This window comes from Andrena cerasifolii, chromosome 5, assembly GCF_050908995.1.
Source record: "Andrena cerasifolii isolate SP2316 chromosome 5, iyAndCera1_principal, whole genome shotgun sequence".
Classification (NCBI taxonomy): Eukaryota; Metazoa; Arthropoda; class Insecta; order Hymenoptera; family Andrenidae; genus Andrena; species Andrena cerasifolii.
In genome coordinates, this window is record NC_135122.1 from 13,334,501 (window position 1) to 13,784,490 (window position 449,990).

The window sequence follows — 449,990 nt, forward strand, 5'->3', positions numbered from 1 at the left end:
TCTTCAGCCACTGATAGTATAGTGGAATGGCATAATAATCTGACTAGCCGTGGGTGTTTTGTGTCTCTCTGTTGTCGCATCAATGCCTGTTCATGGTGAATCAATAGCGTGGGGACTAGTCGAAGTAGATACGTGTAACGTGTATATAGTAATTGTTAGGGAGACGCATTGATAATACTGACACATTAGGCATGTCTGGCATAGAACTAGGTAGGGGAGACCGGAGTAGATGGTAACTAAAAAGTTTTCACAGTTTTTTCTCGAAACTGTTTTCCTCAATCAGGAAATAATTTGCGTGACTCACCACTTACGTATGTGGTGAACTCCGATATCATTATCATCGTGATGAACTAGAATTAGGTATAAACACACGTAGAAGCTTTACTCCAAAGTTCAATCTTTTGAATCGGCAATCCGTCTTTATACTACCCCAGCGAGCTGTAACTCATGGTTCCGTGTTTCGCGATCTTCGAATCTCACGTTGGATTAAGTGAAGCGCGTCCAATCAATTCAGTCGGGGAAGGTTCGTGGATGTTGGGTTTATCTCTCGACGCACGTGAGGGGCGTGCAAATGGAAGAGTTTTCGAAACGAGATATAAACCTACCTCTTATCGTCGCAAACCCTCACGGAGTACCTATTTAATGTAAACCGCTTGGAATGTAAGTAAAGATCAGGCAAAGCACACTTCACGAATGAGAAGTCTCGGGACGGTGTTTGATCGATCCTCACGCTGCCATTCCAGCTAAATCGTGCTTCACAGGTCGCCCTTAAAATCCGGATCCCTCATTTTATCAAGCCACGCGTAGATCTGATCCTTGAACTATATTTAATAAAATGACAGCCTTGTTGCTGCGCGTCACCCGCGTTTCGACCTTTCGAATAATGTCGCACGCGAGCCTGGGCCTACTATCTTTAATCAACTTCCGCGTGGATTGACAAAAATATAGCGCGCAAACTCTGTCTTGCTACTTTTCAGCAACACATTTTAATCGCGCCCGAGCGTATTTGCGCTTCGAGTTTCCGCGTGATAATAAGCGACGAGTGCCGATAAGAAAATGAATGGAGATGGGAAACAAGTTTCTTCTCTCCGAAGTGATCGCCACAATTCCCCGTTTAGTCTGGGAGTGGAAATAAACGAAATTGAAAGTGATTACCTCGTTCGAAGTAAATGAATACAATTAAGGGAGGAAATTGAAGGAGGATTGTGAATAAACGGGAATAGAATTTCAGCAATTTCTACTTGCATTAAGTGTTCCGAAAATATATATATATATATATATATCCTCTGCGTAAAATATTCCCTTCGTGCTCGCAGCGTTAGCCAGTGTTTGCGAGTTGTTTAATAAAATGAGGGTGAAATAAATTTGTAGCGCGTTTCGAGTTGCTCGTTAGTATGCTAAACGCGTCAACCCCTTGTCGACCCTTTTCAAATTAAAATCGAACGTTGGACGGTTTTCGCTGCCAGCGACGCAGCTTGCGCGCGTTGTTCATTAAAAAAGCTTCAGCGCGAAACTGTCGGACGATGTTCCATAACATTTACACGGCATTGCATAACGCGCGCTCCAGGAGATAAGCCAGCGAGCATTGCGTTACGATTTTGCGTCACTGCTGATTATAGTTCAATGATGCACTCCGCAGCACGATTGCTCCCGACTGTCTACATCCCGTCGCTGGTTTAATTATTTAGACGTCAATTAACGTTACTGCGGCCCGGAAGCAAGGTCCTACAGCGTGGCTGCGTTATCGCGACACAGGAGGACACGTTGTGTCCTCGCAATCAAGAAAATTAACTCATCTGCCTCCGCAGCGAACCGCGAGCAAGCGCAGCCTTGTTTTTTTATCAAATATGACGAGGCAAACCTTGTTACAGGAAGGTATTTCATGGAGAAAGTTATCCTATATTTAGCGAGGAAGGGGCCGATGGAAAAGGGGTCAAGTGTACCTTCTTTTAATCCAGTTTAACAGTGAACGAAGCTGTCGTGACGTTTCATTTTTTTATGCAAAGCAGTCCTTTTGTTGAAACTTTTGCGTTCTGAAGCGCAGAGGACATCTCTTTAATTAGTATTGTCGTAAGGCATGGCTTCAATGAGAATTCCTTCTCCCTGCAGCTTGAGACGCCCATTCTGTAACAGTGTTTGCAATTCCTGACTGTTCGAAACCCACGTGGAAGAACTTAACAAGCTAGTTCGACATACTCGATAATAAGTCTAAAGACATGTACAACAAATCAAAACAACAGCACTATCCAATATCAATTAGAATAAAAGAAATCAGTGAAGAGCTAAATTTTACGCTCCCCAAGATCAAAGAAAAGTCACCTCTGCTCCCACCTCACTTCATATACACCTTTCCCAAGATAATCTCTAAGAAAACAAGCGAAGTTTACATCATTTTAATTACAATAAAAAATTTAGAACTCAACCCCTTAACTGTGTACAAAATTTCTACAGCCAACTATACATTAATTAGAGCAATTCGCTAGCTAGTTCGAAAAATACTGTTAACAGCTGCTTTTACGGCCAGGAAAATATCGTCATCGTTAGTAGAGCAGAACCTTTAAACTTTGTGTGTCTCCATGGTCTTTCAGTTCAGACCTTATATCGAGATAATCAATAAACCTTCCTTTATCAACTCTGCCAACCGAAAACAGGGTTTGCTGTCACCAATGGTGTGGCTTAAAGTCCGCAGTGAAAGTCTTGGCAGTCAAGCTCGGCGAGCCCTTTTTGCGGCAAGGGAAGCGCTACGATTTTTAACGTTCGTAAAAACGTCGTTGTTTTTGTCAAGTTAAGCGCAGGCTGGAAAACCTCCTGTTAAACTCTGCCCGGTGAAATCCTTGAAACATACGTAGAACCCTCTAGCCTTGCGTTACTTGCGGCCTCGTTCGCTCTCGTTGTTCTGTACACGGAAAAAGGTGGCAGAAGCTCACTCGGGGTGGCAATGATACACTGTTTTTATTCAAAGAATTCCGCACCCCTCGGCTCAGCGGAACGAATAGAGTTAAAGCAACGCACGATTTTATGGCCATTAAGGCGACCTACATTATGGCAATGAATGGCGATAAATTTGCCCGAGAAATTCCACGTCTGATAGATTTTTCTGGAAGTTTGGCGGGCGAGCACGAACTCCAGTTTCCAGCAATAATTTATGGAAGAGCGTGTGTTAGAAAAGTACGCGGTATCCGCGGGAGTAGCTGACAATGGCGGGAAAAGTTGGAATCGATATCGGCTTCCATTCAAATGAGACACAGTCGATTGGCCGTGTTTGCTAAGGTATTAGGTTGAGTAACGATTTTGGATATTCTTTTTTAGCGTAACATCAATTTCACACCACTTTCGTGCAAACAGTATGAATGAAGTATGTACATACACCATGTTGTTCCGTGATTTTCTGCCAGCCTGTGTGTGTCGTCTATATTTTTAATTAATATCAGCAAGTTCAATCGATTTCTCGACTAAACGAACTCTCGCATCAACGAAACTCTATAATTGCTTCTGGCATGCTTCGTAGATTTTGTTTGAAAATTATTCTAGATTGTTTGAGCGTTTAGTATGCAACGGGATCTCGATTAATGAAAGACAAATGTTTTCCGAACGCTTGGCCCCGGTGGCGAGGGAAGTTGGAGCGTTCCCTAGCAGGCGAAACTTGAAACGACACTTGCACCACTTCTTCCAACAAGCATATCCCCGGTAATGATCTGTCAATTACCTTTGATGACGCAGCTTTGAGCTATCATTATCCGTTAAACGATCGCGCGAATATCGTTAATTCTTCCCCGAGACGTACCAGAGGGCGCAATTTGCCTTAATCGCGCCCTTCTTTTCGTTCAACGTCCTCTGTTATTCGCCACTTACGATCCCGCGCCACGGAGGGAAAGCGAATCATATTATTGCTGGCCCGTTTCTCTCAGACCTTACATACCCACGGCCAATTCACGTTTTACTTTAAAGCCAGGTACTTTGAAAAACTGAATCCCCATTTTTAGAGTAGAGAAGGGCAGAACGTGGCAGGCAATAACATTAAGTCACCGTGCTCCGCGTGTAAAATGATTAAATCACTTACATTCCCACCAGCCTCGAAATCCACTTTTCTACAAGGAGATTCAACTCGTTAATTCCAGGAGGGAAACGTTCTAAATTCAGAAGTTTAAGCGCAGAGGAATTTTCCCACTATGGAACTGCATCGTGAATCGAACGTAAAATTAACCCATCCGGCACTAACTCCCTGAATATCGCGAAGAGCTCCGCTCGATGTAGGTATATTCGTATTCCAGAAGCGTAATACGATGATGGATTACTCCCCCGTCCATGATTTCCAATAATGCGTCATAATTCCTCCGATGTTGCGGGAGGCCTCGATGCCAGATAATCACCCGTGAAACGCATTCGGCGAAAGTATCCGAATGCGTGTGCATACCTGGAACGCGGCTGAAGTGGATGGAGCCGGTGGAAGGGCTGAATGCTCATCGAATTTCGATCAACTCGGAGACCGAGTGGACCTGGGTATCAGGAATATCGGACGTCCCTAATGGCGGGCCGACGGAGGGCAATCGCGTAATGGAGCCACGGTATCATCGGCCATCCCTTTCGTTCGATTCGACCAATCTCGTAGGCCGTTGCCAGTATTGATAGCTTTTAATTAATATATCCATCCCTTTCCCCGGTCGTCTTTCGACGATCAACGGCGCTTCGAGCCAACAGCTCGAGGTGATTTATTCTTTCGTCCGATTCGATATCCGCGGGCCATTTCCATCCACGTTTCTCATCCAATTATTCTCTCTCCCCGGCAGAATTTTCGTTCACATTCCGTCCATCGGTTATAATTTATCGCAGCAAGAGGAGAGTCCATGAGGTACATCTGTTGCAGGCGAGGGGGAGGATCGATCTCGTTCCGTTTTGTCTCGATATTCTGAAACCTGGGTCCTCTATAAATCTAGCATCTTGTTAGTTTTTCTTCCCATCCTCGTAGCTTGTTTGCAAACGTCGATATCTCGATTCCGTTTCGAATGGTTACGAGGAAGGTGCTGTGTTTCCCTGTGACGTGTTTGTCTGGTCGTGTTTTGCTTTCGAAATAAAAGGGCACGGTATTTTGCACAGGTACGGTGATCGTACGGCATACAGATTTGCGAAAGAAGTGTTAACAGAATCGCTTTAGGATATCGACACGTTGAAGTTTGGATGTTCGAATCTATTAAGCTTAAAATTTTAACGATCGGGGGGTGAAATTCTCTACGGTTCCAGTCTTTACTTTAATGGATGAATGCAGCTTTATCTCGCAGTGGAATATCTCCTATTTCTCATTCGTTTTTGTGTTAGATTAGAGTTAATATACAGGGTCTAGTATATTCTGTCATGGGAGCAGCAGTAAACACGTTAAGAGCAAATTCTGAGAGGATACTGGTGCACCGGTGTTTGATTTATGGGGTTGAATTAATACATGTAGGTTCGGTGCTTCTGGAATACCGAGGCATTTCCGGATTAACTCGATCACAGATGCAAGGAATGGAGAACTGCACGTGGTATTTTCCATTAAGTATTTCTCGTTTTCCATTTTTCATTCCAGCCCCACCTCCAATATTACGTCCATTAGCATCTTGTATTTGCTGCAACTTTAACGCCATCGCGATAAATACAGCGTGAAAGTAGCACGAAAGAGTTATCATAAATTGGCAACCTGTCGCCTACTTTGCAGGGCTCTTTTCAAAGATCACTTTAAGAACACTGTTTGAGAAAGTAATTCTTTCAATCTCTTCACACTTGTCAGTCAACGATTTCCCATATAAACAGACTTTTCATATATTCAGAAGTCTTGAATATCATCGAACCGATAATTCGATAAGAACCAGCTTATATAAGAAAGAACAGAAGATTCAGAGAATTTAATTAATGATCCCCTCGCTTATTCAGCTCTGACTTGCCTTTCCCTTCATAATATTCTACCAATGAATGCAAATTGACGTCTCTCCGTGCATGCAGATAATAATGAGAACGATTGCCACAGAGGCTCAACAATAATTTATTCAGAAATGTAATTAACTCACAGGCAATCGCGTAAAAATGCTCTCCATTGCCCCAAGGGTCTGCTAGCAGGCACGTAGACACTCCTGTGAGACGTTAAAAGGATGAACTTCCATTTGCTTCCATTTCAAATGCTTTCCAGCGATTTCGCTAAGTAACATTTACTATTGATTCTCAATACATTCCATTTCGTCGGCTCCCGTAATTTTCCGGCTGCAAATTAATAATTGAATCCCACCGTACCGAGCTGCGCTCACCTACATACACCTGCTTCTTGGAATTCGGCGGGCATGCTCGTGTAAATTTTCGAGCATGTTTCGATAATTTAAGTTCCGTGAATCCTTCGATGGAATTTCGTGCGAAATGCGATAAGTTGGCTCGCCTACTAATTCTGCAATTAACGTTATAAGCTCATTTTCAACAGTCTCGGTCGAAGTCTACTTTTAATTCTTTTCCATGCAATTTTCAGTTGCTGAAAGCTTTCTCACCGACCAAAACTCGATTACCAACTTCCTGCTCTGCTCGTTTCGCTGAAAACTGAGGAGTTCAGTTAAATCGCGATATCATTTAAAACGTCTGGTCTCGCTCGCGTGCTTGTTCCAATCTTGCATCCCATTCCCATCCGTGTCATTACACAATTATTCCATTAATGGCCACCGCTCTTGTTGCCTTTATTTGCACGACGATCGCTTAGGCTACCGCTCGGAACGACCGCAATCGCAATTCGACGGCGGATCAACGACGTTGCTCCGTTGCTCCTTCGAATTGCCCGCTTAGCATAAGCTGGCGGAATCATAATCCGCCGATCCGATCGGCATTAATGAACCGTCAATATTAAAACCGAATTTGCCGGATTCGAGACGCGCGAGCTTTGATTGAATAATACAGAATCCCAGCGAATTTCTCCCAGTTGCATACGCATCACATGGCCCAGTTATACGATTCAATAAATTCCTTGGGATTTATGGAACTTTTCCGAGCGCGACTAGCCATCTCAGTGATCACGGAAACCGGAGGAGTAATACGATGGTAATACGATGCTTTATGGTACGTTATATTCAACGCTTCTAACGCAGGAGGCATGCTGGAAATAGTGTTCCTGATTTCTCCATATTTTTTGTTTCTCGAGAAATCAGAAATGAGATTATATTTCTTGAGAATTCTCGAGAAATTGAAAAAAATATTGCAAAAATTATATTTTTTGGAATAATGTTGATAATGTTTATCAAAAGCACAAGAAAACTTTAACTAAATGATTATTCCTGTCTACTTTATACAAAACTTCGCGATTAACTAGTAATACATTCATTTACGAAAATAAATGAGATTTATAATATTTTCCCTAGACTTAAGTTTCTCGAGAAATCATAGTATTTCTCGAGAAACAAGAAATAAGCAATTATAAAATTTCTCGAGAAGGAACACTAGCTGGAAATCCTGGAAGAACATGGACAGAATCGCTTTCTATGTAGAACCCCTTTACAACACAAAATTGCGACGCAAATTTCTCGTTATATGTCGTTTATTGAACCGCGCGCAAATACGTGTGGAGAAAGTAGTATGTCGCCGTGCAATTTGTCGGGGGAATGCGAGAACATGGTCCAGCGAAAAGTCCCCAGTCACGTCGGTCGGCGAGGTCACTTTAAATGCAAATCCAGCGTTCTATCATCCGGCGGCTTTGATTTTAACCGCGCCACAATTACCGAGCTCTTAAACACGTGCCCGAAACAGAGTGTTTTCCGAGGCAACTCTATTCGCCAGCTGGCCTTCCTGTTTCGCGTCCGTGCGTCCTCGCCGAGCGTTTAAATTCTCTGGAAACAGACGCCCGATGGAATTTCCACCGAATTTCCGAGGGGGCTGCGCAGGCATCGGAGCGATTCAATATGCGGACAGCAACGTCGCCGACGAGCTGGGCCGCGTGGCCAGGGTGCAATAAGTAACTGTTTCAGCGTGCGCGTGGCGCCGCAGCTAGAGAGGAGAGCTGAAGCACAGAGAAAACGGGAGAGAAAAAGGTGGAACTCGGCTCCCGAGGCTTGAGAGCAAGTGCTACGCGAAATAATGCAAAAGGCGGCTTTCTTTACATTTTACATGGGTGCACACGACCACCTGCAGGCGGTGCTCCCATGCAGCGGGCGCTCTTGCACCGGAGGAGGCTAAGAAATGAATGGCTGTGTGACAAGCAGGGGTCACAAAGCGCGGGAGCCCTCTTTTACGGCCGCGGATCGATAGAATTCGGAACGAGTTTAACCGGAGGGGCTGATAAGGAGGATGTAAAGGCGCGAATCGGGAGTACGTTTATTCTGCGAGCAAGGGTCCTATTGTGGCACGGGGCACATAATTTATCAGCTGTAGCGGGAACAATCCAACCTTATTCACGTGGAGAATTCGTGGCAATAGGGTAGATAATGCTCTTCCAATGCAAAATATATTGCGGCTCGATTTTCGTGGATTCTCATTGTCCCTGGGACGTGCGTGGCTTCTGTCATTGAAGTCGGAATTATTATTGGGGAAGTAATGCAGGCAGTTCATGTACACGACGCGAGCAAAGCGCAGATAACGTTAGTTGCACCGGTTTCAAACGTATTCTTTATGTTGCAAGGCATTGCTTGAACGGATGTGCTATACTGTTTTCGTGAAAGGAAGTATTTCAATGGAGAAATGTTAAGGATGACCTCGCGCAGGTCTTCAAGGGCTAGTGGTTGTTTAATAATTAAGAGGGTTCTTGATCACGCGGCTTAGTGCCCGACCTGGGCCATTTAATCGGCGTACTTTGTCCGCGATGCATTAGTTTTGGATCAAGGCGTACTACGGGAACAGCGGACAAAGATTCTCAAGGTATGCAGCTCGCTGTATTACTATCACCAGTCGAAAGCAGAAATGTTTTTCTTCCCTCCATCGTTCTGTGACACAGTGACACAGTTTCTTTTTTTTTTTTTAAATAAATTACGACGACGGTCGAAGTCAATTCCGTTCTGGATTTCTTACGCTCGACGTTAGAAGAGGAAGGGAGGAAGCATGCTACTAAATTCTGATTTGTGGCAACGAGGAGAGATCAGTTTAATCAGGAAAAGGTACTTCCTCACGGCTATAATAAAACACAATCAAGGGGGAGCACTTCTGACCCACTACAGCAGTGGCACTCAAATACAGTCGAATAGAGTTACAAATGCCAAGCAGACTTCTCGTAAATAAAGTTCAATTGCCCGACAAACATTTTACCCAATGAAATATACGAAATTTATTCGATTCGATATTTCAGCCATTTTCTGGAGCCTCTAATACCATTCACCCTCCGCGTACAAAATGCTCCCACTGTTCCTAGGAATGTCTAATCAGCAACGAAACATTTCTCCCAGACAACTATTCACCTGAATGTTGAACGTTAACTAGAAGCAAGAAGCCCCACCGCTGCCAATAAATGCCGAAGGAACTTGAGAAGCAGTATCGCTACCAACTCACATTAACCCTAAGACTTAACGCGCTATCTCTCGATCCCCCATCTTCCTAATTGCCTCTTGCTTCCGCTTTAACACAATGAGCTTGCACCGGGTCACCTTGAACTTTGCGTCTCCCACCTTTGCAGGTGCGCCACGAGTTTAGCAAGGGCCATTTGCGTGCTTGGCGCTAATTGCCGCGGCAAGGTGACGTATTTTAAGGAGCATAAACGTAAGGCGTACCTTGAAACGCGAAGCTCACCCAGCGGATGACTCGAGGGCCCTGTTCCTCGCGTTCTTCGCGTTCTTCTTCCTTCTATTCTTCGCATCCCATCCTCCCCCTCTCTCTCTCTCTCTCTCTTTCTCTCTCTGTCTCTCTCTCTTTCTATCTGTTCCAGCAACAAATCGTTGCTTCTGGCGTCCCTCGGCCTCCTTTCCTAGCCTCGTCCTTGCACCGTAGCTCCTGGGGTATCACCTTTCCCCGAGGCTCCATTATCGTTGCTCTCCGTTTCCACGTCGACGACGGGCCATCGTTTTTCGACCAACTCATCCCCGGGATTATTGGCGCTCGAAACACGAGACGCCCCTCCGCGAATTCTCGCTGACCATCCCCTCGTTTCCTCCGTGATACCCCCTCGTTTCCATTAGCGTGATTTCTTCCGTGATTCTCTAACGTCCCGATTTTCCTGGGTTTGCATCTAACCGAGGCTCTCCTTAAGCGAAATCGGGGTGTAATCCGGTGATCGATGCTCGGGGGTATCCGAATGAAATTAGAACCGGTCCCCTTGCTTCTTAGGCTCGTAGTATTCTACCCCGGCTCGTCATCTTATTCCGCGCAGGTCGGTTTTAATTAGACGTTTCCTGCGCGGAAGTTTCTTTCGGGGAGGATCTCCGCGGTGCGCGAGTTTCACGGGGAATTATCTCTCGTAGCTTCTGCCTGTTCATCGAAGCGTGTTTACGTTGCTTTCGATATACTTTCCCGCTTGAAATCGATTTTAGCGAACGAAGTATCTCGCAGTTGGGAACAATTTCCACTCTGCCGTGAACCCTCCCTCTTGGATTTTCTTCACCCGCGATGCTCCTGGTAGTGCTCGCTCCGCCAACGGCCCCCCCCCAACCCCGTCGAGCCCCTCTGTGCAAGTTTCAGCGAAGATAACGCGGCAGAAATTTGCGAAAGTTGTTTGCCAAGTGTCAGCGACAAGATCGACGAACGATTTTCAGTCTGCTTCGTGCCGGGGCATAAAGTAGGCTTGAAAATATGTGTCGTAAACACTCGAGGTTCTCCGCGGAGGGGTTGCGCCACGAGGGTTCTCGTTAGACAGGTGCTTTAGCCTCGCTGGAGGAGGGTTTAGAGACAAAATTGCCAATAAGGAGGCGTTTCTGGTAAATCTGGCGAATTCTGGCAGTGATTCTTTTACATTTAACTTATACAGTAGCGGAGAGATGAAATCATTTAGGTAGATAATCCTCCAATGGGATTTTGAACATGCGAGATGGTCTAATAAGGGAACATCCCGTACAGGGAAATTCAAAAAATTCTGACACTTTGTGAATATGTAGGGTATTTCCTCCTGATTATAACGCAATTTTTGTTTGCTGCCCAAATTCGCTCGATTTTCAATTGACCCCTGAAAATCCGGTTATTATCCGATTTTGTGTTATAACTCGTTAACTGTAAAATAATTTTGTTTACCAAATGATAGATCTAATTAAGAGAAGTAACTTTTGTCTTGAAACTTTTTTTCTATCCCCTACAGTTCGCGAGTTATAACACAAAATCGGAAAATAACTGAATTTTCAGGGGTTAAGTTCACCACCTTCGATTGAATTTGGGCTGCAAACAAAAATTGCGATGTAATCAGGTGGAAATCCCCAACGTATTCACAAAGTTTCAGAATTTTTTGAATTTCCCAGTTCGGAATCTCCCCTTGTAAGATACGAAAAGCAAGAAGTTTAAGTTACTTTCTTACTACACCCACGCTTTAAGCAGGTATCTATTTTTCCAAAGTCGAATTAAACAAACGAATTAGTTTCGAATCGATTTGAGTGACGAGACACCGATGACCTAAATTCCCGAGCATTATCTTTGCCAGTGTGTTACATAAAAATTATCAATTACCAACTAGACGTATCTCCTTGTAGCAGGCGTACGTACATACACAAAGCATACACGGTATCGGCATGTTTGTCAAATACACAAGAACGCGCAGCATTCCAGTCTCCTCCTGGGAGTAATTTTGCACAGTTACGAGTCTATCGGATAGCAACCTCAAAAGCATTGTCCAAAGGTGTACGGTGAAAGGTATCGAAGGATTGCGGCTTCAAATGCAAAAGCTGTCTCCGCGGTGGCATTTGAGAGATTCACTGGTCGATCGAACATTTTAAATATCGCATGTGCCTTCATCGACTGGAAAGTATCGTAACATTGTCTTCCTTCCACCTGTACGTGGCATGTGTGTAGTTTTACTTCAGCAGTACGAGCAGTTTCCTTCTTCTCTTCACGAAGACAAAGAATAGAATTTCTTTTAAAACGACCTTCCGTTCGGGGAGAAGGAATTCTATTTCAAAAGTACATAGAAGAATAAATTGTCTTGCGATATAACGTAGAGAACTCGATTTCCCTGGTACATAATGTGCAGATAAATTATATTATTTCGATGCCCCCGTCACAATACATCTGCTATGTAGAGGTGCGTGAAAAGAGCTTTGAACATTATTCAAAAGATTTCGAGGCTCCCTGTCTCTCCCCGTCGCCCATATTTAAGTTAGTTTCCCGTCAATAGTGCCGTATATTTCGAAGCAGAAATGCATCCCGTCGAGGAAAAGCGAACTGGAAAATAGTAGGCGGATCGATGGAAAGCGATCTCGAGAAGAAATAAGGTATTCCTGGCTCTATTACGAGCGTTTAATGAAATTCTCGGATATTCTGAAGCCGCATTTTTCCGCCGACGCGCTGCCGTTTTTCTCCCTGGAAAAACCCATCTCTCTCGAAATGCCAGACGAAAATGTATTGATCTCATCATGGACGGTAACGAGAACTTTTTGTCGGCCTTCTGTCATTAGCCGCGGCTATAGAGCCGACGGTTCTCGCGTGCCAAAAAGAAAGGATTCCACCGGGGACGTTGATGAGAAGCTTGAGCGTAGGAAGAAATGAGACGAAACTCGAAGAAAGCCGGGGAAAATGAAAATACTGGGAATGGCTTTGATTAATGCCTCTCCTTTGAGATCTCGTACACAATGGCTGTGCATTCTAATAGAGGGATCACGATCGCAAATTCGATTAAAGCGAAGTAAAGGATCAATGGGATCGCGAGCCTTTCAGAAACTCTGACAACCCTTGGCGATATATTTGCGGCAAGTAACAAACAAAATTGCTTCTCATATTATGAAGATGCGGCACTACAGAGTTGCTTGGAATTAGTGTCTCTGCTAGCCATCTCTAAAAAACTTTGCACGCACTTTCCTTCGCCAACTGTTTCTCTGACACTAATGCTGAGTTTACACCTGACGAGGATTCGGCCGAGTGAGCCCACTGAGGCGAGCACTCACCCAATCTGAACGTATATTCTAGTACTCGGCCGAGTAATCCGGCGAGGAAGATTTTCACTCGGCCGAGTAGCAGACGGATGGCTCGGCCGAGTCACTCGTCAGGTGTAAACCTACCCTTAAGATCGACTCCACTGTTTGTGAAATAATTGTCCTACTACACTTTGGTATGGTAAATCAAACAGTGTACCTAATGTGTACACGGTATACAGCCACGTATAAAGAAGGGATAGAGCGCTAGGAGAGTAGGTCTGTGTTTAGTCAGACATCCATCACTATGAAATAAAAACGCGACGATGGCTGGCTGTGTGGTCAGGCAGCCGCAAAATGCTCATTCATCGAAGGCGACACACAGGCTTACGCGATAACGCAAGCTCGTCAGCGTGACTTTAATTCCGCAAGATTTCCAGCATACCAGTGCATCATCGTTGCATGCATGCGCTGCGGCGGACACAAAGCACCTTGGGACGCGTGCATCGCTGGGGAGGCTGGGGACGGCCGCATTCCCCTTTTGCAAAGTATTCCTGACGGATGCCGCTGGACTATGCTCGTTATTTCATTCGTTTGTCCGTGTCACGGCCGTAACAATTGGCCCACGGGACAAAAATCACCGACCACTCGAAATTCAGATGGGTCAAAGGGATGCCGCGAGATTCGCGACTCCGCTGAATGAATTTCACCGCGCTGTAGCCTGCATCCCCGCGGGAACATCCGTTCTCGTCCTTGATTAAGAAGCCTCCAGGAAATAAGATCCTTTGCCATTTCGGGCCCCACTTCTGTCGACGCTGAGACTTCAGCTCAAAGGCTATGCCGATCTATGGCAAGCCCAGAACGGCTCTTCTGTTTATCCATAAACGTGACAAAGAGTGAAGGAACGAAGGGGGACTTGGATTCCAGCGCCACTCGTGTTTTCAGCACATCAGACGTCATGCATCGAGCATGCAAATTGCTCGCTGCGTCGTAGCGTCCTTGTTTTTACTTTTGAAAGTGTACTGGGGAGGATGAAAAATATTTGTGTGGTACTTGAAAAATTTCCAACTACTTTTCAAGCCTCTGAGAATCATCTCTTACATCCAGTTTTGCTGTTAAATCCAATCTCGACTGAAGGGGTGAACTTTTGCGGTATTTTACTGAAAAATTTTGCCACGATTGCTCGCTTAAGTGGGAATCGAATTGTACGTCAAAGTGTTCAGTCGAGTACCTTTCTCCGTTTAAATTTCCCTGGCTGATCGAGTCGAAAGGCCGCACGTGCGTTTCCCTCACATGAACTTCGCCCTTCGATTTCGAGTGACATGACGAGCAAATATATAAACGGGAAAACATCGTAAAGAGAGGAGAAATTACTGATGGTTGGTTTACTTTGGATTTTTAAAGAGTTCGCCTGGAGTGCGTCTTTCGACGATAACTCACTTAAAGCTGGAAAGATACGAGCGTTCCTTTGCTAAACTTCCTCTAAAAGCACGAATTCGTTGAGAACCGAGTTTCCTGTTCGGTAAACCCCGTTTTTCATGGACATATGCCTGTCCCGCCTGGGCTTTCAGTTTGCACAGGACCTCGCTGAAGCTACTCTCGCGATGCATAACGCGGAAATATCCCTCTGCTCGCTGGTACACGTGCTACAGTTTGCTGTCGATTGCGCGCATATTGCTCGCGCTACGAGCTCCTAGAGTGTCGCTAAAATTTCGCCGGTTCCCCGGGCAAAGAATTTCCCAGCTGAAAACGACGAATTACTCTCGCGAATGCTAATTCATTTGCCCCGGCCGCGGTGGAAAGAAGTTTGGTCGAGTACCATTTTTCTCAGAATTAAATAACAGTTTTCTGGTTGAAGTAAGTCCTTCTCTTTGACATCGTCATAAATGTAAAAGTTGCTTCGCCAGCTTATGAAATAGCAGTGATGTGAATTGTTACTATACACATAGTGGAACAGTTTTTATTTCTCGTCTGACTTTCTATTCTTTTTCGACGTAGACGATGCAGCGACTGCTCTGTTTGTCCATTTCAGTAATTAAGGTACAAAGTTCAATAGTCCCTTTGCTGGAACGCTTTTTACGAACTTAACGTCGCATTTAAACGCTCTGCAGGATATTAAATGAAATCGTTCTTTCTCGTGGGGTTGTATGGTTGGTTAAATACCATGGATTCTTGTGCTGCGAACGTGAAACTCAAGAACAACCGTTTCAGTTCCTCCTTGATGATTCTGATCAGTAAAAGTTCCGGCAGCATTGCTGTCGCTACGAATGATTTGAAATCTAAGTGAACTCTGGGAGATGAGCTTCTCTTGTTAAAAAGGGGCTGTGGTTGGTGTGCTGACTCTTTCGGCGGAAAGCAATACATTCTTTCCCATTTCCAAGCTACAGCCAGGAAAATTTGCATTTTAGTTCTATCTCGAGTCCATTTCCACGGGCATGTTTTGTAAATAACCGCACATGTACGCGCATACACACGCAGTACTTTAATGGTGGTACCGAAAGCTGTGTGCCACAATTCTCTTCTGATTATCCTCGAAAATTTACGGACTGTGAAGTACCAGGTCGTTGTTAATGTCCGAATACCGCCACGAAATAGAATAACGCTTCGCGTTATTCTAAGAAATCTTGTGAAACAGCGCAATGCTTCGCCAGAAGTGTAAGTAATAGTAGTTTACTATTGGTAACAGGAAACATCCTTCTTTACGCGGACATATAAAATTCGTTACTACGAAAGCTAAACGATCTCAAGCACGAAATTCTGCCACAATAATTGACGTACTATCCAGATTTACATTAAAGTGATTATCCAAGACAGGCGATTTCCTTAAAATTCATAGAATCTGAAAGTCCAAGAGTCTACTTGAATGGCATGAAAAGTTCTCCAACTAACAAATACACCATCTGGAGCGATAACTGTCAGCAGTCCCATCATTTCATTCGATCTTCAAATCCCGCCATCACAGTGCTCCTCACCCAGCACGGTGTCTTTTTTTTTTTTACCTCCCGACAGTTTCGAATGATTCTCGAATATCGAGAAGCGGGCTCGAGTAGCAGAAGGCACTTGAGCGCACTCACCCCCTCTGATTGCCTGGAGCGAGGCGTCAGCTCGCGTCGGAGAAGGCCCCCCCTGACTTGTCCGCGGTAGCTTCGATTTTATTTCCACTGGAGGCGTATTTCATCGTGCCTACACCGCAAATGCCATTTTTATGTCACCGCGCCGTGGTTCTCGTAAAAAGCGAGGCGGCCAGCTCCCCTAAACGATTGATATTCCTTGCGCGGCGGGCGAGACCTGGGAATATTATCTGGCTTGATACATCGGGCTGCAATAAATGTCCAGGACGGAGATGGCAATATCCCCGCGTTATGGACGGCCTGGCCAATATCCGCGCGCCAGATGAAGCGACGCGCTTCGAGAGCTTCGTAAACTGTTCGAGGACGTCGTAAAGCTCGACCCGCTCTCATCGTCGCTGTTCGGTTTTAACGTATTCCAAGTGTGTTCTGCTACTCCGAAGTGGACTTTGCGGGTCTTAATTGAAAATTCTAGAAGCTTACCTGCCCCTCATGAATACTTAAAACGTCTTCTTGGGCAAATCGAACGCGATCGGGTTGGCCGATGGACGTCGAACTTTTACCACCCCTGCACCCGCCCGTTTCTGACCCGAGTCCATGGGGTGTGATTAAGCTTCGGCATCAATTATGCTCTCGGCAAGAGGAAGTTGCGGAGCGAACCATCGATCGTTGGCGATATATTTAGGATATCCTTGTTCACGCTGTTCCGCTCACCAAGGATAGTTCGAGCCGGTCACTGTCAGGTGTTGGCTAAAATTAGCGATCTCGTGGATAAAAGGTCGGTCGGGGGGGGAGACCGTGATATTACAGGGGCCAGGGTCGACTTTGCTCTAGCCGATGGAAACGTGCGAGATGTGGAGTGGTTTTGGAAGTTAGTAGGTATTTCTATAGCGGCCCGACGACCTCCGCTGTCACACGCGATGAGCGTAAAGCATCGATCGATACAGCCCCCTCTCTTCTATCCTTGGATGAGAGCCGTGCGGTAACGCGAGCTTTCCCGATGATCTCGCGGTGGAAGGTTGTAAACCGAGGAGAGGTCCTCTGGTTTGCAAAGGGGCACGGGTTTACAGGATTGTCAATTAGGGGTCTTTGGGTACGTGAAACTGACGAAATCCTCAATGGCGAGATGTCCTACATCCACGAAACTTTCGAAACTTTTCCACGTACAGCTCACGTGCATGCCTACTTAATTTCTCACTTGGTAATTAATTGTAGCGGAAGTTCGCTATACTGAAATCATCTCCCCAGGTGTAAGGGTAATTCAGAGTAATCGTTTCGTTTAAAGAGCACACGATTGGACAAACGAGAGTTTTAATTCAGCCCGGAAATTTTTCCGTTCCAAGAGGACTCGATTACACCCCCGAGGGATCCTCGAGAGTTTAAGCTTAACGCCGCGCAGACGACGGGAATAAACTTTATCAAAATGAATTCGCCAGCTACGCCGGGAAGTTTCTTATTAGACCCTGATAATCTGCGCCCGAGCGAAATTAATTTTGCGCGGTTCTTTGGTCTGAAGTTGGACCTCTGCCGCGGCCGTAGCGGGGGACGGTGGAAGGCGGGGATGGAAACTCAAGGGTTTAAGTGACTCGTGTATACAGGCAGGCATGTACACGCAAGCATATCCAACGTTTTTAAGCGTTCACGTCAGCTCGCCCCGCTTTCCTTTATTTCACCTCCTGGCAACGTTACACCTTGAAAAAGAGGCTTACGTAGGTAGACATAAGTAGCGTTATAATCGTTAGTTTAAAGTTAATTAATTCGACAATAAGTACTGGGGCTCGCGTACTCGCGACACGCGACGAGTTTTAGGCACTTTTTGAACGTACGCGAGGCTAAACACCGTGGCGTACTTAGCCCGTACTTTGCACCACCGATAAGACTTATCTGCGATAATTCTTCTCGTTTATTATCGTGCACTGTCGTTTCTCTCGCTGCGTCATCGTGTCTGGCACATACCCGTCTAGCGATCCGTAAACACCTTTCGTGGAAGCTCGTTGAAAGTTCTGAATCTGCGTTGCCGTTAAACCGACGCTTCCCGTTTCCCGCCCGCTGTCCGCCTCGTCGCACCATTCAGCGTTTTCGTTCGACAGAAGTCTCTCCTCCGCGGTCACCGCGGATTCCTCAACGATCGTGTAACAACAGAACCGTATTTCTCTACAATTAACTCGTACTGGAAGTGTTCCGTGTAAAAACATAATCGTGGATCGTAAGCATAGCGTTTATCACAGACATCAGCTGCAGCTCCTGGACGTTTATGGTTGCAAATTATACGTTCGTAATCGGAAGTCTCTGAATTAGAACCGCCTTCCTTCTACCATGCCTTCCAAGACCACTCCCAGGTTCTCGTTTCACGCGAGCACGGATTCAACGAGGTGCCGTGCTCTTTCATCCCCATAATCAAGAGTTTGGGCACGAAACATTTATGGTTAATAGATGGGGCTTCCAGATAAAATTGCTGGTGACACGTTTAGTACCGACGATTATGCTTGGCAATTACACGTATCACGACGACGGATCTTGCTCGATAAAGTGGAACGTCGTTTCCTATGGTCTGACCCTATCGCTAAAAGTCTACGTGCAATCCGGCACGTGATCAATCCACGTCGCATGTTCGGATTCACGTGATACCGTAACGCTAGTCACAGTCAAGAGATCGAAATCCCTAGCACCGATAGTGATTAGTGACATTCGTCAGCTGATGGAAGAACCGATTCACACCTCGATCTGGTCTTGGAAGGAAGCGCGCAACAGTGTTGGGAAAGGTGTGCGACGAAAAATAAGTGTACATACTTAGTGCCGTCTAACGTTATCATTATTACGCGATATCTTCTGGACGCTACTGTGTTCCCACGAAGCGTTCTCTTATCGGACGAAAACCCTTCGTGGACAGCTTCATTGCAATAGGCCGTTTCTGTCGTAGCTGATAGACCTGAACGCGTCCTCGACCAGGTCTGTCAGGCATCTGACTGCTTGCAACAGAGCCGCTAGAAGAAGGGACAGTGATAGGGAGATCAGTTTGCTAGGCACAAGAGCGTTCTCCGAGGAACTTTGACCTCTGCTAGATATCTTTTTCCTTTTCCTTTTGTCGAAGCATTTACCGCCAGCGGTCTCCTTGTCCTGAGCCTTATCCGCGGAAGCTGCGCCGCGCCTCGGCCGGCTGGGCGACTTCTCTCGCGGACGTGTCGCGTTCTCCGGCAGCTCCTTCGAAAGCTTTCCTCTTCTGTGATCGTTCGTGCCTGATACGGTGGAACGTCTGTGGGAAGCAATCGATTCGATCCTCCTTCGGAAATCCTCTGTCTTCGCCTCCACTATGGTCCAGCGTTTCTCGTCAGATCCTCTTCTATTCACGGCTTTCGAAGTCTTTCCCCGGCGTGTCTGTAATATCTCCTCCGACCTCGCCTTCAGCGAGAGATCCAAGGAGTTGCCGTTCGCCGAGTTGAAGAACAGGTCCTGCAGAGAGCTCTTACCAGTCCCGTGCCTGTCAGTAGAGTCCAAGTTTGGGAACTTGGGATCATCGTTCAAAGAATTCGTTCTACTGTGATACTTGTCGCGGCAGAACAGCTTCTTCTCCGCGCAGGTGGTGTTCAGATTGTAGTCGATGATCGTTGGTTCCTCCGGTTCCGACGAATACAGTCGAATATTCTCCTTGGTCCCCTCGAGAACGATCCTTCTAGGCAATGTCTTGTTGAGACTGTTGGGGATGAAGTTCATCGCTTTCTCGGTGTAGTTTGTGTCGGCGGCTTCTTCCCTGAACACCGTCGAGCTGTTCATGCAATCGATGTTCGAACGATCCTCGACAGATCCCGATTGATTGGTTTCTTGCACGTTCGCGGTGTCGGAGGACTCCTCGTTCGAGGCATCGAACGGGGCAGCGCCAGCGTCACCGTCCTCGTCGTCGTTGTCTTTTATCGTCAGCTTATGGCCAACCCAGACCTCCTCCTCTTCCTCTTCTTCCTCCTCCTCCTCCTCTTCTTCGTTCTCATCGTCGGACTCCTGGGACAAGGACTCCTTCTTCTTGATTGCAGGAACAACACCGTCGGGGTAGAGATGGTCCTGCACTTCGAAAAGACTCTTCTCGACACTTGGGCTTTTGTACAAAAGGTTCCTCAATTCCGGTATATCGAGGTCCTGCACGTGAAGCAGATTCTGCTCGATGTTTAAGAGACTCTCCTCGATCTGCACCAAGCACTGCTCGATATCGCAGTTGGGTTCAGTGCTAGGTTCGCTCTCTGGCTTCGCCTGCGACTGATTGCTTTCCGCGGCTTCGTTCTCATCCGCATTGCTGGCGTTCCCTGACGCCTGCTGCCTATCCTCTGACACACGAGATCCAGCGAACTGCTCCTTCCAGGACTCTATCGGCCACCCAGTCGCCTGCAGCCATTCCCTGTGCTGCGTCTGGCTATCGTAATACACTCTGTAATTGCTGTGGCTGTTCGCCATCTCGTAGTTGGTGTTCTGTCTAGCGTCCCAGTTCAGCTGGTCGCTCTCCGCGTTCTCCCTGTAGCTTCTGTCCCTGTTCTCATACGAGACACTGTGATCACCGTGGCTGTTGGCCACGGAGTAGTTGCCCGTGTCGTCGCGATTCGCGTCCAGGTAGTTCTTCACGGCCAGCTCCGAGTACAATTCGCTGTACCTAGAGTGGCTGTTCGACTCTCGGTAAGCGTTACCGTGGCTGTTGGCTAGCGGATAGGTCGTGCTGAAGTCGAAGTCCTCGCGGGGTTTCCGGGAAGGTGCCCGCATCCCTCTGTCGTACATAGAGGCCTCGCCTCTACCGTGACTGTCAGCATCGTCCTCGTCGTCGTCCGCTTCCATGGCACCCTCGGGATAAGGAACTTCCTGCATCTCGTCCGGCGGCACGCCGGACTCTAGACACGCGTCGTCTATCAGTATGTAACCATCCAAGACGTTCTCGTCCAGATCGATCCACTTTCTCGATCGATCCTCGCCCCATTTCCGTATACGTTCAGCGTCGTCTTGTTCGCTGGCCTGTCGTCGTCGTTCGCGTAGCGTTGGGTCGTGCACGTGCACCTGCACCGGGCAGAGGACGTCGGTTCTCCCCTCGACGTCACAGGTTGCTGGGGGCGTGGTCGCCACCAGGGGGGCGACCTCGTCCAGCAGAGCTTCACGGGACTCGCGGTACCTGTAGCCGGGACACGGGGTGTTCACCGGGGAGTGTGAGAGGAGATTAACGTAGCCACCGGCGCCTCTGCCTATGAGCGATCAGGTGACCATCGGCGAGCCTGGTGCGTGACCCACCGCGGAGTCCTGACTCTCGTTTAGTGCCTCGTTGGAAAGTCTGGTGCGATTCGGGTTGCACACCACCTGAAAATAGTAGAGGGGTATTGAAGTTTGCTGTCGAAAAATTAAAGTGCTCTGCTAAGTAGTTAAGATCTAGAGTGAATAGATACTCGAAGATCACTGCCAGTGGTGCACCCCCTAAAGGAGGGGCATTGTAAAAGGAACAGAAAACTGGATTTTATTCTTTAAATAAATTTTTATAATCACTTAATGAATTTTATTGAATTTGCAGTAAATAAATTTTTTTTAAAATGTTTTTTAACCGACTTCAATTTTTTCACTAAAAATTAAAAAGTATTAAACTCTTTAAAAAAAAGTAAAAAACCTCAAAGGTGCGCTAAAAAGGATAAAATATTTTTTTTAACTCGGTGCCAAAATAGAAACAGAATTAAATCAATTTCTAAACCTTTGTCAATTATAGTCCATTAGCACACTAACGCCCGGGAATTAGAGCGCGCAAAAATTTAATGGGACGTCACGCGTCGAGCCGATTAAATTTTGTTTTTATTTTTGCACCGATTTCAAATAAAATTATTTTATCCTTTTTAGCGCACCTTTGAAGTCGGTTTTTTACATTTTTTTAAAAAAAAGTTTATTATATACGTCCAGTTTGGCTCCTCCCAAGATTAAATCGCGAGTGCGCCACTGATCACTGCAATCGGCAATAGTTTCTTTTAAAAACCCACGTACCTTCGGATGACTAATCTTGACGTCCCTAAATTCGTCAGTGAACGTCAAAATGTAAACGCAGAAGGCTGCAGCGCAGAGCCACTCGGTTACCGTGCTGGCCACGTGCAATTCCCAGCCACCGTCCTCTTTGTACCACTTTCGGGGGTTCGTTCCTGAAAGGAATAGAGTCAATGCACGCGTTAATACACGTGACAGAGGGGGAGGGGGGGGGTAAGCTGTGGTGGGAAACGCAACGAACCAACCCTTATAGGCCAAGTGTGACAGCACGCCGGTGACGACGGTGACGACGAAGCAAACGGTGGAGAAGATAGACAATGCCGTTCGAAGATGCGCGAGTCTCAACGAGCATCCGAGCGGATGTAGGTAAAACGAGCATACGGCCTGGAAATGAAACAGGTCAGAGTGTATCCTGCGAACGAATGAGCTTATATCTCGAATGACAATGCCGCATTACGGACAAATCAGCTTCTCCGGCAATTACGCAAGACACGGGGAACGAATCCTACTCCGTTTGGCGTAATCTAATTAGCCGACATTAGCGTTTCATTTGCGACTTTCCAACGAGTTGCAATCCTCGTCTCCGAGCTAAAATGAACGGCGCACGTAACACCTCCAATTCTCAATCATGCGTGGAGGTTAATTAAAAAATAATTGAAATTTCGCTTTCTTTCCATCAAGAGGAAAATTACAGTTTCAGAAACAAGTAACGCCACGAGGGTCTGACGTTTTATTTAGATACAGATTTTTACCTGTGTCCAAAAGTACGCAGTGCCACCGCCGAAACAGAGAAACGCGCCGATGAAGTGAACCACGATCACGGATGTTTCTTGAAAATTAGCGACCACGGAAAGGCCGAAGGTCGATATTAGACCAAAAATTAGGGCCCAACGATTCCATTTTGGCAGGGACGTTTGTAGACTAAAGGTGCTCGAGCACTCTTGCACTTGAGAGTACCTTATGTAAACCACGACTGACACTGAAATCATAAAGACAGATAAATGAATGACTGGTAAATTTACTTAATACTGTCTCTCTTTGCTCGCTGGAATAATTGCTTTTAATCTTGTTCTCGATTGCAAGCGCATTTGGCACGCAATAACGATTCGCATTGTTTTTCGAATGCTCGATAAGAACTCGACGTTGCTGAGGTCAGATTGCATCTTTTCTGCTCGCGCAAGGTGAGCGTGATATTATCTGTTCTCGAAATCCAAAGCTATTTTTGCTGCGCGAAAACTCTCGCTTATTCTCCGTGAACGAGAATCGGGGTCGCCGTACGACGTGCAAAGTGTCAATCGATTTTCTCGCCTCGGGAACATCGAATATTTAAATGTATTCGCCGATGAATACAGCGCACTCACTGAGCATCGCGATCATGTTGATGAACTGGGCGAATATGCAGCTCTCCGGTGCATAGGTTGCTGTGTCTGAGATGTATGGGAAGCCAGCTTCCACGTGGCCCAACAGAACCGCTATTACGTAACTGGAAAATGGAAAGACACATGTTTACAGTCAACTGAATTATGCACAGGGATTTCAAACGTTATGCCGCTCAGTTTGGGAAAGTTTGACAGAAGTGGACTTGTTAACTGCAGCTGAGATGCACATTGACGCGTTCCACTTGCCAGGGAACTTAATCCAAGTATTTAAAGAGGGAAGTATTTGAAAGGAACAACAAATAACGTACTTAAAGAGTTAGTAATGTAGGAATCACCCCATTCTTTATTTCCTGTTTACATATCTATCATAATACAGGAGATCAAAGAGAGAGCAATCGCTAGTGTTAAAGTATTACATGCTACATTTCATATTTATGCGGGAATTAATTAGTAACTGTCTGACAGTATACTAATTAAAAACGTTAGAGGTGCGTACACATTCAAAGGCATGCGAAGCGACGAAAGCAGATAGCGAGTATCAGTTAGCAGATACTAATTGAATACTTTATCTGCGTATGCGATATCCTGACATCATTGTGTATTAATTGCTTCCCGAAGCGATTAAACGAATTTCTTCTGCATCGGAGCTTGCGACATATTTCTAATAGAAGAACCGAATTATTGTACTCCAATTAACGCGTGTTTTCTATAAATCTACTCCATCCAAACATCGTATCGTAGTAGCTCGCAGCAGGTATGCATATTCAGCGTGCAATCTGCAAGCTAAATTTTCAATGGGGAATAATTCGAGCCGCACGCTGCATACAATTAGTGGTTGAAATTCATTTTGCTAGCGTTCGTCAGGACTGAACGCAAAGCAGGGATAGGAATGATTAATCGGCCGAAGAATATGCCGAGCAGCTAAGCAAAAACAGTTTAAGCAGTCAGGCAGGAAAGCAGCCAAGCTAAAGCGACATTGAAATATTTCTTATGAAAGTCGGACGTCGCTTTGATCTCTTGAACTATGCAACGATCGTTTAACTCGGAAGATCTGCTCACGTTAGAATGAAGACGGCAGGCAAAGAGACAAACAGAACGATCGGCAGGTAATGGAGATTGACAAGGAAGTCCTGCTTGTCCATGATTCCTTTGTGCGTGTTCCCGGTTGTCGTGGATCTTCCCGCCGGAACCAATGACGTCAGACGCCGACGCCCGCGGACGACGCCGCTATCGTTTATACACACGCGTCGAGCCACGCGTCCACGAGCCACGACCACTCATGCTCGTCTGCTCTCTCAACAGGCCCGACGTCTTATTCCACTTCGTCCCACAGGGGAATCAGCCTCTGGTGCACCCGGACCGACGCCCGCACTGCGGTTCCGCTGCCATGAACCTCCACTTCCACCTATCTTCGATCAGAAAACAGAGTGTCACGTGGCGATGCAGCGCGAAACGTGCTCGCGCTATTTTCGACGTGGCCGCCTTCTAGCTACGAGCTTCTTGCCAGCCTCAACACCTCGTCCAAACGAAACTGCACGTATGTGTATCCGAATTGCATCGAAACGTCGAACCTTCGCTCGAGCGACTGACAGAATTTTAGAGCTAGCCGTTACTATGCACCGAGACTGGTGCGCGTGGCAGAATTACAATCGAAGCTGCCGCCACACGTGTGCGACACGATCCTCGTAACAGACCCGCGCCAGGGATATCGTACGCGTCCCAGGTAAGCCGCAGCGAGCAGATAAACGCGCCGTCGCGACTGTTTGCCGACGATGCCAGGTGACACGCGACGGAACGTGTGCATCGCGTGCGAATATTCCCACGCGGGCGTTGCCTAGGGACAAAAAGGAAGGGAACCCTTGCTGGGAAACGTGGCTGGATCTGCGTAGACAGCGAGCGTCGGAAACAAAGAGGCAACTTTCTAACCGTTCCCGCTGGTAGAGGCGTGTAACGCTTCAAGATACCTTGGACACTCGGATGTATCGTTGCCACCGAAGGCTACCCCTTCACTGTCGGCTTTCGCTGAAACTGGACACTGTTTCCAGAGGGTTGCGCACGGCTGGAGGTCTTCCTGCAGCACGTACCGAGTACCCCGCGCGCGTTCCACTCCCGCAACGTTGACTCGCGATGATTTCTGGTGGAGATCGAACGGGGACAGGGCTGCTCCGGTTCCTCTTTGATTTCACGTGAATTCCGGGCTTTCGTCGGACGTGCCAGGGTGAAGAGCCAGCCGAACGGGCAGAGGTTATGGCCGACTGTGCGCGATCGATGTTGTGCCAGCGAAAACGGCGCTCTCGGCAGCTGCGCCACGAGACTGACGCCAACGTCGGTGCTGGTCGGTGCTCTCCAAGAAGCGTTTATCCTGCCGCGTTACCGAGAACGTATCCCGATATACGCACGCTTATCGACACCGGCACTCCTTCCGTCAGATAAGTGCGACAGCTTTTTCAGGCTCTGGAACGAGTTCGAAGAGAAGGTTCCCGGGGCTAGTTACGATCTTATTCTCCTCCTGCTTGGGCTCTACTGCTATTGCCCCGCAGGAATCGAGCACGTCGACTTGGAGGCCTCTTGAACACGTTTTTCGAGCGTGACTGGACAACGGGCTTCGTTTCTCGATAAAGTCGATTCGAGGCAGACCTCTTGGGAGCTTTGGCTAGGAGCAGAGTTACACGGGCGAGCTGTTCTTATTTGTGGGTTGAGTTTTCGGGGGACCTTTGAATTTGGTTAGACGCGACTGGCGTGGGCAACGTCAGCATCGTCCATCCAAATGTTGCTAAGGGCGAAACACGTGCAGGATTTCAAGGGGTACCGTTGCATCGTTGAGGGATAGATGATCGATTGGGATGGGATAAATCACAGGCGATGACAATGCGTATTGCTCGAGCACGCGGGTGCGCGATCAACTGTGGGAAAGCTTACTTCGTTTGTAGTTGGACGACGGTATTATCGCGATTTTCAAGGCTGCATGGCGCGGCGGTTTTGTAGAAATGCGCGACAGTCGCGCGACGGGTCGGTCAGCTTTATCAGCGAGTAATATTCCCCGTGCCTTTATCGATCGCCAGAACAGAGATATGTCGGCATCTGTTGGCAATGTAGTAGTAAATCGAGATCAAGAAGGTAACTGATGATTAGACTGCGGATGTTTATGCAAATGCATATATTGATATGCAAATATTATTTTGCATATTGCATATGCTTTGTTAAAAGGCATATGCACATATGTTACATATTTCTTGTGCATCTATCGTGTTTGATTGCGATTGTGATACTGTGTTTGATTGCGATCGTAGGTGAATTATCAAGCCGTTCCGTGACACTATAATGATAAACCGCAATACATACAACGCTTCGTATAGATGTTGATATCGTGCGATAGAATAAGTCATTAGTAGAGACTTGTTCTTTACAATCGCCCGATACACACGAACAATTTCGATAAAATTCGATAAAGAGGTTCGATCATTTTTTTTTAACACCCGATAATAATAAAATGATTAATTTTCACTCTCTATTATATATCTGCAAATGGGTAGTTGAAACATGTAATGGAAATAATGTCGTTGCAATTGCAACTGCTCAGAATGTTTTCCAAAAGACACTAGTTGCTAAAAATTTAAGATTTACAAATTCTTCCAGCCACAATAATGAAATTGAGAACTGTCGGTCTACCCTTAACTAATGATCTTTTTAATACAAAGTGAGCAAGGTAAAGTGAACTAAATAGAGCGTTTAATTGGTATAAATCATTTATACATGAATATCCAAAGAGGAACATAAATTAGAAATTGAATAGGTGTTGAATCTTCTAGGAGGTTTAAGACTCTGGTGTCTGTGGGTCGAACTTGCGCGATATATTGACGTCAGGATCCTTGTCTACGTATATCAGCTGAAAGCAGAGTATTTAAACGCTAGATAAATATTAATTCACTGCTACATTTACACTGCAACTTGAATGAACTCTCAACTGATAAACTGACGACAATTGTACACTCGTTAAAATTAAACGAAGGTGTTTACTTTTATCAGTACTTGATTTGGAATACAGCAAATGGAATGCAAAGTATTATCAGTAAACAGTAAATTCAATCCCTTTACTCTCCAGTGAGACTTCTACAGCGGATAAAGTGTAGACGGAGTACCGTGACCACAGGATCCTCGAAATTGATTAACCGAAATTCTGGCACAAATGTGAGGAGGAACGCACAATAGACAAGCGCAAGAACCCACTCAGAAATAGCGCTAGCAACGTGCCATTCCCAGCCACCGTCCGTCGGCAACCATTTCTTGTAATCGTCCCCTGCAAGATACAAGCTCTATATCATTTCAGGTGCTTACGTGCAATGATAACGAGGAAACGTTACCTTGGAACTCCGACATAGAAATATAGCCTGGTACGATCGTAACAACTGTTAAAATCAGTGTCAGTGCTGACAGGCTTGTACGAACGTAGACCACGACCTTGCCATTCACCGCTGGCACCATTTTGTAACTTAAATATGTCTGGAAAACATCAAGTACAGCTCAAGTAGCTGTTTAGCCATCTCATTCAGATACCTACTCAGTTACCCATTCGGCTGTCTATTCAATTCCCGACGCGGGTACCCAATTAAGTATCTAATTAGCAGTCTGTTTTTACCTGAAAACAAAAGTAGAGGGTCCCCGCGGTGAAGCAGGTCATAGCCCCGACCATGTGAGCCGCAACAACGCGGGCCTCTTGAAAATTCGCCAGTATATCCAGACCAAAGCAGGCCAGAGCGCCGCACCAAGCAGTCACGACAACGATCCTCCTGCTAACGAGGTCGCTGCCCCTTTCCACTTGCCACTGAGAGACTTGCCGATGTCTGATGTACACGCAACAGGCAACTAAAAATCACGGGACCGTATCAGTATCGTCGTTTAGCTCGACCAAACCCGCGGCCGATGCGTTTTAACGAAATGTTTGACGACATTTACGGAGCAACGCGGCTATGTTCAGGCACTGGGCAAATATACACGATTCCGGGGAGAGGGTGCCCGTTTCTGATATGTAAGGGAATCCTGGCATCACGTGGTCCCAATGTACGGATATTGTGTACCTGAAATACGATTGATTTGTAAGCTGACCTCTGCAGGCCGTAGTCTCGCGTGGAGGATCTTTTGAATCCACTCTCCGATCGATACTCCTTATCTTAGAAAGGTAGTTTCAACTCGTCGCTACTTATTGCCAGGTTTCCTCGCGTGTAACGAAGTATAAAATGCTCGAGTATTTATTTAAAAGCATTTGCTCGTGAGGAGCACACAGGGGTGCATAGTAGAGTGGCCCTTATTTTCAACCTGCGATTTCTTTTGCGCTCACCCCCTAATATGGTTCCATTTCATAAAAAATAGTCCCTGAAAAAGATTATTGCAATCGGATAACAGGAGGAGGGTGCCGACCTGGACTTACAGTTCTAGGGAGCGAGAGCAAAGAAATACAAACAAAAAATTCGGCACGTATAAATAAGCGCCACCCTAGTGCATAGTTACAGTTCGCGAATTTTATTCGCAGCCTTTTTTAATTGTGTCATAAAAAAAATCTACATCATTCAGTGCGTTTCTGATGCAAATCCGATAAAAAATGACCGATTTATCGCCAATAAATAAAAATATTAATATTAATATTTTTCGCCACAAGTAGAAATAAAAGCTCATCAACTCAATAACTACCACCTACTTATTACGTGAAAATATATATTTTTCAATTAGTGTTCTCTTTTTAATGTTAAGTCAAAGCAATAATTCTATAAACAGCTGCACTCCTCAATTGCACTTCCACGTTGAAAGCAGCGTTATTTACAGAACAATGTCTCCCCGCGAAGCGTACACGGCGGGGCACAATGAATCAAGCTAATCGTGATATCGGAACGTTACATCGCGGCATCGGAAACAGAACACGCGGCTGTCGTTGTTTCCGATACCGCGGCCTTGGGTGACGAGTAAACTCGTCGATGGACGCCGACGTTCACGGTGTTCCGATTACGGTTTCATTTTCACCGCGTGCCGGTGTCCATTGTTCGCCCGAATCTGTCCTCGGACGCAGGGCAAAGATTCGTGGCTCGTGACGGAAAGTCACGGGACATTTGGTCCAATTCAAAGTGTCTAACGAGGCTCGAGACGGCAGAGGAAGCTGCACGCGCTCGTCTCGACAGACTTACGTGATAAGGAATGTCACTGGAATCAAGATGAAGAGACTCAGCGGTAGGACGTGCAGCTTTCCATAAGGCATCCTGCACTGGTTCGCTCTGGCGAGCTGGAAGAGACGTTATCCTTATCGAGAGACACTATCGCGTTGCGGAGGATATGCGATTCGGCTTAACAATCGCGGCTGATTACAGTCCCGATGATCGGCGTACGCCTAGTTGAATGGGATGGGAATGCTGATGAAATGAGAAGTCTGTTGCTTGGTGGAGGGATTTAAAGGGCTGCATCGATACTTTGCGATTCCGTGTCAGATCTTAATGAAAGTATCGATTCGCCATAGTTTACATTGAATGCATTTTGCTTATAGGGAAATGAAGCAGGCAAGCTGAACTGGCGATCTTACTGATACTAAATACACTTAGCGAGATTGGAAAGGGTTAGAGTGGGATTTCGTGTTCAGTGATTTTAAATGCTTAATATGAGGACTAGAAGAATGAATCCTTTTGGGTGGAAGGGGAAATAATCAAGGAACTTTATTCGAGCAGACTCGAATATCAATTTAATAGATGTCGTTCTCCAATCGATTCTATCGAAAAAAGCACACTTTGCAATTACAAAGACAGTTCTGAGAAGCAGCGAAAGGCTAATAGAGTGTAACGTTGGAGGAATATAAGTAATCGTCGGTTTTACCCGTTTCAAAGTAGTCTGACACCTTACCTCGAGGATTCGATCAAGTCCCTGGAATCGTATTTGCGAAATAAAGTGTCCGGGGCTACGCCAGGGGGGCACTTCGTCATGGGGCGCCTTGGAGCAACTGCCCGTCAGCGCTGCTAACATACCTCTCGCTCTACGTAACCTGCCAATCACTGATTAACGCATACGATCGCATCCAACAGCAATTAACGGCACCACGTGTTTCCATTCTGGGCGAAGTTTATTCCATTCGATCAGGATCGCCTTACTGAAACGCTTCCCAGGGACTATTAAGATTCAGATTAACCGATCGCTACTTTCACTCAAAATCACGACATCGAAGTGGAGTTACGACGTGACTTTTTGGCCTGTAATTTGAATACTATGAACCGATCGTGCGGATCGTGCGCAGAATCGATGGAATCCGTGATCCGTGTACGTTGCGAAATCTCGATACAGAGAGTAGAGATGCATGTGTACTCGAAATATGCGAACGGATCAAAGGAAAACCATGAGGCTATTGGGCGGCCAGGTTTACATATCGGTGTTGCGGTCAGATCGTGACTGAAGTGAATTAGAATTTATCGATAAAGTGTTCCTGGTGCACGGCCGGCGTGGCGTTCGATAATTCTCGCATGCCAACGCGTGTAATAAATGTTCAACTACCGGCTACCAAGAATTCGTAATTAAAGTCGCATTATCGGCATTACGCATATTCGTGTCGTAATGGAATATTCGGCAGTGCTGTTTGTAATTCGAATTAACTTCGTTCCGCGGCCCCCACAATTATTGTCATAAATGCGAAATATGTTGCCTTGGTCGTTGAACGGAAGAGACTTTTATTTCAAGCATTCTTCTCTTGATTGTGATTTCTCCGGCGATGGGTATAGTCGAAGCTATAAATTTTATTCTTCAACCGTTTGATGCGGGGGCATTTTTCTGTCGCGGGATTCTTTGTTTTAACGCATCATTCCAAGCATAGTGCTTTGCAGAAATGGCACTCTGCAAAATGATCTGCTTTGAGGAATGTGTTTATTAAACCACGATCTCACATGTGGATGTTAATATTTTTCTGAGAGCTATCCAGCAGGGATATGAACGGAACTTTTGTTGAAAAGTGCCCCGCGAGAAGTAAACGTTTTACGTCTGCGGAGAGGTCGTAAACCGAATTTATGCACATTAAAATTGCTGCTGGTAAAAGTATGCTGGCGGCGGTATCTGAACTCCATCGCGGTAATTGCAAAAGAATGTACAGCCACGAAGTAGGTTAACGAAGGGAGCGTAATTGGATTTAAAGAATTTCATACACACGATACGTTGCATTTTCATTGATCAGTGAGCAATTCATTTTTACCCTTTGGTGTTACGGATATTACGCATTATTTTTTTTATTACCCGTGGAAAGAAGTATTGCCATTCTTTCCCCTTTATAGCGACAAATCTAATTCGCAGGCAGAAAAAAAGTGGAGGGGGTAAAACGAGGTAGTTGGCAAAATCACATTTTTTGTATTAACAACGTTACAATATTACAATGTAGGCAGTTTGTTCGGTGTTGCTTCATTTTACGGCGCTCCACGTGTAATAAACGGTTATTCGTAAATTATTGTTCCTTGTGTTGTTTACGCAACGCAGTCGACTAGTAGTCCCGTGTTATCTCTTCGATAACGATGATACGATGAATGTAACTTAAAGTATTATCCATTCGTCCTTTCCTGAACATTTAGCACCTTTAATTAAAAATAGTTCATGAGTGGATCTTGTTTTCAAAATATTCTTCAAGCTCTTCTTTTCCCAACACGTTTCACCGTTCAATAATCCGTCGAAAATATCGTTTCGATGCTATCGACATACGTTTCGATTAAATAAAATTAGGTCACTTTAAACTACCCAACAGAAAGTGTAATTCATCTCTAGTATTAGTGAGATTCCTCTATAAACCATTCGTCGAGTCTGTTACAAATTCTTTGCACTCAACTGACCCGCGTCATTTTTAATAATAATCTAGTTCACACTAGCACACGCATGTGTATACGTTTTTTTTTATCCCGTATGGAAGTGAGTCTGTGGTGTATGTACATGGCATGCGTATGTAAATTCTAATATATAAATAGTTTGATAAATAAATAATTATCGTTATCTCTTGGCATCTGTACCGTCCGCGACCCGCTCGATCGCCAAAGACTAAACGCTGCTCGCCGAAAAAGCTCTCGAAACGTCTCCGACGACGGTACAAAGATAAATTCTTGCATCTGGCTACATATACGTGTATCGTTATACTATACCATTTATCGCTGCATACGAGTTTCGATTGGACTAGTTTCAATACCATTAGCTAGCTTCGCCTACTTGTAAGCATCGACCTCTTCGATGAAGACTCTAGATTACAATTTTCCCATCGACATGAATTAAACGATCCCTATCTCGTGCTGCGATTTATGCCAATAAATTGTTAGATACTTCAAATTCCCAAGCCCACTTCATAATCGCTGGATTCCAAGTAGTTACACTTGCGTGATCTTCCTTCTCCAAATATCAATTGGTTTTGTTCTCACTTTGAGTGACGTTGAATTTGGATTGGAATCTCAATTGAATTTCTATTAAAGTGAAAGATAATCGTGGAGTTTTAAGCCACGACTGTTAGTAATTTTGAGCTTTTCATTCATTACGCCTGTCTATCGATCACGGATCGTTCAACTCGTGCATCTACGCGTGGCAGTGAACCGACACGAAGCTTAAAACAAGTACGTCGACGCGAGTCGAGGTCATCTCCCTGTGGACGGAACGTTTCCGTGGTTCCTCTCGTCGAAAGCCGACGTTATTGTCCTTAATTGCATCGCGAATTAAGTGACCCTTACTGGAATCTCGCGCCCCCCCTCATCGAGCGCTGAACGCTGTCCAGATTCGCGTGCCACTGTTCGCAGACTATCGCTAATACGATCCCTATACGGTACCTTAAATGAAGGAGGAACGAACGAGAGAAATGATTGAAGGCAGCACGACAACGAGAGGAGATCAGCCTCCCCGCTGCATCTTCTCTTCTAAATTAAATCGTGCGCTCAGATCCGCGACAAGCTACTCAACGTTTCAGTCAGACTTCAATTTGTATACAGTGTATCAGCTGCACAATAATACCCACCCATTTTGTACTATTGCACTTAATTATTTCGAGATTCGATCTGTAGAGAATTTACAAAGCGTTCACCTCCCCCCCAAAACGCGCGGGGATATCGGCAAGCATGACCTCGTTCGCAAAATTCGAGCGGAGCAAGATCACTGTCTGTATGTACAAGGAATCAGAGCACGAGCTCGAGGAGAGTAGTCCTGAATATCCATCTAGAAACACCTTCCAGCAGTCCTTTGGGTCCGTCAGTTCATCGTGATCCTCGGATCGTGTTACGTGCTTGCCTCGTCGATCACCGTGATCACTCTATTATTAGGAGGCACATTCGTGACGTGCCATTTCGGCTTCGAATTGCTGTCATCGTTGGTCGATGAAAGCCCTGCAGGCCGCTCGATGTTTGGCTGGCCACCCTTCGAGCGGGCCAGGGAGAATCTTCGACCTCGACGATCCATGATGATCGGCATCTCGGCGATCAGATTGTTCTCGAACTCCGAGAGCATCAGATAGTTCTCGACCTTGTTGCACGAGGTGATGCAGTCGCCGATATAATCGAGATCCTCCAGCATGTTGTCAGGAAGATCCATGTCGGCGATTCCCTCCTCGGAGATGCAGGTCAGCTCGGGCTTCTCCGGAGCCAGAGCGTCGATTATCTCACCTACGACGAGATTGAATCGCATTCACCGTCTCATTTCCATCATACTTCATATTTAGAGAATCTCTTATTTCAGATTCCGAATTCAATAGAGGGAATTTTAGGTGTGCTCTTTAATCGAAGCATTTGCTTTACAGCCCAGAGACTTGCCTCAGAGGTTTCTGATCTACTCGACAGAAATATTGGATGTTCGATTTATGTTCGTACGTGACGTACCTGGGGTGGGTGCAAGCTCAGCGCCAAGCACCAGCGCAGCCGCGGCGGCTCCAGCAGCGGCCACATGCGGGCCATCGTTTTCCGGTTCCTGGCTGAAGGACAATTTCCGCCGTTGCGGGCAACTGTCGGAAATACAGAGGTGCTTGGTCCCGTTCGACCTGGTGTGCTTGTGCCTCGACAGGTTCCTTCTGTGAAGGTCGATGAAGAAGAGGGTGAAGCTGCCTACCAGAACGCAGGTCGAGCTGAAGTAGTAGCCGGCTTTTCCACCGCAGCCAACGTTCATATATCCTGCAAAAAGTTAATGGTTCCTCGATATTAAAATAATTCCATTATTCCCCTTTCCGTTTCCTGGCGCGAGTGATATTCGGTTACCTGAAATTGGAACTCCGATGGCTATTGGTATGGCTTGAGAGCACTGCACGAAACCCCAGGTCCTTGCAAAGTTCCGCGCTCTCACCCTTTCATAGGTGTACATCTTGAGGCTGTAGTGATAACCACCGCAGAAAATACCTGCGGAAAATCAAGACTCTTCTGTGTGCACAGAGGACTCAAATTTCAGAAAGTAAGTTCGAAGTAACGTACCATAAATCCAGGCGAACATTACGTATCCGTGATAATTCCCTTGGACGGCTGTCAGTGCCAGGATGCAGACCCCGCAGACGAATACCGCTGCTTGCGTAAGATACTGACGCGCGATCCTGCACTCGACGCTACGATGAACAACCAAAAGACCAAAGGCCACGCAGCCGAGGGTCCAGGCCAGGCCCAGATAAGCCTGGAGCAAGACCACTGTATCACCTAAACCTTCTTCCTCAGCCTGATGCGCCTGCATTTAAATAAGAGACTTAAAAGGATGAAGCTCATCTAGAGAATTACATTCAGGCGATAGTTCTTTCTCCTCGGAGCAGTTCTTTGAAGGTGGATTTTGAGCGTACTTCTCTGGTTTCTACTAAATGAACTGCTTAGAAGAAGAAAGTTTTTAGTGAAGTTATCGGATTGTTCTTCCATTGGAAACAGAAGTAGGAATATTAAAATCTGGTATTTTACCAAATAAAATATCGGAGTGTTGATCCCGAAGGCGGATATCCCAGTGGACACCAGCAGTATTCTCACGGTTTTGCTCTTCAGCGTGCTGAAGTCGAAGAAGGGTGGCCTGTCGTCGGTCTTGTTCTTATCTTTGATCTTGCGCTTCTGATTCTTCAAGTGCAGGATCGCCCTGCGCTGTGGATGGTACAGAGACGCGCTTCGATAGAACGTGCCCAGGATAAAAGTGAGAAAAACCACGCCGGTCACTGCCTGGAGACCTAAACGCCAACCAATCTTACTGAAAGAATGAATTCAGAGGAATTTACGTTGTATTACTAATTTTCCAGTCATCGTTTAATCGAACAACTCTTAGCGACTCAATTGGGTGCAAGTTAAATAAAATCGAGCTTCACAATGTAACTACACAGTTTAATAGTTTGAAATGTTCAGCGTATACCTAATCGCTCCTTTTATAAAAGCTGACATGACAGCGATACCAAGGCCACTTCCAGACACGATGAAAATCTCCACCAGCTCCCTTCTTCTCTTGAAATACTGCGCAACCATCAGCGTACTGCAGTCTCTTGTCATGCCCACCCCGATGCCTGCGCAGAATAATTGAAGCTGTCCTATGAACTCGTCACTATCTCAATTCCACAATGTCTGTTCGCGTGAAGTGATCTATCCTTCAAGAAGTTATCCGGAAGTTTCGCTTTTTTCGAAGCTCTTAGGGGTGGAAATAACATCAGTCATGCTCCCTCACTTGTAGATGGAACGCAAAATAGGGGGTAATAGCCGAAAGTTACTGACTCATGCCATCGTATGAATTCTGATCGATTATTGCAAATGCTGTACTACCTCGAAGCTTCTAATGGTAATTTGTATCAAGATCTCAAGGGGACTTACTGAGACTTCCGAGGATCATTTCATATTAGATTTGAGGGTTTATAATCAATTTTGAACCGTGATATGTAGCTAATCATCTGAAAGTACCTAATTGTACGTGCTGAGGTAAAATTAACTCTTGTATCTATTTCTAATCCAATATCTAATATCGCATAAATTATTCCAATATTGCCAAAAGTTTCTTTTTTACCTCTTTCAGTATAAGTAATGTGCGAAATTATACCAACTCCTGGTAAAATTAGAATATATACTTCAGGGTGGCCAAACAATTTAATTCTTATTTAACATTTCACATTTCATTTTTATTTAATACTTCCTTCCTCCTTTCTGCGTAAATGTGCGAATGGAGACTAACTTTTGTGTGCTATTATCATTGCACTCCTGGCTCGACTCACCAACAACGGTGCCGTAGCTGAAGAACAGCTGATGGAACTGCGAGGCGAACGAAGTGAAGAGACAACCGAGCGCAGTAACGAGGCCACCCAACACTGCTGTCAACCTGGTGCTCTTCCTTCGACAGAATGCTATCGTCACAGGCGAAACCAGCAGAGCAACTCCCGTCGACATTGCGCCCAACCATCCTGCAAAAAGGTAGGATTCTTTTAATGGTAAGAACATAGAAAAGTAGACGCAGTTTGTCGTTATCGACTTTCGCGACAGCGGATGGTAATTACAAGTCGCTAGCCTAGTCAGTTGTTCTCGTTTTTCAAAGATTGTTCCCTAAAAGACATGCTCGGTAAAAAAAGCACGAGACCATGCGAAAAAGTTTGCAAAAAATTTCGACCTCCCGTATGGCTCGAGCCATACTGTATTCCATTACATTGCCGTCGCTCATCTCTAAGTTCAATTGTTTCTACAATTTGTCAAGTACCCATGACCAAGAAAAGAATTCCCACGAATCTTCTGTCAGAAAAACGAAACATCGATTTCCGCTTATCCTTGGAAATTGATCGGCAGTGTAATTCTCGCAGCTCTCAGCTCCTTTCCCTTTTCATCCTGATTGACAGATTGCTTCGCAGAACAGCTTATTCCTGATTGATGAGAGTGGCAAGCGATTTAGATAGCGATTCCCTTAATCGGATGTTTTGCTTGAAGACACTGGCTGGAGTGGGCTGCAGTCGCTTCCACAACATCCCATTTTAATTAAAACCTACCAGCGGCCGTAGCCGTGATGGAAAACACCGGTTCTCGTTAGATCACCGAAGTTAAGCATCACGGGGCGGTGTACTGGGGAAAGATGGGAGACCACCTTTCTCCCGGTGCGCTGCTGGGACCCGAAGGAGAGAGGAGGGATAAAAAAATGGGACTACAGTTCGTTGGGCAATATAAGCAAAAATAAGCTTGAAACGTCATCCTGCTTAAAACACAGGAAAACAATAAAAACAAACAAACAATTAAAACCTCAGTAATCAGCTCTCTTCGTTACAGATAATGTGCACTCAGCAAAGTACATTGATATTGACACAAGTGCGAATATTTAGCGACAAAGCACACTTCACAAGTCACCATTCGCATCCGAACTCGCGCGAACTTCACGCGCACCGTTCAAACTACGATTTATGAGTCTCGTGTCCCACTACAGCACCCACTTCAAATGCACCACGTTCAATCTCAAGCACCCATATTTCACGTTCGTAGTTTGCAATCGTAATAAACGTTTCACGCTCGACTGTCCATCAGTTAAAACCAAATCGCGGTGTGATCGATATTCCTCGTTCACTGTTTCATGCTCGCGGTTACGTCTACCACGATTTCCAGTCCATTTCAACGGCGATCAATCCGATCGTCGTTCCTTAACCCAGATGATGAATCGATTCTGGCCGCTGCGTCGTCGCTGTTGCTTTTAGTCACTGCAACCGATCGTTCGAGTCATCGTGCTCTCCCTTGGCGCGTGTTTTCCACGACCGATCGGTCTTCTCGAGACGCCTATTAATATCGGCAAACCATACTAAATAGAAGCTGACTCTCGATCGAGGTTAAGACCGCTTTAATTAGCAGCCGCGACGGGCAGACCGGACCGATTGGCCGATCTAAGTACAGTCGAGTAATTTAATTAATTTTCACCGTTCCTGCGATCGGAGCCGCGATCCGTTGAGTGGGCACATCGATCAACCGGCTGGGGGATACCTTCTCTCGCAGGGATTACAGTTTGTTTCCGGAGACAAAGGGGAACGCTGGAACGAATGCAGCTTGAGCGGCAAATGGTTCAATGATTTCGTCGTTTCCTTGGGCCATAAAGCTTGAACGAAGTGCTTGCTTTAAATGTTTCAACTGGCGCGGGGAAATAAACGGGAGTCAGAAGTTGAACAGAGTCGATGCGTTATTTGCAGCATCCCCGATTAGAGGAAGGTCAGCTTGGGAATATGAAAGAGAATGTCGGGGATCGATTAGAGTTAATCGGTTCTAGATGTGTAATGTAATTCAGTTTTATTCGATGCCCACTGTGGACATTATGGCAGACATACAGTCGGAGACATTTGTTAAGGAACAACCAGTGGTTACGAATTTATCCGTCACCTGCCTGAGCAATTCTTTTCATGGGTCGGTTACAAAGACACTGGGTAATTCAGAAGACAAAAACGGCTAGTTATTAATCTCACTGGAACAGTTAGCGCTATAGTCCCGCCTTAAACGTCCCACGTTCGCAGGGAACCGAGTTATTCGTAGATTCAGTCTCCTCTTTCTTCCTTAATTTTGTCGTTTTTCTACGCGGCATCCACACCTCGACGTTTCCCCTGGGATTTTGGCACCGCGAAAGCAGATATATTTGTCGCGAGATACGCAAGGTGTTTCAATTTTTATCATTTAGAGCGCCAGCTAAAAACAGTTTAGCGACGACGCTTTTAATTTTATTAGTGGGAGCAAAGGTTAGGCCTGCTACAGCAGAAAAGAGGAATGGGATCTTCTCGTTAATTTTATACTGGAACTTCATCCTTCTTATCTAAATGCAAATACACGCACACCATAATACCACTATTACTATCATCATTTTGCGCTATACAGAGAGAGATATACGTATACTCTACTTTTCAAAAGCTAGTTACTTCCACGAAGTCGAAGCAAGCTAATTAAAATCACAGTTTCTAATGCCTGTAACCATTAAACTGTCCTCACACTGGTACCGAAACAATCGTCACGACAGTGGAACTCTAACAACACTTCGCTAGAGTTTCAGCGAGCATGCTTTCCGCAACAAATCAGCCGGAAATTGAGATTCGAACGTTCATCGTGGGAGGGTGAATTTCAAGGGAAACGTCCAACGCACGACGCTGCAGCTATTATGTATCGTTTCGCATTCCATAGCTCTTCCTTACCCTTGTCAACGGTCAGGATCAGGATCTCCTATAGAGGATCTTAAGGGTGGCTGGCTATCGCTTGTGTGCTTAGATCCCATGCTCCTTTGAAGCCGGAAGACGAATGAGAGGGAGAGTGAATTGGCGAAAGGGAAGGTCAACGACCCCCAGGAGTCGTAAACCCGTCTTCACGGCGACTCTATTCGAGCAAGAAGCTCGAGTGTCTCAGAGGACCTTCAGCCAAGTATACTCCAAGATCTATGTATAATCGAAAGCTCGCACGCTGGCTATTTGTTCGCTGGAATAGCCACGAGACTCACAGAGCTTCTCCCACACACTTCACACTTAGGTAGCTCCAGTGGCGTCTCGGCCAGACGAGACGGACTTTGTTGGTTTTCGAAACAGAATGGACCCGCTGGGGGGAGAAGAATTCGATTGAACTTTGGAACGTTTCATCTTCCGGCCGTAACGGCCCTACCCGGGCGATCCTGTTCCTGCTGATCACTTTTCTCTTAGAGTTCAGCAACTCCCATGGCTTCGCATTCAGGAATTGAATCAGCGAGGCCTTCATTAGTGGCCTCCCTTAATTTCACTTTAGTTTAGAGATTAGTTCGACCTTCACATAATTTTAATCTTTTAAACCTCCCAAACTGCGGGGTTTTATGCGAATTCTACTGCTTCTAAACAATGCTTTGCGTAATGGCAAGAACGGGGAGAGAAAGCGGGGCTCATTAGCGACTCCAAGTAGCAAACTACGTCGAACGACAAAAGGAGCGCCGTGACAAAGGGCGAGCTGAGCCGGCGCGCGGGCGAAAAGAATAAATCGGACCCAGGAGGAGTCGCTTTTATGGGGACGACAATAACAGGATGAAGCAGTGGTACCAGTTTTCGGCGTTCTCTGTGAATAACAATAATGAGTCGGCTGGAACTTTTAACCCAGGCCAGTATTACTTCCGCCAAACGTTTCGGGAATGGTTACAGTTATCGTTCGGCAGTTGGAGAACAAGTGCTCTAGATTGTTTTTTTTTTCTCTCTTTCCTGTGTAAAATATTCCAACAGCATAGTCCAGGCTTTCCCCTAGTTGCCAAGGTCTGTCGCGAAGGGAACTTCGTGGGTTACTTTCTTTGAATTGCTGGCGACAAATTCAGGAGTCACGTACAAAAATATACAGACAATAGAGGAATATTGTTTACATTTATTTGTGGAATTTTGGTGCGCTTTACGAGTGAAAACGTGGCGGGTGGTATCACGCAAAGTATATTCTGCACAGTTGTCAGGAAGGCTAATATATTAGGGCAGATAATTTCCAAAGCTGCAAGAGAAAAGTTAAACATCATAGGGTAAACTGCACTAATGCTGGCACTGCACTGATCATTGGCACTCCTAATTAAAACGGCAAATATTAAGAAGTACAAGCGTAGAAAGTACTTTTTTACAGTTTCTTTTTTCTTTTTACTACAACACCGCAAAGCCTAGTAGCTGAACAACACATTTTACATGTGGCAACACCACATATTGGGACAAAGGGCTGAGTTTTAGGCGTTTCCTTAAAATTTTGATAAGGGGTAGGTAAGTATATTTTGTCGCTTTATAACTAACAAGGGGTGGACACCATGTGATAGGCATCGATTTTGATGAGCCTTGGCACGATGGATCTATGTCGAAAATAAGTAAATAGGTGTCCGAGCCTTATAAACAGGCCTTAATAATAGAGATATTTACATGTAAATTATTAAAAATTTCATAGTGGCCGTGGGGTTTTAGTGGGTAAAAGTCAACTATCTTCAACTTCTAAAGTTTCCTCTGTAAAGTGTCTTCTGGCGAATACAGCAGGCTTCTATTAAGCGATTTCGTCGTATAGTAGTCGGTGCAGTCAAATATTGAAATTATAAAATTGGATCGTTGATCCCTCGTATATCGTACCTACGTTGAAAAGGGGTTGTCGGTATCGTTTCGTTCCTTCCAGTAGCAGCCAGGCTCCGACAGCCCCTTGAATTCCCGAGGCAAGAATTTGCACCATAACGCCGGTTACTACGATCACCCACCCCCAACCACTCTCGGGGTAGTAATGCTGTCTTATGGTACATCGCGCGACGTATCTACAGCACGTAAAAAAAAGCACCAATGCGGAATCCATTGGCAACGTTATCTATGATCGTGCAATACTCTGTATCTTCTGTATCGTTTAACTCAGTGGCTAATAAATAATCTCTAATTATGAATTCTGGAGGTGGAATTTACGAGTGTTGGCATAGTTTTTGGACACATAAGTTCTTATCATTCTACTTCAATTTTTAATAGACTTCAATATTGAATGAGGGATTCAAAAATATCAGTGGCATTAGTCCTTATTTCTGTAAATGAAATCTTGTTCGGTAATTTTAACTAATTTGCAACAATACAGTGGATATAAATTAGAAAAGTTTCCATTGTGGAGTATGTCTCCACTGATGTAATTGACCGATAGCTTTTAATTATGCAAAACGTTATACGAGCTCATGCAATCAGACCTAGGATCTTGACACTCGTCTTCATCGTTTCCTCTTGGGCCTTCTTGTCCTTGCAGACAAACGATTCCCTCACACTCCCCCGAGAACGAGTGTTCACCAAGTTCACCAGAAATTGCAACCCCGCTGTCCTCGAATACGGGACTTTGAATGCCATCCTTTCTGTTTCGTTCACTTGTCTTCATCCCTTGATAACGCAGCTATTGCCACCGTAATGCACTGTTTATGGTTGTCGAGTCTCTTATAGTTTTCATTGTGAACGTTCTTTGAACCGCTTAGTCACCGGTCCCTCCACTTTTCTAGCGTCCCGCACGCGGGGCAAAGTTGTTGGTGGCTAAGAACGTAATGGTATTCCTCTAAACCCCTAAAGGGACTCTCCTAAAATATGTTAAAGTTCCATCGAAATATTTCTCAGTATGCTCGTCTTTCCCTCTTTTTATACTCGGGAGTTCCAGAGACGCAAGTTTCGTAATAAATCGGGGTCTTTCGATGCCGGAGCAACACACGAGGACAAAGATAAAAGAGGAAATATCGAAGATCCTTCGTTCCAAATCTACCTCATAAATAAATTTATTTCAAAAATTTCACCAGTGAGGTTCGCGGATTCGAAACTATGCCACAAATAGATTTAGGTCGAATACCCATGCCCCTACTTCCGCGTGGATGGATGTCAGATCTAGAGCCGAACTTGGACTGTGAGCATTTGAGGGGCAGAGATGTTATCAACGAAATTTATCTAAAAATCCGTGGCTCTATTAGCGCGAAAATATGTTAGGAACTTTATTCCGGTCACGCTGGAGATTAATTTCCGCAGATTCTGGAAGGTGGCCACGCAGATAAAGTTTGAGAACTGAGTCTGTTTCTGTTCTTTTACTACTTCCAAACTTGCGCGGTGCGGTTTTCTTTGAACCGAGCTGGTCGATCCATCTCAAGATAAAACGGAATTTCAGACTAATTCTTGACTGGCGGTGGTGCTGTCTTCTTTTCATGCTATCTCTCAACGCGTCAGGTGACGGGGGTGGAGGAAGAATAATACTGTCTGTTGCCATATGTTCAGTTTCCTTATTTCTGGCCACTAGAACGAAAATAAAAAAAGAAGCTCTCCTTTCATTCGTGATATTCAACTCATTGTATAGTAAGTACATTCGGTATACTTTTCGTACAAAAGCTTCTAGAGAACGATGATGCCAACGGTGCCTAATCCACAAAATACATTATCTGAATTGTATTAATTAGAAGACCTGTGCTGGTCGAGGGAATTATCTGATTCAATCATAGTGAAAAGGGTAGACAGCGGAATCAGTAAGGGATATAAATGTAACAACAGCGAAATAGAGTGAGAATCCTTGTAACTTATGACTCTAGCTTTAAGATACGCGTATCGGGGCCGTAAGAAACTCGATATCAGTATTCTGCCACGAATTACAGTAAAAGCTCGGCAAACAAGAGTAAAAGAACAAGGGGCTGCGTTAAGTGAGCAACCCGATGTGTAAACATATTCGTCGTCCACTGTAACTGAGTCGAAGGAAGCTTCGCTGGAGCGAGGGAAAGTAAAAGTTTGCGACTTTATGAAGAGGAACTTCCAACGCGGAGCTTGCAATTCCGCAGAGTAAACGACCCGCGACAATGGAATGATTTAGGGGATAAAGCGTTTCGCGCTTCCGCTATCTATTATACTTTATATTTAATTCCGGGCTATTTTTAAGGGACTTTAACCTAACGACGGCCCTATTCTGGCTCCATTAGACGGAAGGGTTACAAAAGCGCGTTTGATTGAAATTTAGGACTGTGGAGGGACAGAAAGTTCATCTTTGAGAATATTGAATACATTGTAGTAGGTTTTTGACAGAATTTTTATTACGGAATTTTTATTAACGAGTATAAGAAGAATCTAGGAGAAGGATCGACGTATCTATGTTTTATACAGGAAGTAGAATAAAAATGTTTTCACCGTTGTGTCCCACCGGTGGGGCAAAAATATACTAAAATAGTCAATTTCACGCTGAAAGGGGTCAACGACGCTACGTGCCGTTCGACCAGAATAAGAATACTTGAAATGGTACTGCTTTAACAAAACCTGTCATGCTGTTCTCTTTCACCACCGTTTCTTTCATTTTCTCTACTATTTTGCCATACTTCAACCACTGGCTTTTGGATCTACTCGCTTCTAAAACAATCTTTTCCGGTAGCGAAAGTCTTTTTCTTCATCAACCCCCTGGACTTTCATATATTTCCAACACCCCCTGCGATCAATTCCCTAATTTCCACAGAGAAATAAAGAAAAGGAAATAAAGAGGTGATTACACAATCTTTCAGACAAACAAAGTACAAACAGTATCTTCCACCACCTCGGTTCAACCCACGTGCACAATTTCTCCCTCAATGCTAGATAGTTTCCCTAGTAAAACTTTGCACAACTTTGTGACAAATTCAACGAGAACTTCATCCCAATCAATTCAACCCAGCCATTCGATTCATTACACTATCTTACGATTAGTTCCTGGTCCCCACTGCTAAGTAATGAAAAGAATTTTACGAAACAAAGTTAACAAAAGTCAAGCCTGCCAGTGTTTTTCACTGCTCAGTGTTCTATATCTTGCACCATTCCCTTCTCGGAATCTCAGAGCTAGCCAAAATCCCGGCGGAACTATTTTTTCCTCGTGTGTGACGAGCACGATTGACGTTTCGTGACAGGAATCGCGAAGTCCCGAGCGAAAGGGTCGCGACACGCTGGACGTGGGGCGCGTTGTCGAGCGCGAACTGGATCCAGTTAGGCGGTTCACAGAAGAGAGCAGCGTCGAGCTTGCGTAGGGGAAAGCAGCGGGCCAATCCCCTCGTGCTTCAACCTCGCCACGTGCTTTCATGGCCATGTACGTTTCGCGATGGAACTTTTGGCCCGCTGTGAGGTAAATCGAGTCGATTACGGAGACACCGCGCACCTGCAGCGTTATCAGTTTCGTGCATGTGGTTGGGCCTTCGATTTTTTTTTTCGCCAGGGGAGAAGCACCGGTTTGGATATTACCGTTGGAATCCCGATGCCCCGAAGCTCTAGAGCTTTCGTGGGATCAGAGTTCGATAAAGCTGAATGGAAGCTATCGCTATCGGTGATTTTCGGTGAACTTATCGATTAATAAATTACTCGATTCAATTAGAGCTTCTCTTTTCCGCTGCGACGAGAGTTTCCATCCCTCCGGTGAAGTGCCAGTAAGTTCATTTACCAGTACTATCAACCGCCAATGTGCAAGAAACTTTCCCAAGAATTTTATACCGAAACGTCCGAAGCAAAGCTTCTTCTTAATCGATGTACCGTAAAACTGTAACTCTCAATGAAGAATAGAATTAATCTTGGTAGCTCGCCGTTCCGCCCTGCTGAACGAATCGATAAAGCAATTTAACTGATTTCCCGAGTAATAATAAATCAGTGTCAACCGCGGAACCGTTTTCGCGGTACGAAAGCTGATCAGTGGCTTCTGAAAAAAGGGAGTCGAGCTTAAAAAAAGAAATGAGAACTGTGCAGCAGTATATAATTAAGGATTGCTCGATTACGTGCGCGAGAGTTATCATTTCGTTTATCTGTATTTCATATATCAATGTCGAGTTAACGAGTGCCTGCTAATTTCGCCCCATATCTAATTATGTATTCTATAATAATTTGCATATCGCGGCACGAACGATACGTTATCACCGTATCTTTGTACGATCAGACGGTTCCAATAAATTAACTACGGAGGAAGGAATCGATCATAAAAGTAAAAGAAGATTGTAGCAACAGAAGTCGTAATTAGATTTTGATTTTTCGACAAGCGCGCCAGCTGGACGACGATAAGAGATGAAAGAAACGAGGGAGAAGCCAGCGATTAACTCGCAATTCAGCAGGGGAACCTGTCCCGCGATCCTGATAAAATCTTAAAGTCACCCGCGAACGATCGACGACGTGTGTAAGCGACCCTGAATATCTAGTATCCAAAGTACCCCATTCAGAAATTTAATATCTCTGAACACTTCAGTGATTACACGTTTACGGGAGAAGCCACAATGGTTCAACAGACTTCTTCTTGGAGACAGTAATCCTTCATAAACATTGTTAGAAGTCGGTAACACCAGCCCCCTAATGCGTGCTCACGGCTGTATAGAGACGCGAATGAAGGCCAGTGCGATCTTACAAACAAAATTCAAATCTAAATGCACGTGAGATGAATTCGAATTCGTTAACTGGCGTATGCTCCTGGTCCCGAGTAGTGATCGCGAATTCGGGACAAAATACGAGTTAAAGGTTCGCTTCCGCGAATTATGCAAAGTAGGGGGGCTGAGAGACATTCTAAAGGTGCTCAGGGGCACGACGTGCGAACTGCTTTCGAATCGTCCACTGAATGCGCAAGTAGACGGTTGAAATAAATCTGACAAACAACGCTGGCTCACTGAGCGTTGCGAAAGGGACTTCTTTATTTCGCGCAGCATCTGGGTGTAGCCTAACTTTACTCTTTCATCCAAGAGACTCGGTGTTTTCTAAGAATTCTACATTCTCTTCAAGTTCTTCTATTGATGTTCGCACTCGCCATCTCGTACGATTAAAACAGAATACCGTTCTAAACAGAAGCTTTTTAGTTAGAAGAGCCCAGAATTCAAACTCCATTACGCAATCCTACGATTCCATCTTGGAGCCCATGGGATTAAGTTAGCCGGAAGAAGTGTAGAAATATCGCGAGGAATCTCGCAGAACTCACGGCGTCGTACAGCTATAATCCAGGTTCGCTGTCGGGTCCTATTTTTGTCGTGGTTTCCAGTTCGCAGCTGTCGAATCGTCGTATGATATAAATCCCGCTCGCGTCCTCGACATCCGCCACCCCCCGTGCCCTCCGTGACGTCGTTTCTTTAAATTCCCCATGGCTGTTGGGCGATTAATCACTACATCGCCACGCGAAACGCGTCACTGTTTTGTCGCCCTGTTCCCGTTTCCTCGGGCACGTCCCTCGTGATCGAGGAACTCGGGTCCACGATCTCGTCCATCGACGAGAAACAGTACGGCCCTCCTCCCATGTAGTAGACACCGACAGTGACTCCAATATCGAAATACATGACAATGGAGGCATTGGCACTCAAATTGCCCCAAGTCGTCGTTCCTTCCGCCAAACGACTCTGGCTAATGGCTGTTCTTCTACTTCGTCTGACCAATCTCGTCGGATTTCTCGGACGGTCAGCATCAGCGGTGATCTACGGCTACTGGAACACGAGTCCAACGGCAATCGGCGTGACAGAGAGACGGGAGAGCCGCAATGTCAAGGTTCAAAGTAGTAAACCGCGGTGAAGTGATCTGTCTGGGCCGTTCTGAGCCGGCGATGATGAACGGAAACCACGTGGTAATCTTGTACTACCGTTTCTGATGCAGGGAAGGCTTCGAGCAACACTTGAGTCTCGTAGTGCGCGTTTCTGTTGGATTTAGGGATGTTTGGAAGACGGTCTTGGATTTTGAATGTAAGGTTTCTTTCGTCGAAATTATTTAATTGATTCTGCAGGCTTCGATACTTTCCCGAGAGATAAATGCAGTTCGAACAAATTGGATAGTATTCGCATTGTTCGTGGCTCTGATCCATCGCTTTCTCGAACAATCGAATCCGAAAGTCGGTAGCCGTCAGAAAGCAAGAAAGAAGAAGAGCAGTAAGATTGCTGGGATAGTCTTTATCCACTTGGAAGAAGGACAGTGGACTCCCTTTTGTTAGTATCAGGATTCTGCTTGATTTTTAAATGATTTTACTTAGCCTCGATCCTCTGTATTTTTGGTGTATGTTTGTTTGGTGTATGGTTCAAATCTAGCAACTCAATTTTCTTTGCATGCGTGCGTAGGTTGGATGACAAAACAATCTTTAAAAAAAAAATAAAAAAAAAAATATATGAAAATAAATGTGTAATAAATCCACAAACCCTAAAAACTAGAAAATAAAAAATATATAACAAAATTATGTCAAACGATTTTACTAAAAATGCACTAAAAACTAAAAAAATATTATTTTCTTGTACTGCAATTTCGGTGGTGATACGTGACTTTAAATAAAATCATACAAACTCTGTGGTTAATCTGTAGAATTGTTCAAATCAATTGTAAAGAAAAAGGGTAATCACAGTTTGTATGATTTTATTTAAACTCACATATCACCATCGAAATTGCAGTACAATAAAATAATTATTTTTTAGTGCATTTTTAGTAAAATTGTTTAACATAATTTTTGTTATATATTTTTTTTTATGAAAAACGTTTCTCACGAGATTTCTGATTTCTATTTTTTGACGAACATTAGTAACAAAAGGGGGATATCAAATTGATTTACAAGCTTTCTGTGAATTCGAATGTTTCTTTATGAATTAATATTATTCATTCTTTCCAGTATTAACGCGCGCAGTTGTTTCACGTGAAGGGTCAGAGAATGACGCGTCCAATTCTTAGAAGGGTAGACCAAATTGCCCGAGCTTTTTATTCTTCAATTTCGTATGTCGAAGGGAGTCGATATTTATACACTTATTCGCTTAGCCTGTCGACGTTCCTTGTTTCTAAAGTATCAATTTGGCTGCAACGCCAGTTGCTGCAATGGGGGATGAGTTTCCTGCCACTGAGAACTGAAATTGCGAGCAATCTCCCGCGAAATTCTCTTTGAAGGGTGACACAATTGATCGTTTACGCTTCATTCCGTAATTACCTGTCGCAGAAATGAGAAATTGAAATGAGAACGTGGTCAATTGCTGCATTTTGTTCCACGATATTTTCAATTATGTAATCAGAGAAGTACTGTAACAGCCAGTGTACCAAAGGGTTTGGAAATTAAATGCACCGCTTCTGTATGTTTGCAAATGTACAGTTTGTTTCTGCCACCTGAGCTTTTCAAATAGCAAGCTGTGTGACTCAATTTCCTGCCCCGTGTATTATCGTTTACTCAACACTGAAGCATTTACAGTGATTCAGGGATTGAAAGATATTAAGATAGATTAAGTTATGTTATAGTGATTCTTTTGCAATATTTCAAGCTCATCCTTTTGCTTTTCTCTCTTGTAAATCCAAATAGGAAATCCGATAATTGAATATTGGAGGACTAATAAAAAGCTCATCTAGTTAAAAGACTACTTCAAGTGGATACAATACCACGCGTAGGTACTTAGCAGAGCTTGCAAGCTTCCAGAGCCGATAACAGAGATCCCTTTCGGGTCTTCGACTTATCTGGACCAGATAAGCTCAGGGGACAGGATTTTTACCAGAAGCTGGCACTTTTCGCCGGAGGAAACCGATGCTTTTCAATCCATTAGAACAGAATTTCATTGCAACATAAATAAATAAAGTTATAAATTTCCCTAAGATTCTGTCACGTGTATTATTAACACAGAATCGATCGTTTCATCTGGTTTGATCAAGGCATCCCACTGTATTTGGAGCAGAAACTCACATTTCCGAAGAGGAACCTTGGCTGACACAAGTCACGATTTCCACGAGGCGACAGGTTTTCACAGAAGGAGACTTCTAGCACCATGGAGCTCGTCTCTTCCATGGAAGGCGAGCCGTGAATCTTTCGTGAAAGTAACGTCACGAAAACAGCATCCACGCAGGATGGACACGACGTGTCTGATCGAGCGTTCGCAGAGATAAAAACGTTTATGATCTCTGCCGTTGACAGCCACGAAAATGATCCCTGCCCCTTTTTACGTCGAATATCTTTCCGAGCAGTAGGTTACACCCAGGATTTTTTGCTCCGGCTTTCTCTGGCTCACGCGAGGGGAGGATGCCGTGCTTTTGGCAGAAGGCGTTGGTTATGTACATTCTATGACGAAGTGGTGAAAGGGAGACACCAGAAGATAGCAACACCCCCTCGATCCCGGTGTACAAAAACGGTTGGCTCCGTGATATATCGACGATAATGCTGGCAGCGAAGAAGCTTTGTGAAGATTTTAATGTCAGCTTCTTTATAATAGACGACAATGTCTCCTGCTTTCTGAAATTATCTGTTGGCATTTTAGATTAAGAAATCCTAACTTTCGCCCTTACAACTTCATTCTAGCTGAGGAGACCACTTTGCATCTCTTAGAGTTTCCAGTCCTTTAGAAACTAAATTAAGAATATCTTATCATTTCAGTGATAGTAAATTTCATCGGCACTTGGCACTCCAGCCATCCGATACCAAATTAGTATAATACCGTTCTCTTTCGATTTAATATCCTCTAGTGCCAGCTTGCTGTGCGATCAATTTTGAAAATGCGCGGCAGGCTCAGCAGAAATTTCCATGCTCCATGCGTACTATTGAAAAATTCTATAAGGAATGAAATTGATCCTTGTGCCATCTCATTCTGACAGAGACTAGCAGCCGATGATTGAGAGCAGCGGTCGCTGTCATTGACGGATTGATCGAACCCTCTGTTTTCACGCGATCTATGACAGATAACAGTGGCCGTCGCAGGAAACGAGAAGATCCTCTACCACTGTCCTCGCTTCTGGCCCCTTTGTCGACCACTTTCCTTGGCGAACGATCGAAACTCACGTTCACTTTAGTTCGTGGGGCCCAACCAGGCGGCGAAACACCGCTGCAGGGTCGATAGTCGTGCCGTCTGGACTCGAGAGATCTGGATCAGCTGTACGGGCTGGCTATTAACTTGTAACAGTATCATCCGACATGGGGTTGGTCCTTAACGGTGCTCTTAAATCTTACGTTTTAAGAGAGCACTTGTTACTTGGAATTACGCCGCTCGTAAGAACGGATTTCTATTCCGAACTTCGAGTTCGCGCGGTTCAACGGAACTTTGATGAAGCGAATCAGGGGTCTGTGATTCTTCGTACCTTCTACCTAGAATCGTGACGTTGCTGGTATGCTTTTTAGCTCCCGAGGAAAAGCACCTTGACAAATTAAAGTCCGAAGGGTTAATACGTTCGGAGAATTGCACCGTTAACGCTCCCCTGAGGAATATCAACAATGGACTGTTTCAAGCTGGGGAAGCCAGGCGTGCAGTAGAAAGTAACGAAGACAACTGGAAATAATAGACGGAGGCCGCGTAATCTACGTAATGCGTTTCAATTTATTTAAAGCTACGAGCGCCTAGGTGCATCGAGAGGGAAATTCCAGTATTTCACCGAAATGAACTCAACTACGCCCGCGAGGACGTGCTTAATAAATATCAAGGAGGACTGTATTAAAAATTATTTATGGCCGACGCAGGGCAGTATACTCGGGGATAGCAAATTGAGCACGACCATGTGAAAAAGCATAACTGTCAAAGAAAATAAGAATTCCGTTCATCGTGGTGCCCGGCGTTCGTTTTTATAGCGTTTAAAAACAGATATAAGTCGCACCGTGATGTACGAGTTTCGAACAGGGCTTGATTCTTTTGAACGTCGTCCCGTTTTTTGCTTCGCGCGAGCTTTCCTTAGGCCAGTCTTATTTTCGTTTCATGTAAATCAAAGCGATACCACTGTTACTGGGAGAAATAAATGTTGCGGTACCTCCTGCTCCATCGATACTAAATATCTATTTCAAATACTTTTTCGTAGCTCTGGAAATACTCATTTCCACGTTAGGGATTTAAAACGTAAAGCTGGAGTACAGTTATTAGCTGCATAATGTGATAAAAAGTCGGAGTGAGATTGCCTTGCAATTATCTTAAAATCAATTGGTCGCAGCTGCACTCGCCATTGCATTAGACTCGAGTGCAATTAAACCTTCCCGCTATTAAGCATACTCACGATGGCGAGAGCAATTCTCGAGGCAAGGGTGTGAAAACAATAAAAGAAAACCAAACCGGTTTACATTCCTCGAAATTCCAAAGATATGAGAGAATATTAAATAATAAAAAGATAACGACGACTATAATACAAACAGCTGGGAACGCTTCCCCTCCTGTCTTTATTAGTCCACCAGGTAAATAAACAATGCTTCGGGGATCTCAAAATCTCTTTATCGCTCTCTCGTTTTTCCTATCAACGGTCTACTTAATCGGCTATTCCCGCTTTCGCACTTAATTTCTTGAATTATTTCCACGTTGCGGTACATTTTCTCGTTTCGAAACAAATTCGAATCACCGCATCGCGCTTCGCACTCTTCCTACTCGCGTTCCTTCGCGCGAAGATAGCAACATACATTGGCGTCTTTATGCTCGTTGCCCCGATAAATCAGGTCGCCTCTCTTTTTTTTCCCTCAGGGTTGCAAGTTTCTTCACCCGTGCAACAGTTTCGTCCCGGTATTTTTGCACCGTCCTCTCTCGTATCTCTCATTACTTTACGGCGGGCAATTTGCGGCGCGAAAAGCCCGCCGCGCGCAATTTTATAGCTCGCGCGCAGCGGCTGCTCTCCGCGATTATTCCTAACGAATTCGAGGGGTGCTTCGTTAACCCATTTACACCCTGCCGATTACGCGGGATTTTGTATGGAATTGGGGGATAGTCGTTCAATTAGAAATGTAACTGTGCAGAATCTGGGGTCTGCAAGTAGAAACCTGAATAATGCTCTTTACGAAAAAAGTAGTAAGAACAGAAGTTACTGATTGCAAGCTTGGAATATGAAATATAATCATATTTCCCAGGGTCCCTGCTCTCGGTGTACGGAAGTGTAAATTGGATAGAAGTTATGTAAAAACGGATTCAACGAATTGAACGCACTTTAAAATTAAAATTACACGCTAGAATATTTACAGTTGCCAGTGACGATACTTATACACCGTACATGGAACGTCGCCTTCCGTTCCGACGTAGAGTAAGGGGGATAAAATGGGACAATCATTTCGACCGTGAAAGTAGCTGCCGAACCGAAAATAAGTTCAACCGGTTGTGAACTTGAAGGCTGGGCTTGATGTTTCGCCTGACGGTGTGGTCGTTGATTCTTCTTCTTCCTTAAGTAACTCATGAGATGTGAACGAAAGGTTTCAATCAATAATTCATTCATGAACCGCATGTCCCCACGACGGCATTTTTGTCTACCAGCATTTTGGAGATTCGAATGCCACCAGATAGTCCAAGAAATGTCGTATTACGTGCAACATGATATTCTAATATTCGTCAAAGTGTGTCGCATAAAAGCAATAAAAGCCGAATATTTCACGTGCATTTGGAAAGGTCCCATCGAGTAGCCCCATTCACAATTTTTGTGAAGTGAAATATGCTTCCCGCTAAAAGGACGTAACTGGGGGGGTAAAAAGCGAGAAGAGGAAACATTCGCAACCAATGCAGGGGGATGGATTTCACGGAAATCCTTGGTATTCCCGTCCGATTGTTAACATCTGCGAAACGAGCGCGGTCCCATCGTCGCTGATACCGGAATCCTCTTACCCGGGATTCTCTTTTCTCCCGCGAAGGCCACCTTTCTTTATCTGCGCTGTTACAATAATCCTCGCCCCGAACGGAAACTTCCCCAGGAGGCGTCTGAACGAAAGCCCAAAGAGCCCGCGTCCTTAACAAGCGGGAATTTCGACGCGAAAAAGGGAGGAGAAAGAGGTGGAATCAGACGTACGGAAAAAGAAACGGCGAACGCCAGTTTCGCAAGGGAATGGCAGTTTCAGAAAATTTTTATCACCCTCTTTTCGCCTTCGTGCGTTTCCTCTGGCACTTTCGTTTCTCGCGTTCCGCGCTTCACGCTCGTTTTCATCGCGCGCCACGAATTCCACGATGACAGCCCCCGTATTTCGCATCTTATCGCTAAAAGACTCCTGACCAGATGGCAGGCAACGAGAAAAAAAAAGCAGTGGCAGAAATTAACACGTTGCGTGGCTCGCGGATCACTGCAGACCCATGTTTCTGATTTGAGATTCGTATAGGATAGAGAAAAGGAAGGTGGTGCTGCGAATAATTAGATGTAACCATTCCTTTTATATAATTGAATATTGTACTTCGAGTTTTTCATGACTTTTCCAAATCGTACCGAAAACCTGATATTCTGCGGCAGCATTGAACGCTTTAAGAGTGAATCTGTAAATGAAGGGATTATTGGGCGTGTCAGATTTAAGGTGAATATACTGTGCTGGGGACATAGGTGTAGTAAACGTATGATTGTACGTACCTCGAGTTATTCTGAATCCTATACGGTTCTTTTTGAAAAAATAACAAGTGGTATATGTTCAATATTAGGTCACCCAGTTCCTTCGAATATAATTCACGAATACCAAATTTCCCAGGATAGTATCGATATCCTTTTGTGACTTGAATGGTACACGTTTCCAAACTCCCAATACCATCGAAATCAAAATCTAGTGGGTTCAGCTGCTTTGCATAAGTGCCTGCAATTTATCAAGCACTCGGCGATCATTTCCGCAACGGGGTCACGAAACCAGCCCAAAATCGAGAGCACCGGCCAAACGATAGTTTCATAATTCCTGTAATCCATCTTCCCAAGCTTAATTTTCCCTCCAGCCACGAGATTGACGTCTCGTTCGTTCGTGAAGGAGCGCGCAGCTACAAATTGTTGGGCCGATCGTCGACTTCTGCTCTCGATCACGCGATTTGGAGTACTAATCAAAAGAGAGGCCGGCCCACCTGAGGAGAGAATGGACCTGCGTTCTTCACAAGCCCACCTGCTACCACGTGTGTACACACTCGTTGAGTGTGAAGAGCACTTTCTCGAACGGGAACAGGATCAACGCTTCAATCTTAAGGTCTGTTTGACTGACGTCAGTGCTAGACACGTATTCTCGCGGCTCGGATCGTTCCACTGGCATCCCAAATCCAACGGGTAGATCCTGTCTGAGGATGACGTAAAACAGAGAGAGAGAGAAAGAGAGACAGAGAGAGCAATTCGTCTTTATCTGACCGTTCGAAGATCCTGGCTGCACCTTGGTGGTTGAACAATTTTGATTCTTGAACCTGTCCGACGTTTTTATGAGTCGCTTGTCTGAATTCAGAGGTTTTCACGGAAATAGAGATTGATTCGTGTATCGATCGAGGGATATTCAAACGTTTCCTTCGGTCTTGCAAGTGCATTTTATGGTAATTGAATAGTCTGCTTTGCTGCTCGATTCAGCTGCGCGTGCTTCGATAAGAGACTGCGCGCCTCCGTTCTGGGAGATAACTGGGCCACGTGTGAGAAACACCAGGAGACCACGCGCCATCTCCTTAGTATTGCGAATATTTCTTGGGGATTATTAGACCAGGCACCATCGTGAGCCTGTATACATTTTCCCAGTGGTTTCGTTCAGGTGTTGGTCATGTCCCGTAAACTGTCCCCAGGAAGTCCAGTTTATCGCTGGACTGTATACATGGAAAACTTAATCTTTTATATATATATATATATAAAAGAAGAAATCCTGACTGATTGACTCATCAACGCCCACCTCAAACCGTTTAATCTAGGAACGTGGAAATTGGAAGGTACATTGTTTTCGTGACGTAGGCATCCACTAAGGAAGGATTTTAGGAAGTTCCGTCCCCAAGGAGGGGCAAAAGGGTGAAATGTATTTTCTCGGACTCCTTAATGTATCTTAGGCCAGATTAGATATCAACTTGATTCTTACTCACAAATATTGTCCACACGAATACCTAAAAACCAATTTCAGGAGTTTGCCCTAACCAATCCCAAAGGGCGTGAAGAGGGGTGAAATGTGTTTTAACGGACTCTTCAAAAGCTCTTAGGCCCGATTAGATATCGACTTGATTCTTACTCACAAAGATTACCCACACAAAACCATAAAACTGAATTTCAGGATTTTGTCCTAATAAACCCCTAAGGGGGTGAAAAGCGGTAAGCTGTGTTTTCATGGAGTCCTTAATATCTCTTAGGCTCGAATGGTGGACACGAATCTTAACCACTCTGGTGAAAACTAGAAAACTATAATGAACAATTCAATATTATTCCACAGTGTATCCCTTCTGCCACTCAATTTCCAATTTCATATTAAATATAGTATATGTTTATCGTCATTCATTATCCATCGTGCCTTCTCCATAAGACAAAAGTGCACTTCTTGTCCAGTGACTTTCTGCCACACGTTGCCGCAAAGGAGAATTAAACGAGTAGTGAGAACGTGTCGCGTATAATTAGCGCGATTCACATCCCCCTTTATTAGCGGCCGATTTAAGAATACATCGACGACACTCGCGACGTTTGGCCAGCGGCCAAAGCGCGATATACGGCTCACCTACGCTCCGCGCGGGAAACGAGAAACTGTCGCGCGAACAAAGCGGTCGTAGACGGGCAACGAGGTGAAAGATGCATCACGATTTCACCCTCGTTTCGCGCGCACCGACAACGACGGGCAGAGAGACACGCTGCTGGGCAGCTGACGCGTTTTAATTTCACCGACAGTTCCCACGGCCGTGGAACTTTCTGTTTCCCAGCTGGAAACGCTTTCCACGTTTGCGACCACATTTCATCGACGACGATAAAAAGGAATTACTCTTTTCCGCGGTCTTAAAGGAGGAATCATTTCTCAAGTGCGAGTGCAACTCGATTTCCATTCCAGCTGGATCATCGCAGAGTCGTGCCCCTTAACGATGATTAGGTCACGTATCGTGCACGCCGAATGCAGATTAAAATTCGAAAAAAAAAAGTCTACTACGCTCGCCGCGCTCCATCGATCCGCTCGTTACGCAAACGCGTGGCTGATTAAATTCGACGAGCATTGGTCGACAGTACGTGCACACAAATGGATACACGAAACGGTAGATTGGTGCATGCAGGTATATTAGTCTGCTCCAGAACGAACCACATCGTTGTGTATCGTTTCGTGCTTGTATTGTACCGGGCCGTCCCACTTCTACCGGGGCTCGTCGTTGCAGGCGTTCGATTAGTGAAGAGATCTGTTTTCACCTTGTAACATAGACATTTATTCATCCGACTCTTGGAGCATCACCTTACAACACACACCCCCATTACAGACCTCAGTGACACCGAGCAATAAACCACAATATCAACCCTTCTAATCCCCCCTAATCTACCTCAGAAAGCATTACGCAAACATGGCCCAACTAACCTGACTCCAGATACGCATGGGCGCCGAACACTCCACCAATCTGCTGCAGAAGAACCCCGTTGGCGCCGTGTATCCCGTGGGACAGCACCTGCACCAGCACGCCGACGACCACCACCACCCACCCCCAACCACCCTCCGGGTAGTAATGCTGTCTGAGCGTGTGCAGCTGCTTGAAATCGGCCACCAATTGCTTGGTGCTATGCGCCTGGCCCACTGCTGGTGTCTGTTCATTCCCGCTGCACGCGACGCCGCTGTCGTGCACCGACAATCGCGGCAGGGACGCGCTGTGATAGAGCAGCGTGTTAACGGGGATCTCCTGTTTCGATTCCGTCCCCTCTGGACCGCACGTGTCCCTCTGCCCGCCGGCGACATCGTCGCAATCCACGTCGCCGGGGCATTTTTGGGGATAGGGGTGCCTTTCCTGCGAGTGGTGCGCCTCCCCGCAATTCTCGCACTTTGCCTGCTTCATCTGCGTCCTCGCTCTGCGAATGGGCGCCGCGTCGTTGGAGGATCCCGGTCCCCCGAAAAGGCCCGTCTCCTGATTCGTCGACGACCGCGGTACACTCTTCTCGGCGACGTCCTCGCGTCGCTTTACGGCCGACCTGGCCGCAGAGTCTTTAAGGGAATCGACGAGTTTACGAGGCACTTCTGTCTGAGAGGTTCCGAAGCCCCCGGCCGAGCCGTCAACCGTATCCAGGATCAGATTGACATGATTCCTCGGCTGTTGTGCGTGGACACAGAGTCGCGGCGAATCCTCGCGCTGATCCTTCTTCACGTACGTGTCCCCCGTTCCGCGGCACTTACTCGAGCCGACTAATTTATAGATAACTCTGGCTGGGATCGGGGCCTCGCTGTTCCCCTGATTCCTCCTCGGCTCCCTGGACTCCGATGTCTTGTTTTGTATCGCGTTATCTGGACTAAAGACCACGCACCGGCGCTGTCGATCTTGGGATCGGAACTCGCACGCGTCATCCACCGAGATGGTCAGATCGTCGGTGTTCGTATCGAAAGTTTTCGGCTTGTCAGCAGGTTCGATCGCCCCTCTGTTCTTGTCCGCCTTATCTTGGCCGACCAGTGACTTTATTTCGTTGAACAGATCTTGGGGTACTCTTTTGGCTCCGTGATCGAGCCAGCTTGTATCGCTGCTGGATGTTTCATGATTCTCGATGATACCGAGGCTTCCCATTCCGTCATCCTCGTTCTTCCCACTTCGTTGACCGCATAGGTCCTTCTTACCAGACTTTCGTGGATCACCTATAGCCATCTTGTTGCCACTTAGATCCTTTGAGAAGCAGATCGATGATTCTGTGACTGTCGCCTGGTCACCGCCAATTTCCGAATCGACACGACACCCAGCCATTATCCAGGTCTCTCAGGCCTCGAAGCGTTCTTCAACTTCGCCTCCTCTTCTTCGTCTTCGCCGTCTACGTTTCTCCGCTTCCTCTGATTCTTCTGCCTCTTCCATTTCCTCTCCACCGGTGTAGTCCCTGTTTCCTTGCTGGCTGTTTCTTCAATGGCAAGTGGACACGACGGACCCGATCGCGTAGATTTGCTTACATGCTCGGCAATAGTTGGCAAATCATTGTATCGACAATCCTCCTGTACAGTCTCTTCAAGACACCGATGACTGATTCCTCAAAGGCTACTCATTTCAAAGTCCTCGAACAATCGAAACAATCCGTTGCAACAATTGCTTCTGCACTCCACTATTTACTAATTACTCCCTGGTACCTTCTACATTCCTAATAAAATCGTTCCACTCGATCATGATCAGACTGCTCTGACAAGTTACTCTAACCCTTCGACTACTATCGAAACAACATTAAAAATGGCTTTGAACTATGTTCCTAAGTATCCGGACATTCGTGCATCACATGTGTAGCACTGTTGCGGCTCGATGAAAGGCAGTATCGAATTGAGAAGTTGATCGAGGGAAGGTGCAATTATTCTGACCGCTTCGCGATTTCGGTAGCAAGCGTCGTACAGGCAATGGTGTGATTCAGGTACAGGTATCTTGGTCTCGATCTAGGCCTGTCGAGGACACGAGTCGCAGAAGGAAGCGACCGAGCGCGGCACGCTCACCACGCAAACTGGCAGAGGGAACCGCGCTGGCCAAGAATCGTGCGGCTGTCTGCGACAGCTGCGCTTCTGGAGTCGGCCGGTTCAACCGATGCTGGAGGAATCCCTCTCTCTTTTTCTGAGCCCCCTCCTGCATGTTGTGTCAGACACTTTTGCCTCTTCACGGGGTGTTCAGACATTCGATGTTGCAGATGTTTGTTGTTACAACTAATGCGATCGCTTTCAAGAGACTAAGACGACTGCGCTTGAGACGAGGATTACGCAAACGGTGTACCAGTGGATACTACTTCTGCTTTTATCTCGATACGTTTCGTTCTTCCAGCGCTACCCTATAATGGCTTAAACTTGAAGAGAGGGTACGTTTTTCTTCAAGCCGGAGATGTTAAATGGCATCGTGATCCCCGGCCTCTTTTTCAGCAATTGGCACTTCTGTTGTTGAAGGAACAAGGTTGATACTTCTGTACCGAGTAATTTGGGTGAATGTATTATAATTTAGCTTCGTGTCTGCTTCCTCTAGATATATTATTAAACAGCTTGGAGGTAGAGTCTGTACAGGGTCGAGGCGTATGAGGGTTATCTCTGAATGCGTAGTGGAACCTAGAGCTGTAGTAGAGTCTAAGGTTTTGCTCTTTTCCTTAAGAAATTTTGTATGGAGGCATGATTGAGGCACCCCCCGTGGAAGAATAAGTTTCTTGGCCTGCTATGCTCACTGCACGTAATTTCTTTAATAATTTGCATAATTCCCTGCAGTCCTTGGGAGATCAGAATATTGTTCCCTCTTTGGAAATATATTTTGAGATAACCCAAAGAAGAAGAATTTAGTATCCTTCATTAAGGGTACTAGGCAGTCGTTTTTGTCTAAAACGAAGCACTTTTGTTTCAATTAATTACAAAGAAACAAATCGAAACTGGGACTTGTTCTTTGGCACGAAGTTTATTAACATCATAAGCTTTAAAAAACATGTTTGTTTAGTCAAAAATATGCATTATATATGTCGCTACGTTTATGTTTCTTTTGTTTTGCAGTGGTAACTCAAAAAACGGAGGTTACAATCGATTCAAATCAAATTCGAGCATCCTCACAAAATTTTGTAAATAAATGGAAGAGAAATGCTTCATTTTAGACTGGAACGACTGTCTAGTACCCTTAAGGGTCTTTGTATCCAAGTATTGGTAAAAGAATGGTTAAGATAGCTGACGTGAAAAGATTAGTTGTCAAACTTGGCAGATTCAACACAGCCCATTTTTATCAGATGAAACAAGATGAATTACATTTTATTCGACTAGTAATCCTCATAATTTGTATAATGTTCTACAGCCATTTGGGGATTTCGATAAGAAAGTGCGCAGACATATTTCACACACATTTTGCAAATGATTTTCTTCTCACTATTTCTCTTTTTTTCATCACGAAATATTTCCCATTATCAGTTGCAACTATTACCCACGAATAAATAAAAGCTAATCTGGAGTGGCAGAAAAATTAATTCTCCTGCCATAATTAAGACATTTCGCCTGGGGGAATTGGTCATCCAACTTGTTACTCGAGTCAACTGACAATTCCTCATTAATTCCGTAATTTCCTGCAATTCCTACGGCAACGCAATAAACTCTGGAAAGGAGCGTTACCCCCTTGACCGGAGCCGTTGCTGGAACTCCCGAAAGTATCCTCAATTTAATCCTCCCTTGTCGCGTCCCTTCTTCTACGCAGCCTCCTATCGCCGGCTTTATGGCATTATATAATTATACTCGGATTTCTTGGGGATCGCGTGCAATTTTATCAGCCTGAAGGTAAAAGGCTGAATCGCCGCGATGATCCTAACTTTTTCATTTGTGCCAGAAAGTCCCTTCGCTCGGCATCGCTTTTGACGCGACCCTTATCCCAAATCCCTGCCCATTGTAGCCCTTCTCCTTCTGACGACGTTATTTCCCCGTTCAGCCGAAATATATGGATTCGCGAACGTGCATTTACTCCACACCGGTCCGTCGTCAGCCGAGCATTAAACGTACGCCTTTGTAATGGCGGCATGGGCTATAAACACGGCGCAAATCCTGTATACGCCTTCGTGAATCTACATTTACGCGCCCGGGATAATTGACGGCCCGACACTGTAATTCGGACACTTTTATTCGAGCTGATTAATTTGAAAGTTGGTGTAGCTTTAAATTTTACTTTACCGAATGTACAGGGTGTGCTGTTTTAATCGATCTACGTGGATAACGTTGAAATTACTGAAATTAATGCAAGATGACGGCGATAAGGGGCGAGAAATTAGAAGGATACGAACGGGGACAATTTAGAAACGGAAAATAAATTTCTGCCAGTATTGCGAGGCTGAATTGAAGTGCTCCTGTTAAATTGGATTCGGTGTTACGAAAAATCGAATTGCTTGAGATAAATGTGTACTGTTCTTTCTCAGCTGTATACAGCTATAGGCATTGAACGTGATCGTCATTTCCACCGTGTGTTACATCGAACAGTGTCTACGATTAAATATCGATATAATATCAGGGTCAGGGAGGACCGAATCGTTCGATCACCGTTGACCGATACCCTCGTGGTACGTCGAGAAAATAACTGGCTGGCAGCTATTACACGTCAAAATGACATGCCACGGTTTGGAAGACCGATAATCACAGTTAGAAGTCAATGTAGATCTCTCCTGCTGGTTTTTAGATCATTATACTGGCGATGGAATGCGCCATTACTATTCTGGGTTATTAAATTTTCTGGGTTACTGTAACGACATTCATGTTGTAAATATATATATGTACACATCCTATAAATCTCTCTTAAGGAGTTATGCCTATCTATGAGGTCTGAAAAAACATGTATATTCGGGAATTTTTGGGGGGAAAACTTGAAGGCTTTTTTAATCAGACCTTTATGTATTCGAAAGTGTACTTGAAAAAAATATTTTAAATATGTTTAAAATATTTTTTTTTAAATATTAGAGTGGTCAACGCAAACTACTGAAACTACAAGACTACAAGAACTTTAAAATATGTATTATCTAAGATACAACCGTTTATTTAAAAAAGTCTTTAAGTTTTAAAAAAAATCCCGAAAATACTTGTGTTTTCGGACCTTAAAGATAGGCGTAACCCCTTAATCACGAGGAACTAATATTTGGCATTGATTAGTAGAAGTTACTTCTACTCTTCTGTACCTATCTGTTACTTCCGTAAATACGATTAATAATATTTCTTATACAGATCGTGGAGTATTCGATCAGAAGATCGATGTGTTGAAGAACTGTATCGAAAGCTGAAAAAAATAGAATTTCATTGCACCCCAAAAATCAAATACGAGGCGCCGAAACTTCGAAACTCTAAGTAAAGTCTGCGCTCCTATGTCTGACTAGCAATTGGCGAATCCCCTAATTTCCTATAGTGTTTGATCAATGGGTAAGAAGTTCCCAGATGGCAATTTGTCATACATCGACCGTTTCGTTTGGCACAACGTTTTGCTCGATTTAAACGTAGAGCGCGCTATGAGATTCGCTCAGCCGCGTGTTTAGTCGGTAATTCAGCTTGAAAAACCTAAAATTTCCCTAGATCTCCTATGATAATATGAAGTTGTAGTGTTGAATGACATAATCTATTTAAAAATAAATTAAATAATAAAACAACCTATGTAATCGTGGTTCTGGTACTCAAAACAGCGTGTTATTCCTTCTGACATGTATACTGATTGGTACCAGTATGGTGGTCCTAATAAGACCGATCGAGTTGGAGAACTGTGATAAATGCGGTTCATATCTGTCGCTTCAAGTTTTCCCCATAAAAACTCTCGTCTCACATGTCCGCTTTAAGAGCACCTCGAAAGAAAAACGCAAGAAAACGAAAGGAAGACAAATCGGTAAAGAAATATTGCGGGGAGATGTTAAGGGTTGGAAATGGAAGGAGCTAGCCAGGAATAGATCAGACATTTAGGTTCGATGGTTGTCAATCGAAATTGTCTTCGTTATTTAATTTAAACAGCGCCGAAAAGTTAAATTCATACGACGAAATCAAACTTCTGATAAAATTAATCCTCTGTTATAACTACCGGTAGGTAGCGTAACCACCAATTTTCTGTTTCGCTATTGCAGCAACTCGAGAATTGCAATTTTCGTAACTCTGCTGCAGACGTGTAGCGATCGTCTTACTTTGCCAATTAAAATGCAGTTCCGATCGGTAACAGGGTTCGAAACTTCGTCGAGCGTCGATACTCCGTAGCATAAGCAGCGGGACCATCTGCTTCTCGTAAATTTTCGATGAGACTATTAAACCGAGTGTGAACCACTACAAAGCAGCGGCGTTTCCTTTCATCTTTGGCCATCAAACGTTTCTCAGCAGTGAAACAGATCAGAGCGAATCTCTAATTAAACTTTTCATGCACGCGTTTACTATCGAGGGGAAACTAATATTCTTGTGAAAACAAATTTATTACAAGCCAGTGTCAGCTCGGTATTCCGAGAAACGCCATGATGAACACTGCACTTCAGATTTACTAGGATAAAAGTACCGAAGGCGAAGCATTTCTTGATCTACGTTTAGAGATACTATGCTTCACAGTGGGCTATATCATATCTTACAATAATTAGAAGCACATATTATTGATCAAAGCAAAAATTCCTCAAGCTGCACTTTCTGCATCCACGGAGGGAGGAACACATTTGCGACTTTACTCATGCTTCTATGTCAGTTCTCGTGAAACTACGTGTACAGGAGAATATATGTATAGTATCTAACGTCAGCCAACCAGAAACCTGTTAACACTGAATCCCCTTAACGTACATTGCGATAACGTTACGCCGTCACCGTATATCGCAATCTCAGCAACTGTCTCCACGGTGCTATATTCTATAAACTATACCCAACTAGGGCAATTTCCGGAAATTCATCAACTCTCAGGACCGCATTCAGATGCAACTGCAGGCGACACGTACGGAGTGCGTACTAATAACACGTGCGGAGTATAAGGCTAATAATAATTTCCAAATTTTTATTGTTCCCAATTACATAATTCTCGCGAATAGCAACATCGATGCAAGAATGATTGATTTATTATTAATTCCTCGCTCTAACTCAGTTGAACTCGACTCGTCTGAGTGAACTTAAACAACAATCCTACGATCGTAAAATCAAACCAACCCTATCTCTGAATAATTGCAAATGGTACCGCATTCAGAAACTCACCGGCTGTGTGCAGCGGATGATGATAAAACTTGACAGTGGCTGGCAGAGCGAGGGTGGCCGGAATCGACAGTTGCAAGCCGGGTCCTAGTAGATGCACCAACGTGCTGACGACCGTCACCACCCAGCCCCATCCACCCTCAGGGTAATAATGCCTGGATAAAAGTCGTCTAGCTTGCACCTGGGGGCTGCCGCTCTGTTGATGGCAATTCTTCTCGTCGTTCTCCACCGTACGTTCGCTCGCGTTCACCGCGAGCATGTCCTTCGTGGCACCGCAATTCCGTTTCGCCTGCGACTCCAGAAGCGGCCAGGATCGCGCTCGCGATATCGACATCACGCGCGCCTTTCTGTTCACCTTTGGGGAGACTACGTGCCCGTGTCGTCCACGGTCGGTCTTTTCGTCGCCGGCATCCTTGGCGCGAGTGTCCGAGGCTGGCGCAGCCACAATTCGCCCGTGCTCGTCAGAAGCATCCTGTCGATCGTCCGCAAGGCACCGTACGTCCTTGTCTCGCGTCTCTTTCCGTTAACGAGAGCTCCAGACCTTCCCAGCTTCTCCACGTCCAGTGGATATTGCCGCGATTCCGCGAACGTTCTTTCGCCGCGTGCCAGGGATTCCACTCCACCCGCCCCGTAGCAGCTCGCAGCCACCCCCGCGCCGGAAAAATCTAAAGAACTCGACTGATTTATCTGTGAAGATTTAGAGGCCTCTTAAACTGCTCTTCGCTGGGCTTTTCACGCGCTCTTCTGTCACGACGATCCTTGTGATTATTCTGAGCTTGATCGACGAACGGGATACTCGATTATTCATCTGATTATTTATTAGAGATTGAAGGGTACTATTGAAAAGGGACAACTAAATATTTCACTTTTAATGTGGCAAGTGGCCGGTCATCGAGGATCTTCTTGCTTTCTCAGGATTTATTAAAGCAAACTTCGCTTTAATGGCTTCGCGATTCGCGACGCCGAATTCATTATCGTAAATCATCGTACCCGATAGGTTCGCCTCACTGCGCCTTTCAATGCATCATCACCGGGATGAATAAAATGACCTAAAAGAGGTCGGTAATTTACGTAATAGCTAGGTGGGGAGTTTTCGAGGAAAGTTGTGCGGATGAATTAACGGTGTACTCGGGCCCTTACGAAATGAGCTGTTATAAATTACATCAAGCTGCGCCGAACCTTTTGTTATTACGACATCGATCCACCGTTGCGACCACGCAACGTTAATGCACGCGCCTCCGGGGGTGGAGCTGTGTGATGCTCGATTTTAATAAATATTCAGCTCATTGTGCACCCTGATGATTTATCACGACCGCGAGCGCGAACCTCGCTCCTCTGGTGTGCACACAAAATGCGGCTTATCGTCGATTGTATTAACAGACACTCCGCGAGGAGGCCGTGCATCGCGAGACGTATTTACGCGCGTGAAATTCAAGCGAGCAGTTTCTTTTTCCCCGTGAATCGATATCTGCGTGTGAATAATATAAAAATTAGGTCAATTGGCTTTGGCTTTTTCTGTTTTTCTTTCGTCTGTCCGTTACACGCGAGTGGAGGGCGCCACCGACTTTATGAGATCGACGTGTTTTTTACCGAATTTACGAAAAGGGATTTGAAGGGTAATTCTGGAAATTAGGTGGCAAAAGGTGGACTTTAAGAAGAAGTATGGGATGCATCGATTGGGAATACCTTGTCATTGGTGACCGATGATTTTTTAATTGACGTGCATCTGTGTAATTAAACATTTTGGTATCTGAATCTGGCAACAACTACGAGGATCACCGTGACTAGATTGAAATCTCGTTCACGATCGAATTGCAATTCCCAACCTGTTATAAGAGAGTCCTTAAATTATCAACTGGTAGCTGTCAGTCATCAGTCATCGGAATACCACTTCGATATCAAGTGGCAAGACAGGAAACTTCAAAACGACGATACTAGCACAATTACTTTCTGCCGAAGACCTGTTGCCGCAACCCTACAGTTCAAATACCATCTATACACGCTTCGATCTTCGATTCCTCGACGAAAACTGCAACGAACACGATATTACTCCAACATCAACTCCAAAATCACAAGCAATCGTAGATTGACAGCTTTCAAATTAGCAAATACGAGTGATTACTTCGCCTTTGGGATTCGATTCGTGTTCGATCGAGATGTCTTTGGATTTTAATTTCTCCAAGAAAACAGCACCCAGTACGATATTATTCTGACGTCAACTAAGGGATGCCACAAGTATTCGCGAGCTAGATTCCCGAGTACCGATTCTTCCGATGCAAAGTCACAGTTTGGTGAAACCAGAGCGGAACTGTCAGGTCTGCAAAGCGTAGGGTATCGCGCGGTGCCGGCGACTGATGCTGCAGCGACGACAGCTAGCCTCTCTCCCTCTCTGTTACCACTTTGCCCCCATCTCGTCCCGACTCTGCTCGGGAGCCACCACCACCACCCGCTTCCGCCTGCCACAGACTGTATCCTTGCGTGGACGCAGGTATCGCTTACCAAGTTTGCACCTGTGCTCATGCCTGAAGTTACCTAGCTATCAGCCCAATGCAGCTCATGCTGCCAGTTAATCGCTCGCGAGTGCTTCTGCAGCGCTCCTAGGTCGCGATTTTTGCGAGAGATAATGATTGTGGAGGTTCGCGGGCCATGTCGCCGTACACGCAAATAGACGACGTCTTTACGGTAGTTAGAAATTCTGCGACGAAAGTTGTTCGACTATATGAATATAAATTTAGGTAGGTCAAGCTTAAAGTAGGCGTCTAAACAGAAATTGGAAATAAGATTACGGTCCAGTAGCAAGGATTTAAGAGCCCGGCAGTGAAAGGGTTGCTTCAGGCTTTCGTAACATTCCAAAGTACCCCGATTTCTATTCCTTCCTCTTTTCCATACAGTCCCAGTTACCCAGGATTGCCAGTTATTCGAAATTCTGGGCGGCAGGATCGCGCAGGATTTTCAAAATTGCATTCCGGATGCCCCAGTTTCCGACGCTTCCACGTTTCCAACTCGCGAAAGGTTCGTTATTGCGGTTCTAGTATTGCGCCGGGTACGGAAGGCCCATTCATCGCGCGCGCGAATTCCAGAGAACCTCTTCGGTCGTAGAATTAATAGATGGCGGCGAGGTGAACGCACAAGCGGCCTGATTCCACTTTTTTAATCGTGCCAGCCGCGCGTAACGCGAAATCGAAAAATATCCTGGACGTAACACTATCGCGTCGACGAGAGAGCCGCGACCGACGCACCGTATACTACATCTTTGGCGCCTTGTCGCGCGGGCGCCCATGAGGAATCGCGACGAAAAAAAGACGGGCAGAACGAAGGGAAAGTATGCAACTCGCTCGTAACTCGTGGCTCGTACGTTGACGATTTTAGGGGGACAGGCTGATGTGCGCGTCCGGCGGTTCATGACGGTCTTAGACTACTATCTTTACGGCGCACCGCCATTGGAAAACGGCGGTGACGCGAGCATGCGAGACCTTTGACTCGACGCTTCGAGAGTTATAGGAAGGGTGAGAGGAAAAGCTTATCTAGCGAAGGAGACGCTTTGACATAGGGTGGCATAGGGTGAATCCGGGTGAGTCGGTTGGGCAGGAGAGTTCGTCGAATCTCTATATTTCAGACCGTATACGTAAGAGCGCGTTAAGGTACAGAACAATAGCTTCTCTAGGAGCCAAATAGTTGAATGAATAACGTCATTTCGCTTCCTTCTGTGTTTCGCTGGATTTATAGGCTATGGAAGGTAACTAGAGATTATCACATCATTTAACCTGTTTTAAATAATTGTAATGTACAGAATCGTGTTTAAAATATAATTCTACGTTAATTTTCGTTTAAGCTTTTGGATAATAAGATAGTAGAGGTATTAAGGGACAATGCAGCGAAAGTATTTGGCCGTATTAACCCTTCCTCTCGAAGCTAACGAGAGGACCAACGATGAAAACCATTTCTCCCGGCACATCGGGAGAGGTTGTCAGATGTCACGACTTCAGCTTTCAACCCAATTTTCAGCAAATATTGTCTTAAAGCGAATGTTGACCGGTATTTATAAATCAGCATAAAATTCTGAACATATTAGGTTTATTCTGATAAAATAAATAATATCAGTGTTAATTTTAATAGTCATTTTATGTTAGGTGTATCGGCAGTCCCGGATTTACACTGTATTCAAATCCTGACGATTTTTATGTACTGTCCTGCTCTAGGTCTCAATAAAATTCCTTTCGCTACTCTTTTAAGATCCTTTCGAAACTGCATTGCCAAAAAAAAAACATGAGAGCAGAACGCATTGACATTCCACGTAGCACAACTACAAAAAAACACCGGATTCTGGGGCACCCGTGTCGTTTCCAAAACACACCCCGTAATAAAAAGTGCTTGTTAATGTTTCCCGCCGCGCGTATCACTCGGGAATTAAACATAAATCGTTAACAGTAAAACTTAAATTAGCCACATTCCCGAAACGAGGTGTCTACGGAGCGCCATTTGTCAAGACTTTCTTGTCAGTCCCGAGGTCCGAAATGTGCCCATAAATTTCCTGACACTGTGTTAGGAGCATCCTGTATAAATTATACGGTTTCGTTATATATCTCATCCTGTTGACGATTGCGAGGCAACGTGGACAAGCTGTTTCCAGTGCGTCGCTCAATGGAAAAAAAATCTAAAAATCAACAACTGTAACATACGAACACTTGAAAGAAAACAAAATAAAAGCCCTCAACACTCAGGAAACACGTTAGTATTGAGAGAATCTATTTAACTCACTTCCTTCATGTGTTTAATTCTGTCTTATATCTGAACTCCATCTACACATTATCAAAGTTAAGCGTAAATAAAAATAACTTTCAATGGATCATTCAATTGAAGGTATTAGATACTCGTTATTTTGATTACGAAACCATTTTTGTACATACTTTAAATTCAGTTTCATTGCCTCGCAATTACACATCCATTAAATTGCTGAATTATACGCTTTTCCAACTTTAATCTAACTTTTCTCGAGAAAGGTAAAACACGTCTTGGGATTTATGTGGGGAACTATTTCTACAACAGTCCTCCAACATAAATATACAAAATTTGTCTGCACATGTCTGCTCCTTTTTTAGTTGTAATCATTTTCTTAGAAACACGTTTAACAAGGACGAACCAAGAAATTTTTGAAACGTGGTTTTGTCCTGCCTCAAGGGGCAAATAATTGAAGTTCTAAACATCCGATCTGCTTTTTCCAAATATTTATACGATATCTACCATGACGTTTCCATATTGGATGGTGTCTTCAGTTTTAAAATAGCAGTCAAACGCGATAAACGTGATACAAATAATTTGACAAAAAAATGTTTCGAGCAGGAGTTAGTCAGCATTCCGTTGGCAACAAATTGCAATAGTAAATATTGAAAAAAACTTTCTATTCAATAAAAAAAACAAGATCGCCTCAATGTTTTTGAATGGAACTGTGCATTTTTTATACACCAATCGATGCATCTTTATATTCTCAAAAAAAAACTGTTAGGGTACTTAGGTCGAAAATTGATTAGTTCAGATGTTATGAGTTTCGTCCTGAACGCCCATATAACTAAGCGACGCACTGTGCGTCACGGCAATCGTTACTCGGCAGAAACGTACTTCACGCCGGTGATTGCCTCTCATAAAGAATCGTGACCGCTCTTAAACTGCCACCGTTGCTCTGAATCATCGGTGACGAAATCGCACGTGCGACCGCTGATACTCTCGATTAGGGTGGATCGACGCCGACTTAAGTATAACCTGCCTTAGGTGAGAAACGAATTGGGATCTCTGTTCTAGCGACAGCTTAAGTGACATCCCGCTGAGTAAGGCAATTAAACGCAATGCCTAGGCGCACCGATAATATATTTATAATAACGCTTTTTGTAATATAGCATTTCAGAGAGAAAGAGTGTTCGCGGGTGTGCTTCGACGTGATAACAAGCTATTTCAACGTGCTCTGATACAGTCACTTATAAATAATTATTATACAAATGCCTAAAACCCAAATTAAGAATTTTGTCCTAATCAACCCCTAAGGGAGTGAAAAGAGGTGAAATGTGTTTCCACGGATTTTTTAAAATCTCTTTGGCCCAATTCGATATCAACTTGGTTTTTACTTCGAAAGGTTACCCACATAAATGCCTAAAAACTAATTTCATGACTTTGCCCTAATCAACCCCCAAGGGGGTGAAAAGGGGATAAAATGTGATTTCACGAACCCATTAATATCTCTTAGGCCCTAATAAATATCAACTTGGTTTTTACTTACAAAGTTTACCCTCACAAATGCCTAAAAATCAACATATACATATATAAATGCTCGTTAAGCAAAGGTTACCTTAGAAAAATTACTTAAAAAAACAGATATACATGCAATTCCTTTTAATTACTCTACCATAGCGAAGCACGGGTATTTTGCTAGTTAACCTTATAAACAGTGAGACTAATTCAGTTAATCGCATCCCACAGAAGCTTCGTAATCAAACACCCTTTTGATTACGAAGCTTCTACACCCCATTTCTACCCCAATTTCTATTCCTTTTCAAATGCTCCTGAAATCAGCAGATACCGTAACAGGCCGTTTTGTGTCGCAAGAAAGAGATCGATTCGATCGAGTTTCTGATCAGTAGTGGCACATGCGTAACGCAAACCCTGACACACGAAACTTTATTTTAAACTGGTCCGAAGTGACTTGGACGTAGACGCGTAGGCGAGCGAAAGGCAGCAGGTTGGAACGAAGTCTCTCTCCCCGAGGAATTCGTTGGACTTCATCTAAAATCAAACGGAGCCGAATTAAATGCGGCTCGACAGGACGGCAGTGTCGCGTGTACGCCTCGTTTCATGTTTCTTACGGCAATGTTTGCATTCCTCGTTCTCCAATCGCAATGCAAGCCTCAATTAGAGCGGACGAGAAGTTTTTGTCGTCTGGGAACGGGATTATCCTGTATTTCTCGGCATCCGTGATTGGAGCTTACTAGCCCTGCGATTGTATCCTGACTTGCTTGCGATTGCGAGTTCAGGGTTTTAATTAAGAGTTTCTGAGAGTGTCATCAGAATATATGTAAATTCATGTAGAAATCTCGTACATTCTAGAGTAGGTATCTCGAAGTAAGAATGTTAGGCAATGAAAATTTTAATTTGCATGATATGATCTACGAAAAAGAATTTTGAGTACCCTGCATTTTAAGAGTATTTAATTTGGAACGCAGGCTCGGTTAACTTTAAGTTGCAGCAGGGGGTCTGTTTGTTTGAATTGGAAAACAGATGGGATCTCTCCCGGGAAGATTGTATACTTGTCCAAAACGTCAATTGGGGATCTGTTGTGGGAGAGTAAGTTTATGAAGAGTCTAGTTAAACATATTGTGAGATTCCAAAATACTTCTCCAATTTTCTTCACACTATATGCTCATAGTATAACCTAAACAAGGCCAACGTGCCCCCATCGCGACCCAATCTTCCCTCGCCATTTCAACTCTCTACTTTAAAACACCTATATCTTACATCACCCCCATAAAGAATCCACGCGAGAAGGGCAACGCGGCATACTACTGTTGACTTTACGCCACGGTACGTCTCCTGTACTTGATAAACAATCCATTTGACTCGTAGCGAAAAAAGAAGCAATTGTACTCCGGTGCAGTCTGCCCCGTCGTGAACCAATAAGGAAAAGAGGAGGAACGAGACTCGTCTGGAGGCAAAGAGTTCCCCCAGAACGAAGTACCCCGGTGGAAACGACTGTCGGCCCTGGAAGGGGTCGAATAAGAATAAGAAAAACGGCGCGTGCCTGATAAGCTCGCAGCGGCCAGGGAGAACCGGGGCCGCCACTTTCACCCGAATGAAAGTAAAACTCGATTCAGCGTGCACACGACCACTCCTCGCGTACGGACGCGGTCGGGTCCATCGCGGCGAAAACTCGGGCCGAGCGCAACGCGTGCCCCCGGAATGTCATTAACCGACCTCTCCTCCGCTTCCATTTCGTCCCCCGACCCCTTTGTCCCGATCGAGCCGCGTGCAATAAAGCTTTGCCCGCTCCAGAAGAGGACAGCCTCTGCTCCTAATAAAGTTTTACGATCCACGGATCGGTAGCGAGAAACGTCTACGCGATTCCACTGCATATCTACAGCCTGCTCTCTTCGAATCTGCACAGGGGTGAGTCACGGGGATTCGACACTGCTGTCTATTATGATCCACGGTGGAGGGAAGTTGAACGGTTCGAGGATGCGTAGAATTTGGACAGAGGCGAGTGGCTCTTCTCTGCGCATACTTTTAATCGGGAGAGCAAGCGAATCTGCAAGTTGCTAGAACGCGATGAATATCGAAGGGGCGTAGGAGGATATTTGGAGGAGGGTAAGGATGTAGTAAGGGTGGATCTTCAGTGCCTTTTGGTAGACAATTTTCTCCAACGCAACGGCACGTGCACAGAGTAGGTACAAGTGCTTACAGTAGCGGACAAAAATGTTACCACTTTTTCGGTTTGTTTTATTCTTGTCAGTTTTTAGCATCAACTTGGAACTGTGGTATGCGCTGAATATTCACATTCTGGTGGAGAATTTAAAGGAGTGTAAAACCTAGTTAAAGTTGAATTTATTTAATTATCAAACAAAATATTAAATTTTGTATTACTTTTCGCAAGCGGTAACTTTTTTGCCCGCTACTGTATTGCAGTTCGAGGTGGATCTCGAAAGAACTGAACAAGTGGAATAAGCAAGCTGAACAGTGCATTTCCATATCTGAAGATAGTATCGAGTTTGTATGTTTAAATTGGGCGTACTGTACACTAACAGTGGATACGCATTCGTTTCTTAGAAATCTGAATTTACGAGGCCTAGTCGCTCGGAAGTGGCCTCTTTGGATGTGCCTCGATTGGCTCCCAGACTTACTGTTACCTCCTAATACCTCGCATAATAACGAGACTGAGCCGTAAGTCACTAAGTTCGAATTTTTCTGGACTCCACCGTGCCACTGCACTCGTTCCGAAGGAAGTTAGAAGTAGGTATAAGGGGTGAAGTTCTTTACGACGTTTCTATCGTCTCTCCTTTGTCGCTCACGATGCAGTTACTATTATTCCCGGTCATTCCGACGTGCATCCGTATAAACAAGGTTGTACGTTTTTATGAGCCCATAGTAAAGGTGGAGCGTACATTTTGAAAGCTTGAGCATGCGGTGCATTCGACTGTCAATGTGTTATCGCTCCTACGCGCGGTAAGGTACTACGCGTCGCGAACAAAACTCCCTTGCAAGGTCTAGTCTATTCGTACATCCGTATTTTTAAAGTAGCTTAACGCGGAGGTTAATTTATGGGGAACTACGCACATAAATGCAGAAAGTACAGAAGCATTACAATACACTTACAGCTTTAGCATAGCTTCCCACATTCATCCTCTCGATTAGCAGGTTGGAAATGTTCCGATGCTGGAGATTCCCAATACACGAATCCTCCCGCAGACAATGGTAAGCGTTTCCTTTCTACAGATTTCACGACGGGGTTAAACTGTGCCCTTGGGTGCCGTGAATGCACATTGCCGGTCGTGCAACAACGTTGTCCGTCTCTACCAACCACTTTCAGATTTTTCTCTCACTACCTGGCCGCTGGAGTAACGATAACGCGTCAAGTTGCAGCCGCCCGACTTGCCCCTACGAGGATGTCTTCCGATGTCTCGGATGTCCTCTGACGCACGGTCGCCCTAGGACCATAAACCCTATCTTTATGGTTTACGCCAAAGAGTAGGTCCCTCCCCTTTGGTTTACACCTCGGATGAAGCACGGAAATGCTGGCGCCTCTGCTTACGCGGTATCAGTTGGTAGTTTCTGTGGTCTAGTTTTCAGCAGCCTCGCACGCAGTTAGATATGCGGGTTTCTGCGTTTGATACAATGACGAGAAGCATAGAGGCGCTTCCACCGCTATAAACATTAGATTATTCAGCTTGGCTACTTTGCATTCGCCACAGCTAAAACGCATTTGTTACCCCCGTGATTCGGTACAGCCAAACGACTTATCGATCTGCTACACCGACAGACGTATCTCCTGCTGGGACATTAGTCACGTTTACAATAAGGTTCCATTGGATTCCCGGACGCTCCGTGTGCTATGCAAAGCTTGTCGTTAGACATGCATCGTTACACGTGTCCGATCTAAATCAGTTCTCTTCCTTTTTGCTACGTATTTCTTTAACAGTGTTTAATCTTCACCCCCGCCCTTTCTAAAATGTAGCGCTCCCCCTCTGCTCAATTTCTGATGCAGCGCAAAATGTTTGAGACTTTATTTGTACGATAAAGTCACTGCTGGTGATGATCTTCGACGCGTTGCGAAGCGCGGAACGATACCGAAAGTGCTAAGGTTGGAGAAACTACGAACTATTCGATCGACGTAAGTGGAGCACAGGATCCCGCGGTACAATTGATTTCAAGGAGATTCCCGTTCAGTGTCCCGCAGCCGAAGAGTCTGTTCAACGTTCGTGGAGGGCAGAGACGCGGCATCGCGAATTTGAATGCATGAAAGTCAGCGTGTGCCAGGGAATTGCAGTTCGCCCTGGGTATCAAACGAGCACTGGCTACGACGTAACGGCCCGAAAAAGATAGAACAGAAGCATCCGAGTGGCCGGAGGATTTCATTCCTACTTGGAATTATCCGTTCCTTTTGCCTGATAGCGGTCCCTTGCTCCTGCTCGCAATCACTTCTTACGGGGCTTCGCCGCGGCCGACGCTGGGACAATCTGTATTTTCCTATCGTTTCCCCCCGCGACGAGACCCGCGGCGACGACGCTCGCGAGATAAAAGCTTCCGTTTTAATAATTTTTTTCCCTCCCCCATCCTGGCTTTTTGAGGGACGACTTTATTTTCGTCGCGAAACTTTCGTCACCGCTGCGGTATGCTACTCGTCGCGTGAAATGGATTGGGAACTTTTGCGAAGGAATTAGGAGGAAGTGGTGTGTCTCCTTAGGGCTGATGTGGGTAAGGAGTTTTATAGCCAATATTAAGTGGAATATTCAGGAAATTCTGGAATACAAGGGGATTCGTATGGACGTATGCTGGACCTTCGTTACACTATGGATCGCTGTCAGTTCGTTAAAAGGATCCTGGAGGTTCGCGTGTGCAACTTCACCAAGTTACCTATGCGTGCGATCGATTCTGAGCGTTGCGCTACCTATACAAAACCTTCCGTATCTCTTAGAATTTTTCGAGATCCACTTTGACATTGTGCAGGTATATTCTTGAGATCCCAAGTATTACGAAAATACACAAAAAGAAAAATCGGAAAAAATGTTCACAGTTAAAGGATTAGTTCCAATAGTAGTAAGTTCATGAGAATTTTTTTCCTTTCTCTCTTTTGTCTTATCTAGGGAGTGCACTTTGGCAATTATTTCAGGCAACCGCAAAGCACCCTGCATAATTAAATAGGGGGAAGCGGAAGGAGAGGATCTTCTTCTAGTATTCACGTTATTAACTGCTTTATTCCTTGAAGGAGGATTTCCTAAATTCTTCAGGATCGGAGAGAAGTGGGTTAATACCAATGCAGTGAACGATTCAAGCATTCTCGAGGTGGTAAAAGTGGCAGTTTTAAAGTAGAAAGTGTAAGGAATGCGAGAGGGTTGCAGTTGACACGACTTTTGATGGAGCTATATCAACGTTTGGGAACTGAATTATGAGTCGTAATGCTACTTGACGAGTGTGTTTTACGACGTTCTGTTTTGGTCTACCCCACGTCGCTCGTAATTTTATTACAGAACGTAGTAATTTTTATTGGGGCAATCAATTTTATGAAGTTACTAGCTTTGTAGCTGTTGACGCGAAAGATTCTTTAATTAGTTTCATGTTCCTTTCTGTGGAAGCTTATAGTTTGCTGGCGAAATTTTTTTAATTAAAATGAAGTTTCCATTTACTGTTGCAAAATCCTTTAGCAAGTGTTCACTGTCTCCTAGAGACTTAAAGTATCACGGTTGCCTACTGGCACGGATAAGACATCGATGGTTGGTAAAGCAGAAGGTTACTAAGGGTCAGTAGAAATTCCAGAACATTATAAGTAAATTAACAGCGAATGTAACGTAACAAACGTTATAATTCAGCCAGATAGTGGAAATGAATGTTAGTGAACATTTCCTATATCAGACATGATTAGAATAATTTTTTCCTATCTTCTTTCCATGAACTACCTTTGAATACAAGTCCCACGCGCAATATTTTCAAATATTCGAACATGTCCAACATATAGGTCTCTAAGTTTAATAATCTGATGCACTAATATAAGAAATTTGCTTCCCTTTCATCGGATGTTCTCATTTGCAAGGTAGAGTGCGCCATGCTACCGCTTCAATATTATTCATGTCGGTATTTCAGTCTGAATAAGGCTAATTGCTTCAAAATTTATGGAAATTTTCGAGGGAACTGTTTCAAACAGCCGTAAAAAGTTCGATCCAAGAACCCTGCGTAACATTTCTCGGAAATAATCAGAGATAATGAAAGGGGAGACAAAAGGAGCATGGATGGATCCGAGAATTATTTATTTCGACTGACGTGTTTCTTAAAATCCTCCAAGGAGAATGTAAGAGGACCAAATCGTAAAGTTTCACTTTTTACAGCCGCACATACAGCCGTCGTAAAATGTGCTCAATTTTCTTCAAGTTTTACGACGCCTGCGGTAATCTGTTTCCCAGAGATCCACACCTCCGTGCGGGATGTTTCGAAAATTCCGAGACCGTTTATCCTGACTAACACGTAGGCTACTCCGCGAACGGCAAAGAGAACGCAGGAGAACCAATCAAATTATCAGCATCCACAGAACACCCCGAAATGGGTATCCTTTTCTTGGAACCAATCAGTCATAGAGACAGTCCAATTTTCCACCGAAATGCAGTAATATCCAGAGGCCATAAATCCTGAAACGATTCAAAGTTCAGTAATCTCGTGTAAGAGATTTCGAAAAATCCTTGAAACCTCTACCTCCACTGACTCGTCCTCGATTCTTCCCCAATCAGCGCAATAGAACGCAGAATATTCACAGGTGCGTTCGTGGAACTTAATCGTCAAGCGTTGCAATCAAATCCTGCCAGCACTTTCCACCAGCCCATCATCAACCAAGTGATATCTCCCTAATGATATCTCGCCTGAGAATTCCGGTGAGCGGGCGACACGGCGCGGCGACTCGTAAATAAGCGGGTGTGATGTAAGCGGTTCAGCGGATGCCTTGTAATCTTTAACGAGGCCCCGTTTTCGAATGGCAGAGGAGAGGGGTGGTTTTGTGTAGCAGCGTTTTCTTGTTGTGCGCGATCAGGGGGGAATCAATAGGACGATCCAGCCACGATTCGCTGCGCGATTGCACGTGTATCTTGCTGCAGACGCATGTAGGTTAAGAGTGCACGGTCGCGTGTAATATAGAACAGAACTCGTACGAGCCGCGAGTGCGAGTTACGGTAGGTAAGTACCGTTCGTTCGGACGACAGTTGCTGTGCAGGTGTATGGAATCGGTTGCACGTTGCGCGCGTATCTCGCCGCTAAGCTTTCTCGTTTCGCGAAAACTTGCCACCTCTTATCGGAGGCGGGTTGGACCATTCCCATCCAGTGGATATACGCATCGGTCGTCCGTTTCTTCTTGGACGATCCTCGCGTTTATACGTTCCCCCCCGGAGACCGACTTGGAAGAATTCCGCGGGGCGTACCTTTATTGGTGCCAGCCACTTTGGAGCTGGAGTGGAGATGAATAGATAGCAGAGATGTTCGTATAAAGATTGTTTAATCGCGCGAAGAAGAAGGAGTTAAAAAGATAGCGAAACCAGTATGAATCTGACGCGCGGCATTAAACATCGGGATTTAGCTGGTAATCCGAATATCGAGATCGTGCAAAGATCCCGGCGTAAAACATCTAAGCTCATTTGTAACGCTGCTTGGTACATCCCGAGTGATATCATCCAGTGCGATCCGAGGATCTCGACGATTAAAGAAGAAATTACCGACTACGGCGTGGAATATCGTGCACGCCTCGGAAACCGCAAGAACCTGCTTGCTGTAAGCTTATTAGACCCAAGTGATCACAACTCTGAGGACTAAAAAGGCATAATCCGATAGACCTATCCAGCAGATGCATCAACAGAGATCCTCACTCTTAATACCTGCAAACATCTTGCGCGCTCCGACCGTGGTGCGGAAAATATTCCTGTGACCACAGCTGGGAGGTTACCACTTACGTCACCGTTGCTCTTCCTCGTATTTATCTATAATAGTCGAGTGTAATTGATAGGGGAACCTTTAATTTTCAACTACCTTAAGCAGACACGTGTAATTATAGATGAAGCACGATAGCACTTCTATAATCGTAGACCCCCAGTTTAAAGAATCTCGCAGAGAGGAGGCGAGCGTTCAGCTTCTCAAAGTTAAATTTCCGAGCCCTACCTGCGTGACCAACGTCCTCGTGGAACTTTTCCAATGAAGGAGCGAGCAGAACTCCCCAGCCAAGCTGCAGTCCATTGCAGATCACTTGGACGAGAATCGCGATCAGCACGATCACGTGTCCCCAGCCACCCTCGGGATAGTAATGTCTCTTCAGTGTGATTCTCTTCCGAGCGTTTATCGCGGTGAGACTCTCCTCTTCCGCCCCTTCCTCCACCAGGTCCTCGTAATCCTGAACGCTTCCCAAGCCTCCTTCGAGAATCAGCTGCTCGGAGAATCGCCTCCTCATCATCTTGGGAGTGATAGTCGCACTGCTCCGTCGACGCTCGTTGGCACCGTCCACCTCCTTCCTCTCCCTTTTCTGCTGCTGCGAGGCGAAACGCTTGTCCACCAGGAGCTCCTTCGACGAATCTACCGCGCGGCACTCATTATGCAAAGTCTGCCAGGATTCCTTGGCTCTGGCCGCGGTGATCTTCTCCTGGAAGTATCGCGGACTGGTTCTTGCGATGATTGGTTTCGTGGCACTCGCGTCCGCGACGCCGCTGCTTCTTCTAGTACACTCGTTCGCGTCTCTGGCCAGCGTTTGTTCGGAGAATCTGCGATTATCTGCGCGGCTGATCTTGGGGCCGCGTGGCGACTGCGTTTGATCCGAGTGCCGACGCTGGATCACCTCGACGATCGCCCCGTCCGCATCCTCGCGATCCACCTTGATCTCGTGGAACAAACTGGCGACCGAGTTCCTGCCGGAAGAGGGCGGCAGGATGCTCTGACAGGTGGACACAGAGTAGCTAGAGTCCTTTCTCTTTAAACCACCTAGGAACGCGTGATCCTTGCTCGAGCAGCTGGAGATCTTCCGGCGATAGTACTGGCACTGACTGCAACGACACTGACAGCGACACTGGCACTGACAATCGGACGAGACGGAGTGTTTCGCTGCTAAAAAACAGCGACACTTGGCCAGCCTGGTCAGCAGCTCTGGATGGGACAGAAAGATCTCCGGTATCTCGATGCTCCCGTTCCAGGACCTGCTGGTGTCCGTCGACGAGGTCCTAGTCAGATCTCGCTTCTGAACAGAGCTCTCCATGGACCAGGTCTCCGACTCGAGGCTCGAATTGTCAGGCAGCTTTGGCTTCCTTCGGACGACCAGCTGCTGAGATTTTATTGGTGTCTCGGCGGGATTACAGCCCTCGGATGGCTCGCCCGCGATGGTGTCCGCGTTAATCATCGCCGCGCTGTAAGAGTCGCGACGTTTGCGATAGGCATCTCCGTTCGGAGGACTCGATAAACCAGCTCCGTCGTCCATTTCGCAGGCGTACTTTTAACGATCGTAATTATGATTAGATGGTGATCGATAAATCCCTGGGTACCGCATGCGGGTACTGCAAGTATTGCACCGTTGCGGGGGGAGCACTCGAGGCTCGAGATAACTCCCGGCCCTTTGTTAAACAGTTTTTCGTGCCTCTCAAAGTAGCGGTTGGATAGCTTAAGTCGATAACAGATGAGTGAACATCTGTTTGTTGGTAGACTCGTTGGATTACCGTGGGTGTTACGATGTCGACATCAACTGAAATATGAGACACCGATGGTGTAATAATTCGACGATTGAGACGAAGCTACTTTTTACAGGAAACTACGTAATGTTTCCTCCGAGTCACTTCTTAATATGCTTCATTTTGTAACTCGCAGATTCGTGGATCGTTTGAAAGTAATCAGTATCTGTGACGAATCAAGAAGAGCTGCTTATCACCGAGAGGAATCCAGGAGGAAATGAAGCTCAACAGTGTTCGTCACCTGTGCATGGTAAGTCACATCTATCGTCCAACCAAGTCACTTTAAACCTCATTTTCCCTTCATGCTTCATGGGCACCGTGCTCGAAGATCGTTTCACAATATTCAATGTTCTCGTAACAAACCTCACGTCTCCTTCGTCGACAAGAAGTGCACCAACGTGTATTCACAGCACAGAGCTCATCGATTTGACACTTACTATTCAGTAGCAATTTCAACCCCTGCTTTAGAAGCAAGACTAACGAAGTTTCCCACCGCGAGTAGAAACTCCGTTCCGCTATCGTTCGCGTGGGTGATTTCGTGGTGGCCCGCGCGCATACAGCAGAAGTCGCGTTCTAACTGTCGAGAAGCAAACAAATTGATGCTCGTCCCTCGGAAGAAGGTCCTTCGCGAGTGCATCAGGATGCCCTGCACGCGTCCAAGTCGTACGTGAGGGTCCCGCGACGCGTCCAGACTGCCGATACAATGTCCCGATTTTTCTTGCACACGTGCTTCTCGCCGCCACGGCATCGAACCGGTGTCGCCGCGCACTTTCGTGCACACGCCAAATGAAATAAACGCACGATCGCGGGAACGTGAAATGTTTACCGCGATCGTGGCAGCCGCGATTACGGCGACGGTTTTTTACGGCCGCGGGATCATTGAGCAACGATTACGTTTGCAGAAGCCACCGCGGGCTCTCCTTTTTCCCATCGGCTGCGCGCACGGCGAGAGCGGCGTAAATTGCACCATCTAAAATATTCCTGCCGCCGCTGTTAATGAAGTTAAACGTTTCATTTACCGTAGCATGTTTTCGCGAAACCTGTACTGCGAGCGTATTTTCTCGAAAGATACGAGGATCACCTTGAGCCTCTGCTTTGGGACTCTGCATCTTCGCTTTCGATGGAGCAACGCGAGAGATAAGGTGATCGCCGCTTGGAAATATTGACCATTTCAGGTAATGCATTGCGCGGCTTGACGTTGCAATGAGCAATCACGCTGCAACGCACAACCCGGTGACTCACAGGATTTATCGTTTTCGTGGTATTCGATATTTCGCAAGACTGCGGTGTAACGACAGCGTTGCGAATTTTGGTTCGCGCCTCGGTCTCAATTGAATTCTACTTGAGTTCACAGCGTGCAATTCCATTCCAGACCAAGCGGATCACTCGCCCCATTACGATCTTTATGTTCGTGAACGTAACACCCTTCAGCTCCCGCGAGCCACCCGCCCGTTCCAAACTGATCAATAATCTATCCATCAAAGCACGTCCCAGGCCGCTGGAGCCCCCATCATTAAACACAGTTACCTAGCCGCCAAATATTTGCACGACCCGCCGTCAACTGCCGCGGGCGGCTCGTCGAAGCGACAGGGGCCGAAAAGGAACCGCGAGGAGCGTTTGATTTATGAAACCTAGCCGCTGGCTGGTATCTCCCAGCGAAGCTTTTCACTTACCGCGATCAGCCGATTGGGGGCAGGCTTCGAAATTCGCGCGGATTGCTTAATAGCTTCCGATAAGACGAACGGCGTCTGGGTCAATTAATTGACGGCCAATTAGCCGGGGGACGCGTCGAAGCAAGGAGGGGAGCGTTCGGGATCGGTGATGGGCTTACCTGCACTGTGAAGTGGCGGCTGATGGAACTTGAGTTCGGCGGTTAGGTACCAGCTGCCCGGAGCCGCCAACTGCAAACCGATCCCGAGGAAATGGACCAGCGCCGAACAAGTCACAATCACGTATCCCCAGCCTCCCTCCGGATAGTAGTGCCTCCTCAAGGTGGTCTCTTTCCTCGCCTCGGTCGCTCCGCGACGAGCCGCCTCTCCGTTCCTCGCCAGCCCGCACCTTCCTCCGCCCTTATCCCTATTCCTGGCGCTTCCAATTAGACCTCTCCCTCCTATTCTCTGCCAGCTGTTCCTCATTTTCGCCTCCGCCGTGGAATATTTACGGAGCGCTTCCGGCTTCTCCGTGACCCGGCACCGACTATCCCTGACCACGTTACTCTTCTTGCTCGACAAGGCGGGACCGAACGGGTCCACGCGTTGCTGAAGCAGACCCTCCGAGGTGCAATTCGGACAGGCGTGCTGAACTTTCACCCACTCTGCTCGGGAAGACGTTAGGTAATCATAATCCGGGATGTGATTATGCGTAGCCGCGGTTTGTTTGCCGGGAGTCGACGCTCGGGAGCTGGCCGCATCCTCCGGCGTGGCTTCGTTATGCTTGGGTGTCTCGATCTGAACGATCGTTTCGACTAGGAGGGAATCCTCGTTTCCTGCTTCAATGCCTACTCTCGAATGTTCGTGTCCGTTCGTAGACGCTGTGTAGTCGTAAGTCAGGACTTGTATACGAGGGGTCGCGGCCTTCCTACGGGGGGTCGTGCCTTCAGAGCTTGCAGCGTCTTCCATCTTGTATCCAGGATGTTTGGATGCCTCCAGTTGCACTGTGCTTTCAGGTGGCAGAGAATATTCATTTTCCACTTTAACGTCCACCTTTGAATCTCCGTATTTATTCAAACACCTTTTGCCATCGTAATTTAATGCTTTAATCCTGGGGATCGTCTCTGGGAGTGTACCAGCCGCGAGTTCCAACGCGTCCCAACCACGTTCAGGCGTTTCTGTTCGCGCCACGTTCTCGACCGGCTGAGAGTCTTTATTTTCCACTTTAACCTCCGCTCTCGTGCCCTCGAGTACATTCAGCGTCTGTCTTATTAACAACTTCGAAAATTCTCCCGAACCGTCCAATTTAGCGTCACTAATCCTCTCCCCCAAGATTAATCGAGGTCCTTCATCAGCCACTAAGAATTCCGGTACACTCCCCTCGGGTGTATCCCCGTTCCCCCGTCGACAATCTATCGCAGCATCGCTGGACGAGACACCGCGGGCCAATCTGGTCTCGCCGATGTCCCTTCTGCGTCTCCTATTCATAACGTCAGGTACAAAAGTGCGCAGCTCGAAAGTTTCCCCTAATTTACCACGGTCGTTCGCTCGGACGATCCTGGCCTCGTCCACGAACCGCCGTTTCGTCTCCATGGACGTGCAGCCGCCGTGATCGAGGAGAACGATCTCGTCGATCCACGGGGCGGATTTGGTCGCGGCCAAAAACGGATGGAAGCCCTCGCGGATCGTCGGGATGATCGTAAAAGCGCGCGAGAGCGGATCGAGGCGCACTTTCACCGTCTGGGGTGACCGATCCGGCCACGAGCTGCTGTGTCTCATGCTCGTTCGCTCTTCCTTTCGCACTGTCATCTCTCAATCGTCTCATCGGGGCAATCTATAAACCGTTTGGGAGATCTCCTCGAGCCAGGCGCGCTGTCTTCGTGCACGGACCAGAAGATCCCGCTGCCTGAGCGGGGATAAATTCAGTTCCTCCTCGAGCGACGACGCGTGTAATCCAGGGGAAAGCGGACGAGGGGATCCCCTCGACGCGTGTAAATTTTCCCCGCGGGCCACTATTATCTCCAAGATTCCGGGCGAAAGAACACTGGTGATCGCCACGAAACGACTGCATTTTTCGCTACCCTTCTGTAACGTGTCGCTCACTGAAACTGTTGCAGCACTTTTACGTTAGCTCGTGGAACGGTTCGCGGTTGTTAAAGTTGCGGCACTTGGGATTTTGATTTTATAAACCAGTCGTCGACGCTGCGCCGCGATTGCAAAGAAGATGCCCGAGGGGACTGTTAAAGGGACGGTGAAAGTTCGATGCAAAAAGATTGAAAATGAAGAAACGGTCCTGGCGAGTGCGCCAGGATGACTGCTACGCACGTGCTGCTCACTTGCGAGCAACCCTCTCCTCTCTCTCCCTCTTTCTCCCCCTGTTCTCCCTCTCCTTCTCTCGCTGTCTTCCTCTTCCCAATAGCGGGCGCATGCCTGCGATATTCGACGAATCGCGGAGCCCCGTGTGCCAAGGGTTCTTTCCCATGCATCTCGGACAATCGCGTGCTAATGAGAATCGGCAAAAAGAATTCGCGACACCTTCTTAAAACGATAAGCACTGCCTCGTTTCGCCGAAATTCACCTGGAACGACGTGGTAAGCCAGAGGGAAGAGGCGGGATACCCGGTCTGCCGGGGAGCGTATGGAGGATGTTCCCCAAATCTGATTCGCGAAGTGGAATCGCGACGGGGATCGTAAAATGTCTGTCCATAAAATTCGTTTCTTCGCGAAGCTTGTTGCACGGCGGTGTTTGGCGGACATTCAGTGATCGTTATCTGGGATCTTTATGCTCCTCTTCGGGGATCATTGTACAAGGGTCTTTCCTGCTTTAACAAAGTTTGGGAACGCGCAAACGTGCTCAGGAAGGAACGAATAAAATCCTGCAGATTTATGGGCGCCCGAGGAGCAAAAGTTTGCTCTGAAACTGCTAACGCAGAGCATGAATATGGGAATAATCAATTTGTGCGACAGGATTCTTCTGCGGCACGGAAAGTATCTGCGATCGCAGTGGCAATTAGAAGTAGCAGCTAGATTTCTATTAAAACCAGAATCCCCCTGTGTATATAACACATGGACCAAAACGAATGCACGCAATGGATCGTAAAGCCAAATCGTAAAGCAGGAAACATAAAGCTAAAGCCCCTGGATCAATCGAATGAGCAATTGAAGTCAGATAGGAGCAGCGGGGATCGATCAGGCCGAGAGGATAAAACGCGATCAGAACAAACGCGAAATCCATCCCCCGAAATCAATCTAACAGGGGGCTGGACGATCAATCTTCTCAGCCGTGGTCCAGAGCACTGACCTACCCTGAGGACGCGCGGCTTGTTCGAGGTGCCTACACGCGGCACCCACCGGGGACAATGAGTTATGAGTAGTGGGACGTCCGTTGTTAAATGAGGCGAAAGAGGGCGAAGGCGTCGGGAAGACGTACCGCGCCCTCGAACATCGAGCGACCTGGATTTTAGGGAAGGAAAAGAGTAGTCGTAAAAATTCGCTCGCCCGAGGAGATTGCCCGTGATGATGTTGTCGGTGCTGGTGTCAGCTGCACGATCATTCGACTTCTCCCGACCTGATGCGTGTCCCCTTGCGTTTTAATCCCGATAAAACGTCGAATCCCCCGCGGTTATCGTCGGCTGCTGCGAGGACGTGCGTTACGATTATTGAGCCACGTGGAGTGGTCGTCTCGTAACTCGTAACTGTAAACTTTGGCGAATAGCTGTTTGGCGCAGGCCCTGGGCTATTTTCCGTGCGAAACGTGTGTCTGAATTCAGGCTTCCCTCTTTTTTTTTTTATCTCATACCTCCGCTACTATAATCCGATTGCTCCTTTATGCGCCGCAAAATTGCAGGACCTCTGATTCCAAAAGTGTCCTCATAGCAAAGTGTCCACCTGGTTCGGCGGCACTGCGTCGTACTCTTAACTCTCGTTGTAAATTGAACGTCCACTGAGGAACACGTCGCATCTAGCGACGAACGGTGGCCAGAGAGACATTTGCCAGGCATGATGCATACGAATTCCTCTCGCGACGGCGAGAAGGAACGAAGACGCGTCCGCGAGACGAAAGAACAGGCGCATCTGTCCCCGGCCGTCAGCCGTCATAAATTCGCGCGCCCCGCGCTGTCTAAATGCTCGTAACTAACCCGCCAGCGTATACTTTAACCGCTTCCTGCTTTACACGCGCGCGGTATGATTTATCAGCGTATTAATTCGAGGCGGGCAGGAGCGTGTTGTCGCGCACCGGCTGGTAAGTGAACGCGACGAAACGCGTATTTCAAAGGGATTCCTGTTTAAATTGAAAATGATTCATGAACGGGCAGCGGCTTGTTCGCCGGGCAGGTTGCACGGGCTCCCGTTTGATCCGGCGCGATTCAAATTGGCTTAAGTGGGACTCGAACGACCGGCCTCGCTGGGAATGCACGCTTATCCGGAGGCGAGGAAAAATTAAGAACAGGGTTTAAGAGAGCGGGCAGGAGGCGTCGGCAGCGCACGTAGGCACGGTCGCCGCGATACGTTAACGACACGTTATCCGCCCGATCCGTTCCACTTCCGCGACTTATTATTATCTGGAACTGGGTCGATCTAGATGCGCCCCGTTCGCGTAGACTCGGTTACTTCATTAACCCTTTCAGGCTCACTGATTACGTCGGCGACGGCCGGCTCCTCTCTGTGCGCGTCGCTCCGCAGCCGTGAAACTGGCGCGAGCTCGGCGCGGAAGCTGCAAGTAACTGGAATTTCACGCCGCTGATGAGTTTCTAGTTCTGTAGGAGTTCCTAGGAACAAGAAGTTTAACGTTATCAGCCTTCTAGCGGGTTAAGATGTTTCTGCCCGTTTCGATAAGTTCCACCTACTTGCAATAATAGCAGTACAGTGCAAATTGGGTCAGCAAGCACCGCCAGTTACTTTGACGCATAGGGTAGAATCGAAGAATTATAAGACACACGGCTACGTTGCTATTAATTTCTCTGAATCTTCAAATTCAATCCCGATCCGCTGAATCAACAACATCGATCGCGACCGTCTCGCCAGAGGGCAGTTGATTTTCTCGGAGACACTTAATCCCACCTGGAGAGCCTTAAACGCGGTTACAATCGCGATTCCAGCAAATATCGATCCTCCATCGGGGGGGTGGCGTCCTGGAGACCAAGTTTCCCTTCGCCCCGAAACTCGATATTCTTTTCGCGCGTCTCAGATACTTGTTCATACAAGTTCCATTGGATTTCACGCCGTGGGGATTCAGCCGGCCCCTAGATCCTGGATCGTGAATATCGACGTTAAAGGCGTCCGCCGGCAAGCGTGTAACACCGAGCCAAGCAAAGTTCTGGCTGCTCGGCGGAAGTTACGTATCTTCTTCTCTAAATAGCATTCCGTCTTATCTTGGCGTGCTCTAACCACCGGGGGACATGCTTTACTTATGAGCTATTAAACCCTGTTATGACCTTGGCGGCAGTTTCTACCCAATTTTATGCTGGTCGTAAAGTTTATCTAAGGGCGTCACTAACGTGGATTTCGAATTGCCCTCTATCCATCCCTTGTTTACTTCTGTAAATGCTATCTGAACGTCGTGAAAACCACCTCGTTCCGCGGCCCGGGAATCAGGTTCGTTATTTGCGCTGTTGCAAGTTGGAGAAACTTCGCCCGGACGTTGTTGAACAGCGGAATCGTAAAAGGGAAACGGTCGGAGAGTTTACGCGCTGTTTCGATGAGGGTGGCCGCTGATAAGCGCTTAGAATATTTCCGCGAAGCACACGGAGACGTTTCGCGATAGGGCATGCGTCCCGTATCTGTCCCTCAGTTTCGGTTTAGTAGTGTGGCCGTTTTCGAGCTTCTTATGATTCAGTATAAACCGAGAAATCAGGCATGTGCCATTAGCTAGAGTCGATACGGGCTTTAACTGCCTAGTTTTCATTGAACTGGGCCGTTGGCACTTCTCGTACTAATTCGCAAAGGCCATGGAAACTGTTTTGTAACTCTCAGTAAGCATAGGAGAATCGTTAACGGAAAGAGGTAGCAAGAAATAACTATACACACTGCAGCGCTTACACATTCCAACTCGCGTATCGAAATTCATTTATATACACGGGTATACGTCACGCAGCTGTCGCGCATGGGGAATCAGAATGTAATCAACACAAGGAACTAGTGGTCATAACAGAACGGATAATGTGTTTTGCGTGCAGTAAAGGAAAGGAAATTGGTAAATTACGGAATCGTAAATGGGGGGATACGATGCAATAAAGTGGGGCTAATGAAACAGTTCTGGTGAGTTACAGGCATCGTTGCCTACGTACAAGGTGTAGATCTTTGCGATTAAACCAGGGTTAGAGAAATTAAATAGTAAACTCGAAAGCAATTACAGTCTTCGTATACGATCTCTTTAGTCGTTTCATTAACAAATACACTCGCCGTTTATGTTGAAATATGCCGAGGACTAGTTCGATTCCTTTTGACGTTAATGAATTAAGACTAAACTATTTCCATCAGCGAGACTTCCCTTACGATACCAGAAACTGGAAACTATTTGTGCAGAATTCCTATCGGCTTCCGCCTTCCATCCCATAAAGCAACCAGGACACACCGCCAGCAACAAGTGCGCGAAACGACAATAAAACGCAGCGTAATCATTTACCACGACTTTATTATGTACAAATTCGTCATCCACGCTGCGCGAATGCTTTGAGATCGTCCAAGAAAACCCTCATTCTCGACCTGAGTTCGCCCGCGTACTTCAACGCGGACTCGTCGACCCTGACGGCCTCCATGAGCAGGTCACAGTCCAAATGTCTCCTGTCGCAAGCTCTGTGATGATGCTTGAGGACATCCTCAGGATCGAAATGGTGGGCCCGCCTGGTGGACGGGTTCAGTGTCGTCAGGGCGTAATGATTGTGCACGGTCAACGCGCGTCTCGTCGACACGAAGCTCTTCACCGAGTCACCCTCGGGCGAGATCGAGGCGGTCCTAAGAGTGTCCAGGTAATCGGGGTCACCGGGGGAATCGGTGGAGTCCGTGTCAGGTCTGGCACGTTCGCTCTGATTCCTGGCTTGTAGCTCGGGGAAGAAGTAAGCGTTCCTGACAGCGTACGAGGCGAAGTCCTTGAAGCTTCTGCCGAGTTTAATCCTTTCATCGAGCAGCAGCTCGTGCCAGTTCCTCCGTCTGACCGGCACGATCGCTTCGTCGATGTCGATGGGCAACACGAACTCTGACCGATGAAGATTGTCGTAGAAGCAGTGATTGTAGGGGATCAGCTCCATTCGTCTCTTGATCCAGATATCCTCGCTCAGTAAACGTCTCCTGGCGTTCTTCTCGTTGGGCAGATCGCCGGGCAACGTCAGATTGAACCATCTGATCACGTTCGAGCGCTCGTACAGCCTCAACACCTTCAGCACGTTCTCGTGCACGTTGAACACGTAAAAGTAGAAAAGCTCGGCGCCCAGGATGCGGTGCAGCTCGACGAACGCGACGATCTTCGAGGAGATGTCCTCGTCGAAGTCCAGCCCCTTGATGCACAGCGTGAACTGTCTGCGTCTGTGCTCCACCGCGTCCTTCCCGTACCCCGGGCTTATCGCTAAACTATGACTAGCATTCTTGTGGCAGGGTCGAGGGCCCACGTACACCCTGGACGGCTCGACCGCCGCGTCCGAGGATAATTGACAGCCGACGAGGATCCCCGCGTAGCTGTCCACCGTCTCGCCCCACTCGTCCAGCCAAATCGTCGAAACCAGCGCCTCCACGCTGACAGCCCTGCCCCTGTCTTCTTCCTCGTACCTGCAGCAACAGCGGAGAAGCAAAGATCGTTGGGTTAGTCTCCGAGGTGTCGTCGAACCGTGATGCAAGGGGGGTGGGCGAGGCTACCAGGGCGTTTCGACTAAATAAGCCTCGTTCTAGACTGGGATTTGCATAATCGTCCGAATTATGAACTAGCTGGCTCTGCGCGACTATGGGGAAAGTTCACGGAGTCTACGGAAGAAGTTAGATTAGAACGACGTTCCACGGGCACGGAGCACGAGGGTCTTTTAGTTTTATTCGCGGAAGGGTGTAATTAGGGAAATGAAAAGGGAAAGCGCCTTGGCGTTCTTTATGCTAGAAGTTAGTTTATACGTAGGTAGCATCTGAACGCGATACCATCTATACACGAAGGAACTTGATGCGAATAATCTATGTCATATCCATAAGTAACATATGCAGCCGTGTTAGGGACGGTCTCGCAGACACCGTTACTGATATCGTATCGCGAGCTGCATCCCATCGATGACTATATCCTCGGGACCATCGCTGTGACGACGTTACGTCAGCACGGCGCAGCGTTGCGCAAGCGGCAAAGGCTACGAAAGGGAGGGCAGGGATTTTGAAAGTATAATGGCGGGTCGGCGATGCGGACGTTAACGCGACGGGAACGCGTGAATCCCATCCGGGAAAATGTCTCACCAAACGGTGCAGAAAAGGCCAGAGGTCGGCAGAGGTCCACGTTTAACGCCAATCACCCTCAGGCTCGGATAGCCGGCCACTCTCAGGTCCAAGTGGGCGCTGTACAGGAAGAGCTGTCCAGGGATTGTCTCGAGCCACTTGGCGTCGGCTAACTTGAACGTATTTAACGTCGTTCCGTACGTTCCATTACCGTCGCACTCCTTGGAGGGTCTGTAATCGAGTGCCAATCTCCGCGCCCACGAGTAAGCCACGATGCTTCTTGTGCCCGGCGGTTCGCCACCTAGAAAATGTGTCATGGAAAAGGTAGTGAGCCTGCTGGGTGAGATTCAGATCGCGAATAATCGCGTGACGCGTGCTGTGTTTCACTCATTAACCCGGAAGCCGAGGCAACCGTTCTTGGAGGAATTGATACAGAACGCCCTCTTTGCGGTGTACTGTTACGCAGGAGGTCGGGGACCTTTTCAATATCTGCGAGGACTCTGAATGGCGGGAAATAGAAGGTATTTCTGTGTCCGTTTAGACGATACCCAAGATGAATACCAATTTACCCGATACCTCCAACCCTGTACACATTTTTCGATGACTTAACACACTCATTGCTATTCCACTTTCATTCCCCCTGCTCCAACCAACACCCACGCGAATCTAGTACCCGATCCTAATTCTTATGTGCCTGGACGTGTTATCGAGTGCTAGGAATAGAAAGGTTGCCTAGAAGACGCTGAAGCTCACCGACCGGACGGAAGCGTTGCGTCATCGAGCGAAGCCGGACGCGGTACACGTTGAATACGTTTGCGTGTCACTCCGCTATCGTGCCACGTGGAAATCATCCTTCCCCCATAGATCTTCAGCCGCAATTTCTTTAATTCTTGCGGCAAGCCACATCGACGCGCGTCACTGACCTCGGACGAGCCTCGATTAGTTACATATACAGAATTTCAATCGTTTCGTTCGTTAATTGGCCTCTAATAGCTAGAATGCGCTCGGCTCTGCGTACCGTAGGGAAAACTCGTTTCGCGCGCGCAGTCACGAACCCCCCGAGAGTCACGACCACGGTTGGCCTGGTCATATTTTAATTTCTTTTCCCGCCGATCGAATCGCTTTAATGAATTCGCCCGTGAATTACACGATTTGCGCACGCACACGCGCGTATGCTAATTCAGGGGTTGACGATTCCGTGGGACCAGGTTCCAAGTCCCACATTCCCGCCGATATCTGCTCCGCGCTGTATCTACCGATCCATGAAACAAGCCGAGGCTTCTTCTCGTGGCAACCGAAATTGATTCTCGCGCGTCGTGTTTCCTTGAGACATACCGCTTCGACCAGTGAGGATCCTTTAGCACGCGGTATGAGACCGCCTGTACACGCTGCGTACATATATTTCCAAGCCACAAACAAGCAATTCCTCCGATCAATTAAACCCCCGGTGCCCCCGAGGCTGCTCGCGAGAGGTTCCCGCGACCTAATCCCGCGTTCCCCCGTGGTAAAACAATTTGTTCCGTTCGAGCGAAACGCCGATCCCAGCCGGTTGCCGCGGTGCGCGTATACCATCGTTAAAAGTGGTGTCTACGCTTGACCCAACGACCGCGTATTACGTGATGCGCGGCTGCGTGGTATCCGAGCGTGGTGGCTTGGTGCCCTTTACACGCCGGCGCCGCTTCCTCCTTTCGCCTCCTCGACGCCACGGTCCGCCAGCTTTACGAGAAAGTAAACGCTGCTCTACGAGGCCCGGCCGGCAGCCGTGCGATAGAAATACGGGAATGAACGGGCACGACCAGAAAAACGACGACGTCGAAAAGCTTCGGGAGCATCCGCGTTTCCCGGCCGCGCACCTCTCGTAACTTCAGCGAAATCCTCTCCGCCCAAGCTGGGGAGCACGGGCGCGTTACGCGGGGGCCGACTTGCACGGCGATCACCCGACGGAATCGGCCTGTAAATTACCGCGCATCTAATGAAGTCGCTACCAAGGGACCGTGTAAAGATAGGCTCGCGTTTGAAAGCATCCCCCGCTGATCTACGACGTCGAGAGTCCTGCCTTTTGCAAGTGTACTGAAAGGATTCGGTGGGCGGCTTAAAATTGTGGCTGCTGGCGCTGACACGGTTCGGGACGAACGTAGGAACCACGCTGGTGGGTTAGAAAAATGTAGGGAATCCTCCTTTGTCGGCTAGACTGAATGCTGGGAAACTGTTCACGGGTAGGAAATAGTGCGAACGGTGCGGCACAAATATCTACCTGGCTTGAAACAAAAGTATCACGGCACGTGGGAATCACCTCGTGCGACTGGATCCTGGTGTCGTACATCAGCCAGCCTGTCAGCGAAAGGGTTTGACCTGCCTCGTCACTTTTACTTTTCATGTGTGCCTTCGGCAAGCTTCGCGATTGGGTAAATAGGAGATGGAATCACTTGGACGTATCTGAATCAGGAGGGTTAAGCAATGTGTCCATCAGTTTCAAAGAATTCCCTGAACAGTCCAGACTATTGACTCTCTTATCGGTCCCTCTGTCCAACTTCGTTTCCAGACTGTCATCCGTCTTGAATTTAAGAGTGTTTCTCTCTGCGAAACTACACGAAATAATGCCACTCGTACCGATCCTCGATGGACACATACATTTGATGGAACTTATAGTACCATAAATCTACAAATTTCTATCTAAAATTTGTAAGCTTCTCCATACAAGGAACCAAATTCGAATCGCTCAATTTCTCGCAAAGTCCTCATCACATTCAACCGATAACGCTCGATAAATAAATTTTACCACGGGTCAGCATTAACAGGGTTACAAGCCGAGATAGGTTCCTCCGTGGAACAGACGATACCTCGTTTGTGGCAGGCTACCCTCGAAACCCTTAGATGGTTGGAAAGGGGCAGCGAGCCAATCAGACTTGTCTAATCCTGACGTTGAACGCGCAGGAAAGAATCAGGCATTGTTAGGTGGCAATGGCGCGTTAGTGGGCTTGGAGTTGTGCGAAGCGTTCAGCGATAACAAAAGGGCAAGGGTCGCGCGCTGTTGGAGGCGATGGTGCTCGGCCACGAAGAAAACTGCTTACCAGGCGTGGGAGGAGGATCTGCCGGAGGATCCGGGAGTTGCGGCGGCGAATCCAATAGAGTCAGCACGCACAGCGCGGTGACCAACACGGCTGCTAGGCCAACTCTGCACAGCCTCCTGGTCCCGGCGACCGACATTTTCGTTCTCTCGTCCCTTCGCCTATACTACATTCACTCACGACGCCCGAGTTTCGTTCGACGCGCGACACGACGAACGCTCGCGGAGAAATCCACGTTCCCGCGCGATTTGCAATTCAAATACCGAGGATTCCGCAGCTAAGAATCCTCCACGCGATCGGAGCCGGCAGCGAGCGGCCGATTCATCCGAATAGAAGGTATCGCGCGATGATGGAGATCAACGAGCCGAGTCCTGCGAGCATCCAGCCCAGCTTTTCGCAGCGGATCCTCTCGCGGACGGGGGCGGGATTTATGCGGGCCCCGAATCCCCGTTTCGCAGAGGATCTAGCTTCGATCACCGGGGATTCAGATAAGCGGCGCCGCGCAGAATCGGAGCCGAATGGTTCCGCGGAACCGGTCAGCCGTTGGCGCGAATCCGCTCATCCGGCAAAGGAGCAGCGCACACGAATTCGTAGTGAACCAGCGGCAGTTCGATCAGCTCGATCAGGCTTTTCTGGTTCCCCCCGTCGCTCTGCTTTGCATAACACGCTCCGCTACACTTTCATCGCTCTTAACGTTCCTCCTCGCGGATCTAATGACCTCCTAGAGGAGCCGCGCGACATATATACGCCTTTGGCGGGGACTGGTTCACTGGAATCGCGGAAATCTGGATTTATAGGGTGCGGCTGCGCCGAGCAACGCGCGATCCTGGCGTGCGCGCCGCGCGTTCGGCGGCGAAATTGAAAGTTCGCACGCGATTCCGCCACCGGCTCGTGACTCTGCGACGTGCTTGACCGGGAGGCTTCGATAAACGTCGGCGATCATCGAGGCAGGCCTCCTGCTCTGTGAAATCTAGTTTCATGAACGCTTGGCTGACACTGCCGAACGGTAAAACCGATTCTTTCTCTTGCCAGGCCACCTAGCACCATCGAGCACCGTGAAAATTGCCTCGGTCGACGATCACGATGCCCGGTCTTCTTGGAATAGTCGTTCACGTGTATCGACAGACCGGTACGCGCAGCAGGGCTGTTTAATAGTCGTGCTCGGCGTGTGGGTTCCAAGGTGAGCACACGAATCTGTCTTCTCGGGGTGCGTAAAAAGCCGTGTGGAAGCAGCTCGACCTCCCACGCGTCGTTCCCGCTCCGTAGACCGCTGGACCATGTATGGTCGCCCTGCCAGGCATGCGAGCAACTCCCGAGACCGTCGATAATCTAATTAACCTGGTATCTCCGTCGCTTTAGACGTTTTTTGCCCGCCACCGTTTCTTCTGCATCCCGTCAATCCTGCTCGGTCGCCCCTCCTTGTTTGCTTTGCCTTTTTTTCCGTCCGGCCGGCTCGACCGATTCTACTCGATCGACAGGCCACGAATCCGGAGGCCCGTCGGGGGAGTCGTCACGATCGGTGTCGGTGGATCGTGACCGCGTCACGCTCGCCTGGCCATTTCGAATTCATTCGACACCTCGCCTGGTCGCCGCTCGCCGAAAGTGGAACGCTCCGGATCGCCTTTCTTTTGTCGCACGATCGGCAGATTTTTAATCCCGCCCGTGAGAACCCGCGGCCCCTCTGTTTACGACGGACGGATGAAATGGAGCGAGAAGAGCGCTCACGTCCCTGGTGCTGTAGCCTCCAGTTGCTCGTATTTGGAGCAGCTTGCAACCAGTTGGCGGGGCACTAGCGTTTAAAGGACTCGCAACGTTAGCGTTTCTTCTTCGTCACGGAACGAGACGTTCCCCTCCTCGTTCTTATTAATCGCCTTCCTACTTGATCGCTTTGATGCGCGAACACGGATGTCGAGACGAATAATATCATCTCTTCCGTTTCTCATAGCCCGACCGCCTGGAATAGCCGCGCGACGTGTATTTACATCCTCTTAGCGGTGGACTGGTGGATTATCTGGATTCATTCAGCTCCCTGGTCGGTTACATGCGATGCTGAGGAGAGATTACCTCTGCCTCTGTTCATGATCCAACGATGTTTCAGTGGACCCACCATACATGTATATGAACATTGCCACTGAATTCTATTTCCAGTGAAACGAGTTCAACAGAATCATGAAAACAGCACCTCGTACAGCTGCAAGTCCTCCGCTCGATTATTCCATCGTGCGAGCACAACGTGGAGTCTACATCCACCACCTCTGTCACTTATTAGAGCCTAATCCTCCTTGCAAAGTACATCTATTCCCTCCGAGTGGTACATCGGTTCACCAGAACTCCTTGAAACCTGAGATCGTAGATCTTCCCATCGTCCATATCGTTTCCCGCTACTTTTACCATTCTCCGTCACACCTGAACGTGGCAGTAGCTGGTCAGCTGGAAGGGTGTCATCTCCACCGACCTCTCGCCCCACTTTCACGCGATTCACTGTTCGACACCGTCCGTCTGGGTCGTCGGAAGTCACCGAAAACACGTGGTCGATCGCGTCATCAAAACACCGCCAGTTCCCTGTGGAAGGCGCACGTGGTCGCCGGATCGACCGAGCGCATTGGTGCAATCTCGCCTGCGCGAGAGTCCGGAGCGTACTGCGTACGAGCAGGAGGTGAACGCGCCACCAGAGCCTCGTCGAGTCTCGGCGACTTTGGACCCGTTGCCTCCACGGTGCCTGGCCAATGCGCCTTTCCTTGTCCCATCCCTACTCGGCCTCACCGTCGCCTCTTCACGACCTAGCTCTTCCCGGCCGTGCTACTACTCGCCTTTGCTTAGCTACTCTCCTCTGCTGCTCTCGCGGCTGGATAGTTAGTCGACTTTACCTTGTCGCAGCCTTGCGAGTCACGCCGCCGCCGCTACGCGTTTCCCTCGCTCCTGTTTCATTTTCATATTCGCTGCCGGACCGCCAGCCCTGCTCCCTGCGACGCTCATTCGCGTGACCGAGTCCTGCTCTTTGCCCCAGTCCACGCTGCTGCGTCGGACCGCTTCGAGGGTTCCAGGTGTGTCGCAGGATTGTAGAGTGCTGGGGATGGTTCAGTTGACAGTAGGTGATGATTTGGAGCTGTGAAGGCTTTGGAAGTTTTTTTTTAGAGAAGAGTTAGGTGGTAGGTCTACCGACGGGGGTGGGACTGGCGGTTGAGTTGGAGGTCGAGAGTGATAGCTTGGGTAAATGGAGGATTTTGTAGGGTATAGGTGGAACTGTATGTATTTAGATTTAGCGTTTAAGCTAATAAAGGTGTAACTATCTCCTCTGACAGCGCTACTAATTGTATTCTCACAGTCTACGGTACTTCTCGTCAATTCGTGGCGAGCCACTTAAAATTTTCAGGGCACCCCACTCAACGAGAAAATACACTTAATCGATCCAACTTTTTGCCATGATTTCCTCCCTTGCGCTCCATCCGATCAGGGATTCCCTTCAGCTCGAAACACGTTCTTCTTTCTTCCCGTCCGTCCGATACCCTGACGTCTCTTTTTTCCCCGCCATGGCGACCACCATGAAGCATTCGCCACTTGTTGTACTTGTCAAAGCGTATTGCACGTTGACCGATGGCGTCTGCGACGACGAACGACCGAGGGTGTTCATTTAAACCATCCTGACGCCATCCATCCAGGAGATAGCGGCTTGAAACTTTCCCCTTCCGGAAATTGCTTTTAACTCGAATCCGCTGAAACTACATCTCTCGGCGAGATAGGCGGACAGATAGAACGGTTCATTATAGCTGGATGGTGTGGGAGGGCGAGGACTGCGCTGGATAGGTCGGGAGTTGATGTAAACGTAAATGAAACTCGTGCTGTCTACACCGCGGGGACGACTAATCGCTGCAGGATCAATTTCAAATGCCGGCTTATTCCGTACAAATGCTACTACTAAAGGATATAAATTACCTTCGCGAAACATCGCAGCACCGTGGCAGTGAATTCTGGCCGGGGCGAGCATTGTACTAAATCAAACCCGATACAAACGAGAACAGCTGTTACAAATGTACAAGTTAACCAATCGACGTGGCATCGCTCCGTTTCCCAATAAAAGGTAGCACGGCAGCCCCGATTTCCTGGATACCCATCGATCTCCCGAACACTGGCCAGCGAACTCTCCAGTAGAATGTCGGCGGGTCGATCGCACCTTGGCGCAAGCCAGGAATTACGCTCAGGGAACTCGTATCGGGAAATGACTGGCCTCTCTGCTCAGTCACGATGCATATCTGGCGAAACGGGACCAAGTAAAATCAATCAGAACCGTAGAATCGATTTCCCTCTCTGTAATTACACGCTGGCTAGTAGATAACGCCCGCAAAGGTCAGACAACGTCCGCAACCGTCGCTATAGAATTACTGCTAAGGATAATATTCCCGATAGATAATAGATAGACATCGATACTCTCCGGTACACCACACCCAAGACCTACCCAAGACCCGCGATATCGATATTTATCGACAAGTTACAAGGAACTTGCAACGGTATTAATCAGTTTCAACACGGTGCTGCAACCTGTTTGCACTACTTAGCTCTTAAGTGTTTGGTTTTAATTAGCGTCAGAATAGCCACGGCACTGGTCATTTCCCTCGTGGATGGAGGCTCGTAACATCTCAAGCCTATCACGCTCGATGACGCTGATATCTCATCTACGATCCTTGGTGACGTTTCTCCATTGAATTTCGATCTATTCCAGCCCTCGTGCGATCTCGTTGCGCAATCACTCCGCCGTGAAACGACCACGAGGGAGAACGACGTGCGAAGAAGAATCGGCGACACTTCTTTCCCCCTGCATAATGCACCCTGGAAGGGACGCGTCGTGCATCATGGAGCGCGTCCATTCGCGGCGAGGAGTCGCGCTGCCAAAAAACAGGAGCCCCGCGCGCGCTCACGGAATACAAACGGCAATCATTCCAAACTTATTATCGCGCGTAAGAAACTCATAAATGCTTATGACTTTCCTGCCGCTTTTTACCCGCAACCTTCGGACGATCCAGTTAAAGGACCGTTTGCGCGGATTGACTGCGGCTGGAGGGGAGGCAAGAAGCTCCAGGAATGGGAAAGGGAGGGTGGCCGAGTTGCAGAGGGCGCGGTGGAAACGGGGGAACGAGCGAGTCGGAGAAAAATGTCGAACGGGAGATGGGACGGGACGAAAAGAGAAAATGGAACGGGCGGAGAAAGGGAGATCGCGAAGGCGACGGACCGAATAGGCGACTGGGGGGGAGATAGTGGTGGATAAGAGTGAAGGGAGCGAAGAAAAGGTAGAGAGGGAAGGAGATCAGGCTCCGCAGACTCTTGGACGTCATTTGTAATACCGAATGGCCTAATGATGCCGACTGGTCGTGACAGCACGAGGATAAAAGTGGAAGCGTGCGATTGCGGGGATTCGCCGTGGGTGCCTCCGTACGTGGAATGCCCATGGGGGCCATGGGAGTCGCGGCCGGCTCGCGCAACTTTGCCTACTTGCTACGGGCTTGCTCGATTGTTAAGGACCCAATCTCGAGGACTACTTTCCGGGCGCGTAATGGTGATTTGCTCGATCGCTGAAACGGAGCCACTCGCGCGACTTGGTCGAGCAATTTTTGCACTACAGCCGAGCGCCGGTTATTACGAGCTGCTGGAGTATCGCTCGAGGACGATCTCGCTGTAATGTCGCTCGTTCGCGGATCCTGCGGCGCTTCAGCTCCTGGGAACGTCATTTTGCTTTCGCGTTATTGCGGTCGCGTTCGTCCCAACGATTCTGTGACCATCTTTTTACCCAACTGATTTATTTGTTTCATTTATGAGCGGATTAACCATGTGATACAACACGTGTAATTCTGTGTTAGGATTCATGTATTCGAGGTTGATTAGTGCCGTGTCTTCTGCTGGGAAGGGCTCACCGGATTCGAGAAAAAGTGGAGGGTACAGCTTGGGCCATTTGCTAGTTTGTAAATCCCGTAAATGGGATATACACAAGATTTATAGCGCGTGGGGTGAAAAACTATCATAATTGGGGTGTAACTAGAGGCACGTGAAGGGTTTGCAAAACGTTCTATACCTTCGACAGTATTCAAACACAGTTCCCTCCGAAACAAAGGGTTGAATGAAAAATCACCTTACGAAACGACAAATAAGTTCGTCAGTTTAAAGCACATTCGTCTCGCCTTGCCCTCGGCCGCATCAGGCAATTACATGGAAAAAAAAGTAGCAGCGTAAACCAGCGTGTAAAGTCGTGGCTGTCCCCAAGCATCAAAACTCTCGTTACAGCTGCTTTGGAGGATGGCCATGAATCACGGTGGTGAGTACCGATTAAGAATTTCAATTCGCGCGACACCGCGGGAGATCTGTGTCGCGTAAATCTCGGGCGAACCACTACGGCAATGCAGAAAAAGGAAAAGACGGGAACGAGAGGGAGGACATTACTCACGTGTAACCTGGGCCCCGGCGCTCTAAAACGCACGATTTATACGTACAAGAGTCCGCGTGTCAAAGCCAAGAAAAGAACTTGCCCGCACAGGTAGTATCGAAGTATACAGGGGATTGCGTGGAGTATGTTTTACTGTGTCGCAGCGTGAAATTATGCGATCGCAGCGATGGTATCGTTACTTCCAATCACCGTAGGATCCTTTGCGGAAAAAGTTTACCATCCCCAATGTGGAACAAATAGGTTGAAAGTGTCCCTTTGGGATTGTGAGCACAGTTTCTTTTGGAATTCTGCTGCTTAAGGAACCCCTATAACAAACTACCTGGATTTTCCCTGGGTTTAGGTAAATATCTGAAGACTGTCCTCTAATTCGGAGCGCGAAATGCTTAACCACTGATTATGCTACGCCTGGTAATACTACAGTGCTGTTAGCACGTGTCGTAATCTTTAGACACCTAAAAAAAAAGGCTAAATCAGTTTATAACAGTTCTCACTATTTATAATCTAGACTTCCCATAAATCAGCAATAAACTATTCATTTATACTTGATCTGCCAAGCATGATTTACATTCATGCCCATCCTCATGGCTCATAAACATCCACGACCATCAATCTTCTGAGAACTAACCTAAAATCAGGAGATTGATTACGCGCCTAACAAGACTTAAGCTTCAGCAGCATTTACCTTCCCTTCTGTTACACCGCTAGGCGAAGCTAGTAATAACGAAGACACTTCAAATCGATTATTGATCGTACGTTTCCACGATCACTCCTCGCCAGTACAAGCTACTAAATTTCCTTTTTAATGAAGGGCCAGTTACGATATTCGCGGAAGTGAATACCGCACCCAATTCCCGTCGTCCCCCGCGCCTGCTCGACGCCAGCAAAAAGGAGACAGGGATCCAACGGCGCAGGTAATGACTAACGATGACACGGTAACGCTTGGGCGTTAAGTAGTTCCCGGGACGTGTCGTAAATAACGCTAGAAGAATGATTTAAATGCGACCGCGACCGTCTAAGGGGCGTTCCATTAAATCACGTGTCCGGGCGTGCAGGGTGTCCACCGTCGGATCATCCCCCCTGGCCACCCGTTGATTTACTATTTCGTCGACTCGTCGATACACACTGGCAAGATCGATGCAAGCGGCGCGCTGTAGCAAGCCGCCGGAGCATATTACCGTCGTTAGAATCGCGGCTGGCTGCGTGCTCGCGACGGTGAATAATGCGTTCCATCCATTCGGCCGACGAAGCAGATCCCCAGGAGAGGCCCCGTCGCGATTTTCCTTCTCGTCCGTGATCGCTCGCGTGAACGCCTACGTGTCGATCCATCGCGCGAGCGAGCCGGCGCGGCGCAGCGCGGCGCGGCGAGCCAGCGGACGGAGTCACGTTGATCAACGCGCGAACGATGAAATTGCACGGAGGAAGATCGATCGCGCATGGGACGCAGCCCTTCGTTTCTTCTCCCGAGCGAAATACGCCATGGTAATGGCCCTCGACACGATCCACGGACACCCGATGGTAATTTACATTGTGTCCGATAAGGAATTTCGCCGGCGTTTCGCGCGCCCTCCGCGCTAGTCCTGTACTGCTGGCGATTTATGCTCGCCGTTTTTCGCGAAACCTGCCCGCTTCCGCTCGAACGGATCGAAAAAAGGGATGTACAGTGGTCTATGGGGTGGAAAAGGAATGAAAGTGCAGCGAAAGGGGCGAGATGTTGCTCGGGAAGCTGCAGTGGCTGGGATGCGAGCTTTCAGACATGGTGCTTGAATTCGATTCCTTGGGGAAGGAGTGTTGCGAAACGCTAGCTAGACTGTAGACCACTCTAGAGTGAGATTGATTTGATTCTACTTAGTTAACGAAGTGCAGGGATTATACGGTTTATCTGATCGAATATGTAATTACACTAGTGTTAATGTTCGAATAACTTAGCTGCAGCTCTGTCGCTGCTTAAATTCTTACAGCCAGCTAACTATTATAGCTTCATTCGTCCTCCACCGCCCGTAATGAATACATCACCTTGCTCGTCTTATCGAGACACTCCGTGTCCATCCTTTTCGACTCCCTGACCGTTAATCCTCTCTGCTTCCCTTCTCGATACGTCAAGCACGATGTAAGTGCCTTATAAAGCATGTGCTCATTTTCGAGCCGGCCGATATCGCGGGTTTATGTTGCTAATTAAGTAATTGAGGGTTAAGGGGGATCGGCCGACGATAACTGGCCCGGACAGTTACATCGCGATAATCCCTGAGAAGCTTCCTGGTTCGCTGTCGGGCGCGGGAAAAGGACAGCGGGCAGAGAGACGAGGCAAGAACGATGAAGTGCACGGCGATGCAAAAGGCGAGACGTGACATCGGCTTACGGCTTTGGGAATTACGAGCAAAATCCTTGATGCGTGTTTCTTCGATACCTCGCCGAGGGGTTTCCACTCGGCAGATTTATGCATCGGTAATTACTTTCCTATCACGGCCAAGGCTAATAGGCGAACGCTGGGAAGAAGAACGGATCGTTTTCGTATCGAACTTATTGGGACGGCGGCAGCTGTTCAATGCCGATCCCCCTCGACCAAAGGTAGCCGCCTTCAGACCGCCCGTAGTGATAGCCCATCCGCGTGGCGAGTGATAAAACCACCGGCTCACCTGATAATCTTGGTCCACGATTAATCGACCGAGATATCTGAAATTCTTACTTCGAGCTTTATCGCGCAACTATTTTGACCGAGGGGATGCGGCGTTGATAAGAGCCGAGCAGCGATACCCTTGATGCGAGCTGACTCTCGTAACGACTATAGCGAGATATGTAAGACTGATGCTTCTGCTTGTCGGTATTAATTGAACAGACTATTTTCTGAATGTTGCAATTATTACGTGGGGCCCGTAACTGGTTTCAGGATTTAGCGTGCGCTGGGCAGAGGCTTATGAGCCAATTTTATTAGAGTGGAAAGTAATCTTCTGGTGGAGCAGTTTAAGCGATTAAACCTTTATCCAATCATCACTACACGTCCTCACCTATTCAACACTAGTTTTAATTAATAATTGTACTTAAAGTTACACCTAGTCAGCCGGCCGACGAGAGGCGAATGTTTGTGAATTTTTTTTGAAAAAGCGGACGCATATATTTTTACAGAACTTTTTGCACTTAAAAGAGCAACATTTAAGGAACATTTGGTAATTTTTTCCTAGAAAAATGTTTCACTTTATAATAAAGTAATAACCGACATCCAAGAAGCCTTTTTAAAAATTTGCTTTTGCGGCGAGCACTGCCATTCGGAATCAGATTATCTAAAATCAAAAAATAAAAAAGATTTCTTTAGTGCATTAATGTATTCTCTGATTAATGGACGGAATTTCCGAAATATTAATTTAAAACAAAATGGCGGCTATTTAAAGTTGAAATCCAGATCTTTTCGTGCAAAAATCACGCGGAAAAAATCAGAACTTTATGGATTTCTTCCTGCTACCATTAACGATTTCATAGCGTTTGTTCTGTATTAATGGAGGACCTCCATTGCAATTTACAATCCCCTGTGTATTGATCCCAAAAGTCAGGAGATGAATTATAAAAGTCTCTTTAGTACCTATGTTTCTCCGAACAACACATGGTCTCCGATAAAAAGATATACCGGCGTTAATATCGCGGTTGGATTTTTAACGCCATGCTCTGACACTGCAGCGCGCTGAAAAAGACAGCCGGGTAATTAAGAAAAGCACCGTTCAGACGCGGTTCGTTCTTGCACGGCTGTTTTCAATTAACCGGGCCCTCGTATGGCTCCAGTCCTCTATCAACAGTAGCGTGCGTACGCAAGAAACGACATGCATGCGGGATGAAAACGAGTAAAAAGGGTGGCGATCGGTCTGCACCTTCGAGGCGACGTAGATTTTCAAATGAAAAACCGAATGGAGTGTTGCGGTCACTTGACACAAATTTAACGCGATCAAAAGAAACGCTTTAACCGCGCCGTTGATCGACTCGAATCGCAAAGAAGCTGTTGCATTATCGTTTCATCCTGTGCTCGTTTCCTTCGGGGCAATTTGCATGTCTATTTAAGTCGCGTCGACGTTACATGGGGTTGAATGGTTCCACGGTACAGAAAATGGAAGCTTTGATACGTAAGCTGTCTGTAATTTATAGTAATTCACCACGCTTTGTATAATCGTAGTCCTTTGTTATTTTAAACAGTGAGGATTTGCATTAGAAATATAAGTTGTTGCTATTTGGCAGTTCAGTGTTACTAATAAGTGTATTTGCTAGTTGAGAGGATATCGATGGTAGTGATCGTTACTCGGCAGACGTCGAATGAAACTGTTAACTTTTATAGATAAAAGTTATTTATCGAATTTTTAATTTTTAAATCATTTCTCTTCCGTTTTAAGTTAACTTTGTACATTAACACTTTAACTCGGTTGTAAGAGTTTAGTTTTAACCTATTAATGACCTATTTTAGTTTAATGACCTATTCTCATTGGAAGTGTTACATTTATGTTAAAATATACAGTGCATGAAGCGACTCAGGGCATGCTTTCTGGATCTCTGATCCACACGTGCCCCTTGTACCACTTCACGCCCGATGAAATATGAATTTCCCTCGCGACACGCGTGGGAGAGGCCGCCACGCGGAAGAACAATACATGAAACACTTACGTGACGCGAAGATTGAACTGCGAGGACGAGTAACGGTGCAGTTTGTACTTTTTCAAGAAATTCAAGTCTTGACACTGTAACTGTACCTCTAGTCCTCACGTCTCTTCCGACAGTTTAACTGCTATAATAACTCTAACCCCCAGCGTAGGTGCATGAGCAAATTAGTCACGGTGGCTATCAAAACGTCAGAGTTTCACGCCGAGTTCAATAAAACTTCCACTAAGTTCAATCTCTCATCTACTAGTCTTTGGTATATAAAAGAAGTCTGCAAAAGTTTAGGCCAATGGATACAGTGGTTTCCGAAATATCTTGCTCAGCGATATCAACACAGCTTTCGCGAGAATGCCTGTTATTCGTTAATATTTTAATGTTTTTCTATAACAAAATTACTGAGAGTTGCTGCATAAATGTACTTCTAAAATAAGGGAATAGTTGTTATAAAATATGCAGTAAATATTCCACACAAAAATTCTTGAAAATCGCGTTGTTTTTCGAACGCTGACTAGGCATAACCCCTTAAACACAGAGTGATTTGAATGCATCTGTTTTTGATAACTGTAATGGCAAATCTAGCACTAGTAGTAAATTATAGGTTACAAAGAACAAAGAGTCTGAGAATAACGGAATCGAGATCCACTATGGCAGAGACCACAATCGGTAGCTCGAATCTCTCCAAGAAATACTTTCCGAAGCGATGTAATTGTAACACAGCCCCGTTACAGGTCCCCCCGGCATCAATGGCGACGCTAGATCGCCCGATATTGTGTATTTAAAGTACCATTATGTAGCTTTGATATCATGATCGTGCGACGAGCAGAACAAATTGAATGAACAGCGGAATGGAATAAAGTGCAAAGGGAACGACTCGAAACATCCACTTACCCCGTTCGAAATCTTTTAGTCTCTTTATAAACCTGCTGAACGAACGTTGAAATTAACTTCCGAGGACACTGTTCGCCTCTTCCCCCCCCCCCTTCCATTTCAATTTCATGCTACGCATCTCAGTACACAGAAGTGCAATTGTAAGCGCTGTACCGATAAGCCGTGTGTCGTTTAACTATCACTTAGCATTCACCGATAAGAGCTTCGATAGCACACGTCCGATCCAATAAAGAGGCTGCACGAAGGCTGTGTCGAAATTAAAAACTGCACCCGGGCTCCGTATCTTCTCGTTGAATTAGTGCGTTGAAGCCGGCTTTCATTACCTCGCGGTAGCGCGGCAATCGATTGCCGGCAGGCCAGAGGGTCGTTAGGAACGCGAAACGTCCGATTCGCGGCAATCTCGAGTTCCTAATCAACGACACCGGATGGAATATTCGCCGATCGGTCGATTCCGTTAAAGTTTAAAGCGTCGCTGATCGAGACGAGGAAGCGTGGATCGAGTCCCCCCCAGCCTCTCGTTATTCGCGGTAACGTGGTAATCCAACGGTCCGTCGACTATCTCATACGCGACGTCGCCGATAACGCGTCCGCGCGGTAATTAACGGAGAGCTGTGGAAATCAATTAGCGGGGCTCCTTAGGAATGGGCTGGCTCGGCCGCTCGAACTTTGCAAACAGAACGAGATTGAATTACGAGGGTCCAGAGGGTCGAGTGTTTACGACCGCGTTGGACGATGCGCTATTGCGCTCGTTAGCGTTGCTTTCGGCCCCGTTTTATGCGCGCTGCGTCCCTGGGGGTAAAGGATGGAAAAACGGCGAGACGGTAGAAAATGAAAGGGAGGGGGCGGAAGGGAGCTGGGAACAAAGGGTGAGCGAAATCGATTCGAGGATACCGCGATTGGCCACGGTCGACGCGCGTTTCTTCGAGGAACCGTCGAACGTTACGAGCGCGCTTCGGGATGATTACCAGCTGACAAGGCCACTGGCGGCTATAAATTTTCAACTACAAAGGTTACGGCCAGTCGGCACCGCGACCTTGGCCAATTTCAGCCCGCGGATAAAAAGGTGCATCTGTCCGGCGATGCAAATGCGACGCGGCATGCTGCAACAGGAACGTCGTGGTAAATCAAACGGACGGTGGTTTTTTGGCTGCGACGCTTGTCGCCGGGCACCGTAAATAATAGGATATTTAGAAGAACCAGCGGTCGCCGTGACGGCGAATATTACGCCGCTAGGGTATCCCGTGATTTATTACATTCAGATAGGGAAAACGCTGGTGCGCAATAATTTTATTCCGCCCGAGTGGGAAATGCAAATTTCCTCAGGTGCATCCTCGGCGGAGGGGGCAACGTAATGCTAAGATTGAACGGGGAAAGATGTAGAATAGATTAGTAGCTCCGATAAGAAAGTAAAACATATTCCTGAGGCAGGAACGAGGTAGCAACTCTCGCTCTCGACGGGAACTACATTAAACGAGCTAATCAGTTCAGTCTTCAGCAGGTGCATGCTAAAAACTGCACAGGTCTTGTTCGATTGCAGCATACGAATTTATGAAGGTGATACAACGTTTTTCCAGCGTTTAGATTAGGTCGAGTGTACATTTTATTGCCGCTGCTGGCGATGAACGTGAAAAGTATATTTCAAGGGGCAACAATTTCGATTTCATTCAGAAACATTCCTGTGGAAAGATCCACCGCCATTAAATTTGCTAACTCTCGGCAATCTGTTGGTATCTCTATGCACTCCGGTGCACTGTACACTCTGTGCAGACTCTTCTGGATTCTCAGTTTCTCAGGCAGTATGAAGCGTTTCCATCGCACGTTCCCGTACACGTTGTTTCGACCAGCATACTCGGCGATCTAAAATCTCGATAGCACGGCGCACCGTTTCGCGATTCACGATCCACGATTCACGGTCGCCCTCCTTTCTTTGACCGATCTCCCGATGCAACGGTATTCGCCTATGGCGCCCCATTCCCTGCCGACGATCCACCGATACTGAATTTCCGTTCCTCTTTTTCCGCCGTCAGTTGGCCTTTCGGATCTCCCTGGAAATCGGCGGGCTTTTGTTGCTTCATTTCGCTGTACGATGATTCACCGGCCACGATAGTGTCCACTCAAGTTATTTATGACAATTGTTCACGAGTTTGCATAGGATAATCGAAATCATGACTGCGCAAGGGCATCCTTTACGGCCAGAGACTTTTGACAACGTAGATTTTGCATCCAAAGAATAACTCTGTAGCATTGGCGTAACTAGCTGGGGCCCGGGTGGGCCTGGACCCTCCAAAAAACGCGGAATGGACCCTCCCCAGAAATCACCTAAGTAGGTAAGTAAAAAACATTCGTCAGTTCGTAAAATCTTATTTCATAAGAAACAGATGTTTGGGTCGAAATGCAACATGCAGCCGTTAGTCTTCCTCTAAGCTCGGCCAAATGTGAAAGGAGCTTTGCCACTATGCGTCGCGTTAAATCTTGATTAGGAACAACTGTGCTCCAGGAGAGGTTTTCCCAAACATCGGAAACTAAATGATTGAAGCGAATGTAGCAGCACAACAGGCGCTAAATATTTTTGTAGAAAAACACCTTCTCCTTTAAAAAAAAATTAAAATCCTTTTAATTTTCTTATTTCAGACGATCCTGTCACGAGTTCTGATGGTACCCGTCAAGGGCTCTAATCTTATAAACAATTTATAAAATTCGAACAATATTTTTTTATTCGTTCTTCAAATATGTAGTAATAAAGTCCAAAAAGCTTTTTTACTCTATGTTGTTCAGTTTATTTTTTTTTTAATTCATGGAAATCTTGTATTTTTCAAGCATTTTGCTCGGAGGATAGCCTTAAAGTAAAAACGCGGATCTACCAAATTAATTCACAGTTCCATTATCGACCTGTGCTAAGAGCTCCGATCAAGCGTCCAACAGTCGAATAAATCTCCTGGAACGATTAGAGACGCGGGGACCTCTTCAGAATATTCCCATAGAGTCCGTTATCTGTGCAGCAAGACCTCCCACGGTACCCGCGCAGCAGCCAACAAATTTTCCCCCGCGAGGCGAAAAAGTCCTCAAGATATACGGATGCAGTAGAGAAAGGGCTAACTAATAATTAACCCGATCGTGCCGCGGCGGAGCAGCACTCTTCTTGCCGCCCTTCTTCGCCCGAGTTCTTCCTCCGGGTCTACGGATCGATCCTCGCGCTACCGATCCTCGAGGAAGCCCTCGGTTGCATACACGATCGCGCGCCTCCCTGGACGGCCTGGAGAACGGGGAAGGAGCCCGTGCTTGTACAAAGAAACACGCCTCTGGCGCGCGCGTAATCGTCGTTCTTTCGGCCGGACTCGTAAATCCCCGTTCGTTGAATACCGTTCGCGGCGGGGAAACGGCGGAATAATAAGCGCAGGCCGAGGGAAGCGTAGAAATCGAAACTGCGCTTCGGCGAAACTGCTCCTCGTGCACAGCCACGGTGATTGTGCGGTGGCCGCGATCGCGGCGAAACAGGAATGGAATGATGGAAAACGAGAGGCTGGGACACGGAGGGAGGAAGATACTTGAGAGGGCCGGAGGGGCTCGGGGAGGGGGAGGCTGCGAGCACAGTGGCTTTGAGCATGTAAAACGAAACGATCGGTGAACGCAGCAGTAACCAAGAAGTAACAAAACCGCTAAATTATCGGCTTGTCCGGGTTACTTCAGCGTCCAAGCGGCTCGGCCGAGCGAGTTCGACGAGGGAGAGGAGGCTAGGTCGCTTAGAGAATCGGGATACAGGGTAAGACAAAGTCGCCCAGGCAGTGCCGAAGTTTCCACATATCCTGTAATTACGGGACGGGGCTGTCGGAGCCACCGGGATGCCGGGCTCGGGAGAGGAAGATCGGTTCAATTGCTTTAGGCGAGTTTCTGACCATTGTCCTTGCTACGAGCACCGTTTCTTTGCGCTAGAATTACAAGTTCCGGCGATATGGCGGATGGGTTGTGTTTTAAAGAGATCACGGGCAGCTGATTGCATTCGGTTCGTTGATCTGTTTGCTGAGGATCCAGCCTCGCGTTACCGTTGGTATTGTTTTTATATCGTAATTACTACTTAGTGGGGTTGTTCACTGGTTGCTCTTCGACGATGATGCGAGAATGCTCTCGATTGTAGAGCGATATAGACTTTTTTCTCAAACAAAATTCTCACTTCTTGTTCCTGTGGGGACTACTATGTAACTAACAGTGGATTAAATAATTTGTTGCAGGTGGCTGACCTAGAAAGTTTGCCTTTTGTCGCGGCGGAAAAGCAAGGATTACAGGCAGAGACCCAGTTTGCTGCACCACAGGGTGGTAAGCCCTTCGATTATGAGAGAAATTGCAGAATTTGTTTTGAAATCTGCACTTTTAAGGGTTTATGAAATCCTGTTATCGATTTAGCCCCCGCTTGGTATTTTGCGTTTTGTTTTTATCCACATCCGTATCGTACATTTATCTTCCCCCGATAACAATTTAAAATGATACAAGCTTGTCGTTTCCAGACTCGAAGCACAATCCCTTCGAAGGCTCTTGTTCCACGCAGCACGCAATCGAGACCTTCGTTTTATTACGTACGCCTTAACATCCACCATATTACCATCTATCTACCAAAGCATCGTCATTTATATCACGTGTAACTGCAACCTTTGATGTTTCCTCCTCCTCTGGCGCGAGTAATCGCGTCGTCGAACGTGTCTGACGATTTTCAGCCGCGGCTCCCTATTGCGCTTCGCCGTTGTCAGTACTGTGCGACCCTGTGATCCAAGTAATTCTCAAGGGAGAGTTTAAACAGATACATTACGTGTATGATGGGACTCGTGACGATCGGCGCGTGAGCTTCATCGGAGTCACGACATAATCGTTGCTTCGGACGTGACTTCTGAGTCAAAGAAATGTCGAATCGAAAAGAACATCGATTTGGCATTAGCTTCCTCTGGTAATTTGAATTATGATCTGCTTTTATCGCGGTCAAGAAGACGGGAACTTGAAGATTTGTCTTTTTCTGAATTTTTGAAGCACATTTCTACTAAGGAACACCTAGTTTTCAATTAGACTAGCAACAGAAGTATTTGGAAACAGCGAATCGAATTCTTGAAGAATACATAACGTTATTTGTCTGAGTTTGAAGGAAATATGAGTGGAAGCACACTTCATGCAATTTTATTTACCACCCAGATTGTAAAGAAACGTTTCTAACCTTACACGTATGCAAGTATTGTGATATACGATGGGGAGCATCCCTCCACTCTCAGTTATCGATGTCACTTTGCGGTACGAAATATGCATCTTCCAAGAGTAAAATCGTCGAGGCAAATAACGTTTTATGTTCGAATAAACTTTACGTCGTAGTATACCGAAGTAAAGCTGTAAAGTGGATAGCGCGCATGCTTATGCGAAATTGGGGATGCATGCCAACTAAGGTGTCCCTTCTTCTCCATGACGTCTTAATCAAATATTCTGCAAGAATATGCTGGCTTTTCCAGGACGTAACATGTAATATAACCAGGAAACCGAAATACCCACAAACCATTCATAAATCACAGAATTCCCCTCAACTTATCATTACACGTTACATTATAAACTAGATTTCAGACACATACTACTAAGAAATTACTAAACTACTTTAAAATCTCCTTCCATACGTCTTGCACATATCCCCTAGCAAGACAAACACCCTCGCCTTCCACATGAACCTCGCAAGCCTAAAGCAACCAAAACCTATAACAACGTTTTCACCCCGTAAATCCTTCAAAGCCGCGCAAAAAAAAAAACAAATTCTCATACAGGCACTGCCTGTCCCAGCTTTCCTTGCCGCTGAGAATACTTTTCGTGGATCCGCGGGGACAGCGTGCAGCGTTCGCCGCGCGCATCGTGTCTGTCCACGCGCGAGGCTTTTCCACTCGCAACAGACGGAGTCTGGCGCGCTACGGGCGAAACGGAGAAACGTATCAGCCCGCAGGAAGGGTCCCGCATATCAGCGCCCGCGATTCTTCCATCTACGAGGGCGATCGTTTGATCCCAAGGCTCCACGAAATGAATATAATTAGAGCAGGAAGGTCGACAGCGGCGCGCGCGTACACACGTTGCGCCGTATTCGCCGCTAATAACCGTGGACCGGGCTCTGGCCAGGGGGAATATCTCGCGCCTGGACGCGCATCGAAGGGCACAGACTGACGGGGTACACGGCGGCGCTCGATTAATTGGAGGATAACCTCCTTCCTTGGCGGTCAATGTCATTTGCATGAGAGCTGCGACTAGCAACGAGGCACTCTCGGGTCGGCGGGCTTCTGCCCTGTCCGTGCAACGAGAGACGACGGGCAAGGGGGTGGGCGTAGGGGCAGGTGGTCTGACATGGGCGTAGAAAGCACGCGAAAGAAAGGCCCCCGTGAAACCCAGGGGAGGAAAAGGGGAGCGTGGACGAGAGGATAGGCTCGGACAGAGGGAGCCCATTAAAGCACAGAGTTCATGTACGCCTGGAGCCAGCGGGACGTCGGAGCGTCACCGTTGGACGCGTTTATACCCACTTCCCCCGAAGGGCTAATAATATATGTAAGCTTGCTCGCGGACTTTATAGTCGGCACTAAGATCGCTCGAGTTCCCGGGTGGCTCTACTGTTACCTACGTGGTTGGTACCTCGATGCGTTGCTTGGTTTTAATGTTCCTTGGCTGACGTTTCTGTGGGGCTTTTGATTGAATTTAGGGGATGTTTTAGCGACAGGTTTTATTACAATTGATGACTGAGAAGGATCTCGTGGCATCTCATTTTTAAGCAGAACATGGGTTACAGTCAAAGGCATCTGGCGTGTGAATGTTGTTGACCCTGCTTTTATTATCTTTCGTAAGGATTCAGGTTTTAGTTCTATATGCTAGCAGATGAGAACGCTTTCAAGCATTTGTCTTCTTCCCGTAACACCAGGGTCCCGCGATCGGAGTTCACACCTCTTCATTCATCTTCCTCCGTCGTGTTTGTTTCTTCTAGCGACTTGTTGGTAGCGATAAGTGACACGAGAATTCACAGTGTTTAAGATCGACTTAGCTAGCGAATATATCACGTGTCTGTACATTATTTCTGCGCAGAACTCGATGTTGTCGCTTCTACTTCATTCGCCGATTCGCGCAGACTCCGTCATACATGATTAGCATAATATCAGGTTCCAGAGCCATGTCCCCTAGCAAAACATCTCCGACAACTGTCACTTTGCATCCTAATTCCCCGTGAATCGAACCCATTATACGTGGAAAAGCAACAAGAATGTTTTACGCGGCTGGGTACTAGGACATCCACGTCGTCCAACGACGTCGAGCTCGTCACTGGTGGCCATGGGGCATTTATGCAAAGACGAGCTTGTCATCTTTCAGCTGTTCATCGTCCAACACTGTTCACCGACCTTGCAACGCTTGACGGCCGGTACACGACGTTTCCACCTCGTCACCGTTCGACGTGAATTGAAATCCCTCGGAACGGCACAGACGCTGGGCCCATTGTGAACGATGTGATATTCACGTCTGTTATCAGGTCATCAACGATCGAGGACCTCGTTCTCGCCACGTTGTTCGGCTTTCCTCGGCCGAGCAGCTCTCGAATGGAGGGCCAATCGCCCCGGGGGCTACTTCTGTTTTTACTATTCCTCGAATGACGGCCTTCTCCCCGCGACAGCGCCCTGTTGCGATGAAAGGACGAGCAAGAAGCAAGACGATCGCGTCCGCCGCGGAGAGCACACACAATCGACGTGCAACGAGACGCATCGTGCCACGATCGATCGGCTCCATCGATCGACAGGCTTTCAGCGGAGCATAACGCGTCCCGATGCGTCGCGACGCGCCAAACCACGAGGCTCCACGGTGCACGCACCGGCCCGATGACATTGAATGACGTTGTACAATCGTTGGATCGAGCCTGTCGAGCGGTCGGTTTGCATACAAGGAGCGGCGTAATAACGACAAGATTAATTAAACTCGTTAGGGGAATATTGAGAGGGGTACTAGCGTGCAGATAGCATGATGGAGAGGGCACGCTCAACGGACGAGGGAAATAAAACTGGCTCGAGAGTCTGAAACCTTACAGGAATCGAGAAAGAAGCGAGTTTATGCGAGACTTGCGAGGCTGAGGATTTCTAGTGTCTTCCGTTTGATAAGAAACCATCGCTTGGGCCATTCTTTAAGGGGTTATGCCTAGTCAGCTTTAAAAAAAGAACACAATTTTCAGGAATTTCTTGTGGAATATCTACTGTATATTTTTTAAAATTATTCGCTTATTTTAAAAGTATATTTGTTATAGAAAAACATTAAAAATTGAACGAATTCTTTTGTGCACCATCCCTAAAGAGAGGCAAAAAATTGGCTTTCTAGACGAGAATACCCCCTTCCTCAGTGCCCAGTGTTTTTGCGAACGAACACTAACGCCACAATATTTCAGTTCACATAACCAGCTCCATCAAATGATCTTGAGTTACAGGTCGTTAAACTAATGAACTGGATGAAGTTAGAACCTGCTATGCATCTAATAGCTTGGTCAAATGTTTTTCCAATATCCTATTACTCCTCTACATTTCCTACCTCCCACACTTCCCTTCCCCATTCTTTCCACTCGATCGCTCCTGATCCCCATGCTGCTCCACCTACAACAGCAACTTTTCCCATCCCGAAACATCAGCGTCATGTTCCATTTATACGCAACTTTCCTCCTGAAGGAAGGTGGAAAAAAGAGGATCCGAAACTCCTTCCCGAAAGTTGCAGCGGCACAGCGAGCGAGACTTGGTACCTCGGAAAGCTGTCGCGCGCGCAGGAGCACCTCGGCCTCGAAAGACATACCTCTCAGATACATCTTCCACGGCATAACGCGGTCTGACGTTGAAATATCGATACGCGCGCGCACCGGGCCCCCCTTGGAACTTAAAATAACCTCGGGGACGAGACACAAAGGCGGCGCAAGAATTTCCACGGCGCCGCGCGGCCCAGCCCGCCACCTTGAAATTACTCGCTCGCCCCGGCAAATTGATTTATCAAAACGGCTAATAGGTATAAATCGCGGCCTGATTAATGCAACCGCGGGAGAGGAACGCCGGGCCCGCGTACGGTAACTGTGCAAACTCCCGGCGCACCGACGGGCCCCTTATGCCATTGCGCAGGCCAGAAGGGGGGCATTTATTTATTCCCGTGGAAGATACGAATCTAATAGTGGGTACGACAAGACTGATCCTCATAATTGACGAACGCGCTCGCCTAATAGCGAGCCAACCTGGAAAACTCACTGCCCGATCGTAACATAAATCCCGACGATAATGAGATGGGTAAATATCGGTTGCCACGCACGTTTAACCGGAATACCTTGGAACTATCCTCGGGAACGAGCTCAAGCTCTCCATGGGAGAGTTATTGAATCCGTCCAGTCGCGCTTAAATCGATCCACCGTGCCCATTTTTTCCCCATCCGCGGCCTACTCCTCTGCTCCGTTTTTCCTCCTCTTTGTTCCTTTCTGTTCCACTCGACTTCTGTCCCCTGTCTGGCGTTTTTCTTACTCGTCTTTCAATTTCCTCTGCCGCCTGATTTGATACCCTTCTGGTACACTCCGCGCCTTGTATCATTTGTTTCGCCTTGGATAACTATCCCCTAGCTCCATGCGTTATCACTTTATTCTGTTTCATCGTTCCTACAGCCTCTCCTTCCAATGGCACCTCGGTTAAATCTCGACGCGCCTGCATTCCACACCCCTGCATCGGTACCTGTGCCCCCACATCCGATTTTTCTTCCTCCCCGTGTACAGCTTGTCTCGACTTTTTATCCCCCAAGCAAATTCTACTTTCTGACGTCCAACTGGCCCGCGCTCAGTCGCCACGCCATATACGAAGGCGTTTCATTACTCAATTAACGACCCACGCGCGTTCCCAGTCGTGTAGTATGCGGCACGACGGCACTGGAACGAACGGCGTACCCTGGATGTCGTCCAGGCTGCTCAGGCAAATCGAACACGAGTGTCGGACACGGTACTTCGTAAATATGGACGATCCTGACCGGAGATCACAGCGTGCATAGCCAGCAATTGACGAGTTACACGTGCATCGGTCCGTGTACGCGTCGAGGTCCCGATGACGAGCCAGAAAAAGGCTCTGGCCTCTCCTTGATCGTGAAGGGGGGCCGTTTTGTTGCTATTTGTACTCTTATTGTTCCCATTACGGCAGGTGATCCTCGATTATCTCGATTCCACGCCACTTTCCCAGTGGCACGCAGACAGATCCTGCGTTTCGATACCGCGGATTTTTGACAGAACGCGTATTATCGATGTTTGAGGATAGCCGCGGGCGCTTGGTCACCGCTAGATGGTATCCTTGAGCGATTCTCAGCCAGATACTGTCAGTTTCTACAGGATAGAACTGCTTGGACGGGAGTGATCTCGAGGAGGCCATTGCGCGCATAAAAATTCCACTTAACCTGGTTCGTGTGTTCTTTCCTTTAACATAGCAAGCCTATTCTACGAGGCGCTGCGAGCCACCGTGGAAGGAATTCAGTCGGTCGAAACGGGGTTAAAGGCAGTTTTATATACCTGCGAGATACAATTACTTTTCAAACGAGCTCGCTTTTAAGACTGGCCTGGGAGGATCCTTGATGAGAATCGAAGGGAAGAGGAGTCTCGATAAATTGAACTTAAAGGGCGCGAGGACAGAGGGAAATGCCGAAGTGGGGCGTTATCTGGGTTGCAGCGTTTGCTTACGAGCGTTCGAAATATCTGGCTGCTCGGTGAATGAGATACGTAACCTCGGTGCGTGGCCATTCGAAGTAATGGATCCGATAATTACATTTCACTCGGGCGGAGTTAATTTTAGGACGTCCGACACGTCGTAATTCGGTTCAGTGAATATTCACCGCTCCTAAATTCTCGAGTATTTTTCCTTAAACCGCGCGCGCAGCCTATAATAAAGGGCTTGTCCCGAGGAACTCGTTCTCGCGACACGTCCACGTCCACAGTCCCCAGCCACTTGCCCCATTAGAACCGGATCGCATGTAAAATCACCGCCCATTACGTTCAATCACCTGTGTCGCGTCTGTGTCGAACATTCCGCGAGGACAAGCAGGACGACGGTAGGTGCACCCGTGTTTCCTCCTTCGTTCCGTTTAATAACACGGCTGTCCGAAATAAAATCGGCCGCCGCGGCCGATAGACGTCCGCGCGGGAAATAATAATCGTGATTTACATGGGCCGAGTTAACGAGCTACCTAACGAGCGCTGTGTCTATTTTGCAGAGTAATCGCCGCGAATTAAGTCGCCTGGGCCGCTCGCGACAGGGAACTGGCTTCGTCGCGAAATTAAACAGGTGTATCACGCCGTGGAACAGTTCGGTAAGCACTGGCATAGTTACGAGTCTCCTCTAGATACGTTAATTAAGGGGAAACAGGAAGCTGCCATGGTGGCGATTTCGCTGGGACGATGGTTGAAATTCATTTAGCCGTTCCGCTAGGATGACGCAGGCCGCTCGTGACACGATGGTCCCGCGGCTTATTCTCGTGAGCCAATCGATGCGTTAATTGCTGAAGATTCGCGATATTAGCTGCAGCTATAAATAAACGAGACAGGCCTTTGAAGTTTGTTACAAATAACTACTTAGCTTCCTCCAAATAGATCCCCCCTCGCCGTTTCTAATTACAGTGTAACACGATATCCCACTTTGCCAGGTCTTCTTCAGAAGTTCCTTCACAGCATTCTCCATCTTCTTCCCCCCAAATCATTGATCGAGTCGACGATCTAACATCCAAACGCTACAAGCTTTCCCGTGAAACCCGCTCAACTTTCAGAGAGACTCCTCGAGGTCCATTATTGGTCTGAGGACATCGCTAAGTGTTCCTACCATGCGCAATAAGGCGTCCAACAGATTCCCCTCGGAATAAAACGAGCAGACTCTGACGAGCACCGCCTCGATCCTTCCTGACGTCATAATTGCTTCGCATAATCCAGAAATAGCCGGTAATTTGCCCCAGCAGCCAAGCCACCGACGGGAATAATGATGACCGTTAACCCTGGCGGCGTGTCGCGGAGCGTCGTGGCGCGTCCTCGCTGAAGCTTCGCGCTGCAACTCCTCTCGCCCATAAAACTCGTCCCGTGACCGCGACGATTTACTCCCCCTGGGCCTGCCCCCTCCGTGACGGGAAAGGCTCCGCGCACGGCCGCAATCTAGCGACGTGACTGCTTCCGCTGCTTTCGAACGGAGGAACGGTTAATTGTCACTGGATCTTGCACGCCTAGACACCTCCGAGCGTCATCAGCGGTGGACGAGTAATACATAGCGGGGAACGATTGCCGCTCGTTGCCTGAAAGCTAAATTAGCCGCGCGGTGACGAGGGAAGGGAATAGGAGAGACGTCTTGATTACTGGGCGACTTCGCTCGCTACGCGCCACGTCCGCTCGGGACTCTAGGCGTTTTAGGTAAGAAGTCCGTCGCCTATCGTTCCGTTCGTGCCCTGTTGCGTGTCATGTAATTTCCAATTGGTTCTTCATCTTTTTGCGCGCCTGTGCTCTTCGACGAATTGATGGCGGAAAGCCTGTGCTCGCGGGGTGATCGATGACGGTGCGGATGTAGAGTCCTCTGGAGTTTGATGGGAACGCATTGTACCGCGGGATGTAGGAATGTCGATGAATGATCACTTTGTTGGGGAGTACAGGGACTGGTTCTGATGGTACAATTAACAGCGCAGTCCTCGTTTTTAATTTATCTTCAGGTATTTAGTTCTGTAGGAAACGGTCGAAGGCGTGATGGGAAGAAACAGTCAAACTCGTAAATGATAGAAGAAGAGTATAATAGCTGTATAACAGCGCGTCAAGAGATACAATTAGCTTGTGATTACGTCGAAGTCTTACGCCGAACTGCCCCACGGTCTCTGGCATTCCCCAATTACTCCTCGCGGTCGCTCTGACGTCACATGTGCCAGAGCGCCATATTCAAACAGGTACAAATTCGCTTTTTATTCCGTCACGGATCCTACGGTTTCAATTGTTCACCTGGAGTCCGCCAAATGGCGAAGAGCTTCCCTGTTAGCACGAACTGTTCAGGATATCCAGGCACACCGTGTACATACCTAGCGCATTCCGCGATCAGTTCTAACATCGCGGAACGGGGAGTAACACGGACAAAAAGGGAAAGACCCGTCACGGACAAGTTAAAGGTGCGGGGTTGACGCGGCGGCCTGGGGCGTCCAGGAAACACTGGATCCAAGTAACCGCCAATTTGCCTCGGGGACGGTTCAATTACCAGAGTCCTTCGACCAAGTCGCTTTCTTGCGCTGTTTAACGAATTTCGTGAGGCAGCGGAAACGCTGAACTAATATAAAAAAATACGGCCGCGGGTACGAGGGAGCTGGCACGGTTCGCTGGGCAGACGTTCGCCGACTGTCGTCGACGATTACGTCAGCCGGACCAAGACAGATCGTAATAGCTCGCAGCAAGAAGACAGTGACATGCCTAATGTCGTTTTCCATGCTCGGAAGACAACACGTAATGGCACCAACACAGCCGAACCGAACGCGCGGCACGTCCGTCTTGGCTGAAACAGCTTTCGTCGACGCCGCCGCGCGCGCCAGTCAGGCGGAGTTATATTCTTGCTTGTGCTTTTTCATCGCGACCCTGATTTTAAATCTCCCGAAGAAATATGGCTTCGTTAACGCCGCGGAACGCGCGGAACGCTCCACGGTAAATTAGAGCTGCCCGAGGCATGAAGTTGTGCGCCGTTTATAAATCGCGGGCGAAAGCTCTGAATGATTTGACGAATGTGTTTGACGATTGGACGGAGGTGATCGAGAGTGGACGTAGATTTCGATATTATACAGTGAAGGGAATGCAGAAGGGTTCGAAGCTGCGTGGTTTATAATTGTAACGGAGTAGCGAAGGTGCTCGGAGTGGTAGAGCGTTCGATAGGACACCCTGTATCCTTTCGCACCGCAGAAAAGACACCGAAATTTACAATGCTGCGGTTTCAAGGAACCCGCAGGAACACGCCGAAGGGGGAATACCGAAAGAGCCGTGGCCGATGGCCGACCCACGTTAATGCGTTTCCGATGTACATCCGTTTTCTAATCGACAAGCGAGACTTCCATTCGGCCGAGATTCGTGGCGCAAAACTGACCGCCGTGTGCTCGGGTAGCGGAATCCTCTCGTGAGAGGAGGGCTTGATCTCGCTGGGGCAGTTTAACTTATCCTAACGGCACGGTCTTGGAAATGGAAGCAGAGAAGGGAATGTGGCGTAAGCTTGTAGAAAAATCTGCGGCTATGTAACGAATCCTCATTCTTATCCACTTACGTATCCTGTTATCCCATCAAAAACTCTTCCGCCAAGAAGCTTGATTAGCCATCCCGCGTGGTACAGCGGAATAGAAGCGGAAACGGAATAATTAGATCGAGGAAACGGCATCTGGAGCAGCAACGTCGCTCCCAGAAGAGGCCAGTGGAAATGTAGGAGGCGTGAGAACGGAAGATAGAAGCGAACGAAAAGCTGCCACTGCCCAGGTGTATCGTGAAGCGTCGCGAAACGAGATGGTGAGAAAAATACGGAACACGGTATTCCACTTATTTGAGGCGTTATCGACTGCGGTTTCCTCGAGGAAATAATAAAGATAAGAGAAACCGACGCATGGGTTTCACTGATATTCGGGTAAACACTGCGACGGTAGGTATCGAGAATTCGAAGCAAAAGAAAAAAATGTAGAGGGGATCGAGTAGGAAGAAACGGATGGACGAAGGAAGGATTGAACGGGAGGAAGCAAGGACGACGAGAATTCGTGAGGTGCGATCCTCGCGGAGGAATGATATTGCGGTGGTGGACAGTCAGAAGTGCGGGCGAAAAATAAGGAACACGATATTCCACTTCGCAATGGCTATCTGTGGCGCGGCGAGCTAAGAAATTGGAATCGATTTAGTGGATCCTGATGCTGATCGGTTGCCGCGGATGCTGCGGCGATTTCCCACTAATTGAGATTAATGTCATCCGCGAATTCTCTGGGGTAAACGTAAAGTTTCGCGTAGACGGAATAATTACGCAGATAGGAATCTGGTACAACGGTCCACGGTGTAGCCAGGCCCCGTGTACTTATCTACTTGCCGGGGCGAGACGAGCGCTGATAACCGCCCTGAACTTGCCGTATTTGCCCGGCTCTGTACCTGCCTACTTGCATTTTCAACGCACCCGTTGCATTGTTGGAATCTTGTACCCCTGTTACCCCCTTGAGGTACGCTTCCCATTCGTCGTCCACCAGCCATCTCTCTGCTGCTATTTTCGTCTTCCTATTCCAGTTAACGTTGGGACATCCAGGTCACCCGGCCCTGAGAGATTTGACGGACTACTTTAAAAAGGGTAGCTTCCTGAGCTTAGGAAAGGAAACTCGGCAGCTTAACCTGAAACTCGGATGATTTCATTTTAGATAAGAAGCTGATTGTCCGTCGCTTGCCATTGGTTCGCAGATTTCAAAATGGGAATATCGAATTGAGATAAATGTCTCTGGTAGCAACGTCGTCTTCCTCTTAAGCCGGGAATCCACCGGGAAGCTAAGCTAAGCTAAGCTAAGTTATGCTATGCGATGCTATGTTTTAACGTAGCTTTTCATGGAAACGGTTCCATAAGAATGTGTTGAAGCTAATGTTTTTAAAACATAGCATCGCATAGCTTAGCTTCCCGGTGTATTCTCGGCTTTACTTACTAGCCACTTCATTTGAGAAAATTTACCAATGTTTGAGAATCTACCTAAAACTCCAGCCACCGTAAAACGTATCGAATCTTCCACCATTACACATGGCTTCTCCCATTAACCCTGTTCACAGATCTCCGGTCTCAGCACCTTAAGAGCACCTTCCACCCTCGGCTCGTAACTAACCACCGTACCCACCCTCGACTGAACATGACCGATTGTCCGCGAAGAGTTTACCGTTGCCCTGGAACATCGTGTACCTACGCGACCTCTCCGTTCGTACGTTTGCCCAGGAAGATGCCGAGCGTGCGCGATTTAATCGGTAATCGTAGCCCGCCTAGGAAAGCAGGCCGTGGGTCACGATTCTACAGCGAAGCGGTTCCAGAGCTCCTCCTTCTTCTGGCGGCGTCCCAGCCGCGGGCAACGTGCCCCGAGGGAAATAGTTTAATCGTCGTGATTAATAGTAATCGTCGCAACTTATCGTCCAGCTTTTTTGCCGGGCGACGACACGCTGCATCTCCAGGGTGAGCAAAGGGGAGACAGAGGAGGACGATTTAACCGTGGTCACCCCGACGGCGTCTAATTAGTCCAGGCTCTTTTGCCCGCAGTCGCACCGCCAGCGACGACCACGACGATGACGGCTCGGAACGTTTGCGCGCCGGTTGCTTCCCCTACGGTGATATGCAAAAGCAGCGCGACCGTCTCGACAAAAACTAGTTTATTAATATGGCTAGCACGTTCGCTGTAATCTTCGCGTCCTGCAGCAGCCGCCCGAGCTGCGATCGAGAGGCGCTGCGCGATTAGCTGGTAAGAGACGGAATCGGCGCTCAAAGAACCCACCCCTCGGACGCTGCGAATTTCTCGGCGGGGACCGATCGTCCCTCGATGAAGAATGATTTACCGCGCCGATCCACGCGTACTCGACCGCCCCTCGCATGCATTAAAACGTCGAATGCACGTCGGATTGCATTAACGAACCTGAACACGACCTGACTGCGCCGAGCGAATCCGTATTGAGGATAATTATTGGATAGCGTGGTGGGAAAACTGCTCCAATGGCTCGAGTTTATCGAGACACTCGCGCCTGCCTTCTTGGTGGATCTTTTCCTCGGTGGTTTCCGTTGATAGATAGGTTTGCCACCTCTTTGGCTCTCGGCTGGACATTCTGCTTTTATTTCTTCATCTTTGGTGTCTGCTTGAATTTAATCAAGTTTCTTAACTGATTGCGAGTGAATTGTTCCTCTACTTGCCGACTATTTCCTTCTGAAGTTATCATTGAAATATATTCCCCTACGGCTCGACAGAGATCAGAATCTACAATTTAGTTGATCGTTTACTGATATCTGAAAGAAGAACAAGAATCGAAGCGTACAGGTCGTTGAACTGCAATTGGAAGCAACCAAACGGTCACGTTCGTCCATGAAATCTGCCTCCGCGATCTCGATATCGATATAGCTGCCACCCACGCTGTATCGAATGGATTTGCTTGCGATATGGTAGCGATTCCTGCGGCATGCGAAATGGTCGCGCGGTGCGCTCTGATTCGCAGCAATGTTGCAGGACTAATCGAATACAGGATCGCAATAAAATTTGCACAACTCGTGCCACGAAAGGCAGTCGCCTAGTGGTTCGACAGGCGTGTAACCTGTGGCGCGTTGTAACTCACGTGCTTCAGCAATAAGTTTCTTGGGGCGCGTAAATCAGACGGAGATACTTCAGAGATTGTTATCCGATGTAGCTATTTTGTCAACGACGAGATCGTTCTGCGATGAGAAATGGCACTGGAATCCTGCTTGAAAGCAGAGGCCGTCGTATATCTATATCTTCCCCTGGGTACTCGGCTAATCAATTAGCGTATCATTTGATTAAAGACCCATTAAATCACTGGCATCTACATTTTTCTTGCGCAATTATTAATTGCAAATTCTTTCGCGTTAGATTTCCTTCTAACACTCGTTCCCAGCTTTCATATTTCTTTATGTGATTCATGTCGTGACGTCTTGCGCGTCCCTGCCTTGAACCGCGCCTCCTTTTTAGTCAACACCATCTGACTCACAATCAGACATGCAAACTGTTCCATCGTAACTTTCCCAATCGGTCGCGAGGCAATTTCTCCACACTCGAAAAAACACACGCCGTGAAAGAAAAAGTTGTCCCCTCCAACCAGTAAACATTCTGAATTCTCATCTTTGCTCCCAGGGTGGAAATTTCTGACTTTTTTCGAATATTGCCACCTGAAATTCAGCCATAACGATATCCCTGCAATTTCTTCAGGGAAATGTGTGTTAAGCCGAATCCCCGTCCAGAAGTTCTCCTCGAGTACAGTAATAAAGGTCGAGAACGGGCACGCGCGAGTCGAGCGTGTGCGTCGCGATGTCTTGGCTCTTCGAATGCATTTCAGTCGGTTGAACACGTATGAAATCGCTCGGCGCAGCTACCATCGTCGGCGTCCAATGCAACAAAGCTCGAAGGTAGGATGATATTGCTTCGACTGTTACGTAACTCATAAATCATTCCACGATGGTATTTTATCGGTCGCGATATTTATTAATCCGCGGCGGGCGGATTCAGCGCTCTGTATGGACAAGCTCGTAAGAATGATAAACAGCGCGGAGTAATCTGCCTGTTTTTTTTTTGCGTGGCCTGATAGTATTGCGATTTATGGGCGAAAGAGCGAAAACTACTGTGCAAATATCAGACAAAAAATTGTGTAATTAGTTTACGAGAATGCTGATGCATGCATGCGATTCCTTCAATTAGGTTTGTTTAACATCACTCCGAGATCAATCGTTCCTTGTCGCGAATTTAGCTAGTTAATTAAATCTCTAAATACCTCTACCTTTGAAATCCCCTGAATCCATAGTGACCCGAAACTTTAATTCGCTAAATACGTGACGATCACTGCGAGCTGTTGCTCGTTGAAAGTTTGACCAGGAAATAGCACCGACTGAGAATAACTCTGGAATGGAATGCATCCTGGCGAAGCGAGACCAAGAGTCCAAAGGACTGATCAGGATGGTGCGAGACGGACAGCTGCACTTACGATATTGAAAACAAAGTAATCCCTGCGCGAACAGAGCCGAGGATCGATCCGTCTGCTCGTTACAGCCTCTGTGGAAAGAAGTCCGTTTTTCATGTCAAGGAGAGCGTAGAACCGCTGCTCCCATGCCGACCAGGAGGAGAGACGAGTGTAAGTACGATAACCGGGCATATTTCATCTCTCCTCTCGACATTCATTGCACGTAACTACGCTCTTTATTCGAGGAGCACGGTGAGCGCAACGATATCCACTCGTTGATATTATTCAGACCTGGACGCGTAACGACCACGATTCCGCAACCATGCGTAAAATCGTGAAATTCCATTCGAACGCGTAACGCTGTTGGCTGTCTTTCAGGAAGGTGACGATCGATTTAGTGGGTTCGTGGTCACCGTAGCAAAACAAGAGGCACTGTTTTACTCAGGCATGGATCTCTAGGGAATCTTCATTGAAAAACAGCTACGGCTAAAAGAAGGTAAGGCTATCACGAAGAAAAGAAGAAACCTGTAGCTTTCACACTTCATAGCTCTTCCTATCTACGATCGTTGGAACCGCCTAATAAGATTTTCGTGATTGTGGCGCTTATTATTCTCCCCTCCCTTAAAAAACAAGGGAGAATCTCACCGTGTTAGAAATTGAGAATATTGAGGGAGAGGACGTGACTGGGGTGAAGCACAAGTCGCGCAGGGAGGAATGGATGGGCGACGCGGAAGAGGATGAAACGTAACACCGAGGAAGGGAATCGATTGCGCGGCGACGTTGATAACAACTTTGCACCGGACCTTCGACCCTTTCGCACGACGTTACGTCCCATGTAACACGTCTCGAACGTAGGCGATTTAAGTTAGGCGGTGGATAATGAGTTCCTGGACCGCGAGGATATTGTATGCGACTTATAAGGATGCGCCAATCAGCCACGAGGAGACTCGTACGTATACAAGATCGATGTATCTCCCGTGGATAGATGAACCCGTGCTCGGCTATTATTCGTGATTCGTGATCCTGGGTCAGCCGCGGCTATAGAAGGTTCTCTATTACTCGGATTCAATACGATAGAGAGATGGCAATAACGCATGGACGCTGGCTAGCCAGCATTCCCGGCGGCCCGTTGGCCCATTGGGCCATCCAATGATCCACCGTGTCATTTGCTCTAATAGCGTAACGATATCAGTTACCGTGCTGTTTCTGGAATTCACATTCCTCGCTTCCCTTTTGCCAGATATATTATTGAGGGTGAAATGGGACGGGGAAAATAGGGACCACGAGATCGTGTCTGCAAGGTATTCTACGTGGAACTCGAACCTCGCAGAAGACCTTTGATTCATCCTTCAGCGAAACTCTGAATTGCTCTACCATCGAATCTATGCATTGGTCAGCTTTTTCAATTTACAAATGTAGTTCTCGCGATTTACTTGTTTAGGTAGCCGCAAGATCTTCCAGAAAGTATATGCTAGTTTATACGATTCTCGGAATATAGAAAGCCTATTTCAGACCTACGCTGGTCGCTAGCCGTGGGACCTCCGAATCTTCGGTCAAGCATCTGAAACACGTTTCTCGATCGTTCCCGCGGTCGGGAATCTCCCGACGCGATTTCCGCGGGAGAATCTGGCCAAGTGTACGCGAGCGCAATTTACGCCGTTCGCAAAGCACGACGGACGGGAGCGTGTAAATCATCCGAGGAAACTGCGTCAAGTGTTTTACGCACAACTTTAGCCGCGAGCTCGAATTTACGATTCTTCCACGGCAAAAGATAACCGAAGATAGAGTGCAGCGGTGAAGAGGCGACCCAGAGACGTTCCAAGCACACTCGCGGCTAGTAACTTCTACGGGAGTGTTTCTCTAATGTACACTTACCTATGCGTGCGTAGGAAGGTAGCCAGGAAGCTTGTAGGTACATCGGACGTCGTAGGTGCTGTGTTTGTAGGCGTGCCTGTGTGGGTATGGATAACTAGCTGGGTCTCTAGGTAGGTGGGTTCAGGACCCTGGGATTACTTTGCGGTATCCTCTTGAATAGGAAGCTTGGCTGGCTCTTCTTCCGATGCTATTGAAAAACATTAATATCCGCTTGGTCTCAAGAGAGGCATCGCGTGATAGGGCAGACCGGGGGCGGTAGTAACACTTTGACTTTGGAATACGCTTACGCAAAAACTATTACAGTTACAACAACAGTTTTTTTTAACGAAAATGTTACTTACTTATCTGACATTATTTGAGCCACAACAGTTTCGCTGTATGTCAAGTAATATTCCGGTTATTAATAAAAAATGAGAAGCGGAGAAAGTGTTACAATCGCCCCCCTGTAAAGTTAAATATTTCCTATACGAATCTGTGTGAGTCATTTAAAGATTACTTCAAGTTTCAAACACTTACGTTTGTAGACCATTCCGGAACGAGTAAAATGATACATAGTGAAACTTAGAAGGAAACAAATTTCGGCCGCCTGCGTTGAGCGTTAGACGAAGCGGGTAAGTAGAAACGCCCCGTGCGCGATCAGACATATATCGATGGTTCATATCGCGGACGCGCCTAACGTCATGCTTCACCATTTCGGCTTCAGAGTCTGTTATTCAATATATTTTTTGTTTCCGTTTAGTGATCTAAAATTAGAAGTCGTTGGAGCCCAAGATCAAATTGACATTGTTTGATCGTCACGTAATAGACGTAGACTTCTAGTTTCTAAATATTTTTGTCCTTTTGAATTCAGATTAACCACATGGCTAAGGCAATGTCAACGCCACAGAAACGATTTTGCTGCAGCGTATACCGGAAACGGATTTCTGAATTTGGTTGTAAAAAATTTTCTATTATCCTCCAATATGTAGATATTAACTACACTAACCAATACATTGATTTACTTGCGTTGTTTTGTTGAAAAAAATTCCCCAAAACACCGTTACTTTTCAGACCATTACAGTGGTCTCCCCCCTTAAGGAAAACTTTTATATTTTTCCGATATTCCCTACCGAGATTCTACTTAGTCATTGCGATCATAATATTGCCGCGATTCGAAGCTTCCAAGCGCAAGAGTCACGTCCAAGCAGCCTTTCACCATCACCGGAATCAGTTTGATCGGAGCCAGAAAAAGCATCGACGTGGCACTAAAGCTATCGGTTTGTTGGAGCGCTGAACGATATTCCAGTTGAATATCTAAGGATTATAACGGCGACGGACCACCCGCAGCTTACCGGTTTCGCTCGTCACTCCTCCGATTTTTCGCCCCACGGAGATTACAGTGTGGCGATGTTATCAGGCGCGAGACGATCGCGAAACGCGTACGGCGTACATTTAATTTCCGGTTTGCTCGGCGGAACGATGACGCTACACGCGGGATCCCGGAGGAAAAGGTTGGAGAACACGTGGACGCGGGGCGGACGGGGAATTGTTAAGGAGCTGATCGCTTAATTCGCAAAATCATCGAAGAGAGGGGAAAGAAAGGAAGAGGGAAAGAGAAGTGGTTAATCAGCGCGCATTGGATTAAGATCGGGTGAAAAAGGGTAATTTAAAGCTAGCTTCCTGCGAAACAGTAATCACCCAGCTCATCGTGGTGGCAGTATAAAGAAAAATAATACAATTAAAGGGAGGCGATATTTCAAGTTCGAGTTAATCCTTTGCATTCCTGAACGAAGTACCATCGAGATGATTGTGACTGGTATCGCGCTGCGAGCTGTAATTTTCTGGCAAATTGGAATAACTGTTTCATTATGCAGTTGTTAAAAAGTAATATCGCGTGGGTCAATCGTATATTTCGAGAGCTAATACGGTAGGGGGTATAAGATAATCTCGGAATTCCAGGGGAACAATTAAAAGCGCCGTAAGGGTATAGGGTAACGATCGTATTACACTTCTATTACGAGATCTCTCCCTTTTCCTTCGTTCCGGCGATTATTAAAATAAACCACTCGCAAGGTACAGGTCTGCGCACACATATCCGTTCCGTGTCAGTTCCGTATCCGTCGTTCCAGAGGTAAGAAGAAGAGGGGCGTAGAGGGTCTCTTCTTCTTCTCTAAGAGATTCTTTAAGAAGAGGGTCTCTCTTCTCTAAGAGATTCTTTAAGAAGAGAAGAAGAGACCCTCTACGCCCCGATTCTTTTCTTAGAGAAGAAGAGACCCTCTACGCCCCTCTTCTTCTTACCACTGGAACGACGGATACGGAACTGACACGGAACGGATATGTGTGCGCAGACCTTAAGAAAGCCCGATGTGAATCAATTATTTTTTCTCTTCTGGTATCGAGTCGAGAGGAAGCAGATGAAGAGGATCGAAAGCAATCAATACCCGTCACCATTAATTAAAACGACGAACCACTTACGATTCCAGAGATAGTAGATTAAGATTTAAATGAAGCGATCCGATTTCTCAAGGCACGATCCGCCTAAGGAAACGATCAAGCATCAATCAACGATCGACGAGAGGAAATCCACGGATAAGAACCCTTCGATTCGCATGGCTCGAACGTGACCAGCAAACGCCGAACGAAAAACAGAGTCCAGGGGGGGCGCAGTTCGGTACGAGCATCGGCTTTGCAAATATCGCGCATTGGCCTGTTTCGCGTAAAATGCAGCTCGCATCGAGCTTTTTCCACCTCGGCTGTAGCTCCCTTTCCTCGAAGGAGGGGCCCGAGAATGCGATCGCGCCGTGACAGATTCGCGCTAGCACCGTTTCAGCCGGCAAAAACGGGGAGTTGTTTGGTTGCTGAAGAGCGCAGGAGCGCCGGTTTAAGTGCAGCTGTTAAAACATTTATTGGCGTGAGAGCAGTCGCAAGTTGGCGTCTGTTCGCACGGATTTCTGCGTTTCTGGCTGGGCCGTCGCTTATGAAATGCGACAGGGAGGTTTTGCTACTTTCTTCAGCACTTCCTCAACGTTCCGCGGACGGCCGTCGGTGAACAGCACGCGGATATCTCGTCACGCTGTCAGCCAGCTGATCGTCTCCTGCTTTTCCCTGCTTTAGTTTTCGGCGGTGATTAATTATTTCCTCCGCTGCACGCGGGGGGGAGCCGAGGACACGGTGTAATCGGTTCCGAGCTCGTTAATACGATGTAGAGGACGATTAGGGGAATAAGTTGTCCGTGGTAGGCCGCGAGCGAGTTTATTTGAAAAGAGTCCCGGTATCCGGCTGATAATATCTCTCCTTAAGCTGCTTAGGTCCGCAGGTGCGCTCGCTTTGCTCCCTTTTCCAGATGCTTATTAATATTTTATCGCGGACGGGTACACTTGTGCAATGGGAGGTCGAGAAAACTGAGGATTATATTACACAGAGCTGAAATGTGATCATTCTGTTTCATAATAACTTATGCAACACGCCAGGCATTATACGAGCAATTTCATCGACCACGACCAGTAGCCTCTTTGACGCTAAGACCAGCCTTATCGGGGCCGTTGCGTAGGACGTACGCGAGCCCCTCTAACTGGCTGTACCTGCGACGTGTGTTTGACAATGATCAAGACAACGTAACTAAGCTACAAAGGGAGAATCCTGCCTGTCGTAATTTGCAATCATCGATCAAGCATTTTGAAAGAAATCTCCGCACCAAAACGCAAACCTCCGACCTACACGCACCACCTTCCTGTTTCTCAGCGCCACACAGGCAATTAAGATTACAGAATTCTAAACTGGAAGCCTCTCCACAGCACGGAGCCAGCTCATCGTCCAAATAAGTTTACGACACTGCAAAAGTTCCGATGTCCCGTAACGATCGATCGCCTGTCGGTTCTCCTCGGCGGCGCATCGATTACATACGTCGCCATCATTAGTCCCGATTTCATCCGGTGGATCGATACACCGGCTCGATAATTTGGTCCGTTCGCGGAGGAAATTTGCATCGCTAATACGCCGGTCGGCGCGCGGTGTCAACGGTGATAACTAGTGGCGAAAGGCACGCCCGGCTGGCGCGTAATTCGAGCCTAATTATACGTGCTCGGGGCTCGAATTAAAACGCGGAATCACTCAATCCGCGCGATAGAGCGCGCGAGCATCGCGTAGGTGCTTGGTAACCGGTGTCCTTGGATCATCCCGGGGCCGTGGTATTGCCTTTAAATGGCTTAATCGTCCTCTTTACTGCGCCCACGGTTACGCTTAACCCGACTGTTTCGCCGCTGGATCCCCCGTATAATGGCTTCGCGATCTTTCCCCGACGGATCCGCGTCTTTAGCGGCCGCGGTTATTAACTCTCTCGGATAGTTGGGAGAAAAAGAGCGGAGAGAAGAGGAGAGATCTAGACGAATGGGCGCAAAAAATGTGCTAATGGTAAGCGTGAATCACCGGGGTACAGACTTGCAGGCTCGCGCACCTGTGTAACCAGTAGTTGGCTGGTCTAATAACGTATTCAGGCGTCGACGAAGAAACGCGACCTCGTCTTCGACTGAGTATCAGGGGATTTTTCGCCGCCTGAAAGGAGACGACAAATAGGTTGGCCAGCCTCCCGTAGGTGGCCACCAGTGGTACCAGTTCAGATGATTTAGAGAGCCACGGTGACACCGTCAACCTGTTCTCCTTGCGTTATCGTTGAATAGTGGCCCGACAAGCGGCTCCACGCAATATCGCTGCCTCAAGGACACCCTGTACCTACGCGGGGAGGCGATCGTGTGGGCTCGTCGGGGTGGAATATCGCGCGAACGCTCCATTGAATTGAACGCTGAGGGCCTGACACCAAGTTATGCGCCTCCGCGGCTCGTTGGGCCATTGTCGTCGCGGAGTTACAGCGTGTATCGCTCGGGAAAGTTGCGGCGGAGGGACTTTACACAGGTGATTGTTCACTTGGGGATTTTCCGCCTGCTGTCACGAGCCTCCACTTGTAGAATTAGGATTGACTGAAGGAACGTTCCACAGTTACGTTCCTAGGTAGCTTCATTCTGAGGGGCTTGAAAGAAGACATTGATTACAATTGTAGTACCTAAATTGGATTAGGGTGAATCCGGGGGTGTCGGTGCGACAGGGGAGTTTGTTCAGTTGTTATATTTCAGACTCTATACGTAAAAGTGCGGACCGATTGCTTCTCTAGAAGCCAAACTGTTGATTGAATAGCGGCATTTCGCTTCCTTCTGTGCTTTCTGGATTTACAGGCTATAAAATGTAAATTGAGGTTACATTTATGAAACAGTGGTGTACAGAATTGTATTTAAAATGCACTTCTAAGTTGATTTTCGTTTAATGTTTTGGATAATAAGGCAATAGAGGTATTGAGGGACAATGCAGCGAAAGTATTTGGCCATATTAGTCCTTCCTTTCAAAGCTAACGAGAGGTCCACCTGTAGAAAGGAGAGGTGGTACAGTTATGACTAAATAGGAAGGTAAATGGTTCACTTTCACATTGTGGGTAAGGGATGACTCACTTTCTAAACTTTTCTATCAGTTAAGTTTACAATAGTTTTACAGGGATTTTATTTTTTTAATTATTTTTATTATTTATAAGTAGTGTATATAGCTGGGCTCAAGTCATACCAAATCCACGTACACAACTGCAGTGCGCCTCACCGATTCTAACCTTAGCAACGGGACAGGCGGGTTGCTCGCAGCTAGGCGCTAAAAACGGCTCCCTGTGCACCCCTGATCTACCAGGTTGTCTGAATCAGCATAAAATCCTGATTCACTTTACCTTCATTCTGATAAAATAAATACTATCAGTGTTAATTTAAATAGCCATTTTATGCGAGCTCTATCGACAGTCTCGGATTTACCCTGTCATCTGTACGTGATACTCTTTAGAGCCTCCATCTTTTCTCAAACCTCCATTGCATAAACATCGTTACTCTACTTCCAGGCCAACTTTACGCAGTTCCTTTAACCCTAACAAAGCTGACGTTCCGACAAGTACGAATACACTCCGCGGACCTAATTATTTCCATTGAATCAATTCGCCTTAACAAACACAGTAGGAAGGGGCTCGGCCCGTAGATCTCGTACAGCGTCCCAACACCATGGGTATCTAACGCACAGCACCCAATAGCCCCATAAACCAGCGCGATACAATGGCGCTATCGTTTGGCGTGGATCCGCGCCTGGAGCACGTATGTAGTCGGAATAGGCGAGCGCATCGCCCGTAGCCCTCGTTGGTTTGCGCGATCGAAGAGGGATCGGCGTACTCGTTTGTACCATCCACATGTTGATACACCGTGCCACGATCCGCGTATCTCTCGCAACGGGGAAACAATAACGCAAATCCGTACATGGCGCATAGAGATCGTTCTCCGGTGTTTCTCCCCGTGCACCGAGACATTCGGGCGGTACGATACGCGCACTCGTCGAATACCATACCAATACCAACTGCATTCGTATTCCAGCCACGTTCTCGCGTCCTTCCATTCGAGGCCCCAGGTTGCGCTGATTGTTTCCGAAGCGTTCCCTTCTACACGCAAGCGAAATGGCCCGTATACGTGCGCCCGCGAGCCCCGCTCGAATCTTGCGAAACAGTTTGCAGCGTGCACGTGTACCATACGCTCGGGGTCGTGCTCATCTCTTTTTCACCTTCGTTACGAAACTTCTGCTGGAACTTTAGAGAGATTAATGGAGAGGACTCGCGGCACAAAGGGCGACGGATTCCGACCAACGAATGGAGCAGCGAAAATGGAACTTTAAACTCGGAGTGTCCCTGAATGGTTTTGTATATTAATTAATGACTCCCAGTTTTCAACCGCCCCGTTTAATTTTACTCTCCCGGAGAGTCGTACGTGTGTCCAGAATCGAATGGATGATAAATCGGCCGCGGTTGGGAGAGGCATAAAGCTTTGAGTCCTCCTTGAACGTCGTCGTCCTATCCAAAGATGAATGGCCGAAAGGTGCATCCATCAAGAAAAATTCATGCCTCATTTCAGCCTCCGGTGTATAATCGCAGTGCCCGCGGAAGAAGTACTATGAAAATCTTGGGTGAAAGGGAGCGCGGCTTCAGGACTCTATTCCCGATCTATAGACTTGAAAAATGCATCTGCTGGGTGGAATGAGATATAGGACGCCTAATCGGATTAATAGCTGCTCGGTGAAGGAATGAGCTCAACTATCCAGCAGATGAGCTGCAAATTACACGTTCCGCGGTGCTTGTAAATCAGCCTAGAATAAGACTTCACGCGCTATAGAAGCCGCGTGCACGCGTCCGCTCTTGGACGACACAGTGTAAACTAAACTTCCCTCTGGAGATATCGTGGTGTGCAATCGTTGGACGCGCGAAAATTGATAGTTGCGAGGCGATATCGCGGAACAAATCTCTGGAATCAGGATCGAGGGCTATTGGCGGTCTCATAAATCGCCGGCCTTTTCCTAGACGGCAATCGGAACAGCCTAGCGCGTGCACACGACGCACATTTGCCTCTACGAACCGTTCCGCCGCCTCTTTCGCAGGAATTACAAGACGAGCGTGCATTTCACGCCAGGCGGACCGGCGCTCACCGAATTATATGTATCCGTTTACGAGCCACATTACGCTGGATGCCTGGGGCCCCAGCGAGGCAGACTCTACCCTTCGCGCCGCGGATAGTGTGACGCATTCTGCCGATTATCTCGAACGTCAATTCTATCGAGCGTGGAAAACCACTGAGTTATCGACGATCCCAGCAAATGGTGTCTGTCAGCGATCTTCCGCGTTGAGGTCCTCGTCGTTGGCTTGCAGCCGCGCGAAAACGTTCGCTCCTTGGATTACAGCAACTCAGCGTAGCACGTGCATTTAGCATTTCGTGGTACTTGATAATAGTGGTGTGATTCGGAGCTGATTTATATTTGAATTCGATGGGGTTTGAAGCTAGGATGTAAGTGACCTGGTCTATAACATTTTTTTTTATTATTATTATTCGTCTATATTACTCGACACGTCCAGAGAAAAAAATAATACACAAAGACAAACGAAGTAAATGGCGAGGCTGCAGTACAATACTGTTAGAAGCCTAAGCATAACTAAATAACTAACTAAATTTTGTATTGGGTTCGAAAGGAATTTTCGAAGAAGGGTTCGCTAATTTGTAGTAGCAAGTGATCGACTGGTAGCAGCACGAAAGACTCGATAACACAGCTCCCTGGAACGCTTACAAAGCACCCTACGCTAAGAAGATCCTCTACAGGCATACGCGGCCGAAAATAGTTTTTCATAAGAAAATATTAGTGCCAGCACTGCTCTGAGAGATTATTTATGACGGTACAGCATCCCTGCCTGGTATTCAGTAACGGGCCACGTTTATTTCCACATCGTGCGTCTCGTATTTCTTACTTTATTCAGATTTCATACTTTTTCTTCTGCCTGCAGATAAAGGCAGGGGCATGAATATCGTGCCGTCCCGTCTAAATTATTACGCAAATTACAAGCGTGCACTATATTACATTATCTCCTTGGGTCAGTGACTAACGACACTGTGACCAACATGATTGCCAAAAGTGCCGCGATAACAATGAATAATCCTTGTGGCGTGCCCACGCTTATGTATGTACGTCACTTATGAATAGTAGCACCTCTAATCATCGTGAAGAATAAATATCCAAGATTCCCCTTGATAGCATTTTTACGATACACAGAGAGTCGATACGCCAGCGAAAGCGAAAGGCCTGGCCGCGGAACGTGCTACGAGCTTTTATTACTCTTGTCGCGGCCATTTTTCCCATCGCTCGCCACGCCGCGATACCATACAGACATTTATCTCCTCGCCTGGCGATATTATAATCCCCCCCCATAAATTTCTGCGATCCGTTAAACGCTTAAAAAGACGCGAACGGGGCGGCCGGCCCGCGGCTGAGTTCCCTTTTATTCGAAGCCGCGCTCCGCTCGCCGCCCAGTATATCCTTCGCGTTCCTTTAAACCGTGCCCAGCCTCGCAATTAACGCAATTAACGCGTGGACGCACGAGCGCGATTAACGTTATGACGTTATCTGTCGCGATACACGCACAGGTGCCGGCTACCATGTACGCATTAGTAACTCTTGCTCTCCCGTTTTCTGCGGCCCGCTGGAACCGCGTGGAACGGCTTCGGTCGGTCGCCGTGGGGCTCGCTCGGTGTTCCGTAGATCCTTATCCATCGCGCCGTGCAAAAGTTTTTCGCGAGCGGTGGACAAGCCGCGGCGCAAGTATTACTTACAATAGCGTGCGACGCTATAAATTTTCATTATAATGCCGAGCTGGCTGGCGCGGATGACGACGATCTCTCATGGCTGTCAGAGTGACGTCGCGGCACAGAAACGCGTCTAGTTTACATCTATTCCTCGCACAATGCCTCCCCCGCCCACTCGATCCTCCTCTTTTCTTATCATCGCTTCTTTTGTTATGGTTTTCTAATGGCCCCGCGACTTACCTTTCTCATCGCGGAGAGTGTTCCACGGCGGCCCGAATATGTCTCCGGGGCAAGCTTTAATCTTCTCTGCGACGAAAAAAAGTGCTGGAAAGAAGAGACGCTTCTTCTTTTCTTGCGTAGTCGCTACTGTTGCAGTTGCTTCTTTAATTTATAATCCTGTCGCGGGGACGTAAATCTTGTGTAAGGAAGTTTAGTTCGTTAGTCCGCGGGCTTTCTATGTATAGGCACTCCGTCAAGGATCCAGGTGATCTCTGTGGAGGGTGCTTTCAAACTTCTAGTACGCTGCGAATTTGTGACGAATGAAAGTGAACGTTCGAGGCCTTTTTGCTTCCTCTTTAGGCTCCATTGTGCAATTGAGTTCGCACCTCTTAGAGGGAATAGATGATGGAGAACTCGTTTAAGATTACCACACGGGTGGAGAATAGCTTCACTTGGAGTCCTAACACGACACCTCTCCAGTCACTTCTCATTCTCCGGCTATTAGCACACTCGTGTCCGTCAATGCGCTAATGAAACTATCGTTAGTACTCCATTATACTGAATAAATCCTCGGCACAGTGACTATTATCAAAGCAGCATGCTCTAAAAGCACGCGAGGAATCCGTCTGCACCCCCTCCGCGCCCTTCGAACGCCCTCGAGCGGCCCATGGTCGATGACAATGCTGGTTCGCGCATAATTACTCGCCATTGTGAAATCGTTGCGAAGCATGTAACGACTAGTCGCGCCGGGAACAGCAACGTCAGCGTACCTTCCTCGCGGGTAGACTGCTTAAAAAACACTTTTCAAGCATTTAATACGCTCCGCGTGGCAGCAGGACCAGCTGTGATTAGTTTGCATTGTGTGCGCAACAAAAGGAGAAACGTCAACGTACGCTCGTAGCGTGGATAACCATTAATGCGATAGTTGAACGATCTGGCACTGCGTTTGTGCCAGAGACACGCGACAAAATTGCGCCCGGCATGTCCTGTGTTACGCTTCGAGTCCTAACAGTTAGTATTCATTGTAACTGTAACATGCAGAACCTGAGGTAGATTCGAAAGGAGGATTAATCGTAGACACTCTGCCTGGTGTAGCCAAGGCTGGAAAATCTAATTTCATAACTCAGAGAATGTGATTCGTGTAGCCTCAGACTTTTGAAGAAGTGAAATGTTTGACGAATTGATAGGTGTTGCGTGGTATTTGCCTCGCGACGATATTTTTGAAAGACAGATAATTAAAGGTTCTTTAAAACTCTTCCAGGCCCGGTGTTTCGAAGCGACTCCTAGCGGGTATGATAATGATTATATTTTGATATACACAAGAATTTCTTCCAGACACTCCTCTACGTCACTCTTGCGGTTGAATTGCAAATTCGTCTGACCGGTAGAAACATGATCCTTCTGTTCGTCGTGCCACAATGATTTATGCAGGTAGCAAGACACATGATAATAAAAATCTGGCAGAGTGTAGGAGGATATAAGGTGTAATAACAAGGTACAGGATTTGTATACTGTTTCAAAGGTCCTTGGTTTTTCGCAAGAATGCTTACTGGTAATAATGCACGTTCTAAGTGCAACATTGAATTAGTAGCAAATCAAAAACTGTGCCTACAGCAACACTTATCGAAGTGGTTTAAGGGTACTAAGTAGGCAGTCGTTTCTGTCTAAATTAATGCATTTCTGTTTCAATTAATTGCAAAGGAACAAATTGAAACTGAGACTTATTCTTTGGCATGAAGTTTAGCTTTTAAAAACTTGGTTGTTTAGTCAAAAATATGCATTATATGTGACGCTACACATGAATCATTAAAATCCAAGTCATTCGCGCCAGAATCTTGAATAGCCAATGAAATCTCCACAATCAGCACGAGATTAAAAAACCAACACCACGATTCGTCACCGGCAACTCATGTCCCCCGTTTAACATCGAGCGTACAACGCGGAACGCTGTGTCTGGAACCTGTACTTTCATCGTCGCATGATCATTGACACCCACTTGGTTGCCTCGCGTCACGCTGGGCACCTACCGCAGATAATGACACTCATCCTCGTGGCGGTGTCGCGCAGTCCGATTCCTTTCGCGCGTACACGTCTGCATGCAGCGTAATCGTTAGAACGGTACCAGGACTTTTTTCACCCGGGTCTCGCGTTACTAATGCCCGATTTCATCAGCAACGGGCACGGCTGTGTAGGTGAAGCTGCTGCACAACTGTAAATTAATGAAGCTAACGGACACTGGCTATTCCTGTATCGGGAGACATTATTGGGTCGAGTGGTGAGCGTAGGCGACAACCCACGAGAGGAAACTCTTCGACAACATCGATGATGTGATTCGTCGGGGCTGCTCCTTCCCATATATGATTTCGCTTCGATGCGTGGCGTAACCAATCCGAGGAGCTTGAGGATTTGCTCCGTGGGTGTTTTAAATCCCAGGAGCATATCCTGAGGACAGGAATTAGTGATCTTGGGGGACCTGAGCTGGCTGCTCAGGGACGAGACCGTGCAAGAAACTGAGCTGAGAGCATTCTTATCGGGATTAGATAAGGGGTATTTCTTATTTGCTTGGTCCAAGGATTCTTAGACCGAGTAGAGGTTAAACCAGTTATCAGGTACTTATCAGTGACTTGATTATCCTAACGAATGCGTGAAAATTGATATTTACATATAAATTATTAAAAATTTCATAATGGCCGTTGGGTTCTAGTGGGTAAAAATCCCACACTACCCTGACGCCTCCGGGGGATTCCCCTCTGGAGGAGTCGGGGTGCCTGTTGAAGATTTCCCCAAGTTAAAAAAAAATAAAAAAAAATAAAATTTATAAAAAAAAAAAATTTTTTAACTTGGAGATATCATCAAAAGGCACCCGGATGCCTCCAGAAGGGAATTCTCCGCGGTCACCAGGATAGTTGTGGGATATTTACCCACTAAAACCCCACGGCCACTATGAAATTTTTAATAATTTACTTATAAATATCTCTATAATTAAGGCCTATTGGCTGAAACGCTCGGACACCTGTTCACTTATTTTCGACATAGATCCATCGTGCCAAGGCCCATCAAAATCGATGTATATCACATGGCGTCCTCCCCTTGTTAGCGAAAGCTTCAGTAGATTTCTGCACAATCACTGTTCCTGTTATGATTAGACGCTTACGGTTAATTATTATCGCATCAGCTTCCCACCCGGTTACCATAATCTTCCCCGAGGGGCAGGAAGTGGCAGGAATCAATAAGTGCAGCGTCGAATGCATCAAACACTATAGAGCACGAAGGATGAAACTGGTTGCCAAAGAACTTGGCATTAATAATAGAAGAACAAAAAAAAAACACTTCGCTGAACCGTTACGAAAACCACACGCTACCAGATAATTTATTTGCCCCCGTCGACGGGTCTGGTACGTGATTTACATTCATACCAATCGTAATACCCTCGCGAGGTTGTAATTAGTGGCGACTAGGCTGTTTTTGCTGCACAGCCCAATTAGGCTTCCGTTCGGGCTTTGAAACGTCGAATTCGACGATCGGCTGTCAGCGTGAGTCGTCTATAATTTACGATCTTCACGTTCGCAGTGATACAAAGAACATAATCATCCGCGGTGCCGCGAGTGTGCGGACGCTACGCGCGTAATACTGGTGGACGGCGGCTAGAGAGGGACAGGGATTAGAGGAGGTAGCGGTACATTTTAGATTGGCGACCGGGAGCGTTCCAAGTAGCGCGATTATTGGCTAATAAAATTCAAGAAAGTCGTTAATTGTCCGCTAGAAGTCAATTAAGCGCGGGGCCGTTAATTATGATAATAACTCTCGGGGTTAGCGATATCTTGATTGTATCGTTAGTACGCGAACACCATGGAACCACCGTGAAAGTCACCGTGTCAACCAGCCGAGAGCAAGCCGTGGAGCCGAGTTTCTTGCGCGCGTTGCACGGCCCTGGTATTCTCAGCCGCGTAAGAAAAACGAACCGTCGAAGAAGCGGTCGTGGCCCTCGCGTGTACTCAATCAACGCCTATGCGCCCTCCTCGCATTTTCCACGGGGTTCACCACGAAAAGATAGCGTACTTGGCATTGTCGTACGTAATCGCGTTTGGTAATCTTGGTGCTGCGCGTGGCTGCTTCCCCGCAGGGACACGCACGACTATTTAGCACGCCTGATGCATGGCTTTCTTCTTCCGGACGCACGCTGACTGCTTTTTGCAGTCGACTAGGGTTAGAGGGTACAGCGAGATGAGCTGGCCATTACCGTCCATAACTTTCAGATCTGTACGCTTCAACTTTGCTTCGTCAATTCTCCTGAACTGGCGGAAGAACGGTTTTATATTTATTCTGTATGAGTGTGTTTTATGAGCATGAGGCTCGTAGTAACGAGTTCGTATGTCTCTGGCTCGCAGATACTTATCCCAGTGGAATTAAGAAGGTGTTTGATCTCACAGTTGATGGATCATTCTAACGATTTCGTTTTCGAGATCACAGATCGTAAACACTATTAGCTGTGAAGCTCCTAAGTGTAACGGTCGAATGTTCGAGTCGGGGACGGAGCTAAGGATGTTGGAATTTTATGTCCACCGTTATGTGTCACCGTTAGGTGATTAGACTATTTCTCTCTCTGTTGATTCTCCGCGTTAACAGTATGATTCGGTTCGGTGGAATGCAACCGTGAGGCAACTTCCTCTTCCTATGCTACGTTTACCGGCGTCGAAACGTTACGAAATGCTGGAGGAGCCATCAGTCTCTCGTGGAAACTTAACGGGTCCAATTACTCGGCTGATCAATGAGAGCCTCGGCACTAATCGCTGTGAAATTTCTGCTGCTTCACCGTTTTTAATTGATCCCCGATTTTTACGTCCCCGACCATGACATTGGAATTAATGTTCTGAGAGGAAATGAAGCGTTGCCGAAGAAATTCCATTCCACGCCTTCGTAAAATATTATTCATTTTCCTCGCTCGAAAGATTTTCATCAAGAAAAATTGCCACCCTCGCAACGCACGCGGTACAAAATTCAAATTCAAATCTTCTATTATATCAAGGCTACTCTAAACCCAACTTGCACTATCGAATCTCTAACCACCCTCGATCAATCGCACCTAATTTCACTTTCAAAAATATATCATCTCCAGGCTTACAAGGATCCCTCAAGTGTCCCCATAAAATCCGGAGGCTGGAAATTTCTTAATTAATCCCCGACCCTCGTACCCACATCAACACCTCGTTCAACTACTCGTATCGGCGCATCTACCAAGGGTCTAGAAACGATCGATGCACGACCGCATCGCTGAAACAACGACGAGGACTCCGGCGCGGCGCGCGGCCGTTGAAAAATCCTCAGGAACAGCCGGGGCGGGAGATGTCCCCTCTCGTTCCGGAAGTCGTTACTATCGCTGTTCTTGCGAGTAGGTCGATGGATTGCCGTTCCCTATCGCGCCGCTCGACCGTCGACAAATGAACAGTTACCATCGTCCGAGATCCTGGATAAGAAGTCACGGTGCCTCGTGACTTCCGAGCGAGCGGTGGTTACGCGCGTGTATCCAGCATCAGCGAGGATTCTCCTCGGCCCCCGGTGACGTTTAACGGCACATAAGCACCTGTTTCTGCGATTCGCGGAGGCGCGAATCCTCGCCGTGTACGACTTACTGACCCGTGCAATGCTCGTCGTTCAACCACCAAGATGAGAGATACGAGGCTCGCCGAGAATTCCACGGAACGTTTGACGCTGTAAATCTCAAAGGGGCGTCTGTACCTCGGAGTGGGCATTTTTGAAGACGCGACGTCGCTCACGGGCAACGTCCGCCATCATTCCCGCGGTACGCGCTGCTCCTCGTCAAATACACCGCGCGCACAAAAGACCTCGCGGTACTAGTTCGTTCGATTTGCACGAGACTGTTGTTAATTAATTTCGCGCGCGCGCGGATGGTGTAAATACAGGTACTTGTTTCGAGACCGCTCGACATTCCCTTCTAGCTAATGTTCCCCGTTCATAGCTGGAAACTATAGTGTAATGTCTTCCATTTGCGAAATTGAGTAAGAAAGTACCGCAAAGCTTTTAAGGTAAAGTAACGAGGAGCGTGTCTGAAGTGAAGAATGAGGAATATGCAGGAGATCGCGAACAGAACCTTTTACATCAGAATCGAAGGAGCCTCTTCGACCTTAACGGTGAAGGAGTGTTGAGGTATGAGGGATATCCTTCACTGGATGAGAAAGTAATGTAATTCTTCGGCGTGTTGAGTAACGCGGAGAAAAGGGAAGAAGGTATCGTCACAGTGTTGAGTTTAGATTATTCAAACACTTTTATTCTCCTATCCGTAACGATTACTTTTATGACATAAAATAATTCCTGGCGTTCAGTATTCCTTGTCGATTGACTCTTTTTCACACCGATCAGTGGCAACGTCTAATACCCTTCATAGATTTCATTCTTAGAAGCAGCTAATTATCCGGTCAGCTGCTGCACACCAACGGCAACGTTCAACCTTCAGTCACACGAGTAAAATTAATAGAAAATTACGATGCTTGTGCTTCAAACGCGTTCGCCGTCTAATGAGACCCGAGTCGAATAGGCTCGTCACGAAGGTATCGCCATCACTGTGTCGTTTTAGCATTTTAAAGCGGAGCAACGCGGCTGACGCGGCCATCGACCAGCTACGGAATCGCAGGGTCGTAACGAGTAAGCCTCTCTCCCTTTATCTACGTAAACTTCGCATAATTAGTGGCCGCGGGCAATGCTTGGACGCGCAGAAAAACGCGTAATTTAATATGTCGACACAGGGCATCGTTGAGCACCGCTCGCGGCCGTAACCCGCGCCCTAATTGGTTATTAATCCTCTACGCCGCCCTGAATTGCCTTATTTTCCGATTGATTTACATTGTCGACCGCTAACGAGGATAAAACGAACGTCAATGGAGGCAACAGCCTCCCTTGGTGCCGCGCAAACACCGATCTCAATACTCTGCGCATCGGAATCGGCCATTCAGGGCCATTATCGTGAACGGCTTCCACGGGATGATGATACTCGCGATGCGCAGAAGTATCTATTTAAGGTTCAATCCTCGGTGGAAACGGTTAATCGCGACTACAATACGGGGAATCATCGGGATACCACTGTTCGCGTGCTTTAGTCGGTCTCGCTTTTGAGAATCCTGCGCGAGCATACACTTTGAGCATTTCGAAACCGCTTTCCCGCCGTGCAAAGCTGTTATAGGATGAAATATGTTAAACGGAGACGAATGCAGGTGAATTACATCGTTAGTGGTTTACGAATGATGATGGTTGTCCGTGCAGAGGCAGACGTGCAACTTGGGTTTAGCTTTTTGGTTTAGTAATATGTAAGTGTACAGGTTTTTTGAAACTGTCTTGGGTAAAGGTAGTTGAGGATAATAAACATTTCTTATTTGAGAATTGTAGTTGCTAGGGTAGAGTAAGTGCAGATAAAGTCGCGTGCAATACGAAGCGAAATTAATTATCGCAGAGCCATCTAAAGCTTTACTTTAAAGCAGAATTAGTCAGCAAGACTAGTAGCAACGTACCTGCATCATCTTTTACTGAAACTTCTGACGTTTCATGCTCCTTTTAAAATGACCCAAAGGTCGCAGCCTCCTCTCCCATATTCCAATTTACATTAGCCGGCCTCGAGCGAAGGTAATGAGCGCTACGAAACGCAAATACTGTTCTCTTTAAACACCGCGCGGTTTTCATAGAAGAAAAAGGCGCGGCAGGAAATGTTTCACCTTCAACAAAAGCCCATTCTTCTTCAAACACGCTTGGTCGACTTTACCACGAATCGTGACACACTTGAAGCTACAACTTAAATACTTACGACCATGAACCTCACAAGGGGAGTGACACCATGTGGTAGGCACCGATTTTGATGAGCCTTGGCACGATGGAGCTGTGTCGAAAATAAGTAAATAGGTGTCCGAGCAGCCAATAGGCCTTAATAATAGAGATATTTACGTGTAAATTATTAAAAGTTTAGCGTTTTAGTGGGTAAAAGTCCCACAGTACCCTGGTGCCCGCGGGAGATTACCTTCTGGAGACGTCGGGGTGCCATTTGAAGATGTCTCCACGTTAAAAAAAAACTTTATAAATTTTTTTTTATAAATAATTTTCTTATAAATTTTTTTTGAACTTAGGGAAATCTTCAAAAGACACCCCGACTCCTTCAGAGGGGAATCCCCCGGAGGCGCCAGGGTAGTGTGGGATTTTTAGCCATTAAAACCCCACGGCCACTATGAAATTTTTAATAATTTCCATGTAAATATCTCTATTATTAAGGCCCATTGGCAGAAACGCTCGGACACCTATTTGCTTATTTTCGACATAGATCCATCGTGCCAAGGCTCATCAAAATCGGTGTCTACCACATGGGTGTCCTCCCCTTATCAGTCTAACACCGGTGTCTCAGCACAGTTTCACCAGCAATTCAGTTCCACTCTCAATCGGGTCCAAACTCAAATCGCTGGCAAATCAGATCCTGCGTCACCGATCTGCCTACCCCAGCAAAAGAAAAACCAACCGCAAACCATCCGCAGCGCTAACATTCGTGGAACACCCATCGATGATCCCCTCGATCTCACCCCGTCGTCCGCAAACGCTCGGCGTGCACGACCTATTTAAAGCGCGCGCTCGCGACAGCGGCTCGTGAGAAAACGCGGCGGGAAGCCGCGGATTGAGCAAAACATCGCATTTAATTTTCTAGGAAGGATTGCTGCCGCCGGCCGTGTACGACCGGCCCGCAGCCTAATATTTTATTGCCGTCCCGCAAACGTGTTCTTTCACGCGCGAACCGGCACGCCGGTTTCGAGAACCGGAACGACGTTATCGCGTGGAATCGCTCGACGACACGCTCCGACCTTCTTGCCGCTCTTCTTCCCTTCGCCGTCCTCGAGGAGATTCTTTCTGGTGTCTCTCCTCCGTCCGGGAGAAAGGGCGGCAGGAGGGGACGGGCAAGAGCGCGGAGAGGCAAGGACACCTTTTAATCCTCCTACCTCGTTGGTCACCCCCGGGGGGTCGCAGGGGAGCGGTCCGCCGTCCACGAGGGGGGCAATCAAGGCGGGTGGAACCGGACGCGAGAAATGCAATCCGCCTGGATGACGTCCAGAAAACTGTTGCTCCGTCTTGCGTGCTCCACGGCCCAGCCTATTAAACCGCCCCATTTGCATCCCGATCTTTGGCTAATTTATTCGACCGAGCTGGATCGACACGCTTTCCAACGCTTCCGAACATCCTGCCTGAGGAACGTTGCTGCACCACTGTGCGCGTTGCTGACGGGTTGCGTGCTGATGTCTCAACTGCCCGTTAGTGGCTCAGGTGGTGCGAAGGAAGGTGAAGAATTTTGTTGGCGAGTTATTCGGGGATTGTGTACGGGGTGTGCCGAGTCGGTGTGTTGTAGCTCGATTGACTAACGCAAGTCAATTTGTAGAGTAACGAAATGGATCGGTTGTGTCGATTCACCCAGTGTGCTCGCGATTAATTGAGACATGGAAGACGCTTCGGAACTTAAGCAGAGCCGAGCAGCAAACTTCTTCCCCTCGGGGGAAGCCTCGGTCGAATTAGAAATTCGTGTGGCCAAAGATGCTGCCACGGTGTTCATCCACCCTTATTCTTTTCTAGCGGCGCCGGCAAATGAAAAGGCGCGTGATTATTGTAACGCGGTACCCAATTTCGGTTAATTGTATATTATTACTACGCAGAGGCTCCGCCATCTGCAGAAATTTGCGGCAGCCGAGATGGGGGCGAGTGATGCACCGCGGACGGAGCTTCATAAATACCATCTTGCTGTTTTGTTTCGCTGGATCGCGCGGCGATCGTTGCGCGCCGCGGTAATTGAAAAATAAACGCGGCACGCGGTATTAATGGTACCGATATTTATCGTGCGAATTAACATGAATCAGAACCACCTAATAAATCGGCCGCGGCCACGTTACAATATAATATTTCCCCCGTTTTCGTTCCGCACGAAAGGCTCGTTTGCCGCGCAAGCGCGTTACCTTACGCGCCGATCGTTTTTCATTAATCTCGCCAGATACGACGCACATGCGCGTCCGGGCGGTAACTAATAATTGCCCGGGGGTTCGCATTGTATTATGTTGTTACGTAATGAATGTTTCCTTTCCGATATGTCTCGATTCAACCGCGGTTCAAGCTTAAAAACTGCAATAACTTCTGTGTCACCTACTAACCGATACATCCCTAAAAATCTGCGCAACTTCTTTTCTCGTAAAACCTTGCCAACGTCAGATGACCGCTGGAACATTCTTTAAGCACCTCGACGCCCCTGAAATCCTCCATCCTTGCGCTACCAGAACGAAACGGATCATATCCCATCGACAGAATTGTGCCGATTCAACATGTTTCCCATCTCAATTAAAATTCCTCGCTACTATCTCGCGATCAAAGCTCACAGTGCGAACGTAACGTATGTTATGCAACGACCTAATAAAATCGATCCGTTCCGCGATAAGAAGCTGCTAGCCATGCGGATGATCGCATTTCTCGCTTCTGAGCCGCGGCCGCGAAGAAACGTAATTACAAGCGGTCCGTTCGAGGAAACCTGTCGAACCCGGTGCAGGCCACCGTCCTAGGAATCAATTTAACATTTTTCCAGCCTTCCCTTCCAGCTCTATCTGTCCGACGGCCGCGGAGACGACTTGATAATCCAGCCGCGATAAGATCGGCCGTCGGGACTCGCGGCGATTACGGGGCCGGCGGAATCGTTCGATCGAAGGTGAACGTTTCCCACGACCCCGCGAATTCAAAGGGTCCGCCGGATTCTACGGTACCGCGGAGAGACACACGGGGGAATCCAGAGAGCCACAGAGCCAGACGGAGCTGACAGCGCGGCGGACGCTCGCGCAGGCCGGCTCCGTCCGCTTCGCTTGGCTATGTAAATTCACTTTCCAGCAGGGGAGACGCGGCCGCGTTTCGCAATTAGCGTGGAATGCAATGAGCAAGGGACACAACGGGCGCCCAGACGACGCGAGGAGGATCCTTCGAGCGTTGTAAAACCGCGAGACGAGCAGAGCAGACATGTAGCTCGGGGACGTTGCCGCCTCGTCGACACTCCCACGCGCGTACGATTCCCAATTTGGCCTCCCGATACTCCCTCGCTAGCCCGTTAATCGCCCTCGCTATCGGCCGCTCGGCCATTAACCAGCACGATGCTGGAAGTTAATTGCTGCGCGGATGTACACCACGGTTCAAGTGGATGCCACGGAACCGTTGGTGGTTCGGGATTGCGTGGAGGTGGGCTTTCTGTTTAGACATCTTTCGGGACCTTGGTTCGACGTTTTAAGGGGAGGTTCCGGTCTAGAGCCCAAAAAATAGCTGATATTTAGGAATTAATTAAAGGAAAACTACTGTATATAATTTAATGGGACTTTTTGCATTGTATTAAGGATGTCTTAAATTATAGAAATATATTTTTTGTTTTATAATTAATCATTGCTGACGGCCCTGGGTAGCCGTTAAAGTCAAGGCGTCAAAAAATTGATCCAAATCGATGGGCGCTGTATCTCCAAAAGTTATTATCCGATTCGACTGAAACCTTTTTTATTTTGAAGATTATTCTTCTGTCTGGGGAGGGGGGGGGGGCTAGAAAAATTACAAAATGACATTTTTTTAGAAAATAACGACACTACAAGTTTGAAATCACTTTCCCCTGTATTTTTCGTCCTTTCATTTCATTTTCATATCAATTTTTTCTAATTTACTCGAATTTGGTAAAGATGGAGCTGCATGATCTTTAATGGGCGTGTCTTCAATCCTTTCCTTAAGTAGTCGTATACACAGTTTGGAGCCCGTATCTAGAGAACCACGCCAAGGAAAAGTGAACCCCTAGAGTCTAATAATCTTATTGTAATTCGAAGTTGCCTATCAAAGGAGCTAATGATGCATATTTTAATCCTCCTGTACAGGAGGACGTTAAATAATTTCCGTTCGCAAAGCCGCAGAGTTTGACTCGCCTTCAATTATCTTAATTGTGAATATAGATATCGAGGCAGAGAGGACTATAATCAATGGACAGAAATAATCAATTCACTGGACAGCTGTATTAGCTGGGCGTTACGCGTATTAGTCACTTCGTAATAACATGTATCACACAATCCTTTCAGGCTTGTCTGGTTCACTGGTCGAACGAACCTCCGTGTTCAATTTAGGTCTCTAAATTACAACCACTATTCTCTGATTTATGCTACATCACACATTATTTATCAATTTCTAAATTTACCTTGAGATCATTAAAGGAATTATTAAAACTCCTACCGAAGAAGGTGTTGAAAACGGGGGAAACCTCCTAGATCCCCAAACTAATTATTCTCTGCAAATGTGTTGATTTTGCTATTTTCATTGTGCAATATTAATAGATTCCTAATTATTCTATGAATCCTCAAATTTAAAACGCTTGACACTCCTCAGAGAAGAACTCGTCTTGCTTGACGAATGACTGGAGCCTATCCACCTCCCCATCGCTCCAAAAAATGAGCTTTTAAGCACCACACTTAATACCAGCCGCTGCATTTCGTCAACGGAACCGGTTATACTTCTCCCGCGATCGGCCCAACCGATAAATCAATCTCGCTATGCCCAAGAAGCCACTTTGGCAGGACCCAGTTCGGGACGCTCGGCCGGGCGAATGTTTCAATTTGTAATCGGAAACATCTACATTTATTATGCGATCCCGGGCCGGGCATTACATCCGCTGGACGCGAGCCGCGGACAGCGGCGTCCAGTGGTGAGATATTAATCATCCGCCGATTTAATTCAGGACAACTGGCGAACCAGTTCGGCGGGATCGTCGAAGGACGTGAGGGAAGATTAGTTCTCGCGAGTTTCACGAAGCTCGCCCATTATGGAGCCCCGTATCGCGACGTACTTGTCACGTATTAATCGATACCTCGCCGCGCCGCGCGATTTCGGGTCTGCAAAAACGAACACGCTAACGAGGGATGCGTGCTCTAAGTGCGCGATAAAGGCGGAGCGTGATTTATCGCGACATTAATTCCGTCCGATTTCACGCTCGAGCGTCTGACTTCATTGCTCGCGGGACGGGGTAATTATGCAAGCCGTCTGCTCGACATTTCCTCAACTCCGTACAGGAGCTTCCTTTAGGAATCAAGTATAAAAGTCGATGGACTATTTGCTTCGGTCCTAGCTCGAGTGAACACTAATTAATCGGATTAATTAGTAATCTGCGACGCAAAAGAAGTATACAGGAAACCGACATTCACTCGGCTACTTAAACAGAGGGATTAAGAATCACCTTCCAGGCGACGTGTCTCCAGCAAGACCTCGATTCAGTCGGAATGAGCGCCTTTCGTAGCAATAGCTGCATCAATCTATCCCCAGATACAAATCTCCAACACGGATCCCAGCGTCAACCGACATCGAAACAAGAATATCCCTCTCTCCCCAATCGCCCCTCATAATTAACTCGTAGCCATGCTCGCCGCTGCCCGACATGGAACTATTACCGCACCAATTCCCCCGTCGCCGTAAGTAACCATCCGTTCACGTTGAAAAAGAAAGAGAAACACCATAACTCTATCCACGAAAGTTGCCCTGGCGCACGATTCCGAGGCATTGTTCAGGGGCTGGATCCACGTTTGCTCGAAGGGAATCGTGATCGGTCGTGTACCGAGCGGTCGGCTGTTGAAGAGGTCCGTGGGACGTGAAGGAGAGATATCGCGAGCCGGAGAAGCGGATTCTGCAGCGACGTCGGCGCAACCGGGCCGAAGGTTAACTCGCCTAACGTTCAAGCCAAGACGGAATATAGATGTTCGGTACCGTTCGCCGCTTCATTTCCTTGAGTTATGGTCAATTACGGGTGCCTTATCTTGCTGGGCCCGGGTCCACGACTACCGTCTCTCGGCTGCCGCGGACAGGGATAATCTACTGGCGTGTATCTTCCAGGAAAACATTCCCCGCGGTCCCTTTTCCACCTTTCTCACGCATTCCAACTTTCCTCGTTACTCAAACAGCCTGTCCCACCGGCCAGTTGCCGAACTTCGAGCGCCCGTTCCGCTGGATTTTGCGCGACGGTGACTCTGAGCCAGCGCCAAAATTCCAGCGATTGCCTGGATTGTGTCGTACATTGTTCGACACCGTCGTTGGTATTTGTATAAAACTGTTTGCCACGGGCTGGGAAGATCGCGGTGTCCCGTTAAACGGGGGACTCGAGCGTGAACCATAGCACGGTTCAATTTCATTCGAGACGTTCCGAGGGCCCGTTTCCGCCAGCGCTTTCGTGTCTGCTAGTCATTCGAACGCGCCTGCTCGTGTCGTTCTAGTCTAATGAATGGTCGTTCGCCAAGTTTTCCCCACCGAGAAGCTTTGTTTATTGGGAACTAGCTGACCCGTTATCCGGTTTCATCCGGGAATTATTATTATTATGTATTATTTTAGATAGCATATTTATAAATAGCCTATAATCTAATCTAGGACGTATGCAATGTATATTCAAAATTCCGTTGAAATTCTTGCAGCCGTTTAGGCATAAAAGACGGACAAACAAACAGACAACGTTTCACTTTTATATATTAGAAAGGATTACATTACGGAAATGACGCGTTGCTGCTGTATTCGGGGGGAGATGTCGTTGGTCAACGAACTAGAAGATTGCTTCGCTTGCATTTAGACTCAGTGGTCGAGTGTTTGCAGTTAGACGGATTAGGCGGGGCGTGGAGTTCTCGACAGACAGATTTATGTATTCGAAGTGACACTTGCAGCTGCGACAATATCGTTTCTAGAATACAGCAGGATCTGCATACTATTAAACCCAAGGCGCGAATAGCTTAAGCCTGTTAGGATCTCCCTTGTAAAGTGCTCTGAAAACGTTAACCAGCGTTCATTGAATTAGCATCGGCGAGGGCTGAATGGTTCAGCGACAAGCTTCCCGCTTTTGAATCCCGTCCCGGTAACGGTTGCAGCGCCCACGCGCGATCAACGCTCGCGATTTAGCGCGAGAACTCGCGGCGATGCGTCAGACGTCGCCGCATGACGGATCGCGTAAGCTGGCGTACGTACGTTATTGCCAGCGAGGAACGCGAATGCAAATCCTGCCCGTCGGGGATCGAGCTGATCGCGGTCGATCCAACACCCTCGCTGGTAACAAGTCGTGAAAACTCGCGTTACTGCAGACACCGTTTCCGCTCGGCTAGCGGGCTGCGTGTCTTCGATACTCCTAGCCACGCAATGAGCTACAATATTGTTGCGCTTCGCTCAAATTCCCACAGGGCGCTGCAACCGTGTCAGGGAAGATGCATTCCACGCCCAGATCTTCTCGAGGATTAGGATCCTGAGGCATGGAGATGGGGAAACTTGCTTTCGCCGGGCGAACTTAGTAGTGGTAGGGCCACGAAGGTCTTAGAGTCAAGAAATTTAGTGTATTACTGGGAATATTGCACGTTGGGGTTCTTGGACGGTTTCTTGGGTCTGAAGCAGAGTTTCTTCATCCTTTAACCGAGGCGACTTGATTTTCAAAATTCTTCAGTCTTCCTTTTATGAGATCTAAGTTTTAGCTAGTAGCAATTAGTGTTAAGGATTCGCGAGCATTGGATGTATTAAGGGTTCTACTTACGCAGTCGTTCTTGTCGAAAATGAAGCAATTCTTTTTCATTTAATTACAAAGAAATAAATTGATACTGAGACTTGTTCTTTGACACAAAGATTATTAATATCGTAAGGTTAAAGAAAACATGTTTTGTTTAGTCAAAAATATGGATGAATCAGTAAAGAGGCTTTGTAAAAAGTTTCTTTTGTTTTGCAGTGATAACGGAGGTTTTGACTTAATAAAAAGTGTTATTCTTTATGAAAATAAATTAAAACCTCATCTTTGTCTAACGAAAAACGCACTCTTTTGAATAATCGACATTTTCATAATTGCGCTTCTTTTATAGGTTCAGTGCAGAACCAAAGGTATTCTGAAGTAGAATTTACAAAGAAAAGAATTTCATTCCGTTAATATCGCTGCAAAACAAAAGAAACTTGGTTAAAAAGCCTCTTCAATGATCCTTCTGTAGCGTCATCTGTACAGAAATTTTTAGCGGAACAACCTTTTTTTTTACAGCTTATGATGTTAATAAACATTGTGTTAAAGAACAAGTGTCAGCTTCAATTTATTAATTCTTCATTTTCGACAAAAACAACTGCCTAGTACCCTTAAGTTTGCGGGTGTCTGGACTGATTGTTCAAATGAATCTTGTAATTATTAACTCAGGGGGGAGGAATGACCAGTTAACAGCAACTCCGTTTCAAGTGAAACTGGAACATCCTCGGTGTATTATGTACTTTCAAGCTCATATATACACGTTATTTTACGTACTCGGAGCACACACGCGTATTCCCCGGGGCTCTATTCTTACCTCGACATTCAACGCTCCAGTCGCCCCTGCCTTGAAATACAACCTCCCCCAAGACGTGAATGAAACTTCCGTATGGCTTTACAGCACCCACGCACTGTACTCTAATTTTCAAATGAAAAACTGGGATACTCGCCTACATTCTTCGCAAGTCAGTCAGGAGGCAAAGAAATTAGAAATTCATCTATATTCAGTCCCGTGATTTTCTAAGAGATTCATTCATCAGGCGTTCCTCGATTCGTTCGAGCCTCCTTGAAAATCCACCGCCGGCTGTGCAGAATAAGAAATTGTCAACGGCTAAATAAGCATCATCGATGGTGACAAGTTCCATTTGCTGGTAAAAAGAGGGCCGGGGAGTGAATAATCGTTTTTCTATACGACCGATGCGTCACGCCCGGAATGTAGAGTACGGACGGAACCGTCACACGAGAATTATAGATGGATCCCAGTGCAGTGACAGTACAGGGAGAGACCCTTTCGAACTTATTTTTCGCACGATCGATTTATACAGTTCAAAAGCGAGACGCGACATCCGTGACAACGTGACAAGCTACGCTCTCGACTATGCGACGTACGTCGTATTGTCCAGATCGGCTGGCACTTAATCTTGTTTCACCCTCCCAGCTCCCTCTTGCCTCCCGGTCCTCTTTCTGTGCTCGGCGCATGCGTCCTGCTTGCTCGAATTTGTTGTCCGTCATACCGTTTAATTCCTTTTCCAGCTGGAAAACGAGAACTCGATGCGTGAACGGACAACGAGAGTTGTCAGTTGCCGTGAAGCTGGCCCCTTTTAATATTTTCCAGCATTTCAGTTGGTTATAATTGGGTTTATGCGCTAGCTTTATTGGCGCAAGTCAACAATACCGTGTTTCGTTGGTCTTCTAGAGTTCTAGCTACCTCGTTGTCTGGTCCTCTGGTCCTCTGTTGGTCCTCTAGCCCTTTAGTTAACCCCAGCTTTCTAACGTTTCTCTCCCCAGCGCTCTAATTTTCCAATTCTCCGGTCATCTGGTAATCTAACCCTAGTCTTCCACTCCTCTAGTTCTCCAATCCTCCTGAAGCAGCATTTTAAAAATTCCCCCACGTACAGAGCTCTCCTCTGACTGGAATATGAATATCACTTTACATGTAATGCATCACTTACGATTAGACCTCCTAACACTGTAGCACAGTGCAACCGTCTCATCGTTCGTAATCATGCCAGTGAAGAATTGAGCCCGCGCTAATAACGCAGCCAACAAAACATACATAAAAAGGGAAATTGCTCGCTGCTAAATGAAGAAGCCATACTTTGCTGTTCGCGTAAATGCGGCTCGCGTTTTAATTCTGTCGACGGTACGCGTCGCGTGCACTTGTACCTAATTACAGTCAAAACGAAGCAGGGCGTGGTCCCTGGGCCCTTCATTACTATCAACTAAATAAATACACGTCCACCGTTGTAATAGCTGGCATTATTTAAATTGCATCGCTCCGTTGTGCACTTCGAAATCGTTCGAATAAAGTAGCCCGCCGGAGATAATAATTACCGACGTCGTGTTTATAAAGGTGGACCATTAAAAGTGGGTTACGGAGGGGAACAAATTGTTGCCACATCCCGAGAGCAAACAAACACGTGACCTCGGGCAATCTTAAGAGCTAGCCTTTGTCGTACACGGCACCCATCCACGATTTAATAGGACGAACCGTCCCGAGAAAGCGGCCGCAATAATTTCTTAATCGGATCCGGGAGACTTCCTATGCAAAGCAGCGCTCGTTACGCGAAATATTGGCGAGACATCCTCCTCGGAGCCATCCGGCAGCCTCGGTCGATTCGTTCCTCTCGATTCCGACGCCAGAAACGCATCGAGCCGGGGAAAGGGAACGGGGCGATCACGTGGTGGCTTGCACGCAATCTTGTTAACTCGGTGAAATACAATGTGTATTAATTTTTATGTCGCGCGTGGACACGTTCGCGGACAGGAAAAGAAGAACTGGTTCTGCACGCGGGATTCCGCGCCGCGCCGATAAATTAAAGCTGCTGGATGGGAGATAAGGCTTGAGTTCATTAACGTCCGCTCCGCGCGAATGTTAATCAGTGGGCGAATTGGGCTTCTCGAGGGGTTCGAGCGTATCTCAGCTGTCTCTGGTACAAGAATCGCCGAACCTTCGTGACTTCGTTTTCTCGAGGGCCGGCAGGGTCCACCGGACCCGTTAAATTCGGGCGCTTAGCGCGGAGGGGTTTAGGGTAGCGATGATGCCCGGCTTCGAATCACCGCCATTACGCGGAAACACGGCGGAATGATCTAAAATAAGCGGACAATAAAGAACCGGATAATCTGGATATATCTGCGGCTCTGTCCTCGATGCAAACGAGAAGCCTGGTTACTAAAAGCAGACGCGCGCATTTCACGGATACCACAGCACGGGCACCGGATATTTGCACCTCGCGTGACGATTCCGTTTCGGCCTCGCTTTCGCGCTGTACGTGTGCGCGCGGACGCTCGGCGACGAAGCGGGGCACGTAAATCTTTCCTAAATTTCCCGCGGTCCGCCGACTATCTCGCTAATTTCACTTGCAGCAACCTTGCCTCTGACAAGGGTGATGGATGAGCAGCGACTGCCTCGCTTAGGAATCCGTCAGAATCTCCGCGCGAGAGGTGGATCTCGTTTAAATGCCGATACAGAGCGAAACGTGTTATTCGACAAGGTAGTCGTTGCGCCCGTAAAGTACTGTAACTCTCCGAGGATGGAGAGCTTTTCAATGCAATCAGGGGCTCGAGCGTAATGGTCTCGCTCGACTTATTTTGCAAATTATAACTTCATTCCATTTGGACGGACCGCGTGACGCGAACGGGAAAAGCGTAATTTCTATTGGGTTTATTGTGCGAATCGTACTCTGTAATTACGCGCAGTGCGGTGGATTGCCAGGCAATCGCGCGACGAGCATTAATCTTCCCGCTAATTGTGCAAAATAAAAAGCGGACGTGCTGCGGGGATCGAAAGGGCTCCAAACTGCTGGCTCAGTTATAGGGTATCGATTCATCAGTGCGCCCAGTGCTCGCTCCCTGAGCCATTAACCTGGCTGCTCAACAAGTGTCCTGCAACCCATCAACGACGCAGGAGACAGTGTCCCTTTTTTCCCCTCTTCGCTACGTGCTTCGAAGATACTGGAACCCGCAGATATCCAAACCGACACGAGGAAAGTACGACAGAAGTACAAAGGATTGCAAATCGATAAGTGTTCACAGTCTGATTAAAATTCATTCAGTTGCTATGAGTTCCTCCATCAGGCTCCCTTCAAACTCATCCCGTAGACTCGCAAATTCCATAAGAAACCCAAAGTAGACCTCTACTGGATTAAATATCTAAACGCAGTATCCAGTTTCTTTGTACCCGTTCCTTTCCCCAAGCTCTCGTATCCCGCGAATTCGCGAATTTCCTAGCGCAGCCTCTCGCGAATATCCAGCGAAGATATGCAGGTGGGCAGTACGGAGGCCTACCAGATGCTTCCTCGCCGGTTCCGTCTGGTTTTATTGGGGCGCGCAGCGGCAAGTAGTAGGCAGGCGGGCAGTTTGGTTCGCCGGCGTGCAGAATCGCCAAGGGTCGCGCGCATACGCACAAAGCCATATGTCATGTCGGGCCGTTTAATGGCCTTTTAATACTACCTCGCGAGCGGCACGTATCCCCCGCCGACGCAAGGTGGCTGGATGGTACCTTTGAATAGGCGCCTGGAAGGTGCGTCTATAAAGGTGGCCCGACGCGACGCGGCCGGGCATAGAGAGCCCGAGTCGCCGTGAGCCGACACGGGATTCCTGAGTGTCTGTGTCATCGGTTCGACTGCAACCTCGTAAACTCGGGGCATTAAATGCGGCTTTCGGCGGCCGGGGAACGGGACGAAGAATGTAGAATGTAGAATGTAGACCGATCGGGCTGCGAGCTGGCTACGCTCACCTTGGGGATCTGTCCCTTGCAAACTGGCCAATTTTTACCATCCGCGCGCATCGGCTCACCTTCTAATGCCTCTCGCGGGGAAAGGTCGCTGCAGTAGTTGCGCCAATTCCAATTAACTTTTTCGCATTCCGGGGTATGGGTGTCTATTGTACAGGGTGCGTCAAAGAGGTTGGTCGGAAATTTGGACATGGAGCTCTGTGTGTTAGTGGAGGGAAAAGAAATTTGTCCCACGAAAGGGCTTTGTAAGACGAAAAGAAAACTGGATTTTATTCCCTAAATAAATTTTTTAAATCACCTAATGAATTTTATTGAATTTGCATTAAACATATTTGTATCCCTTCGACTCGGCTCCCCCCAAGATTAAATGCTGAGTGCACCGCTGATTAGCCCTACTAGGGAAAATACTGTGAATTCGAATCGGGTAAATTAAATTTCTTGGATTACCTTTCGCTTGTCTTTTATTTAATTTTTTTTTGTTGTAGTTCCATACGTGGTGTATGTATCGCAAGTTTTTAATTATGTTAAGGAATGTACTCTTTGAGAGGGTTACTACAAAATGAGAGTTATCCTTAAGAGTTAGTGTTTATTATTTATTGTTAGTCGCGAAGGCGTTACTTCCATACAGAATTTTTAAGACAATATGCGACGGAGGGAAATTGCCACTTTCTTTTTAAGTTAAGGGAGTCGTGACCTATAGGTGGGCGAAGCGGATTACCTGGAGGTTTCATCGCCGATCCACTATGGAATTCGATGTGTTCGAGAAGTATTTTATATTCCCGTAAGGTGTATGGAGATGTGCATTTATACCGAACGTAAAACCTAACTTGTCACTTTACTGCTCCCACTTTTATGCGTATAAGATAGTTTCAGTCAGACACGTGCGTATCTGAAGGAGCTTCGTGCTGTTTTATGGATCACCGTCTAAACGAAGAATGTGATGCGACGCGTATAATCTTGGGATCTTATGACATAAAGCCGTAGCTGTCTTTTTTTTGGTTTAGCTCTGAAACTCTGCCCAGAGAACCCCGAATGCTTTCATATTTTCCGCGCGTCTGCTCTTTTTTGCTGGAATGCAAGTAAATGCTTCTCTCGTATTTTTAAGTGCCCATCTTTCCTCTCTCCTGGCCCTGTTTACCTTTATGTATATTCCTAGTACGCTAGGTGTTCGTCCATTTTGAAGAGCCACGTCATCCAGTTGGTGCGCAAAGCGACAAGTCCCTCGTGTACGTGCTGGCTACGATCAGACAAAAGAACTAGCAAGCGGCAGGCATTGTCCTCGTTGAAATGCCATTGAAAGCGAAATCTCGAGTGCTGGATATCTGTGTTGCGTGTCTCTAGCTGGTGAATTTACCTGTTGGCGAATCCGGTTGGCCACTTCAAAATGCCTTTAACAACGAGGAAGAGAGGGACTTTCACAGAAAACAGTGTCCAGAGGATTTTACCATGGATTCGTACCTGTACAACAAAATATAAATTTTCGTACACTTTTGAGTATTGCTTTTGTAACTCAGTTTATATGTAGGTAACCAAAGAATTTCTTGTACGTCTATTAATCACAGGAACTCACTTTCTCAGAAATAGAAGTCGATTTGAAAAAATCTTACACTTTCGACTACTTGCTTTACGAACAAGTCTACGATTCCACCACTTGTAGCATAACTTATAGTATCCTGTCTAGTAACTAAAGTTTCAATAATGTGGCAGAAGTTGCCATAAATTTAGTATGTCACAGGATATAACTTTTCCTTAGTAGTGTCTTGGAATGTTCGTGCTAAGGGACGCCTAGTGAAAGGCTACCCACTGAACTTTTTCAGCTATCGAGCGCCTAGCAGCAGATAGCCCGCACAACTAGTGTCGCTAATGTCGATACGGTCGGTAGCACCGTCGCTGTCGATAGTGTCGAGAACGCTAGTAGGTACCGTCGTTATAAATTAGATTCAAATACTATTTAAAGCCTACAGGAGGCATTGGAGAGAACTAACATCCAATATAAAGTTTTGTCACATACATCGGGGCCTCTAAAGACCACTTTGCAATTTCCTGTCGCATGCAACGTTATCGATGCAGAACAGAATACGATTGTAACGCTGCTGGCGGCTAGAACGAAACTTAAATATAGCGAGATTTTCAGTGATTCCTCGATATAAGCTCGATTTATGGTCTGGTTATAAGCTCGTCGATATCCCCGACCAATTTGAACATTTTATATTGTTTATTAGTTAATTTTCGATCATTTTTATTACAGTATTGCACTATTTCGTCAGTCCTACACTACTCTCACAATAATATCCATATTACTCCTCCACTACTCACATAATATCACACCCACATCACTCCTCCACTATTCTACCATCATTTCAACTGCACTCACTCTACTTACACTACTCGCATTACACCCACATCACTCCTACAATATTCTCATACCATTTCCACCCTCAAGTCACAACCACACTACACGCAAATCAGTTCTACACGTTTTACTACAACTTTCAACATCATTTTTAATTACCAAGAAGTCCCGGACAGAAAAATTAAATCGAAGAACTAGCATCTCTTGCAGGTGCAGCGCGAAATTCTGCCTTTCGTGCTACACATTCAGGAGATGTATTGTGTGTTGTTGTATTTTTAACGATATGGGAATAACAGGCATATGGGAAGACACTGAATAGGATGCAAATGAATTAAACTGGAGCGTTTGAGTTAATTGTAAACGTTTAGTTTTATTTGTACTTGTACATTCAATGTTTCAATAATATTTAATGCTCATGCTTCGATTTCCTTCATATTCTTTGGTACCGTCAGTTGGCGTCGGTGTTGGAGGTTCTAATTACAGGTATGAAGCCGTACGGAGGTGTGCAACCTCTAGTGCTCGCCTCCCCGCTTCTATTCGACGATCCCTTTCTCCTTCTGACTGGTTTAGGTGAACTGCTGCACTTTACAATGAACTTGAATTCGGCAGTCAGTTCTTCTCTGAATGAAACCTAGGAAACATTTACGTGTTTCAGTATACAGATCATACCAGAACATTTTATAATACTATCAACAACTTCGAGGATATTCCCGAGTATCTATTTAAATGGGGTACCCTGTATAAATAAATTAAAATAGAGATAGCTTATTCTACTTACATTTTCGCGTCTAGATGTAAAAACAGTTTCCCAAACTAGCTCCAACATGGTGTAGAAAAAGGAAATAGTAACGCCTACAGTTAATACTAAGAAAACACCCCCCACGTTATCAAGATCCAGTTCTTCCGCTGCACTTTGACCACCGTCCTCCTACGAATAATTCGTACATTCCCTTTGTTACTTCATTATTGAAATCACTTAACTATTTTCATGTCAATAGCAGCTCTATAGATAATTCATCGTATTGCTATATTTTAGTGTAATAAATTCTTTAACACAGATCGTTTATACTTTCCTAACATTACTACTCGGCTTCGTCCGATATTTAGATTTTAATTTTATAAAAAAAAAATTTTTTGTGGAAAATAGTCATATTCATCTGGATTAGCTAGACATAATGGGCTGGGATGCATGTCGTGGCACCAGAGTTTATCGTTTGAAAGTTTGTAGGCGACAGACAAACACACAAACACTTTCTGCCTTTATATATTAAGATTTCGTTAAATCCTCCATCTATACATACCCGACACTTTCCTCCTCCTCGCTTCTGCGTCCACCACTTTGTCTTGAGTTCGGTGATCAAGCCGCTTTGCTGCAGCTTCAGCACAGCAGTGTTCAACGCGTGACGATATGGCGAATCTAAAGCAATTATAATCGTTATCATTAAAAAACATAAAGAACCATTGATGCAAGAATATTCGCTGACTACTGTCATTGTAACCACTTTAGGAGTTACTATGATATGCGTGCATAGATATTTTTCTTAGACAAAAGTCCCAAAGGAATTCATTTCTAGATAATAGACATTTAAATTTAAGTTCAGGAAGAATAGATCTACGAACAACTTGTTCAGTAACTGAATGATATTGAATCCCACCGGAGCGAACATCGGGCTTCTGTACATTTACAACCACTCGACAGAATTACGCATCAATCGACGAACGCTTACATTTCTTCATGGCGATTCCATAACCCTTTGCGTCAAGGAGTCCACCGATCTGCGTCACGTTGCAATACCTCTCGGTGATGTACTCTATCGAGCTGGATTCCATCAGGAACGCGTAGTCCTCCCTGAGCACTTTCTTCAAGCCCGAGTCATTGTCAGGTGGCAGAACTTCCTCCGCGTTCGCCTGCATGTAGTCGAACATCTCCTTGTACGTCGAGTAGTTGGAATCCTTGGAATGGGCATAATTCTTTGAAAAAACTGAATTAGAACGAACGACTCCAAGTTTCATTTGCCTGGCACGCGACACTAATTGTCTACCGTTCTGGGCTACCATCCAGTTAGCACAGGGTTTTAAAAACAGATATCTTTCGTGTTACAACATCGATTAATGAACAATTGTATTAAATACTATTTATCTATCGGGGAATATGCGATGTACAATTGGGAAGGGGCATTCCAATCTAAACTATTCTCAAGTTAGCATTAAGGTTTGTATTATTGGATTTCTATTACGTACTCGAGCGTTGTTTCAAACACATTAAATTATTGACAATGAGATAACAGGGGTTCAAGGAATCGCATCTAATTCCTACGATTATCCACTAAACATTATTGGATTATGGTTACCTTGAACCAAGAACGTATTGTTTAAGAAACCTTTAGGAAGTTGTGTTTAAAAATATCGCTAGGTTGCATTGAATTTTTCTGAATTCTTTTCCTTCGTTACAATAATGAATTCTTAAACAACTCGTTCATAGTGACATCTCACAGGGCGGTTAATCATTGTGGATTAAATACAGCGTCTATATTAATGTTCTCTGGATTTACGCGAACTCAGATTGCAACGGTGAAACGGCAACTAATTAAAACTTATAAATATCTCTTACATTTGAAACAAGTACATCTGGCGCTGTAATGATCCTGTAGAATTCGTCGCTACTAACAGCTACGTTATTCATTCTGTACATTCGATATTCACTGGCATTCCTCTGACGAATATAACAAGTACATCCGTTGGGACACTTACTTTGAAAAACATCAGCGTAGATCCTCCAGTCTTGGCACCGTATTTGATTGTCTTCTTCTTTGCTAATTCCTCGACGTTGGAAAATGGTGACACTAATGTCTCGACGGTCAAAAACGCCGCCAAGTTAGCTGTGTAGGATGACACCATGATCAGACAGAAGAACCACCAGGAAGTAGCCACCATTCGCGTGGAAAGTCCACTGTTAATCATAGGAAATTAATCAGCATTGCAACGAACTGGTATCGGTTATGCATGTCGAGAAAATAGCACTTACATTGGCGCGATCTCAGACCCCTGCTGCATAATGCTTCCAATCGTGAACCAGAGGGAATTTTTGAAGGTGAATTGATTCTCCAGCTCTTCTGGCTCCTCTATACACGGATAGGGATTGTTCCATTCAGCTGGACACAATCGTCCAATTACGAATAGCAACAACGACACGGATATGTATGCTCCTATCAAGTACCACCAAACGCCAGCCGAAAATGGTGACAGGAAGGAGAACAAACTGGGCGGTGTTTTCGTTGGTTTTCGGTATAAAATGCTTATCCCTGCGGAAATAAACAACTGTCATAAGAACGTAAATCTGATGTGTCCAAGCCTCATTTTCTGATACCGTAAACTGGGAGAACATGGACAGTACTGGGTAACATTGGCAGCTAATTAACATATTTTAAAGAAGGAAAACGATAAAAATTGTATGCACTTTGACACTTGTAGAGCATTCACAAAATAGGATCAGCGACCTGGAACGAAATGTGTTTTTCGCTTCGTTTCGGTTCAGCTTCGATAATAATAATTTCGTTTCGGTTAATATCGTTCCTGCTGAAAAATATTTCGTTTCCATTGAAACGGGAACGACTTTTCTTCCGAACTGGTTATTTCATATTTATAAAAAAAACTCATATAAGCTTATTTTTAACAATTTCACTGCATGTGGTAGTTATATTTTAAAATATTATTTGAGTTTTGAGACTGGCACCCGAAAGCCTCGAACAATATAGACTGTATAAAAAAAAATAGATTGCGCAGTATTAAAATCCGAATTCACAAATTTCACTGTTTCTGTTCCGGAAAAATATTTCGTTCCTTTCGTTTATCGTTTTCGTTACTGTTCCGTTTCGGGTCACTGGGATAATACTTCAAGCAAATGTAATAATGTGAATTTTTATATCATACAGCAAAATGTTTCAAAAACATGTCAATGTTCCCCCAGTTTACGGCATTCTAAGATCGTTCAAGTTACAGTCCTTTAGAAACAGAGATATCTGTTCCGCGAAGAAACCTAGAGGGTGCTATTTAAACTGTTACTTCGTTGATGGCTAAAAGGCTTCTTTCCACAACGATGTATCTCAGTTCTACGAAATCATACCTAAGTTCATGAAAGGCATCGTAAAATCCACGCCAGCTTCCCGCTCCGACGTTATAGTTAGATCAGTAATAGCCAGATCAGCCGTCTGCAAAAGATTTCAAGCGGATGTTATACGTCAAGCCACTTTCTTCTATTAATTACAGCATGCCTCGATGTAGTTGTCAGCCTAACTAACACCAGCGATTATTTTCCCCAGCATCCCCGTATATTTTTTCGTCTTTTTCGAGTAGGATCCATAAACATTGTCAGCTTGCACCTCGAAGGTGTAATTGAAGCCCAGCATCTTGCTGAGCTCCTGAATGATGTCGATACCAAACCCCTCGTAACGATCGTTCCCTGTCATCATGTCTGCGGATTTCTTCAGCATGCCGTAAGGGTGGCTCTGCAAAAATTCAGAGAAATGAATCCACTCGAACTTCCCGGCTAAATATAAATTAGCAACCTTGAAAGATCGTTTCCCAACGTACGATGGCTATCAAAACGATGAACGTTTTGTTCTGCAAGCTGAACTCAATATCCGAATTAATGGGATGATTCTCTGGCAGCCATTCGATGGAGTTAGTGCTGTTCCATGTTCCTATCTTCTTCACACCACCCTCTGCCACGCGTACCACGTCCAATTGGAAATCGCTACGAAACCCAGCCGTGTCGAACTTAATCAAACCGGTCAAACCAACCGTCTCGCTCTGAAAACGATCAACGGGGATCTCAACGGAGGCTTCTCAACGCCCCGTCGAACGTAACTCGGTAGCCGAGAAATTTTTAATAATAGTGATTAAAGTAAACGGGAAATAACGTTTTAAGAACTTGGTATGTCACGAAATACGCGTGTATAATAAGCTTACCAGACGCATAAAATTACTCAGACTGTAGCCATGCTCCCAGCTTAAGCTGCCATTACAGGGCAACTGTCTCACGTCACCCTTAATAGCGTCTTTCAAACGTTTGAAGGCCCTCGCGAAAAGTTGCACAGCATCGTACACCAGGGCAGGTTCGACTCGTAATTGAGAAGGATCATTTAAACCCCATTCGTTCTTGTGCATCGCGACGATGCTCGTTACGACGGGATTCTCGGGATCGATTAAGCGTACTCCGGTGAAATTCACCCCCGAGAATTGATAGGGCTCTAGGTCCAGAGTTTGCAAGTCCTGGAAGGACGTGATCGTTGAGGGAAAGAAGAAATCTATCAAGCCGCCAAATGCCACGAAGTACGTAGCTAAGTAGCTTAACGTAGAATATTAATTAGGAAGGAGTTACCAGAGAAGTCACTATGATCTTGTTCTTGTCTGACATAATACCGACTTGCTGCGCCTGCTTCAGCACCTCAGCGAGCAGATCGATGGAGCAATCGATGATAATATTCTCGATTTCTTCGTCCTTCATCTCCCGCATCACCGCCCTGCGCAAGGTTCGATGCCGTACGATTAACTCCCTTCGCTTCCTTCGAAGAATGCAGATTAATCGAACTCTGGTGGATGCTAATTACGTGTACGGACCTGTAACTTGGACCGCTTCCTAAGTGGTACAAGAAAATCGTATGACCCCGGGCATCCCAACGTTCCAGCAAACGATGAGTACGGATAAGGCTGTCGATGCTTTCGTACAATACTCCGAAGGACTTCCACTCGAAGTCGGTGATCATTTGATCGAATACCTGACGACATAATGGAATATTCTTTTGATAAGATCGAAGCGCATAATCACTGTGCACTTTACGAAAGGTCTAGATTCTTCAGCACTGAAACTGTAGTACTTGATCAAACGATAAAGACCGCAGGTATAATATTAATACTAATTTTCACCATCAGTTTCTTACGCGAAATAAATTCGAAACTAAATTCACGGCGAACGCGGAAATCGTGTAAGCTCTCGGAACAGTCCCTCTCAGTGGCGCGCTCAGTATTTAATCTTGGGATAGCCGAGTTGAACGGATAAAAATATTTTTCATCATTAGGTGATTATACAAATTTATTTCAAGAATAACATCGAGCTTTCTTTGCATTTTACAGAGCTCTTGAATTACTTCAGTCGTGGTAATCTCCTTTTCTCTTTTTCTTTCAGGGGTTCCAGAGACCCCTGCAAAGGGCGCGCCACTGATGCCTCTGGTTCCAAGCAGATCCACGAATTTCTATTTAAACGTATCACAGAATTTACATTAACGCACGACTTCCGGGCGCGGTTAAATAATCGTAAGTGATGTAGCAGCACGCGCGCTTAAGCAACGGCTTCCGAGTCTGAATAAATTGTGAAATCTACCCCCGACGAGTTGAAAGCGCTAGTCGCGTTCTACGTACCGCCGAGAGGGTCTCCGCGTGCGGGTACAAGTTTATCCCTTTACCGCGAACTTGCATGGGCTCCCATCTTGCATAAATATGCGGCATTTCCATGGTGTCGCACATGCTCTGCACGTGTTCCGAGGTGACTTTATTCTGGGGCCCGAAAATCGCCGCCACCCCCGTATCCAGCAGCTCGCATACTGAACATTTCAAAGAAATCCATCGAATTGAAAACGCCAGGGTGAGAATGCACACCGGGACGCGAAAGCCTTTCGGGAGCTGGCTGCCGACAATACTACCCTGTACCTTTCACAGATACTTCATAGGGGTCCGTGTTAACCTCGTTGGAGTCTGCCACGAGAAACACGTTGGCGAATTCCATGTTTTCATGCCGCTCTTTGTTCACCGCCTTCACGGACGTTTCGAAGGTTCGCTGGATGTCCCCGCCATTATCGAACAACCCTCCTAAAACGATCACGCGTGCATATAAATTAATCTACAGGTTCGTGGCGGTTCTGTAAGTAGTAAAGGTCAAGCATTCGAGCACGCGTAAGAACGAACTCGATATTTCGTGGTACACTCGAAGAGTGTAGTAAAGATCGTTTAATGGAGCTCGGGGTAAAGTGAACTCTTCTGCTACGCGTACACCCCTTCTTCCGGGGTGTACGCGTAGCAGAAGAGTTGACCCTCGATAATGTCTGATTTAACCCAAACTTTCTCACCTATGTGGACCTTCTTGGGGAACCCCAGAGCGCAGGAAATGAAGATCAACGGAAGACACTTGGCCAGCATCTTATAGTCATTCTGCACGTAAAATCGAACGATAAGCGCGTATTACGGAAGGCGTGCAGGGTGCAGAAAGCAAGAGTGAACGGTGATTAAACGGCCCCCGCGACTCCGTTGGAGGAGAGGCAATATTTGCAACAGCCTCGGCGCAAACCTCGATGTCAAACATTCTCGAGGGAACAGCGGGGTTTAATTTGATCGGTCAAGATTTACAAATCGACTGGCCTCCGCATAATGCCTGCCACTGAGACGCGATTAGCTTCAAAGACAGCCGGCGAACCGGCCGGCGCAGATTTATTTGCAATAAGATCGCGTGTACGCGCGATTCGGCGCGAGAGCAGCTCAAACAGAGCTGCCGGGGAGTCGAACGAGCACTTAACCGTACGACGTTCTGTAAACCGACCGGAAAGCATTTACGCGCTCGGATTCACGGGCCGCGTAAATATTTAGACCCGTCTAAAATCAGTCCTCCAATATTCAGTCCGGCTATTTATTTGAAACTATCGAAGGGGGCTTCGCACTCGTCAAGATCGGCTTCTCCTGGCGCGTCCTCGTTTTCGGGAGGGAGAGATCTTACCGTCCCCGATTTTCAACTAAATATGCCCCCAGATAAGAAGATTCCTATTTCAAGCAGAATTATAAAATTATTATCAACAACTCGACGCAGGAGAAATAACTTTAAGCCGCCCCTGCCGAATCAGCGATTTGACACGCAAGCTAGGACAAGTGACAGGATAATTTTGGAAGCGTGGGGCTTTTGCCGTGGCACGGGGCAGGCACGCGCTATCGGAATCCCTCGGATATACGACTGTCACCTTGCCAAACGCGCGCAGTCTGGCGCGTTCTTTTTCGCTCATTCATCCGCCGCCCCCGCTCTCGACATTCGCGCGGGCATTTTCGCCGGGCTGCTGGCCGCGATAGAGCGACGCTCGAACGTCGACGACAAAATCACGGCCTCGGGACGGGCGTTCGGTGCCAACGTGCCATATTCAGACGGCCGGTGCCGTCGAAAAACCGACGAAAACCTTTGAGTGCGCGCTACGACGCCGTTATATTTAGACGCGGGGCGTCGTCGCCGACTGCCGCCTGTCCCTTAAGCTCTGTGACATAGTTTTCGTTGAATCACGATTAACGACGCCTCCTCGCCGAGAATTCCCACGTTTAATTCCGCGTTTCCACAGGCAGGCGCGTACTTCGAGCACTTCGCGTTCCTTAAATTCATTCGGCGCTCTATTAACATCCCCGACTGTCGTCTGACATCTGTCTTCGACGCATTAGAGTCTATTTAAAACGTTTCGATTTCAGAACACTCAGAGAGACGCTCGGCTATCTTCGAGCTAGCAAAATTTAGAATTGAAAAGCTGCAAAAGCTATTTCTTCCCTGTTCTCGAAGGAGAACGTGGAGGTAACGTGGGACTGGCGGTTTAAGTAGTCGCTGTTGAAGGCGAGTAGGTAAATGACACTGTTAGTGTTTTTTTTTTAAAAAAATTAAGCACAAACATTTGAATGGAAGACTCAAGTCGAATATGCTACTGTCGGGTGAAAAGAATCGTTCGTCGTTTCATGCTCGAACGAGACAGTTAAGGGCACAATTGGGATGGTTAGAAGGGGGGAGAGCGAAGCGGGAAACCGTGCAAGGTGGAGGGACTTACCTAAAATTACAATCGCGCACAGCCGGTTTACCTGGAACAGAAGTTCGATAAGCGTGCTTTTCAGAACGAACGTCGCGGCATGCACTCTAATTCCGAACGCCACATCTCGAGTGGCTTTTCACTGCGCACACGCGGCTCTCCCTTCCAGAAACTCTCGGATTCATTTGTACACCGTGGCATGGCGGGCTGTTCGGCTCGAACTTGATTTATTGTTAGACCCGACGACGCCACGTTTCTTTTTTTTCCAACGACACACCGTTTCCATAGAAATTTCGAGCGACCGCACGCGTAGAATTCCCAGCTGACATTTCGCGCGTGCATCCAGCAGGTCGTCGCTAATGTCAAATGGCTGCTATTTTAAAACCAGCGCCGAGGAGAAAAAGCACGGAGGTGAAAAATACGAAAAACATTTATACTTGGTGCGTGCAGCAACGAAAATAGGACGCGGAGGATATTTTTATTACGATGAATACAAATGCTTCGGAACATTTAGAGAACGCGTGTGCCGCGCAATTTTTTAATATAAAAACCTCTCTACTTCATCCATTTGGGATTCCCCATTTCGTGCTGTTCCGGGGGGGTAATTTTTTATCGCGTATCTGTAAAACACCGGCGTATAATTCAGAAGCTTTTTGTGCGAAATAATTTATGCTTTCGTACCCCTTCGATGTCTACGTTCTATTTTAAACGCGCTAACTCGACTGCAACTTCCCGCTGGGAGGCAAAGGCTCGAACGAAGGGGGAGGCTGGTGGGTAATTAAACGCGTAAAAGATCAAGATGCGTAGATTAGCGAGGATGGATAAGAAGGCGTAAGGGGGGAGGGCGACAGCGGAGCGCAGGAAGACCCCGGCGAAGTAAATTAAATGGCTACGTTAGCGTTCAGGGGGAGGCCAAAGAGAAGGCAAGAGCCACGGAACTTGGATGCATTAGTGAATTAGTTACGTTAGCGGTTTGGGATTTAGTTCTCTAATCAAGAGAACGAAGAGTGAAGGCTGCGGCAATTGATGTAAAAGTAGAACTTCCCGGGGAGCAATTACGACGCGGTCGCTTTAAAGGTAGAAGTTTCTCTGTCCGTAATCAACGAGGGGATTATGGCGGCCGCGTTAAGTATATTACGCGTGGAATAATTTGCCGTTTGAACCGAAGGAGCCGGCAGTCTGTGGTTAATCGCGCAGCGTGTACCAAGTGCACCCTCGACAACATGTTATTCTGGAATAATCATAACTGATGCCTATCTCGATATACTTTGATGCGCGGAGGAGACTTGCATAAATAAATGATGGATGATATTACAAGACTTGCGAATACCACGCATCAATAATTCATATTTGAATAGCTATGATCCTTATCCACTGAAATATGAAATTTTCAACCGTTATAGAATGACATAAGATTACCTTACACAGTCTCTATGCTATTACAACACAACTTACACATTTTGATTACACTATTTACGCCAGACTCTGTTATTACAGGACGACTTACCATATTTTCTGAGGTAGGAACATCAGGATGCCCCGAACGTTTCAGATGTTAAGTGTACCTGGAATCAGGGCTTGAAAACTGTTATAATATCGATTTCGGTTACGAAGAACCTTTCTTCTGAAAATAACTGTTATGAAGAACCGAGATTTCCAACTATTATCTGTTTCGGTTACGGTTCCCATTTCCCTCCTCATATCGGTTCCATACCCGTTATTATTTCGGTTCTATATCGGTTCCGAAACGGTTCTAGAATCAATTCTTGTATCGAATTTTCTCTAATTGATATCATTAATCATTGTAGCCGCAGATTACTGTATATTTGCATAGTTTTTACAAAATCCTTATAAAAACAGCAGAAACTTTTAACTTCCATTCCTGAATAATATAGTGTGTGCGAATGCAAAAGATATGTAGCTGATTTATTTATTTCAACGTTTTATTAGAAATCAATGATACGTATAAATGTTTCTCCTGCTTCTGCAGGGATTTTGTAAAAAATATGCACATAGGTATACAGTAATCTACAGCTACCAATAATTAATGATATTAATTAGGGAAAAGTCGATACAAGAATTGATTCTAGAACCGTTTCGGAACCGATATAGAAACGAAAAGATAACGATTATGGAACCGATATGAGTAGGGAAATAGGAACCGCAACCGAAGCATATAATGTTTGGAAATTTCGGTTCTTCATAACAGTTATCTTGAGAATAAAGGTTCTCCATAATCGTTTTAATCGGAACCTTTATATAACAGTTTTAAACAGTTATTTTCGGAATCGTTTCACGCCTTGTCTGGAATAAAGTGACTTATGAAAGAAATGATAAAAAATCTTTTATTGAACCTTCTCCTTTCTCACCTTCGAACACTTCGTATAATACGCTTCGTTGAATTAAAGAGAAACACACATCTAGTGAGAATTTACAGACGATGAGTTTATTCACGTTTAATACGATGCTCGGTAGTACACTTTACGTAAGAAGTATAATCAATAGGCTCGTTAACAAACTCGTTTACGACGCGAACGCAACGTAGGCGATACAGACAATATTTACAGAGTACTTACGTGTAATATGCGGTGTTTGTGTCGTTAACGTGGGTCTCCCGTGTTTGTACGTTCTGCTCGGTGTACAGACTTCGACGGATAGTAAGAAAACGTCCTGAAGCCGGTAAAATGGAGGGCCTCGACGTCGTCGTCGATTGTACGTACGTGTACTCGAAATCGGGCATACATCCACGAATCGCGAGCATTCGGGCCGCTAATTGCATCGCGCCGATCTACCCGCGCGCGGTGAATTGCTGGCACTTGGAACCAGGCGGGCACCCGTGCACGTACGGCATTCGCGTGTGTTTACGCCTTAAGAGGAGGAAGACGGAAATTAATACTGCTCAGTTCATGGCGTTCGTGAATGGCAACGTGCCGGCGGCAAGACAGGCTCATTCGTTCCTTCGTTAGCTGGCCTAATCCCTTGAACGTGCAACCCTTAACGCGGGAAAATTGAAAAGTTACAGCGGAGCGAACCAAGTGGCCCCTTATGTACAAGAAATTTGCATAATTTAATTGGAAAGTAGAGCCAGTTTAAACAGAATTCAAAGTTGATGTTCCATTAATATGGACTTATAACACAGAGTGGCACAGAGCCTGCGGATTCTTTGATAAGCAGGAACTCGGTATAAAAGTAATTTCTTGCCGGAGAGATTTCCAGTTACAAACCTCCCTCGTCAGGGGGGTGGGACTCGTGAAGCGCGCTTAATTGTATAGGCAGGGGTGGAATTTGTCGCGCCACTAAGAAGCGGGCGATAAATTAATATAAACTTCATTAAATAGAAACGTACAATATGCAATACTTTGGCGTTCAAAGGATTAATTCAGTATCACGTTCGAAGATTGAATCCATTGGATTCAAGAGTGGCGCGCAGGTAGATCAGTGGAATTCGATGGTACGCAACGGCGAGGTTGAAAGGTTCGAACTCTTGCGGAAAGAGCGAGACTTGCAACCTCGATTGCGAAAAGGAAAGTATAAAATCACTCGTCCTATCTACACCCGGTTAAGTGTCGACGTGAAACGTTCGAATGGACACACTCCCTCGACACTCGCGCGCGTTTATCGTTTTATCTTACAGCATCGGAGAAGACGCTCGAATTAAGACCTTCACCAATCGACCGAACGCGCCCTCGCGATCAGATGAATCTCTGATGAACGTTCTATAATACAATGCCGTAGCACAGACGTGACCGTATAATTCGTAGTGTTAACGATTAGTACGATTATTTACACTAAATGTGTGCACCCGAACGCCATCGAACAGACAGAGACACTCGTGCGGCACCTTTCCGTTCGTATATTTTTGTTAATCTAATTACTAGCGACGTGCTCCCTTGATGAATTTAATGAGGTGATCGATGTCGGAACGATTTCGATTCACTTTCTAGGTGGGCACTTGCGCTCGCTGTTCAGCGGCGTTTCACACGCGATTCGATTGAGTCCACTCTTTCTCCTCGATCGCTCTCAACATGCATACAATAGTCGCGTGCTCGCGAAATATCGCGCGGAAGATATCGACGCGCGAGCAATCCTTTGCGTTCGTTTATCAAACAGAAAATAGCACAGGTGCAAGTACTAAGAACTCAGGTAGGCGATGTAACTGCGTTTCGCAGGGGGATGGGAGATGAACGGAAGGGTTGCAGAAAGTTTGAACAGTGGATGCAGAACAACCGACCCTTGGTCTGATTCCCTGCAATTGCGATATACTTTCTAAAGGCGTGAGAAACAAAATCGAAAAGTTATACGGAAGATCGGGAACGGAAAGGTTCATTACAAGACTTCCAACGTTAAAGCGGTGTATCCCGAATTAATGTTAGAGCCCGCGATAATTGCCTGTCGCAGATAAATGATAAAATCGCAATTAATTATGAGGGGTAGCCGTGAGTAATGTCATTTCCGAATTAGTCAGTTAGAAATACACATATCTGAAATCTCACAAAGTTCAAAAAGTGCGAGAATTAGGAGCTTGTATTGTATGCTATATGAGATGCTTTTTATAAAAAAAAAAATGCATCCAATGCATACGAACAGAACACAAGAAGTGATCATCGAATATTTCCTCTGCGTTAAAACTTTCCCTCGCTTCTTCTCCTGTCATCGATAGGAAACATAAATTAATTCTACGTGCTTATAAAAAAAATGACACTACTCCTGGTATCACCTACCCAGCAGACACAATTGTATATACCGATGAACCGCGAAAGATCTTAATGCTTATAAATACTCTCACTGCTTCGGTTACCACTTTCACAATTTTCTACGAACATGCGGGAATTATTCTATTTAACCACTTCGGTTACCATTTTCACAACGGAAAAGAAAAGAACATCTATTTTTACCACGAGCACCACAACAAAAGGTGAAGCCTGCGGCCTGCTTCCTCCTGCCCGTCGATCCTTCCGCTCGAACGGCGCGCATCGTTGTCACCCCCCCCCCCCTCGCTACAATAAATTTCATCGAGCCTCGATCAACGACCGAACGGTTCGTTCCTACAAACTGCTAGCCGATGATCTACTGTACTCGACGTCCGCGTCACTCGTAGAAAAAGAACGAAGAATTATAGACAATATAAAACAGGGAACAGACGTATGCATGCACAGTTCGGTGGCGAGTCCCGTTCTAGCCTGGGAGCAGTCCTCTAGCTTGTGTCCCATTTGCTCCCCCTGAGGCGTCGTTTCGCGACCGATTGCGTCGCGGTGCAGCCGATCGCGAACCGAGATCAACCCCTGACCGTCGCCCCTCGCGTCTAACGACCCTCCAGAGTTCAAGTCAGAGGGGCTTTCCCGACGAAATCCCTGTACTTGTTGCACACCGGGTACCTGCCCTCCTCGGAGACGATCGAGACGTTCGATTGCTGTCTCTCGCGGCGAACCAGGGTCTTGGTCTTCTTCACCGGTTTTTTCGTGCCGTTGCCACAGTCCAGGGCGTAACGCAGCTCGCTCGCCATCTCGGAGCACACGGACTTCTGCAAGTTGGAGGAAACCACCGCTGCGGGCTCTTAGTCGTACGGCCCTCTCTCGCGGAGCCTTCGTCAGCCGAACGCGATGACGCGTGCACCCGCGACGCGGTCAAACTTCTGCGCCGGCATCCGCCCGGCAGTCTGCTCGAGCCGTCAAGCTTTATCGACGCGATAACTTTTTATGAGCGAATGAGCGTAACGCCGCTAGCTGCATCCCGGAACGACAGCGAAGACGTGGCAAATTTCCGGGGACCACGAGGTTGCGTGAAATTTCGTACGCTTTGTGCGCCGGTGGATTGCAACGCGGAAAGAATTTGCCGATGTTTGTTCTCTGACTGTAATGAAAGAATCGGGCAGAATGTTTTCGAGACGTCTGCTGGAATTTTGTAAACGTGTTGGGACGGAGAGATCAAGGAATGGATGGAGTTGTATTGCAGTGTGGAGATTGATAAGTTTCAATTCCGATAAATCAAATGTCTTGGCAATGTTTCTGAAGGCAACAGAGATATTCAAGTGCAGCACATTTAAACCAGTGTTTCCTAAACTTTTTTGAATCGCGATCCACTTTTGCAATATTCAAATAACCTGCGACCCTCCGCCCCATACAAGTTAAGGAAAATTTTATGAGGTAAAGAAAACATATTAAAAATAAGTATTTCAGAATGTATATCTATCTTAATTATATTAAAAAAATAAACCAAAAAAAATTTAGCGACCCCCCCCAGAAAACACTCTGCGACTCACAGGTTGGGAATCACTGATTTAGTTGCTCTATTTTATATGAGTCTAAGGTTCGGGGTAGAAATTCAGAGATGTGTGTTCGCACGAAGGCAGGGATATATTTCTCTTTTGTTTTCATACGACGCGTCATGGCATCGAGCTGACTCCCCGACGATTAGGCAATTTGTTATGCACGTGCAATTCAATTATACTTTGCGCTAACTATGGACATCTGCGAGGAACAGGATGGATTTGGCAGCGATGGAAGGCAAGCATTCTTGTAATATTTATTTATACAATTCTCAGTCGAAATCGTGGTAGTTTGTGAACTTTCTTTTCACTAATTGTTACAGGGGAAGCATCCAAGTTGGAGTAGCATTCTTCTAAATTGGCAGTAGAATATCCAGTTCGCATCACAGGCACTTGAACTACATTAAGAACAGCAGGCATAAAGTAGAAGAGAAAATCATAATTGTGTGACTCAATGTACCGAGAATTATTGCATCCCTTTCCTCGACAATTCTTAGCTTATAATAAAAGTGAACAATGGTGGGAATGGTGAATTATTTTTTCGTTTCGTCTCTTCCTTTCCCTCTTTTTTTTTACCATAGAGAATAGCATCCCCCCTTCTCTACAAACGGAGGAATTGTATGCAAACGGAATGCTGACTCCAGGATTACTTACTTTCATAAACACTCAGGCATCTGAGATTCCAAACAGTCGAATAAACTGAATACGTTTGCAAGATCTCGTATTTCTACAGCAATTCCCCAACGATTCCATTTCCAGCGTCGCACGAGGACAAGCACGAAAAAAGTCTCTCGAAAGCGAAAAAAGAAAAGAGAGGCTGGCGAAAAAAGGGAGCTCTATCTAAGATACACATGCTCTACGATTTATTGATCGGCCAGTGCTGCGACAGAACTTGTAGCGGGAACAGAGTACAAAAGTTTGCTCACCTCCTGTGTATCCGTGGCGAGAGAGAAAGAGAGGCAAGAAACATTGCGACACAACTAACAATGTCATACTAAACTGTCACACATCGTGCGCGTGTCCTTTCGAGAATCGTACGTGATTCACTTAACGCCTACGTATTCAATGCAACCGCATTTAACCATCGGCTGGCGGTGCCTGGGTCCTTTCTGGCCCAGTATCGATTTTAATCCTTCGGTTAGCTTGGACACTTGTCGGAAACGATAAGAAGACGATCGTGTATCGAAGGAACGCATTTTCTAGCAGTAGTCTGTGTGTCGCGGGGAATCAAGGGACGAGTTCGCCTTAATCTAAAATAATATAAAATTCGTATGATGTTATTATTCGGCTTATAGGAGGGTCTGTTGGAAATATTTTACGTCGTAATTTCTGTAAGCTCGGCACATGATCAAACAGCGGTAGAAGAAGGTGATACATAGCGAGCCAAGTATATACTAATACCAGAAATTTACTGCAAACAAACGTATACATGTATCTAAAGAATATTCCAGGAATATTGGACTGGACGAGACATGCGAATTCGTCGTAAGAAATGGAATCGGAAAGTTCTTTACTGTTTCGCTGTACGAAGCTTTGTTTTCGAGATAGAAGCGACCGAAGTTTCGGCACTCGACTTCCGATGCATCCGCGACAGCCTGGAATTCGAGCGGCGGACGTCGGAAGCCGGATCTCGAAACTTTGATCACCCATATCTTCGGAACCAAGCCTCAGATTGCGAAACGGTAAAGGACTTTCGGATCCCTTTTGTTATAAGGAGCTCGCATGCGGCGACTTGGTCCGCGATGCTCAGACAATCTATACGAACACATCCATTAACAAAAGCAGTACCTATAAAGTGAAATGCACGCATTTCATTTTATAAACGTGATCGGCAAAATTCGCTAAAAGGAGACATTAACAATGGGTTAGAATTGACCGAGGCACCGCCATTGGGTTAATTCGTATGGTACAAGTTTACAAGCCGAAACATACGGAATCGTCTATCGAATAACACAGAGTTGTTTCGTTTCTCGCTAGGGAATCCGTGGGCTTCTCTTCCTGGACCTGAAATTTTCTCTTAACTCCTTCTTTTTCCCTTGGCTTTCCGGAGAAACATACGGACTCCGCCGAGGGGGTGGTGAACCGCCCCTCGAACTACACAATATTTACATACACAATAAAACGTTTGCAACCTGACGCTATACATTAATTATCTATCCGGTATAAAATCGTGATTGTTCCGTAAATATCTCGTTTTACTCTGCAGCACGTTAAATTCAGTCGCGATCGCGGCGCGTCCGAGCCGCGCCGCGCTCGATTTTGTATAAACAATTGCCCCGGGAGACTGTTCACTTCTCGCCGCGAGGCTCGAAGCTGGTCGTCAATTAACCTAAGGTTTTGATATGAGCAAATGGCAAACGCGTTGACCTTTCCAATTTCGGTGGCTGTGCCATTCGGCAGGCCCATGAATAAGAGATCTTGGCGGGGTGATGATAAATTTGGAAAAGTACCGAACTAACTCAGCACGGTTCTTCTCTTTGCTCTGATTAAGGGAGACACGAAGGGTGCCGTATTTTACTCGATCACGATTAGCTTCATTAGCAGATTATCGAAGCGAACTGATGATTTCTGAGGGGAAGAAAAACTGGAAAGGTCGAGGATCGTTGCTCTTTTTTTTTTTTGATTATACGTTTCGTTTAAACTTTCTACAGTTCGTGTCTGTCAGTGTTTCACACAGTTCTCGACCGCTCGTGGTGGAGTTCCTCCTTAGGTCCATCGGGTCAGATACGCTTTTCTCGGGCTTAGGAATCTGTATTTTTTTTTTCATGCTTTTTCAAAGGAGATCGCTATACCGTCCGTTAGTGTAGATCGGTAAAAGCTTCGCAGATCGGTTTCCCCGAGGATTTCTGCTTCTAGAACAGAACAGCAAAATGCTCGGGTAAGATTGCGTTAGGTGGATCAGATCGATGAATCGAATCGGCGCGGGTACAAAGTACGCGGACGCGTATTACCACCCGATAAGAAACGAAATCTAAAAAACCGTCGCCATAACAATTTACCAAGCAGTTTACACGAAACGAGTGCTTCTAGATAGAGAGGAGAAGGCAAAGTGCAGCGAACGAAACGTGGGGAATACGACGTGCAATCTTCGCCGGGTCACAGAACAAGGCCAAATCCTGGAAGTCAGCTCAATAAACCAGTGGTAACAGAAAGTGTGGAGAACATTCCCTTTTCAATACACTCTTTCACGAAACCACAGTTTAACGGTGCGCGCAAGACGAGCTTAAACCCGTAGCGAACCAAAAACGAGAAGATTCCTTCTGTTCGAATGAACGAAAGAATCGGAACAAAGGACTTTTTTATTTTCAACCATTCTATCTCGCTCAGAGCATTAAAAGAGTTCCATTATCCTCGAATAAGCTCGCTCTACAAAATTACAGAACGCAGAATTGCTTCCTCATAAAAGCCTTGCTCTCCTGTCCTCGACGAGCACCAATTTAACATGTTTGACCAAAGTATATCATTTATCTACTATTTCCGCAGCGAGACTAGTTCCCCCGTGGCAAGTTGACCGTTCACCATCGAAAATGAATCGCGCGGCTGGAATCTTGAACCGTGAGTCGCAATTTCAGAAGAGAATCCCTCGATTCTCCCATTTCTACCCAATTGTTCCCGGAGGAGGTAGCTTGCTCTCGATTGTGGCGTGATTTTCGAGGGAAGCCAGTATAAAGCACGAACGATTAGCAGGTTCAGGTTCGGAGGGAGTATCGCGGCTACTGTGTTGCGGTCTGGAGTAAGCGTGGTCCAAAGAGGAACAGCAATACCGGCCGTTTGTTGGCTCGTGGGATTGTTTGCTCTCGAGCACGCGGGGTCAGCGGCGCAAAGCTGCATATCCGTATTTGTGGACGAGCCCTTCTCAAATACTTGCCTGTTTGCTTGCCGCTCGAATGTACGCAAACGGTAGCTCGAATACATATTGTAGACACGCGAGAGCCATCGCGCACGCGAGTTTCCGCCGCGTTGCGTTTCGCCACGTCGCTCCGCGCCTTAATTTCATCCCTGCCATGCGCCGCGGAATTTTCGCCCTCGAACGCTTCGAACGGCCCCCGTTTCCCTCCTTTCGCGACGCGACGGATTCAGTTCTGCCATCGCCTTCTTACAGCCCGGGAGGAATGAGAAGTCGATGCCCCACGACGGTTCCCGTTCATCCCTGGAGACACGCGATTTCCGAGCGCGTTCGAGCGCGAGGAATAGCCCCGAGAATTTTGCTCCGAACATGTTCGCGATCGATGTCGTATTAATATGAATTCTCATGGCGAAAGAAGATTTCAGTGCCAGAGAGGAGGGTACGATGCAAATTTTTTGTTAGAAGGGGATGGATGAAGCGTGTAACACTTGGCGTGGACATTTCCTTCGCTACGCAATCACTGATCCCCCCGCCCCCCATGGCTCTTTTCTTTCGTTTCTTTAAATTGCTTCGGAGAGAACGAATTGTTGCCCGGCGCGGAACTAATCAAGCGAACCGGATTCATTGCCCTTGGATTTTCATTCTGATGTAAATTACTCGCATAACCGAGGATCGGCTGCGCGATGTTGCAGCGACCCGTCAGTGAATTTTTCCTTCGCAATAATTAAATCCCACAGCTCCGCAATATCCTGCACACTACCCCCCGCACCAAGGCTCCTCGAACACAGCGAAGCCCGAAGAAGGATAATAGAGCGGAACCGGTTGAAAATTAGCAACGTGGCGTCTGTAAACGATATCCAGCGAAGAATAAAGACGCTCCACGCTTCGATGTCTCCTCGCTTGTCTCCCGCTTCAAACCCGTTCGACTCGAATGGAGATGGACGAGGGGAGACCAGACAAAGATAATCAGAAGCTTGGAAATTGGCATCGCGGTGGTGATCAACGATGCCTCGTCTGAAGTTGCCGATGACCACCGCGAGTGTCCTCCAGAAACAAAGAGATCAATCTACTATCCGGTGTGCTCCCTTTGTCGGGGGTACGCGCTTAGCGAGACGCGACTCATCGGCGGGGACGGTAGAACGATCAGACCCGAGTGGTTTTGTATTTGCGCCGTGACCATTAAAGAGTAACTCCACCATCGCGCGAACATCAACTGATGTATTCGCGCGGTATGTCGGGGTAAATCGCGTCGGGATCGAGGTGCGTGTTGGACAACGTTACTTCAGGCGCTATCACGCCTTCTTCGACGTGCTATCTGACCTCACTCACCCGTTCCTCTATGGCGACCTTCCTGCTCTTCCAGACGAACTCGCATACCGCTATCACGCAAGCGATCCCCATCCCGCCCATCAGAACCACGAACACGCCGCCGACGTTCGCCAGGCCCAGCTCGTTCGCCGTCGAGCTGCTCTTCGACGTTTCATCCTGGCAACAGACAAGCAATTCTCGCTCTAGAGTGCCTCCAAAGTCGCTCCAGACGCGGGTCTATGCGGTCTTGAAGCGTTTTTCCTGTTCATCGATTTCGAGACGCAGGGAAGAACGTAGAAGAAGTTTCGATAGAAGAATATTTCTGGCACGTTCGTGCCAGTGATTGATCAAAGTGGTGTGACAGAATATTAGTGTCCGGAAGTGAACAGAACAGTAAACTTATTAATACGAGCGCAATAAGCGAATGCACGAATTATATAATTATACTGATCGAGGCACGCGACAGCAGCGTTCTTGTTGCGTATACATCAACACAAGGGCTGACTGCTCTAACGAAAGGGGCGCCGAAAGTTCTGGGCACAACCCATAACACACACACACACATACAGTGACTCGCATTAATATTCGGACACTTTTTAAAATCGCATAACTTTTTTAGAATTGGTCCAAACAACTTGAGTTTTTTTGAGAAGCTAGAAGGATTAGTTTGCTAACTGACGCGTTTCGTCGTTTTGAAAAAAAATGTATTTGGTTGGAATAGCGAAAAGAATAGTAAAGGTCGATTTTTAAACTTTTTTTTGTGAGCTGTAATGAAAATTAATAAAAAACGTTTTTAGATTGCAGTAACTTGTATACGTGCCTAAAATTTCATCAAAATCGGTTAACGTTGCTCCGAGCTACAAACGTTTAAAGATCGCAGAATAAGGTCGAAAATCGCTGATTTCGGGAATTTTCGCGTAATATTGAATATAAATGAATATAACATAAACTAAGAGAAATCTAAATTTTTTTGTTTTTTTAAGTTACACCACTTTCATTATCACCGACACATTCGTGCACCCCGAGGAAAAGAGACATTCTACACGCACAATGCAATTCTGCTCCCACCCTCCATTTCCATAAGGCAAAAGAATGTCAAGATACAGACAGTGCAGTTTGTAGCACGTGCAGTTTGTAACTCTTCAGCTACGGATAAAAGAAACTTCCTCCACAGACAACACTCCCGAAAGGAAATTCTGTCGTCGCTTACTTCCCTCTATCCCTGACTCTATAAAAGGTATGCCACAAAAAAAAAGGAATCTTCAGGCAACCGCTGGTCGCTGGAATTGATCCTGCGAAAAGCAACACCGCCAGATACGTGCTACACGATAGTTGCGGCCATGATTTCACGAATTTATGAAACTGTCTTCTTGGCAGCAAGGTCCGCTCGCTCACCCTCCACCCACTATCGCGGCGGGCAGGGCGTGGTGGCCGCGAAAATGCAGCGAAGGGGGTAAGAATTTCGGTCGCGCGCTTATCGACTGCACCGTCGCCGCGGGAAACAAGGGGAACGCGTTTGCATGCTCACCCTGCAAGATCCTCCGCCGCGTTTCTCCTTCCACCAGCGTGTCTTCAGCAAGTGCAGCTTGCCCTCTTCCTGCAGCTTCAGGATGGCCCCGCTTATGGCCGTCCTGTACGGCGAATCTGAAGTTCCAAGGTCGTTTTAAGCGAGTCGCCCCCCTCGACGGGCGACTTTTATCGCGGCCGAAACTTTCCGAAAAGTCGTCGACGGGGGTTATCGTTTCTACGTGCCGTAGCTAGTTCCACCCTGTCCTCGCGAGACCGATCGACGATGCGACGTCGGTTACGCGCGATCGCTTACAGTTCGCCGCGATTCCGACGGAACGTGACGCGGGCAGGCACCGGCATAAAGGGAACGACGAGGACGACTCTTTCGCGGAACTTCGTCGATATTTGTCGGGGGAGGTTCGGAATGCTCCAGTTCCAGGCCCACGCCTCGACGCCGCGAGATTTATTGAAATTCAACTTTCGCGACGAAGGAAAGGGAAACTGGATGTGCTGTACATTTCTGAGAAACTTTACAGGGGATAGTGCAGACGGAGAGTTTTCCTTCAAGCTTCCACGACTTGCATTGTTCGAATTATTTGAAATTTGGGATTGCCACTTAATGGTAACGGACGAATTTCTCAAGGTTCGCGCTATGAAGAAATCCTTTCCTTTCGTGGAAGGGAATTTTAGCTGTGAAGATCTCGGAGCGTGGGAAAGTTGAAGTTGGCTGGTAAATCGGTGCCCTCCTAATTCCTCTATAAATCCGCGGGACGAACGTGAAAAATTATCTTTCCGATTCGACGGCGTCCGCTTAGGGGCCATAAATCAAGGATATACTCGTCGATCGGTCGAAATAGCGCCAGCGGCTCTATCGCTCGCGAGAGCCATTCAGGCAGGCGTAATCGGTTAACGGTGCATCTAGGTGACGAGTTTATATTCCGGCGGGTGTGTACATGCGCCTGCGGGGGTGGATTTCTGTCGGGGTGCACTTACTTGGCGGCATGGCTATGCCATATCCCTTCGAGTCCAAGAGGCCGCCGACTTGAGTGAGGTCGCAGTTCCTCTCGATTACGTATTCGATAGAAGTGGATTCCATTAGGAATGCGTAGCTACCTTTACCCTTGATCACTCGCTCTACACCCTCCACGTTGCTCGTCGTAAATACCGTCGGCTTTGCCGAATCCATGAAGGACCACATGCGCTGGTACGTCGAGAAATTGGAATCCTGGATCACGCCAGGAATTTCATGGTCGAGCATGCCATTAAACGATGGAACGTTGGTGGGAATTGGGTAATCTTCAAGGAGGCCTATTACCCAAAATCACGGAGCCCCCCCCCCCAGTCTCGATCGATAATCCCTGCTATCGATCGTCATCAATGGTTGCCAACGAAATTTTCACCTTTCCATTATCTTAACGAAAACGTAATCAACCCTTCGTGATATCAATCCTTGAAGATTAACCCTTTACACGCGGGACTTCCACTTGCCTTCTAAGCGTGTGGCATTAATAGCAAATTGTAAACATTTTGTAGAACACCGAGCATAAAATCGAAATCAGTGTTAAAACATAAAACGCGCTCTGTGTTTCGCGGGAAATTGCGTTCCGAATCGCTTGCAGAGTATTCTACCGTACGATATTTTACCTCCTCCATGATTGTATGTATATGTATATTGCATGAATTCGGGGATAGTGAACGAGGCTGGATAAAGCGATTACGCATGCGTTCGCGAAGAGTTCGTAAGATATTCATGCGATCTTACTCTGAAAAAGGCCGCGGTGCTGCCTCCTTTGAGAGCCCCGTATTTGATTTTCGTCTGCTTCGCGAGATCCTCGGCGCTCTCGATCGGGGAATCCATCCTCTCCACGGTGAGGAACGCGGCCAAGTTGGCAGTGTACGAAGAAATCATGATCAAAGTGAAGAACCACCACATCCCGGCCACGATGCGCGTTGACACCGCTCTGTGGGAGAAATCCAAAGGGTGCAGTGTGTGCTCTGCAACGCCCGCGAATAAATAGTGCATTCTCCGCAAGAGAATGTAGATTTTGCGTGCGTTGCACTTGTCGACAGACCGATTCGACTTCCTAGAAATGCACGCTGTACACCGTGGCCTATTTAAGTGTGCACAGGCAATTATCTTCCGCGAGTCTCTCGGCTCCTCTGAATCCTCCGTGAAACTTGCAGAGATTCTAAAGAGGTGTTACTATTGTTTCGAGCGAAACAACATTTATGGTTCGGCATGGTTCGAGGAATAATCGCCTGTACACACCGAAACAGTACGCACTGTAGAATTCGAAGCCTCGATTTGAAGGTGTCACGAAGCAGAAACAAAGATTGCAGGTTACATCTGTAATCGCCACCGAAACTTGCATTCCCGATACTCGCGAGAACTTCCATTTCTGCTTCACGCCACATAGTCTCCACGTAAGGTGAATTAAACATGAGAAATACGTCTAGATAAATGATGAACATCAACGTGTAAACTACATCGATACGTATCTACTTCAATCTAAATACATCAGAGAGAAATCGACAGCCGTTCCTCTAGCAATACTCCAAGCGTCTACGTTCCACTGTTCCATGCATTTCACACAGTCTACTGTAACACCAGATAAGAACAACTAAACGCCACTTCTAATAAAGGAGAAATGACGATAACGACTCGGGGATAGGGGCTGCTTCACGGAAAGTTTCGAAAGACAGAAGCTAGTTTCAGTCGTTTCAACTTCCATCCAACAAGTAGTGAAAGTAGTTGGTGTCTCGTTTCGACCCGAGGAACTTGCTGCTGTCTCGCCGAGGTATCTGCGTCGAACAAATTGCTTTCTACGTCGAGATAGCGTCTTAATTAGATCTCGCCAACACCCGGACGATCAAAATGTACAATTTCACATTCTCCTGCACACCCTGCGACACCCTCCCCTCGCGATCGCGCGATTCTATTCGACGAGCGTTCGCGCCGAAGTTCTCGTCGACGGCACGACAAGAGTTCCCTGCGACCCTGTTTTTCCCTGCTTCCGATTCGCACCCGGGGTCCCGTCAAATATCGTCGGCGACGAAAGTTATCAAAAGTTGCACGGTATCGTTCCCGTTACGTCGTCCCGTATTAGCTTCTTACAGCCCCCCTCCCCCCCCCCCCGTGAGAGCAGCAACAATTTCCATATAAACGAAACGTCGCCGCCGCGACTGGAGACGAGACATACAGATCGGCAGCGTTAGCAAAGCACGTTGGCAAACAAGTTCTCGGTACGCGGACGTGATCGGTTGCAGCAAGCCTACGATATAGCATATCCAGGCTATCGTTACATGACACAGTAGCACCTACGGCCCCCGAATCTCTCGTCTTCCCTCCGCGAACCCCGCCCCTAAAAGATCACTCTAGACTTCTCTATCGACCTGTGCACTCAGGCCAACGGTCCACGATCAAACGACTATGTTAATCTCGAGATCAGCTCATAGCTTCCCGCAACTTGGACATCGACACGGAAAACATCGTACACACGGCTGTACAGAGACATGGGTCGCTGTGTTCTCTTCGGTGACTTACTTCGGCGCTATATCAGAGCCTTGCTGCATGAGCGAGCCTATGGTGAACCAGAGCGAGTTCATCAGGGTGAACTCGTTCTCGAGGACCTCGGACTGTCCGTTGCACGGATGGGGATTCTCCCACTCGTAGGGGCTGAACCTGCAGACACGTGAAAGGAGAAGGGGGAGGATTAGAGCCTCAGAGTCGTAACGTGCGTGATACTCGTGTTCCATTGATCCTGCTGCGATCGATATTGTATCCTTGGTGCCTTTGCATTCGATACATTCTCCTGACTGGCGTTGCCCGGCGATTGTCTTGGATACCCTCGTTCTCTGATAGGGGTCCTCTGGTTTTAGAATTGTGCAAGATTTTTGAGAGGCAGTTGATGTCGGCGCAGGGAGTTTGTTAGTGATTTGTGCGAATTCGTTGATCAGTGTAATCGTGCAAAAAGTTTCAATAGCTTGAATTTCTATGGTTCATTCCTGTATTCCGAACAAATGTCGCTTGCAAAAGTTATCTCGTTCTATGGGAATTCAGGTGGAAGCGGCGAGCAGACATTAAGGCCATTCTTTTTAATGGAATGTTGTATCTTGGTTATCGATGCATGATGACGGCTCTTAAGGCTAGTTCAACGGCCTGAATGCAAGGTACACCGAGATAGGCATCTGAGCGAGCGAGATGACGTTTAATGTTCTGAAAATGCTGATCTGATAGATCTATAGGAAAGTAATCAGGTATGTAATCTCTAAATGGCCAGGTCTCGGTGCAGTTTTGGAAAATTTATGTGTTAATACTGGGTCTGTACAATGTTTTCAAAAATTGCGCAACTTTTACAGAAAACATTTCCTTTTAATTCTGAAAGCAGAGGAATGCTTCAGGGTATATTCAAGTGGAAACTCTATGTAGATTTCTTAGGGAAGGTCTCCAGGCTTCCTTGCAAATCATTGTTTGTCAAAATAATACTGCTCCGAAGTAGTTGGTTCGCAATAATACTAATATTGTGAGATAATATTGGCAGTGATTAGTCGAATGTGTTACTTCGGAAAACAGTCAGTTATTAATGGAATAATATTGTCGAAGGAAAAGACCAAGTATAAATATACTCTTGATATAGACCTCCATGTATATGCTTCTTCAAGTCTCGGAATATACGTAACATATATCTGGCTACGACTCTGAGAATCGTTGCCCGCTCGTTAATCGATATTCACTTAAGTTCTGTAAATAGTAGACACGTTAAGGAGAGACTGCCAGGTAACCCCAAACCCTCCTTTCTCTGAAACAGATTATCCTTCCTACATTCCTTTTCCATGAAGTACATTTGTATGATCTTCAGAAAATCTTCTCTGTAACTTGCAATTGCAGTACCTTTTCCTCCGATAGGATATTTCAAATTTCAACAAGAGATAATACGTCTCGAAGGTATCTATCCCCGGGCTGCTACCACTTCGAATAGCCCCGGTAAATCAATTTCATGTTTCATTACTCCCACCGCGAAACGCGGAGCTTTCCCAAAACCGAACACACAAGTTCCCCGAACTGGGCTTAAATTTGAAAGATGGCGAATGAATAATGGTAAGTGTCTTGACACGCCGAGCTGACTTGTCTCTCCTTAAGAGCACTGTTCCTCATTCCGCGAAGCGTATCACGACGAATTTCTGAATCCTCCTTACGAGTGGCCTTCGCTCGGGAGAGACAACGCACGGGGCACGGAATATTCGATGCCGATGGGTATCGCTGAAGGCGGTTTCGCGAATTCCTTTCGCTGAATAATTCATCCATTCCTCGTTTCAGGCTCGTACTAGGCGGGCACGGTTATAGGGCTGTGCTGCTCGCGGGACGTGTACAAGTAAATCGTAACGAGAGTGGATCGTTAGTTAACGTCCCCGGTTTTACATGCGTTCGATCGGCGGCGCGACGCTTTAAGGCGGGACAACGTGTGGCGCGTGGGTATCAGTAACACAACAACGAAACGAGCTAGATGGGGGGCAGAAGATTGAAAGAGAACGAAAGAGCAGAGTGAAATGAAACAGGTAGAAAACGATCAAGCGTCCGTGATGCCAATCTAACGGCTTACTTGGGCAGAATGTCACAGCCCTGCCGCATTAAGGATCCGATGGTGAACCACATGCAGTTGAGCAGCTTGAAGCGATTCTCCAGATGGTCCGGGTTTTTGTTGCACGGATGAGGATTGTACCACTCGTACGGGGTGAATCTAAACTGATCAACTCTAGACAACAGTCTGATCCTTCCTATCTGGACGCGTCTGCCTTTTCCACGAGATCGATCGCCATTTACGCACGGGGATTGAACCGCGCGGACGTGGAGAAAAAGAAGCCGAAGGGAGCGGAACAAGTGCGCTGCGCCCGTCAGCCCGTTCCACTCGCGAGCATCTTAAGTCGTTTTTATACGCGAAACTGGACACGTACGTCGCGACAGATCGTGAAATTAGACGTGGCACGGTTAACAGAGGTTCGAGGGGTGCTCGCGAGCCGCCGTGAATCGAATACCTATTAATTTGTAGGCTACTGAACAGTGAATACCATTCCGGCAAAGATATTGTTCCAAGAATAAGTCTGCGCCAAGCTTCAGCGTCTAGCCGAGTATATAACGTAGCTGGGTAGACAACTCGGTGGATAAAGTAATTCTATTGTGATAGAAAGTTAGCGCTGGATATCTGTCCAGTTTCTAGCGCGGCGTTGGACGCGTCGAGTGTTAAAACATATTAGCTGGCGCAGGGATGCATTCCCCGCGGATCGTTCGGATACGAAATTTCGCCGAGTGGTGTACGATACATCTTATCGCAAGCTTCGCAAAATGGATTCACTTGCCTGGCTAGTATGAAGAGCAGCACAGAGACGCCGAGATAAGCTGTCGCCATATAAATCCAAACGTCGAGGCTGAGGGGACTGAGGAACGAGAACAGATTCGGCGGCTGTTTTATAGGCTTACGGTACAGTATGCTGATCCCTGAAAATGAAAAAGTCCCGTTTTGTGGATTATTCGAATGTTGCGAAAAGCACTTACATTATTGTTCCTTTAACAACGAATTTTGATTAGGATAACAAGTTTTCCTATTTTACATGATTAGTACACCCTGTTGGAATAAATTATTGCTACTAACTCAATTTCCTAAAAATGTGGGATAGTCCGTTTTTGCTCTCAATGCCTCCATTGATATACGAATTTTTATTGGAACAGATTTTGTACAGACTTCTTTATATTCTGGACAAAAGGTTAACGCGAAAATACTCATGTGGGAAAATTCAGTAGAAACATGCGCCGTTGTCTGTCCTTTACATGCTTAATCTCCTTGCAAACTGATTGCGTCTGATCTCTTCTGACGTCTTCTTAAATATTTCACGTACGTCAGAAGAGAAACTCTCGTACGAATTTTCCTCGGATACCATTCACCAACGATAGTTTCAAAACCCGAAAGTCAAGCCAAGGAACCTCGTGTACCAAGCTCAATTAAATCAACCCCCAGGGCCGAATGGCGCAATGCAAACGAGCTCGTACGATTAAATACAATTAGAGTACGATCGCTCACCTAGATTCATGAACGGCATGGTGAAGTCGACCGCCTGTTCTCGGTCGTACGTGATCGTGAGATCAGCGATCGCCAAGTCCGCCTTCTGATCGAGCAGTTCTTTCATCATACCGTCCCACTCTTTCGTCTGCCTGTTGAACGACCCGTACCGTCCGTCCGGCACCAATCGGAACGTATAATTGAAGCCGAGGATCCTCGATATCTCGTAAATCAAGTCGACGCTGTAGCCCTCGAACTGTGCATTTCCGGTGAGCTTCTCGCTCGAGTCCTTCCTCATGCAGTACGGCGCGCTCTGTGGAGGTAATCAGGTGACATCACCAGTCGGATACGAGCGACTCTCTGCATGCCGTGCGAAGGAAATATGGGGTGAGATCGTAAAGGCAGTAGGGGATGAACGCGATGATCGACTGGGACTATGGAGACTTAGCAACTCAAGGGTGCATTCTGTACAGTTTTTCAACTCGAATATATTAGAACGAGTGGATAGAAACAGGTGACTTGGATTGTATCTTCAGGGTCTCACTTTGCGCACTACTTGAGTGTGTTCTAAGTACCATGGTAGATTCCTCCACCTACATGTTTATATAGTGCAGTGGCGCACTCAGGATTTAATATTGGGGGGAGCCGAGTTGGACGGATAAAAATATTTTTCAGAAAAATTTAATGCAATTTCGTTTAAAGCAAATTCAATAAAATTCATTAGGTAATTACAAAAATTTATTTAAAGAATAAAATCCAGTTTTCTTTTTCAAAGCCCCTACTTTGGGTGCACCACTGATATAGTGGTTCTGTGGAAACAGGTCATGATAAATGCTTGGTCCACAGTGACAGAAGCACTGTGAATTCCAAATCGTGCGACAGGAAACACTTTACTTTCTCAAATACTATATGGCCCAAAGATGAGAATAAATAGTAATAATCTGATTAGAAGAAATAGAGGCCCCTTCCCTGGCCTCTTGGAATCCATTTCTGCTGATACATTTTTCCCAGCACCAAGCCAAGGGCTGGCACCAAAGTGGCCCATTTCTATCGCACCACCCTATATCCAAGTACGCGTACGTATGTACATACGTAGCACGTATGAAGCCCGTATAGTGAGAGCGGGTCTGAATACATGCGCATGAATGTGAACAGCTAGGTCACCGGCTGAACCAATAGAACCGAGCGAAGGGCGCGCGGGCGCGCGCTTATGGAGCTGAGTATTCGCTGCAGGTACCGAGCCGTTTCGGCAAATATGAAAATTCAGGATTCGCGGCTCCTTTCGCGCTCCGAGGCTGCTTAATTAACGCAACCGTGATTTGCGTCGAGCACAAGGGAGGAATGGAATATGCATCGAGGTACGTGCAAGCGATCAAAAGGCTCGGCCCTAGTCTCGACGGACTTCCTTTCGCCGCCGCGGGGTGGGAAAACCGAGCGCGCTCATCGTGTGCGAATACGTAGCGTCGATGATATCCTTACCATCTCTGGAAAATAGGAAAAAAAGCCGCAGAGCGAAGAACGCACGCCTCGCGGCTTTGCAATTCCGCGGGTCGAGACGATGCCGTTCGCGCGATACGCGACGCTTCGGATGCCGGGATCGACGAGGAATTTCGCGTAGAATACGAGGAATGCTGTGCGACGGCCGTGGGAGATCAAGTTTTCGGGAAGCTTGCGCAGGAGTTAGCTGCATCGGAAGTTTCGTCGACGCGTAATCAGTTTCGAATGAGTAGGGAAATACTGTGTGTGCCAGGCGCGAGGGCTAATAGAGGTAATGGATCGCAGGGAAGTCGACTGGAACGAAGTAAGTGCGCTCGATGAAATCTCGCACGAGGCGTTTCAAGACGGTCTGTTATAACTTCTTATCAAGAGCCGGCCTATTCTATCTTGGACCAGGATTGTGCGATGATATTTGGGGGGGATACCATGGCTCGCATGGATCGTGAGATTTCGACGAGGCCATCTAATGCCAGGGTTAAGGGAGAAACTCTAGCAGGCACAAAGTTGGCGACTTCCTAAGCGGCGAATTAACGTGCCTGTTATTCGAGCAGGTGCAAGGCGAAATCCAATTAATATCGTCGTAAATACAGAACGCTTAGACGTTTGAAGTGCCGGCATTAGATTGTTTAAGTTCCCGGCGTCGTCTCCTTGGGCACGACGAGGACCCTTATCTCGTGGCTGTGCACCAGGGGAGGCTCGACGTTCCTCTCGCCGACACTTCTCTCTCCTCGTGAACTTTCGAGCCAGTTAATACATTCGCGAGTGCATTACTTGTCGCCGCAATTAGCGCGAGAATAAGTGACGCGCGCCGGGGCTCGCCGCGAAACCTTCAATTAAATCGCGTATCCCCGCGCCTTCCCGGAGCTTTCTTCGAGGAAAGGGAATGGGGAGAAAAGCTAACGAGCCGGCTGAGGGCGGCGAAAGAAAAAGGAAAAGAAAATCCCTCGCTCCCGCGACGGGGTGGTTCGTTCAACTCCGTTTCTGTTTCCTTTTCATTCCGGAAAAACAAACAGCCGGGGTATTAACGGTACGCGAATGATTTACGTACCCGACGGGGGAGAGAGCGAAAATTTCTGAAATTCAGACGAATCAGGAGAGACGACGGAGAGCTAGGTAAATGTTTCGTGCGGTCGAAGCCGCTTTGGTCGATCGGAGCGAGTAGGAAATGTGGATGGAGGTTTGGTGTTTTCGTGGCAGCCTGGAGTACAAAGTTGTGCTCGTGTATAAATGCTCGTATTTGTGTGTGGAATTTATGCAGCGTGTTTGGCAAACGTGCGTGTACAGAGGAGATTCTTAATACCTGCGCGATTTAATAATTATACGAATGCTGTGATACAGCGTGTTTCCTAAGAGCCACTCACCAAGATAGTTGTCACGACGAAGGTCTTGTTCTGAAGGTTCTCCACGATCTGAATGTACTCCTCTTTGTAGCTCCTCGTGAAATTTATACCCTTCGTGCTGTTCCAGGTGCCTATCTTCTTCAGTCCCTCTTTGTTATTCAGCTCGATGATATCCAGGATGAAATCCGAGCGGAATCCTTGGTGGTCGAACTTGATAATTCCCGTCAACCCTTTCATCTCCACCTGAGAACAAATACCCAGCCTTCTTATTTCGCGAAACCACACAATGACATCTACTAACACCTCTTAGGGAGTATTAGGTGTCAAGAAACATATTCTCAATAGCTGCGCGCCGTATTAAGGGGGGATTCTCGTGCAACAGCCCCCAAAAGTAACTAGTATTTATGAATTTTTAAAAAAAAAACTGTTGCCAATATTGGATCAAACTCTTTTGGGATGTAAGGAGGCATCTTTAAACTTGCAGATTAATAGAAACTCTTCGATAATGTAACTCCTGTTGGCGATACGTGTAGCACCTGTCACAGTCATCTGATTGCAAAAAATAAAAGTTTCTTAAGGGGTCTTTCCACTGTGACGCCTTGATAAAGTACCGCTGTTTGGAACTTTTTTTGTCACAAGCTGGATAGTTTACGCTGGGATTGGCCCTAATTGAAAGGGAAAAAATGAAAAATTGGAAAAGTTAAAGCGTTTGAAAAAAGTAACTTTTTCCTTCGATAAATTTACCTTATATCGGTGCAAAGAATATTATAAATAAAAACTGTTCAGACCGAGTGTAAACTATCTAACTATAAGAAATTTGTCTCCTTTTTGCAATCAGATGACTGTGACAGGTGCTACACGTACCGCCAACATCGACGAAGAGGTTAACAAGATTCTACAATAATCAATAAATAATAGGAAGCAACGACATAATAAAAATATTTTCTGCAAGTCTAATGATGCTTCCTTACACCCCAAAAGAGTTTAAACCAATATTAATACTAGTTTTTTCAACAAAAAAAATCGTAAATACCAGTTACTTTTGTGACTGTTACACGAGAATCCTCCCTTAAACAAGTATTTCCAAATATACGTTTAAAGCGACTCTGTTAAAAAATTGCTAATAGACATGCCCGCGCATTCAATGTACCGCAGTTCAGTCTCCTTTCCTATTGAATCCACCCTATGCGCGATTCAATATTCAAGAGCGGTGGCGGTCCAGAACGGTGAAGTATACTCGCCACTGGCTCCGTCCGAAACAACACGGGGAGACGCAATATGAACTGGATGTTTGCGTTCAGAACGGGTTGGCCCGAACGTAATTACACAGGTAATTCTCGGTGACTAGTTCTAATCGATGAGTCGCGAGTATCGGCGGCAAATTAAACGGCGAATTCAGCGGGCGGAACGATCACCGCCGCGCGCCGGCCAGCGGAAAAATACCTCCTCGGTGGCGTGTCGCTGGAAATTGTCATGTAACTGGTCGGCAATCGGGTCGTGGACCGAGACCGCGACAAATTCGGACCACGCGTCAAGCAGGCGTAGGAAAATTGGCCAGCTCGACCATTAACGGGGCATAATTACTGGGTCAGCTTTGATACATCGACCGAATTCGCGGAGGAGGGGGAGGGCAAATTACCACCCGCAGCCTCCACGCTCCTCGCTCAGAAACGCTTCTGCTCCCGGTTACGCGTCGTAATTAGCGAAATTGAAGGCAACGGATGGCGCACTGTCGCGGGTCGCGATTCGGTCAGCCACGTTCGACGATGTTTTTACGTCAGGGGCAAACATTATTACCCCGTGGCCACCGCGAGCGGCAGAATTGCGAGCGTGACGCGTCGCGAAATCCCGCAACCGCGCTCCGCACCCGTGTTTGATCAATAATAACGCCTGGGACATCGTTAGCGGGAACAAATATTTAAAAAAAAAAAAGAATGGAGAAAGTGGGGCGGTTTGGAAAAAGAGAGAAATAGTTATCGGAGCCATATCTCGTTATCGGGGCAGCTGATTTTTGACGTAACCGGATTTGCAGCCGTTCCTGCCGCGCTGCGACCGTTTACGCTGTTATTTGTCGCGATATTGCACGCTTCATTTGTATTCTACCGCCTGATACCTTTTGTTTTTTGAATATCGGATCCTGTAAAGCTGATTTGGATTAGTATTTTGATACAGATATTCGTACCGCCAATGGTTTTAACACCCCCTTTAAAGGATAATAGCGAGCCTTTGTTAAGAAATAAATAGATTAGTCTTAAGCCCTGTCTACTCTCTTCCTCCTTTAAAGCCATCAAATGGGCCTAAGATTCGAGAACGCTCGTGGCCCGCGTATTAATAGAAGTAGCTTCGATTCGCTCTAGTTCTGCGGAACCGCACGCTCGATTTCGGGCTCGTTCGGCTGCCCGGGGCCGCGGGTGTCAGCGGGGGATTCACGGTCGCAAAACCGCGAGCAATAATTTGTCAACGGGAGCGACGGGTTCGTTTAACCCGGGAGTAACTTTCCATTGTTTGGCAGAACAATCGAGGGGCATAGGAAGGACCTGTCCGCCTCCTGTTCCAGCATGAACGCCCAGTTTACTGCCAGTCGTACGTCTCGGTTTCTAGGGATGCGCGTTGCACATGGCAGCATTGGTGGCGTTTGTTAATAAGCACGAAACCAGAACGGGGCGAGGAAGGGACAGTGGGATTAAGCATATCGTTATAATGGCTTATTACGTTGCTCGGACGGCCGATCGATGCCCATAATTCCGCGAAATTAATTCCTCGCCCCTCCCCTTGCGCAATACGAATCCCCGCCGCGATACGTCCCCCTGATAAACTGTCGCGCTGGTTCCTGCCCGCGGTGATATGCGTGTGCACCGGCGCTGCAACCGAGCTGGAAGATGGCACCCGATAGCGGACCTGATTCAACATTGTCGCATCGGTTGCGCGACGGTTTTGCCATGGTACGCTAGCTTTCGCACCGAGGAGACGTCCAATTACCTTCCCATGCAATTAGGGTGGCCGCAAGACGCTTCAGCCGCGGCCTCTGCTTAGCCTGCTTTACATATTTCGCGTCGTAATCCGGGCATTTTTCCTCGCGTCCGACCATCCCGTGCTTCTCCAGCGTCGTGTTCGTTCGGCTATCCATTACTCCCTTTTTCCCTTTTCCCTCCTAAATGGCCCCGGCGACGTGGATGCCGGCTTCCCCGAGATCGGGCGGGTGATAGGATACCTCGAGGAAACATCACTTACTGTGCCACGGCACCGGCGAGCATTAAGGGCGAGCAGTAGAATAAAAGGTAAATGAGCGGGGAACACTTCAATGGTCGCGTTAGAGACGGACAAAACGGGAAAAACGAAGCACGTTTACCGGTCATACGGTGGCCGGGGTACCTGGCATTATCGTTCATAAAAATCACCGATAGTTTCAAAGAAACCGCGATGTGTATCGACGCAGGGTTGCATCGTTGGGCTCGATGGAGCGAATGCTGTAACTTGTAGCTGTATGTTTTACGAAGCTCAAGTGAAGAAGATTCGAATATCATCGAGAACTGACGCGGTTTAGTGTATAATAAAATAACGTTTCTTGGGAAGTTGCGCGCATGATTTCATTCGCCGTTTTCTTTTCTTTTTTTTTAATTTCCGAGTGTTGAAGATATAAAGGTTCTCTAACGCAAGGAGGCGGCAGGATGGTTCAGAGAGCGTTGGAGCAATGCCCTGGAGGAGCGAGTGGAAAAATTACCGCAGCTTCGAAAGCTCCGAGTTAACCTGTTAACTTAATTTCCACGTCCCCTTGCAGCGCCCCTTTCTTTTCCCCTGTCAATTACGGCATAGGCCGAACTCCTGTCATCGTGGCAAAAACATCGTTTCCTGATCGTCCGCCTCGTTTTCAATTGGAGCGTTTCCAACGACATCGCGATAGGATTAACGTTTCAATGGAATTATCCTCTTTTGTCGCGACAATGCAACCCTCGCGTCGTTACCTCGGTGCTTCCCTCGAAAAAGCCATTTTTTCACAATTTCCAGTGCGTGGGCGATTGGCACGGAGGCTGGGCCTGCGACACGCGACGCTGACTCCTTTGTTACGTTTCGCGTAGAGTGATTCTACAAGCATTTTCGGCAGCACCATTAATTTAATCGTTCACAGCTGGGAAGACTTATAAGCCACTAGAAGAACGGTAACATGGATTTCGATCGAGGAACACTTCTACTTGTACGACTACGATACTCACGATTTTCATGTAATTAATGAGGGAGTATCCATGGGGCCACGTGTCGGTGGACTCGCAGGAGAGCGGCTTGATGTCGATCTGCTGGGACGTGTCCAAATCGTGCAGCGCTTTGGCGAACAGGTGCACGGCGTCGTACATCAGGGACGTCTCGGTCTGAAAACGTTGAAAGCGAGGAAGCAAGCGGTTCCCCAGTTTCGTGCACTGTCACGCGGGGGGAGGCCAAAACGTGCCGAACAAATTCGCGACAAATTCGTGCAACGACCGTCGCCGACAGTGGCCGATGTAAATCGGACCGCGCGGGGGCGTTTAAGCGAATCGATTCCAACGGAATTCGCCTCTTGCCGCGCGAAATCGCCGTTTATGAGAATGGCCGAAACCGGGAGGCTGACGCTCGTAAAAGGGAATCGTATCGCGCTGGTTTGATCGAGCGGTTTCTTCTTGGAGTAAACGAACTTTGGGGGCCCTTCGGAAGAAGCTACGGAAAGGCTGCGCGCCCGTTCACCGTTTCATAGCGAATTGACACCTCTGTTCCCGGGGCATTTATATTTCGCAGCGCGAACGTCCCTCTATTCGGGACAAGCCAATATCCTTATAGGATTTTACGAGCCACCGTTTAGGAGCCGTTCACCGTGAGAGGAGTCGTGTTTCTGATTCACGTCTACTTAGCGTCAGGAGATTGCTTCAATCTTCGGCGCCGAATTAAAAGAGCTAGTTAACGTGGAGACTTTGTACAAGCCCCCTCCTTGAATCTGTTTGAACTGCGCGGAGTATAAGCATTCTCTCGAGAACACTTTTTAATTTGTTGGAGTTTGCAATGCTTCTGTTACGAAGTTAGAGAATTTCAAAGGACTATATTCATCGCGCGAACCTTGAGAGGCAATATAAAGTTTGAATTCTTCAGAATAAATGAGTGCTAATAGAGAATAACTTTGTCGCTGCTTTTCGGCCTTCTGTTTGAAATTCCTCTACAGGTTTGAATGGACAAAGAAATGGGGAAATTTTATATCACACTTCTGCTCGCGAATGTTCGTCTGTCGGTCTGTAATCATGCAGGTGTTCTCATGTTTTTGAAATTCAATATTTCACGGAGCTCGCTTAATCGCGGATTCGCCGCGGTGGAAGAAGTTTTGCCCGAATAAATTTCGAGGCATTCACTTTGGAAATATTGAAATCTCCCCTGGAGATGGGCGTCGGATTCACGGTAGATTTCACTTCAAGGGACTTTCGAGCCGCGTTGAAATGTTCGCAGTGATTTGGTGTCATCCGATTAACCGGATCCGCAATGGAAACGCAATTCGGAAACAGAACGCGGTCCTTGCACTGCCGCATTTCGTGCAAGCGTGACTTTTCGCGTTCGCGTGCATGTGTGCGAGTGATTTTCACAGATGAGCTGTTTGACGTGTTCCATTGAACCACAGTGAATAATAATCCGCCCGTAATATACTCGTGCAGAAAAGTCCCTCCGCGTTACACGCGCCCCGGCAATTAATCACGGGGCTGCCTTCGGCGCCTGAATCATGGGCAGACTTTTTTAACACGTTGTAAAATAATCAGGCACGCGTTGAATCCACGGTTCATCGAATGCATAAATAAACGATCGTTCTAATGGAACCGCCCCAATTTTAGTGCTAAAACTGCTTTCCAGGGAAACACTCTGCCTCCTGCAATTATCAACGGAAACTTGCAAGGAAGTCTTACCTTTATGCAAGTGAGATTGTTCTGCTCCACGTGTGCATGAAACAAACATTATTAATTATTTGAAGACAATGGCAGTGAAATATGTTAAGTGAAGGGAAAGGAGGGAAACAGGGAATGTTACAAACCAGCTTTGTCGAGAAAATTAAGTTTTAATACTGTAGCGCATCAGCAAATAAACAAGGTTCAATGAATTTAATTTTTTTATATAATTTTCTTCCTAAATAATTTCTGGTTTACCACAGCTTTAGCTTGACCACAGAAGCTTATGCTTTGGCAAAGAGTGGGTACATTCCGTATTTTGTTCCCGTGCAGAGTGAACACTTCCTGCTTTTAAAGTACCCCAATATATATTTAACGTTATCTTATGGGGGTATTTCGACTTTATAACACTTTGTGACTCGACAGTTCTGTTGCCACCAACAAACTACGCTTAAATCGCAAAATCACGAAAACTTAACATTCCCAGTTATTTCCCCCTTACCCTTCATGTATATCTTTGCAATTGTGTTGAAATTGCTGAATCTGGAATAGTAATATTCCGCATAATAATCTGTACATATATTATAATAATATAGAGATAGTAGAATTGATTAATTTTCGATTAACTCCCTTTGAAATGAGCACTTCAAAATTATGTATCGTACAACATTTCATTCCCTTATTACGAATACAGTTACAAACAGCTTGCCACTCCCATACGTGCCTACAGGGATGTTTTTATCATTTAACGTTTGCGTGCCATGTTGCAAAATGGCTATTAATCGATGCTTAAGCCAGCTTAATGCCCAACAGCATGCTATCGGCCTATACTTAGAGTTGCCAATAACAACGAACGTGCACCAATTTATCTGTAATTCAATGGATACATTGATCATTTGTCACGTGCATGCGATCAAGTTAATTAGCGCGATTTCGTTAGGTTCACCGCGGTGCTGTTGGCAGCCCGATAAATACGAAAACTGAAAGCTACGGGAGTGATATCTTTATCCTGGCTGTTTAATATTGATCGATGGGAACGACTCGCAGTAACGTTTCAACTTGTGACAGAAAAATGTTGCACTTCGTCAGAACGAATTGTATAAATAAGTTAGGTACTTCCGAAGCACGCACAATTGAAGAGTCCTTGTAGAAAACACTGTAAGTGCCAGAAATCAAATTTTTCAGGAGAGAGAAAACACTTCCTTGGCTTTAAATTATTTACGAAATTTGATTCGTTTTGATTGCTAAATGTGCTTAAGTATCCAATAACCTAAATGCGTCACAAAAATTTCAATTTGTTGCATTAATGTAATCCAAATCCACGAGAAAAAGAATTGCATTTGTAGAAAACACTGTACGTGCTACCTCTTAGTTGTAGAGAAAACATTTAAATTTGCAAGCACTGTAAGTGCCAATCCTGTTTGTCCCTAGCTAATTGGCTTTTACATTGTTTTCTACAGAAGTGGCGTTGGACGTACGAGCGGTACCATCTTTTAGCACTATTAGAAATTTATCCAGAAAGGGAAACTGCATTAAAATTCTATACCACAGTATTGCCGTTGGCCCAGACCTAACCCAGAACATTTCCCGTTAAAACAAAATTTTTAACTTTGGCACATACAGTATTTTCTACCAGGACTCTTCAGTTACATTTTACTTACACACTTTTATGTAATTACCTCCTAACAAACAGTACCTGATTCCTTTACCCCTGGCGTCAAAGTGAACAGTTCATTTGACAATATCTAATCCTGCAAACTTTCTAATCCAGGGGATTTCGACAGAAACTTGTATCGATACCTTCAGATGTCGAACCGAAAACTTGGATCGACTAAAGTAGAACGTAGGTATATAAAACTGTATAATCCCTACAAGCAGAATATACTTCACGAGCTCACTGCGACAATCCCATTCGATTTCTCCCTCTAACAACAGCACCGACACGGGCCAAGGGCCGCGTCGAAAAAGAAATTCACGCAACCCTTCGCCAGCGAATTCAATTTCACCAGGCAGAAACTGCCGAAAGCCCTACGCCGAATCGCTGCACGGTGCCCAAAATCCCCGAAACTTCTGCCCGGAATCGCCTCGTAAAAGGGCACGACGGAATTAACTTGCTCGAGTTTATCTGTCTTCCTCGTCCGTGGCCCGACGCGACGATAAATGCCGCGCCGTTATTATCAAATTCCATCGAAGCAAATTTCCCGAATTACGCGTGACCGCGTAACAACGGCAGCCCGCTGAAAACTCGGCTTTCATTTTGACTCTATCGGGGAAACGCCAGGAATTCGCTGCTCCACCTCCCCACCGGGAAGCTTCCCCCTGATAAATTTCCAATGAATACGACGCCTATCTCGCAAGCATGGCCCTCCATCGATTGCACGGTCTTAAAGGGATCCTTCTCCTTCCGAGACCTTCCTCTCGTCGGCGGGCGATCCGTTTGCGCGCGTAGGAAATAGCCTTCCTCTCCGTTCAACTGGCGCGGCTCCTTGCTCGGTTGCTAAGCAGGGCGTCTCTTCCACTCGCGGTGCAGCATCCCTCCTCTTCCGATCGTCTAAGATCGGTCACGTACCATCATTTACTCGCATCCGCTCAATTTTCCCCGCATCCATGTGTACACGTATTTACATACTCGTCGCCGCTCGCCTAGCCGACGACTCGCGCGGAATCGCTAATGCGAGCGGTAGCCTCTCCACGGGCTAGCCGCTTCCATCGCCGATACCTACTCTGGCTAACGACCCTCCGCTACGTGTAATTGCCCTGAGTTACGGGCCACAATAAACACGCTTTCGTATTTCGTTCAATTCGTCCGATTCTGTCCGCCGTTCTCTCTCGCGCGAGGGCTCCCCGCCCGCTCGAGCGCGCTCGACGGAATTAGGACGCTGCTTTGCATCGTCCAATACGTTTACCTGGTCGCGCCGCGGCAATCCAGCGCTGGCGTGCTCCGGGGGAGCGAAGAAGGCTAATCGGTGGAGAATACGAGTTTTCCATTGGCTTTCCTCGCGTGCGCAGCTCCCTCGAATGTCTTTGTTCCGCCTTTCAGCCCGGCGAAGTGCAGCCTGTCCTGGGGAATTTCTTTTCAGAACCAGTCACGAATGGGGGGAGCCTTTTGAAAAGCTCCGGGCGGTAACTCGCGCGGATTTCTGGTCGTTTTAACGTTAGATCTAATTGGACAGATTTTCCTTATAATTCACTCTGCAAACTGAACTTGATCCTGTGCAAAAAGATTCCTTTCACTCACCCCTGTCGTGTCTGCCTTATAACATCCCCTGAATAAGTGAATTCAGTTACCAAGGGGCAAGAGGTCCCCGCTTTGAATTTCCATTTCTCGCCAGACGATGCAAATTTATAAATCGCAATAACAGTTGAACTGCCGGCGCCGGCAGATCGATTCGTCTTCTTTTGTACGACGTATCGGTCGTTAATGTCCCAATTAATTTTCATTGTTCTCCCCCGTCGAACGAACTCGGGTGGGCGCCCCTTGCTCCCAGTTTCCAAGCACGGTGCAGAGCAAATTGCCTCGAACAAGGAAAGGACAAATTCACTCTTCGACTCTTCCTTTCCATTTTCGCCGGTGGCACCGAATGCTCGCTGAAAGCGTCAGGGAGTCACCGCGACGAGGAACTTTTTATCGTCGCTTCCTGTGCGTGCCTGGAATCGATTGTGCTCCGCCGGCAGCAGACAGCAGCGTCTGTCGCCGCGCGAGGAGAAGAGGAGTGAACGACGGCGAGCTGACACTGTTGATCCCCGCGAAATGACGATGCTAAAACCGAATTTAACGAAGCCCCGGCGAAGAGTGCATCTTCAAGCGCGAGGATCGCGCGGGGAGGAGGGCAGTTCTCGCGGGGTCGTTTCCTTCGCGTTATGAACGGGTCAGGGATCAAACAAGCGGGCCTCCTCCGGGGAAAGAAATGAATGGAAGGGTATAGGAAAGCCAGGAAGGCCGAAGGTAAAAAGATATAAAGCTCGGCAACCTTAGGATGCCCCGGGGTGCCTTCCCAGCAGGCATTATTTAACCCCTCACTGGCTGATCTCGTTCAATTGTTTGCGTTTCCACAGGTGAACCTGATCTTATTTTCTGCGTTTCTATCGGCCCCTCGCGGGGCCTGAGGTTATCTAAAGGCAGCCACCAGACGAGATACTTTCAGAGAATTCACAACGTAGCCTCGTGATGCGGACCAGCTATATCCCCTCGCTGTGTGTTTACTGTACCTACTGGGTGCACTCGTTCTTGCCACTTCTTCAGGCTTTTCGCGAATGTCGAACGGTGCACTAGGTGTTATTGGTAATTTTAAGGAAGACTACTATGTATTGGGAATTTTTTGATATTTGTAATTTAAACAGTACAGCTTTTGGTTTCTCCGCAACGCCCATGCGTGAGGTAATTTGTCTGTGTACGGGGACGAGGAAAAATTCATGGAAAGATTAAGCACGCTTTAACTCATAATGAACATCTGTCGCGGCATACAAGTTTCATGAGCGTGCGCCCTAATTTCTTCGCTGCAACTTGTCTCGCGTGTTCGAGCTCGCAGAATCATTGTTAGATCGTCTAACTAGCTAAGTTTACGACACATCCGCAAATCTCCTTCTATTTTCAAGTTTCGGAACCTTTAGTTTGCCGCTAGCATACCTACATACAGCAGAAATAGGGGGTGGCTTGTTGGGAGAACTGAAGTTTCCTGTTCAGAGTTTTATATTCGTTGCTTCCAACGTGAGAGAAGGGGTGGCTTCAGGGGTTCATTAATCAGTACGAGAATACGAAGTTCATTAAACCCTCCACCGAAATATCTCTGAAACCAAGGCAGTTTGGACTTATTAAAGGTAAATGGTGTTATGTACTGCGATGAGTTCAGACTTTAGCAGAGGCACTCCAGAATGAAACATGAAATATCAATTTTTCGCCGATAAACTTTATGAGAAACCTATCGAATTCGTCGGCAATGTAACGTAGCACGTTCACGCGAAGAATTGCGAGGAAGTTCGCGCGAGGCATCGGAACTGCCGAAGCGATTCAGGCTTTTTAAGGGCCGAAAGCTGCGGCAGATGCTGCTTCCCACGAGACGACCGAACGTCCAAATTCGCTGCTCAACTTTTCCGCGGTTGATGCTGTGCCAGATGTGCTCAATGATATAATTTGCTTTTGTGATGCCAGTTCACGAGGCGTTCGAAGAACTACCAATTAGACGACACGTTCTACTCGAGCGTAACTTCCGTTACAAACTTCTCCGAATTGCGGGGGTGTGTCGACGTTCGTCGAATAACCGAGGAAGGAAAATTTCATCCACAAAGATGAAATATATGGAAGACCCACAAAGTGAAAGAATAGGTAGATGATTAAATAGAAATTTTTGATCGAGGACAGTATTGCTTGCAACTCGTTTAGGAATTTATAATATAGTTTATTAAGTACCACAATTTCAATTACCAGAAAATGATATTTAGCCTTCCACCGCTAACATGGATTAAGAGTGATCCTGGTAGAACAGCGTTCCGTGATCTTATGTGATCTTCGCTGCTGCAGGGAGAGGAAGTTAAGACAGAAGAAATTTCTGTCTTAGTGTAATCTAATATCTGTTCCTTCCCCAGACACACGAATCTAATAAAACTAATTTCAGAAAGATAAATTACTTTCGCTATTACTTCTACTGGAAACTTGCTTGATGGATTTCATCCTCCCTTCACCACCCCCGCGATCTTCACGAAATTTAGGAAATATCTTTGCCTCTACAACGTAGACAAAATTTACCAACTGTCGAGTTCTTTATTCAGCGAATTGTTAATATTTGCATTATCCTAAATTAAGTATCCCGGCCACCATTTCTCCAGCCAAAATCGCTTTATGGGCCATTCCAGTAATTTCCATAGTCGCATTTCACAATTCAAAGCAAACAGAGAATGTACGGTTATCTAATGGAACTGTAAGTGCGTGTGCAACCACGCATACTGCAAACGCATGCACGTATACGCGTACGTATTGCATAACCCGATGTCATTTCGTTGGCGGGTTTAATGCTGCGAAATGAGGAACACGCAGAGGATGTAGGTAAATTGCACGGGGGAACTTGCGTGACGAAGTGCATGCCATCAATCGAAATTCGCTGGGAATTTTATAAGCCTGTGGGCGTAGCAAGAATAAGTGGAAATATGCCAGGTACTTCTAGGGAGAATTATGGAATACTGCGTGACTAAATTTCTACGTGAAAAATGATTTTCATCTGCAGGTATCAAAGCTACATTCTACCAAACTTAACATTAAATCAGCGAAATCGTTTATTCCTGTACACCATTAAGGGGGGATAGCGCCTTGTTTGGTCGAAAAATAGGTATGTAATTCTTTGTGAATTCTTTCTACAAAAGCGGTTCGACAAATTAATCTGAGGTTTGGCAGGCTGTTTTATTGTATCCTGAACTATTGTTCTGAATTTTTGTATTACAGTGAGAAAAAAAACATGGCAGATACTATTGTAATCAAAAAGCAACGATCCTAGGTGCTACTAATATATCATAAGTCTCCACTGCCTGTTTCCCACGCGAAGAGCACGCGCCTCAGCCATCGAAGCAGTCTCTCGCAACGAATTTGGAGGGATCGCCGACGTTTCAGCATTAAGTTTTCACAAACAGGGCGATCCTTTCCGGACCAGAGCTACCCCTGTCTCCTCCAATAGCGCAACCAGCCCGAACCTCGTCTCCGTTTCGTCTTCTCAGTATTTGCATTCTTATGAGACTCGGCGCGTGCTACGGTGGAAATTGAATTTCCCGCGGCACTGTTCAAGTTTTGAATAAGCAATACCCAATTATTACGTTCGTCGGCTTATTCTCGACGGGGTTCCGATCACCGTGCCGGTAGCTCCTGCCCTCGCGGAAATACGACGAGGAAGATCGATGTAGCTGTCAAGCGGGCTTGCGCGAAGAATGTAAAATTAGAATGTTATTACACCGAGGCGAGGCGCCTTAAACCGAGCGTATTTCGCCTTGTACGTCGCGGCACGGAACAATCTTCGCATTTGCATGCATACGGGCCGGCCTGATGAGCTCGTACTCGCTCGTTCACCAAGAAAATTACATCGACACACCGCGATCCTTTAACTGTTAAAATCCTACGTCGCTGCACCCTGCCCTCCTACGCCGCTAATTAAGTTCGCACGCGTGCACCGTGGAAATTCCCTTCGTTACTAGCGCGACGCTCCCCTTTCGCGGCGCTGGTGGAAAACAATCGTGGTTGGAAACAGGAAACGCGAGGGAGCAACGAGGTCTCGATGGTGCTTTAAATGGACTGGTAAATACCGGCTCGATAATGCAACGAGGAACCGTAGGAGAAGAAATTGAAGGAGGAGTAAATTTGCATTTTCTTAGATATATAAGATAGTGCGGCGCTGATTAAGTCTCTCCTACATATGTTAAATATCTTTCTCAAGCCGTGGCATTTATAATTTTCCACTGCATTAGGGTAATGTAGAGTTTGCTGTACCTTGTTCGTGCTCTGTCCCATATCCAGCTCCCGGTTATAACGCTTCTCGCCGTAGATCCAATCCTGCACGGCCTTCTGAATTTCTGGCTTCTCCGGGTCCACTAATCGGAAGGCTGTGATATTGGTCCCGCCGTGCTTGAATTCCTCCAGGTCGACGCTGTGCAGGTCCTGCAAGGAATTCGGATCACTTTATGAATCTCCCGCGAACGAATGGCGGCCGGCTTTTTGCATGCTGTCCGGCAGCGAATTTTATTGCTTCCTCGCTATGAACGTTTAATATCAGCCACCCTCGGCACTCGTACTGAATCGTGAGATTCGTGGAACGTACGACTTTGCGGCTAGGGGAAATTGTCACGCTCCTGGTACACCGGTACACCGAGCGGTTACGATGCAAAATAAAAGGCAGCGAGTTTCCAGAACTATTGCAAAGGGTAATTGAAAAGACATGTTATAAAAGGAAGGGTATTTCCATGTCCATTCTCAGTCTACATAGAGTGATGACCAGTACCTATTCTGAAACTGGAAGATATTTCTATACTAAAGTACTTACTTTACTATACTAAAGCACTCACTTTACTATACTAAAGCACTCACTTTACTATACTAAAGCACTCACTTTACTATACTAAAGCACTCACTTTACTATACTAAAGCACTCACTTTACTATACTAAAGCACTCACTTTACTATACTAAAGCACTCACTTTACTATACTAAAGCACTCACTTTACTATACTAAAGTACTCACTTTACTATACTAAAGTACTCACTTTACTATACGAAAGTACTTAGTAAAAGGTAAAGTACTTTCGTATAGTAAAGTGAGTACTTTAGTATAGTAAAGTGAGTACTTTAGTATAGTAAAGTGAGTGCTTTAGTATAGTAAAGTGAGTGCTTTAGTATAGTAAAGTGAGTGCTTTAGTATAGTAAAGTGAGTACTATACTTTACGTCGTATGAGTTACAAAGAATTTATTAAAGTTATGAGTCATTAAACAATATAACGTCTAGCATTACTCATTGTGGACCCACGTTCTTAGTACTCTCCCCAAGTTGCTAAAGGCTGAAGAACCTTTGAACAAGCATGATTCCAACAACATCGCAGCATCTTAACAACAAAACTCCGCAGTGCACGATTCCTGAAAGGGCGATCAGTACCTCGAGGCAGCCAAGGTGAATTCAATCGCCTTACTCGCATAGTTTAATCCGTAAAAGTCGATCACGTCTCTGTTCACGCTTCGTAGGACAGATATCACTTGGGCCCGTGGTAGCTATCAGCAGAAATAGAGATATCTGAGGGAGTAGAATGGAGTAGCCTCTCCGGCTGGCTATCTACATCGTCGTGGCAGCTGGCGTGATTTAAAGTTACCCCAGCCTCCAAGCACAGCTCCGTCCACCTTTTCGAATGCTCAAGCAGCCTGACAACACGGCCATTTATTATCCTTTGTCCTGCACCCCGGCCACGATAGATAAGTTTGCTATTCCCAAGATCTCGCTGTCCCCGAGAGTCGTCCGATCGACGGCCAGGGACGATACACACCGACACCACGATCGATTCGTCCGGTGATCGATCATTGCCTCGCCTCAGGTCGCCCCTTCATTCTTCACGGCACGTCGCGATATCGCATCGAAGGACTCTCGCATTCCCCCGCATCGAATCGATAATATTACGAATTTTGAATAATCCGTAAAAGTCGCGGGAAACCCAACCAACTGCAAGGCGAGAACATTTGTTACGCGCCACTTGTTTTCTAGCGAGGGTAGGTATTATATTTCTTGTAGGGGAAGAGGAGCAGTTCCCAGAAGTTCAGATTTGCCCGCAAGAAGTATATTTGAGAGGTAGATTAGAGATGTTGCAAAAATTTGTAAATTTCTATTCACGAGTGGAACAATTTTATAATGAGAACAGTGTTTCTCGATATACTCCAGAATTTTATTCCGAACAGTATCGGTTTCGTGAAGTTTTTAAAAGCATTTGTGAAAAATAACAAGTTGAACAGGCTGGTCACCATTGTTGATTTTCATCGAACAGATGACGATCGTGTTACCGTACACCCTGCACGCCCGAGCAGAGAAAGGATATTTTTGATTTAACACATGGCAATCGATGCCACGCTACCGCACGCCGCAATTGTCACGTTCGATGTCAATATTGTCGAGATACGTTCCCCTCCACAAATGTAACTGATCGTGTAAAAAGAACTGTCGGAGTTACAGTTTACCGAGCCGTAAGTGCAGGAAATTTTTCTGTTCATTTTGTCGATTGGCAGACCGCAATAAACACAGCGGCTCTGTCAGCAGGCTGCAATCTTTTGAGCGTTAAAGCTTTACAGTTCAATTTGCCCGCAATATCTTTCCAGTCAGCTGAACTGTGTATCGGGTGTTTCAGTGTTATCCTCTGAGGCGAACGAATTCTTTCTTTACAGAAAAGAAGCGAGGGAAGTTAAGAGAAGAAATGGAATAAATGTGGTGGTGAACCTAGTAAAGGTAAAGGAGTGAATGCAAATCTACATAGACACTTTCAAAATTAAAAATAACATCAAGCAGACAACTCGTGACTGCGTGCAAGCACACAATGGGTAGGGGAGAGGTGCTACAAAAGATACATATTTTTCTCTTTGAGGCAACACTACTTAGTGCCAGGCATTTGACGTAAACTTCACCGCGGCCTCACTGGCAACAGATCAGTAATCTGCGGTTGATGTTTTTCTGATATAAAAGGAAATGTTTCTTTAATTTTCTGGGGCGGTTTGTGAGATAAAGTTATATACAAACTGTGAAAGTCTTCAAAGTTTCAGAATTTTTTGAATCTTTCCTTGCTACTTAGTCGTGAATGGAACATTTTCGACTTATTTGAAAAATCGAAGATTTTGTTATTTTCTGTTCTTATTAATGAGTTTGCAAAATATTTTTATCGAAGGCCAATAAACATACTTCCTATTAATGGACTTGTGTTTTCAATACCTACCATTATATTATCAGAAATAGACGCTAAATAAAATTGTCCTTTTTATAGCCCTACTACATACATATACAACTGTGCGTACATTTTTTTGCACCCTCTGCTATCGCAAATATTATCAAAGAACTTTCCCCAAAACTTGGACAACCTAAGCCACAAAACAAATACCTTCTCCCCAAACCTACCCCCCATTCCAACCAACAGCCCCTACATTCCCAAAACTATACATCTACCCCAGTATCCCCATACGTCACCCGATGAACTTTCCACCCCCTATTATCCCAGAACCTCAAAACTCCGTGTCGAACGACTCGATCATAAAAATTAAAGCGTCGGGACCATCCAATACCTCGTCGCTCGTAATGCTCGCAGTACTTCGCCGAAGGATTCAATTTCGTCGGCAAGAGGGCAAGATCGAGTCTCTCGCAACCCTTTCGCGCCAAGTATCAACGGAAGTCGTGCTTGACCAACTTGGTGCCTTCGAGGAATTAGCTTTTATCGGATTAACCTCGCTCCATGAAGCACTGATTCAGGGACGCGGAATTATGGCCGTGGCCACGGACGCCGCCCCGCATTTCGATGCTACAAATTCCGCCGTGTCCCCCGAATTCAGCGACGCCGACGTATTATCGCGTCCCGCTGGTCATTACGGTTATTATGCCTGTTACGGTTATGATGATTGTTATCGTCGTTATAGCCCGCCGTTGCCATTAAGCTTCTTATTACGAGCGTTTAGTAGGCATAGCGCCGTGATACGACCGCCGTCTCCTTATTACGAGCGAGTTATTTACCCGGTTTGTTCGCCCCTCGCCGTCATTTCCCTTGGCCTTCACCGTTTCCCGAAGCCCGTGGATCGTGCCCGTTTTAATTATCCCGCGAGGCGCGTTTATCGTTATCGGTAATAAGATCGTTTTTCGGGCAGCCTGCCGTGTCGACGTAACTCAATAATCTCGAGACGCGAGCGCGCGATTATCCGCATCGATTATCCGTGTTTGTTTTAATCCGGCGCACGAAGGAATGCTGAATACAGTTCTTCCGCGGCGAAAATGGCATTTCGATGATCGTTATGTACGCGCAATTGATTCTCGTCGATGGTATCGGTAATAATATACGCGCGTTCAACGGGCGAGACATCAAAGCGCGATTACAGCTTGTTACACAGAAATTATTTACTGGCATGGACACGGACCTCTCTATTATTAATTCATTACACCTTTTATCGTATCATTTTACCGTTGCTGGGCACTCCTCGCCGGCCAGCCTGATGTTTTCCATATTTTTCAGCGCGGCTTTGATCGGCCTGCGAAAAGAACACGCCGTGTTTTCCAGGAAAAAGCTGGCAACTACCGTGTCAGTTACATGGAGAGAGGAGAGGAGAATACGGTGGATATCGTGCATGGAATTCTCCCTTGGGTTTATGTTGTATTTCCTCGGACGAGGAAATAAATTCTATTTCGTTCAATTTTCAATAACAATTCGGCGTACGGAGGTAGGTATACTTGCAGCGAGTATTCAGTTGGGAACTGTGTATACTTTGTTAGCAAATGTTACAGCCGGTTTTCAGCGAAAAATATTTATAGAGATACAAATGCATTCATGTTGGGGATAAGAATTAAGTAACATATTGCTGTTTACGAAGCCGCGCATTTATCGCAAACAAAGATTGTATTAAATAACCATGTTAGCTCGTTCGATTTCAGCAGTGGATTGTATAAACAAATACATTGGGATAATGTCTACTGTTGAAATTAATTTGAAAATGTAAATAGCATTCTGGTGATTAATAAATAAACTTCTATGGAAAGAGATTCTATGTACTTACAATATGTATATTCACACCTCCACTTTCCACCCCCAGGAGTATGCAGAATTAAGTGAAGACAATGATGATACACTACACACCACTATTAAAATAGTGACAAATCACAAAACTATCACATTTACTCCCGAACACGTTTTGAATTAAGAGGAACACATGTTTACTGTACGAAGGTCGTTCCATAACTGAAATGTCTTTGACTAGCAAAATACCCCCGCGCTTCGCTTCGGGCCCAAGAGATATTAAGGACTCCATGAAAACACATTTCAACCCATTTCACCCCCTTCGAGTTGGAATTTCAAAAAATCCCTTCTAAGCGAAATTCGGAAACCCAGGAACTGTAGAGGGGAAAAGGAACACTGGCCATAAGAAGTATGTTTAATACAACTCCCTCTGTTTCCTCACCTCCAAATGGCACGCGCTCATCATTTTCATCTAAATCATTTTCCCCTGTGAATATCTGTAAATTATTTTTCAAACCTCAACTATTAAAATAATTTATATTGAAATTTCATTGAAATTGGTTGTTTTGCGAAGGAGCTTTATCAAATTGTTTAAGTGACCAAAGTTACAAGAATGAGTATGACTTAATTTAAACAGGAATGGAAGAAATGCTCGAGGTTCGATAAATAATCGCCGAGCTCGATTAAAACTAACCCTGAGCGATGGCGTGTCACGAATAAAATTCTAAAACCTTGACAGACGAAACGGCGGGTCCCTTTGGGAGAATTTTCACGCGTCGCGTATGAAAAGTACCACCAACGAGATGTGACTGTCGAGTCAACCATCGATCGATAGCTATCATTCTCCGTGATTTACGTTCTCCGACGCGTTCCACATACGTAATCTCCACTTGTCTTACCGCAGAGGACATTCTCACGGATCTAATAAAAATGCCGCGTACACGGTCTGAATGCGAAACGCAAGTGTTTGCGTAACGCTCGTGAAAACTTCTGGAATATTCTCCCATGCCGTATTGTTGAAGTCTGGCTGGGTCGTTTAGAAAGGAGATATTGAAAGACTTTTGAATGGAACTACCTGAGTGGATTATGTATCTGATCAGGAATATCGCATTCCGATCGATAGTAACGATTCGAGAAACTCGTTAACCCTTCCGGAGTTGAATTTCACGTGCCACGTCCTTTACGGTTCAGCCTATTAATCAACGACCTTTCGCAGATATCATATCACGGCCAATTTTTGGCACACCTTGATGGCTCGAAGGAGTTCCGCACCATTAAGCATCTTTACGATGGCTTGCTCCAAGGGGATCGTGAGACCTGCAGCCAGGTGCTTGAGGATCAATCCATCTTCCAATATCTTGCAACACACGTAGCAAAGAGGATTCCTCATTGGCAGATTAAATTAAGTGAGAAAAGAATTCGAGGAATTTTATAAACATTATTCAGACACCTTTTCCCTTCTTCCGACCCGCCGTGAAAGAGCTAATGGCACTTAATTGCATCGTTCCTGGTAATTGCTCGGTGCCTCGTCACCGTGCAGTGTTTTGTCAATTAAATTTCCTTAATAATTACGATTCCATTAACTCCGCTTGTCGTTAAGCCGGCTACGCGTCGGTAGATCCGTTCAGATCGTTTCTTAACGCGATCAGCTTGATGGATGAAGCAGGATTCCCCGTAGCTGGAGGGCCGGTTAAGCGATATAAATGAATATAAATCTCGCCCAGACGCGTCGCCGTTCCAGCGCAGACAATATTCTATTCCTTCTCTGTTAAAACGCTCCAGAAATTACACAATATTCGTAGTAATTAACTTCTTTGACTGTCCGCTCTCCCGCGCGAGGCGATGGAATCCCGTGCCGCTTAACGTCGTCAGGATTTTTCATAAGCTCCAAATTACCTGTCTCGCTCTCGTCCGTCTCTTCCACCCTTCTCGCCTAGCGCAATACGCTCTCGTAGCAATTAGCAGATTATTCATTTGATGCCCCTCGTTCGAAACCATTCACCATAATCGCGCGAGCGTCGAGCGAATTGTTTGAATATCGCTCGTTGCGTACGACGTTGCACAATATTGTCAACATTACGAACGTTGAACAATATTGCCCGGCGAGCGACGCTAACCAACAAGCGGGCGCTCGTACGGGACAGCCGTTATTCGCGGACAAATGTTTGGCGATTTCGTTGTTTATTAAGGCGATCCAGTTTTAATGAAGCAGCGCCGTCAGCGTTCGCCGAAAAATCGCGCGGGAATATTGCTGGATGTGTTTACAGACGAGATTTAATCGAACGCGGCGTAACGATGGATTTTTCTTTGCGCGTACCCATCCGCCGTTTGCCGAGCATATGTATTTAAATAATAAAAACACTAACACGCGCTCGGTTACCCTCCAGAAGTCTTATTAGCGGCGTCCACTCTTCGGCAACGTTTCACGGAAAATGTACTATCAGCAGCTTCAGATCGACCCGCTTCGTTTCGACCGTGCGATAAACACCGTGACCACGTAGTAACCGGCTAACGAGCGACGCTGATAAACACGACGATTAAAAATCAATGGCCGGAAGGGTGGTTGCTCGTCGGTTCGCCGACGCGACAAATCTTCCTCCCCCGGTTCGGAAGGCAACCAGCCCCGAGGGTACAGTCGACAGAAGCAGCCAGGAAGAATGCACATCCTGGATCTCGCGTCTGAACAAATACCGCCTGTAATTTACATTTTAATGGATCTAAATTGAAATCTGGTGGACGCAGGCCGAGATAAATTGTACCGACCGCTGGGGCTAGCTTACACAGGCTATTTACTTTTTATCAGTTATTGCTGTCGCCGGGCGAAACTAGAGTTCGATGGACGATGCGCGTCATAGTTGGACCAACTATAAATTGCTAATTATCCTGGGACCGTTTCGAGCAGAGTCTACCGAAAGCTAGGTGCTACTGTTTGCTTTTGGTTAAACGTGTCTGGATATCTTCGAAAAGCCCTGCGCTTCGGCACTGTTCCCTGGTGTGCAGCCCTCGGTGATGGTTAAGTCGATTATTTCCATGGCTCGGTGTTAGAATGTGGACTGCAGCTATAGTTCTAACTTACGTGCTACTATCCATTCGCGGCTCGATCGTATCTTATCACACATGGGCGTGGTAATTGAATTGTGTTTGCTAAGTACACAGCCTTGTAGTTCGGGTGCTTCACGTTCGAATAAACAATGCTTTCGTTGTTAAATACAGGTAAACAATTCCCCTGTGATCCACGGTGCATCCGCACACAAGAGACTCCTGGACTTTCTACATAGACCTGCTCGGAGTCCGAACCGTTGCTCATCAATAAATGGGCGAGTACGCAACTCTGAAGCTCACGGGTAGGTATAATGCGTATCAGCTTGCATTATGAATTCAATCTACGTCACTGTAATTAACAGTAATTGCGTTCCGATCATCGTTAGCCAGGAGTATCCCGCGAAGGCAGCGCTTGCGTCCGCCCTTGCGAGATTGGCTTAGGAAGCAGCGCCGTTTCGTTCGTGCGTGAAATCGAAGCGGTGCGGCCGTGCAATTAGTGCTTCTTAAAATTACCGGCGGCCAGGTGACGGTGGGAGGGGGCAGGGAATTAAACGAGGAGGATATCTGCCCCGGCATTAATTGCAATTAAAGCCGTAAAACTGGTGACAGGAGCAGGTAAACATAACTTTCCAATTATTATTCCTCCGCCCCTGCGCAGCGCCGCCCCGACTTACATCACGATTACCCTCTTCTCGGGTCAGCGATGCCTCGAAGGAGCCGGCTACCCGTGGACAACGATAAATTGCTAATTACCCCGAGGCGTCTTGCGAATCAGGGGTGGCATAGAAAACTCCCTCTCGCCAAGCTACACACTTTCGCGGGAGCTAGGCGTGAATCGGTAGAAAAGTACGTCGAGGTCTTTGAAATGAGAAGTCATCAGAGGTTGGCCAAAGTAAACTGTTACTGCGCAGGAATCAAAGTGGGAGCGAAACGTTGCCCGCTAAATCTAGAAGGAACGACATTATTCATGGGCCGACTTGATAAATGGGAGTCACGACGAAGACTACGCCTGTAGGCGAACGAATTGTCCAATTACATCGAGCAGCTTCAGGGTAAAAGGCACTGGCCCGAGGGCTTCGAACGGATACCTTGGAATAATTCCTGCGGAAACGATTTGACACTTTTATCCCACGTAGACGTACCGATCGCGCCCGTGAATTATTTTCTAGATATATCCACCGAATGATTGAGGGGTACTCTGTGGATTGCTCCCCTCGCCCATTATGAGGAATTTATAATTATAAGCCAGGGGAACAATCTGGCCGGATGTTTTAAGCGTTCCAACCTGCTATTTCGTGCTCAACTAAAGACTCCGCGGATGTTGCGTAAAAGGATATACCTGTGAGTCCATCCTGCCCTCGTTTCTCTAGGAAACGCCTGTAACGCGTATATTTGGATTCGATCGTTGCGTATTGAATCGGCTCTCATTTGGCTCAATGGCGTTTAATGCTGATCACGGACTGTGTAATTAAGGGGAGATGAGACAATTAGATAACCAAGACGAGTTAAACATTATCCGCGCTGTTTAGTTGCAGTAATGGTCGCAGATACGATACTAATGCTCGATGGTGGCCTCGCGGTTTTAGCGTAATTATGAGAAGACGAGAAGAAAGGAGAAGATATTGGATGTATACTTGTGTTCTTGAAAGACTCTGTTAAAATACATTAATGGAATGAATGACCATTTTACCATTCTTCACACTTGTTTGATCGTATTGCTACTTAGTCTGACAGTCCTCTGTCCTTATACTACTTAAGGAGGTACTCTAGTGTAACTGCTCATTTTTCAACGCCATCTTCGGGAATTTATTTAACGAAAACTATAAGTTTATACTATCTGGCGCTTTACCTGCATATTAAGGTAGGTTTGAAGTAATACTCAGATTTTTTTATCTAGTTTATTGCACATATATATAGATATAATCGGTGACGCAAGCTTCTTCAAAACATTCTTTTCCGACGGGCGTTGGTGTGGGAACTTTCATCCAAAATGGAAAAACTAAGGTTCATTTTCTTTATGAGGTTTGTCGCTGTCGTTGGAACCACAGAGGCCCCCTAACAATAACAATTTTCGAAATGACAGCAGTTTGAAAAAAATGTTCGATTTTTGCTGATAAATTGAGCTGTTTTCGTTCTGTAGAATTAATTTTATACATTATAGAAACTCGTCCGTGGTTCCAGCCATAGCGACAAACCTAATAAAGAAAATAAATCTTAATTGTTCCAGTTTGGATGATTAGAACAGTTCCCACACCAACGCCTGTTGGAAAAGAATTTTTATTTAGAAGATTGTGCCACCGACTATATCTATGTATATGTGCAATAAACAAGATGAAAAAATTCTGTGTATTACTTCAAATCTACCTTAATATACAGGCAAGGTGCCAGATAGTATGAACTTACAGTTTGTGTGAAATAAATTCCCGAAGATGGCGTTGAAAAACGGGCAGTTACACCAGAGTACCTTAAAGATCATCCTCCTCAAATCAGTAGTATAGGTCCGTCATAAGTAACTACAGAAAATAGAGTCGTTTAGTAAACTCGCCGGTGCCATTCACGGCCTTCATGAGCATCCAGATAATAATTGCATAAACTCATAAGGACAATGTGGACAAAATTACGTTATTAATCTGAGAATTGCTGTGCGAGAGCCTCGCCAATTCACTTATCGTTAAATCGGACCCTCCAAAAACAGTGTTAGAAAGTCGCGTTTCAATTTCTGTGCATTAAAGAAGGTTCCAAAGGAATACATCGTAATATAACTCTAGAAAGGGAAAAGGAATAGCAGGAGTTTCACGCGGGCCAATGTCATGCACAGTTTCTCCGTAACAAACTAAAAAATACGAATCGTACACGGTACGTCGATTCGAAGCATCCATCACTCCCGGAACTTTATTCTTGTGTCCCTGGCGCTTTTACGTGCCGCGAGGAGAAAAGTTGAAGGAGAAAGGATATCGAGGGACGATCGGCGATATTGCAGCGATCGCGCCCCCCAGCAATTCTGGAACAACACGTACGACGATTCCGCCCCAGCGCCACCACCCCCACCTCCCTTCCAAGCCCTCGGAATTCGAATCACAGAAATCCGTGCAGACTGTTCGAACCTCGAGGATATTCTCTTTACGCCAACGACTACAAAGGAGACCGGTCTCTTACGTGCATTAATGCAGAAACGTGATCGAGGAAATCGATAGGGAAACCGGGGACTTTGTTGCGCGTAAACACTGACGCGCGCACACGGACACAGAGGGCACCGGTTCTCGTTTAAGCCTCGAATTTGCATCGTTGTGAAAGCGATTTCAGCGTTACACGATCTTCTTCCTCGGTGGATTAGCGCGGATGCGATAGAGTATCTTTTACTACAAGACGGAAACGGAAGGTATTATCTTCTTAGCCTACCTGCAAGTGATTTCCACCGATAGACGTATTAAATAGCAGGAGGCTTGACAAAATGATGGAACGGTATAAGTCTATTTTCATCCACGACGTAGGTGAATGTAAGAAGCTAACGAAACCGGGTACCGTTCGTTGCAAGTAAGAGATCTATAATTATTTTAATGCCCCGCGAAGACGGCGTCTATTAAAGTTGAGAGAATGAATTTTTATTAATCACCGTAGCCAGGAAATAAAGCACCACCACTGTTACAGTAATGATAAACATTACGATGGTAATGCTTAAGCTCAAGTACATAGTCAAGAATGGAATGCGTGAAATGAAGTTTGCAATTCACAGAAGATCCTGCGAACGAGATATATCCATCGATCTTACGAAAAGAAGTTGAAAAAGTATCTAATTATTATCCTCGTGATGTCTGAATTCGCTCATAAAAAAATAGAAACCTACCATGAGGAAAAACTGTTAAAAGCTCATTCCCAGGTCTGGGAAAACACTCGGGCAGGGAGAAGCGTATTCAATAAGGAACAAAAAATATTTTCCCTCTGCTATCCGGTATTCCAGCCGTGGCAGCCGTGAGCGAACAAGCCGCGTAATTCAAGTCTAATAAAACGCGGGCGCGTTCATCGCGTTACACGAGTACCGCTGTCGACGCGAGTGCTCGCTAAAAGTTCCATTAAAGTCGAGGCCAGGCAGCCTGGATCCCCGCGTTTCTTCCCCCCGTTAACGTTGATTCGAGCAACGAACGGCTCCCAACGAGCGACAGCGGAAGCCAATCTTCGACAGGCCGGCTCTCTGTCCGCCCGGCTATCGATTCCTTCTCGCGTTCTTATCGGCAATTCACCGTAGCCGCTCGCCGTGGAACTTATCGATTCCGATCAGGGACACGACGTGCTCTATGGGCGCGGAAAAGCACAGGAAAGGCCGGACGGTGATAAACGAGGCGGCCCCCCGCGAAAATTAGTTTATGTGCGCGGGGCCCCACGTGTCGGACATGACAGCTCTAATTTGCAGGTAGTTCCGAGGGATAGAGCGGCCCCGTGGTATCCAGCGAAGAAGGGCCGGCGACGAGAAGTCGACTGTTAATTGCATTCCCATTTAATTAAAAGACTCACCAGAGAGGTGATGAGGTAACTGTGATAGTCGCTCATCATCCCTATTTGCTGCGCCTGCTTCAACACATCGTAAATCCTCTCGGTGGAGCAATCCAGCACAATGTGCGACTCGGCCGAGTTCTTTATCTGCTTCAGCAACGGTCTGAAACAGAAAGAGGCGCACTCGTAACAAGCGATACACTCTACAGAGCGCTCCCCGTGGCGGAGTCGCCGCGGGGGGAACGGAGGTGTGCGCGAGACATGATTTCCGGTATTAAAAGCATCGCGAATCCTTTGACCGTAATATTATCCCCGCGCGGGTTGGAGAAAAACTGTAAAACGAGTAGGAACGATACTGTGCTACAGGCACGTTTAGCAAAACGTATGATGAAACCTCGTGATCCTGGAGAGAGGATGATTGGTGACGCGATCTAATCCGCTAAAAGTCAGCATTTAATTGTCCGATTTGAGCGAGCTAAACCGAGAGGGAAGCGCGCCTATTCGATATCCCACGGTTCAGATATTTTCAACATTGTCCGTATAGACGACGGCAGCATCGATCCTACGCGGCTCATTCGTATTCACCGCTATCAAAATCCGATTACCGGAACGCGTGGGTGGATCGCGGAAGCGTCGCATCGGAACTCGCGTTAGAGCACTCACGGCGGCTGACAGCGCGAAATAATTTATTTAAATTATGCAGGCTCTTTCGACCGGCAGCGGGAATGAAATCAGATCAGATGTTTGATTACGAATCAAACGCCCGGGGGTGGGTTGACCTCTCCGCGAGGATGCTTCCCGCGCGTTCACTCGCGGCGCCCTCGGGGGACCGGGAACTTCCGATCCCGGAGATACTTCTGCGCCGAGTGTACTTGCCTGATCAAAATTTCATATCTCAAACAGCCTCTACCTGCGGCGCCAGACCTCGCCCGCTCGCCGCCTCCCCCGCGGACGCACCCTACCCCTCATCCAACATGCACGATAATGCGAATCTCCTTATGCGCCCGCTGGAACTTGGACCGCCGCTCATTGCGGAAATTTTTCATGCGGTCTGCATAATTCACCGGAAAGTCTCTTTTACGCGCCTCGTTCCGCCGTGGCCCCCGGCTCGCCTTAGCGCGCTTTTACCCGCTTTCGACGAAATTTCCCGCGGAACAATGAAACGCGTACGTGCGACAGCCAGAAACACCCGAGTTACACCCGAGTACCTCGGCCGACAAGGGACCGGTCCCCGCCGCGCATATAAAACCGCCACCCTTCGGCTTTTATAGCGTGGAAAGTGTCCGTTGGAGAATTCCTCATGATTGGCTGGATTTATGGGGGCGCATCGCGAGCGCACGCCAACCGGCAAGGGAGATTTATCGTCGCGGAATGCAGCGACGACGCGTCGCGTTTCACGAGTTCACTCTGGACTATAGACTCTGGAGCCTCTCTCGTGGTACATTTTCTATTAAATGCTTAAAGTATCGTGCAAATGGTATTCGATAAAAGCTACTCGAACCAACTGCATCAGTCCGTGTGAATCTGACGTCTCGCCGTCTGTCATTAACATCGCCAGCAGGTCGACGCTGTTACATTTCCAACCTCGAAGTCCTGTGATGTACCTGAACACAGCCAGCAGAATTCTCTTTAGGCCCCCTGTCGCGGAGCTGCTGGCGTTCACAGCATGGTGTACCTTTAAAAATGTACGTGCACTTTGTGACGCGGTTTCCGTTTAAGCGCCGCGTGCCACATATGCAGAGGCCGGCAGCACGGTCTACGCGGCGCTCCTTTATTCAGCAGCGGCATCGCGCGACTTCCGCTGCGACGAATGCTCGCGCGCGTGGCCAACGGCGCCCGAGAGTCGCGCGATGGACCCAGAAATGTTTCAACGACACTTTTACGACGGCGTGGATCGAGCGATCCGCGGGATTACCGAACGGTCAACCGAACTAAACAATGTACAAGGAATCATTTCGCTTTACGGTGGCTCGTAAAGCGGCGCGGTGTTTCCAGGTGCGCAAGAGGAGGAGGATCGGTGCCTGGGATTCCGGGGTGGTGGGTAGCCGAGGATTCCTTCGCGCCTGCGAACTTTTTACGGACTCGTCAGACACGGGGGAAGGGTAATCGAACATCGTGGGCGCTGACAGCCGAGCTTATTTCGCGCGATACCCGGGAACAAGGGGCATAAAGTTTGCATTGGGAATGATAAGGAATCGATACGACTTTACGGGGGAACGAAACCAGTTCCACTGTGGCCCCGTGCGTGTTCCTTCCTCCTTTACCTTTTGCCGTCCTCTCTCCTTCCAGCCTGGATCTCGGTCCTTCTCGTCCCGTTCTTCCTTAACTAAATGCCATCATCGAAGCTCTATTCTCAAAAGGCTCGAACGGTCCAGCGTAAGCCGAGCAACGTCTCTCGTTTCTTTTACCTCCCTGCGCTCTCTTTGCCTCTCGTCCCGACTCCCGTGCCACTTTACTTGGCTCGTCACCGTTCTAGATGGCTTTCGAGATACCTCCCGAGATAGTCGTCCTCCTGGGAGGATAGGCTGCTTGCGACCGAGAGATACTGCCGCGGAATCGTTGGCGACAAGCCCAGTCTCACGGAATTTTTTAATCCTGTGGGACGAGGGGCAGAACGAGGAAGAGAGAGAGAGGGAGAGAGAGAGAGAGAGAAAGGGGGAAGGAGGGAAGGAGTGAGAAACGGGAGATGAACTCTACGCCGGGCGTTGGTCGCTGAACGAACCAGATAAAAGATGGATGGTGCCCGGAGCAATGGTTACACCGGTAATCAACGCGTCCGTTACAATGTGACTAATGAGATCCACGGTTATGTATTGAGATTGATGATCATCCGTGGGAGAATAATGTCGCTCTGTGCGGTAGGGGTTTATTTTTGCACAGTGGCTGCCGCATTACTCAAATATTTCCGTATCAGCTCGGCTGGAAATGATTCACTTCGTTGTTTAATTTCACCATATAGATGAGAGGGACACGGTGTACGGTGCGGTATAATGCTAGTCGATAGGAAGCTTAAAAATGATGCTCTTTGTAATCAAATTGGCATTGTTTGTTCGTCCTGATAGTTAATACATATGAATTTCGAGTCGTACAATCGGATACCTATAATTCCACGGTCATGAAATCCTATACTGGGGACTTCGGAGTCACATTACTCAGAATTATTAAACTGCGGTTAAGCTCCGGAATTATTAGATCGCCCAAGCATCGTTCACCCAGAATAAATGATTCGCGAAGCAACGGGAATCAACCGCGTTTCAACGTGAAAGGAGGAATGTTAACATAGGCAAAACTAGACAGACTACAGTGCTTGCTATATACCCTGACCGAGGAAACTCGGCCAGACAACTCGTCCGGCAATTTGAAATTCATTTTGTTCCCCCCTCCCCACCCCCCGGTAAAGTTACGTCGTTAGAGGGAGAAAGTTAAATTCGACGCAGGACTGTGCCAGAAATTTCTCTCGCCCAAAAACAATCGCCCGCTGGAACGAAGCGATTCCAATTTTCTTCGTATTGGACGCAAGAGGGACATCTTTAGGATGGAGGGACGTCTTAATCATTCGTTACACTTGCCCGAGCGCGAGGACCCGAATCGGTGTACATCAATAAAATGCAAAATTTTCCGGGAATATCGCGTCCCCTAGGAAATGGATAGAGCAATTTTACTTAATGGAAGACGCTGGAGCCAGAACAACGTGTAATCGCCATCGACCGTCGACCATTCGCGAAATATTACCATTGCGGTGATATTTAAGGTCTCTTTATCCTCTTTTAATGCTTCCAACGACGCTGGAATTCGGCCACAAGTGTGTACCGCGAACATGCACGGGCATAGTATCGCACATTAAATGGTACCAACGTGCATAGAAATTGCTGAAGTGGAAGGGTCCTTTCGAATTAAGGGGGTACACGGGTATTACACGGCTAAAATGAACGGTTCCTTTTGGGTTGGATTGAAGGACGACTAGTAATTCAAACCGTTTGCACGTTTTACAATACTTTATTGCGGATATAACACGTATTTTAAGACCAGGAAACCTGAAAAATATTAAAAATTAAAGGAATTACAAAGCGTCAAAGTGGGCGCTGCGCAATGCACGCGTTAAAACAGTGAACACCATATGTCGAGAACGGATTAGTATTTTTAATTGAAATTTTAACCGAATCTACAAAACACTCTTCTCCGCAGTGTGGAACTCGGACGAAAATTTTTAATAAAAATTCACGGAGTTGTACAACAAATATCAACTTTGAAGGATTTTACTGAAGTAATTCTGTGATAAATGTTGTCTTAAATGTTGTTAAATTTATGCGATCTTAGTGAGCGAGTTCCACATTGTGGGGAAAAGTGTTTTGCAGGTTCAGTTAAAATTTCAACAAAAAATATCAATCCATTGGACCGCCTGTTACTTTTTACGCTGTAACTCTCGCAATTCTTCGATTATTTCAATGAAATCTTTTTTAAAATACTTCTGAGACTTGTGGCTATCGTAAACAATGGAAACAAAATTTCGAGTTTTCGACCCCGAAACACCCATGTACCCTCTAAATGGAAACAAGTGTCCAGCTTTTAGAAACGCAGAGGACCAACAAAACCATCCCCACCACGTGAATAATAGTCATCTGTTTTTACAAAAACGAATTGTTACATCCTGCGATTCAATATTCGGAATAAACGTCAATAAATGCAAAACAATTTGATGTATATCTTCCCCCGCTCCGATACGAACACAGTTATCGCGAGTCGAATAATTGCTTCTACAATGGAACTATCGAGCACTTTTTGCCAGCGACCTTTTAAAACGCAAGTTGTATTGCGACGCAGTGTACCGTATTAAATTGTCAACGCGTCAGCAACAATAGGACCTCCTACGGCGAGGGATTTTTCGAATTAATACGAAACGATCGGGAAACAAATAAAACGCGACGCGAGTAATGGCGCAGCGTCGAGTTTTTTCCCTTCGTCCCTTTCGGTGAATGCGTTTAATTCCAAGCGATCGAGCGTCCAACAGTATCGATACGAGTTTTGATGGCCTCTCGAGACGAGACTTAACGGCGAGGATTGAGTATCCGCGTGAAATAACCAGCCTTAATTATCGAGGGGGAAGGGAACTCGTGGAAAAGCGCTCTTACATTTAGAGGAAGTTTTCCCGAGGAGCTCGAGCCGTCTTCAAACGATACAGGACCTGGAAACGAGTTGAAACTCGAGGCAGGCTGCAGCAGACATTTTAGAAATTAATTCGTCGACTTTTTCTCAGAAAAACTTCATTTCCAATTTAAAGGAGCGGCGACGGGAACTGTCTTCGTGACATGTGCACACTTTCGCTGTTTTCAGATGTCAAAGATTTCCCATACTCTTTCGCTTCTGAATCACCTTTCGAATCTCTGTCTTCAAAATAAATGACTATTCTACAGAAGGAACGTATTCGGTGAATTACAACACAGTTTGTTTATTTCAACAGTCGCTACCAATTAATTTCCGTTAAATGGGACGAAATTGTTGGAGCGTCGAAATTCCTGGAAATATGGATCGCGCCTCTCCGGGGATAATTAATTAAACGGGAAAATCGAGGGGTCGCGCGTCGCGGAAGCAATTTAACGGGCTTCGAGATCGAAGCATCCTTATTTCGTCCGATTAATTTCCGCGATAGCTTTCGCGCGCGGCGCCGTTTCCGTTCGACGCCGGTCGCCGTGCAATCGGCTCGCGAAGATCGGGACGACCGTGTCTCCGGCTCGTCCGATTACAAATTTACTTTGCATCCCCGATCTTAAACGCGGGATTCAATCGTCCATGCGTTAGTCGTCGGGCAGTCTTGTGCGAATCGTTTGCGCACACGGCCACAGGCGCAGAGGAACGGTGGTCATATTTAGCGAACGTCCGAGACCGGAAATTAAGTTCCACCGACATGCACGCGAGACGCTGGACGGTATTAGAGACACACTCCTTTGGTCAGCGTTCCTCGACAGTCGATAATCTTACATCGTACGGCTCATTTAGCCAGTATGGAATTTTGCATAAATTTGCGTGAACGATAGCCGTGGAAGAGGTGGAAAGTAACATCGGCTTGGACGTCGTGTATCGTTAATGGCTCGTGACGGTAATCCCCAGCAAACAAGTTAATTGAAAATAAACGAACGGCGCGCGTACGTCTGCCACGCTGAACAAACTTTCGTTCGCGACGGTTGCGTGCTGACGCTACGCTGCCGAGGAATGCTGTTGAAAATTATAAAGGCACTGGGTGCTCTGACAGTAGTCGACTGTCCGAGCCATTTCAAACGTTCAACTAGCCGAACCATTTCTTCCTTAAGAATCGAATAAAGTATTGCCTTTTAACGCCGAAAACAACTCCTCAAAAAACTTTAATAATTCGTGGAGCCTCTCCCAGGTCTATGCAACTCCCATCTAGGTAGGGAAGACCGGTGCTAGTTGATACAGGGGCAGGTTGATACAGACGAATTATCTCGACACTGTATATATGTAGCTCCATTTGAGCGAGGTATGTGAAGTTTGTTGTTCAATTCTTCACTACGATCCAGCGTACGTCTGTGCACCTTGACGTTAATAATCGTTTTTTAACTGTTATTTTATATAGAGAAAAAGTAAATAGTTGTGCTCACTTTCCTATCCGCCTTGAGACGGTACAGCGAACTTTATAACCCGAATTAATTTGGCATCACATCGAGTCTTTTGAAGGTAAGGTAATTTCGTTTTGTTATTTTGTTTATATGCTCTACATTTTTTTTATGGAGATGTTTGTACATGACTTCCTGTGCGGCAAGTTGATACGTTTTCTCTGGGACATGTTGATTTTCCCTGACTACTTGTAATTGGATATTTTCCTTTTATTTCTAGGAAAATGGTTCGAAAATATATTTTTGTAAAGCGCGTGTCGCAATAGAAAAAAGCTCAATATCATTAAGGCAAACCGCTAAAATATACAATATTGACAAAATGTGTTTATTAAGATATATTAACAAAAAGAAGAAGACACCTCATGTTAAAGTGGGGTATTCCAGACATAAAAAAGAATAAAAATAAAAATGTTTTTTTATGTTTGTGCAAGAATCTGTTTGGTTTTTAGAATACGTATTTGTTCATTTTGAGTCGATATTGTTGGAAAGGTATCTAGATTAAAATTTTACTTCTCAAATTTATTAGTTATTCATTAAACGGATATTTTACAGATGTATCAACATGCCCGCGGCAATGTCAGCATGCTCCGCAGTGGGGTAAATTGATACATTTTGCCTTCGTCCAAATAACATTTTTTCATTCATTTTATGTGTATTTGTTTAAGTTTTCGTTTACTATATATTCAACAGGAAGGGCCAAAGTATATTTTGGCATATTTGTTATAAAGCAATTAATGCAAGCAAAAATGAAAAAAAAATTGAAAACTGAATAACGTATCAACTAGCCCCGGTCTCCCCTACACCAATTCCGAAGCAACACCACCTCGATATCAATATAATATTCCCCTGTCAAAAACAAAGTCTCCTCGGCAATTGCAAAGCGCCTCCCTCCCATCCCAGGAAGCAATCCTTTCCATCAGTAGCAACATCCGCGCTGGGCTAATCCGATCAGTCATCGAGGGCGAGATACACTGTTCGACAGGGAGTCGAGGAATTTCCTGGGTCCGTGACAGACAAGGAAACGCTGTCCACGTTATTTCGACGGGATGGACGCGCGCGTTTGCCCGTTGGCATTAATTGTCCGCTGGCTGGTTTCACTGGTCTCGCCTTGTTTCACCTTTCGTTGTTGTGTCCGTTCGATGGACAACACCGGACAGGGCGGCAACCGGAAAAGGGAAACCGTGGAAACAGCACGAGGAGCGTACAGTAACCAGGGGACTTCGTTCCCCGCGTTGGTCACCCTCCGCTCGCCCCCAGGGGAGAATCACTGCGTCAGTTACTGTAAAGTCGCGGTACTCTATGCCTTTCTTCCCGCAACATCCCCCAGGAGCTGTACGACGGTAAATCGGTGGAATTTTTCTAAACTCGGGCTCAAAAGGATTGTATATTCTGCCGGGGCTGCTCCGCGCGGAGAAAGAAACACGCATACACGCTGGCATTGTCAACGACGCCAGTGGAATAAAAGTTGCCGAGCTGAAGGAACTGCCATTATTCGTTGGCAGAAGCTTCAGCCTGGCTGGATGCTTTCCAGTTGACGCGTTATTTCGAATATTCTGCTGCAGGAAAATGTTCGGTCCTTCGGAATTTGAAAAAAAAATGCAGACTCTCTGGGCTTGACGAGATGCATTTCTGTTTATATGATCCGCTGCAGGTTCTTGCAGAAGTGGATTAACTGGTGGATTCCTTAACACTAGGAGCGGGAATGTTAAAAGCACCAAACTTTAAGTTCCAACTCGTGAAGCTCTGCTTGATATCACAGGGGACCATTGGAATTGTTTTACGACCGAATCACCCTCAGACAGGGGCGGAGATGCTGCCGATATTCGGGATTTCTAAGGCATAATAGCAGTAAGCTGCGCATTCCTACGATTAAAGCCAGGACATTTGCCTGGAGCCGTCTAAGGAGATTAATTCCTGGAATTGTTAAGGTATCCCTTGTTCCCTTTCTTTGGTACCTATTACTCCCGCCACGCTCACTGAATAGTAGACAGGCTTCTGCAGTGAAGCGGTACTGAAAAATCACACCCGCTAAAAGTTACAAGAGAAATGCATGTGCCGTGAGAGAACTCTGCATTCGACCGCGTTATCCTGGTGGATGCGTTGATACCGTAACCTCGATACCCGCCTCGTCGATGCAGGCAGGGTGAAAAAGTGACTCCCCGATTGGGAACATCGTCGCGAAAATACCGCTACGTGATCGCGTGCAAAATTCAAGGCTCACGGGTTAAGATGATACCAGCGATCCCCCGTCGAGAGATCCACGATTACTGTGCGCTGTAATAATAAATCGAGCAAAGCGCTGCGCCGGAACTTCGCGAGGCTCTCGCGTGCGGCCTGAAGAATGCTTGGCGCCAGCCGCGAAATTAAGACGAGAAGAGGAGACGAGAGAGGCGGCGAGCGAGAGGGTGAGGAAGCCCGGGCGAAAAGGGAGAGGAACGACCGTGCGTGGGCAGTAATAAAAGAAACCGTATTCCGGGCTCTCAAAGTTTCCCCAGCTGAAATAACGTACAGATGCGCGGGGAACAAATTTCCACGCGTTGCCTATAATTTCAAGGGAGAGGCCAGGCGAAACCAAGATAAATATCCCGCTTTCCACCGCGAGAACGCCCGTTTGGGGATTTTATTTGCTCGAGTCGCGGAGTTTTATTCGCGGCGGGAACTTCGAGTTACCCTGGCAAAGCTCGGGGAACGGGCGAGTATTAAGCGAAACCGAGACAACTGCTTGTCCCCTTGATCACTGCCTACGTAAAACTTGCGGTTTTCCGGATTCCGAATGGAGGAAGGGTGCAGGGAAAGAATCCGCGGTTCCAGGATAATACTTCTTTACTTTGGTGGACTGTGGATTAGAGTAAAGAGCAATAGCTACTCTAACTTCATACCGATGCGTATAATTGCCTATTTTATTAAGAATTGATACAAGTGTATTGTAATGCTTCGATAGTCAAGGCGTGAAATGGAATTTCTCTTAAAATCAATCCTAGTGATTGTATAAGGATGACGCGAGACGAGGCAGTTGTTCGAGGTTGCCGAAAAATCGCGGGAAGACAGCCATTTGAAAGTTAAATCCTGGTAATGGCATTCAAAGGGCACCGCTAGAATTAAATCCAGCTCCGAACGCGAGGAAGCTGTTTTGCTAAGACCCGGGCCGAGTTTGAAATTACAATCGCTCGCGGTGCTCGGAGGCCTCCGAGCGTCTCGCGAAAGCGGATTACCATTCGTAATCGCTGAAGAAAAATATGAACTGCGCGGCCGTTCGGAGACACGAGTCATTTGCAACGAAACTAATGTTATTATTTGCCACTAGTTATCTCGAAATTCCTGGCACGGAGTTAAGAAGAACGAAGTTGCGGTGCTTCCGCGGGCCAACGGGTGAAACTCTACCTCTCGCCACATCTTCTACGGCCACGGTGCACCTTGATCTTTTGTTTTCTTCGTACGAACCTCAATGCAACAATTCTCCGCCATATTGCTGACTGATCTAATTATCCCACCACTTTGTAAAGCAGCAACATTGATGTCGTCGCTTATTCCGCGTCATCGTTGCAGTTCTTCGTCAGTGGTTCCTTTGTATAACGTTTGAATCCACTTCTACCTTAAACTTCCTCCTAATATTCCTAACTCGGTGCGCTGAGACGTTTACGGTAAACCGAACGGACGGCATACGTTCATAAATTGCTGGAAAGTTAGACTCGCGGTTGTTGGCGGCAACAATTCCCCAGCAATTGATTTTACTCGCGTCAGTGTGCCACGGCAATGCGGCATTTGATATTTGCCGGGAGTTCCTTCTGTCCTTGCATCCCGTGATAAACGGTAGGACCTGGTCTCTACGTCGTCTTTATGCGCGTGCACGTGCCTCCGCTTAACTATGGCATAACTACTGGCCTGGCGAGCCGGTGACAAAGTGCATCGTATAAATACACCGTGTGAATGCGTGCGGTTATTTTTTAGAGGATAAGGTCTTTGAATACGGAATCCACGTTGCACGGCGAGATATATGACTACGACTGGACCACGTACCACGTTTTATTACGAATAAATTATACCCAAGCTTTCTTCGTTCCTATATTTTCACGTGCTAGAGCAATTATATGTTTCATCCTAAACAGTGCAATCTTCTTCGCTGTTTCCTCCTCAGTCTGAATTGCGCCACGTAGGTATAAATGCGAGAAAAATTCGCGCAACCTGAATTAAAGTGCGCCAATGGTCAGTTAACTCTTCCTCTATAAACTTGCGTTATTATTTTCTAAATTCTACGAGTTTTCATCGCACGTTGCTTTTAAATTCAGGGAGCTTAAGGCGCCAGTTTATAGATTTCTGGATTCAGAATTGAGACTTTTAGTACGGCGTGTCTGCGAGGATTCATCCCCCTTCATAGCCTAAGACTAAACTAACAGTAGATATTCAACACGAGCGCACAATGACGTCCAAAGGAGGAATGGCTCGTTGAAGCTCCTGTTACCAATTACGCTCCGCTGAAGCTGACGTTGTTGGTTTCTTGTCGTTGGAACACAATTTTTCGCCATGAAGATGTATTACAAATAAGGTACGCGCGCACCCGGACAACGAAGGAAAAGTTGCTGAAATTACAGCGGAAACCACGTTTCAGAACCGGTGGAAAGTAATTTACTGTGCTTGTCTACCTTTGCCCACCAGTTGGAAGAGCGCACGTTTCATTCTAACACTTCAAGTGGTTATCTTTGTGTGGGAGTTTCGACCATAGTTAACGCGGCTAAAAAGAAAGCACAACTAAGTACTTGGACCAACTTCCGCGCCGCACGCTTGCTCATTGTTCGCGTTATACATATATCTCGATATTCCTCGTTCCTGTTCCGCGATTCATGTTCCCGCTAAGGCTGCGTTATTCCCGCGTCTCGTTCTACCGGAACACTTCGCCGAGGAATAATTCCCAAGCCTTGGGACTCGGAATTTGGCAACTTGGATCCCTGGATACGGGGGATAGGGATATTCGTGGTTGTCCTCTTAAGCCACCGAAAATATTTTAGAGAACTGTATAGTTTATACAAGCTATCGCAAGCTATTGTTACGAATACTGGTTTCAGCAACACAGTTAACCCTTCGCAGTTACACGTGGTGTATTGCACCCCAGGCAATTGTTGTGAAAAAGTTGGTGAATTCTAAAAAAAAAACAATTGCTGTTTTCCTCAACTAGTTTCTTGTCCACAAATTTCATCATAACAAAACCTACATTTCTAAAAAAAGGCTATTAGAGCGTTATTATATGAGTATTATGGATGTACAATTACACAGTTCGACAGCCATTTGAACTTGTAACATTCAATAGTCGTTTCTGATAGGTTTTCGTGCCCTGAAAACGAATCCGCAAACCATTTGTCGCCGTCAGTCTCACTTTTTGAGAAATTCGATCACCAATTTCTGATTATAAGAAGGTGTGACCACGGAGGGTGAAGGGGTTAAAAAATTTGGTAGACGACTCACAGTGCTTTCAGACAGTTCACGCAACTTAGCTGTTCCTCGTTGTGATCCGATGGTGTGGAAGGATTCAATACTAGCCCACAGACATTATTCTCGTGCCATACACGCCGCAGGAGCGAACGTCTGGATTGGAATAAGCGAAGAGCCCCCAATGGGGCATGAGTATCGAAGCAACCGGACAGGATAACTGGTTGCAGTCTGGTGAACGTTTCGCCGGATACATCATGTATGCATGCGTGTGGTGGAGCGTAGGTGTACCAGCTATTTCACAATAAATATCGCGCCTCTCGATGAAAATGGGAAAAAATTGATGCAATTTTCGCGTCGACGCGGTCTCTGATGTTAACGACTTTCCGATACCGCGCGTTCCAATCGTACTTACTGGCAGATTTAATGAACCGGAGGCTCGCCGATGGAAATATTGGTACGATCAGAGATTTAACGAAGGTCAAGCAAAACAGAGGGAGGAGCCATGGAAATTTATGGTGTCGGCGGAGTCGCGCTCCAACCTCGTCGCGATATTAGTTTGCGTGTCTGAAAAGCTACGAAGCACGTTTCTCGGGAAATCTCGGTGCTGACAGTTCGATCAGACCAGCGCGGTGTTTACTATATTAAATATATTATAGAGTGGCTCTAAAACATTATGAGTAGAACGATGTCTGTGCCTTCACTTAACATATTTTGTGGAATTCATGGTCTCCGTGCACTTCGAAGACACGCCACAACAGAAATATGTTAACGCATTCTTGTTTTGAAATTAGTTATAAATTACATCTCGGTTGAAGTTCAGTAGCTGAAGATGAAGCTACCAGCGCGCAAAGATCATGAACTCGAGGTGCAAACACCACGAATCGGTACTTACATAAAACAGCTAGCAGGAGACACACGGACGGGGGATGTTATTGAAACAGCACGCTGGTAATTGCATATGTTCGTCATTTTGCAGCAGCCGCGCGCGTACATAAAATAATATCGGTATTTCACGCACCCGTACCGTTCCACTTCGCTTCGTTCCGCAAGAGTGCCAATTTTACAATACAAAGTCCATTAACGAATCCATCTGTTTAATCAGCGCCCAGCTAGCGAAGGATAATGAAAACGATTTTACTCTGGTGGCACGAAAACAAGTATTCGTCAGAGATTTCCATCTGCTTTTCTCATATTACACGCGGTGGCTTCCGTATGAAACCTCCAGGCTGTTTGCACATCGTAATTTTTTAAGGGATCTCGTTTCTATGCAATCCTTTGTTAGGAAGGGAAATCTTCGGCTCGGTCAACACGGCGCAGAGGTTTTATTTGCGTTCCTCCGTGACCAGACGGAGGCGTTGCAGAAAAATATATGGAGATCGGTGGAGACGAGAAAAAGAAGCCTATTCTGGATCGAATAATAAATTTACCTAACAAGGGGAGGACACCATGTGATTGACATCGATTTTGATGAGCCTTGGCACGATGGATCTGTGTCGAAAATAAGTAAATAGGTGTCCGAGCGTTTCAGCCAATAGGCCTTAATAATAGAGATATTTAAATGTAAATTATTAAAAATTTCATAGTGGCCGTGGGGTTTTAGTGGGTAAAAATCCCACAACTATCCTGGTGCCCGCGGAGAATTCCCTTCTGGTGGCATCGGGGTGCCGTTTGATGATATCTCCACGTTAAAATTTTTTTTTTATAAATTATTTTTTTTATAATTTTTTTTTAACTTGGGTAAATCTTCAACAGGTACCCCGACTCCTCCAGAGGGGAACCCCCGGAGGCGTCAGGGTAGTGTGGGATTTTTACCCACTAAACCCCCACGGCCACTATGAAATTTTTAATAATTTACATTTAAATATCTCTATTATTAAGGCCTATTGGCTGAAACGCTCGGACACCTATTTACTTATTTTCGACATAGATCCATCGTGCCAAGGCTCATCAAATTCGATGCCTATCACATGGTGTCCTCCCCTTGTAAGTAGTAATTCCATGACTCGCGATTATCATTGGTAACCACCAGAACTTCTGATAGCTAAACTTTTCGCAACGTTGGTCGAAATCATCCACCGACGACGCTACTTGTTTCGAGAAAACAAATTAACTTCCAACCGTCCGTTCACCCGATTCTTCGTGTTCTCAGCTCGTTTCAGGTCCAGTTCACGGTATCGTAGCACCTGCACGGACAACGTTTCGACGGAAACGCCAGGTTGAAGATGGCCCGCTCGAAATGAGGTTTCCATCAGTTAGTTTGCAAATTTCCGAAAGTTACTTCCGCTCGAGTTTCGTCCCGGCCGGATGGCATGGCCGCGCGTGCTCAAACTCGCATTAGTAGTACGATCAGGCCAGAGCAGGGCAAACTTTTCCGACGGAGTTGCACTCATCTTCGAACTGGCACAGCAAAGACATTCCTTCGAGGGAACGGCTGAAAGGCATTCTTCCTTAGTTGCCACGTTGCGAAACAGGCACGTGTACGCCGTCATCGCAGTGCAACGGATCTGCGTACGTTCCTACTTAGGTGCGTCTTCGCTAAGTGTCCTGATTAGCGACGCGTTTCGAGGGAAATTCTTGGGAAATGCAGGGAGAACTTACTCTCTCCCCCTTTGCTTCTACGCGCTCCATGTTGATCTCTGCGCTTACAATGAGCCAGTGTTTGTAGCTTGTTACTTCCTTTCAGAGATCGAACATATTTAATTCTTTGGAGTACGACTACTTAAGGGGTCATGCCTGTCGGCAGGCGAAAGAAAAAACGTGATTTTCGGGAATTTTTTGTGGAAAATATGGTGTATATTTTTTAAAACTATTTGTTTATTTTAAAAGTGCATATGTTCAGCAACTCTCAGTAATTTCCTTATAGGAAAATATTAAAAAATTAACGAATAACAGCCGCTCTCCCGGAAGCTATATTTTTTAGCGGTGAGCATGATTTCTCCAAACCGGATCATCTGAAATCGAAAAGTGAAGAAGATTCTGTCAGTATATGAGTTTATCAGGTGCGGGAACGAAGGATTCTTGTTTTTGATGAAAACTTTATTTTTAATTCACGAAAAACGAACAATTCAGACGTCGAAAAATCATGGTTTTGCATTAAACGGCCGCCATTTTGTCTGAAATCTTTTTTTTTAAAATCCTTCGTTCATGCATCAGGTAAACTCAATTATTAACAGAATCTTCTTCACCTTCTGATTTGAGATGATCCGACTCGGAGAAATCATGCTCACCCCGCAGCGCCTTTATAAAAACAGCTCCCGCAAAAGTGGCTGTTATTCGTTTATTTTTTAATATATTCCTATAACGAAATTACCGAGGGTGGCTGAATATATGTACTTCAAAAAAAAAGGGGGAAATATTTGTAAGAAACATACATCACATTTTTCACAAAGAATTCCCGAAAATGACGTTCTCTTTCGTCTGCCAACTATTAGGCATGACCCCTTAAAGGCGCAGTGTGACATTGACTCGATTTCAGCGTTAAATGTTCCTCGTTAATGTAATTATCTCGTTCTACGCGGAAAGCCCCACGCCCCCGCTACCTCTTCCTGGAGTAATCTGTCACTTACAGCTTCCTCTCTGCGTAAGGCTGTTCAGGGCGCGATTCACTCACGTCGCACAGATTCTCAAATCATCAAAGAGGTTGAGAGACAATACTTGAAAAACCTCGCCGGTGTCATTGCGAAGAGAGCCGACCCCGTTTCCATGGCTTCAAAGTAACTACGTTCTGATGCTTTGGAAACGAAGACTTCAAAGGTGCCTTTCGCGTTTCCACCCCTTCGTTATCTCGCCCCTGACTAACCTGCGTCGCATGGGATCTCTGGAAAAGGTGCGCTCTATTGCATTGGCGCGTAATCTTATTTTCGCGATTATGGGCAGGGGTGTAACAAGGCGCGGGTTGCGGGTCCCAGGATGCACCATTGCGTTTAATCCCGCGTGGACAGATCAGAGGGAATGGTGCGGGGCTTTCATTCGTCCGACGGTCGGGGAGCACGTCACGTCCGACGAGTACTTAATCGATTGTAAAGGGGAAGCGATGATGCATTGTCGTAGGACGGGAATCACTGGGAGAAATTCTCCAGGCCGGTGATGGATGTTAGCAATATCCAGGTGGTAAATTGAACGTGGCCGTGGAATTTTTCGGGTCCGCGCGAACGTGAGGATATCCTGTCCACGGTATTTCATTCCGAGCGCGGCGTCCGACGCAGATGTCACGTAGAAAGCTTTTTCCGATAAGTCATGCAGTCGACGCGTTTCGATGGCCGTTAATGCGCGAACAAATCCCGCTTTCGCGCGGATCAAGAACGCATTATTCTTCCCCGATCTAATGGGACAAGGTGTACAATTAATGCTTAGTTTACACCTGACGAGTGCTCGGCCGAGTGAGCCTGAACGCATATTCTAGTACTCGGCCGAGTAATTCGGCGGGAAAGATTTTCACTCGTCAGGTATGAACCTACCTTATTGCTTAGTTTACACGAGTGAGGCCACTGGGCCGAGCAGTCGCCCAGTCTGAACGCATATTCTAGTACTCGGCCGAGTAATCCGGCGGGGAAGATTTCCACTCGGCCGAGTACCGGATCGATGACTCGGCCAAGCTACTCGTCAGGTGTAAACCTGAAGAAAGAACAAATTCGGAAGATAAACCGGAAGAAGAAATTCCAGCTAATTCTTCGGAATAATCGCGAGGAACGTTGGAAAACTTGAACAGATCTAATCAAAATCTTTTCTGATTGTACGAATTCAAACTTCAACATCCTTGGAACTTCTGCAGCAGAGATGTCTACCTGACATTACAGCTCAAGCGCGAAGAGTCGATATCTAAACTACATACAAATTATTACCAGGCTGTTGGCTGCGCAACACACTCAATGTCTACTCAATAAACCAGTAAACTCTACCTTTTGCACGACAGACACGCCACGATAGCTACTCGCAGGAGGACTCGACGCCAGTATTGTTTATCTCTGGCTTTTTCCACCACGATGCGTTCGACTTCAACGCAAATCGAGGCGCCGTGAAATGTCGCCAATCACAAGGAATCGCCATCTCGGCTCCAGTTTCGTTTCGAAATTCAACAAAGGTGCGAGCACGCGGCGCTCAAAGCCGCGCGCGCATTTAGACTGCCTAATACTTAGCGGTGAGAGCGCGCGAGGTACGCGAGTAGACATGACTCGGCAAGGAGACCGTTGCTCGCGCATTCTCGCGCCGTCAACGTCTTCGGGCACGGTCTCCATGGAGCGTGTAAGCGCCGCGCGTCGTTTCAACGAGGGACGGTGCGGGCAACGTGAAATGGGTCGCCGCGACCCATTTTTACCACGGCCAGGCAGAAATTCCCGTCGACGCGAAGACAAACGGCCACTTCGACGCGGCGGCTGGGTTCCTCAGGTATTCGCTGCTTGACGTATAGCGCGTGCACGCGGTGCAATGGTGATGCATTGCGGTGCAACGCGTCGCCCTACTCGGTTTACAGCGTCTCGCGGGCCGATATCCCGCACGGTGTTCCCGTTGCTTCCCGTTGTAACGACGATTTATCGCCGCCGGCGACAACTCCTCGCGGGGGTTGAACGACGCTTCGACGGGGAGCGTGTGCAGTTGGTGTTTCAGAGGCAGAGTCAGCGAGCTTTCGGGGGCAGTCCATTCTCTGAGGGTGGGCGAATGTGTGTCAAAGAATCAGTTGCTCGGGTTGATGTGGGTGAAAGGAGTGTGGTGATGTGAAAGTAGTAGGGTGCGGAGTAGTTGAACGTTGGAAGTGAGGGTTGCATTCTTTGTAGCCTTTCGACAATAGCGCATTATCAACCTGACTGCACTGATGCGGATTACCTACACTTTCTTCTACCTCGATGGAAATATTAGCTGTCTGTAGCGATTTTTATTCAGTGATTTGATTTTGTTTTCGTGTACTAAACAAGCAATACGTCAAACTTTTTGAATGTCCGTGCAGCTATATATTTAGAGATCATGGAGATCGAGCTCGGCCCCTCCAGCTATATTTCACGAAAAGTGTTGCTTAGGAGCTGCCTGACAATATGAAGAAATAGTGGAGGGCCGCTATGAATAAACCATGCGCACGGTCGTTAAGGCCGTATCTCCGAAAAATGACGGGAAATCGTTAAAAACTACAAAGTGACAGCAAGCCGTACCTTGTACGCTATTGAATAAAATAACCGTTCTAAAAACATGTTCCATGATTATATTAAATCCTATCCCAGCAATGTCTCAAGAACCTGCAATCCCTCGCTACTCCCTCTTCCCTTTTACCCTACACCGAATGCAACCCCTATTCCAAAATAAATGCTCCGTAAACGCGTATCTATGAAATTAGTTGCTCCCTGTCAGCAGGACGACTGTCGACGGTAATTTAAACTTGCCTCGATAAAAAAAAAAGTCCGGCGGATCGGCGAGGAGAAGTTTTCTAATTAATCGAACGAACTGCTGGATAACCGAGGAGATCCTTGGATGAAAAATTCTGTCGCAACTCCGCTGCTTCCGGCGAAAACCCGAAGATGTTGATCGAGATTGCCATTCGATGGGAGATTACAGGCTATATGGCCAGACAGGGGCGAGGTGGGATCGTTTCTCTTTAAATCGTACGGTCTTCGCGTTAAATCAGCCCCCAACCCCACCCACCTCGGTCGCACCCTTTCGAGAAGCTATCGGGAGCTCGTTAAAAAGAAATTGCCCCGTAATCGATACCGGCCAGATTCGTGGAAGTTCGCGGCCGTTAGAGAGAAGGGTAGGCCACCATAGAAAGCAACGGAAGACCCATATAAATTAAGACGGCTATAGGCGAGCGAGCCAGGAAGGAAACTGAATCATTCGCCCCTTCCTTGGACAAGGAGAAATGAGAATTAGATGAAGAGTGAGGTCGAGAGAAAGGAGAGAGAGTCTATCTGTCGGCGACAGCTGCTTCATCGGGATCTTCGTCGAGCAATTTGATCTATGTAAAGTATCGCGGCGAAAATCATCGCGCACATACCTACTGAAAATTCCTGGAATTATTCACCGTTGCTGCGTTACTTCGTATCGACTGTCGCATTTGTCCGAATACGTGGCACAGAAATTTATAGCAGGGTAACAGGGTATGCTACTTAGTTTCTCAGCATAATAGTTCAGAGAATGAGCTTTGAAATAGGATATCACCGAGGGTACCAGCGAATTCGCGATATCAGAAACTCTCGTCCCCAGGTCCCCGACACTTCATTTCCAAGTGTTCTTCAATTTCCCTCGGCGTCAGCGTGCGCATCATCGAGCATCACTAAGCTCCCAGCGACCTACGCGAGGATAAAGACTTCTCGGCCTGGCTGTGCCGTACTTGGTGCAGAAAGAATCTCATTTCCTCTCCAACACAGACAACACCCGAAAACAGAGCCAACGTACCGCGGCGTCATTTATTTCCTGCTTATTTCCATGCCCATCCCCTTAGCGGGCCCTGACGCTTCTTCGCCGCCCCGCCGTGATACAAGAAACTTACCCTCCGACCTTCCCCGTTTCTCAGGGGAAAGGAGGCCGTTAAAATTCAATCCGGCGTGGTTCGACGAGGCGGAGAACGGCGAACGATCGAGTCTGCCGGAACGGAGACTAGGTAAATAAGGTGTGAACGATGAGTTATCGCCGCGCAAACTTTCCCGCCTCATCCGTTACCTACGTCGAATGAATTCTTCTGGGTGCTAGTTCCCCTGGTGTCCCGACATCGCGTGCCACGATTCCACCCTCCCCCACTTCCGGCCGTGCAGCCGTTAGGCCGTCAGAATGAGAAATGGCGTTCGAGGGGTTGGCGTGCGAGCTACAAGCGGGTAGCTCGTCGGGGCGAGCTTGGCAAACGTAAGCCAGCATGCATGATTCAATGGTCACTGAACCAAGAAGGGAGCGCGGGTCCTGAAGATGACGAGGCAGTCGATACGACGGTGATTCTGTAAACAGGAAGAAGTCGAAGACACGAGCCGCGCATCGAACGAGACTCTCTGTTAATTCTCATACAACGAATGCAGGATCATTTTCATGTTGGATTTGTGATACTTAATATTATTTGTAAAATTCATACAGGAGATACATCTATTTTATGTATCCAATATACATAAATAATTATTTTGATCTATATATACGAAGAAGTCCTGACTGACTGACTCATCACGATTTCTCTGTAACCACTGAACCTATGACCCTGAAATTTGGTAGGTATGTTCCTCTTAGACCCTAGAGTATTAAGCTAGAGTATTTCTGTAGCTAGAGTATTTCTGTATTTCTTTATTACCTATTTATGCGCGACTATGTATATATCTATGTATTTATAATTTTAAATAATTCATTCATTTTATATTCAATTCCTTCGCGAAACCTATGCACCATAGAAATGTTACTACGGGACATACTGACCCTGCATTCGTCTCACGCGTCCACCATTCGTCTTCCGACGATTTATCAAATCGAAACTTTCTTCTGGTTACCACTGCAGCTTTAATTGCATAAAATTAAAAACACTACTGAAAACTACCAGTCTCGAATGTCGCCAGCTGTCGTCACTGCCGAGAATAATTTGGAAACAGCGACTCGAACAGCTGAGCTGAAATTAACTACGCTTCGTCGAAGGGGACACGGTCAATATTATTCTTAATCGTTCATCTACCCACTTGATTGCAGTCGACGAAAACCAAGCTCCACCTTGCACTGCTATTCAACTCCCGCGAAGAAACTAAGTACATTCGGCGGTTTGTTTGCCGTAAGATAATTAGCTTGAAACTTCCACGTCGCAGATTGAAAATTCATCCAGACACGTTGCGATCGTTTCCGTAGTCAACGAGGGGTGGAAGGCGCTCGTTCCTCGAGGGTTAATACGCCCAAATCAAATTTAATTATCGAAATGGCGCACTTCCATTCTCAAATCTGTTCTTGCCAATTTCCATCTCGCGACTCGACTTGATTAAAGTCGGCGCGTTCCACGGTCACATTGTTCCACGATTGACGATTCCACCGTGCAAAGTTACAGGCGTGTGGGGCCGGGGATATACCGAGGCGGGCGCCATCATCGATACGCCTGCACCTTGACGAGGAATCAGTTTCTCGATAAAAAACGCCCGTCGACGGTACAGCTTCCAGGGCATTTCCCTCTTAATTCTACGCTGGCCTCGACCGAGCAGCGTTTTCCAACGCGCCGCGCCGGTGAAAAAAGGTGGAACCCAAGTCAGAGGCCGATAACCTGTAAGCTTGTCGGCGCGTAAAATTGAGGGAAAGACACTCGATATTAATCTCGTTTCGATTTCCTGGCGAACGAGCGATTTTGAAAGACAGATTGAGTACAGAACTCACACTTTTAATTCACAATTTTAATTTCAAATCCTTAGCTTATTGCGATTACTTCAATAATTTTGAACTCGCAAATTTGATCAACGCATTGTTTCCGAGTCCTCGAACTCCAATTTAAGCTCGCATATCTCAAAACAAACACAGCCACCTTAATCTGATTCTTCATCCAAATTCAATGCACGGAGCAATCATCCCCCGTACTCCCGACGTAATTGCATTCCACGAAAGCCGAAGTAGATTCCAGCTGTGCATTTTCTTCCATAAACACGATCACACGTGTCCGTATATCGCTCCTATCCCCCGAAGAACAGCACTGCGCCTGGCTGCTTACCGACCCGGGATTCTAAGTAAATCTCACCCCCGGCGGGGAACGACTTCCAGTGAGACGGCTCGCCCGCGCGGCGAAATTGCTCGCCGTGAGAGGACTTTCGGGCTGTCCCGCGACTATACCGCCGAAAGATGGGGAGACTAATACAAATAAAGAAGGGGTTGCGCCGAGAGAGGTTGTCGGGACCCCCTGACGGATTCGCCGTTCCGTTTAATCGCCCCCCTTTGTTTTGTCGCCGGCAGAGTAGACGACGACTCCCCTCGGCGGCGAGGAAGCTGCGACGGAGCAAAGGGGGTTGGAGCGGAACGGGAGACAGGGAGACAGTTATATTGCCAGGAGAACTCGGTCAGGTGAAACTGTATGGAGAGTAAACCGTGGCGGAGTAATGAAAACTCACCAAAGCCATCGAAATCTCGTTTTTCCGCGGGTCCTTTTCATTCACGATCCTCCCTCTGCTCCCGCCGAGGAAACGAACGAATGCCACCATCTTGAAATCGAAACCGGCGGGCTGACGCGTTCCTACGTACGCCGAGGTCGAGTTTTTTTTGTTATTGCATCGTCGAAGGGGCCGACGTTTCGCCCATTTGCATGTTATGAATAATTATGAAGCCCCGAGTGGCGCGGGCCGGCGCGGCGGGTCTCTTCTAAATCTTTTTTATGGAAATCGCGACTTAGATATAAAGGATATTCGAGCGTGAAAGAATCCCAAGCACCTCTGGTACACTGGTACGAGCAGCGTGTTACGCGCATGGAAAAAAAAAATGGCACAGGAGAAAAGGGGAAAAGGTCGAAGACCGCGAGCAACGATAAAATGGAAGATTAATCGACCTCATCGTCACGCTCGAGTTAACGAGTTTATTCCGAGGCACTTCCTTTGCATCTCGCGCGCCGAACGTCGTCGCGAGTTATTCGAAGCTGCGTAATTCAATATTCGACGGGATTACTCACGAAAACGTTGGTGACATCTGATTCGCGTATCGCGTTAGCCAAAGTAGCCCTCTCGATAGTTTGTTCGCCTTTATAATTTGACGGGGAGCAGACATCGCGGCTCCTCCATCATGTGTGTTTGATCAAAGTTTCGTTTGTCGAGCATGAGGAAGTCGGTTGAAGTGGTGCGAAGCGATAATATTTATCGAGCCTACGAAAACATGGGGGCTGGTCGCTTTTAAGTGGGCAAACAGAGTGATTTTCCTACCACTTTAACGAGGCGAATCCCTGGGATGGGGCATACGTTAACAAAATGCCATGCATCCCCTATTTCCACGCTGTTTTCGCGAATATTGAACGAGTTGCTAAGTATCCACGATATTTAGTTCGGGATTGTTACTCTAATTTCTTATTTTGCTAGTTTGGCGTTTTCCGTGTAACCTCCGTGCAACTATTTCAAAATCATCTGTCTTCCTCATAATTTTACTTTCAAATTATTATCGAGTAGGATAATATCACTTCACCCATAGCCGTTGGCTGTACTTTGATAAGAACGCGAATCAGTCTTCCTTCAGAATACATGCTTAAACATTTCCACAGTGGTTCAAAGGTTAATCGCGACTCCCCTATCGGCATTTTACTCCTTCGCCCCGCAGCTCTGGATGCCGATAAGCCACAATATTAGTGAGTCTTCCTCTTCGATACTTTCCTTGGGTTTGGCAAAAAGATATATTGCCAAAGTTTGCGAGGGGCCGAGAGAACGTTCAACTCTCCCAGGTTCGCCCGTGCTCAGGGAATCTCAGCATGCGTCCACGTCGCTCCGTACAGATACCTACATGCACACACGGGCGTAAATACTTTTGCTGTCTTCGATGCCACTTTTATTACCGCTGGGAGGAATTACCAAGAAACCTATCGCGGGATCGTAAAATCCCGCGAACAACCGTCATTTGCGACTTGGTGGGATCGCGCGACCGATACCACAATCGAAATCTAGAGTGCCTGCAGCTTCGGCCGCGTGTTTTCCTCCCTCGATCTTGCGAGCGATTTCGCGCTGCGATACGACTGCTTCTCCTGGACGCGGAGACTGCACATTTGCTGAAGCTTTTATGGTAAACGTGGGCGATCCATCGTTTCGCAGTTGCTTACTAAAATAAGGATCGTTAGCACACGCGGGGGATAGATTGTGGAATATCGCTCCCAGTGGAGTAATGAAGATAGACGACTGAACTTTGAACGCGAGCAGCTATGTGACTGCCGGAAGCACAGGAGGAACGATTTCTGATCACCAATTACTTTTAAATCTACCCAATGGAAGATTCCAGAGCGAAGCAACCAGGCTTCCGTTTCGTCCACGATTTCCAGAGACTGTCCCCCCGATTGTACCTCGCCTACCATGTTTCGCGCAGAATGGGCTGAGAATAAAAGTTCGGGAGCAGAAAATCCAATTTGTTGGTCACCTTTTGCGGCCGAAGGAAGCACGGATGCGCATTTCTCAAAGAAAAAACTTCACCGAGCAATGCCTTCATTTCGGTCGGCCGATGAGCGTAATTGACGTTGGAAAACGGAAAGATCGGAGGGAAAAAAGGAGGGTATCCCGGGCTGGATACTCATTGGGAGAGTTCCCTTTGATCAATCAGACCGCCGTTTCACGAACGTGACGTAACATCTGCGGTGGACCGTAGCTACCACTGGCCATTGCTCGTTTCGAAGTTCACGGCGTCGAAGTTGCCTGGATACGTTTGAAGTCTTTGCCTTCGGCTTCTTATCATGCCCGCCGCATACCTATCTCGGTTTGAACGAGCAGAACCGAACGCCTCTGCTGGCTTCGAAACATTTCAATTACTTATGCCGCGCTCGAACCCCTCCCAGCGTCTTCCTTCCGTTTCTCTCCATTAGCGACCGACATCCTGCCCCCTCTTTGCCGCCGCTGTACCGTGAAATCTCGGCGTTGATTTTGTTTTCCCCTTTACCCCACTGGCGCCGGCGAATTATTGAAAAATCATCCGGGAAACCGCTCTATCCGCCCGGGACGCGCTCCTTCACAGGCGAATGTTGAATATTAAATGAGCGTGCGAGCGGGTATCGCCAGTGGGATGATTACGTCCCTTCAAATCAACGTTACGAATGCGTCGATAGATTAAGTTCGTGTCTCCCCGCGCATTCGTGTGCTGTATTGCGATGTGGATAGAAACGAGACTTAGGGTGCAGTCGTTTCGCAATTTTCCCTTGGGCTTTGCGATTTAATTTCATAGTGTAGTTCGATGCTTTGCATTATAAACTACAAGTATTTCCCTATTTTGCTGCTTATCAAGTAAGTTGGCCGATTTGCGGGCTGACAGTAATGCCTGCTAATCCCAAAAACGTCACAATTTATATCATAGCGATGCCTCTATAGAAGATCCTTGTGAATATATCCACTTGCAACTGCCCGTCATCGTCTATTTTAGTGGAGTCTGCCAGGTGCAGTAGGCCTGGGCTCGCGTCGCGGCAGACACAGCGTTGACAGATAAGCGCTGCGAGACACAGCGTTGCCAGAGAAGCGCTGCGAGACACAGCGTTGCCAGAGAAGCGCTTCGAGACACAGCGTTGCCAGAGAAGCGCTGCGAGACACAGCGTTGCCAGAGAAGCGCTGCGAGACACAGCGTTGCTGGAGAATTACGCGGCCGACGCAGTCTGTGTCGAGCCGAGTAGCGAGACACGTTATGTGTATACCTCTATTGTAACGAACTCAAGAATATATATATATATATATTTCACTATTACCCCACCAGAGGTATAATACAAATGAGACACACAGCGTCGCGCGTAAGAAGCTCCGTTCAGCCGCATTGTAAACCCTTTTCGTCGCTCGTGAGCAATCGACTTCGAGCTGCTCCCATAGGACCCATTTTCGGAATGAATTCTCGCCCGGCAGCGTTGCTTGTTGTCGCTTGCGCTTTGCGGGACGCTGCTATCGGTTTACGGTAAAACCCAGCTTCACCGCAAGCCACTCGTCAGGGGCGCTCGTGTCTCGACTACGGTCTGACCAGGGTGCTCCGATTTGATGAACGACGCTGCCGATGCGACGGCAGCAATTGCTCCCCCCCGAATGCACGCCGCTGCAGGACTTTCGATTGTCTATTCACCTTGAAACCGCAAACCATTCCGGAGAATTACCGTTTGCACGCGATGAGAGGGCGTGCTCTGCTGTCGCGCGAAGAGCAACCGCGAATTCGTGTGTCGACACCATAGTCAACTGACATGGCCGCGCGCTCCCGCGGGAGGACTCGATTTTCGTCCATCATACGCTCCCGCCTTCGCCTGCGCCTCCGTGGGAGAAATAAAGAATTCTATTTCCCTGTCGCTGGTTACCGCTTTCCATGGAAACGTCATGTATTTTCAATTCACCGCGTTACGCCTGCGGCTGACGAATTTATATTTCGCAGAGAGGAGGACGGTTTGAATAACTATTTCTGTGCAATGCATTTCGAGGGGACGTTAAAATATTTCAGGCCGACTGGATTTCGCGGATGCATAAATGATTATGAGCGCGACAACATTCCGTTTTATAACATTCTCTAATTACGTTTCGCGCAATCATCTTAGTTCTGTAAAATGATTATAAATTCAATTCCCTTAACTCGTTAACTACCAACTTATTATACAAATATCGGGATATAATATGTACAAGAACCGAGGAAATACATGAAGCCTCGAATTTTTGTAACAACCTTCCCACAAAATATAACACGGCCTGAAGAATTATGCGCCTCGCTCCTGAGGAGGAGACTACCGGCCAAGTCGACCGTGCCGTCCGAAACACGCTATCCTGAAACGGGAGAACCAAGCATCGAGATCGCCAGAGGGCTAGGAGGCCTTCGGTCAAGGGTCGGCTCGAGGAACGTCGGAATTTGAATAGAGGGAGACGCGCATAAACAATTTCCTCACAATGCATCCGATATTAGCAACACTGGCGCGGGATACACGGGGAGCAATGAATTTTAAGGCGGAACGGATACGGTCGCGCGACACCGGCCAGAAAATCTAACAGAATTTATTCAAATCCCTATCGTTCTGCCCTTCGTGCCACAGGGCAGCCGCAATAAGTCACTGTCGCGGTTCGCCCTTATGAATAATGCAGGACGCGCACGGCAGAGAAACTTATTTTCGCGGGGATACGGACAAGATAGCGGGCGGAGGCGAGCGTAGGTGTGTTCCCTTAAGTAGGGGCCAGACTCGTATCGGCGGCGGAATAGAAGGGAAGCTGAAGACTCGGACCTCGTTCGCGCCGCGTGAAACGCAGTTGACACACTTTCCGCCGCGATCGATATGTCACCCACACCATGGACGCGTAAGAAGATCATTGTGGCTAGGGATGCTGACGACAGAGCGACGTTTAATTCGCGATGGTGTATTCTCTAAGCGAGTATCGATCCGTATGGCACGTTGTTGCGCAACCCTGATCGATGCAGCGGCAATGTCGATCATCGTAGCCCCGAATTTTGGGGAAGGCGCGTGCTAAATACTTGTCGATAGAGTAGACCGGCGCGGTAGTAACAGGGGGGTGATTGTAACACGTTAAATATGTCAAAACATATGATAGATATTAACACAAATTTTGGATATATGATGGAGAATGACATTTAGAATACACATATCCATGTCCCAGCAGTATGGATGCATAATAAACATGTCTAGTGAAGAAAATCACTTTTCGATACCCGAAAGTAACTCTTTGCAAGTACGTGGTTTTTCTTTTTTTTTAATATTTAGTTTGGCCATTCATAAAATAATGCTGATCGTTATTAATCACTTTACGTGTCTCGTTAATACAAATTTATAATTTAAGATCAGAAGCCTGGTCGGGGGCGGTTGTAACATCGGCAGTCGGGGTCGGTTGACTTAAAAAAATCTTCGACAGAACCGAATAGTGACAAAGAAGATGAATAAGATTGTCTTATAATTAAAATCAATAAATATTTTAATTTTGTAAAGCTAAATTTGTGCAACTATCGACTCCATGCAGTGTTACAACCGACCCGGGGTCAGGGACGGTTGTAACACTTTCTTCGCTTTTCATTTTTTATTAATAACCTGGATATTATTTGACATACAGCGAAACTGTTGTGTCCCAATAATGTTAGATAAATAAGTAACATTTTCATATAAGAACTTTTATTCTAACTGTGATAGTTCTTGCATAATAGTATTCTAATACTATACTCGAAAAGACATAATCTAGAATCTAGAGTGATCGGATGTTACAGGCTTATTATCTCTGACCATGAAGCGTGGACTACTATGAATTCGTACTTTAAAATATTGACGTTTAATTAAGAACTACGACGTGTCAATGTTCGGCATGTATCTTGAATTGCGCTCGAAACGTATTTCAGGTTACTGATGTGCCCTGACATCGATGAATGATTGTGCGCAGAATTGATCCATTGGGTTTTTTGCAATAAAACGAAGAAAAGTGCAAGCGTGATTCAGTTAAGAGTTATCATGGACGAAGCGTGAAACGTGGTGCGATCGCGCTCGTTAGAATCCGTATTCGTCGAGGCAGTTATGCTGCCTGACGTATGATAGATTGACTGCATTTTGCGAGTGATCTTGATGGATCGTCTCTAGGTGCTACCAGTTTTATGGCCCGATTTCCCACCGCGAGGCGCCGACTAAAATTCTTCGCCCAAGTAATTCGGAGCGAAGATGTTTCGCGGCTTAGAATCCCAGTTTTAAAGTTAATAGCGCTCTTAGGCGGATACGGTTAAGTTAATAGGACTTCTTGGAACTTTCCCGCGTGAATAATAGATAAAGTCAAATTTACGGGGGCATAGTCTCTCACGCTGGCGTGCAGATGACAGGAATGTGCGTCATTTAAACGGTTGAGAAACGTCTGCGCGTTTCCTCTGACACGTATTTAAAGCTTTCGCGTATTCGTTAAGAATGCGAAATTCGTAATTCCTAACGGGACGAGGGTTTCGTGTAATAAGTTGTTAAATTCTCTGAAAATAGTTGAGGAAACATAGAAAGAAACTTGACGAAAACTCTTTATGATATTACGGCTAAACTAAGCGTGGGGCTTTGCAGAAAATAAAACACCCTGTAAGCGTGAGTTCAAACGAATATAGTACCTACATCATTTGTTCACTTCTAAGAACGGAGTTCCTTATGATGGACGTTTGAGCTTTAAACTGTGCTTAATTATATACAGTCCAAATTCAAAGACTTTTCCGTTTATAAAATTGCTCTAATAACTTCTAGACATCGCGTTCAGAAGCCGAATTCTTTGAACGATGCTTGACCGTCATATTTTGCGTTTCATCCTGTACTCCATACATGATATACGATGAATATTAATATCGACTAAGGTAGCCGCGGGCAAAAATCAAAGTACGAGAAAGAAGCACAGCGTAAGCCACAAGGACCGCCCTCTCCACCGTATGCAGATTCACACTCCAAATACACTGAAGTGGGTCTCGGTACCTCAAAAGAACGAGAGGAGATCGGCGAAAGTCAAAGGTGCCACGACACCCAATCGGCGGCCAAGCGAAATTGAAGCGGACCGGCGGTTCGACGCGGCGAATAGGGTGCAATCGAGACCGAATGGTGATTCGATTAAATTCACGAGAACAGGAACGACGCTCGGATCGCTATCGTTTATCACAGGCGATGGGGGCTCTCGAAGTGGCCAAAGTAATCGGCAATAATGGATCCACCGTGGAGCATAAAGAATCCTCAGGACGATGATGTGGCTCGGCCAGAGGGAAAACAAACAACCCCGTCTTCGGCACCGCTCGACGGGGAAAACTTTATTAACGCGCCGCCGCGTAATAAGATTTAGCTCGGGGCTTACCTTCCGCCGCAAGTGGTCGTGAAATCTTTTTATGCTTAAATAGCCCGCCTCGGAGTTCTCAATTCGCCTCCCCGTTCCTAACCCGATGGTTACTTAATCGCCAATGCGAGCTATTCAGACCTCATTACGCCGGGTCACCGGGCGAATCTTTCCTTACCGCGCCAAACACCCTTCGAATAGGTTTACTGCTTACTTAAGAGGATCGGCAGCAGCGGTAGCAGCGAAGAATTCGCGCGATTAAAGAGTACAGGATTTGCACGGTTTACCTTGCACTCTCGGCGAAGCAAATGTCCTGCTCGCTATGTTGCGCTAATTACAAAGTAGCTTTACGGGATTTAAGGCGACGGTGTTTGAACCTGAGGCATCTTGTATAATAACAGAGTGGGAGCTAGGAACAGCTTCGTGCGCGGGATACTTTGCTGTAGTATACTTGTCTCGTTGAGTTGGTGTACGGACAAGAATTTCCACGTACACAAGTATCAGCAGACCATGCACCGAGCTGAATTTGAATAATGATTGTGAAAGCAAAAGTCACGAGGCTATGCACTACAGCAACGATGAGTCTTTGCCGTACTACGCGAACCATGCGAGTGAGTTATTCGATACGTGACATAATCGAATGAATTAATTCTAAATTAGGTCACGCCGCGTCGCTGTCCATTTCACCGAATCGTTTCCATTTAAGATAGTTGGAGAAAACTCACCGGTATTCGGATCCCTCGTTAAGTTGCCTGACCGTAATGGGGAATTCGCTGGGTCCGTGTGCCTTCAGGAGCTCCTGCAACCGCACCAACCCTTCGTTGTTCTCGTATATGATGGTAAAGCTCTTCCAGCCCCAGGCTTTCACCAAATCAACGTACGCCTGAAACACAGGTAGTCACTCATTTGCCGTGATCGTTGCTAGAATAATGCCTCGCCACTTTACAGGGGATATTTTACTTCGCGTCAGTAATACCAGCTTCCCTTGTACTACTTTGCATACAGGATCATTCAAATTTCAATGGCGTATCTAGACGGTGTACATACAAGAGATGGAAAGTCTTCGAATTTCAGCGTTCCTTGCTGGTCTGGCACTGTGTAGGTTTAAGGATGATGTTTCGTGATGCAACGTATCGGAGTAAAATTAAGAAACTAGGTAACGAATACTGCACAAATTAATCAGAGACCTTATTGTGACTAACAAGTGTTTTTCCACCCTTTCCGCGAAATATCATTCAATATCTTAATTTAAAAGAGTCTAGACAATTTCAAAATCGATTCAATATGGTAACTCACATATGAGTTATTACTAATTCGCTGTATGAAAAAGAAGTGGATTGTTTTTAAAGTTGTCTGAAGCCTCTGTATTTAAACCTTTCCCAGATTCTTTCGCTGAAAATTTGCCGCCCTAGGCTGTAGCCGACTTAGCCTGTACACAAATCCGCCCCTGACCCTCTGCCTCGTCCTCTGACGAACTTAAATAAATCGCGAGAATTAATCTCGATGCCGTGGAACACTCCGAAAGAGGCAGCGCTCTGTTTACAATTTCCCCCTCGAATTCCATTAAAATGTTAGATTGCGAACTGTCCCAACGAAATATATCGGCGACGTTGCCCAGAACTCGAACGCATCTCGTAACTTCTGTAAGCGCCATTATCGCCCCCTGAAATATCGCGGCCGTACGTTCTGCCGTTCGCGTTACTGATATTTTTCGTCACATTTCCGCGCGGTTTTCGTTTTCTCCGTTACCGAGTCGCTGATAACCACGACCGCGGTCATCCATTCCGCTTGGCTCTTTCGCGATCGCTCGAGGACGGAGCCAGGCGGTTCCGTTCGCCAACGTCCCTCATCAATCCGCTTAACTGGTAGCGGGGTTAAGTTTCGTCAGCCAGCAGACGAACATTTCGCCGACCCCCGTCGAAGGAGAGCAACAAATTGAAACAGCGAATCGCTGCTATCCGCGAAGCAGTGCGGCTGAAATTCGAAACTTGCCAGCGAGTTGCCAAGGGCACGGGCGTGCCGCGCCGCGGGTATAGCTTCCCCACGGGCCAGGCTTTTACGTGGAAAACGACTATTACGGCCGCCCGCTCTCCAATGGCCGAATCGACCCGAGGAGCAACTTCGCGGCTGAGTTTTCACGAGGATCCGCCTTGGCAGTAACTCGCATTTCGAAGCCGCTTTCCCGATAATCCGAACTTCCTAAAAGCGCCGCTGTATATTTTCCGGCGAGTAACTTTCGCCATACTCCACCCTCCACCCCGTTCCCACTGCCGCCACTGCCACGCTTCCCGCCTCTTGCCCTTTTCCGCCCCCCTCCGCCGAGGTTATGCTTTCCAGGTTTTATAGCAGCGCGGGAGCTCATTTTCCGATTCCACTGCAGCGTCTTAAACGGGCGAAACACCGCGGCCGAGCAATGTAAACCGCTGTTCGTCGGCGGTATCTCGAGGTAAGGGCAGTTTATTAACATATCGATTGCTGGCTCTTCGCTTAAGGCTGTATCAATCTTTTCCCACGTTCTCCACTTTGCTTGGCGGTGAAATAGGCTTCCCGGGCTATCTCGCTGATCGTGGAAGGGTTTCTAAAGTGTGGACGATTTTTTTTAAGTTCGAGGATGTTCTTTGGGCTTCGGGGGATTCTGGTGTCTCTTAGGGGTGACCACTGTAATGGTCTACAAAGTAAGGGTATTTCCGGGAATTTTTTTCAACTAAACAATGCAAGTAAATCAATGTATTGGTTAGTAGATATAGTTTGTATGTACATATTGATGAGTAAGAAGTTTTTTTTTCAATTAAATTTAATTTTCGGAATCGGAGTTTTAATATCGGATAAGTAATCCAATCTAATTATGTGTACGTTGTCCAGTTCTGATCAAAGCGATGCGCAATGAATTGGGTGTTCGACGAAGGAAAACCGACGAAGTAGAAGCGGTTTTCCAAATGAAATGAGAGTTTGCACTTACCTCGTTGAAGGTATTGAATTTTTAGTCGATCGAGTGAACGTGTACCTGTAATATATGCCAATAATTCTCACGCGCTATTAATTAAATTGCTATTATAGTTGATTTGGGATGCGATATTCATAAAGCAAATTTACGTAATGATAGTACAGCTCGAGGCAGGTATAATTCCGGAAATAGAACGGAAATTCGACTATTCTACGTTCCCGCAGAAAAGTGCCCATCAATTAACGCGTGGCAAGCCGGACACATAATAAATTGCACCACGTAATGAACGAAACTTCGCGCAGTTGAATTATCATCGTTTCGAGACCAATAACTGGGCATTGGATTAATGTGGTACTGCCTAAATTATATCATAATCGCCCAGACTAACATTTATTGAATTAACGGGAAACGGATATGGGTATCAGTGCCTGTTATCAGGCAGTTATGCTGGCCAAGCTACTGTGAACCGAAGTTAACAATATTCGAAATAGGTTGAAAGATTCAACACTGCGAATTTCACCATTGACTTTCGTACGCATCTCTGTAGAACAATTTCTACTTATTTCATCGGATACCGTGGCCTCTAAACCCCCGGATACCTATTCCGATACCCCTGCATACCGATAACCAACCCCCCGACTCGTTTAACCACTCAGATTACCGATTCAAGAAAGCCGCAACCTCTTTCCAACCGCTTCTTCGATAACCACCCTAGACCCAACATTCCCGGAACTTCGCAATTTACAAGCGCCAACAACGAGCTCCATCACGTGGCATCTTGCAGCCGCCGCGCATCGAATTTTCACGCAACGCCGCGAAGCGAACGGGCAACCGGGGCTCGTAAAACCGTTTCGCGTCAACCGAGACGCTTACCCGCGTTTTCCCCGCGAGTTCACGGGGATTAATATCGGATACAGCATGGAAATCGTGCATGGCCGCGGCGCACAGTGGCGATACGGAATGACAAACGCGACCATGCACCCTTCATATGCAAATACGCGCGCCAACGGGTCCGCGGCGTGTAGTGAATCTCGTCTAGCTCGGCGTGGGGAGGAAAAAAGGGAGCAACGATTCGAGGGAGAGGGAGGAAATAAATCTGCGAACATCGCGATTGTTCGAGGGCGGGAATACCGTACCTCGTCTCCTATAATCGTAGAAAATACGTTGTAAATCTGGCCGTGACAACAACTATTCCCGGCATTTCTGCCCGCGCGCTTCGCAGTCGCTCGCCCGCGATACGCGCGAATCGCGAAACGTTCCTGCGGGCGCAGATCCACGCGTTTCCCTCTCGCGACGCTGGTTTCCGCTTTGGTAACTTGATAGACCAACACGTTTCACGTACACCCCGATGCTTTAAACAACATCGTTCGGGATAGATTACACGATGGATGCTCGGAATTATTTGAACAGGGTTAATTAACGATACCGTGTATCCATTCGCTAGTGCACTTCAGCTTGCAACAGGGATTACTTTTTTTTCAGATGGTTTATCAAGCCTGGACGATTCTGATCTTTTAATAGAATCTAGAGTGAGTTCCATGGTTTGCGGGATCGCTAATTTCGGCTCGACGATTTTCGGTGATAGGGGTTGCTAGAGGGTATAACTATCCCGAATTTCCTTATAAGCTGGAAAAATTTGAGAATGCTGTGTTAAAAAGTAATTGGATATTTCCAGGTTAAAGGTCGACTTTTGATAGACGCTTCCAGAGTTTAAATAGATCTGATTTGATAACTCTGCAATACTCTTGTAACACCAAACGGGTGTTTAAATTCCTTTCGAAGATCCCAATAATATTGTGAAAGAATAATACAAGTGGAATGGATGGAGCTCCAATACCATTTAAAGATCGGAACAATACCGTATCAGTGTGCGCCCTTTAATTGCGTAATTCCTTTCGTCGCGATGAAATGCCCCTCCCGTGGATTTATTCCACCTTAAAACGGGTTTCGTTGTTACGGCTAACCATGTATTTCAGCGCGATTGTAACCGTGCCAAGCTCTGGAAGATTAGCGGTTAGCACGGCAACGATCCGCGCCCGAATGCCGTCTCAATTTTCAAAATCGATAGTCTCTTAACCTGGAATCGTTCTCACAACGATAATTTACGGCCGGAATTAAACGGAATGCCAGCCAGTGCACGGAAAGTAGGGGGCAGATTATTTTTGAAAGGACGGCCGAAGAGGAAATACGGAAACGGGGTGAGAATGGGTGTTACAGGGATTACCGAGATTGCGCGGCGAAAGGATTATTCAAATTACCCGAAGAAATATTCAGAACGAAAGATTTGCTACTCGACGACAACTCTGATTTATGCACCAACCAGGTAAGTTCACTTTTGCATGCACTTCTGACGTGCGAAAGGAATTTCCAACTTGCCTCGAGGATCGTAACTGTCTTTTATTACGAAGACAGGATCAATTAATTTCTGACGAATCTATGAACTCTTTGATTTTATGATTCCTTTGAGTAGGGACTCTTAATGTTTAAACGGAACTGTCAAATGAATGGTGAATGGCGTTGAAATCTTTAGAAATCGTTGAAATATGTAAATGAACTTTTATACAAATTTTTATACAAATATAAATTTGCCTATTGTCACGAAGCGAAACGTGTCCCCTTGGTGCAAACCAATTCCAGGCGCGTCGACCTGGAAAGCAAAAGTCCCCTGTTCTCGAGTTCCGCGATACGATCGGTGGGTAATTTGTGAAATAGAGGGTCGAAACGCGGAACCGCACGGACATTACGTATTCTCTGGCTGCCTCGTGGGCAAGAGACCCGTGGACTTCACGGACGATGTAAATTGCGTGGAAATATTTCCGTGCCGCGGCAGGTATCTTTATCACGGTATCGGTGAAATTCAAGTCCATGGCCGTGGCGAGGGAGGAACGAAATTTATCATCGCTATTACGTTACCATTTCAAGCACGTTTGTGTCCGAGCATCATATACTCTCTGAGTACTGTGCCTGGGTATCTTCTCGGATACAGGGCGTCTCAAAATTTCAGGGCAAGCCGAGATCTGCAAATTCCTTACATAAAAAGAAGCTCAAAAGTCCCCTTACCATTTTTCAGTCTCAACAATAACAATTTGTTTAACTTCCTTGTGTAACAAAATTCAGTTGCAATTCACCATCGCATCGCTCAAACCGTTGTTCAAACTTTAATCGCTTATGTACACTCGAAATTAAAGCCTCAGTTTGCAAAAAAAAAAAGGCAACGGCTTTTCAATTTCTGTTGGCACATAAAATTTACACAGACTGTTCCATAAATCTGAAACATCTAGTACGTGCGTCAGCGGTTCTCGCGAAAATGCATACACTTTTATCTTTCACCGCGGAGCAGCATGACTTTCCATAATGAAAATACCGTCGATCTGCCGCAACCGTGAAACATTAACGGATTCTCACTGGGGAGTGGTGAATGCATGTTGAATAATACGAAAGAAGTCCGAAATTTATGAAAAAGCACGACGCCCGAGTATATACGTGCATAGACGCTGTATTGAAAAGGATGAAGAATGCACGGAGCACCTTCTACGAAAATAAAGATAAAATGCTAAGAGAATTCTACGTGGTTAATGATAATCCTTCGTTTTCGCGCGCGGCGCGATGAAAGGCGGCACGTCCCAATGCCGGAGCAAAAAAGTCGCGTTTCATTTGAGCCGAGTTAGTTTTTGGATTTCCGTTCATGTGACAATTTCTTTAACCAATCCCACTGAGTACTGTAGTCTTCTGAATTCTTGATTACTTTTCCTTGGCTCCATTTCAATCGTATTGAGAGATTCAGGAGAAAAATGACTCGGGTAGGGAATTTTATTCAACCCGGCAATTAAAGAAGTTGTAGAAGAGCAAGCGGTCCCGACTGCTCGAGTTATATTAAATTTGATCGTGTTTTCAGTGGGAAATATGAGACGGGAGCGCAACGGGGTGTAATTTCATTTTATTCGGCGCAAGTTTTCACGTGAATCGCCATGGAGAATTGAAATTATCGGACGCGTTCGATTCCACTGTTTTAGTTCTCGACTTACGAACTCAGTTTAAATCCACCACGATGAAACGCGAAAATGTTCGGCGGGAAAGTGTGTCAACTCGTTAAAAAGGATTGAAAAAGATTTCTCATTACACGAGAGCTTTTATACACTCCCCCCCCCCTTGCTCTTTTCCCGGGCTGGTAAAGTACGTTTTGTCTTAAAAATACAAACTGGAAATTTGTTGAGAAGCCAGGTGAGAGCTTCCTTTCGACGAATTAACCTATTTTTTTTCCTTCAAATTTCAGGTCAACAACTGCAACTTTCGGATTATCCCTCCACGCGATTTTCTGCAACGCACTCGAGTCCTTTGTAAACTTTTTTCCCCCAACAGTTTACCGTGTTCTGGTTGGGACAATTTGAAATTAACTTTCTTAACGTCGTAACGTGTGTTTCCACAACGGCGCCAGCTTATTTAGCTGTCAAGGAAGAAAGCAAACGCAGTGAACGGTGCGGTAGGAGCACGGTTTTAAAAATCGTCGCGCGTGAACGAGCACTGCGGGCATTTTGCAAACGTCTCCACTGTCGTGTGAACCAGCCAGGTGCTCTTCGGTCCAAACATTATTGATTTTTTCCCGTAAATGTCTCAAGAGCTCGGTTAAAAACGATTTCTTGGCCGCTCGTTGTCCCGGCGTTCTTTTCAACACGGACCCGCTAACTCTAGCTGCATTACGCTCGTGCATAAAACGTACGTAACGGTGCACGGTGCATCATCGTGTCTCGCTGCTAACGAACCCCTTGGCAACGTGCTCGTGATGAGGGGTCACAAAAAGAAAGCGCTCGTTTGCTCGCAGCTCGTACGATTCTCCTTGTCTGCACGCGCCGGTCCGTATTCGCGACCCTTTTATTTGTCTCATAATTTTCAACGCACGCGGGTTATCGTTGCGTCTTGAATACCAGCTGTTATCCCGCTGGCAGAGAATTCGGCAAAGTAACGCCGATCCAGGCCCATGAATCCGCCAGTCCACTGCCTGTCTGCCTAACGGTTGACAACCTTGTGGGCTTGTCCGAGAGGGAAGTCCGCGAAATATGGTCCGTGCGTCGTGGAAACGAAATTTTTTCATCGCGCTAACGTTTAAACATTAGTTTAGTTAGATCGTGATCTAAAGGAGCGCCTTTTAGATGGAGCTTCCTTAAAATGTGGAAGGCGATGAGTGCAGGATCACGGAAAAAAGGGAAGCCTCGGACGCGGGGACTCGAACCCGCGATATCCAGATTCCTTGTGCGCTGGCCAGCCGCCTTAAGGGGACTAGGCACTCGAAAAATCGATTTTTCTTATTGCAAAATTGTAGATTTTGCAGCTAAAAACGTGAAGCGGCAGCCTATAGCGTCGCCTTTGCCCAGAAACTTTAAATGCGTTTTTCTCGAATATTTCTTTCTCTTCATTTTGTCCTGATTACGAGCGAATTGAGGTTCAAATCGACTTGAAAAAAATTACAGGATGTGTAGAACATGTGTCATTTCGGCGCAAACCTCTGATATGGTCTGTAAAAATTCGAGACTTTCATAGAAAAAATTAAGAAGCCACTGGATGTCGGTAGCACACCAGCATTGTTTACTCGGCCGAGTACTAGAATATGCGTTCAGACTGTGCTCGGACCAGTGGGCTCACTCAGCCGAGCACTCGTCAGGTGTAAACTCAGCGTTAGCCACCTCGGCTACCGCCCACTCCCCCGGTCTTGGTTACTCCGTGGCCTCTCTTATGGCGGGGGTTCCTGATCCCACATGAGTGACAATAAGTGGGGAACGATAGAATTTCCATCAACAGTTTCTCCAGGGAACGAGAAATGCGTGAATCAATATCACTGGCGCCCTGTGGCCACGCGAAACACGTTTTACGAGGTGAAATTATATACGACAGGGTAATGAACGGAACATGATGTAGCTACTCGGGAACCATCTGCTGTCGCGCTAACTTCGCATTAAGATACATGCACTTTCTGTGAAGACGACGACGACGATGTCGACGCTCCTTCGCTCCGTCAAGTGTATTACATTATTCGCCGGGCGACGCACATTCCCGTTCCCGACATCCAGCTTTCATTCAGCACGTAACACCGCCGAACCGGTAGTCTCGAATTCGTCTCCACTGTCGCGCCCCGTCCCGCGACAATTCTGGCTTATGCGGAAACGACGCGTTTAGTCTGACTAAGCGTTCATGAGATTAGTTGTTTGGGTGGCTAATTTGGCTGGATGAATGCAAGGGGGTTCATTGGCTTTACCGACGCCCGCCGGGAGCACGCGCTCGGTTTGCTAAGGCGACGGGGACCGATTAACGATTCAGCGGGTGCGCTTATTTACGCGTAGAATGCGTATCGAATGGAGCGAAGTGCTGCAGGATAGGGGGAAGTTCTGCAGGCGCTCGCGAAGCACGTTTTCTCCACTTATTCCAGCTCTTTCGATATTTTGCCCCTTTGCTTGTTTCACGATCTTTGAATTTTAACGAGACCTGCGCGTGCTTTGCTCTTTCACGTCCACACATAGGTACATGGGTACGTACACGCGTATAACGCTAGGCGAAACGTCGCGGAATGGAAATTTCAATGCATTGCGCGGCTGTGTACCGCGATATCCAAGTCAATCGCTGTACGACCCTTTTCTCTTTCTCTTTTAATGTAGATCTTGTAGATCTGGATTCTCAAGTGAAGTTTATATGGTGAAGTTTAACGTGGCATTAAATTGCTGCTACTACCGTCAAAGCCACTCCGCCAAGATAGATTCCAACTTTGATGGGGTAGTTTTCCAACCAACGTTCACTATGCATCTTTTTATTCGGACTACAGAGTCTCGGATCCATTTAAGGGGTGCTGGACTATTGGATACGTAAAATCGTTTGTTTCTTAGATGCTAAATTACTTTGATACCGCATAATCGTTTATAGTCGTGCTTTTCACAATCCATTGTGGACATTTTTGCGAGTAATTGCAACAAAAAAAAAATCGACAGATGTATAATATTGTCGAAGTTATTACACCAGAGCCAATCATCTGAAAGCAAACTTCTTTAGGGGGACCATTTTATGCACCAAGATCTACAGAGTGGAACTTTGCCGATGAATTTGAACAAAAATTGTGGAAGTTACAGACGAATCAATTTTTTCCCCACAGTTTTACGAGAAAAATCGTCTTTAATCAGTTATAAAATGTTGTACAAACATCCAATGTTGATGCGGGGATTCCACTCTGTAGAGGAAGGAATCCTACACGCCCAGTAAAAATTTCAAGTGAAAATATTCATTGGTTCAAGAGTTATGATGTACACTTTGTCTGAAAATGGTGTTTCGAGAAGTACCGCTCTGCAAGCCTGTTACTCAGTTACGTTCGCTGCTGTAACTTCTACAATTATTTGAATTTCTTCACGAAATTTCGTTTAAAATATTCATAAAGGGTAAGACTTTCAGAATCAGTAAACAAAAAATGTAATCGATTTTTTGAAGTTGAAGTATTCCACTATCCCCTTCACGCACACCCCGTATAATCGAGTTTTCGAAATCGACTTGGCACACCTACAGGGGAAAGTAACCGTGAGCAACGGTGCTTCCAGGAATCGGAGCTTCTCCAGATGAGACCGGTTACATATACCATCGTATACCTACCTACTCTTTCCCGCGGAAGATAATTACGAAATTAAGACTCTCCGCCACGTTTCACCGCGCTCAAAGCGAAATTCGTCGGCTATTGTGTGCTTAAATCAAAGTTTCGCGAGCAAACAAAGTTGCGCGCCCTGGCTGAAGTTGTTAGACAGGGCGGTGGCGAAAGTTCAAGGCCTTTATCGCCTCTTCCCGTGCGGGCACACGTGCTGGAGTTCCCCGAGTCCGACGTTTCCGGAAATAACAAGTTACCGTCATTAGAACTTGTCGATTATAATATCGTCGGTTCCCCGCGGAGCCGGCTAATCATTGTCTGTGCCAGTCAGTTTCGACAAGTCTCTTCTCAAGTTCTTAATAATAACGCTCCCCTCTTTTCACGCAGAAAGGGGAAACTGATATAACGTGGTGCACTGTGTACCATACGCCTCGACCGGACCATAAAGGATACCATTAATTTCTTTTATCTTTATACTCAGGAAGACGGGCAAGGGGCGTAAATTTATATCGCGTTACGCGGCCAATTTATTTTTCAAGAAAAAGGAAATTTCCGTTCGCACCGGCTTTACGGCTCGCGGAGTTTATCGCGTTAATTTAAATTTATTGGGAAAGTGCGGCCGGTGGCTGAACGCCGACAGTTCGGGAGTTATTCGGCGTAAATCAAATCCTTTACGGCCGTCAGATGCAAAAGTCGTATTCTGAAACAATGCCCTACGAGCAATGTCCTTGCCGCTCGGATCTCCCGATGCCCCAGAGAAAAATGCACTTCCCATTCGACGCCAAAGCACTTTTCGCGCCCGTCTCTCTCCCCCCCCCTCTCTCTCTCTCTCTCTCTCGTTCCGACGATCTCGCGACGACGCTGCTCTTCAAGTTTGCCAGATGCATTCGCGATCGTGGTGTATGAAATCGACGGAGAAACGTCCGATTTTAATTCCGCTCCTAACACGATCCCACGCCGCCGTCCCGACGCAGTCGTAAATAATGCATCATCCCTGGAGCTTTGCGAGCAGAGGCTCGTTTCAGGGGAGCCATAACCCTCCTCGTAGAAATTACGTAGCTTGACAATTACGTTCCATAGTTAATGCCTTTGTGGGTACTTAAAAGCACACAGAGACGAGGAAATACGAAACGTTGTTGTCGCGATTGAGTTCTACGCGAAGAGATCGCTGAAAGGGACACTCTTTTCGTGAGCGAAAAAGCTATGTCCTCCAACTAAGAGAATCCAGAATGAATTCTCCCCCAAGGAAATTTTTCTCAAACGTTCTGGCCCTGCCTCTGTGTTCCGCGGAGTTTCGCGAAAATCGTTAGTGGAAATCGGAAATCAAACATTGATGACGAGAAATGAAACCAGTGAAATGGCTACGATCGCGCTTTATCGTGCACAAGGGATTATCCTCCGGCGTCGCTGCTTCAATTCTGTTTTGATTGTAGTCTTCCCTCTATCTCCTCCATTCGCCCCTATTGCGTTCCGGGTGCTTCCTCCAGGAAAACTATACGACATAAACCGCCAGGACCGCTTTATGATAAAGTTATTCACTTTGAAGGAAGTAAAATCGCTTTACGGTATCGCCCGATCTTCCATCGTGCTCGCTACCACGCATGATACATGCCGCTTATATATCCAGACGGTTTCTATTCGCAATATTTTAGTGGTAATAGAATTCAGCCAGCTCGATCCCGTTTATAAAGAGATTCGTCGCGCTCCGCCGATGTCTGCAGGGATTTCTTAGAGCCCGTTAATTAATTCCTGTCGCCGCCTGGCGCTCCGCGTTTACGTCTGACCACTAACCATCCTATTCCACTGCGGCAGTTCTTCTATCGCTCGTTAATTGGAGCTCCTTAAATCGTTTGATCTCCCATGGTATAATTGAATGGCCGACTATCTCACTTTCATAAAAGCGAAAATATCCTGGTTTTATATAAATGATAAAGGTAAATGTAATTGTCAATAGCACGTGCCTTCCGTACTGAAGAATGTGCGAGGAAAGATTTCCTCGAATAAGAAATGGGAGGTTGATGGTGGAATGGATAAAATGATAGATTCCGAGTATCGAATTTTTCTCGAATTTCGCCGTTGAAATGAAACGTAGCTGTTCGACTGAGAAGAAGCTACAATGTCGTCTTAATCTTCTACTCGCGAAAGTGCTGTTTCTTTCAACCGCTTTGTACCGCGAGCCGTTTATTCGCCAAACACGATTACCTGACCGAAGCCAAGTTGCTTCTCGTCTTACTTCCAGCTAATCCTATTTGTTAGGATACGCTTATTTCTGGACGGTGGTATGAAAATAAACGGCGTACGCTCGGGGAACAGTAATTCGACGTGGAAGCGTTTGCTGTTCATTAGTCAGAGAATGGTGTCGTATCGCAACGAGCTGTATCTTCCTTATTTCTCGCCGAGAAACCGCCAGCCATCTCGTCGATACCGTGTGCAACAAACTTCCTGCGTACCACTCACTGTCTAAATTACACCACCGGCAAAAAATATTTCCTGCCCGCCAATATCGCCGGTAACGAATTAAGCGGGGCCTCGAGGGATGTATCGACAACAACAGCCACCATCTCGCGGACCGATCGCAACGAGGCGCAGTCATTCTCGCGGACGCACGAACAACAATTATTGCGTCCGGATCGAACGAACCCACTAGTGGGATAGACGCGAAATGGCTGGCGGGCGGGCGAGCAGCAGCAAATAACCAGGTCTAACAAACATTCCCGAAGGGTAGCCGGGGCAATCGGCTTTCAATCGAGCCGCGACTACGTGGTTCGTGCTCGCCTGCGCGTTCCTTCAATGGCGTTGATTAGTAACTACTTTCGGAAATAAACGAGAGAGCAGCCGTCGGCGTGTAACGCGCGCCGAACGGAGGCAGAAGAAACGGCAACTGTAATAGCTTGAGATGGTTGGGTGGGTGGCCGGCAAGAAAAGGGGTTGAAAGGAGGAAAGGATAGTGGAAGACGCGATGCTCTCCGTCGATGCGCCCCGACTGACCCTCCGCCCAGTACAGAAGTAACTGGATCGACCTGAAAGTGCTTATCGGTGAACCAACGTAACGTCTACACGTGTACGTGAGGGTGCCGCTGGCAGCGTGGGCGTGCACGGGGGGAGAAACCGTAACGAGCAAAGGCTCGACTACGAAACGGTACAAATTGAATTTCAACGCCAATGTACCGGCTGATTCGAGTGATCGCGAGCCACTGGGATATCCGGGGAGGCGAGGAGACGGCCCATTATCGGTCAAACGGAGGATCGTTAAATCATTGGCACGGGGGCAACAGCAATTCCAAGTCTCGTGGTTCATTAGAGCCGCGCGGATACATCGCGCGATCTACGCAGCGGCAATCCGCTGTCAGCAGGGTCACGCGACAATCAGATTATCGTTAATGACCAGGTGTAAGAAGATTTTCTACTTACACCGGCGCCCGGCTAATTCGCCGCCGCTTTTCTTTTCGCTTGCGAAAGGCTGGAAATTTAATTAAGGGGTCTAGAGCCCCCCAAAATAGGTGATCTTTAGGAATTAATTAAAGGAAAACTACTATATATAATTAAATGGGACTTTTTGCATTGCATTAAGGATGTCTTAAGTTATAGAAATATATTTTTTGTTTTATAACTAATCATTGCAGACGGCGCTGGGGAGTCGTTAAAGTCAAGGCGTCAAAATGTCCACTTTACGTTCATTTACGTTAATTTTGGGATTCCCTTTCGTTCGAAGAATACGAATGTTAGTTCTGCGTGACATCTTCCTCTCGATTCTTCTGTTATATATATAGAAGAATCGAGAGGAAGATGTCACGCATATATATATATATTCTTAACTACTTCGAGATTAGCGCGCACTGTAACAGATGAAATACAAAAAAGTGCCCGAGGGACAGGTCTGAATAAAGGAACGGGGACGTTACTGCAATCTAAAGCGAAGATCAGATTGAGCTGATGCAGCCAGAACCACGCTCGGCGTAACCCCCAGCACAGGGAGGCCACGCGACCGTGCAAAATTTCGTCGTTGAACGGGTCAAAAGCGGTCCGGGCAATCTCGAGAAATTCCTCCGTAGATGAAATTTCGGCAGAGAATTTAAAACGGTTCGTTAGTATACCATCTCTGGCTGGATCTGCATGAATCGCCCGTGCCTAACGCGTGCGGCTATCGTCAGTAAACACGGCGCATGCGACCGTGTAATACCCGACGATACGGCGAGGGGAGCCACAGATGTATAGGCAGCCGGCCGTATCAAAGGAATTTTCCTCATCGAAAATCTTTTGTAAGAAGCAGCCCGTTCCACCGATCGAGGCTGCAAAACTGATTGCAAACCGCAGACGGGGTTCATAGAAGACGGCTCCCACCGTCGGTATTACGCCGGTGGCAAAGCGGAAGCCTAATAATCCGCATGTCCGAAACGCAAATAGCTTTGCCGGAGGCAAACAAGTCCTGTGGAGGTTTTAAGACGGGAAGTCCTTGCTAGCGTGTACCCGATTCGATAGGAAGAGCGGTATTTTAATAACGTCGTGGATGTACTTGCATCGCACTGGTAGATTTCAAGCTTCGTACCGATTCGAACAGCATCGAAATGAATATTTGCACTGACAAAGTTTGGTATTTGGAAAAAGGGATGAAATGTTTTCGGCGATGGATGTACAACATGGCAGAAACCAGCTTCCAGCAGTGTGCTGGTAGATTGAATATATTTTTCGCGTGCGTTGTTTTTCACCGAACAATGTCCTCGAATGGCTTCATAATAATATGTACGCGTATGTATGTACATGGTGGGGGAAAGCGGGGTAATTCCGGCCACATAAGCAGTAAATGTTATAAAATTTTAACAAGTTACTCATTTGTTGGTTTTTTTTATATTAATTGATAGTTTGAAGTGTCTAGTTTGTATTAGTATGACCGAGAAAGCATAAATTTACGTTGTAACAAAATTGTGAGCAATAACACAAAAATAGTCATTTAGCCACGAAAATAGCTATTATTTTTCTGTATAAAAGAGATAGGAAAACTGTTAAATTAATAAAAAATTGTATTATTTTTTTTTAAATTAATTAGTACATTATCACGAGCGTGTTATTCAGGGGTATCCCATCCTGAACATTCTTCATGTGCCCATTGACCACATACTGTGCACCGGAACCACGTTTCATCACCTTTTCGAATTCTTTGCAAAAGGAGCAAATATCGTGCTCTACGTTTTCGTCACAAATATCCGAATTGTCCAATTGAAAATTTTGTTTCTTTTTTCTCAGGTTTTGTTTACCTCCGAAACAGTTGTGCTGTCTTACGTATGAACATTTTATTCTTACTAATTACCTCCACGGCCTTTGATAAACTTTCCTGGTTCCATTCTGCCTTCTCCGAAATTATTTTATATGTACGTGGCATCTACTCCAGAAAAAAGCAATGTTAAAAGCTGGCTGGAATTATCCCTCACTTTTGGCCGGTATTACCCCACACTTCATGTTCAGATATTTAAAGTAATACACTGAACTGAATTTGCATATCACCAAAAACCGAATGTGAGTTTGAAAGTAGAAACATTCCTCTATTTAATGAGATTAATATTAATAATTCATATCTTTTCCATGTACTAACTTACCTTGCTTAACAATCGACCACTGTTATAAGATTACGGTGCGAAATGAACACTCCCGGATTTGTTTGAAACAAAAGACTGCTATCGTCGTCGAAACCATGAATATTAGTTCGCCGCATCATTAGCAGGCGACAGCGCCATACAGAGTCAAGTTACGCGGTTTTTATTTAAAGGAATAGAAGCGGCCGGAATTACCACGCTTTCCCCTATGTAGATACTATTCCTGTTTGTTTGCAGCAAAACTTTTTGCGGTGCTCGTAATATGTTCACGCGGAGGAATCGCGCAGCAAGTAAGTTGTAACAGACTGTTCCTCCTCTGTTCCTTATCTGGTATCAGCGTACAACAAAAGGAAAAGTTATTTTCAGTGTCTAAGCCCTAGCTTTAGAGCTCGGGAAGGGAACTGTTTCCCTTTGCTTTCCACACGGTTGTTTGTTGTCACATCTTCAGAATATGTGCTCGGTTGTTTTAAACATCGTGATACTCCGCGACCACGTTTCCTGAGACCATATTATTTACACTTTTTACTCCTCCTTGGGGGAGAGTATGTACTTGCCCCTTTGTAGGAAAACATGGACTTGCTCCTGAGTAGGGAATACAACCCTGATCGTTATTTACTATCCCGGGATTGGGTAGTAGAAAATTTCAATAATTAAAATGACTTATTGTGTACTAAAACTCTAAATCTTTATTTAAATTAAACAAACTTACTTTCTATCATTAGTCTTAAACAGAAACTATAATCATTTTCAACTATAAAAACAGTAGAACAATGAACAATAGTAAAGTGTGAATAAATAGGTACTATCAGTAACATTATGAAGATTTTTGGAAATGCGAACGAAGAAATGCCAAAGCATCTAAAGTATCATCTCCTAGCCGACTTCTTATTTTATTTCCAATAAAAGCGGCCGCTGAAAAAGCTCGGTCTGCTTCAACGCTTGTAGGAGGAATTGACAACAATTATTCATATGCCAGTTGTATCTGATGTCTACGGGTTCCACCATTCTCAAAGAGACTCATCACTTTTTCATGCTTGTCAATAAATAAATATAGTTCAGTTAGTTATATACGACTTCATATTATTATTTACATAAATCATTACTATTATTATTGTTATTATTATGAAATTATTATGTTTACTTATTCTGTTTATTTTTATACTTTTCAGTCGTTCATCAAGTAATCCACATTTTCAAAAAAAAACCTAAGTTCTCGGGATTGGTTAAAAAACAGTCGGGATCGCGGGATTGTATTTATTTGCTCTCTGCTCACGAATAATGTTCCATCCATTCGCGGTGGAATCTTTACAGAACCCGTCAGAAAATATTTATTTTGCGAAATGGCTCGTCTCGTTAATTCCTTGTGAAGTAGGGGGCCATCCTTAAATTACGTAAGGGTAATTTTGGCGATTTCTTACCCCCTCCCACCCCCAGTATAAGAATCCGTAAGATTTGATATTGTAGTCCCCTTCTTACGTAATATTTTTTACATTCAATTTTTTCAGTTATTCAAATTCTTTTAAAGGTTTATATAATTCATTTGACTCGGTTTCGGGAAATTTAAACTAAAGCTACTTTTCTGGAACATTAATGACAGAATTTGTATTTATTGAAAATTAGATTGAAAAATATTACGTTAGACGCTACCTGACTCCTCCCCGCCCCTTGTAAGAAAACGTAAGAAATTCGCGACTCCCCCTCCCCCAAAAAAAAGCCTTACGTAATTTAAGGACGATCCCTACTTAGTGTAAATAGTTCCTTTAATCGCAGTGGCTCCGCACTGCGTCCGATCAAGTTCGTTTTTATTAGAGATGCATCCGCAGCTGGCACCAGGGCTGCTCGTTCTACAAACGAATACCGCCGCGCTACCCTCGATCATCTTGATCCTGGAATACGCCGAGGGAAAATACTTCCGTCGCGGTGACTGAACGAGACCGATGTTCTCCAGACAGATATCGACGCTTCGCTTCTCTCCAGCGTAATCACGGAGTCACTTCCCCCGCACTGAATTTTGTATTTCCGCTGCAAACAGCAAAGCAGTGGGGGCCGGGCGCGGGGTGGAAGAAAACATCGTCTGAGAAAATTCAGTCAAAGGAATCACCTCGGCTCGAGCCGTTGAAAAGACCGACGTCCTACCAGCCACTTCTCTTTTCGCCGTAGTAAACTTACGAGCCGCCAACCAAAGCGCGAAAAATCTGGCCCCCGCGCGAACACGGGCCACAAATAAACTCTTGCATTCGGTTTTCCTTCCTTTTACGGCAGATGTTCCTTCCCCTGTCGAGGAAACCTATTTCACAGACCCCTCAGAGCCAGGCGCCTTCAACGCTGCGAATCTCCATGAATACATAAAACACGAACAAGACCTTGCCGAAGGAATTAAGTATTGAAGTCCTCCATCGAGTTCCCTTGTAAGATTTTATGCGAACTTCTATCATAGGGCTGATCGCATGAACTCAAGCGATGCTGCACTCCGTCTGACTGACACGAGCACGCGCGGCAGTTATTAGGAAACAGTAGATTGCTAAATCAAGGACTGGAGAATTGTAGTTGAACTCGTCGTCGCGAGGTTGAAGGACACTTGATTTTTTGACGGGGAAAGAACTGTGAAGAATATCTTCGAGTGGAGAACACTTGTCGCGGAAAGTTTGAACAGCGCTCGACACGCGTGTTTCAAGAAAACGCTATTGAAGCCCCTATAGCCTGGCGCTCCTCTAGAGACCGCGCTGTCGGCTTTCGTGAACGGAAAAGTGACAAAGGAACCTCGCCAATCGTTATTTTTAGCCGATCGCAATATGTTCCTTTATCGGGGAAAGCGCGCGCGACTTGAAGCATTTCCACACGGCATTCGAAGAATTCCCGCTATCGTTGCCGTGATATGGAGGCTCGTGACGTCTAACGCATGGCTAGAGTTCAATTTCCTCGCGTACGGTTTGGGCTATAATTGAAATTCTTACTCTGACGCAGTAATTTTGTGTGCTCTTTGTGCCGTGACGTTGCTCGCCTCTCTTTGATCGACGGTTCTTCAAAGTTGGGCCCACGCGACTGGAAGTTATCATTTACTGATTCGAGACGGCCCGGGGGAGGCTCGCCGCGAGGAATTAGCAATTTTTGTCTCTCTGCGCGAACCGGCGAATGCTTTGCAAACCAATCTCCACTTTGACTGACCATGCGAGAACAACGCGATTAAAACCTTAAAGCGCGAGCGCAATTTTGGTGACTGTGATTTCAATTTTCTTGAGCTTCTTATGGCACCGCTGCTCCTCGGGGCAAAGAACGAGCGATTAATTACCCGATTTTGGATTCCTTCGCTTTCCTTTCGACACATCCATGATATATGGTCATGCGGTCGGTCGTCAGTCGCCTATCAAACTTTTATCGTCCGATCAAGATCGCCTTCTTGCGCGGGAAGCTTCAGACCCCGAAGTTTTAATCGAGTCAGCTTGAAGATCAAGGAAGATGAACGATCTTAAACCGCAATCGAGCGGAATAATATTCAAGAGTACCTGGGACAGTGGCCTCCATGCTCCTTTTTCTTTCTTACTATTTAATGTGTACTTCTTTTCTGAAATTCTTCGCGAAACAGCTAGCCTACGATTGCCAGATAAAAACAAAGGCGTATTATAATTATTCATTCAACCAGTTAGCATCTTACAGCTGCCTCTCCGCTTAATCGCGCTTGAAATTTAAAGCATTCTGTTTCAGTTCCACCGGCCGCGGTGAAACAACGTCACTGCTCGATATCCCAGTTAGCTGATCCCCGTTTCCCCCGTGTGATTTATTTCGACGATCGATGGCGTCTCTTGCCTCCCTTCAGCGGGGAAAAACATTGGCTGAAAAACAGTTACAGCTATCATTCCGCTTGTGCGAACGGGTGGGACGAATTTAAATAGTTGTATTAATTTCGTTCGCGTCGTTCCAGTCTCTTGTTTTCATGGAAACGCGACACCACCGCGGGCTTCCACCTGCACGCGCTCCACCCGAAATTTACCCCCGGATATCCCTAATGATTTGTTGCAAGGTTCCAGACCAGAAGACACCTAGACGTATGTACGCGATTCAGCCGCGTCTCAGATTCCGTGGATCCCCGCGGACACGGCGAGGGACTTTCGAGGAAATAAGTGTCTCCCGGCAAGCAAATAGTAATAGAGAGGTCGAAAACGTCACGGTACACGGGTATTCGCGCGCGGCAAATATTAGGCGGCGGGGTGCGAGATTTCGTGCGACGACGACGAGGCAGAATTCTCGTTAACTACGAGAGCGCGGTCGCTTTCAGAAACTTTACAGCCGAAACTTTCCGTTTATTAAGAGAGATTCGGAAACTTCCCAGTTCTTTTGTCGCAGTTCCTGGCTCGCAGCGACTGGCATTCACTACGTATCGCTGGAAGACGGAAAGTCTGTTTGGCAAGAGTACATTTCTCCCGTTTAGAGGCAGAAACTTGCGAGCCTTCGCGCCCCCTTACTCGGTTTCCCTACATTCTTCCATCCCTCTGCACAGAAATGACACATGTAAACTCGCTGAACGAACTCCAAACAATGCAGACCTCAAGTTACCGAGAGAAAGATTATTCCAATCAGCCTAAACGTCTGACGAGTGTCCCACTTTAAGGAACTACCCTTAACACTGGTTCTTTAACACTCTGCATTCCCCCTGGATTCATCGAAAAGCGCACACGAACCGAGACGGGATGCGCAAACCACGCGCGCAAGTGGTTCGATGCACCGTTCAACAGATCCCAGACAACAGAGTTGACGAGCTTTAGAAGGCAGACCAGAAGACTCGCCTGAATTCGTCTATTTTCCGGCGCTCTTCGCGGAAGAAGCGCGCGACGATTATGGGAACAGCCCCGGGGAAAGGAAACCGAGGAACGCGAGAGCCGATTTTCGGTAGCCGACGTCGCGTTGATGAAGATATTATTCCGCAGGTTTGCACGTACCTTGGAGAGGGTGGTGGGGTGTGGATAAAGGTTGACGAGGCAGCTCTGCCGCCTGAGCCTGTAGTCCCAGCGAGTCTCCAGATGCGGAATTTCCATGGTGTCGCAAATGCTCTGCACGTGGGAGGCGGTGTGCGCGCTCTGCGGTCCAAAAATCGCCGCGACCCCGCCGCGCAGCAAGTGGCACACTGAAATCAAACACACCGCGTTACGTACACCGGCTCGCGGACTGTTTATCATCCTAGTTTATTATGCCCGGTTTCGCTGCGGGTAAACTGACCGTTGCGGAATGAACTACAGCCTTACTTTGCTAAAGATTTACATGGGCGGGACCGAGCACGGGAGAATATTCTAACGTTTGCTTTAAAATCTCCGTAATTCTATGAGTAATACTCGTGGACGGGAAAAATGGAACTTTAATTCCGACTGTTAGGAGTAAATTGGGGTCGCTATTTATATATTCCATATTGAATTACGCGGGCGTAAACGAGCTGCATTATGAACATAATAACTCAATAATTGCTTGACTTGAATGACCGTTTTGCACGCAATGTTTTGTGGATTACGAAGTCTCTGGCTGGCACTTTTCTCGGGCTGTGAGTACTCGCGCTTGGAAATGAAGCTAGACAATCTCAGCAGATGATATTCGTTAGTTCCAAAGAGTTTACTTCGATAAGTCGCCAGTGGATCATTTTTCACCGAGACTTTCCAGCGTCGAATAGCGATGCACGTAATAAAATGAAGAAGACCCATTCGCGAACGTATCTCGTGATCATGTTCCAAAGAGCTGAAACTTCTCGAACGTACAACGTAACTGTCACTCGTTCGCCATTATCGATTAATCACCCCAACTCCCACGGAACTTCCGCCGCCCTAACTTTCCACTGTATCCCGTTTCCCATCTCTCGTGGACTTCTAGGTTCACTATGGCGTATGACAGGCACACCGTGCTCCTCAGGACCTCTGCTATTCGACCCAACCTGCTCGATCGATCTCTTCGAGCCATTAATTCTTATATTTAATTAAACGGCGACTCGTCCTATATACAAAAGTTTTCTATCGTCCTAACCAAGGAGGGAACAGAGGCCAGCATTTCAATTTCACTTCTGCCAACTTAATTATATTTTCAGACTCCTGCAAAAGAACACCCAGCTCGCCAGGGGAACAAGGAGCCGTTAATTAGCAAGATATTAATATAATCACATTAATGCGCGGCGCATTTAATGCGTTCCATAACGTGGTTGTATAATGCCTGGTAACAAGATAGTGGATTATTCAATCCAGTAATCACTCGCGACAGATAGTATTTTGTAATTGGATTCGTTTTTCATTAAAACACCCCGGCAAAGTCCGCGATTGTTTTCCTCATTATTCGCGCGGCCGAAGCAACCGTAACGAGCCTCGACGCTTCCGCCAGGTGGCATTAATTTTTCCTAAGTCACCGAGTTCGTGGATCTTGGAGGATTTGCTGTGATTCGCGAGCTGGGAGGGCAAATTGCTCGTAAGTTCTCGGACTTCGTCGCGTTCTGATTAATTATTAGAACGCGCGGTGCATTCATCCATCTCGCAGCTTCGTATTTCGTCTAAGGGAAACTCTTTCACCTGCTGAAGACGATGGAAGGGAAGCTAGTTGAAGGCATCGTCATCTCCGATTAATGATAGAGGAGTTTCTCATTCATTCCTTCTGCGACTCGACAAAAAGGTAATAAAAGAATTGGGTGGATGAGCTGGTGAAGTAACTGAGATTCCACGAAGATCAACTTTTAATCGAAAGATACAAATTCTAGTATCAACTTCTTAAATCCCTCTTTACGCGCAAAGGAATATTGAACGCCTGAGAGACGAATGAACAGACATGAAAGTAGACGCAGGACCACATTTAGGTATATGTACCTCCGCTTTTGCTTGGCGAACTGAACACACGCTATTGTCCTCTTAAAGAAAAAGATCTTTTGAAAAGAGATCCTCGAAGATGTCGTTAAAAATTGTTTGAACGTGCGTTGCAGTAAGTACTTCCGAGCAAGTCCCGCTGCTACACTTTCGAAACGCAGAAGAACAGTGGAGCAAGGAGATATGGCTGGTCACCAATGGGAAGGGCTTCGTTCGGCCGCTGCCTTTTGATCGTTTATTCCACGGAAACCCATCTAATGCACCCTACAGGCTTGATTTTATGCCACAAAAGGATCGACCCAAGGGTCGTGGCCATCCCCGCGGTACTTACGTACATCCTCTCAATTGGAATCTCTATAATCGGGCCGCAAAGTCAGCTTTCGGGAGGGAGCCGGAGCCCAAACCACAAAGTAATACCGGACAACGCTGGCGGCGTTTTAAGTTCGAGGTATGATATGCGCTATATTGAAATTCCAGATGCAATTTCATTCGATCGCCTCGGGCAGCCCAAGTCGTCCATGGAAACGTATCGAAATCCCGTTTTTTTTTCTTCCTTCTCCGCCGCGAAAGGAGAAAAACGAACTGGCTGCTCGCGCACCCAAGCTTGTGTGTTCCCAGGGTGGGGAGTGCCCAGTGCGAGGTTAATGGAAAGCCACACGCACGAACGATCGCACTGATTAAACCGAATTACGAAAAACGTTATCTCGCCCACGTAGGGCTGCGCGAAGCTGTACAAATTTCTGACTCGAAGACAGAAACGCGACCTCCATCTGCGAATCCTCTTCTTCGTCGGCAATAAAAAATTCAACGTCCCCCTGCGAAGTAACAAAAAGAGCGAGCCTCGAAGAAACTTTTCCCCCTCGCTGTTGGAATATCCCTGTTCGTAACACCACGGTGGATTCGACGGCGGAGAAAATATTCGAATGATAAAAGGGAGGGAAATGTGCTTCAGCATTTCCGAGATCACCCCACGGCTCCCTCCTCGCCGCGGGCTGCAGAAACAAACGTGATGCTTCCAGATATTCTGCAACGTATCTGCGGAGAAGGACGGCGATATCGCGTAGCGGCAGCCAGGCGCATATTTCGCGGGCTGCGGGGTTGCTTGTATCCGGTGGGTATCGTCCTGGATTTGCAAGCGGATAGGATTATCGCTTGCTAATGTATCAAAGCCAGTCGGCGAGCTATATGCAGCTAGAGAAACACCCGCCGTCCCTTCCGTCGCTGGCAAAGTGAAGTTGAACTGCGCCTAATTCCTCGGTTTCCCTTTACACCCTGCGCATGGGGCGTGACTGTTAACAGCGATTTCGGGAGACAGGGTTGTTACGTTATTTATATAATTTATGCTGCTGCACTCGAGCACCGTAGTTAGTAGATACGTTGGTCAATTTCTATGAAAATCTATTAGATTCTATCCAACATCGTAAGTTGATAAACTTAATACGCCCTTATAATTGAGAGCGTAGGGGAGACGGGGGAAATTAGAGAGGGATTTTTAGCAATATTGTAAATCGAACGACGACATATTTCCGTCCGAAGGTATCCCTCCCCCTCCCAACAATGATGCTGGGGATTTGTTTGTCTCGCTAGTCGCGTTCGTACCTGTGACAGAGAACGTTGTTTGTTCAGCATGTATTTCCTGTTATTCCTCGAAAATTTGCATCGAAATAGTAAGTACAAAGCCTTTGTCTGCTATATTTTGTTTAGGCCTTATTTTAAAGATCCGTACTTATGCTTTGTTATGATAACTCCAATTTTGTGTTTATTTCAAATGTTATTCTGCTATTTTTACAGAAATAATATAACGCTCATGGGAGCAACGAGAGCCAAGTAGCTCCTTACTCCTCAAAAACTTTGAATAGTAACAGTTTTTTTTTTGCTACAGGTGCCAAGAACTTGGAAACGGTTGGCACAGGTTGTGACACCCCAAATAAGTACTAACGCGTGCGATTTTTGTAATTAAATGTATCCACTTAAATAGAATTCGTTACACATTAATGAAATCATTAAATTTGATTGCTGTACGAATATTATGGGTCTCTAATATTTGGCATCCTTTTAATATTAGAAGAAAAGATTTTAATTTTGTTTTGTGCTACATAATTTTCTGCGTTCTGTGTGAAGCTTGCTTGACCCTCATTACGCCAACCTGCGGTCAATGTGGGCCAAAACTACTTTTTCAAGAAAATGTTACAGTTTATTTTGAGTTTGTGGCACGTGAAAAAGGTCACGCTTATATTATTTTTTTACTTGTTTAAAGAATTGCCAAAGGTTGTAATAAATATTTCACCTGATTGATTAAATATCTTGACTTTTCGTTAACTGGCTCCTATTTCCCCCGTCTCCCTTACTTGTCTGTAGACGAAATGCAAAGCCCGCAAAAGTGACTGTGTGCCCAGGAAATTATCATTCACTGGTATCACTTGAGTGCAGGGGCAACGAGAGGAAACGCAGTTCTTCTACTGGCCAGCGATATGTCTTTATCCCCGGGAGGATTCCCTTCGTCGGAATCACTCGAGTGTTTCACTATGTCTGCCGGTCGACACGGCAGTTCCTCCTGTTTCCCAGCGTAGAGCAGACCACTCTTTCTCTCCGTGCTCCTTCCTTATTCAAGATTAGGGCGAGCAGCCTCTGTATACCTACGTCCTCGAGCTCCCGAGCTTCCTCCTTTATCCTCTGGATTTTTACCCCCGCTATGGATCTTCCGCCTCCGCCGCCCCTCCCCATTCTTCCTTTCGGTTTTAAGTGCATATCCCCTTAATTCTTATTCCCCCGCTTGACGGGCATGGTTTGTAAATGTCTCCTCCCTTCATTCCACGGGATATCCTCGCGCCATCCCAGCCGTTCCCGTGCCGATAGCCCGACCGTGATACGCCACGGCTCCTTTCCCGATTTCGCACGAGCCCCGCCATATCCGTGGATCGATACTTGGCGGCTACTACCTTCATAAAATCACCTAAATATCCTTAACAGTAAATGCCACCGTGGTCACGAAAACACTATAGCTTCCGACCATTGGGCTACCGGTGCGGTTAATAGGCTACCGTAGGTGCAAGGAGCACGTGATGTCCACTGAAACGAGGTACAACGACGAAGAAGTGACTCCCCGGGAGGACGAGCAGCGGTATGCATAGAATAAGCTTCGCATAACTCGTGGCATAAAACACAATCGCAGATCCACTGATGGCATTTCTCAAAAGCAGCATTGTCCCTTTCGTCCGTGCTGTGAACCCAGCTACGCACCCTCCACAATCGCTGTGCTCTATTTTACTGGCAAACAGAGCGAACCAGCGGCGGGAAAAGAGCTATGGGTTTAGACATTCATAGTTTGCCGCCCTATTGAGTCCCGATCACTTGGTTCGAATGGGACAAACGCGTATCACGCTGCTCGACTCGCTGTTGATTCGGAACAATGTGCATCGCCGTCAAAAAGCCGATCAACCGTGCCGGTTTCGGTGAAAAATACTAGGCGCGAACCCCGTTGTTTACCGTCTGTTTCTGTTTTCCCTTCTCCCTGTGCCGCGGCAGAACTTTCCTGGCGCGTTTCCACGCGCCCTCCCGCCGGGCGCGCGCACCTATCCACCGTGGAAAATCCGTGGCAAAGCTGGCGATCACGGCTCAAGTTCCGTGACGCAGGTGGAGCTCCGTATTGCCGCAACGCCGCGCCACCGCGATAGGTATACGCGCTGTGCGGTTTATGTAAATTTACACGTAAAACCGCGATAATTCTGTGGCGCGAGGGCGCCGCGGTGTCGTCGCGCGAGGTCCTCCTCGTCCGCCGCCGCGTCGTCGTAAAGTTTCGGCCAGCCGAGCCATTTACGCGGGACGAGTAAATTCTGATTAAATAATAGCAATTAGCAGAGGCTGCCTGGCGATTAGATCGCCTCAGATTTAATACAGCGCATAATTAATGGCGGCGTAATGCCACCGGTGAATATTGAATTACGAGTAATAATTCCGCGTTACGTGGCGAACGTGGCATTGCTCGACGAGTGCGAGATACTGGGAGATGGTCGTTTCAATACGATCTCTACTCATTGTTCAGTACTGCTACTTTTTTTTATTAAAGAAAGCTTTCTTCTGGGTTACAGTGAATTTCAGTGTCGTAAGGCGTTGGGGGATAAGGTTAGTCCTTCGAAAATTGAGAGATCGTATCGTTTACTCCATCCCCCCTGAATGCGAAACTGTCTAAACGTAGATGCACTCAACCATCAATGTCTTATCGAGGCTTGGCGTTGGATAAATTACACCTGGAACAGGAACGGTTGTGTTCGGTGCTGCGGAGACGATATCTTTCCACACGCTCGAATAAATACGGTAACCAGAATAAATTCAATTCTGTTTCGTTTTGCCGTTCGCTGTAACTGGGTCCATCCAATTCCCCGCATCTCTGTATCTAAGACCTATTTACGTTGAAAAACCCACCGCCCCTGTCCCTTTCGTCGGCCCGAATCGACCCAGGATCGATCACGCCGCCCTCTCGCCGGAGACGGTTATCCAGCTATGGAGGCTCGTCCGTTTATCCGCGTACGCGGGATTATGCTAATTCTGGCGGCACAATGAACGGCAGTCATGATGATATTCACGCGTACGAGAAGATGGCGGAAGATAGAACGAGGGGAGCGGAGACAGTAAAGGCTGTCGGATGCTAAGCAGCCTAGAGAGTGATTTTAATCCCTGCGCGATGAGGACCGAATTGTCCTTTAATCTTCCTTATGCCGTGCTCTTCCAGCGACTGACTGCTATATTCCCCAGGCCGAGGCTGCCTCTGCTTTCTTACGAGGATGGGCTTATGTCGGCATTAACGTTTCTTTGACAACAGGAATTCGAGTTCCTAAGCTTGCTTCTAATTCCTTAAAACCAGGCAGTTATTTCGATAGGGATGGAAAACGGAATTAGCGATGTAACAATGTATTCTATGAGAAATCATCGGACTATTCATACCGTGTCGAGGCTTTACGTGATATAACAAGCGGAGGGTAAGAGGAAAGACAGAAATAAATAAGAAACGAGAAATTAATTAAGAAGAAAATTATATTAGGAAATTAAATTCTTTGAACCTTGTTGCTTTACTGATGGACTGAAGTATTAAAACCTTTATTTTCTCGATAAAGCTGTTTTGTGACATTCCCTCTTTCCCCTTACCTTTTAAGTGGAACCGGTGAACGTGAACATCGAAAGTAATGGATTTCTGTGGGACTTCTGCAAATCGGTGCAATTTCTTCGTCAGATATTTTGTTCTGCCTTGGTAACATTTTATGGGGCCTTGTTGGATGATAATGATAGATAGCTATTTAGTACTGTACGAGATTTCAAAGCCTTTGGCGAACCAATAACTTTATTAATCAGGATTTACATCCACCGTTGATTCAGCGAACGACACGGCGCGACACGACCCGGTCCTTTGCCACAGGCAACGGGATCGATACTCGCGCGAGTAGTCTTTTCTTAAATGAAGCGGGCATTGTCGCGCCAAGACGTGCTTTATCTACTGGCGCCCGATTCTCTGCGATAAGGTGGCACCGTCGATGAAAAATTCAATGCTCCGCAGAGCCCTGCAGATGAAACTAATTCCCTCACGGGCGTTGCAACTATTCGATGCTTCGTAAAACCTTGCATTCCATAATATACTGCGTCTTTCACGAGGCACGGCATAACAATTTGAAAAATGCAAGTAGCAGATCGAAATTGTTCATTCGCTGTCCTGTGAAAAAGTAATCAATTCTGGTTCCAGGTTCACTAGAAACTATTTTCACAATGATCATTTGTTGTGCACTTAAGGGGTTACCTACCGTCATGAGGTAGAAAAAGAATCGATTCTTTGGGAATTTATTTCAGAAATTACATGCATATTTTTATGCCATGGTTTTTGTACTCAGATGAGGGGCACTTTAACAGGTTACTATATTATGTTTTGGTATAAAAATATTTAGTTATTGCAAAATTACAACTGATCTCCCGGAAGCTGTTTTTAGACCGGTGACCACGATTTCTTCAAAACCGTTTCACCAATCTTTCTGAAAGTTTGTAAGTTTCTTCTAGACATTCAAATCTAGTCTTTAATCGAAGCATTTGTTTTTCCAATGCATAGTTTTTATTTTACGGATGAAAAATAAGTGTTTTTTTTTCTACGAAAGTCGATCATTTCACTTTAAACATCTGCCATTTTGTCCCAGATTAATATTTTATAAAACGGAACGATTAAAGACTAGATAAACTATTGGACTAACTAAATCTTCTTCGTTTCTTTATTTCAGATAATCCAGTTCCGAATAATGTTGGTCACCGCAAAACGTGTTTCTAAAAACAGCTTCCCCGAAATCAGTTGTAATTGCGCAATAACTAAATATTTTTATACCAACACATAATATAATAACCTGTTAAAGTGTCCCTCATCTGAATACAAAACCCATTACATAAAAATATGCGTGTACTTTCTGAAATAAATTCCCAAAGAATTTAACCTTTTTCTACTCCTTGACGGTAGGTAACCCCTTAATTTAGTGTCGCATTTCAGTGAAACTGTTTTACAAAATTATGGACGCACAGCCACGAATAGGAATGCCGGAAAGGGGAGTGAATGTTTCTAGAATATGTAACATAAAGGAGCTAATAAAAAGTACAAGCATCGCTACAGAATATTGGATCTATGAAAGGCCCCTCTGTGGATGTCAATATGTACTTTTAGTCTGATTCGAAGTATGCATCGCGACGTTATTCCCCTTTGATTACAAACTTGCAGATTCCAAAGGTTTCCCTATTTCTCTTTGAAGGATTTTCGTTAAAATTTATCGAACGAAATCGCGAAGCTGGAATTCCTATCCCCTGATGAAAACATCTGCTGTCCCTCAGTGAGCTAGAGTGAACAACATATTCAACGGGAATTTCCTTACAACTGAAGAGGCCCAGTGGAAAACAGGCACATGCCACATGTGCATAAATTTGCGTTTCTTTTGTACCATTAATTAGTTTCTGCGATGTAGGGCAATTTTACCACCACCTAATATAATAGCATTTAGGTACGTTTCCCCAAGCAAAATCATATTAAATTTTCTTCGCGCTGTGAAAAAAAACAAATGTGTAGTGGAAGAGGCGCACACGCCACACAGATCTTACATTGTTTTCAAAATGGATATAACCGATGGAGTGTTTAATTATTCATACTATTATTAATTTCTTTGTTATTTACTAAATACACAGCTCATATCTAACAATATAATTTTCCAATTTGTTCAAAAATATTAAAATTATAGGAGCTCATAAGCAACGATTAATGTTTCAACAAAAATTTGATAATAGTGACAACTATTTACCATCTAGTTCAAGTACCGCTTGAAATAATTACAATATCGTGCCGCATTTCTTATGAAAGTAATTTTTCCTTCAACTTGCTGTCCTCTAAAAGCAGAAAACGGTGGCATGTGCTTGTTTTTCCACCGAGCCCCTCAATTAGATATTTCGAACTGGAATGAGAGAGACATCTTTACAAGCAGAATCAGAACTGTAACTTTAAAAGACAACTTTAAAATATGAATACACACAGCCGCAACTCTCTGCCAGTGTGCTTATTAGGACCTTAACATACGTGTGGTTTCAATGGCCAGAACTTTGTAAGAATTCTACAGACTAGGTGACCCCCTGTAACGTAACAATGTGGAAATGTTCAGCAAAGAATAGCCCCGGAAGCAATTTCAGAGTAAAGCACAGAGACCGCCGTCGGTTCGCGTTCAAATTCGACAACGCGAACAGGAAACCCGGCGCGCACAAAGAAAAACGCGCCGCGGGCTAAGTAATGTCGCGACGGTTAAACTTCATTTCATTTCCATATCGCTTACCACGTCAAAATTGCCTGGCGGACAAGTTCCACCCGTTTTCTCGCTGCGTTATCGCGGAAACAATTAAATCTTATCTGCTGTTATAGGTATTACAAAGGCTGGAAGTTACTCTCCGTGGGCGTTACCAGCGCAGTCGATGTCTCCTCGGCTCGGCCTTCACCGGATGCACCCAAGAATCAGTTTGCCCGACTTTAGATAACCCGATATTAACCTTCGGGCTACGTCGCTGCCGTCGACATTCTGGCGTTCCCGTAATTCTGTTTAGCCTTTAACGAGCCACTTTCCGCGGTTACTTTAAATCCGCAAGGTTCACGAGCTACTGCTCTTGTTTTGCGCCGGATTATGCGATCGCGCTCAGTTGACGTTAAATGGAGCGTGGGTAGAAGGGCTGGCTTTGAAATCGCGGCAAAAGTGGGTTCTTTAGATGAAAACACATGGTATTTACAGTCTTCCGAAGCTACGTAGTTTAGTCACTATTCAGGCCACCTTCATTGATGGCAACAGATATCAGGATAGTGAATTAACTTTCCTCGCTTGAATTTTCATAGTCGGTACGAGTGACTGTATGCCAGCGAAGTTTGCATGCACTTGACTTGTACTTGGTAGACGAGATTTTACAGTGGGCCACTGTAGTGACTTATTTTGTAGCTACTGAAAATCAAGTATTGTTTCCGAATTAATTACAACGAGATGAACCCAAGCACAGACTTTTTCACACAATGTTTATTACTTTCGCGTAGAGTAAAAAAATATTTTTTGTCTACATATCTCTCTTAGAAATGGCACCGCACGGGGTTGTTTATACAGTGTTTTAATAAAAGTGTCTGTGGTTTTGCCCTGAAATTGAACGTAAAAATAAATATACAACGGTTTCCTTGGATTACGTTTCTCCTAGAACCTGTAATTTTCGAGGAGACCTCTAAGAAGAAAATTGAACCAAAATTATTAAAACAACGACTAGGAGGAGGCGATTTGTACGATAAATGTCGATTCTCGGTGTGCACAGATGGCTGCTTTTTTATCTAATAAAAACTAGCGCTTCATCACTTAATCCCGAGCTCCACTGCAAAAAGGCAAAACCACAGAAAAAACGCCTACACATCGGACGACTGTAGCACCGTCATATACCTATACACAATAAAAAAAAATTTCACAGATTATAGTATTAATAAACATTACCTAAAAGTACTCGTCACAATTTGTATTCACCTCCTTGTGACTAATAAAAAAAATACTTGGTCTTCGAGCAGTTTGGCTGCCTACCCAGTCCCCTTAATTTATAAAGCAAACAGCGTTCATATCAAGAAGTACTCAAGTACATCGTGAAAATGTCATCTACAGCAAAGGCTACTTTAATCCTAGCTGACGTCGAATGTACTCGCGAACTGTCATATCTCAAGCCAGCCGCGACGACATCGCAGCGAGAATATTACCAACCGCTGCAAGAGATCGTTGAATATAATAGGGAGCAACATAAAGGGCCAGCTCGAAGCTTATGGCTCGAGATTATGCTGCCAGTTCAAAACTTGGTAGCGCAGAGAATAGGCTACCCTTCGGCTGGCAATCTCTACAATTACGTGTCTACCTTCTAATCAACGCACATTTCATCAAGGATGTCGTCGACGAAGGAAAACACACATTACCTGCGAATTGTCCGATAAAATGTCCCCATCGGAGAGCCACGAAGCATCACTGCTACGTGTTTACAGTTTAAGATTGCAATTCGCTGGTAAAAAAAAAAGAAACGTTCGAATACAGTGATTTACGGGTATCATTCGAGGTCCACTTTAGAATCACTCGGCCAGTAAGAACGTACCATTTTCTCCGGCTCTGGCGAGCCGACGGGGTAAAGCGCGCGTTGGCTGCAATGAAAGGAGAATAGCGTTTCAGAAGAGCGTACGTATATCAGCTCGACCCACATATGAGAGTACATAATTCAGCGAAAGGGCCAGCCACTCGCTGCAGGCCACTTCTGCTCGATCGACTCGTATCGAATTTCCACGTTCGCTCGTTCCAACAGTTCGCGGCCCCCTCGCCCCGTTTCTTTTCATCCCCGCTTAAGCCATCCAACTTTCCCCCTTCGTAGGCCGGCCGCAGAGTTTTCGCCGGGAAACTTGGAAAATTAGCTCGGAGTATTAACGCGAAATGTCTCCGGTTCTGTACACCCCGCCCTCGTATTCTAACACCCCGCTCGAACCGTTGCCCGCCACGATAGCCAAGCCTATCGCAGGATCGCGTTGCCAGTTTCATTTTACCCGAAGTTAACTTCTCCGCGGCAAATATCCATCGCCTAATTGCGCCCAGTTCCCCAGGTATCGCTCGAGCGCTCTTTACTTCGCGCGTCGCCGTTGAAACTTCACCGTGGACGTAAAAATAACGATCACCGAGGCAAATTTGCCCCGGGGAAACTTCGAACCGCCCTCGGCCACCCCTGTTACCGATAAAGTCGCGACTTTTAATTTCACCGCTACGAACCGGGAGCAAGTTTCACGGGTCACAAGCTACGGAGGTTCCGGTGAAGTAACTGCAACCCCCGTTCGCTGCTCGCACACCCGAGTAGGTTCCTCCACCTCCCCTCCCCCTCTCCCCCGAAGAAAGCATTACAGTTTTCTGGGATGACAATGGGCGGTGCGGGAAATACAAAAGAAAAGCAGAATACCGGCGAATGGTAATGAACGCGCTTGAGTTTCTTCAAAATTGGGTGAGAGACGACATTTATTCCGTCGCTGGGTTTAATCGTTTAGAACGCGACGAGATTTCCGTGAAATGAGTTTCTTTTTACGGACGCACTTGGAACGGACGTTCATGCCTTTCCTGGAATGCGCCTGAAAGTAAATAAACCAGCCTTGCCAGACTTTTGAAGGTAAAACAATTCCTCAGAGCCGTTGACGTAGCAGGGGATGCAAAGCTCAAAGCGCTAGAAGCAACAATCTCGCTATCACGAGCCGTAGACATACGCTGCTACCCGCAAACTTCAGCCCACGACTACTACCCCGTTGGCAAACAACCCCCGCTCGGGCGACAAGGGTTTTGGGGCGGCTCCTAAAATAAAGACGGGGTCACAGGATCTGGTACTGGCGCACGTGCCCCGTAACTTTGATCGGGACCACAATGGCCGGAATGATAAGGTTTTATTGGCAGAAGGAGCGGTGAACCGACCCGTCCAACGACTTCCTCGCGCTCGTAACACATCGAACGTATCCGCGGGCCATCTTGGGCATCAACGACGGCGTATCGTCTTCCGCGGGAGGGTGCACGATCCCCGGTGTAATTAGAATAAAATCCCCGTTAAAGCCCGGCAGGGCGGGCGGATTCAATGAACGCGATTCCCAATACGATCGGAGCGATACCATCGCCGGCGGGATCCGAGCGCGTTGCGGCGGTTGCGAAAGAGGGTGCTTCCCGCGAGCGCGGCCACCTAACTCTCGGAAGAACGCGGTCTCCCATTACGTCGAACTGTTTTTCCCGCCGTGAAAATCGCAGGTGGCTCGCGTTCAGGAAAGTGGCGTGGCCCTCGTGGACCGCAGGCCGCGCGGCGCGGTGAACAGTAAAGGTCTGGAACCGTGGCCAGAGGACTCGCAGCCGGTGGAAACAGAGAGTCGTCCGAAGGTTGGCGCAGCTCGTAGAAAGCGGGAGTAACGAGCACTCCTGCCACGCCGCTATTCTTGGGATAAAGTTCGCCCCCGACCGCCTCTTTATTTCCACTCGGCTGCTGGCTGTCTCGGATGGGGTTTATTATCGCTCCACCGCGCCGCGTAGAGTTCTTCGCGAATAGACGCCTAAACGCGCGTACCGCTGTCGTAAACAGTTTTGGCTCGAGGAACGCCCCCCTGTGATATTCTGGCGTTGAAACGGTGCGATAGTCGCGGGCTTGATTGTTCGTTTCTGCATTTATCAGCTCGAATCCATCCGGCAGAAATGCAGGCACCAGAGTAAGGATGAATTCAAGTTTTTGGAATCTGTCGTGTGTGACACTGCAGCGAATAGCATCTCTTAACGACTCCGTGCTCCGGCGAGTGATGAGGCAGGAGGATCGGGAAATGCGACAAAGTCGATATCGAAGCAATGTAGGGTAAACTGTACGATGATTGGCACCCTAGGCGGAAATCCCAATTGGAATGTCTATATTTCTTTGCGAAGTCTTTACACGGTCTTAATTTTCAGTTAATATCAATGATTATGAATTTCTCATTAAAATAAAACATCTTGGGTACCTATTAAGTCTTTTATTTTAAAAATATTCAACGAAAAAGAGAAATAAGCATATAAGTACAATCATTGGCACCAGAAAATTTGAGGTTCTATAAAAAAACATGCGTAGTTAAAAGCGAAGTTTAAAACGTTTAAACGGACTATTTCATTCGCTATTAAATACCTACAGCTCTTAGTAAATCTGCATTTCAGTCCATTACTTGGTTACAAAGCGACAAAACATACTTAGCTACCCCTTATAAAAATTTTAAGAAAATGCCTGAAACTCAGCCCTTTGCTCCACTTTGTGGTTTTGCCAGATATTAAACGTGTAGTTCAACTACTTTGCTTTGCACTGTCGTAGTGAAAGAAAGAGAAGAAAGTGTAAAAATGTACATTCTAAGCTTGTACCTCTTAATATTTTTCTGTTTAATCAGAAGCGCCGGTTAGTGCAGTGGCAGCAATAGTGCAGTCTAGCCTATGAAACACCAGAGTGGGACTAATCGTAAATTGAAGATTACGGTTATGCGGGGAGATACTGGAGCAAGAAGCACATTTACGTAGTGCGCCGGGCTCTTTGCCGATGGACGATTAAATGCGCATACGACTTGTCGTAAACAGTTTTGGTTCAAGATGCTTTTCCGGGTGCCATTCCAGTGCTACAATTCAGCGATGTTTGGATAGTCGGGTTTTGAACTGCGCGATGATTCGTGTTCCGTGATAATGGTGCACGATGTATGGGGGAATGGCGACGTTATACTTGGAGACGACGTAGGAAGCATCAAAGTGGAAATGACAGTAACTTTAACGTTACGTCTCGTGGAGACACTGGGGATAAGGAGTTTACGCGGGAAACGCATTACGCCGACGAATATTCTGAATTAAGTTTCGGGCGGGGCGAAGAAATTCTATCCGCGGAGCGCGTTCCCCCTGCTCACGTTACATCCCTGAATTTCAATTTCCACGCGAGCTATACGGCGGTTTAATCCGTTCGCTTGCCTCCGCCATGTCCCGCCAGAGAAATAAAATGTACGTGCCAAGGAAGCAGCCCAAAATCATCGATTAAATATACGACACTATCATCCTGAAAGGTTTGGCAGTCGATGAGAATAAAAATTCGGGGCAGGGTGATCGTATCACTTTTTTCATTACCTACTCCCAGCCTCGCAATAAAACCTCGAACGTTGCGGCCCACATTCAGAGCTCGTCAACGGTTAATAACGTACCGTTCATCTTGTGGTTAAGCGTTCGATAAATCAAGGGACCCTGCCTCTGCTGAAATAGAGTTCTCGATGGCAATGAGCTGTGCAGAACGACGAAAGGAATTGCTGCGACCGAGGCTTATTTTCAGAGTATCCATTCTGCTTTGTATTTATAAAGTGTTTGCGACTGTCTGGAATTCTATTGACGCCAAACTAAACAAATTTGAATGCAACAAATAAATACAGTAGCATTTCGGTATGACAGTCCCTGTATTGTGATTCAAGCTAAACGTGCAGAGTCCACGCTCATGTTTGCACAGGGATCAGTTCAGGACGAGTGTCGCTCAAATATTTATCCGCAAGTCAAAACTGAAGCCCGCGCGTACGTGGAATTTGTTTAATATCCCTGCGCATTGCTGAACAGCTGGGATATTTGGAAAGCAATGGTGACTGTGCAAACAAAGTAAATGAACAAGCATCTAGATCAGCAATAGCGAGTGTCCAGTAAATCAGGAATTTGTGTCAACCGTTCACGATCTAGGACACTAAGTTTAACCTGTTTCGAGCCACGCACTGGGCCGCCAAAAGGCCATATACCGAAGTTTCAGTTCACTGCAGAGTGTAGGTCAAACATGCACACGACAACGCCCAGGGTCCGAACTTATAGGACTTTGAAAATATAATAGAATCATGCACAACTTCAGAAGAAACTTTAGCTAGTAGCTAATAACACAATAAAATGAAGAAAAAAAACACAAAACCGAGAAGAAATTAAATTTTAGTATTTTCACACAATTGTCTCTAGCTTCGGTATTTATCCATAGATTTTCTTCAATATCGCCTTGTTTTCTTCGTAAAAGTGCAGACTCAGCGTAAGAAATGAGAAACTGGACCCATTGTTGCGGTTTCGTTTTTTCCCAGATGATTAAATGAATTGTCGATATTAATTTCGGTCGAAAAAATGACTTTTTTCACATATTTCCATCGATTTCACCCGAACTCCTGAGCCGATTTGAAAATTGTGCCAGGTACATTTGTTGGTGATTCAATTATCTTTAATTTGATATAATGTTCGACCGTATCGGTCATTCGCAAAACGAGATATTCCCAATTAAGTGGGAACACCATTTTGACAGACAGGTAAAAAGTTCACCTGTTGATATTTCGAGAACGCATCCATAATGAAATATTAAGACCTTATTTTCGGAATCAGTGTGCCATTTTACACAAGCAAAAAAAAATAGCGGCACCTGGTGCACGATTTTTTTTTATTTTGTAAACTAGTGTAACAAAACAAGTCGACAGAAACCGAATCCAACTAGGAACTCGTTTACAAATTCGTTGCAACTAAGCCATCAAACATTGTCCCAGTTTTTCTTTCAATGTACCCACGATATTACCCTATTATGCGTTCGCGTACACACTGTACACACATCGGTGTACATATGTGCTATAGCTGTATACGTGAAGCCCCGAGGCTAAAAAAGATCACTGTGTATTCACGGCGCACAAAAATACAAGGGTCGCGTACACGTGTATCGTACAGAAGAGGGGTTGGCTGGGGAAGAGGTTTATCTGGCTCACGGAATTTTCACGGTTGCGGCTGCCGCGCTGGGCATGGTATATGGATTTTATGGGCCGAGACGCGTATAACACTGGTCCCGCGCATCGTAAGCAAAGCGCTTATTTACTCCACGGCTCGTTAATCCTCGTTCAAGTAAAATAGAGGCGGCCACCGCGCATACGTCTATGGCTTGCTGTCTGCGGGATTCCATGGTGGCCGGGAATTACGGTGTTTATGCGTGTACCGATAATTTTATGCGACATTACGCGCGTCTCCGATACACGGCCACGATGAAGACGGATTCAAGTTTAACGCGAAACGGCGGCGGTTTTAAGGGGACGACCGTAAAACGCTACGGCGCCTTGGTGCTTTACGACTTTCCATCACAATCGAATTCATTAGTATTTGCTACCTCGGGTCGAGTTAACGGCGAAGCCACTACCCTTGACCAGGGCTGGGGAAAATGGATTTTTAAAATAGATAAATAGAAATAAATATGTTTATTTCTCCGTATGATACAGGATTTGACAAATAAACTTTCAAAATATATATTTTAATAGTAACTCATACAAGTACTATTGTGAAATGAGTATTTCATTGAAATATATGAAAATAGTATTTCAAATAATAATATTTTGAAAAATACTGACTGGCTGGCAATACAAAAAATGTGTGTAAACACATACACCTAGGATTTTTTATATTTCAATTATTCGATCTTTTACAAGCATTTCAGTTGGAAATTTTTATGATAAAAATTTATGGGATATCAAGAACTCACTTACGATCTGTTTTTTTTTTTAGTTTTCATTATATACGTTCGCTCAAGCCCATTCGTAGCGTCACTGCTCGTCCATGCCCTGTCCGCCGATCACCGCGCCTCTACCGCTGTTGCCAACGCGCAGATCGCCGCGTCGCTTCGCACGTCGTCCGCGCGGGGGCGCTTTACCGCCACGAATTAAAGTCAATTCTTGAAACTGCTATAATTTCCAAAATAATTCGAATTTTAAGAAAATCCTATGCTCCAGTTTACATATCTCTTTTGTATTTCCTTCTCAGATGCTCCAGTCATTCCCGGGAGTGAGGGCAAGTTTTTTTGCAGTGCTCCGGGAAATTATTTTGTTCGCCATCATTTTCTCCAATTTTTAATAAAAAAATTTTTTTTCCACCAAAATAAAAATTGCTTTAAAACTATATAAAAAAATCCAAGCCCTATATCTTTATTTATACGAACAAAAAATCCCTAACTTTGTCTTTTGTTTGTGGCTTCGGGGGTCTCCCCTTACGAAAGTAACGAGCAGCATGATCTGTGTGGTTTTAAAAGTATCTCCTATTTTCAATCCCCTATTTTCTATTTATATGTATTCGAATCCGAGTGTAAATAGTTAATAGTATTTGCTCATGGTTTAAGCATTAAACGAAATAGTATTTTCAAAGAGTATTTGCTTATGGAAATATTTCCAGTTTTTAATATTTTGTTTCAAACTATTTCAAATTTTCCCCAGCTCTGCCATTGACAGTAACACAGTAATCTGTTTATATAATGACTTTGGAGGAAGCTGAAAAGGTCGGAAACCATTTGAATCCCTCTAAAAGTAAAGAGAACCCGATCAATTTTCCAATCGATCGATTGCCAGAATCCCTTCATGGATCACGCGACCAGAAGCAGATATGGAATAAGAAAGGAAAGCCGCTCTCCACGAATCGCAATTAAGCGATCGTTGGGTCGTGCCTAATTCGCCGTGAGGAAAGATAAGCTCGTTGCTTCCGAGTCGATTGTTCATCCTCGACGATGCTATACCGATCGGAGGCCGGGGGTGGCAATGGTTTTTGCAGTCCATCGAAATTTATTCATTTAGACCGCGGCGGGCGCAGAAACTGCGGGCATCTGAAACTCGAGGCAAACGCGATATACTCGGGCAGCGAGGCGAGCGCGATTTATCGCGTTTGCTTGGAGTTTCCGTTACGAGACCGAGCCCACTCTCCCGTGCGATCCAAATCCGTCAGCCGCGAAAGCGCTTTATCCGCATTAGCTCGCCCCTCGATTATTGATGCCAGACCTCAAGCGACATCGCCGCCCGTATAACCGAGAATTAAAACGGATCGCGCGAAACCAATTTACTCGTCGGATTTCAATTCCGTGGTCGCCGTGGCCGTGGCCGCCGCGCGATAACATTTGGAAAACGAATTATTCTCTCTCTCTCTCTCTTTTTTTATTCGGCAAAGGATGACGCGCCGAAATCGTGAAAAAAAAGCGAAAATAGTCACACCCGCGGCTGGTGATTCGCGGCCGTTTCGTCTGATTGGTCGAAAATTCACCGCGAAAACGGGGGATGATGTATGGGATGGGGTGTTAGGAGCAGTTTATTGGAATCGCGAGTGTGAAAGTTCCTGAAATATACGGGGCTCGGCAGTGAGTTATATACAAACAGTTTAAAGTAGGATTTCAACATGGTTTCGGACTCTATAGTTATGAATAACAATAGATGTATGGCGAGGATCAGAGCACGTTCTATTTGACAGGACAATCGCGTACTTCTAACAAAGTTATAAAGTCATTCGTGTCGTAAAGCATGAGTTCTACTTTGTCCATCACAGTTAGCATACATTAATGCAGATCTACATATATATGTGATTTATAGGTAAAACGATGGGCCATTGCCAGGGCACCTACGTTTTATAAATCAATCTCGTCGATCACTTCCCATCCCCTACGATAAAATATACCGTAGCTGTTAAAATAAAAAAAATCTGTACACAGGAAAAATCGCCAATGTGACATTTAATATTTGTTGATTACAGAGATAGAGTTTCGAATAGGGGAGGGGAAGGGGGGGCCGCGAATCGTATGTCGCTCGTCCGCGCGATTGTAAAAGATTTACCGGGAATTACATATTCAAAATGCCCCGGCGATTTTTGATCCGGCGACCGATCGAGGTTTTCCAGCGGAGTCGGCGGTATGCAAATAGAGCGACGCGGTTATATTTGCATACGCTGAAAGGTATGTTCGGGTGAGTCCTCGGTCGGGTACACGGGCTTCCCCAGATGAATGTAGATATGTATGTACGTATTTTCTCATCAGATTCCGCGATCGCTGCGGCAAACAGGCATTGCTGGTGAAAAAAAAATTTGTAACACCACGCCCGGTCGCATGGAACGGCCTTTCAGCACATAATTGAAAAAAAACAACAAGAAATACGTGATTAAACGTTGGAATAATCGAAAGTGAGCATATCAAGCACACGCGTCTCGTTACATATTTTTTTGATCAAAATTCCGTATTAATTCAACGTAAGCTTGAATTAACGAAAGCCGCGATTGATTTTACTTTCATTAAATATTTATACCTACATTTCCTCGTTCCATAAATATTTATGCATATGATAACGCACGCGTTTGGAACAGTAAAGAACTAAGGTCGTACATACATTATTTGCCTAATGGAATATTCAACGAGACAATACAAAAGGGAAAAATAGGCTCCTCCTTCAATATCGATAACGCGTCGAAATATTCCTGCAACGTTTCTTCGAATTTATATATGGTACGAGGCGCTTTCCTGTCGAGCAGTTCAATCTTCGAACTATCCAGCCGGTCGATATACTGACGAAAACATGATAGTTCAAGCGGTTACGAAACTACTTAGCTCCGGTTAGCTTTCTTTGGGACAGACGATCGATTAGCGCACTAACCGCTTTAACCTGGTGCACGCACGTTGCAACCAGGTGTGGAGCCTTCAGTTTATGTTTACCACGTGGCAGAGTGCAAAATTGTTTTATACCAGCTTTTGAAGCAAACGCTAGAACAGAAGAACAACACGTGCGCCAATGATCGAAACGCTGCGTTCATAATTTTGACTATGAACGACCTTTACTACTCGCACACAGTTCCCTTTGACCGACGCGCACAGAGCCAGCGAACTCTCGTCGCGATCGTAACTACGTAACGATATTTCGAGTATGTAATTGCTGGCTGCTCGAGCGGGGGCGATCGAGAAATCGCCGATATGAAGTTAGCTGAAGAGCAAACAAACCTGCAGCCGTGGTCAAAGCTGTCGCGTAACTCGCATAAAAGCTCTGTCGCACAATCGAGAGTCCCGTCATAAGACGGCTCTAAATGGCCAGCCGTGGCCGTTCTTTTAATGCGAACAAATTGCGTTCCAGCCGACAGGCGCGTCAAAGAATGGCCGGGCTAAATTGATCACGAGCAGTTTCGCCGTTTTAATTACACTGCCTTTTATAAAGGCGAACGCGTTTCTACTTTAACACGAGGACCCTGGCTACCATTTCCCGTTTATTAGCTTCCCGGCGCTGTCATCCCGTGAAACGAGTAGGGGGGAAAGGCCACTTTGCCGCCGTTGCTCCAGCAAGAAGCGGCAATCGAACGATCTCATCGCGGAAAATGGGCGCGACAGACGATCCCTTTTCTTGCACCCCAAGTGTAAACGCCGACTACCTACGCGTTATTCCACGCCTTTGTTCTGACCGTTGCGATACAATCCGCTGGTGTACCGCCGATAACAGCCACTCGATGGAAATCAATTCTGCTGCTTGGGTCACGATGAACCCCCGTGTGCGTGACGTAAGTCCTTTCATTGAAACGCCGCGAGGCTACGCGGCACGGAAGAGTGAATCCGTGATCAGAAAACCGACTGACGATTCCAGTCGCGTGTATGCCGTTTGCTGGCAATAAACGTTGACGACGGATGAATATCGAATACCGAACGCGCACGCAGAGAGTGGAGAGGCTGGGGAGCTACAATCGCATTTTCGGAAGCGATTTTCGGTATTAATGAACGTTCGAAAATAAATCGGCACGTATCTCCGCGTTTGAGAACTGTAGTTCTGTGAAGAAGAGTGGTATCGAAGTTGCAGCTCCTCCGGTATACCTACTCGTTAATAAATCCTGATTGAGGTGGTGATCCACTGAAAATCCCCCGGAACTGAGTATCATACGGAGAATGCTCCTCGAGATTGATCGGGCACTGAAGGAACATCGCCGATTATGAGTAAATAATGAGGCACAAATCATCCACGATGCGGCGACAAGTCGGCGGGCGGCATTAAATCGAACGCAACACCAACTGTGTTACACAATAAATTATGGGTTAATACGAGCCGGCGTTAATCCGCCGCTAAGCCACCTGGTCGCCGAGATTCCCGGTGTATCTCAGGGTGAAACTGCACCGAAACTAGAATCAATGCAGACACCTTAAAGCATTAATTGGCTTTGACTTGCTCAACTATTCCTGATCTTAGCTCGGCGAGAATATTCCTAAACTACTGAAGTTTCTCAGCGAGATCAAAAAGCGCGATCCCTTAATTACGAAGGAAATTCATGTGGCACAAAATTAAAAGCATACATTCTCTTTCTAAATACCAAGGAGCACCGCCGTGCCTAGAGGTCTATAAAATTTACTCTAACCAACCTTGTTTCATTTCCATCTTATTAGGGTTCGTTCATTCTTCGTCCCTCACCGTAGGGAGGGGAACAAGCAGAGGGTTAACGTGTAATAGCAGAAACAGTAACCTCGCTTAAGCAAATGGAAAGTTACAACGTTTAAGGTGACGACGGGTACACCTTACTACGTAAAACCTGTACTTGGGTACTTTGCCAGCGTTTAACAACCGTGTCAGGGTCCACACATAACAAAGGATATTGAAATCTATAACCTACAGAGACCTGTTCTTACTGAAATGAAACAGAACCGAGCATTCCTGACTGTTCTAAGTTGGAATCCATTGCCGTACTAATCTTAAACCTCATCCGTCTCGCGTATCAATTTGACACAGTTTTCCTGTAATAAGTTATTCTGTTCTGTTATTTCTGATTATTGTAAACAAGCAGGATGTCCTGCACATCGTTTTATTTTATGCGAAAGTTGTGAAAAATCTAAGATGTAAATGTTAACTCATCAATTTGAATAAAAAAATATTGAAAACTAACTGTTTACCTTGTCATTTTATTGATCTTATACCACTGTGTCAATTTCACACCGAGGGACAGATTCAGTTCGTGAAATGAGGAACGGATGAGGGTTAAACAAAGAAGTACCCAAAGAACGTCTTGGAAATCTGTTGGATCTTACTACTTTTCCGAGGCAAGAATTTTATATAAGACGTTTAAGGTATCTGTTCGTTTGTTAGCAAACTCGGTCCGGAGACTTTTTTTCGTACTTCCCGATGACCTAAAAGGTTCAAATTCAGCATAAAGTTTCCTGAGCATGCAAAGATGCCGTAAAAAATCCAAAACCTGAAACATTAAAAAATGTGTAGTATCTGTGGCCTATAACAGGTATTATGTTTATCTTATGGCCCCTAAGGGTTTTAAACACTGCTGAACACTAAGTTTTGTAAGTTTTTTCCTTTTTTTTCGCAAATAACATAACATGATCCAAGACGAGTCAGGTGCCTACTTTAGGTACCTGCAAAGGTAACTGAAAGTTGGAAAATCGGTGTGCCGCCAAGCGCGTATGTGACTTAGGCCCCTCGAAATGCCCTTCAGATGACCAATTAAACAGGTCGCCCTTCTGGTACCCAAAAGTTGTACAATTTTGTATTTCGCAGGGAAAATTGTTTCTAGGGAGGTTTCCAACAAAAATTGTGCCCACTTGTTTTATTATATAGGATAGTAATGCCTGGCTAATGTAGGCTAAAAAACTAACTAGCAGTAGAAATTGTCGCCGAAATTTCAGGCTTCGAACCGTGCTTGCTGCTTGACAACCAAATGAAGAGGTCACGAGTTATCGACAATTTTGGAGGGCCTGAAGCACTGGCCTATGTACTCGTTAACCTCCCCGTTGTAATTAAACTGAAGTCTATAAGCTGAGTGTAGGTACAGCGCGGCTCAAGTGGCTTGCCAGTAAACACGGTCCACTGCAGACACCATGGGTTATTATATACCGTCCACATAGCGGTTCCAGGACCATTCTGGGAATATTGTAAGACAACCTCCGTGCTATCTACATCCCATGCGAGTCTCGGTTCAGCACACTTCTCGCGTGGTTATCGTAAAACGATATCCTATAATACGTGGCGATAACACTGGCGCGGCAATTTTCAGTGTGGGAACAGGCTACTCCGGACAGCGTCGAAAAAAGGAGAAATTCGAAGCTGACTTGATGAGGCGAACGCCCCTTGAATCGTATCACTGAGAACTGTAACAACCATGATGGAGATTTCCATCTGCAACGAAGAGTTAAACAGGAAACAAAGGAAACACGATGGATTAAGACGCAGGTCCTAGAAACTCCGTGAAAAACTACCACAAATGCACAAATTAAAGTGTTCAATTATTTCCGAGCAACTTCGAACTAAACGAGTTCACGCACTTCTCACGTACGTACTTCGGTGCTCGGGATTAACGCGGTGCTCCGCCGGCCGAAGAAAATAAAACTAATACACTTCGAGTTAGCTGCTACCGGTGAAAAAGCTTGAAAGTACTTGTTTCCAAAGAAAGCATATTCTGCGCGGGATATGCACGTGCGTGCGCGCGTCTGTCGGGAGAGAATTCAGCGAGCCTGCGACCGAAACGATAAAAACATTTTTAATAAACCGTGTCGCGCATTTCCGCGTTCCTGATTGCTGAACAACATCGGTCCAGCTTCGCCGCCGTGCCCCGAGCGTGGTCTGAGAATTATTGGCGCGCCAGCGGCACGGTCCTAAAACTCAGCGAATACAAATATCCCGAAGCATTCGGGGGAGTAAGTTGAAAAATATGGTAGGTCCCGGGACCTCCATACCTATTCGTTCTCCGTCTAGCTCAAGTATTCATATTAAATCCGCGGCCTTCTCCCTCCCGCGGCCCAATGTCTCAGTTATATTACGTCCCCGAAGGAGATGGTCCTCGCGCGACATTATCCGAGTATCAAGACCCACCCGCCTCCGTGCGCCCCCGCCCTATCCGGGGACGGGGAAGGGAGGGCGAAGGAATGCGTGTATTCGAGAGCTGGGGAGGGCGAAGAGAACGACGGTCTCATCGTCTTGATGTAGAATCGCATTACAGCCAGCCACCACATCTCGTGGCACGTATAAAATGCTGCCGCGCGGAAATACAGATATTCGGTATCCAGGATGGGAATCGAAGCACGGAACTAACCGTCTGTGCCCGATTATGGCACCTACATTGACCGCGTCGCCTGTGTCCATTTCGGCTGCTCGGTCAGTCGCATTTGTAGAGGCAATTCGATGCAAAGTGTTGGTGACATTTTTACGCGTTCCGTCTGAAATTCGCTATGAATCCCGCCCTGCTTAGAACGATATCTCCTCTGGGCAAATTAGGAGCAGAAGGCCCCTGAAAAATTACGATACAGAAGGGCACCATTTCAGATTTCTAATTCCCCATGAATCTCTGCAGGTTGCTGTATAGCAACGTGCAATAAAACAGCGGAATCCCTACAGGGAACGAAGTGGTAGAATTATACGTTTCGGGCGGATGTAACGCGGAGAATGGTCCTGTAAAGTCTGAGAGGTCTAACGACCCTTATAGTCTGGTGAACTTGAATACGGAATAACGTGCAAAAGGAGGAGCGCCTTATCCGCGCACGGTGCAACGAAGAATTATGGGCGGAAACAGTGAAGTCGACGAAGTTTATAATACCGAAGCCGCACGGATAATGTCGATTCGTTGTTTCTAGGTAACTTGGGACCAGCGGGTGGAAATTTTCAGCGAGTACGCCCCAGCTGGCTGCGCGGCGGATAGCGCTGTCATCTTGAAGATCGAAGGGAGGTTAAGGACAGGGGCAAATTGGATCCGAGAGATATTTCTGAACGAGAAAGGAAAAACCGTTGGGTAGATCGCGAACGAAGATAAAACGGTTATACGGTTACGTTCGTCGAAAGGCGGGGCGCCGAGGTAAATCGTATTAATTATCGAACCTTCCCGCTGGAGAGCGCACGCAACACGGCAACGTCACTTCGTTACCAAATAACGTTTTAATTATCGTATCGTCGCTACACCTTCTTTCCCTTCTTTTCCCGTGGTTTCGCGTCTCGTCTTCGACCCCCTGAACCTGCCACCTGCAAGGCAGCTCGACTAACATTCGAGTATCGGCCGTCGGAAGTTCCAAGGAAATTAATTCCAGCAACCGTTGCTCGTAACAACGGCCACCATCGTCGACAAGCGAAACGCCGATCGAGCTGCCACAAAATCAACCGCCGTGCAATGGAGAACCGTTCGTTAGACACGTTCATTATAAAATTTATTCGTTTGGCAACGTCTGGTGTCGGCGAGCGTGCATTGGTGATGTCCGCCTAGCGTAATTAAATTATTGACGACCACAGCTCGTGAGTACTTTCTAGCCAATTCTGGTCGGCGTTAATTAACGTTTATCGTCGGCAGCATCCCCCTTCGATCTTCTGTGACAGCTTGTACCACGCAACTGTTGCTTTTATAGCGACTCGGGTATTTGACGCGCCCTCTGCTTCAGGGATGGGGACCATCGTTGCTGACACGTACAGGTCGCATTAACCCTGACCCTGTCTCCGAACTCGGTTGCCTGCACGCCAGCCTTCAAACCCCGGCGTTTATCAAACGCGCAACACCGTTTCCTATGCAAATTAATTACCATACGAGACGCTCGCTTGGGAGATACACGCCTGAGTTTCCAGTATCGATAAGAGCCGACGGTGGGAAGGTACCCGAGTATCAATTTCCCCGCGTCGAAGCTCCTGATTCGCGAACGTTTCCCTCAGGGATTCAGTTCCACGAGACATTTAGATCCTCTATCAATACACGCATCCTTGTACGCATCTTGTCCGACACTGCGAAGGAGCATTAGGAAAATTTGCTATTAAGGACGAATTGATCGCGTGATTTTCACCCGGCGACAACGGCCCCTCGACGCGAATTAGCCTCCGCGGCATTCACGTTCCGAGGCGACGACCGAGCCCATTCCGTCGGCAACCGGGAAATAGGGCATCACCCTCTCGAATACCGGATGCCGCCCTGTGCGCAACGTACGTACCCACTTACATATGCGTCTTACTTTCAGCGGCGCTCAGGCGAACAACGCCGGCGACAATCTACGACGTCTCGTGTATCTGAAGTGTCGTCGGCGCAATTGAGACGACGCTGCAGGAACCCGACTGCGATTTTGCAGGCGCAAGTACTATTATATCGCGGGGCGTGTCCCAGGGATCCGCGTCTCTAGGCGTATCGCGCGCTCATAGCATCTTAACTAAACCCCACGAGGGAAACCTCGTCAAGAATTCCGTGCTCTTTGCGCGCGACACATGGCACGGGGTAAACGCGAGATCCCTTTGCCGTTGCTACCTTTCACCGATCACACCACTGGCATGTGAAGAATTTCTTGTTGCACCGTTCTAAACGTTTGCAAAGGAAAATCGTTTGCGAAGCAACCCCCAAGATTTCAGATAGGGACTTCTGCTATTTTGCAATTTCATTCCACCGCTTTTGAAAGGGTGTAGCGATCGAGGGCCGACGAAATAAGCGGGCAGAATGATCTACTGGATTGTAGCCGTAGAAATTGATAGACACAGAGAATCGATAATCTCTTCTGTCTACAACGATATCGTTATATCTAAGTGGCTGGAATCGCGCAGGGTCTTCGTACACGCGTTCGATAATGGAAGCAATCTGGCCCACATACGTGTTCCTCGCCTTCCCCAGGAGCCAAGCCATCGTCGCAATTCCGAGATCCAAGCCCGCACACCCATCTGCAATTTCTCGACCAGGTTACCATTATAGACCACGTACCGAAGACGGGCACGGAGTCACGGGGACAAGTCGCGCGATCGGGGGCTACCTCGTGCAACTGAATGCCGGGAAATTGCGCAGAAACTTGCCGAGGAATTTCAATAGAACGAATTGGATTGAAATTATTAATGCCAACATCGTCTTTGTCTTGGTCCGCCACAGGAGGGAAATCGCTGGGAAACGGAGTCTCCCGTCTCCATCGTTCGGCATGCAAACACCACGGTAAAACTTCCTCGGGGAAACGTTTCATTCGCCGCGCGGAACATTGTTTCAAACGATGCCATTGTTTCCTCGCAAATTAAACGCGGCGCTTAATTTCATTTATAAAGCAGATTGCACCTGCGGATACTAGGATAATGACGTACGTGGGGATTCTGGGCGCAGAAACGGCGCTAGGTCCTTATGACGCTGCCTCCGATCGACTATCACGACCATCAGAGATCACCATGGGGAGAAGTGGTAGTAGTATCTGAGTCTCAAATATTACAATCTTTATTAAAAATCAGTGTACCTTCGATCCAGGGAAAACGAAATGTCTTAGGATCCTAAATTAAACAGACCTGGCTACCATATCTTCTGCGTCCTTGTAACATCACGAACGAAAGGACTTCACGTTTTTTCTAACCCTCTCCAAGCCAGGAATCAGAGATTTTCTCTAAAACCGTGACTTGTTCGTGAGTCCGCATCCGAGCCATTATCGAAAACCCTTCCATCCCTTCTGACGGAAAATATATCGCCGATAGTTTCCCGCGTGACGGATGCAGCCTGTGTATCAGCGTGCCCGGCTGTTTATATTTCGTGCTTCACGGGAACACGTTCCAGCGGTGGAGTTTTTATCATATCGTCGTGGAGAAGTTGGAAAGCCCCTGGACCAGTTGTACCGCAGCGGTCGACGGTGGTATTAAACTCGCGGAAAAGGGGAAAGTTTTTACAACTTGCCGCCGGTGCTCGTTACGATCCGTCCGCCGGCAGACTCACGAGCGACTTTTCGACGCGCCACGCCGCGTCGCGACGGACCGCAGATCGAGCCGAGATCTGGAAATTCTGCGGCGACGGCGCACGGCCCGCAGCCGTAATGGAATTTCTTCTCTCGTGAAATTCCCGCGATCTCCCGGCCCCGATCCTCCGCCCTCCCCGCGGATCCTTTGAGGATAACGGCGTACGTGCTGTCCGATACCAGTCTCTCGATACTCGTCCCGCCTCGCCGTAAATTTCCGGGGAAATTCCGAAGTTTCCGCGGCAGCGCGCTGGATAAAGGAAACATTAAAACGTTCCCGGCAACGGGGCCGCCGGAAAAGTGAGCAACCACGTCTTCCGCGTGCTTTACGAGCCTTCGTTTCGCGCTGGAGTGTCGGGGGCTGGATTATAGTTTCATAGGGGTTGCGAAGTCTCGTTCCGGGCGGAGACAATTAGGCGAAACGACACGGTGAACGGCTGAATTATGGAAGGCGCGGAGCGTCGTTGCCAGGCGCAAGACAATAGGAGGGGTGAAAGATTTTTGTATCGAAATGAAAAAGATTTCGCATGCAATTCTTCGGATTAGGTATTTACGTAGATACCTACGTAAAGCGTAGGATGACTGGGAGAACTTTTTCCTTCGCCGCATTCCGCCGTGCTCACCCAAGGAGACGCTACACTTCATCTTAATTGCTCCACTCACCCCCCCATGTTCGTTAATAATTTCGCTGCCCCGTCCTCGCGGCTCCCGTATTCCGCGCTCCTGTTTATGCAACCTCGTTCCTGGCTCTCTTTAATCCACTCTGGCGGCTTGCAAGTGCGTGACACTTGCACAGAAAGACGCGGGACTGTGCACAGAGGAACGGAAACGAACGAAAGAGAATGGAGGCGAAACGAAGGGCGAGGCTTCAGCTGCAGAGACGGCGCCGGCTCTGTTAATCTTCCGCGGGATTTCAACGCTGCGGAATTTGCATAGCCGCGGGATTTTTATCGCGGAAAAGGCCATCCACCTCTCCGCGCTTTGGTGCCGCTTTGGCCTCCTATCCTTTCGCCCCTGTTCCTGCTGGGCGTCCGCAGTCACCAACACTTGCGAACGGCACACCTACCGAATCTCTCCACCTCGCCGTTGCTCGACTCCCACGCAGACAGCGGCCACTACCATGGAGCATCGATTTTTCATTAAGCTTCGCTCCCCCCCTCGTGGACCCGTCGCCTGCTTTGCATACATGCTTATTCGTGGGTGCTCGTCCGTTCCTGCGTCGCGGATTCCGCTTCTCGTTCCGTTCTTCCGCCCTTGGAGCTCGTGCTCCTCCACCCTTTTGCGTATCGAGCAACGGGGATGAACGTCTGTGTCCATCTTCGGGCTTGGTCGCTCCAACGAGGTCCTATTCTGTCAGGCAACCGAAGTTTCGCTGACTCCTTTCTGCTTCAAAGATATTTATGCGAACTGAATTCGTAATACCAGTGAGACCGCTTCGGGACCTCCGACGATACCAAGCTCGGCATCATTGAAGAAGTTAGCTTCTACTGCCGAGCAGCATCTAAGGCAGTTCGATTTTCTTTAACTGGAATTCGAAGATACTCAGAGGACTGTTCAAGGAAGAAAGTTTATCCAAGAATTCAGAAGTTTTTAGATTCTTCGTATCTCTGCACCCCGTCCCTTCGATTTCGTCACCCTTTCAGAAGAAATACCCGAGAATTGGAAGCTGTCGCTCGAAATATTAATCCCGCTACTGAACATATCAAGGTATTTACGCCTAGGGGAGCTAGAAAAAATTCGCAGACTTACGCCTCGCTGTAAGCCTTACACCCAGCGAACGGTCTACGCCACGCGAGGATATGAAGTCGCCCGACGAGTTTAATTAGTCAAATGTTTCTTCGCGTTTCGCCGATAAAAACAACGCTCGTGCTGAAACGAGGCTTTGACGTCGAAACCCCAAAGGATTAAACGTTCCACGTACAACGTCCCATTTAATTCCTGCCCGTTCGGTTTTGTTCGACTTTCGCCCCGTTTCGTGTCTTTATATGCCCGTGCGTGACGCATTCGCAGGGCCGCGGCGACATTGATTTATACGAAAACGCTGGAAAACGCCGCCTCTATTCTTCCCGCATCTCTCGCGGGAAAACGCCCGGGGGTTATACCTGTGCCGGCTAACATTTGCATCGGAAAATTGCGGATTAACGTTGCGTACGCTGCAAACGCCCCCGTTCCCGGGGCTCGCGGCCGCCTCGCCAACCGAACGAGATGACGAACTAGTTTCCTTTTGTTCCCTTCCGTTCGCGGCAACGAATCGATGAATCGTTTTTCGACTCTATTTAGCCACAATTCTGGTAGTCTTTTGTTAAATGTTTTATACGAGCGATAAACCCACCTACCTGTTTACTTTGAGAAGATTTATAGCTATACGAGAACAAAGAGCGTTGGAAATATTAATCGATCACTGAACGTTTAAGGTAAGTAGTAGTCTGTCAAGTAGGTTAATTAGTCAAATTTACTGCGTTGCCGAGATTATTTTGTGCTTGGCGTATTGGCGACGTCCTGGACTAACAGACTACTTTACGTGGTGTAGGAACAGTGCTTGGTGGAATTTGTGGTTGGAGGAACGCCGTTGTCCACATCATTTTTATTTTAGTATGGTGGACAGAGGCAGAAGCATGTTGGTTTCATCTTTCTGTTGTCTCTGTTCTTCATTCTAAAATTACATTGCCTCACAGTTGCCAAATACTGCGCATGGTCTGACCGTTGGTTGATATATACTACTTGAGGACGATCTAGCTCGCAGTTTTAGCCTGTATTCGAAACAGTGGAGCGAGGGGTGACAAATTATTCGTGCATATTTGGAAGATGAGAGTGTATGTAATCAATGTAACGTACCCAGTGGTGCGATACATACTTAGGAAGTCTGTACTCTGAATTATATTCTATAAAATTTCAAGCAAGCCACAAGGAACGACGCCGAACGACAGAAGCGAATTTCGAACTTTTAAATTCATAACATCCCGGTTATTTATCCACCTTTATATCGAGAAGCAGCAAATCATTGGCGTGAAATTAGCATTTTCCATGATCGTGTTTATCAGTCAGCGATAACTGACACTCCCCGAACGAATTCTCCGCACATTTGCCCGGAGAATCTCATTGCTAAACTCTCCTGTGCTCAGCACTAACAATCCAATTAGCGTCTCCCCCCTCTTTGCCTCGGACTCCCCTTCTTTATCTTTCTTCTTGTTTCTTTCTTCCCCCCCCCCCATCGTCAGCGTTGCAATTGTAATTTATTATTCTCCTTACGAAAGCAGCCGGAGGCCGACCGCGGGAAAAGTTTCTCTCAACCGTTTTAAGAACAAAAGTCCTCGTCCCTGGAAAATATCAGGGGGAGGGAGTCGCGGGCGGGTTATAACCATTGTGTATTGTCCCAAGAGCAATTAATCATTTCCTTTTCACTGCGAAGTAAACAGGGTGTACTTTGTTCCCTGTAAACATTTCCCTTTAATAATAGGATTGAGATAATTAGGCGTGCCGGTGACAGAAGCGGCAATAAAAATAACTCTCCTCCAAGACAAAGCCCCCCTGACGCCTTCACTTGGCGACGACATTAATTTCAATGCTCGCTTCAGCCGACAGCGGTGTCGAAACGATTCTTTCGACAGTCCTAACAAACTCCTCCGAAACGCTGCCTTTCGAACCGGTCGGTCGTTTTAAACGAATCGAAAAATAACGTTTCCCCGTGCGAATGGGATAATTACAATTGGTTTGCATCGGAGAAAAAAAATGCGCCACGCTTTTCTGCAATTAACAAGTTTAATTGAATTCTCGTGGTCGTATCGAAAATCTAGAATGTTCGAGGGAAGTGTGCTCTATCTCGTGATTTCGTCGATTCGTTTTAGAAGCGTAACGTACAACGATGAAGTAATATTTGGTTGTAAATCTTCACGGATTCTGGCGTGTGCGTGATCCTTCTTTCTTCCTCACGCGTCTTGCTGAAAGGTTCTCTGACGTAACTACTATGTAAGCACGAAGAATTATGCGATCATTTACCCTGTAACGTTGTTAACTTCATGCACAAGGCACAGCAACTTGTCAGTGGCTGTAAATCTCGACCGGTCTCGCGGAAGACGGTCTTGCACTCGATTTTTTCTCAGGCAGAAAATATTGAACCTCATCCTTTCTGTTCGTAGTAATAAAACATTCCTCGATCTAAACGCACCACGCGAGGAGAACTATTCATTTATCGTCGATGATAAACTCTACTTCGAACTAGAAATATCACATTATCCTAGCAGCTTCAATCTTTTGGAAGACCGCTATAGGTTAGCAAGAATATTTTGCATATTCTACCTGAGAAGCATCGTTCTGTCATATTTTGAAGTGACTGTAAGAAAGAATTCGTCGAAGATACACCAAAGAACTTAACATTTAAAAAATAAGTACAAAACGAAATTTTTCATCTAGACGAGCTCGAGCTCGTATCAATGATTGCAAAATTTCCGCGTAATATTTGATCTGCACACAGAACGGGGATTCATTGGCAACCAATGGAGTTCATGCGAAGCGAACAACATGTATAAAAAATTACTTTCAGCTTGTTGGAGATTTTTCTACGTTTAATAAACGCAGAAGAGTATATACACGAGTAATCGATAGCAAAGCTGACTTTCGAAGGCAAACACGTCTTCAATAACAACGTAATTGCATATACCAGATTGAAACGAATATTTCACTGGTTACAATCCACTCGTTTCTCTGTCCATAGGTATTAAAAAGGAATGTTTAATAACTCGACGTATGAAAAACACCGCTGTGGGACGTAACTTTCCACTTGTGATTGGCACAAAACTGCGATTCCCTTGCTTTTATGATGGAAAAGAAATAAATCCAACGATCCGGATGAACAAAATTCTGGCGACCGCAAGTTCTCCTTGATTTATTCCATCCATAGAACGAATTGATCGGGTTCATTAGATGGCCAGTCACGCGCTATTAGGGCACCATTTAGATATTCCGATTCGTTATTGCTCTGCTCGAGCGAAAATCCATCTCTTCCCTCCAAATCAGACGGAGCTGGTGCAGCGGAATAAATTACCAGAATAATTTATTCCCTTATTTATTTATAGTTCCTTACGCGACGAACAAACCCGCAACACGACAGTGCTTCTTTTCTTCTACCTCCACTTAAATACCAATTGCTATAAACGAATGGAATATCAGCCGCCGAATTGTCACGCGATCTGATTTCCATGCCTAAATGAATTATTGAGTTACCAGAATCGCGCGCCTCGTACAACTTGCATAATTTCCCCTGTAAATCGGAAATAAATAGTTGCAGGTCGCAAAATTACGAAGCGCGGGAGCAATGAGTCGCGACACAACGCGATAGTTAATTGTGGCCGCAACGGTGATTTGCACACGACTGGCTGAATCTCGTCGACCGGGGTTCGATTCATCGATCACGCTCTCGCGATGTGGATACACGGCCGTGGGCACGGGAGAGACGACGAAAACGCTGGCCGCAACGCGGAGAAATTAGCTTTCCTCGATCGAGAATTCGCGTAACACACAGGGAAACCATACGGCGAGGGCGAGAAATGTTTGCGGGCCGCTTAGGAAGTTTCTAATCTGGAACTCCGGCCACCGAAGATCGCTCGTTCCACCCATAATCGCGACGCCAACTTCTCTATCGGACTTTAAGGGAACTTCATCGATAACCGTCCAAGCTGAAAATTACGTAAATGCCGAGGATTGCGGCGTCAACCGGATTTGTGGTACGGACGTGATTCACTCACCGGCGTTCAGATTCGAAAGCGTCGAACCCCGTTAATTCTACATTTTTCGGATCGTTTATGTATAAGCATCTCCGTCCCTAACTCTGCGTCGTCTCGCTCGCGGCGAGATAGTTAGGTTCCCAGAAGTCGAAAGAAGGGAGGCGAAGAGGAGAAGCTGCGGGAAGGTAGAGGAGGTATCACGTCTGGTGAACGCGAAACTTCGCCATCCGGTTAAATTAATACAAAAGAGTGAGAAAGTAAGTCCTAGCGAAGTCTCTGAAACTCGCCGAAAGCTGTAAAGCATCCCTGCATATTTCACTGCTCTGTTAATTAACGGACAGCTTTTCTAGGACACAGAATTTACAAGGAGGATCCACTTGGACTGCACTCGGGCGGAACATTATGGAATCTTTTATTCACCGGACACTTTCCGCCCTGCTGGCGATGCTCAGCGGTTGGAAAGAGAGTAGTCAGCCGGAGTATTGGTTCGTCTTGTTAAAATTTACGCCCCCACCCGCCTTAGCCTTGAGCGATTGCGTTAGAACGCCACATCGTCGCCGCTGTTGCGTACGGTCGCACCGGGGAAAGCGTTAAACGGCTGCCTAGGCGCGACATAATGCGATATGATCGCGTGGAGTGCAACCCCCTGGGTGGCCTGGCACGTTGCTACACTTTAGATCATAACAGGGCGTGTTCCGTCTTAGACGGATTCCCGGAAGCGGCTTTGTAACGACTCTCCCACGAAACTTCCAAGCAAACTTCGTTCTCTCCGCGCGGCTCGGCGATCAATTTTTCGTCTCCCGTTAAACGTTCCCCGAATTCACGAGCCAACGAGGAAGGATAATTTCGATCGATAGGAGAACATTATCGCCTCCCGTCTAATTAGAAAGTTGGCGAACCGGCAATTTGCCCGGGACACGGTTCTTTAACCGCGGAATTTATTTTTCGGCAACTCGAGCAATCCCCCAGAAATTTACTCCTAACAAGCGTCGAATGGGGACTTCCGTTTTAAAAGTTCGGTATTCGTTTCAATCTCGAAAAGAGTACGAGCGGCTATCGAACGGTATTAAATAGAACCACGAATAATGACTACTCATCTGAACCTTGAAATCGTGTAGGGTTATGGTTTCCATCGTAATTCTTGAGAAATTATAATAAACGCGTTTAAGAGGCTATGCCTAAGTAGATAGCTGGCGAAAAAGAACGTGATATTCGAGAATTTTTTCTGGAATATCTACTGTATATTTTTTTTACAACTATTCGCTTATTTTTAAAGTACATATATGCAGCAACTCTCAGTAATTTTGTTATGTAAAAACATTAAAAAATAAACGAATAACAGCCATTCTCGCGGAAGCTGTTTTGATATCGGTGAGCAAGATATTTCGGACACCGCTGTATCGATTGGCCTAAACTTTCGCAGACCTCTTTTATATACCAAAGACTAGTGGATGAACCAAGGATTTTTTATTTTAACAAAAATTCTATTTTTAATTAACGAAAAACGATCGATTCAGACATCGAAAAATCGTGGTTTCCGTTAAACGGCCGCCATTTTGTCAAAAATCAACATTTTGAAAAACCCTTCGTTCATCTACTGAACTCAACCGTATATTAACAGAATCTTTTCGAATTTTTAATTTTAGGTGACCCGGCTTAGAGAAATCATGCTCACGGAACAGTGCCTTTATCAAAACAGCTTCCGAGAGAATGGCTGTTATTCGTTCATTTTTTAATGTTTTTATACAACAAAATTACTGAGAGTTGCCACATATATGTACTTTTAAAATAAGCGAATAGTTGCAAAAAGATATACAGTAGATATTCCACATAAAAATCCCGAAAATCGCGTTCTTTTTCGCCAGTCGACTAGGCGTAACCCCTTAAGTACATGCATATGGGCTTCTTCTCGCGGATTATATATGCACATCTAACAGTCTAAAGGAACGATCCAGTGCACTTAAAAGTTGAAGCAAAACTACCCCTCGGAGTGTATTAATCAGCGAAATTGCAGAAGCCTCGCGGCCATATCTGGAAAAATTTAAATGAAACGTCCGCGTCCCCCTCGTCCCATGAATCTAACGAACAACATCCGCATAGAGGTTTACATATTCCACGGCGGCCGCCTAAATAGTAAATTCGCGCCGGTCGGTGGGACGCGCATTTTGCGCGGCCGTTAAAGTTGTTAATTACCGAACTACAACTGCGTTTACCCTGTTATTTCCATTACAAAGCGATACGCCTTCATAATGCACGATCAGACGGGGTCATTTTGCACCGCAAATGGCCCAGCTACCCCATCTCGCCTGGTCCACGGCCCGCCTGCGAGGAGCCGCATCCAAGAATTTCAAGTAGATTTACTAAATAACGAGGATCCGCCGCTGGCCAGCAGCGAACTTTCCGCCGTCGTAAATTTATTTTAATTTCTTAGGGAAGCGCGAGAGGGCCGCGAGAGCACGCTTTGTGCGAGGGATGGAAATAAAAAAATGCCACGATCCACAGGGGATAGACGCCGTTAGATTTCAAGGAAAGAAGGGTACAAGTGGGGTGGACAAACGACTCGGAATTCCAGGCTTAATGAAACGTCGTGCATTGCTCAAAGGCCAGGCTATTCTTTAAATATTGACTCCTTTTCTCCTTTCGCCCCTCTCTCTGCCTCTCTCTCTCCCTCTCTCTCTCTCTGTCTCTCTCTAATTACTATCCACAAATCCATAGAAACGCCTTCAAAGCGTTATCCTTTCGGGGACACTCTGCGATACTTGAAGCTTTCAAAGCTCAGTGAAGGTGGAGAATAAACTGTCGCGAAGAAAATTGAACCTCCAGTGAAACGTCACAGAATACCCATTAATACATCGTAGATCGATCGGAATAGACTTGGGGATCTAGCCCTGTCAATTAAAGGAATAAACGGTTCCCTCTTCCCTTGTCGGCTTTATCCAAGCACAAATCGAGTTCGTTGCATTGGCTTAACGGAAAAGTGTTCCCCGGGAAAGAAGATACAGCGCTAAGCTATATGTCCATTCACTTCGCTAGCAGCGCTCAGACAATTGTCCTTTCCGTTCGGATTTCAGGGGATATCCCTTCTTTTCTCATCTTCTTCCGCGAGTTCTGGGCACGTGTTGTCGTACACACGGGTCCTGAGAAGAACTCCATCCGAATTTATTCCAGCGCGAAATCGCGCGCACCCACGGACCAACGGCGCACCTGCAAACCGTTTCCTCCGACAGCGTTAAACGTTCACGTACCGCCGGCAACGCGTTGCACACGACAGATTTTGTAAATCATACAGAACGCGTCGGAAGGAAGTGCGAGCCCCTGAATCGCGGATACGAGGGCTGAGCAAATATTTAAACGTCCGAAGATCCAATCCCACAACGGCACTGCGACATTTCCATCGCCGTATCGGTCGTTTGAAAAATTCCGACGTGTTTCACGAGGAAAATATATTGGAAATGTTTGGAAGAGGGAAAAGTAGCAGGAGTCAGACGAACCGTGACATTCTGAATAATTGGAAACCCGGTGTGTTATCTGTTGCAGCAGGCGTGGGAGCGAGGAAACGTTTACACACAATTGTGGAACGCTGAAGGTTATTTTGATTGGCCGTTCGCGGAGCGTATACACGTTTCGAATGAGAATTATCGCGTAGCAAAAAGCCACGGGATAAATCGACGAAGGAAATAGAGCGCGGAGAGTGTATCGCGAGCTCGCGGATGAGGATTATGAGCAATCGCGAGATTCCGAGCACTTGAGAAAGTCGAGCGGAAGAACGATCTCCCGGATTACAAGGAAAGAAGCTGTTTAATTATTTCTCGAATTTACACACAGCGCGGCGGCGTTTTCACGTAGGTCGCGTCGACGCCCGTAATTGAAAAGCTGAAAACCGTAATTACCGCGGCGCATAAATGTAACTCGCTTTCACACGTCACATAATCGCATGAAAGGCGGGCTATACCGGGGTTAAGGACTTAACTTACGCGGTGCATCTAAACTGAAAGTCGCTCGGCATTCACGGTGACACTTTAACAAGGACCCGTGCGCGTTACGATTAAATCGAATAATTTACTCTTCCTGTTTCACCTAGAGTCGCTTAATTCATCGCGATATCCTCACGTGGTAGCGGTTCGCTGTTTCTAATATCCAAGTAGAAAAATATTAAGTATAAATATTAAGTATTAATTTCTAGGTGATTATTCCCAAGTAGGAATATTTTCTCAACGGAACAAAATTATTTTGCTGAATAGAATATTGATAAATCAACGTTCCCCGATACAGGGACGCCAATCTTTAAGGGCATTCAAAACGCTTTACTAGAAACGCGTGAACAGAAATCCATAAATTGTTCCACAGTGAAGAGCAATCGTCCAAATCTAAAGACGGATTATTCTCACGAGTGTAATAGAAAGCGGGACAACGTTCGTGAGCATTATTGCGCCATTTCAAGTTCCCTCACGTTTCGTGACAAGTTTCAGTTGCTTTCACCGTAACATTTTGGTGAACATTTTTAACAGGGTTCCGCATATTTCTGCCGGCAACTTGGTGAAACGACGTTCAGCAACTTCTTCGCGAGTACATGCTAAGCAGCCTGTCGAAACTTCGCTTATTAACCGTAGTCAGAATCACCTAACACGATCGCAGATTCAGGAGCAGCCAGTCCCATCGCCAAGCCCTGCGAGAAAATCGAATATCCGCCGGAAGCTCGGTTATCTTGTGTCGTCGCGACTGAAAGCGTCCCAGACAATTTCCGGCAAGCTTAAAGTTCCTGTTACAGGCATTCCGTGACTCCTTGCACTTTACTTTCCATATTTTCTCAACAGACATATCGAGGCAAAAGTATTTCGATACCTAGACAAGTAGCACGTCAAATCGCTACTCTATCATCCCCTATTTCCCTACCCCTCTGATGGCTATAGAAAGGAGCATCGACAGTTTGCGAGTTATCTCTGTCTGAAAATTGATGAATTGAAACAGAACTGACGCGGAATATTAACGATGATTAAATGGAAGTTGGCCGGGGGGGGGGGGGGACTGGAATCAGAAATGGAACGCCTGCCTGTTTCCTATCCCTCGTCGTCTAACATCTTCCTCGATTCGACCCCTCTATTCGCCGAACGAATCGAAAAGGCGGGTGAAAACAAATCGTCGCGTTTAAATGGCACTCGTCGCCGGTGTTGGAGCTGTTTGCGCGGCTGTTAATGAGTACGACGTGTGCCACCTGGCCCGCGTGTAATTAGTCACGAGATTGGTCGTGGCCGCGTTTAATCGCCGCCCACGAATCGACGACCTGTTAATGGAGAATAGTATAAACGACGGAGTAAATGTTGGACGATATTTCCCGCGAGCCAGAATTACAACCGGGGCTAGCTCGTGTGCCAGCCGCGTGGAACACGCTCGAAACATCGGGATTATCGTTTGTCGACGAACGATAATTCTTTCCCGGCGACCGATTTCGCGATTTACCGTTCTCGCCTGATTACGGGGATCGTGATTAATTTTCGCCAACGGTTGCGCGAACGCTCTCGATTATTGCGGCCCGGGCCCGTTAATCGTGTTGCCTTTTCGATTTTGCCCAGCCCTGCTCCACCTCTTTCCTTTCTTTTTACGCTTTTTAATAACGACGTTAATTTCTTCTTTCGAGCGACCGCAACGTAATTTCCCGCGTCCCGCCGATCAGCAAACACTGTAAACTCTGATTTGCGAGCGGGCGATATTGTTTGAGGGCTGTTATGTTTTAATTAAACTACGCCGAAAACTCGGCTAATTCCGCGATGGCTTCGATAAAGCTGATCAGCGAAAATTGCATTTGCGCGGCCGCGTTAACCCGGTGTCTGCTGAATAGCGAGCTATTGCGCCAGGCCGGGCGGTTTTTATCGCCGGGTCTCCTTCGTTCACCGATTTCCCAGGGACGCGGTACATTACGATACAATACGAACGCGGCAGCTCGCATTCAGAATCGTGAATCTGTATGCTTAATATCTCGCTGCATTCCTTCCGGCCACTGTGTCGGAATCATCGTGCCATCCTGCAACAGCATTCTTCTCTGGACTTTGCGCCGTAACCACTGAACCCGATACGAACGCCGCGCGATTTATAGCAGTTGCCAATTTCCGCGCACGACACGACGCGCGAGGGATTCGTTCTGCGGAATTTCAACGAGATCCTGTTAGCCGGCAGGGTGAAAAAATAGTGTCTCGCCTGTGTGGAGTTAACGGGACGGACACCGTTTTGCGCAACGGCGGTGCGCGAGAGTCGGAAGATTCGCGTTATCGTCCTCGCGGGTTCCTGCGTTATGGAACAGGAGATCGTAGACGGGGAGGATGTTTTCCTTCCATTATGCTTAATTGGACGGTACACCGCTCCAGCGGAAAAGAGCAACTAGCAGGTCCGCTAACCGAAATCGCCCCGGGCGACCCGAACTTCTCAACGGCCCGATAGGGTGGACAAAGTTCGCCAACTATGCCGGGGAAGAAACCGTAAAAGTTAGGGTGAAATTAGAGCCACGGGTTCTATCTGCGGCACGCTACCGTCGGTCGCAGCTCGTTGTTCCCACGGCCCCCCTGGCTCCGAACTTTCCGCCTCTGTGTGGTTTTGGAAAATTGGCTTAGCGAAAGTGAAACGACCAGTGTCAGCGGGATAGCTCCCCTTCGCACTGGCAAGAATCAGGCCGTAACGTATCAATCTACCTCCACGGTAATTTCCAAGTATGCGAGGCTAATGAAAGTGGCAAGTTCCTTTTATTGAGTCTGCGGTTAAGTGCTGAATAGAATTTCTCTACAACATCCTGTTTGAATTTCCATAATGGCGAAGCTTCATTCCATTAATTAATTGGAGGCCTGTGAAGACTGAAAGGAAAGTGTGAATGTTTTCCTATCGTGCTTGATATCTCCAAATAGATTACATATAAGAACGATAGAGTGTTTAGTTTGAAGCGAAGATGGGCAAAAAATAATTTGAAATATAAAATAGATTTCGAATAAAAGACAACAACTTGATTCCAGACTCGTCAAATACAAATGACTCAGAGTCTGTTTCTTTCTGTGTCTACTTCCGCTTCTGTCACAAATAGCGGCAACCAATTAGTGGCACGCCATCTATCTCTATCCTGCTCGCGCACGCTCCCCCTCTCTCGCGCTCTCTACTCTCAGAGTTATTTGAGCTTCAAATAATTTTCAAATACAAATGAATGAAAAGATGAAAAAATTATTTGAAGGTTAAAATGAATTGCCGTCAAATAAAAAAATGATTTGTGGCCGTCGGATAAAGTCACGTCTAACAATTCACGATTCACTTGACCCTAAACCTACTCGTTTCCTACTTAAAAAAATTAAAAATAGTAAAAATATCTAAATCCGGAGCACAATATGGTATCTGCTTTTGTTATTAAATAAGAACATTCACTGCAAAATCTATTTTCGGCCCAATTAACGAATGCCAATAGTGACGCTGTTCCTTAACACAAGCAGCTAGAGCATGATTGAAAAATCATGAGTCTCTTGTTTTAAAAGTTTTTCGTTTCTTATACTGCACTTTCTGTAGCCCCAAGCTCGTGCAACACTCGCGTAAATGTTCAAATAATTTAGAACTATTTTGTTAGAACTATAGTACAAACGTGACGCTTATAATAATAAGAAAAATACGAAATGAGTAAAAATGGGGACATTTACCTTACGTCAGAGGGCCCAGTGACGCGCTTGAGGCCCAGCGACGCGCTCGAGCTTCGAGGGCTCTTCTTATGACCATATTTGGTACGTGATGAAGAGGATAGTCTCCTTTTTGGAAGGAAAGCTTTCCAGGAGGACGAGCGGGATGGGCAGAATTGTTGCGACAAGCAAACGAGTTGTCTCGCGCCGTGTAGCTTTGTGTTGCATTTGTGTTGATTTAGTAATAATAGTTTTACTAATATTTTTAGTTCCTTTTTAATTCTAAGTCTTTTCTGTAGCATATATTCTAAATTGTTTTTCTAAATACAATTATTAATCCCAAATATATACCTACACGATATCTCCATTCTAATGATTCCTTAAACACTTTCAGAATATTATGTCAAACTTTCTTCGAATTTGTGGTATCTTTTTAAGTAAGTTCGTTATAAGTTGAAGCTTAAGGTGTTCTCATAGGAATTTCTACGAACGGAAGGGATTAAAAGTTGCCCAAGCCGTTCAGCTCAACATCAGCGACTTCTTTCCACCGAGTTCATATCAAAGCCCGCGCTTCGCCCACGTTCGCGAGTTACTGCATTATGTATCATGATCAAACACACGTACACACGTCTGGTAGGGAGTAATCGAATCATGTGTCCCCCGTTACGTCTCTCCCCCCCTCGTCCGACTTGTCTCTCTTTTCCGATAGCAAAACCAACGAGCGTCCCCAAGAAATTCCCTGATAGAAGCAACCGAGGCTGTAAAAGCGTATTACGTGGATCCGCGAAAGAAGGGTACCGGGTTGAACAAAGGCGCACCAACACTCAGTCATGTTTCCCCGTCATATCGTAAAAACACAGTAAAAAGAGAAGATCGGAACGGCCTTCCAAGCTTGCTGCCTGCCCAGACGAAAAACAGTTCGCTCCTCGGTGCCGAATGAAACGGAGTCGAACAGGAATAACCCGGTGACGAGTCCTGCCGTTTCATTCGCATCCCCGTCCTTCATCTGGCCCGATCTATGGGGAGTTCATTCGCGTTTAACCGAGAAAAGGAATTACCGTCTCGTTTCAGTCGACACGAATCACCGTCGTCTTTTTGCCGTCGCGACGGGCTCCCCGAATCTAGGTCAATGGGACGTGGCGGATCCTCGGAGGATAACGAAGCGGATGAAGAAGAGGATAGGCACTTAAACAGAGCGATTAAGGAATGGCGTTATGGAATGTTGGCAATGCTACTATGTAAGAATAAAACGAAGACGTAACAAAGGTCAATTCTAAGGTTTTGGTGACCACCGCTAAAGAGAAACCTTCATCCTGACCTCAAATTTTCGCGAGACTATGGCTGTAGTATACAAGACAGCATTACTGACCAGTCCATTAGCAAATGTAGGAGGAAACGTAGACGTTCTGCCTTCTTCTTCCATTTCATATACCTATGTACCGTCCTTCTTTCTCACCATTAAGTGTCTAGCTGCCAAGCTTACGTAATGGGTGTTCGAATTATGCTTCTGGCAAGAATCGCTACTCCATCCAAACCTCCATCTACTCTACTCATTTGAACCCTTAACGTGCTAAATCTAGTGGATTGATATCGAGTGCATAAGCTAACTCGACCTAAATCGGCGTATAATACGAATTAATAATTTAAGCCTTGATTCCATAATTGGCTCGTTGCTGCCTACACTACGCGAATATAATTATCACCTCCCACGGCGATAGTATAATCGATTAATAATCGCTCGATGCTTCGCGTCTTGCCTTACCAATTATTCTAATTATATTCCGGCAACAATTGCAACAACGCTGAAGCCGTTTAATCGCATAATGCCATTCATTCCGCGATGATAACGGTGCTTGCCAGATTGTCAAAAGGAATCGACAGACCGTCTCTGCCGATGGCAAATGATAAAGGAAGGAAGAGCAAACATTTATTTGACAACGATTCTCTAGTTTCCCTGCAGCATGCAGCTAGGTAGCAAGGAAGCGTGGCAGACGCGCCCCTTGTAGCGACCGGCGAAAACAACGGGCGCGAAGTAACAGCGTTAAGAAACTTTGCTCTGTTCTAGCGAGTACGCGACATTGGCGAAAGTAAGACTCCGTGCAAACTGACGCGGGAAATCTGCATCACGGAAACACAGGTCTATTTTCCATGTCAGAGGGGGGACAGGAACTTTGAAAATAGCTGCAACAAGATGCAGAGCCGGGCACACCTGAGAGCCCCGACGAATCCTGCACTGGCAACAAAGGATTCCATGGAAGTTGAATTACCTTTCCCTTCATGGCGTTTCCTGTTAGGAAAACGTCCCTTTGGACGTACCCGCGTGATAAACAATTTCGACTAATCTGCATGATCATTCGCGTGCGCTGTGACACTCCGAAGACAAAGTTCACGCGCATAATTTACACGCATCAAATAACAAGGACGCGTGTGTACTAAAGGAACGCAGCGGATATGAATTTTACACAGAATCTACTAACAAGTCGAGGCAATTTAATTATTCTTCGATGGATAGGTAGCATTATAATATTCACAGAAGGAGAACCCATCGAGGAAGCAATTACCGCGCGTTATATGATTAAACTTCAACTGGTGTTAAAGGATCGAAGTAACTCTAAAACTATCTCCCGTCTAACCTCCGCGCATACATTCATCGGGCAATGATAATTAAACCCATTACTCGGGGAGCACCTAATTTCTCAAGTTGCTTTTCAGGAAATAACTAATGGACAATGAATATTACATAAATGTCGTGAAATATTATTAACGTCTTGTCTAGGGGCAACGGAAAGGTAATTCATCGGTCACAGAAGTAAGTTCTACATTTCCTATCATAATTTCACACAGACTCTTTGGAACGTAGCAGGTATTTTAACATTCGAGCTATTACTGTCCTAAAGTAAGCAGCGCGATAGTGGAACTGGAGCGACGCGGTTGCAGCAAGTAGAATACAGCCGCAATGATCAGACGACCCTGCAGTGTCCGTTGTATAAGCGGCGCGATAATTGGAAACACTTTTGCTGCTTGGAACGAGATCACCCGCGCGAAATGTATAGGAGCTCTGGTCCCATGCAGAACGTGCGCGTTTAATTGCGAAATGAAAGGAACATGAATAGAGCCCCTCCACTCACCCCTCTTGGAAGCGTGAAAACTGTCCTGCGGTTTTATCTGCTCAATCTGGGCGCTGAGACGGAACTTGAGCAGGATGTCCCGGTTGGCGTTGATCTTTTCCACGGCATAACGAAAGGCCACTTCCTGCTTGTCGTCCGACGGATGAAACAGCCCACCTGGGAAATCACACATCCATATTAAAGCGCTACTTTGACGCGAACCGCCGCGCGGCGCGCGTACTGTTTCTTATTTTCCCTCGTCCAACCACTTGCCTCCTTCCTTTTACTTGCCTATCTACGCCGCGTCTAGATGTCCCGCCTTTGGGGAAACGAAGAAGCCTGGGACAGTCCTTCACGGACCTGTGTATCCCGAATATTAAATATTTAATATCGAAAATCCTTTTCTACCTTCCCTCGGACCAAGACGTAACACTGTGTAATCCCCGACGTTTTTCTTCCTCTGTTTTTCAATGGAATAAAGTGACGCTTGACCCGAATACTCCGTCCAAGATATGCAAGATCGTACATACTGAATATTTTACGCACCTAGACTAGAGGAGCCGCGTGCTCGTTTAAAACGTTGAAAAATTTTTCTTCTCCTTAATCGAGGTCGCCATGACCCGCGCACGAGACGGATAAAAGGTCCCCTCGACTGGACATTAAGGGATTCCGGTATATTAACGCCCGTGAACTAGATTTTTGCTTGGAGCTTCTTGTGTATGCTTTAATATCTAAATCTTTCAACGACGGCAGAACTACCTTTCTGGAATAAAACAGCGCTTCGTTTCGCGAAGAGCGTTGTAAATTCAAGTCGCCAGCAGAAGAACGGATAAATAGTTCTCTCGCGGCATTAATATGCAATGAACGTAAGAAGGACAGAGCAAAAGTGGGTCTTTCGAAAAAGTTGAAACTTGGACGGTGTAGTATTATGTAGCCCGCGATGAAACCTCGAGGAAAGTTGGGAATTTAAGAATGCATCGCTGATACGGTGCTGCTTTGAAATTATGATCCTTTTCGAACCGATTCTAACCGATAGCTCCTCGTCGTTGTAACGAACTTGCGGCATTCGGATGGACGGGCAGTCGTGATACGTGTGCAATTCGTAACGTTTCAATGAGAACAATGTTGGCAAAACGATGGTGATGCGGTCGAAGAATTTCGATCCTCCCCGAAGAATGTATCGATTCGCGAGTCCAATGGCGCTTCTCGAATTCGACGCCGCGGAAGGAATTGGCGCCATAAATTGATTTTAATCTCGCGCACGTCATAAAGTAACCCGCCGAACAGCTGCGCCAGCTTGACTCCACAATTTATAGAATTTACGCGATAGATTTACGTCTCTCGTTAAGGCTGGGCATCGATTAACTTCGAGGAGTAACGCGGACGGATAGTAAAGCATCGGACGACAACGGAAAAAGGACTGTAATGACGCGTACGAATCTGTGATTTAGGGACAAAAAGGGATCCCGAGGAAACGGGATTTACTCTCTATTTCTTCATTATGTCCAAAAATCAAGATGTACTTGGTCTGCATACTCTACATGCATATACACCCCAAAAGAAATCAACTACAGTACCGCGAAGTCCACCACTGGACCAACTAATCATTAAGGGGAGAAGCCTATAAACGGCTTATTTATGTATTTATTTTTAGGAATTTTTTGCAAAGATACCAATGTGCTAATGATTTAAGGAAAAAATTTTGTGTCTATTTTTCGTGGGATTTATACGGTCTTCTCCCCTTAAGACACACGTCGGCTCCTAACTCTCCTAATTTTACGCTCTTTGTATCCGCTCGACTCACCGACTTAACACTATTACACTCCGTCCGTAACTTTATTTCGTCGGTCGATCAACTGAAACTCGCGCAAGCGCTCGCTCCCTCCCCTTTTATTGCACATCCCCTCGCCGGTCAGCAAATTAATAGGGCTTGAATATTCATTGATTGTTAATGAATTATTTCGCGGCGACCACTCTCGCCCGACGCCCCCCGAAACAAAAAGGGCGAATTGATACCCGTTTCGATACGTCGGCCGTATATCCGGCTAACGTCGTGCGCAGAAAGCCGTTTTAATTACCAGCGCGAGAAATTTCCGTCGGATTGTAGTGAATAGCAGTGGAACAAGGCTGGCCGCCGAACGACGCCGACGCCACGCTTTAATTTCGGCGGTGCCACGAGTAAAACCATCACGAAATTGTTGACAACTGATGCAGACCCGCTGCTCCACTACAGATACAACCGATTCATCGTTGCATGGCGAATGAATACGAAAAACTTTAGGATGAACATCATGCGGATGGATTAACGTGCATTTCAGACGCTGCTCTGAATACTGACGTATATTCGTTGGGAATAACAATGACGCAACGGTAAGTGTCCTTTTTATTCAGGTGGGTGGTCATTGAACGAGAGTCAGTATAGTGGAATACTGTTCCTTAACTATGATGGTAACTGCGAATAGGAGCTATTGTCTACTGGCAAAGCGGACACTACATATCACTTGGACATGAAGTTTACGCGCACAGCGTTACCAACATTCGTGGCGTTCCAAGGGCATACGTTCTGCTCCGTGATTCTACTTGTCCGACTATGTACGACTGTTACCACTTGCGCGGAGTCTATGCAATTACACGTGACAGTCTGAAGAGCATTAGTGCTGGAGATAATTACAAAATTCGTTAGTTCATTAGCTTGACTATAATACCGCTTGTAGTTCAACTATGTGGCGAAACCATCCGCCAGAAATTTTCAATATAATACAGAGAAACAGAGAATAAGAGTAATTTCCAACGGTCCATTTGCGGTGTATATTAATTATTAAATCGCAACAATCAAAACTTCATTTATAAAAGGGAAATATTCAATCAGCAAGGAACATCATTCCGTTCCCGAAACGCTGCATTTGGCTTCAATAATATTTAATAAACACGACTTAACTATGTTGAAATTATACTTACTATTCCATTACATATTCTGCTTATCATACTCGTATCGCGAGATTACGCGATTACCTCTTTTAAGCTCCACCTCCCTCCGATTCACCAGGAAAATCATTATCCTAAATAGTGGACCGGTTCGGTGAGCGAAGTTCCTACGATTTCGGACCGCCTTGCGGAAGGCGTGTATCGATTACAATTTCATCGCTACGGTCGTCATTTGCCGCGGCCAGGGGCGAAACGGCCGGGCCGCGGGAATGCACGGGGCAAGAAAGGAGAGGGCGAGAGGCGGACAGATAAAGGGGGAGGAAGAGAAAGCCTTTTAACTGTAGAGGGTAGACTGGAAAGATACTCACCTATCCTAATGACATCAGGAAGAGCCGCGGCGTGGGCGGCGAGGAGCGCCAGCAGGAGCCACCTCGCAGCCATTTCCGGTTCCGGTCCGCCCCACCGTCTCTCCCCTCTTCGCCACCGACGCCACCGCCGCCCCTCCGCGCCCACCGGGGCAGCCTGTGCAACCTCCCTTCTGCCGTAGGGACTCACACCGCTGGAACACAAGATAGGAGAGGGTGAGTTCATTAAAATGCAACGCGCAAACCTCTGTGTCCGGTTCTGAATATATCCTCCGTCTAAAGCGACAGAACGGAATGCTGGCGGGGGTGGGCTCGCGTTTCTGACGTTGACGCCATAACGACCGGCTTCTGACGGATCAGAAGTCGTCGACGAGGACGACGTACGTCGCGTCATCGGGCGGAAAGCAGGACAGGGGATAATGAGGCAACGAAATGACTCTTAGCAGGGGACTTTCCTGAGGGGATTCGCCCTCATCCATTCAGGGCTCGTTTTACATCTCTTCGCGTCACTCTTCGATCGCTACGCTCGCAAGTGGCTGGTTGCGCTGAAATTAGTCCGCAAGCTTTTCGCACAGGGCGCTCGAAGCATTGTCGGCTGTATATTTCTTGCCAATGGATATAAGGAACCATTCCCATTTCACATCGCCGTCTGTAAACTCTGTACGAAGTTGAACCCGTTGACACTCGGTGGTTTCAACGATTAAACCTCGCGGCGATGGAACGGTAAAGTTTGCAAAAAGCTTTAGAGCGAAAAAGTATGTTTCCATCGGTCTGGTGAAAAAAAAACGTTGGAGAGTGCAACGCACTAGAAGGACGCCACGATACCGAAGTATAAGTAAGACAGCGCGAAATGAAACTGACAGAAATAAAGGCAACGCCACGCGTTTTTTTCTCAACTGCAGGCTCGAGGGCGTTTTTAGCGTGCGGACGCACGGTTTACAATGTCGGTGCGTGTATAATCCTCGGCGGCTGGCAGCGAGAAAACTGCAGACAGTGTCGGTAACTTGTCAGGAGCGGCATGAACAGGGGAGAATGAAACCCGCGAACACAACCGGAAGTGACTGTCCAGGAATTTCATATGGGCAGGGACGTCGGTGAAATTTTTTTTCATTAATTCGACCTGCAGACGAACTTCCCATTTTATTCGTCGGATTCTTCGTAGCCCTATGTTTTTTTTATATGCCCGCACAACCTACAATTTCCTCTCCGCCTCTGGTTCGGGTTTTCAAAAAATGCTGTTTAATCTCCATTCGACGCGCGCCCGCGAAATTTCCGATGCACAGAACGCGGCTGAAATCGTGGCACGGACCAGAACAGACTGATTGATTGTAGAAAAAAAGCAATAGATCAAAACTGAAGATTAATTCTCTTCGCGCGAAGCTTCGTTTTCGAGGGGAGTAGTTTGAATTTCGTATATAGGCGACAAATTAAAATGAGGGGGTAGTGAATTATTTCTGCAACTCCTGTTGCGGTATAGTTCTGAAATTCTATCGGATTTGGAATTCAGTAATAGTAAGTGGAATATTGGTAGAAGCATGAATGTTAAGGTCACGGAAAAGGGAAAGAAAATATAAATGGCACTCGAGAGCGATTCATTGCCAGGCGTTGATCAACGTTGTACATTCGGGACACGTACAAGACACGCAGAATTAAGGAATGAAACTTTAATGTCGAACATCGACGCGGACTCGCCGGTGCGGAATCAAGTATTCAACCGTGAGGGCTCCAAGACACTTATCGCCGAACAATTTTCCCGTCTCGACAGCCAATTCTTTTTCTGCATAATTTATCATTCGCCTCTCTGATTCTTCCGCTTCTGGAGCCGCGTTCCCGTGAATGGCGTGGCTGGTTCACCGAAACACACTCGTAAATTTTCAATGCATAGACGAGCATGGAGCCGTCAATGATATACGCGGGGACACCGATCATGTATTGAGGGATGCGATGGATCGTTATCATAAATTTCAACATTACAATTCACTAAATTTCCCCACGCAGCTTCGCGAAATATCGCGTAAACACAGCGCAAAGAGTCATTGAAGCGAAGAACTCGGAAATTTACTCCGACAAGTCAAGCCTAATCCCTTTCTCTCGAATCTATACAGCCGAATATGTATTCTCTATTTCATGAAGCGACAACGCGAATAAATCTCAGCTCCGCGTATTCTACTATCCCAAATGATCAGTTATCATATCTGAGCGCGGAAGATAAAATTTTCATACAGATTGCATTCGTAAACTCGCATTTCTCTCTTACTATTCTCAGAAGTACCAGAAATCTGTCTGAAGGCGTCGATCGGCATCCAGATGAGCGTTCAAATGAAACCGCGATCATTCAAGTCGCACTTTGAATAATTTTCACCGGCAGAATCACGGCTACTGCAATCCGAACGTGAATCGCCCCGAACGAGACTAGACTTTAATCCATGCGTAACGAATGGGCCAATTATCAGGCAGCTTCCCTCGCGCCTCGTGACCCATTCTCTTTCCGCATAATTTACCGATTCCCTCTGGCAAGCTCGTGGTTCTTCACGGGCAGACGATGCCAGTTCATAGCCCGCGTCGCTGTGCATCCGTGAAATTTCCGATATACGTCCAAACATCGAAGATCACCGTGACATCATCCTCTTACGGGGGGAGGTAACCGTAACCGTGACCCTCCTGACACGCATTCCCCATTGATTTTCGTGGTCCCGTCGAGCTTCCACACGGGCTAGTTACTCCCCACACGCTGTGTGCAGGCCTGACAGTGTGATGCACTCGCGCCAACGCATCCCGGGCGCAGGCTATGCGTCTGCAGACTTAGTGGAGGTCTTTGCGCGGTAAAAGAAAAGGCTTAGATAGGGGGGGAGTCGGTTGGGCGGGGTGGCTGAGTCGTTCGGTGACGTGGACTGAATTTTAATGAATCCCCTTAGCCTTTGTGCGCTAAGCTCCTCGTGGATCCGATCCCGCGTGGCGTGGCAGTATGAAATTTTTATGAAAACACGGATCATTCGTCTCGCGCCACTCCCTTCCACCCTCTCGTGATGCACGACCGCCATCTCGCTCGACCCGCCTCGAGATGTCGTTCCGTTGTCGCGTAACAAGCTTTACGTTCCGACGCCTTCTTCTCGATCACCGTAAGCGCGGCCTGCTGCTTTATCGAGGGAACCCGGATTTGCCGAGGCTCCTCTCGCCGAAGCAGATATCGACGCGTCACTCTCGCGCCCCTGCACCGATAGGATCCGATGAAGCCCGGCATCATCTGCCCTTAAGTACCCAGTTGATTAAAACGAACCTGCAATTACGGTCGAAAAAGGATAGTACGGCGGAGAAGTTGCCGGGAGCGCTAATCGGAATTCGATTACGAAGTTTCGCGGATGATTAGCCGTGGCAGTTAAAGCGAGTTAAATGGAACGTATACACCGAGGTACAGGAATTTAATTTCAACGGCGCGACGATATTGTTAAACTTTCGTCTCCATTCAGTTCCTCGGTTTCTTCATTCGCCTTTTTGTAGCCGGCAGGCTTCCTTTGTCGCTTGCGATAAAATCGACTTTACGCGGGGCACAAAGGTGTTTTCCTTGCGTAAGTACTTCCTTGGAAGGGAAGACATTCGTGCCCGGGTCGTAGACTTTCCTCCCTGGGAAAACGTAACGCCCCTCATGCGAGTTCCCTCGCTGCTTCCTCTATCTTTTCCATTCCCCCTTTGCATCCCGCACGCCTGGCGATGACGCTGAAATCGCTTTTCCCTCCGCGATTTCCCTCCACCCTCGTCGCAATGAGTTATACGTCGACGGGAGAGGAATGAAAATAACGTATAATACCCTTCGCCCCGGCATCAGGAGATTCTGCAGCGGAGCGTCTATACCGTCAAGATATGAAGCACGACGATTGCGATCGAAGAAAATTATAAAAATATTTCACGCCGCTTTAATATCGTCCTGGTAGTCGTCGAATTGTTCCAGAAGCCGCGGACGCATTAAAGTAATCCTCAAGGAATCGTAAATATGGAAACTTCCAGATGACATCACCAACGGCAGTTGAATTGAAAGTAAAGGGATAGGAGTCTCTTTCGGCGACGAAGACTCGACTAAATGAGCTGGCTTTCCACCGGAAGGGGCATACAGTTCTGCCATCCATTTGCACCCTCTGTTCCTGGTGCCGCGATCCTTCAATTTTCATGCATTCATTCGCTTAACTCGTTCGTGGGAAACAATTACGTGGATCAACGAATCTGCCGGCCGCTCGTGCCACCGAGAGATTTCCAGTTTGCGCGTCAGCCGCAAATGGCGCAAGGATTTGCAGGATTCGCAGCCGTGCATTTGCGTAATCCTTACCCCGTCGGCTAGTCTATCTCCTTCCTAACGGATGAGTAGAAAAGCGCATGAAACACATCGCGGATCTGTACTCGAATCAGATCAAATTTATTATCTGAATGGAGCACGCGGGTAATTGCTCGGATAATTCTATAAGCTAGCCGATCAGAGAACACTCTGCGCCGGGGACATGGGCGTTAATTGTTAATGTTAAAATTAATAGTCTAATTCTGCGTGCCCTGTTCATAATTCGCGCCGCTACTTCCGACCGCCAGGGCGCTCCGAGCGATCGATGCTTATAGCGAATTAAAAGCGTAAGTAGACAGAGGAAGAAACTGTAAAAAAGAAAAACACAGAAATACTGATAGGAAGAGACAGAAATACTGACAGAAAGAGAGAGAAATACTGGCAGAAAGAGATAGATAAACGTTTAGGTTACGTTATTTCCGGTTTTGCTCCAAAATGGCTGCGGTTATACCGATCACTCCCTAGAGGGTCACTATCGAGGCTTTGGTCGATCGTCGATCAGCGTCGCCTCCTTCTTCTCTTCCGGCAAGCCGACGAGTAAAATCGAGATCAGAAACGCGAGCGTGAACATTCAAACGAATACCTTCTCTTTTATGTTAATTCCATTTTTCTTTCTTCCTCAATCTTTGTTCGTACATATATTTCTTAAACGTCTAAACCAGAAGTCGTGCTTTTCCTTTGTGAGTTCTTTTCTTTGCACTGCGCGAGAGCGTGTCGCGGTCCGAAGCTCGATAGTTAACTTTGTTAATAAACCCACTTAGGCGAATTGTTTTTTACATTCCAGATAATAAATCCTCTTGGAAGAATCCAGATTCTGCTTTAGACTCGAATAACTCGAAGTCTCGTCCTCTTATTCAAATCTCCTTCCCACTATTATCCAAAGTGTCCACTTTCAATGCATAACGAACTCAGACGAATCCGTGATTGCACGAATTTCACTCAGTGTTCACACGTGCCCCCGGTTATTCAAATTCGCCGCTTACGCATAGCGAATAAGATTATTCGCGGCAAGATAGAGGCGCGTCGCCACAATTTACGTAATAGTCGCGCCAGTCGGCAGCAATAATATGGAGGGTGGGACAAACACTAAATCGCGGTGGAGAAAATGCACGACCGTCTGCATGCATATGAGATGAAGAATCACTTAACGAAAGCCCGACATACAAGTCGAATGAATCGCGAAGCTTTCTGGACGACGAGCTACCTATTGAAAATTTCGAAAGATACGTCGAATGAACAGTCATCTAACAAGGGGAGTATTTTAGGTGTCCGCCTCCGATCATTTTGATTTTTGGATATGTTATAGAGGACCGAAAAATAAGAAATACGTGTTTTTTTATTTTTCCCCGTTTCCATATTTGGGGGGTGAAAGCTGCGGTTCAAAGTTAGGGTTGAAAAATCATTTTTGTGGATTTTTGAAAATCTGGTGAGTCAGTCATATTTCGCATTCAAAGACACAAAATTCGTCCATTGACACTATTCCCCTATCTCTAATAGTTCTCGAGATATTCCAGAAAAATGATTTTTCAACCCTAACTTTGAACGCAGTTTTTACCCCCCAAATATGAAAACGAGGAGAAGTAAAAAAACACGTATTTCTTATTTTTCGGTCCTCTATAACATATCCAAAAATCAAAATGATCGGAGGCGGTTCGATGAGCAACCGTCGAATCCAGTAGAGAAGAAACGAACATCGACTAAAGAGACGAACACGTACATGTGTTTCAGGAATGATGCACGGGGAGAAGCTCGTGGAATTTTTACGGCCTGAACACCTCGACGCCCAGGCGTCGCGCCGTGGCATCTTGGACGCAGAGTCCGCGAGGAGGGCGAGCCAGCCTTGTAAAGTTGAACGAACGTCGCACGTCGGCGACGGCTCGTAAAAGCTCAGTAGATGTACAGTTTACGTGCGGGTACGGGCCTCCACTTACACGTGAAAGCACGGTGCCAAGGCGACACGTACTCTTTCCCAAGTTTATCCCGAAAAAAGTGAAGACCACCGCGGGAATCGAGGTCTTTGACGGCGACTTTTAGCGCGACGTCAAAGCGCCAACGGAAAGGTAATCCCCTTTCGCTCCTATCTTGGACGTAATTGCGTTGGAGAAGCTTCTCCGCGGCGTCTACGTATTTGCGCGAGGGGTTCCAAGTGTCTTCGCGCGTTCTTATTATTATTATTATTACCATAAACGGGATTAACCCTTTTTCGCACAACAACATGGACGTATCTAGTACAGAGTCTATCTATCACACAGCCGCGCTAACGCTCACACCCAACACATCCCTCTGCAGCAATACGCAAAAGTTACCCATTGAATAAGGGAACAGATCAATGTCCAGGAAGTGGTCATTGAATTCGCGCATAGCCCGGTTGATGGGATCGGCCGTGTGATGTGCACACGAAACTGTTTCGGAAACAGTAAAACACTGCACACAGCGGACAGAAGCTGGCTGCGCCTACGATGGGTAAAGCGAAGGGAAATGAGGCCGCGGCGGGCTGGAACGCGGTACGTTCGATTCTTTTCAATATAAATTTCTGGCAACGCGAGACCAGGGCCTATGGAATTCCACCTAAGATCCACAAATCTTCTCAAGGCTTCACCGGCAAATCGCAGCGAGAAGGAATTCAATTTTCCTATGATTTGTTCCACGAGGCCCCCGCACAGACCCTCCAACGTACGTGTGCCAACTATTTCCTGCGTGTACGAAATCGTTTCCGCGTGGTGCACGAGTGTCCTTTGTGCACGAATGTTTGCTCGTGCACCAACCGTCAAGAGTCGTCGCGAGGGCGCAAAGTGCAGAGGCGAATCGATCAGCGGCCTCTCGAATACGTACGAGCGTCTGCCTTCGTTCGGTGCCAGGCGCAGATAAAAAGGGCATCGGAAAATTAAACAAATTCGCGAAGGGTTAATTAACGGTAATAACGTCGGCCGTCTGGTTGAGTTCGTTCACCCGGGCTTTAATCTTGCACGAAGATTGCTGGATATTTCGTTTAATTCAAGACACGTTTCATTATTACACCAGATAGCTTTCTATTAAACATCAAGTTTGATGCTCATTAAATAATTCGGCTTTGTAAATTGAAGACCCAGAATTGTTGTACTCGTCTCTTCGAAATAAAATCTCCCAACGAGTTTCGTAAATGTTCCCGTGGCAAACGTTCCATTAAAACTCGCAACGATCGAAAATAACTTAACGAAATAGGAATTTGTCACACTAAATGCCGCGCGTAAGTACGCGCTCCTCCATCATTGGCTGGGAAAGCGATTGTGCCAGTAACGATAGCAATGTTATGTAAGTTATCGATAAAAAGATTTGCCGTCTACATTTATCACGGAATAATGAAACGCTAGCGACATCCGAGCCATTAGATACTAGAAAAGTCTTATAAATTGTTCGAATTAAATTCTGCTTACGTCGCTGCCAGTATTTCCCAAATAACTGCAACTTATTTCCAAAGAAGTGGAGCGGAAGTCTCTTTTACAAAATCGCAATTACGTATTAAACTGAAGGAAGGTTCCCTTCAAAGGCACTCTGTTTTGAAGCTTACCGTGCAACAACGGATTACAAGCGCCGTGGAGAAGCTGCCAATTCATTTGTAATTACTCGGAGAAGTATATAATTTAACAAAAGCGACGTAAACTCATTTCACTTGGAACTTCAATGGCAACCGAAGATATACCGCGGCGGATTCTTCACCGTCCGAATAAAATGGCAGTTGCTGGTTCTCTGTATTCAATGCCACAGAATTGCAAGGCATTATGCAACGGCCGACAATACCGAACAATTGGTGTAATTCAATAGAATCGCAACAGAAATGGCGGAAAGTTGTGCCGCGCGCGTTCCAGCGATACATTTTCGGGGGCAAATAGTGATTTCGGTCGCCGCCATCTCGGCAACGGCGATTTTATTGAATCATAGTAACGGTCCGATATTACGAGTTAACTCCCTGTTACGTAACACCGTCCAATTATTGTCCACAGCCCCGCTGTAAGGGTGCTCCGAAACGCGTCGCGCGTATTAAACGAGAATTCTACTCCGCTCCTAATGCGCGCCACTCTCGTCGTGACACTTTCGCGGCAGAAATTTTGCGAAATTCACAGTGCAGCGCAGTCGGAGCGTTGTCACAGGATACATGCTGAATTCTCCGAGTTCTACGTGTCTGCCTGTAGAATATTTATAAGATATCTATATCTTTCCCCTGATGCATTGCATTCTGCATTGCTAGACGCTGGTATTATGATGTCCCTCGGGCATTAAATAACATTTATCAGTATTCGCATTATTTTGCATGATCAGTCATACTCAGTATTGGCCTGGTTCTCCCTCGAAGACCAACGAATCGGTCCCCCAATAACGAATTCTGACGCGAGAGTATTCCACAGACAGAAACAATGTCTACGATGACAAGCACGCGCACAATGCACGTAGTACATACACCCGCAAAGTTTCTGTCGCCGCGACAGCCCACTTTATTGGTCCCGTGCTCACGTAACGTGCATTAAATTCCGCAGTTTTATATTTCGCCGCCGAATTTTCAGCCGCGCGCATACCAAGAGGTTGAACGGATGAGTTCCAATTAATTATCTCCCACGTTCTTTCCTCCTTCTGCTCTTACGCGCCGTTCCATCTGTGCCAGAATATTCCATAAACATTCACCAGGGAGTCTCTCTCATACGTTTGCTCTGATGTTTTCTCTTTTGGATAAGAGAGTATTAACAGTTGATTTAGATAGCTGTAATATCCTCTATCGATAACGCACATGTCGAAAAGACGAATGAAATGATGCAGGAGGAGTAAAAGAAGTTATCCCTGTCATCGTAGACACACGTTTTGTTTTTCACACTTCTGGTTCACTATTTCATAATGTTTCGTTTCCACGTACGCAAAGAATGACGATCACAGTAGCCCCGGTGTTTCAGCCTGAAAAGGAAAGCCCGCCAGTGGAATAGAATGGTCGGTGACCAGACACTGCGGCTTTGTCTGTACCTGAATGAGCGTTGCGTGCGAGAAGGCGTTTGCACATGTGCAACTCTATGCAAATTCGAGCAACATGTCTGGTATACATATCATACGGGAAGGAGAGTAACATCATATTCAACAAATCTTCCACCAGGTCTGTCTGGATCAAAAGTGAAACAGAGAGAAGACAGATAGGGCGAGAAGAAGCTTTCGAAATTCAGTGGGGAGTCTTGTAGCGAAGCTAACTCATCGAATAAGACGTTCTTATAGGGAATATGAGCCTCGTCTCGAACGGTGAGTGCGTGTCACCTATGCCTTTGCTGACCCGCATCATGAACGACCTGCGCTCGTAACAAACCAGCCCGGCCCATTCATGGCCCCTTGGCGATTTCCCCTGAAATTGCATTTCCCTCTCGGTCCGCTGTGCTGGCGTACATACACCCCTGTCGTCCGTAAAATAGTAAAATTGGGCTACTACACTAAAATGGAATACAATAAGGGGATGAGACACGGTCGTTAAATACCCGTCCCCTCAGCCATTGCGGCCTGTATAGTGTTCTAATTGCAGGCTTTCCGGGAATAGAATACACGACCTTCTCTTCTTCCTTTTTTTAATATATATCGTGGTCATTTTATAGAGAGCTTTCGTTGCCCCGCAATGCTCGTTAAGGTTTAGAGCGCGAGCTGGCGCTCGCGTGGAAAAATAAAGGAATATAATTATTTTTCGTAACTCTCTAGCTTCACTATGCGAGCACTGTCTGAAACTCCTTTTTTCAAGCTGCATAGATCGTTTAACTACTTCGAGCTGGGTGTACAGAGTTGACGTAGACTATTCGGTGAATTTTATTAGAAATAAAATTCACCAGAAATTCAAGATTTGAAAATATCGCGGGTTTTATATCTTCGGGTTACCATTCACGAATAAACGAAGCGCGAGTCGATCGATTCAGATAAAATAAACAGCTTCGGGGGTAAAGGGTTTACCGGCGAACCGAAGGAATAACACATTGCCTATTTTCGCACGAACAGGTGTAGACGAGAGCTTTAAACGATTCCAGAGCGGAGCATTTTATTAGAAAACTTTGATACGTTCAAAATTAAATTCCATCCCTCCACGTCGCTTAACTTTCCCGCCTTACTCGCTTTCTTAATTGCAGTTAATCACGAGCGTTACTTAGTCCCGGCCGTTGCCTTCGTTTGTACGTTTATAATTCGTGTTTCGTTTCGCCAGCAGTGAAAATTGCACCGCTTCGAAACTTGGCGCGAATGTATGTCGATAGTAGACAGAAATATCGCGCACACAGGGGAAGGTTGCCCAAAAAGTAACGTACTAATTTCGGAAAACTTTCACCGAATTCTCTTTCACATTCCTAGCGTCCCTGTGCTGTAGTTTCAAAAGTATGAATCCTAAATCGAATTGCCCAAACAGTTCCACCTTTAGACGAGACGTTCTCCAAACATCTGCGAACAAAGTTCTCTCCTCGAGGCACGTAATTAACAAATCCTACCACTTGCGGATAGTGCTTCACTCGGTACAAAGTGCCTGAGCACTTGGATTTATGAACTGGTGGTCTTATAAGGGCTCGAGTCACAGTTTTGGCTATCTTATAACCCTGCTATCCTCCCTGAGTAGGGTTCTTATCAAGGTTCTCAAGACGGTGATGCGAAAGCGTACCGGATTCAAAGCAACGGCAAAGTAATCTCTGCATCTACACGAAGTGCGCACAAATGCCTCTTTAAATCAAAGGACTCGCTACCTATACTTATTTAATGAAATTAATCATTTGCAATTTTATGGGAACCTCGTTGGGCTGGAGTAGAAATATTATATATTTTCAAAGAGAAGCTAAAGCCAGGAACTCCATTAAACCACTGGCGTGCGATTTCCGCAAGATGTTTAACACGTGCGAAAAATGTCCGACTGTCGAGCGATATGTATTCAACTGACGAGAAGAAGAGCGACGAGGAAAGATTGCGCGAATAATCGCCCTCTGTGCCGCAGTCGATTACAGTCCGCTAATCCGTGCTGTCCGAGAATTAGCAGAAAACGGATACACGGACGTGAAAGTGTTCTCGCAATATGAATACGCGTCCAACCATTAAAAGTTTCACATTCGTTAACTACAACTGACGAGGTTTAAAACTCCTCAAATATTCTGCGGAATAAGTTTTATATTCCACGGGAGAATATACATGGACAATTTCAATTTAACGCCAGAAAATTCAAGGTTCATACACGTAGCCAATTAACTTCGTTATGCGTTCGAGGACGCATGAATTCATCGACGCAACTTGAGAAATTGACAATTATTATGCGTAGATGGAAAATATTCAACTGAAAACTCGCAATATACGGCTCCACTGGAAAGGGACCGCGGGAAACAAATATCACGCGCCTCTACCTTACAATTTGAAATTGTGCGACGATCGACAATACCGTAGATCCCATTTACGACGATCGTCCAACGAGAGTATGCCGCCTGCACCGTTAGAGGGAACCAATTACCGCCAGCTGTAGCGAGGCAAAAATTGTCCATCCGCCCTGTTGCTAGCTATCTCCAAATTGAGCTAATTAAACTCTCCTAAATTGAACCTTATATTCCTCTTTGCGCGCTTTGATACCCAGCAACGTTACCCAGTTAATGAAAAGGAAACCTCTTTTGTAATTCCCCCCGTAAATGAGACTAAAAATGTACTCTGCCACATTCGTTTAGCTGTCGCTTCTCACGGTTCAATAAAAGTAACCGACCAATAAAGTAGGCATGGTCACCGAAGAGCGCAAACACCTTACACCAGTGTGCCCCAAACAGTTTTGAGCCGCGACCCCCTTTTATAATATTCAAATAACCTGCGAACCATCTCCCCCAGATAAGTAAGGTAAATTTAATAAGGTAAAGAAAACACATTAGAAATAGGTATTTCAGAATAAAATTCTAACTTAATAATATTTAATTATATTAATACATATATTAAATAGAACTTAAAGATCTTTAATATATTTAATTATCTTACTTAGTGCGATGGTTGTGCTTGCATCTGGGTAACAGCGTTTCCTTTTTTTTATTTATAAAAAATCAGTCTTACATCATTAGTAGAATATGGCAATGAATGTTGCAATTAAAATAAATAAGTGCTAAGAATCGTCGACTAAAACTAACCGCGGTGATCCCCCAGAAAACCACCCTCTTTTGGGGGTCGCGATCCCCCAGAACCACTGCCTTACACGATACAAAATACGAATTTCTTTCCAGAGGTATGAATAGGACCGCGATACCTACAGTTGTCGCACGAAATTCACAAATTTATTCTCTTTCGGGGCGACACTGTTTCGCAGACACTGTTGCAACCTGTGCACCGGCACCACCGGGGTCTTTCAGAAACCCAAGCCGAGGCACAGCCGGGATGCACAACACTGCGCGGTGTATCTACACGCGAGGACGCCGTTGTTTTCAGGGCGTCTCTTATTAGCTACGTTCCGCGCCAGTTTTCCCAGTAACATTAATAACGGACCCATCCGCCTAACACTCCGCGAGACTGTTCCATCACCTTTTCCAGCCGCGAGTTTCAAAATGATGGAGCGTCGTAATTGCGCCCGGTAACAGGAGCGGATCCCTCTGTAATCCTGTTGTTCCGTTTCGCATCCATCACGGCCAGTTAAAAGTACGGTACCAATGGAAACGCGACGGCGGATCCGTCGAAACTCCGTGCTAACGCCAGGAACCGGCGCGTGTTTTCGAAAGAGCGTTAGACAGTGATCCGTCGACGCGCAAAATAAACTCGCCACGGCGTTACTAGAAGTACGGGAGGTTGACTGACTGGCCGTCGAATTTCCGTGACAGTAAATCATCCCTGGACGTTAGGCAAGCCAATCTCGACATAACGATCATTGTCGTCAGAGCCAACGACGACAACCCCTCGCAGATATTTGTGGACCCGCGATACGTGAACTCTAACGCGAAACGTCGCGTTGGGGCGACTGGTCGCGGATCGTCGCTGTTAGTTCGATCGGTTCCGCTCGGTCGATAGGCAGGTATCCGCTCTATAATAAATGAGCAGCCAGGCGCGAGTAAACGTACCTATCATTGCACGAGCAGCGATTATGCGAAACAGGTGTGGAGGAGGAAGCGTGATATCAGCAGGATTTGGTGGTCGGAAGGGGCTGTTGTATCGCGAATTAGATTATAATTATTGTGTTCCTCGTCAGATAAGCTTGAGAGGTGTGGCTTCCTATTGAAACGCACGGAAGAGGAATTTTGGATCGATTCGCGAAAAATTCGTGTGTGGATTTCGCAAGGTTGAGGCTCGAATTCTATGGAGGGTTTAATTAAACGCCGTTATCCACCATCCATACATGCATGTAACCAAAGTTTGTTAATTAATACGCAACGTGCAACAAATATTTAGGAAGATCGAATGTGCACACAGGAAGCCTTTACATGTTCGAATGGAAACCATGTTGAGTGAACACACAACGCTCGTGGTTCGATGAAATGTTAATTTCAATTAAAAAAAAATACAAAAACGAAGTTGAAGCTGGCGGTATTTAAAAGCGTTAATTATGAGGGGCGCGAGATTTTCAAAGAACAGGCCAGCCAAGCATGAAAGCAATGACCCTTGTTTGTTCAATGGACGGTGGGTGTCAAACGAATTGATTGACGTGCAGACGGACAGGCGTGCATCGGCGCGGAGAGGCGACGCGACGTGGAAAAAAATGTTGACGAGGTGTCGCGCAAAAACGGCCCGCATCCTCCGTGAAACTTCGCATTCCAAACAAGAGAACGACGCGAACGAGAGCCACGGTCGAAATTAGAATTTTAAAGCCCCGCGAACGCTGTATGAAACCAGATTTTTTAATTTACCAGAAAAAAAAGGAGACTTTTCAACGCGAGCTGCTTCCACGGCGCCGTGAAAAATGTCAAGCTGCCCGGCTAATAAAAACAAGAACCCTAACGGCGTTCAATGTCCCGGTAAAGAAATGATCCGATGCTCAAATTTCAGCAATGAATTATTACTTGCTGGCGCATTCATTATCGCGCGAATAAATTTCTGCGAAATAAGGTCGTGCCATGAAATAATAGCGACGGTGTCTGTTGAATTTTAGAAGCGTCGAATACTCTTTTTAACACCTGCAAAATACCGTAGATAAAATACGTATGCAACAAATAGATAAAAAAAAAATACAGAGTGCTCTTTTGCTCCAGATGTTGGTATAGAAGCATCGGATGATGTTTTTAGAGTCGCTGGGATAGCTCGAGGTGAATTCCGTGCCGACGGGTAAAGTCGATTAAATTTAATCCAAGCTAAACAAGACCGATTCCGCGGAGCCAAGGCAAACAACGTTCCGTCGATCGCGGAGTCGAATAAAAACTGGATGTCCCGTTTCTGTTTATCTGAATTCGCGACAGGGAACCGTGGACGGGTAAGTGGCTTCGCGTAGGACAACAGGGCACCAGGGAAAGAGGAAAAACTCTGACGAACCAACGCCCATAACCGCGAGGTCACTCCCAAGGGAGTTGGCGTAACCATAGCGAGCGATACCGATATGGGAGCAAACACCGTACGAAAAGTCGTGGCGTAGTCGGCGCAGGGTTCGTGCCAGAGCCTGGCTTGGTACACTTTGCAGAAGCCAGACTGGGATTACACGGTAGTTTATAAATAAAACCGGGTAGGAAATACCGAGGATGTCAGAGAAATATGGCTGGCCGTGTATCTTTCATGAAGGTATGTACGTAAAGGAACGTGCGACCCGCGGATCACGGGTAGAAACGTAGAAGCAAGCTAAATTTCTGCGTAAAATCGATTCCATGTCACCTCTAGTAGAAGTATCAGGGTGCATCGCTGCACGTGCGCGTCTGAAGAAGCGTTGTGTAAGCGTGGATATTGAAAGGGCGAACGACACCTCGCAGTCCTTCTCACAGGTACTTCACGAATGGCCAGCGTTGTAAATCTGTGCGATGAAAAATTATGAGTATCGCTGAAATGCCCTGAAGCTGTTGAAGAATCCGATGGATCGATCGGGAACGATTACCACGCTCGGGGGAGGGATCGATTTCGCGAAGAGTGACTGAGGGCAGCGCTATGGTAAGGGAACAATTTGTATGAAAACCCTCGGGGGAAGTTTAATTGCCGGGAAACGAATAGATCTCGCGGGCCATGGAGCATCCTGGATGTTCCTCACGCACGAGGGAATGAGAAACCGGCAGCAATTCACGGCTGAAATATTAGCGATTCAATTACAGATAACATTTTGTCACGGACCATGAAAGTTGCGGTAATAAAAGCGCAGGGGTGATGGGCCAACAGCACGTTCTTCCTCGCTGCTTCAACGTCCCGAACACGTGCGACATGGAACACTGAAAGGAACACGCTTGACTTTCAGAGTCCCCGTAGAATGCACCCCGCGTCTTCGGGCCCGCGAGTCGATATCGATATTCGATACGTTCGTGCGCACAAATTGCCCCCACGATCGAGTAAATACATAATTCCCAGAGATATTTATTCCGCCGGTGAAAAATCGTCTGACGCTCCGCGGCGTTATTTCGCCATGTTTATTCGATTCCATCGACGTCGGTTTGATACGTGACTTCCCCTTACTCCCGCGCTATACGCGCCTCGAATTCACGTCGCGCGACTATTAACAAACCTCGTGGATATTGCGATTGAACGGTGGAACATCGAGCTTTTAACCCTCCGAGTACGGGACCTCGGGTCCTGAGCCTGGGTCTTTGCAGACCCCACACCGATAGTTCGCTAATTCACGGTGGCTCGAGACCCTCACCGATACTGTACTCAGGTAGGGACGGTCACTCGAGCTAGGGATCCTCGCCGAAATACTATGGAAAGTGGTGGAAGGGGTTTCCGTACATATAGGGTTGCGATTTGTGAATTATAAAAAAAATATGTTTATTCAACATTTATATTACTTTATATATTACATAAAAGTGTGCGGTTTTTAGTAAAGTGATTTTTACACACATGTTTTTTACACGAATCGCATACAGTGTGAAATTCGTTATTGTTTCCTGCACAGAAGCAACATCTACCACGCTTGTGACCTGCTAGTTTTTTTTTACAATTTTTCTTCCCGTCGCTTCTATCGCGATTACAATATTCGCTTGTAGCCCTCCTTCTTCATTTATAAATTGAGTAGCCCGTCTATCAATATTTTTAGCAGTTAATTTTTCTGACAATTCTTGTAAAAATAACTTTCTCCTCATTTTTTACGAATGTCTAATTTCCCATGTAGGATACTACATGGTATAACAATAGCAATGATAACAACGATAATAATGATAACAACAATAACGATAATAACAATGATAACGATAAAAACAACAAAGTTAACAAGAATTCTAGACCCAGGCAAAAACACGAGAAACCAGCGAAGCGTCGTTGTCAACCATACATTCGCGAATGCCCCAAGGCAACGCAGTCGCTTCGAGCTTCCCATTCTTTAAGCCCCAACACACTCCCCGGAAACCCCCGGGTTATACGACACCCCCAAGCGCGAGACCCTCCTTGACGACAGCTAAATGACCGCTTGGCTGCGAATAATATTAACAGCTCTATCACTGTGCGCATGAGCGCTCTGAAACGGTGGGTCAAAATTTACTCAGGCTCAGGATACGGAGAGTTAACTGCAGCGATCTGTATGAAGTGCGAATCAAAGTCGAGGAAATCGAATACCTTTGCATTAGTTTTGGAGATAACTCATAAGTCCAGAGAAAATTATCCCAGTACGAACTTTGAATTCTCAGTATCAATAGGGATTAGCGTATTGCTTATTAGAGGTCCTCGTAGCGTCGATACTTGCCGTAACTTTCTACACCTTGAGCAAACGCCCTTACCTCGCCGATAACGAGCGGTGCCGTGAAGATTGAGCGTATCGTACGAAAAGTAATAATTCTCGCCGTTTCTATATCGTCTCGTTGGAAACATTCTTTAATATAGGCAGCGCGGACGGGCTGCAAAGTTTCGCATTCAACTTTAAATTTCATTGAACTGTCACAGGAAGCTTAATAGAAAAGGTAATCCGGAGTCGGACGGGGGTGGTATGGGGGCAGGAAAAAAATGGAAAGCCGTGGATTTTGTACACGGCGTGCGGGCATAGCCGTGAAGCGAAGAGATTGCACGGCAGCAAGTGGTGACTCCTTATTCGAGCAAATTCATTAAAAGTTTGATTCGGTTCCCGCTTCGGATGTGCCCTGCGTCGCCCTTCACGCCCCCTCATTGCTCCGCCTTCTTTTATTCCGTTTATACGGCTAACGACGTCGAAGCTCCCCATCCCCGATCCTTTCGTCATTATTCGGTAAACTTTTAATTGCCCGCGTATACAACGAATGAATAGATCTCCCGGAAGTAAATACAGACGAGGAGACGGCTGGAATTATGGCGGACGTTTATCGACGTGCCCGTCCACTTGAACCTCTTCACTGTGGACATGAATGCCACTCGAAATCCTATTCTACAGGTAACATTAAATCTCGTCTGGCTTGAAAGTATTGCATTTCGACTGATTAATAATCCACGCGAATGTCACTGGTGAACTTTTGCGGAAGCTGCTGCAGTCAACCCTCTGTATGCCCATTGGCACGGCCATTGCAGTTGCGAAGATATGATTCCGCGAATGTGGGTTAAAAATATTCTACCGAAACTCCCCCGTGTTTGTCAAACACGTGTTACGAGGTCGTAAACGTCAGTGGGTCACTCTCGGCGGAAGTCACGAAGCAGCGAAGTATTCAATTTACAGTATGGTAACAAATCACGAGCAGGCGAGTTTTTATACGGCGCAATTTTACCTAAACCTTCCCCCGAGGCAAGTTTATTGCCCCGCATTGTCTGCCGTTCTCTTCTCCGCCGTTCGTATAAATGTCTTCCTGCATTCCACTCCGCCGCGATCCCATTAATATCATCGGAGCCCTTTTTCGCGCCACTTTTGCGTGGAAGTCACGGGAGAACGATCCGCGGCGACCTACTTCGACGGAAGGTCGAATCGTTTCGAGCCCAAAGTCATGGCAAACAGCCCACTGGTTCGATCGGAAACGGTGAGGGTAAAAAAGAAGTGGGGCCAATCTTGGAACGAAGCTTTTCTCCTGCAATCTTTATATCCTCCCGGTTAGATTCCCCTCGGTCACCCTTCTAAAGAGCCTCTTTCCACTTCAAAGAAATATTTCATCCCCTGTCCCCTTTAGCTACTCAATTTCCAATTTCTTTTACTTCCTCCAACAATTCACTGCGATCTTCTTGCGCACATCCTCGCGCGATTTCCGAGGCGTCAGGAAATTCTATCGACATCATAACACGATGACGAGAACGTGTTTCCAATGGGGTTTGCTGGAGCAGCCCCGGAAGGAAAATTGCCGAGTGCCAGGGCCTTTACGGCGAGCACGCGACGGCGAGGCTACCGGGGACGAAATTAAACACAGATCGTAACGAAAGCGCGCACAGAGGTCCAAGGAATTGGACAGCTCGAAGAATGGACTCGAATTACGTCGCGAGTTCCATCTCGCGAGGGCTCAGAAATACCCGTGGCTATTCTCTTGCTCTCGGTCTTTTTTCTCCCGACCTGATTCCTTTCCATTCCTGCGAGACGTCTCGCCAGACAGCGCCCCACGGCGGAAGAATTACCGTCACACCGACGAAGAAGGATTGTGCATCATACGTGAGGATTCTTTAACTCCCGCGCCCCAATGGAGGCGAGGACGCGAAGAAAGTCTAAGCACCGCTCTGGGTATCCGTGACAGCCTCAAAGATATTGTGTCGGCGAAGCAAGTCCCCGTGGTTTGTTGGGCCGCGTTTAGAAAACGAGAATCACTCGATCAACGTCCCGACGAGTTTTTAACGTAGTAAACTTCGTTTCCAACAATTCTGGCCCATCGATCATAAACCGAGGATGGAGATTTAGCACAAGCGAAGATTAATCTGACGAAATGGATCTGTATATAGGTACAGGAGTGATTCTTAATTCCTTGCCAGTGCTGCAGGGGGTAAGAGATCGTGTCAGAAGAATGTCCACGTTGTTCAGGCTGTGTTCTCTAAGTAGCTGCCAATGAAACGAGGCGAGTGGGCGATGAAGTACTTTATGCATCTCTGTGATTCGACTGCTGCCATGCTCAGTCATTTTAAAGTTACCCCCAAACACCACAATGCTCCCTCTACTTACTGTATATTTACGACGGCTTTGCCCATCGACCATAATTGCCTTCATTCCGAGCTCCATGCGCTAATAATTCAACGCACTAACGGCCAAGTACTTTTGGAAAGCCAGCCGTTAGTGGAAATGCGCCTGAACACCCGTAACTCATGAATTTACGGCCAGCTGCCTATAAATATTGAAGTGGAATCGAATCAAGATGTGCAGTGAACCGTGCAAGCACACGATCTCTATCTCCGTAAAGCTTGCACTCTTTCCGTTTCATCCCGAACGAATGCCAATGCACGATACGATGCTCGTATTTTCTGGACGAGTAAATTTCCCATTTTTGCGTGGTTCCGCAGCCCGTAATTGTCCCTTTATGCGTTCCGCTAGCGATTCTTTGATGCACGCTGAATCGTACCAACCCATAATCCACTGGTGGAGATCCATTGTGCGCAATGGCCCAGCGGCATACACATATTGCAGTCGTTCAGATACATATACATATTCACGTCACTACGCAAGTAATAACGTAGGTATCATCGACTCGGGGATATTACATTCCCATTCGTTCGCCGCGCTGCAAGACGTTTTTTTCACTAAAAAGTTATTGCATCTACATTGTTCAATACTATACACGTTTCCCTCCAACAGTAGCTTTGTTAATCGCACGTTACAAGTACGGTTTTTCCATCCAACACAGGATTGTCTTACCGAAACGGAAGAAACATTCGCTGACAGGGCAGCGGGAAATGTGGCGTCGCGCGGACCCTGCGTAATTAATAACCCCCTGTTACCTGCTCCGCGAAACGATTAATGACTGGTCTTGATGGGCATAACAGTAGGCAACTCGGTGGCAATTATCGCCGCAGAAAACGAAGCAGGGCCGTTCGTGTTACAGTGATTTGTCCGCAGTGGATCTCGCGTAACATGACTCCGGGTTAACTGATAAACTTCCGTGAAAGTTAATCCACGGGGTGGACGTATTCCGTGCTCATACCCCTGGCTGGATAATCCCATTGAGTCTCTATCGGGAATAGGGATCGCGCACCGCCACGATGGATTTCAATTAAAAGTTAAACAGCTGCAATCAGGATCGAATTAACATCCGCATAGGTAATCAAGCTATGCATTAACCAGGGCCAATTACTCCTTCAAGGATTCCTAGCGGACCACATTTATTTTTCAATCGGCCCCTCGTTAATTGGAGAAATACCGCAGGGCGATACGTAGGTTTGATACAGAGCGCGGGATTTCCTTTCGTTTTCGCGAGAATCCATTTGGATGTGTATTGGATATTACCAGCCGCGCTGCTTTAATTTCCCGTATCTGGCCAGGCTGTTACCATCGTTTCCTGACATTATCGTGCGTAAACGCGAATCACTGGCATTAATTTTAGGCGGACTCTAGTGGTCGGTTCGATCGGGCCTCCCTAATCAAAGCACAAGCAATTAACGTAAACAGTGGAGATTGAGGGCACTAAATCAGATCAGATGTTGGGTAATGCATCATTTAACATAGCCCGGCCGCGGTGGTTCTCTATGATTGTTCAATGTGATTTTGCGCTTTGGATAAACCTAACCCGGCATATGAAATCTCGTTTTGTTCTGTCTTCGTGACGAGAAGTTCTCGGCGATATTTTCGAATAGTGAAACTTACCCATTTAAGTGTGTGCGTGTGAATACTTCACAAAGTATTAGGTATATAATGCATTTCAAAGCAATACTGTCATTAAAATTTTTAAGCAGCTCGAGAAATAGTTGGAAAATATCGAGAAACATAAAGGTGTCCAGATTAAATACATTATCTTCATCGTCTTCTCGAAAGTGTCTCCTATCTTTCCTAAAAAACGCTACATCCTGTTATTACCATTACAAAACCTCTAGAAAAGGCAAGTTTTACGGTTCAGGTGCTCTTGTAGAAGCTCAATTTGTCGCAGCTCGAAATGCAGACGACTCCTCTTTCCAACTTTATGTCCCTTCCCATCTCGGCAAAAAAAAAATGCTTGTAAATAGCACCGCGCTATTTATCACGGGGCAATTAAAATGGCCTTAATGAACGACCGTATCCTACAAAATATATTAAGCTCGAAGGGAAGCTGACTTCCTGGAACTTGCAGGGGAGCGACGAAGTTATCGCCAGGATAAAAACTTAATTCTTCTTCCTGTCGGATGGAATACCATTTTCTTTAAGCGGCGAAAGGAATGAAACATTGTCGGTGTCCCGTGTTTCCCAGGATGTGGAAGAAATATGATAATTACCGGTGCGTTGGATCGTACTTTATACCCCGTCCAAACTCGCCGGCCGCTCGAGGGGAAAATTCAGACGCGAATATCGCGCACTCGAGAAACAATTTAGACACTGAACACGAACGGCCGGGGACCCGGTAGTAAAAACAATAGGAGGGCCATAGCACGGCGTTTAAAGAAAGCACGCGCGCAAAGATACCATCGGTTCGTGCGTCGTCCTTTTTATCGTGTTTCAACGGTGGCTGAGAATCGCCAACATATTGCAGCGACTCGGCTTCTCTTTGTTCCAACCCGTGGAATTTCCTTTCAATAAAGATTGGACCGTACGCCTCCCCGTTTCAGCTAGAAATTCCCCGTGGATGAAAAAAGTTACAGACAGGTTACCGCGCAGAGGATCCAGTAAAATGAACCAGGCTGCATTTCACCGAGAACATTGAACAGAGAATCAAATCGTCACGCACGCTTCGTCAGGCGCTACGTTTATTTCACCTGGAAACGTAATCAACGACAGTGCGTTCCCAATTGTTTCACGTTCCTTTCACTGATGCGCCTCCTCGATCTCGCAACCTTACGATTCCCCAATAAAAATTGATTGAATCCTCTGATGCTTCTGCAGGACTGAGGAAAAACAGTAACCGCGCAGTGATTTAAGACGCGATAACGGGAGAGCCACTTCGCTTTTTTACTTCGGACCAGCTAGAAGAAAGTCGGAAATAAAGTGGCGTTGCGGAGAAATTGCAACGACTTCGAAGCGGCGAAACGAGCGAGAGGGGCGGGGGGATGGTGTCAGTTTATTAAGAGAACGAATGAGGTGGAGGAACGCGTCGCGGGGAAAAAGGAAGAGGGGTCAGAGTGCAAAGCAGCCTGCCTCGTCAGCTTCGCAATCTCATGACCCGGTTCGAAATTGCATTTGCCTTTCCGACAATAATTATTTGCGCTGTTTGCCTGGCGGCAGGACACGCCCTTGCCACCAGGCAATCAAATGATTGGACCATTGCGGTAACCATCGCGTCGCATTAGTCGTACATGTCTCATGTTCGTGACCGAACCGACCGATCGTTGGCCACTGTTCGATCGACAAACAGGAGAATAGTCGCCAATATCTCCTTTGGCACGGCTGGCAATTAAATGTAGGTGGGTACGTCAAAATCGAAAAGCTTGAGAACTATCGACAGCCCGTAGATATATGAAACTCGAAACCAATCCTCCCGTGTGCACAAATTGTTTCGAACCGATTGTTTCCCGAATGGTGGTCAACAACCCTTCATTCGGTTAGCAATCGGCGGCGCGTCGCCTCGAGTATGTATATACACGTTTACGTGGGTAGTAAGAACGCGACGCTACCCACTCGATTGTTTTGTGGCCAGATTATGAGGGGAAGTTTGAGAGGTAGTCGACCATCAACAGTAACCGTTCATCTCCGTGCAGGTTTAACATTTTTCTAGTAAAGCCAGCGTTTGCATTTTACGCTGTATTATCTTCGAACCCGTTAACCGAAACGACGCCGACGTTCCATGTCGTTGCGCTTTTTCCAACATCCAATATCCAAGAAAACGATTTACAGTATCGTTTAATGAAACGAGGACGCCCTGAACGCTCCGGCAGAATGCTTATCTCTGCCACAGAGGTATCCCCAAGTTTCCACGAAAATGGAATACTAAATTCGTCAAGTTTCCTGGGAGATAACGTTTCCACAATTCATTTCCCTGCGCCCAGACAGTACTTACGATAATATACGCCCGGGACTACCAATTGGCCGAGTTGCCGGCGTCAAAATACGTGATATCTTTCCGGCGACACTTCATTGACCTCGAACAATAATTCTGCCCGGCGAACCAGCCGCGCTCACCTTTTGCGGTGAACTGTTTTATCGTGCTCCGAGCTCGCCCACCCTCGCGCATACGTATACGTGGGCCCGGTAGCACGGCCTACTGCGGAAACGGTCTTCTATCTGTTCTTTTCCACAATGGCGCCGCGAAAGTAGAGGGCGGGCGTCACAATTCGAAGAAATTTATTACCCGACCTTCCGCCCCTACGACCTACCATTCTCGCAAAGCTCTACGGCCCGTTTCCTGCACCGACTCACCGCGAAGTAGGAGACGCCGCGCCGGAGAAACGGGACCGCACCCGATACTACGGCCGGCAGCGTTATCTACCGTGGCGAGAGGAATTTGCCAATGGACCGGGTCTACTCGCCGATCGAATCCCGACGACGGCGATATATTCGCCCGGAGGCGTTTTGCATCAGACCTCTGACCATCCGACACAGGCGAGCTGCACCCGGAAAGGCAGGGGACTGCGCAGTCACGTTTGCGTAACGCCTGCTACGACTGTCATAAGTTGCAGAACAATCTTCTTCTGTCAGCCTTTGACCGTTTCTTCTGTGACGACTGGAAACGGCAGAGACGGAGAACGCGCGCCGGAAAAACGAATAGACAGGAGAAATGTAGTCGGAGCGTGCAAGAGAAATAAGCAACAGTGTAAGGGAGTGGAAAAACGAAAGAGAATAATGCATGATAGGAGGAGCAGTCACGAGGCGTGAGAAAAGTGTCTTTGCCTCCTGATGGCCCTCCAGGATGCCGTATGCTGCTGCGCTACTGTGTGTAGGAAGTATTATCGGACTCGCTAGTCTTGGTCAAAGAGCAAAACATCGTCCTATGAAGATTTATCAAGGCTTTGTGGCGGAGTAATCTTCGTCTTGCGATAATACAGCAGACTTTTACTTTAGTATCTAGAAGAACGATACATTTGCATGTCGCTCAATTATTTAAATCCTCGTGACAAATGTTCCTCGAAGATATCTTTCATCTTTATGCAGAGCACCGGCAAATGTGCCGGGCTTGGAAAAAGGATTAAGTTTCTGTCACACTTTCCCAGCAGGATAGAACTTTCCTGGTAATCTACTAAACGACTTATGATCTGGGGAATATCTTTTCTAATTATTGCGTGGACCTTACTTCGGGATGTGTCAGCTACTAAATAAACGAACGTGACTCTCGCGAGTAAGGGAGCCGTTTCAATTCTGCAGAATTTTAGCTCTCCTCGGTAAACTTCAATTTCCTTGCACCAACGTTACGTTAGCTCGGATAACAAAACAGATAACATCGACGTACGAAGATGCTCCCCGCCTCCTTGTGAAACGGAGGACACTTTCCACACCCTGCACGCGGTTATCGGAAGGGAACAGCAACCCAGCGGCTGGAAAAGCAAACGAGAATGCCAGGAGGGATGCTGACGAATAACAATCTGTCTCCAGTATTAAATTCCTCTGTGAAGAACCATCGTGGAGCTCTTCACATTCCTATCATCGAACGTATCGAGTATTCGATGAATTAAAAGTGACCATGCCACGCGTCGACATTCCCATTTTGTCATACCGATCGCTGAAAACGCTACGGTGAACCTACAGGGTGGATCGTCGATGAAGTTACTCGACCGGTGCGTGGAGGAGGGCGCCGAAGGACCCGGAACGCCATACTTCACCAATTAATCGAGTTCCAGAAATATCGTGATAAATATTTCGCGGCGAGTTAAATATGATCGCAGTAAGTTATCGCAGGATACTTAATTCTGGATAGTGGGACGTGGCAAAGCGTATATCCAAGATAAATCAAACGGAACGGTCGTAAGCAGCTTCCTGGAAGAATCTCGCCGCGCCAGGTATATCGTGTTGACCTTTTTGCCAGCGAGATATATTTTCCAATTTCCGAATGACGTCCCCTTCGAGGAGGAAGGAGGGGGTTAAAGGATCCCGTCGCGACCGGATAATAGAACCCGCGTTTCTATATCCGCAGCTTGCTAAGAGCCCCCCCATTAAAGTCGCGAGATCAAGGACCACCGATCCGTCTTGGTTTTACTCGGAGCTGCAGCCACCGTGTGAAAAACCGAAGTAAGACACGAGGTGTAAGACGTTCTCGGGATAAACTAACCACCTGTCATGCCCAGACATCCCTGCTCTCCCAGTTCGGAATCCCCCTTTCTTCCTTTTTTTTTTCTTCGCCGCTCCTCCGAACTGCAATTCCGCGCGATGGGCTCGGCGAATTCACTTTCCGCTGAAAACCAACTTCGTCGAACGAAAAATCCGCGGTACCCGCCGAGCCAACCACGCGACTTCGCGGAAAGTTTAATTACCAACTTTCATGACGATCGAAAACGAGATACGCTCGCTCTTGGCGCGACGTTATGCGAATTTTTCCCGCGACATTCGGTGGCGAAGTAGCCCTGGGAACCCCAGCAGAGGGATTTTTGGCGCGCCGACCGAAATTCGGGAAATTTTAGACCCTACACTTGCGTTCCTCCGGCCGCTTCAATTAGAACGGTTCATTCCTGCTCAGTTATCGTGAACTTTTAATGAATGCGGTCCGCTGTGGCCGCCCCATTGTGGCTCGGTTCTTGTGCTTTGTTAAATTTGAACACGTGTATCTAGAAGTTCGCGCATGCCAGTCACAAAGCAATTATTTTCCGTAGAAGCAGGGCAAACACATTTTTAATTGATGCAACGCGCAAGAGACCGAAGCCTAATTTCGTTCTCCCTTAGACCTCTGTACCTATTATCTCTTTGAAGGGTCGCAAAACAACGACTATTCCAAGTTTCACGGTTTTCCTATTTCTCTCTTTAACGCGATATTGCCCGGCGGCAGTTGTATTCAACGAAGCGACGGTTTAGCGTAATTATAGTATTCGACTTTCACCCGCGCAATTCTGATTATTGCGTGCTTATTCCGATAGCGCAGCATACGCGTGGCTTTTAATAGAAACCACGCGAATTTATACACGCCGATTTTCGACGGTCGGGAATTGAAATTAGTAAATCGCAGGGCAGCTTTGCCGAGGCGGCCAGTTAATTTCAACGTTGTCAGGTAATTCGCTAAGCTGACAAAAACCGACCGACCCGAATAACAAAAGGAAAATTGGCTATCTCTATTCGCGGTGGTTAACGTCCCGCGTCTACCCGCGTAAAATTCTCTGACCCACCCCTATATCGAGCGTTCCACAGCCACGTACCATTTTCGCGGCGTTCTCGTTCTCCGCAATTAGAATCCCGACCGTGTACGATCTGATAGAAATTCAAATAGATCTTTCGTGACGACAGAAATTCGTTGGCTTGCTGGCACCGACGAGCTTCTTTGCTGTTCAACCGAGAGACTGAGTTAAATCCTTGAAATAACGAAACGAAAACGGCTGAAATTAATCCGCGAAAATAATCACTCTCATTCCTAATTAGGCTCATTTTTTATTTAGACCGAAATTGACGATAACATAAATTAAACAATGCCAGAACTGAAACTCGGTAGTCGTTGAAGGAATCAGCCGTTGAACAGTCTCAAGCGAGTCTGATTACACGTTTCATATCGGAGAGAAGATTTGGAGTTTCGAACGTCGATGCGTGGCGGGGTTAAACAGTGGGGCCACTAATTATCCGCCATAATTAATTTACGAATAACGAAGTTTGAAATTCCGGGACTGAGTCTGAAACGAGTATATTCGCGTTCGACGTGTAACTAGTAATTACGGGGAACTAGCACGCTGGCGCAATTCAAGTGCGGATTACACAGCACGGCAGCACGCAGAAACATAACGGAATCAAAGCAGACAGTGATACGGGGCAAGAAGTAGGTAAAGTGTCTCCTGATTAATTAGAAGTACCGGCGTAAATGACAGGAAGCCCAGCCAGACGGGGGAATGAAAAGAGGCACCCCCGATGCCGGTGACACCATTTCAAAGTTGATGAAAGCCAAAGAGGGAGCACGACCGAGAAGGTGATAGGACGCCATGAGTAAAGTTGTTGATGCGAGGTATCGAGAAGCAGTCTTTTGAAATTATTACGAGCGTGTCTTTCATTGCACTTGAAACGTCAATGGACACATCTTACTAAGTTTTTACTTGCGTATATATTTCATCCCCTTGTCGCGTTATCGATTCAGTGAGCTAGAATTTGCCCCAAAGTACTTAGAAAGTTTCATACAAATTCCCTGTAGTGTCGAACATCTTTTGTCTGATTTTCTACTTTCTGATTGGCTTCGAAACATGGGATATTAACAAACCGTCAACGATGTATGATTTTCAATGGAGGAATACATCTTACACGCTCTAGGAAACGTGCACCCACTCTCTGTAACCAGACGCTTCGATAACGTGACGTAGGTACGTCACGTACAAGTATCGCGTTGCATAATTAACAGTACACAAGTAAGGTTGAAGGCAAAACTATAATAATAGAAAATATAATATTATATACATCCTCTAACATAAGAGAGCTCATCCTCACGTCAACGTTATCATATCTACTCAAATTACGAGCAACTGGAAGTATGCACACCGAAAATTCCATAGCTCCTGTGATATATAAAGTAATAATAATGAAATTTGGAGGTAGGCGTCAAGGTTTACCTCGGAAATGTTCTAAAAAACCACCTTCAGTTAGTACTGTTTACGCGATATTTATGATGCCTCGTTACATTCGCAATCTAACCCGAACAACTACACAATACCCAGTGATGCACAATCTTTCCGCGAAATCGCGGCCCATTAGTTTAACAATGTTCCCTACTTATTAGCGTGACGTAATGTATGAACACATTAAGTGCTCCAATTATGAATTCGCAGGCGGTTACGCGATGCCAATTTATCGTACGGTTTGTACACGCTCTCGCGTCAATAAGTCCTCTTTTATGAGCTTGCTCTCTCTCGAGCGGCCGTTTATCGAGCCCCGAAATATATCGCTTCGGACAATTAATGGGGCCGGCTGTATTCGTTGAAAATTTAATTTAAGGTAAATACGGAACTTAGTGCCCGCGAAACTTCGATGTACGGTTAATTTATTTACATATCGGAGGCTACCTCCCTCTGAATATGTAAATTGACAATTACGTTCCGCGGCATCGCCGGTGAAAATTCTACCCACTTCTCTTTCCCGTTTTCTGTTCCTTCAAGCGGACACGCGCTGTGGGATATAGACGTGCCAGGGCAAGCACAGGCATAATCTACTGCCGCGCAGAGAACCTGGCGAGTATCCGCGCGCGTTACCTACCACACGCTCCCTCTGTAAGTATTGCCGTCGTTGGTTGCAAAAGTTTGCTACAGAATTCTAAGATGTTCACTCTGGTTCCCTGGGAATACTCAGAAGGATTACAGGAGCTCGATAAACATGTCTGTTGTAGTTACATCGAGTCTAGAACGGAATCTACGCAACGGTCGAAATGGCTACTTCGTGCAGGCAATTTCGAATAAAATGTCACAAGAAGGGACAGAGAACACTGTTACTACTGGACCACTAAATTCTATATACAGTTCGTTACGCTCACATTCGACAATCAGGGGCAGTTCTACGTTTTTCTTAAGGGGTTAGGCCACCTTGGATGAAGCACAGTTATAGTCATTTTCGTCAATTTTTTTTTAGGGATATAATGAAATAAATGGGAAATTCAATATGAACCTGTTATTGTACAACTTTTCGCTATTCCAAAAAACTCAAGTTGTTTGGACCAATTCTGAAAAAGTTATGCGATTTTAAAAAGTGTCCGAATATTAATGCGAGCCACTGTACGCCGTTTCCCGTCGAGAGTTGTCCAATAACATGCTTCATATAGAATTTTCCATTTATTTCATTATCTCCCCCCAAAAAATTGCCGAAAACGACTAAGGTGGCGTAACCCCTTAAATCTGGATAACATTGCGCAACGAGTCTGTTGTCATACAGAAACATGCCTATATAAATTAGTGGCATCTCCCAACCACACCCAAGTTTTTAAGAGACATGCAAATCATTGGCAGGCCTATTTCTACCAGAGTATAAACGTGGCCACGTATCAACCCACCTAATTAAGTAGAGAGAATATTATTGAATTTAACTGATGGCGAGGCAGAAAGGCACCGTGGCGTCACAGTGAACGTAGCGCAAAACCTGTGCTATAAGTCAACGCCACTGCATCACCATTTGCATCCCCTCATAAAGTTCTTTCGCGTCGATATTGGCACGTGTATTACGCTGCTCGCGAACACACCAATAAAGGACCAGCTCGTGAACGCAAACGACCAGGAGCTGAACACGTAGAACGGGTGTACACGGGAAATCCGTGTGGAACAACTTCCACGTAACTCACTTCATCCAGCCAGGAGTCCCATCAGACAGGCTGAAAAAAGATTTCCGCGAGGAAATGTTTTATCTCTTTCGAGTCCCTGCACAATATTCCCCAGATTTGTCCCTGGCCGATTGAAATATTCCCGGAGCAGCCATTCGTCACTCCCCCGCGCAACGATGGATGGAGTCATTGTTTCGATGTAACGAAGTGTAAAAGTATCCCGGATAGTTTACTACCAGGTTTAATGGCTGATGAAATGGATGGGTATCCTCTTTGGAAGCATAAAATCGATAGCGAGAAATATTACGAGACCTTGTCTAACCGCTTTTTAATAGATTTAGGTGACCGTGCTGGCTCTCAGTGGGTTCTGCCGCACCTTAAAGTGTTCTAGGATCCAGAGATCATAGGAAACGTGGAAGGCACGAATAGAACTTTTGTCACGTAACGCTTGAGTGTTTAAGAGATTGCCTATGAGGGGTTACACTGCTTCGAAAGAATTTAGTTCACTCGTGCAATTTTTGGACTGCAGGAAACACGTCGGGGACCTCAGAAGGGAAACGTTTAACTGCCCTCTACAGCCACACCTTTTTAATTCTAGAATCTAAACGTTCATCCGCGTTGAATCGCGTCTTCAAATCGCCAAGATCGATTTAAGCCAGAAAATTGGCACCAGTCGGCCAGTTTCCGTAAATAAACCGCGACTGCGTCAACCTCGGCTGTTTCGCGTGGCTTCCGTTCATCTCGCCTACCTTCGCGCGGAACGTATTTTCTCTCTTTATTACTAGAAAAGTGTTCCTACGACGAGCTTAAACGTATGCGCACACGTGAGGGGGCACGCTTTGTTCGCGCGAGCGACGAAATCATAGTAGAGGGTAACAAAAGGGAAGAAAATAAAAGAAGTATTCAGAGATAGAGTTGCTGAAAGTTTCGAACGCACAATGGTTACAAACTCCTCCCAAAATCGGCGCAGTCGTTGCTCGCGGACTGGCGATTAACGAACAATGGCTTTGTTGTTTTGGCACTCGCCGCGGGGAATCCGTGCGCCGATTTAGCTTCCCTTTAGAGCGTCAACCACCTACCCCCACGTACAGACCCCGCTCCTAGAGTCACTCTTCTTTCTCCACCCTCTCTCTGGCAACCGCGTTCCATGGACCAGCCGTACAGCTTCATTCAAACAGATTGGTTAACGCTCTCGCTACCAGTTCTACGTAAACAATGGAATCAAACTCATAGGCGTTTCCTTTTCCAGTCACAATCAAAAGAATGAGTTTACCCTGCAATTTATCGCCCAATCTAGAAACATTATCAACTCCGCTACAGCACTACCAGGAGTGCCTGTTGCGCGGTCTCCGAAATCATTGACTCGAACCCCTTGAATCTTTACTTCCAGAGAACTTTAAATTATAATGACTCGGACGTCTGTCAGTATAGATTCAGAACACATCGAGCGCTACTGTAGATCCTGATATCCAGTGTTTTTAACAACGTTTCTCAAACATCCCCTATATACTTGTATCTTTCTCTACCTTGATGTTTACGTAAAAAGCATCGGCAGCAAAGTAAATCCACCCGGTGAAGCACTCGGGCGAAACGAGTCCGCTAAGATTAATCTTGCTGGACCGCCACCTTGTTGGCATTCTTGGTAGGCATGTAATCAGCACCGCTGAAAGGAAGGAAGTAACTGCGAGCCAGCAGTCGACGGAGTCTGCGAGACAAAGCTCGCCGTTTTCGCCGGCTGTTTGTCCTTTCAAGCAATTCGAGTGAGTTCTTTTTGCGCTGCGTGAACCTCTTGCACCCGCCTTTGTTCTGGTTTATGTAGTTAGGAGAGCTGCCGCGGGTGCGCGCGTTCCTCGAGAAAACAGCGCGGCGGAGAATGTTTGGAGAAAAATTCGGGAACAGACGGTAAACTGATTCGGTCTAAACTGCGCGGACGACACTGGTTATCCGAGAAACGATCTGAATTCATTAACCTGGGATCAAATTCTATCCACGCGACAGTGGCATTTAGTAATCACAAGGTACCATCCAGTCACTTTCGAAATTAATGTCCTCAAAAACGAAGCTGCCTATAGATAAATATTATTCCACATTTCCCATTTATTTTTCTGCCAAAAATCGCACCTCTTTCAGTTTCGCCACGAACTACCCCGAATTCTGTACATTCGCAGGCAATTTTACGAATTGAATCAGCTTGAATACAGAATGACCGTGATGAGCGTGAAAACTGCGGGGTTTTATTTATAACCGCTTTTCAGCAGTTAATTCACGGACGTGCAACGTGCTTGTCCGTCTGCCCCACTATTTCCATTCAGCCCACCCCTCTGGCAGGTCCTCATTGAATCGAGCCAGCGCTTTATTTCGGCGGGATAGGCCGTTATGCGCGTTCACGCCGTCCGTGTCCAGCTGTGCGTACATACGCGCGCGCACATTACCGAGAAAAACGAGGGTTCCCCGCCCCCCCCTGGCTAATTTATGTCGTACTCTGCAATCGTTATCGTCCCGCAGGTACCCGCTGTCTCTTTGTCTTTCGCCGGCGCCACTGACACGGTCGGTTTAAGCTGGGAGCGTGTGTCAACAACGGAACGCCGAAGGAAAGTGTTCCTAAACGTTAATTACGGAAATTAATGATATTCCTGCAAAGCAACCGCGTCGTGCCCGGGCTGATATGGCAACAGATGAAATTCTACGACAAAGGGGGACCCAAAACGGCGGGGCTCGAACAACTGACCCGTGAAAGCAATTTAACGCAGGCGTTTACGAAAATTCGTTTCGTTGGGAAGGGGCGGCGGGGGGAGAGAGGGAGAGAAATTAATGTCGCGTTCTCGTGAAAGTTTTATATCCGAGAGTGTATCTTCGGGATGAATAATCGCCGGACCGCTTGAAACGAGAGACAAAAACGAGACGGAACAGACCGAACGCGAAAACATTTCAAATATTCCAGCAATTCCAACAGCGATCGCGGTCTGCATGTAAATTACGAGTTGGTCACATTGTTTATGTTAAACGCGCGCGCGAGTGGAACCGATGCAACGGTTAGGTAAATTGCTCTATCTCCGGGCGAAAAAAGAAACGAGAGCCGAACGGAAATATCGCGCTGGCCGTGGGACATTATGAACGAAAACGCACGCGATGGTATGAAAATTATCATCGCCGGGAAATTATGAATTCGCATTCTGCCGTTCGATTTATCATACGATTTGCAATTTTATCCTGATTTTCCAGCGCGCGAGAATTCGTTACAATATTTGTCGATGGTATTTATCGTTATTTGCCGGGGATAAGAGTCGTTTCTTCTATTTTCCGCGCGGTGGCGGATGTTTCAACATTTATTTGGTATATCGCGAAAACGGGGAGCGCTCGCTGGAATTCTGGGAAAAATAAATCTTTCGAAAGTTCGCCCGACAACGATTGCGCGTCCCCACATAAATTATCATCAGTGACCACACTCGTTCGCTGGAAACGTATGTGCGCCGAACGCTTGTGTGCACGGAAACGAGCCACGTCGGCTGTATATCCGCCGTATCTTGAAATAAAGCTACGAGTGGCGTCGATAAATGTATGGTCAGACAAAGCGAAGTAGAAGCGAGCGTAGTGAACCAGACTCGAATCAGTGCGCACAAAGTACTTTGGGAAATAAATTGCGTTTCTTTACGCTGGCACTTTTATATTTTCTACCTTCCCCTCTGCGCCATAAACAACCTCTGCATTTAGTAAATACAGCGGGGAATTACTGTGACGATCGAACGGAACTAAATATCACACTCCCCGGACTCGCATTAATACAGTTCCAATCGTTTAGAACGATTCCCACTGAATTCGACAAAGGAGCGTCGAAAGCTTTAGCTACCTTGCACATACACCTCCTCACTGATCTCAGAAACGGACTCGCGTCTGCAGTCACACATATATTGAGAAGACGTTTGACTAAAGCTCCGAGGAGCCACGGTATCGCGAAGTCGTTTTCTATACGCCCCGGATGGCAAAGAGGATCTCGGCAAAGACTGGATGCCGTAAATATTCGTCGCTTGTCGCAAATGATCTTGTAGACGAATTCCCGTGGTTCTAGGACGGTTGGTGGAAAATAGACAACGATTACGTATGAATATTACATGAGAGGGTGTGAGCACTGCTTCCTAAGTACACAGTCGTCGTTTTAATGGAAAACTGGGATAAAGTCTTTTAGTATTCGATGAAGATATTTCCTAATTACCGTTACGTTTGAGAAGTTCCTGGAGATAAAATGAGGGCGTTCTATAACCGATGCAATATTAATTTCATCGAATTCATGCTGTCCTAATGGCTTCTTACTAAGGACAAGGCAAATGGAAAAGAGAAACGAGACCTCTGAGAAGTTTAAAAACGGAAATGAAGTGGGACAACCTGCTCCTTCGATCAAAGCATAGATCCCTCAGTCGTAATCTAATTTCAGTCCGGTATCAGGGCAAAAGGAAATGTAAGAGTGGACGAATGAAAGCCAGCTGTATTATAAATCCTTTCATCTATTAGTAAGGTGATCTGATCTCCATGACTCGATGGCTAAGAATGTCCAGGTCAGGCGAGGATGGACTCAGAAGGAAATGAAAAATTATCGTATGGAAAGAAATGTTCGTCAAAGGATATCCCCTTGGCAGAGACGTCTTTCTAAAAGGTAACAATGCAACAAAGGGAGGCTACATCAATTATTTACCGAGTGACAGACCAAATGACCGCTAGTTATTTCCCAGTAGGGGATTCTTCACACCCTGCGCGCCCGTAAATATTAATCTTCCCCCGGGGGCTGTTTCTGTAGTCGATACGAGACGAATTAACGTGCGAGCCTTTCAGCATTGTAAGTTTCTCGAGGGGGGGAAATAGAAGATTACAAGCTTCGGCGTGCGGTGTAAATAAATGGGGATGCTCTATTTTAAACTATCATCATCAGCGTTTTCACTTTCTTGGACCCATAGAGACCTTTATTAGTATTCCAGTTATTTTAATAAACGTACTTTAATAAACTTCTGATAAGTCGAAGACTGCGTTTACTTCCTACTATAAATTCAACATCCCCGAACTTTCATTTCCGCATTTCGCGCGAGTAACTCCGGATTTTACGAGCACAGCCATCCGCAAGCTGCTTTCACTGTACAGGGTCATCCGTTTAAACTGCAACCTACGCGCGCGCGAACAGACGAAATGGCAACACCGCCTCACGGACGCATTCCACTACAACCATTCACCGGTCCGGCGTTCGGAGGGCTGCCAGCGACCGCTGGACAGCAGTGATGCCCGAACTTCGAAAATTTTAGGATGGTCTCTGTCAAATTAATAATCTGTGTCCTTACTTCGACCCCACCACGCTTTCTTTTTTATATTTTGCCTTGTTTTAATACTAAGACCCGACGTAGCATCATTCAATCATCAAACTCCATTGAAAATCTACGAAGAACTGCACTTAAGGGAAAGGTTTCAATAACGCAAGCAAGTTTCCAGGAAAGTAAATTGAGAAACCAGAAGAGCGGAGCCACGACGAGAAGAAAAAGAATTGCTCTTCAGATATTTCTTTCTGAAGTGTTGTCGTCAATTTGGCCCTTTATTAAAAAGTTTTCGAACGCCGGAGAGGAGCAGCCGGCTGGCAAATAGTGGGAAACTAACAGCTGCTTCATCATAGATGGAGTCCCCGCCATGTGTCACTTTCAATCTGGGAATTTTTACAATTTGACGAGCCAATAAATTTCACTTATTCGAAGTTCCGTCGATTCGTTTTTACTTTTACGACCAACAACGAAACAAAAGGATACACGGTTCTAGTAAAAGCTCGATCGGGTAAACCTTGGTCTTATGAATATTCAAGTCAATGCGACAGACGTTAAATTCGATTGAATTCGACTTTCCCTATTCATGCTATTCGGAACTTCACGACACTGTCCGAGTCGATAAGCGAGAACTGTTATCTGCAACATCTATTCGTTCATCCACTTCGGGACACTGAACCGTAAACGATAACTCGAACAGTGAGGAACGGCCGTCGTCGTTTCGACGACGAGATGTCCCGTCTCCTTTCCGGAGTCTCCGTGAAGAGGAACGGGGGAGGAATCTCCTGACGTGTAAGAAAGATCGGCCCTCGAACAGAATGATGGCGATACCATAGCTGGCTCTTTGCACCAGATACGCGAATCGTGGGTCCTTCTCGAGCCCCTCCGCTGAATAATTCACCGTCGGTTAATGAACATTCCGGGAAACGAGATGCCCCTCGTCTCGTTCTTTGTCCAGGTGAAGCCATTCTTTCGGTAAGTACCGTGAAAAGACTAGATTCGTTATCGCACCCTCGGCACCCCCCTCGCTTCATTCTATCATTTCTCCGTTTCTTCGTTTTCTAAGATGCTTTCATTGTTTACTCGGGTCTCGACGATCACTTTTAATCTCCAGCAACGATCCCAGTTCATCTCCGACAGTAATTTTATTCACCTTCGTTACTATAAACTGCTAATCTCCCAGCCTAAGCACATTCCACCCTCTTTTTGCACGAGGTATCCGCCTGCCTCTGTCGCTTTCTACCTTACTTTCAGATTAATCAAAGGCACGGAGGGAAAGTCTATTTAAATGCAAGCAACGTTTCAATACTGCGAATCGTTAATAACGCTAACGTCAAAAGATTCACATTCCCGCCCATTTCCCGGTCATTTTTCCCACTTACCCCGTAACGACCGCCTCGCTCGCGGGGCAAAGCTAAAAGCGGGCATAAAACACGAATTTCCCGCTCTTTGCCTCTTCCGTTCGCTTTTTACCTTTTCTCGAATAAAAAAATATATACACCCACGCGCGCAGAAGGGCCGAAATTATGGTCAACGGACATGACGCGCCTATTTATGATTCATATAAATCGCGTTCCGCGTAGCAGGCAGCGTAGGTATAGGTGGTTATACGCTGCCGGTCCATTATCTTGCATGTAACGCGAATACAGCTTCCGCGGTGCGTTATAACCGTCGCTGCCGCGAGGGTAAACCGTGCCGTGAATATTTATCTACGACTATTGCGAAATAAACTGCGCTCCTCGAAGCCCTATTCTCGCTGGATAAAAAATAACGCGGCGCGAGACACGTAACGCGCTCGAGCAGTATCGTAAATTCTGCTCACTCCGATGCCACCGCGTATGACATCGAACACCGACCCAGCGAATTTTGACGGCCATTACCGGGGTTGGGCCACGCACCGTTTTGCTTTCACAAATTCGTGTTTCACCGGGTATCATTCTTCTATTAATATACGTGTCTCTGTGTAATCAGCATCGGGAATACGGATCGGCAGTCGAACCGATCAAATTTCGCACAGCGAACACTTCCGTCAAACGATACCTACGGACACCGATACAGACCCTAACATATCAAGCTGTGTTAGGGTAACGTCGATACCCTGAATCTCGAAATTCATCGCCTGGAGCATTATGTTGAAACGTTAGGCTTCCCGTAACACGTCTGCACTAATGCGGCCGGTAGTCTAGTAGACTCCCTTTACATGGGAATGCAACAGCAGTTTGCAGCGTTTGACGCCCGCAAAATTATAACTCGGTCCTGGGCGTAGCTGCGAGTTTCCAGGATTATAACAGGAAACCCCTAATCGCCTAGAAAGCAAAACCCTGGGACGAGGTATGATCGCACAGCGAGGGAGGGGAGGGTCGGTATCTAATATCCAGGCTCATAAAGTTGTTTTTTTTTTTATAAAACAAGGAGAACCGAAAGTTACGGCCAGAGAGGGCGCAGACGGAGAAGGAGGAAAGCTTTTCCACCGGGGATGATATATGATCGTTGCGAGTTAAGCTTTCGACGGGTCGGGATCTTGCCTGTAACGCAAATAAACTATTTTCGGCTCCCCACGGTCCTAAAATAAATCGGCCAAGCGAGGAGGTAACATTCTATATTACACCCCCGCTTTCCGTTTCACCCCTGCATCCGCCGTTGATGTTATTCGTGATTGAGGGAATCTCCCTAAACCAGTAACAAGATCGAGGTTCGTCAGCGTTATGGTTGTTACGTACGAACTTGTTTATTCCAGTCGCATAAAAATTGGGGGGTCCACATGGGAATCGCGTGAAAAGCAGCTGATTCATGAATACGATGAAATCTACGGCATGTGTCGTGCAACGGTATATAAGAATTCTCGTAAATTGCAACTCGAATAATACTGCTTAAGCGAAACGGATTACGGCCAGGCCCTTCGACCCATCGAATGGGCCTGCGATGATAAATAGCTCGTGACTGGAGCTGAAGATAAATCACGCGCTGAAGACAATGTCGAGCGAGGCTTTAATCATTGACAAGTGCACGACAACTGCTGAACTGGATGCTGCCAAGTTCCTCCGGTAAACTTTCACGGTAAACACTCGACGGGGGAAACCTTAGGGGTATTGTTCCTACGGACCGCGCCAGGAATTTGCCGAACAACCGCCTAGGAACGTACGAATTTTGTGGTTGACAGATGGCTCATCGGCGAAGTCGCATTAATAGCGAAAGCATGCACGTGTACTTGAATAGATATTCAGTCGCTTTGTGCTGCCAGATAAACAGGGTCTCACCTCAGAAACAGCCAGACCCGGCCGAATTTCCGGCTAGCCGAGCAGATAGGTACCATTGTGCCCGTTACGAGAATCGATGACAAAGATCAATGTTATCGATGACAGTGATTTACGGACCACGAGCCTTGCACGCCCCCGAATAACTCCTGTCCATCTTTCACCGGACCAATTATTCCCAATTTTCGGCGGCGGCGTCGATTTGTCCAGCTGTATACCGAGGAGAACGTAGAAACTATTCGCGGCAAGTGACAGACGCTTTTTTTCTTTTCTCGTTTCGCCAAACAGAACGGAACGAAATGGGTCGTTCCGTTGAGAAAGCCGTTCTGCTCAATCAAACGATTCATCCAAGTGGCGCAGGGCTCTTGCCAAGAACGAATGTACCCGATATTGCGAGGACAAATAGAGCCGTGCACAGTTTCCGAAGGATATATATATGTACGTGGGTAGGAAGCCGTGGATGGCTAGCAAAATGATGATATACTTCCCAAAAAAGACCGCAACATATTTGTCGCCGACGACGCCGGCACAGGATACGAATATGACTTAATGTTAGCTGCCGCTGGAGCTCCTGTACGTTCGTACACGTCCAGAAACTACAATGGTCGCTAAAGAGAAATTTATACCGCTCGCTTCAAGATACCTATGCCCATAAATGGGACATTCTTTTGGGGCTAAGATCGCGGTAAAATATTACTGTGTAGTACGCGTGGTAACCTCCAAACAGATAAACTCAAACTGAGGTAATGAAGAATTTCGACAGACTTTACTTAGGAAGAAAGGATATTCCTTCTTACCACCTTTTCTACAAACTCGCTTTAACTTGCTCTGTAGTCCTCTTTTCCTTCCACGTTGCTGCGCTCACCAGACTCAACTCTCACGCTAAACCGCTCTCACCACAATCTGAATGACTTTAAGGGCCCTTACGTCTGCACATGTACAAACGCGCAGGCAACCCCTATTCAGTTACATGTTCCTTAAATCTTTGTTTCCTAAATATTCCCTTCGCACACCTGACCTTTTCATTGTTTGATAAAATGAGATATTGTTCGAGGAGCATGTACTTCGTTACATATTAAATTACCTTTACTTTGTATAAGAGTTCTGGAGAAACGTGATTTAGGTATGTATTCCGTGAACAGTGAAAGGCTTCATTATGAAATGAAAAGGCAGGAATAAACATGTAGGAAATCTGGACGATCCACCGAAAGATATTGCGAATCGTACTGCACTCGTTCTCACGTCTCTCCCATTTCTGCCCAGAAACACATGGCGCAAAGAGTACGCGGAAGTACACAGGCAGAGCGTGGCAATGATATTCCGGCAGAATTTTTCGAGATAGGTGGAACAACACGAGGCGGGAAAGAGTTGATTTAAGGAAGATGAAAGGGTAAGAAATGGAGGAGATGAGACGCCTCGACACGTCCGAGCCCCGTCTGGAATACGCTTCAGCTTCATAATTTCATCACGTCCGAGAGGTTTTGCGACATACTTTCGTTTCTAGTTGGTGAACTCAAGTTAAGAAGAAGTTAAGACTGTATTACTTATGGTATTCTACTACGTACTATAACTTTTTCCAACGCCACTATTAGATAGTTAACTCTGCTGAGATACAGCTGATATTATTGTTAATTTAAACATATATTGAACGCAAATTAGGAGAAACATCTTAATCAAACTATATCGCATCTGGCAGATGGCTATCGTAAAGCGTCGTTTCAGCAACTCTCCCAGCAAGTCTATCTAAATTCCGAAGCCAGAATTCCTAATAAGTACTTTGGCGGTATAACTACTTTTAATAAAGAGGTATTAAGACCATGGCTAAGCATTTCATGGGTTTCCACGTCGCTATGATCGATATGCAAATACCAAAGCCAAGCTGATCCCATCTGCGCATCCGTTGTTCATGATGGCCTACGTCCGAATAAAAACTTTCTGCCACGATGGATTAAGGTGGTTAATGGCTATTGATCGAGTCATCGATCAGGCAGCTATCAGCAGCAAAAGTTCGAGAACGCGTCTATCGTATGCAGAACGTATCTATGACCGATATGGGGACGCGTCAAAACCCAATAGTATTATTCTCACATCCATACGGTACACGAGATGATACTGTCAGACAGTCCCATTCGTTGTGCTCAACCGTGAGATTGACAGTGACAGATGACGGTTCACTAGGATTAGGTAATGCTGGCAGTTGTCGGCGAGAACAGGAGACAAGATGTTGTCGGAAAACACTGTATAGATAGAACTATCGCGTGCGAACATACAGCTTCTCTGCTCCACTTTGGAACACTAATTTATGTAACTGAAAGTTAGAAGTAAAGATTTTAGCTGGAGTAAATAGAATCAGAAAAAGACTAATCATTGTGGACAATAATCTACAAAATAAGGATTATAGAAATGGAGTACTAGGAACAAGAACAAATTGCAACCTCGTATTAACAGCCCGAAAATGTTACTTCTTTTGATATACTCATTTCAGTGACGCAATTCTATTTTATTTAATTACCCACTGTCACGAGTATGATTATCTCGACTGTCCAGAAACAAAAACTACGATAACATGGTTGAAAACGTGAGAATGAAATGAATTCATGTGAAAGTCATTAACACAGACATATTATTCGTAACGTTGCATGTACGCAGCAATTTAAATTGGTGTACCTATACGTAAACAAAATCACGTGAATGTTTTATTCGAACGCGTTTTAGACATTTCATATAATTGTATAGAAGCGAAATACAATTGATATTAATTGTTGGCAAGGGCGCTTCATATTTCCTTCTAATTAAAAGTGTGCGTCAAACGAATGATTTTCAAATATATCCCGGAATATTTCCGACACGGTCATTACCATTTTAAACAGTTTGTTCCTTTTAAATTTAATAAAATACGCGAATAACTGTGGTAGAGGAACGTCAAAACGAGCGTTTTTTAACGTCGTATATTAAAATAGGAATAAAACATCAATTCGATTAAAAAAAAAATTATATTGAGACTACTGTCAATCAAAATATTGATGAAAAAATCTAAATGACCCCATAAAAAAAATGCGTCGTTATACTCCGTCAGCATATTATAGATACTGTAGTCTTCAAAGGAAATTTAGGTTTTACTTATCACATTGATATCAGTTTTGAAAACCGTTTGACCCCAAATTGAAGTATTTTCATTATTCATCATCTTTCTAACTCTGTTTCGGCTTACCAACATCGTTAGGCGGTTATTCTACAATTTGACGTCACAAATAACGAATATACTCCAGCATATTTAGTACCACCAGAATGCATGGCACGCTACATATCACGGCTCTTCCACGACTACAAGTGCAGATACCCATAGAAATAACGTAATTCGATGTACAGTATTCAGTTTGTCTAATAGGTAGGGTCCAGCCGCGAGTTCGACAATGGGTCACCCTGTGCGTATGGGCACAGTTGCGTATCGAACTTCTATTGTTCACCTGTTCCCAATCAAATTATATGCGCGCCCATCGCGGCGAACCGAGTGCATAACATACCTAGAGTCATTCGGCCCGGGTCAATCGAATTCGCCGTAACAAAGCAGAAATTTTGCAACGGAGAACAGTGCCACATGTTTCTGGTAAAATCAATTCGGTCGCAGCAAACATGATTCAAGGTCTCCTCTATCTATATAAGCTTACAAATCGATGTCCATTGTTTCCTAATCCACGAAAGAATGCACCGTGATTTTTCATCTGATAAAAATAAAAAATGTAGGGAAACGGCACCTTTCTCTTTCATAAATTCAAAATTGTTCCCGAGCAAATGTTTCCACCGTGTAACGACCCGATGGACTGTGCTTTAGAATAAAAATCATTCCCTATAAAACGAGGGCCAACAAGTGTGACAATTTTTCCACCAAGATCGTGAAACTTTTCTCGCGAGGAATCTTACTAAGTGGTTGGAAACGGGCACTACATCAAGGAAAGATAAGCCGCTTAATTTCGAACAAGATTAGCCGGGACGTTCAATCTCCTATATCGCCGTCTCTTTGGCACGTAACGGCGCCAGTATTCCTGGGCCGGGGTTAATCTCCGGGATTAATCCGGAAACGAACTTTCGTACTATGTACCATTTTTCCGCGGCCTTTCATATTTCTGGTTTATGTCTACGATTACACGGACCCTCCCCTCCATACACGAAATTCTTGCTGTGCTGTTCCTTTTCGTTGATAGAAGAGGGAAAGAGGCACGCGCATGCGAAGGCAATGCATGCGAAGGCATTCCAAGAACGGAATATTAAAAGAACGGAATGTAAATTAAATTTTTACGCCACGATGAAACCTCGTTAGTCTCGCGTACAAGGCTAAGGCGAAAGCTTACGCTCGGGCGCGGAGCAACGTTGACGCGCCAGAAAGCTGTAACAAAGGAATCCGGGACCACCGAAATTTCCGTATATAATAACGGTTTATGCGCCGCAATTTGATCCTTTGCACTTGAACAATTTCCCTGGACTGTTCCTGTGCTCCTTCGATAAGCCGATATCTGCATGGTTTGCCGAGTCCATAAATTAACCGCGGAGTTCGATTCGTAGTCTTTGGTAATCCCCTCATTGCCATACAAGAGACTCGGTCATTATAACTTTGCAGAGCAATTGCGCGTCGCATCGAGCGCAAGCAATGTACAATGGTGGCAGAGGTGTATGATTTTTTTTATGATGAATTGTACTTTAGGCTTTCGCTAAACGTTCCCCGCTCCATTCAGCGAAGTGCACTTACTCGCGCAAGTAACCGAAGTAGCTTAAGGGAATTTGTTGGATCATGAAATTTTTCGGTGGAAATCACGTTTAATGCGATCGAGAAAGTTTGCCACGGAATAACAATGTATTCTTCGAGAAAAAGGACCAAGCTTTTTCCATTGGGATAAGTACCCTCTAACTCTTTTTCAGGGCAAAGAAGTTACAGAATGACAAATGCTTTCTCGAGCGCAGTCGAGCCGTCAATTTAACCCCGTTCTTTTGTCAGCAAGGGTGAATTCGTTCAACTTCTGTCCAACCACCGAAAGCGGAGAACAAGTTGACGAGTGCTGTGATTCTGCACGTTTTTCCTTTTCGAAAAGCAATTGAGCCGGTCTCTGTGGTTCTTTCGCCACCCATTTAGAACCTAATAAACTTTTTACATTTCATCCAACTTTCGACTGTAACCGATCGAAAAATGCGGCGTAAATCTTTCAAGACCGCTATAAATTCTGAAATGGGATGATCACCAAAATTCACGATTCAGGAAACTAGTTTCAGTCGGATCTGATTAACTTGCACGAATAAACTGGCGAGAGTTTAGAGTACCATCGAGGCAGATATTTCCGTAAATTTAAAATTTGCAAACGGCTGGAGAAACGCAGCAACGTTTGCCGAGCTTTTGGAACATCTTGCGCTCAATTATAGGGCGACGTCAAACCGAGAGATTCAATTTGAATTCTTCAGCGAGCATATTTTCAACTCATCTATTTTATAAACAGAACATACGTAGATTTATTTTCATCCAATTACTCGGCTGCCGGCCGCCTATTTCGTGCGTCGAAATCTATTTAAAAGCGTACATTTTCTGAGACACATATTTTCAAACAAGTATTTTTCTACGAGTACCATTCACGTTGAATAATGAGAGTTGCGACCGTTTATATTTTGTTCGCGAGTGCGGCAAATGCTAAATATTAACGACGCCGCCTGAGAGACTACCGCGCATTTCCCTTGCGAGATTTTCAACGGACGTTCCCCGCCAGGTTTTTAACCCTCCGTTTTCATTGAAATACGCAATTCAAAAGGGCATAACAAACGAGCCTTTTTACAGTGTTCACCCGTTGCATGTTATTTAACAACCCGCGGTTATACTTCCCCTTTTAGAATTCATGGGGAGCCACGGTCGACGTCACATATTCGTGCGCGCATATTCTGCTTCGAAACGACAGTCTCTACGTAAACGTAACTGTAATGCATCGTCACGGGCATAGGAAAATTACATTTCCCCTCGGAAAACAATCAGGGAACGCTGTTCTCGTTGGCAAACGTAGGTTCGACGGGGAGAGGGAAAGAATATAAAACCTTGAACCCGCAGGATGAAGGGCTGGAAGCTGTTTCGATAAATTCATAAGTATACCCTCACCGTAACGTAATTTCTGGAAACTGTCGGTAGTATTCCCGAGGATATTCTTATTCTTTTTAGAGGAATTGCACAGCAGACGTAAAAACGTCGCCGACGGGTTATGGCTTAATAGGAGGGCGGCTTTGTACTTGTCGCGAGGGGAGAGAGAAAAGGAAAAACGATGCTGCTCAGCTTGGGGTGAAAACGGTGACGAAAATGAATCGTTGGGGTCGATAACTTATTATCGTGCCACGAGAAGGTACCATTCCTCGCGGAAAATTTTTTGCTTGGATGAATTGATGACCTTTACTGATAATTACGAATAACCATATCTGCAAAGATGTATGAGACTATTATACACACTGTAAGGGAGAGTAGGGGAATTGCGAATGCGGGGTAAACCCGAACACCGCGATTTCGCTGGTTTCGCTTGTCTCGTCCTCTCGCGATATTGTTACATGATGTAATTAGCTATGTTTAGTACTAAGGGAATTGTCAATTTTACGCTCGAGTATTTTGAGTCTGTAGTGCATTAAAACTATACTATCCAACAAAGTATAATTTTTTCGTAGTTCGGTTGCTTAATTCTAAATAAAATCACCGAACCACTTTGTATACCTCTATATATATATATTCGTATTTGTTTTATTTGAAATTTCTTAACTTCTGTCCATTTGGGGTAATTTCGAATAGCGTGTTTGAGGCTATTACAGACGATGGCATCTACCCTCTTCTCTTAACATTTCGAACTTTTTTATGTGTCCAGTACCCCGGAATTATATTAGAAAGAGTATACGTACATATTCGTTGAAAGATCTTGAGATACACGTGAAAGAGGTTAAATATAAAATTCTTTCGCCCCACGAGCAACCAAAATTCGATCAAACAAGAAGAAAGACTGTCTCAGACCAACAGCGTGGAAGAGAACCAGTGTTTAGTAAGGATCAAGAGGTCTTTAAGCAACCATTCGCATTTACCCCGCTAGCTACGGGTAATTGCGGACGTAGAGATTTATTTTTTAAAAATCATCTCTTTATTAAAGTATCTATAATTCTTTGTGTTGGCTTTGTAGATAATTAACCAAAGTTTATTTATGTAATAAGTAAATCTGACTAGAATCAATACTTTTGTTTCAATTTAACTTGTCCCTCAAGTGTTTGTAATCCCCCTGTTCTCTCCTACTGCTGCCTAAGAATATCTGAAAGAGATATTCCTTCGTCAAGAAAGCATGCAATCTAGACACATTTACCAACCACTTATGCAACCGTTTATGTTCGCTAGAGGGAAAGGCAATCGATGATAGCAAGACTCGTCGCCAATCAACTCTCGCTGGACAAGAGTCCGGGTTACTGGGGCATGGCGTAACAGTACGACAAGAGAGAAGCCAAAAAACTTGCGTTTCCTATCACGAAGCATGCAAACGGTTGCAAAACGACTTTCCCTGGTCGATCCGAGGAGCTTCCTCAGCGTGCATCCTCGATACGCTTACGAAACGGAGTCGCTACGAGGCCAGTTAAAATAATTATGCTTCCGTTTCGCCAACGAAACGTTTCTTTAACTCATTTCCATTGTCAACGTTCAAACTTACGGCGCCATTTGTTGATAGTTAAAGAACCGGCTAGGAGTTCCCTGTTATACAGTCATCGTTCAATGAAATGCGATGTTTTAATGATAAATTATATACAAGAGGTGTTTCATTAATAACATTTAAAAGATAAAGAATAGTATGCCCAATGACGGTACCTCTTCTTCAAAAACATGTTTTTCTGTTTAGAATGGAAGAATCCTTTAAATATTAAAAGAATCTCCTTTATAATACACACGGTAACATTAATCGCACTTCCAGCTTTACAATAAACGTCGAATGAGGAATGTGAAAATAATTCTTCATCAACGAGAAATTATAATTTTCCAAAAAAAAAAAGCAGAAAATACCGACCAACTTTACTCATTTCCCTTCAACGCCGCTTGCTCGCAGGGGAAACCCTGGGGCAACAGTAACGCGAGCACCCTGTATACGCGGCACTTGACGGGCGCTAATGGGTTAACGACCCTCGTAAACCAGAAGCATACAGGCGGCCCCGCGTTAAACAAAGCAACAATCTTACCGCTTGTCGCCGGGAAATTCGTGGGGAGAGCTCGCACGGCCACGTCTCCGCGTCTCCTCTCCAGCTCCGTTTCGTCCACCGACAGGAACACGCGGGCGCGAAATGGCGGCACCGGGCTTGACGCGAGAATGATAATGCCTCCAGCAGGGAACGCGAAACCAGTCGCGGGCATTACGCGCGGCGGTTCAGACGGTGGGATTCCCGCAGCACGGTTCGCGGCACACGGCGGCATATTGACCGTGGTAAGGCGAGATGAGCGATCACGGAAGGCGAAAGTGAATCCCGAACGACCTGGTTCCAAGCGGCAGGCACCCCTCTGTTTTCACGACCACGCTGTTGCTATTATCCCTCGGTGCGAACCGACACCGGCTGCTACACCCGCCCGCTCGCTCGCTCGCTCTTCAATCACACACCGAGGTAGACCCCCGAGCCGTCAACTCGCGAGCCGCAAACCAGAGCTTTCAACTGATAACCCATCGAGACTCTCGAATGCGTAACGACAACCCGCGAAACGTGGCGGATCGCCGCGCGACTGCACTCGTTCCCTTTGAAATTCGCACTGCCGGCTCGTGAGCGCCGCCTGGCGGGGATTCACGCCGGTGACTCCGGTGAGGGCTTTGCGATTCTCGAACGCAATCGATATCACTGTCGCGGTGGCGGAGCGCGACGGGGCGGCGCGCCGCTGCGTATCGCCTTAGGTTTGCACCGCGGGTTAATCCTTGCCTCGGGCGAGTTCAGTTCGAAACGTGGAAGTAATAACTTCTTCACGGTGGGATGTCCGCAGGGTGACGGTCGCGCTACGAGCACGTGAAAAACTGTGATCCTCGTAAATTGTCGCTCGACCGCACTCGCCCCCCCTTTGAAATTCGCACTGGCGGCTCGTGCGCGCCGCGTGGCGAGGATTGACGGCAGCGAATGCTTTCGACTCTCCAAGGCTATCGATAGCTTTGCCGCGGTCACGGGACGCTGGTGGAATTCGTTTCGGGGTATTTTAGATAGTTAATCGTAGCCTCGACCGAGTTTTTTGTTCGGAACGTGACGGGTTTAACGAGAGTGTCGCGCGAGGCAGTGCTCGCAGATTCGTTGCGTGATTCGATTCGTTCCTGGCTTTGGACATTGAATGTTTGTTTGCGGTGATCGCCAAGATCGAGGGTGAGTATTGGAGAATGGAAGGATGTCGTTTGCCTGCCTGCTTCGTCCGTCTTCTGTTGAGGTAACTCTATCTATTATGTAATAAATATTTATGGTAATTTTATGGAACTCCCTTTTATGAACGCGATAACACGCTTTAAGACACTCTTAGCCCCTCGCTGCGTGGTATATTATACATGGTGCATAGCGGTTCTCCTTACTTCATTTTTAAATTCTCGTTATATCTAGACTGTAATGGACAAGTTTTATAAAATGTCCGAAGTGTAGTGTTGTGGTTATGAGTATTTTTCTTGCAATTCCTGTGACAAATTAATGGAAAAGCGACAAAGAAACGAATACACTTGGAGACACGAAAGTTAAACACAGAAGTTTATTAATTGCAATGAATGAAATTAGAAATATGCGTAAGATTAATTCAAATATAACGAAAATAGGGTTTCTATATTCAAATCTTATGCAAATTGGTAGAATAATCTAATCTTAACATAAAAAAACTAGGGGACTATGTAATGTCACATCAACAATCTACATTGCTTCTGAAAATTCAACAGAATTTCATAAGAAAATTGTCACAGGAGGGCAAATATTTAGATTGGTAATTTCTGTAAATGAAACTCCCCGTCGAACTTTAGATGTATTTTATGATTACCTTGAAACTTGTGCTCCGAGGGAAGTTTATATCGCGAGAAAGAAAAAGAAAGATGAAAAGAAGTTTGTATCCCTTGCGAAACATTTTAATTTACATAATTGACGAGGCATTGAGTATAAAAAATCCATTGAACCCTTCAGCGCACGCATACATATGCATAAGTGTACCTGGGTTTGAGCATATCAGAACACGTCTGCTGTCATAGATATACAAACAGGTATATACATAACCATAGCATAGCATAGCCATGCGGGGCGTTTACACAGCGTATTCATGTCAGTGGTAACGCTATTAGAGATGCCAGAATTATTAAAACGATGTTGCACCAAAGCAAACACGGCTGATATAAAGGAGACTACAAACTAAAGTAAATGATTGCACTGTCATCTCTCGTTTATTCAATGATCTTCGTACGATCCGTCTATCGAGCCTTATCCCCTGACACGTCTATAGAATCGTAATACAGAAATTTGTGGTCCCTGGAGGATTCGATGTCTCTATCCGCGCTGTGTAATATATGCATATTTCTCCCCAAACGTGCACACAACTTATGTGCATATTGGAGAGGGTGAAACGGTGCGAATGCTAGGGAAACAGGAACTGTATACGCGTGTATGCAATGCCGTAATACATCCAATCAATATCCGCGTGGGTGGTGTTCCTTGACAATTAAGAAGTACATACAAAATAATAGAGTAGTTAACATTTAGTGAATGGTATAAGAATGAAAGAAATAAAATTGCTATGTTGCTTTACTTCAAGCTACTGTAAAATTTCCACGTGGGTCGAGTTTTCAGTCATCTGCAGCTGCAGGTAGTTTTTTCAATGTCCAACTTGTGTGTTATTCCGTAAACAAAACATCAGAGAAAACGCGCCACAACAGAGCATAGCGTTTCACAGAATCTGACTACACCATTCATGAATTGTTTCTTCGAAGTTTCCACGAAAAAGTACATTTTATTCTCACTTAGCTTTACTCTGATCTATCGCGGTGTACATTGTACATGGGCATAGGGAAAAGATTGTAAATTTGTGACCTACTTTTCTGAAGCCGAACAGCTTTGGCGGTGTTCAGAAATTTTAAATTTGTCTTTATGAATCGCGAGGGTGGAGGATCTTTCTCAAAGAGCTTCGTTATAGCAAAGAGCCTTTCTTAATTCCCCAGGAAAGTCATTGGCATTCCGCCGCTAGTATCCTGTGTTTTCCCCCACAAAGACATCGCAATTTCTTATTGTTACATCGTTCCTTCAAAGAACAAGAGATTTCTCAGATGAAACAATTTCTCTTTCCCGCTGCGATTTAAATATCGCATGCTCTTGTACTGAGAGTGCACACGGAACACGGGGGGGAACGCAAAGAGAAACATAAACGATTCTGAAACAACAAGCACCAATAGAACGTGCACGAAACAAGTAATAATGCAAGAGCAATATAAGGGAACTTTCCTGCAGTCATCGGAGTAACGCCGATGGTCGTGCAGGTTCGAAGGGTGTACAGTTTAAAGGAAACAATCAAAGGGCGCGTATAATAGACACTTCCCGCCGCCTCGTTGAAACCATCCTGAAACAGCTTAAACACAGCTAGTGCATCAATGTCAGGGAGAGTCGGACGAGGGCATAGGACGACGACGTACATGCACCACGCGATGCACTTTGCTGTGTGTCAAGCCCTCCTTCCTGATCGACAACAACGACGATAGCTGGCGCAGAGCTATCCAGCTACTTGGGAGCTAGTCGATGAAACGTACACAAGGATGCGCTTCCGGATACATATGCGGATACACACAGGGTAAACCGAGCGAATACACTGCACAGGTGGCGAACAGTAAGTGCACGCGCTACGTTGCACGCCTATAAACATGGGAGCCCGATCTGCCGATCCGTTTCGGTTACGTGGGGAACACCGGCGGGATTCTGTGTGCGCGGCGTCGATGCGAATCCTCGTGGGAACGCTTAAATGCGCTTAACGATTGCCCGTGACTCTCTTCTCCGAGATCACCGGGAATCGCACCTCGACAGTCGGAAAATCGAGGTCCTGTCGACTCTTCCGGCCCCGACTATCGCCGACCTGACTTATAAATACCCGATGTCCCTACCAGGGCGAACCTAAGCAACTCAGGACCTTGCGGCAAGAGGGGTGGAGCTCCATCTTTACCAACTTCGAGTAAATTAGAAAAAACTGTTTAGACAATTATTGCTTAGACTTATCTGTAAAAAAGAACACTAATTGAAAAATATATTGTTTCACACAATAAGTAGTAGTTATTTTATTTCTATTTTTGGCGAAAATATATTCTATCATAAAAATACTAATATTAATATTTCTATTTTTGTTTATTTGTAGTAAATTGCTCACTTGTTATCAGAGTTGCATCAAAGGTGCACTAAACGACGTAGATATTTTGTTACTTGTGAATACCGAGGAGTAAGGATACTAGAAATGGGGTCCTTGATACTTTCGTAACACGCCTTTGTGCAGTTCATTTGGTTCGGAGATAGGCAAAACATAATTTGAAATAAAAATTTTGTACACAAATTTTTATTTTAAATTTTTATTTTTATCTCGGACTTGGTTCGAGGCTTTCGCGCGTGAACTGTATATTTCTGGGGGTTACTCTGAATGTTGTTGGTATTGATAATAGATCCACGTGGAATCTCTCGATGAAACACCCCCGAGTCGTGAAATGAACGTGAGACACGTCAGAGATTCAGTGTCCATTTTAGAGCAGGGTGTCGATGAATATTTAAAGCAACAGCGGTTAATCTGTGTCCTCTGTCATCGCCGGAAACTGCAAGCCCGAGCTGCAGATACAGATAAGTGCAGGAGAACGATGAACACCTCCGCGGAAATCCTCTTTCTATGCCTAGCACGTTCGTTCACTTGTTTGCAGCTTTACCGCTCTCTCGGAACGAGCAGCCGATGCGATACGGTTTCGAGTTTTCCTGACTTTCCATTCGAACACAGAGCCAAGGGACCGGGGAGGTCGAGCTGGGTGGAGGAAGGATTTGAATAAATTATTTGCCGACGTAAATCTAAGTCCTTGGTGACCTCTTTCCGAGCGCTTCCCGATACTGAACTCGGGAGCAGTGGCCCACTCGATAGGTGGGAAACCGTTCAGCGACTTTTATCAGCATCCCATTTTTGATTGTGAACGATGCGTTTCACACGGCAGATTTATCATTCCCGATTCCGGAGAACATCAAATCGACGTCGCAAAAACGACGCACAAGCGTAAACCGTGATGCATGGCGGTTGAAATAGACGTAAATGCAATGTGGATACTCCCGACAAATAGGAGGCTTTCGCGGCAATTTAACAATAATAAAATACACACCGCACCTCCCTAAGTTTACGTAAAGATCAATGGATCGAAGTGTCGCGCAGTGAATGAATTTTATTAAACAGTGTACAGTATCCTCGGTTAAATATTACACACGAATAGAGAACGGTTGTTGAAGTTCCGAAGCGGAAACAAGAAAATCTTGAAGATCAACTTGCCGAAAAATAAACGTTCCTCCTAAAGTAAATCGCAGCGGGACTTGGCCGGGGCAATCGAAATACGTATAGATAGTGGCTCGAGAGCTCGTCGATTCATCGATTCCTCGGTGGCCGGAGAGCACCTGCAGCTTCCTCCGTCAGAGCATACAGGAAAGCTTCCAACATAGAGACGAAGATCGGGTGGAGCGAGTTCCTTCCTCGAATCGTCCCGTTCTTAACCCACCCCCAAGCCCTTCTATCCGACCACTTTCATCGCTATAAACAACGTAACCTCTGACCTCGCCCCGGGGAGGATCCTTGCCAGCGGTGTACGATTAATCGTCCAGGCAGCGATGTACCCTAGGAAGGCCGGTGTAATCCACCCGGCGAAATGTCTAAGCGTGTTAAATTTAATTTTGTGCCCTCGAGGCGGAGAGGATTAAACGATACACGGCGGAGTGGAGGGCACGGAGGGTGAATGGGTGAAGGGCCAAACGAAAGACGAGACGTGATTTCGGCTCGATTGGTCAAATGATGGTGGTGGTGCGCGATGCTGCTGGCAGACCAATTTCATAGCGACGCTAGCCGTGAATCACTGCCCGTTGGGGACACTTAAACGGCTATACCGAGGTGCATAGAGGTATGTAGGTCGCGTTCAGGCGCGGACCACAGCATGCACACCGTCTAGCCGACTGTATACATATACACCACGTGCCCAGGCATTCCGCTGAATAATTGCTCAATTCAATACGTAATCACGCTACTTCCTGCTCGGCACCCTCCGTCCATACCTGTCTTCCCTTTCACGATCGCCTGCTCGCCTCCCAATAGGGACATAATCCTATTTAAGCCGGTCATAAGCATATCCTACCGTGAGGTTGAGTACATTATGCTCATAGTCCTCCGCCTTCGAAGACTGCGTCCCACCCTTAAGCTACCGAAGCCCACCTTCCGGAATTTCCGACTAATGAGTGTTTCATTAATCAAGCTGCCTAATATCGGTGTACACATTCTCATGAATTAATATTCGATGCGAATATTATATAACCTCAGGTGCCTCTTGGGTGGTAATTAATTTGCACATACCATATTATGTTTCGTTATCTGATATCTCTCGTCATTCATTAATTAACCTTGATAATCTGAAGTTGTTATTGAATTATTTTTCGATGCAGACCACATCTACACTGTCGTCGAACATTGACCGCAGTATTCGAGTAAATTAGAAAAAACTGTTTATAAAATTATTGCTTCGACTGAACATTAAAAAGATATGTATTCACGCAATAAATAGTACCTAACGTACATAGTTATTGAGTTGAAAAGTTTTTATTTCTACGTTTGGCGAAAAAAGTATTCTATAATATTAATATTTCTATTTTTATTTATTTGCAATAAATCATTCATTTGTTATCGGAGTGGCATGAAAACTGTAAAAAAAATGGAGTTGCTCTTGCTGCAAGGTCCTGAACTCTAGGTATTGCGCGACAAGTGAAATCTGATGGATGATTTTGTTAATCCCTGCCAGTGTATTATGATACACATTAAGCTCCGCTTCCTTGATCAAAGGAAGGGTACTCTACAGAGCGGCTTGCTGAGTCCAATTATATCGATCTCGCCACTTTATCATATGTCGAATAATATGGACGATTAAGCACCCTAACCACGACTCGCAGCATTACCCCGAACCACTTTATCACCTACTCAGCGGGGCCTCAAACAAATCGCGTTAACGATTAATGGAGAAGATGACGCAAAGTTCGGCGCAGAACGCACCACTAGCGCATGTGTGAGTGGTTTGCCCGCGAATTTTTCGTTTGCGGAATGTATGAAGCTGGTAGTTACACATTAATGTTTTATACCACACTGATGATAAATGGCACGTGTGCTGGTGGCGTCACGGGTGGGAAAAAGCTGCAGTCACCTTCCCCATTGAGCCAGCTTCTGTGAATCGAAGGTCAACAATTAACCCCCGGTGTTGCGAGACAGAGTAGAACCATTTTCATGTAATACGGAGGATGGAAATGCTGAGAATCCTCCTTCAACAAGATGATCGAAGCAGCAATCCCATGCAACTCGGCGGAATGATTCGCTCCGGCTGAAAAAGAAGCGAAGCCCGTGTTGCAACCGACTAGGTATTTGCAGTTTCTGCCGGGAAATATGTAACCTGTGCGGTGCACGGTTGTGGCGACGTTGGGAAATAACGATATCGTTTTATTACCAAGGAGGAAAGCGTTGTCAACAGTTGCAATTCGTTTCGATTTATTGGCCCCGCGACCGCGAACAGTCGCATCGACTCGACCATAAGTCGAAACGGAATTATACAATGTACCGTGCCGGGCAGAGCCGGCGAAAGGGGCGAACGAAACGTTGTAGAGGCACGTCGAAAGTTTGCGCCGGCTGAAAATTTGTAACCGCCACTCGCCATGTTTCACGCTCGTTCCAGTTTTGCAACGTTACCTCGCGAAGTTTCGCGCCGAATTTCGGGCTTACATTTACATGGAAACGAAGATTTAATAAAACGGCGGGGACGGAAAATTGCGGGGGGGGGGGGGGTGGGCGTCTTGGAGCACCTCGCACGTGTCGCGCGAATCGATAACACACGACCGGTCGGAAACATGCAAATACGGGGACAACTAAGCTCGAACTAGTTCGGCTCGGCCTGGGAATTCGATTACTGGGATATTTCACGGCATGTGCCTCGGAGAAGCAAAAACTTTGGCTGGGAATAGAGCGCGCTTCGCCGTTGAATGATTACTACTTCTTGCGTTCTTATTGCGAACGTTAACACCGCGCCCCGTTATCAGACGTGGAAGAAACGTTGCATAGGTCCGCGAAAATACAATCGAAAGTTAGTTTCAGTTCGGCGCGGCGAGATCTCCATTCAGAACCGCGGGTTCTTGTGTTTAATTCTGTGGTTAGTCTTGTACCGGCAACTTTCTACATCTCCATAGCAAATACGAGGCTGATTGCCTTTTAATTATCCGTAGCTGGGTATTCGTCGGTGATTCCGTTGTGCTTTATCAGCATACTATTGACCTTTGAAATTCTGGAGGGTTTCCTCGCGCGAGTTAAGCATCAGGGCTAAAGGGAATACTTGGTCGTAGGGCGCGAGTGGTACACAAACAGAAGTTACGGGATTCGCTTTTACGGTCTTGGTCGGGTAACTTAGCACGCCATCAACGCTCGTGCCTCTCCCTGACGTCCCTTCAGGCGGCTACGGCTGACAACCGATGCATTCGATTTACAAACAGGCACAACCGTACCGTGTTATTGGACACGTTCCTATCTGTACCCATTATTCGTCACGCGTGCACGCGGTGTCCACGCTGTAAATTATGCCAGCCGTATAATGTCAGCTTGAATCCCTAAATCGAATCAAAATCTCACGTTCCGACGATTGCTGGATCACCTCTACAAATATTTGTCTATGCCAACACCGACGGACGCTATCCAACCCGATGCAACGCTTGCTCTCGATAGGGTGGCTCGTGTACTAGAAAAGTTTCTGGTAAACAATGCAGGATAATCTCTTGGAATAGCATTTAGATGGCGGATGAAATAGATTAAATATTGTAGGAGGCAGGCTAGATAGATTTTCAATTAAATGCAATGCAGTGAAAGCAGCTGTACTATAAAACACTCAGATTTTCTTTATTATATATTAAATTGTCGCAGAAACAGTTAATTTTGTGTATCCTCTTTCACCTTTCCATAAGGATTCACTGCTAGGTAGCACGCTTATCTTATGAAAAGGCTATTATCCAATAATCCTCAGACACTAACCGAGCGTACGTGAAAAGTGACTCTTTACTCCGGCACCCCAATTACTCTTTTCCGTTCAATAAACGAATATCGGGCACAACCACTGCGGCCATGCAGTATCCAACCTCCTGTCGATACTGTAACTCTTCGGTTAATGGCGGACATTTAATACTCGGTTCATTTAAAAACACTTTGCGACACTCCTTGACGTAATTAATTCTATGTCCAGGCGGAGCAGTGAGCGATTTCACTGTACCGCGACGGAGGACTGATGCGTTATATTTTTCATTTCACCATTAACGTTTGATCCGAGGCAATTTCCGCTCAAAGCGGGTGCCCGACAATAAGCGAGGAGCAAGACTTCATCCTGGGGGCCGGCAGGAAATCGTGTGCCCTTTTCTTACCGAGCACTCCCAGTCCATTAGCCAATAGTTGACTTAATGCTCGATCATTCGATTACAGGCCGTCGAGACTTTTCCGCCGTTTTCGCCGTAAAAGTTTCGAGTTCCGCTCCGCGATTAAATTAAAATGCAATTTTCCTTTCCGAGCTTCGTGACCCTCGCCCTCCCCTCCGCGCTCTACCGCCGCCCATTGCACAGGTGTTTCTATCTTTTATTTCGCCGTCGAGTCTTCATCTTTCCCCGGAGTTCCGATTCTTGTTCGGAAAAAAGAAGGGCAAGAAATAAGACGGCAGGAACTTTCGTTGTGGCCGGTAATCCGCGCCGATGCGACGCTTATTATTCTTTTATTTGACGGAACGAGGGCACGAGGGGACTTCGTGGCAGCCCAGCAGATGAGGACAATCAGGCCTCGTGGCCGCGTCGAATGAAAAAGTTGCGTCAATGACGGGGGAACGGTGGCACCGAGGCGAACATGGCTGGCCATGAATTTGCAAATTAAATTCTCTCCCTTCGTTCGTTCCCGACTTCTTCGGCACGATCGAAGAAGCTGCACGCACGGAACGCGCAGCGTGCATCCGATATCTGAAAAATGAAATAGCGCGTGCAGGGCTTCTGGTATTTATTTAATTTAAAAGATATCTCGCACGAGAGGTCAAGGGTGTTTGATACCCTGAGTCCGACGGAAGAGGAGAGCGCGAGGGCGGAACTGAGGGAGAGAAGGCACCCCCGATGTTAGAAAGACGAAATCATCCCCGAAAGTCCGGAGACAAGGGGCGAGACAAGAATTTGTGGCCGGGGCATTAATATAGACGCTGGGTGTTGTCCACGAGGGGGTGAAAATGTAATAGAGACGCAAGAAGCTCGCCCGTGAAAGGAGAAATGAAGGAAAAGAAACGGCCAGAGCGAAGAATGGCCTCGGAGGATTGGGAAGAGGTGGGTTTTATACGATGCAGTCACTTGAAATAAAATAATGAGGAGCTGGAGAAAATGAAAGCTCCACGAGAAGAATGATGCGTTTCCCATTGAGTCGTGGCCGCGCCTTGGGACGCATCATTTTCTTATTACCCTAAGATAACAGCCTAGTGGAGTCGGCATTGTTGTTGTTTTCCGGACCACGTGAATGCCGGGGTCGCGGCTAAATACATGCTAAAAGAGATATTTCGGATCCTCCCACGGGGGTTAGTCAGACGTGAAAGCGTTAAATAATGTGCTGCGAGAAGAGAAAGCCTGTCCTCGCGTAATTATTTGCACTCGTTCGTCGTAGCGAAACAATGAATATCCAGCGTAGCTGGGGCGGGAATTAGCGGAGGTTTCGATACGTAACGGTAATGAAGGCACGTAGACGCGGAACACGGTGCCGGGGGAAAAAAGGACGAGACCGTCGAGACGCCGAATTGTACGGGCATGCCGCAACTGACGAGTAGCTTCTGCACGGTTCGTTGGAACGCGAAGCTCGCTCGGTAAGCAATGTTCGGCAAAATTTCCCGAGTAATGGGAGAGTAATGGGAGACGAGAGAAAATAGAGTCCATTGTGATTGCTCAAGGCCTCAATTGGCTTCTGCATTCGGTAGGCTTTCACTTCCGCCGCGCTTAATTTGAATTCTCGATTTAACCCCCGGCAAGTATAGCGGAGGGGATTAATATCATGGTATCGCGGTATCTTTAACCTCATTAATTCATCGGGAAAGCTTTCTGCGATCTACAATGATCGATCAATTCCCATTTATCTCCGAACACTGCCGGCACTAATGCACATTTACAGCTGGTTAAGTCAGTATTACCAAGCCGTTGTTTCATCGTGATTGCCATTGTACTAATACAGCCACGAAAATCGACATATCCGTTACGTCCGATCGCAATTGCGTCTGTGTTTGATCGATCAAACGTTTCGACGCTTCCGAGCTTGCTGTCGTTGCTTATTAACCGCGCCGGGCTAACATCTGTAACGGTTGCACCCATTTTTTCCACTGATCAACCGACGCGCTTTCCATCGGAAACAAGCCTCGCCTCGTCAATGGCCGAAAGACCCCAGTGGTCGTGGTCCAAGTGGAAATTCAATATATCGAGTGCTTCGCTTCTGTTCAATACCTCTACCTCCTCCTCCTCCCCCCCCCCACTCCGCGCCCCCGCTCGCTCTTTCACCCCTTTTTTTCCCCCTCGGTCCACTTCTATCGGGATGAGTGCCTTATGTACGGCTGTGTACAGTATCTACGCACCGGCATTGTGCACAAGTCACGCTTCCCTTTATTGAAAAGCCGCCTTCTCTCTCGCGAATGGGCCGTGCCACAACGGAAATTGCAGGTGAATTCTTTGTGAACAGTTCGCCCGGGACGAATATAGCGCGGCATTCGGGCGAGAACTTTTTTGAGAGACACGTGAAAGGGATAAATGAATGGGGGCCGCGCGGGGCGTGCACGTTGATTGAAACAGGCGTGTGTTGTGCTGCTGCCGTCCGAGGGCTCTGTGCCAGGCAACTTGTATGGACGTAAAAGAAATTTCAAAATAAGGAAATACTGACGGGAAGCGGGACGCGATAGAAAATTTGGTAGTGTAATGCAATCCGGTTGATCGGCGTACGGTTCTGCTCGAGCAATTGAGCAGCGGAGTGCGCCAATTACGTGGAAAACACTATCAAATATTAAGTTAAACGCTGAGCACAGGGTACGGGCGGACGGAAGTGAAACGCTTTTAAATGTAAAACGCGAGGAAAAAAAAATCTGCGGAAGGCGGAATGGAATGATTTGAAGCGGGGGAAGGTAAGGATAGCGGAACGGTAAGTCAGGAGAGGAAAACAGTTGTGAATAGTGGTGGACGATACCGATGTAAAAAAAAAACAGAGGAAATTTAAATAAAACGCTGCCCTTTTAGAGGCAACGCTTGCCTTTATCAGGGCCCTCTAGATAAAATGCACAATGTGTTTGCCCGTTCCACCTCATTTTACATGCAAAACACTTTTTAATTAATCCGCGAAATATGCAGTTTACAGGGTAAATGGCCGTATCGTGCCACCGTGGCGCCGCTTTACCGGGGAACACCTAATGGAAATGGAATTTCAATTAGAGTTTTGCATCTTTTTATTGGTATGTACGGGAATGAATGAGGCGGTATTCTGCGCCAGTCGAAATACAACGGCTTTTAATTAATGTCGTTCGGTTTGAGAATCATATGAGAAATGTTATCGATTCATTCGGTTGGCAGTTGTGTATGAATGCAGAATGGGATTTTAATTCAGAACGCCCGCGATACTTTAAAGTCTACTGTGCTCGAAACTGAACGTGTAAGTTCCAGTTAAGAGGGTTTCGATTAATCGTCGTTGCGAAACAGGGATTACGACAATAATTATATTAACAAATATTTCTTGATCGGGAAGTTTCTGAAAGGCGCTATGTATTTGATTGATAATGATTCTGCGTTAGACTCTATGATTAAATTCTATCAATTTCATTGTGTACTGAAATAGATTGCCACATCATCAAATTTGTACAAAACTCATTCACTGTTTAATAAACTGCGCTCGATTTGGGTAGAAAACGGTGTTGGTGCAGTTAGATTGTTAGACCATCATAATCATTTGTTCCCAACTATTACGCACAGTTGTGTTTGATGCTCAATTTATTTGGCATAACTCGCTCGTTGAATTTACATGCGTGTATATGATGCATAGAATGTAAAGTAAAAGCAATATCGTTTCATGAATAACCACCACCGTGAAATTCTGTGCAGTTATACGATTAAATACACACACCGCGAAGTTTGCTTGGTGATTCTCCTTATTCGTGTCAGACGCACTGTTCTTCCCCCTTCCTCTCAGAAACATTTTAAACTTGACAAAAATACGTAGATACCTGTACGAAAGGTAACGTAGAAAGATAGAAAGTTGTTCAGAAAATAAATGGAAATCCGTGGATAAATATGGAAGTTTCCGACTTTCGACAATTTACCTGAATGGGGAGCTGAATAACAAGAACCGCGAGGCGCGTAAACGCAGGATTTAGAACATGACGATCGTGCGATGTGCGAACTGATAAAATCCGCTCGAAAGCCGACCCATTAAAACGCTCGCGTGCGGATCATTATTTCAATAATATCGATTGGCGCGATTGAACGTTCAGCGGCCAACATTTTTTCTCCCATCACGAAAACGCAAATATCAGCCGGAAATACGCAACTGCGGCATAATTATCGAGGGTAACAATCGGTTGTAACATTCGTAAACATTTGGCCCCGCAGAATGCAAACGTCGTGATAGTTACGCGCGCGTGCTATCAAAATTTCGTCAAAATCCAATAATCGAGCGATAATTCGATGCCAATATCAATGCACCGGATCACGCGATTAATTACCAGCCAGACGTACAAATTATATAGCCGCGCGGTGAACAATTGCCTCGATCGACCTTTCATTAACCGAAGGCATCGATGGCATGCGTCTAATTGCGATGCTGGCTTGAAAAGCATCGAAAATCGGGGGATTTATTAAGTTTGCTTCTTTTTTTTTTGTAATCATTCAAACGTGAACGTTCTTGTACGAGAAGCACGGACAAGCAATTTCACGGTTCGGAAAGTTTTATATTCTTCATTGAAACGTTTTCACACTGTTATAGAATCCTCCGCACACCCCGGTGTGATAAATATGTAGGAAGAAAATGCTTTATCACTGACAAGAGTATGATACCGAATGTCATACATTTGGTGGATTAGCTTATGAAAAATTTGGCCGCCGCGGCGCGGCGCCAGGAAGACGTCGATGACAGTGAATGACAAATTGAAATTGCGACCTGCAGGAGCGTGCTTTCGGATGCAGACGTTTATCCTCCCCAGTCGGTTGCTTACGAATTCCATATCCATTCGTTACCACGAATACATGCATTTTTTAATGCATCCCGTATGCAGTAGTGCATAAATGTCTCCCCGCATTAAACGTGACACCGAGGTTTGAATTAGTAATACCGCAGTAATGGAATTGTGTATTTATGAAGCCCACATACTTCCCACCTGACAAACACACAGGCACGCTCCATCAACCGAATTCCGGTCTATTTAATAAAAACATCGGCAAACGTGGACGCAGTTGTCAAGCGAAAAAAAAAATCGCGTTTCACCGTTGCACAATCAAGTGACACGAAGCAGAAAAACCATCTCGAAACGAACTGCCTTTCCGTACAATCGCGTCGGCGCTATCGCCGAAAAAAATATATACCCGACCACCGACTCTTTCGGAGCATTTGAAGCGAACAATGAAAATAAATCCTGAGCGGCGAAAAAAGGAGGGAGAGAGGCCCGGGGTATGACTAAACGTTTGATCGTTTCGCGTCCGCCCAATTAAAACGACTGGCTGATTTATTTCGCGCGCCTACTACTTTGTGTGTTCGGAAAAATTCGACGACCCGAATCGGGCGCCGAGTTTCTCGTGGTTTGGAGGGGGGCGGAGGGGTGATTGTGAACGGGTAAGAGGGGTAGGAAGCTCGCTCCTAATTAGTCGGCGTGCTCGGTGGGCCGCGTGTGCACCGGTCAGAGTCTGCGGACCTTTGTGCGATTCAGACAATCAAACGAACCCATTCGTTTGCCGCTGATTATTTTCGAGGCGGCGCGAAAGCGCGTTTAACAACGCTTTTACGGTCGGGCGACGCGTTGATTGCCCACCCGGTTTATATCAATGTCGCCCGCACTTGGCCTGACGCGTCCCACGTTCGTCGATACTCTTAGTACGTACCGAACAGCCACACTGCCCCCGTCTAACAGCGCTAATTTCCCGCGAAAATATCGCCTGACCGCCTGTTCCCGCGCGCAATTATAAGTGACACGGCAAAACTGTGAGTGGTGCTCGAGCCGACATCGAAAATTACCGGGCGATTCGACCGCGCGCACGCCGGAAACCGCTGGCGACAGGTTTTTTAATGGTAGCTTCGTTGATCGACGAGCTTTATTGACGTAAATGAAAAGGAGATCCCGGACAATGGGAGGACGTTATCCATAACCTCGACGCTCGGTTTTTGCGTGGCCCCCGTTGAATTCGTGTTCCGTCGCAATTGCGTCACTGATGACTACGGGCATCGATTAGCCGACCTTATCAGTAGTTTTTCCCGGGCTCAGCTTGCACCCTTTCAATGCTCTTCAGACAGCGATCTGCATTGCCGCGGCGAGGAACGGTAACTAAGAAAAATGGAGCTGCTCGGAAAAAAGTAGCTCGTGTTGCTCCTTGTTCGACGGGCCCCACCACAGATTTTCATCGTTTTTCCTGTAATTTACGTGACAGACATCGAGTCTTTCTCGCTACTTGGTGGTTGGGAGCTTCCATTGGCAGGTATTTTCACTTAACGAGGTAACGATCCAATCCAGCTACTTAGTTCGCATTGTTCCTTTCGTTCTCAATGTTCTTAATACAAATTGATTTAAAGCGCAAGTTGGTACAGCGCCTACTCACACCGTTACGAATCCCACCAGCTGTGGTTAACTTTTGTCCAATACTCCAACGAAGTGGATTCAGCCTTAGGACCGGACGGCATAGGAATTATGCTTATTCTACTTAAGGGGTCATGCTCAGTCAGGAGGCCGAAAAAAGGGTGGTCTTTGGAAATTTTTTACTCAAAAGCTATAACACATTTCTCAAAAAATCTTTTTTTCTTTTTAAGGATTGCATCTAGTACCGTGCATCGTATTTTTTTTATTTAAAAATATTTATAAATAACTGAGTTATTGTCTATCACTCGAAGGTTCTCTCAAAAAAAGGCTTCTGCGCTGACCAGTGCTGCTCGAAAGTAGAGCATCTAAAATAAAAAATTCAAAAGAATTTACTTATTATATTGTATTGTCTAGTATTTGAACGAAGTTTTTTTTCGAAATATTGATTTGGGGAAAAATGGCTGATGTTTAAAGTAAAAGTTTGAATTTTTATCATAAATCTTGCCTGATTTTCGTCAATTAAAAGAAAACTAAGCATCGGATAAAAAAATCCTTCGTTCAAATACTAGATAATATAATATAATAAGTAAATTCTTTGGAATTTTTTATTTCAGATGATCGACTTTCGACCAGCAGTGGCCACCGCAGAAGCCTTTTTTTGAGAGAACCTTCCATTGATAGACAATAACTCAGTTATTGCTAAATATTTTTAAATAAAAAAGAATACCATGCACGGTACTAGATGCAATCCTTAAAAGGAAAAAAAGATTTTTTGAGAAATGTGTTATAGCTTTTGGGTAAAAAATTTCCAAAGACCACCCTTTTTTTCGGCCTCCTGACTGAGCATGACCCCTTAAATAGTCGAGCTTCTTCGCAACGCTGCGCGATTAGTGATGCAACTCGACCTTTCTAGAAACTTCAACCGGTATTTAGCAAGCAGCTAGCATGTGTGGCGTACACAACTGTTCCAGCGGAGTTTCCGGAAATAGGCAAAGCCACCCAGCGAAAATAGTTTCGCATTTTTTTCATTCCAGTTACGCGCTGCACAATTCCTGCGGTCCCATAAATCTCGCGCTCCCCCGTCCGACTATACAGTGCTCGGTGTAATCGTCCATTTCGTACTAGACTCTCGTCGAACCGATGGTTCCTCCATTCGTTCTCTCGTGAAAGTATATCGAGGATATAGCGCGCAGCTCGACATTTCTTCCTTTCGGGTTTCATTCGCGAAATATACGATCCAACTTTTTCCCCTGGACGCCAGTGACTGGGTGTCGGTGATAAAGCTGTTTACACATCGCGACGTACTTCATTTTCTTGCCACAGCTTCTCATCGAATAAAAGATCCAGTCATTAATTACCAGACTGACTCTCCGAGTTCTCGAATCTTTCCCGCTTTTTCTGCCGCTACGCTGCCGCAAGTAATGAAGCAATCGTGTATCTGGACAGCTCAGAGAAATCAATCAAATACCAGGGGCCAACATATTATTGAATGCTTCGTTTAATTTGGGGGAGTTTATCATAGAGAGTGGAAATTAACGGTACATTAAACTGACAATTAAGGTAAAGTGGTTCGAGTTTCAAATTGAAGCACAGCCACAAAATCTACCGTTTTCCTGTCTCGCATTTTCTATTACAAATCCCTTCGTCTGTGTACAATTGCGCCGGCATTGCTTGCCAAAGATATCACCAGGAATCTCGAGTCCCTTGTTGGTGAATAAAATACGCATAAGTATACGGTTGGAGTACTGGAAAGTTGTAGAAAGGCCATAAAGTCGATGACACGCGACTCGAGAATCGGAGCTTTCCGCAAAGCGGGGGCAGTCGTCCTCGAGCGTTTCGTCAAAAATTTAATCTGCTTGGCGAGCGGCTAGGTCCGTAGGACACCGGGACTACATTAATTAGACCCACAATTACGGTAATGGGAGAGTTCGTGCGTTGCAATTATCGTAGCTCCGCGAAGGCAGTTAATTAAGAGAAATTCAATTAAGCTCTTTCGGCGCGCGCCGCGCTCCACGGCCGTAAAGGGTAGGTAAAGTCGTACGCCGCACGCACCGTAGGCGATTTCGTAATCGACGAAATTCACATCCCGCACAGCCCTTCTATTCGCGAGATCGCGCGGCCCCGGCTCTCGATCGCTGTGCCCAGCTTCGTTCGGGCGAATACAACGGCAGAACTTAACGATCGAAAATCCTGACTTAGATCCGTCCGGCGCACGTTCGTTACAAGTGCTTAGCGTCGAAATACTTTCCCGGGGCAAAGCCGGGAACCGGCGAGGCTTTACGTAATTGAAACTGTTTGCTCGCAGACCACGTAACAACGCGTCGCGAGATAATTTGCAGCAACCGGAATAGAAAGGATCGTGGATCGTTTGGTACGAGGGTCGGGCGAATCGATATCTAGCGCCGAGTTATGGGGTCGGCCCTCGGTTAAACCACTCGTTCTTCGGCTGAACGTTTAATTATCGAAGGATTTACCTCTAAGACATTCGTTCGGTCGATCGATATAAACGCCGACCTGATGCGGGCCTCGGGGATGGTAACTGGCTTTAAAACTGCAACGTTGCAGCCGCTTCCGAATACGCCCTGATTTCGATCCCTTCATTGGGAGCGCGGCAATTTGTCATAGAAGCGAGCTCCCAGATGGTCTCCGGTTACCTTTCCAATTATATCGGTGCGAAATGTACGCGCGGCAGGTCGGCCGCGTGGCTGGTAGATGGAAAAGCGTCCCCTCAAAAATGAGACGGTAAGAAAGGCTGGGGTTCTACGTTGTCTACGTAGAAAAACAATTTCCGGTGTCGATATCGATTGAACGGGGGAGGGAGGGCAGGGAATAGAGACGTCAGCTTGCCAGAAATGGCTGGGAAGGGGGATGAAATCGAGGAGACCCGCAAATGGCTTGTTAATATCGCGGGTGACGCGGGGTAAAAAGGCCGCTTGGAGATGGGCCTCGTGCCTCTTCCGTAGTCACGCCATTCAAGGGGGTGGCCTCGCCTACGGGGGATACTGAATTAAACACAGCAATGGAATACTAATTCCAGCGACGCGCACGCTGTAATTTCCGGGGATTGAGCGAGGTCCCCGCCCCTGCCTCCTACGCTCGTACGGAGGTCACTCACTCTCGAGCGCCGCCATTGACACTTTTTCACCCCGGCGAACGTGGCAATTTCAATTTCAACGCGACGTTACTGTGGCCGGATTCTCGCGGCTCGCAGACACTACCGAACACAATGACGGCGCGTGAAAATTCATTAGCGCAGTCAGGGCTGCATTTGATACGCGCTGCTCTATGTCGTTGAAATTGTTGCGGTTCCCTTTCGAAATTGATGGCCGAGGGCCGTTTGATTCGGCCAATAACACATCCCCTCGTCGATTCGCTGATCGAGGAGCCGAACGGTATCTCGCGGATGGTTTAATCGCCGGACGAAAGTAATTAGACGAGGTGGAGGATAATTTAGCAGAACGCACCGGAAAATACGAGTCGTTTAACCGAAAACCTACTTTCGCTACAAACCGTGGAAATTTATGTAAAGAGAGACTCGTTCGTTCTTCGATATTATTAACCATGGCTTACAGATTATATTCACCCGTGATATCGATTAATTAATCTGATCGCGTGTTTAATGTCCCGCTCTGCCGATGATTCACGTTCGAATCTACGGGAGCTTGTGAGTTGCTGGCTTCCGACTGTCGCTTGGATAGAAGCTGATAGGTCCCGATAACCGACCGTTATTTTAAAGAAATTAAGTAAAGCCCAGAGTGGAAACTGGTGTTCTATAAATTGCGAATAGACCCTGATACTTTTAAGTAATCTAATAGAGTTTGCCTCCGTATCATCGACAGGGACGTAGAAGTAATTATGACTAACTTGTCTGATAAACTTTAAAAATTCTGTACGGGCTATTGAGAAGAAGTATTAGAGAAGTCCCCTGAGCCATTTAGTACTTGCCAACATAGTGCTACTTAGCAGAGTGAGAAATTTCTATATAAGCGTGAGTTTTAAAACGAGAGTCGACTTTTCTGACAAAGACGTGACTCTTGGCTGCGGTTACATTAACGTTGAAGTATAAGCTTTATAAGTTCACTCAAACGGCTCGGGGTAAAGCTCGCTCCTTTCCAACCATAAATTATCGACTGCCACTTATTATATACCAATTAACTCCGAAAGAAATCATCTCGAGAATAACCTTCAAATTTTCTACGAACAAAGAGTACAATCGAGAGAAGTACGGACGGGTCCGATCCTCCTTTGGCTTTTAGTCGATGTAAACGAAAGTTTCGCTGTGAAGAATCTCGCGAGTGCATGCTCGGCGAAGTAGCTGTGCTATGCGATCTAGAAAATACCCGATGAGGCCTACGGAGGGCCTCCAGAAGTACTTTCGAAAGCACACCGTCGGATTTCCAAAGCGAGTTTGTGCACAGAAGTGTGTATATACGAGCGGGAAGAGAGAGAGAGGGAGGCTCAGCAGTCTGGCAATTCCGTGAAAGCTACGAGCGGAGAAGCCGCGGGACGCCGAAACGGCAGTTGTTTGAGTTCCAATTTGCGTTTAATAATTGCATTCGATTAATATTCATTGGAATGCAAAGCGGTCCTGTAAAACGGTAAATCCAGCTTCGTCGAGTGGCCCACGCGTATATCTATAGATCCACGCGGGATTCCGCCCCGAAACCGTAGTTTTTACCGTCCGGCCGGAATCGTTCGCTCGAGAGTGGATAATATATCCCGATTCTTCCGGCTTCTGCTACTTTTTACGCGAAGACTAATGGGTTTCGACCATCGAGGGGGCTGCTGCGCGTGATTTATTCATAGTGGCGCATCGGGGAACCACCGCGGGAAGACGTCGATTTCCGGCGCAACACGGTAGCCCCCGGCGCTTTCTGATCTCCTTGCGGCAATTAAAACAATCTGCGCGCGGACAACGCGGCGGACAGTTCGGATTGGCCGGCGATATCGGGCCGGTGTATCAACGTTCGATTAATAGAGCCGTGTCATCCATCATTTTACCCGCGCGCCGGGTTTACTTTGGGGGACATAAATGTTTGCCGCTGACAGGTTTCTTTGGTACACACGGGAACACGAAAGGCTTTCAGTAGAATGTGACGGGAGATTATGTGAACCGAATGTTTGTCTGGCTTCCGTAACAGATGAAAGAGGAAAAACGCAATAATACGGGACAGTGCGCTCTTGTATCTCGACGACGCTTTTACGTCCCCTGTTATTCCTGCCGGTCTTTGGAAACAATCGATTGACCACACTTCGGCGGCGACAATCAGGTAAGTCAAGCAATAGTGTCCAAGATGCAAACACTGCGACAGGACAGCTAACATTGGACGTTCGTGCAAACGTTAGCTAGACCCCCTCGAAAAGCCGCGAAACCAAGGGAAATGTGGCGCGAGCTACCATCCGGGACAATAACGATTCAGAATCACTGAATCAGTCAGCGAATTCTACAGATTCGTGACCTCGATGCGTGTAAAAGGGGTTTGATTCCTTAATGCATTTCCGCGACAATTTCTCCGCGAGACCCGTGTAACCTCCAACGCTTGCTGCGAATCAACAGCGCCGAGACAATAACGGTGTTGGGGGGGGGGGGGAGGCATTTCTGGAGCATAAAGGAGGACATCACCACCGAACAATAGACAGAACCTGCAGAGAATCACAGCACGACGAAAAGTAAGGCGACGGTGGTACTTTTAAGATTACGTCCTGTACCTTTCTGGATCGCGTTGACCAGGAACCACTGACGTACGAATCTCACGGAGTCGGCAGACGAGGGGGGCACCCCAGAGACACCTTGAAAGCCCAGAGGTCCCGTGAAAGCTCCTTGGAAAACAGTGGCGACTGTCACCCCCGGGGGATGAGGATTTCTCTTTCACACGATTATCCACCAACGCGAGATTGTCCGCCGGACGTGGCACTTCTGTGCGAAGTATCCATCTATCTCGTTTAACGGGAAACGGAACGAGACGGCACGGGTGTTACGGTATCACGTCGTCGGCGAGGAGCATGGAACGCGACGCCCCGTCGTCGTACTATGCCAAACGGGAGCGGAAGGCAAACTGGACCGAGCGGCGGAGTCTGCCTTTGGCAGCTGCGTGTTGGCTCTGGTGCCGCTTTCGCCGGCAACGAGGACGCCGACGACGCCGACGCCGACGCCGACGTCGACGCCGACGCCGCTCGTAGCAACGATGGCGCGACGTAGAAACCGCCACGGCCGGGGCGCCCTCCTCTCGCCCGATTCTGCACCAATATTCCCTCACGACCTGATCCTCTTTTTCTCTCGTTTCACACCGCTCCCTCTCCCTGTCCCTCTTCATCGCTCTCTCCCTCGTTCAACCCTCTTTCAGCCCTCTTTCGCCAACGTTCCTCCCTCTCGCTTCGTTCCACCCTTTGCGCCACCTCCTCTTCGTCCCCCGCTGTCTCCCTCGCCCTCTGTCCCTCGTTCCCTCTCGCGCCTCTTGCTGACTCCCCACTACCATATCGATCCTACGGGAAAGGCCCTCTGGTGCGTTCCATTTGCTTCGGTCGAGCGGAGGCTACGAATCGCTCTCGTACCGCTCGACTATTTGTTGGTGAAAAGAGTCGACCTGTCGGCATCCGATGCTCGTTTCAATGGCTCCTCGTTCCCCAGTGACCACGGAGATGTTTCCCGATGGATCGGGCGCTGAATTTTAATCGCTGCTCGATTCAGCTGCCTCTCCCGCGACGATGCGCCCGGGACTCTTCGCAGGTGACGCTGGCCAAAGCTGCCCCCCTGGCCAACGATTGTTCCCGCGATGATGATACGGAACGATGGAGCAGAGCGATTGAGAGATCGATGTGCACTTGAGGGGATTGATGACGAGACGGAGAACAATCTCGGGGATTTCTTTCGGGGCCGTGAGTCACATGCGCCGATCTTAAGTTCGGGATTCAAACGAGATGGGATTGAAACGGGGTAAACTAGAATCATCCCCCCCGCGGAAGATTGCCGCTGAAGAGGGATAAGAAAGAGCAGGATTACATTAATTCCGAGTAGGATCTAGTTTCGGTAGTTCTCAGCTCCCCAGTTGGCCACCAAACTACCCCCGGAGATCGACATCTGAATCTTAATCGAAGTTCGCGCCGAGATACGTCCTCGCGACGACTGACGGAGCCGTTTTCTTGCCATCGTCCCTGGAATATTGTCTCCGCGGATGTGTCAGGAACTTTTGTTGGAAGAGATACGCGGGAACGACACTAGAATCCAGAAGTGAAGTTTTAACAACCTCAATACAAGTATTTGCTCTCACGTAGCCTACAAACGCGAAAGCTGCGCGCCTTTCATCCGGGACTCAGAGATGAGAGAAGCGGTTGAAAACGATTCGAATGAAAAATCTTTCTGAAGGACCATACGCCGCGGAAGAATGGCGGGGGGGGGCCGGATTAAGAGTTATCGTAACGAATTACGTATCCAGTTCGTAGCGTGCTGTAAGATTATTAGTATAAATTCTGCAGGTTACTATTGCGAGGAATGCCGGTCCGTAACGTGATTAGAGGATGATACTTTTCTCAGCGGTGAAGTGCCGTTGCTCGTGATGATACCCTGACTACAGTCGGATGAAAGGGTTTCAAGCAGAAATTTGAGCGCACCGAATGAATCTGTTCTTCCGAGTGTCGGGCTCGTCAGAGGGCGGAAATGCTCGAAAGATTTGAAGCATTCCACTTGCCGCGTGAAAATGGGGAAAAATAATCCACACGGACGAACAGAGGCTGCGAATTGCTTTGGTGCCTCAGCACAAAGCCGAAAGGAGTAGCCGAGGCCGTAACGCAATGCACTTTGTGCGCTTCTATTCTCTTGAGTGCCACGCATCATCGCGCGAAAGGAAAGGAGGAACGTTGCTTCAGAGAGAAGCTAGCGTTCAGTTTATAACAGATACATTGAAATCGAAATTGCTTCCTCGCCGGGGCTACGTGGTACGCTTAATTGCCACTATACTTAACACTGGTTAAAAGCTGGCGCGAGAAGCGATAGGAGCTCATCTTTGACCACTGAACTGTGACCTTTTACGAAGCAATTTTAATTATCGCACTTGCCCCAACTCGAGCTGCATACCGACCAAAAGCAGACGCAATCTGGATCTGATACAGATATAAGCCTGGCTTATCACGGACACCGGGCTATAAGAACTTCAGAGATCCTGGCTATATGAACTTCAAGGATCGTGGCGGATGGAAGTGAAAAAAGCTTTGCAAAACTTCGCGCTGTCGGGGCGAAGTATTAAGAGCGCGAGAGCGATTCGTCAGATAGGGGAGCTGCTCGAATGAATGGAACTGTTTTCGTGGTTTAGAAACGAACGACTGACTGACACTGAACCCGGGAAAAAATCGCAGCAAACTCGAAGAAGAATTGTTCGAAGCTCCCAGGGATCGCGCGTCATAAAGTGAAAAGGGGGAGCGAGGCGATGCATCGAAGGAAGAGGATCTTCGAGAAAACTCGAGGATCTGTTTCCCTCTGAAACGGGATCGGATGCTTCGGTAAGCTACGACCCCAATGAAATTCAGCTGTTTCGCAGAATTTCGGCATGAAGGGAATTTCGGGCCGATCGGAAGCGCTCGAGGGGAGCCATGGAAATTTAGCAACGTTGGTAGAAGCTGGGAAATTTCGTTTCTAACCAAATTATTCCAGATTCGCTAACAAGAATGTGTCATCACTGGGAATTTCGTTCTCCAATTCGAGACCCACGGCGAAAAACTGCTTCTGATGGATCGTTTAATGCTAAAGGGTGTCTTCGGCTTGCTCTATCTACGCGTACAAAACATCCGAAATTTCTTGCGTCACGCTGGACCATTAATCAACGCGGATGCACGCTCTAATTATTGCCCTTATATGAACTGGCTCATCCTATCAATCGGGGTTTTTTTTTTCGAAACACCGTGACGTGTACGAAAAACGCGTAGCTCGACGAGGAGGTGAACGATCGCCGAAAGGGAAAAAGGATGTCACACCGAGGACACTCGACCTTTGTCCCCGGAGGAGGCTAAAATCTTATCCCAACTAATTCCAATATACATTATAATTTCCCCATCTTATACACGCTAATGCCGATGACGAATCGACGCGTGAATCATACTCGTGCGACAAACGATGCACCCCGTTGGAAAACTCGATCCAGTCGTATCCACCTTGGACGAACGCGACACAATGGGTAAACCAAAAGTTCACCGGTGCGAATCCACGAATTTCTGATGGCTCGGCCGCAATGTTCCCGGCGAAACCGATTTCGTGGCGATTCAATTCTGCAGAAAGAAAGTTCGAAAGATACGACGCACCGTCGCCGTGGCAGGATGGCCGTAGAAGGGGGGAGGAAGGCGGGACCCCTGCGGTGAGAGGGTTGACGAGCGAGACGCGAAGGGAGAAACGAGGGCTCGTGGAGGGGTCCAAGTTTCGCGGGAGTGGAAAGTTCGATGATCGTGGCTCGGGAACTACCGTAAGATCGTCAAGAGCTTCGGCCTATTCTCGACAATTTGATTCCGGAAGAGACACTTCTCCGTGGAGTACTCCGATGTCGGGGTGATTGCACCGCGACGCCCTGGGAATCCGATGTCGATGCCTGGCGACTATTTAATGTTGAAAATTGATCGGATATGCTGGAAACTCGGTGAGAGCCCTGAAGCACGGGACCGCTCTTCCTCGCGTCTGAAACGACTCCGATAATATTCCAGCAGCATTGCCGCGCCGTATGAAAAATTTACAACAGTTCGATTCGATCATAAACGCGGGACTCTGCAGCAGAATTCGGCTTGGAGATTCCCTTGATTCTAATTACACACTCACATTTTAATTGGAACCTTAGAAAAACTTGTGCGCGTTAAAACCCTACGCTCGTTATCCCTACTTTACTCAGGGAAACGTAATTTTAATCGAACTCAAGGGGATCCCAGGTATCTGCGCGAGCAGCGATCTCAACTTTAATTTGTCTTAGGGCACGTAATGATGAAACGAGTACGGATGCAGTGGAACGCGAAACTTTCGGGGAAGCATCGAAGGAAGTCACGCTTTTTAAAGTCACGGTAAACAGCGATGTTATCGCGGGCATCGAAAATACCAGAGGAAAATTGTGTTGCGACAAAGTCCACGAGCTGGTAACAGGCTGACCCGGAGGACACTCCAGTAACTCCTCCGGAGTTTCGGCGGATCGAAGAACTTCGGTGGCCCTTTGGAAGTTGCCCCAGCCCTGAGAATACGACCACTTGCTGCTCCACTCTGGTTCCCCTGGCTGTGAACTTTTGCTTTTCCGCCAACGGCGTTACCTTATCTTCCATCCGCTGTCTTCCATTTGTCCATCCTTCTCTCGTACGTAGGTGTACGCGCATTGCTCGATATTTAATATAAAAAAAAAAAAAATGAAAAAATGAAGAACAGGAACTCCACTTTCGAGCAGAAATTTTTCCGTCTGAACGGGGAGGGAGCAACGTGAGTGGAGAAAAAAAGATAGGTATTACGTTACGTTAATGACTAATTTCCTCCGGTTTGCCCGCGGTGTTGCGTTTGATTATAAAATCCCTGCAGTCAATTAACGGGCTTGTCTGCTGCAGCCTCATTAATAGTTAAAGCGAAGCGATTGGACCTCGAGCACAGACATCAAACGGAGTTTGAATTCCAGTTACTTGTAACGGACTAGCTGAGCAGTTGGTCTGCTGACTGATCAACCCCAGCCTGGAATCCTTGATTTTCAAATACATATACATGTCGAGTTAAACCAACCCGTCGAACTGCCGGTTCCCTCTGCATCTTCCGTTTCAGAGCTGGTAACGCATATAGTGACTGCGATATTCATCGTTAAATCCGTATATCAGAAACAACAACAACAAAACCTAACTGAATGAACGGTGGGGAATAGTTACGCCGTGGAAAGAGCGATAACACTCTATGAGGCTGCTCCATTAAAATCTAAATTTTCGATCACAATGGTAGCCTGGATTACAGGCATTGCTCGCTTAATCATAGCTTCGCGCAATTCGTTTTCTCTATTTACATCGAACTTTTAACGATATTTCCCGGGGGGGATGATGTGCGTTAACAACCGTGAAACACTATATCGTGGAAAAGTGTATCTTCCAGAAATATTCACCAAATACTCCTCTCGCGTTGCGCACTCTGCGAAGCTCCGGCGATATACATGTACACCGATAAAGAGGGGAGGATGAGAAGAATAATACATCGAATAACGTTTCTACCGTTCCCGGAATCGCGACTCCTCGAGCGATGGTCAGAAGAATATATCGTTAGAATCGCGAAACGCCCTGGACAGGCATTCCCAGCCGCCATTGAGAAATCGATCCGTGCATCATTATCAAGTAGACCAAACGCTTTCGCGTATCTCGAGGCGACCACCCCACCCCCGCAGCAATTTCTCTGGGAACTTTTCAACGTCGTCCGCACTAAATACGCCTCGGCTTAGCTCAATCACGCTAATTGAAGACTCCTCCGGGGCGTCCTTCGCGCAAAACCGCCACGACGATCCTCCTTTTCTCCACTTTTCACGCGTCAAATTGTCAAGGCTGATTGCAAGGGCGAGGGGGGGGGGGGACACAGAGCCGCCAACGTGTATCCGAGCTAAACGAAAATTAAAACTTTGTCAGACTGTCGATTAAGTATCGGGCACTGGCATTGCAAAACAAAATAAGACACCTCTGCCTTAAAGCGGGATAATTAACGCTCCGCTGGGATAAACGCCCGACAAGATTAATCATTTTAATTAAGACAATGATAAATCGACCCCAACAACTGTTTCCCCTTTATACGCGTAGATGATGTAATTGGGGATTTCATTGAATCGAAAGTTGAAAGTCCTTGAATAGAATTGCTCGCCAAGGGACTTCCCCAACGTGTTTGAATTGCGAATGAATTTTCAGATGAGTGAGGATTTTATCATTCCCCGGATTGTACCTTTTTATATCCGTCCCTTTCACTTTAAGATCTTAACTTATCTCTACCATTCTTATAGTTTCCAAGACTTGGAGGAGTCTCAGGACCATCGAAAGTTCCAACGCTCGAAGAACTCCCGGACTTTCAAGGTTTCGAGGGATGCTCCACCCATCCGAAATTCCTCGCTGTAAGTACGGTATATTTGTGGAGTAAAAGGACATCGCCTCGGAGGGACTTTAGATTTTTAAATAAAACGGATTACTTTAAGCAGAATTTTTTAATTCAGAATTTGATAGATTAAGATATTTAATCGTCCACTTTGACGAAGCTAACTGGGAAGTTAGGTACTTATATCTCCGCCAGTCTTTTCATCTTATCTCGTCGTTTGACAAACTTGAAGGAGCAAAGAAAGGAGTAGACTTCTAGGTCCTGATAAAGGAGCCCTGATTCTCCTCATCGCCGAGAAAAAAGAATCTCTTCCATTCAAGATCACGCGTCTCGATGCTCTTTTCTTCCGCGGGGTTCTCGAAAATCTCTCTAACTCCTTACTCCGGGATTTAAGACGGAAGAAAGGAACTGTAGCTCACTAGCCCCCGAATCTTCTCCACCGATTCCTTCGAACTGACGAACAAACGATCCTGTAATTACGTTCGTTGTCCAGCTCTTGGAACAGTGGTCACTTTTTGCCGATGAGCCACTCTAAATAGCCACTTTCCACTACTCCCTTGAAATGTTTAAAAACTTCCTCCGCCCGTGGCAGATAAGGCATCAGAAATCAAAAGGAAGGATCTCTCGCGTCTGCGTCAAATGCACAGAGCTTTCAGCGGAGAAAACTTAATGTACCTGCCCGTGTAAACTGTTTACGAACAAAGTATTCTGCCGTGTGCAGACGTAATAAACGTAACGTAATTTTAAAAATAATTAGCAAGGCAGACATCCGCAGACTACTGAAAATCGTCCTTTCCTAGGGAATTAAATTCCGGATGCTATTACACCACGCAGGATTTTGCTGAGGGCTTCTAAAGTCCCTCCGCTGGCCCATTTTATTACGAAGTTGGTCCTCGCCTCGAGGCGACGTTCAAGCTCGCTTGCTTTATCTGTGCTTTCACTTGGACGGCCACGAAGAGGGCAAAACGTTTTAACAGTTTGAAGACATCCGACTTTCTGTCGATACCGTGTCGCTTAACAGGCGAGATGGGGGTCGCGCGTGACGTGGGATTCAGCTAGTCGATAAGAGTGCTCTTTGTCGACAGATGAGTCTCGTATGAACGCTACAAAAATCACACCTGCCGCGTAATTAAACTGACAGCGCCGAGTGAAGTGTTCGGAACCGAGCGCGTACTTTAAGCAACGTCTTTTCGCAACGTCCGAAACACTTCTGGTTCCCACAAATATTAATAGCATCCGCGAGACAACCGCTCCCTTTCTTGCCGAAGAAACTTGCGAAATGCAATTTGGGGTTACAATTGAGAACGGGGCCACTGTACGAAAATACTGCGAAGGTGAATGGATGATGTTTAATGACATTAGGTGGCAGCTTGTTCCAGACAGATTTCCATTCGCGGACCACGAAAATAAGGTGCAACGATCTACGTATATTTCGCGATATTGTTCCGCGGTTGTATTCACCGGATACAATCGGGCGCATTGATCGGGGAATATATGTTGTATGCCGTTGAAAAATATTCCCGATGCTTTTCATCGGTCGGATTTATGGTCAATACCCTGCCACCCGTTTATGCGGAACGGGACCATCGATAAGTATATTAAATTCCGCGTTATGGCCTTATTTGCGCGCTCCCAAAGGAACGTGCTCATCAATGGAGTACCATAATGAAACTAAAAGACCTGGTTAATAAGAAAATCGAAGAATAGGAATCGATCAGTGGCCCCATGCAAACGCTTTCGAATTTGAAACACTGGAAGATAGAAGAAAGAAGGAATCTTATATGTGTCCGACATTCATTTTTTACAAGTGGCACCCGTCAAGTTTTTCCCGTGGAAGAAGACCAATACCGCAATATCGGAAGGAATTTTAAGGAAACAGGACGGAAGGTGCACCATTACAAGTGCTCAGCGTGTACACCCGTACGAGCAGAGGCGTCGCAGTTTCGAACGTAAGAAAACGCTTTCGCGAAAGGAACAAGGACTGCGACTGTTCGACAGTTGACGAAGAGCGTCGTATCCCCGGGAAGAGACGGCAAAAGGATTCTATTGCGCGAATCCAGTGTCTCAGGCTTTCCCTCCTCCGTCCTCCGCTGGATGCCGTCCGGGTTATCACGCTTCATAAATCTTCGCTAGGCGTGGAGCCGATGTGAGGCTGGGAGTGCTCGAGACTGCTCCGCGTAACTCCGTCGCTCGGTATGCCCTCGAAGTTCAGATGATTCCCAACGAACTCACCGGTGTGACACGAATAACTTCCGGGACGGGGAAAGCCACCCTGGCTAGTTATCTCCAGCTGTAAATCCGCGTCGTTACGGTGATATCGAGCCGCGCGGGCCGACGAGATTGCGAAAATATAAAGAGGGAAATAGGAGGACGAGAAGAGGGATGTGTGGCTGCCAGCGGTACAGATGGGTTCCACGCAATTTGCAGCGGCCACGGATATATGTATTGCCGGCGAGCATTATCGGTAACGAGGCCGGCGAACGAACGCGAACGGTTTGTTCGTTGCGCGCGGCACAGTCGGGTCGTAGACGCGGCTACCGCGCGAAATCTCCATCCCCGTGGTAATGATGTATGCACGCGTGAAGAAATAACCGTGTACTTCTGAATCGCAAGGTCTGCAGCGCATCAGATGCAATTTGCAGGGCGGTAGAAAATATGCTCTCAGTGTGGCGCGTCGATAACGAGACACGTCAGGCTGTTCCGACGACGTTTGTGTTGTAAATATCGTAATATTCTTACGTAGAGATCCTTCAGAATATAATAGGTATGTACAATGGCTCTGTCAGTCGAAGAGCGTAGGATTAAAGAAGTACAGTACATTGGAATTGAATGAAGTAAAGAGATCGATTGAAATCTCGTCAAGAATAGCTCGATGTCGTTGAATCATGAAATTTTCGAGATGCTACGGATATAGGTACCTAAATAATTTCTACCGTTGAATGCAAACGCCAGCACGCCAGTGAGCTTTATGAGTAACGACGCAGCGTTTTGTTGAAACGTAAGTCACCACTTAGAAGCATATAGGCTTTCCATGTTTTGGTGGCAGCGCAACATTTATAACTTTCATAAATCGCGGCACGGGCAATCGTGCGAGGCCAGGGTTTGACCAGCTGTTTCACGTGGCGATAAAATTTTTACCCCGCCGTTAAGATTGGCGCTCGCTACGAGGGCGAACTTTCCACGATATAACCTGCAAGCGAACGTTAATTCCGAGCCGTGTAAAAAATCGCGGCGCATGCGACAAGCTTTCTACGCTGTGTCGGCTTCAACCCATGCGAAGTATCGCGAGATATAAGAGTCTTTGAAAGTGAGAATAATCTATTAGAACGACCGCAATGTTCTCTTGAAGTTGAAGAGGTTCGGGCGGAGGAATCTCGGCCATTTACTTTCTTTAGGAACGTATTTTTAACCGATGTCGCTGGGAATGCGCCGAGGCATTGTACGAAAGATGTATGCGGCTCGTCACGGTGCAAGTACTTCGTAAACAGTCTAAAAACGAAGCGTATCGCTTTTCTCCCGGAGAAACAGCGAAAGGTACTTTCGCGTTAAAGACAGGGCGTTCTTTAAAATGTCCTGCACATTGCGCATACATCCTGTTTTCCTGGTTCGTTCCACTGGCGCAAAGAACTGAACGACTCGCGAAAGCAGCGGGTGACAATGAGTAATAGGAATGAATAAAGAGTATGCGAGAAGAAGCTTCCCCCGCTGAGAGCTCCGAACAGCGGAGCAGAATATTTGTCGTTCGAACCAAGTGAAAATGTAATGAGAGGGAATGCCGCCTCCTCGGGGAGCAATTACAGGGATTGGAGGAACACGCTGAGAATTCGCACGAAAAACGGATTAAAGATTACAGATTCCAGAAATACGTAGAACGACTGTGAGCACACGTGGAATTCATGATTAAATCAATACAATAATTCGTTAAATGCGCGATGAATTTTTCATTAAACTCGACGAGGGCATGTCTTATCGACGCCGATGGGAATCGTTACTATTTATTCGTATCCCAGTTTTCAGCATTAAATTTCAATAACTTTGATGAATATTAACACGCGGCATAGTTAGATTTCAACGTTTCAATCGAATTAACCTGTCCAATTTGAAGAGTCATTATATTTTCGGTAAATGAATTGCTCCGGGCTTATTAGTAATATCAGATTATTTTGTTGGCGATCGACGCGCAGGCGTACAGATTTCATTAAATCTTTGATCCCAAGTCTCTCGGGCTGATCCGAGGAGTATCCTGCTACACTGCTAATTCCGGCAGGAATTACCCGGATTCTCTAATACGGTACCTTTCTAAAATACCAAGATTGAAATCGCTAAGGAACTCGGCAACAGTTTACAGCATTCGACGTCGCACTTTATTACATTCCTCGCCTCCTAGAAACGGAAAGAACCTCCGGGACAGTCCTCTGTCTCTATAACGTCTGCAGGAATTCCCTCGCGCCAGTGTGTCCGTTCAAAACATCAGATTTCATTGCGCAAGAAACGCACCCGATAAAGAAATACCCGGTAAATATTACCACATCACTCTGGGTTAGAAGTCGAGAGTATTCGCCTCCATTTAGTACGAAATACTCAAATGCTCCTAATTCCACGTTTTAAGCTACCGCAGGTTCCACGACAAAAGGGATTTCTCTGCGACTTTTTCCGCGACCCGGTGACGTTACGGTGTTTGCCATGTTTATTCATCCTTCGTCGCCTCTACCGAGCTTTTTCATTCGAGCTGCCCGCCCCTTGGCCCACGAAAATAATTTATCTCGGTGACGTAATGAAATCACTCTTGCTATCTTTGTGCCCGATTCGCGACGCTTCCGAGGACGTGTTTCATAGCTGGCAGAAGGGACGCGCCGGAACGGAAGTCGTATTTTTGATCGCTTTCACGCGCTACTATCAGAGAACCTATTGCACTTTCCGTTGATATAGCAACCTAGCCCAACGTTATCGAGATTGCACAAAGCTACCTTTTGCTCCTCGTTATATAGGTGCCCCATGACGCGCAAGTTTATCGTCGACACTATCAAACGTCCATTGGAAATTCCATTTTCATATTCAGACGGGCGAGCAGCGAATAATTCGAGCCCCCACCGTACTTCGTCAAAAAGCTATATGTTCTTCAAAATTTCACTGGCCAAATGTCAGAACAGAATCAATGGTGCAGGTAGAAACATTTATCTACCTTTTATATAAAGAGTTACCGCGCATTTTTACTCTGCCATTGAATTTCCCCATTTCATATTTCCAGACATTTTCAAGAGATTCTTCAACTACATAGGCGGCGAGAACTATTACTCATCGAGCTACCCGGTTCCATAAATTCTATAAGAAAAACTATACTTCTCAATTCCTTTTCACCCTGCGTTTAAAAAAAAAAGAAATGACACTCCCTCGTACCCAGTCACAAGTTCTCATCGCGTGCGCCACGTGTAGCCACCACTCTCGAACTCAACTCCGAGAACGTCCGTCGCGAGTCATTTTGTAATGCACGTTACGTATTCAGCGCGTACAGTGATGGCCAGGTTCGCCTCCGAAAAATCCCAGAAACCATCATATCCATTACCGCCGGCTAGACGCCCGTAACTCACAGGATTTACTGAAACTCACGCGAGCGTCGCCCACGAGGAATGTGCATCACGTGTGCGGGTCGTTGCGTCTCTGAGGTGCAGACAGCTGCACAAGGGACTGGTTGGCAGGCAACGAAAGAGAGATAGTTGGCCTGCTGGTTTTAATATTCGAGTCCTCGCCCCGAGGTAGTTGCAGCAAATTCGGCTGGCTTAGCCTCTGAACGGAGGAATTTATCGCTCGTACGTAAGAGGGTCTAACAGTCAGCAAAGACCGGCAGAACCAGCCACGATGGTCTCGTCGTGCCTTCGCGGATAGGATCATCGATTATTACATTTCACATCCGGCCAGCGACTTGCCACTTGCCATAGATATTGGCCCCGGATCCGCGGGCCGCGAAATCCGCGGAGGAGTGCATTCCTCGACTTCCTAGCAAGTGGAATAGGCCGGAATTCACGGTGGAACGCGAGCGGGTATTTTAAAGACGGAACGCGGACCTACGGGCTCGAATAGACGCTCGGGATAGTTACGTAGCCGAGATTAATTGAACCAGCCAGCCCCTTATGGGTATTTTAAATCTCGTTCGTTGATACAGCGAATTCCTTTCCGGTGATCATGCTTTTATTACCCGCCGGTTTGGCTGCTGGGGAAATTTTTATCCGAGGAGTGCGTGGTGTCGACGTTAACCGTTACCGGGATTCATGGCAGGCTTAAATGCTTCAGTGATCGTATGTATGTACTTTTCAAAACATTACTGAGAGCCTGTGCGTAGTATGGACCGATGATCGAAGATTAATCAGCGTTACTGACTATTAGATACAAAATGACGTTTGCACTGCACCACTTAAGAGTGGCTAGCCATTGTTCAAGACGGAGACTATATTTGCAAATGGTAAACAAGTATTCCACTTAACATTCTTCTTGTCTTCTTGTTCTTTATCCTCAGATATGGCGCGGACCAGCGTCAGATTTGTTGCGAACCATGTCGCGTTGCTTGTTCATATGCACCTAAGAGTTTTGTTGAAAGCTTCGAAGCGTATCGACATTAGTTGACAACGCTCTCGCGGGTTACGCGAGCAGAGCTGAGTGCAACATTAATATTCCCGGCAAAAGAAACTTTGCCCCAGAGTGTTTCAACGATTTCACTCGAAACTGAATGGGCAGGGCAGCTTTTATTCTGGGCCGACGGCGCGGCCGTGCAATAACTCAGCGCGCGGCCACTCGAAGGTTAAAAACGTTGAAAAATAATGGCAGTTCTCGGTGTGCTCGAGGGTAGCGAGGCATCGTGAAGAAAACTGTGAACAGGACGAGGGAGAACGATGTACGTTACCAACGAAAGGCTGCTCACAGACCTCGAAAGCTATCGTTGCTCGCGCTTCCATTCAATTTTCAACCAACTACGGCCGATCGATGACGCGCATATTCGCAGTCCTCCTTTTCCTCGCCCGACAGAGCTCCGCGCGAACGTCGCGGTACTTTCCACCGGCGACCGACTGTGCGTGCTAATGTAACGATATTACTCGAAGGGACCGCGGAACAGGAGATTCCGATACAGCTCCCAGAATTTTTACTTCCCCCAAGGGTACGGGATTACCGGCGACTTAGAATTTAATCTGCATAGGTATCAAACTTTGCGCGAACTTTCGGATCCAACTTAGTTTTACGGCGTCCGTTGTCTTGTGGGACTTCCGCCGGTTCTCCGAGAAAAAAAAAACAAGCTGTGTAGGGGAGACCGGGGCTAGTTGACTAACGAGGTTAGTTGACTAATTCCCTTTAATTGTTGTATTATGTTATAAATTATGCTGCGATTCGCGACATTGAAGCATAGGGATGACCAGCCATTTAATGTGCCACCGTGACAAAAATTTGCGTGTTCTATCAGTGAGGGTGAAAAATCTAAAATATTTTTAAAATATTTAACAATTTTAAAATGACAATTAGTCTTCTGCTTCTTTCCTGCCTCGTCAGCGTGACTGATTGTAATTTCCCAACTGAATGTAATAGGTATAGTTACTGGAATGTTGGTTTCGTGGTAAAAGTTTAAGTCAGTGCTTGAAAACTTTTATAATATCGATTTCGATTCTCCAAACGTATATAAAGAACCTTTGTTCTGATTAACTATTATGAAGAACTAGGTAACTGTTATACGGTTCCTATTTCCCTGCTCATATCGATTCCATAACCGTTATTATTTCGGTTGTATATTGGTTCCGAAACGGTTCTAGAATCAATTCTTGTATCGACTTTTCCCTAATTGTTATCATTCATTATTTTACCTGCAGATTACTGTATATGTGCATATTTTTTTACAAAATCCTTATAGAAACAGGAGAAACTTTTAACTTCCTATTCTGAATAATATAGTGTGTGTGAATGTAAAAAATATGTAGCTGATTTATTTATTGCAACGCTTTATTAGAAATCAATGATATGTATAAACGTTTCTCCTGTTTCTATAAGGATTTTGTAAAAAAAATACCTATGCACATATACATTAATCTGCAGCTACAATAATTAGTGATATTACTTAGGTAAAAGTCGATAGAAGAATTGATGCTAGAACCGTTTCGGAATCGATATAGAACCGAAAAAATAACTGTTATGGAACCGATATGAGGAGGGAAATATGAATTCGTAACAGTTGTTTGGAATAAAGGTCCTACATAACCGATTTAATCAGGACCTTTATATAACAGTTTTAAACAGTTATTTTCTGAACCATTTCAAGCCCTGGTTTAAGTGACGTTGTAGTTTAAGTAAGTTTGAACTGTCCATCATATAAATTAGCAAAGAAGCCAAAGAATGCGACGATAAAAATAGTGGTAAGATTATATCGTTTGCAGAACTCACCTTCGCAAAGTTATTTTACGTCATAATTTTAATTTTCTTAATTAGCGAAAGATGAATTGTAAATGTGCCGCCTGGAAAGAATGCAATCATCAATCTTTAATTCGATATTTATACAAAGACGAACTGTAGAAAGCTACAGGGACCGAAGATAAATCGCCGAGGCTGGTCCGTAAGGAGCACATATTTCAGGCGCTGCAATTTACTCGCACCTGTAATCTTTCAGCTCGTAACACTTTATTCAGAAAACGAAAATCGAGCAAAACTGCACGGGAATACAGGAGCGGGTTTGATCTTCAGTTGTTTGCCAGTATTTAAGAAATAGGTAGCTGTAAAGATATATTATTCCCCTTTCGAGGTTTCGCTTCTCTCGCCAGCCAATTTTTCTCTCGCGCAACCGTGAGGTAAATTCGAGGGGGTGCCATTAATCATTAACGCTACTCAATATGTATTACCAAAAACGACACTTTCGAGCTCCCCTCGTTTCATTTAACGGCTCGCACAACGCGTCGTCGAATCATCCATCAGGTGCATATTTGCACGAATACATGTTACACACGTGCCTACTGGAATTGAGTTTAAAAAAACCACCCGCAGAAATTTAAATTGCCCATTAAATATCGGAGTACGATTTTATGCGCGTCGGTGGACCCGTAACGCGGAAGAACGACACGGTTTTAATTTGAAAATGGCTAGAAGCAATTTTATGCCTTGCTACTTTCGTTCGTTGTGAAACGCATAAAACCCACGGGCACGTACAATCGTTTCGACTATTACGATCTCTTGTGGCGAGATATTTCACCGCCGATTTTCAATTTCCGTAATCCGAAATGTTAACGCGTGGCAGCGACTGCCTTGGCTGGAATTATGCTGAAAACTTTCGCCAAACATTGCGCCAGATGTTCAAAAAGAAACTTATCAATGTTCTACTAGAAGGTGGCGCGGATTAAAATAATTAAAATAAAATCGGAGGATTTATGGCTACTTCTTACAGCGAGGTTTTCAAAAAGCTCTACAATCAAGTTTCATTTCACGTCTCTTGGAATTTCACTGTGTGCCAGGATGCGATTATCCACCCCCGCGCGGGAGTAACATTATTCCAGGGGAAAGGAACCCTTTCGGAGCGAATCATTGAACGGAAAAATAAACCCAATCGCCTTCTGATGAACCGTGGTCCAATACCTACGCCCGACACAATCGACGCCTATAAATCCACCACATTCGTTTGGTGCACGAAGTTGAAAACGGAACGATTTTCCATTTCTCCTTGAAGCCACGGTAAATTCGTTTCAGTCGGCACAAATATAACGACAAAAGAAATGCTTATGGCGAGAGATCATACTTCTTTGTAAGTGTCAAGCAAGTAATTTACAACAGAGAAAAAGGCAGAAATTGGAGAAGCAACGAGAACATGTAAGAAGGGAAAGATAATCAAGGTTGGAACGCAAGGAGAACGATTGAGTAATACATATAAAATAAGGAATATGAATGCCTCCTTCTCCTTCTTCCCCTTCCTGCGAATTCTTGGTACATCTACCTTTCTCTCGATTCTACCTAAAATCTTCGAACCATCTAAAATAATCCGCGGTCAGAGATTTGCACGGATTTAAATGGAAAACTTTGCGTCGTCGATATCCTTTTTCTCCTGGCATTATTTTCTTCCAGCCATTGTTTTGTTTATCTTCCTATCATTGAATTGCAAAATACAGTTGAACATGGCCAGTTGCCCGTCGTTTTTATTCGCGAAGGTGGGCGAGGCGAATTCACTGGGGTAAATGTGTGCGAATTTGAGGAATGCAAACTTTAATCGAACGAAGGGTATTTTAATTATGTATGTGATTTTAATTGGACCCCTTCAGAGTGGAATTGCAATATTTACCTTCTCCAACTCTTCAAATAGTGGAATTAATAGTAGTAAAAAGTATGCAATTAATAGCATTCACCTTAAAAATTTAACGTTAAAACGATAATGGAGGGAAACTGTAATTGCTGCCAAAGTGGATAAAACTCTGTCGAATATTGCGAAAAGGATTCCGTGATTTTTTTAATTAAACGACAATGATTCAGGTGGACAGCCAGTGGAACTCGATGAGCGCTATGTCTCTGTAATTAACTAATAAATTTACGTATCCGCGAGTACAGATATGCTATTCGTAGTACATACAAGAGACGTTTGTTGCAACTGCAAACGCGTGCAATAATTGCTTCACGGTTTAGTTCGCTTTACATAATTATTCTAGTGATAAAATATCGGCGCAATTGTTACCGGCGAAATAATACGATTCCCATTGAGCGATCGTTAACGAACTGCACAATACTCACGTGTTTATTGTCTCCTGTAAATTTCGGGCGACAAAGACACTATTAATTGGAACGTTGGAATTTTAGGATTGCCGGTGGAAAGCGTTCCCCTAACGAGTGCCTCTGAATTATCCAGTAACGATTTCTAACGACCACGCTTAACGCCTTTTCGTTGCAGCATTTCTAATAACTCTTATTCTGTTCACAAGCACGGGGCACGAATACTTGTACGCGGTGTTAGTATTAGCATCACCATTAAACGCACTAAGCTTTTCGCGAGCTGCGGGGCTAGAAAGTACTTGGGAAATAAAATTAATTCAAGAATTCCGTGGAACTTTATTCGACGGAGTGGCGCTCTGAATACGGCGGTCCTGTTATAAATTTCTGCTTCGCGTGGCTCATGCGGGGGCGCATATATTATTCCGCGAGAAACAAAACTATCGCGAAATACGAAGCGGCCCCCGAATGCCAAGAGAATTTAATTAAAGGGAAAAGAGATTTTTTTTCGTTCGTCGCCCATCCGAGAATCGCCGGCCGACTTGTACGCTCCGTAAACACCTGCGCTACGCTCTTTCCTCTTTACATCTTGCGCATCCTTTCAAAACTTTAACCATTTGGATCGTCTCGCGCGCGGCTGCCGCTGCTTTCTCGCGCAGTAATTTCGCTCCATCGCGGCCGCGCGATTTATCGCGAAAGAACAACGAAAACACGTATTTCCATGGAATTGATTATTAGATTTGCACGCGGCAATATTTGATACGAATATAAATGCTCGAATAGCTGTAATCCACAGTGAGAGCAGACTGCAAATTTATTATTAAAAAATATATTTTTCATAAGCCGCAATTAAATGGTCTTGAACACAGGGTGTTGGTGGGATAAAACGGATATAACGTTAAAGCTGCATTAAATAATACTTTGCTAAGTAATTTGACGCGTTCTGAAAGCTTGCTGAAACCTTCAGGTCTCTCACAAGACTGTTAATCTTCAGTCCCTTGCTGAAATAATATTTAAATATGTAGAAACCCTAGAGGATTTCATACCATGCACTCCCCTAATCACCACCCTCGGAAAAGATCCCCTCGCTTGCGCAGTAATAGTCGTACCTCCGTTCCGTTCATAAAATGCACGAATAAACGTTTACCGTCTAAATTGTACGCATTGAAACTTGAGACTCGGGCGAAAGTCACGGCTGGGTGTTTCCCGCTCCGGACGAACGATGAAATTTTCAACGCTGCCCAACAAATGCGCCGCCATTTCAAGTCGAATCTCTCGTTAATTCACCGCCGGCGCTCGTTCTCCTCCTCGCAGGCCGCGGAAAATTGAGATCCATACGGTGCGGCGCGCGTCTTCGCGGACCCCTATCCCTCGAGAAATTACGCCATTATCGCGCAATTTTTCCGGCAAGACATTCTGCGAGACACTTTAAGACACTTTGCTATCGCGGCGCGAGAGAAATTTGTTTCGCAGCGAGGAGGAGCAACGTCCCCGCCGACGGAATAATCTTGAGCGAGGCTGCGCGTCGGAAGCGATTAAAAACAGGTAGACAACGTTATTAAAAGCCGCGGAAGCGGAAAGTCCGAGTCAATCCGCCCCGCGGAGGCCGCACGGGGTGGAAATTTCGCGGCTCTTGTGTCCCGCGTCGCGTCGACCGCGTACATCAGAAGCTACGACTATTAAGGAACAAAAGGGGGAGGATAGAACGCGAGCGGAGTACACTCAGGAATATGGAATACGGGGCGGAGAGTAGCAGGGACGGGGACCGGGAGATATACACGGAAAATGAAAGAGCACGGGTAAGGAAACTCATTGTTAGAGCGAAGAAAATGAGAAAAACGCGGGGACAAATAGGGGGGGTGGCGGGGTAAGAATAAATATTAAACGGAACCGTAAAGGGGCGGGTGGGGATGACCAGCGAAAAGTTGATGGACACGGAGAAAGAATAACGCGGACGGTAATATAAAATGTAGCAAAAGGAAATCGTCGCGAGTGTAAAGGGGGGAAGAAGAAAAGAAAAAGGGACGGAAGAAAGCCGTTGGTTAGTAGGATATAACGTATACACGTGTGGTGAAGGGGAATAGGACGGAGAACGTTGACGTAGGGAAAACAGAGGCGAAGGTAGGAATAAAAAGTACGAGTGAGACATGACGAGGGAGAAGAAGCCCGTAAAGTCTTGCCACGGGAATTTCATATTCCCCTTCTGGAACGGGTTTCTCCATGCCGGAGGGAAGGTCGAGACGGGAGTAAGGATCTTAAACTCGAAAGTTTACCCGCTGAAGTGGTTAGCTCGACCGCGATCTATGCCCTTGCCCAGAATTTACAAGTCCTTAAATCGCGCCCCGACGGAGGGGTTTGTTCGAGGGTGTTAAATTCTTCGCGCGCCGAATCGCCCGCGGGCTCCTCTCCGATTATAATTGCGACAACTTCGTTACGCGCGGCGAGTAAATCTCTGGGCATTGAAAAGCCGAGCCGCGCGTTACCCAGCGTGAGTTATAATAGGGAGACCTAACCTCTGATCGATCAAAACGTAGGAGAGGTTCGATCGAACCGGTTGGTGGACGACTTCGAAGAAAAGCGCGCGACGATGATTGATAGTCAAAAATGCGGACGTGCTCGCACGTGCTGGAACCATTAGGGCGAAGCACTTTAACGGGGCCTGGCTGTTCTACAGAGAAGAAACAAAAAGGACTCGGCAGCTTCGGCCATCAATAAGACGTTACGTCCAATATGCGAGCGTTTTTCGCCCAGACGTTCGAAATTATTTCGCCGCTCGACGGCCCCGTGAAAAAGGGGATGAAACCGAGGGGGCGGGGCCGGCCGGTGAATAAAGTGAATCCCCAGCCGGGGAAGTTTTCCATTCCCTCTTCCCACCTTTAATTAACCGTCGCGAGGAAGTCGCGAAAAAGTCATCGACGGGGCGTAACGGCTCCCGATCGGGAACCAATTCCTTTGTACGTTCGATACGGATTCAACAGCCGCGGATTATTAACGACCAATCTGCGGCGAGATTTCTCGTTCAACCGTGCATAAGTTTATCGACACGGGTAATCGATGAATCGGCGCCTACTTCCGTGGATGTGGCTGAATGAGCGATTGAATCGGTAGATTAGCTATGCAACTTACTACTGTTACTTTGACACTATCGCGGCCCAACCAGTTGAGCGTTAATTCCTGAATGCTCGTAGCGTTTATACGTACCGGCAATAAATCCGATGATTCTAGTTCGTCAATTAAATACCCCCGAGAACGATCTTGACGCGCGCGATTGGCGACGGGGAAAAATTGCCGCTAAAATTGGACGCGCGGACGGCAACAGCTTTTTATCGCGCTCGACGTGAAGCCACTAAACACGAAACAGTTAATTGGCAATTGGATTAACGCGGCGCGGAATTCAATATTCGCACACGAGCGCGACTTCGTTCGGCTTCCCGGCGATGGTTATTAACCAATTAGTTCTTTCGGCTGTACGGACCTCCGTGTCGTATTTAATTGTCTCCGCCCTCGGTCGACGTGCGCGTTTAATTGGGCCCGTTTCTTTTTTCCCTTCTTTCCGCCGCTTGTCCCACGGCCGTGCGGAATTATGGGACGCCCGTTGAAACTTCCCTCGCGGCTTTACGCAATCTCCCGAGACGGCCGCAAAAACTTTCCGTCCAAGAATTCCGGTGTTGCCTCCCCCCCTCGCCCCGGTGATATAGTGCAACGGGCTTTAATTTTCCGGCGGCGGTGTTCAAAATTTCTATCCAAGTTTTACAATTCAACGGGCCAACCATAGGGCGGTAACCAATGTGAATCACCTTGAAACAATCGGGAAGTTAGCGGCGGGGTAACTGCCCAGTTCGAGAAAATTACGTTCGAAGAAAGTAACTTTCCGTCGGCGGGGGAGAGAAACGGGAAAAAAACGCCGCTCCTGCCGCGAATTGGACGACGCCGCCGCGTAGAGCGTGGCGTAGATCAAGCGTGGCTGCGATTAATCGATTCATGAGGACTCGACCATTTCGGTCAAGTGGGAAATTTAACGGGCAACAAGGAATTATGGTCCCGGAGTAACTCCGCGTTGTGCATACGCCGGTGGGCAGCCAGACGAAATTAATTTACATCGTCGCGGTAGGAGACCGCCTTTGAAAACATTTCCCGCCTTGCCCATCCCGTTTCCGGGGGTTGCAAAAGTTTCCACTTAAAAACCAAGGTGTGCGCGCGCAGGGCAGGCCTTTGTCACGAGCAATTCCGTGGATTCTTTTCCCACTTGGGACGGCTTGAATTTCCCGACGCGACGTCGCGTGGCACGGGGCCGCAGCTTTTAAAAACGTAATCCTCATTAAATTGCATCCTGCATAGCTTGGCTCGGCCCTGTTGAAGCGTCAAAGTTACTTTAACTTTGACACGGGCGCAGTAACGGAGCCAGCTAGCCGGAGCAATTATAGAATAGCCGACGTTTCAATTAACTTGAAGCTGCATCGGTTAAGGGAGACGCGATCCACGGCCATATAAGCATGCCTGTTTTTACTATTATGCTGAAAATTAACGTGTGCCGTGTACCGCCCGGGAAAACAATGAAATTGCAATTAACAGGCACGTGAATGAATTAATCCAGATTCTCTTTTGATTCCACAGAAAATGCGCAATTAATTAATTGAACCGAGCGCCCCGCGTGCTGAAATTGTTTTACGAGCGCGGAATCTCGTTACAGCGATATATGCTCCACCAAATAATTAACTATTTACCTTCCAATCCAAAGCTCTTTTGTCCCTTCTTCGAAAGAAACCGTTCGATCTTTACACGTCTATAAATCCTTGCAAAGAAAAATCTCACTAAATGTAAGTGGAAATAATTCCAAATTGCACTCGACCCCTTTTGATCCCACCATTATCTTCATTTTAATTAAATGATTGTCCTTTCGTCTTCTGCCTGTCAATAATTTTCACGGCGGTATTTTACTTTTCACGTCGCGCTGCTATGTTCTGTCACTTCGAAGCTGTAACCAATCTAACAAGGGTAAACACGCCCGATCCAAAACTTCCGTATCGAACGACCGCTCAATTATTATTCCTCCCGCCTCTGTTTCTTCCGTTTCGGCAGTTCGCCGCTCGGAAAAAGGACAGCGCAGTCAACTGGCAATTTATAATTCAATGACTTCATAATTTTACATTTCCAACAACTAAAAGCACTTTGACCGCATAATAGTTTCATAATTGAAGCCTCGGCTGCGCAGGAATTTTTAATCGAGTTTCACAGAATTCGCCCCCTGTAATTCGGACCTCGTTGTTAATTCAATCGGAACGTCCTATCCGTCGGATTGCCGTGCGTCGTGTGTAAACTCGATAATAAGCGAAACGCGCCTGCCGCGCGCGGCGAACGCTCCGTGTGGCTGACTGTGCGGGATATATTCTACTGGCGGAGTCTTCGAGGTGGGCAACGTCGCACCGCGTGTATTTAGGCTGGTCCAGGCTAAATTTAAATCAGTCCGTGGCAGGGCCACCGAACGCGAAACTTCGCTAGACGTTCCTATCGATTCCGACGCTTCCGTCGGCGTCTCGCCTTTCCAGAAGATTCTCAGAGACCGAAAGTTCTAACGCGTTCAATTCCCCGGTTTGTTTTCTTCTTGCTGGCCGAACCCAGGACGGTTTAAGAATGATGGAATGAAGAGCACCGCGCGACTGGCGCTCGACGAATCGTTATCAATAAGAAGGTGAGCCTTTGAATTTATTATTGTTGGGATATTGGACGAAACGTCACGGGGGGTGCTCTATGTTCAGTATCCTTATTAGGGGTTTGTCGTTTAATTCACTGTTTTGACACACGCGCATTTCTGTTTCCGTAATAGCGCGCTAAGCATTTACGGTTAAAAGAATCTTAAAGTAAACCTGTCTGCGCGAGGTCACCTGAGACCACTAGCTAAATAGGTTTACGATACCACAGTATCAACATAAAATGGCATGGTATTTGTAGAATGTTGTGGTCGAGGGGCATAAAGACAACGGGGATACGAAACGCTGCTCTCTTACCATACTTTCTGACCGAGCGAACGTTATTCCTCTGCGCTGTAAATGCTCAATTGTTATTTCGTGGAAGTTCCAACCGCGCAACGAAACAACTGGTTCAATGCACAGCTTAAGCTTAGAACGATACGAATGTCAGCAAAGCGCGAGGCAGAGCTGCCATTTCATTAATCCAGGATATTTTATTTTTCACACTTTACGATCTAAAAAATCCGTGTTTGGAGTTTGCACGCATTAAAAGGACAGATGGCTCGACGCGATTTTACTCTCATATCGATACGATCGACGGAATTTAGCCGGGAAAGAACGACATTTTGTATACAAAATTGAAAAAGCCAAACACATCGCAGCGCGAACAGAATATATATATAGCGGTATGATATTAAAAAATAAAACTTAAAAGTCGATTAATAATAAAAAAAAACGAGAAATAATGAAAAGTAATAAAAATTCAAAGACACGCTTGTTATTTTAAACTCGCGATTATTTGCAGTTGTATACAAATTTCCGGGGGGAAAATGATCTGAAAAACAGGGAACAGCATAGTGAGAACTTGTGGAGACTTATCGAGAGGCGCAAGCACAGCGCAGCGAAACTCGAAGGCTCGGAGTTCTTTGCGCTCGTGTCGCGATATCGAAACGAGGTCGTCGCTAGGCTTTCCACAACACCGACACTCGGCTTCTGCTTTTTAACGACCGTGATATCGACGGTAATTCCAGGGGAATAAGTCGGCCTGTTCCCTATACTTATTCAGCTGAGCTTCCCCCGTCATTCCTTCGACAGCAATTATGTCGGGTTCAGCTTGCAATTAAGCTCTGGTTCGGTCCCTGAATGGCGGAGCTAGAGCTACTATTACCGATAAATTTATAGCCTTATCGATATCTTACACGGAGAGGGCTTGTTAGGGATCAAGTAAATGCAAATGACCGATGAAAGGAATTATTAGTGTTCCCATTGACTAAAGTACCGAGGGTCCAATAATACAGTATACTTATAAAGTAGGGGCAAAGTAGATCGGGGCATTCGATGCACGATTTCAAGTGATCATCGTTAAGCGAATAATACTTCTTATCTACGTAGGAAGTACTTCCGAGTGGTGCTTATTTTTCCAGGCGATCCGAGTATTCGAAAGCCGCGGCCGTAGCCGTTAATTATTTTCAATCCCGTAGTCGTTGAAAACTAGATCCGTGCATGGTGTGCGCGCACATTGCCCCGGCTAATTGGGCAAACATTCCAGTTTCCGTTCTCTTGTTCGCGTCCGCGCTGACATCGCTAATTCCAATTTCCGCGGGCGCAACAATTTACCCCGCCATAACGGCGATAACCGTAAGAAACGCCGGCTGAAATTCTCCGCGGAAAGTTCCGCCTCGCAGCGGCCGCCGGCGGAAGAGCATCTTCCGCTATTTCACCCTTTCGATTCGAGCGGGGCTTTTTCAATGGCGCCCTCCGCATACGTTCCAGCATTCTACGGCCGCTATTTTTTCCGAATTTTGCGGCCACGTGAAATCATGATATTCATAATCTCGCCGGCGCGCCGCGCGTTGGCTTGAAGTTCCATAGAGGCCGGCCGGCATTGGTCGATGGAGCCGGACCGATATTCAATTCCTGTACGAGCCTCGAGTGGTTAGAGTGCTGTTTCCAACGAATCGAGACCAATAGCCAAGCGGCAGGCGAGCCTGCCTGCTTCTGTTTGAATCGCGTCCAAATCAACGTAGGTGCCTCGTGATAGAGATACAACCTCTAGATGCATGAATAGAGTTTGTAGTCTGACGCGCAGTGGCCACTATTCTTTAATTCCAGCGGCTCGAGACGGCACTACATCAAGAGCTCGTACGTGCCCTGTAAAGAATGGCGCGAAGGAGTGTAGCGTTATCGATAGAGTTCCTCTGGCAATTAGTTTCGTAAGTAGAAATCGAAACTGAACTTTCGACCGTCCTTTATAGAACGGACAAAGATGTTCGCGATATAACGATAATCATTGGGGCCAAGTTGCTTTACGGCTTTCAATATCGTAAATTTTCATGACCGGCCGAGCATTGTGCACACGAGCCGCTCGGTTGGAAAACAATGAACAAGATCGAGTATTGTGTCGCCCGGCGAATAGCTGCGAGGTTCGGCAAACGAGCGAGCCAGCAGCTTCTGGATCGGACTTTGCACAGGCCGCAGGAAAAATGTCGCGGGCGTCGGATGTCAAAGAATTCCAACGGATGCGAGAGGAGTTTCAGCGTTCGTGTTATACAAGGACGAAGTGTCGTATGTTAAAAACTAACTGGCATTTATAGGGAATTCGTATAAAGCTCGAAACGCAGCTGAACGCTGGTTGGCATTGTCATCGATGATGAAAGCTTCGTTGCGTATTTTTGGCCCGACGATAAAAATATCTGTAATATCCGATGTGGGTGTATCGATTCCCTCCAACCCAGCTGCACCGTTCCCACTGTGCCTTTTTTTGCTAAAAAATAGTTGCAACGATCCTACGCGAAGTTCTGACACAATCTTGCTCTGAATCATTTGCGGTTATGCAATATTGCAGTTGGCGAGCAAACGACTGTTTCGGTTCTAATTTAAGTGTAAAATAAAAACAGTCGACTGGAAGCAGCATTCCTGGAATGTGGAATTTCTTCCTCGTTCTTTTTCCGTTTCGTTGGCTGGAAGTTGTTTAAGGGGCGATTGCGCCTTGTTGGGCCGAAAAATAGGTAATTCTTTGTGAATTTTTGGTACAAAAACGGTTCGCCAAATTATTTTGAGGTTTGACGGGCTGTTTTATTGTGTCTTGAACTATTGCTCTGAATTTTTGTGTGACAGTGAAAAGAAACATGGCAGATGCAGAGAGAGCGAAGAAAAATAATCGGGAGGCCCTGGCGTTGACGAGAAGTACTGTAAGGATTATCCGAAACACAAAAAGAAAAAGAGATTCTTAAACTATACGAATGGGTGGTAGTAGATTAAGAAAAATAAAAATATGTTAAAATGGCAGCCTTTTGAAGAAGATGAAGCGCCCTGATTTGAGTCTGAGGAAGGTTTTGCCTCCAAATCGGGAAAACTTCTTTGAATAAAAAAGGAACGGTAACAGATACGGCAATAAATCTCTCAATAAACGCTCTCTCTGTAACTGCCATGAATTTTTTTTTACCGTAACACAAAAATTCAGAGAAATAGTTCAAGATACAATAAAACAATCTGCCAAGCCTCAAATTAATTTGTCGAACCGTTTTCGTACAAAAAATTCACAAAGAATTACCTACTTTTCAGGCCAACAAGGCGCAATCCCCCCTTAATAGATGAAATAGAGCGGGTGCTAACTGTTAGATATATTAAACGGACCGTGGAAGGTAGGAATATGAGCACAAAGCAGCACGCCGGACCGACGGCCCGATACGAAGCGTCACTTTTCAAAACTTCTCAGTCATCTGCGCGCCGTTTCTCGGCGATTGTCACGCGGCAAAGTACACAGCTGGGAAAGAGTATGAAAATAGTCCTTTGACGTCAACCACAGTCACCATAGCCGCGTTTGCTGTGCTTCGCACCCTTAAAACGAGCTCGCCAAGTTCGGCTTTTCGGATTTATTTACAAGCGAAATTCTCTTCTTTTGAGCCGCCGTTGGACGTTGAAGTTTGGCTCACGCGTTCAATGGAGAGGTGTAGATCGAAATCTGTCGGTTTTATCAACCTGCATTTTCCTTCCATTAAACTCAGCATTTAGTGGAACACGGAGGGCGAAGCTATCTGTGGAATTTCCATTAATTAATGTATCAGAAAGTAATCAATTAATACCGATAATCATGTGCAGCTTCCGAAACAGGGGTTTCACAAAGCCGCCATGCAAGGTGCTCTCTGTTCCGCATGAATGCGTGCCTCCTGTGCTCATTACCCTCGTTATTACTATACCTATAGCATTATTATCGGTATCATTACCGCAACCGTTACCATTGTCAGTCCTCTAATCTTCGTGACGGCAAGACTTTGGCTCCAGACAATGACGGCCACGCTTTTGCCAGCCGATCGATGAACATCTACGCTCTCACGTGCCCGCTGGACCCTGTGGCCCATAGTCGCGCACGGGCACACAAAAGCCGCATGCAAAATGGTCAGGAAATTTGGCCGCTTTCCATGCAAACGTAAAAGCTCGATCGCTAATTTATTAAATCCCAGGACCGAGCAGGGAGCGGGAGGCAAATGCTGTAGGTCCGCGGTGTCCGCGCTGGGAAAGCGCAGATTTTTCAGCCGAGCTTCCACTGCGAACGATTTTTTTTTTTGCAAATAGCTATGTACTAACAGTGTCGCAGTTTCTCTTCCTTTGTTACGAACTTTCGCGTCGTTAAACTAACACGAAACCTGTATTCCCGGGATATTTCCATCGGAAATTCGGGAATCATACCGCGTAACGTATGTCCTGTCGAAACTTTCCCCCGTATCTTTTTCGTTCTTTGCGCGAGTTTAAGTAAACTGCTTGCTTGTTCATCCGTTTGTTCGCATGATGTACGATCGAAATCGTCGTTTAAACAGCGGGGAAAACTTTCGGTACGCTCGCGAACCCTTGGCGCATTCGTTTCCGTGTTTGAATGGTCTTTTATGTCGTGATAAGGACAACGGGGCCACGGTTTCCCCGAGCGCTCGATCCGTCATATCAACTGAAAATGTAAGCTTCGAAAATGAAGAAGTAGCGTTAAAAAACGAGGATTACGATGCCTACCCGCGACGAAGAAAAAATTCATTACTGCTAAGAATGGAGCCGCGGTCGAGTGCTCGACATGGAGTTAAAAGCCCTATAAACGTCCGAACTTCAGCAAGGAAAGAGAGTTGAACTCCGAACGGTACAGACGTTCCCGCAAATAACATCGCAATTAAATCCAACCTCTCAAACATGTCGGCGAAGTATGAAGAACGTGTTAAGCACGAAGCAGGGGCAATCGTTAACCGCCAATTTAAACTTTGAAGGGTTCGTTGGATTGCTTGAAAACGAACTTCGAATTCGAGAAAGAGAAAAATCCAGGCGCGCGGATTTCGAAGCGTATTTCCGCTTACTCGAAACGAACCTGCGTGATAAAGTATCATATAAAATAATGTGAAATGATAATTGTAATTGTTCGCGAATATTCGGCCCTTTAGCAATTACAAATGGCTGTTGTGAACAATTTCGTACGTTCATTCGGAGACTGGAAATTTGCAAATCGAAGTGAAATAAAATATAGGAAACGAACCTAGACGTGATAAAGTATCATATAAAACACTGTGAAATGATAACTGCAATTGTTCGCGAATATTCAGCCCTTTAGCAATTACAAGTGGTTATTGAAAAATTTCGTACGTTAATTGTTCCTGATAAGCGTTGAAATTATTACACGCGTACATTGGATAGCGGAAACCGTGGAACCGTGAAACGAACGTCACTAATTTATTCCACTTGCAAAGATTTTTCATCGTTATTTCGATATTTCTGCTAAATTATTATCTCCCTCTTCTATGGATCGCAGTTAAATTAATATTGCTCCGGCCGTACTAATTGAACCGTGTCTAAAAATGAAGGAAAGAATATTCATATGAAGAATATGAACGATCGTTCAGAGAGGGCCATTATTACAGCCGAATATATTCTTTCTATACCCCGGTGAAATTCGTAATTATTATTAAATTTTTCGTAGATACTCTGCTCCTCTTCTCACATTTTTTCAGCGTATTTAATTTTTAATTCCCTCCACCTGGTCTATTCCTCAGTTGGAATTGCTGAATCTACCGATTCCGATTCTGATCTTTGGAAGCATTGGCTCTGAATGCCCCCGACCCTATATCTTCGCCAGCGTCTACGATAATTGGGACAAAGTATGGAAAATCTCTCGTACGTTCATTGACGTACTTAATATGGCCCGCGGCGTCGCGATGACCCCAGAGGAAGGAAGAAACTCGAAGGAGGATGGAAGAGTCAATTGAATAAATTTCGACGGTCGCAGATCATTACGGTTTCCGGTCTCTCCCCGGAGGACACCGCCTTTAATGAAGGTTGACACAGATTTTCAACGAGCCGAAGGGTAGCCGAGAGTGTTTCTGTATCCGATAAAAATCGCGCGCCGTTGAAACGCCCGTCGGACTTTCTTCATCTTGACCTTCTTTCTCGAGCCCCGAATCAATCCGCCCCGTATTTTCCTCAGCGCTATAGGAACCTCAGACGGCCAACTTTTCTGTTAAATAAACGGGCCGGCCGTTCTTTCCGATGAAAACAGAAAAGTTCGTTCTCTGGTATCCGTTTTCGTTGGACAAATACAATACTTCGCCGCGAACTTCGCCATTAACTTCTGTTTGGAATTCGTTGTCGGCTTTCGCGTTGATTCGCGGAATGTAAAGAGCCTCCGCTGCTGCGGCTGCTCTCGGTGTATTCTATCATAGGCACGGGGCTGCATGTATCTCGCAGAGAAATATTACTTGATTACCGGGAAAATGCAATTTCGATTCTGCGAAGAGAAACGATTTTTTCATGCGTTCCGAAGGGCACTGTTCGCTTTGAAAACGCTCCTCTGCGCGTTACCGCGCTGTAATTTTTTTTATCAGCGCGTAAAACGCCAGGTTCCGACTGGGAAATAAAATTTTCGCAGGGCTGGTTCATTTCAGTTTTGCCGAGAACGGGGAAGTTGTTTCCTGCGGACCTCCGATAATCGACAGCGCAAACTTCTGCATCGCCTTTCGTGCCGTAATTTCTCGTTTTGCTTCACGCACGGTGGCGTTGCACTTCCGATATGGAGGCAGAGACGTTCAAGCACAACTCTTCTATTTTCGTAGGAGCTCGAGGATTTCTTCGGTTTCTCGGGATTTTCGAAAAACTTTCAGCTGTTTCGAGTGCCCGATAAACCTTCATCATGTCGCGGCTTATTGTGTTCGTTAAAATCCAGGTCCCGAAACGATCGAACTTCCGCATTGCCCCCTTCTATCCCTGCCAGTTCATTTAAGTTAGGGGAAGCGGAATTTCTCTTAGCGTTCGCCTCTTGTTTACAACATATTTAAAATTTATAGCCACCTAAAGTTTATGCGATTTATTTAATTTCAGTTTCGAAAGAAGTATCCCCGGGAATCGTTCTTTCCCGGGATCTAGAATTTCGGAGCAATCGAAACGCGAAGAATTCAGTACCTCGTCCCCTGGACGGGCTTCGTAGTTTCTCGTTTCCGTCGAAATGCACCACGGAAATCTGGTTCGCCGATCAACCGATTTAATGATCGTCTCCTTTTTATTAAACCGTTTTATGGCTTTGTTTACATTCGAATTCTTTGTCATCGAGAGCGTTTATACCGGGCAGAAGTAAAGCCGTTAAATGCTCCGGGGAACATTGGAAGCTTTTACTCCTTATCACTTCCAGTAGGTATTATTACGACTTTGCCTGTGAGCAGAAGTCTACTTGTTTCCGTTTTCGGTGCAAAAGATCGATCGCGATTTATCGCTATTAAACGAATATTCCTATTAAACGTTCCTATCAGCTCTTATCCAACATTCATTTTGATACCTTAGATACTGGTGATTAACAATGCACTGGGGATTAAGAGCTTAAAGTTTAAGAAGTGGTGACGAAGGAAATCAGGGTGAAGGCAGTAAATCGACGGTCAAAGGTCGGACAAACGAGGGCAGCGTGCGGTCACGTATTTGCCCGAAATACTTTCCGGTCATTCTCGGTGATCAAAGAGTTTTCGTGCATCGCGATTGGTGTCCGTGAAATCGCCGTGAACACCGATTTCACTCGGGCTCGATCGCAAAGCGAACGTGACAAATGATCGAAGCCCCCTTAAACTCAGAGATCAGAAAAATCTTCGAGACGAGAAATCACGTCTCGCCTGACCACAAAGTTCTGCGTTCCTTTGCCTCTGTGGGCGTGCATTGGAGTGAATCGACGGGTCGACGTTAAAGTAGTACCCAACTGATCATCCAACGGGATCTGGAGGAAGAAGAAATTTAGAAGATTAAAACACACCTTCTGCCAGCAATACGTGACAGTGAACTTGGATTAGGCATTAATGAAACAGTTAGAAATCTACTTCTTAAATAAGAGATCTGTTGCTTAAAATTCTGTGTCTTCGGAACACCTACCTATTATAGCCAATAAATTTTAACATCAACCGGATCGAAGTGGGAAGAGCGTCACAGATATAGAAACCTAGAAATCGTAAAATGAAGATGAAGGAATGCGTAAACATCATTTACATCCCCTGCTGAAAAACAATTCCCACCGCAGAAATTAATCAAAGAGGAGAATAGAAGCAAAGGCTGGCGAAAAGTTTGCCGAACTCCATGCTCGCCGTTGTAAAAACGGTTTTCAGTTTTATCTTTAAAATCCAGCACGCCGTAGAGACACCGTAGACAGTTAAAACAAGAATCGCTATTGATTCGGTGCTCGTTGCACTCCGGGGAATTGCGAGCTGGGAAGCATTAACCACCGAAACGTTGTAAGAGTGGATGGTGGATATCAATTCCCATTGCGAAATTTCGATTGTTCGCGGCGCGGTATTTCTGCGGGGATCCTTTTCGCCGGGGGATGGCAAAAACGATTCTGCCGTTGATACATTGCGGGGGCGACTTTACGCCAAACGAGCCGTAACTTTCGTGACGACCGTCGTCAGTTGTCCGCGAAACACGCGTGCCTCGCTGGTGAGCGCGCTGTAAAATGTTTAGCATTGCCGAATCGTGCAGAATCGCCCAATAAACGTTTCTTCGCGAAAGATTCGCCGGTGATTTTATTGTCAAGCATTTACTGCTTTACGACGCCGCCAAATCGTGGGAGAAGAATACAGATGAGAATAATAAACGCAATTACCAATCAGGTACCTGATATTAACCGGTCGGCACTGTTTCTGTTTCTAGATTACTCGTGGGCTCTTACGATGGATGGAAGATTGCTCGTCATTTCTGTCGTCATCGGTTTATCGATAGTCGTGCCTGGGAATAATGGAGCGTCGCGACCGATCAAGATTGGTGAGTAATGATCACGTTTTACCTGAAGCATTTACTATAAAAACTCCGCGCACTGAATTACACGGCCAGTGGAAAGGTGGACCAGCTAACGTCGCGAACCCCCGCGTATAATTTCATGGGGTAAACAAAATTCATAAAACAGGACTAGAAGGGTCAGCCTTTACGGTTGATGAAATAACAGTGCGACTTAGTTTTCGCGGCAGCTCGACGAGACACGGGAAATACCTTTACAATATCTATTCCCAGCGACGGGTACGCGTATCCGCGATAGGTGCAGAGGGGAAAAAAGAAGCGGGCATCCCGTTGTTTTTTTTTTTTTTTTCAATTGTAGACGGAATATATTTTCCCCCTCTCGTTGAAACGTGGCAATTCATCAGAGGAAATACATACGTCCGATAGCGGTGCCGCGCAAATTGCATGCATTGCGACGTGGCAGCGCGCCGGGGCCGGAAGGACCGCGCGCGGTGTTTACACTTTATAGGCGTATTACACGGCTGCTCTCACCAAGTCACGTACGCAGCCCGCGGGCTACCGAAGAACTGCGCGTTTGTCATAGTCCCGGCTTAGTGGAAACTCTCCCCCTTATGAAAATGCCCAAATATTTAGAGAAGAACGGATGGGTTTCATAAGAGGTCTGTTCTAGCGCATGCACTACCTGCATTTACCATGATACGTACACGCCGGCTGCACACATCCATACACGATTCGCCCGCGCCGTGAATGCGACGCGGACTGGATATTTCGTTTACTAGCCTCGTTGGAAATCCCTCGAAATACAGGGCGTTCCTGAAATGTTTCTTCGCCAGCCCATTCTCCTAAGTTCTCGCCGACTAGGAAATCTCGCGCCGACTTAGGCGCGCGGATGCATGCTCCTCGTATTGCAGACATTGAGAGCTTTACGTTAGGGGAAGATTCAAACTTTCCATGGAACTTGGATACTGCTAGATGCTTTCCATATATTCGTTAGAATCTGTGGGCACCTTGTGGTCCTTATTAAGGGGTTAGGCTACCTTGGACGAAGCAAAGTTATAGTCATTTGCGGCAATTTTTTTTAGGGAGATAATGAAATAAATGGGAAATTCAATATCAACCTATTATTGTATATCTCTCGACGGAAAAAGACGTATTTTTTGTCGTACAAAATGGCGGCTGTGAAGCCGTGATATGCAACGTCTTGCCGAGTGACGTTTTCCACGGTGTTTAACCTCACGGCTATGCCGGTTGACCTAGAGCAAGAAATCAAACAGTTTTATTTTCCACACGCCTAAAACTAAGGAAGTACATACCGATTTTGCGATATCTTGAACATACTCTTTGCAATTGACACTTTTATAGAAACAATGCACTTTCTCTCCGCGTGTTCAGCATTTCGATAAAAATGAATGTTCATGGAGATCCATATGTACTTCTTTAGTTTTAGGCACGTAGAAAATAAAACTTTTAGGGTTTTTGCTCTAGGTCAAACGGTATAGCCGTGAGGTTAAACACCGTGGAAAACGTCGTTCGGCAAGATTTCGCGTATCGCGGCTCTACAGTCGCCATTTTGTACGAAAAGAAAATACGACTTTTTCCGTCGAGAGCTGTACAATAACAGGTTCACATTGAATTTTCCATTTATTTCATTGTCTCCCTAAAAAAAAATTGCCGAAAATGACTATAACTCACCCCCTTAACACAGTAAACAATAGAGAGCGAAACGGCTCGATGAATCGGTGAAATCTTCTTATGCACCTATTTCAGATAGAGTTTTCATTTCCTTTCAGAAGCGTATTGACGTGATCGAGCGTACACTTTACATATTCGATACTTCTCCCATACTTCGCTCTCCCTTCCCATACATTGCCCTCGTTGAGGTATTCGTTGAAATTTAATCAGAATTTTCGTAATCCATCCATCCCAGAATTTATACAGGAGGATATTATTTATCGCTGCTGACATTCATCTTCTAATACTGAGTATACACATTTAGGGTACCATAGCTTCTCGCGCAATGGCGTGCGAAATTGATAGTCTTCAGATTTCACCCTTTCGGGGGCTACGTTCCTAGATTGTAATGAGCGTGTCAAACATAATTACACCGTGAAAGATGCTGCGGGACAGAAGATAATGAAAAGTTGTCCAGCCATTTATCACTGTCGCCTTAAAATTGCGACAACGTCTCGAATGTGTTTGACGCGGAGTCCCCCTGAATTATCATTCGCGTCGCGATACGCGGGTAATTAATTTGAACATTTTTCCGCTACTTACCCGTAACACGATGCCAAGATAAATAGATTGGTCCCCGGGGCACAGATTCAAGCAACCGTTTCGGCTTCTTGCTCTAGTGAGCGAGCATTCCGTACGGCTGGCTATGAATGGGACATTCTACTGCACGGAGTCGAGGCCCCTGTTCATCAATACATTGTGCCCTCCAACGACTCGGTTACAAATAATGAAATATTTTCCGGCGATAGTATAACACAGTGCCGGTAATAATTCGTATTGCAATTCCAATCTCTGAAAACTTCTACAAGCGCAAATTAATTATAATCCCAAATTATATGCCACTGTGTACGATGGGGAGAAATACCGCTCTTATTCGGATTTAATATCGTTACTGCTGAAAATGTGCACCAAATTAATCGATAACGAAACATACTCGTTGGATTAAACCGTCCGAGCAATCCAAGCATCAGTTACCGGGCTGCGCGCGTGTGTGCACGTAATCGTGCAAAATCCAATTGTCATACTGTTTAGAAAACTGAATATCGCAAATTTACTGATCCATGTTCATTAAAACTTGTTACTTCTCGCACGTTCCGTGAACCGATTAAATTGGAAGCTGCAATTATTCTGGAAGGACTTATATTATTGTTGGTCAATACTGTGATGCTCCCTTGCGGGCCCTGTATCTCGCGTAACTTTAATGGTGGTCAATTACCGAACAGCATCGAAATAATCCAGAAATTTAAACGATACAGCGCATAAACGAGGTTAAATTTCACGAGAATGAGACACGTAAACGGCCATACAGGGCCTGTTTTCGCGATTTTATGAGCTCCAGCCGTCGGGCAGCGGGACTCGCCCTCTTCCGCTAAAGCCGTTGTTGTTGACGAGAATTCCTGGTCATTCGAAGGGTTTAAGGGACCCGCGTAGGCGATCCGCTAAAATTTCCAACATACCAGCACGACGGGACAGTAAATAAGGATCACATTCACGTGCAGCGTGTCGCGTGTGTAAAATTATACGCCGTGTCCGCCGTTCGATCGGACAGCTTTACCGCCCGAGCCACAATTTCCGTTCAACCCAACGAATAAACAGCATTCAGTGCCTATCAATATCGTCTAAGGAGCTTAATCAGTTTATTCTTGCAAAATCCAGCGAATAACAATGCTCTTCGAGCACTGTAAACAGTGATGAAAATTTGTCACGGAGAAGGTACGCATTTAAATATTTCAATACAAAAGGAGAGGCTAGTGGCTTTCATGGAAATGCAATTTTCATTCTTCCAGCCGTGCCTGAATACGACTTTATCCACTTTTTTGTTGCGTCGAAATAAATTTAATTAACCCTCGTGAATTTTAACAAAACACTATTTTTTTCACAACGAGAAAGTTTCTATATATTCTATTTCGATTTAATGAAAGGGAATACCAAATACGTGTAATGGAGATAACTTATCAGGCAGAGAGAGACGGATCTCTGCACGATCACTTCATAAATTCATTAATCCCCGGGGAAACCATCCGATGAGAGTCTGCTTGCTTTCAATTAAGTTTCCTATGGTAAAATTCTATTTTAATGGAAGATAGTAAACGAGAAGGACGTTTATTTTTCGCCCGTTATTCGTTCGTGTTTAACGAGCACATTTTCCCTCGAATAACAATTTATTCCATCGGACAGTTGTATTTTTAAAGTAATCAAAATAAGACCACGGTCGTATTTAAACAGCGACATATTTGATTTTCGCTTTATTTTTACAGGCTCGATCGCGTACAAATAATACGTTTTTTCGGCGCGCCAGAAATATACAACCGCACAGAATTTACAAGCGTTCCTTGTTACCTCTACCCGCGATAGATGATAGCAATATCTCGGTTGTTATTATCCAAATGAAATATTACCGTAAATGAAAAACTACAGCTGTTCAATCGAACGAATTATCGCGCGAATAAAAATACATTCGGCGCTCGCAAGTAAGTGATTATTCGTCGTTTTCAATCGTTATTTGTTATTGCGAATAAACCATCTCTCGCAGTTGTCTCTCGTATAATCAATCGCCGGATCTGTGCGCGTATCGAATGAATCCATATATTCCGACAACGATGAATACTCAACGAAACATTCGTTCGAATCCCGACGTGGATAAACCAATTTATTCAAGCATTGCCGGGATCCGATCCACAGACTCGCTGCACAGCTAAGCCTGCAACCGTAAGCACCACTAGAGAGCCCCCGATGCCGCTCGAGTCGGCGCTCGGTCTCGCGCAACGTTCCCTCGAACTTGACGTCGGGCTCCGAAGCGTGGGGGGGTTATTAGTTCATTGTGCGGCCCAGCCGATGTTTATTGATACAGAAGCAAACACCGTCGTGCATAGCAAAGAGGCAGCGAAGGGGAATCGTCCCGAAAGGACTCTCTTCCCTCGGAGCGAATGGGTAGCGGGAGAGAGGCACCACAGCCGCGCACAGTCGGGGCGTTTGAAAGATCGTCAATTTGCTGCGCTCGAGCAGCTTTGCAACTCCCTTCGGCCGGAAGAGGGTAGCATCGGGACAGGTAGCGACTTCCTTTGCCCGCCGACGAAGCCAGGCCACTCTTTTCCAGCGCGCCATGCCATCGCGAAAATGCCCTTCCTCCGAGTAAGTGATTACTTCCCTTTCAGACGCGTAACCGGATCGGGTATGCGTGCGCTTCCATTCACGAGAACCGGGACCCGGGAGACGCCTTTTCATTGGCGCTTCCCCTAGGAAACTGCCTTCCCCTCTCGCACCCTCCCCTACCCCGGGACCCTCGATAACGTTATTAGAAGTTGTCCGCCGATCGGGCGGACCCACGCCTACGCCGTACCTTTCCCCCGATTTTTGAGGTGTTTCGCTCCGGGAAATACAGTTATCCGTGTCTGACCGGACACGGGGAGGTGGCTGGGTAGACGGTGGGAGAAAAGGAAGAGAGAGTTCGATCGATATTCAGTGGTAGATAAAGGTGTGATGTATCGTTGCGGTGAATGTGGGAACAGCGGGTATGTTGCTGGCATCGTTGACGGATGCTGCTGTTGCTGGAAATGATCTGTAGTCCAAGGTGAAGAAAATACTGGCTCCGGGGAGGGATACGTGCGGCGGACTTGTTCTCCACGCATTGTTGCTTTAAATTCCACGCGGGAAACAATTCAGTTTCCCGCGCGCGGTGTAATCCCCGCTCGACTTCGTAAAGCATCGCCGGGGCGGATTGAAAAATTCAGGGAAAAGTAGAATTTCCCTCCGCGTTACTCGAATTCATCGTTTGCCGAACGCGTACAGGAGATCTAACGAAGAATGATTGAAATCCACTCGCTTTCTCCTCTGTCGGGAAAACCTGCCGTGGCTGGTAATTAAATTATTCATAACACCGGAAGGGATTTTAATTATCTGTGATCGTATTGAAATGACGGTAGAAATCCCACGGATGCTTGTAAAAACGTACTTCGTGAGGTCGGATTCGTCTAAGTATTCCCGAGAGGGTATTCAGTTTTTAAGGTCAAAATTTTGAATGGAGACCTCTTTTCATCTTCGCAGCAAACTCTCCCCAGAATGTCTCGTGATTCGATGTCAGAACTTTTACTCTATAGAAGTTCTGGCTCCACGGTTTTTGTAATAACGCCACTGGTAGCGGTACAATTGTTTGAAAGCCATACGCTTGGGTTAGGTAAGATTCCCTCGAAAATATCGAATTGTAAAGGCAGCTAACGTATGGAGTCCGAAGTTCCTAATAACAGTTTGCTTCGCGTCTACCCTCCTTGGAAGTTGTAATTGCTCGGTGGAATAATTGACGGGCACTAGAGATACGCCGGAGACAACAGTTGACCATAGGGCTCCTAATGAAGGATAATGATTAGCCCAATCACCGACCAATTCATACCGTTCCAGTGACAAAGAGAGTATTTTCCCGTGCAATCCTACAATCGTATCAAAGCAGATCCTCCTACAGCCCCGGATCTTTAATAAAGCTTGAGTAGAAATTAATTTCGTATCACGGGAACGCTTTGTGCTTACTCTGCGAGTAAAAATGCACGAACGGGAGCCCTTCTCTGTTTAATATCTTTTCATCCGAACCGACGTTCCGTGAGCAAGAAATAGAAAAATCTATTTTTATAACTCGTTAATTATGCATTTATAAATATTTAAACTGTACGTACCTAATAACCGTGGAAAATCTCGTTGAAGGCATCTGGAAGCTTTTAATATCCCAGCTCACCGGGAAATTAATTATATGTGTATAATGTATATAATGAAAAAATAGTCCAGGTGGGCGAAAAAGCTTGCGCAACGTCGGGAGTAATATTATTACACGTTTTCATATTTTCTTTCCCCGGGTTTCCCCGCAGTAACTCTTTCGGTGATCTTATCGTGGGAGATACGGAAGTTCCTGTCTCGTCTTATATTCTCGAGGCTCTTTGCTCCCTTTGCGTCACTCTATCGCGGGACCCGATAATAGCACGGCTAAGCTCGACTTTGTGGATAATAGTTATAAGTTTAATTAAACCAGTTCTTCGTACCGCAAGCCTCCATTCTTCCTCTGGGATATCGTGCTACCCGAAGCGCAGATGATTCCCGTATCAAAGAAGAAAAATTGCAATACGCCCCGCGTTGTCCCCCCTCGCTGCGCAGCGGTTTCTCTGAAAAATCCGCTGAACCCTCAAACGAATTCTCAAAGAAACCATTTCTCCGTGATAATATTATTCCCTATAATCGCCGAATACAAGGGATCGCCACGCAGGACAGTCCCCGGCGAATGGCGAATGAAAAGCGTGTATCGAAAAAAGCCCGCGCGAACGACTGCCTCGTTCATACGCGAATTTCTTGCATAGCCGCCCGCCGCTGATCCTTCCATGGGGGCGGCGATCTCGTAATCGTCCGCGGGCAAACTCACCCGCGGGAAACCGGTGAAACGTCGCGGGGCGCACGGTTAACGCTCGTTACATATTCATGGAAGTCAAAGTGCAATTCAGGTTTTTTGTTCGTCCATACATACGTAAATCGCGGGCAAGGACCTCGGGGCCAGAAAACACAGCCGATGGGCGAGGCGGTTGAAAAAAAAAATCATTCCGCGTGAGAGCGTTAATGAGGCTCGACTGTCGGGGCGCGGAGGATGGATGGACGGCAGTCTGGGAGCCGTGAGTCTGTGCTCCGATTTTTCAGCGCGCGGGCGTCGAAGTTTGAACGAGTGGACGTCGAAAGGAAATATTTTTCCTGGCCTGGACCACCGGGGGGCTTTTCTAGCCGCGCCGGTCAAAGGAGTCGCTAAGAGGGACGGGGGTGCAGAGAAAGAAGAATCCAAAGCGAGCGGAAGTTGAGCTTTTCCCGAGGAATGAAATTAAATGAGTCCCGCGAAAAGCTCGTTTAAAAACGTATTCCCTCTGCCATTTTCGAGCCGAACAAAAATGCCTCGAGTGCCGGCGAGGATATTTCGCGGAAACATTAAAAGCCGCCGTAGACACGCGGGAGAACTCCCCAACTGGACGGAATGAAGTTTCTCTCCTCAGAGTTGTAGTAACCAGTTGGCCAACCGTTGAAACGTGACTCGTCGCTTTGGAAAATTTCTTTGCGCCGGGGGCTCCTTTTGATTAGGTCGTCGAGAGGCGGAACACTCAAAGAATGCTTAAGTCTTAATTTAAAAGCTTGCTCTCGCAACGCTCTGATCCAACCGACACGAAGTCGAGAGCATTGGAAATACTCGCGCTGTCCGCGAACCTTGTTTCCTTGCGTAGGGAGACGCCCTGCACCTTGCAAATAGAGATACATATTCAGTGATACTGTGACAGCGCGTAGCACATTATTCGTGAAACATTGCTCTGAAACAGCCAGAATATTAATGAGAAGCCGTTATAGCGATCAAACGAATGATCGCTTATTTGATCAGCTCAATTAAGGGGAATACCTGATTATCCTTTCACCATATCTTGTAACCGAAGAGAATCGATCATAAAAATATTTTAATAACCCGCAATCGAGTTATTACTCGTTTAATTCACCAGCAGAATATTATCAACGCATCGTTCCTACGTTCAGCAACGTATCTTTATACAACGAAGTGTTTAATAAGAGAATCGCTCTGCCGGAATTTTTACATTTCCCGCGAACAGAAATCGCTTAATGAAAGCCCTTTTACCGACACCAAGTCTCGGATCAGGAAGTGAAAGAGAAATACTTGCGAGTGTTCCTCTAGATATTACGTTTAACTCCTTGACACGAAAAGAGCGATTACCCGCAGGCTTCCTTTGATCCGCCGTGAAGAAGGCAGTCCGGGCACACAATAAATCAGCGAAATTAATTGGAGTCTCAGAGAAAAACGGCAAGGATCGTCTCTTTAAATCCGCGCTGCTGAATGTAGCGCTCTGCGATGTAAAAGAAGCAACTGGTGTACGCGCATACGAACAGAATGAATCGGGAAACGTGATTTAGTTCGCAGCAAGTAGCAGGCGTTCCTTGAGAAAATAAAAATTAGATCTCTGAACGCGGACCTTCATCAAGGACTTTTAATTCTCCGACGTAAAACAAAGCTGATTTTTTGCTGCGTTGTCCTCCTTCCTTTCACCCCTCTCGTTCCTCCTCCGACTTATCGATCTCGTCGTCCCAAATTCGCGGCGCGGAGAAATAATCGGGATTGCGGCGCGTTTACATGCGCGACGATTCCAAATTTCAGTTCGATCCGGGGATAAAAAATTTACTCCCAATTGTACCGAGGAGAAAGGATCAGCTGATTGGATCGCTGGGTCAGGATCCGAGGTTGGATTTTTCGTTCGTGGGATGACTGCTGTACTAATTGAACAGTCCAGACTAACAGCAAATACGCGCTCTCAGCGTATTCGTTCATTCCGTTTGATGTTTGCAGCGAACAAAACGGGAACAAAGTTGTCTTATCCCCCTGGGCGCGTAACGGCTGGTTCGACGGCGATTCCAGAAGCCCGACGGCCGAAACTACTTTGCAAACGCAATAATAATCGGGATTACGACCGCTTTAAAAGTTCATGCTTAATGTAACGTCAGTCCATTCCACCCTCTTTTTGCTTTTTCTCGCGGACATCGCGACTTCACGGTTTTCACGTTCCCGTTACGACATTTTGCTAATGAGATGCCAGGGAATGTTACGAGAACGCCACGATTTTTCTTCATTTAACCAGGGAAATATTTAAACCCAACTGTTTCGCTCGGTACACTTCGAAGTTCCATCCTGACACTGTTGTTACGCTAAAGCCCCCATTGCTTGGAAAATGGGAGCTCTCTTTAAGGAGTCGACATAAAAATTCACGAGGAATTTTCACAAACGGACGCTCCGGTTTCTTTTCCTCCCTCCTCCTCCCCGACCATTAAAGATTCAAGATGGGCACGGTCGCCACGTATGAGATTACGAGGTCGCGGGTCAGAATCGTTCTATTTCTATTAAATTTTAACGAAGCTATAAATAAATTCGACATCGGCCACGATCGCCGCAGGAAGCCGCGGAAACAGACTATTTCGAATAGCGACTGCTTAGTCATATTTTCTCATTTGCGTCATTGTAATATCGTTTTAATTAACGAAACGTTAGCCTGAACAATGCACTAATGCGAAATTGCGTTATTTGCAGCTCTCGACGCAGCATGGTTTTACCGCAGGAATATTTCGTGCCCCTCCATCGGATTGTTCATCAAACCGCTTCGCGCGGAGATCATTTAAAACGTACCGTGGCATTAAAACCCGTGACGCTCTTTGCAGCCTGTCCATGCTGCATCATTAATTGACAATTTTAAACATCTGCATATGCCCGCATCACCTGTACACCGCTACATACTTGGTGGCGGTATTAATGAAACGCTTTCATTTACTTCACCTGGCAACCAATTTTATTATCTCCCTTGATTCCACTTCCCCTTGATTCCACTTTCTAAAAATCATCCCCCCTATTTTTATACTTCATCTCTGTAGTTCAATACTCAGCAAGTTCCTCGAACTTGCTTCGAGTCAAGCAGAAAGACCTGTCATGTTCGATTGAACCTGATATAGGAGCCTGTTCCATACTCTTGTGTAATTCAACCCCATCTCCATTGCACTGCAGCAATTTTGCAATCGAGTTACTGGCAACTAATCTAGAACTCCGACCCTAAGGTCCAGTCCCCTGGACCGTCATCCTCGACGCAACTTCGATTTGATGCGAATCGTATCAGATAAGAAACTTATCGCAACTCGCAGATGTAAATAAATAATCGGTACAGGAGTCGTCGAATGGCGGGGCGCAAAAATCAAGCGCGAAACGAAATCAGAATTTCTGTACAGGTCTCCCAATGATCGTGAGCTACGCAAGGGACATTCCGATGCTAAATGAAGACATTTTTACATTTAATCCGCGCGCGAACCCGAGCGGATTCAATCTACGAAATGACTGTACAGTATCTACCGAGTTATACAAGCCAGTGCTCTCGGATACGTTCTTTTCATTCATGAACGCCAGCGAATGGTTCCAGTCGATTGCGCGCTATCGATTCAACGATCGGAACGCCGCGCGGGCCGGAGCGAGCAGGCTTTATTTTGTTTTTCATCCGCGGCCCCTAGGAATCCCGTGCGAGGCGACTTTAACCCTGGTAAGACCTTAAAGTGGCCCTTTAGTGACGCAGCCTCGGCTTAATGCGCGCCAAACACTTTGGGGTAGTTTCGCCCCGCTGGCCCGGTTCAACCCTTTCAGCCATCGTGGCCCATTATCCCGGGCTATTAACAGTCTTATGCAGATTTTGTTTAGCACCGACCGACAATACCGGCGAAATGGAAGGGGTGGGCCGGTCATTGTTTCATAAACGCTTCTAATACCATCGAAACAGCGTCGTGACACCGACATTTTTGGCGAGCTCCACGGCCGTCCATGGTCTGCCTTTGCCCGCGAACGAACGTTCGCGACGGACGACGCGTGTAATTTCAAGTTAAATCACCGTTAGAATAAAGTAATTTTCGCGCAGCGTGCCGAGTGACACGAGGCTTCGCGGGACGGTAATCAAGTTGTGTTATTATTTACCCGAAGTGGTCATTGACGTTATTGCGCGGCTCGTTTGGTGACTCGTTCAGTCTGTTTATCGAAAAACAAGGAAACAAGGGCAGATTCAATGAAACCAATTTCAATTTCATCGATTTCGAGGGGCAAATTAGCAATTACCGTGCTCGATGGCAGACGCTCGAATACACGCCACTCTGTTGCCCTCGATGAACCCTTAATTGAAGGAAATTTGCCTCCGCGACTATAATGTTGGGCAAATTTTTATTAAGTACCTTTCGCACGCAACAAGTGCCGAGCTGTCTATTATCGGCGATTCGCTCGCCTGTCTATACGAGTGAAACAATTCACTACCCGCCGGATCGATTCCAATGAAATTCATACTCGACGTTTCCGTCAATATTTATTGAATAATTTCAACGCGTGATGAGAAACTTATAAAGACGGACGTAACCGACCACGCATGTTACAGAGAGTCGCGCACTTAAATAACTTTCTCACCTTTACGACTGAAAAACCTTCGGCGTCATCATATTCGAATTTTTCGTATAAGAAAATAGTCTTAAAATAAGACGCACGTCTTCACATATATTTAAACATTATTAAACATTAGTTTTACAGGAGCACAATTACATAGTGCACGACTCATTCACTGTCACAACTTATTTCTACCACTTCTCTAATCGCAATAAAAAGTCTTAGTCGAAGTGCAGCAATATTTGTTGATCTCTTAGCTCGCGTTTGGCGGATCGGAACGAACGGTACTAAAACTCGGTTCGCGTGAATAAGAGAACAGTAATTTGCCAGAGTAAAGCGGAGTAACCGAACGCAACTCGTTCTTCTTTAATTCGCCTGCCCGTTGAGTTTCCCCGGCCACGGGCGAGGGTGATTAAACACGCGATCGTGTTTATTTCACAAGCAACCGGAATAATGGCTCGCGTAATTGGATCCGTGGCGTATAATTGTTGCTTTGTCACAGTAGTCGTGCACAGACGAGCTGGCTCCTTACGCGATCGGATAAGCGACGCGACGACCGCGCTCCTTCTTCCATCCCCCTTTGAACTCTCGTCCTCTGTTTCGCTAAGTCCGTATTCGGGCGCAGATTACCGAGTTCCCAAGTCGACGTACCCACCAGCCGAGAACGAACCTAATCGAAACTAAGGCAACTTGCCACGGGAAGAAAGGGGTCGAACGCGGCGGCGGTGGTCTGACGAAGATCGACCTGACGCCCGTCTCGCTGCGAAACGGGGAGCGACGAAGCGCAGACAAGAGGTAGAATAGATAAGACAGAACGGGGCAAAGAGTGGCGGGGACTGGCAGTAGATCGTCGACCACAGTATGCCCGTTTGTCTTGTTACATGGGGAGAAGAAATTATCTGCCCGGAGGGCGTACAGTGATTCGCAGATTTTTTTCAAGGAATAATGGACGATCGTTGGGGTTGGTTATCTTTGGATTATAACTGTGAATGCTACGTCTACCGACTCCAAATTTGACGGAACACTTTTGGTACTATTAGAATTATGTGACGTGTTTCTTTTCTCTACTTCATACAGTTGTGTTTGATGAGAAGTTAAGATCACCTCTTCGAATTTCCGTGGAACGTCAGTATATTTGCTTTCGCCTGTAACATGGCTTCGATATTTCTCGGTCAGATCCATAATGACCCCGTCGCACAATGGCACCGATTCCGGTAATTTCTGCTGCCAAATAATTGCGCGACAGTTATGAAGTGTGCAGCAACGGTGGAAGTACAAGAGACATGTGTGGAACAATAACGTTCACCATCGAGGCGTTGTTGCCTGCCTGATTCTCCGTCTCACGGAAAGTACAATCGGCTACGTATGAACGAATGGGAGTTGAACCAGTGTCCCGTGGAAACTAACTTTCCAGCAATTTAGTCGAGTTAAACTAAGCAAACCCGGCAACCATGACCGATTAGAATTATACCGTGCCTTCTATCCATATCTGTTCACACGAAACACATCGTTAAACGTTAGAGAATACTCGGCTGAGAGCCTCTATCGTTCCTACGTATTGGAAATTATCGAAACTTGTACCGCAACAACGCAAACTAAAATAAGATGCCACGAATCCAACATTTACATTAATATGAAATAACAACGTCCGTTAAACTGGTAAAAGAGAGCCCGGTGTCTCGCCGAGGTCATTGAGGGATCCTAAATCAACCCCAAAAGTGCCGATAAAACGGCCCGCTTATTTTCAATTTCTTCGACCACCCCTGCTGCAAACGAGGAACGGGCAGGTCGTACAGGAACGTGAGACAATTTTCTTAGAAACTTCCGCTTAGTTCGTGTCGTCACCAGGGGGCTGTACGTACAGTTCAAAGAAAGAGCTGGATGTCGTAAAAGGTCCCTTTAACTCTTTCTGCACAGGAGGCGATGTAGTTTCAATTTAATGCAGCCGTAAACTCCGCATGGTCGCAAATTATTAAATAACGGTGTAGATTATTTATCGCGGGCACAGCAACCCTCGCCTTTGTGTCCTGCTCTGTACTCTGCGATCGTTCTCTGTGCCTGAACGGTTGCACAAACATTCGCTTTAATATCAGGCTCGTTTCATCGTCGAAATATTTTAGTACAGCTCACGAATACTTTTGTGAAGCTACAGGGACTGCTAGTCGTCGACGTTAAAGTTCATCCGCGACACATTAATTTTACAATGAATGTTGTTGCTGAAATTTACCTTTCTCCCAAGGGGACGCGATTTCTGTAATTCAATCTCGGCAACTTTTGTCACGTATTAGTGCGAATTAATTGGACGCAGCGAGTTTGCCGCGGACCACAGGCTTGTATTGTGCGGACCACAAATATTTTCATCGTCGGTGCAAGCGATTTAACGAGGCCTGTATTCACCCCCCGGGGGGGGGGGGAGTGGGCTTTTCCCTCCCCGCAGAAATATACATATAGGGTATCGGATGTGGTCCATTTCCATAAAAGAGGCGGCGAATCGCGTTGTGGATATTGATTATTCGATTTTCGGGACGCGAATGCTTCATTCGCGATGAAGTAATATTGCCCCGCGGATAAAGAAACAGCCAAACCTGTGTCAACTGTGACAGCAAGAATTGCCTCGGAAACCGCGTTTACACAACGTATCAACGGGGATACAGCGGGGCCTGGAAAAAGTGCGAGATTCAATTTTACGGTTCATTGTCCCCCGATACGGCTTCGTGCTATTTATTTATTATACGTCCGCGGAGTTTTTGCTATTCCGAACGAATATTTCGCGTAATTAACGCGTCGAACGTGACTCGGCGGGAACGGGCCGGAGAAGGGAAGGAACGTAAATGAAAAATATGTTCGGAATGTTTAATTACAACATTTTAATGGAGACTCGCTGCTCGTGGGCCGTTTATGCGCCGCGACAATAGGATTTTCATAATTCCTCCCAACGAAACCGGGGGATCAGGAAAAATACATTCCCGTGTCTCTTTCGATCATACATTTACTCTCGTGCTTTTCGCCAGCTCAAAAAAATTCATTGTAACCCTGGGAAAAATGGATGCTGCAGAAGATGAGTGGAACTTCTTAATAAGATAAACAGAAGTGCGTTCCATTATTTCATTTCTATCTGCATTCAAGCGAACAAAATACGTGATTCGTGCCAATTTTATGGACCACTGCTGTTTGAACAGTAACCTTTATCGAAGATCACGGACACCTTGGCAAACGTTCGCAGCCAGAAGGGAAGAGAATTAAAATGAAACTGGTATCGTTGCAACCCTCGCAAGACCTGTTGAACACGATGCAGCGCCTCGACAGGTGCATCCGTCGGAGGTTCCTCGCCGATTTCCCAGCCGAATACGCGTCACGTTCGCAGCATCGATTTCCCATATCGCTCGCCTCTGGCTTGAACTTTTATCACGCGATGGGAAATGAAAGTTTTCGCCGTGAAAAGTGAAGCAAAGACAAAGGGGGGGGGGGCAGATCGATCAGCCGTTCGCCCAGTTTTCGATTACGCCGCCACCTCCTTAAACGTTGCCCCGTCGAATGGGAAAGTTTCGAGGAACCGTCTCCCGTTCTGCGAGCGGACAAGTTGGATTAGGACCGGAATCGGAAACGAAATCCACGGACGACGGCACGGGAACGTGTTTAACACTTTTAGCGTCTGACCAAACACTGGCGCTGCAGCTGGACAAACACAGGCCAGCCCGAAACTCTGAAACTTCTTTAACGTATGCGACGAGAAAGTGAGGCTTGGGAATGAAAGTTGCCGCACGTTTCCAGAACTTTCCCGAAACTAAATTCAACGCCCGTGCGTGGTTTGCGTTACATTTGCCGAACGCGCACGATAAAATGCTTTCGAGTGGCTCCATGCGGGAACAAAGCTGTGTAAAAATGTTTCTCTAAATGCATAGAAGCCCGGCAGTGCCCGACACTTGATGCTTCGCTCCAAACATTTTCCAACCCCTGGGCGATGTATAAAACCTCGGTATATGGTGCAGGATCAGATCACACTCAAAACTGTTCCCGTTTAAATATTCTATCGAGGCAATGGGCGAGTATGATCGAATTTTAAACGAAACCAGTCCCGTGTATTCAACCATGCCTTTTATTAATATAATGAAATCACCGGCGAAATAAATTATGTAATTTTAGGGAAATTCAATATTTGTTATGCGCTCCCTCTGCCTGCTGTTTATTATTCAACTCCTACGGCTCGTTACGTGACCCAAGAATTTTTCGGCGAATGAAACTACCTACAGCGCCTGATTGCTTGCAAAGTCTCCTAAAATTGGTAATTTCAATGTTTCCAATTGATTGGAAGCTTTGCACGGTATCGATGTGCCTGTACATTTCATTGGAATACATATCGTCAGTTGATCCGTAGTTGATGCGAATCTACGTCAACCCGATTCGCAATTCTAATCTATCCGTAATGGAATTAATGTGAGCCAGAAGAGCTGGAAGAATAAAGGGAAAAAGAGGGGAATGATCGATCACTGGACGGTACGTTCCTCGTTCAAAGCGATGTTCTGAGCATCGAGCACGCGTAGAATTTAATGCGAATCCGTAAAAAATGGAGCCTCGTGAAAGTACCATTTTTCTAGTAGGATAGACTTCCTAGGAAATTCAATTTACTATCAAACGGCAGGCATCGTAAATCATTTAAAATTATTTCCCGAAGGGTTTTATCAAAGGAGCGTGGAACCGACGCAACCATTCGTCGAACGATAAAATGAAGTGTATACTTTGGAATCTGATTACGACTGATTATGTTTAATGGGAAACCGTTTTTTTTTTTATTTATTTTTTCCATGTCAAGGATAATTAATTTATTGATTACCAAATACAGTCGAAGAGACTTTTTCTATCTGTAAATTACAGTTATAAATTAATTGTGAGATGCAAATGCGTAATGGAAGACAATGGTGCCATGCAAAGCTTTTTATTATCTATCTATGTTCGTTAGTAAACTGACTAAGCATTTCTATTTCATTATCATAGTTTCAACGGGATAGTATAACCACGCTGAATCACACTGGAATATGTAACATCCTTTTAGGAAGTATCTATTCTTATAGAAACCACCTCCACTTTTTACTTTTGTACTCTTTCAATTTGGTGGGAAAGAAATATACTAAAAATGTTCTACGATCAGAAAAATCAGGTATCATATGAATTTACTTTATTTCTCCATGCAAAAATACTGTACCATTTGTGCTTCGTTATTTCTTCAATAAAAAAAAAACGCTCGATGACGATTACTTTTACTACCATCAGCCAATTCAGTAAGTTTAAGAAAGCATCTTCTACTGTGGACAGCTTTGAAGCTACGAAAATGTGGATTTATCAACAGACATAGATATCCTTCACTTCGTGCAACACCGCATTTAGTCAATCAATCCTGGTTGCGACAACAAGTCAGATATCATGACGAAGTGGGACTGTCTGGTTTCGCGTGGAAGTTCTCCTGTCGTTTAGTCAGCTGACCATGTTCACACATTTCGCTGGCACCTTCTCATTCCCTCCCCCCCTTTGTAACCAAACAAATTAAGATTGATTACATCAGAGTCTTTGGTTCGTCGTGCCGTAAACAACTTAAATCTTCATGAACAAGCAGTTCATACTCACAGCGAGCTCCATATCATACTGTTCCTAAAAACAGCTACGGTTCCCTGCTTTGAATATCAGTATTCATCGGGGAAAATTCCTATGCATGTTAAGTACACGTAAGAAGCATGATACTCGAAGGAGGCAAGTTGATGTCTGTTGGTGGAAACGCGCAAAATTGCTTCGAGACACTCTCGTTCGCCCTCCGTGATATTTAATGAAACAATTAATTGCACAAATGACAATATTAAGGTAGACCGGGGGGGGCGGTAGTAACACTTAGACTTTGCAATAGGATTACGCAGTAACTGTTACATTTACAACAAAAACACTTATTTGGAAATGTTACTTACTTATCTGACATCATTGAGCCACAACAGTTTCGCTATATGTCAAGTAACATCCAAGTTATTAATAAAAAAATCAGAAGCGAGTAAAGTGTTACAACCGTTCCTGACCCCGGGTCGGTTGTAACACTGATAGTAGTGCAAATTTAACTTTACAAAATTAAAATATTTATTGATTTAAATTATAATAATAAATAAAAAATGTAAAGTCTATAACTTATACATTCCTATAGTCAAGAACCCATCTTCAAAACTTAAGGAATTTCTTCGCCTCGGTCTGAACATAAAACTTACACGAGATTGAAAGATGCAATCACGCGTTAGGTATCGTGATCGACCCTTGCTCTACACGCTCTAACTGAGAGGATCTTGATGAAGCCGTAGTTGGGATGGTATCATCCACAACCCCTTATTGATTTCACGACAGTCAGAAGCAATTATTGTCACCGTAATCCCATCGCAGGCATCGAATCACGACAGCTGACGTAGGATTATAGGGCAACGTCTAAGTATCGATATGAAACACGACGTGCAGCGCTCTCTCTCTCTCTCTCTCTCTCTCTCTCTCAGTCAGTCAAGTTTGACCACTGGCTGATGGGTTCACCGCCTAATCCCATGACTGCTGCCTGAACGATCGAAATTATCTTCATGATTGACGTCGTAATCATGTTTGCCGGCTGGCGTTGTGCAAGCTCGCCGAGGTGTGCACGCGCGTGCTTACACACACGGCCTTATGTCAAACGCATAATTAGTATGTCAAAATATATATCGAACATGGTGATAATTATTAACGTTGTATGGTTTTAACGAGCATCCATAGAAAGCTCGGGCAGCTTCGATTGACGTAGCCGATGCACATTGTTTTTGATGCTTTTTAATATTTTGTAACAATGCCAGACTCATACGAGATCTGGCGAACAGGATTGCAAATACCGTAGCAATAAACAAAATATATCACGATTGTATTAAGAGGGGAATATTCAGAATAAGAGGAATGTTGCATATTTTCAATTGAAATTTCCACTGGTAAAATACTCTGCACACTACGAACGCATTGCTTTTTTTAATTGCAAAATATTCCATGAAACAAATATACTTTTCAATATTGTTAACGAAGCGCTGTTGCTTGCTGCAACAGAATTCTGCCACCAAATGTTTGATTACTGTAACCGGCGATGTTACTCCTGTTGTGGAAAATTCAATCGCATCCATGATGGCTGCAGTGGACCCAAACAAAAATGGAATAAATAATGCAGCAGGGTGCAAGTTAAATTATTCCGTTACAAGTAAGCATATGTATATTAGCACAGTGAAATTGATCAGTCTCTGCGTTCAAGTTTCTTCGTATTGGTATAAAGATAGAAAAAGTTCGGTGCAATACACTGGTTTTGAAATAAAAATCGTACACGTGACATTTTCCCTACGATCATGTCATTGTTGAAACCGAAGCTACCCCCATGTTTCCCTCTACCGTCTACTTCGTGTACGTTCTCGTCGACTGCAAGTAGATTCCGAAATCGACCGACAAGAAATCGCGTTTCCCAGTTACATTCGATCGCGCGTCGCAACCACACCGGGAGTTTCATGAAAAAGCACTCGGCGTTGACCGAGTTGAGCCGACGTTTCTAATTAAATTCCAGAAGCGTCAAACGCAAAATCACTTTGCCTCTGGCAGAAACAGGAATTCTTGTTCGTCGAAACGCCACTGAACGTACGGCGACGATTACCTTAGCCAAGTATCTTGACGATGTCGAGCTGCTAGCTTTCAAATTTCTCCAAGCGTGTGACCGAAAGTTGGGACGGAATCGTGACTGGACAAAGAAGCTTCGCGGAAATTGGACGATATCCCCGCTGGTGGAATCATTTTCCTCCGGTGGAAATTTGACGATGCAACTATTAACGGTCGTGGGATCGCCAATGACGTGGAGCTTTGAATTCGTCCCTTCTAGTCACTCTAGAGCTGTGGGCAGGAGCGCGGGCTAGTTCTTTTTAGATCGTTCCTCGCCGTTCCATTCGGCCTGTTGGCTATAGTCGCATCTCAACTTCCTTTCTGCCGCCGCGACAACCGTATCGTACGGCGAAGTGCCTCCGCCACGTGTTTTGTTAGCGGAAATGGAAACTTTACGCCAATAATATCCGCCGCTTTAAGATCGTTCTAGCAGATAGAAAGGGTGGCGAGTATAATGGAATGATTTCTCCGGTTTCTCGGTGCCTCTGCTTTGTAATAGCGGGTGAAAAGCGGTATTGCGCCCGCCGCGAAGTGCCAGCAGGACTTCCGCTGATAATTTCCCCATTTTTATTTCGTGGAACGGCGAGGCGGTGTCTTAATATTTTCTGTGCACTCAAGAAAAAGGCGGGAAGAATTGGAAAGCGATTTAAAGCACTGTTATTAGTTCGCCATTCAAACGCTGGCCCATTGATCCAGCTTCGACAGAACTGTGACTGTTGACTTCGAAACTCCTTAATTTACAGTTCCGCAGCTTGGAACGCTGGATATTAGTACAGTCGCAAAACACGGTTTGCGTTCAACCAAATTACACTAGGAACTGCAGGAATTACGGAGTCGTAGGATCAAAGGAGACGGTGATTGGAAACGCCTTGCGTGTAATGAATAGCACAACCATCGAACTTGAGGCTTAGTTTCGCTTTGGAATTAATGCTCGATGCCTTGTTTTATTGAGTGACAGCATACGTTTGAAAGACTCAAGCTCGTAGCCCACTTCGTGACGAATCAAATGAGTATACATAATGGAGAAATAATTAGATGAATAGCTGTAGAATGATTTCTTTATTGACTCGCTTCGAAAGACGAGTCGAGCAAGTAGAACTGAACAGCGTATGGTCAGCCGAATCACTAATCCGTACCACGTAGTCGTAGATATATACGCAATAGATTGTTTTAATATCGGACATAATGTCCCTTCATTTTGCAACAATAACGCAAAGTTTCCCACTTTATACCCACTGTATATCCAGTACAATCACAGCCGCGTCAGATACAGAGTCATCCGAAAGTACCGCCAATAGGATGGTAGACTAATACATCACGTTTCTCGTTGTTTTCAGGAGCAATCTTCCACGCGGGCGACGACGAGCACAAGGCTGCGTTCCTAAAGGCGGTGTACGAGGCGAAATTCGAGCACGTCGCGCCCGCATTCGAATTCCAGCCCATCATAAAGCAGGTAGAGGTTAATACCGACAGCTTCAAGACCGCCACCGCCGGTTTGTATGAATTCTCAATACAGGTCATAAATAGCTTAGTACGGGCAGACGAGCGAAGGGAAATCAGCCCCGCCTCGGGATTAAAACAATTAATGAATCAATTAAAGAGCTAGGAGATGTCGGGGTGCGCGGTCGCCCAACCAAAGAACCTGGCCGTCGCGTCTTTTGATTAATTGTTGCGAGTGTCGTGGAAGGGAACGCGCGAGTGTCAATTACCAGCGAACAGCATCGGAGGGGAAAATAACTATGTCGCTCCCGTTCCGTCTTCTTGCCGGTGGCCGGGGGCGTCGACTTCGATATCGCAATAAATTTCGCATTAAGTCCTGCCTGCGGCAAGACGGACGTGATAACAAAGCTTAATTAAACGGTCTCTGCAGCCTTTGCCTCGCAATAGAGTTTGATATTCCAGAAGTGCGTCCTTTCTTGTACCTCCGCGACGAGTCATAAGATCGCTTTTTCTCCTCTGTGCATATTCGCCTCGCGGACCATTGATTTTACACCGATAAGCCGATTACAGGCAGCTCGGCTCTGTTCGGCAAGAAACGCTCGGGTGGCAGAAGGTAACGGGGAACTTGCAGAGCAGTGACCCAAAAATCAGGCCTTTTTTCGCCTCCTTTTGGTCCCACGAGTTGGAACTGAATTTTATGCCAAACGATACCTTACGATTAGACATCAATCACACGAAATTTTCAAGTTGAGGTGATAATTAGTTTCTGAGATACGGGAGGTCAAAGAAGGGAAAATACATTTTCGATGCACGGACTTTTATGTCAATCCGATAATTTAAACAATTATTCACAGGGGTTTTACTGGCTGCTAACAACAAATTTGAAAAACTTATAAAATGAATTTCCGAAACTAAAGTAATATTTATGGTTTTAATAAAATTATTTTCAATTTTGTGCAAGCTGTGTATTCTGATTGATAAAATATACACGTTTACTTACGCCCGTATTCGCTGTGTGACTCTGTATTAGCGGTATTCTCGCAATAGAAGTTGTAAATTATGAAGATCTAAGTTCAAATTCGTTGTTAGCAGTCAGCAAAACCCCTGGGAATAATTGTTTAAATTATGGGACTGGTATAAAAGTTAACGAATTTTCACTTCTTTGACCACCCATATCTCCGAAACTAATTGTCACCTCAACTTGGAAACTTCGTGTGATTGATGTCTCGTCATAAGGTATCGTCTGGCATAAAATTCAGTTGCAAAATCGTGGGACCAAAAAGAGGCGATTTCTTGGGTCACTCTTTATCTCGGATCCTAATACATCAGTGTTTCGAAATAGTCGTGGTGGCTTCGCGAGGGGATAAAGAGGCTGACTTCCTTTCGGAACACGAAGCACAATTTATCGGAAGATTTTCAACGGGCAATTTCGACGTCCGCCGCAACAGTTCTCTCGGTTCGCGCGATAACAGCTTACGTGGTCGCCCCTAGTCTCGCAACCAATTTCGAGGGCGCTTCATTTGCGCGCCCAGCGCGATGCAAGTTGGGGCCAGCCGGCATTGTGGAAGAAACACCTTTAACGTTGCAGCTTGCGAGCTGGTCGAGGAAGGTGTGGCAGCGATCTTCGGCCCCTCGAACACCTACACATACGGAATCGTAGCGAGCATTGCGGCGCGGCTCGACGTTCCGCACATTGACTATTTCTGGCGACAGAATGAGGAGCTGCAGGTTGACCAGGAGCCGAAGAATCCGACGCCGATGACCATCAACGTGTTCCCCGATAGCGACGTGGTCGGCAAGGTATGTGAAAGTTTAAATGGTGACCAATTCATTGCATGCCCTTGAGACTAGTTCAACTATCCCCTTGCGAGGCCTATTCCCTTTCAATTTGCACTCCTACAGCCGAAACACAATGAACCCCTTCAATTCCAAAAGAACACAGGTACCACCCAAAAGCTTCGAACACCATCGCCCGTTAGAACATTCACCATGAAACCGTCAAGTATCAAATGCTTCGCTGTTACGCGCAGCGGTGAAGCAAAATTGCATTCCCAGCTCGATGGATTATTGCTCCAACTGAGGCGCCCAACCCGTTGAAGGGGCGATACTTGACAATCAGAAGTGAAAGCAATCGGCAAGGTGGCGCTGCAACAAATTTAAGTTACGCGCCAGGACGTGCAAACATTAATATACGTCAAGAAATATTTAATCGCCCGCGAGAGCTGTCATCCCCGCGTTGCTCGGTGAAACCTTAGGTTTAAGTAATTGATCTCGACGCGGTTAGAATTTCGGTTCGGCTACCGAGCCGACCCGAGAGCGCGACTCCGCGCGACGACACTTGGCGCGTAATATTTCCGAGCTCGTCGAAATGTGACGGATGGGAGGTGAAATATAGGCGACAGGGAGGCAACGTTTACGATGCATTTTAAATTACGCGTCTAACGAGGCAAATCGACCGAGTTTGATGTAGCTTGCGCGCATTAAACCGGTAAGCCGAAGCTAATGAGCATGATCAAAGACTGAACTTGAGTTAATGACTCTGGATCAGTTTCTGTTCCTTCGCTTTTAGCATGGAAGACAAAAAAAAACACACACAGATGGAACATTCATACAAATTAAGCGACTATCGGTTAAGTCTAATTAAAATCATTCGCTCGCGATGGAACCTGGCGCAAATTACAACGCGTATTGATTTAATCCTGTAATTAACGCCGAGGGTAGTTTTACTCATTCTGCGTCCGTGGTAAATAGAATTGGCCGCCGTACCTGTCTTCTGTGTAAATCCGTGAATTAATGTCGAGATGGGAAGTTCTTTCGTCGTGCTGTGCAAATGTATTTCGATATTCTTTCTCATATCAGCTGTTCTCTCCTCGCTTCGAAATCGCTTGCCTTTTTGCAGCTTTTTACATCACGGTGGAATAGAGAAACTTCCTCGCGATCTTTCCTCCGCGGAAACAGCTTATTTTGAAATGTTCAGCTCAGCCCTGCTAATTCGTCGCGTTCAATGTGCAGCGTTGTAATAAATTCCATGCAATTTCCCGTGCTCGGATACATATCCAAAGTGAAAATACTGCATTCGTTTCTTGCCGAAAGGCATTTCCAGCCACTTCGCTTGGAAATATCGCGCGAGATCTGACAGATATTTCACGCAAACGTTTAAATGGTTTACTTGCTAATGTATCGTTGGTATATGTATTTCCAATTTATATGGGGAAATTAATAAGCACGGTGTTCGAACGTACGTTCGATATTTGTTGAATTTCGTGCTCTACGAAATACTTATACCGCTCTGCAATGCTAGAATACTTGATATTTAAAAGATCTGTCGAAAGGTTTTTACAGAAATGATAAAAAATTGGAGCTAGAAGAACTATCTTATATCTACATTAAATGCTTCTGAACGATATACGTACGGATATATTAGCAAAGTTTTTTAATTTCATGCGATTGAAACGCTCACGCGAGAACTACGTCGAAAGTAAAGTTTGGCTAGCTCGAATGCAATTTGACAAACATCTCAAATACAATTTCGTGGCAGAAACTAGGACGAAATGTGAAATTACTGTATCGCAATACGCTGAAAGCTATTTTCCAAAACATTTGAATGTTTCCTCTGCGCAAAACACTCAATTATTTCAAACTGCTCCCCTATACCACATTTCGCGCACGATTATGCAGCATAATCATATATAAATTTCTGTATAATTCTCCGATCCATTAATCGAAGCGATACACTGGAATTCTTGTCGTGTACTGGGATTGTTAAAGCGAGCAGCATTCATTTCGATGAGAAATCTCTGTTCCGAGCCGTGTCGTGTTTGCCTGTTTAAAGTTGAAATCAGAATTCGGTGAGAATTCTTCAGGAGAGATTGCGAAAACTTTTTCCCAGACGATTGCTGACGTGGTCGAGTCCATGAAATGGAACACTTTCGCGGCGATTTACCAAACCAACGACGGTCTGTCACGGATCCAAAAGGCTCTGACGCTGAGACGGAAGAAGGACAGCGTGATCACGATAAGGAGACTCGGCGAAGGACCAGATTATCGGCCAATCCTGAAGGAGATTCGCGCACTGTCCATCTGCAACCTTATCGTGGACGTCGAGCCGAATAATATCATCGACGTGCTCTATCAGGCGAAAGAGGTCAAGCTGCTGGCGGACTACTGTAATTTCTTAATCACTTATCTGGTATTACGCTACATTCCATTTTCTATAAGCATATTTCGTTGCGATTCAACTAACAATCTCCCTTTCGTCATAATAATGGTCCCCGCATGACCAGAAAATACCACGACCGTGCCAACGCTTGCCAAAAGCTTTCCATTTTCGCTGGCCGCTAAAGAAGACAAACCTTGCACAATCATCTCTTAAAATCCAATTATTCAGAATTCATTGAAAGTTTCTACGTCGAAGCACCCACCGCAAAAAAAAAGAAGCGGGCGCGAAACGTTGACTATTTTAATTAATCTGATTTACTCCCACGGCGACGCAAGCCGAAATAGATTTTCCATGTTTCTTGGAGTCTCGCTTCTCCAGGACAGGCGGCTTATTTCGGGAAATTTACCCTCCCCGGTTTAATGCGTGCCCCGTGTTAAAAGCAGCGAAGTACAGTCAACGGCGAGGTATTTATGAGACTGAGACTCGAGCTTGCCGCGAGCTCTGGCCGTTTACATCGTGCAAACGTGGCTTTCACTGGGTGCATTCAATTTTTCCGTGAATTTTACGAAACCCTTAACACCGAGATATTTACCACGACACGAAGTCGACGGCGGAGATAGCAATTGTCGAATTGGAACGCGGAACGGTTAATGGATCGTCAAAGGTGGCCGACCACCCTTTCGACGCGGTTTTTCCAAAGGAATTTCGTTAATAAATCCGCGGTCCTGTTTACCCCGCGGCGGTAACTGCATTAGCCGCCGCGATCGCCGGGGCTTTTTACTAAACGGTCCCATAAATTGTCGCAAGTAATTGTTTTCAGCGATACGGGGGTAGAGTCGCGCGGTCTGAACGTTCCTTCGCCCACCGCCGCCCCCGGAATCCGCTTTTTATGACGCATTACCCACGAGCACGTAACAATACCGCCATAAATAACGACATTCGCGTTGCGTCCAAGGTTTTTTTTCACGCGAACCGTATCGCTTTTTTGCCTCACTCCCGAGGCAAGAACAATGAGCACGCCTTCGCGACGTCGAAGCGTCTCTTTTATCGCCTCTTGACGCGCATGCACGAAGACAATGCTGCGGTTAGGACGAAAATTGCGAACCTCTACTGCTTCCAACGAGGCTTGGATGGGAAACCACAGGAGATCTTGGCTCTTTCCTAGCCACACTTCAGGGGAGTTGCGGGCATAGAGCGACGAAAGGGGTAGTTAATCCCGTAAGCGGGGGGATATTCGCTGGTGGTTGCACGGGGAACACGGTTTTGTTCGCGAACGACAGCTTGTTAGAACTGTCAATAGTTTCTATTTTATTTAGGATAGAATAATTATTTACTCGGCGCTTGCTGCACAGTGTTTCATTCATCCTGGGACGTTTTATGAACGAGTACTTGCTTTGTTCAAATACTGCAGGCTCTAATGCTGAACGTGCTGCGCGAGATAAGCCAGCATGATGCTTGTCTTTGCACTTTGAATCAAGATGGTTCCTCCAGCTTGAGGAGTTAACTCGTCTTCTGGGAGAGAACGGGCTAAAGTACTCTTCCGTAGAAATGGGGAAAAACTTTCAGTCCCTTCTTCATGGTTACGGGACGCGCGCCAGCGTTTGCCAGACATTTTTTCTCCCTTTTGAAATCGTCACGTTGTCGCGCCTAGCTGAAGATGTTCTTTGATCGGCAGCGGTGCTTCTCGAGGAAGTTGTTTGGACGCCTCTCGTCCATTCGCAAATAACGAAATTTGTCTGTGTACACGCGTCGGGGTAGGCGAGGGAAGGGTGTGCCGGTAGGAATTCTTAAGAAATTTCACGTTGCATCTATATTTGTCCTGGCTGTCGAGAGATTCGTAGAAGGCGCCTCGTTGAACGCTGCCACTCTTGGATCTCGAGCCAAGGTGAGACACGGGGCGGACCCACGTCAACGTCATCGCTCCTGCAGCCCCGATGCCGCGATTTCGATAACCCTAAATCCCTCCTTTGACACTCGCCGGATACGTTCTAATTATAGTCCGCGTGCGAGACGACCGAATCCATCGCCAGCGCTAGCCACTCAGCTTGCACGATTTCAAGATAGCCGGCCGGCAAATCGTGCAAGCTGAAAGAGAAGCGAAACTGAAAGGTGCTCAAAGGCGGACCCAGCTTTCCCGATACTTCGAAACCCAGGCAAGAATGAGCGGCAGAAAAACTGCCCCCCAAGCGAAGTTTCGCGATACGTCGCGCTTCCATTTGCAAATGTACAGCACGTTCTTGCAGTTACCTTGTGCTGGCCGAGCTAGTTTCCAAGTTATTCCCTGCTTGTTGCACCGGGGCGGCAGGAAGCATCGCGAACGTCCCGCTGTTTCGAACGCTACTTCGGTTTTTTCGCGTCCAAGTTTCGCAGCTGCATCTCCCTAGGTGGTTCCTCCTCGTGGAATAACGTCGACCCTGTTAAAGAGCTGCGTGTAAAATGACGGATCGTAGATCGGTGCGAATTCGAGGAACCGTCCGAAATAGACGAGAAGCTTGGCGTGGCTCCATTGCCAGGCTGGCGATCGACACTTTTTCAAATGAGACCTTGTTTGTGGACCCGCAGGACTCGACCAAGCTCCCCATCCCGGATGTGCGGAACGGTAGCCAGGTCAACATCACTGGGTTCAGCTTGAGGGAGAACGACGTGGATGGGATTAATTGGGTAATTAAATGGAGGAATCTATCTTCTGGCCCAGACGTAGTCCCCTTTCTTTTGAATTCTATTTGGAGGTTCGATCAACATCCTCCGTGACAGATATCGAACTCATGCCATTCTAATAAATCCAGATCCACCCAGTCCACGACACTGATCCTTGCTCGGCTAGCAAAAAAGAAGAGTAATAGAGACATTTAATCATAAATATTGCCTGTCACGCTGAATAGAAGTCGCTCTGGGTGCTCGGGGTACAGTTTTCTATCGATCACGACTGATCTCCTTGCGCTATCGTCTCGCGGCCACACAGACGGGCGCAACGTTTTCGCGTCGGCGTGTTTTAATCATGGCTTTTTCACCGTATGCATAATAAAGCCATTTACGGCCGTCAGTCGCGGGAAGAATTGTCTAAACGCGCTCCGCTGCGGCCGTTCGAGGTAATTTCTTCATTAACCCCGCGGCATAATGGAGCACCGCCGCGCTCCATTTCGAGGGATGCGGCCGGAGGCCACCACCCCTTTCTGGAAAATCCACCCGCGACACGGTACTTACGAGCAGCTGACGGGCTGCCTTAATTTTCGTTTCATTAGCCTCCGTCGATTCGCTCTTGTATCGTGCCCACTCGGATGGGGGAAGCAAGGGCCGCCCACGCGCGCAATGTTACCCCAATTTCCCTTTCTCGCGTATATGCAAATGCAACCCCCTAGTGGAACGATTAAGCCTGTTGTTCTATAATTTCGCGAGATTGGACGGCTTAATGTTTCATTTCTTATTGCAACCAGTTGCGAGGCGGCTACTTTTTGGAGACCCGCGTTGTATCGCGAAGGGGGTGCGGCCGCCTGCTGCTCGCGATCCTTTTCGAGAATTTCTCCCGTGTAATTGTAATATTCTCGCTCCCTTCGTGCAATGCTTCCCTTGTAATTCGGTTAATTCCCTCTCTGATCGATGGTATTACCATTGAGAACGTTCTGGCGAAGACACACCGTCGAGAGGATATAATCGTGAAAGATAATCACTTAGTAGTTGCCACCCTCTGAAGCAACTATAATATTTTGCTTGCAAAGCGCGGTCCTTCAGAAGCCGACGAAGTAAAGATTCAAAGGCAACGGGACTGAGATAAAACCATTCCTAAAATTGGGGTATTTCCGTGCGATAAAGGTGGAATCGGCTGTTCTCTACGACTCGGTGTTCCTCCTGTACAACGCGCTGGAGGCCTTGAACGCCAGGAATAAGGACAGCGAGGAGCCTGTAACTATTGACCCGGTACCGCTCTCTTGTGAAGGTACTGAGAAATACAGCGCAGGTCCCAACATTACCAACATGATGCGAGAGGTAAAGCCGTCATTGACTTCTTCCGACTTGGAAAAGCTCGAGCATGACGATTCCCTAAGCTACGCGCAGCGAAACTTACCGACCACGTTCGAAAAAAAACACGGAAATCGACTTGACGAGGCAATGAAATACGACACGCCGCGGTGTTCTTCTAATGCTCCGTATCGATGACAGAGTTCGGGTTGCGAGTGATCGCAGTTAACGGGGGGGTGTGATTTCTGCAGCTGTCCAAGCAGGGTAAGATCACAGGGCCGATGGCGATCGACGAGAACGGTCGTCGTCAATACTTTAACGTGCGCATCATGGATGTCAGACCAGGGGACAGCGTTCAGATCGGATATTGGGATCCAGATGGGATTCACGCGATTGGCAGCGAAGCAGAGCGTGAGAATTACTTGTATAAATCCATCGAGCAGAAGAAGTTCATAATTAGCACCAAAGTGGTGCGTACGTCGTCAACTTTTCTCTTTTTAATTAAGTTCCCTAGAGTTCCGTGACCAATCTCCTTATTAACAGAATGTTAGCCATGTCTGAATAGGCATGTGCATTTACAAGTAGTTGATTGATACGTCCCAAGGAAATTGATGAATTGTTTCTAATTCAATCTGAAGTTCTCAAATAACTTCCCTCGTCTGTTGCGAAAAGATTGCTAAATGTTAAGAGCTTCTAATGGTAAACGAAGTGAACACGGTTCGCCAGGGCCCACCGTATATAATGGAAGTGACGGACAGCGCAACTCGAGGCATCCTGATCGAGCAAACGCGCTACGAGGGATTCTGCATCGATCTCATCGAGGAGATTTCCAAGCTGCTGAATTTTAAATATGAATTTGAATTAGTGCCGGACGGGAACTACGGTAGATACAATAAGGAGACGAAACAGTGGGACGGTCTTATCAGACGTTTGCTGGATCGCGTACGTAGCACTTTGCGATCAAACGAAGTTTAATTAAACCAGTAAACACACTCCAACTTCCCCTCGAGCGAATAGGAAGAGATTTAATTAAAATTCAGCTCCACTGTGCCCATTCGCTTGGCATCTTTCACTTACTTTTGCTTAACTCTTCCAACTTTGCGATATAATCGTACAAGTCTTGTTGTTTATAATTAAGGCGTATTTGAATTACAATGATTTGATGAAGTTTGATAGAAGTTCTGGTCGCAGGATGCTGATCTCGCGATTTGCGATCTAACCATCACCTACGAGCGAGAGAGCGCCGTTGATTTCACGATGCCATTTATGAATCTAGGTACATTACCCCGCATTACTTATTCTGCTTAAATCCCCCATCGAGTTGCGCGGCATTGTTATTTCATTCGGTGTGTCCAAGTCAGGTATCAGCATTTTATTCAGAAAGCCTGAGGAGAAGGAGCCGGATCTCTTCTCGTTCTTGTCACCGTTGTCAACCGACGTCTGGATTTACATGGCGACTGCTTTCTTAGCAGTTTCGATAATGCTGTTCTTGCAAGCCAGGTAAGCTAGCCAAGGAAAAATAATAAAGTGTGCCAGAACTTCCTGTCGGGGGGGGGGAGGAAGCTTGCCTGCTCGCGCTAGTTAAACACTTGATCCAGCGATATCATAAAGTTGGGATGACGTTACACCTCGGGAATATACTTCTCCATTTAACGCGTCACGACAGTGACGTTTATATTGCGGTGTAATCACTATGAATGGTGTAACACGCAACTTTCTTCTCGCGCGCTTGGAGCCGTCTACCTATCTGTAAGATATTCTAAATATTACAATCATTACCTTGAGTTGGAAACAATGAAAAATACACCTCTGATTTTTATAACTCATAAACGAACTTTCCAGTTACTGCTAATCAAAATTTTCGATGTCGTTATAGAACTAATCTTTCTGGGGTGCACCACACAACGCTGCGCGATATTTATAGGACTTTGAACGTTTACTTTCAGAATAGCTCCCGGTGAGTGGGACAATCCGCACCCCTGCAACCCCGACCCGGAGGAATTGGAAAACAATTTCAGCCTAACGAACTCCATGTGGCTCATTTGCGGCTCTGTCATGCAACAGGGCTCCGATATACTACCCAAGTAAGTTCCAGAGCCTGTGAACTTAACAAAGCACCTATGCCACCGCATCCCACCTTACGTGAATGCAAGCCGCGCAATAATTGCGCAACAGAAACCGCAATGCCAGTGCAAGTGCGACCCCAGAAATTACGTATTCAAGCCGCTTCAAGTAAACTCAAGTTTCTTCGCTGCTTTATTAAACCATGATGAACCAAATGCCACCTAACTTTATCAGCGAAAAGACACTTGGCAAATCTCACGCGCATTTAATTTTTACACACCCTGAATCCACAAAGTATCGTGGAAGCATTCTTTTAAGCATCCAAAACTCATCAAAATTGGTGCGTAAAAATTCACATATTTCCGGATTTGGTAAGCAATGAAACATTTCACCCAGCAAGATCTGCACAGATTATAGAAGATGGCAAAAAGTATACAGCAATAAGACACGACGGTATGTACGCGCTTATGATTTATTCGACGGTGCAGCGGCTCGAAATAAAAATCCTCGCGGCTCGGCCCGCCGACATCCTCGATCTCATTATTCTACTTAAGGGAATAAAATATCGCGGGCCGTTTGTAGAAAAGCCTACAGAGACGGTGCCAAAAGCAGACGCGGCAGTTGGTTCTTTTTTTTTCCGGCTGTTCTCCCGTGTCCCCCGGGGCGATCCTCTTTTTTTCACGACAATTAAGCTTAACGAGCCGCTGTTTGCCGGACATATTTGAGGCGGCTTCCCACTTATTAGCGCCGGCACGGCGCTAACTCTCCGCTCGTAACGTCGCGCGTGTTTGCTCGCTACATACTGACGACGAACCGACTAAAGACGACGACGACGGCGAGGACTAACAACAGCGTGCCTCCTAACTGCTTCCTATCCCGCTTGTTTATGCTACCAAGACGTGGCGTAGATTGCCGTGATTTGCATGTAAGTAATATTTGGGTATCTTCTCGCGTCCTTCTCGACGACACCGGCCGGGCAATTTGTGTTATTGTTAATTTCGCGTGACGGTGGCACGGTGATTCCGTGCTCGTTACGATCCTGGAGATAGGATACAACGGGGGTACTACGTCAGCATCATCCAGCATGCCACAGATCCAGTGTCTTTTTTTTTAGAAATTCAGTTGGCATTCGTGTTGAAGTGTCTCATATTTTATCAGGCATTCTTTAGACATACTGTTGTCGCAGTGGAATAAAAACTTGCAGTTACTACTGCACAAGGGCGGCTCCAGAGGGAGGCGATAGGGCCCCCCCCCAAGAGTAAAAAAATTTAAAAAATATTATGACACTGTGTACTATTCGGTATAAATAATTATGTGAATTTAATTATTTAGGTTACAGTATCAGATAGAAATATTAAAATATAAATTACAAGCAAATTTTAAATCTTGTAAAAGAAAGTTCAAAAATGTACTTAGGTACTTTTACATGTTTCGCCCCCTCCAAGAAAGGCTCCTGAAACCGCCACTGCTACTGCAGCATTAAGAAACCTTTGAAAGTGTAAACTGCAGTCGAAATCGGTAAAATGCTTTCGCCGTGCAAAGCTGCCGTTTACCGATTTCATGCAACGTATCGTCGCGGCAATTTACGCGCAATCCATTTGTCGGTGGCGAGTCCCCGTTTGCGAGGAAACAATGTCCTTTGTTTCTGTATACGTGGCCCCCGTTGCGCGCGTTCGCGGCGGTGGCAGAGAGGTGGAACGTCCGCGCGTAGGTGTGCATACAGTATACTGGGCAAACAGGCGTCATTTGCATACGCGGCCCTTTAGCTTGCGCTTAATTAGGAAAGCGCGATGCCATGCTTCTCGCGGCGCGGCGTGCCCGCCGGCTTTTGCGCTCGCGACTATCGCGCTAAGACGCTCGACCTGCTCGTCTCCGGACGATTTACTTTCGCGTCATATCGCGGAGATTGGCTAATCGGGATTCGCCGCTAATGTTGCCGGATTTAATGTATTAAACGAGCCGAGGAACTTTCGGCTGTGCAGAAGGCAAAGCGACTCGCGCCATCGGTAAGTGGGATAACTTGTTTCGGGCAAGATTGTACGCGGAATCTGCGATAATGAGATTGAGGTTGAAGTATGCGTAACCGGGGAGTCAAGCATCGTAGAATACACGCTTCACTGTTGTACTGTCGTCAAAGGACATCTCGTTACGTAACAAAGCTGATAGATCGTTGCATCATCGTTCGTTAAGGGGGTGCTCTAACGATCGTTTCTCAACGCCATTTTCGGGAATTTATTTAACAAAAACTATAAGTTTATACTGTCTGGCGGCTTTGGTTGCATATTAAGGTACGTTTGAAGTAATACTCAGAACTTTTTCGAGCTTTCTTATCGCACGTATACATAGATATAGTCGTAGGCGCAAGCTTCTTAAAAAAAATGTCTTTCCCGACGGGCGATGTTGTGGAGACTGTTATAGTCATCCAAAATGGAAAAACTAAAGTTTATTCTCTGTATTATGGTTTTCGCTATGGTTGGAATCAGACGAAAACAGCTAAATTTTTAGGAAAAATCGGAGGTTTTTCAAAGATGCTGCCGTTCTGCAAATTTTTATTGCTACGGGGCCTCTGTGAAAGAGGCTCTTTTATCGACATAAAAAATATTTTCTGCGAGTTTAAAGATGCTTCTTTATATCCCGAAAGAGTTTAATCCAATATTAACAATACTTTTTTCAAAAAAAAAAATCATAAGTATCAGTTACTTTTCGGGAAAGTCTCTCTGTTACACGAGAATCCCCCCTTAAGTGAAAGTGAGATAGAGCAAAGGGGGCTGAAATATAGGAAGATTCTTTTCTCGAAAAGCATCCTTCATTTTGATGCAATTTCTATTCCTCAAAGGTCACCTTCGATTCGAATGGTGGCCGGTATGTGGTGGTTCTTCACGTTGATCATGGTTTCATCGTACACTGCCAATTTGGCTGCGTTCCTGACGGTCGACAAAATGGATACTCCGATTAACGGCGTGGAGGATCTGGCCAAGCAGACCAAAATCAAATACGGTGCTGTCGCTGGTGGATCGACGTCTGCTTTCTTCAGGGTAACTTGCCACGTCCCGAGCGCACCCTTCGTTATTGCCGAGTTGAGCACGTATATTCTTCACTGATACTTTATTCCATTCGAGGATTCCAACTACTCAACTTATCAACGTATGTCGGCCGCGATGATGGAGGCAAGGCCCAGTGTCTTCACGAAGAGCAACGACGAGGGTGTCGACCGAGTCTTGAAGAAGCGCGACTACGCCTTCCTCATGGAATCCACCACTATCGAGTACAGGATGGAGAGAAACTGTGACCTCGACAAAGTTGGTGGGCTTATTGATAACAAGGGATACGGAATCGCTTTGCCGCGAAGTAAGTTGAAAAGGAAACACGAGGCACGGAATGTAATGGAGCAGAACATGTATTTATATAGGGTAAATCCGGGAGAGGCGGTCGGGCCAGAGAGTTGATCGAGTCGCTATATTTCAGATTCTATAGACTTCTAGACTTGCGGAAGACACGTTCAGTCAACTGTTTGACTCCTAGAGAATCAATTGTTCTGAAACTTAACACGCTTTTGCGTATATAGAGTCTGAATTATATCGACTCGACCAACTCTCCAGGATTTACCCAATCTAGTCTCCTCCAGTCGGAATAAGATACTGACCTTCAAAAATCCTTACCTAAAAAATTGGGCATAGGTATCTATAAAAGAGGACACTGTACCTACGTGTTCCTGTTGGAAAACAAGATTTGCGGATCTTCTTGCAGATTCCCCATACAGAACCCCCATAAGCGGCGCGATACTGATGCTGCAAGAGAAAGGGGTGCTGCAGGACCTGAAGAAAAAATGGTGGGAGGAGCGTGGGGGAGGATTATGCTCGAAAGGTGACGCGGAACCCACGAATTCCAGCGAATTAGGGCTGGCCAATGTCGGTGGTGTTTTCTTGGTCCTCCTGATCGGATGCTGCGGCTCGTTCCTCATCGCCGTCTGCGAGTTCCTGTGGAATGTGCGAAAGGTCGCCGTGAATGAAAAGGTAGGCATCGCGCTCCCTATCTTCCCCTTAAATCTTGTACCTCGAGACGAATGATAAATCTCTGCTCGCGAGCTATGCATCGAAAAGTGAAGAAATCATCCCTCCGCGTAAACGTTGCGTCGTAAGCTTCCTCTCGGTGAGAAAAGAAGAAGTGTTCATTTTCGAACAAGCTTGTTCCTTTTCTGGAAACGAATTCCAGGTCCCGTAAGATTTCGGGAAAAAAACAAAGAAACGTAGAAAGAACCCGGGAACGCTCGTTCTAGCGGATAGAAAGGAGCAGAATGACGACAAAGTTTGAGTGCGACGTTAATACACGCGGCGAGACGAACGACGCTTTTTTTAATTAAGCGGTGGCACGACACGAAACCATTTTTCGTCGGCATTTCTTACAGGTCACTCCTTGGGAGGCGCTGGTAGCAGAATTTAAATTCGCCGTGAACATTTGGGCGGAGACGAAACCCGTTAAAATGTCGAAAAGTAGCGGCACGAGTTCGATGGAAGGCGGCATCGGTCGAGCGGCCTCCACCGCACGGTCCATGGTCGGCTCGTTCCTTCATCTCGACATGTTAGACAAATTCGATAAAGATAACAATACGAACAACCTCAGCAGCAACGATCGCAAGATCAATTAAGATTACGTTGTACACCAGTCGACGTTTCGCCTGCTGCGGCCGAACGAGTTAATTAAATTACCCGATACGTGATTACTTAGCCATCGAGTCCCTTAGAATAGTTTATACTGCTGTGAGTTATGCAGAATACGATAGGGAAGACTTACTACCTTCTTCTGTCGGTGAACGGTCGTTACATTGTCTTGGATGCTTTATGATACCCAAAGCTTCAGCCTCCCGAAAGTTCACGACACTCCCGACACTTGAAAAGCAAATGTACTGTGGCAAATTACGGTTTCTGCAGTAGTAAGTGTTTCCTTTCCCGCCCTGTATAATATGTAGAGATTAGCAACCCGATCTTAATTTTTACAAGCCACCCATAACATATACCAGCGAAATAAAAAAGATATTCAACTAAGCTTCCATGTTCCTTCGTAAATTATATTGCCTCGAGCGTTTGGAACTAAATATTACTGGCTGAGGAACCGATGAACGTCAGGCTGCCCTATGCCACCGCGCATAAAGTCGTCACTCTCGGGGATGCTCGCACAATGACGGCGTCATGGGCAGCAGAAATCTTCGCTGTAGGTCCAGAAAGGTAACCAACAATATTTGGACGCGGCCACAATGGCGCTAACGAGCCGTGCCCTTGGTTTAGAAGATTTTCGTCCCGAGAAATCACCTGGAGGTCCACCGTGAGACCAGTGCCCACGAGAATGGACCGTCATCTTTGTGTC

At 46.3% G+C, this 449,990-nt stretch overlaps 6 protein-coding genes across 23 annotated transcripts; 1 reads left to right on the forward strand and 5 right to left on the reverse strand.

Moving 5' to 3' along the window:
- Nucleotides 1-21,215: 21,215 nt before the first annotated feature.
- Nucleotides 21,216-26,284, reverse strand: LOC143368724 (DNA damage-regulated autophagy modulator protein 1-like). Of its 3 annotated transcripts, none has more exons than XM_076811744.1 (7): nucleotides 25,362-26,284; nucleotides 24,457-24,806; nucleotides 23,380-23,501; nucleotides 22,771-22,997; nucleotides 22,260-22,402; nucleotides 22,022-22,173; nucleotides 21,216-21,355 (listed from the first exon to the last, which is right to left on the reverse strand). In XM_076811744.1, exons 2-6 carry the CDS (start codon nucleotides 24,537-24,539, stop codon nucleotides 22,056-22,058), a joined length of 693 nt encoding a protein of 230 aa, XP_076667859.1. In that variant the 5' UTR covers nucleotides 24,540-24,806; nucleotides 25,362-26,284; the 3' UTR covers nucleotides 21,216-21,355; nucleotides 22,022-22,055. The 3 variants fall into 3 exon arrangements, with proteins under 3 accessions (XP_076667859.1, XP_076667857.1, XP_076667858.1); XM_076811742.1 differs by having other exon boundaries at nucleotides 22,264-22,402; nucleotides 25,362-26,278; XM_076811743.1 differs by having other exon boundaries at nucleotides 22,264-22,402; nucleotides 24,457-25,231; nucleotides 25,362-26,278.
- Nucleotides 26,285-27,125: 841 nt separating this feature from the next.
- Nucleotides 27,126-30,642, reverse strand: LOC143368731 (DNA damage-regulated autophagy modulator protein 1-like). Its single transcript, XM_076811756.1, has 7 exons — nucleotides 30,274-30,642; nucleotides 29,571-29,665; nucleotides 28,351-28,472; nucleotides 28,034-28,260; nucleotides 27,759-27,897; nucleotides 27,537-27,694; nucleotides 27,126-27,283 (listed from the first exon to the last, which is right to left on the reverse strand). Exons 1-7 carry the CDS (start codon nucleotides 30,391-30,393, stop codon nucleotides 27,212-27,214), a joined length of 933 nt encoding a protein of 310 aa, XP_076667871.1. The 5' UTR covers nucleotides 30,394-30,642; the 3' UTR covers nucleotides 27,126-27,211.
- Nucleotides 30,643-31,732: 1,090 nt separating this feature from the next.
- Nucleotides 31,733-79,830, reverse strand: LOC143368907 (uncharacterized). 2 transcript variants are annotated; one of them, XM_076812117.1, is made up of 8 exons: nucleotides 78,531-79,830; nucleotides 36,566-36,751; nucleotides 35,722-35,869; nucleotides 35,286-35,562; nucleotides 34,821-35,064; nucleotides 34,611-34,748; nucleotides 34,239-34,526; nucleotides 31,733-34,025 (listed from the first exon to the last, which is right to left on the reverse strand). In XM_076812117.1, the coding sequence occupies exons 1-8, from the start codon at nucleotides 79,828-79,830 to the stop codon at nucleotides 33,643-33,645; spliced, it is 2,964 nt and encodes a 987-aa protein (XP_076668232.1). In that variant the 3' UTR covers nucleotides 31,733-33,642. The 2 variants fall into 2 exon arrangements, with proteins under 2 accessions (XP_076668232.1, XP_076668229.1); XM_076812114.1 differs by lacking the exon at nucleotides 78,531-79,830 and adding an exon at nucleotides 56,889-59,069.
- Nucleotides 79,831-88,323: 8,493 nt separating this feature from the next.
- LOC143368976 (uncharacterized) lies at nucleotides 88,324-96,189 on the reverse strand. The gene is made up of 3 exons (XM_076812263.1): nucleotides 93,197-96,189; nucleotides 90,147-90,426; nucleotides 88,324-89,486 (listed from the first exon to the last, which is right to left on the reverse strand). The coding sequence occupies exons 1-3, from the start codon at nucleotides 93,330-93,332 to the stop codon at nucleotides 88,376-88,378; spliced, it is 1,527 nt and encodes a 508-aa protein (XP_076668378.1). The 5' UTR covers nucleotides 93,333-96,189; the 3' UTR covers nucleotides 88,324-88,375.
- Nucleotides 96,190-158,047: 61,858 nt separating this feature from the next.
- Kair1d (Kainate-type ionotropic glutamate receptor subunit 1D) lies at nucleotides 158,048-382,030 on the reverse strand. Of its 13 annotated transcripts, none has more exons than XM_076811592.1 (32): nucleotides 381,667-382,030; nucleotides 313,609-313,799; nucleotides 310,337-310,492; nucleotides 265,463-265,647; nucleotides 245,113-245,270; nucleotides 214,984-215,125; nucleotides 202,691-202,858; nucleotides 195,247-195,267; nucleotides 193,549-193,701; nucleotides 189,359-189,580; nucleotides 186,522-186,813; nucleotides 185,803-185,941; nucleotides 182,993-183,130; nucleotides 181,211-181,409; nucleotides 180,442-180,673; nucleotides 179,468-179,583; nucleotides 177,961-178,116; nucleotides 164,825-164,906; nucleotides 164,409-164,567; nucleotides 164,121-164,302; nucleotides 163,323-163,480; nucleotides 163,084-163,225; nucleotides 162,672-162,974; nucleotides 162,294-162,512; nucleotides 162,002-162,208; nucleotides 161,827-161,911; nucleotides 160,729-161,005; nucleotides 160,455-160,653; nucleotides 159,431-159,674; nucleotides 159,005-159,120; nucleotides 158,482-158,631; nucleotides 158,048-158,334 (listed from the first exon to the last, which is right to left on the reverse strand). In XM_076811592.1, exons 2-32 carry the CDS (start codon nucleotides 313,679-313,681, stop codon nucleotides 158,152-158,154), a joined length of 5,256 nt encoding a protein of 1,751 aa, XP_076667707.1. In that variant the 5' UTR covers nucleotides 313,682-313,799; nucleotides 381,667-382,030; the 3' UTR covers nucleotides 158,048-158,151. The 13 variants fall into 13 exon arrangements, 12 of the variants coding, with proteins under 12 accessions (XP_076667707.1, XP_076667706.1, XP_076667708.1 ...); XM_076811591.1 differs by lacking the exon at nucleotides 381,667-382,030 and adding an exon at nucleotides 360,113-360,418; XM_076811593.1 differs by lacking the exons at nucleotides 182,993-183,130; nucleotides 381,667-382,030 and adding exons at nucleotides 185,049-185,186; nucleotides 360,113-360,418.
- LOC143368662 (glutamate receptor ionotropic, kainate 2) lies at nucleotides 360,236-449,671 on the forward strand. Of its 3 annotated transcripts, XM_076811608.1 has the most exons (17): nucleotides 360,236-360,529; nucleotides 387,924-388,031; nucleotides 413,557-413,667; nucleotides 434,347-434,502; nucleotides 436,038-436,249; nucleotides 438,339-438,638; nucleotides 441,171-441,269; nucleotides 442,419-442,592; nucleotides 442,817-443,035; nucleotides 443,292-443,507; nucleotides 443,757-443,841; nucleotides 443,927-444,065; nucleotides 444,512-444,649; nucleotides 447,466-447,664; nucleotides 447,749-447,977; nucleotides 448,377-448,642; nucleotides 449,035-449,671. In XM_076811608.1, the coding sequence occupies exons 1-17, from the start codon at nucleotides 360,241-360,243 to the stop codon at nucleotides 449,272-449,274; spliced, it is 3,180 nt and encodes a 1,059-aa protein (XP_076667723.1). In that variant the 5' UTR covers nucleotides 360,236-360,240; the 3' UTR covers nucleotides 449,275-449,671. The 3 variants fall into 3 exon arrangements, with proteins under 3 accessions (XP_076667723.1, XP_076667725.1, XP_076667724.1); XM_076811610.1 differs by lacking the exons at nucleotides 360,236-360,529; nucleotides 387,924-388,031 and adding an exon at nucleotides 361,099-361,325; XM_076811609.1 differs by lacking the exons at nucleotides 360,236-360,529; nucleotides 387,924-388,031 and adding an exon at nucleotides 404,165-404,411.
- Nucleotides 449,672-449,990: the final 319 nt, after the last annotated feature.

Coding starts and splice junctions, on each gene's coding strand:
- LOC143368724 (XM_076811742.1), bottom strand. CDS start 24,539: ATGGACAAGCAGGACTTCCTTGTCAATCTCCATTACCTGCCGATCGTT. Junction 23,502..24,456: donor CCTGCCGTCTTCATTCTAAC/GTGAGCAGATCT, acceptor TCCATTTTCCAG/TTACGTAATAGCGGTTCTGT. Junction 21,356..22,021: donor TCAAGATTAGTCATCCGAAG/GTACGTGGGTTT, acceptor TACTATTTTCAG/GTGGTGTGCAACCCGAATCG.
- LOC143368731 (XM_076811756.1), bottom strand. CDS start 30,393: ATGTTAGCAGCGCTGACGGGCAGTTGCTCCAAGGCGCCCCATGACGAA. Junction 28,473..29,570: donor CCAGTGACATTCCTTATCAC/GTAAGTCTGTCG, acceptor ATCGTATTTCAG/GTACACAATATCCGTACATT. Junction 28,261..28,350: donor GAACATAGCCGCGTTGCTCC/GTAAATGTCGTC, acceptor CGTGATTTTTAG/TTGCCTGTTGCGTGTACATC.
- LOC143368907 (XM_076812114.1), bottom strand. CDS start 58,248: ATGGCTGGGTGTCGTGTCGATTCGGAAATTGGCGGTGACCAGGCGACA. Junction 36,752..56,888: donor CCATGCGTATCTGGAGTCAG/GTTAGTTGGGCC, acceptor ACCTTTTTGCAG/GATGGTTGGGCGCAATGTCG. Junction 35,065..35,285: donor ACACTCCGATATTTTATTTG/GTAAAATACCAG, acceptor ATTTAAATGCAG/GCGCATCAGGCTGAGGAAGA.
- LOC143368976 (XM_076812263.1), bottom strand. CDS start 93,332: ATGTCGGTCGCCGGGACCAGGAGGCTGTGCAGAGTTGGCCTAGCAGCC. Junction 90,427..93,196: donor AGATCCTCCTCCCACGCCTG/GTAAGCAGTTTT, acceptor CACATTTTCTAG/GTGGCGAACCGCCGGGCACA. Junction 89,487..90,146: donor GGCCTTTTCTGCACCGTTTG/GTGAGACATTTT, acceptor CTGTTGCTGCAG/GTACGAGGAAGAAGACAGGG.
- Kair1d (XM_076811592.1), bottom strand. CDS start 313,681: ATGGCTGCGAGGTGGCTCCTGCTGGCGCTCCTCGCCGCCCACGCCGCG. Junction 193,702..195,246: donor ACAATCTCACTTGCATAAAG/GTAAGACTTCCT, acceptor CAACGTTTTCAG/ACCGAGACGTCCCTGATGTA. Junction 181,410..182,992: donor GGCTCTGATATAGCGCCGAA/GTAAGTCACCGA, acceptor TTTCTCCCACAG/AGCGGTGTCAACGCGCATCG.
- LOC143368662 (XM_076811608.1), top strand. CDS start 360,241: ATGATAATGCCTCCAGCAGGGAACGCGAAACCAGTCGCGGGCATTACG. Junction 436,250..438,338: donor ATAGCGACGTGGTCGGCAAG/GTATGTGAAAGT, acceptor ACTTTTTCCCAG/ACGATTGCTGACGTGGTCGA. Junction 442,593..442,816: donor TTACCAACATGATGCGAGAG/GTAAAGCCGTCA, acceptor TGATTTCTGCAG/CTGTCCAAGCAGGGTAAGAT.